The 533133-nt window shown below is 47.5% G+C and overlaps 22 protein-coding genes, 3 long non-coding RNA genes and 7 other non-coding genes across 85 annotated transcripts in view; 16 read left to right on the forward strand and 16 right to left on the reverse strand.

Moving 5' to 3' along the window:
- The window catches only part of SLC13A2 (solute carrier family 13 member 2), a 24099-nt gene extending 2797 nt beyond the window's left edge, over window positions 1-21302 (forward strand). The window contains exons 2-12 of the mRNA XM_036269039.1: window positions 13243-13371; window positions 14114-14250; window positions 14359-14564; window positions 15082-15262; window positions 15361-15483; window positions 17685-17903; window positions 18145-18233; window positions 18510-18631; window positions 19740-19901; window positions 20506-20643; window positions 21132-21302. Coding sequence (XP_036124932.1) covers window positions 13243-13371; window positions 14114-14250; window positions 14359-14564; window positions 15082-15262; window positions 15361-15483; window positions 17685-17903; window positions 18145-18233; window positions 18510-18631; window positions 19740-19901; window positions 20506-20643; window positions 21132-21302 — 1677 coding nt within the window. The remainder of the gene's footprint in view (window positions 1-13242; window positions 13372-14113; window positions 14251-14358; window positions 14565-15081; window positions 15263-15360; window positions 15484-17684; window positions 17904-18144; window positions 18234-18509; window positions 18632-19739; window positions 19902-20505; window positions 20644-21131) is intronic.
- Window positions 21303-32426: 11124 nt separating this feature from the next.
- FOXN1 (forkhead box N1) lies at window positions 32427-60395 on the forward strand. Its single transcript, XM_036268961.1, has 9 exons — window positions 32427-32611; window positions 46332-46468; window positions 46870-47328; window positions 49692-49802; window positions 51612-51742; window positions 53289-53385; window positions 56844-57051; window positions 57220-57711; window positions 59206-60395. Exons 2-9 carry the CDS (start codon window positions 46346-46348, stop codon window positions 59523-59525), a joined length of 1941 nt encoding a protein of 646 aa, XP_036124854.1. The 5' UTR covers window positions 32427-32611; window positions 46332-46345; the 3' UTR covers window positions 59526-60395.
- A 6563-nt stretch (window positions 60396-66958) lies between these two features.
- UNC119 (unc-119 lipid binding chaperone) lies at window positions 66959-72601 on the reverse strand. The gene is made up of 5 exons (XM_036269155.1): window positions 72311-72601; window positions 68797-68910; window positions 68242-68344; window positions 67910-68082; window positions 66959-67662 (listed from the first exon to the last, which is right to left on the reverse strand). The coding sequence occupies exons 1-5, from the start codon at window positions 72534-72536 to the stop codon at window positions 67550-67552; spliced, it is 729 nt and encodes a 242-aa protein (XP_036125048.1). The 5' UTR covers window positions 72537-72601; the 3' UTR covers window positions 66959-67549.
- Window positions 72602-73634: 1033 nt separating this feature from the next.
- Window positions 73635-88041, reverse strand: PIGS (phosphatidylinositol glycan anchor biosynthesis class S). Its single transcript, XM_036269644.1, has 12 exons — window positions 87994-88041; window positions 87577-87716; window positions 87380-87491; window positions 82711-82800; window positions 82339-82430; window positions 79685-79892; window positions 79266-79408; window positions 78157-78271; window positions 76870-77015; window positions 76211-76311; window positions 75020-75230; window positions 73635-74663 (listed from the first exon to the last, which is right to left on the reverse strand). Exons 1-12 carry the CDS (start codon window positions 88025-88027, stop codon window positions 74388-74390), a joined length of 1668 nt encoding a protein of 555 aa, XP_036125537.1. The 5' UTR covers window positions 88028-88041; the 3' UTR covers window positions 73635-74387.
- Window positions 88042-90450: 2409 nt separating this feature from the next.
- ALDOC (aldolase, fructose-bisphosphate C) lies at window positions 90451-94651 on the reverse strand. Its single transcript, XM_036269493.1, has 9 exons — window positions 94531-94651; window positions 93000-93123; window positions 92704-92915; window positions 92536-92590; window positions 92281-92441; window positions 92084-92167; window positions 91419-91593; window positions 91087-91286; window positions 90451-90954 (listed from the first exon to the last, which is right to left on the reverse strand). Exons 2-9 carry the CDS (start codon window positions 93109-93111, stop codon window positions 90859-90861), a joined length of 1095 nt encoding a protein of 364 aa, XP_036125386.1. The 5' UTR covers window positions 93112-93123; window positions 94531-94651; the 3' UTR covers window positions 90451-90858.
- A 635-nt stretch (window positions 94652-95286) lies between these two features.
- Window positions 95287-116128, reverse strand: SPAG5 (sperm associated antigen 5). 2 transcript variants are annotated; one of them, XM_036269521.1, is made up of 24 exons: window positions 116023-116128; window positions 115707-115829; window positions 112945-114014; window positions 112658-112838; window positions 106220-106294; window positions 105879-105971; window positions 105653-105787; window positions 105321-105440; window positions 105107-105199; window positions 104892-105005; window positions 104458-104551; window positions 104156-104303; window positions 103974-104076; window positions 103413-103546; window positions 103091-103229; window positions 97842-97953; window positions 97592-97678; window positions 97209-97329; window positions 96994-97105; window positions 96516-96596; window positions 96197-96352; window positions 96042-96116; window positions 95617-95697; window positions 95287-95485 (listed from the first exon to the last, which is right to left on the reverse strand). In XM_036269521.1, the coding sequence occupies exons 1-24, from the start codon at window positions 116065-116067 to the stop codon at window positions 95414-95416; spliced, it is 3564 nt and encodes a 1187-aa protein (XP_036125414.1). In that variant the 5' UTR covers window positions 116068-116128; the 3' UTR covers window positions 95287-95413. The 2 variants fall into 2 exon arrangements, with proteins under 2 accessions (XP_036125414.1, XP_036125413.1); XM_036269520.1 differs by having other exon boundaries at window positions 95354-95485; window positions 97209-97344.
- A 129-nt stretch (window positions 116129-116257) lies between these two features.
- LOC118634808 lies at window positions 116258-146895 on the forward strand. 10 transcript variants are annotated; one of them, XR_004960405.1, is made up of 7 exons: window positions 116258-116363; window positions 123242-123340; window positions 124293-124370; window positions 125361-125448; window positions 130816-131098; window positions 132242-132258; window positions 138543-138557. It is a non-coding gene; the product is annotated as an uncharacterized LOC118634808 (long non-coding RNA). The 10 variants fall into 10 exon arrangements; XR_004960399.1 differs by lacking the exons at window positions 130816-131098; window positions 132242-132258; window positions 138543-138557 and adding exons at window positions 144485-144577; window positions 146637-146895; XR_004960403.1 differs by lacking the exons at window positions 130816-131098; window positions 138543-138557 and adding an exon at window positions 144485-144601.
- RSKR (ribosomal protein S6 kinase related) lies at window positions 121325-128787 on the reverse strand. Its single transcript, XM_036269600.1, has 12 exons — window positions 128386-128787; window positions 127756-128004; window positions 127575-127658; window positions 127375-127443; window positions 124621-124690; window positions 124289-124393; window positions 124072-124112; window positions 123297-123324; window positions 122843-122932; window positions 122666-122754; window positions 122440-122550; window positions 121325-121989 (listed from the first exon to the last, which is right to left on the reverse strand). Exons 1-12 carry the CDS (start codon window positions 128440-128442, stop codon window positions 121768-121770), a joined length of 1215 nt encoding a protein of 404 aa, XP_036125493.1. The 5' UTR covers window positions 128443-128787; the 3' UTR covers window positions 121325-121767.
- KIAA0100 (KIAA0100 ortholog) lies at window positions 128841-159085 on the reverse strand. Of its 3 annotated transcripts, XM_036269597.1 has the most exons (39): window positions 158920-159085; window positions 157975-158098; window positions 157420-157469; window positions 156974-157121; window positions 156677-156795; window positions 156384-156444; window positions 156012-156201; window positions 154332-154455; window positions 154062-154186; window positions 153752-153819; window positions 153207-153352; window positions 152430-152548; window positions 152165-152328; window positions 151749-152007; window positions 149558-149763; window positions 147303-148398; window positions 146703-146894; window positions 146366-146568; window positions 146101-146219; window positions 145763-145983; window positions 145272-145462; window positions 145038-145137; window positions 144700-144902; window positions 143582-143876; window positions 141038-141195; window positions 140561-140767; window positions 135033-135132; window positions 134402-134584; window positions 133912-134033; window positions 133272-133427; window positions 133065-133186; window positions 132310-132490; window positions 131571-131657; window positions 131256-131366; window positions 130983-131118; window positions 130745-130875; window positions 130459-130560; window positions 130041-130175; window positions 128841-129626 (listed from the first exon to the last, which is right to left on the reverse strand). In XM_036269597.1, exons 1-39 carry the CDS (start codon window positions 158985-158987, stop codon window positions 129447-129449), a joined length of 6702 nt encoding a protein of 2233 aa, XP_036125490.1. In that variant the 5' UTR covers window positions 158988-159085; the 3' UTR covers window positions 128841-129446. The 3 variants fall into 3 exon arrangements, with proteins under 3 accessions (XP_036125490.1, XP_036125491.1, XP_036125492.1); XM_036269598.1 differs by lacking the exons at window positions 128841-129626; window positions 130041-130175; window positions 130459-130560 and having other exon boundaries at window positions 130751-130875; window positions 131023-131118; window positions 158920-159073; XM_036269599.1 differs by lacking the exons at window positions 128841-129626; window positions 130041-130175; window positions 130459-130560 and having other exon boundaries at window positions 130838-130875; window positions 131023-131134; window positions 158920-159073.
- A 5790-nt stretch (window positions 159086-164875) lies between these two features.
- Window positions 164876-174331, forward strand: LOC118634826. Of its 6 annotated transcripts, XR_004960410.1 has the most exons (5): window positions 164903-164918; window positions 166124-166189; window positions 167999-168092; window positions 173971-174124; window positions 174272-174331. It is a non-coding gene; the product is annotated as an uncharacterized LOC118634826 (long non-coding RNA). The 6 variants fall into 6 exon arrangements; XR_004960413.1 differs by lacking the exon at window positions 167999-168092 and having other exon boundaries at window positions 164884-164918; XR_004960409.1 differs by lacking the exon at window positions 164903-164918 and having other exon boundaries at window positions 166000-166189.
- Window positions 168933-181061, reverse strand: SDF2 (stromal cell derived factor 2). Its single transcript, XM_036269625.1, has 3 exons — window positions 180813-181061; window positions 174108-174304; window positions 168933-169602 (listed from the first exon to the last, which is right to left on the reverse strand). Exons 1-3 carry the CDS (start codon window positions 180961-180963, stop codon window positions 169315-169317), a joined length of 636 nt encoding a protein of 211 aa, XP_036125518.1. The 5' UTR covers window positions 180964-181061; the 3' UTR covers window positions 168933-169314.
- On the forward strand, window positions 180139-180245 carry LOC118635208. The gene has a single exon (XR_004960531.1). It is a non-coding gene; the product is annotated as a U6 spliceosomal RNA (small nuclear RNA).
- Window positions 181062-181265: 204 nt separating the features above from the next.
- SUPT6H (SPT6 homolog, histone chaperone and transcription elongation factor) lies at window positions 181266-216593 on the forward strand. Its single transcript, XM_036269618.1, has 37 exons — window positions 181266-181434; window positions 193124-193265; window positions 194016-194168; window positions 194269-194345; window positions 194697-194889; window positions 195128-195212; window positions 196036-196309; window positions 196691-196792; window positions 197044-197160; window positions 197494-197583; window positions 197779-197921; window positions 198773-198921; window positions 199053-199151; window positions 200048-200177; window positions 200262-200412; window positions 200573-200727; window positions 201715-201910; window positions 202298-202437; window positions 202559-202676; window positions 203409-203485; window positions 203693-203828; window positions 204087-204224; window positions 204303-204470; window positions 205366-205493; window positions 206609-206816; window positions 207338-207485; window positions 208269-208411; window positions 209276-209416; window positions 210447-210642; window positions 211056-211294; window positions 211858-211971; window positions 212144-212268; window positions 214175-214287; window positions 214546-214623; window positions 214716-214882; window positions 215322-215509; window positions 215806-216593. Exons 2-37 carry the CDS (start codon window positions 193157-193159, stop codon window positions 215993-215995), a joined length of 5178 nt encoding a protein of 1725 aa, XP_036125511.1. The 5' UTR covers window positions 181266-181434; window positions 193124-193156; the 3' UTR covers window positions 215996-216593.
- Window positions 216594-218271: 1678 nt separating this feature from the next.
- Window positions 218272-230046, reverse strand: PROCA1 (protein interacting with cyclin A1). Of its 2 annotated transcripts, XM_036269619.1 has the most exons (5): window positions 229875-230046; window positions 222391-222477; window positions 219814-219943; window positions 219408-219542; window positions 218272-219317 (listed from the first exon to the last, which is right to left on the reverse strand). In XM_036269619.1, the coding sequence occupies exons 1-5, from the start codon at window positions 229945-229947 to the stop codon at window positions 218654-218656; spliced, it is 1089 nt and encodes a 362-aa protein (XP_036125512.1). In that variant the 5' UTR covers window positions 229948-230046; the 3' UTR covers window positions 218272-218653. The 2 variants fall into 2 exon arrangements, with proteins under 2 accessions (XP_036125512.1, XP_036125513.1); XM_036269620.1 differs by lacking the exon at window positions 219408-219542.
- Window positions 230047-232897: 2851 nt separating this feature from the next.
- On the reverse strand, window positions 232898-236940 carry RAB34 (RAB34, member RAS oncogene family). 3 transcript variants are annotated; one of them, XM_036269623.1, is made up of 11 exons: window positions 236809-236940; window positions 235930-236142; window positions 235630-235721; window positions 234571-234636; window positions 234367-234468; window positions 234192-234256; window positions 234038-234089; window positions 233775-233856; window positions 233612-233702; window positions 233376-233483; window positions 232898-233293 (listed from the first exon to the last, which is right to left on the reverse strand). In XM_036269623.1, exons 2-11 carry the CDS (start codon window positions 235981-235983, stop codon window positions 233226-233228), a joined length of 780 nt encoding a protein of 259 aa, XP_036125516.1. In that variant the 5' UTR covers window positions 235984-236142; window positions 236809-236940; the 3' UTR covers window positions 232898-233225. The 3 variants fall into 3 exon arrangements, with proteins under 3 accessions (XP_036125516.1, XP_036125515.1, XP_036125517.1); XM_036269622.1 differs by lacking the exon at window positions 236809-236940 and having other exon boundaries at window positions 234571-234639; window positions 235930-236061; XM_036269624.1 differs by lacking the exons at window positions 233376-233483; window positions 236809-236940 and having other exon boundaries at window positions 232931-233293; window positions 234571-234639; window positions 235930-236061.
- Window positions 236941-238087: 1147 nt separating this feature from the next.
- RPL23A (ribosomal protein L23a) lies at window positions 238088-242239 on the forward strand. 2 transcript variants are annotated; one of them, XM_036269546.1, is made up of 5 exons: window positions 238088-238211; window positions 238804-238987; window positions 241222-241398; window positions 241883-241952; window positions 242179-242239. In XM_036269546.1, the coding sequence occupies exons 1-5, from the start codon at window positions 238187-238189 to the stop codon at window positions 242191-242193; spliced, it is 471 nt and encodes a 156-aa protein (XP_036125439.1). In that variant the 5' UTR covers window positions 238088-238186; the 3' UTR covers window positions 242194-242239. The 2 variants fall into 2 exon arrangements, with proteins under 2 accessions (XP_036125439.1, XP_036125438.1); XM_036269545.1 differs by lacking the exon at window positions 242179-242239 and having other exon boundaries at window positions 241883-241997.
- LOC118635129 lies at window positions 238653-238716 on the forward strand. The gene has a single exon (XR_004960467.1). It is a non-coding gene; the product is annotated as a small nucleolar RNA SNORD42 (small nucleolar RNA).
- LOC118635134 lies at window positions 241084-241154 on the forward strand. Its single transcript, XR_004960472.1, has one exon. It is a non-coding gene; the product is annotated as a small nucleolar RNA Z17 (small nucleolar RNA).
- Window positions 241746-241813, forward strand: LOC118635130. The gene has a single exon (XR_004960468.1). It is a non-coding gene; the product is annotated as a small nucleolar RNA SNORD42 (small nucleolar RNA).
- LOC118635135 lies at window positions 241996-242067 on the forward strand. Its single transcript, XR_004960473.1, has one exon. It is a non-coding gene; the product is annotated as a small nucleolar RNA Z17 (small nucleolar RNA).
- A 455-nt stretch (window positions 242240-242694) lies between the features above and the next one.
- On the reverse strand, window positions 242695-244348 carry TLCD1 (TLC domain containing 1). Its single transcript, XM_036269544.1, has 4 exons — window positions 244155-244348; window positions 243754-243836; window positions 243579-243661; window positions 242695-243220 (listed from the first exon to the last, which is right to left on the reverse strand). Exons 1-4 carry the CDS (start codon window positions 244346-244348, stop codon window positions 242837-242839), a joined length of 744 nt encoding a protein of 247 aa, XP_036125437.1. The 3' UTR covers window positions 242695-242836.
- Window positions 244349-246722: 2374 nt separating this feature from the next.
- On the forward strand, window positions 246723-256321 carry NEK8 (NIMA related kinase 8). Of its 7 annotated transcripts, none has more exons than XM_036269669.1 (15): window positions 246723-246805; window positions 249828-250033; window positions 250274-250506; window positions 250730-250861; window positions 251321-251529; window positions 251676-251755; window positions 251839-252020; window positions 252116-252266; window positions 253139-253215; window positions 253530-253647; window positions 254267-254417; window positions 254659-254822; window positions 254927-255085; window positions 255271-255429; window positions 255822-256321. In XM_036269669.1, the coding sequence occupies exons 1-15, from the start codon at window positions 246759-246761 to the stop codon at window positions 255848-255850; spliced, it is 2097 nt and encodes a 698-aa protein (XP_036125562.1). In that variant the 5' UTR covers window positions 246723-246758; the 3' UTR covers window positions 255851-256321. The 7 variants fall into 7 exon arrangements, with proteins under 7 accessions (XP_036125562.1, XP_036125560.1, XP_036125564.1 ...); XM_036269671.1 differs by lacking the exon at window positions 255822-256321 and adding an exon at window positions 247149-247422 and having other exon boundaries at window positions 246753-246805; window positions 255271-255602; XM_036269667.1 differs by lacking the exon at window positions 255822-256321 and having other exon boundaries at window positions 255271-255602.
- Window positions 256322-257610: 1289 nt separating this feature from the next.
- On the forward strand, window positions 257611-263601 carry TRAF4 (TNF receptor associated factor 4). The gene is made up of 7 exons (XM_036269848.1): window positions 257611-257831; window positions 260759-260810; window positions 261394-261498; window positions 261567-261728; window positions 261816-261977; window positions 262055-262210; window positions 262486-263601. Exons 1-7 carry the CDS (start codon window positions 257689-257691, stop codon window positions 263116-263118), a joined length of 1413 nt encoding a protein of 470 aa, XP_036125741.1. The 5' UTR covers window positions 257611-257688; the 3' UTR covers window positions 263119-263601.
- A 4508-nt stretch (window positions 263602-268109) lies between these two features.
- On the reverse strand, window positions 268110-347181 carry FAM222B (family with sequence similarity 222 member B). Of its 6 annotated transcripts, none has more exons than XM_036269844.1 (3): window positions 347049-347181; window positions 280965-281086; window positions 268110-270603 (listed from the first exon to the last, which is right to left on the reverse strand). In XM_036269844.1, the coding sequence occupies exons 2-3, from the start codon at window positions 281044-281046 to the stop codon at window positions 268997-268999; spliced, it is 1689 nt and encodes a 562-aa protein (XP_036125737.1). In that variant the 5' UTR covers window positions 281047-281086; window positions 347049-347181; the 3' UTR covers window positions 268110-268996. The 6 variants fall into 6 exon arrangements, 5 of the variants coding, with proteins under 5 accessions (XP_036125737.1, XP_036125740.1, XP_036125736.1 ...); XM_036269847.1 differs by having other exon boundaries at window positions 268110-270491; window positions 347049-347153; XM_036269843.1 differs by lacking the exon at window positions 347049-347181 and adding an exon at window positions 289571-289595.
- Window positions 291489-291595, forward strand: LOC118635088. The gene has a single exon (XR_004960435.1). It is a non-coding gene; the product is annotated as a U6 spliceosomal RNA (small nuclear RNA).
- On the forward strand, window positions 332116-332222 carry LOC118635094. The gene has a single exon (XR_004960441.1). It is a non-coding gene; the product is annotated as a U6 spliceosomal RNA (small nuclear RNA).
- An 8743-nt stretch (window positions 347182-355924) lies between the features above and the next one.
- ERAL1 (Era like 12S mitochondrial rRNA chaperone 1) lies at window positions 355925-359503 on the forward strand. 5 transcript variants are annotated; one of them, XM_036269860.1, is made up of 10 exons: window positions 355925-356226; window positions 357156-357283; window positions 357390-357467; window positions 357865-357911; window positions 358068-358129; window positions 358297-358409; window positions 358500-358748; window positions 358884-359033; window positions 359159-359239; window positions 359357-359503. In XM_036269860.1, exons 1-10 carry the CDS (start codon window positions 355944-355946, stop codon window positions 359477-359479), a joined length of 1314 nt encoding a protein of 437 aa, XP_036125753.1. In that variant the 5' UTR covers window positions 355925-355943; the 3' UTR covers window positions 359480-359503. The 5 variants fall into 5 exon arrangements, with proteins under 5 accessions (XP_036125753.1, XP_036125754.1, XP_036125756.1 ...); XM_036269861.1 differs by lacking the exon at window positions 359159-359239 and having other exon boundaries at window positions 355936-356226; XM_036269863.1 differs by lacking the exon at window positions 358884-359033 and having other exon boundaries at window positions 355936-356226; window positions 358500-358824; window positions 359357-359473.
- On the reverse strand, window positions 357279-360728 carry LOC118634975. Its single transcript, XR_004960421.1, has 4 exons — window positions 360686-360728; window positions 358283-358718; window positions 357552-357704; window positions 357279-357475 (listed from the first exon to the last, which is right to left on the reverse strand). It is a non-coding gene; the product is annotated as an uncharacterized LOC118634975 (long non-coding RNA).
- An 18496-nt stretch (window positions 360729-379224) lies between these two features.
- Window positions 379225-397087, reverse strand: FLOT2 (flotillin 2). Of its 10 annotated transcripts, XM_036269849.1 has the most exons (12): window positions 396966-397087; window positions 389603-389684; window positions 386475-386565; window positions 384309-384399; window positions 383187-383342; window positions 382622-382740; window positions 382189-382302; window positions 381969-382088; window positions 381666-381880; window positions 381054-381237; window positions 380641-380790; window positions 379225-380527 (listed from the first exon to the last, which is right to left on the reverse strand). In XM_036269849.1, exons 1-12 carry the CDS (start codon window positions 397012-397014, stop codon window positions 380489-380491), a joined length of 1410 nt encoding a protein of 469 aa, XP_036125742.1. In that variant the 5' UTR covers window positions 397015-397087; the 3' UTR covers window positions 379225-380488. The 10 variants fall into 10 exon arrangements, with proteins under 10 accessions (XP_036125742.1, XP_036125745.1, XP_036125746.1 ...); XM_036269852.1 differs by lacking the exon at window positions 384309-384399 and having other exon boundaries at window positions 383187-383310; XM_036269853.1 differs by lacking the exon at window positions 383187-383342.
- Window positions 397088-397246: 159 nt separating this feature from the next.
- On the reverse strand, window positions 397247-402450 carry DHRS13 (dehydrogenase/reductase 13). The gene is given in 6 exon segments (XM_036269865.1): window positions 397247-398071; window positions 398073-398377; window positions 400509-400820; window positions 401008-401131; window positions 402114-402232; window positions 402324-402450. Coding segments are annotated over 6 exon segments (1134 nt in total). The 3' UTR covers window positions 397247-397924.
- Window positions 402451-405867: 3417 nt separating this feature from the next.
- Window positions 405868-449392, reverse strand: PHF12 (PHD finger protein 12). 7 transcript variants are annotated; one of them, XM_036269840.1, is made up of 17 exons: window positions 442384-442650; window positions 439338-439559; window positions 436411-436549; window positions 429952-430044; window positions 425544-425616; window positions 422535-422928; window positions 421161-421281; window positions 418902-419034; window positions 416875-417039; window positions 413778-413936; window positions 412380-413178; window positions 411001-411126; window positions 410263-410406; window positions 409245-409343; window positions 408424-408506; window positions 407415-407553; window positions 405871-407125 (listed from the first exon to the last, which is right to left on the reverse strand). In XM_036269840.1, exons 4-17 carry the CDS (start codon window positions 429972-429974, stop codon window positions 406791-406793), a joined length of 2793 nt encoding a protein of 930 aa, XP_036125733.1. In that variant the 5' UTR covers window positions 429975-430044; window positions 436411-436549; window positions 439338-439559; window positions 442384-442650; the 3' UTR covers window positions 405871-406790. The 7 variants fall into 7 exon arrangements, with proteins under 7 accessions (XP_036125731.1, XP_036125733.1, XP_036125730.1 ...); XM_036269837.1 differs by lacking the exons at window positions 429952-430044; window positions 436411-436549; window positions 439338-439559; window positions 442384-442650 and adding exons at window positions 447937-448118; window positions 448510-448611; window positions 448765-448961; XM_036269838.1 differs by lacking the exons at window positions 429952-430044; window positions 436411-436549; window positions 439338-439559; window positions 442384-442650 and adding exons at window positions 447937-448118; window positions 448765-449392 and having other exon boundaries at window positions 405868-407125.
- A 2988-nt stretch (window positions 449393-452380) lies between these two features.
- Window positions 452381-496907, reverse strand: SEZ6 (seizure related 6 homolog). 3 transcript variants are annotated; one of them, XM_036269378.1, is made up of 17 exons: window positions 496706-496907; window positions 475191-475856; window positions 474370-474503; window positions 464784-464979; window positions 460362-460547; window positions 457839-458007; window positions 457540-457706; window positions 456836-457030; window positions 456456-456594; window positions 456149-456345; window positions 455352-455546; window positions 454749-454940; window positions 454448-454645; window positions 454139-454177; window positions 453771-453888; window positions 453584-453686; window positions 452381-453403 (listed from the first exon to the last, which is right to left on the reverse strand). In XM_036269378.1, the coding sequence occupies exons 1-17, from the start codon at window positions 496758-496760 to the stop codon at window positions 453374-453376; spliced, it is 2979 nt and encodes a 992-aa protein (XP_036125271.1). In that variant the 5' UTR covers window positions 496761-496907; the 3' UTR covers window positions 452381-453373. The 3 variants fall into 3 exon arrangements, with proteins under 3 accessions (XP_036125271.1, XP_036125270.1, XP_036125269.1); XM_036269377.1 differs by having other exon boundaries at window positions 452381-453419; XM_036269376.1 differs by lacking the exon at window positions 452381-453403 and having other exon boundaries at window positions 453512-453686; window positions 496706-496852.
- Window positions 496908-533133: the final 36226 nt, after the last annotated feature.

Raw genomic sequence — 533133 nt, forward strand, 5'->3', positions numbered from 1 at the left:
AACCTTTAAACGTGTATTATCCAACGAACACTAGACACTTCCACCTGATTATTCTCCTTTAAGCAGGATACACTCTTACTCGTCCAAAACAAAACCCTCATTGCCCATCTTTTCCAGTTGGCTCCTCCTGAAGGCTTACTCATCAGTATGTGGTTCAACCATCTACCTTTAAGTCATTCCTTTTTTTCTTTTTAATCCTCACTGGAGGATATTTTTTTATTTATCATCAGATAGAGTGGGAGGGAGGGAGAGAGAGGGAAAGACAGAGAAACATTGATGTGGGAGATGTGGGAGGGACTCATCAACTGGTTGCTTCCCGCACAACCCCGACCAGGGCCGGGGACTGAACCGAAACCCAGGTACACGCCCTTGACTGGAATCGAACCTGTGACTCATTGGTCCAAGGGCCGATGCTCTAACCATTGAGAAAACTGGCCAGGGCACAGTCATACTTGATTCCTCTCTTTCTATCATTTCCACATGCACCAGCAGGTCCTGTTGACTCCATACCCCCAAAATACTTTGAACGCTATCACTTTCCACTGCCTCCACTCTCGCTGGGGACACCATTGTTTCTTGCCTATCCCTGTCCCTCCCCAGACAATTCTTTACCCAGCCACCTGGTCTTTCCAAAACATAAGGTCATGTCACTACCCTGCTTAAAATCCCATACAGATTTTCCATCAAATTTAAAATAAAATCCAAACCGCTCAGCAGTTAGAGCATTAGCCCGCGGACCAGAGGATCCTGGGTTCGGTTCCCGCTAGGGGCATGTACCTCAGTTGCAGTTTGTCCCCGGCCCTGGTTGGGGTCATGTGGGTGGCAGCCAGTCAATGTGTCTCTCTCATGTCGATGTTTCTCTCTCTCTCTTCCTCCCTCTCTCTCTCCCGCTCTATCTGAAGATAAATGCAGAAAGTGTCCTAGGGTGAGGATAAAAAATAATAATGATGATCAAATAAAATCAAAACCTCTTAGGGCAGCTGGGAGTCCCTGAGGCTCCCCCTTGCAGATGCCTCGGTCCCCATGCCCAATGTCTTACCTCCTGTCCACTCTGCTCCCGTCCCACCAGCTTTCTCTCTGCTCCCCAAATTGCTCTGCTCCCTGCCTGGAATGTTCTTCTCCCAGATGCCTCCTTCTTATTCCTTAGGTTTCAGCTTAAATCCACCTCCTCAGAAATGCCTTCTCTGACCACCCCCCGTCACTCTTTATTATAAAACATTGTGATTTTATTTACAGGGATTTCACTGTGTGAAATGATATATTTGTTTATTTTTTATTTATTCTCCGACTTCCTATACTAGAATACAGGCTTCATGAAGACAAGGACCCTGTCATTTTCCATATACAATCTCCAGTGCCTGGCACATAGTGGGTACTCTACAAATACCTGTCGAATGAATGAATGGATGAATGAATGTGGACAAAGAGGGCCCTGTCCTGAATTCCTGCTCAGTCCCTGCTCTCTGATGAGTCCCCAAGCTTACCTCCATGCTCCTGGGCCCTGAAGTGGGAAGAAGGAGTTCCAGGCTAGGCTCAGACCTGTGTCCATATAATAACAGTTGACACTTATTGAGGTGTTTGGTTTTTTTATGTGTTAGTCGTTGTGCCAAGCACTTCAAAGTACTAATCCATTTATCTCTCCAAATAACCTCTGAGTTACTAAAAGGTTACTACTATTGGCTCCATTTTATAGACATGCAAATTTAGGCCCAGAGTAGTGAAGTAATTTGCCTAAAGTTCCAGCTAGAAAAGGGCAAAGTCTGGGCTGGAACCTGATCGTGGGGTCTCTGTCTGAGACTGTCCAGGGACGGAGGGTGGTGGCCCTGTTGTGAGTCAAGTCCTGAGCCACCGACACTCACGTCCATCCAGCGGGCAGTCAGCCCTTCCTCTGTCGATCATTCTGGGATGTCTGTTGAGCTCTTGCTCTGTGTGGCAGGTTAGCGAAAAGGAATACAGACATCTTGCTTCGAGTTGCTCTCAGTGTAGAGGAACATGTGTTTACACAGAGGTTTAGCCAGAAAGCTACAGGAGCTCAGAGGAGGGAGAAAATCCTTCCAACCGAGTCTAGTGAGAATCTGAGGCAGGTGGCATTTGAGTTGGGCCTTGAAAGCTGAATGAGATTCCAACAATCAGAGACATCCATAGAGGGAAGTCCAGGTGAAGGGACAGCAGGAGCAAAGGTGTAGGGGCTGGAACCAGTAGGTGTGTTCGAGGAATAGTTACAGAATCCTTGAAATGCTCATCATCTTCTGACGGTCCCAGCAGATGGAGGTCTTCTCCCCAACCCTACAAGCAGACAGTAAAGAAGCACCATCAGTCTACCAGAAACCTTACATCCATTCATTGACTTCTAAGGAGCACTTACTGTGTGACAGGCACTGTTTGGGTGTGGGAGGTGGAGAGACACACAAAAAGCATATAGTGTCCATGCTTTAAAAACAGCAGGTGGTGACTGTGGTTTAGGGAGGGGCTGCTCTTGATGGGGTGGTCCAGGAGGGCCTCTTGGATGGTAATATTTATCCTAGGACCAGAATGGCAAGTAAGAGCCAACCAAGCACAGCTCTGGGCAAAGAACTGTCCCGGCAGAACACATAGTGCAAAGGCCTGAGGCCAGGGCTGAGCTTGGAAGGTGGAGGGATGAGCACAGCCACTGTGGCATGAGGAAGGAATGTGGGTTTTATACTGAGGGCCATGAGGGGTAAATATTTGCTCAGGGATCAATCAGCTAGTAAATTAGAATAAAAGATACAAGGGACCTAAAAACAGTTTCTCAGTGATACAGTGTCTGTCAGGACAGAAGAGCTTAGCTGAAATCTATATTGTGTTTACAGTGAGAACAAAAAGTGGAATTCCTTAATCTGAATCACCTGTACTCCTAAAACCAGTACATGTGCACATGAATACACTTAGAAATCTGTGTAACTAAAATACCCTTACTGCAAGCGATTCCTGAACCCCAGAGATGGACTCAGGACTCAGATGATTCACTGTGTTGCATGAAGACTGGACAAGGAATTTGGACCTCACTTCTGGGACCCACCACTATCTTTAGAAGCTTCCTGGCTCTTGGTTGAGAAAGCAGAGTCCAGGGTACAAAACAGGGATCTGGGAGCCAGGCAGATGTGAGTCAAAATCTGCTCTGTAGCATGAACAGTTGTGTGACCTTATCCAAGCCTTTGACCTCTAAGGGGCTATTGTCACCATGAAATGAGATAGCCTTCATGCATAGAGTATCTGCCACTCAGGGCTCAATGAACAATGACTCCCTGTAACCCTTGGCCTTTTGTCTAAATTTCTAGCCCCTGGAAAATACAACTAGCCTCAGGCACTGTGTAGATGCCTGACTTCTTTCCTCTGGATGATGTATTTTGTTCAAACGAGCCATTGTGGGCCTCAGGGCCTCCACCTATGAGCAGGAAGGTGAGGTGTGTCTGGTCATTCCCACAGAAATGATGAGGTGTGGTCCCTAAGTGTAACCCCGAGCAGCACTGCGACTGTGGGAAGACACATCTCCTGGCCTCTGGGGTAGAATTAGAAGAAGGAACCAGCTTCCAGGACCGGGGGAATCCCTGGAGTAGAGAAGAAAGGTTTCCCAACTTGAACTTTGTCCCCGGATTACCAAATGGTGCCCATGCTTCCTAGCACCTGCTAAGTGAAGGTCGGGGAGGGAGAGCATGGCAGGCTCTTCAACAGTGCAGTTTCCTGGATGCAACCCTGCAGTGAGGCCCAGAGCCGTTGTGAGGCTCAAAGCACAGGGGAGTGTGGGACTGCTTCCCTCGTCATCATTTCTGCTGCTTTGCTCTTTAGTGGACACAGTCAGGCCTAGCTCCAGTTTCAACCATGAGGTCAGGACGCTCCCCGACTTTTGTTCTCTCTGACACTCAGAAACCCATTGTTTCCCCTCGGTCTCTTAGAGCAGAAGATGATGCAACAAATTCATAAACATTGAGGTGCAGAAATAAACAAGACACCCCAAATGAGATCAGGCAAAGAACAGGAATGAAGTCAGCCAACATCACCTGCTTTGGGCAGTCTCAAAGGCAGGTAGGGGCTGTGGACACTTTATTTTTTCATTTATTTATTTTATCCTCGCCCGAGGACATTTTTGCATTTATCTTCAGCCAGAGTGGGAGGGAGAAAGGAAGGAAGAGAGAGAGAGAGGAGCATCGATGTGAGAGAGACGCATCGACTGGTTGCCACCCCCACAACCCCAACCAGGGCTGGAGACAAACCACAACCAAGGTACGTGCACTTAGCGGAAACCGAACCCAGGACACTGGTGCACAGGCCGACGCTCTAACCACTGAGCCCAACCGGCCAAGGCTGTGGACATTTTAGAGTGGAAAAGGGGAAAGCTTCAGGGGTTCCCTGATTAGAGGTTGTTGGCAGGGGAAAGCTGGAGGGGGTGGGTGCTAACTAGAAGCGGGGTGTCCTATGTGGTTGGTTAGGGAAGTTTATTTGTCTTTCACTGGTTGGAAGTGGGGATAGAGAGTGGGGGGAAAAATGAAGGAAGCTACCCTGGCTGGTTTGGTTCAGCAGTTAGAGAGTCGGCCCAAGGACCAAAGAGTCACAGGTTCGATCCCTGGCCCTGGTTGGGGTAGTGCGGAGGCAACCAGTTGATGTCACTCTCTCCCTCCCTTCTATTCTGTCTAAAAAAATCAATAGAGCCCTGTCGGTGTGGCTCAGTGGCTGAGCACTGACCCATGTACCAAGAGGTCACCAGTTCGATTCCTGGTCAAGGCACACGCCCAGGTTATGGGCCAAATTCCCCAGCGGAGGGCATGCAGGAGGCAGCCAATCAATGTTCTCTCATCAATGTTTCTATCTCTCTCCCTCCCTCTCCTTTCCTCTGTCTCTCAAATCAATAAAGAAAAAAAATATTTAGAAAAATCAATGGAGCCCAGCCTGTGTGGCTCAGTGGGTTGAGCGTTGTCCCGTGCACTGAGACGCCCCGGTTCGATTCCCAGGCAGGGCACATGCCCTGGTTGCGGGCTTGATCCCTGGTAGGGGGCCTGCTGGAGGCAGCCGAATGATGTTTCTCTCTCACATTGATGTTTCTATCTCTCTCTCCATTCCTCTCTCTATAAAAAAAAAACAATAAAAACATGTTTTGAAAAGTAATAATAATAAAAATTAAAAAATAAACTAAAGAAACCCTCAGGCGAGGATTAACAAAAACAAACAAAACGAGGGAAGCTGGCGCTCATTGAGCCAGTCCTGACTGGGGCCAACTGCTACAGGGGCTGTGGTTTGACTGCCCAGGCTGGTTACTGCAGAGGTTGCACTTTTATATATGAACTGGCCATTGTTTCTTTTGTATATTCAGTTTCTCAAAGGTATTAGGCACTCAGCTGGGCCTATTATTCCCAGAAAGTATATCACACGCCCCAAGTCTCTTTAGCCTGCTTCTCTCCCTGTGGTCACTGCCATGCAGACACCCAGGACAGGCCCCTGGGAACTTTCCTCCTCCTATTCCTCCTACGCAACTCATCAGTCACCACCCAGGCCCTCTGTCTTCCAGCTCCTCCCATCTCCAGAGTCCGTCCTCTCTCCATCTCCACTGCCATGACCTGCTCCGAGGCCCTGTCCTCTCCCCCCGAACACCAGCACCACCTCCTGTGGCCTCCCGGCTTCCCGTCCTGTGTCTTCTGAGCCACCTGCCATGCTATAGCAGGTGTAAACTCCTTATTTTCATCTTTCTGTGGTTTATTTAGGTGACACATGTGGGTCGTACAAAAGGCAAAGCACAAAAAGGTGAAATGGGGAGGTCGCCCTCCCACCCTCTGCCCCCTGCCCTTCCCAAGGGCAGTCTCAGCGACCAGCATGGTGTGTGCCCTCCAGAGCAGGGATCTGTGGGGACAGTTCATAAGGTCTGTGGACTTGCATGGGAAAAAACAATTCCATTTTACTGTCAATAGCCTCTAAAGAAATTTGAGTATTTTCTTCTGTTATGAATGTAGACAACAAATCACAAAACTAGAACGGTAGCTTTGTCTTTGCCACCAGTAGAAATCACAAATATTTTTACATCACATTAGAGCTGTTGCTGGTACCTGAAATATTGTTTATGTTCATCATGACTTTGAAATTACAGTAGCTGTTAGCCAGTGAAGGCCTCATTCATTAAGAGTCACATATATCACTATCTTACCCATTTTTTCATATTTTGATTACTGTATTTTAATATAATTGATTTTCTTTATAATCTTATGTATTTTATATATTTATTTATTTACTTATTTATGTATGTGTGTATTTTTTTATTTGAGAGATGAAGGGAGAGAGAAAAACATCAACCAGTTGCCTCTCATATGTGCCCTGACCGGGGATTGAACCCACAGCCTGAGTATGTGCCCTGACCGGGAATCAAATGCGCCACCTTTTTGTATACTGGTTGATGCTCTAACCAACTGAGTCACTCCAGCCAGGGCAGTACGTATTTTTGTTGTTGTTGTCAATCCTCACTAGAGGATATTTTTCCCTATTGATTCTTAGAGAGAGTGGAAGGGAGGGAGGAAGGGGAGTGAGAGAGAAACACTGACGTGAGAGAGGCACATTGATTAGTTACCACCCAAATGTGCCCCAACCGGGACTGGGAATCCAACGTGAATCCAACCTGCAATCCAGGTACATGTCCTTGATCAAGAATCGAACCTGCAACCCTTCGGTCTACGGACCCACATTCTAACCACTGAGCCAAATCGGCCAAGGCATAGGAGAGTATGTATTTTATTTAATGCATTTAAGAACATTATTCTAAGGAGTTGGAAATCTTTGTCAGGCTGTCAAGGGGATCCTGGTATCAAAAAAAGAATATGAGTCCCTGAATCATACACACGTGTGTGTGTATGTGTGTGTGAAATGACATATGATAGCATCATTGTAATCTTTTAATAGAAATGCCAATGTAACCATGTCAGTCTCTCTGCTTAAAACTTTTCAAGGGCCCTCCCTTCCCAGCCCTGTTTTCTGGATAAAGTCTTGGCTCCCTCCCAGGGCAGACAAGGCTCTTTCCAAGCATTCCACCCTTCCAAGAATACATCTTGATCTTTCATGCCTCATTCTGTTCCCTCTGTGCTTACCCCCTCACCCCAACACCTTTTCCCCACCCAATGAACTCCTATTCATCCCTCAGTGCCCCTTAGTGTCTCCTCTCTAGAAGCCTTCCTCAGCCCAGAGGGAGGGGACTCAGGTAAGGGAACCCTTCTCCTCCAGGATCCCACTCTCTGGTCTCTCCTTTGCAACGGTGCTTGGCAGGCTGCCACCCAACGCCTCGCCTCACCCCCTAGCCTGGGGAGATTACTGCCAGCAGCATCCCTACTTGCCAGGGCAGACGGGCAGTGGGAGTGACACACTATGTGCCAGCCCATCCCCACTGCTGGGTTAACCTTCAATCACCAGGAGAAATAAGTTGTGACACTTCTGAGACTGTGGGCATATTTGCTGCTGCCCAACAGCCACAGGCTGCTCTGTACCCGTAACGGGTAAAGGCCGTAATGCCCGCAGATCCCACACCTTGCTCACATCCAGGGTCCAGAGTCTGCCCTGGATTCCTTGGCACCTTCATTTTCATTTGTCCCTCTTGCATTCACCCTGGTCCCCCGGCAGCCCAAGAGCACATTTCTGTCCCAGCGCCAATTCTGCCATCTGCTCACTGCCCTCTACAGTCTTTACAGCTTGTAGCTACACTCACATCCCTCATCCTTATACTAACCCAGCAAAGTGGGTGTTTCTCTTATTTGTTGATAAGGAAACCTCATAAAGGAGATAAATGTGTGTGCAGCTGGAAATGCTCATTGTTGCTTATCCAAAGGGGGAAAAAACGCTGAGAGAGGTTCAGTAATCTGCCCAAGGACACACAGCAATAAAGCTAGTCCTGGGCATGCAAGTTTTCTGAACTCTGACCTGTGTTTCCCTTTACAAAAGAAGCAAGTTGCCAGCCTTGAGGTTTGGAAATCCTCTGAGGGTTTATTTCTTCTGTCTACTGTTGGCTTTATAGGGCAGCCTGCCTACCCACGACCCTGAGGGCCAGCTCACACTCAGGCTGCCTGAGGCCCAGGGCTGGACCTGACTTGTGTCTGTATCTCTAGTGTCCAACATTCATTCACTCATTCATCCAGAGTGTCCATTCCATCTAGATGCCAGGCACCCTGCTGAGGTGAGCAGAAACAGACTTGGACCCTGCTCCCTGGAGAGTATGGTCTAAGGACAAAGATTGATAGCAATCAAGAAATTCATGAAAATAAATGTTCCATTACAGACTGTGATGATGCTATGCAGAAGAGATACAGGGGCTTAGAGTGTTAAAAACATAATAATGGTGACTAGACTCCAGCCTGGAAGCCAGGCTTTCCTAAAAAGAAATATTTGAGTTGAGATTTCAAGCATGAGTAGACACCAGCTGGGCAGAGTTGGGAGGGAAGAGGGGAAATTATGTGCAAAGGCCCTGTGGCTGGAGGGAGAATGAAGCGATGGAGAAAGTGGAAGAGGGGCAGTGTGGCTGCAGCAGAGAACATGGAGAGGCACAGACCAGCCCTAGGCTTTTCCTAAGAGCAGTGGAAAACCCTGAAGGGATATGAGTTGCTTTGAGGTGAGTGTGTGTATGTTGGGTGGAGAGTTGATGGTGGATTAAACAGATGTTGCCTCAAGATCACTCTGACTGCTGCAAGAAGAGATTTCACGGGCAAGAGAGGAAGCTAGAAGGTGAACAAGGAGGCTGTTGCAGGAATGTTGGTGACTGATGCTGAGGCTCGGACCAGGCTAGTGGCCAAGACAGAGCTGGAGAGAAGTAAATGGGAGCATCTGAGGCACGGAGCCAGCAGGACTGGAGACCTGGAGTGGGACGGTGTTTGTTGAATGAGTGACTGACGAACAGGTTTGATTCCCGAGTTCCCGGTTCTAAAAGTGAGGATATTGACCTTGGAATAAGACACACATGGGGCCCAGGGGAAAGGACCCCCGGGCTCTCTCCTCAATGGGTGTCCAAGGGGCTGGCTCCTGACTCAGAACACAGACAGGTCCTCAACCTCAAACCCAGACCCTCTAAGGTTCAGTCTCAAACCCAGACCCAACTAAATGTCAACAAAGCAATTCCAGATGCCCTGCGTCTGGGTTTCCTCATCTCTCAGTAAGAGTAATGAGAACCACTGTCTCATGGAGACGTTAGAATGAAATGAGAGGACGTGTGTAAAGCACCCACCGGGCTCTGCCTGACCTCTGCATTGCTGGGGCTTGTAGAGACCCCTGCCCCCTCCCACATAGGGGTGAGCCTGGACGTTTAGGAAGTTCCCAAGGTGATTCAGGGAGGCCACAGTAGTTGGTACCAGGTAATTATTTTCTTTCTCTCTTCTCAGAGGTTCTTACCCATTTCTGAGCCATGGCTGCCTTTGGCTGTCTGGTGAAGACTGTGGGCCCTTCTCAGAAGATTGCTTTGAATTGCACAGAACCAAATGCAAAGGGTTGTGGAGGAAAGCAATTATTTTTAAATCCAGTTATGAAAGTATGAAAAGATACAGTGCAATTCAGAAATATAGGTACTTCTTCATGAATGCATTGAATCAGATCTAGTGTTGGTGTAATTGCTACCATAATTTCCAAATAGTGATGGATGTAAACACTGTTTGGAGGTACAGTTTGCGGTAACTAGGACGACTGAGCTAATAGCCACAGTCAAAAACCTGTGACAAAATCACCAACAGTACCATGAACAGTTGTATGGTTTTGCTGCGTATGTTCATAACCTTAGTTAGATGTTAGCAGAAAAGTGAAATTATTTCCCCTCAGACTCCTCGGATTTTTGGAATTCCACACCCCAGTGAAGAGTCTCATGAACCAGGAAGGCAGGTCAACAAGTTATGCTACAGCTGGACAGACTCCCCAGGAAGGTGGGGACAGGACACAGGGCCAAGGAAGGCTCCTGATGGAATTGCGAAACCAGTTTTGTGTTTTGATCCAGACACAGATAGACAGACATGGAGAGGGACACAGAGAAGTCGTAATGGGGTAAGAAAGCCATAGATTGAACACACTGGAGCTCACAGGAGCAGGTTTGACTATTAGTAGTTCCCTTTGGAGTGTGGAAATGGGGTCTCAGAATTGAAGGAACTTGCCCTGGCTGGTTTGGCTCAGCAGTTAGAGCATCAGCCTGCAGACCAAAGAGTCTCGGGTTCGATTCCAGCCAAGGGCACGGTTGCAGTTCAGTCCCTGGCCCTGGTCAGGGTCGTGTGGGAGGCAACCAGTCAATGTGTCCCTCTCACATCGGATGTTTCTCTCTCTCTCTCCCTCCCACACTATCTGAAGATAAATGGAAAAAATATCCTCGGGTGAGGATTTAAAAAAATAAAAATAAAAGTGAAGTAACTTGCCCAGAGCGAGGCAACAGGAAGTGGCAGGCCCCACATAGATGGCTCTGTCTGGATTCAGAGCCCCGTAAACCCCAGTGGACATAGTGAGCCTGAAACTAAGGGACACCCCTCAAATGCAAGGGATTGAGCACAGGGTGGAAGGTAAAAGCTGAGGCTCAGCCCTGGCCGGTTTTGCTCAGTGGTTAGAGCGTCAGCCTGCGGTTCAGAGAGACCTGGGTTCGGTTCCCGCTAAGGGCGTGTACCTCGGTTGCAGTTTGTCCCCGGCCCTGGTTGGTCGTGCGGGTGGCAGCCACTCGATGTGTCCCTTTCACATCGATGTTTCTCTCTCTCTCTCTCTTTCTTTTCCTCTCTCTCCCTCCCACTCTAGCTGAACAAAAAATGGAAAAATGTCCTCAGGTGAGGATAAAAAAAAAAAAGCGGAGGCTCAAAAACCAGATGGCCTGGCTTCTCCACTTATTTGTGTAACTTCAAGACATTTACTTATGTATTTGCGCGTTTGTTTGTTGTCTGTGAAATGGGAACAATGGTCATGACCTCACAGAGCAACTATAAGTGATTAAAAAAACATCTGAAATCCTGGCTGGTGTAGCTCAGTGGTTGAGTGTTGACCCATGCACCAAGAAGTCACTGGTTCGATTCCTGGTCGGGGCACATGCCCAGGTTGTGGGCCCAATCCCCAGTGGGGGGCATGCAGGAGGCGGCCAATCAATGTTCTCTCTCATTGTTGTTTCTCTCTCTCTCTCCTTCTTCCTTCCTCTCTCTCTAAAATCAATAAAGAAAAAAATTAAATTAAAAAAAAACATCTGAAGTACGGCGCAGAGAGCACCATGCTTGGCACAAAGTAGTCCTCAGGGTCCTCTGCTGTCGTGATTAGCAGAGCTTTCTTCTAGGTTCAGCAGAGTGATGGTCCACCCAGCGCCCCTCCTGGAGGGTCACCAGGGTCCAGAGAGGCTGGCCTGCCCTTAGCCCCAGGGCAGGATGAGTAACTGGCCAGGGCGATCTTTGCAGGTGCAAAAGTGGTTGAGGAAACAGCAGCTTCAGCAGAATCAGCTCCTGCTGGGGGAGGAGGGGGGGTGGGTCTCTGGTCAAGGGTCAAGGTAGCCCCACCCCTGGAGCCCAGGAGTTCAGGTCTGGGGTGAGGAGAGGTGGTGGATGTTTACTAGAAAGAAAGTGAGCCTGGCATCAGACAGACTTGACTCTCCGGCAGTGCGGTGCGCGGTACCACTCCGGGAGCACCAGTTATGTGGACGATGGGGAGAACTCTCAGAGTTATGGGATCCGGACACCTTCCTGGGTCCCATGCTGCCGCTGCCACCCCCTGGTTCTGGAGCCTTGGGCAAGCCACTTACCCTCCCAAGCTCACCTCTAACGGGAGCACCACACCCACCTTAATGGCTGCTTGAGTTTATGTAACAACATAAAAACAACCAGGTCCTGTCCTGGCCCATGTTGCTCAGTGGTTAGAGTGTCGGCCCGCACAGTGAAGGGTTTCGGGTTTGATTCCTGGTCAAGGGCACATACCTGGGTTTCAGGCTCAATCCCTGCCCCAGTCAGGGTGTGTGTGGGAGGCAACCAATCGATGTGTCTCTCGCACATCAATGTTTCTTTCTTCCTTTCTTTCCCCCTCCCTCCCACTCTTCCACTCTCTAAAAATCAATGGAAAAAAAATATTCTTGGGTGAGGATTAGCAACAACAACAAAAAAACCAACAACCAGCTCCTAGAAATTGCTCCAAAACAGCAGCTTCTTCTTCCCCCAGGCCACCCCCAGGGACCCACCCCAAGCTTTGGGGTACTAAGGGCATGAGGTACTGCAGGGTGAGCCAGCCTGTAGCAGGCGGAGGAAACAAGAAGGGCAGGGCAATGGACACAGGAGGGAGAGGAAGGGCACTCTCGCCCCACTGTCCCAGCATGTAGCCCCTTCCTTTGGCAAACAGAGGATTGGCAGGTGCCCCTGAGGCTGGGATGTGGGCACTGTTCTCCACTCCCCACCCCCATCCCGGGCTTCTTTCTAGCTAAAGATTCCCCGCCTTCCCTGCCAGCCCTGCAGAGACTCTGTCAATGAGGATGGGCCTCTGACGTCAGGGGTTGACCGTCTGACTTCCATTTCTCTCCAGCCTGAGGTCCGGCCTCTCTAGATTCAGAGGCCTCGTCACAGAAGGGAGGGCCTCTGCTACCCAAAGACTCACAAGACTATAACTCAGGGTTTACCCCACAAGTCCCGGCACAAAGCAGGGATGCGGGAACCGTTCACATAGTCTATATATTATGAATAGCACCCCCTGGAGTTGTGCAATGCAGTGATCATGCCAGGATTGCTAGGAAGGAGACACTCCACCATTCCCCAAATGGGCAGGACCTAACTTTTCAATGATTAATTTATTCAGAAAAGATTTGCTCTGAGGCCTGCCGGGTCTTGAGCTCCAAATACCTAGATGCCACAGAACTGACTCCGTGCTCATGGAGCTGACCTAGCAGAGGGAACAAACACTAAGTCCTCATACAAATAATTACATTCTCACAGGCTCTGATAAAGCCAGGGGAAGCCAGGGCACCAGGCAGGGTCCACACTGACCAGGCCTCAGTCTGGCAGCCCCCATTTCATCCAGGGATCCTCACCTGGGCCCTCTGCAGTCCCCTTGGGCTGGGTGAGGCTTATTAGCCAACTCCAGACTCTCCAACCCTGTCCAAGGTCAAAGTGGTGAATGCCTTACTTTGTTTTTCGTTTCCATTTTGAAATGGGACCTTGGGTTCAAAAATCAGTGACTGTGGGTTTCATGGGTTACAAATGACCTGTGTTCTCCAGGGGCAGGAGGGTATGACTTTGGGATACAGGCCTGGCCCCTCCAAAAGCTCTGCTGCTCCCCGCCCCTCCACAGGAAGCCTACTGTGCCTACTCCATCATCGTCATGGCGCTCTTTTGGTGTTTCGAGGCTCTGCCCCTGGCTGTCACTGCCTTCCTGCCCCTCATCCTGTTCCCCATGATGGGCATAATGGATGCCTCTGAGGTAAGCCTCCCCTGCCACATGAGGAAGGCTCCCGAGGATGGGGGCGGTCTACTCTAGGGTGCTCATGAGCCAGGAAGCCTCATCATAGGCAGGGCACACAGAAGGGTCCCTGTCTCCGCTTGGCAGGTCAGAGAGCACCGAGGGAGGAGTCAGCCACAAGCAAAGGGGGAAGGACATTCTAAAAATGCCAAGTGCGTGGCTAGTGTCGAGAGTTCATTCAAAGTGGGAGTGATCAGGCTTAACCCAGGGAGGTGGAAAGGCCTGGAGACAGAGGAAAAGGGGCCTTAACGTCCAGCTAAAGACGTTCTTCTAGTTCGGTGGCTCTTAAACCTGACTGTCCTGAACTGAAGGGTTGGTTAGAACACAGAATGCTGGGCCCACTCCAGAGTCTCTGGTTCAGTAGATCTGGGGCAGGGCCTAAGCATTTCATTTCTAGCAAGTTCCAAGAACCACTGCTCTAGTTTCTAGAAACTAGAAATTAGCATCCCCCAGTCCACAGCTGTAACCACGAGTAGAATCAGGCTGGATTATGTCCCAGTCACTCCTGCGGGGGAGAACGAATGAGTTTGGCAGGAAGAGAGGAACCTGGTTAATATCAAATAATGCGTAATCCAAAGACCATTTCCATTTGGTTCCAAGAGCCCAGGGACCAACCTCTGCTTGTGGGAATATCAGTGCCTGTACCCCATAAACCCAAAGCACAATAGGAGACCCCTGCCTCTCGGCTGTCCCTGTCTACCAGGTCTGCATCGAGTACCTTAAGGACACCAATATCCTGTTCATCGGGGGGCTGCTGGTGGCCATCGCTGTTGAGCATTGGAATCTGCATAAACGCATAGCCCTCCGCGTGCTCCTCATCGTCGGGGTGCGGCCCGCGCTGTGAGTTCCCACAAACCAGGATGGGACAACCCAGTGTCGGTGGCATTCTGGGCATCCAATCCCTGAAGGGATGCTGGAACACCAGTATGTCTGTGTGTCCGTTCCTAGGCTAATGCTGGGCTTCATGGTGGTCACAGCCTTCCTGTCCATGTGGATCAGCAACACGGCCACCACGGCCATGATGGTGCCCATTGCACACGCCGTCCTGGAGCAGCTGCACAAGGCTCCCGCGGTCAAGGACATGGAGAACGGCAGTGACAACCCCACCTTCGAACTTCAGGAATCAAGTCCCCAGAAGGAAGCGGCCAAACTTGGTGAGAAAGAGGAGGCGGGACCCTGCTCCATTCCCAAGGGTGGTCATCTTGGATCCTTTACGGAAAGAGGGAGGCAAGAAGTGCTGTGGCCAACTTGTCCTGAGTTTCCTGGGATTTTCCTGGTTCTAAAACAGTTTCATGTGCTGGGAACCCCCTCAGTCCTGGGAAAACCAAGATGCTGGGTCACCCTGGCAAGCAGAGAGCTGGAGTCCAGGTGGGCCATCAGGGGTCCATGCTCCATTCTTCCTGTTTGGTTTGGATAATCCTGTGCCCTTTTCTATGCCTTGGTTTCCCTCTCTCAAGGGAGAGGTTGGGCCAGATGGTGTCTAAAGTCATCCTAACCTGAGACTCCAGGGAGTGCTGGGCCCTTGCAGGCCTGGAGGCAGCCTCTGCCCCCCCAAAGCCCAGATCAGGGCTGCTCGCTAGCAAGTATCCTGCCTACACTCCAGGGGCCATGGAGCTCCAACCTCCTTAGAACTGCACCCACTCCCCAACCTGAGCTCTCCCTTGTTCCCAGATAATGGGCAGGTCTACCCTGTCCCACCTGGCCCTTTGGAGTCAAGGGCACAGAGAAGTCAGGAACAGATCCGCTTTTCCCAGGGCATGAGCCTGTGCGTGTGCTACTCGGCCAGCATCGGGGGCATCGCCACACTGACTGGCACCACTCCCAACCTGGTGCTGCAAGGCCAGATCAACTCGTGAGTGACTGCGATGGGGTGTCTGCGCTCTCACTGCGGGGACGCGGGGCCTGGGGTTTACCAGGCAATGTCACACAGCAGCCTGCCTCCCTCTTCAGGCTCTTCCCTGAAAATGCCAACGTGGTGAATTTTGCCTCCTGGTTCAGTTTTGCCTTCCCCGCCATGATCATCTTGCTGTTGCTGGCCTGGCTGTGGCTACAGTTCCTTTTCCTGGGCTACAAGTAAGTGGTGGAGTGAGTGAGAGAGGCCCAGGTCCCTGGCCTTATCCCCTGGGAGCTTTCGGTTGGGTACCCAGATAGCCATTGTGAAAAATGATAAAATCACCATCCCAGTGAGCAGACCTCTCCCTCCCAAGGCCCCTCTGTGCACTTGGCCTTCCCCCCGCCCCCACCCCCATTTGAGGTCATTACTGGACCAAGAGTATTACTATCCCATTTAGCAGATAAGCAAACTGAGGCTTGAGAAATGGTACACAACTAGATTTGTCAGTGCTGGGACTGAAAACCAGGCCTGATGCCCAGGCCAAGTCCCATTCTGCAACACTCCACAGTCCTTTGGTAAGTGCTAAAGGAGAACACACTGAGCATGGTCATACAAAAGCCTGGCCCTGTGCTAGGCACTGAAAACACTAAAAGGCATTAGGCACAGTCCCTGTCCTTGGAGCTCACCATCTGATGGGTGATGGCATAGTGCGGCCATGACACAGGGAAGCGCAGGTGCTGTGGAGCACAGCCCAGGAGAATGGGAGTTCGAGAGACTCTTGGAGGAAATGATGCCAGAATTGAATCTTATAAAACTAGAAGTCAGCCCAGCTGGTGTGGCTCAGTGGTTGAGCATCGACCCAAGCACCAAGAGGTTGCCAGTTCGATTCCCGGTCAGGGCACATGCCCAGGTTGTGGGCCAAATCCTCAGTGGGGAGCATGCAGGAGGCAGCCAATCGATGTTCTCTCTCATCGATGTTTCTATCTCTCTCTCCTTCTCCCTTTCTCTCTCTGAAATCAATAAAGAAAAAAATTTTTTTGCCCTGGCCGGTTTGGCTCAGCGGTTGGAGCGTCGGCCTGCGGTACAGAGAGACCGGGGTTCGGTTCCCGCTAAGGGCACGTACCTCGGTTGCAGTTTGTCCCCGGCCCTGGTTGGTCGTGCGGGTGGCAGCCACTCAATGTGTCCCTTCATGTCGATGTTTCTCTCTCTCTCTCCCTCCCGCTCTATCTGAACAAAAAAATAAATAAAATAAAATAAAGAAAAAATTTTTTTAAAAACTAGAAGTCAGCGAGGTGGAGACTGGGGTAAAGCATTCCAGGCAGTGGGAACACCTTGTACCAGTGCACAGAGGCAAGAAAGAACACGGTGTGTTTGGGAGAACTCTAGTTCTGCGCGGTTGCAACATAAAGAAAAGGAGATTAGGAGATGAAGTTAGAGAATAGGCAGGAAAAGGATTTGGGACGATTTGGGGTGCCATATAAACAGTTAGGACCTTGTCTTTGAGACTGGGTAGTAAATAGTTTTTATTCTTACTAACAACCCTTGATTATCTGCAGTCACTAGAGTTTTGAGTTGAAAATCATGTGAGACCTTGCTAGGGCTCAGCAGGAATAGAGTCTGGGGTCGATCAGTCATGTCTGCTACAGGATAAGAGTGGTGATAGGAGTGGGATTATGGTACGAGTTATTTGCCCTTCCTGCCCAGGCAGCGGGGAGCCACTGGAATTTTTTAAGCATCATTGCTGTACTTTGGAAAAATCACGTGGGCAGGTGTGAGGAGAATGGATTGAGGTTGGGTACAAGCTGGTAGTCAAAGAGACCAGCACAGTGCCAGGCACCATGGGGGTTCAAAGATATGTGAAGCATGGTCTTTGCCCTTGAGGAACTTGCCATCCAACAGGGGAGTTGTGATTTGCCCAAGTGAAAAGTGAAAAGTCAACATGAGTTAAGTAAGCAGCATACAGAAATGGGTTAAAGCCTTTTGTGCCTCTGGGGACAATCAGGGTGGGGCTCAGGCTGGCAGAGGATGCCCAGAAACCGGTAGGAGAGGAAGGGGAGGATTTCCTAAAAAGCTGTTGGAGGGGAGCAGTGAGTCAGAGCCAGAAGGAGGCATGGGGTTCAGGCCTATGGGTCCTCCTCATTCTGGGCAACAGAGGGTTTGACTCAAGAGAACCGTTGGAGGGACAGGGGTCAGTGGGGCAGATGAAGCAGGGCCAGGATGGGGAGACTGGCCCCCAGCCCCAACCTTGTCTCTGCCTCGTGTGCCCCTTCCCAAGTCTTCTGCTCTTCTTCCAGAAACTTGGCTGGATCCAGGGCCTTAGTGTGACAGTTCTGAGATGGCCTCTGCAGGCCACAATCTTTACATCACAGGAACTCAGAGGCGCTTGTTCCCCTGCCTGGTGCGAGACCCTCACGAGCGGCCCCTGCCCCTCTACCTGCAGCCTCCGGAAGAACTTTGGCATCGGGGGACAGGCACGCGATCAAGAGCAGGCGGCCTTCCAAGTCATCCAAAAAGAGCACAAGCAGCTGGGCCCCATGACCTTTGCAGAAACGGCTGTCACCATCCTCTTTGTCCTCCTGGTGCTGCTCTGGTTCACCCGAGAGCCAGGCTTTTTCACCGGCTGGGGCAGCCTGGCTTTTCCCCAGCCCAATGGGGCAAGGTAAGCATCATGGGGAGAGGGAATACCTCAGGGGCTCACCTAGCTAAAGAAGAGGGAAGGGAGAGGGCTCCAAGAGCAGAACAGAAGGTAACACGAGGGCGAGGGCGGGGAGGGGACACTTGTCAGAAGGGGTTGGCCCATCCGTGGGAGGGCCTCCTCTCCACCGCCACCTCCTCCCGGCATCCCTGCATCCTTGAGCAGCCCTGAACCACTAAGCCTGCCCTCCCTGCCCCGCCCGTAGCTTGGTGTCCGACGGGACAGTGGCTATCTTCATCAGCATCATTATGTTCATGGTGCCCTCCAAGATCCCAGGGCTGACTCGAGATCCAGGTAAGCACCTGGACCGGGGCAGGAAAGGGCCTCTGGGCAGCCCCTGCCTTCTGGCATAAAATGTGCTTTAGTTCATATTTGGCAGAACGAGACAAAGCCCTGAGAGGTTAGTGTGACTTACTAAGGACACAGGGACAAAGTTGGCATGTTGCAGAACTGGGGTCCCCCTCCCGCAAACATTAAGCTCTGATAGGGACCCATACAGAAGCCCCCAAGTGGGAGGGAGGGAAGGCCTGTTGACTCTTGCTGACCCATCCTCTTCTGCCTGGGGAGCAGAAAACCCGGGGAAGCTGCAGGCCCCTCCTGCCCTCCTCAACTGGAAGACAGTGAATGAGAAAATGCCCTGGAATATCGTATTCCTGCTGGGTGGTGGCTTTGCCCTGGCCAAGGGCAGCGAGGTGAGCAACCCCTGCCCCCACCCCAGCCTGTCGGAGGAGACTCTGTGGCAGGGAAAGACTGGGCCTTGCTTCAGTGCCTCACAGGGGAGACTCCATCCCCACTTAGGAGCCCCCTGGTGGCAGAGCCTCTGCAGCTGCTGGAGCGAGGTTAGAGGGTCATCTGAGAGGGGGGGCAAGAAACACAGCCACAGGGATCTTTCCCCAGTTGGGTTCTCAAGTCAAAGGAGAGGCAGGTACCTCTGGTGGGCAGGGGCTGTTCGCTGGGATCCCCCTACCCCCTCCAGACAGAGAATGCAATGTCTTTAGGCCTGTGAGTAGCTGCCTTTGGGTTGACAGGGCTAGCCTGCTGCAGCCACCAGGGGGTGCTGTGATCACACCCAGCCAGGCTCTGGGGACAAGGGCATCATTCCCAGAGCCTCCATCCAAGAGGGAAATCCCTGAACCTGCAGCCCTGGACCTCAGTGTTCTCACTAAGCTCATTCACTGCACAGACAGAAGGCAGCTAGCTTCCCTGGGTCAGAAATTGGTGCTGGGGACTCCTAAATCCAAGGGTAGTTCACCCATCAAGCATTCACCAACTGTGCCAAGCTCTGCGCCGGGTGCTGGGTAGGCCGCATCGGGGCTCACAGTCTAGCATTACAGGCGTGGGCAGGACAAGACCTCGGAGCTCTTCTGACCTTGTGGGCTTTCCCTACCCTCCTGTCAGCCTCTTCCCGACCTCTGCCAGGACCAGTCCTGCTCTCCCCGCTCTGGGACTGCTGTGTGAGCCGCTGGGCTGGAGAGGGCAGAGCGAGGCCTAAGGTTGGCCAGAGACCTCCTAAGAGAGGTCGGGAGAAGTGTTTACTCCCACCAAGCCCCAGGTTTCCCAAGAAGGCCTGTTGACCCCCTTTCTTAGCTTCTCATTTGACCCTTCTCCCACACCCAACTGTTCCCCAAGAGCAGGAGAAGGAGCCCCTTGGTTGTAGCTGGGTCTTTCCTCCCAAGCAGCCCTTGATTTTGAAGAATCTGGAGAGGTGTGGACAGGAAGATGATGCTCCCGGAGCCTCAGCAGGGGGCTCTGGGCCCCAGGTAGCCCAGCCTCTCACACACCACCCTCTTCTGCCCACAGCAATCGGGCCTGTCTAAGTGGCTGGGGGAAAAGCTGACCCCACTGCAGTCTGTGTCAGCTCCTGCCATTGCCTTGATCCTCTGCCTCCTGGTCGCCACCTTCACTGAGTGCACCAGCAACGTGGCCACCACCACACTCTTCCTGCCTATCCTGGCCTCTATGGTGAGCTGGCCCTCAGACACACCTCCTCCAGGCAGCCCTCCTGCCCACCCCTTCTAGGCACCTCCTCTCATTTCTGGGAGAGAACATCTGAGCTTCCACCCTTTCAGGGCTCTCCAGCTACCTTGGGCCCCAGAGCCCTCTTGCCCCCTGACTCACCCCATCTCTAGTGACGTCACTCCTTGAGTATCTTGATGGAGCTCACTGGTGGCCTCATCCACACCCACCTCCCCAGCCCGGCCCCTGTCCTGGTCATTCCTGAGGTGATGGGGTAAAATTGCTGCCCGGAGCGTCCCCAGCCCCTTCCTCCCAGGCGCGTTCCTACGGCCTTTGATGATATCCCAATCCCCTTTGAGATCCGTTTTATGGGCCCCTCCTCTCACCACACCCCACAGGGCAGGGCCACACAGTCATTCCCTCCAGAGAGGTCAAGGGGCCCTTCCCAGGTCATCCAGTACCTCTGGCAAAAGTGGTGGGTTCATGCCCAGAGTATGTGCTGGGGGTGGGGAGTGGTCCCTGAAAGAGGGGCAGCAGGAGAAATGGAGGCCACACCTTTCTCCCTGGAATGGGACTGCCACCAACTCTGCCCCACTGTCTCCCCCTCCAGGCTCAGGCCATCTGCCTCCACCCTCTCTACATCATGCTCCCTTGCACCCTGGCCGCCTCCCTGGCCTTCATGCTGCCTGTGGCCACCCCGCCCAATGCCATCGTCTTCTCTTTCGGAGGTCTCAAAGTGTCTGATATGGTGAGTGGCAGGGGCCCTGAACACCTCAGCCCTCCTTCCTGCTCTGTCTTCCCATCCTGGTGGACTACAAAGTGGCATAAAGCCCCTGAGATTCTCAGACTTGAGCGGACACGGGGTGGGGAACGGCAGAGAGGTTGGGATACAACCCCCAGTTAGAGCATCATTAGGCCCTGCCAGGCCCAAGCCATGTGAGAGGAAGACAAAGGGGTGAGGAATTTAGGGAAGGTTCCAAGGTGCCGGGCAGCCACACCCAGGGAAATGGACTCGGAGAGAACAAGGCCCAGAGTCCTGGGAGCTCATGAGGAGCTTCCCTTTCCCCTGTCAACCCTGGGAGTAAAGCAAGAAGCGTGCTGTAGGTTCGATGCAAGGGAGGACTTCCCAAGGGAGAGTTTTGCTAGTGAGAGCTCCTGGGCACCTTTGGACACCAAAGGGATGGGTGCTGGCCCAGCTCAGCAGCTGCTCACTCACACGGACTGTCTGTACACCAGGCCCGGACGGGATTCCTGCTCAACATCCTGGGCGTGCTGGTCATCATGCTGGCCATCAACAGCTGGAGCTTCCCCATCTTCAAACTGCACACCTTCCCCTCCTGGGCCTACTCCAAAAACACAACCCACTGCATGGGCAGCCAGGCGAACGCCACCACGCCGAGCCCCTAGACCAGGGTATAATTGGCCAAGACCAGGAAGACCCAAGCCGTTCCTATTTCTCTGAGTCGGGAAGAGACACCCAGGCTCCAAGCCAAACAAGGAGAGAAAGGCACATGTGTACATAATCTCGAGTGTGTCTGTAAGTAAGGTGTGTGCGCTCTCAATCCTGTGTGTCTAAAGAAAATGTGTATATAGTATGTTCATGTCTGTGTGAGCATGGTATGTCGTGTGAGGATGTCTGGGGGGGGGAGGGGTTTGTGTCTGCACATGATCCTAGGTGTGTGTGCTTAACAGTGCATGTGTGTGAATTCACAGATAATATGACATGCCATCTCTGGCACTCCAGGTCTTGATCTCCACAGCTTGGTGGGTGACCAGACCCCTTTACATTGTATTTATTGAAACTTGAGGTTGGGATGGCCTGCCGAGCAGGACCTACCAGTGGTTGCCATGGCAACAGCCTCCGGGGACCAGCCCACATACTGAGCTTGCCCCAGCCTCTTTGTGGGGAAAGGGCTCGAATACTAGCCACATTAAAGTCTTTTTCAGTAGAGCCTGGGATGGTTTTTCATGGCGCTTTCCAAGGCTGGTCCCACACATGGTTTAGAGCCTAGGTTGGGGATTATGGTAGAAAGAGACCTGGCCTGTATCCTGTATGGCAGCCCCCTGGGCACCCCTCCCACTCAAGGGAGAAAGTAATGGCCAGGAACCCCTGCCAAGGCCAGTCGGAGTGGGCGCAGCCACCCAGGAAAGCGGCACTGACATCACCCGGCCTGGCTAATTGGGAGCTGCCAGTCTCTGCGTGTCTTTGGGAAAACCAGCCTCCCGGTTCCCAGAGCACTCCCTGGGTATTTACATAAAACCCTCTGCCCCTGCCAATTCCTCACCGACCCTTCCTCCAGCCAGAAAAACCAGTCCCACCAGACCAGGGCAGGCAGGCTGACCCATGCTGAGTGCCCTCTAAGATGGACCCTCACCCAGAATGGCAGCCGGCAGCAAGGGTGCAGGTGGACTCACAGGAACAGGTTTACAACCCGCAAGGCCTTCAGAGCTCCAGACCCGACAACACTCTGGGTCACTCTGCCTCCCCACCCAGCCTCCATCCCCCCTCTGCCTCCATCCCCCCTCTGCCTCCCTGCCTCCATCCCCCCTCTGCCTCCATCCCTCCTCTGCCTCCATCCCTCCTCTGCCTCCATCCCCCCTCTGCCTCCATCCCCCCTCTGCCTCCATCCCTCCTCTGCCTCCCACCTCGCCTCCATCCCCCCTCTGCCTCCATCCCTCCTCTGCCTCCATCCCCCCTCTGCGTCCATCCCCCCTCTGCCTCCATCCCTCCTCTGCCTCCCTGCCTCCATCCCCCCTGCCTCCCTGCTTTCATCCCCCCTCTGCCTCCCTGCCTCCATCCCCCCCTGCCTCCCTGCTTTCATACCCCCTCTGCCTCCCACCTCGCCTCCATCCCCCCTCTGCCTCCCTGCCTCCATCCCCCCTCTGCCTCCCCATCTCCAAGAATTCTGAGTTTTGTCTGTCTGGCGAGGAGAGATGGGGGTGGGGAGGGTGATACCACACCCATCATCCACTCTGGAGGTCAACCTCCCTGCCTGGCTGGAAGTTTATCTTTGTATCCATTCTAAGTCTCTCATGGTGGACAGTGGCATGTAAGCCTTGAGTTTATCTAAATGGACGTTTCCAAGAGTCTCATCCACGTCCTTCCTGTTGCAGTGGAGAAGAAAAGATATTTACTGTCACTCTCGTGCCCAGTGAAAAAGAGGCCTGCACTGTGGAGAGAGAAAACCAGGAAGGATTTCATTCTGGATTCCCCTGGTCTGGGCCTTCATTCAGTACTCCTAGAGCTGGGGGTTCGAGGGTGGCGGGCAGGTGCAGATGGGAGGGGGCTGCTGCGTGAGGGAGAACATGGCTGTCCCCAGGGGAAAGAGATCCTGACAGGACATGCCAGACATCCAGCACAGTGAGGAGTGTCAGGCGAGTGGCTCCACCCCCACCCCAGCCCCCCAGGCTGGCATTCCTCATTTATGAAGCTCATCATAAATCACGGCTCCCACCCAGCCCCACACTGAGACCCCCACAAGGCCCCAGGCAAAGCCCCTCCACCATTGGGAATGGGCCGGAGCCAGAACGGTGGGACTTTTCCAGTGGCTTACACACAACCCCATCCGCAAAAAGGACTCTTCCCTACCACTTCCTTCTAGTAGACCCTGGTTGGGTACTCTAGCCGAGCCCTGGCTGGGGAAGAGGTGGGTGTGCTTCTCAGGGACACATGTCTGTCCACTGCTATCAGCTTCCCTTCATACCGCCCCCCCCCCCCATTTCTCCCTCAGTCCTGCTCAGAGAGGGCCAGATGTGGACTAAGGTCACACAGCAGTCCCAGGAGATACAGACTGGGCTGGCCCTGCCTTTTCCGAAGAGGAAGTAGACAAAAGCTGGTCTGGGGGTTGAGGGGTCAGCCGTGGTGGGTGCCCTGGCAGAGCTTGGGGGCCAGGCCTCCCCGGGTGCTCAGAAACCATCCTCCTCAGCAGGCGGGAGGGCAGACAGGAGGCAGGCGGCACCTGTCAACCTAATCATCGTCATTAGCTGGGCAATAAAGCAGCACGGACCCGGCCAGCCTTTGAAGGAAGGGCCTGTCAGCCCAGGTCAGGTTTGTGCAAGCAGCCCAGCAGCTCGGCCTCCTGCACACAGTACTCTGGGCTCTGGCAGGTGGATGGGGCAGTGCTGGGACCGGGGTCTGCGTCCTCCCTGCCTGGGCACCCGCATCCCTTCACTCACGGCTTCCAGAAAAGCATCGAGGTGCTTTGGGTGTCTCCTACCAGCTGAATTTGTGCAGTGCTGGGACTCAAGAACTGCATGGTAGTGAGCTCCTCGTTACTGGGGGAGATCAATGAGGCCAGAAACAACCTGAGGACAGTCTGCCTGATGCAGCTGTGTCCTCGGTTCCTAGCATGGGGCCTGGCACAGTGGCTATTGTGTGAATGAATGAATGTATCAGAAGCATAGGGGGCTTCTTGCTCCTGGAGGAAAGTTGGACATGCTGCCCTCCGAGCCCTTTTCCAGACGGCAATGTGTGGAGCACCATGTGGCCTGGAGACAAGGTCTTGGCCTCTGTGGGCCGGTGTCATCTTAGGCTCAGCATAGGTCCAGATTTCTGAGCCAACTCCTACTGTTTTCCCCTGGCCCTGGCCCCTGGGGCCTTGGGAGTGGCCCTGCTTGCCTCACCCTTCTGCTGGCCAGCACCAGCCCCAGAGGCAACTGTGGCAGCCGGAGTGCCCAGGGAAAGGGTATCAAGCCGAGTTTTTCAAGGAGAAACCTGGCAGGTAGAAGGGGGCACGTGTTATGAGATGGAGAAGGTGGGAACAAAGCTACTGTTCCCATTCTCTGGGTTCACTTTGGGTTGGGCTTAGGTGAAGGGAAGCTCTAGGGGTTACGACCCCAGAGTAAGCCCCTTGGGGACTCCCTGTCTCCCCGAAGTCTCAGAGGGAAGCTGCTTCCTGAGGAGGGAGGGTGAGCTGTGCAGGCAGGAGGGTGGTGCAGCCAGGGGATTCAGGGTGTGGGGTGGGGTAGGAATGGGATGGGTGAGGTTCTGAGGGGGCCAGCCTGAGGAGGGTGACCCCCTACAGCCTCCATCCAGTCTGGGCCCCATTAGTCATGATCAGCAGAGCCATGAAATTTTACTGAGACAGGGAGTCTGAGGGTCTCCAAAAGGGTGATCCCTCAACCTCAGGGAGGGGAGCGGAGAGAGGGGGTGACATGGGGGTTGGGGGAAGGGAATAGAGCAGCCTGACTGGAAAGATTGTGACAGGGAAAAGTTGTTCTTAAGGGTGGGAGACCCACAGGCATGTATATACAGATCTATGGATTCTTGGGTACACACAGAACACCTCACAGACACAAGCACAGATGTGGATACCTGCATACACAGTTACACACACACACACACACATACACAGGAGACACATGTTCTGGCATGGACATGCTGAGCATCACATAATAGTTCCACAACTTAACTGCACACCCGTGGTGGCACGTGTAAGCATGAGCACAGACATGTAAATACACACACATTCACGCACAGTGAACATACATACACACACAGGGTTTGCTCCTCCCACCTCCACAACTGTGCCTCCTAGTAGCAGGAACGATTAAGACAAGACAGGAGAAGCCTGCCCTCCCCACCCAGCAGGACTCTAGCTGTGTCCCTCCCCACTGGACCCCCCCACCAAGCTCTGGGCTTGGAAACTCCCTGGATTTCCCAGACGGTCAGCCAACCAGAACAGGCTCAGACCTCCCAACCCAGCACCCCTGCCACACACCCTCCACAGCTCTGGCCAGCACGCCTCCATCATCCACGGCCAAGGAACTGCCTGGTCTTCCCCCAGAAGCCCATCCTGATTAATCCCAGACCTTTATGTGGGGTTCTCACACCTCAGGGCCTCCTGGCAGCTCTGCTTGGGCCCAGACGCCCCACAGATGCCCCTAAGTGTCCTCCATGCCAATGGAGTGAGATGGAAGGCCCGGGAAGTAGCAGGCCCAGTCTTGGAAACCCACTTAGGGAAGCCAAGGCCTGTTCATACTGAGCAGAAGTGGACAGAAGATGGCCAGCCCTAATGTGGGATACAGGGAGGGGGCCCTCCACCAGCCCAGTGGGGCTCTCAAGGGTGGGAACATGCTCTTCCTTCTCCCTGGAGTCACCAGAGTCTTGCCTCAGACTGGAGCATGGCAGGCATTGGCCCCATGGATTTCCATCCCTAGTCAAGGCTGCCCCGGCTCAAAGCAGCCCAGCCCTGGGCAGAGCTCAGCAGCAGACAGTGAACCAGTTCTGACTTTCAGGTTCCGAAAGACAGCACTTCCCTTGGCCCCAGTCTGTTTAACCCCAGAGACAGCCCATCCAGGCCAGAGCCCAGCTCAGCTACAGCTGCAGACCCTGAAATTCGGGTGCTGGAATACATGGGACCAAACCTGCAGATAGAAGCCCTTTCCCAGGAAAGCAGAGCCAATACTACAGCAGCTGCCACTGAAGCCAGACACCAGGACAGACTTCCTGGATCTAGGAGGAAATTCTAAGGGGCTGGAAGGAGAGGATGGTTCTGCCCAGGGGCAGAGAATGAGGAGAAAGACCTCACAAACCCCATTTCATTTCAAGGTTCTCTGGAATTCCTGAGGCTCTTGCTTCAACTCCTCGACTCCATGCAAGGAGGAAATAGTGCTTCCCAAAGGAAAGAGGGAGCCAGAGTCCGCACCCATTCCCCGGGCAGAGGTGGATCCTGTCTCAGAGAAGTTCATCTTACCCATCAGAAGCAGTCTCACTGTGGGAAGGTGAAACCGCACTCCTGCCTATCATTCCATCACGGACTTCCTGGGACCCTTAGCCTCGGAATTAATTTGCAATTCCTTGATTTTTAATTAAGTCGAAAGTCTTTTCATCTGTTTACTGCTCATTTGCATTCTATCTGTGAATTGCTTCTTCAGATCCTTTGCCCATTATTCAGTGAGATTGTCTTTCTTCTTACTTATTCAGAGGCGCTCTTTCTACATTATGGATATCAACCCTTTGTTAGATGTGTTGCAACACTTTCTTTTAGACTGGTTTTTGTCTTTTGACTTTTTATGGGTTATTTTGCTCTAATGAAATATTTAATTTTTATTTAGTCAAGTTACATATTCCTCTATGGCTTCTAGATTTGACATCATGCTTTAAAAATGCCTTTTCCACTCCATAATTGTGAAAATGTTTCCTGTATTTTTTCTATTTATTTGTATGGTTTTTATTTTATATTAGATCTTGAATTCATCTACATTTTTTTCCTTTTTTTTTTTTTTTTAGAGAGAGAGAAAGAGAGAGATAGAAACATCAGTGAGAGAGATTACTGATTGGCCTCCTCCTGTATGCCCCCCACTAAGGGGTTGGCCCACAACCTGGGCATTGCCTTGACCAGGAATCGAACCCGCAACCTTCTGGTGCGTGGGTCGATGCTCAACCACTGAGCCACACCAGCCGGGCCATCTAGGTTTTTTTAATGTACAGTGTGAAGTCAGACTTAACCTTATTTTTTTCCAATAGAAAGCCCATTATCCTAAGTCCATTTATTGAATTTTTATCTTCTTGCTGCTTTAAAACACCTTATTATCACATACCCAATTCTCACAGATACCCGTTTATTCTGAACTCTATTATCTCCCACTAATTTATTTGCTAATTTGCACCAAAATCACATTGTTTTAATTGCAGAAGGCTTATTGAACATCTTTAAATCTGTCAAGGCAAGTTCCCCCTAATAGTCTTCTTTTTCAAAAAGTTCTAAGCTATTCTCACGTATGTACTCTTCCCCAAACTATAGAATCAACTTGTAAAGTTGGCGGAGGGGGTTAGACCTTTTAAATCCTCACCTGAGGATATGTCCATTGATTTTAGAGAGAGAAGAAGAAAAGAGAGAGAAACACTGATTTGAGAGAGAAACATTGATTGGTTTGCTTCTTGTATGAGCCCTAACCAGGGATTGAATCCACAACCTGAATATGTGCCCTGACCAGCAACCAAACCTGCTACCTTTCGGTGTACGGGATGATGCTCTAACCAACTGAGCCACACCAGCCATGGCAGGATTAGAGTTTTGATTTGAATTACATTCAGTTTATAGATTGTTTATTTATTTTATTTTATTAATTTATTTATTTTTGTTACAGATGTTTTTCCCTTTTTCCCCCACTGATTCCCCCTCCCCCCTCCCTGCCCTGTCCCAAGCTTTGTTGTCCATGTCCATTGTTCATGCACACATGCATGTAAGTTCTGTGGTTTATCTCTCCCCCGCCACCCCCTCTTCTGAGGATTATCAGTCTGTACCCCACTTCCACGTCTCTGGGACTACCCCATTCCTCAGACTATTATGTTCATTATATTCCACAAATAAGTGAGATCATATGATACTTGTCTTTCTCTGTTTGGCTTGTTTCGCTTAGGATGATACTTTCCAGGTCCCTCCATGTCGTCTCAAAGGATAAGAGATCTTTCTTTCTTACAGCTGCGTAGTACTCCATTGTGTACATGTACCACAGTTTTGTTATCCATTCGTCTACTGATGGACATTTGGGCTGTTTCCAGATCTTAGCTATTGTAAATAGTGCTGCTATGAACATGGGGTTACATATATTCTTTCTGCTTGGTGTTTCAGGCTTCTTAGGGTATATTCCTAGAAGTGGGATCACTGGGTCAAATGGGAGTTCAATTTTGAATTTTTTGAGGTAACACCATGGTGTTTTCCATAGTGGCTGCACCAATCTGCATTCCCACCGGCAGTGTACTAGAGTTTATAGAATTGACATCTTTACAATATTATACTGAGCTTTTCAATTCAAGAATATTATGTACCTTTATATTTTTTCAGGTGTTATTTTATGTCTGTCAGTAAAGTTCTATTGTTTTCCTCATGTAGATTTTATGCATTTCTTATTAAGTTTACTACTGGGTATTTTGTAATGTTGGATCTTTTGTCTCCATATATTTTTCAATTGGTTGTTTTAGTTGAATAGAAATAGTTTTGATTTTCCTATACTTAACATATGTTCTGATTCTGCTAACTTACTAGTTTCTCTCATTAGTTCTAATAGTTTTTCAGTTGATTCTCTTAGATTTCCTAAGTCAACAGTGACATCACTGGTAATTCTTGAAGATTTTGCCTCTTTCTTTTTCATAGTGATGTCCCTTAGTCCTTTTCCTCATCTCATTGCACTGTCAGGGCCTTCAGAATAACACTGATGGATGACAATGAGAGCAGCCTCCAATTTACAACTTTCATGGTTCTCTGGGCCCAGGTCACCCATATGGAATTACCTGTGAGTCTTGAAGTAACAATTAGCCCTCTACATATCAGATAGGAGGTCTGACAGCTGCCCTTTCACTGTCAAACTTCATCAGTTATTAGGGCAAACCACCATATCCTATTGTCCCGCCCAGCACCACTGGGCTTGGTGAAGAGGAAGGGAACACACATTCATTTATTGAACATCTACTATCTACCAGGGATTGTGCTAGGAACTTTAAACATAACCTTATTTAATCACAACTCTATGGGAGAATAATAGTATTCCTCGTTAACAGACGAGGAAACAGAGGCTCGAAGTAGTGAGTATGGAAGATGATACAGCCAGCCACCACTCACAGATGGGTTCTTTGTTATGTGCCTCAGCACCCTCTTTTCTGAAATGGATAGTCCCTGCCTCGACAAAGAAGACTCCAGGATCCCAATATATGGAAGAGCATAATTGTCAGTGATGCATCAGATAAGGGGTTAATTTCCAAAATATATAGAGTACTCATACAACTCAACAAAAGGAAGACAAAGAATCCATTTTAAGAATGGGCAGAGGACCTAACTAGACACTTCTCCCAACAGGACATACAAATGGCCAAGAGACATATGAAAAACTGCTCAACATCACTAATCATCAGAGAAATGCAAATTAAAACAACAATGAGGTATCACCTCACACCTGTCAGAATGGCCACCATCAACAAATCATCAAACAACAAGTGTTGGCGAGGGTGTGGAGAAAAGGGGACCCTAGTACACTGCTGGGGGGAATGCAGACTGGTGCAGCCACTATAGAAAACACTATGGTGTTACCTCAAAAAGTTAAAAATTGAACTGCCATTTGACCCAGTGATCTCACTTCTAGGAATATATCCTAAAAAAACTGAAATACCAATCAGAAAGAATATATGTACCCCTATGTTCAAAGCAGTGCTATTTACAATAGTTAAGATCTGGAAACAACCCAAGTGTCCATCAGTAGATGAGTGCATAAAAAAGCTGTGGTGCCCTGGCCGGTTTGGCTCAGCGGTTGGAGTGCCGACCTGCGGTACAGAGAGACCCGGGTTCGGTTCCAGCTAAGGGCATGTACCTCGGTTGCAGTTTGTCCCCGGCCCTGGTTGGTCGTGCGGGTGGCAGCCACTCGGTGTGTCCCTTCACATCGATGTTTCTCTCTCTCTCTCTTCCTCTTTCTCCCTCCCGCTCTATCTGAACAAAAAATGGAAAAATGTCCTCGGGTGAGGGTAAAAAAAAAAAAAAGCTGTGGTACATATACACAGTGGAATACTATGCAGCTGTAAGAAAGAAAGATCTCTTATCCTTTGAGATGACATGGAAGGACCTGGAGAGTATTACGCTAAGCAAAACAAGCCAAACAGAGAAAGACAAATATCATATGATCTCACTTATTTGTGGAATATAATGAACTAAACAAACTGATGAACAAAATTGACCCAGAGACATAGAGGTGGGGTACAGACTGACAAGCCTCAGAGGAGGGAGGTTGGGGGAGGAAGATAAACGACAGAACTTATATGCATGTATGCATGACCAATGGACATAGACAAAAAGCTGGGGATGGGACTGGGGGGATGGGGAGGAGGGTGTCAATGGGAGGAAAAAGGAGAAACATCTGTAACAAAAACAAATTAGTAAAAAAATTAAAATTAAAATTAAAATTAAAAACAGAAAGAAAAAACAAAAAGAAGACTCCAGGTGTTTTAGTCTACTCCACACTGGTGCTAGAAAACCACCCCTTCCCCCTAGCCAAGGCTGACATTACCTCCCTCCTTGGAATGAAATAGAATAAGTGGGAAGAAGCTGACCTGTCCACACCCTCAGGCCAGAAGCCAAATCCCAGGTCTTGCTGGGCAACAGATCTACCACTAGGTCTCTGGAGCCTTTAGCTCCAGGAAGACATAAAAGTGGGCTTAGAGGACAAGAAGGGAAGAAGAGGAGGGAAAGAATGGCCAGTGAGCCCTGACCGATTTGGCTCAGCGGTTAGAGCGCTGGCCCATGAACCAATGAGTTGTGGGTTCGATTCCGGTCAAGGGCATGTACCTCAGTTGCGGTTCATCCCCAGCCCTGGTTGGGGTCGTGCTAGAGGCAACTAGTTGATGTGTCTCTCTCACATCAATGTTTCTCTCTCTTCTCTCTCTCTCTCTCTCTCTCTCTCTCTCTCTCTCTCTCTCTCCCTCCCTTCCACTTTGTCTGAAGATAAATGGAAAAATACCTAGGGTGAGGATAAAAATTTTTAAACGAGAATGGCCAGGGACAGGAGACAGGAGTGGGACAAAGATGATGAAAAGGAAGCAGTGAGAAAGTGGTGGGGACAGGGTGTGGGCAGAGGCCAGGAAGGCTGTCAGGGAGCCAGGGACAGGCCCAAGGCCTGAGTCCAGGTAGGAGAGGTGGGGCCAACTCCCAGGGGCCACCAGGCACTGTGCTCTCAGAGTGGACTCTGGGGGCCAGGACCAGGGCCACAACCACAAGGGTTTCTGGTTTTATTCTCTAGACCAGGAAGAGAGGCCGTGGGATCGTGCCACAGAAGCCGGGGGCCCCCATCTTCACCCACTCAGTGACACAGACACGCTCGGGAAGGACTGCTGACCCGAGCAGAGCTATGCACATAGACACAGAGGACACCCAGGAGGAAACGGACAAAGGGCTGGATACAGTGACACAGATCCACACACAGACATGAAGAAAGACCCAGATGCATACGCACACCAACCCCAATGAGCATACAGACACACGGAGAGACTCACGTGCCCACGGACACACGCAGGGAGTCACAGACACATGTGCACATGAGTGCGCACACACACACAAGGAGACACCCTGAAGGTGTCAGAGAGATCAGAGAGAGAAGACAGATGGCCAGACCCCATGGACAGACCATTCTCAGCAGATCTGTGCTTGTGCTTGGCCCTTAAGGGGTCACAACTACTGCCTGTCCACACCAGGCCTGAGACCCCTGGGCCACTGCCCAGAGCTGCTCCCCAGAACCTTCTCACTGGCTCCATGAACATACATGTGGTGGCCCGGCTCTCCTGGCACATGTGTGCATGTCCCAACAAGCCAGTGCCCCACCTACGGGGGCTGACATCCCTGTTCTTGAGTGCAGGTGGGAGCCACAGGACAACCCCCTTCTCCGCAGGTCACAGGCTGTGCCTGCTGGCAGACAGGGGGCCTGGGCTGGCTCAAGAGGAGGGAGGAGTTGGGGGGGCCAGGGTGCGGCTGGGGCGGGCACAAGAGCCCATACCTGTCAAACAAGAGCCAAGGAGCAAACTAGCTTCTTAGTCACCTTGCTTTTCTCCCCGTTTTGGCAGCAGCCCCTCAGGGCAAGGGGAAGCTGATATCATAATTATTGGCTCACCCAGCAGCTGCCTCCCCTCACCTGATGTCAGCACAGACCCGGGACGGCCGAGCTGACGGACTGACAGACGGACTGAGCTCTTGGCCCCCCAGCCTCGGGCCCCCACGCCGACCTGCTTCATTGAGCAGGTAAGAGGAGACCCGGCCTCAGTCAGCCGTGGAGGCCAGCAGGGCCGGGCCAGGGCATGGGGTGGGAGGGGTTGCTTTTTTAACGGGCCAGGGAAGTGACTGCGAGCACTGGGGTCCCCCCATCTTCTCACTGCAGCTCAAGGGAGACTCAGGAAGTGGGTGAGTGCCTGGAGGCCCCAGAGGACCCTCTCCTCCATGCTCCTCCCTCTTGTTCCTGTTTCAAGTTGTCTAACTTCAAGCCTTCTTGCTGTAGCAAAGCTTTTCATTCTGGTGTTTGTTGGATTTTGTGCGTGCCTCTGTGTGTTGAGAGGGTGTACTCAGCCAGTCGGTGCTGGGAGAAAAGGAGGACTCGGAAGCGCTAGAACTGGAAAACTTGAAAGACAGTGAGGCAGATTCCCAACTCAATGATTTCTCCAGGTAGAGGGGGCAGAGCTCAGCTCTGGGGGCAGGTGGTGCCAAGGATGTGTGTTGACCAGCGAATCACTCAGCATCTCAGGGCAGCCTGGGCTGGGGTCTAGAAGCCTGGGGTCTGGGGGAGGCCTGGGGTGCAGGGAGGAGGCGGTGCATCTGGCGGAGAAGCAGACAGGTGGCAAACAGGTGCTATGGACAGTACCTGATGCTGAGCTCAAGGCAGGATCCCCTGGAGGTCTAGGAACATCTCTCTCCCTCAAGAACCCTGAAGCCGACCTGGCCCAGTGAGCAGAGCTGGGACATGCAGAGAACTCTCGGACCCTTGAAGCCTAGAACTGGGGTCTGGAAAGTGAAAGCCTGTAGGGAATTGGATGGAGCCACAGAAAGCCCCCTCTGGCTCCCACGGTTCCTCCCCACCCCCTACCTGATCAGGTAAGGTTCTGGCATTCCCCCTGGAGTCCCCCAGGCCCTCCCTAAATGTCCAAAGAGCACGTTAGATTAAGAATCAACTCTAACAAGTGGGCGTGTTTTCTTCTCTCTGCATCTACGAGTGTGGGGGGATACGCTTGTGTGTGTGTTGTGGCCAGACACAGGTGATCAGAGGGAGAGGACCCAGGGAGAGGGCCCATTCTCTTGAGAAGTCATCTCATCCATCCCCCTGCCTCTAGGCTGGTCATTGTCCACACCAGACAGGACATCCCCCTCCGCGCTTTCCTAGTCCCGAAGGAGGAAACTCGATCAGTTTCCCCACAGCCATGGAGTCCTTCCCGGAGTCTGAAGCCTTTAGTGCTGCAGGGTCCAGCTGTGCCAGCCCTCATAGCCTCCTCAGTTCCCCACAGAAGAAAACCAGTTCCTCTGGGCTGATTGGGGAGGGTGGCCTTGCAGCCAGTCCAGTCCCCACCATGCCTGGCTCAGGGGGTTTCGACACCTTGGTTATTCCTTGACCCCCAGGATGTAGGCAGTCGAAGGGCATCCACAACTGATGGAGGGTAGCAGCTCCTGTCCTGGCTCCTCTCTGTGGTGGACCAGGCTGGGCTAGAGTTGGGCTCAGGCTCCTCAGAGGAGAAGGTGCCATGGGGAGAGGCACATGTCCTCCCAGCTCCCGCCCAGCCCCGCCCGTCCTGCCTTTGCCGAGCTCAGCTCCCGGCTCCAGGGCCTGCCGAGGCACGCTGCCCCCCCAGGCCCGGCGCCTCACTCACCTCCCAGGGCCAGGAACCTGTTCTCCCAGGAATGCTAGGGAGTTCTCAGAGGGCTTTATTTCCCAGGGGCTCAGGGAGCCCCAGAATCCTCTTGATTCTGCTCCTGGGAAAGCAAGAGAAAAACTAGGGGTTTGTGACCCCTCCCTGCTCCCCGTGTTTGTCACATCCACACACTGACCCCACCTGGCCCCCAACCAACAGCTTTCATCGTTCCTGTGAGAAGGGAGAAGGCTCAGTACAGTTCAAGACGAGGGGAAAGCCTGGTGACATTGTGCCTTCTGGGAAGCTGTCATGTGTCCCCTCCTTGGTCTCAGCGGAAGCCTTCCCTTAGCCTCCATGGAGACTCTCATCTGCTCTCTAAGGAAGCAACACAGCAGCACTTCCGGTGGGCTCTCAGTCCTTCCAAGCCAGGAAGTTCTTCCTGATGTCTAACCTCCCTCCTTCCAGCTTGAGTTTTTATGGACTAGATGAACCCCCCACTGCCTGCACAGGGCTCAAACACATAGCCAGAGACTGTTACCAAGTCACAGTGACATTTTCTGGGAGTTTGCCTACAAGAAGGTACAGAAAGAAGGCCCCAATGCCCACTGCCCCTCTATGGGTCTCTCCATCTCCATACTCTAATGAGGAGGGGCTGTTGGGAGCCACTTTTGCCTGCCTTCCCTTGTTCCCCCATAACGGAGGGATTCAGGGGACAGAGGTCCCGCAGGTGTGCCCTGCCCTCCTTCCTTCCCATCACAGTCCACCATCCCTGCTGAAGCCTACAGGAGTTCAACCAGCCGAGATTGGCTTCTGCAGCAGGAGAGACTGGCCTTCGTCTTCAGAGGGACGTTTCAGGATTTTACATTGAGTTTGGCTGGACTATGTGACCAAAGGAGGTGGTTTCCTGAGTGGAGAAGCAACCATTGATCTGGGGTGGGTGTGGTTGGGCTGGCAACATGCCCAAGAGCAGGGGAATGACAAGATGAGCTCCAGGAGAGTGCATCTCAGAAGCATCAATCAAAGGTCCCCGAATAATTCTGGCCTTTCCAATAGATCCATTCCCACCCTTTGTCTCTTCCTCCATCTCTCTGCCCATCCCCAACCTCAACCGCAACTCCGTCCTTAACCTTCATTCCACCCTATTTCCTTTCACCATCTAACCCTATCTCCATTCCTCTTCCTATCCAGCTCCCCATTCCCAATTTCACCTCCATTTTCACAACCCCATCCCTCTCTTCTCTTTCCCCCTCACCTCCTCAGCCCTACCTCCATCTTTATCCCTAACACCATAGACCCACCCCACGCCATGCCCACCTCCAACAGGATGGATCTTTTCATACATCAGAGATCCCCCTGGAGTCCAACACCCCTTATCAGCGACCCCCACCCCTGTCAGGTCCTGATCTGTCCTCCACATTCTCCCAGGGTTCAGGAAAAGCCCAGAGCCATGTCGCTAGGACAAAATGGATGAGATAGGATCATCCCTGGAGAAGCCCTCAGCTTCCAGATTCTATCTGGACCTTATACACTGGATGCTGGTCAAACAGTAAAAATGAATTTAGCCCTGGCCGGTTTGGTTCAGCAGTTGGAGCATCAGCCTGCAGACCAGAGAGTCCCGGGTTCAGTTCCCGCTAGGGGCATATACCAAAAAAAAATGAATTTAGGTACAAGAAGACAAGTTCAGGTCTGATGTCCAGATGGATCTCTCTGCACTGCAGGTGGTGGCAGGTACACGGGGGAAATGGAGAGATGAGTGCAGAGGACTTCCAAAGGAGGCAGTGGCAACCTTTCTTAGGAGCCTGGCAGTGTAACTGATCCAATTTGGCATGGCTAGTCCCAAGGCAGGGAGATGGACAGAAGCTGAAGCAAGGAGACCTGCCATCGTGAACATCCCGGGTCTCTACCCCACCTCTGGTTCTTGCTTAGTTAGCTCAGATTAATGGGGCCAGGGGAAGAATTAGCTGAATCGTGATCTTTCAAGGAACTTGAGTCAAAAACCAGCTGTGAGTCACAGAGAAAAGGAACCCATGCTCTCATGACTACTCTCAAGCTCCAGGGTATAGGCACCCCTCAAGATGCCCAAGGATGCAACCAAGAGCCCACTGGGAAGTCTGACCTAACCCCCCACCTTGTGCTCATAGGAAGATGCCTGGTCAGTCAGCCTCAAGCTCTGCTCCCCCACACTGAAACTACTACTTCTGACAAACAACAGCTGTCCCGGGCACCAACACACACACACACACACACACACACACACACACAGAATGGGGTGTGTCTCTGGAACCGGATTGCCGGGAGACAGTTGGAGATCCCACCTACACTTGTAAATTCCACAACCATGTCCCAGACTATACCAGCTCATCAGTCTTGGAAGGCATAGAATATGCACAAGGACGCACGCGCGCACGCGCACACACACACACATACACACCACTGGAATCAGAAAACCCAATTATCAGACTCTGTACTTAGCTGTCCCCCCACAACAGAGCCAGAGTGACCACAGACGTGTTCACTGTCAGGTGTGTCCCCAGCCCCTCTGGGAGGAGAGGGGAGCCCACACAGGGCCTTACAGAGCATGCCGCTTTGGAGAGGAAGGCTCTTCGGGCCTTCCCCTGAGCATGTCCAATCTGCTGGAGGTGGGAAGGGTCTGGGAGAACAAGTTCTTTGGGATGACAGTGCCAAGCCCAAGAGGATCTGGGGGTAGTGAAAAGAGAAAGGTGGGGTCTGGAGCCTAGGAGCTAGAGGGGCTCAGGAGAACCCCCAGAACCTGACACTTTACATCCTTCTCCTCGGATGGGCAAGAAAATGACTAGGTGCTCAGAGCTGACTTCACCCAGCCCAGGTGCCTGCAGGACTGGCCAGCGTATAGGCACCTGCATAGCCCAGAACAGTCCCTTCCCATGGTGGGCCTCCGTTTCCCCATCTGTAAAATAGAGAGGGACTTGGGTGGGAGGGACTCCCAGGACTCTTTTTACTCCAAAGTTTGGTAAATTCAGACAGTTAACTTACTGCGAACTCAAGCTCTGGATGGTGTGGGGTGCGGGGCTCCGCCGGTATGTGTTTGTCCTGAATTAGATCTGTCTTATTAGTAGTGGTGGCAGAATTAATATCACTAAAAACAGATGGGTAAGAATGAGCAGTCCTTCTGATAATGATATGTATAGAGTGTGAGAGGCCCAAGGAATAGTAGGATCTGGTGTCATCTTATGCCCCCACTAAGGTGGGCATGCAGAGAGGGGCCTAGCAGCTGGATGTAAGCATTCTTGACCACCCCCATGGGGAGCACCCTAGGAAAGGCAAATGTTTGAAGGGGAAGAGATCTCAGCCACCATTCTTCTCCTGAAATCTCTTGCCTGGGACCCCGGTGGAGGAGGCAGGAACACCAGACAAGATGGAGTGGGTTTATCTGGTTCTCAGTCAGTCCCCAGGACAGCCGGGTGAGGTATGTAGGGCAACATTTTATAAAGGAGGAAATGAGGTTCCTTCCTGTGACTAGTCCACAATGATGGCGGAGCTGGGAGAGGATGTTTCTGGGGTCCTTGGTCAGAAGGACTCCCTGTGAGGGCCACGGGGATAAAGGGAAGGAGTCTGGGATGATAAATACCAGGCTAGGGTATGAGGTGAAACAAGGTTCTGTCATCCTTACTGGTCTCACTGTTCAAATCTTCAGCTGCCAATCATTGCCATAGCCAATCAGCTCTGCAGCCAGTTGCCAATGCAGCCCACAGGAGGCTGGGGGTGGGAAGACTCAGTCCCCAGTGACTTCATATGGAGGAAGGACTTCTGGACCACAGGATGGCAGAGTTAATGGGTACTCGGAGTCGAGGAACTTCCTCCAGGTCTCTATCCCATTCTGTCACCTCTCTTCAGCCAATGTGGCTGAAGGAAGCTTGTTTTCAAGAAGGATGAAGGCCATATTTCATAATCTGTGAAAAATCCTCCTGTTCCTCCTCACATCATCATCCATTCTTTGGTCCTTCACAACTGGGCAGACTGAGGATTAGAAAGAACTTTCTTCTCTGGAAATCAGTGTCTAAGGTCTTAGGTCACTTCATTACACACACTGACCCCTGGGAGGCTTAAGCAGGCAAAAAGTCCCCACCCCGTAGGAGACCAGCAACCAAGTCAGGCCCTCAATGGTTCTAGGTCACCTTGGCTACTTGCAAGTTCCTTACCAGGCCTGCTCTCACCATCAGACTTAGTCATGCCTTTAAAAATCCCTGGGGGAGGTAGGAGGGTTAGAGGCATCTTTTCCCCAAGTTGCCCATCTAAGGGTTTCATGCTTTTTAAATTTTGCCTCCCCCTCCCCCTGCTAAGCGTGGAGGGCAAGCTGACCTTACTTCTGGGAGCAAGATCCGAAGGTAGCCTCACAGCTGCAGAGCCTGAGCTCTAGAGTAGGCAGGAGGGGGAAAGGCAGACCATGAATGATACCCAAGAGCAAAAGATCCTTTGAGGGCTGGGCATGTTTAGGTCTCTGGAAAGGGGCATCTGAGGAGTAAGGGGAACCCAGTAGAGCCAATCTCTCAGACTAGGTGGCCATAGTAGAGGAGAGAAGGGTCTTGGTAGGTGTGTCTCAAAAAAGGATAGATGGAAGCTTTGAAGAGTAGCATTTTTTTGTTTGTTATTTTTTGTTGAAACCAAGCATCCCTTCCTTCTTATCTATTAACTAAGCATCTACAGGCAGGTCAAAGACTTCCATCAGTCTGTATCTCTGTTCATTCACCCATCTATCTGTCCACCTTTCCATCCAGCCATTTGTCTGTCCATCTATCTGTCTATCCATTGATCTGTTGATTCCATTCCTCCATCCTTCCATTCACCCACCAATCCATCCATCCATCCATCCATCCATCCATCCATCCATCCCTCCATCCACCCATCCATCATCCATCCAATCCAGAGAGGTCAAGTCCCAGTTGGTCACCTTAGGGATGCTGGGAAGGGCCTGTGGTCCTATGGCATTTATGGGGCATGTGACCTGCCTGCCTGGCCTGGGGAAGCAGCCCCGCCCCAGCCCTCAGGCAAGGGGCTGGTCCAGGCATGTGGGAGTATTTATACCTCGATGGAGGCTCCTGGGGTGTTGCTGGCCTGATGACTCCCTGAAGCCGTGATGGTGGCCATGGCCCAGAGCCTACTGTGAGTGCTTGGATTCAGTTCCATTAGGATCAGGGCTGGGTGGCAGGGGCTGGGGACAGGCTAGAGAGATGGAAAGCTGCCCAGAGGTGCTCAGGGATGGTGGAAAGGAAGGGGTACTAGGCCAAGGAGAGTAGAACAGGAAGCTGTTGAAGTCAGGCATCCACAGCAAGACTGGGACCGACCCTGGAGGAGGGATGAGTCCGTTGCCATTTACTAGCCTCTGGAGGGTCCCTCGGTGAACGGCAGGAAGGATAAGGCAAGAGGACTGAGATGATGCAGGAGATTAAGTTTTGATATCTGGAAGAACTTCCAGTTCAGCCCGGGCACGGAAGGTGGCTCAAGTGTTATTCTGGATGGGCACATGGGGTGATGCTCTGGGACGAGCCCACTTGCGGAGGCAGGGTGGGGAATGACTGAAGCAGCTTTGGGAGAGCCCCGATTTGGGGGACGGGAACGACTCCGCTGCAGGTGCCAGTGGCTCGATTTGAGGAAAGCGTCATATGCAGGACAAAGTGGCTCTTCATCCTTTGCTCTTCTCCACCCCCGTCTGTCTGTCTGTAGCTGCTTCTCAAAGCACTTTCATCAGATCTCAAGGCAGGGTCAAGAGCCAGAGGGGTCAGAAATTTGGTCTCAGAAACATCAATCTTGATGAGAAGAGCTAGAAACCCTCTCCTTCTTGGCACCCTCAGACTCTGAGTATCCTGGGGTGCCCAAGCCTCAGGAGAAGGCCCCCAGGCCCTTCCCTGCCACCCCTAGTAGGTAATTATCGAGCTGCTCCAGGGAACCCCTCCCAGCCAGGCGGGCGGAGCCCCGGGTGGGGCCACAGGCAGCACTGGGCATGGGCCCCACCCCTCGTAAAACATGCTGCCGCAGCCAGCAACAGAAACCATTAAGGCGGAACTGCACGGGCTCCACCTCACTCATAAAGGGCGGGTAGGAGGCACCCCAGGTAGGATGCAGCCCAGGTGGGAGGGAGTGGGGAGAGCTCAGTGAGGACCCTTCGATGTCCCCTGTGACCAGCTACCCATCAAGGACACAAGGACAGACCCTCCCAAGGAAACCTCCAAACTTGCCCCCCACCTGCCACTCTGGCTTCCAGATGTGAGCAAGGAAGGTGAGGAGTCCTGAGATGGGGCCGTGTGGTGTAGTGGTTAAGCACAATGGCTTTGAAGCCTGTGTCTGAATCCTAGGGAGTGTAATTTACTAGCTGAGTGAACTTGGGCAAGTCTGGTTAACCTCTCTGAGCCTCAGTTTCCTCATCTATAAAATGAGGATGATAATACAGCACCTCCCTCCTGGTGTATAATAACTCGCCCAGCTGTTCCTGGTCCCCTTGAGGGTTTCCTCAGGGAGGTCCCTCCAGAAGGCAGAGGAGGGTAAGGGCCCAGCTCCCAGCTCTGTGGACCATGGACACATCCACCAGACCAGCTTCAGCATCTTTAGATGCAAATAATTCCAGTGCCTCGTTTTACTTATAAGGGAATTGAGTATAGAAAGAGGAAGTATTCTGTCCCAAGTCGCACAACCAGCAAACCGGATGTCCCCTGGCCCCACCCCCAAATGGTCCCTTTTGCCTGAGTCCTGACATGCTAGGGAAGCAGTCTGAGAAATGGGAAAGGGTGCCGGTGGAGGGGGCACAGGTCCGGCTGTTGGTGAGACAGGCACAGAGCAGGGATTCAAGAAGGATCTTTGTTGATCCTGATTTACGCTTTCTGGGGAGTTTCTTACTTGTCATGCTCCCTATTCAAGTTAGAGGACCATTTGTTTCTTCCTTCTGACTTTAGGGAAGATCAAACCTGCTTCTTCACTCCTACCCCTGCCCTCCCTCTCCCCAAGGATCATGGAAGGAAGTTCAGAGAGCAGCTGGTGGACAGAATGCCCAGATACCAAAATGGTATTCAGCTAATGTTTGCCAAGGTTGTACCCCTGGAGCGTGTATGTTTGGAGATGTGGTTGGGGCTCTTGAGGCCTGAGAGTAGACGTGGTTTTCAGTTTTAGCCACGTGGTCCTGGGCTTGTCACTTCCCTCTGGGCCTCAGTTTTCTTTCCTGAAAAATGGGGTTAATGACCTTGCTCCCCTGCCAGTTGTATGCTGATAAATGTTCGCCAACCTGCTTTCCAAAAAAAGGGGGGCTCTGATTTATAGTTTGCCGTATTTGCTCATTTCTGTGGGAAAATATTCCTGCCATGGCCATCTTGGGATGATTTCACTAAGTGTGGAGTTGGGAAGAGGTGATGCAACTGGCGCCCCCAAGCCCACGGCTGCTGGCTCCAGCACACCCCTGCCTGCTCCCCTCGGAGGCAAAGAGCAGATGAAATGAGATGATAGATACTCAAGTGCTTTGTAAACTGCGGAGTGCTTTATAGATGCAGAGTTGTGACGATGATCAACCTTATAGCCGAAGGGACCCCAGGGCACATTGAGAGCCCTGGCCTAGCTCCCGCCCAGGAAGGGGGAGGTTGTGGGTTTGGGTGCCCACACTAAATGGCAGGGCGAAGAGTGCCATCTGGGGTAGCTCCTGAGATCTGAGAAAGGCGGAAAGCTGACTGGGCCTCCTGCGCTGGTTTGCTGGTCTTGGCACGTGCACATCCCACCGTGCTTCCTGAAACTGGAGCAGGTAGGAGAAAGGTCAGCGATCAGTGAAGGATTCCCTCTGCGTGCAGATGCCGGCCGCCCGCGGACACTGGAGCCACCAGAGAGGCCTCCTGAGGGATCCAAAGCAACAGTCACTCCCTCCTCACTCTAATCCCTGGAGTTTCCTCGGCCATCCCACCATAGGGGGATGGCTAAAACCATCTCTGAGGCCAGTTGAGCAGCTGAGCCTCTGCAAATGGGGTAGGAGGATATCAGGGAGCTGGAAGTGGGAGGCAGGAAGAGGAATTTCCTCTGCTCTGCCTGCCCCCACACCTAGAGCTCATGCTTTAAATTAACTCTGTCCCACTGTTAATTATTAATAATAGCTATCATTTATTGAGCACATACTATGCATTAAGCTATTTACAAGCAATATTTCATCTAATCCTCCAGAGAGGTACGTATTATTAGCCCTATTTTACAAATGAGGAAACTGAGGCCCAGGGAAGGGAGTTAAGCAACTTGTCTACCCCAAGTCCCACAGTTACTGTGATTCAAATCCAATCCTGACTCTAGAGCTTCTGAACTAGATCATCCAACTTCCGGAACTCCACTGGCTACTCCAGGTTGGAATCAGGAGCCAAGGCGGTCTCATCCCTCTCCCCACAGTGAGCCCTTCCCTGTGCTGGACAGGAGCCCCCCTTATACACCCATCTGAGCCCCTCCGCCCACCCCTGAGGCAGCAGGGTCCTTTGGACTGCAGTTGATGAAGGACCCCCTATTTCCAAGGCGATGTGATCTTAGGCAAGTCCCTTAACCTCTTCTCTGGGCCTTCTTTCCTCATTTGTAAAATAGAGCTTTTGCTGAGGCAACCAAAGGGGTGCCATGGTCACCAGATCAGGAGTCATTAATTATAAAACCTTCCCAGAGGAAACCCTGCACTGAGGGCCATTCAGGGACTTCTGCATCCTCAGTGCAAATCAAGGGACAGGCCTCCAAACTCTCCATAGCTCCCCTGGCTCTAATCCTTCCCCTTGGGGCTTAGAGGAGGTGGGGTGGTGGTTTGGCCAAGCCAGGGTATGAAAGTTATGACTGTGAGCCTTCAGTTAAGGCCTCTGATGTGCAGGAACTCGGTCAGGGCTACAGTGGCCTGGGACATAGGGACTGCTGCAAGGATGGGGTGACAATGTCTTGGGACGTACGGACTGCAGCAAGGATGGGGTGACAATGTCCTGGGACGTAGGGACTGCAGCAAGGATGGGGTGACAATGTCCTGGGACATAGGGACTGCAGCAAGGATGGGGTGACAATGTCCTGGGACGTAGGAACGGCTGCAAGGATGGGGTGACAATGTCCTGGGACAGAGGGACTGCTGCAAGGATGGGGTGACAATGTCCTGGGACAGAGGGACTGCTGCAAGGATGGGGTGACAATGTCCTGGGACGTAGGGACTGCTGCAAGGATGGGGTGACAATGTCCTGGGACGTAGGGACTGCAGCAAGGATGGGGGTGAGGCAGATGCTGCAAGGGTCCTTGCAGGAAGGCCAAACCCTCGCAGGAGGTTCGACCCGACCTGGGGTTCAGAGAGGCCCTCTCAGGTTCACGTCTCAGAGGAGCAGGGAACAGAGCCCCCTGAGGCTGAGTGAAGGGAGGCCAGGCAGATAGGGCAGGACTGGCAAGGGCAGCCGCTACCGGGCCATGGGGCCATTAGCCAATCTTCCCAGGCCTGTCAGGCCTGAAGCAGTGAGACCACCAGGGAAAATAGAGTCTGGGGTCAGAGACCACAGCCCCATTTGGCCAATGAGGCCAGATGTATGATGCGCATCCTTAAGCATATTCTATGTGCTGGGCACCTTGTACACATCGTCTCACTTAATCTTCCTGCCGGCCCTTCCGGATGGGTTCGCAATTGCCATTTATCAGAGAAGCAAAGAAAGATGCAGAGAATTACACGGTTTGTTCAGTCACCCAGCCAGGAGGTGACACCGCTGGGATTCAAACTCGAGTCAGTTGAAATCTTAGCTAAACCCTGGCTCTTCACCACATTTTATTGTGGCCTCTGGAGAGGGGTCCAACCACCACCCACTGTGGGGGGAAGGGCACCCCCCCACGGCCTTGCCTCTGGAGGTGCTGGAGAACACCTCGGGAAAGCAATCTGGGCCAGGGCCAGGTGTGACAGGCAGGCCCCAGCTGTCCAGGAGCTGTCCAGGGAGCGGGGGCCAGACCAGGCGGTCATGCGGAGCCAGAGATGGGCTGCCCTGCACCTTGGGCCCCATGCCTGCTCCATTGTGGTGTCCAGTTACGGCCAGCTCGGCGCTTCCCCGGTCACGCCACATTTAGCATTGCCGAGTGAGCGGGCGCCTGGACACAGAGAAGGGGCGGTGGAGACTCTTGAAGGGGCGGGAGAGCCTCCCACCAGGCCCCCACCTGGACCCCAGCTACCAGCTCCCTCCACCACTGAGCCCAGAGGGACTTGGAACAAATGTCTTCCCTTCCTGGTCCCTGTTAACCCCTGTCAAACAAAGGAGATAGTTCATTTAGCAAAGATGTGCTAACCCCAGCCCGGGCACCATGGAATCTCCAAGGCCATTCCTCCACCCACAGCTCCTAAGAGAGCATAGCTTGGGATGCGCAGTCATCCTGCTCTGCTTGAGTGGGTCTTGGGGAGGAGGGATAAGTGTGAACCTCATGATTTTCTTATTGCCTGTCCCACCTCCAGCTTACCCCACCCCTACTCTGACCCCCTATGAAATGAAGAAACTGTAAGACAGACTCCAGAGTCAGACAGATCCGGGTTCAAATCCTGCTCTATCAAGGATTAGCTATGTGACTCAGGCAAGTCACATGACTCCTGCAGGCCTCAGTTTCCTCATCTGAAAAGTGTGCTTAATAATGTACTTACTTTCCTCACAGGTGTTCTAACAAACCAACAAAAACATTCTCCGTATCATTTATACAATGGCCAGCCCAGAGCAGGCATTTGGCAAATGGTAGCCTTTATCAGAGACCACATGGGTAAAGAGAAGTAAATTCAAGAGAAAATGCCCTTTGCAGGTGGCGGAGAAGGAAGGCAGAGAACTGAGTGATGATGATAGAGCCGTACTAATGAGAGCTGGCATTTATTGAGCACTTACTACATGCTAGACATTGTGCTCACTACTGCGTGTGCATGAGTTCATCGGACACAGCATGCCCCCGAGGGAGGCCCAGCTCGCTCCTAGGTCTGATGAGGATGACGCTGAGGCTCAGAGAGCTTCGCTGGCACAGCTAGCAGGAAAAGGCCAAGGTTGGCTTTGAGCGGAGTCCTCAACCATACAGCTGTGCTGGGGACAGAGGTCTCCTACAATTCTAGGTCTGAGCAACCAACCCCTCAGATATCATGCAGTCTAATCCCTTTGATTTTCAAATGGTGACACAGCTCAGAAAGGGCAGTGGCCTGCACAAAGATTGGAGGTCATAGGAGAAAACAGCACATGCCAGACATTCCACTGTGGGCCATGGCGGCATCCCCTGTGCCATGCCAGGCTTCCAGGGCCACCAGCAGTCAGGTCCTCTCAAGACCCCACCTGTACACTGGTCATGCCAGCCAGGCCAAGACGCCCGACGGTGGTACCACAGGCCTCTGCTGAGGGCTGCTCACTTGTAGTATGAGGGTCCCTCCCACCCCAGGCCTGGGCCTGGCCCACTTCCTTTCTTCTCCAGCTCCCCTTCCTCTCAGGACCACCCACTTGCTCAGCCACTGCAGACACTGCTTGCCACAGTCACCTAGCCAGGCCTTCACTGTGGAGACAGGAGACAACGTCCAAGGAGCAGAGGCAGGGTCTCACTGGGAACCTCTAGTTCACTACGCTGCAGCTGCAGAGCCTACAGCGGCCAAGCCTTCCCTCCCTCGGGGTGGGGGAGGCTCCTAACTGGTTCATTTTGCTCTTTCCACAGTGGTCTCTTCTCTGTCTTTTTTTTTTTTCCCATGTTTCTATTGGTTTTTTTTGAGAGAGAGAGAGAGAGAGAGAAACATCCATGAGAGAGAAATATCAATCAGCTGCCTCTTGCACACACGCCCCCACCCCCACCGCTGGGATCCAGCCAGCAATCCTGGCACGTGCTCTGACCGGGAATTGAACCGGTGATCTCGGTGCATGGAAGGACGCTCAGTCCACTGAGCCACACCGGCCGGGTTCCATGCGTCTTTCTTGCTCTATCCCTCACATTGTTTATCTGCTTTCTTCTGTTTCTGATGTTTCTCGCAGTTTCTGTTTGCCTGTCTGTCTGTCTGTCTCTCTCTCTCTTTCTCATCAAGATGTCTGGCTAGAGTCAGGGTCCCAGCCAGGGATGGGGTGGGAGTGGAGGTGGTGGACTTGGGATTGGTCACCCCTGGATGCTGGTCCTCATTCTCATCGCAGCCGGCTTTCTTCGAGGCCAGGACTGGGTGATGGTGTCACTACTCCCGCCACAGTCTGACGTCACGCTGCCAGGCTCCACCAGACTCGAGGGCGAGCCCCAAGGGGACCTCATGCAGGCACCGGGCCTCCCAGGCTCCCCTGCCCCACAGAACGTAAGTACCTGGCACCTAGGCCTGGGCGGAGGCAAAGTCCTGAGGGCTGCATGGGAAACAGACGAACGGTCACCTCCACCTTCCAGGGACCTCCCTGGGGTCTGACATGTCCCTTCCACCAGCAGACAAGTACCCAGTGACTCCAAGATCCAGAAATATTCAGATATGCTCATTCCTTCAGTCTGGGGATTTTCCAGGGCAGGAACATACATCCATCTACTGGTGGCACCCCAGGTTTAAGAGCAATGTACCTTCGTCACACTGGGGCTTCCAAGGACAGGCTAGGTCCCCTCCGTCATTTGGGGTCCCCCTGGAGCTCAGCCCCAGACCCCTTCACCCTAGCACAGAGTAGGATCCTGGGCCAGCCTCCGCTCACAGGTCTCTGTCCTCTGTCCGCCCAGAAGCATGCCGGCTTCAGCTGCTCGTCCTTTGTGCCCGATGGCCCTCCAGAGAGGGCACCCTCGCTGCCTCCACACAGCCCCAACATCGCATCCCCAGGCCCCGAGCAAGTCCACTGCGCAGCAGGCCCTGGCCCAGGCCCTTTCCGGCTCTCACCCTCAGACAAGTACCCCGGCTTCAGCTTTGAAGAGGGCCCAGCAAGCAGCCCCGGGCGCTTCCTCAAGGGCAGCCACGTGCCTTTCCACCCGTACAAGCGGCATTTCCAGGAGGACGTCTTCCCCGAGGCCCAGACTGCCCTGGCCCTCGATGGACACTCCTTTAAGACCCCAGGGGCGCTGGAGGCCTTTGAAGAGATCCCTGTGGATGTCGGGGAGGCTGAGGCCTTCCTGCCTGGCTTCTCTGCAGAGGCCTGGTGCAATGGGCTCCCCTACTCCGGCCAGGAGCACAGCCCCCAAGTCCTGGTAAGTGCCAGTGGTCAGTGGTCATCCCATCTACTCTCTGTGCCAACTCCCAGCAGCCCAGAGAAGTCTCCTGGGATCAAACTCCCCAGCTTCCCTTTCGAGACCTTTCCGCTCAGGTTCAGTGTGTAACAAGGAAGCAGAAGGCTCTGAGACTTGGGGTCTCTTGGCTTCATTCTGGGCCTTCGGGTCCGCTAGGGAGGGGATGCTGGCCTGGACAAGCATGGAAGGGACAAGGTGGGGTAGGCAGGCCAGGTGAAAGAAGTTAGCTGGCAGCTTCCCAGTGGCTCCTGAGTCAGGATGCCAGTGTGTGACTTCTCTCTGTTTGTTCAAAGTGTCAAGAATCCCCAGCCAGACCTCTACGCCCATATGCAAATGTGAGAGAAAAAAAGCACACATTCCAGAGGCCAAGAAAAGGGTTTAGGGAGGAGCCACAAAACACAATATTCCCCTCTCCAGCATCAGCACGCAGAGTTGAGAGAGGGCTTGTCCTCTCAAAGGACACTTCCTGACCCCATTCTTCGCAGAGTGGGACCTGGGCATATTCGTAGAAATATCTTGAAAGCATTTTGAAAGGTCCACATGTCCTTCCACAGCCATATCCACAAGCTTTGTGACCTTAGGCAAGTCACTTAAGCTCTCTGAGCCTCTTTCAAAAAGTAAGCTTAACAGTATCTGCTTCCTAGACCTGTTGCCTTGGGAAGAGGAAAGCTAAGAGGAGCTTTGCTGCCTGCCCCCCAGCTTTGGGGTGGGGAGCACTAAGTGGGCTCAGCCTGGGCTATGCCTACTCTGGATGCCCACCAACCCTCCTCAGCTCCCATTGCATCCCCCAGCCACCCCTAACAAAGGCCTGTTTCCCAGGCTTGGAAGATAGAGGAAGGGGTTGGGCACCTACCAAGTGTGGCCAAGACAGGACCCTTGTTCTGGTTCTGGGGCCCTTTGATGGCTTCTCCTCAGGCCTATTGAACATGACAGCAGGTCACAGTGAGGGCACCATCATATCAGATGCTGCCCCCACACAGTGTCTTCTCAATGCCAGCCCCTGGCCACTCTGCCAGGAGTAGGAGTAAATGCTCCCATTTAGTCCTCACAACAGCACTCTAAAGAGTTCCCTCTGGGTCCATTTTGCAGATGGGTAAACTGAGGCTCAGTAGAGGCCAAGTGACTTGTCCCTTAGCCTGTAAGAGGTGAGGCTGAGACTTGAGTGCACACCCTTAACCCCCTGCACAGTGGAGAAAAGCTCAGGCCCAGAGCCCCACAGCTAGCTGGTCAACTGTCTAGGTAACCTGGGCACATCACTTCCCCTTCATGGGCTTAGCCCCATCATCTGCCAAATGAGGGGGTTGGACACAGTGCTCTTGGCCCTTCCAGGCCTGAGATTCTATGATTATGGCTATCTATGCATCAGCAACCCCAGGGCACACCCAGAGAGCTCACAGCTGATTTGACCCTCTGGCCCAGATGCTGGTTCCCAAGTACCCTCATAATCCCAGGAACAGTGGTCCACCTCCTCCAAGCCTTATTCATCTTCCAGCCTAGCTGCGCCCGTCTTTCCTGGCCCTACTCAGGGTAAAGCTCTGTGCTAGGCCCTGAGGCCTCTGTGTGGGGCTCACAGTTCATGGAAATCCAGAGTCTGGCCACCACCACTGGCAGGAGCTACAGGCTCCCTGTGCCAGTTTGAGAGAGTGCCATAGGCTGGTGCAGACCAGCAATGAATGGGGCAGACTCCCTGAAGCAGGGAGCAATGGCTCTAGGGGAGGTGGGGGGTGGCAGATAGAGCAGAGAGAGGACTCACTAGCCCCCTCCAGGGAGCCTGCTGGAGCTTCCTCGGGCTTTGCAGAAGAGAAAGTGGCATGGCCTGGAGGCCCCAGCTGGACCAACCTGTCTGGCCACTTCCTGGGCTCATCATGGCTCTGCAGAGGGAATTCTGGAGCTGTGGCCTTTACCTGGTGTCCTTTGCAGACCTGTTCTAAAAGGCTGGGGCTCTGAACCCTCAGGCAGACCCTGGGCTCCACTTGGTGAGTGGGGTCAGACACTGCACCCCCCCTTGTGCCATTGCAGGGAGATTGCTGGCCCTACCCCAGCCTCAGTGAAACAAGTCTCCCCCACTTCCCTGGACGGCCCTGCCTCCTCCTTTCACCCGCAGCGAGGTGGGAGGTGGGGAGCACTGTCAGCTCCAGCCCCAGCTCCACCACTCATTGCTGAGTTCCCTTGGAAAACTCCCTGCCCTTCTGTGTTCTCTGTTCTCCAGGAATGAGCTTTGGGGAGGCAAAGTAGGAGTTGTTTTTGTGGAAGGTTTAAGACACAGAAGAGAGGAAGGAAGAAAGATAAGGCCTAGCCCAGTTATCTGCTTTTTCTTCCATCAGGGGTCAGAAGTCAAGGTCAAGCCCCCAGCTCTGGAGAGTGGTCCTGGCATGTACTGTTTCCAGCCCCCCTTGCAGCACATGTACTGCCCCTCCCAGCCTCCCTTCCACCAGGTGGGTTTGGGGCAAGTGGGCATGCTTCCCCAGAGTCTCAGGATGCTATGTGGGTGTGTGATGTGTGGGTGTGTATGCATCCAGGTGGGCAGCAGAGCCCTAACCCTCAGGCTAGGCCAACTGAGGTGAGGGGCAGGGTTCATGGGGAGGGAAGCAAGTGCCCTTCTCTAGGGTTGGGTGGGGTTTTTCTGAGACCCAGGCAGGGCCTGAGAGATCTCAGAAAAGAGAATGGGACTGAGATTGGGGCAGGGCCCAGATATGAACTAAAAAGGGAGGGAGGAAGAGAACCAGACAAAGACCAGGCAGAGAGAAAGGAATGTGTGGGGTGACACTCAAGGCAGGGAACAATAGCCACCATCTTTTTATGTGGCCTTGGCCTTGAATTCCTTTTAGCTCAGACAGGGTGGGACCAGGCATCGAGCTAGTGGAACTTCCCACCTGCAGGCTCCAAGTCCCCATCGTCTTCGGCCCTTTCCCCCTTCCCCACCTGACTGCCCAGCCTCAGCTCCTCCTAGTTGTGCAGGATGCCAAGCAATTGCCCCACACTGGCATAGGATGGAGGTATTTAAAAGAAGGAATAAAGGAAAGAACCCCAGAGCAGGTAGGCAGCTCCCAGGAGTCACCGGGCAAGACAGAGCAAGTGGCTGCCCAGCGCCCAGCTCCATCCACCTGCAGCCTGGCACTGAGACAGGCCCTGCCTGTGGAGCAGGTTCCACTCCCAGCCTTTGGCACTGGCCCTGATCTTGGCCCAGCCAGGGAGGCAGGCACGTGGCGGGGGGAAGTAGTCAGACTGTTTGCTTTGTGGGAAGGAAGAAAGCGATGGAAGGAAGCAGAAGGGACACATGAGGGGTCATCTCATGAGGGGCCCAGCTGAAATGGCCAAAGCCTCCCTGAGGCTCATGGTCTGACCCATGGTAGCGGGTGTCCCTGAGGCAGCCTGGCCCATCAGGGACTAAGCCACAGCAGGGCTAAGGGGCAACCAGACCTTAAATGGCCTCACCATGCCCAGCCCTGTTTTGATGCCCTCTGCATTCCGCACCCCATCCTCCAACAAGATGGCCGCACCCAGGCTTTATGGAGCCTGCAGAAAGGGTGACTCAGGTACTAAGTGCCGCTCGGGTGACCTGGAAAAAGCACATCAGCTTGGGGCAGATGGGGGAGTCAGAGTCCCCTCCCCCCTCCCCCCCATAAAACACCATCCCTGGCACCACAGCCACTCCCTTTGCTGTAAAACCACCTCCTACCCCCACCTGCCCACCACCATGACCAGCTCTTTCAAAGAGCCACTGAAACTCATAAAAGGTGGCAGTGCCCAGCAAACGCCCAGGCTGGACATCCCACTTCCGGCCTAGCTGCTCCAGGAGATGCAAGAGAGGCCTGGAGTGCCTGCCCAGTAGGGTGCAGAAGCCAGAACTACCCACTGCACGTCCAGCCCAGCCGGGCTGCTATCCCGTCACCATGGCAACCAGAGTACCTGGAGGGCCTGAGAGGAAAGGGCTGAAGGAAGGGAGCTTTGAGGCCTCTGAGATTCTGAATTCCACAATGTGGATCTCCTCACAGGCACTTGGATGTCCACACCCTGGGCCAACCCCCTCAGGTAGTTCTGCCACTGGAGCCCTTGACCATGAGTGGTGGAGCCTAGGACCAGGGAGAGAGGAATCTAGTCTCAGCTCCCTCTCTGGATGTACATGAATGGGGGAAGGGGACCCCCTCCTCCCTCTCTGGATGTACATGAATGGGGGAAGGGGACCCCCTCCTGGGGAAGACTGGTTACCATGGCAACCACTCTGCCCCTTTTGACCTCTACAGTACTCACCAGGTGGCGGCAGCTACCCTGTACCCTACCTGGGCTCCCCACACTATCCGTACCAGCGGATTGCACCCCAGGCCAGCACCGATGGGCACCAGCCTCTCTTCCCCAAACCCATCTACTCCTACAGGTATGTCTCCCAACACTCCTGGGTGGAATGAAGACCGGTGGGAGGACCCCTGGGGAAACTGAGGCATGGAATCCTCATGGTATAAGGATAATGGTGTGTGTTGGGGGGATTATAGCCAGAGCGTGTTGGAGAAGGGTTTTTTTTCTGTTTGTTTGTTTTCTTTGTTGATTTTAGAGAGAGAGGAAGGGAGAGAGATAGAAACATCAATGAGAGAGACCATAGACTGGCCACCTCCTGAATGTCCTCAACTGGGGATTTGGCCCACAGCCTGGGCATGTGCCCTGACCAGGAATTGAACCGGCGACCTCTTGGTGCGTGGGTCGACACTCAACCACTGAGCCACACCGGCCTGGCGGAGAAGGGGTTTTTTCATGGGGACAGGGAGATAGACTAGGTCACTTCTGACCTCTCATCTAATCCTGGGGAGCCATGTCTGTGGCTCAACTCAGCAGACCTGGTGCCCTGCAGGAAGCCTGCTAAGTTCTAGCCTCCTGGGGCCAGGGCCTGGGACTGAGAGTTTAGGAGGGATGCTTGTCCCCTTTCCCCACCCTCCCTCCCCACATACAGAGGGAAGTTCTTCTCCAAAGCTCTACTGGAAATAAGTGAGGAACGAGGGCGGCAGATGTGATACTTATTCAGCATCTGCCAGATGTGGTGCACCTGCTCTAGGGCCGGGATTGTAAGTGCCAGGCCAGCAGCACCAGCCTATCTGGGAGACCTTCTGTCTGAACTTTCCTTTTCCAACCAACAGTGAGACTTGACTTCCTGTGTACCAGGCCTCACATGGGGTCAGGTCATTAGCCAGTGTGAGCTCAGGGGAAGGAAAAGGAATTTAAACATCATCCAAGAACACAGAGAAGGGGTTTGTGGGAGGCAGGGTGATGCACAGAAAGGAGCACACCAGTCCTTGGAGTCCTGCAGAACTGGGTTCAAGTTCAGGCTCTGGAATTTACTAGCTGTGAAACCTCAGGCAAGTTATTTAATCTCTCTAAGTCTTTGTTTATTTGTTTGTTTTTTTTTTTAAAAAAAAAAAACAGCAATATTCAGGCCTTTAGAAGGATTAAGTGCGAGAATATGCCTGGCACATTGTAGAGGTTCAAGAAACCTTAATTCCCTCCCTTACTATCCAACATTTCTGCAGTTGACTGAGGGCTGACTGCTAATGACAGCTTCCATTTAATGAGTGCTTCTATGTGCTAGGCATCATCCTTAATCCTCACAACTTTGAGGTAGCTATTACATTCTTTACTTCAAAGCTGAGGAAAATGAGGCTCAGAGAGGTTAAGGCACTCACCAAAGGTCACACAGCTAGTGAGTGGCTAAGCCAAGATTGCAACCCAGGTCTCTCAGATTCCACAGGACCCTGGTATATCTATACTTCCTGACTTCAGTGGACACTTTTTCATCCCTTCTCCTTTTGGCCTCATAGAGCCTCTCGCCCATTAATTCTGCAGCAAGTTATTTCTCCTCAACCACTCCAGCTGGGACGGGGGGGTTGGGAGTTCTGGTCAGAGGTTAAAACTCTCAGCGTTTTCTCTGCCTTCAGCATCCTCATCTTCATGGCCCTTAAGAACAGTAAAACTGGGAGCCTTCCTGTCAGCGAGATCTACAATTTTATGACGGAGCACTTTCCTTACTTCAAGGTGAGCCCAAGACCCTCTCCCACTCCCCCAGGCCCAGGTGCTGGGCAAGACAAGCCTCTCTGGAACCAGGGGATTCAGCTGGGAGGTGTGAGAAGAGTTAGAGTGAAATCCAGGAGAGATTTCCCCCCACATGCTTCCCCTTATCTCCACTTCAGAAGGACGGGGTTCCATGTGGAGAACAGAGCTCAAACCATTCACTGAAGGTTACACAACAGGCTGGAGTCAGACCTTATTCTGCTGGAAGGTGGACATGTCAGTCCTGTTAGGCTTCAAGAAGCATCCACCTACCCCAAGTGAGGAGAGAGAACTAGGGAAGAAATGAGAGACGGTCCCCACCCCTGCCCCCAAGATGCCGTAGGTCTGGAGGAATTTGGGTAGGAGCTGGCCAGCCAAGGTGACATGGATGCTGGGACCGCAGAACCCAGTGCCTTCCAGGGAGAGATTAGGATCTGCCTCTGTGGGTGGCAGGCTCAGCTGCAGTTCTGCCAAAAAGCCGGGTGTGGGCTTCATGGTCTTTGAGTGTCCCAGGGAACTGGCTGGCTTGCCTAACCTTCCCATGTACGGGATCTAGTTCCCATCACCCACGGAAGGGGCTTCCTTCCCTAGGGGCAGGACAGATGCCCTTTTCTCCAGAAGGGCAAACACATCAGAGAAGGTGACTCATCTGCTCAAGGTCACTCAGCAGGTGAGGCAGTTGCTAGGTCCAGTTGTTTGGCTTCACACAGCACCCATTTCCTTTCTCTGCATGCCCCCCAGACCCTCCAGCACAGACTGCTTCTCCACTGGTGGGTGCAGGGGAGATCAGAACTTGGGTGGAGTGCCTTCTCCAAGGCCTGCACCCTGATGGATACAATCTCATCTGCTACCCAGGCAGAGGGCGGAAGCTGAGGCCCAGCTAATCCAGAGCTCAGCTCCACCTGCCAGTGGGTGATTCCCAGTCCCACATCTTCCCCATTGTCTTGCCTGGGGGATAATTTGAGGCTGATATTCAAACAAGTTTGCACTTGCTGAGCTGCCTTCAGATGAGGACTGGGGCAAGATGGCCAGAGCAGTCTGGTCAGGAATGGAAAAGCATGGTCACCTACCAGAGGTTCTGGAAGGAAGAGGAGGAAGGAGAGTTGTCTCTGGGATTCGAGAAGCAGAAAGCCAGTATCCAGGGCTGCCCCTGTACCCAAACAGGTCAGGGAACCAAATTCCCCTCCACCCCTAAAGCCTTTGGAGGGTCCTGCAAACCCTAAATCCTTTGGAGGGTCTTCTAGGACTTTAAGGGGCCAGGCCAGAGAGAGGGAAGTGAGGGCCCCGCCCAACCCCTCTCAGCCTTTCTTCCCTGCTCACTCCTGAGCTGGCCCCCAGCCTCTCCCTGCATCTCATCTTCCTGGCTTAATTATTTTTCCTGGGAGCCATGTAATCCCTGTTTTATAGAGCTGAAGAGTGAAGAGGTCTAACAGCTTTTTTTTTTTTGTTCTAGTTGTTGTTCTTAGCCGTTGCATCACTCCCTCACTCCCTCGTTTACATTTGACTTCAGAGAGAAAGCATCTTTGAGGATGGGACGGGCCCAGATGATGAAGCCAACCCCATGGGGTGACCTGGGCAGGGCCCTTAACTAGGGGACAGAGTTGGAGTCTGGGCTCTGTTACTGCATCCTTGTGTGATCTAGGGCTAGGCCCTTTCTTTTCTAAACCTCAGTTTCCCAATCTGTAAAATGGCCAGGTTGAACCAGTTGGTACATAGATTCTTTCTTTCCCACTCTGACACTTCCCCTCTGACCCACCTAAGGAATTAATTCAAAGATCCCCTGTTCCCTCTATCTCTCCCTCCCCATTTGAAGGTTCTTTTTCTGGGCAAGGACCCCGGGGTGGTCAGCGCTCATGTGCGAGGTAGCTGAGGTGGGCGTCCTGTAGCCCCATGAGTCAGGGCTGTGGGACTAGAGACGTGTCCATCCACTGGACATAATTGCTAGTGATGACCATCCTTCTCCCAAACAGGAAGTGGCTGGGGTGGGAGCTGCCCTGGCATCTGAATTCACAGATTTATAGAGCTATAAAAGTGCCCAATGCCCATCAACTCTGCCCATCAGGAACACAGCTTTGACTCTCCCAGTAGGGACTGTCGTAGGAGTTGGAGTTGAATCCCCAGCTGGCTGGTCTAGTGGCTCAAGACTTCTTCCTTGTGACCCTGGGAGCCTTAGAGGTCCTCTCAAGCAGCCCCCCCGCCGCAGGCCAGCTGCCCTGAAGAAAGACTCCCATAGCTCCTGCCAGCAACTTGCAGCGAGTTGGCAGCGGAGCCCAGTTCAGCCGGCATGATTCAGCCCGGCAGCTCCCTGGGGCAAGTGAGCTGGGGAGGAGGGAGTGGCTGCCCCTTATTAAGCAGAAACTTGGAGCTGAAAGGGAGAGGGGCCCCACGGGCCAGAGCAGGTACTCTACCCACAGTCACCCCTTCTGGGCCCAGGACTGTCATAGAGCCTGGCACAGAGCTGGAGGTGGGAGGACTGGGGGTGCCTACTGGCACCCCCGCCACCGCCTCTCACCCAACTGAGTCAGCCTAATGGTTTTTACAACACTCCCTGGGCACAATTACTGCACTGGTGACATGACCAGGCCTCCTAATGGGTGTTTATTCTGTTGGCACGAGTGCCCCCCCACCCCGCCGGAGGGCTGGCCTCCCCACCAGGGCACGCCCCTCGGCCACACTCATGTGAACACTCACACCCACATAGGCATACAATCATGGGTACCCACACACACCAGAGAGACTTTCTCACACACACTCATCCTCAGGGACATAGCCTCACACTCAGGAATTCACAGACTCATGCCCGGAGACCAGCTCACACCAGGGAGACACCCAGAGGGACCTGTGACGCCCATCCACACAGCCTCTCTCCCTCTCACACACACACCCAAACTCAGGCACACATGCAGACGTATGTACCACAGTGCACACACCCAAACTCTCATCACTTCACCCAACTTCATCTTTCTTTTCTCCCACATCTGCCCCAGAGGGATGAGGCTGACCCAGGACAACATTCCACAGCGTCCCCCTCATTCCTTCTCCAAAGTTGGCACCAGAGACCTCAGAGTAGCGAGTTCCCTTTCCACAAGGGCTCCGAGCACAGGCTCCCAGGCCCATAGGGAGTGGCCCGGTGCCAGGTGTGGGAGAAGCCTAGGCCTCTGTAGCACCAACCAGCTGTCCCTTCAGGAGACACCTTGACCATCCTCAAGGCCGGCCAGGAAAAAGGTAGGAAGAAGACAGATTTTAGGTGAAAACCACTTGTGGTCAACCCCTGCCAACCCCTCCCCCACCACTAAAGGGAACCGAGCCTGGGCTGGGTGCTGAGGAGGACGAGGCCCAGAGTGGGTGGCAGTTCTGTGCAGGGCAGAGGTTTTCTGGAGCCCAGACCCGGGACCAGCTCTGGCTGCCCGATCACGGCCTGACGTCTTGTTCTGCTCCGGCAGACGGCGCCCGATGGCTGGAAGAATTCCGTCCGCCATAACCTGTCTCTCAACAAGTGCTTCGAGAAGGTGGAGAACAAATCGGGGAGTTCTTCTCGCAAGGGCTGCCTGTGGGCCCTCAATCCGGCCAAGATCGACAAGATGCAGGAGGAGCTGCAGAAGTGGAAGAGGAAAGACCCCATCGCTGTGCGGAAGAGCATGGCCAAGCCAGGTGAGGCGCCGGGCTTCAGGGGAAGGCCCGGGCTTCCCACGAGCCAGAGAGACACTGAAAAAGGAGAACTGATGAGTAAGGAAAGGGCCCGAGTACAGTTCCAGGGCTCAGGAAGGTTTGGGGGGAGAGGAAGGTCTCATGGTATCCCTCTCTCTTGGGCTTTTTCAGAAGAGCTGGACAGCCTCATTGGAGACAAGAGGGAGAAGCTGGGCACCCCACTCCTGGGCTGTCCACCCCCTGGGCTGGCAGGCTCAGGCCCCATCCAGCCCCTGGCACCTCCAGTGGGGCTCCCCCAGCCGCTGCACTCAATCCACCCAGCTCCAGGCCCTATTCCTGGCAAGAACCCCCTGCAGGACCTACTTGGGGGGCATGCGCCCTCCTGCTATGGGCAGACATACTCACACCTTTCACCGAGCCTGGCCCCTCCTGGAACTCCACAGCCATTGTTCCCGCAGCCAGATGGGCACCTTGAGCTGCGGGCCCAGCCAGGCACCCCCCAGGACTCGCCTCTGCCTGCTCACACCCCACCCAGCCACAGCACCAAGCTGCTGGCTGAGCCTTCCCCAGCCAGGACCATGCATGACACCCTGCTGCCAGACGGAGACCTTGGCACTGACCTGGATGCCATCAATCCCTCTCTCACCGACTTCGACTTCCAGGGTGAGCTGGGGGTGGGAAGGGGAGGTGGGACAACACTGGAGTACACCTGGCACTGTGGCCCATCCCCACCAAGTCTCTAGGTTGCGGCTTGCTAGCTGCCAGATTTCTAGTCAACAGAAGCAGAGAAGGCCGGAGCAGAGCAGGCAGGCTGTCAAGGGGCAAAGAAGAATGTCCCTGCCTTCCTCCTTGTGCCCCTGAGCATGTTCCCACTGACCCCATCATCAAAGCACTGTCAGTCTGGGTAGGCTGGAGAGGGCCTGTTTTATTCCATATTTGGCTGCAGGCGACAGAGAGTCCTAACATTCCCAAAGCAGTTACATCTTCTGAGTTCATCTTTTAATACATAAAGAGGAAAGAGATCTGACCCCTAGAAGAATGGTAGGCCTCAGAACCAGGCAGGTCCTGGAGAGACTTAGGGGTAGAAGTCTGGGGAGAGGGTCTATCCATTCCACTCCATCTCTGCATGTGACTAGGCCCCCCTGTTTCTCTCCAGTGCACCCCAGGCCCTGGCACTGGCCACGGGAGGTTTTGAGGATTGTGCTGAACCAGACCACCGACCCCTGGCGTACACTGGGATGGGAGGCAGCCAACCACCCGAGAGCTCCCAGTCTGGTGGAAGCTAGTTCTCAGGAAGCTAGATCCTCACTCCCATCCAGAAGTGGGAAGCAGGGTTCGACAGCCTTGGAGGAGCTATAGACATAAACGTTTACTTGGCCCCGACAATCAGGCAGCATGCTAGGCGCTTTTCATGTGCTCCGTCTCAGGGGCCTGCAAGATAGGAGGGATTATTATACACATTTCACAGAAGCACAGAGGCTAAGTAACTTTCTCAAGGTCACTTAGCTAGAAAGAAGAAGAGTTAGGGTTGAAATCCAGACAGCCAAGTTCAGTATTTAGTCCAGCCTCCTTCCACTAGACCCTGCCACCCCAACACCCAGGGCAATTGCCAGGGCACAGACACAGAGGAGGATGAGGCGGCAGCACTATTTTCTCCTCGGAGTAAGGTGTGCTTCCGGCTCTGTCCCCGTCCCTTCGGCCCTGTAGTAGAGGTGGCCCAGGGAGCCAGGTCCAGCCATCTCATCAGGTCCAGCAGGGCACTGGAGGAAGATCTGTGGTCCGGGCTGCAGATCCACCTTCCTTGGAGCCTGAGCAGCAGCTAGAATGCAGAGTTCCTGGGGCTCCCTCCCCAGGCTACCTCTGGAGTGCACAGCAGCTGCATCAACCCTTCCAATGGGCAGTTTTCAAATCCTCAATCCTCCCCACCTCCCTAAAAAAAGCCACAGAGATCATCTGGGCTATGGCTTTTAGACCATACATGGGAGGAGGAATCAGAGAGATTCAGCAACTACTTGGGGTCACACAGCTCGTGCCAGGGTCTCTTCCCCAGCATATGTGACCCACTGTGCTCTCTTTAGCATGTGGTAGCCATGGGGTGGGGGGTAAACAGGGCCCCTTTGGTGCCTCTCAGTGACTCCTGTTCTCTCCCCCAACTAGGAAACCTGTGGGAACAGCTGAAGGATGACAGCTTGGCCCTTGACCCTCTGGTACTGGTGACTTCATCCCCGACATCGTCGGCAATGCTGCCACCTCCACCACCACCCCACTGCTTCCCCCCTGGGCCCTGTCTGGGAGAGACGGGCAGTGGGGCAGGTGACTTGGCATCACCAGGCAGTGGGGGCTCTGGAGCACTGGGTGACCTGCACCTCACCACCCTCTACTCAGCCTTCATGGAGCTGGAGCCCACGCCCCCCACGGCCCCCGCTGGCCCCTCTGTGTACCTCAGCCCCAGCTCCAAGCCCATGGCCCTAGCATGAGCCATGCCCAGCAGCAGCTCCAGCCTTTGCCTGGCCTGGAAGTCCCAGCTGGCCGCCCACATCGGGCTCACCTTAAAGGTCAAAGAAGGAAAACTCTCCCTGTCCCTATGACACTAAGCCAACTTGTTAGCTGGCAGCTGCAGGTGGAGACACCGCCTAGGATGCTGCCCCCTCACACATTTCTGCTGCCTGGTGGGCCGGCTCCTCACTCAGAGTCCCTGGAGAACAAGTGTCTGGCAAGAAGAAAACACACTCTCACTCTTCCACACTCAAGCCTTCACGCACGTGTGCACGTGCGCGCACACAGTTCTTCAGACATACACCCACCCTCATGCCTTGTATCCAGAGGAATCAGAACTACACCACAGAGCCTGACTTCATTTTGGGGGCAGCTGACGGCTGAGTGCTTTGGTTACCAAAAGCTCAGTGCCCCGTGCCAGGTCTAAGAACATCTTGAACACTATTTTGATGTCACATTCTCTTCAGGCCTGGCCCCCTCCAGGCATGATCTTTCCCCAAAGTCCCGGTATTTATTTTCCCATCTTTATCCCAGCAGCCCATAAGGGAGGAGGAGACTCGGAGCCTCTCCCCAAGTGGCCTGGGGACTCCCGGGGGGGCTGCTATTTAGCAGCACTGACTGCCAGGCTCTACCCATCCTCAGCATATGCTCTGTCTAGGGTGACACACAGGAGGGGCCACGTCTACCCCAGGACCAAACTGAGCCCAATCCTGACACAAAGTGTTTGGAAAAGCCCCTGCCCTTGGAAACTTGAAAGTGTCCTCTCCTTCCAGCCCTGGGTGTAGGAAGGGCCCCTCCAAGTCACTACAGTCTCACTCCTTCTCTATAAGAAGTTCATGTAGTTTAGGCCCCAGCTTACTAAGTACTTCCAACTGCCTGAGGCAGCCTGGGCAGTCAGGGAAGGGAAGCCTGGCACAGGCTGGCGGGGGAGCACCCATGCCCCTCTCTTTGACTGCTTGGCAGACCCGGGATGCCCTTGGAGCTAGGGGTTGTGGCCCAGTTGCCTGCCATGCCCTACTGGAAAGCCCAACCCCTACCAAGTGGGAACCTCAGCCTGGCCTGGGCCTGGGAATGACAAGAACCCCCCAAGTTTGGCCTCAGATGAGGCACAAGCAGATCCCTCCATGGCCTGCCATTGTCCCCTGTCCTGGAACAATAAAGCACGTGCCTGTGGTCTCTGCTACCTAGCCTTCCTTTCTGGATCTCTCCTCCCTAGGGAGAAAGGTCAGGCCACACTGACGGTAGATGTCCTGGGCCTGTGACTTCACCCCACTCTCACCCAGGACTGGGAGGCATCTGGGAGGACTTCCTGACCAGCCGGAGGATGAGGGCACAGGGGGGTGGAGTCTTTCTGGGAGAACTCCCCAAAGAATGCGAAGAAGCAGCTGCCCTGCCCAGAGGAAAGGAGAGGTTGCCCTCCCCTCACACCCCTTCCAACTGAGATCCACCTCCCCGCTCCTAGCTACCCTCATCTCCTCACGCGGGGAGAGGCCACTTCCCTGTCCAGGCTGTGCCTTCCTGCCCCCATCTTTCCCTGGCCGGGGCTCTGGTTCCACAGGTGACATGAATGGTACATGGCCTCTGCTGTGCGCCGCTGGCACTGCAAGACGGTCCCTGGAGGATCGGGGGCCCCTCAGTCCCGCTTCAGGCTCCCCTCCCAGGCGCCCCTCCGGGCAGGCGGCCCCACACTCTGCCTGAACAGGGACGGGAAAGATGTAGGAACCAAGAGCCTCAGTCTCACAGCAGCCACAGGCGGGGCTTCGGCTTAGAAACTCCTTTCAAGGCCTGGTGGGTGTGGCTCAGTGGTTGAGCATTGGCCCATGCACCAAAAGGTCACCAGTTCGATTCCCAATCAGGGCACATGCCCAGGTTACGGGCCGATCCCCAGTGGGGGCATGCAGGAGGAGGCCAATCGATGTTCCCTCTCATCGATGTTTCCATCCCTCTGTCTCCCTCTCCCTTCCTCTCTCTCTCTCTAATATCAACAAAGAAAAAACAAAAAAACAAAAAAAGGAAGAAGAAAGTCTATCCGGGGGTCAGCCAACATCACCTGGCTGCCCTATAGGACAGCTGTGCAGAAGATCTCATAATGGAACCCCACCCGACATCAGTACCTCCGTACCGGAGGCTCTCCGGCTGGTCCAGGCCTAGAGGGACAGGGTGAGGAGTGGGGGAAGGCATGGCCAGTGGTGCACCTAAAAGAAAGACCCACCCAGCCCGGCCCTGGCTGCATAGGAAGGGGGTGAAAGGTCAGTGTTGCAGCCCAGTTCTGACCAACCCTGGGCCTGGGTCTTTATGCCCAAGCCCCCAAGAACAACGCAAGTGTTTCATGAGAGAACTTTACTGGGACCCACTTCCTTGCCTCAGACTCTCAAACCACAGAGGCTCACACAAACCTACTCTACAACTCCAGCCTAGTCTGTAAGCAGAGGACATCTCCAGGACGCCTGGGCCCATCCATCATACCTATGAGTGAGTTGGCCCCCCTGAGGCTAAGATAGGCAGCAAGCAGATAGGACTTTGAGTCTCATTTTTGTTTGTTTGTAACCAGACTTGGTCCTTAGACTTTATTTTTTAATATGTTTTCGTTGATTTTTTTTTTGAGAGAGAGAGAGGAATGGAGAGAGAGGGCAACATCGATGTGAGAGAGAAGCATCAATCGGCTGCTTCCTGCACAACCCCCACCGGGGATCGAGCCAGCAACCTGGCATGTGCCCTGACCTGGATTCAAACCAGGACCTTTCAGTCCGTGAGAGGACGCTCAGTTCACTGAGCCACACCAGCTGGGTTACCCTTAGACTTTTAAAACTGGACAAGTGACTCTCTGAACTGAGCCCGCTCGTATGCTGCCCCCTGCTGGCCACTTTACAGCAAGTGTTCAATCACCATTTTAGGATGAGCAATTGTGAATGGATGCAGGGTCTGAAAGTCTCTTTGAGGGGAATTATCCATTTTGTTTAGGGACTCTAAACCTGCAGGTTTTGAAACTGGTTAGAATTTATGGGTTCAGTGAACTTGGATAAAGAAATTACACCTTCAGCCCAGCCAGTGTGGCTCAGTAGTCGAGCAATGACCCACTGACCAAGAGGTCTCTGGTTCATATCCCCATCGAGCCCAGGTTGTGGGCTTGATCCCCAGTCAGGGGTGTGCAGGAGACAGCCAATTGATGTGTCTCTCTCATTGATGTTTCTCTCTCTCTCTCTCTCTCTAAAAAAATCAATAAAAACATTTTTAAAAATTTTTTTAAAGAAATTACACCTTTATTTTTATTCATCTCTACCTCAAATTTACCATTTCTCTTGATTATGAATGGCAGCAACAAATCACGATAGCTTTAGCAGAACCTGTGACTTTGCCATTAGAAAGAGAAATTACAGCCCTGGCCGGTTTGGCTCAGCGGTTGGAGCGTCGGCCTGCGGTCCCGAGAGACCCGGGTTTGGTTCCCGCTAAGGGCATGTACCTCAGTTGCAGTTTGTCCCCGGCCCTGGTCGGTCGTGCGGGTGGCAGCCACTCGATGTGTCCCTTTCACATTGATGTTTCTCTCTCTCTCTCTCTTCCTCGCTCTCCCTCCCACTCTACCTGAACAAAAAGTGTCCTCGGGTGAGGATAAAAAAAAAAAGAAAGAGAAATTACAGATGTTTTCATATTACATTACAGATACTGCAGAATAGATATAGGCAGAGATGTCTAGATATAGTTTTTTTCCTTTATTGAATTGTTTTTTCTTTTTTTTGAGAGAGAGAGGAAGGGAGAGGGAGAGATAGAAACATCGATGGGAGAGAACATCAGTTGGCCGCCTCCTGCATGCCCCCCACTGAGGATTTGTCCCACAACCTGGGCGTGTGTCCTGACCAGGAATCAAACCAGCGACCTCTTGGTGCATGGGTCGACATTCAACCACTGACCCACACCAGCCAAGCATATATATAGTTTTTAATATTTAACAATATAAGATTAAAATATACTTTATGTACATAAAAACCTTATTATCCATACGCTTCAGTAGACAAAGACAAAGGGGTCCTCAAAACACAGGAATGTCAAGCACCCTTGCTTTAGTTGCTGGATGGTGGGGAAGTGGAGGCTGGCTCTTAGGGGATGGGCGGGGCTAGGGAGGAAGTCCCTAAGGGCTTGAGACGGCAGCTCTACATCAGCTGGAAGGGAAACATCTCAGTATTTTACAACAGGTTTGAGTCCCAAAGTGCACCCTGCAGGCTGGCCTGGGTGGGATGAGCAGGTTGTCTCCGGCTAGTATTTGGGCTTTCTTGTTCAACCCAGTGGTAAGGTCTTTGTGACACCTCTGAGGAATCAAAGCAAAAATATCTGGCTGACTTCAGAGAGATAGAATCTGAGGATGGCCAGGTCCAGCACAGTCCAGATCAACCTTACAAGTCAACAGCTCATCATAATCACAGCCAGACTAGTCCCACCCCACCCTGTCTTCTTCCTTCTACTGCCCAGGAATCCCTTAGGTTCCTAGGGAAAGTGCCAGAAACCAAATGCAGCAAGTTGCACTGTTAGCAGCCAGACCAATGCCAGACACATGAAGACTTAAAAGGAGGCAGGGGGCCAAGGGACACAGGCCTCTCTGGGTGAGTGTCAACCTGGCAGATCCAGGGATGCAGACCTCAGAACAGGGACTTCCTCCCTGTCTGAAGGTGGAAGTGCAGCAGACCCAGCCCAGAACCTCAACCCAATTTGACTTAGCAGGTGCAGTGATAACTGTTATCAGTTGGTAGGAGAGGGTCCTCTTCCTGACACCTGTGTAGGCCTAAAAGTCCCACTTGTTCACCATAACTTCTCTTGTAACCCCATAAACAATACCTCCAACTCCAAATACTTCTAGACTTACACAGCCTCATCTGCAAACCAACCCCCCATCCCCTGCCCCTTCTTCATCTTTGTGACAATTGCTGAACACCTGCTTCTTGGTGAAATTCTTTCTTCCTTCTCTTTAACATAACTTACTCTAAAATGGGCTCCTGTGCCTACTTCTCTGGCTGCTGCTCCTTCTGTCTCCATTACTAGTTCCCCTCCCTCTGGCCTGCAAAACTCCCTGGCTTTCCTGAGGGTTATACACTCTCATCCAGTGACCCTGAGTTGGAGGTGTGAGCTATTAGCATGAGTGCCCCATTAATTGGAAGACATTTGGCATTTCTGTCCCCTGCTCACTAAATACCAGTAGTGCCCATTGGGAACCCCATAATCTCAGCTACCATCATAGCTTCAGCAATCACCTTGTGACCAAAGACCCCCAGGCATCACTGTCTCCAGCCCTCATCCCCTTCCAGGTCTCAGTGCCCAAATTTCCTGTCTCCTCCTGATCACCTCCTACAGGACATCTGATCTGTACCACACTACAGCAGGTCCCAACTTAGACTCGTCACCTCCCACCAGCGCCCACCGTGATCCAACCTGCGTTCCCAAGCCCAGTAACAACACACCTATCCACCCTAACACTCAGGTCACAGACCAAGGATTCAGCCTCGACTCCTCCCTTTCTCCAAGTCCTTCATCCAATCAACCACCAGCCCTGGAGATTTCACCTCTTAAAAATCTCAACTTCAGCCTGGCCGGTGTAGCTCAGTGGATTGAGTGTCGTTCTATTGACTGAGAGGTCCCAGTTCAATTCCCGATCAGAGCACAAGCCTGGGTTGCAGGCTCGATCCCCAGTAGGGGGCGTTCAGGAGGCAGCTGATAGATGTTTCGATGTTTCTGTCTCTCTCTCCCTTCCTTCCTCTCTAAAAAAAAAATCAATAAAAATAAAAATCTCAACTTCATCTCTTTCTCCCCATTTCTATTGATATTGACATAATCCAGGTTGCCTTTATCTCTCATCCAAATTCCTGCAACACCCTCCTCAGCACATCTTCTGCCTCTAGTGTGGTACTGCTGCGTAACTGCGACCTTGGCAAGGCAAATCAACCTCTCTGTGCCTGCATTTTCTTCAGAATGAATGTAAAATAGTGCCTTCCTCAAAAATGATTGTGGGCATTCTGTTAACACATATAAAGCACCCAGCCGTGGGCTTGGTGCTCAATACGTATTAGTTATTACTATTAGTCTCGCTCTTTCTTTTCTTTTCTTTTTTTATTATTATTTTTTTTATCCTCACCCGAGGACATTTTTCCATTTTTTGTTCAGATAGAGTGGGAGGGAGAGAGAGAGAGAAACATCAACGTGAAAGGGACACATCGAGTGGCTGCCACCAACATGACCCAGCCGGGGCCGGGGACAAACTGCAACCTAGGTACATGCCCTTAGCAGGAATTGAACCCGGGCCTCTCTGGACCACAGGTCGACAATCTAACCACTGAACCAAATCGGCCAGGCTAGTCTTACTCTTTCCAATCTACCCTTCTCTCCGCAGCCAGAGATAATCTCACCAGGTCATCCTCCTCAGTGCCCCCCCTCCATCTTCCTCAGGAGAAGCCCCAATACCTAAACAAGGCTCCACAGATCTGTCTTCCTTTCATATCATGAACACATTCTCTTGAACACATCTAATCAATCTTGCCTCCAAACCCTTGCTTTATGCTCTTCCCTGTGCCTATATGCTCTCCCTCATCTCTCCCAGACAAAGGTGTTCTCAGTTCTCAGGCTGTTCCAACGCTGCCTCCTCCAAGATTCCTCCCCAGAACCCTCCAAGCTGGCGACTCTTGCTCCGCTATATGCCCAGCCCACCTTATTCTAGGGACAGGTATTTGTTCCCTGTATCTCACTCATTTTGGAATTCCCAGAGTCCAGCCCAGGTCCTGACCCCCAACAAGGGCTCCACAGAAACCTGCTAAATTCCAGTGCATCTAGGCCTCTTAGGGGTTAGGTTTAACTCCTCAGCACCAGTGATTAGTGCCTGGCACAGTAGGGTGTGAACCCTGAGATAAGTTCTCCACCTACCTCTCAGTTCTTCATTTTTCTCCATTAAGGAAATGAAGATCTTCCCTCTGGGCCTGGAGTAGGGCTAGGGACAGTGTTACACATAGGGCAGCCAGGCCAGGGAGCTCCTCAAGGCAGCTGCTGCAAGAGGGCTCCAGGCCTAAGCCGTAGCCCTGTCCACCCTCTCTCTGATGAGGGCTGAAAGTACAGCCTGGTGATCCTAGTGGCCTCAGGGGGTCAGAGCAGGTAGGGTAAAGCACAAGACCACCTCCCCATACCTTACCTCTCTCCCTAGAGTTGGGGGTCCTTGTCCCAGCCTCTGTTCTGTCAGGGTTGGCTATGACTTTGACCTAAAGCTTTCCCTCTCAGGGTCTGAATCTCCTTTATCAAAGGGAAAACCCTTTCCAGCTGCAACGTGTACTAAATGCTGACTCTGGGTACCAAGAGGATTAGGGCACAAGACTTGGGGACCACATCATTGTCTAATCCCCCCACCCCAGCAACTTCCCACCAATAGAAACACAACGCTGGACCACAATCAGAGAACAGAAAAGGAGAAAGAATTTATTGAAAACTATATACAGTTGGTCCAGCCCCTACCACAGGTGGCAGTCTGGGCCCATCCCTCCCATACCTCAGGCAGTATCTCAGGCCCTGATGGTGGAGGTTGGGCTAGGGCCAGGGCCTAGACTCCCTTGGGAGGCTTGGCAGCCAGACCCCGCCACAGCTCTTCATCTGTGAATTCACAAATCTAAATGGCCTGTCAGTGGTGGGCAGGAGACAAGGAATGGGTCCCTGTTCCACCTAGCCAAAGCCTGGATAGGGGAACACTATTCTGAAACTTGGGCCAAGAGGCCCAGTTGGGCTGTCCAGAAATCCTGGCTACTCCTCACAAGAGGCCTTCCTGGACATGGAGGCAAACAGCTCCCCTACCACCCTACCCTACCCCAGGTGCCACGCCCCATGAGCTTTATGGACTTGGACTGGGTACATCAGGCACCCTCCCTCCCAACATCGACTCAGGGTCCAGAGCTCCTGGGACACTTCCCAGCCAGGAGACCTGGGGTTGAGAAGTGAGTGCTGAGAAGTCACAGCCGAGGGACCGTCCTGGGGTGGGGGCAATTGGGGGTCAGGGCGTCCCACTGTAGGAATAGTCTGCTTTGTTGTGCATCACCAGCCGGTCATCCACGAAGTAGAAGCTGTCAGACTGTGTCTCATATGGGTGACGGATCATCTCATTGACTGCAAGAGAGGCCCAGTCAGGTGAGGCAAAGGTCAGGAGCTGGAGCCAGGCCACTGCAGGGCAGGGATCAGCCAAACAACCTCAAAGAATTCCCCTAGCCTCTTTGAGCCTGAGTTTCCCAATAGGTGACATGGGAATGGTGGCCAGACACAAGAGACCCAGGGTGAGAAGAAAGGGGGTCAGACCCACGCTCCCCCCAGCTTGGTCTCTCTGAGTCCCCTTGCCCACAGGACCCTGCCCACTCACTCAGCTCCTCAGAGAGAGGGGGGAAGTCATAGATGTGCTCGCAGGTGTTCTTGCTGCTGGGGATGCAGAAGCCAAAGTGGAAGTCAAAGCTTTTGAGCAACTGATTTCTGAAGTAGTGCCTCTCGATCATGCGGAAGTTATTGACAGGCTTGTCTCCCACCGTGAACTCCACCCTGGGAGAGAGAAGGGGGCAGGGCTGAGCTCGGCCTTGAAGTCAAGCAGCCAGGTTCAGGACAGACGGCCTCTAAGAGAGGCTCGGTAAGAACTGAGGAAGGGCTCACTCCCACCCGACCCTTACCCCCAGCCCTTATACCCCAAGCCCCGTGACTCACGTGGCTCCCACCTGCCTCAGGCGGAGGAAGGCAGGCGTGAACTGGTAGCGGACAAAGCGCCCAGCATTGGGGTCCAGGTCTCGCTGGTTGATGGGCAACCGCTCTGTAATGCACCCCAGCTGGGGCTCAGTGGGTGGCAGACTAGGGCCCACATCCACCCAGGGTTTCACCCCAGGGCTCTCATTTCTCAGAACTTTTTAAAACTCCCAGGAGATTCTGATACACATTGAGGTTCAGACCTTTGGCCCAAAGGGTTCTACGTCAGCAGGTTAGAATTTTTAGCTGAGGTTCCCAGTGCTACAGGGGACACAAAAGCCTGGGGCCTCCAGGACTGAAGTTCCCACGAAGGCCTGCAGAGGGCAGGCTGGCAGGGACCAAAGGGACAGAACTGTTCTAAAATGTCCAATCCAGAGCAGATGGGAAGGAAAAGAAGAGGCTCCCTGCCTGATGGCTCCTGGAATGATGGGTCCAAGTCCCAGCTCTGCTCTGACTCCTCTGCAGCCCACTTCACAGCTCTCGCCCACTTCTCTGTCCAGGGCCCACCCAGCCACTCACCTGAGGCTGGGGGCTTCTTGATTTCAAAGAGGACAGTGCCTGAATCCATGTCCCGAATCTTGAACCTGATGAAGTCGATCTTATATATATTCTCCTCCGGGGAGCACAGGTAGTCTAGGGGAGACAGGTGGCTGCTGCCAGCTCAGCTTTTGTGGGACCCTAGACTAGCTACTACTTTCTCTGATCCCTAAAGTCACTGCCTGTCAAGAAGAGAGAAGAGAACCCCTGCCCTTGAGGAACCCCGCAGTGTTGGGGAGACACAGCTCCATCACTGAGATCTCATGGGGAACAAACATTTCCACCTAGTGGCCTCTGGGGTCAGAGTGAAGAAGGGGGAGGACAAGACCAGCTCCCCCACATTTTCCCTCCTGCTCTGGAGTTGAGGGCCTTGATTCCAGCCTCTGCTCTGCCAGAGTCGGCTTGGTGACTGAGCCAAATGGGTCTCCAATCTCATAGGACGCCCCCAGCATGATCAGGAAGATACAGCCCTGCCTTTGGGAACCTCGCTCTAAGAGGAGTGGCACAGCTTGGCCTCAGGAGACACAATCCTCTGGAGGATAGCCCAGCCCCACCATACAGCTGCCCCTGGCGCCACATGAAGGTGCGCCAGGCAAGGACTTTCCCTGACCTGGGGCAGCTGAACAACCCCTTCCCTGTTCCTCCTCAACCCTTTCCCCCCACCCCCAGTCACCTCCTATCCCCATTAAGCAGCTTATACAAGCCCAGCTCCCTTAAGCAGCTTAGGCAAAGCTCTGCTGACTCAAATCCAGAGCCTGGAATTTGGGGAGAAGAAGGCCACCTTTGCTCCCATCCCTGTTGATCTCTAAATGGGAGGAAGTCTTAGCAAACAGAGGGAACCCCTTCAAAGGTCATTTACCCAGCCTTGGCTCTGAGCCACTCCCAGACAGAAGAGTATAGGGGAGGACGGAAGAGGGTGTGGTAGGTGCAGCAGAGGGTGTACATGGGGGATGGGGGGAATCCTCAGTACCCAAAAGAGGAACCAGGAACAGTGGTATGTCCCACCCGAGGAAGCTCAGGAATGCCAGGGCCTGATCCGACCCTGGCCCTCACTGCTTGCAGCAACTGCAAGAGCTCAGGGAGGCCCTGGTGACAAATATGAAGAGGCAGCGAGGTGCAGTGAGGGGCTGTCAGCCTGCACAGCATCACATCCTCCCCACAGAGGCCCGGAAATCACCCTCCAGCCCCTGGGCCACCTCCTATTCCTCTGGGGCAGGAAGAGGAAGTAAATGTAAAGTCATTCTCTCTTCCCCAAGCCTGGGACAGGCCCCTTCTCAAAGCCCTCCTGGTAGCCACCTGGCACCCTGGGGTCCAGCAGAAATTACATAGAGCTTGGGAAGGGGCCTGAGCCCTGGCCTGTCCACCACAACCGATGGTGGGGAGAAGGCGGAAAGAGGAAATGGAAATGGGCAGCCCTGCCTCACCCTGTACACACCTTATTTTCACAGAAAGTAAGCACTAGTCCAAAGATGGAGAAAGAAGGTGCAGGGTACAGGGAGAGGAGGTGGAGCTTCTCTTCTCATTTAGAAACAACGTTTTGCAGTCTGACCTCAGTCTGTCTCTTCTACTGCAAATTCAATCTATCAACTCCTCTATCCTTAGAGGAAGAGAGGAACAGGGGATGCCAGTGGCTCAGGACACCACAGCCACTCCCTCCCTTCTGCCAGGGAAGGACCAGGCCTTGGACCCAGGGTCAGGCCAGGGGGAAGAGTGGCCGAGGGCTCAGAACACAACTGCTTCCTTCCCCTCAGCCACAAATAGCTTCCTAAGCTGGATTCAGGGGACAGTAATCCAGGAGGAACAAACCTCAGACCTATGTGATTAGGGTCAGGAGAGACCAGGAGGTGCCAGGATGGAAAGCCCTGGCACCCTGTTCTCAACTTCTAGAGAGGAAAGAGCTCCCATGAAGCCCCTCCCCTCCCCCTCCCCCCAGATGCCCCATCTCTAAGGGTTATGAATTCCTTCAAATTAGGAGACAAATGGTAGTATATGGGCTGGATCCCCCTGCCCAATAAGTGCAAAATAACCTCTAAAGTTACCTAGGACCTGGACAGATCATCCTGACCTCCAGACATCCTATAAGGAAGTTCTGTCCCAGAGCTAACCTGAATCCTAAATGCTGCTGTTGCCAATTATAGCCCAATTGGCACCAACATCAGACTGGTCCAGACCCCCTCGCACTACAAGTACCTGTTTGGGCAAGGCAGCTCAGCACTCTGGGGGCCCTGCCAAGAATGGCTGCTGCCTGGCTCAGAGAGGAAAGAGAAGCTGGTCCCCTAGGGACCCAGATGTACAGGCCTAGACCTGCCATCATGGTCCCTTCCTCGGCTGTCTGGCAGCCATGGGCTCTGCTGCTTCTACAGCTCCAGAGTTCAGATCCACTAGTACCTGCAGCCCCCACCCTCACAGAGAGGCCTCAAGAGTTGCTCACAGAGGGAGCCAGGGCAGGGTTACTGATGAATGAGGCCAGAGGAGAAGGTCACTGCCTCTCCAAATGCCTTCTCTTCTTTGAGGCTCAGCCACCACTTCTGCCATGAGGCTTCCTAGTCCTTGTTCCCTGCCTATGGTGACCCCCTCTCCTGCTCTGAATGCCCAGTTGTCTGCTTCCAGGCAGCAGCCATCAGCAGTCCTGTGGGACCCTCATTCTACTCATAAAAGAGCCCTATTTACAGAGCATGCAAAGCATGCCAGGCACTGTGCAAAATCAGAGAATTTATTTTCACAATAGCCCTAAAAGATAGGTGTCATTATCCCCCTTGTACAGATGAACATGCTCAGAGAGGTGAAGCTACTTGCCGAAAGCCACACAGTCAATTACATGGCAAAGCTGGGACAACCCAGACAGTCCAGCTCAGAAACTCAACCACAGTGGAGATCTCTAGGCCCTTCAGGAAGGGGACTGGCCCTAGTTTAGGCTGGGGTGTGCATGGGGGGCATTAACCTAGTCCTTTAAGAGGGTCCAGACCCAACCCACTGAAGCTTCCTGCTCAGGTCCTTTCCTGGGGAGGGGGATGGCTCCAGACTTCCTGGGGGATCCAGGGTGAGGGCATTAATTGTCAGGGAAACCTGAGGGTCTTAATGCCACCTAAATAACTCAGCCTCTACCTAGCCTCCAGGCTGGGGACTGAGGACAGACTGCCCTCAGCCTTCCTCCCCATTATTGCAGAGAAAGGACTCAAAGGGCTCTAAAAACTACATGGGAAGGGGTCACAGTTGCAGCTGCTGCCTCACCTCCACCACAAAAAAGAGGAATGGACTCAAAAAGTAAGGAGTGGGGTAGAAAAAAATCTCCAAAGGGATAGGAGGGGGCACAGATCAGGGGAAGGGGGGACATGGAGATCTCAGGATTGGAGGCAGAAGACAGGGGACTCAAGCGAGGGGTACCCGGTGGGGGAGGAGAGGCAGGAGAGGGTGAGGAAGGGGGCGGGGGCCGCGGCTTCGCTCTTGGCAAGGCCCCCTGCCTCCCCGCGGGCGGCGCTCCCTCGCCGGTGCTCACCGCCAGTGATCCGCTGGAGCCTCAGCACGTCCTCCGGCCCGATCGGTTGCCTCCTCTGCAGCGGCCCCGGCCTGGGCCCTAGGCCTGCCTCCGGTTCCGACTCGGACCCGGATTCGGATTCTGCCTGCAGCTGCTGCTCCGGCTTTGGCTCCACGCTCAGGCCGGAGGCCCCAGGAGCGGGCTCCGCCCCCGTCCCGGCCCCGCCGCCGCCCTTCTTCACCTTCATGGCCTCGCAGGGCGGCGGATCGCCTGCTGCCGCTGCGGCTGCCAGAGCCGGCTGGAGCCGAGAAGGGGGAGCGTCCGCAGCCCCACCCCCAGCCAGGGAGCCAAGGACCCAGGTACCGCCCCGCCCCGCCCCTGAGGTGTGCCCGCCCCTGGACCCGCCCACCACCAGCCCACCCCAGCCGAATGGCTGTAGAGGCGCGGACCAGGGCTACTCACCCAGGGCAGGGTGGGAGCTCACCCTGGGTTTCACTCACTTTTTCCAAGGGTCCTGTCTACCTTTCCTGTGCTCCCGCCACTCTGCCCTTCCCTTTGCCCCTCAAGCGAGTTCCCATCTCAGAGTCTTTGCCTAGGAAACCGTTCCCCCAAGGGGCCTCTTCTTGTCCTTCTGGTCTCAGCTCAAATGTCGTCTGCCCAAAGACCTTACCTCACACCCAATCCAAAATACTAACCCCAGTCACTATCTGATCCGCCTGGCTTTTCTTTCTAATGCATTATCCGAAATTAGTTTGATTTGTTCACTGACTCCCCCTAAAAGAACAATTGTAGGAAAGCAGGGACCTTGTTTTTGTTCTCTGTAACACCCCACCACCTGGTACAGTACTCATGCTCAATATATTCTTTTTTACATTTTTTAAAAATGACTTTTAGAGAAAGGAAGGGAAAGAGAGAGCGCGCACGAGAGAAACACTGATTTGTTGTTCCACTTATTTATATATTCACTGGTTGATCCTTGTATGTGCCCTGACCCAGGATCGAACACTCAATTTTGGCACATTGAACACTCTAACTAACTGAGCTACCCGGCCAGGGCAATGTATTCTTTTTTATTATTATTTATTAATTAGTATCTAAGGTCTTACACTGGTATAAGCCATTCTCTCCCAGACCCCCTGCTAAAAAGCAGAAGGAGATGTCAGACTTGGGCAAACCAGGACATGCAGAGGGACAACTGCCTAGTTGTTTGTCTAAGCCACCACAGGACCCCCCCCAGGACAGGGAGGCAAGAAGGGCACACGACCAGGTGAAAGCAAAGTGGCCCTGTGAGGACAGACCCTAGGAAACCATTACTTACACATGAATGAAGAACAAAAGCTATGCTCATACTTCATATCATTCCAATTCACATTCAATGTTTATTGAGAGCCTAGAATATGCCAGACACTTTCTAATGCTTATCACATTTACTCTTCACCACCACCTTATAAGGGAGTTATCATTAGTGCTATTTTAACAAGTAAAAAACTGAGGCTCAGAGAGATTAAGTAGCTTATTCAGAGCTCCCCATATAAGTGCAGAAACCAGGGTTTGAATTCAAGCATGTCTGATCCCAAGTCTGGAACTTTCTCACTATACCATACTGCCTCTATGAAAGGGTGAAGGGAACCTCTGGCACACACACAGCATCAGGCTGTACTAACAGGCATAACTAGTCAGGAGGGAGGAGAGCAAGGCAGAAGGCCCCAAAGGTGACCTGTGCCTGGCCCCTTCCATGACAGCATTGCTGGGGCTCTTCCTGAGGGGTAGGGAAAAGTGTGGAAGGCAAGGGGCTAGAAAACAACCCAGGGCTTTCTCCTAATGCTCCCTCTCAGTGCAAGACTGTGAGAAACAGGGCAGAAGTATAAGCAGCCTTTGCCGCCGAAGGCAAAGGGACTTCAAGTTCAAGGAGACCTAGATGATGCATCTTGTAAGGATGGGGGTGGGACACCTCAGCCAGAGAAATGGGAAGAGAATGAAAGATGAACCCATCTTGGAGTATAACACTTTGGTTACTGGAGAGGCAGCAGAGGAGGCTGGAGACAGACACCTCCCACCCTGGCCAGAAAGGAAGGCTTCTACTGAGATGCTGCCCCGCTCAGTCTATCTTCTCAGGCTTTTTCCAGGACTTGCGAGTCTCCAGGAAGATCTTGACCAGAGACAGGAGGATGGGCACAGCCATAGGCAGGAAGAGGGGGATGTAGATGGCAAACTTCTGGTCATCAGGAAAATAGAGAAGGTGGAGGAGCGAGGGATCAAAAAAGGCACGCTCCGAAGATGTCACAGCTTCCTGGCTGGCAACAAAGGCAGAGGCCAGGTGTCCAGAAGCCAACTCCTCCGCTGCCTTCTGGACTGCAGCTACAGCCCTGTACACCTAGAAGGGGCAGGGGATTAGCAATTAGTCCTAGGCACTGATGAAGGCGGGTAGGGGGGTAACAAGCTTTACTGCGTCTTCCATCTACCAGATAGGTTGCCTGGAGTTCGCCCAGGATATACAGAGGCTAGTATTAAAGGGTTATGGTGTACTTTCTTAGTGCCTGCTCAAAACCTCACATTCCCCCCAATCTGGACTTCTGCTGGAGGCTGGCACTGCCTTCAAGAAGGCTGGGGCATTCAAGGCTGGCATGCCCACACATACCCTGGACTTCATCTGGCTCTAGTTTCACCACACCCTGGTCCTCAATGGCCATTCCAATCCTGGGCCATGGAACCCATCTCCTGCCCACTTACCTCAGATGCCACATCGTCCTTAATGACAATGTTGCCGATCTTGCCCAGAAGCTGGGCCAGGGAAGTGAGAGTGGTCGTGGCTGTGGCCAGGTTCTCCACCGACCGAGCCCAGAGCAGCCGGTCTAGCTCCCAAGTCATCAGCCCTTCACTCTTAGGCCTGGAAAACAGGCATTTTGGAGGCACCCGGGGCTGAGCAATCCCGAAGAGCAGCCTGTAGGAATAGCAAAGGTCAAAGGGGCTGAGACTAGAAAGTGGGAGAAGTTGGCTAAGATTCCTAGAATAACTAAGGTTTTCAATTTTACCCAGACCCACAGGGGTGGCAGGAAAGTGCCTCTGGGTCTTGGGTTTTGGCTTTCACCAGTGTTTTAGCTTTTTTTTTTTTTTTTAATTTATTTTTTATCCTCACCCGAGGACACTTTTTCATTCTTTGTTCAGATAGAGCAGGAGGGAGAGAGAGAGAGAGAAACATCGATGTGAAAGGGACACATCGAGTGGCTGCCACCCACACGACCAACCAGGGCCGGGGACAAACTGCAACTGAGGTACATGCCCTTAGCGGGAACTGAACCCGGGTCTCTCCAGACCGCAGGCAGACACTCTAACCGCTGAGCCAAACCGGCCAGGGCAGTGTTTTAGCTTTTAACTGCTTCTATATTGGACTTCTAAGATCTTGTTTGACAAAAGGTTCCATGATTAAAATATTTTCAATAACACCAACTTAGTTTAATCCTCTCACACTGTCTACTCGCTCTTTGGACAAATGGGGCCACTAAGCCTGAGTTAAGGGATGATCCAAGACCACCTCTGACAAGATGTGCCTTTCCAATCCTGCACCCATAGCAGACATTGCGAATCAATCAGAATCCTCTTTCCTGATGAGCCCAAAGAATCCTCAACGTAGGGCATCAGGCAGCCACTATCAATATATCCGTTAGCACATAAATTAACAGCTATTTTCTTAAGCACCCCTAATCACACCCCATTGACCTGACATTCATGAGTCTATTTTTCTTAAAAGTTTTTGTCAACAACTAGTTCTTCTTAGAAGGATGAAGTGATCCTTAGAAACCTTTCTTGGTTTCCTAGGGCTCAAAGCACAGCCAAATATCCCTGTCAGGTGAGATTTTATTCCAGTCAGCCCAGAGTCAGAGTCAGGGACCAGGTCCCCAGGTGGATCACGTAGGACCTCACCGCAACTGAGCCAGGAACACCTCCATCACTCGCACCATGTCCACCTCCACTCGCACTGGCAGCTCCGAGACATTGTAGGCTTTGGGGTCCACATTATACACCTGCAAGGGGAAATGAGGTGGCCTCAACATCATGCCAGAACCATACACAGCTGTGCCCTAGACACTTGGGAGGCCGTGAGAGAAAAGGAAGATATATTCCGTGCTCTTTAGAAATTACAAATCTGATGGTATAGCTGATATTTTTTTTGAATACCTATTAGGAGCTTTCCATAAATTATCCATTACCTCCTCAAAAATCCTGTAAAAGAAATATTTTTTATTCCAGCTTTCAGAAACTCCCAGTCTAATAGGGAAGACAAAGTTCCAACTTTGCAAGACTCTCACAGATAGGTCCAGGATCTAAGATGTACAAAGAAGAGTCCTCAGTAAGTGCAAAGTGCTACACGCAAAAGGGTCATATCATAGGAAATACTGACAAAGTAAAAAGCAGTGGGGCTGGCAGAGGAGAGGCATGAGCTCACAGCACCCTCCCGTCCTTGGTGCCTTCTCACAGACTGGGCCATGGAGGACACCAGAGAAACAACAGCAGAACAGTCTCAGGGAGTATCTGTCTGTCCTGAAGCCTGGGTTCTGGGGTCTGCATAATGTGACCATTACCATAATGCCACCCCAGCGGGGACTATGGAAGGCGTTGGTGGCCACCGGAGCCCCATCCTTGTCCTGAATGTACAGTGGGGAGTGGGCAAGCTCAGGTACATAGAGTAGAAAGTTGAGCACAGGGTAAAGGGAGGCAGCACTGGAACCTGTGGTATAAAGAGAAGAGGAGTCAGAATATCAAAACTCCCTAGATCTAGATCTTAGTTCCAGGTCAGCCTCTAACTTGCTGGTCACTCTGGGCCTCATTTTTCCCAATTGATAATCACAAGAATATCCTCCCGTCCTGGGTTTCTGTGGCAAAGAACCTCTGAACATTCTCCCAAGGTGTACCATGTACAAGTGCAGTCCTTGGTATCTCCCCTCCTCTAGAAGGCCTCCCTTAACTGTCTAAGTCAGCTCTCATGGCTACTGCCACATTGCACTCGTGTCACCAGAACTCGTTTTATGCACAAGTGTAAATGTGACCTCACGTCAGTTCCCTGCTTGGTATCTTTCAATGGCTAGTCATTCACACCAGGTTAAAGTTCAGACTCCTCAATGTGGTCCTTTATGATCTGATGCCTGCCGGCCTGCCCTGTCAACATCATTTTAGTCACCTTCTCAGAATTCGGCCACATTAAGCTTCTTTGAATTTCCTGAAGGTCTACGTGCTCTTACTCTTCTACATCTAAGCTCATTGTTCCCTTGCCTGAAATGCCATCTATCTGTACTCAGCACTGCCATAAAGCAGTCCCCCGGACTTCATCTGCTGAATGAAGACAGAGGAAGAATTTGCCACGGCCTTCCGTGCTGCCTCTCTCATGCCCCTTGGTCCACCCTGGCCTAGCCCTGAAGTCGCAAATTCCACAACTAACGATACATTCGTTTTGGTTTGCCTGTATTGCAGTTGTTGGTCACACCTACTTTTCCTAGGTACCACCCCAAAAATCAAAAACTGGATTCCTAGCTTCAAGGTTACTCATTCTGCCTTCATGTACTTTTGTTGTTATCTTTCCTTCATGTGTGACCTTATCTTTCCTGGATGGCTTGCAGGGAGAGAGACACATCCTACCCGTTCATTTATAAAAAGTGCTGGGAAATATGTTTAATAAATGCTTTTGGATATGATAGTGTGGTGATGGAGATGTCAACAGAGTATCATGACAAAGGAGCCTAAGTGCCCAACACTTCCTCAACATCCTCAGACCAACCCAACCTGAGAACCATCGCTATATACAACCTGCCTCCAACCCCAGGCGGAGCCTTCCGGGTCCCTCCCTGGACTGGCCCTGCACCTCAGGCGCTCACCTAGGCGGGACTCCACTGGATTGATGACATGGGGAAGGCTATGTGCGGCCAGGTAGTAGCTGGAGGAAGCTGGGTCAAAGCGGGGGTTTACCCCCAACACTGCATAGTAAAGGATCTAGAGAACAAAGAGGGAGGACATTATTTTGTTTATTGATTTATATTCCACTTTATCCCAAAAAAGATTTGAGGTATTGTATCCTTAAAAGAATTGTATCCTTAAAAGGATACAATTATGACAGGATGAAATATCAGAGACAAAATGAGGGCTGAGAGAAAATAGGTGTAGGAAAAAAATATCAAAGCCAAGGGTAAAGTTAAAATATCAAATATATTCTTTGAAAACCACGTATTTTCCCAGGCTTTCTCAGCCTAAACAAAGAAGGAAACAAAGAATAGCATAATTCAGTGTCCAGAAGGTCAAATCAAGTCAGTTATTCAGAAGTAATTACTCCCACTACCAAGACCTAATACAAATTTCTCTCACATTTACCCTCAAAGGACATTGTATGATACAGAAAGCTACATTCTTCACATCTCTATTGTTACTACATTAACATATTTTGGGAAGTGTTTTATTGTTGTTTAAATAAATTCTTTAAGGACAGTACAACTGGTGAATACAGTTCTGGAGACAGCCATAAGGAAGTTAGTTTTTTTTATCCTCACCCAAGGATATATATTTTTTTTCTATTTATCTTCAGATAGAGCAGGAGGGAGAGAGAGAGAGAAACATTGATGTGAGAGACACATCGACTGACTGCCTCCCGCATGACCCTGACCAGGGCCAGGAACGAACAGCAACCAAGGTACGTGCCCTTGATCGGAATCAAACCCACAACTCCTTGGTCCACGGGCCGATGCTCTAACTGCTGAGCCAAACTGGCCAGGGCAAAAGTTAGTTTTTTTAACAGGCACTGATGAAACCCCGGGCTGTACACAGGAGAGAAAGTCGATACCGGAACCTTATACATACAAAGGAAATTCCTAGCAAATCAGCAGGCCCAAAGAGCTAGAAGAACAGACTACACTTGTAAACACTAAACATAGATAAACTTTGAAAAGGATGATGCAGCCAGGGAAAGGACCCCTCAACTTGCTCGCAATCTCACCTGAGAGTCCACAGAGAAGTTGCCAGCAACACTGAGGGCGTTCAGGAAGGGCTGCACATAGTGTCGGACAGCTCCCTCGATGTCCCAGTGGACGTCGTGGGACTTGGGGTCTGGGTTGAGTAAACTGAAGGTGATCTCATAGCCTATGGAAACAGAAGTCAAGGAATCCAGAGGCTTCCGTGGATGAGGGGCAGCCTGTACCCCTGGCTGAGCTGAATTTGTTTCTCCTCTAGAATGGGGCTGACTGCCATCATGGAACCAGTTAGAGGACAACACTGGGGTGAGGAACACTGAGCACTTAAACAAAAAGTTGCAACCACAGAAGAAGGAAAGTTTGCATGCAGATTCTCCTCCTGCCCCAATGCCTCCACATAATTCATTTCCCTCTCCCTTCCCATAGCAAAGCCTGGTCACCCTACCCAAGCTGGACTTGAGAGGCCGCCTCTTATCAGAGCTCCACTTGTCCTCTGGAAGGTGGTCAGCCAGGGCGGCAGCAAGCACATCCTCAGTTAAAGACATGGCCTGGGCTACTTGGATTATGCGGCGGCCAATGATGTTAAAAGCTTCCCGGTGCAATATTCCCCTCACGACTGCTGTCCTCTTAGGCCCAATGTAGCTCATCATGTCCTATGAGGGGCAAGCAAGGAACAGAATGCCGGTGGCTCAGGGAAGAAAGCAGAAGAGCACTCTGTCTCCTGATTCTGAGAATCTGCCTTTTGCACTGACCAACAGGCACCTCTCTTTAGATTCATAGTGAACTGTTATCTCAGCATTTCTGAGCTATGGGTGTATGTCAGTGGCTTCATTCATTTCAGTTCCCTTCTCCTTCCCAGTAGACATAGTTCCAGGGAATACCTAAATCTTCACAGGCTGGAAACTAAGAGATGGTATGCTGAACAAGAAAAGCAAAATACTGTAAGCAAACAACTGCAGAGTTTGCTCTAAGTAAATGGCACATGGCAAAGAGGCAAATACAATAATTTTCACAGCAGCCTTACTTGTAATAAAAAACTGGAGATAGCCCTGGCCGGTTTGGCTCAGCGGTTAGAGCATCGGCCTGCGGTCCGGAGAGACCCGGGTTCGGTTCCCGCTAAGGGCATGTACCTCGGTTGCAGTTTGTCCCCAGCCCTGGTTGGTTGTGCGGGTGGCGACCACTCGATGTGTCCCTTTCACATCGATGTTTCTCTCTCTCTCTGTTCCTCTCTCTCCCTCCCACTCTATCTGTACAAAGAATGGAAAAATGTCCTCGGGTGAGGATGATAAAAAATAATAATAATAAAAAAATTAAAAAAAAAAAACTGGAGATAATCCATATGCCCATCAGCAGCAGAATGGATAAACTGATATTTTATACAATAAAACATTAGACAGAATTCAAAATGAATGCATTAGATTCAGCTACACATATTACCATGGATGATTCTCTCAAACATAAATGTTGAACAAAATGAAAGTATTATTTATTGTACTATACCATTTATATAAAGTTCAAAAATATGTAAAATTAAATATATTGCTTATAGAGATACAACATATGTGACAAAAGTTGAAAGAAAAGTAAGAAAATTATATTATAAAATATGATCACCTTGGGCTGAAAGGACCTTGGGATGTAACCACGGAGATACATGGGGCTGCAATTATATTGCTACATTATTATAAACTGAAGCTGGGTACATAGATGTTTGTTAAAATTTTCTTTCCTCTTTTTTTTTATTAATCCTCACCCAAGGATATTTTTCTATTTATCTTCAGATAGAGTGGGAGGGAGGGGGAGAGAGAGAGAGAGAAACATCAACGTGAAAGAGACACATTGAGTGGTTGCCTCTAGTATGACCCAACCGGGGCCCGGAACGAACCAAAATCAAGGTATGTGACCTTGACTGGAATCAAACCCATGACTCATTGGTCCATGGGCCAACACTCTAACCACTGAGCAAACCAGTCAGGGCTCCTTCCTCTTTTTATAAGAATTAAATATTTCATTATAGCCCTGGCCGAGGAGCTCAGTAGTTAGAGAATCATTCCATATGCCAAGGTTGCAGGTTTAATCCCGAGTCAGGGCACATGCCCAGGTTGTTGGCCAAATCCCCAGTGGGGTATGCAGGAGGCGGCCAATTGATGTTCTCTCTCATCGATGTTTCTCTCTTTCCCTCTCCTTTCCTCTTTCTCTAAAATCAATAAAGAAAAAAAAGAATCAACCAATGCATACACAAATAAGTGGAACAATAAGTCAATATCCGTCTCTCTCTCCCCCTTCCCCTCTATCTCTAAAATCAATCAATAAATAAAAATTTTAAATATCTCATCACACTTTGAACCAGCAATTCCACCTCTATGTATTATCCAACATGTTCTTGACATATGTGTTTGATGAAATGTATTATAGCATTAATTGTGAATACTGAGACAATGTAAGTGTTGTAAGAAGATGGGTTAAATAAATTTTGATACATCAAAAAAAAATCTCACTATAAATTCATAAAGAAAATGGCACATAGTATAACTTCCATTAAAGCCTTTTGTTCATGAAAAAGTCAACACATTGCCCATATTACCATCACAAACCAGCTTCTTTCTTTTTTTTTCCCTCACCGAGGACATTTTTTCAATATTTTGTTCAGATAGAGTGGAAGCGAAAGAGAGGAAGAGAGAGAGAAACATCGATGTGAAAGGGACACATCAAGTGGTTGCCACCCACACAACCCAACCAGGGCCAGGGACAAAATGCAACCGAGGTACGTGCCCTTAGTGGGAACCGAACCTGGGTCTCTCTGGACCACAGGCCGACGCTCTAACCGCTGAGCCAAACCGGCCAGGGCCCAGCTTCTTCCTTTTATTCCTGATTATTTTTCCACTTAAATGATCATTGAAATTTTACCATATACAAGTCTTTGATTTAGAAAACCAGAGTCAATGAAACAAATTCCTATTTGCATTCTTTAAAAAAATTATTTGGAGAGTTTTCCACAGCAAATGGAAGAAATGGGCAGTAATACTACAAGAAGGAGGCGACCAGGGAGAGGAAGAGCTGACAGAATTAGCAAGGCCACCGTCTCTCTGTTCATCCTACCTGGGGGAGAAGTGCGGAGTGTTCAGAGATCACGTACACAGTCAGGGAGCCCTCTGCTTGCTCCTGTGGCTCAGCTAACATTGTTTCTGCCTCTGGGGACAAGAGCAGGTGGTGCACCAGGAGCAAAAACATCATTCCCTCCCGCTCAGGCCCCCACAGAGTGCCTGCCTAAGCCACCCCTCCACCTCCCACTGACACCAAGCTGACACTGTGGGCAGGCTTGGCCCTCAGTGGCCCAAGCTGAAACACATCTCATTCACAGCTCCCCCAAAGAGATTTTGGATTTAAGACAAGGTATGAAAACTATACCTTTAGGGATCAGAAGGGAAAACAGGGCTTCAGGTTAAATGGTGTGATCTTCCCCTCCAGTACCTTGCATACTGCCCAATGACAAGGCCTCTTCCTCATGGTCCAAAGCCCTCCGATAGGCCTTCTGAAAGCGGCATTTGATTTTCATTTTGTCTGAAAAAAAAGAAGCAGCATGACAGGAAGGGCAAGTGTCAGACATCTGCCCCCGTCCTAACCCTAATACTTTCCATTGTCTGAGGACAGCAATATGATTGTTTGCAGAGAAAGACCAAGAAACTACAGCCAATTCTAATGATTTCTGCATGGATGATATCAAACACGTGATACTCCATCTCTTCCACCTGCCCAGCTCTTGCCTCTGCCCATGTACACACTGCCTTCAACTTGAAGTACTCTCCCACAGGGAAACCTATTACAATATTCATTACACAAATAAGTGAAAGGAGAAAAGTCATATGACCATTTTATTTATTTTTTATCTGTTTTTTATTTATTTATTTTTTCTTTTTTTCTTTTTGATTTTAGAGAGAGAGTAAGGGAGAGGGAGAGAGAGATAGAAATATCAATGAAAGAGAACATTAATTGGCTGCCCCCTGCATGCCCCCAACTGGGGATTTGGCCCACAACTTGGGCATGTGCCCTGACTGGGAATTGAACCGGTGACCTCTTGGTGCATGGGTCGATGCTCAACCAATGAGCCACACCAGCCGGGCTTATTTTTTATTTTTATCCTCACCCAAGGACATTTTTCCATTTTTGTTTTAGATAGAGTGGGAGGAGAGAGAGGAAGAGAGACAGAGGGAAACAATGACATGAAAGCGACACATCGAGTGGCCGCCTCCCGCACCCCAACTGGGACCGGGGACAAACTGCAACCGAGGTATGTGCCCTTAGCGGGAACTGAACCCGGGTCTCTCTGGACTGCGGGCCAAAGCTCTAACCGCTAAGCCAAACCAGCCAGGGCTGTGTTTTGTTTTTGTTTGTTTTTTTAAGGAAAGAGATAGAAACATTGATCAGCTGCCTCCTGCACGCCCCCAACTGGGTACTGAGCCTGCAACTGGGGCATGTGCCCTGACTGGGAATCGAACCTGGACCTCTAAGTCCATAGGCTGGCGCTCAATCCACTGAACCACACTAGTCGGGCCATATGACCATTTTAATAGGTACCTCAAAGTAATTAAATTCATGCACATTATTGATAAAAATAAATATATACTTAATAAAAAATACTAAATAAAGTTCCACTGAAATTAGTAATAAAATGAGGATGCCTGCTAGTTCCGCTATTATTCAGCACTGTTCTTTCTGAAGTTCCTGACCAATGGAATAAGAAAGAGAAATAAAACATGAATATTTGAAGAGACAAAATGGCCACTTTTTGAAGCAGTATAGTTATTTTCCAAGAAAATCAAAGAGCATCACTTGAAAAACTATTAGAACTAGGCCCTGGCCAGTTTGGCTCAGCGGTTAGAGCATTGGCCTGCGGTCCGGAGAGACCCGGGTTCGGTTCCCGCTAAGGGCACGTACTTCGGTTGCAGTTTGTCCCCGGCCCTGGTTGGTCGTGTGGGTGGCAGCCACTCGATGTGTCCCTTCACATCGATGTTTCTCTCTCTCTCTCCCTCCCACTCTATCTGTACAAAAAATGGAAAAATATCCTCGGGTGAGGATAAAAAAAAACAAAAAAAAAAAACAACAACAAAAAAAAAACTATTAGAACTAGTAACAGTTCAGTGAGATGACTAGATAAGAGAATACATAAGAATCAATAACTGATAAATACCAGCAACATCTAATTAGAAAAGCAAGTATTTTTAGAAATCCCAATCGCAATAACAATTAAATATATAAAGATACTCAGGAATGAATGTACAAAACTATAAGGAAAAAAACCCAGGACTTTACTGAAAGACATAAAAGATCTGATAAAAAGGAAAATGCATACAAGGCTCTTAAGATTAAAAATTCAAAGTATGTCAATTTTCCCCAAGTTAATCTATATATAAAAGGCAATCCCAAAGCGATTTTTTTTTCACCCCCTGGAACTTGAAAAATCGAAACTAAAATGTATTGGGAAAATTCTTTATAGAATTCCAGGTTATATATGTAGAAGACATGATAGGATTTAAAAAAAAAAAAAAGACATTTTGTAACTGATAATGAAATGGATTCCAGCATCAATGAAAGTTAAAACCATCAGGTGAAAGGTTGGCAGGACTAAAATACAGAAATCAAGCTGACAATACTTGAACTCACTAAATCATCTTTGTATCACCAAAAGTGAAACAACAAGCCATTACATGCTTTATGATCTAACATGATAGTAAGTAGACCATACTAATTATGAAGTACACTTGCCCAAAAAACTGAACCTGATTTTAATCAAATCTCTAGATCTAACTACCAGTTTATAAGGAATATGGATAATAGAGGAATAAGTTAAATGAAATTAGAAGAAAGCAGTCTGCCAAATCCCGAATGTGAGATGTTTTATAAAACAAATGATGTGGTTTCTCCAACAAATCAATGCAAAGAAGTGTATCAGGATAGGATAGGGGGAATTGATATATAATAAAAGAGACAAATGAAGTTTAACAAAATTTAATGTATGGATCCTGATTAGTCTAAACCAGCTATAAAGGACACCTTTGAGATAACTGGGGTAATCTTACTATACACTAGGAATCAGGTGATATTAAGGATTATTGCTAACTTGGTTAGGTATAATAACGTTTTAAAAAAAAAAGTCTTCAATCAATGGCTTCCCTTCTCATCCAGAATAAAAACTATATGTGAGTCTGGACCACTTTTGTCACTCTAGTTTTATTTCATTTCCTTACACTGTCCCTCATTCACCTCATTCTGGGCACCATGGGATTCTTACTGTTCTGCAAAGAGAGCACTGTCCCTGCTTCTACCTCAGAACCTTAAACTTGTTTTACTCTCTGCCAAAATACTCTTCTCCCAGATATCTACACAATTTACTCCTTCACCTCTTATATCTTTTAGGTCCTACTCAAACGTCCTGTTTTCAAATGATGCTTCCCCTGTCCACCCTACCTAAAATGGCAATGACCTCCCCATCCCCCCCATAAAACCTCCTATCTCATTGCTCTACTCTATTTTAGCCCTATCGCCATCTAACATATATTTCACGTTTATCTTTTTAATTGTCTGTTCTCCTCTTTTTTGTCTCCTTTGTTCACTGCTGTATCTCTAGCAACAGTAACTGACATGGGTACTCAATACATATTTATTGACTAAATGAACAACCCTATTACTATCCCTATTTAACGGATGAGAAAACCAAGGTTTACAGAGGTTAACAACCTCACCTAAATTCACACAAATAAGTGGCAGAACCAAGGCTTTCGTATAGCTCTCTTATACCAAAATTCCATACTCCTAGCCACTCCACTATTGAATACTGTGTCACTGTGAACAAGTCCATGAGAAATTGACAATAATCAAGGTACAAACTAACATGTGAGGTATAATCCAATTTTGTTTTGAGAAAGAAAAAGTATATGTGTGTACATCAGGTTGAACCATATGAAATAAATTTTTAAAATATGTGTGACCAAGGTTAAATAGCAAAAAAGTAAATGATACACAGGCACTTCGTGGTCTGGACTAAGCCTACATCTCCTGTCACTCTCAATCTCTCACTTCACAGTGCAGACAGATAAAACTGCTCATGGACTCTCCCCACCCCCAGTATGCTACTTTATCCCTCCATGCTTTTACACAGGAGGCAGCCAGCATAGCTTGTTGGTGAAAAGCTTGAACACTGGAATTAGGCCTGGATTTAAATCCCAGTCCTACCTCTTATTAGCTAGCTGTGTGATCTTAAACAAATTAAAATCTCTAAGTCTGTTGTTATTTGTTTTTGTCTTTTCTATTTATTTATAAAGTGGGGGTCATAATGTAAGAGAGAGTAAAACGAGGCAACACATGTAAAGTGCTTCACCTAGTTTTTGGCATATAGTGAAAAACAACTAACATTAGCAAGCATTATTACTGGCTCATGCTATTCCCCCGCCTCCCAATTTAACCTGAATTTCCACACATCCTGTAAAAACCCCACTTAAAAATTACATCCCTCGCGCTGGCCAGTTTGGCTCAGCGGTTGAGCGTCGGCCTGAGGACCAGAGTGCCGGTTTCCGTTCCTGCTAGGGGCACGTACCACCAAAAAAAAAATTACATCCCTCTAAACTTTCTCTGCCTTTTCTTTCCTCCCAGGCAATTAAAGGCTTTCTTAAGTCCAATCTCTGTTTCTTAATACATCTGTGATTTCTTTATTTAAATGTCTTTCTCCCCTACCTGACTATAAATTGTTTAAATCACTATCAATTTCTCAGTCAGCCCCAAATTCCTGGTACCTAAGAAAAGTGCTTAACACTCAGTGAAGTGTTTAATGTCAAACTGAATAAGGCCTGTATACAAGTCCAACTTGATTCCAAATCCTCTTTCCACTACACCCCACTTCCTCCCCTATCCTCTAATGAGCATCAACTAATTCTGATCAGGTACATAACTATTTTATAAATAAAACTGCCGCCTTAACGCTGAACACTGAATTTAATGTTGCTTTTCTTCTAACCAAACACACTGTTCGTTCACAGAAGCCTTTTCCTAAGTTTTTAACTACCTTTACGGGACACTCACATTCCTACCCAATGCATATCTGGACTATGCAGCCCAGAAAGGCAGCCCTGGCCCCCCAGGAGCTCACATTTCAGAGGGATCTCTCTCTCATGCACAACGGTGAAGGGAAGCTTCTCCTGATCGTCCAATGGCACTGAGTCTCGGGTAAACACGACAGTGACAGGAACCATGAGCCGGAGCTGCGGGAAGGCGCATCAGGGCCATCAGCTGAGTCTGTACCTTGCAGATGAGCTGTCCCCTAGCCCTCCCCCATCAAGGTCTCACCTGCAGGGCATTCAGCCCACTGATCTGGGAGTAAGGCAACGGGGCCCGGTAGGTTTCTGTGGTCTTCCACCAGAGGGGCAGCCCCAGCACTATGGCCACAGCAGCGAAGAAGAGGGCGGCACGCTTGCCTCGAACCACCTCTGGAGATACAGGGGTATCGCCTGAGGCGCCGGAAGTGGGCGTAGGCGCTGGCCCCACCCCGGGCGCGAAGAAGCCCCGCAACCCGTAGGCAGAGGCTCTGGACCCTCGTTCGTAGGGATCCCCGTGCGACCAGCCCAGGCCCAAGTCTGAAAGGATCCTGTCTGAATCGACCCCCGAACCCCAGTCCGCTGGACCTCTGACACACCACAATCCCCACCCCCTCATTCCTCCCGCACAATCCACGAATCGCATGCCCCAACCCGAATGCCACCGCACCTAGGTCTGTGGCTGCGGCCCCGGCGGCCGCCATGCTTGATTCCGACAACTCCGTGGGGCGGAGCAGCGCAAGCCTCCCCCAATTGGAAACCTGCGAGGAGGCGGGACCAGGCAGCAATCATGGCCAATCGCCAGCGACACTCCAGTCGCAAAGGCGGGAGAAGCCGGCAAAAGGTGGGCAGGGCCCACGAAGGGTTAAGAACTTGAATTTCTCCTGGCTGGTTCGGCTCAGTGGTTAGAACCTCGGCCCGCAGACCAGAGCCGCGGGTTCGATTTCGGTCAAGGGCATGAACCTCAGTTGCTTTTAGATCCCTGGTCCACCTGATGTTTCCCTTTCTTTTCCTCCTTCCCTCCCTTCTCACTCCATCTGAAAATCAATGGAAAAATATCCCCAGGTAAGGATTTAAAAAAAAATGTAAACTTCAATTGTTAAGTACTAATCTTGGGTGACCAGGGGCACCTCTAAGCCTCAGTTTTTCATTTGAGAAAATGAAATATTTACTAAAATGAGATTATTTATATAAAGAACCTGACACACAGAAAGCACACAAATGTCACCTATCATGATCATTATTGATCTTCTCTATCATATGGCTTCTCTTCCAGGAACCCTCTCCTCAACTCTCAAATATGGAGATGCAAGCTAGTAGTACCTTTTTAGCTATTTAACTCATTCGATGCTTTTTAAAATTTATTGATTGATGTTTAGAGAAAGAGAAAGGGAGGGGGCGAGGAAGAGAGAAACATCAATTTGTTGTTCTGTGTATCTATGCATTCATTGGTTAACTCTTTTTTTATTTTTGTTGTTAATCCTCACCTAAGGACATTTTTTTTTCCATTGGTTTTTAACAGCCAAACTCCATTTGTTTTTAGAGAGAGAGACAGAAACATCCATGTGTGAGAGAGAAACATCTATCAGCTGCCTCCTGCATGCCCCCTACTGGGGGATCCAGCTACAACCCAGGCACCTACTCTGACCAGAAATCCAACTGGCAACCTTTTGGTGTACAGGATGACACCCAACCAATTGAACCACACCGGCCAGGGCCATTGGTTGACTCTTGTATGTGCCCTGACTAGGAATGTAACTTGTAACCTTGGTATATTGGGATGATGCTCTGAGCTACACAGCCAGGGCACTCATTCAGTATTTTTAAATTCATTTAAATTCATTTCCAACTTGTAAAAGTCTGACTACTTCACTTAAAATTCATAAGCACAGCCCAGCTGGTGTGGTTAAGTGGTTGAGCATCAATCCATGCACCAAGAGGTTGCAGATTTGATTCCCAGTGAGGGCACATGCCCAGGTTGTGGGCCAAATCCCCAGTAGGGGGCATGCAGGAGGCAACCAATCAGTGTTCTCTCTCATCAATGTTTCTGTCTCTCTATCCCTCTCCCGTCCTCTCTTTCTAAACATCAATAAAGAAAAAAAAAAATTCACGAGCACAGAATCTGTATTCTAATCATTTGGGTTCAAATCCTGCCTTCATCACTTTACCTGAGTGATCTTGAGAAGTTAATTAAACACTGTGCCTTTTTTTCTCATATTAAAATAGGGAAAGTAATAGTATCTACTTTATATAGAGTTGTATGTTATAGTAAATGAGTTAATAAACATAAAATTCTTAGAATAGGGCCTGGCAGGGACACAGTAAGTACTATATAAATATTAGCTATTTTTGTTACTATAAGGGGTCAAGTCAAACTGGGCCTACATTCCCATATTACAATAATTAGCTGGGTGTAGCATTGGTTGTGCACTTTACACACAGCATGGCCTCCTCAGTTCACACAGAACATATCCAGTAGTTCTTTCATCTTTTTCATCTTCACAGATAGACCTAGGTGCTTGTCCTACCCCTACCCCAGCCAAGTGGTCAAAGTTCATCATGAGAACTCACCAGGTCTGCCCTTGTCCAGACCCTCAAATTGGCACCCTCCGTGCCGCCACCTACCCCAAATGGGAGTGAGCAATACCCTTGGGAATCTCCTAGATTCACTGCTCCATCTGGCATTTCCAAACCTTGGGGTTTCCCTTGTTGGGCTCCTCTTGCTGGGGCTCCCCTAGCAGAAAATGTCAAGCTCAACACAGCTGAGAAGTGAGAGACTCCCATTCCCTTTTATCACAGTTTGGGGCCTTGCACAAAAACTGCCTTCAGGAATTGCTCAGGTCTTGCACCACTCATCCTGCTATAGCTGCAGCATAGTGCCTCTGATATGGCGATTCCGGAAAGACTTGCAGCCCTCCATAAAGCCATGCTCCAGCTTTGGACAGCAACAGGCAAGTGCCTGAGAGAGGAATGGTGACTGGGAGTGCCTCTCCCCCATAAACATAAAACCCAGTGAAACTCAAAACCCATCCTCTCCACCTCCACAGTCAGAGGGCCCAGAAACAGTCAGCAGAGATCAGAAACTGGGAGGTGGGTATTTGATGGGTAAAACAGACAGACAAAGTAGCATGTTTTGCTATCATTTATTTGCTATGTGGTATGTACCCAAAGCATAAGTCAGGTCTGATGTACTACCCTCTGATCCCAGGAGAAAGGGCAGATAAGGAGAGCCCAAGGAGAAGCTACCCCATCATGGGTAAATTGTGGGGGTGGGCAAAGGCAGTGGGAGACCTGGGCATCCTGCTCTGACTTCTAGCAAGTTCTCCTGCCCTCAGCCTAAGGAGCTTCCCACCCTCCCATCAAATGGTCCCAGGTGCAGCAATGGGAGAGGGAAGTGGAGGAGAAAAAAAAGAAAGATGACTCAGTGCTGGATGGAGGCATCTTAGCTCTGTTAAAGCTATTTGGCCCTGGCTGTAACTACAGGCAAAACTGGGTACAGGTGGCTGGGCCAAGAACTGTGGAATGGAGTGAGTACTCAGTAGGCATGGTTGGCAACGTAGAGGGACTGTGCTGCTGTTCCTCCATCTTCTCCACTGCCTTCATACTTGCCCTGGGCTGCAAGCCCATTCACCTGCAAAAGTGAGAGGAGGGAAGGTATACGCAGGCTGAGCCAGCCCACAGGTGCCAAAGGCTGTAGTCTCTGGGTGCTACCTGCTGTCTAGCTACATATCACCACCCCCAACCACCACCCTTAGCTCCCAACCTCAGCCCGCTTGATGAACTCCTCAGTGGCAGCCCCAGCATTGTCCTGTTGCCCTCGCCAGGCATTGAGTGCAGAGGCCTGCAGGGCACGCCCATAGGAGAAGGTGAGGGCCCAGGGCCTCGGAAGGGGGCAGCGGTTGATAGCATTGAGGTTGAGTGATGCCTCTTCTTCACTCTGACCCCCAGACAGGAAGGTCACTCCTAGAGAGGAGAAGAGAAGAGAAGCTGATTAGTCATGCTCTGTTTTGCAGGGTAAGAGAGACCCCTGAAGGCCACCAGAAGAACCTGAGGATGGGTCAAAGGATAGGAGTAGGTTAGGAAGCAGGGTGGTACCTGGGACAGCTGGGGGCACAGTGCGACGCAGGGCAGTGACCGTTGCCATGGCAACCTCCTCTGGGCTATACTTGTTAGGACAGGCATGGCCAGGGGTCACCATGTTGGGCTTCAGCAGGGTCCCTTCCAGGTACACATGATGATCACTCAGAGCCTTATACACAGCAGCCAGGACCTGAGGATCAGAAGAGGTTTACTAAGGTTTGGGTCCCTGCCACTTACTGCTCTATGTTCCCTGTCTAGAGGCGGGTGGGCATGTGAGGGTCAGTACAGACTCAGACTCACAGGTCTGTTCCAAGATCAGGTAAAAAGTGCTTAAGGAGCCCTAGCCGGTTTGGCTCAGCGGTTGGAGCGTCGGCCTGCGGTACAGAGAGACCCGGGTTCGGTTCCCGCTAAGGGCAAGTACCTCGGTTGCAGTTTGTCCCCGGCCCTGGTTGGTCGTGCGGGTGGCAGCCACTCGATGTGTCCCTTCACATCGATGTTTCTCTCTCTCTCTCTCTCTCTTCCTCTCTCTCCCTCCCGCTCTATCTGAACAAAAAGTGAAAAAATGTCCTCGGGTGAGGATAAAAAAAAAAAAAAGTGCTTAAGGAAAGTGCCTGCATGGGAACCAGGGACTGTGGTGAACAAGCTCCCTATCAGAACAAGCTGCCCAGGTGTGGACTCACCTTCTCTGTGACATACTGACAACGTCTGAGGTCATGGTCTCCATCAGGCAGAATTTCCGGTTCCACAATAGGCACGATGCCATTCTGCAGGTAAGAGAAGAATAGCTTGGCAGGGGCGGTAGGTAGGATGGGAGAAAGTTCTCTCTCCACCCGGTTCAGGGCACCCATCTGAACCCCTCACGCATGTATACACACACCTGCTGGCAGATGCTGGCATAACGGGCCAGCACATTGGCATTTTCCAGAATAGCAAGTGCTGAGGGCGTGCGCTCACTGATTTTCAGCACACAGCGCCACTTGGCAAAGTCGGCACCATCCTTCTTGTACTGGGCACAGCGTTCTGAGAGCCCATCCAGCCCTGCAGACATAGTACCAGTCTTATCACTCTGCCCTTCTTTGCCAGCATCAACCACCCACCATCCCTGTGGTCCTGAAGCCCACCCATCCTGTACCTTGAGTGGTAGTTTCTCCATCAGTCCCGGCTAGAGGCACTACACCTTTGTCAACCTGAAGGGAAAACATAGGCAGAAGGCTGAACCCACACAGGGTTCCCCTTGCCACCCCTTATACACACACACCTATTTCCATGCTCAGTCCCCATCCAGGGCCAGTGGCTGCACCTTGATGCCAACGACAATGCCTTTATCCTGGATGGTACGAACGAAAGGGACACCATTATCATCTTTCTGGTAAAGTGTCTCATGAAAGAAGATGACACCTCCAATGCACTTCTTCACACGGTCATCGGCGCTGAACAGGACCTGGCGGTACAAACGGCGGTTCTCCTCTGTGTTCTCTACCCCGATTTGGCTCAGCCGCTTGGCCATGCTACCTGGGGGCAAACAAAGAGGAGTGACAAGGTCATCCAGGGCTTCCTGGCCACCTCTACCATACCCAATCACAGGCCCCCACCTACCTACAGACTCATCTGCGGCCAGGATGCCTTTGCCTGGAGCCACAATCCGGAGGGCAATGTCAGACAACTCCTTTTTCTGCTCAGCAGAAAGGGCTGGGTATGAATGGGGCATGGTGACAGCTCTCTGGAATGGAGACAAGATATAAAAGCTTGACCCCACCCACTACCTCCTCTGCTTCCTTTCCTGGCCATATGGGCCAAATGGCAGGCCCCCCACCCCCTTCAATAAGCATGGGGATAGGAACAGGGCAACAGTCCTTGGCATGGGTCCTGCGCACCAAAGTGACACCAATTTATCTGACAGCTAGCAGGCTTAGGGCCCGTTCCCACATCTCCTTTTGTCTCTGATGGGCTCCCTTCCCAGCCCTGGAGAAAGATGCAGGGTGGGGGTGGGAGTTAAGCAGCCCTGAAGCTACAAGTCTTATGAAACTACTGCCCAAATGAAGATGCCAATCCTTCTTTCATTGAATTTGGCCCCTTCTTCAGGTAGGCATAAGTCCTGACCTTTCCAACTTCCCTTTTCTCACCCTCAGCAGAATCCCTAGGGAAAGTGCACTTACTTCCAAGCCTTCAACCTTCTTCCCTTGGCTTGTGGAGGAAAAGGTTGAAAGGAGAGGGGCAGATAGGGAGTAGGAGGGGCAGGCTTCTAAAACTTGTTTTCCAGCCCTGGCTGGTTTGGCTTAGTGGTTAGAGTGTTGGCCTGCGGACCAAAGAGTCACGGGTTCGATTGTGGTCAAGGGTACCTCGGTTGCAATTCAGTCCCCAGCCCTGGTCAGGTTTGTGCAGGAGGCAACCAGTTGGTGTCTCTCTCTCACATCAATGTTTCTCTTTCTCTCTCCGGGTTCGATTGTGGTCAAAGGTACCTCGGTTGCAATTCAGTCTCCAGCCCTGGTTGGGGTTGTACAGGAGGCAACCAGTTGGTGTATCTCTCACATCAATGTTTCTCTTTCTCTCTCCCTCCCTCCCACTCTATCTGAAGATAGGTGGAAAAATATCCTTGGGTGAGGATTTAAAAAACAAAACAAAACAAAACTTGTTTTCCAGATGGGAGCAGAGGACGAAGATTGAAAGGAATGAGCGGAAAGGCTGAGAAAGGAAGGGAGAGATGGAGGAGATGGCAGGAGATTTGTTGGGTGGTGATAGTTACACAGGCTAACTAGTCAAGGAAAAGGACCTAGACCAGGGGGATAGAGAATGCAAAAAAAACTGTGGAGGGAACTCAGCCGAGGAGAGAGAGCAGATGAGATTTAAATGGTCTTGGTGTAAGAGGCTGACCCCAAGAATAAAAACAGTAGGCAGTGGAAGATCTGGGATTGGAAAAACTCAGGTCTCAGCGTAAGAGCTGAGCGGAAGGGGTGTTGCGAGAGGTCTGAACCATGGATTTTGAGTGGACAGAAAGGAGAGAGGATGTAAGGAGAGAACTGAGATGGCACATCCAAGGGCCCCAGGGAGCAGGGCAAGGATGGCAAGAAGAAGAGTCAGGAAGAGAAAGCAGAGATGCTGAGCAGCTCCCGCCTCGCCCCGGCCTCACCTGTGAACAGCGAGTTAGTGGCAGCAGCACAGGAACAGCTTGGGTTCAAGTCTGCAACAGCTGTGGCTTTAGCCCCGGCTCCAGTAAATGAGGCTGAAGATGCCGCAGAGCTACGTGACTCCCCGGGGGGCGGGGCCGTCACCTCCCGCCCAGGCCACTCCCCACCCTAGGACTGGTGTCCTAGCAAGGCCACGCCCACAGAGGCGGGGCAACGAAGTGGAGTGACTACGTTGCCAAGACCTCGGAGGCTGTTGTGGACCGTCCCCCTCCCACCTCGTGGAGCTTTGCCACCGGGGCCCCAGAGGCAGGAAATGGCCTTGCCCTCATTTCTGGTATAATTGCCTTTACCATGTGCTGGATGTTGGGGATTAAGCCTGGTGTGGTGAAGGAGAGTTACCTGAACAGTCACAACAGGTGGGATAGGCGGGACAGAGGCACCAACAAAGTGTGGGAGTCTAGTGCAGGGAGTAAGAAACTGAGTTTCTCTGTCCTTGCCCTCTTATTCACCAGGGCCTACTGGAGAATGAAGCCTTGTCTGTACCCCATCCCCACCCCCCAGGCCGTGAGCCAGGGAACAAGCAGTCCAGTGCCCAGTATATTTGGGGAAGCCAGAGAAGGGAGGAGGGGCAGCCGACTTTGGCCCTGGGTGCAGCTAGAGGGGTGAGTGGAGGGTGCCCAGGCAGGAGGGTCAAGCTGCTTCTCTCCTGACTTTATCCACCTGCTCTTACCCAAGAAACAAGATTCAGCGAGCCTGAAGAAATACACTAAATATACTTTATTTAAATAACATTAAATCTAGCTGGCTTTATGCCAATTGGTCCTGGTGTTGGGGTAATGGAGTATTGCAGGTAGAGGGTTAAAACAGACTCCAGCTTTTAGTTTCTTAGCTCAGAAATTCCAGCAATCCCTGTAGCTCCTTGCAATCCTTCACGACCTCTGGGATGGACAGCAGAGTCTGGGAAGAGAGACAGAAAAGGCAGCTCAGTCACAATCCCAGGAAGCACCCACCGAGTTGGGGGGGGCGGGGGGTGGAAGCCACAGCGAAGCCTGCAACATTGCCTTAGTTCAACTCCTGCCTTCCTTTACCTCATAAATATGCTGAACAATGTCGTCTAGTTTCTTTAACTCTCTGTCAGAGCGCCGAAGATTCTCCTCCAGAATGTTTCTCTAGAAAGCAAATAAGTTGCATAAGTTCTATGCTTAAAAGAACAACATAGCCCAGCCAGTGTGGCTCAGTGGTTGAGCGATGACCCATACACCAAGAGGTCACCGGTTCTATTCCTGGTCAGGGCATATGCCCAGGTTGTGGGCCCAATTCCCAGTGAAGAGCATGCAGGAGGCAGCCAATCAATGTTCTCTCTCATTCTCCCTTTCTCTCTCTCTAAAATCAATAAAGAGGAAAAAATTTTTTTAAAATTATAAACAGCATAGCTTGTGAGGCAAGGAAAATATGGCAGGGCAATTGCTAGTGGTGGTGAAAAATGGTCCCCCAACGGCATGGGAATTCTTACATGACTCTGGAACTTGATCATGAGTTTTTCCTTCTCATTTTTCATCTCCAGGAACATCATCCTCAGTTTGTCCACCTATAGATACGTCAAAATCAGTAGGGGCACAGCCTAGGGTTCCCACCAGCTGCCCAGCTCCTCTGTTAACTCTGAGTCACCTCCTGGGAGAGCCACACTTTTTCCTGGATCCAGTTAGTGGCCATGGGCTGACAGTTGGGGTCTAGCTGGCCTGCCAGGGTCTCTTGGAGCACCTTAGTCTCTGTTTCCGCACGCCGAAGTGAGCGGGTAAGCTGGGTCACCTCCTCTCTAAGGCTCTGGGGATGAGAACAGAGAGGTATCCAGTAGTCCTTAAAGCTCCTCTCCATCATTTTTATTACATGCTGTGAACAAGATAGACCAGGAATCCAATCCCCACATTTGGGATCCTGGCTACCAGTGACAAAGGAGGAAGAGGATTGGGCATCATGACAAACATACTATGAGCTCGCCACTCTTGTCTATCTGCTCTAAAATCTTCTCGTTCTGCTGCTGTATCACTTCCTGGAGCTCCTTTTCATTCTGTGAGAGAAAGGAAAGTAAGAAGGTAAGAAAGCACTGAGAGAGCTGGCTTCTTTGCAGCCCTTGCCAGGAAATAGGATTTAGTGCCTGACCCATGTTCAGCCCAGGTTGCTACCAATTGATACCACTCTTCTTCCCCTAGGGCTAAGTCAGGCAAGGCATGTCTCAGTGTTGAGAGAGAGCTCTGCTAGAGCTCCCGACTTCTAGGTTGGCGTGGGGATGGGTCAGCTCATAGCTGATTCCCAAACATGTAAAATGTCTGACCCCAGGAAGGGCAAAACTAGGGCAGTGGTTGGAAAATCCCCATCACCCAAATTCCCAGAGAGACAATGGTTCCCAGTGGGCCAGTACAGCTGCCCCAGTTCTTCATTGCCCCACTTCTAGGCCCCTCCTTCACCTTGTAGCGCAAGCACAAGGCCTGGTTCAGCTTCTCTATGTCCACTTCCTTTGCCTTCTGGGCTTCCTTATGCTGTTCTTCCTGGGCCTGCAGCCTAGCCTGCAGATCACAACTAGGGAAGAGAAGAGTTCTGCATTATTCCTGTCCTCCCGAGGGCTAGCTGGGCTCTTGATGTAAGGGGCTGACCTCTCTCACCAAGACTGTACTCCACTCACATCTTTCGCTGCAGAGATCTGACAGCTTCTTCTTTAGACTCTTGCAGCAAGGAACACAGGCTCTGAAGCTCCCGAGTCATAATACTCATTTCTTCCAGCCTCTTCTCCATTCCTGGGGTCGCTGAAAGAAAAAGTCCTAGATAGAGGTAGAGCCATTTAGCTCTGGAAGGAAGGAGTGTATAGGCATTATTTTCCATAACTCTTATCCATGTTCCCCACTCATAGGATTTGAGTGTCCAAAACATTACAGGTCCCAAAAGATAGAAATAAAATGAGCCCAAGTAGAATTGAGGTTTTTAGAGCAAAGCACTTTTCACTGTTTTAGTCTCTATCATCACTACTTGATCTAGATATTAGGCAGGATCCCTGGAGCCCATCCTAACCTGCAGGTTGAAGGCAAGCCACTGATGCAACTGGGGTGAAAGCACTCTTGTCACTTCCAAGCAAGGATACAGGAGCTGATTCTGGCTCTAAAATAAAAACCAACCATGGTAGAGGGCCCCTCTGGTAATCCAGTCAAGGATCTGCCATAATGGAAGCCAGGGAGAGATAGGTCTGTTGATGGGCATCTTTAATAGCTCAAGATATCAGCAGGGTCACAATTTTCCCACCCCTAATTCCAGGGCCTTTAACCTTTGTCTGCCATTGCTGTTAAGATGCTTCCCAAGAAGGTGCTGTCAGTGGGTGGAGGGTGTTGCTGGGCAGAAGCACAGGCTGTACTTTTCAGGAGGGTCTCTGGCTCAGCCTAAGGGATAATGACAACAAAACATCATCGCTTTTCAGTGTTAGTGATTTCCCTGAACTCCCAGGTACTCACCAGCTACCTCCTCTGGAATGCTGTTCTATTTTTATTTATTATTTATTTATTTATTATTATTATTTTTATCCTCACCCAAGGACATTTTTCCACTTTTTTGTTAAGATAGAGTGGGAGGAAGAAAGAGGAAGAGAGAGAGAGAGAGAGATACATCGATGCGAAAGGGACACATTGAGTGGCTGCCACCTGCACGGCATGACCAGCCAGGGCCGGAGACAAACTGCAACCGAGGCACGTGCCCCTAGTGAGAACCGAACCCGGGTCTCTCCGGACCGCAGGCCGACGCTCTAACCGCTGAGCCAAACCGGCCAGGGCTATTTTTATTTATTTACTTTTATTTTTTTAATCCTCACCAGAGGACATTCCTCCATTTTTTGTTCAAATAGAGAGGGAGGAAGAGAGAGAAACATCGACGTGAAAGGGACACATCAAGTGGTTGCCACCTGCACGACCCAACCTGGGCCAAGGACAAACTGCAACAGAAGCACGTGCCCTTAGCAGGAACCAAACCCGGGTCTCTCTGGACCGCAGGCCAACACTCTAACCGCTGAGCCAAATCGGCCAGGGCTAGTTACTATTTTTTTTTAATCCTCACCCGAGGATATTTTTCCATTTATCTTCAGATAGAGTGGGAGGAAAAGAGAGAGAGAGAGAAACATTTATGTGAGAGAAACACACCAACTGGTTGCCTCCCGCACAACCTAACCAGGGACGGGGACAAACCCCAACTGAGGTACATGTCCTTGGCCGGAATTGAACCTACGACTCTTTAGGTCCACAAGCCGATGACTCTAACCACTGAGCCAAACTGGCCAGGGCATGAAATGCTGTTCTCTCTATTACTTCTCTTCTCTACCTTCACCTTCTTCCTTATCTACTTTCCCTGAAAACAACTACAATAATTCATTTTTTTTTAAAGACTTGGTAAGGGTGGGCAAAGAAACACTCTGGGTGTCTAAAGAACACCAACACCAGGGCCCCTCAGGGGTGATCAGAGCCCAGTGCTGAACATCATGGAAGTACAATAATTCTTTTTAAAAAAAACACCTTGCGCCGTGGCCAGTTTGGCTCAGTGGTTAGAGCGTTGGCCTGCGGTCCGGAGAGACCCGGGTTCGGTTCCCGCTAAGGGCATGTACCTCGGTTGCAGTTTGTCCCCGGCCCTGGTTGGTCGTGCGGGTGGCAGCCACTCGATGTGTCCCTTTCACATCGATGTTTCTCTCTCTCTCTTGACCCCTCTCTCCCTCCAGCTCTATCTGAAGATAAATGCAAAAAATGTCCTTGGGTGAGGATTAAATAAATACATACATAAATAAATAAATAAATAAATAAATAAATAAATAAAACCTTGCCCTGGCTGATGTGGCCCAGTGGTTACAGTGTCGACACATGCACCAAAGGGTCACAGGTTTGATTTCGGTCAAGAGCACGTACCTGTGTTGCAAATTCAATCCCTGTACCCAGTCAAGGCACATGCAGGAGGCAACTGATACATGTGTCTCTCTCTCTCTTTTTCTCCCCCTCCCTCCGTCCCTTCCACTCTCTCTAAAAAAATATCAAGCCCAGCCGGTATGGCTCACTGGTTGAGTGTTAACCCCTGCATCAAGAGGTCACCAGTTTGATTCCCCATCAGGGCACATGCCCTGGTTGTGGGCCCAATCCCCAGTAGGGGACATGCAGGAAGCAGCCAATCGATGGTCTCTCTCATTGATGTTTCGATCTCACTCTCCCTTTCTCTCTGTCTAAAATCAATAAAGAAAAAAAATATTAAAAAAAAAAATTAAATAAAAAAATCAATGAAGCCCTGGCCGTTTTGCTCAGTGGTTAGAGTGTCAACCTGCGGACCAGAATCTCAGGCTCAATTCCAGTCAAGGGCACGTACCTTGGTTGGATTCGGTCCCCGGCCCTGGTCAGGGTTGTGCGGGAAGCAACCAACCCATGTGTCTCTCTCACAGTGATGTTTCTCTCTCTCCCACCCACTCTATCTGAAGATAAATGGAAAAATATCCTTGAGTAAGGATTATAAATAAATAAATAAATAAATAAATAATGGAGCCCTGGCCAGTTTGGCTCAGCGGTCGGACTGTGGTCCAGAGAGACCGGGTTTGGTTCCCGCTAAGGGCATGTACCTCGGTTGCAGTTTGTCTCTGGCCCTGATTGGGTCGTGCAGGTGGCAACCACTCGATGTGTCCCTTTCACATGTTTCTCTCTCTCTCTCCCCCTCCCACTCTATCTGAACAAAAAAATGGAAAAATGTCCTCAAGTGAGGATAAAAAAAAAAAATCAATGGAAAAAATATCCTCGGGTGAGAATTAACAACAACAACAAATAATAATAATAAAATATAAAAAAAACTTCTTCTTGCCTTAAATCCCCTACAGTTCTTGCCTAAAATTCTCACCATCTATTGACTCCCCAGCCCACTATACTCAGGCTTCTGCAACATGAACCCACCAAAATTCTCATTATTTCATTCAATGGCATCCTTATTTGCAAATACAGTGGACATTTTTCAGCTCTTATTTTACCTGACCTATTTGATAATCAATAGCCACATTCTTTAGAAACTTCCTTTTCTTATCTTCTGGGACATGACTCTCTCTCCTTTATAGGTAGGCCTCATACCTTTCTGGTTATTTCTTCTTTCTATCCATAAGTCCTTAATTGTTGGGATCCTTCTGGTTAAGCCTTGGCCCTCTTCACACTCTAATCTGTTCCCCGGGTGGCCTTACCTCAGGAGCTCCTCAAAAATATCCACTTCCTAATAGATGACTCTTCAGTCTCTATCAACTGGATTTTCCCCCAATCTCTAGATCTGGAGGCTCAACTGCCTGTGAAAAATCTACCAGGATATGCCATAGTTCACCTGAAATGTAGTATGTATAAAACTGAGCTCACCATTTTCCCTGACCCACCCCACCAAAAAATGTGTTCCTCCTGTATTCATGATCCTAGAGTAGGGGCAGCACTGTCTGCAGCTCAAATCTGGCCTGCCACCTGTTTTTGTAAATATCGACCACAGCCATACCCATCCATTTATATACTGTCTATGGTTGCTATTGAGATATAAAGGTAAAGATGAGTAGTTAAGACAGAGACTACATGGCTCTCAAAGCTGAAAATATTTATTACGTTTCACTTCACAGGAAGTTTGTCAACCCAGTTCTAGAGAGTGTCACCATCTTTCCAGCCATCTAGACATCACCATTCACTCTTCCTCCTTACTCCTATATCAAATTAGTCACAAAGTTCTATTACTTGTACTTCCCAAATATGTATTGGATTCATCCAAACCATCCCCTCCTCCCAACCCATCTATAATTGCCATTAGTTTAAGCTTTCAAAATCTAGCATCCTGCCTATTTCTCTAGCCTTGTCTCCTTGTCATCCTCACCCCAAAAACTCCTACAATCCAATTATAAAGAGCTACTTCCAAATCCCCAAACTTGCCATATTCCATGTGAGTAGGGCCTTGCCTTGTTCATCTACAGTCTCAGCACCTCACCTAGGCCTTGTTACAAGATAGACATTACAAAAATGTATGCATAGTGCCTTTATGACTTTCATATACTACTCCCTCTGCCTGGTGGACCTTCCTATATAATCACCCTTGCAAACTTCTAAGCCTTATGGCTGCCCAAGGGTCACCCGCTTTGAGAAGACATCCTAACTCTCAAAGTTAGAACAGATGCTCCTTTCTCTGTGCTCTCACAGTGATCATCCACACAGACTACTATCACGATCACAAGTCAAGATGACAAGTTTACATCTGGCTGTCTTCCCTGCAAGACTATGGATTCTTTTGCATTTCCTATGCTCAGTACAAACTAGGGAAGAGGGTCAGATCATAAGCACTTTCAGACTTCAGGATCCTGGCTGCACCTTTAACTGTTGAATAAGCTAATTAACTCTGTATTCTGAAAGATAAATGGCTGCATTTATTGTTTAGGGTGCACTGTGGGGAAGCCAAAGAAGCAAGACTAAATTTCTGTTTTCTTTAAACAAAGTCTAATTGAAGAGACCAGACAGCCAAGGAAAATTAATACAAGTGCAAGAGATCATTGAGTCGATGTGATTTTGAAACATTTAAAAGAAGGTGAACTAGAGAGTATTTTAATAGGAAAGGAAAAGGTATTTCCAGTTTGAAGACAGAGAAGATGGATATGGAGGTGGAGATGGACAGCCTGAGTCTAGGGGTAAATGGAGAGGGGATGTGTTTGTAGCGTATAGGCAGTCTAGTCTAGTTGGAATGAAGGATTCATAATATGGAGGTAGAAGACAAATAAAGAAAAGTTTGAGTGACAGGTCAAAGAGAGCCTGTAGGCAACTGAAAGTCACTAAGGCCACAGAGATGTTTGGAACAAAAATAGTGTTGTAGGAATTAAAGATATAATTGGAAAATCTCAGTAAACTAGGAATAGAGGGGAAATTCCTCAACTTGATAAAGAATATCTACAAAAACTTACAGCTATCATCATACTTAATGGTGAGAAACTTGAAGCTTTCCCTTTAAGATCAGGTATAGCCTGGCCGGTGTGGCTCAGTGGTTGAGCATCAACTCATGCACCAGGAGGTCACTGGTTCAATTCCCGGTCAGGGCACATGCCCAGGTTGTGGGCCAAATCCCCAGTGGGGGCCATGCGGGAGGCAGCCAATCGATGTTCTCTTTCATCAATGTTTCTATTTCTCTCTCCCTCTCCCTTCCTCTCTATCTAAAATCAATAAAGAAAAAAAATTAAAAAAAAAAAAAAAAGATCAGGTACAAAGCAAGCATGTCCCCTCTCACCACTCCTTTTCAACATTGTAGTGAAAGTTCTAACTAATATAGTAAGACAAGAAAAGGATATATGCATGTACGTGTAACCAATGGACACAGACAACAATGCTGGGGATGGGGTGGGGGTGGGGGATCGGGAGGAGGGTGTCAATGGGGAAAAGGGAAAAACAACTGTAACAAAAATAAATTTAAAAAAATTTTTAAAGAAAAGGATATAAGAGATATGCAGATTGGGAAGGAAGAAATGAAAGATACGATCGGAAGGGAAAAGGAGGAGCCCCCAGATCCTACCTTCTCCTTTAGTTTTGTGTGTAGGAAGAGGGTCAGGCTCTGTAGTTGCTCATTCAGCACCTCTAGCTCTTGGGAATACTGGCGTGTCTTCTCTAGGTCTTTCTCCTGGTTCTCTGCTATGGTGCTAGCCAGCTTAGACCTGAAATATAAGAAAGGAACTTCTCTGAATATCTCTCCCAAATCCCAAACAGAACTGCATTTAAAAGGAAAACAAAAGGCTCTGGACCTTGTCATAATTCCATCCTTGGAGACTTTAGCTTCTAAAAGGGTTTCTGGGAAAGATAAGCACTTAGAGGGAAAGCACAGAAGGTGGAGATCTTACTTCAGATTCTCTACAGTGTCCTTGAGGTCTTCACACTGCAAGCTGCGCTCCCGGAGCACTTCCAGTGTGGTTTTCAACTGACACTCAACCTGGCCCAGCTCCAAGTGAGCTACCTGATTCTCTTGATCTGCAAACTAGGGAAACAGGAGAAGGAAGAAAGAAAAGGAGCATGAGAAGGAGGGGGTAAAATGAATCTAAGTGGGAAATGTTGGAGCTCTGGAAACAGAGGCTTTTACTAGTCCTCTGTCTCAAACCTCATTTCAGTACCATCTGGTAAGAGTCACATGCCCTGGCCTGTTTGGCTCAGTGGTTAGAGCATCGGCCCATGGACTGAAGAGTTGCAGGTTCAATTCCAGTCAGGGGCATGTACCTTGGATGAGGTTTGGTCCCTGACCCTGGTTGGGGTCATGTGGGAGGCAACCAGTCAATGTGTCTCTCTCACATTGATGTTTCTCTCTCTTTCCCTCCCTCCCTCCCACTCAGAAAAGTATCCTGGGGTGAAGAGTAAAAAAAAAGAGTCACACTCTTGCCAGCTTCCCCGCCCCAAGCCATATTCCTTACCTCCAGAGTCTCCTTCAGGTCCTGCACCTCCTTGGCCAGGACAGCATGTTGCTGCTGCAGCTCTGCTAGCATATGTTTTAGTGCCATCTCTTCCTTTTGCCATCTGCCAGAAACCTTATATTAGATCCCATTGGTCCTATATCCTGGGCACCTACTGCCACAATAACCTGATAGGAACTCACTGAGTAGCATGCTTCTCATTGCTCTGGGTAAGCTGGCAGAGCAACTCATCCTTCATGGCCAGGTCTTGGGTACAATGGGCATGCTGACTCTGTAGCTCTTTTAGCTGACTCTGTGTGCTGGCCAGAATCTGCAGCTGAGCCTGGAGATCTAAACCAAAAGTATCCTAATGACACCATGTGGTCACCAGGTCAGAACCTCCCCACACTTCTGCTCCAAACAAGTGCTCTAGAGCACGTTCTTGTTCTACTGCCACACCCCAAGCCTTAGCAGGGCACAAATGCTAGCATGCATGCACACACACCTGTTGCTAGGCGACTATTTTCCAACTCCAGTTGTTCTATTTGGCCTTTGCAGTCCTCTAACTGGGAAGAGACTTGTTCCAGCTCCATGGAAACCTAGGAAGAAAAGAGTTTTTCTCCCACAGTTCCTCCTGAATCAAGAGTCCCAGGACTTGGTCCAGCTTCTCTTTCTGGACAGAACAGCAAACCACCTTGCTCCTGGGAAGCAACACTGCAGCAAATAAGGCTGATCATCAGGAAAAAGTAGTAACAGGAGAAAAGTTTCTGAAGAAGATGCTGAAGTGCAAAGGAAATGACTAGGCCAAAGGCCATCTTACAGGGGAGGGACCTGGATGGTTTCCAAACCCACAGGGTAGAAAAAAGACAGGTCCAGGGTAAGAGGCTACTCTGTAGAGAAGGAAGTCAGGCCTAAGCAGTCTCCATTCATGGTTTGTACCTGCTGCTTTTCCTCAATTGCAGCATCACGTTCCTGTAGGGTCTGCCGGCTCTTAGCTGTGAGTTTCTCTGTGAGTTGTCGAGACCGGCTCAGCAGAGTTGTCCATGTTATATACTACCAGGGGAAGAAAGCAGGTCAGTCAAGCACTCTTGAGGCAAGGTTCCTAACAGGTTGGCTGTGAGTAAAGGAGTGGTATGATGGCCCCAAATACTCACATCCAGTTGCATAGATATCCAATCCTGTTGCAAGATTGAAGTAAGACTTGTTGTCTGCCGAGCCAACTCTTCTTGCTCAGTATGAAGACCTACCTATACAAAAAGGAGTGCTATGGAGGGAGCCCCCTTCCCCTGGATACAACAAAGTGGGGGTATATGATCATGCTCCCATGTATCAGCATGGATCTCAATAAAGAAAATGCCCTCAAATTACCAGTTGGATCTGGGCCTCCTTCAAGAGTCCTCTGAATTTCCTCATGGATGCCTGGTCCTGTTGCAACTGGCTGATGCGCTGACTGGCATGTGCACAGAAAGCCTCTAGCACTGTCTCTGCCTGATTGGGGAAGAGGTTTCAAGGACATGGTAGGCAGAGGAGGGAAAGAGCACAAAAAGCCAAACTATCTGCCACATCAATAGTTTAATTCATTATTCTCTAGGGCAGACAATTCTTAGGCCACCCATCTCTGTCTCAAGTAAATTTGTGTTCCTGTAGGAACCCTGAGGAAGAGATCGCCCACATCCAGGAACACAAGCCTGACAACTTACCACATCCTTGCCTCTGAGGGCCATTTCCTCTTTGTGCTTTGACTCCTCCCTTTCTATTTTGAGGCTCTGGAGCCTTGTCCTCAATTTCTTCAACACATCAAAACAGCAGGAGACCAAGGTTTCTGTGCGCCGAGACTACAAGATAAGAATCAGATCCTGTGTCTGGTTCCCTCTTTTGGCTTTCAGTCCCACCAGAGGCCTCTGCCTTCATCTTCATGCTGCTTACCTCCTGACTCACAGTAGTTTTGTCTTCCTCTAAGTGCAACAGAGATAGGTAAAGCAAGGATATCAGCTCTTTAGAGATCAGCACCCATGATTGCTATAGAGGGAAAGATAGTTAGCTAGATTAAATAAAGTCACTCAGCAGGATATAAGCAGGGACACTGGTAAGGAAAGCCACTAACCCCAATTTCAAGCTCCAGTAAGGAGATGTTCTTAACAAAGGTTTGGAGACCTCCCTTCCTTCACTACCACAGTTGAGTACCACCATCAGCTAACCACCCAGGATTCTCCATTCTTGATTTTCACAGGAGACCCAGTCGTGATATAAGATCAGTCAACACTTACCATAACATTCCTGGTCTGCTGCAGAGTCTGTCCAATCTCTTGGTTCTCTGGAAGATGCTGCAGTTGCTTACTTATCTAGGCAGAGAAACAGAGCTGTTTCTTTTGCATAGGTAGCATGCACCACCAGTACCTCACTTCCCCTCCCACCCATCAAGACACAGGATCCTTTCCTGTGAGTCAGGAAGCAAGCCCTGGCTGGTTTGGCTCAGCGGCTGGAGCGTCAGCCTGTGGACCAGAGAGTCCCGGGTTTAGTTTCCGCTAGGGGCATGTACAAAAACAAAACAAAACAAAAAACCAGAAAGCAAAGCTCACAGCTTGATGAAGCCAAGTCAGAAAAAAATCCAGAAATAGGTAAAAATATCTTTTTTACAATAACGTTTTCTAATTATGAGGATAGTGTTTATTGTCAGATTTTGGAAAGACAGAAGTGAATAAAATGCAAAAAGAAATCACTGCTAATTTCACAACCTAGAGCAGTGATTTTTAACCAACAGTATACCACCTATTTCAAAAGATTTTGATATATGTCCACACCAGAGATGTTGCTATAGGGATTTGCTGTAACTGATAAGTATATTATTTCCCTAAGGTGCTGGGGCGGGGCGGGGGAGCAAATAGTTGTAGAGTACTGATTTAGAAAGGAATTACAATATTCAGTAAATTCTAAGATGATTACCTTTTTACATTTTAACACCTCTAAAATTGGGATGCATCTCGCCCTGGCCAGTTTGGCTCAGCGGTTAGAGCGTCAGCCTGCGGTCCAGAGAGACCCGGGTTCGGTTCCCGCTAAGGGTGCACACCTCGGTTGCAGTTTGTCCCAGACCATGGTTGGTCAGATGGGTGGCAGCCACTCGATGTGTCCCTTTCACGTCGATGTTTCTCTCTCTCTTTCTCTTCCTCTCTCTCCCTCCCACTCTATCTGAACAAAAAATAGAAAAATGTCCTCGGGTGAGGATTAAATAAATAAATAAATAAAATAAAATAAAATTGGGATGCATCTTAAAATCTGAAAGACAGTAATGCTTAAGAAAAACCAGTTGAGCCCTGGCCGGTTTGGCTCAGCGGTTAGAGCGTCCACCTGCGGTCTGGAGAGACCCGGGTTCAGTTCCTGCTAAGGGCGCGTACCTCGGTTGCGGTTTGTCCCCGGCCCTGGTTGGTCGTGCGGGTGGCAGCCACTCGATGTGTCCCTTTCACATCGATGTTTCCCTCTCTCTCTCTTCCTCTCTCTCTCTCCCTCTCTGTCTGTACAAAAAATGGAAAAATGTCCTCGGATGAGGATTAAAAAAAAAAAACAGTTGAGATTACTTTATATATATTTGGGGTCCTGCTTTAATTACTTGATTTTATTAAACTAAGGTTATTTAGCTCTGAATTTATATTCACTCTCCTCATTGGAATAGCCTGAAACTGGAATATCTACTTTAGGGGGACTTATCAAAGTAGAGTATCACCCATTTTTAACTTCTGCTGATATTTCAACTCAAAGCCTCTCAGAGGTTATCTGAACTCTGATTTCCTTTCTTTTTCTTTTTTAATTTTTTTTCCTTTATTTATTTTAGAGAGAGAAGAGGGAGACAGCGAAAGAAACATTAATGAGAGAGAACATCGATTGGCTGCCTCCTGCATGCCCCTCACTGGGGATCGGGCCCACAACCTGGGCATGTGTCCTGACTAGGAATTGAACTGGAGACCTCTTGCTGTATGGGTTGACACTCAACCGCTGAGCCACACTGGCTGGACTGATTTCCTTTCTTTAAAAACCTTGCAGTTATGTTAAACTTCTTTTCCCACGTTATTAAAAATTCTTCATAAACATACTTTTAAATGACTGCAGAATGTCCCATCTTATGGATATACCATTATTTTTATTATTATTATTTTTTTAATTACCATCTTTATGCAGAATTTTATTTTTCTTAGGCTATATCCATAGATGTGAAGTTACTGGATCAAAAAATTTGAACTGATTTAAGGGCCTTACTTAAATGTCCTCCAAAAAAAGTTGAACCAACTTATATCCTACTGACAGCAGGACAGTGTGTATCAGCATTATCTATTTTATTCTTTGCTATTTTGTCAAGAAAATAGCATAATTGGGGATGTAAAGTACAGCATAGACAATATAGCCAATAATACTGTAATAACTGTGGATGGGTACTGGCAATATTGGGGGACCACTTTGGTTTTTTTTGGTTTGTTTTTTTTATCCTCACCCGAGGATATTTTTCCATTTTTTGTACAGATAGAGTGGGAGGGAGAGAGAGGAAGGGAGAGAGAGTGAGAAACATCGACGTGAAGGGACACATCGAGTGGCTGCCACCCGCACGACCAACCAGGGCCGGGGACAAACTGCAACCGAAGTACGTGCCCTTAGCGGGAACTGAACCCGGGTCTCTCCAGACCGCAGGCCGACACTCTAACCGCTGAGCCAAACTGGCCAGGGCTGGGGGACCACTTTGTAAAATATGATTGTCTCACCACTATTCTGTTCACCTGAAACTAATACAAAATAATATTGAATGTAAACTGTAATTGAAAAATAAAATTAAGAAAAGAAAAATTAATAAAAAAGAGAAAGAAAATAGCATCATTGTTTCATTTCTCTGATCATCAGTAATGGTAAGCTTCTCAAATATTTATTAGTCATTTTTATTTCCTTATTCTCTAATTGTTCGTTATCTTGGGGCAGACCAAAATCTTAGTGTGCTATGTAGAGTAGACACATGATCTCAAAGGCTGCAAAGCTATGGGAAGACTTTAAAGTTCTGAGAGAAAAGTGAGGAGCCTTCATTACTGCTGAAAGGCAGCCATCATGTGGGAAAAAACTAACTGCTGGAGCAGCAGTGCTGAGTCATGATGTTACAGCAGTCTGGATTTAAGGGGGGCAGATCTCTTGGAGTTCATTGCTCCCTTCCCCAGCAAAATACTAATCATTCCCCCATGTCGTGCAGTAAGGCACAGAGTACCCCATGAGCGCTGGACAAGACGCACACACTGTTCAGAGCTGGGCAGTCAGGCAGGTGATGAGATTAGTGTGAAGGATGAAACCAAGCAGCAAGGACATAGCAATGTGATGGGGAATGGCTGAAGGTGTTGTCATTTCCCCTCTTTGGTTCTGCTTCAGTGGCCTCTAAAGGAATTTGGCAAGCTTCAGAGGAAGGGGTACAAGGCCAACTCTGGGGTAGGGAATGAGGTCAAAGACAAGAGAAAAGGATACAAAAATAAGAAAACAGGAGAGAAATTGAGCAGCTAAAGGAATGATGAGCCTATGGTTTCCAGGATTTTGAAAAAAGATAATGTCGTTATTTGAGGATATTTTAACCCAAAGGAGGTCTTTGGGCATTTGGAGAACATCTCTTCTTAGCAGTACCACCTATTAACCTCACCAGCTTCTCAATTTCTTCCCTTGACACCATTCCCTTTCTTTTTTATTTATTTATTTATTTTTTGGGTACATGCCCCTAGTGGGAACCGAACCCAGGACTTTCTGGTCCACAGGCTGATGCTTCAACCGCTGAGCCAAACCAGCCAGGGCAACACCATTCCCTTTATTCCTCAGTCTGTGTTGTCACAGATAGAGGCCTCTACAAAATTGTTCTTTAAACTGTTTTCCTCTCCTATCTGCTATAATAATTTTGAAAGACTGAGTGCCCTTAAATTTAAATTGTTATAAAGGCTGTAATTTTCACCATATTATAAATATTGACAATTTGAAATAAAAGTGTTAAATCACTCTTAATGCCCGGCCGGTGTGACTCAGTGCATTGAGTGTCACCCCTTGGACCGAGAGGTCCCGGTTCAATTCCTGATGAGGGCACATGCCTGGGTTTCAGGCTCGATCCCAGTAGGTGGTGTGCAGGAGGCAGCTGATTGACGTTTTTCTCTCACACTGATGTTTCTACTTTTCTCTCTCTCTCTAAAAAAAAAAAAAATCATTAAAAACATATTTCTTAAAAAATCACTCTTAATTATATCCAATGGTCTACATACACCATAATGATTTAATACCTATTTTATACATTTAAAAATACATGAACAAGCTCTTTTTTAACAGTCAGAAATTTTACACCATCTCTTTTTCTTCTTGAACCTGTATTTTCATTCCTTTCAGAATTTTATCCTAATGTATTTTTATTTTTTTCACTTGTGGAATCGATGTTTATTTCTCAATTATACAGGGAGGCTATATACACAGTGTTGCTACACATTTTTATATTATTAATCCACACTATTTAAAGAAATTTATTTATTTATTTACTCAGAGTCTAATAGATACTTTACTCTGAGCAATCCAGTACATGATAGAAAACCTTTTAAATATATAAAAGATTCATTTGTGCACACATAAATGTCTCAAAGGTAGCAAACTACTGAGGCATTGTGATTTAGATGAGCGTTGCAAACATAATACCATAAATGAATACTTAAAATGAATCTTAATAACACAAAAGCTTGGAGTAGTGACTTCCTCACACATCTTGGAGTATGTCTTAGACGATAATCCCATAAAATACTATATGGCTTCAACCGGAACTTCAGGGTTTTCCTTCCACACCCAGCTATTGCCCTCATTTCTTGACAGTATCTTATGGGCAGAAATTTTGTTCTTTCTCTTAATCAAGGAGCTACCTAATGTATTTTTATACTGTAGTCTTTTTTTTTATCTTTATTGTTATAGTCTGTTACTGATCAACATATTTGCAACAACAAAAGTTCATCTAAATTGAAATTAAAATTTCTTTTAAATTCCTGACCATAGCTTTTAAGTGAAAAATAGTTCTTTTAGATGGAGAAATATTTTCAACAGTTGTATACTAATCATTGTAATATAATAATTTTAATATAATCACAAATATATCTAGTAAAATTTTATTGATAATCATCTATTAATGAAATGGATAGAGCCTCCTTCCCCTTATTAATTCATGTGTCTGTGGATTACTATAATTCCTACAATAAGACATGATTCAGCAACAATTCTATGCCTATTTTCCATCTTCTAGATGTAAGCACTGAGAAGTACTCGCAAAAATAATAGGAATAAGTAGGAATGAAAAAAAGGCAAGAAGGGCAGGGGCATGTCACCCAATTCTAGGAGCTCCTTTGGAGATACATGCCAAAACTCTCATAGTAAACTTTCATCAAAAATATTTAATGATCCGCCCTGGCCGGTTTGGCTCAGCGGTTAGAACGTCAGCCTGCGGTCCGGAGAGACCCGGGTTCGGTTCCCGCTAAGGGCACGTACTTCGGTTGCAGTTTGTCCCCAGCCCTGGTTGGTCGTGCGGGTGGCAGCCACTCGATGTGTCCCTTCACGTCGATGTTTCTCTCTCTCTCTCCCTTCCTCTCTCTCCCTCCCACTCTATCTGTGCAAAAAATGGAAAAATATCCTCGGGTGAGGATAAAAAAAAAAAAAAAAAAAAAAAAAATATTTAATGATCCAATAACATAATTAAAGTTTTTCTTCAATTTTGTTGAAAACATGCAAAAAACATGTTATATGATCATTATAGTCATTCATTTTCTCAGCACATACACAAATATTTTCTATTATTCGATTGCTATCCCTTGACAATGTAAGACTCAGGATAGGTAGTAAATATGGTCTTCTTTTTTTATCCTCACTGGAGGACATTTTTTTTTTTTTTTTTTAATCCTCACCCGAGGATATTTTTCCATTTTTTGTACAGATAGAGTGGGAGGGAGAGAGAGGAAGGGAGAGAGAGAAACATCGACGTGAAGGGACACATCGAGTGGCTGCCACCCGCACGACCAACCAGGGCCGGGGACAAACTGCAACCGAAGTATGTGCCCTTAGCGGAAACCGAACCCGGGTCTCTCCGGACCGCAGGCCGACGCTCTAACCGCTGAGCCAAACTGGCCAGGGCTGGAGGACATTTTTGTATTTATCTTCAGATAGAGCAGGAGGGAGGGAGGGAGGGAGGAAGAGAGAGAGAGAAACATCGATGCAAGAGAGACACATCAACTGGTACCACTCACCCGACCCCAACTGGGGCCGGGGACAAACTGTAACCGAGGTCCATGCCCTTAGCGGGAACTGAACCTGGGACTCTCTGGTCCACAGGCCGACGCTCTAACCACTGAGCAAAACTGGCCAGGGCTATGGTCTTCTTTAGTAAAGTGGGCAAGGGAATTGAGAATGGGGAACCAGGAAAGCAAAAAAACCTAGCAGAGTATATTTGGAAGATGAAGATCTAGAGACCGATTCTCTTAAAACTTTCCTTGCTTGCCTTCCCATCAAAAGTCTTGAGGTACCCCAGGAGTATAGTGAGTACCCACAAGCTTTAAGGAATTTTCCAAATCCACAACTTTTACATATTCTAAGAATTAGTCTCCTTTGCTCTCTGGTAGTTTATCAGCTTAAATTCTGAGGAAGAGGGCCCACTGGGATCTTCCACGCTTTGGGAATAACCTTCTTACCCCATTGGGAGAGTTGTCAGTTGTGTCAGTCTGTGTGCTACTGTCCTGAACTTCTGGGTGAGGGTTCAGCTGGTTCTTCCAATTCCGCAGCTGGCGGGAGAGAACCTCCAGAATGACAAGAGAGTTCATCAGGTTATCTTCTAGGTCGTGTCGCGATAAGGCAGTCAGATCTGGAGGGTGGCTGCAGCAGAAAGAGAACATGAGGATAAGAAAGAGAGGGGAAGGGATGGAAGTGGCAGGTCCAGGTTAATGGAGCCCAGGAGGCACCAGGATATAGGGACACTTACTTCCCCCACAGGTGCTCCCTCTCAGAAGTACTGTCCTTGGTGCCCACCAGGCCTGTCTGGGATGTGTTTGTACTCTTTTCCTGTGGTGGTGCTGGGGGAGTAAACCAAGTCCCCACAGAGCAAGTAGAGAAAGGAGTAGTGCCAGTTGCAGCATCCTGAAGCACAGAGGGCAGGGATAAACTCTGGCGGAGGTTTTCCAGCATGACTGAGGTATTTACACCTTTTTCCAGCCAGGCCAGTGGGGACATCCAAGGCCCTGTATCAGAGATGAGAATCCTACCAGCATCTTCTACTGCTGGGCATGGAGCTGCCTGGGATTCCATTTCTCCTGGATTTGGGGTCAGGCATGTGGACGGAGTATCTTGCATCTTTGAGACCAGTGCTTGATCTCTCAATTCAAACTCCTCAAGGAGGGTTGGAAAGCTCATTTCTCTTTCCTCTATAGCTCTGTGCTCTACAGTTTCCTCCCCTGTGTTCACATGACTGACAGGGAAATCTGCTGCTAAGGCAGTTGAAGGGGGAAGACAGAGCATGGAGGAAGGCAAGAAGGTATCACTTTCAGAAGACACTAAGTCCTCAAGCACAGCCTCAGTTCTACTGTCCCCCAAGCTTTTCTTGAAACAGTGTAGCTGTTGCTCAGAACAGGGATTTGATGGATGCTCCAAGAGATGGAATGGAGGATCCTGAAATGTAAGTTTCTCAGGCACAGCAGGAACAACTGCTGAAAAGCTATCTTCCATGCAGGGTTCCACCCCCTTTCTCAGTAGAACTCCTGGCCTCAAAGGCTCATCTAGAGAAAAACTGTTTGTCTCTGCCATGGTATTTAAATGGGCCTCAAGTGTAATGTCTTCTGACTGCCCTCCTGCAGAGGGTACAAGGATCATGGTTTTAACCACATTGTTGTTCAGTGGGTCTACTGCTTCCTCAGGTGTTTTGGGAGTAGAGTTGTTTTGAGGAATCAGACTTAGAGGATGCTTATCTGATTCATGTTGGCAAGCTTCTAGCCACTTTGGGGAGTCTGTCATCTTAGCATTTTCAGAATCCAGTGGAGATAACTTGTTGCTGCCCTCCTGCCAAAGGAAACAAAAGCAGTTGACTAAGGCAATCAATTCTGGTTCCCAACATACAATGATGGGTGCAGGTTACTGTCCAAATTCGAAAAAGGAAAGAGTTCTCACTACCTCTGCTTAGGAAGGACCTTGGCTAAGCCTTGCTGCTCACTACAGAGACCCAATATCAGGGAAAGAAAAGCTGGGAAGCCATTTGGGGCCTTCCAAGTGAACCTGCCTACAGCATAAACAAATATCTACATCAAAGTGACGCCACTTCTCTTCGATTCTAACTCCAACTCACTTCTAAGGGAAATAGGTAGGAGGGGTCCTTAGCCTCAAGCTCTATTAGAATCTAGAGTTGGTACAAGATTTTCTTCCTTCTGGAACAGATGAGAAATTGGAGACCAGAGTTAGAGATCGCTTGGCCCACAGAGATCCATGGACCCTGAGGAAAAAGGGCAACATCCACCTGTACCAGTAACCTAGTCTCTGTCACCCCAAGAGCTGAGGGCATCCTGAATACATGGGTTGAATTCATTGAACCGTTGTGATTTGAAGGCTCCAGCTTTTGTAGCAGAGAAGAATGAAGAGCAGAGAGACTTCCTCCTGGTGCCCTAATAAGAAACTGACAACCTCTAACTGTTGGTTCACAGGGACAAGGACCACTTTACCTTCTACCACTTGCAGGGTTGCCTGTCCTGAGACTCAATGAACAAGGAAACAAAATATGCATGTACCTAAGTGGATCTAGTAGCCAGAGAAAGAACAAATCCTAAGATAGTGAGAAAAGGTAGGCTCCAACAAAACACAGCTGATGGAAGAAACATATGACAACTTGAACCCCCCAAAAATATGAGTATGTAAAAAGATTCACCTGACCAGTGTGGCTCAGTGGATTAGGCGTTGTCCCATGGACTGAGAGGTCCTGGTTGGTTCCCAGTCAGGGCACATGCCTGGGTTGCAGGTTCCATCCCCAGTGGGAGGGCATGTGGGAGGCAGCCAATTGATGTCTCTCTCTCCCTTCCTCTCTCTCTAAAAAAATCAATAAAAACATATTTTAAAAAAGAAATATTAAAAAAATAAATAGAAGAAAAAATAAGCAAATCTTCCCCTTTCAAGGAGTAATAGTAGCTATACCTAATGATCAGATTTGACTTTGAACTTTCTAGAAGCCAGAGCAAGAGGGAAAATATGGTAAACTATATAGTTCTCATTATCAGAAAGAGAAAAAAAATAGAATGGATGGATACACGGTGGGGCAAAAGTAGGTTTACAGTTGTGAGTGCACAAAACACAGAGTTTATTCTTGTACTATTAATTATTGTATTATTTTCCATAGAACAACTGTAAACCTACTTTGCCCCACCCTGTATTGCCTCACTCTGTCAGCTGTCTGACCTCTGCGTAAGTAAGCCGGTGTTAGAGAGAGACTATTAATCAAAATGGTAGTATTTTTCTCTAATTTCGTAAAGATTGAGCGGGGAGGAGGTGATAAAATCTAACAGCTAAATAGAGGTCCCGATTCTCAGTGGATTTCCTTTATTCACCCTAGAGCACCTCTCCGTTGGCCTGAATAGCTGTAAATGGATGTCACTAAAGTAGAAGGCTTCATTATCGTTATTAATTACGTTCCAGCTCTGGCCCTCAGTTCCTCTGAGCTCTCGGCCTCGGCAAAGAGCCCAGTAAAGAAGCTGGCCAGGCGAATCTCACCTGCAGCCCCAGTCTGCACAGTGATGGGGTCGAGTAGCTTTTCCGGGGCCCTTTTCCAGAGCTGGTGAGGGCACCGGGCTGCAGGTTAAGTTCTTGGAGAGGAGTTCTCATAGCTGATTTTCCCTGAGAAAGAAATAGACAGTGTAAGGAAGCCTGGGCTCTCCGCCCGTCCCCGGCTAAAAAGTTCAGGGGGCAATAAGAAGCTCCCACCCCAGACGCGCGGAAGCGCCAGGACCAACAAAACACTCCACACGCCCCCATCCCCGCCCCAGGCTCGACCCAGCTATGTCATTCTCCATGAGGCTGTCCCGCTCACCGGTTGGGGCGAAGGCGACAGGCTCAGTTTTTTCAACCGCCACATTTCAACACAAAGAACTGATCGACCACCTCGCAGACCCAAGAGGTGATAGCTACTTCACCCGTCGTCTTCATTTAAAACTGCTCCACGCTTCCGGATTGGCTGCGGAGCATCAGTGCGTCAGTCTGGCGCGTCCGCTCCGGGCTCGAGACAGACGGGCGGTGGGCGGGGCCAGCGGAGGCCCCGCCCCCACCCCACGGTCGCGCGCGTTCTCTTGGCGGACCCCTCAGCACAGGTGCGCCAGGCCTAAGGCCCGGTAGTAGCCTCACCCCGAGGAGGGTGCCTCGGTGGCTGGAAAGGTAAGGAGCCAGCCCATCCTTTCTGCTTCCAGTGGGCCACCCTCACACCCTGTCTGAAAGGTCTCCGTGGCCTGGCCTTAGGAAGTCTCCTCAGGTTTCCCCGCAGTTACCTCGCGGCTCAGCCTAGGCCAGAAAAGAGCCGGCCAGGGAGTCTGGAAGGGAAAGGTGAGCGGAGTGTTTTGTATTTGGGCTTGGTCTGTCGGCGCATAGGTCCTGCGTCCGAAATGGCCCGAGACAGTTCTCAACCGGCGCTGTGACTTAGCCGCTTCAGACTTTCTCGTGTTTTCGTGGGACTTACCTCTGGGCCTGCGGCGGGTTGACTGGAACACTAGCTAACGTGTGTTGAACATTTACTGTGTACTTGGCAGTGTTACAGATGCTTCACATGTATTAACTCCTTTAATCCTCATAAGAATCAGTGAAGTCGGTGCTGTAAATATCACCCCTTTACAGACGAAGGAACTGAGTCATGGACCATGAAGTTTGCCCCGTGTCCCGCGGATAGTAAGTGGAAGTCAAGCTTCCAGCCCACACTACCAACTACATTTTCCTGCCACTTAAATCCCCTCTGTACGGAAAACCTGGCCATTGAAGGTAGAATTGAGTTTTAGAAACAACTAAAAGTAAGTATTCAGAGATAATAGTTTGTGATAAAGTATGTTCCTTTGAACACTTACAGCACCTTATTTACACTTAAGTCTTAATGAATTTGGAAAAGGCAATAATCCAAAGAGGAGGAACTATAATGTTATGAACTGCAGGGCCCACAGGGGATGTGTTCCTTGAGAACCGTGTTGTCCAATACCATAGCCACTAGCCACATGTGGCTACTGAACACTTCAGATGCGGCTAGCCCAAATTAAGATGTGTTTTAGGTGTAAAATACAAACTGTATTTTGAAGACTCTGTATAAAAAATAATGTAAAATATCTTTGGGATACTGATTATATGCCTGGCCAGTGTGGCTAAGTGGTTGAGCATCGACCCATGCACCAAGAGGTTGCCGGTTCGATTCCTGGTCAGGGCACATGCCCAGGTTGTGGGTCCAATCCCCAGTGTAAGCATGCAGGAGGTGGCCAATCAATGTTCTCTCTCATCGATGTTTCTATCTCTCTCTCTCCCACTCCCCTCTTCTCTCTCTAAAAATCAATAAAGAAAAAAAATTTTTAAATAAATAAAATACTGATTATAAGTTGAAATATTTTAGCTATATTGGGTTAAATAAAATATATTAAAATTAATTTCAGTTCTGGCTGTTGGGCTCAGTGATTAGAGTGCTGGCCCAAGGACTGAAGTGTCTCGGGTTCAATTCCCAGTCAAGGGTATGTACCTGGGTTGCAGGTTCGATACCCAGCCCCGTGCGGGAGGCAGTCAATCAATGTTTCTTTCTCTCTCTCCCTCCCTCTCTCCCTTCCAATCTCTCTAAAATTCAATGGAGAAATATCCTTGGATGAGGATTAATAATAATAAAACTTTTTTAAAATTAATTTCACCTGTTTCTTTTTACATTTTTAGTGTAGCTGCTAGCAAATTTTTTTCTTTTGCTACTAACAAATTTAAAATTACTTATGAGGTTTACATTTCTGTTGGACAGCACTGTTGTAGAAACATAATGGTCCCAGACTGCAGGCACTAGAAATAACAGTTGCTTGAAAGGAAAACTGGGAGAAAGACAACATAAGAGCACAAACTTAAGCCTGGAATTGCCCAAGACTCAGTAGAAGGAATCCCAAGCTATATTTACTTTTGGTCAAAAAGATTCAACAAACCAAGGGTGGGAACTAACAGAAAAAACAAGATGGAAAGCTTTTAATTTTATTTATTTATTTTTATCCTTACCCAAGGACATTTTTTCCCCCATTTTTTGTTCAGGGCAGGAGGGAGAGAGAGAAAGAGAGAGAGAAATGTCGATGTGAAAGGGACACATCGAGTGGCCGCCACCCACACGACCCAACCAGGGCCGGGGACAAATTGCAACCAAGGTACGTGCCCTTAGCGGAAACTGAACCTGGGTCTCTCTGGACCGCAGGCCGACGCTCCAACCACTGAGCCAGACTGGCCAGAGCAAGATGGAAAGCTTTTAAATGCTGATAGTAAAAGTTCATATATTATAGAAATGTGTGAATTGGAATGCTTAGTCCTTGTTGCAGTTGGTATGTCAGATGCCAGGTGTATAGACAAAGGGATATGGTGCTTCCAGCAGCAAATTAGGGGGGATATGTAGGAGTAGATGTGAGGGGGAAAATATCACTGTAAATAGGTAAAATAAACACAATTAGTTTGTTGGTGGTGTGTAATAATTTTTTTAAATTCAGTGTTTTTTAAATTATAAAAATAATAGATGCTTGTCTGACCAGTGTGGCTCAGTGGTTGAGCACTGACCCATGCACAAAGAGGTCAATGGTTCAATTCCCGGTCAGGGCACATGCCTACGTTGTGTGTCAAGTCCCCAGTGGGGGGCAAGCAGCAGGCGGCCAGTCGATGTTCTCTCTCATCAATGTTTCTATCTCTCCCTCTCCTTTCCTCTCTTTAAAATCAACAAAGAAAAAAAAAATTTTTTTAATAATAGATGCTTATTACAGCAAGTGAAACAATACAGTGCAAGATGTTTCTATCTCTCCCTTCCTCCCTCTCTAAAAAATCAATAAAAATAGCCCTGGCCAGTTTGGTTCAGTGGTTAGAGCGTTGGCCTGCAGTCCAGAGAGACCCGGATTCGGTTCCCACTAAGGACACGTACCTTGGTTGCAGTTTGTCCCCGGTCCTGGTTGGGTCATGCAAGAGGCGGCAACTCAATGTGTCCCTTTCACATTTATGTTTCTCTTCCTCTCTCTCCCTCCCATTCTATCTGAACAAAAAATGGGAAAATGTCCTCAGGTGAGGATAAAAAAAAAAAAAAAAATCTTTAAAGAAAAACAACAAAAAAATCAATGAAAACATATTTAAAAAGAAAAGGCATCACAGAAATCTGAAACCCATCCCTCACAATTAAGAACCAATGGTTAGCCAAGTCTGAGTGGCTCAGTTGGTTGAGTGCCGTCCTATACACCGAAAGGTTTTCAGTTCAATTGACGTATCTCACATCGATGTTTCTCTCTCTCTATGCATGGCCTTGGGTGAGGATTTAAAAAATAAAAATAAATAAAAAACAGTAGCTATAACCCATTCATTTTATACATAGGAAACTAAAATCTGGAGAGGTTAAAATGATTTGTGTAAAGACACAGATGTTATTGGTGGATTCAGGCACCAGGTCTCCTAAATCCCAATATTCTTAACTACTATTTTAGAAATCATTAACTCCTATTTCTAGTATTCAGGGTTTTTATCCAAAGAGTAGTGCTGGTCACTATAACTTAAATGTAAAAAAGCTAAAAAAAAAAAAAAGTGTCTAAAGAGAAACAAATGAGATAATAAAAACAATTAAAGATACATTCTTTTATTTATTTATATCCCAACCTCATTCCCAAAAGGTTTACAAAGATGTAGATATACAGTAGAACAAAAAAATTTAAACATAGGAAAATAAAGGTAGAAAATAAAGGAAACCAAGAACATGGCTAGCATACAAAATACATATAATAAAGTCCTAAACCCTTGCTGGATAGAGGTGGGCCACAAATTGGCTCTAAGTAGTCTAGCATCAATATGAAGGAAAAAAATACAGTCAGTTAAATATTTAGTAAATATTAAGGTAAAACCAAACAGCAATTCAGGAAAAGCACAACTGGGTGCAGAGAAATTTCTCCTATGCATTTTTTAAAAGAACATTATGAATTGTAATCATAAATACTCTTTACAGTATCTACAGCAATTACGTTTTATAGGGATTTGATACGAATTGCCAAAGTGCAATCCAGAAAAAGCAATTCTAAAAAGGCCAATAAAATGCTAGCTACATACAGGGAAAATCTGCCTTAATCCAGGAACAGAATTAAAAAAAGTACACAGCCCTGGCTGGTTTGGCTCAGCGGTTAGAGCATCGACCTGCGGTCCAGAAGACCCGGGTTCGGTTCCCGCTAAGGGCAGGTACCGTGGTTGCAGTTTGTCCCCGGTCCTGGTTGGGTTGTGTGAGTGGCAGCCACTCGATGTGTCCCTTTCACATCGATGTTTCTCTCTTTCTCTCTCTTCCTCTCTCTCCCTCCTACTGTATCTGAACAAAAAATGGAAAGATGTCCTTGGGTGAGGATAAAAAAAAAAAAAAGAAGTACACAAAATACATTCCAGACTCTCTTTTGGAAAAAGAGATCAGATGTAACCAAAGAATAACAAAAATGAAGTTTTTGAGAAGTTAAAGAGAAAATGAAAAGAAGTCATAAAGGCCAGAAATGTAGATGAATTTAAGGTCCAGATGATTTTCCTTACTAAGGGAAAAGGTTCTTAAATTTTGAGGTTGATGTCATGCCTCTTATTTTTTTATTTTTTTTATTCTCACCCGAGGATATTTTTTGCATTTATCCTCAGATAGAGCAGAGGAAGAGAGGGAGGAAGAGAGAAAGAGAAACATCAATGTGAGAGAGACATCCACTGGTTGCCACCCACATGACCCCAACCGGGGCCAGAAACAAACTGCAACCGAGGTACATGCCCTTAGTGGGAACTGAACCCAGGACTCTCTGGTCCGTAAGCCGACAGTCTAACCTCTGAGCCAAACTGGCCAGGGCTGATGTCATGCCTCTTAATCCCTTGGTTTCCCCATTAGAAACTGAATCCTGAGATGTGTAGGGCAACGATCAGCTTAAGAATCCTTATATCTTTCAAAGGTTTTGTTTTGGAAAAAATTTGAATAACTATTTCAATTACCCCCTAAAGATATTTAATCCACCCATGTTTCAGTTCTGTTTATTCTCTTCCTCACATTAGGCTGTTGTGATTCATTAACTTTTTAAATTTTTTAAATTAAATTTATTACAGATGGCTTTCAGCCCCCAGAATCATATGCTTTAGGTGCATATCTAAGGGTTGAAATGCCATTTTCTGAGACCTGAAAAATATCATACTGCTTCTGACAAACCTGTTGAACACACAAATAGCACCTTGGGAACTCATGAAATGTTATTACTGCTCAAGAAAGGAAACATGATGCAGAAACAAGGAGTGGGGAGTGAAATAAGCCTCTGGTTAAAAGCTTCAGGGTATGAGCACTGGAGAAATGAAAGCAGAGAAAAAGTCAACACACTGATCCAGATGTTGAATTGAGAGGTGGGTTGTATAATAGGATGAGGGCTAGTTGTGGCTGTGAGTAGCAGAATGCCCAAGATTTAAACTCTGGTACAATGCCTAGAAGAACAGAATGATAAGAGGCTGCAAAGTGAAAACAAACTGGATCATCAAGGGGTCATACTGAGTTAGCAGTGGAGGAGATCTTCAGGCTCCAAGATGGGCCCCAATCTATAGCAAAGGGGGCTCAAGCAAGGCTGCGGTAGACCAGGTAGGACTCCAGGTTACAGTCAAAGTCACTGAACAGCATGGACTCTGATGGACTAGGCTGAGTAGCTTGTGTCTCCAAGACAAAGTTCACTGGTTGCTTCTGTAAGAGCTCTGGGTCAAAGGCCACACCCCGAAAGAAAGGGTGGACCTGGAAGTGATGCAAATGATGTAGACGCTGGAGGGGATTCTGGCATAAGAGCTGAAGGGAAACAAATCAACAAGAAATAAGGACAGGGTTAGGAAAGGGGCTGTTAACGGAAAAGGCGGAAAAGGAAAAAGAAGTTCATGGAGCTGTGGAGGGCAAAAAAAAGAACCCTAAAGAGGAAAGGATTTGTAAACGAGAGAGACAGGTTAATTTGTGGGCAAATGTAGGAATAAAGGAGTTGTATTGGTAAGAAAGCAGGCCCACTTTCTCAGAAGTAACCTGTCTGTTATGGATGGAGAGGATATTTGGAGGACCAGGAACTCAGGAATGAAATTTGAAATGCTGGTTAGAGGGCAAGTAGTGACATAATACTTGATCAAGTTGGAGTACCCCCCCCCCCAAAAATTAATCAGAGGAATGGGGAAATACTACTTCAATGACAGGGAAAGGAGAGAGTGAATGGTTTATTTGGTAGTCAGACAGGAAAGTAATGCGCACCCTTACCTCATGGAGCAGAAGTGAGAGCCCCTGGGTAAGAGAAGCTGGGATCTCAGAGTCATAGTGGGTCACACTTGCCAACGTGGCCACATGATCTCTCTCTGCAGCCATAGGAAACTGAGTTGAGGGATAGGGGGTGTCATTTCTTAGTAGGAAGAAGGCAAAGTTTCCTAAGGTCTTTCCATTAGTGCAAAACTCTCTTTTCTGTACAGCATCACTACCATTTTCTCACCTTTCCAGTTGCCAGAGAAAAAAGCAAGACACCCAGGGACCACCAATCAGCAGCATGGTTGTAAGGCCCTCCACTCAGAACCTCTGGGGCTACAGATTTGAAAAATACTTGTCATTGACATCTGTTGGCTATCTTACTGCCCAGTGCTTACCCACCAGCTTTAAGCCTTTTTCTTACCCATGTATTGAAGAGTTCCACAAATAGTATAGGCTCGAGCTCCCTGGGGCAGGTAACGGGACAGACCAAAGTCTGTCAGTTTCAGGTGACCTATAAAAGATAACACAGCCCTGTCCGGTGTGGCTCAGTGGTTAGAACATCGGCCCACACACCACAGGGTGATGGGTTTGATTCCCAGTCAAGGGCATATACCTCAGTTGCAGGCTTGACCCCTGGCCCCCACTGGGGTCATGCGGGAGGCAACCAATTGATGTGTCTCTTTCACATACATGTTTCTCTCCCCCCGCCCCCCACACTAGTCTCTCTAAAAATCAATGGAAAAAATATCCTCAGGTGAGGATTAACAACAACAACAAAAATGATCATGCAACAGTACTACTTTGTTCCATCTCTCATCAGCCATGGCTCATTCCCAAACCGAAGTACCTCTCATTCCGGGAAAAGAAGAATTTACCTCGTTTATCCAGAAGGATATTCTCCATCTGAAAAAAATCACAGGTGAGAAGTTATTATTCATCCTCTTCCTTTTTTTTTTATCTTCACCCGAGGACATTTTCCCATATTTTGTTCAGATAGAATGGGAGGGAGGGAGAGAGACAGAGAAACATCGATGTGAAAGGGACACATCGAGTGGTTGCCACCCACATGACCCAATCAGGGTTGGGGACAAACTACAACTGAGGTATGTGCCCTTAGCGGGAACCGAACCCAGGTCTCTCTGGACTGCAGGCCGATGCTCTAACCGCTGAGCCAAACCGGCCAGGGCCATCCTCTTCCTTTCAACACTCTTTCATCATGTATACACCCCTGCTGAAGAAGATGCCCAACTCAACGTTCAGGTCTATACTTGGAGGGTCCTTGCCCAAATTCTTAGCAGCCATGAGGGTCCCAAGGTCAGCTGTTCTTAGCTCCCCTATGCCTTTTTTTTTTTATCCTTACCCAAGGACATTTTTCTATTTTTTGTTCAGATAGAGTGGGAGGGAGGGAGAGGAAGAGAGAGAGAGAGAGAGAGAAACATCGACGTGAAAGGGACACATCGAGTGGCTGCCACCTGCACGACCAGCCAGGCATGCACCCTCAGGGGGAACCGAACCCGGGTCTCTCTGGACCGCAGGCCGACGCTCTAGCCGCTGAGCAAAACCAGCTAGGGCCCCCATGCCTTCTTGAACCTGTGTAACTTCTTACTAAGGCCTCTCCTCAAACAAAGAAAAAAAAGCACTTAGCTCTACCTTCACATCTCGATGGATGATGCCCAAGTCATGGAGATAGCCTGTGGATGACAGCAAGCATGGGGTGTGCTGAAGCTCTCCTGTCCTTTCCAATTTCCCTAGTAGCCCCACTCCATCCCTATCCCTGTTCTTTGACCTTCATAATTAATATCAATTTTTTGGCCCCTCCCCCCATTAATTCTGCCCTTATTTCCATTACCACTCTTGTTTCACTTACACAGCACCAGGACCAGCTCAGCAGCAAAGAGACGGATGGAAGCCTCAGCAAAGCAGCCAACAGTGGACCACAGGGAGTACAGGTCTGTGCTACAGTAGCTGCACACTGCAAAGCACCAGAAGTCTAGGCAATATTTGGGGGATACTGTGCCTGGGCTCAAGGCATTATAGGCCTCCTGCCCAAACTGATGCCACATGCCGTCTTTGGGAGAGAGAAGTGCTATGAAAAAGGGAACAGAGCAAAGGCAGAACAAGCCAAAGGAAGGAGTCCAATCTCAGATGGGGAGTATGGTAGAAGGACCTTGGGAATGAAGAGAGAGACCAGTCACTCACTAATGAAGAGGTGTCGTTTTCCCTGCCAGCTGTCTCCCAAACCATGTACAAAAGGATGGTCGATCTGTCTCTAAGGACAAAAGAAACAGGAAGTTAAGGAAGAACAGGATAACAGGATCAGGGCAGCCAAGAAGTCAGAATATACCTACTTGTGCAGAAAGGGATTTGCTGCCCCACCTCTGTTTAGGTTAACTAAACTGGGACTGTTTACCTGGTAATCTGGGGAACCAGCATAATACTAAAGAACACACTGGGACATGCTGGAGATTTCCTTGACGCCACAGGCTGGGATGGCGCCCAAGATGAGGCTGAGCTTGCCCAGGAGGGGCAGCAGTAGCTGGAAGAAACTGCTGTTGCTGTGCCCTCCCCCAGCACAAGGAGGAAGACGGGGAGGGAGGAGGAAAAAAGGAGGGTGGGAAGTAGAAAATTTTTACTGTACAGCCAACAAAAGTTGGGGATAAAGGTAACCGTCAGCAAATCTTGGCGACAACACAACAAATGCTTCAGAAGAGACTAGTCCCTCTAAAAGGAGGAGTCCTATGAGGTGTCTCTCAGAAACCCATGATAGCAGCAACATGGCAGAGAAGATGGCAGCTGAACTCCCCTAGGATATGCCAGGTACAGAGAGCAGTGTATCAATGCCTCTGTAATGGGGGGAATACTTCCCATTTGTAGTAAAAGCTGAATGTCACCTAAAACTTTTTGTTTGTTTGTTTGTTTGTTTTGGTACATGCCCCTAGCGGGGACCGAACCCAGAACTCTCTGGTCCACAGGCCGGCTCTCCAACTGCTGAGCCAAACCGGACAGGGCATCACCTAAAACTTAAAGGTAAAAGTTCAGTTAAGCTGTCTGCTTACATAAATGCAATCCCTGATTGCTAAATTGTCACCTAGCATTTGGAGTTTGACAAACGTTCTTATAGTTAATGCTTGAAACTCATCATAATCTTCATGCTTTTTAAAGTTCATTTAGCTGTTTTTGCCTAATAGACTTATTTATATGTTTTATCACCAGGCCATAGCGGCAGATGTTTTTAAGAACGTACATACTAATGACTCAGTGTTGAATGATTTGACATTCCAATTCTGTATGTGCTAACAGATCAATTTTATGTTTGCATGTAATCATGTAGGTTTTTTTTTAACATTTCAAATCATGGTATCATAATAGAAAACCATAAAATTTTTTGCAAGATATATTTGACTCAAAATTGTTAATTAATCAGTAATTCATATTTTAAGCTTAAAATTAAAATTATACTCAACATAGTTACATCACAAGAATGTCATGCTTTTCTGTTTGCTTTTTTTTTTTTTTAATCCTCATCCGAGGATACCTTTCCATTTTTTGTTCAGATAGAGTTGGGGGGGGGGGGGACATCGACGTGAAAGGGACACATCGAGTGGCTGCCACCCGCAAAACCCAACCAGGGCCAGGGACAAACTGCAACCAAGGTACATGCCCTTAGCGGGATCCAAACCCAGGTCTCTCTGGACCACAGGCCAACGCTCTAACCGCTAAGCCAAATCGGACAGGGCTCTGTTTGCATTTTTTAAAAATGAAAAAGAATTTTTATTATAGGAGCTATATGTGTTTTTTCAAAACAAATTAGAAAATTTAGATGAGCAAAACAAGAAAAAAAAACACTGATAATTCCACTAGAAGAATTATAGTTAACAACCTTGATGGAAATCCTGAAAGATATTTTCCTACATATTATAAAAATATCACATAATTCTTTTCCTTCTCTCCCCCTCCCTTTATTTTAGTCATTCTGGTAGGAATGTAGGGGTATCTTATTCTGGTTTGAACTTGCACTTCCCTTGGTGACTAAGGATGTTGAGCACCTTTTCGTGTGTGTGTATATGTATGTACATATGTATATGTTTATACAGGTCACTTGGATATCTTCTTTTGTGAAGAACCTGTGAGTTCCTTTGTTCATTTTCTATTAAATGGTCTTTTTTGTTGTTGTTTGTGGTTGTTTCATGGTTGAGAGTAAATTCAGTCCCTCTGCTCCATCTTGACTGGAAGCATTAGTTCCTGCATTGATTTTTCTAAAGTGTTAACCCAATCTCAAATTCCTAGAACAAATACAACTTGATTGTGATGTATTTTCATTCTATGTATTGTTGCATACAGTTCAGTATTTTATTTATGATTTTTGTACCTACGTTCATAAGTGAGATCAGCTTACAGTTTTCCTTCTCTGATCGTGTCCATACCAGGCTTTGGTGTCAAGATTATGCTGGCCTCACTCTGGCCAGTTTGGTTCAGTGGTTGGAGTGTCAGCCCACAGACCAAAGAGCTGAGGGTTCGATTCTAGTCAAGGGCATGTACCTGTGTTGCAATTCGATCCCCAGCCCTGGTCAGGGTCATGTGGGAGGCAATCAATTGATGTCTCTCTCACATTGATGTTTTGATGTTTCTCTCTCTCTCTCTCTCTCTCTCTCTTCCCCCCTCCCTCCCACACTCCCTCCCTCCCTCTTTATCTGAAAATCAATGGAAAAATATCCTCGGGTGAGGATTAAAAAAAAGGATTATGCAGGCTTCATAAAATGAGTTGGAACAAGTTCCCAACCACAAACAAAAAAAGGATGTAGACTAACTCTGCTGATAGCTACTTTCCCCAGGATCTACTTGGTTGAAGCAGATGGAGGGGCAGAACCAGGAAAAGCAGGATAGTGGAGAAAGGTGTTTCCTCCACCTGTAGTTTAGTTCTTCCTAGAATCCTTTCCAGGGCTCTGTGCGTACCTGGATGCTAACCTCCTCTTTGCACTGCCTCAGGATGTCCTTCTGGAGGACCTTGACCTTGGGCACCACCTATAAAAACAGGAATGATGACTCCTAGAGGGGAATAGTGCTATTGAATTGTTTATTCCTCTCAATCTTTCTGGAACCAAAATTGGAGGCAGGGGCTAGAGAATAATGTGGAAGAGTACCTAGGTCCCTACCTTCACTGCAAATACTGCTTTCCGGCCACAGTCTAGCACCTTGAAGACCGTTCCAAAGGAACCTTTAGCCACAAGGCCTAAAACCTGTTCAGAAAAATGGAGAACAGGGCAATTGAGATTCTGGTCATTTCTAGATTTCTCTCCAAGATTGAGACCCCTTCCAGTGATTCCATTGACCTACCTTCAGCTGTTGATGCCCCCTAAGGGGCCTAATGGGAAACTCCGGCAGAAAGAGGTTGATGAACTGAGGCACTGGCCACTCAGACAGAGGCTTCTCTACCAGCAGTGGAGCTGGCTCCAGGGGCTCCTGATGCTGGCACTGATGCCCCCGTAGTCCCCACAGTTCTTCCAGGCCTGACCTGGTGGTCCCCACACCTGACCAGAGGCTCTTCCAGCCTCGGACCCAGGGGCCCTGGATATTGCCACCCTGCTGAGAACCAAGGGGGCCACTCTAGACCTCCTGCCCCTGAGGCAGTACAGGTTTTGCCCATCTCAGCAGGCACTCCCTCTAATCCCAACCCTAGAGATATATTTTTGAGACCAGGCAAAATTGCCACCACTGCTCTTGCTCTGGGCCAAGGATGGGCTAGATTTCCTGAATATAATTCAAGTCCTCTAGGAAAGCAGTATTTAGACATTTCCCCTATGAGGCACCAAAGATTCATCCTGCACCTCCCAGTATGGAGCTGGGATACTTTCACAGTATAGCCTCCCCACCCCCAGTGGGCATTACTAACCAGTCACTTCCCAGGCCTCAAGCTCGGGTCTCCTTCATGTCCCCTAAACAGGCTGCCAGAGTCCCACAGCCTACCTTATGAGAAACAACCACCCGGGCATGTTGCCCCTGCCGACAGTTCACTGTTCCCATTCCCAGCCTCTGCCTCTTCTCTCCTTTCACTAAATCTGCTGTCCAGTTATATAAGCAACTCCTCCCCGTGATGCTGCATTACAAATGAGCCCCACCTTTTACTTGCTGTTCATGGCTAAAGATACAAGTGATGCAGCCAAATCTCACCCTTATCCCCCAGTCCTATCATCCTGGTTAAGAATACGTTTACAACCAGAACTAAAATGTGCAGAGACCTATCAGCATAGGGCCAGTGTCACAACAGAGCTGGGAAATATCTGTGATACACTTTTAAGCAGGAGGGAAGAGGCCACCCACATTAGAGTGGAAGCTAGAGGATGTGTCTTGGTTGATGAGGAGGGAAGGATACAGACAAGTTAAACCCATGCAATCAACACAATTAAAAAAAAAAAACAGCATCAAATTTAAAATATATTTTTTCTCTTTAAATCATTTTCTCACCATTTTCCAGGGCATACCCCATGGCCAGCCCTGGCTCCTACTGCCATCTCCCCAAGTGAGCTTGGCACAGATTGGGGGAGGGGCTGATTCTCCCAGAACACTAATACCTCTTTCATACAAGGCAGTGGAATGAGGGACAGATCAGTCCTGCCCCCCCCCCCCAACTTTCTGGTACAGGAGGAGTGCAGTTATACTTAGAGAAATATATATATTTATATATGTCTATTTATAAAAATTTATCACACTTGATCAGAACTGTCCTCCACCCTCTCAGCCGACCCCCAGGAAACCAGATCCTAGTCCTGGGACCATTCCCTGGATCTTGATGCCTCTCTGGCCCTGGGCCTGCTGATCAGTGTGAGGTAGAACTCAGCATCATTATCCACCATGCTCTACAGAGAACAGGCCAGCTGCTAAAGTGTAGTGCCTCTCTCTGCAATAACCTGTGGGCTCCTAACCCCAACAAATCCTGATGGATAAAGGGAAGTGCCTCCCTCCCCACAAGTCCCTGTGGCCTGAGCCGGAGTCAGATTCTGTACTGCAGCCACTCTTGGATTGCCAGATCACTTGCGCCTGCCAAAAATGGACTTCTTGCCAGGGTTCTTGTTGCCCACACTTAAACCGATGAGGAGCCGGGCTTTCTCCTCTTCTTGCTGTTGCATGTTGAGGTCTGATTTAGTTTCTAGCTTTCCCCGGACCTCTGACCCTGTTGCAGGCTTCAGCCTTAGCTTCTCTTTGATTACCTGATAGGTTAGAGAGGAGTAAAAGGAAAGGTAAATATTAGTGGGACAAGCAAAATAAATCACAGTGAATCAATAAAGATTTAAATGTACACAAAGGCACAATGGAGCCATTCAAATCCTAAAATGATCTCTGCTTTCAAGAAGCTTATAGTTTAATTAGAACCTATTCTTAGCCTAAGGTTGTGTCAGCCCTCAGTTTCCTAGAAATCAACAGTAGTTAACATATGAAACATAAATACTCAATATAATCATCTGAGCAAAGTCATGGAGAGAGCAGGAATAAAAGCTGCTCACTTATTCACCTGCCCCATCCCAAGACTGCTTGTTAATACATCCTACAATGAAATGCTCCTGAGCAGAGGATCTGCTTGCCAGACCCTGCTATCCAAACAGCCATGAACTCTGCCAGGATACCTGGGCAACCAGGGCTTTGCGGCTGTCCCTCTTGACAGCCATGGCAAAGTCTAGCCATGTCCATGTGTTGTTGTGGTACTCCAGACAGGGCAGCACCAGGTTAAGGTCACCCCAGTCCACACTGTTCTTCTCACCCTGCAAGAGAAGGATGGGGAGAGAAGAGAAAGAAGAAGGGAAAAAATATATCAGCTGCCACTTTTAGTCCAAGCCAGTACTTTAGTCCAAGTCTAGTACCTCCTATAGCGGCCAACTACAGATACTGATTTCCCCTTACTGCAGTCTGATAATGGGAGCAGAGGAAACAAATTTATCACCCATGGGCCAACTTCATAAACTGGCCTAACTCCCTATCTTTAATCTATGATGATCTTATTTGATTCCCTTCCCATCCTGTTCTAGAAAGTGCTGGAGAGCAGACCTTGTAGCTGACGCACAGTGGAACCTGTGGAATCTTTATGTAGATGAAGGAGTTGTTCATGGCAGCTCGCTCTTTCATCTTGTCAATATCATCTACAGGGTGCTAGGAAAGGCAGGAAAGGAATGTGAACGCCTGAAACCATTAGAAGAAACTTAGGACCCTAAACATCTCCATCTCCTTTCACCCCTGGAATAAACTCAAAGGTAACAGAAGAAATCCCTAGCCAGGCTTAACAGAGTATCGTGGGACTCTTCCATTTTTCTATCATCAGGGGCATGTCCAGTACCTCAGGGGCTTTGCGAAATGACCTTCTGACTCCAGAACTCCGATTCAAGCCCTGTGCCACTCCCTTCCCAGGGCCCAGTGCTGCTGCATCATCTGTTGCAATCAGCTGCCGAGGCTTCACCACCGGTATTCCTATGAAAAAGCAAGCACACCAGCTGTTGTCTTCTTTCTGAAGCTTCAGCTATCTGAGGCTGCTATGCTACCCCAGTCTTCTGGAGCTCCACCACAGAAGTTCTCACCAGTAGTCACCAGTTTGGACTTATCTTCCTCATCACCAACCTCATCATCTTCCACACTTCGACCAGGAAAGAAAAAGCCCATTATTCTATGGAAGAACTGGTGTGTCAGCTGGATGGTGAGAGGCACCACATTTACCTGAAGAGGAAAAAGGCTGAAGAAGCAATTAAGTTCAGACATCATCCCTCAGTTTACCTACCCCTAACAGCACAAAACAATGCAGATAGCTTTTGACTGCCCTTTGTTCGTGGATCTCCAAAGGATTGTTTACTAACCTCAAAGTGCTCCTTAACAGATATACCCCCAACGGGGGGCCGGACTTTGCTGAATAGGCGGAGGGCTAGCTGTCGCCCAGACTGGCAGGAACTCTGGGGCCTCAGGACTACCTGTAGGATAGAGTGATAAATCAACCCACAAATCCTCTGCAGAAGAAGAGTAGAAGTAATGGTCTTGCTGAGACATGCAAGCTTTCACCATCTCAGATCACCACATAGTGGGTTTCCCATAGTGGGTTTATGTGGAAGGGCCGTTACAAATGGCCTGTGCTAGAAAGTACGTGAATGGGCTAGGAATGGAGAACTAAGACTTGCCTTGTAGACAGCATTGGGGAGGAGGTTGTTCATAGTGAACCAGCCCAACTCCAGAAGATGTTCTGCTGTGTCATCAGACTTATTCACCTATAAAGATAGATCCCCCCCCCAACCCCCAATCCACTGTAATAAGCCTTTCTCAGGAGCTTGCTAGAGAATTGCTATACATCCTGTGTTTTCAGGTTTTCCATATGCCTAATCCTAACTTTTGATATCTCTTTCAACCTCATATAATCAATGTACCCTCTAATCCTATGTTTCTCATGGGGGCTACCGGCCAGGGCACTAAATGCCAGCAGTATTTCCCAGTCACTATGAAATTCAAAAATGGTCTCATTCATTCCCAAACATCCTGGAAAAGGGCAGGGCAGAGGAGGAATGAAGAATGTCCTCTTCTCCATGCTATGGGTAACTGCAGGAAAGCTGAAAGCCAGTATAGAATTACTGGTTCCATTTCAAGCAGGACTTAGAAGAATACTTCCCTCTGGGACACGTTTCTAGGGATAATCTTATTCACTGAAGGAAGCATTTGATCACCCTAATCTATATCTGCATTATTTAGTATTACAAACATGTACCTAAGGGGGACTCTGCTCATGTTTCATTAATAACCTTCAATACCATCATTAATAGATATATAATAACTAGCCCCTTTTTGTTTCTCTTTTTAGTTAAACTCCTGAGATAGGTAAGTGTCTTTCAATACAGCTGCCTTTGTGTGACTATATATACCCAATACCTTGCTATAGAGAAACCGTTGCAGCTCCAGTTCAGCAATTCCAAGCTGTCCATCTTCCTCTGTCAGGCGCCATCGTGCCTGAGCAAAGTAGAACTCAGTGCGACGGACCACACTCACATCTTCCTGCTGCTTTCGCAGCTCCATCTTGTTGGCCTGCTGCAACTGGAAATCCTTAAAACACCTATACATGGACAGGAGGGTCAAAGCCAACAAGGGCAACAGCATTTGGGTGGGGGGTGGGATGGAATTCTCTAGAACAATACATGAGGTAAACCCAGAGATGGACCTATTCTGGAATTCTCTACATTTTTTTCACTGGATTCATTGCTTCTCACACCCTGCCATAGGAATACAAATCCCTTTTTCAGTTCTACAGCTTCTTTAGATAAAGTAATCTCTTTGCACTAGTTACCTCTATGATTAGATCTATACTTGTGTTCCTTACTAATTAATTCAAGGTATTTTATTTTCAGTTCAGCTGCAGGGTACTAAGCCTACAAAAGTGATCTTTCCCAACTACCCATTTTCCTCCCTTCCCAGCAAGTACTCTACTGATGATTCTAAAGAAGGGCTCTGTTGTTCTCAACCTAACTTGGCAAAGTGCAGTAAGGTTCATTTAGGAAGAGGTACCTAAATCTACTACATCAGCCTTTGATAATATACACTAGACCTAAAGACTATCAGAACATGGGCAAAGAAGAGAAATTTACTCCAGATGGGGAACTGGAAAAGGGAAGAAAAGAACGCTGTTTCACCTGATGAGGATATTAAGCTCTTCACTTTCCAGCTGTAGATTAGCCTTCTCCTGGTTTAGCTGCAACTGAAGCTTTTGGTTCAGGTCAAGAAGGTTCTCATTCTTGCTGTCATCCTGCAAAGACTAGGGAGCCAGAACAGGAGAAACTGAGAGGAGATCTCCCTCATCCTAGGAGACCTCCCTGTCTTCAGACTGCCCAGTTGACTACCTTCATGATAGAATACATCTGCTTTTCCAGCTGCCGTATCTGGGCTACATGCTGCCGCACAGCCTCCTGCAAATGCAAAATGCTGCTGCGTTGCTCTTCAGGATTGCTAGAAATCTCAAGCTGGAACCTGACCCGCTGCTTCTTCTCACTATGCTCCTAAAGGAATAGAAAAGGACATGAACAAGATCTTCTAGTAAACAAGTCTTGTAGTAAACTGAAATAGAGAAAGGAAAATAAATGGGTATCTCTTCTGGAAAGCTCACATTAACCTGTCACCATTAGTAGCAAGAATAAGGGGTAGGCCAATACAGAAGATTTGATAATGTATATTTCACAATAAGCCAATCTCACAGGGTAGGGATGGTGGAAGTGGGAAGCAGCTACTATTCTTAGAGGTATTTAAGTGACTGAGTAGAGAGACCAAGATAAAACAAGTAAACAGGCTCTACAGTCTCAGGGACACTCAGACCTTTCCTAGTTAAGTGAAACCTCAACTGCTACTATTGACTAATAGATGATATACCAACCACAAGTCCCTTTTTCAGTCTGAAACATGGCTTTTCTTAATGGACCCCCCAAAAGCACAAGGTCTGAAGGTACCTGTGAAGATAACTGGCATTCTATAAGGGCCCATTCTCACCTTCCGCTTGGGTTCTACATGTAGCAGCAGGTTGTTGACAATGTCCAGGATCATGGCATACTGAGCTGGGTTGGTGGAGATTTCCAGCTCGTGATGGATGAGGGTGAAAGTATCCACAGCCCCTAGGTAATTGTTAGCAGCAAAAGAAGAGGCTCAAGTTTCTCCTTAAATATTTACCCCATCTCCTAACCCATATTTGGAACTACTCCTGTTAGTTAACCCCACAGAAAGGGCTTGGTGAGAAATGTTCACGGGTAGAAACATGTTTGCTTATTTCACAACTTAAAAAATACCCATTTTTCCCAGTTCCCTCTAAGAATACAGGTTATTCTCTCATAGAAGAACTTACAAAATGCAGAGCAAAGTGAAATGTTAACATCCAGTGCAGGGTAAGGCTTCTGGTAACAGCACTGCCTCAAAACCACTTAGGAAATAACTACTTTCATAAGTTCTTTAGTACCCTCCTAAATGCCTTTTAAGCCCTTGATACCTTCCTGCTTCTTTAGAAGATCTTCCTTTTCCTGTTTCTCATGAACCTCAGGTGGCTTAATCTGAGTTGCCAGCTCAGGATCAATGTCATGGCTGTAACTAATATAGTACATTCGACAGTTGCAGCGTGAAATGATCCGCTGGACTTGCTGAGCTTGTTGTGCCTCAGCTGGCTGGTTCCAATCTGGGAAGAGGTGGGAGAGATAAGAGAAAGACATTCTCAATAGGGGTATTATGAGAGCCTCTCAGCTAGCTATGTGTGATATCTAGGGAACTCCAGATACTTGCTTTCAACCTAGCCTAACACAAAATGGTCCTATTCCAGCATTAAGAATAGGTAAGGAGCCCGGCCAGTGTGACTCAGTGGATTGAGCATCGTCCCATGGACTGAGAGGTCCCAGTTTGATTCCTGGTCAGAGCACATGCCTGGGTTGTAGGATCAATCCCTAATGGGGGGGGGGGGGCATACAGGAGGCAGCCAATCGATGTTTCTCCCCCCCCCCCTTCCTCTCTCAAAAAATCAATAAAAACATATTTTTTAAAAAAAGAGTAGGTAAGGAAATCAGGATCCTTTGGGAAGCACATCTACTCCTAACCTATAATCATATAATGGGGAAGAGAAGAGAGCTCACCTGTGGTGGTGGTAACCATGCCTCCCACTGCCTGTCCGCTCTCCATCAGTTCTTGCACAGAGTCCAGACTACGCTGCCGGTGCTCCTCGATATTCTTCACCTAAAGACAGAGATACAGGTACCTTTTGACTCCTAGTGATCAGTAGCTTGTACTGGCCAATTGGGTCACAGATCTCCATGATACAAGTAGTTATACTATCTAGATTTCCAGTTCCTAGAATAGCTTGAAGATCTCCCAGGGTAGAAGACATATGTCTCTCTCATGGCCCAAACCTCCCAAATTCTGAGTTACGTGCACATTTTGCCAGGCACACAGGCTTCAGGCCAAAAAAACAAGCTAGGTTAAAATCAAATCATGTCCAGCCCGGCCCATGTAGCTCAGTGGTTGAGTGTCAATCCATCCACCAAGAGGCCGCTGGTTTGATTCCTGGTCAGGGCACATACTCAGGTTACGGGCCTGATCCCCAGTGTGGAGCATGCAGGAGGCAGCCAGTTGATATTCTCTCGCATTGATGTTTCTCTCTCTCTCTCGCCCTTCCTCTCTCTCTAAAAATCAATGAAGAAAAAAAAAATCAAATCATGTCCTATCTCACACCCATTAGGATGGCTAGTTATCAAAAAATGGAAAAAACAAGTGTTGGCAAGAATGTGCAGAAATTGTAACCCTTGTGCACCACTGGTGGGATTGTATTGGTACAACCACTGTAGAAAGTAATGTGGCAGTTCCTCAAAAAATTAAAAATAGCCCAGCCTATGTGGCTCAGTGGATTGAGCATCATCCCATGGACTGAAGAGTCCCAATTCAATTCCTGCTCAGGGCACATGTGGGGGTTGCCAGCTCAGTCCCCAGTGGGGGGCATGCAGGAGGCAGCCAGTTGATGTTTCTCTCTTACATTGATGTTTTTTTGTTTTTTTTTTTATCCTCACCCGAGGACATTTTTTCATTTTTTGTTCAGACAGAGCGGGAGGGAGAGAGAGACAGAGAGGGAGAGAGAGAAAAACATCGACGTGAAAGGGACACATCAAGTGGCTGCCACCCGCACGACCCAACCTGGGCTGGGGACAAACTGCAACCGAGGTACATGCCCTTAGCGGGAACCGAACCCGGATATCTCTAGACCGCAGGCCGACGCTCTAACCGCTGAGCCAAACCGGCCAGGGTTTACATTGATGTTTCTATCAATCTCTCCTTTCCTCTCTCTCTCAAAAAAATCAATAAAAACATATTTTTAAAAAATTAAAAATAGAATTACTATATAATCCAGTATTTCCACTTCTGGATATATACCCAAAAGAACTGAAAGCAGGGTCTTGAAGATATATTTGTACACTCATGTCCATAGCAGCATTATTCACAATAGCCAAAAGATAGAAGCAACCCAAGTGTCCATTAGTGGATGAATGAATAAGCAGTATGTGGTATTTACATACAATGGAATATTATACATCCTTAAAAAGGAAATTCTGACATATGCTACAATATGGTTGAAACTTGAGGACAATATACTAAGTGAAATAAGCCAGTCACATACAAAAAAATAGTGCATGATGCCACTTACACAAGGTATTTAAAAGTAGTTAAAATCATAGAATCAGAAAGTAGCATAGTGGTTCCCAAGGACTGGGGGAAAGGGAAGGTGGGGAATTATTGTTTAACAGGTATAGAGGTTTTGTTTTGTTTTTAATCTTCACCTGAGAACATGCTTAGAGAGAAAAAGGGGAGGTGAGAGAGAGAAACATTAATGTGAGAGTGAAACATCGATTATCTTTTTTTTTTTATCCTCACCCAAAGACATTTTTCCATTTTTTGTTCAGATAGAGTGGGAGGGGGAGAGAGAGAAACATCAACGTGAAAGGGACACATCGAGTGGCTGCCACCCACACGACCCAACCAGGGCTGGGGACAAACTGCAACCGAGGTACATGCCCTTAGCGGGAACCGAACCCGGGTCTCTCTGGACCGCAGGCCAATGCTCTAACCGCTGAGCCAAACCGGCTAGGGCAATTGATTGCCTTCTTTATGTGCCCTGACCAAGGATTGCACTGGCAACCCAGGTAGTATGTCCCCTGACCGGGAATCAAACCAGGCAACCTTTTAGTGCACAGGACAGCATTCAACCAACTGAGTCACTCCTGCCAGGCAACAGGCAGAGTTTCAGGTGTTTTTTTTTTTATCTTCACCTGAGGACATTTTTTTTGCATTTATCTTCAGATAGAGCGGGAGGGAGAGAAGGGGGAAGAGAGAGAAACAATGTGAGAGAGACACATCGACTGGTAGCCACCCACACAACCCCAACCAGGGCCAGGAATAAACTGTAACCAAGGTACATGCCCTTAGAGGGAACCGAACCCGGGACTCTCCAGTCCGCAGGCCAATGCTTTAACCACTGAGCCAAACCGGCCACGGTGAGTTTCAGTTTTATAAGATGAACAGGGTTATGAAGATGGATTGTGGTAATAGTTGCATAACATTATGAATGCGTTAACTGTACACTTAAAAATGGTCAAGAGGGTCCAGCTGGTGTGGCTCAATGGTTGAGCATGGACTCATGCACCAAGAGGTTGCCGGTTTGATTCCCGATCAGTACACACACCAAATCCCCAGTGGGGGCATGCAGGAGGTGGCCAATCGATGTTCTCTCTCATCAATGTTTCTCTCTCTCTTTCCCTCTCCCTTTGTCTCTCTCTAAAATCAATAAAGAAAAAGACATGTTTTTTAATGGTTAAGAGGGTAAACTTTATGTTCATGTGTATTTTACCACAATCTAAAAAGTTGGGGGGGGGGGAATCAAATCATAACATGAGCAAAATTTTCATCAAAACCTAAATTTCACACCCACTTTGGTAGTCATGTTTTTGTGTTCTTGCCGTTTCTTGTCTTCAAACCACTCTGACACTATTGCTATGGGAGAAAGAACTGAATTATTTTGACTCTCTGCCTAGCTGCAGTCAAACTGAATAATAGAATGAATGATACAGAAGACCATAAGCAGATCTGCCAAGTCACACAAAAATTTATATAGAAAAGGCAAGCTCAAAGGCCCTCCCACCTAAGTAAAGGACATTCCACTGTAATACTTTTTTTTTATTAAAATTATGTGAGGGTTTATTTTTTTTGGTGGTACGTGCCCCTAGCGGGAACCGAACCCCGGGCTCTGGTCTGCAGGCCTACGCTGAACCGCTGAGCCAAACTGGCCAGGGCTCCACTCTAATACTTATATAGCAGCCTGAGGGGGAAAAGAAGGATTCACTTGCAAAAGAAGACATGCCTAAAAGAAGCAGACACCCAGAAAATGCCAGATTGGTAGATATTGCATAGCTCATCTTACCCACCTCTATGAGTAGCTTACACCTTCTGTGCCTACCTCCCAAGACTCCTGGCAAAGGGCATTGCTTGCCTGAACCAGAGCTGTAATATATTGGCATGATCTCTCATATTATCAATAACCTGCCCCTCGCTTGGCTTGACATCTAATGAAATGCTTACTATTTCTTATATAATTACACTAGAGGTCGACTGGATTGAACCCTAAGGTCATTGGAGTAAGAAGCATCAGCCAAGGAGGAAGAATGGATTAGCTTTATCCCCATTGAACAGAATGGCAAATGATGTTTTCACATTGGCCCTTATCAGAGGTAGCTGGATCCAGTAACTTATTTGGTGTACCACGCCCAGCACAATGTGAACACTTAATACCTGTTAAGTAATGACAATGCAGAATATTGACTAGGTACATTTCATAATCGTTGGCTCTCCCAATAATATCATATCCCAGAAATTACAGTACAAATTCAGTTTTACCAAGAAGCAAAAAAGAAAATGTACAGATACTGCTCACAATCTCACCACCTAACAAAAACATCTTCCACACAGAGACCTACCCAGACATACTGATTTTATTTTTTCATTTATCTTCAGATAGAGCGGGAGGAAGAGAGAGAGAGAGAAAGAAAAACATCAATGTGAGAGAGACACATTGAGTGGCTGCCACCCACACGACCCCAACGGGGGCCAGGGACAAACTGCAACCGAGGTACATGCCCTTAGCAGAAACTGAACCTAGGACTCTCTGGTCCATCGCCGAGGCTTTAACCCCTGAGCCAAAACCGGCCAGGGCAAGATATACTGATTTTAAAAAAGACTACTTTCCATCTGAATGAAGCTTTTTTTTTTCAAAGTACTTTCTCATTTGATCTTTTCAACAATCTTGTCAAGGTGAAGTATTAGAACTCCATTTTACAAATATAGGTGACTTGCCCAAGAGCTCATAGCTGGCAAAGCTATAATGGAACTTTGCCACTATAATGGCAAAGCTGGCATTAGAACTTTCATAATCTAACTCCTAGATAAGCAGTCTTTCTACTCAGCCTTACCACCTTGCTGAAACACCACTCGATCATTTTCTTTCTTTCCTTTTTGAAATGTTTTTATTGATTTTCTAGAGAAAAACATCAATGTGATAAACATCAATTGGCTGCCTCCTGCATGACCCCTACTGGGGATCGAGCCTACAACCTGAGCATGTGCTGACCAGGAATCAAACCAGGGCCTCTCAATCCATGGAACAATGTTCAATCCACTAAGCCACACCAGCCAGGCTCAATCATTTTCATTAAAGAGTGCTCAGTAAGCCCTGGCCGGTGTGGCTCAGCAGCAGGAGCATCAGTCCACGGACCAAAGGGTTTTAGGTTGTTGGTCAAGGGTATGTACCTGGGTGGCAGGTTTGATCCCCAGCCCCAGTCGGGGTTGTGCAGGAGGCAACCAATTGATATGTCTCTCTCACATCAATGTTTTTCTCTCTCTCTCCCTCCCACTGTATCTAAAAATCAATGGAAAGCCCTGGCCGGTTTGGCTCAGCGGTTAGAGTGTCCGCTTGCGGTCCGGAGAGACCCAGGTTCGGTTCCCGCTAAGGGCATGTACCTCGGTTGCAGTTTGTCCCCGGCCCTGGTTGGTCGTGCGGGTGGCAGCCACTCGATGTGTCCCTTTCACATCAATGTTTCCCTCTCTCTCTGTCTCTCTCCCTCCCACTCTGTCTGTACAAAATAAAAAAATAAAAAAAAATAAAAAATAAAATAAATAAAAAAAATAAAAATAAAAATCAATGGAAAATAGCTTCAGGTGAGGATTAACAACAACAACAAAAAAGAGTAATCAAAGGCAGACAGAGAGCTTATCTAAAATTCTGACTTACTGCCTATTTTCAGGCTGCCTGCTGATTAGTGTGATATTACTAATAAAAGTCAGCAAACTTCAAACTTTTCAAAAGTAAAAAAAGTTCCAACCAATTTTATTCTAGTGCTGGGAAGTGAGAATTTCCCTTGCAATGAAATAGAACAGCATACGATTTTTAAAATGTATATATTCACACACAGACCAAAGCTACAGTTTCTATATTCAAGGTGTTATCAGTCTCATTCTGCTAAACTGACAGCAATGGGAACTGTCAAAAACCTTGCAATTATTCTGCTAGAAGGGACCAAATATGGAAAAAGGGATGTAATGGGCCTTCCCAGCCCTGCTAACTAACCTCTAACCAGAGCTGTCGTCCATCCTGCTCAGTGGGGCTGCTTTCAGTGGTGGCAAAGTACTGCATGCCATCCAGTAGGCAAGTCCAGGATGTCTTTTGCTTCAATGTGTCACCATACCAAGCTGGATGATGTTGACACTGCAGCAGCTGAGCTTTAGCAGCTGACACAATGACACAACCTTCTGTCTCTGCTCCACGAAGAACCATCTACGTCAGAGACAGAAGCAGAATCATAGCACCAGAGCCACCAAGAAAGATGAGAATAGTAAAGGATTGTACCAATAACTACAGCTGGTCTAATTCTGGCTTACTTGGGAACTTTACTGGCTTTTATATATGGTGAATATCCCTGATACCTGCTGGAAGGAATAATTTTTTGGAGCTCTATCCACCATTCATATTTAGAGATGGGGGAAGGTAAACAAACACGATTATGACCTAGCCCAATGTTGGAGTGCTCTGGTAAAATGATGATACCTGGCAGTTGACAAGCTCAATTAGGCAATTTCGGTTATATATATCATCTGTCTGGCAGGCAGCAATGCCACACAACTGGTCACTCACGCCTGACTCCTCTTCTGTGAACACTACAAACCTATCTGTCTCTTCAATCAGCTTCTGCAACATGTAGGCACCTGGGAGAGAAATAGGAAGTGGGAAAAGTCACAGTCTCAGATGGATAACATCCAAACTGATCTTCCTTCTATTTCTCTGGCTAGGTAAGGGCTAAAATGAATTCTCCCCAACCTGCAACTCCAGCCCATCCCACTCCACCCCTTGACCCTTGAGGGCAAAATAAGGGCTATCCTTTTACTTTCCCCTCAATTTTAATAAAAGTAACTGTTTCCCAAGAGAAACTATGTAATTGGTAGCATTTTTTTCTCTTAGCTATATCCACCTATGGATTACTATTGGATCTCCACCACCCACCCCACTCCCCGATTTGTTCTTTATGTTTTTCATTTAAAATTATTTGAAATGCTATTTGTTGACCACCACTTCCCACATGAAACCACTGCCTTGTCATTAGTGCTACTGAGTTCTAGCTCTACTGCTTCCTCTGATTATGCCTCTAGACCCTCTTCCTTCTCCCAGGTCTTAGAAATGAGTATCTCCTAAGGAATATCCTTGACATGTTCTCTTCTCTTTCTTACTCTTTCTTCTGATGAGTTTGTCTAACAGTGTTATGGTTAACAGCAAAATCTATAGAATTAGACTAGTCTGCCTCTCTTCAAGATCCTATCTCTGCCAGTTACTTGATTGTGACCCTTGGCAGCTTGCTTTAACCTCTCTGTGTTCTGTTTCTTTGTCCATAAAATAACAGGAACTATCTCATAAGATTGTTGAGAGAATTTAAAGGAATAATATGTAAAAGTATTTTGCAGAGTACCTGCCACACAGTCAAAACTATTATCTCCTTTGCATTAACTCTTAGCTCTATGCTAAAATTCCCAAGTCTCTATCTCTAACCCTAAACTTTTAGACCCTCATTTTCAACTGTTAAACATTACTTTGATGTACTATTTGCACCAAAAACTCAGTATGTCCAAATCAACAACTCTATACCTCCCAAACCTGTTTAGCCTCACTTTCACTTTCCCCCCATTTTAATGTCTTTTTCCAACCAGTTTCCAAGTCTCTTATATACACAGTAACATTTCTATCCATCCCCTCACCTTTATTCCCACTGCCTCTACCTAGTTCAGGCCCTTGTTGCCTCTTGTTGAAACACCACAATAGTTTCCTAATTTTTCTCCCCACCTCCAGTTCCTGCCTCTCCTGTCCTCCTCTGCACCACTGCTAGATTTATCTTCCTAAAAGTAAAACTCTAATGATGACACAACCCTATTCAAAAACCTTCAGTAGTTCACCTCTGTCTACTGAATAAGGACCAAAAACTCCTTAGCCTATACAAAAAGCCTTTGATGATCTACCTCCAGCTTTCCTTTCCAGCATCTTCTCTCACTCCTCTCTGTTAGCTACTCTTTAGGCCAATCAGACTATTCACTCTCCTTTGAACAAACTAAGCTTTACCATCTTCACTCCTATTCAGGATATTCCCTCTACCTTGAATGCCCTTCCTCCCCAGTTCCACATGTTTAAACCATACTAAGCCTTCACAGTCCAGCTCAAATGCTATTTCCTCAATAAAACCTTCCCTGAGTGCATTCCCTCCTTCACTCCAGTCAAGAACAACTTTCATATTCTTTAATTTCTTTCTTGTGGCATTTATCATTTTTCATCTTATACTTAAAACACACCATGAACTTGCACTCCTCTGCACTTGTTATTCCCTCTCCCTAAAATGCCTTCTCCTCTTTCCTCATCTGTCAAACTCTTACTCATCTTTTAAGATCCATTTCCATTATCATCTTCTTTGTGAAGGCTTCCTAGACTTCCCTGTGCTGATTTAAATACTTTCTTCTTGAACATACTTACAAAGCATTTTCATAACAAAATAATTATTTGCATATCTTTATATCTACTAGTTCCTAAGCTTCCTCCCATCTTTGTATCCCTAAAGTCTAGGGTCATGTCTGATACATTATAAACCCTCAATAAAGCTAAAATGAATCTATGAATAAATGAGTGACTGAGTGAGTGAATGAACTAATCTTAACTCATCCAGAGATGACAACTTGTTAAGGCAAGTTGAATGTCATGCATTCTATATCCATCACTGAACCCAGCACAGTGCTTTGTGCCTGTTAAGTACTCAACAAATATTTGTTGACTGAACAAAATAATTCATCAAAACACAAAACAATTCTCTAATCCTTTACTTCTTTCCTTTATTGGCCCTACCATTCCTTCCTGATCCTCCTCCTGGCCACAGGATCAGACCCTTTAATGCCCCATATCATTGCTATGTAAGACTTAGGTGGCCTGATATGGGAAAATAATGGTTTCATCTCTACACCTAGAGGAATCAGCCATGATTTAGTGCTTTTCAAACTCCTGTCCAAGATGATGTACATTTTCTAAACCTAACCCAACACAGTCTTATCTCCCCTGGCTTACCTCCTGATGACCCCTTATCAGGCTGTCCGCTAAAACTGGGAGTGTTAACAGGAGGTGGGGCTGGGGCACTGGTCGGAACACTCTGCTTTGGCTTTTTGGTTGGCATCTGGGGATCAATCTTTAACCCCTTCAGGGCCTCAGTAGAGAGATTACGTTTGAGTACAGCTGCCTTTTTGTAGCCATCATATAAACCAAAGGCAATGTCCCGATTGGTGGTTGTCCAGGAAGCCCGTAAATCTACCAGGTGCAACTGGTGTGTATGAAAGGCAGGATCCCCAACTCGAGTAGAGAGCTCCTAAGAAACAGGAAGAGAACCTCAGGGTAGCATGGACATTCTCACCATTTCTCCAGGACCACAAATGCAGAAATAAGAAAACAAGCTTGCTGAATAAAAAACCTGTTCTGGGGGAGACAAGAGGCCAAAGAAAAATTAAGTGGTCTTAGCATGTACATTAAGATATACCCACTGTATTTTAAATGACTCAGAGAATTTCAGCTTAAAATCCTTCCTTATTTGGGGGTAGGGGACAAATAAGGTGCGAGGGAAAAGGTTCTGCTCTATTTCTTGAAGGGACAAGACTATCCTTAGAAGGAGAGAAAGAAAAGGAATTTTCAAAAAGAACAAAGCTGATACAGCTGAGTACATCATAGAGTGATGACATACATGCTTGGGATATAGTTAGAAACACTACCAGGGACTTAGTCTGAAACCTATTGCAATACACTAAACTGTGTCTCCCACCCCACCCTCCCCTCCAATTCATATGTTGAGACCATAATCCTCAATGTGATGGTATTTGGAGATGGGGAGGTAATTAGGTTTAGATTAGGTCATGAGGGTGAGACCCTCATGATGGGATTTGTGCCCGGAAAGCTTATACTCTCTTTTTGTGCCATGTGAAGACACAGCAAGAAGGCAGCCAGGAAGAGACCTCACCAGAACCAGAACCTGACCATGCTGGCACCCTGATCTTGGACTTCTCAGCCCCCAGAATTGTGAGAAATAAATTACTACTCTTTAAGCCACCCACTGTATGGTATTTTGTTATGGTAGCCTGAGCAGACTAAGACACATACTGATACAAATAAGGTAGTAAAGAGACTGTTTCAGGCGGTACCTCCTCTGTCGTGCGATTGCTATGCCGTTGGTAGGTGAGAGAGGACAGACTCAGTAGGTGGGTCTTTGTTACCAAGGGATCAAGGCAGTGATCAGCACTCTCTTCAGTGGGCGAGGCCATCAAATGAACAGTCACTTGACTTAAGTCACTAACCATCTGGGTCACACTCCAGTCAGAGATGAGGCGCCGCATCACTGTGCCCGCTGAGAAAAGGAGGCATACAGAGCCCATGCAGACCAGCACCGAAGAATAGTGTGGGACAGACAGGGCAGGGAAATGTGAAAGGGAAAGAGGACAAGGAGTAGGCTAGGATAAATAAAGGGAGTTGTTTACTTTACCTTGAGGTATAAGCCGCTGAGTTCCCCGAGTAAAGACATGTCCCTGACTGCACTCAATCTGGATACCCCGCTGCTGGGCAAATGAGGCCCAATAATGCACCTGGTAACAAGAGAACTTCACACTGAATGAAGAATGGCATTGTAGAAATGAGTAAGAGACCAGATAAAAAAAGACAAGTGAATAAGGGAAGGGCAAAAGAACTGAAGATGTCAGCAGGGATGTCAGAGCCTGACCTGTAGCTGGGGAAAGAGTGCAGTAAATGAAAGCTGCTTATAGTGCTGGCCAAGTTTCTTCTTGCCGGGTTTCAGGTTATTGAAAAGCTTTCCCCTGCAGATAGGCCTTGTGACACTAGTCCAAGTTGCCCAGAAGTTTTGCATCCAGCGCAGGGTACTACTATATAGCAGAATTCGGGGCTGGGATATTGCTGCAAAGGATAGACATTCACAAGCTACAGTTAAAACACAGTGATGAAGCTAAATCCTTCCTTAGCTCAGATTAGGTTTAAAAACCCTAATAGCACTCAGCCTCACGTTCAATATCCCCAACAACCTCTCCTTTCAAAGATCCAACGTCTTTGTTTTCACCAACCTTTTCAAAAAGGTACTAACCCAAATCTTCCCTTGCCCTTTCCCTAGCCCCTCCCCAGAGGACTGAGCTAAAGTTCTCAGTGTCTAAGCCCAACCTCCCAGCCCTTTCACCCCACTGTCCCAGAACCAAGCCTCACTCCCGCTGTGCCGAGTCAGATCCATCTTGATGGAGAGATTGAGGTTCTCAGAGCGGAAGGCCCGGTAAGAGTCATGGAACTGGCCCAAAGGCACCTCAGGGAGGAACTCTGGGGCCCGAAGAGTGACACCATGGTGATCATGGGGGTTCCCATGGCATAGCCACTGCAGGTCCAGTGTCATGCAGAGGTCAGGCAGGTGAAGGAAGCAGCAGTCGTCATACCTGCCTTACAACAGAATCAAAGTCCTCAGTGCCCTGGTCACTTGCAGCCCCTTGGCTCATCCACTCTCCCTCCACACTGAGTCCTGTTAAAATCCCACCCATCATCACTCCACTCACTTAGAGGCTGTTCTCACGTTGACATCCAAGTCACCCTTGAACACAAACTGACCAGGTTTCCAGTGAAATGACAGGTGGTTCCACTCCCAGTGCATATTCTCAGTTGTGTTGTATGGATCCTATAACCACCCCCAAAAACTTGGTGAGATATGGATAAGAGTATCACCCTCATCTCCCAAATCAGTACCTTTCTCTCTTCCCCTAAGTGCTGTGCAAGCCCCAACGATACCACCCTAATAAGAAAACAATTCCTCTGGACCCTCACCTCAGTAGCCAGCTGGTGCAAGTTCGCCTGTTCAACATCCATGTGCCAGTCCCCATGGAACAAAAGACGGCTCTTGTCCCACCAGGGCAAGGGTGGGCTGGGGTCAGCTGAGGGCTTGGTCAAGAGGTCCACAGATTGGCCAATCAGTGTCCAGGCTGGATCCCAGCATGGGCCCCATACCACTGTGTACTGGAAGATTTCCGCTGGGATAGAGGGTTAAAGGGTACAGCTTGTTACACAACTTCATTCCTCTCCTCTTCCTTCACTACAGAAGGGAGTCAGTGCATCTTCCATCCCACCCATCCCCCAGCCAAACCAACGGCTTTCCTCAACTCACAGCGGAAGTCGTGGTAGAATTTGAGTGGGGGCATGTTCCTCTCTACTGCCACATTACCCCACGGTAGCCCCAAGTGCAGGATTTGACGCCGACGGGAGCAAGGCTGACCACTCTGTTCGGTGCCCACAAGTCGACCTATCAGCCGCCAGTCACGGATCTCAAACAGGTAACGGGGATAGTCTCTTATCCGAACTGTTATTATAGGGAAGATACACACTGGCTATTCAGAGGACGGTCTCAGCACTCTCAGGCATTTTTTTCCATCACTACTTTCACCCACCTATTTTACAAAGTCAACTGGGAGAACAAAAGCTAGTCATCGGTAGCAAAGCTGCAAAGGGGCACTGAGACCCTGAGCAGATGGTGAGAGGAATAACACTGAGATCTAAGAGCCATACTAACCCTAAAGATGACTGAGTTGGTTCTTCCTTTAAGTTATCCTAGCAGTTTCAGGGTGAAATCCAGGAACAAAGAAAGGGAAGAGGAGCCCACCCATCCAAAAACAGCCACAGTTCCCAATATAACCAAGCTCCTCTGTAATCACTCAGAGTTCCCTGGAGCTCCAAGGGCAAAGACCAGGCTCTGCAAATAAGAACTTACCAAGAAAAGTCTTCACACTGCACTTGAGCATACGACACCACTGAATAACAAGATCTACTCCCTCAGCAGGAAAAGGGCTGCCTGGATCAAGCTCTCGAACCTGCTCTATCACACGTTCAGGCCCGTGGAAGGAGGCATCTGCCAGAGCCACCAGCTCTAGCCCTGCCAGGCTCCAAGTGAGCAATGCCCGGCGCATGGGTGTGTTGCCATAGAGACGCCGCGAGCGCTGGATGTAGATTTCAATGTTTTTGTGTTCCAAAGAGGCATAGAGCTCCTCAATTTTGCGGGCTGGCAATAACTCCCCATGCTGCTTCCGAAGGGCAGCTACTTTGGCATCCAGCAACTGCAGCCTTTTGGCACTCTCCTTACTTTCATCCTTCATCAGTTCATAATTATCACGAAGTTTCACCTCAAAAATGTCATCTAGGAAAACCCATGAGAAGTGCTGAACCTTCAAGAGTAGATCAGGTGGGAGTGGGGCAGGGCTTGGAGAGGCCTGAGCATGAGTCCCTCCTCGATGCAGCCCCTTCAGCCATTTCTGAACTCCCACCGCCTCATCCAGAGTTTGAGAAAAGTCATACTGATAAGGAAACTCCACTGAAACTGAGCCAAGGGAGAGGAGCCAAACACGGTTCCGGAGGGTCTGCAGCACAGGCAAGGGATTCCGGTGGAGGATCATCTCCTCCAGCTCAGGTAGCAGCTGCACCTCCACCTCCTTGAAGTTGAAAATGCTATTGCCATCAAAGCCAGCAGCCAGCTCTGGGCAGTAAGCCTGAAGTGAACCCCCATGTCGGCTCAGTGACACACTCTCTGCAGCCAGGGTAATGAACTTGTCCTCAGCTACAAAAGCAGTCAGCTTGGCTGTGCTCACCTCTAGTGTCAGATTTAGAAGCCGCTTTGGGGGGAATGGCTCAGGGGGATGGCCTTCTAGCTCAGAAGTGGTCCCTGGAGTCTCTAGTGCACGGAGTGGAAGAGTCTTGGGAAAGAGAGTGGCTCTTAGTAAGTCGCGGGACTGCAGGGTGGCCAGGATATGCTGGTACAGGTACATGTGATCTGGGGGGCTCCAGAGTAAAGTCAGCCCTGCACCACACTGAACCTTTAAGGAGCAAGAGAAAAGGATCTGTCAATTACCATGTCCCTTGGTAATCTGTCAATTGCAGGGATTATTATACATGCATATATGATTCAAGAACCATCTCCACCTGAAAGTATTTCCTGAGTAACCACATTAAGTAGTCCCTTGCTGTTTTCTTAGCACCACAAGCACTTAAGAGCACTCACACTTAAGTTCTACATGGTCTGAGCATAGACGCCATGTGTTTTAAATTCTTTGGTATCTACCAAAGCACACCTAGTATATACAGCACATACTCAACAAATCATTTGGCTTTATGTTTCTGCTCATAAGTTATTTTCAATAACTTCCACATTCTGTATAATGACCACTGCAACAAGCTGAAAATGTTTCATGCATTGATTGCAGCTTGACTAAATTCTTAAAAAGTATAAAAAGTAATGACCACACAAATCAATACAGCAACTGACTAATGCGAAAGTATGCCTCAAAGAAGGGAGCAGAGTCTTTGTCAGCCTGAAAAGCAAATTGGTTCTGAATAGCTAAGTGGACAGAAAAATTTAAATTCCAGGACAGAAAAATTTCTTTGAGTTCCAGCCTCTGAAAGGAAACTCTTCAGTTTCCAAAGGAAGTTTAAATCTGACAAACAGGAAGCTATCCCACTCTCCTCCTAAGAGGGCCCCATATCCTTCTAATACCCTGAGAGAAAGGTATTGAAAAGCCTCTGAAAACTTGCCAGCACTTCCATCTTCCAGCCTTTTGATGAGATGAGAGCTTCAGCAACATTATACAAGATTATGATCTTTAAAAAAAAACCCTTACTTTTCAGACATATGCACTGAAATATTTACAGTTGATATTGTATCTAGCATCTGCTTCAAAATAATCCCAGAGCCAGAGGGTAAGAGCAATTAGTGGAAGTATAGATGAAACAAGTTGGCCATAAGTTGGTAATTATTGAGCCTGAGAATGAATACACAAAAGTTCACACAGTCTCTCCAGTTTTGTATATACTTTAAACTGCACAATAAAAGAGTTATAAATGTTCAGAACAAGCCAGGAAAAAAGAACACCAGTGTTGCATTTCTCACAGATGAGTTTTACCTGACTCAAAAGACTGGGAAATGCTCTAAATCTAGGGAAAACCCAATCCGACTCAACCTCCCCAGAAAAGCATTACCTCTAGAGAGCGGATGCTGTTGTGATATGTGATGGAGAGCATGGAGAGGCTGAGCACTGGAGCAGGGATGTCAGGAGCCTTACAACAGGGCTGCATCTTCTCTGTGACTGACTTCACCAGTGCAAGCACAAGTCCTTGAATACCCACAGTGGAGGTTTCAGCACTTCCCAGAATAGTCAGTGTGTCTAGTCGGACCTCTGAAGCACCTAACATCCAGAAACCATGTCAGCCTTGATTCTCAGCTCTCAAATGGCAACTTCAGTTCTCACTCTCCTTTGTTACTTCTCTTCACTATAGTTATCTTTATTCCCACACCTCCTTTAGTTCATTCCTCGTATTTAAGAAAAAATTATCCTTTCCCATTATTTTTTTCCAATTTAAAAAAAAGAATTTTAATCGATATTTAGAGAGAGAGAGAGAGGGAGAAAATCAATGCGAAAGAGAAACATCAATTGGCTGCTTCCTGCATGCTCCCTACCGGAAATCAAGCTACAGCCTGGGCATGTGCCCTGGCTGGGAACTGAACCAGCAGCCCTCTGGTACACTGGATGGTGTTCAACCAACTGAGCCACACCGTTCAGGGCTCCTTTCCCATCTTAACCTAAACTTCTGGCAGGGCCATAAGAAACTCCCTGACTCCTACAAATTGTCCAGAGATACATCAGTTACTAAACACACAAGAAATTAAAAAACTACATGCATCTCATTCTTTTTTTTTTTTTTTTTCAATCCTCACCCGAGGACATTTTTTTTTTGTTCAGGTAGAGTGGGAGGGAGAGAGAGGAAGAGAGAGAGAGAGAGAGAGAGAGAGAGAGAGAGAGAGACATCAATGTGAAAGGGACACATCGAGTGGCTGCCACCCACACGACCGACCAAGGCCAGGGACAAACTGCAACCAAGGTACATGCCCTTAGGGAGAACCGAACCCGGGTCTCTCGGGACCACAGGCTGATGCTCTAACCGCTGAGCCAAACCGGCCAGGGCTCATTCTCTTTTTTCTTTATTGATTCTAGAGAGAGAGGAAGGAAGAGGGAGAGAGATAGAAGCATCAGTGAGAGAGAACATCGACTGGCCACCTCCTGCATGCCCCGCACTGAGAATTTGGCCCTGGGCACTGCCCTGACTGAGAATCATCCAGTGACCTCTTGGTGCATGGGTCGACGCTCAACCACTGAGCCACATCAGCCAGGCACATCTCATTCTCTTGATCAGACATCAAGACTGTCTTTTTTTTACATATCTTGCTTAATAATTACCTTTTTTAAGCCCTTAAGAAATATCAAGCCCAACCAGTGTTTCTCAGTGGGTTGACCCATGCACCAAGAGGTCACCGGTTCAATTCCTGGTCAGGGCACATGCCCAGGTTGTGGGCCAAATCCCCAGTGGGAGGCATGCAGGAGGGAGCCAATTGATGTTCTCTCTCATCGAAGTTTCTCTCTCTTTCTCCCTCTCCCTTTCTCTCTAAAATCAATAAAAAAAAAAAAAATGTCCAAAAAAAAAAGGCCATGGCCGGTCTGGCTCAGCGGTTAGAGCATCAGCCTGCAAACCAATGAGTCTCAGGTTCAATTCTGGTCAAGGACACGTACCTCGGGTGCAGTTTGTCCCCGGCCCTGGTTGGGTCGTGTGGGACATCGATGTTTCTATCTCTCTCTCTATCTGATGATAAATAGAAAAGTATCCTCAGGAGAGGAAAGAAAGGAAAGAATGAACGAACGAATGAACAAACAAAAGAAAGAAAGAGAAAGAATGAAAGAAAGAAAGAAACAAAGAAAGAGATCAAAAAGCTTAATAGTTATGCAAGACATTCTAGCATCTCAGCCTCTAATTTTGAAAAATTCCAGATAAGCCCTGGCCGGTTTGGCTTAGCGGTTAGAGCATCGGCCTGCAGTCCAGAGAGACCCGGGTTCGGTTCCTGCTAAGGGTACATACCTCAGTTGCGGTTTGTCCCTGGTCCTAGGTGGTCGTGCGGGTGGCAGCCATTCCATGTGTTCATTTCATGTCAATGTTTCTCTCTCTCTCTCTCTCTCTCCCTCCCACTCTATCTGAACAAAATATGGAAAAATGTCCTTGGGTGAGGATTAAAAAAATCCAGATAATAAGCTCCATTAAATGAGAAGAAACAGACTGAATCAGCATAATGTGCTTGGGTTACAAACTACCCACTTCAGTATAGACTCCCTGTCCTACTTACCAATGAGGGCAGAAAGGGTGAACAAGTTCATGTCCTCCACCTTTAAGTCCACCTTCCACAGTAATGACACAGATTCCCCAAATGAAGATTCCCTAGAGATTGTTGACTTCCCAGATTGTGGGCCCATCAAGGATAAGATCCGAGAGAGACATTGGGCACAAGTGTCTGATGTTTCTACCTGCAGTCCTCGGATGGTACAGTCAAGAAAGAGGGTATCTGACTGGGTATTGGACAGGCCCAGAGGTTGATTATAGCTACCCTAGAAAAGAAGCAGAGGGACTCCATTAGGAGCATACAGACACACAGTTCTGTAATACCCTAATACATCAACTGCTGTCAGAAAGGTACTCCATGCTCTAAAGCAGGGCAGGATGAGGAAACTACATGAGCCCCTATTCACCAAAGCCTGCACCTACCTGTAGTGTAAAGGAGTCCAGGACAAGTGCTTCACCCCAAACATGCATATTGGGTGGGTGGGGTGCCCGCTGAATGTGGGAGTCACTGCCCACCCGCCAACAAAGGTGGTCCACAGTTAGGATACCCCGCTGATGGATACTTTGTGGCCTCAGATGCTGGTAATCTAAATTAAGAAGGTGGGAGAAATTCATTCTATGGGCCATCAACTGGGTCCAGCTCCACTAATGGACAGGTTCTTATTCCTTTTCCATCCCAGAGTCTTACCCAGAGAGATGGAATTGAATCCCAAGGCAAAGGGGGGTGTATCTCCAAGCTGAATGGAAATGTTGACATTGGAGATGGAGGTGCTGAAGATGATGGGAGCCAGGATTTGGGGGAAAGTTCTGCATGGGGACAAGACATCATTGTTTGATAAAGAAAGAACTGCAGATTCTTATCATGGAAGCTCTCAAAAATCAGGGTGAGATTCTTAGAAATGCATACAACTAGAAAATAAAAAACTGAACTCATCAGTTCACTGTTCTTACCAATAGTTAACCTGTAAGAACACCAGAAAGATATTAGGTTGAACCATATGAAATTGCCATTTCATAGGTCAAATATGGTGAATGTCAGTATATCATAGAATTTAACCTACTACAACCAAGGAGCATCACTTCCAAACCATTAACCTTAAATTTTCTATGCTACACAATGTAAGAACTACACAAAGAGAGATATGGCACTGCTAACATGACTTGTCACCTTATAATCTGAGGCAGGCGAGATACTGTTTACCATTTAGGTTCAGTTCAACAAACATTTATTTTGTATAATAAAGCACTGTGCTAGGTACTAAGGACATAAAAAAGAGGATATTATCCTACTATCAAAGAGTCTAATCTAATGATGATGATATATAAAATAGGATTGCTATTGACTAGGACGTTAAAACTGAAATTTAGAAAGATCAAATAGTCAGGTATATATTTCACCCAAGATACCAGTTTAGACCAAAAAAATCCATTTGATGAGATGGTGTTTGAAAAAGATTACACTGACCTTTTTTTCCTTTGCTGAAGAATAGATGAACTAGACCCTTGGGTCTCAAGTGCTAGCATGTGCATCCAGTGAGAGAATTCCTGATGCCGGTAATGAATAATACAAGTGTTCACAACCAGGGAGGCTGAGAGGTCAATGGTGGTCACCTAGAAATGAGAACACCAGAACTATGAGCTTGGGGTTTTTTTGTTGTTTTTTTTAAAGGTTCATTTTTTTACTTTATTTTAATCTTCACCCGAGGATATTTTTCCATTTTTTGTTCAGATAGAGTGGAAGGGAGAGGGAGGGAGAGAGAGAGAGAAACATCGACGTGAAAGGGACACATCAAGTGGCTGTCACCCGCACGACCCAACCAGGGCTGGGGACAAACTGCAACCAAGGTACATGCCCTTAGCAGGAACTGAACCCGAATCTCCCGGATCGCAGGCCAATGCTCTAACCACTGAGCCAAACCGGCCAGGGTGAGCTTGGGTTTTATTTCATAAGGCAATGATGCAGGAAGAGAACAGAGAAAGGAATGATTCTTGGTACCACAGTCATCACACCTGCACACTAGCCTTGAGGGAGTTGAGGCAGACAATACGCTGGCGGCTCTGGGACAGCAACAACCCATCTGTAAGAGGAGAGGGCAGATCAGAGAACACTGAGAGCAAAAGGTAAAACTAGGAGAGGGTCAGAGGCAGGCAAGGAGATGAACAGACTGCCACCAACACTCAAGAGCTGGGGCTATTTTTTCTTAGTATGGTTTCCTCTTCCCCCTCCTCACTGATATTAAATTAAGTAGACCATGTGGCACATGGGGGAAGAGAGTGTCTGGTCCTGCCATTCTCTGTACCAGCATCCCCACCCATAAACCTTTTAGTAGGAGTTCAGTGCTCATCTGTGCCATATCAGAGTTTGCTGTGAAGCTTCGAAGAGGCAGTTGATCTTCATCACGGTGGTACAGGAAATGCAGCAATTTCAGCGTCCAATTCAGATGCCTGAACCAGAAACACATTCTAGCTCAGAAATATGTGGAATGCCCTTTCTCCCCATACACAAGCTCAGTGCAACTACTAGCTGCATATACCTAGAATATCGCTCCAAATATCACTCTCCACACTTCTGTGCCAGGAGAGATCTTACCTCTTTTGACTATTCATGGACAGCACCACACTTATGATCTCCATTTTCACCTTCACCTGGTCTGGCAGCTGCTGAAGGAGATATAGGCCAGGCAGAGTTGGCTCAGCTACATTCTTTGTCACCTCTGAAAACATGAATGAATAATACAAGACGCATCAATCCTTAACACTCTTAAATCTCCAAAAATGCCCTGCCCTCTTTGGCCAAATCTCCCATATAAAATAGACTAAGTAAATGCTCAATCTTAGGCCACAAGGCAAAACATCCGAGAGATTCGGGCACCTGCTATACTTCCTTCTCCAGAGTCTAAAAAATAGTATGGGGAACAGATTAGTGTAATAGAAAGAATATGGATTTAGGATTAAATAATTTAAAACCTGTTTTTAATTACCATTTTTTAAAATACGTTTTTAAAAATACTTTTTAGAGAGAGAGGAAGGGAGAGAGAGATAGAAACATCAATGTGAGAGAAACACACTCATCAGCTGCCTCCTGCACACCCCTACTGGGGATCGAGCCCACAATGTGGGCATGTGCCCTGACCTGGGAATCAAATTGGAACCTCTCAGTCCATGGGACGTCGCTCAATCCACTAAGCCAAACTGGCCAGGCTAAACCTCAGTTTTTTTTTCATTTTGTTTTTTTATCCTCACCCAAGGACATTCTTCCATTTTTTGTTCAGAAAGAGTGGGGGGGGGGGACATTGACATGAAGGATACACATCAAGTGGCTGCCACCCGCACAACCCAACCAGGGCCGGGGACAAACTGCAACTGAGATATGTGCCCCTAGCAGGAACCGAATCCAGGTCTCTCTGGACTGCAGGCTGATGCTCTAACCGCTGAACCAAACCAGCCAGGGCTAAACCCCAGTTTATTTATTTATTTTTTATCCTCACCCAAGGACATTTTTCCACTTTTTGTTCAGATAGAGTGGGAGGGAGGGAAAGGAAGAGAGAGAGAGAGAGAAACATCGACGTGAAAGGGACACATGGAGTGGCCGCCACCCGCACGACCAACCAGGGCCGGGACAAACAGCAACCGAGGTACGTGCCCTTAGTGGGAACCGAATCCGGGTCTCTCTGGACCACAGGCCGACGCTCTAACCGCTGAGCCAAACCGGCCAGGGCTAAACCCCAGTTTTAATATCAACTAGCTGTGTGACCTCAGTCAAGATACCTATTTAGAAGCTCTCCCTCTCTGGAGCTCCCCCATGCTTTCCCCTCCCCGTCTTCTACCCCCCCCAAAGCATGTTACTTCTACCCTTCTCTCTCTTAAGCTCCAAGGGCCCCTTCTTTTGCCTCTGTAATGTTTCCTGAACCCTTTTCTTCTACTGCTCACTTCTATCTCTGTGACTTTCTGTTATAGTTAGAAAAAACCAAAACGATACCTATCTAATCTTCCTAGGCTTCAGTGTCCTCATTGGTGCAATGCTGAGGATTTAGCGAGAAAACATGTATAAAACACATAGTACAGATCTAGTTCATGATAATTTCCCACTAAATGTTGGTTCTTTCACCTACCACCAGCAGATGCCCTATTTCCTCTATTTATCCTCAGGGTCTAAGGCCATGGTGACTAACAAATCACACCTAAATGAGTAGTGAGATCACTATTTGTTTCTACTTCTAAAATAACCTGAGAACAGGGTAACCAAGAAGCTCATTGACTAGGGTTTTACCTGAACAGGGAATAGGCTTGGGTGCCAGGCTTGGGCCCTGGTGCAGCAGCTGACTATGGAAGAGGCCTTCATGCAGTTCAGCATGGAGTGTCCACACATCCACAGTGATTGCCTTCAGTTGCCGACTCCTGATGCCCACCTCTAAACACAGCTTTAGAGCCAGTGAGAGCTCTGCTAGGCAGGTGTCCTCCTACAAAAAGAACAAGCTTCTAAGGTGTGTATATATAGGGAGTTTAGGAGTTTTGGGTCAAAATTCAGTGGTCTGGAACACTGAGAGAACCCCATAAGGACACAGAATCTATGGGGTAAGCCCTAAGCTCCTTCATATGCGCAGAAGGAAATAAAGCATCTGAAGGACCATGGCATACTCACCAACTGGCCACTCTTTAGAACTTTGCTGTTGATCTGACTTAGGCTCACTTCACATTTTAGCCTGGAAAAGGAAAAAAATTAAAAGTACTTGACCCCTTTCCTTACTATTCACCTTCAATCAAGATTTGTTGGCTGAAAGGGCAAAGGCAAGCAGAAGTACCTAATCTGCCTCACCTCAAATTGCACAGAATGAAAACTTAACACCTTGATAAGAAGGCCCTGACATCCACCCATCCTGAAACAACTATAAGGCAAGAATGGGACTACTAGACCCTTTTCTAGCCAGAGTTTACCTTTTCCCATCACTATCCAAAAGAAAGCTGCTTTCTCTGATCTGAATATGCCACAAGGATTCTGAAGTAGCCACATTGAGAACCATGAAGTTTATAGAATCTACATGAATGGAAAATAGCTGCAAGGAAGAAACAAAGAACAAAAATTAATGTCAAAGCATTGCCTTTTCTTTCCAACAGAAAGAGTAAGAGGCAGCTCTTAGTATCATGTCCCCTAAACAGTAGAAAAATCCACTCATAACTCCAAAGCCAGTCAGTCATTCCTAGTACAGAAGAAAGTGGGAGAAGTAGTCTTACCTGACAGAAGATCTTCATTAACGCTGGGCTGAAGGATAGCTCCTTTTGATGCACTCCAGTGCTCTGGGAGAATGGAGCAAACAGGCCAGAAACCTTCTGTAGGTCGGTTCTGATACGCACCTCTCCAAAGCACAATGCCACATAGCGCCTGCCCAGAAGAGAAACCTCACTGCCATCAGGCTCATCCCTTTCAGAGCAGTCTCTTCTCCTCTCTCAGGTTCACTCTCCAATCCTCCCTAAAAACTTAGCTCAAACCATGGAGCATAGTCTCACAGTAGTTATTAATTTCTATGTCACAAGATGATAGCTTCCAGGCTAACCAGGAGACATCAAGCCAAGAACCCACTTCCCTTCTTGGATTTTGAGACCTGTGTAGAAGAATCTCATTCTGTTAACCCCAATCCCAAATATTCCCCAAAGGAAGAGGGAGGATATAGTGTACTCACGGCAGATCATGGCTAAGGAGTTTGCTGGAAATCCACAGGCTATCAATTTCCTAAAACATCATGGGAGAAAGCTTTGTACATTAGCTGCTAGGTAAGACATGAGCAGCTTGACAAGCCAGGAAAGGTTCTAAGAGGAAGAAGTGCTATAGCCCTTCCACTAATTATTCTCCATTCCATTTCTACCAGCTTCTCTCCTCCGCACTATATCCTGCTCCTCACAATGTTAGTATTTCTCTTTCATGGATAGGTTGCCTTGTTTACCCTCTTAAATTAGAACAGTAAGCTCTTCTATTCCCTATTATCTTTTTTTCTGTGCTTTACTTCTGTATCTTATGTACCCTGGACACTTTGCCCCTTATAAGCATTTTTAACCGAACAACTTACATCAATCCTAGCATTCCCAAATGAAATCTAAGCTCATTTTGGCAAAGAAGTGGCAAGACTGGGTTAACTAGGAAAGCCATCCAGAATTTTTTTTTTTTTAAAGAATGTTAAAAGTTGAAATTAAGCTGGATCAACCCCACACAAATACCCAGGGAGTACCCGAGGACTCACCACTATTTGCTGGTGCTGCTGAAACTTAAGACTGACATTCTGGATCCAAAAAAGAGAGCCAATCTTTAGCTCCGCCTGCAGCTTACTCTGACACCACTTGGTGACAAACCGGACTACAAGCCACCTGCAGAAAAATCCCTGTGAGTTCATAAGATCCTCTCCCAATTATGGCTTCCTTCACCCCTTGCTGGTCCTAGAAAACCTTACAAAGGGTCAAATCCTGAAGGTGGGTCTTCTGGGTAACTCTTCTGTCTCCCAAAACACTGCTCTGTCACATACATTCAGCCACAGTGACCAGAACCTTAGCCCCAGATTGGCCCCTCCACCCAGATGTAATCAGACAAGCTAAACTCCACCTTCTAAGTCGGAGACAAAGAAAGCAACCCCCCAAATCTTTAGGAACCCCAGAGGTAGAGAGAAGAGGCCCCAGCAGGAGTCGAAAAACAGGCAGCCGCGTCAGAAATGCCATCACACACTCTCCAAAGGCCCTCTGTCTTCGCCCTCCAGACAGATGTCCGCAAGAAGGCACTGTGGGGTCAAATGTCGCTCTTTCCTGGGCGGCCAGACCTGTTCTGGCTTCCCAGGGCGAGGCTGCAGGTGCCCTTCGCGTTCGGTGAAGGGGACACTCAGGGGCGAGTAGAGGGGTAAAGGGAGACCAGGAGCCGGGCCCCCTCCTCACACACACACCTATTCAGCTCCCAGCCTCAGCATCTCCTCAGGCCTCGCCCGCTCCCTCAGTCTCCCCGAATCCCAGAGACTCCGCGCCTGCTCTGGCCCTGCACCCGCGCTCGACCCCACCCGGTCGCCGCCCGCGCACTATCCCCGCCAGCCTTCTCCCGCCTCTACCTCCCCCTCCCGCGCGCCTGTGTCCAGCGCGCGCCCCCTCCTTGGTCTCTCTTTCTCCCGCTCCTACCCCCCACCCCGCCGTAGCCGGGATCCCCTCACCGGCCTAGAAAGAGGGCGAACAGCACAACCAACAGCAAGGCCAACAACGCGGCGAAGAACAGGGGCATTACGGCCCCGGCCCCAGCCTGGCCGGGCTCCGGCCCCCGCCCTGCCAGGCCCCCCCTCCGGGTCCCGGCTGCTCCAACCGTGGGCCGACCAGTCGTGCACACAGGCACAACACAGGACTAGGAGGCGTTGGCGCGCGTGCGCAACGCCCCTCGCAGCCAGCCAGCCAGCAGCCGTCTCGTTGCCCCGCCCCGCCCCGCCCCGCCCGGCGCGCGCTATCCGGCAGGGCCGACAGGCTACAGACCCGAAGTGAAGGCGGGACTCGGAAAGGAGAGTGTGGGGAGAGGACTTTGCGCGGACTGACACACACACCCCGCCTTCGGCGCACCCGTCTGTGCCCGGAAATGCTGAGCCGCTGAGTAGCCTGGGTTCGGAGCCCGAACGGCTCCTTGGTTTGTAGTGAATCTGGCCGGCCGCAGAGTTCCCTTTTTTTATTTTTTTGTTACAGATGTTTCTCCCTTTTTACCCCATTGACACCCTCCTCCCCATCGCCCCCTGCCCCGTCCCCGGCTTTGTTGTCCATGTCCATTGGTTATGCATACATGCATATAAGTTCTGTGGTTTAATCTTTCCACCCCCTACCATCCCCTCTTCTGAGGGTTGTCAGTCTGTACCCTACGTCCGTGTTTCTGGGTCTCCCCTATTCCTCAGACTGTTATATTCATTATATTCCATATATAAGTGAGATCATGTGGTATTTGTCTTTTTCTGCTTGGCTTGTTTCACTTAGGATAATATTTTCCAGGTCCCTCCATGTCGTCTCAAAGGATAAGAGATCTTTCTTACAGCTGCATAGTACTCCATTGTGTACATGTACCACAGCTTTTTTATCCATTCCTCTACTGCTGGACATTTGGGCTGTTTCCAGATCTTAGCTATTGTAAGTAGTGCTGCTATGAACATGGGGGTACATATATTCTTTCTGATTGGTGTTTCAGGCTTCTTAGGGTATATTCCTAGAAGCGGGATCACTGGATTAAATGAAAGTTCAACTTTTAATTTTTTGAGGTAGCACCATATTGTTTTCCATAGTGGCTGCACCAGTCTGCATTCCCACCAGCAGTGCACTAGAGTCCCCTTTTCTCCACACCCTCGCCAACACTTGTTTGATGATTTGTCGATGGCGGCCATTCTGACAAGTGTGCGGTAATACCTCATTGTTGTTTTAATTTGCATCTCTCTGATGATTAGTGATGTTGAGCATTTCTTCATATGTCTCTTGGCCATTTGTATGTCCTGTGTGGAGAGGTGTCTATTCACCTCCTCTGACCATTTTTTAATTGGGTTCTTTGTCTTCATTTTGTTGAGTTGTATGAGTACTCTATATATTTTGGAAATTAACCCCTTATCTGATGCATCATTGGCAATGATGTTCTCCCATACAGTGGGTTGCCTTTCCATTTTGATGGTTGTTTCTTTTGCTGTGCAGAAGCTTTTTAGTTTGATGTAGTCCCATGTGTTCACTTTTTCCTTTGTTTCTGTTGCCTTAGGTGATGTATCAGTGAAAATTCTGCTGCGTATGCTGTCCGAAATTTTGTTGCCTACTTTATCTTCTAGAATTTTTATGGATTCACAGGTCACATTTAAGTCTTTTATCCATTTTGAGTTTATTTTTGTGTATAGTGTAAGTTGATGGTCTAGTTTCAATTTTTTGCATGTAGCTGTCCAATTTTCCCAACACCATTTATTAAAGAGGGTGTCTTTACTCCACTGTATGCTCTTGCCACCTTTGTCAAATATTAATTTAGCATATTTCCTTGGGTCCATTTCTGGGTTCTCTATTCTGTTCCACTGGTCTATATGCCTGTTCTTGTGCCAGTACCAGGCTGTTTTGATGACAGTCACTTTGTAGTATAACCTGATATCTGGTATTGTGATCCCGCCTACTTTGTCCTTCTTTTTCAAAATTGCTGTGTCTATTCGGGGTCTTTTTTGGTTCCATATGAACTTTTGAAGTATTTGTTCTAGTTCTGTGAAATATGTCGTTGGTATTTTGATGGGGATTGCATTGAATCTATAGATTGCTTTGGGTAATATGGACATTTTAATGATGTTAATTCTTCCAATCCATGAACAAGGTATGTGCTTCCACTTTTTTACATCTTCCTCTATTTCTTTTTTCAATGTCCTGTAGTTTTCTGCAAATAGGTCCTTTACTTCTTTGGTTAAGTTTATTCCTAGGTATCTTAATTTTTTTGCCGCGATGGTAAATGGGATTGTTCTTTCAGTTTCTCTTTCTGTGAGTTCATCATTGGTGTATAAGAATGCCGTCGATTTCTTGACATTAATTTTGTATCCTGCTACTTTGCCAAATTCATTTATGAAGTCTAGTAGATTTTTGATGGAGTCTTTAGGGTTTTTTATGTATAATATCATGTCATCTGCAAATAATGACAGTTTCACTTCCTCCTGTCCAGTTTGGATCCCTTTTATTTTTTCTTCATGTCTGATTGCTGTGGCTAAGATTCCAATACAATGTTAATAAGAATGGTGAAAGTGGACATCCCTGTCTTGTTCCTGTTCTTAAGGGAAATGTTTTTAGTTTCTACCCATTGAGTATGATGTTGGCTGTAGGTCTTTCATATATGGCCTTTATTATGTCGAGATATGATCCCTCTATTCCCACATTGCTGAGTGTTTTTATCAGAAATGGATGCTGGATTTTGTCAAATGCTTTTTCAGCATCTATTGATATGATCATGTGGTTTCTATTCTTCATTTTGTTTATGTGGTGTATCACATTTATTGATTTGCGAATATTGTATTAGCCTTGCATCCCTGGGATGAATCCCACTTGGAATAATTTTTTGGATGTATTGCTGGATCCGATTTGCTAGTATTTTGTTCAGAATTTTGGCATCTATGTTCATCAGGGATATTGGCCTGTAGTTTTCTTTCTTTGTAGTGTCTTTTTCTGGTTTTGGAATTAGAATTATGCTGGCCTCATAAAATGAGTTTGGAAATCTTCCTTCTTCTTGAATTTTTTGAAATAGTTTGAGGAGAATGGGTGTTAGTTCTTTTTTGAATGTTCGGTAAAACTTCCCCGTGAAGCCATCTGGGCCTGGGCTTTTGTTTGCTGGGAGAGTCTTGATTACCTCTTCAATTTCCTTAGTTGTTATTGGTCTGTTCAAGTTTTCTATCTCTCCCGGTCCAGTTTTGGGAGACTGTGTGTTTCTAGAAATTTGTCCATTTTGCTTAGATTGTTGCCATATAATTGTTCATAGTAGCTGTTAACGATCTTTTGTATTTCTGTGGTGTCAGTGTTACTTCTCTTTCATTTCCGATTTTGTGCATTTGGGTTCTCTCTCTTTGTTTCTTGGTGAGTCTAGCTAAGGGTCCATCAATCTTTTTTATCTTTTCAAAAAACCAGCTCTTTGTTTCATTGATCCTTTGAATTTTATTTTATTTTTTTTGTTCTCTATGTCATTTATTTCTGCTTTGCTCTTTACTATTTCCTTCCTTCTACTTGCTCTGGGGTTTTCTTTTTGTTTGCTTTCTAATTCTTTAAGTTGTGAGGTTAGACAGTCAATTAGAACTTTTTCTTGTTTCTTGAGGTAGGCCTGTAGTGGTATGAACTTCCCACTCAGAACTGCTTTTGCTGCATCCCACAGATTTGTGTTGTTGTGTGTTCATTTGTATTGGTTTCCAGGAAGTTTTTAATTTTTTCCTTGATCTCCTTGGTAACCCATTCATTGTTTAATACCATGCTATTTAGCCTCCATGTGTTCAAATGTCTTTGCATGTTTTTGTTGCAATTGATTTCTAATTTCATGCCATTGTGATCTGAGAAGATGCTTGATATGATTTCAGTGTTCTTGAACTTGTAGAGATTTAGTTTCTGTCCTATCATGTGGTCTATCTTTGAGAATGTCCCATGTGCACTTGAGAAGAATGTGAATTCTGTAGTTTTGGGGTGTAATTCTCTGTAGATATCTATTAAATCCATTTGGTCTAGTGCTTCATTTAGAGTCTCTGTTTCCTTGCTAATTTTTTGTCTAGAGGATCTATCCAGTGGTGTCAACGGGGTGTTGAAGTCCCCTGCTATGATTGTATTGCTGTCAATTTCTCCTTTGAAGTCCTCCAAAAGATTTTTAATATATTTTGGTGCTCTTATATTGGATGCATATATGTTTATCAAGGTTATATCTTCCTGTTGGAAAGATCCTTTCAATATTATGTAGTGGCCTTCTTTGTCTCTAGTTATGGTCTTCATTTTGAAATCTATTTTATCAGATATGAGTATTGCTACCCCAGCTTTTTTTTGCTTTCCATTTGCTTGGAAAATTTTTTTCCATCCCTTCACTTTCAACCTATGTGAGTCTTTTGTTGTGAGGTGGGTCTCTTGAAGCAACATATAGATGAGTCATGCTTTCTTATCCAGTTAGCTACTCTGTGTCTTTTTATTGGAGGATTCAGTCCATTTACATTTAAAGTGATTATTGATATGTACTTATTTATTGCCATTTTTGTTTAGTTTGGTTATATTTTTCTTCCTATTTCTTCTACTAATTACAGCAGTCCTTTTAACATTTCTTGTGCTGGTTTGGTGCTAATGTATTCCCTTAGCCTTTTTTTTTTTGTCTGGGAAGCTCTTTATTTGACCTTCTATTTTGAATGACAGCCTTGCTGGGTAGAGTAGTCTTGGATTCAGATCCTTGTTTTTCATGACCTTGATTACTTCATGCCATTCCCTTCTGGCCTATAGTGTTTCTTGTGAGAAGTCAGCTGAGAGCCCTTTGGGGTTTCCTTTGTAGGTATCCTGTTGCTTATCTCTTGCTGCTTTTAGGATTCTTTGTCTTGCTGCTTTTAGGATTCTCTCTTTGTCTTTAATTTTTGGCATTTCAATTACTATGTGTCTTGGTGTGGGCCTGTTTGGGTTCTTCTTACTTGGGGCTCTCTGTGCTTCTTGAACTTGAATGCCTTCTTCCTTCACCAAATTAGGGAAGTTTTCTGTCACTATTTTTTTGAATATATTCTCTAACCCTTGCTCATTTTCTTCTTCTTCGGGGACTCCTATGATGCAAATATTATTATGTTTCCAGTTGTCCCACAGTTCTCTTAAGCTGTCTTCCTGTTTTTTAATTGTTTTTTCCTTTTTGTTTTCTGATTGGTTGATTTTTCCTACCCTGTCTTCTACTTCGCTGATCTGATCCTCAGCTTCCTGTACTCTGTTCTTTAGACCTTTCAATGTGTTCTTTATTTGTGATATATCACTCTTGATCTCTTCCTGGTGGTTTTTAATTTCTAATTGGTTTATTTTCAGCATCTCTATGTCCTTACTCATGCTGTTGAACTTCCTCAAGATCATGGCTCTGAATTCTAGCTGTTAACATGCCTAACTGCTCCACATTGATATCATCTTCAGTGGAGGTCTCTTGTTCTTTCATTTGGCTTTTGTTTCTGTGTTTCACCATTTTGGCTCTCACAGTGGGCTTTGGAGCCTGCCAAGTTTTCCCTGTGGGTATTGGTGTTCTGCTGTTTGTGGCTCTCTCTCCTGGGTTTAGATGAACGAGGGAGGACCCACATTAAACACCACTGTCAAGTCTTACTTTCCTGGTTAAAGTTGCTCACTCAGGAATGGTACTGTTATCCTCTAGCTTTTTGCCTGGAGGCTAGCAGTCCAGGTTACTTGAAGAGTTTTAGGTTGTCAGTTGATTGAAAAACTCCCTCAGATGCTCAGCATAAGGGGATTTCCCGAGGGTGGGGCAGATGCTGGTTGTTAATGAGCCTCAATTTTCATTTCAGTGGCCCACAGGGTGGGGTTGAATCTCCGAGGGAGGGGCTGCTGCCTCTCCCCAGAGTCCTGGGAAGGAGCAATATGGCGCCGCCGTCCTGCATGGCTGCAACTCAGCAAAAGCTCTGAGTGCCCTGTAAATCCCGAATGTCCTCACACAGTTCCAGTCCAGTCTGCCCTCCCTCTGCCCGAGCCCAAGGTGAGTGGCTGTGGCTATTTTAGCCTCTGTTCCGGTTCTGCGCTGTGGAGCTGCTTGGGAGTGTAACCCGAGGGCGCTGTTCACAGCTAAGGCCGCTGCCAACCAGTGGGCTTCCAGCCCCCGTCTCGCGCCTTCGCAATCCTACCAGGATCTAGTCAGTGTCCCTGGTTATATGGTCCTCACAAGCTGCTTTTCTGTTGCTTTTTCCTATTGATTTGTCTGTTTTAGTTGTAATTCCAGTTTGGTCCTAGGAGACGGTCTGTGTAGCTTCCATTCACTCCACCGCCTTTTTTTCCCGAGAGTTCACTTTTAAAGCACTTTCCTGGGGTAGTTATAGAGTCGCCTTACCCACTTAGGGTCTGGACCAAGAATACTGCAGCAGTTACACCTCTGAGTCATACGAAGTAGCTCTTCTATTTTACTTAAGGGCCTTGTCTGCATATCTTTGAGAAAACCAAGAGGTAATTAATTATAAGGCCTCAAAGGAATTGGTTTTTAATTCACTCACTGTTTGAATACTGTTCTAGTCAGTTAATATGTATTGACCTACTGTGTGAGCAGCACCATTCTGAACCCTTCATTGGAGTTTTCTTTTTTAAGGATTTTTAAATTGATTTTTAGAGAGATGAAAGGAAAGCCCTGGCCGGTTTGGCTCAGCAGTTGGAGTGTTGGCCCAGAACCAAAGAGTCACGGGTTCAATTTCAGTCAAAGGCATGTACCTCGGTTGTGGTTCTGTCCGGGCCCGGTCGGGGTTGTGCGGGAGGCAGCCAATCTATGTGTGTGTGTGTGTGTGTGTGTGTGTGTGTGTGTGTGTCCCCAGCACTCTGAAGATAAATGGAAAAATATCCTCGGGTGAGGATATTTTCTAAAAAAAGAGAGATGAAGGGAGAGAAACATAACTTCAACTGCCTCTTGCATGCCCCCTACCTGGGATCCAGCCGGCCTGGAATCCAACCAGCAACATTTTGGTTCCAGGGAGGACGCCCAACCAACTGAGGCACACCAGCCAGGGCTTAAGTTTTCAATGTCTATTGTACATAGTGCAACTTGGGCGTGTGTGTGTTGGGGGGGCGGGGGTGTTGGACACCACAGACATAGAGGATAGTGTTCTTGCCCTTTAACAACAGTTTACTTGGGAAGCAATTACATAACATGGAGGATTCTGATCAACTTTATTTTGCCTGTTTTCTTCTCTGTGAAATGAGGGAATTGGAAAAAGTTCCCTTCCAACTCCATTACGATGATGCAGTACAAATTCTGAGGATTTCAAGGTAAGTACTTCATATACTACCTTTGCTCTCACATCCTCATCTCCTAAACATCCTAAAATATTTTACACAGAGACTCTCTTCCATTCCTTCAGATAAAGCACCATTTCAACTTTCACCTGGGTTACCCAAAGTTGCTTTTACCCCTCCAACTGGTTTCCTTCATAATCTAGTCTTCTCATCACTAATTTCACATATTCCCCAGGGCTCCACCACTCACACACACACACCCCCCCCACCCCCCACCACCCCCCCGCCAACTACTGTTTCTTTATAGTTCCTACTCATCTCTAGTTCTGCCATCCTCCTTGTAATCTGCAACCTCCCATCAGGATTATGTTGTCTGTGAACCTTCAGGGAAGGCCTAACAACTCACTGTAACTTTGTCCAAGCCAAGGAGAGAAACTTGGCAACACAGCTCCCTACTCATTCATCTTGTCCAATCTGTTTCCTTTTTTTTTCTTAATTGTTGAAAGTATTACAGATGTCCTCCTTTTTTCCCCCATTGACCCCCTCCTTCCTGCTTTCCCCAACCTAATGTCTGTGTCCTTTGGTTGTGCACATATGCGTGTAAGTTCTTTGGTTTATCTCTTCCCACCTTTCCTACTCCCCATCCCTTTGAGGTTTGTTAGTCTGTTCCCTACTTCTGTGACTCTGGATCTCTTTTGGTCGACAGCTTATTTTGTTCATTATGTTCCATAAATGAGATCTTGCAGTACTTGTCTTTCTCTGACTGGCCTATTTCATTTAGCATAATACTCTCCAGGTCCCTCCATGTCATCTCGAAGGGTAAGAGATCTTTCCTTCTTCAGCTGCATAGTATTCCATTGTGTATAGGTACTACAGCTTTTACTCATCTACTGATGGGCCCTTGGGGCTGTTTCCAGATCTTAGCTATTTAAATAGCACTGCTATGAACATAGGGGTACATATATTCTTCCTGATTGGTGTTTCAGGCTTCTTAGGATATATTCCAAGAAGTGGGACCACTGGGTCAAATGGCAGTTCCATTTTTAATGTTTGGAGGAAATACCGTATTGTTGTCTATAGTAGCAGTACCAGTCTGCATTCCCACCAGCAGTGTGCTAGAGTACCCTTTTCTCCACATCCTCACCAGTACTTGTTTGAGGATTTGTTGATGGCTGCCATTCTGGCAGGTGTGAGGTGATACCTTATAGTTGTTCTAATTTGCATCTCTCTGATTAGAGATGTTGAGCATTTTTTCATCTGTTTCCTGGATACTCAGCTGATTTTTAATATTTCATTTCTTCTTTCTTCCCAAACTGTTACCATCCTACTCCCCACTATCTCGATAGCCTGAAATGTTGATTTTATCATTTATCTACTTCCTAGAAAGCTCCCAAGGGATCAATGCAACTGAATTGGAACAGAGGGGAGAGGGCATAGATGAAACTCAACTAGCTTATGGTCTCAGCTTACTAAGTCTTTGTTTTATAAGGCTGTTTAGCACAGACCTGATACGTTTCCCCAGCTATCTGAAAGTAGAATGTACCTACGAATCCTTTCATAAGCTGAAATGGTGTAAAATATCCCCAGCTTTCCCAAAGTTCTCATTAGTACCTATTTTCACTAACCTAAAGAAATTGAAGAGGATATTTGCTTTGATGAGAGTCATCACATAATAACATAGGTCTTTTGTAAAAGGGAACTAGTGTATAACAGTAACTTTTGGAAAGCAGGGGATACCTGTACCTCCAAATGTTTTCTACCTTAACTCCCTAAAGCAAACAGGAAAAAAAAAATCTGTAAGTTTCTAAAAATAAAAAGGCCTGCTATTCGCCGAAATTCCAGCAGATGGCAGAAACCCCTGTTCACCACTGGACACTTGAAGGACATAGGAGCATACTTTCTGGAATTGACGAGCAGAGGAATAGAAAAAAATGAGGTAAGCAGAGGACAAAAGTTTTCTACCCACCTTTTCAGAGAAAGACATTTTTGTTTTAATTTTTTTTTCTTTATTGATTTTAGAGAGAAAGGAAAGGAGAGAGAGAGAGAAACATCGATGAGCGAGAACACTGATTGGGCACCTCCTGCATGCCCCCCACTGGGGATTGGGCCCACAACCTGGGCATGTGCCCAGACCAGGAATCAAACCAGCGACCTCTTGGTGCATGGGTCAGTGCTCAACCACTGAGCCACACCGGCCAGGCAGATATCCCTACATTTGTCCCCAAAAGAGTAGTTATCTACCAAGAGCTAAACATAATTATAGTGTAATAAAAAGAGCATGTGCCAGATATTGCTGGATTCCCATCCTCAAATTATTTACTAGCTTTAAAAATTTGGGAGTTACTCCTCTTTTCTGGTCTGCATTGGTAAAACTAACATCTACCCTCTATCTGTAAAGATTAAATGAGTTAAGATCTGCAACATGGTGCTAAGTATTTAGCAGACAGTGAATAAATGTAGGTCCCTCTTTTTACTACTACATCTATTTCACAACTGCAGTAACAGAGCCAGAGTAAAACATTGCATTGGCTACTTATTAAGCTGTATTTTTGAGAGTCTTTAGCCATAATTAGTGAAAAATCTAATAAAGATGAAATGCTAAAGGAGAAGTCAAAGTAGAAAGAGAAAAAATTTGGATGCAAGTAAGGCTCTTAAAAGGGCCCACACCAAAGGTTCCTAGCATTTCAAAAGAGTGATAACAATGACTCTCAGGACTCAAGGATTAATCAGATCATGAAATTGCACACCTAATAAATGACAATAGTGACTAATAATGAAATTCTTTTTTATTATTTTGGAGAAAGAAAGCAGGGAAAAAAACACACATTAACAACTATGATGCCAAGCTTTTGAAGAATAAAAATGTCCCAGCTAGGAGGGATGTCTCCCTCAGTTTCTGTTTTATCAGTATGAATAAAAAGCTCTTGCTCCTTCACCAAGTCCTGTACTCAGAAAGAACGGACTCAAGTCTGGAAGAACAACCATCTCAACTGTGAAGGGCTGAAACCTCCAAAAACAGTCATTGTTTTCTCTTGTCCATCTTCATCTCAGTGGTGATATGGCCAATGCCCAAGGAACCTGTGACAGGGATCCCAGGGTGAAGCAGCAGCAGATGTCTATGAACCCTGTGTGGTGACAGTGGCTCACAGCCTCCAGACTCAGAGCTCTGCATGGTGGGCTTCTGCCTTCAACAACTCACTGGGTTTCATGAAGATGCCTTCCATTGCTTTCCAGTAGTTGTTCTGGCTTGGCTGAGCCATGCCATGCACCTCTTTTTGCCCACTGATGGGTCGACCATATTGTTCTCCTGTGACAGAGAGCAGAACGTCGGTAGAAGAATGCTTGAACCGCACCTCACCATCCCTCACCCAGTAGGGCCCATTACAGAGCACTGTCCAGTCATCCAGATAATCGCCTTCACCTTCCTCACCAAATGCACTCACTTCCTGGAAGACACAAATGGTAGCAACATTAGCATGGCTGGCACATAGTCTTGGAAAAGGGAGGTAAGGTAATGGGAAAAAAAATAAGGCTACCCAAAGTGAAACATGGGAGGCTTTCCAGGGTTGTTTAAAATTAAGTAAATAATTTAACCTGAAAAAATGATCAGAGGTCACAAAGGACACAAAATTGGTTGCCATAAGATTATGGCCCAAACACTAATTTTGCAAGTAATCCTTTATTTGCCTTATATTTTCTATTATAGTCTTAAAATACTTGATAACTCTTTTTTTTTCCTTTATTAATTTTTAGAGAGGGAGAGAGAGACAGAAGCATCGATGAGAGAGAACATTGACTGGCTGCCTCCTGCATGCTCCCCACTGGTGATCGGGCCCACAACCTGGGCATGTGCCCTGACCGGGAATCAAACCGGCAACCTCGTGGTGAATGGGTCGATGCACAACCAGTGAGCCACACGGGCCAGGCCTTAATAACTCTTATTATTTGACTTTAAATATTCCTGCCTTATTCCCTTAACTAGATTTTAAGTGATTTGGTAAGAAACAAGCTGGAGCCCAGCCAGTGTGACTCAGTGGTTGGGTGTCGACCCACGCACCAAGAGAGCGCTGGTTCAATTCCTGGTCATGGCACATGCCCAGGTTGTGGGCCAAATCCCCATTGGGGGGCATGCAGGAGGTGGCCAGTCGATGTTCTCTCATTGATGTTTCTATCTCTTTCTCCCTCTCCCTCTCTCTCTAAAATCAATATAGGGAAAAAAAATTAAAAAAAGAAACAAGCTGGAGACAAGCAGACACTGAATCTCAGCTCTATTTATTCCTATGTAACTCCTTCAAGCCTTCATTTTCTCTTTTATAAAATAACAATATGACCTTACAGAATAATTATGAGAAATAAGAAATCTTTTTTTCTTTATTGATTTTAGAGAGAGGAAGAGAGAGAGAGAGAGAAACATTGATGAGAGAGAATATAAATTGGCCGCCTCCTGCACGCTCCCCACTGGGGATTTGGCCCACAACCTGGGCAAGTGCTCTGACCAGGATCGAACTGGTGACCTCCTGATGCATGGGTCAATGCTCAACCACTGAGCAACACTGGCTGGGCTAAATAAGAAATATTAATTGAGCAAATTATAGCAGATTCTGTCTTCTACTCCTAATCCCATTACCCTTGGGGCCAAATATTCAATTACTATTACAATAAAAGTTACTGACTAATTCAGAAACATATCAATTAAATACACACTAATAGCTATATAATTTAAAATGATAAAAAGCACTCATTTTGAAACAGTCTAAGACTAAAGGCAAAAGGAACTGCACCTAATTAACAATTCTGCTACTATACGTGTATACTAGAATTGAACAAGTAAGTGAACAGAGATAGTGGAGCCAGGTATTGCCCCGTGGAAATTTACAAATATGCAAAAGGAGAAGGCTAGAATGATCTATGTGGTAATGGATTAGAGTTGGAGACATCACTAAAAACTCATGTTTAACTTAACATACATGTAGATGGTTACAATATAAACATTTATAGGTATGTGTATATATGTTTACACATATATATTTCTTTGCTCTGTTAGGTGAGATGGCCTAAAAGAAACACTCCAGCCCGGCCAGTGTGGCTCAGTGGTTGAGCATCGACCCATGGACTAAGAGGTCACTGGTTCGATTCTTGGTCAGAGCACATGCCCAGGTTGTGGGCCCAGTCCCCAGTGGGGGTCATGCAGGAGGCGGCCAATTGATGTTCTCTTTGTTTGATGTTTCTATCTCTCCCTCTCCCTTCCTCTCTCTCTCAAATCAATAAAGGAAAAGAAAAAAAAAAGAAACACCCCAGTAGCCACAAGCTCATGTCGGGCCCAGATCTCAGTTTCTAATACCATTCTCCAATAACAGGAAGCAGGGGTCCTAAGAGAATTGGTTGATTCTAGGACTGGGGCAAGAAATACACAAGATGAGCCTGGAATACCTTTTAGTGCCAGAAAGTAAGAAAGTATAAAAACAGCCCTGGCAGGTTTGGCTCAGCAGTAGAGTGTTGGCCCACAGACCAGTGAGTCATGGGTTGGATTCTAGCCAAGGGCACATACTTTGGTTGCAGTTCGTCCCCGGCCTTGGTCAGAGTTGTGTGGGTGGCAACCAGTTGATGTGTCCCTCCCTCTCTCTCCTTATCTCTCTCCCTCCCACTCTATACGAAGATAAATAGAAAAATAACCTCCAGTGAGGATTAAAAAAAGAAAGTGTAAAAACACACCCACACACATGCACACTGATAGGAGTAGGTCAAATGGACAAGGGATACAACTGAAAGCTCCAAACAGCCACAGCTGGGACAACTTGGAACAACAAAACAATTTGAGCAACAAAAGAAAGACAGTGATACTGGAGCCCGGCTGGTGTGGCTCAGTGGTTGAGCATCGACCCATGCACCAAGAGGTTGCCACTTCAATTCCCAGTCAGGGTATCTGCCCAAGTTGTGGGCCAAATCCCCAGTGTGGGGCATGCAGGAAGGGGGGCCAATTGATGTTCTCTCTCTCCCTCTCCCTTCTCTCTCTCTCTAAAATCAATAAAGAAAAAAAAATTTTAAAAAGAAGTGGTACTGGATTATAACTCAAAGTATAAAATAAATACCAATGAGTCCATACTGATAGAAATAAAGGATTAAATAAATAAAAAGGGACAAGTCTTCCATACAGAAGAATTCCAAATAAATCATATAGCTACTCCACCCTAAAGGAGGAGAAGTATAGGCACTCTCCTTCCAGGGAGCATGCCTGTGCCTTTCCCCTCCCCTCTCTTCTTCCCCACCCCAGACACCTTACCTTTCTTTCTCCTAAGCTCCAAGGGCCCTTCTTTGGCCTCTGTAATTTGTTTCCTGAACCCATTTCTTCTACAGCTCACTTCTTCTGCCTCTATGACTTTCTAAATAAACTTTCTGTAGTTAAAAAAAAGTTTTTTAATATATGCTTTTATTGATTTCTTTGGAGAGGAGATAGAAACATCCATGTGAGAGGAACATCACTCGGCTGCCACCTGCACGCCCCCTACTGGTCATAGAGCCCACAACCCTGACATGTGCCCTGACCAGAAATTGAATAGGACCTCTCAGTCCATGGGATGACACTCAATCCACACCAGCTGGCAAACTTAACAGTTTAAAAAAAAGAGAGAGAGAAGCTTAACTTCCTATTCTTAAGTATAGGCTGTCCAAAGTGACTTCTTTCTAGAGTATACCATGGAAAGGAGGAAAATGAGGAGTAATTTTACAGGAGAATCCTCACAAACACTAATTCAACCTGGTGATCAGTATCAACAGTTATAAATCATATCAAGAGTATCTATTCTTGTTATGATATGATGAAAATGGCACTTTTACCTGTGAGCTTTCTCCCAAAAACCTTTATAAATTCGGTCTAATTATAAGAAAAACATCAAGCAAATTCCAATAGAGGAGCACCCTATAATATACCTATCCAGCACTCCTCAAAACTGTCAAGGTCATCAAAAACAAGAAGAATCCAAGAACTATCACAGCCAAGAGGAGCTTAAGGAAACATGGCAACTAAATGTAATGTGGTATCCTGGATGGGATCCTAGAACAGAAAAAGGTTAGTGGAATAACCTATGGACTTTTGTTGATAGCAGTGTATCAATATTACCAATTAACTGTAGCAAATCTATACCAATGTTAAGATGTTAATAGAGAAAATTATGTACAGAGTGGGGGTAGGAAGGAAGCAGTTATTAAGGGGTCCCACATCCCCCAAAAGCACAAGGCTTAAAAAAAGGCACAATACTGAAGGGTCTTGGATTCAATTCCCAGTCAAAGGCACATACCTGGGTTGCAGATTCGATACCTAGCCCCGGCTGGGGTCGTGTGAGAGGCAACCAATCGATGTCTCTTTCACATCAATGTCTGTCTGTCTGTCTGTCTCTCCCCTTTCCTCCCTCTCTTCTACTCTATCTAAAAATCAATAGAAAAATATCCCCAGCTGAGGATTAAAAATAAAAATGGCACAATACCTAATTCATTTTCCTAATGTGATCAGTTGGCATCATTACAATAACAATAATTTTTATTGCAAGTTTGGGAAACCTTAGATTTTTTTAAGACTTATCAAGATAATTTGTAATATGCTAACATATACCTATTCTGTCTTTCCTCCTCATTTCTTTTTTTTCTTTCTTTCTTTTTTTTTTTTGGTGGTACGTGCCCCTAGCGGGAACTGAACCCGGGACTCTCTGGTCTGTAGGCTGATGTTCAACCACTGAGCCAAACTGGCCAGGGCTCCTCCTCATTTCTTGATTTGATCTAGAAGTAAAGTCTCCATTTTGATCAGAAACAATTTCTTTCAGACAAAGCCAATTCTCTAGGTCTGCACACAAGAGAACATCTACACCTGGAAAAGAAAGAACTAAGAACCAAGATATCAACCAAACAACTCAACTGAGTAAAGCACAAAGCAGTGACAACCCACAGGATGCCACCTCACCTGGTTTCCAGAGAGAGGTGAAGTAAAGTGGTGACTATGGAGGTTTCGGCCAGTGTTGACATGTGTAAGCCGAATGGGCTGGCCACATCTGATGGGTGTTCCCCTCTCACACACTGTGGAGGTCTTCCCCCGTATCCTCCAGTAACTATTGCTGTCATCCACAGACGTTACACCTGTCACTGACTGCTGCCCGCTACCTGCAGTCCAAAGAAAGAAAAGGTGAGTTCAACTGTACCCTTCTCTTTCCTATGGCCAATAATATGGCCCATGTCATAAAACAGGCGTGGAGGGATGGGGAGGAAACCCTATGCTTGGAAATATTTTTTTCTTCTACAACACCAATATATATGAAAATTACCAAATGTATTTATATAGTATTAGTTATGTGTGGTAAACTATATTTAAGAGTGTACCATATCAGAAAATTCCAATAATTTGCATTAAAGGGCACTAAATAAATGAACTTATGTGGTTTTTTTGAAGCACAGCAGCATTTACCTATATATACCAGCCTGGATAGCCCCTAGTATATACCAAGTGTCTAATAGAATTTTAACATGTTTGTAATATTATTTAATGTTAACTATCTAGTACAAACAAACAAAAATTTTATCATATTTCACAATTAAAATGAGACCAGTTTTGCCCTGGCCAGTTTGGTTCAGTGGTTAGAGTGTCAGCCCGTGGACCAATGAGTCGCATGTTGGATTCTGGTCAAGGGCACGTACCTCAGTTGCTGTGCGTCCCTGGCCCTGGTGGGGGTCATGCAGGAGGCAACCAGTTGATGTGTCTCTCTTCCATCAATGTTTCTCTCTCTCCTTCCCTCCCACTCTATCTGAAAATAAATAGAAAAAAAAAAAAAGTCCTCAGGTGAAGATGGAAAAAAAAAAAATTAATGAAATCCGTTTTGCCCTGTCTGGTGGCTCAGTTGGTTGGAACATCACCCTGCACACCAAAATGTTGTGGGTTCAATTCCCGGTCAGGGCACATACCTAGGTTGCAGGTTCAATCCCTGGACAGAGTGAGTATGGGAATCAACCGATCAATGTTTCTTTCTCATATCGATGTTTCTCCCCCTCTCTCTCTCTAAAATCAATAAAAACATATCCTTGTGTGAGGATTAAAAAAAAAAGAGCCCTGGCCAGTTTGGCTCAGCAGTTAGAGCATTGGCTTAGGGAGAAGAGTGACAAGTTCAATTCTGGTCAAGGCCTGTACTTCAAGTTGCAGTTCGATCCCCGGCCCTGGTCAGGTCGTGCAGGAGGCAACCAATCAGATGTGACTCTCACATCAATGTCCCTCTGTCTCTGTCTCTCTCTCCCTCCCTCCCCTCTTCTCCTCTATTTGACAATGAATGGAAAAATATCCTGGAGTGAGGATTAAAAAAAAAAGAGAGAGACAAGTTTTGTTTTTTATTGATTTTTTTTAGGGAGATAAAAACATTGATTGGCTGCCTCCTGCATGCCCCCTACTGGGGATCAAGCCTGTAACTTGGGCATGTGCCCTGACTGGGAATTGAACCAGGACCTCTTAGTCCATGGGATGACGCTCAACCACTGAGCCACACAGGCTGGGAAGAGACCAGTTTTTTATGTCAACTTTAATCCAAACACAGCTCCTGAGTTTTTGTAAGTGATCTCAAGTTGGTTAATACAGCCCAAAGTGGTATAATTCTAAAGGTTAAAAGGTACTGGGTTGCCCTGGCCGGTTTGGCTCAGTGGTTGGAACTTATGCCTGCAGTCCAGAGAGACCCGGGTTCGGTTCCCGCTAAGGGCACATACCTCGGTTGCAGTTTGTCCCCGGCCCTGGTTGGGTCGTGTGGGTGGCAACCACTCGATGTGTCCCTTTCATGTCGATGTTTCTCTCTCTCTCTCCCTCCCACTCTATCTGAACAAAAAATGTCCTCGGGTGAGGATAAGAAAAAAGAAAAAAAAAAGGTACTAGGTTAAATATATAGCTACATGCTTAAAAAAGAAAACACACCTAGTATTTGCCAGCTAGCTAATGTGTACTGAGCACTTAGTAGATGTCAGATACTAACCCAAGACTTTTGATTGAATATTCTTTTATTTTTTATCCTCACCCGAGGACATTTTTTCATTTTTTGTTCTGATAGAGCGGGAGGGAGAGAGAGGGAGAGAGAGAGAGAGAAACATCGATGTGAAAGGTACACATTGAGTGGCTGCCACCTGCACAACCCAACCAGGGCCAGGGACAAACTGCAACCAAGGTACATGCCCTTAGTGGGAACCGAACCCGGGTCTCTCTGGACCACAGGCCAACACTCTAACCGTTGAGCCAAATCGGCCAGGGCATGATAGAATATTCTTATTTGATGCATGCATCTACTCTGAGGTTAAGTTTTCTCATTATCGTTATCCCTATTTTACACTGGAATGTTAGAAAGACTGAATAATATGCCCAGTCACACAACTCCAAGAGACAGTGCTGGGGTTCGAATATAGAAGCTGTAATTCTAGAACTCACATTCTTTTCTTTCTTTCTTTCTTTCTTTCTTTCTTTCTTTCTTTCTTTCTTTCTTTCTTTCTTTCTTTCTTTCTTGTACCTATTCTATGATTCCATTTAATAATTTTTCTTTATTGATTTTAGAGAGAGAGGAAGGGAGAGGGAGAGATAGAAACATCGATGAGAGAGAACATCAATTGGCCACCTCCTGGATGCCCCCCCCCAATGGGGATTGGGCCCATAATCTGGGCATGTGCCTTGACCAGGAATCAAACCGGTGACCTCTTGGTGCATGGGGCAACATTCAACTATTTAGCCACTCCAGCCAGGCTAGAACTCACATTCTTAAACATTCTACCACATGGCCTCGCACAAAACTTTATTGTCTGTCAAATCTCCCCCAAATAGGCTACTCTAGCATATCAAGGCCAGGGATATTCTCTTCCCTAGGCCTCAATCACACACAATTCTTTAAAGGCACTTCATATTTCCCAGAACTTTCTTCAGGTACTCTTGCCTATTCCTCCTACTTTTGCCTTCAGTCCCTTGGAACTGCCTGACCACAGCCTTTTAATGACACTTCCCTTTTACCACTTAACACATTATATCTTGTTCCACAGTTATGTGGGGAATGTCTGTAGCTAAACTAACAGCTTCTCTCTATTGCTTCTTCCACTCAGCTCATGGTTTTTTACATCTTTACACACACACATACACACACATTCCTCCTTACTTCTGGTTATTGCTGTACAGTTTTCTTGGTCCTTACTGCCATGTTTCACTAAATCGTGATCTACACTTTCTGTCTCCTACTTCTTCACTTTCTATTAAACCCTCCACTTCCTCTCCCATCCTTAAACCTTGGGATTACCCAGAGTTCTATCCCTGGTCCTTATCCATTTCTTACATACTTGTTGGGGGTCAGGACAAAAGCATTTATAAGTCCTTCAACAACTTTTTCAGGTGATTCAAATTGATACCACATTGAGAACCACAGTTCATCCTGGGCAATCTCATTTACTCTACCCACATCTTTAACTACCACCTCTACAATGATGTTGAATAGATGCTTCTCAACTTATGACAGGGTTATGTCCTAATAAACCCATCCTAAGTTCAAAATATCATAAATCAGCCCTGGCCGGTCTGGCTCAGCAGTTGGAGCGTCAGCCTGTGGTCCAGAGAGACCCGGGTTCGGTTCCTACTAAGGGCATGTACCTTGGTTGCGGTTTGTCCCCGGCCCTGGTTGGTCGTGTGGGTGGCAGCCACTCAATGTGTCCCTTTCACGTCGATGTTTCTTTCTTTCTTTCTTTCTCTCTCTCTCTCTCTCTCTCTCTCTCTCATTCATTCCTACTCTATCTGAACAAAAAGTGGAAAAAGATGTCCTCGGGTAAGGATAAAAAAAAACAACACAAAAATTCAAGAAAGAAAAAATCATAAGTCAAAATGCATTTAATACCTAACCTACCAGATATCAGAGTTTAGCCTAGCTGGTTTCTACTGAATGCCTACTGCTTTCACACCATAGTTAAGTCGAAAAATTTTAACTTGAAGACCGTCTATACTTAACTCTGTATCTCAGGCTTAGCACAGATCTCTCTTCTGAGCTCTAGATGGAACCTGGTTCTCAAATCTGGCCAACCATCAGGAGCACCTGAAGAGTTTTTTAAACGTTTAGATTCCTGCTGACAGGACTCTGATTTAGTTGACCCAAAGTAGGAAACTAGATCATATTTAAAAGTAATAAACTGGACACATAGCAGGTGTTCACTGAATGGTTGCTAGAATTATTAAGACATCCCAACAATGACAGTTCAGTTCCTTTCCAAGTGTAACTGGTCAAACAGGTTTTGAGAATCATAAACCACATACTAGCCTGCATCTGAGAAGACTTTTTCCTCGCTTAGCTATTAGCAGCATCAGTCATCCAAGATAGAAATCTAGCAGTCGTCTTAAATGGCTCTCTTCTCACTAGTTCACTAACTTTTTTCTCTTTTAGTCTGTTTTTGTTTTCTTGTAACTTGCTGACTGACCACCATATCTCCTGTATCAAGAACAATAATAGGCACACAGTAGGAGCTCATTAATCTATACTGAACAAGCCCATAAATAATTACTGAATTGAAAATAAACACACAAACTACACATTTTAATTTCATGCAATAGAAAACTCTCAAAAGTGTCCTCTCCAATTCCAGAACAAGTGTTACTATGAGTAAAAGCTAGAACACAGGGTCACAAAGAGTGAGCTTCTGGAGTTCAAAACCTCAGCGATACAGCACTTACTATAATTTTTCTACATGTATCTCTCTCCCACACTTGAGTAGGGCCAGCCCGGAGTAGGTGAAAGCAGGCTTTGAACCTGAACAGATTTGGATCGAACTCTGTCTCTGTCATTCACTAGCTGCAAAGCTTTGAGCACGATTTATTTCTGAGCCTGTTTCCTCATCTGTAAAATGAGGAATGATAATAATCTCTACCTCATAGGGATATTATAAGTCTAAAAGAGCATATAGGTAATGTATATACCTGGAATGTAGCTCATTAGAATGAAGCCGATATTACAATTGAGATGCATTACAACAATGAGGTATCACCTCACACCTGTCAGAATGGCTACTATCAATAAATCAACAAACAACAAGTGCTGCCGAGGATGTGTACAAAAGGGAACCCCGGTACACTGCTGGTGGGAATGCAGATTGGTGCAGCCACTGTGAGTATGGAGTTTTCTCAAAAAGTTAAAAATGGAACTACCACCTGGTGGTATTGGCTCAGTGGCTTAAGGGTCATCCCATGGACTGAAAGGTCCTGGTTCCATTCTTGGTCAGGGCACATACCCAGGTTGTGGGCTCCATCCCCAGTAGGGGCATGCAGGAGGCAGCCGATGGGTGTCTCTCACATCAGTATTTCCCTCTCTCCCCCCCTTCCTTTCTCTCTAAAAAATCAATAAAAACATATTTAAAAAAAAAATAGAACTACCACCCTGGCCGGTTTGGCTCAGCAGTTAGAGCGTCGGCCCGCGGTCCGGAGAGACCCAAGTTCGGTTCCCGCTAAGGGCACGTGCCTCTGTTGCAGTTTGTCCCCAGCGCTGGTTGGGTTGTGTGGGTGGCAGCCACTCGATGTGTCCCTTTTATGTTCCTGTTTCTCTCTCTCTTCCTCTCTCTCCCTCCCACTCTATCTGAACAAAAAAATAAATAAATGCTCTCGGGTGAGGATTAAAAAAAAAACAAAAAACCTTTTTTTTTTTTTATCCTCACCCGAGGACATTTTTCCATTTTTTTGTTCAGATAGAGTGGGAGGGAGAGAGAGGAAGACAGAGAGAAACATCAATGTGAAAGGGACACATCGAGTGGCTGCCACCCTCACAACCAACCAGGGCCGGGGACAAACTGCAACCGAAGTACGTGCCCTTAGTGGGAACCGAACCTGGGACTCTCCGGACCGCGGGCCGACGCTCTAACTGCTGAGCCAAACTGGCCAGGGCATACCTTTTGACACAGAGACCCCAGTTCTGGGCATATATCCTAAGAATCCCAACAAAACACCAATCAGAAAGAATACATGCATGCTCACTTTAGCAGCACATATACTAAAATTGGAACTACACAGAGAAGATTAGCATGGCCCCTGCACAAGGATAACATACACGTTTGTGAAGCGTTCCATTTTTTTGAGGAAAAGAAAAAAAATAAAGAATACATGCAACCCTATGTTCATTGCAGTGTTATTTACAATAGCCAAGTGCCCATCACTTGATTCACATGAGTGGATAAAAAAACTGTGGTACTTGTACACAATGGACTACTACACGGCTGTTAAAAAAAAAAAAAAAAAAAAGAAGGCTCTCTTACCCTTTGCAACAGCAAAGGACCTGGAGATAGCTATGTTAAGTGAAATAAACCAGTCAGAAAAACAAGTACCAGTTGTTCTCACTAATATGTGGAATCTAACAAACCAAATAAACTGACCGACAAAACAGAACCAGAGGCATGGATACATGGAACAGACTGACAAATGTCAGAGGGAAGGCGGGTGGGGGGTACTGCGTAAAGGAAGGTGAAGGGATTAGCTAAAGAATATATATACATAGCCCATGGACACAGACAATGGTGTGGGGAGGGCTAAGAGAGGGGAGCGGGGGCTAACCTTCCCACACCATACCCCTCAGACTTGCTCCAGGCCCCGCCCCCTCGGAGCCTACCGGGCCTTCTTAGCTCACCCGAACCGGGATAGCAGTACCTGACCCATAGCGCACGTCGTGTGAGTGCAGTCGCACGTTGTGGCGCGTATTGAGTAGCTTTACCACTGAACCGCATGTCACGACAGCCAGATTGGACGTCCCCACAGCACTCCACAAACCCCCGAAAAACAGTAACGATAGCACAGCCATCCCGGCTGTGCCGCGGTGCCCCTAATCTGCGAAGGAAACTCGGCCCCTCCCCGGAAACGGAAGCTACAAGAGGAACCAGAGAGAGGAGGAAATGAAGAAGCCCTAGTTTGATCTTTATAGTTCCTTTGGCTAGAGCGGCCTGGGGGAACCAGCTAGGCCTGATTGCTTCCCATCCGCTCGCTCTGTTCCGGGGGATCTGTTCTGAAAGCTGCCTTCTTGAACCGCTTCTGCCAGTTTTCGCTCCTTCCCGGAGGAAGCCCCAGGAGCCGGGTGGGAGCAGAGAGCAAGAAATGGCCCACCCACTCCCAGTGACAGGGGGCCGGAAGTGACGTAGCACGTTGACGCAGCAGCGGCGGCGGTGGCGGCCGAGGGTCCGTGCGGTGGGTCCTTACCATCTTTTCCCAGGCTCGATTTGACGACTCCATTTTCGTCGGTGGGGGCTTAGCGTACCGGAGAAGAGGTGGGCTTCAGGTAGGTAGAGTGCGGACTGGAAAGCGTGCTCCTCGAATGGGTCAGGTGGGGACCCAGGCTCCTGGGGCCTGGTCCCGTAAGTAAAGGGGTATCGAGGAGTCGTATGCGGGAAGAACGGGGGGGCCCCGGCTTTCCCAGCTCTCTGAGGGAGGAGGAGGAGGAAAGCGGGGTAGTTGCTTAGAGTCTCAAGGCTTTTCCGAACCCTGTGCCACCCGAACCCGTGAATAGGTCTGCCTGTTATAACAACAGGCGTCCTCGGTCCTGTCCTTCTGTCGTAGCTTCTGAAAACTGGGCCACGCGAGAGGATTGGAAATGAAATGGATCTGGGGCTTCTGAGTCAGGATCAGGTGATCGAATTGTTTGTTCAAAGGATGTGATACCTATGGAGCTTTCAGGAGCTCGACCAGTAAGCCAAGAGAGTTATGCCAAATTCCATCTCTTTCCATATTGTTGAATAGTAAAGTTAGAACTTTTTGTAGATCGCTAGTTACATCCACAAACGCCTACCACAAAGGTCAGAATGGGCTATTAAGTTAAAACTTTATTTTCTTGCGTTGTCTGCCTCTCTCTAGGCACTTCCTTGAACTAGCTGGAGTAGTTCATTTCCCTTGATTGTTGCAAAAACTGATACTTATTTTTCTTTAGGAGGAGGCCTAAGCTCTCCAAAAACATGCCCGTGGAAATTCACTGTAATATCAGAAATAATAAGAGAGTATTGAGTTACACTACTGCTATTAATAAACATGGAGAGTATAAACAATTTTGGATTCGATTAATTTCTTGGGGGGAGTTGGCTTAGTTCCACTGTTGATTGGTTTTTAAGTCTTCATTGTGTTGATTACAAAGGTAGTATTGCTTACTCATCATCTCTGAATTTAGAGCCCTTTTGCATAACTTGTGTCTCTTCAGCTGGTACAAGCCCATTCTTACTCAGTTGGTTTGCCTGGCTGCTAGATTAGATTAACATAATATTGTTGCTCCCCAAGAAGTTTAAACCTCATCCAAAGATTAATCACGTCAGGAACTAGTGCAGTCTGGAGAGGCCCAGTCATATTTTATAGATCTTTCTCAATAGACCTTGACAAGTAAGGAAACCTACCCAGTGTGGAGGAAACATATGGGTCTTTGGAGGCAAATAAACTTTACTCTTGCTCCCATGTTCTTGGTCTCAATAATGCCACCACAATCAGAATTCTGTGTGTATAATCCTGAGATATTTTCCTCTTTGTTATTCCCAATAAAGTCAATCACCAAATTCTACCTTTCTATAAAAATCTATTCATATCAACATACAGCTTATGTTCTTTCTGATATTCTTCTTACCCGCCTCCAACTACTATCCTACTTTCTTAATTTCCCTTCATAGCTAGATATCTACCTGTGTCAACTTTCTCAGCTTTTATTCAGTTTTCACCCAGTACCAATCAGGTGTCTTTTCTGACTACTCCGTTGAAATTGCTCTTAATCAAGCTCATTAGTAAATATCCAAAACCTAACATGACAAAAAGAACATTTTGGGTTTCTCATCTTCCAAACCTGGTCTTCTCTATATCAGTAAGTAGTCATCCACATGGTTACCAAAGCCAAACCTCTGTGAATCATCTTGGATCCTTCTCCCTTACTATCCCCACCCCCAAGTCTTTTAGTAAGTCCTGTCACTTCTATTTCCAAAGTATGTTTTATTTATTTATTTATTTTTATCCTCACCCGAGGACATTTTTCCATTTTTTGCTCAGATAGAGTGGGAGGGAGAGAGAGGAAGAGAGAGAGAGAAACATCGACGTGAAAGGGACACATCGAGTGGCTGCCACCCGCACGACCCAACCAGGGCCGGGGACAAACTGCAACCGAGGTACGTGCCCTTAGCGGGAACCGAACCTGGGTCTCTCTGGACCGCAGGCCGACACTCCAACCGCTGAGCCAAACCAGCTAGGGCTCCAAAGTATGTTTTATATCTGTCTTCTATTCTTCATCTTCACTGCTACCACCCTGTTCCAAGCCACCATCATCTTTTGCCTGGACTACCACAAGAGAATCCTCAATTTTCCTTCCTTCCACCCAGATTCCCCTTCCAGTCTGTTTTCCATATTACAGGATCAGGTCAGGTCAGACCATGTCATTTCCCTATTTAAAATGCTCTAGTGCTTTTCCATGGCCTTCATAGCCCTACTTGAGGAGGCCCCTCCCCCTCACATTCTGCTGCCTTCACCCTTCTCTGGTCACTCTGGCCTTAGGACATTGCCTACCATATGCCAAATTCTTCTGTCTTTTTTACCAGGAACCTCTTCCTCTGGTTTTGCATACATCCTACCCATTTTTGTTATCTCAACCTAAATTTACCCTTTCAGAGGTGAGGGTGTTTATTTCCTTCCTAGCACTTATAACAGGGCCTGTATAATTTGTCTTTGGTTTTTCTTCTGCATCAGAATACAGGTATCCAGGGGGTTTAAAACCCCACAGGGGCATCGCAGCACCTTTCAGATAGAGTCTACAATCTTAACTTATCCTACTGAGATCTTCCAACTCACCAATCTTTCTTTCTCTTCCCAAAGTAGCCATTACTGTTCCTGCCACAGGGCGTCCTGGGCCTCGTGCTGGGAGTGCTCTTCAATATCACCACTCCTCAAACCACCTCCAGTGGGGCCAGCTCCTCCGCTCAATTGATTCCACCTCACTCTTTTTTTTTCCCCCCATCTTCACACGAGGACATTTTTCCATTTTTTTGTAGGGATAGAGAGAGAGAGAAACATCGACTTGAAAGGGACACATCGAGTGGCTGCCACCCGCACGGCCCAACCAGGGCCAGGGACAAACCGCAACCAAGGTACATGCCCTTAGCGGGAACCAAACCCGGGTCTCTTGGGACCGCAGGCCGATGCTCTAACTGCTGAGCCAAACCGGCCAGGGCTCCACCTTACTCTTAAAGTCTTTATTTAAAGTCACTTCCTCAAAACCAGGTTATAGTCCTCTATTACAGGATCCCATGAAACCTTTGTCATCAATTCTTTAAAAACCTCTACTACTAAACATTTTTTTAATTTACTGATTTTAGAGAGAAACGTTGATTTGTTCTACTCATCTGTGCACTCATTAATTGACTCTTTCTTATATGTGCCCTGACCAGCGATTGAACCAGCAACCTTGGCATTCCAGGACAACACACTAACCAACTGAGCTAATGGCCAGGGTGAAAGACCTCTCTACTTCTAGATTGGGTGTTACCAAACTAAGTCTCCTGGGGCAACTTAGATCACTTCCTATTCATTACAGGTTGTCTATGTCTGCTTTTGTGCTACATTGGTAGGTTTGGCCTTCTCTAATTTGCCAACCCTTGTGCTTGAGCAGGAACTACAGTACTGTATATGTTTCCCAGCTGTGATACAGGCTCAGTAGCTGTTATTATCTTCTTGTGTTGCAGGGATTCTGAATCTGGTTATATACTTCAGTTGTTTCTGCTCTTCTTTTGCCCTTTTCTTGTTCCCCAAGGAAACTTGGAAAGAAAGGGGATAACTAATATTTTTAAATTGTTTATTATGTTAATCATTAACAGTGGTGCTTTTTGTACTCTGGTAATGAAAAGATTCTAAAAGTAATGCTTATAAATATGGTGTGTGTGCATGTTAAAATGATTGTAGGTAGAATTAACCTTTTCTGTATATTAACATCTTGACTTGGTGGAATTAGGATTTTTCATAATAGGGTTCTGAATCCAAAACTTGAAAGAACTTAGTCTTACATGGACTTGGAATACTTTTACTTATTAAACTCTTACGTTTTTAGATTCCAAATTGTGTAGTTATTCATGACTGCCTTTGGAATAGTCCTAGGCTCTCACTCATAAAATACAGAATGTCTTGCCCTGGCTGGTGTGGCTCAGTGGGTTGGAACTTTGTACACCAAAAGGTTGTGGGTTTGATTCCTGATCACAGCACATACCTAGGTTTCAGGTTTGATCCCCATTCAGGGCGCTTACAGGAGGCAACCCATCGAAACCCATTGATGTTTCTCTCACACATCTCTCTCTCTTGCTCTCTCGCTCTCTTTTGCTCTTCCTCCCCCCCCCTTTCCCTTTCTAAAAAAAATAAACATATCCTCGGATGAGGATTTTTTTCCCTCACCCGAGGACTTTTTTTTTTTTTTTTTTTGCGTTTATCTTCAGATAGAGCGGGAGGGAGAGAGGGGGGAAGCGAGAGAGAGAAACATTGATGTGAGAGAGGCACATCAAGTGGTCGCTATCCACACAACCCCAGCCAGGGCCAGGGACAAACTGCAACCAAGGTACATGCCCTTAGCAGGAACCAAACCCAGGACTCTCCAGTCCGCGGGCTGGCACTCTAACCACTGAGCAAAACTGGCCAGGGCTCAAATGAAGATTTTTTAAAAGTACAGAATATCTTGTAGTTTAGACTCCACACCAAACTTCTGGGGCTATTCCTCAGACCACTAGGCCCTTTTAAACTTAAGTCTTTGCTCATGTTTCCTTTTTCCAGACTATCTTCTTAACTGCTCTCAACTTAGGCATCAGGCATTTCCTGACCTCCCTCTTCATGTTACTCTCATGATCGTTGTATATAATTATCATATAACATTTTTTGTTTTGTCACAACTTTATTTACAAGTGTTTTAAGGTAGGTTGTGAACTCCAGGGTAAAAAGCATGTTTTACTCATTTTTATGTACCCAAATCCCAGCACAGAGCTCGACCCTTAAAAAAAAAAAGGTAAATGTTAATTGAAGCTGCTAGTGGAGGGAATCAACAGACATCTCTTTTTGCTCTGTTCTCCTTTTAATTGCATCCTACATCATCTTGTTCAAAGGGAGGGACTGCTGAGGGGCCTCCCCTGTGGGAATCTGATCCCAGCTCCATTCCTCTTCCAGAGAATGTCATGGTAACCGCCAGCCTCTCCCTTTGAGCCCCATCTTATACTGCAGCTGTGCTTCTGCCTGAGGAAGCCTCCCTTCACCACCACACTCCCCTTGTAAACCTGTTTCAGTAGCAACTTTAACTAACAGTCTGAATATGGGGAAAAATTCAAGAGCATAAGTACTAAGTACAAAATGCAAACTATATCAGGCTCATCTCAGGTATCATATAGTAATAATAATATATGAATAATTAGTGTTTTTGTTCTGGAATAGTTGCCAGCCTCAGCCTGCAGTGCTACTGCAGCACCCTCTGCACATCTAGCTCCCACAAGTTGCAGCAAGTCAAGGTTGTGTCTGGCACACCTCTTTTAACTGCAAGTCCTGGCAGTGAGCTAGATTAAAAGCATTCCCCAGCTATAGCACAGCATGTACTTTATTGCTAACATAAGGAATGAGAGTAAAGCTGCATGCAGCACAGAGTACCAGTTACTCCCGGGACAGAGGAAATCTGTTGTTTTCCTCAGGTAGGCTTTCTGTTTCTCTCTATTGAGTAGGCTGTAGGGCATCTGATCTGCAGGAACTAGCATTTAATGTAAGGATGTTAAGACCTTACAAGATTGGCCCTGGCCAGTTTGGCTCAGAGGTCAAAGCATTGGCCCGCAGACCAAAGAGTTCCGGGTTCAATTCCTGCTAGGGGCACATACCTTGGTTGCAGTTTGTCCCCGGCCCTGGTTGGGGTCGTGTGGGTGGAAACCACTCAATGTCTCTCTCAAATCGATGTTTCTCTCTCTTTCTCTTTCTCTTTCTCCCTCTCTCCCTCCTGCTCTGTCTGAAGATAAATGCAAAAAAAAATCCGGGCCCTGGCCGGTTTGGCTCAGCGGTTAGAGCGTCGGTCTGCAGTCCAGAGAGACCCGGGTCCGGTTCCCACTAAGGGCACGTACCTCGGTTGCAGTTTGTCCCCAGCCCTGGTCGGTCGTGCGGGTGGCAGCCACTCGATGTGTCCCTTTCACATTGATGTCTCTCTCTCTCTCTGTTCCTCTCTCTCCCTCCCACTCTACCTAAACAAAAAATAGAAAAATGTCCTCGGGTGAGGATAAAAAAAAAAAAAAAAAATCCGGGTGAGGATTAAAGAAAAAGACCTCACAAGATTGAATTCATGGGTCTGATAGCCTAATTAAAGCAAACTATTTGTGGGGGCAAATCTATTTTTTTAATGCTTTTTGTTTTTAGAGAGAATGGAAGGGAGAGCGAGGTAGAGACATTGATGAGAGAGAACATTGATTGACAGCCCCCTGCATGCCCCCCACTGGGGATCGAGCCCACAACCTGGGTATATGCCCTGGCCAGAAATCAAACTGGTGACCTCTTGACGCATGGGTTGATGCTCAACCGCTAAGGCACACCAGCTGGGCCTCACATCTGTTTTTAATGGCTCGGTTCAGGGCTGGGGGAAGCAGTGTCAAAATTAAAATCAGAACACCAGATTTAATTGACAGAAGTTTTAGAAACTGACTTTTGGCAGTAGTTAAGCTATATGACCTTAAGGATACAGATTTTTGGGGCATCGATCTAACCCCAAGGCTTCCTGTACCTTGCAGGGTCTATACAATGGTCTAATACAGTGGCTCTCAAACTTTTTGAGCTCATGACCTGTTTATTTTTTATTTTTTAATTTACTGATTTTTATTTATTTTATATATATATATATTTTTTTCTATTTTATTTTTGTTATAGATGTTTCTCCTTTTTTACCCCATTGACACCCTCCTCCCCATGCCCCCGCCCCTTCCCCGGCTCTGTTGTCCAGGTCCATGCACACATGCATATAAGTTCTGTGGTTTATCTCTTCCCTCCCCCCACCACCCCCTCTTCTGAGGGTTGTCAGTCTGTACCCTACTTCCATGTCTCTGGGTCTACCCTATTCCTCAGACTGTTATGTTCATTATAACATAATGAACATAAGTGAGATCATGTGGTATTTGTCTTTTTTCTGCTTGGTTTGTTTCACTTAGGATAATACTTTCCAGGTCCCTCCGTGTCGTCTCAAAGGATAAGAGATCTTTCTTACAGCTGCATAGTACTCCATTGTGTATATGTACCACTGCTTTTTTATCCATTCGTCTACTGCTGGACTTTTGGGCTGTTTCCAGATCTTATCTATTGTAAATAGTGCTGCTATGAACATGGGGATACATTTATTCTTTCTGATTGGTGTTTCAGGCTTCTTAGGGTATATTCCTAGAAGTGGGATCACTGGGTCAAATGGAAGTTCAATTTTTAATTTTTTGAGGTAACACATATATTCTTTCTGATTGGTGTTTCAGGCTTCTTAGGGTATATTCCTAGAAGTGGGATCACTGGGTCAAATGGAAGTTCAATTTTTAATTTTTTGAGGTAACACCATATTGTTTTCCATAGTGGCTGTACCAGTCTGCATTCCCACCAGAAGTGTACTAGAGTCCCCTTTTCTCCACACCCGCGCCAACACTTGCTGTTTGATGATTTGTTGATGGCAGCCATTCTGACATGTGTGAGGTGATACCTCGTTGTTGTTTTAATTTGCATCTCTGATTAGTGATGTTGAGCATTTCTTCATATGTCTCTTGGCCATTGTATGTCCTGTTTGGAGAGGTGTCTATTCAGCTTCTCTGCCCATTTATTACCTCTTTATACACTTCAAAATAATTTAAGACGCCAAAAGCATTTTGTTTATGTGAGTTATATCTATTGATGTTTGTGAGATTTATATATGTTTACTGGATTAGAAATGAAAATGAGAAATACTCATTTTAAATAATAAAGCCACTACAAAAAAAATAATCATTTTGCTATATACAAGTATGTCAAATCAACACTTATATGCCTTAAACTTATGCAGTGTTAAATGTCCATTATGTCCTCTTAAAGAAAATAATAAGTCATCTATGTTTTTTTTGCCATGTACATTTAAACATAAATAATAACTTAAATGAAAACTATAATCTTCAAAACAAAACATGTAGTAAGAAAAGTGGCATTGTTTTGCTTTCTGTTTGGTTGTTTTCAATCTTTTTACTGTCTGCTTTAATAGAATACAGCTGAATTTCTCATACCTGCTTCTGCATTCAGTCTGTTGTGTTATGACATGTCATTTAACTCCTGGAAAACACCACTGTACACGCATGAGGAGGGTCGGGGGGGTGGTCCCTGGACTACACTGAGAACTACTGGTACAGTAGAAACAACTGTGACTTTGGAGTCAGGTCTTTTTTTTTTTTAAGGAAAGTTTCCTATTTTATTTTTTAGTATTATTATTTTTTAATCCTCACCCAAGGATATTTTTACATTTATTTTCAGACAGAGTGGAGGGGAGAGAGAGAGAAACATTGATGTGAGAGAGACACATTGGCTGGTTGCCACCTGCACAACCCAACCCCAACCGGGGCCGGGGATGAACTGCTACCAAGGTACATGCCCTTGGCTAGACTCAGACCTGGGACTTTGGTCCACAGGCCGACACTCTTACCACTGAGCAAAACTGGCCAGGGCTTTAGTCAGATCTTAACTCATTTCTCAGCCCTTGCAGTTATTAGTTGTGTCACCTTGAACAAGTGACTTTATCTCTCTGAGTCTTTCCTCTGCTGAATGGAGAGAGAGGGGCGCTGTACCTCATAGGACAGTGTAGGGGTTAGTAGGTATTAAGTGTCTGGAACAACTTCTCAGGCCAGAAGGGAGTGGCAAAAAATATTCAGAGTGATGAAAAGCAAGAACCTACAACTAAGATTACTCTATCCTGCAAAGCTGTCATTTAGAATCAATGGCCATATGAAGAGTTTCCCAGACAAAAAAAGCTAAAGGAGTTCATCACCACCATACCATTATTATATGAAATGTTGAAGGGTTTTCTTGAAGAAAAAGCTAAATAATATAAACAAACAAAATGGTAATGAATACATATCTATTAATAATTGAATCTACAAACAAAATGAACAAGCAGAACAGAAACATTCTCATAGATGCAGAGAAATTTTGTTGGTTGCCAGATGGGAGGGGGGTTGGGAGAATGGGTGAAAAAGGTGAAGGGCTTAAGAAGTACAAATTGGTTGTTAGACTGACAAACCTCAAAGGGAAGGGGGGTGGGGGTGGGAAGAAATAAACCAAAGTACTTATATGTATATATGCATAACCAATGGACACAGACAACAGTGTGGGAAAAGGCAGGAGGGGGGCGGGGATGGGGAGGAGGGGGTCAATGAGGGAAAAATAAGGAACATCTGTAATACATTCAACAATAAAGATAAGTTTAAAAAAAGAAAGAAAAAAAGTGTCTGGAACATGGTAGGTGTGTGGTAAACATTATTCCTTGGGGCACTTTTTTTTAAATTAAAGTACCCCGGGAAGGTCTATATTAGTTTTGGTTGGATTTTTTGTGTGAGTGTTAGGGTTTGTTTATTTTCCGATTCTCTTCCCGTGCCTGCTGTATACAGATGTCATAATACTTAAAATTATTGTGTGGTCCTTACTTGTTTTCATATCTCTCTCCTACTAGAAGTCAACTTTTTTTTCTTTTTTAATCCTTACCCGAGGACATTTTTTTCTTTTTTTGTTCAGATAGAGTGGGAGGAAGAGAGAGAGAAAGAGAGACATCGACGTGAAAGGGGCACATCGAGTGGCTGCCATCCACACGACCCAACCAGTGCTGGGGACAAACTGCAACCAAGGTATATGCCCTTAGCGAGAACCGAACCTGGGTCTCTAGGGACCATAGGCCGACACTCTAACTGCAGGGCCAAACTGGCCAGGGCAGAAGTCAACTTCTTGAAAACACACAGTTCAGTGTCTCTTCAAATCCCCAGCTCATAGCAGACTGTATGTACATGCTAGGCACTCAGTGAAGTTTGAAAAGAATGGCATCTGAAACCTCAGCCTAAAATTGAACATAAGACCATATCACTGCCCCTCCCTTTCCACCTGAACTCAGTACCTTTAGTTTTTGTTACCTTGACATTAGTTAATCTTAAATTAATTGGTTATGGTATCAGTTGATATCAGTAAGGGTAACTTTCTAGGGAATTAGAGCCACTGGAACTTAAAGCTTTAGCTAGAGCTTAGATCACTTCAGGTAGCCCTTAGCCACCCTTCTGTTCTCTCCCTTTCCACTGCCAACTTGCACTGTGAAGATGGCAACAATATGAAAAAGGAAGTAATATTTAACAGATATTTTGTCGTTGGTGTTTTGTGTAGAGCACAAAGAAGGTTACAGCTTATCTGGTACAGAATCACAAAGTATCTTGTAACGCCTCCCATATTGCCATTTGTTTTCAATAGCCCTTCAATTGGAGAAGGTCTCTAACTTCCATAAGCTAATATTGTAAGTGGGGAAAATAGACATTTACAGAGTGGACCATAATTCCATAATTCGGAACACGGTGAGGAGTGATGCTGAGTTTATCAACGGCCAGCTTCAGGGTTCCAGAACGGAATCTTGATGTAATGATTTGTGTGATACGTGCTGTTTTTTGTTTGTTTGTTTGTTTGTTAATACTCACCTGAGGCTTTTTTTTTTTTTTCATTGATTTTTAGATGGAGTGGAAGGGAGGGAGGGAGAGAGACACACACACACACACATATCGATTGGCTGCCTTAGCACAACCCCAACCAGGGCCAGGGATTGAACCTGCAACCCTACGGTCTGCGCGCTGATGCTCTAACAGCTGAGTCCAACAGGCCAGGGCACATGTGCTGTTTTTTAAAGTCCTGTTCAAGGCCTAGGAAGCTCCATGTTCTGGTTCTGGCATTTACTGCCCTTCCAGGCTTTGGATGAGTCTGAAATCAGGGAAGTAGAAGACAAAGTTAGGGTTGCTTGATACAAAATTACAGAATGCTAAGGAAAATAAGTCCCAGGGTTCAAATTCAAACTTAGTTAACATTTATTGAAACAGTAAACTAGGTTCTTTCCCCTATTTCATGCAGTATCCTCAACTACCCTGTGAGATAGGTGGTGCTGTTGCCATTTTCCAGATGGAGAAATTGATATTCACCAACATTCAGTCATTTGCTTAGGTTTATATTCTTGGTACATGATGGGACCAGGTTTTGACCTCTACCGTTAAACTTAGCAATCTTTACATTTAACTATGTTGCATTTAACTGTTGCCTACCAAATTTAACTTATTTGGTAAGTGCTGTAAATCTCTTTCAAAGTGTAGTGGTTCTGGTTGTTTTGCAGGGCGGGGTGGGGGGCGGGTATCGTAAAAATAGAGTTATGATTCTAATGTTTCTGAAGAGGTCCTCTCTCCACCCAAATGCTCCCAACCAGTACTCAACAAGTAGATTCAAGTTCATGAAATATTTAATTTGTTGAAAAGCATTTTTCTTTTTTGTCTCTGCCAATAGCCAGATATAGTGTATATGAAAGTGCTTGTCATTAAGTTGGCACTTTTTCAAACTTCTTTATGAGCAAGTCATATAATCTCAATATTACCACATCCCTACCTATATAATTATTTCTACACTATTTTATTTCCTCTTCTGCCATTTCTGCCCCCAAATGGTAAGTGAGATAAAACTCTTTGGGGAAGCAAGGTGGTATGGATAGAGAGAAGTCCAGTACAATCACCTTTTTAAAGGTACACATGAGAGGAGCAACCATGGGAGGACAGAAAATAGAAGAGATGGAGCCATCTGATTCGTACTCTTTCCTCCCCAGGTGGAAATGATTGAGTGGGCAAAACAGTGGCATGTGGCTAAAAGCCTGTTGGTGAGAAGGTTTAAGGGCCCTCTGTAAAGTCACATGTCTCTCTCTCTCTCTCTTTTTTTAATCACCATCTCCCTTCCTTCTTTAGTCTTCTTTAGGCAAGCTGTGAGAAGCTGCAGCAATGTCTGATTTTGTAGAAAGTGAGGCGGAGGAGTCAGAGGAAGAGTACAACGATGAAGGCGAGGTGGTGCCCCGAGTCACCAAGAAATTTGTGGAAGAGGAGGATGACGGTGAGGAGTCCCCAACTTCAAGCTTCTTCCTACTATTGCTAAGCTTTGGATAGTTGGATTCTTGCTGATGAGAGGCTCAGGCTAAGCACAGAAGTTATCACACATGAGGTACCAGCTTGAGAATTTTCAGTCAGTCATAGAAAATATTTACTGAGTATCTGTCTGCTATATTCCAGGCACTGTTCCTAGAACTAAGAATACAAAATAAAGACTCAGCTATCATGGAGTTTATATTAAGGGGAGAGGACAGACAGTAAATAAATACATATGTAGTATTTCCCTCATTTAGACACCTAGTAGTGTTGGTATTTATGCACCCAGTTTCCTACTTCTCTGGCCAAACCCAGTCATTAGGGTCATCAGCAATAGAACCATGAGATGGCTTTAAAAGCAGAAAGGGAAATAAATGTAAATTTCATCAAAAGAATTATGGATGAAAGAAAGACTACAGCTGCTGAGTTTGGAAACTGAGAGGAAAGCAAAGGTTACATCGGTGGCTGTAAAGCCTCTAGTAAAGAGCCAAAGTAGTCAGGAAGAACATCTTACCTAAAGACAGAAGGTAAATAGAAAAGAGAAAGTCCTTTCCAGGTGCTTCTAAGTGAGTAGTCATGTGTTTGCATTTTTAGATGAGGCAGAAGAGTTAGTATGGCACCCAGGTTCAGAGCAGATGGAGAATCAGTTAAGCAGGTGGCGCTGCCCCACCCCCAGCATGTTTCCCAAACTCCGTGCCTCAACATGCATGTTTTCCAGATGAGGAGGAGGAGGAGGAGAACCCAGATGATCAGGATGAGCGAGGCAACCTGAAAGGCTTTATCAATGATGATGAAGATGAAGGGGAAGAGGATGAGGGTAGCGACTCTGGTGATTCAGAAGATGATGTTGGTCACAAGAAGAGAAAACGCAGTGAGTAGTAGTCTCTCTTCAAGTGAAGTGAGACGGGGGTGGAAGTTACAGTGGAGGAGGGGCCTTCCTGTCATCATGGCTAACACTTTGTTTTCTCCAGCATCTTTTGATGACCGCCTGGAGGATGATGATTTTGACCTCATTGAGGAGAATTTGGGTGTCAAAGTAAAAAGAGGAGTAAGTGTATTCTTTGTCTCTGTCCCTGGGGTAAAGGAAAAATTCGTTGAAATCCAGTGACTCCTGGGGAAGGAGGCACATCCAGAACAGTTTGGGGAACATCAGAGAAGAGAAAGTTGCTTGCTGTTGTGCTCTGGAGCCTAGATTTATATCTGAGATTTGGATGCCTGTTAGAGAAAGGCTTGTCAGCACTTCAAGGATAGGTTTGGGGCTGAAAAGTACCACTTAACGTGTTCTATCCCACCTCCTTTGGTCAGCATAACTGGTAGGAAAGTGTGAGTGAGACCGGAGAGGAGGCATCCTTGTGCCAGTCCTCTCAGATCCTGATGAAGCAGGTTTTCCCACTCCTAGCAAAAATACCGACGTGTCAAAAAAATGTCAGATGATGAGGATGACGACGAGGAAGAATATGGCAAGGAGGAACATGAAAAAGAGGCCATTGCAGAGGAAATCTTCCAGGATGGAGAAGGGGAAGAAGGGCAGGAAGCCTTGGAGGCCCCCATGGCTCCAGCAGAGGAGGAGGAGGAAGATGATGAAGAGTCAGGTATGTGGCATCAGGCAAGAAAGCCAGTGTTTGGGTGAGTGTTGGAATTTCCTAGCCCTTAGGAATGGGGTTGGAAACCATTCATTAGCTAGAGGCCCTGAGCCTCTGACACAAAAACATTCCTTTTTAGGAACCTTTCTACTCTTCTCCTTACTGGCCACTCACATAGTAGGAACTAAAGCCACCTAGTCCTGGCTTATCTGCCTCTGAGCACTAACCCCCTTCCTTCCTTACCTAGACATTGATGACTTCATTGTGGATGATGATGGACAGCCTCTGAAGAAACCTAAGTGGCGGAAAAAGCTTCCTGGATACACAGATGCGTGAGTGGGGTCTGGTATGAGGTGGTGGTAGTGGCATCTGAGTGAACCCAGTCAGGAAGGAGGTCAGAGGTCTCTGCCAAAAATGGAACATTCCCAATTCCAAGCCATTTTTCTTTCCTGCCTCAAACATCCTTTGCTAGGTAGTGATTTCAGTCTGCTCCTTGAAGCCCCAAGAGCTCTCTTTGCATTCTAGAACCACTGTGGGATCAAGGTGGGCAGGCTCCAGTTTCCCTTTTCAACCTATGGCTCCATGTTTATGCATTTGTATGTTGGCCTTCTAAATAATTTTGTTAGAAGAACGATTTTGCTCAAAGGGAATATGCTAATGCCTTAGCAGAAAACAGGTCCACTGGGCTAGATGTGAACCCATTTGCCCTGTTGCTATTTGATCCCTGCCACTAGCATGTGTCCAAGATGGGCTTTTCATCCTTTATAAATAACATCCTTGAGCTAAGCCTTTATTCCACAGTGAATATACTTTATCAAAAATGTGTTTTAATTGATTTTTTAGAGAGAGAGGAAGGGAGAGATAGAAACATTAATGTGAGAGAGAAATATCGATCGGCTGCCCCTGCACGCCCCCTATTGGGGATCGAGCCTGCAACCCGGGCACGCACCCTGAACAGGAATCAAACCAGGACCTCTCAGTCCATGGGATGACACCCAATCCACTGAGTCACAGTGGCCAGGCTGAATATGCTTTTTTGTTTGCATTTTATTTAACCTTCTTGGTTCCTTTGAGGCAAGTGAAGGATCTGTGCAGGGCTGCATTTTTCTTCTCTCACCAGATTCTGGGCCAACGGCCTCTTACTCTCACCCACAGGGCCCTGCAGGAAGCCCAGGAGATTTTTGGTGTGGACTTTGACTATGATGAATTTGAGAAATACAATGAGTATGATGAAGAATTGGAGGAAGAGTATGAGTATGAGGACGATGAGGCCGAGGGTGAGATCCGTGTGCGCCCCAAGAAAACCACCAAGAAACGTGTGAGCCGCAGGAGCATCTTTGAGATGTATGAACCCAGCGAGCTGGAAAGCAGTCACCTCACAGATCAGGACAATGAAATCCGAGCCACTGATCTGCCTGAGAGGTTCCAGGTAAGAAACCATCAGCCTCTGTCCTGCTGATCTGTCGTCGCCTTCCCTGAGCCTCCCTGCTGAAGGGTTGTAGCAGAGAGAAACCATCTAACAGTCTGATAGTGAGTAGTGTCTAAGAAGTTGACTTTGAACCTTATCTGACTAAGAGGTAAAGGGAATTCAGCTCTTAGAGAAGGGAAGATAGACTCTTGTCCTGCTTACAGCTCCTGAAATGGCACTCTTTCTTTAGCAAAATATGAAGTGCCTATTTTTCTTCAGGATGACACTCTGCCAGGTACTGGAAATGTGTGCCTGCAGAGCACACCTGTTTGTCCAGGTGTGTTTTTGCTACGAGGGTTACAAGATAAAGTCTGTGTCACTCTGTTATCTTATCCCTTGCAGCTCCGCTCTATCCCAGTCAAAGGGGCTGAAGATGATGAACTAGAAGAAGAAGCTGACTGGATCTACAGGAATGCTTTTGCTACACCAACTATTTCTCTGCAGGTACACCCAAAAAAGATCTGTGTTTGACATGAACCAGAAGTTGAGGAGCTGCTTCTCCTCTGCCCCAAACATCTGTGCACCGAGTGCAGAACTCTCTGTGTGTGTGTATGTGTGTGTGTGACAGAGAGAGAGAGAGAGAGATTTTTGTAGATTTCATCGACAGGGTCACTCTGTGACATGAAACAGTTTCGTGAGTGGTGAGACAAAGCAACTTAACAGTTATTGCTGTTTCTTTTTTCTTCTGACTGTAGGAAAGCTGTGATTACCTGGACAGAGGGCAGCCAGCCAGCAGCTTTAGTCGAAAAGGGCCCAGCACAATTCAGAAGATTAAAGAGGCTCTGGGCTTCATGCGAAATCAGCATTTTGAGGTAGCACCTCAAGCTCTTGTGGCCCATTTCCAGTGGTTAAAAATTCAGCTAGGGGGTGAGGGAAAAGATAACTCCCTTTTTCTGTCCTCAGCAGTGGTCCCTAGACTCAATAAGTGTGAGGCCTAAAGGAGACCCTAGTGATCAAGAGAACAATGCTATCCTCTCTGCGGCATTTTCTTCCCCTACGGCGGGAGAGCATGCACCCTGGATGGGCCCATGAGGGAGGCCAAGCTCCCAAACTGATTAATTTCCCGGAGCTATTTATCCCTTTGGCAGAGGGAATCCATACAGATCTTTCTCCTCTGATTGACTACAGTCGCCTTGCCACCCTAGGTGCCTTTTATTGCCTTCTACCGGAAGGAGTATGTGGAGCCTGAGTTGCACATCAATGACCTGTGGAGGGTGTGGCAGTGGGATGAAAAGGTAATATGGATCCATGTCCCCCAAGCGGTTGAGGGATGGATTGGGCACCACTTCTACCAGGGCCTAACCTCTCTCAGCAGTCCAAACCCCTACCAAGCCTGTCAGGTTTCCCCAGGGTCTGCTGGTGAGGAACAGAACAGCCTTGGGACTCCAAGGCTGAACACCAGCCCTTACTGCGGCCTTATCCTGTCCTAGTGGACCCAGCTGAGGATCCGCAAAGAGAACCTTACACGGCTGTTTGAGAAGATGCAGGCTTATCAGTATGAACAAATCTCTGCTGATCCTGACAAACCTCTAGCTGATGGCATCCGGGCTCTGGACACCACTGACATGGAGAGGTAGCATATGCAGGGTTTATTGCATGACAGGAAGCCCTCAGATCAAAGACAGGCCCCCCCCAAGGAGAGTGTAACCTTGCAAAATTATCAGCGCATGTATATAAAGTTACATGGGAATCCAAATAATAACCAGAAAGTAGCTTGGTGAGCCTGGACTCAAAGGGGGTGTGAGAGGGAAGCAGGTGATTTTAGTGGCCAGCATCTTGAAAATAGGAGGAGGGACTAGAATTGTTTCAAGGTCCCTGAACTGTGCTAGAGATGAGCTGCCTTATCTTCATCTCCCTCTTTGTTTTCACTTCTAACAGCCACCAACCACCATTTGTTTGATATATTCATCCTTTAAGATACATTGGTTGTGCCCTGGCCGGGTGGCTCAGTTGATTCGAAAGTTGTCCTGTGCACCAAAAGGTTGCGGGTTTGATTCCTGGTCAGGGCACATACCTGGGTTGTGGGTTTGCTCTCCAGTCGGGATGCATATGGGAGACAGCCAGTCATCATTGTTTCTCTCACATTGATGTTTCTCTCTCTCTCACCCTCCCTCCCTCCCTCCCTCCCTCCCCTCCCTCCTTCCCTCTCTCTCTCTCTCTCCCTCTCCTCCCTCTCCTTCTCCTCTTCCCCCTCTCTTTCTTAAATCAATTTAAAAAACCTATCCTTGGGTGAGGATTTTTAAAAAAACATACATTGGTTGCAGTTAAGTTATGGTCTGGGGCCATTGTGCGGGTATAATAATTGGAGAATACAGGCACCCATCCTAGTTGGGATCTTACCTCATCAGAATTGGACCTCCTGTAACAGACCTGGGGTATACTCTTCCTCGGTGACAATCGAGGTTTTATGTCCCTTTCCTCCAGGCTCAAGGATGTACAGTCAATGGATGAGCTGAAAGATGTCTATAGCCATTTCCTGCTTTATTATGGTCGTGACATCCCCAAGATGCAAAATGCTGCCAAGGCCAACCGAAAGAAGCTAAAGCGTGTAAGGGAAGAGGGAGACGAGGAAGGTGAGTGCTGGGAAAGAAAACTCAGGAAGCTTGCCCGCTGAGATGCCCTTGGCTGAGTGCACTTTGAGGCTTCTCTATATGTGTCAGATCGTTGAGAGTGATTGGGGCATTAACTCCTTTTCCCCTCCCAGGTGAAGGTGAAGAGGTAGAAGATGAGGAGCAGAGAGGGCCAGAACTCAAGCAGGCTTCCCGTCGAGACATGTATACCATCTGCCAGAGCGCTGGCCTAGGTAAAAGCTAGCTAGTTGTTATGATCTAGGCATTCCAGCCTTGAGCAAGGGGAGTTCCCTGATAGTCACTGGTGGGTAGGAAGAGGACTTAAGAAACATCTGAGCGAATCACCAATCCAGTTCTGAACACTTGCTCCCATGTGCCACACTCACCCCACAGTAATGGTCCAGCCTCTCCCTAAATTCCTGAAGGAATGGGAAATTCACATGGTTAAAGGGAGACAGTCCATCCTATCTTTGAGAAGTTTTTTTATTAAACTGTAGCTTCCATTTTAGTTCTGAGCTCAGGAGTTACATAGAAAATTTCTGTTTCTGCCCTGGCCGGTTTGGCTTAGCGGTTAGAGCGTCCGCCTGCGGTCTGGAGAGACCTGGGTTTGGTTCCCGCTAAGGGCATGTACCTCGGTTGCAGTTTGTCCCCAGCCCTGGTTGGTCCTGCGGGTGGCAGCCACTCGATGTGTCCCTTTCACGTCGATGTTTCCCTCTCTCTCTCTCTCTCTTCCTCTCTCTCCCTCCCACTCTATCTGTACAAAAAATGGAAAAATGTCCTCGGGTGAGGATAAAAAAAAAAAAAGAAAATTTCTGTTTCTTCTGCTTCATAACAAGCCATTAGATGTTTAAAGTCAGTTTTTTCATTGCTCTTTGTAAGACACCTTGTTCTGCTCATTCATGACCCATTTGTTTGTTTGTTTGTTTGTTTGTTTGTTTATTTATTTGGTACGTGCCCCTAGCGGGAACCAAACCCAGGACTCTCTGGTCCTCACTCAGGCCGATGCTCCAGCCGCTGAGCCAAACCAGCCAGGGCCCATCCATGACCCTTTTAAAGTCTTGCTGCTCTAGACTCTCAAGAGTCGAGAGCCCAGCTGTTGTCTTACCTTTCACTCTCCTGTTTACTTTAGATGGCCTGGCCAAAAAGTTTGGGCTTACTCCTGAGCAGTTTGGGGAAAATCTTCGGGACAGCTACCAGCGGCATGAGACAGAGCAGTTTCCTGCAGAGCCCTTGGAGCTGGCCAAGGATTATGTTTGCAGGTAGGCTTGCAACACGTGGCTGGCAGGAGGAGGTTCCTGAGGCCAAAGACACCTGTATCCTAAGCTTCTTCATTTTATCCACAGCCAGTTTCCTACACCAGAAGCTGTGCTGGAAGGTGCCCGCTACATGGTAGCTCTGCAGATTGCCCGAGAACCCCTTGTCCGGCAGGTGCTGAGGCAAACTTTCCAGGAGAGAGCCAAGCTAAATATAACCCCCACCAAGAAAGGTAGAAAGGTGAGCTCTGGATAAAGGGCTTTAATCCAACATGTGGCCTAGTCCTCTGAACTGAATTACTTGTAGCTCAGCTGTCTACCTGAGAGCAGAAAGGCAGTCTTTTCTCCCAGGATCAAGCCAACCTATCTGTAGGCTAATGATTCTCTCTTGATATGTACAGGATGTGGATGAGGCCCACTACGCTTACTCGTTTAAGTACCTAAAGAACAAGCCTGTTAAGGAACTGAGAGATGACCAGTTTCTCAAGATGTGCCTGGCTGAAGATGAAGGGCTGCTCACCATTGACATCAGCATAGATATGAAGGGGGTGGAAGGGTAAGCATAGTTCTGGGGTGGGACTCTTGGGGAGGGCTTGGTGATGAGTCTGTTGGAGGAAGGGGGACCCTCAGAAATGTGAATCGCAGCCCTGACCAGATAGCTTCGTTGTTTGGAGAGTCATCTCGATAGGCCAGGGTTGTGGGTTTGATCCCTGGTTAGAACACATACAGGAGTCAGCTGGTGGGCCCTGGCCAGTTTGGCTCAGCGGTTGAGCGTCAGCCTGCGGACCAGAGAGTCCCAGGTTTGGTTCCGACTAGGGGCACGTACCACCAAAAAAAAAAGAATCAACTGATGGCCCAGCTGGTGTGGCTCAGTGGTTGAGCATCGACCCCATGCACCAAGAGGTCACCGGTTCAATTCCTGGTCAGGGCACATACCCAGGTTATGGGCCTGATCTCCAGTGAGGGGCATGTAGGAGACGGCTAATCGATGTTCTCGCTTGTTAATGTTTCTATCTCTTCCTCTCCCTTCCTTTCTCTAAAATCAATAAAGAAAAAAAATTAGGAAAAAAAAAAAGAGAGCCAACTGATGAATGCAGAAATAAGTAGAACAATAAATCAATGTTTCTCTCTCTCTTAATAAATAAATGTTTTTGCCCTGGCTGGTATTGCTCAGTGGTTAGAGCTTTGGCCCACACATCAAGGGTCATGGGTTTGATTCTCAGACAACCTATAACCAGGTACCTGTAACCTGTACCTGGGTTATGGGTTCAATCCCTGGCCCTGGTCCGGGAACATACAAGAGGCAACCAGTTGATGTGTCTCTCTGTCCCTCCTTCCCTTCCATTTGCTCTAAACATCAATGGAAAAAATATCCTTGGATGAGGATTAACAACAACAACAAAAAAACAATTTTGTTAAAATAAAAGAAATGTGAACCATAGTTTCAGAATTAAGCCATTGTCCCTGGCCCTGTCACAGTGTTTGTGAACATTGAACATCACCTTTTCTTCATCCCTAACACCACAGTGTTGTTTCTTCTTAGCTATGGCAATGACCAGACATATTTTGAGGAGATCAAACAGTTCTACTACCGTGATGAGTTCAGCCACCAAGTACAGGAATGGAACAGGCAGCGCACCATGGCCATCGAGCGAGCTTTGCAGCAGTTCCTCTATGTGCAAATGGCCAAAGAACTCAAGAACAAGCTGCTGGTCGAAGCCAAAGAATATGTCATAAAGGTCAGAACGGAAACTCATGATCTTTAGTCCTGTGACTTACCCAAACTAGAGCTGAGAGGTAGCTCTAGTAGTAGCTAATGGAGAAACAGTGAGGGCAGGCAGAGCAATCTGAGAGGTCTCTGGTATCTGCAAGACCTCCCTGCTGGAGGAGCCTCTTTTCTCCCACACCACCCCCACTCCCTAGTCCAAACATTCTTTGTTTATATTGCTGTCCTCTCTGTACTCTGCAGTTTCCAAAATCAAGGTATGTCTTCCAGTTGTAAGCCTGCCAAGGGCTAGGAACGTGCACATACGAATAAAACCTTTGCACATCTGTGCCGCATCTGTTTCCTTAGCACACTTGATGTGTTCCTGATGGCTATAGTGTCTGGTATGTCTCCTCCCCAGGCTTGTAGTCGAAAGCTCTACAACTGGTTGAGGGTGGCACCCTACCGGCCAGATCAACAGGTAGAGGAAGACGATGACTTTATGGATGAGAACCAAGGAAAGGGCATCCGAGTCCTAGGCATTGCTTTCTCCTCTGCCAGGTAACTGCCTTTTTCTGCCCATCTGCCATCACTCTTACCTGTGTTTCTAATCTTGTCTGTCTCTTATTCATATCCTCATATTGCTGATTATCACACTCTTCTTTTTCTGTCCGGCTGGCAGAGATCACCCTGTGTTCTGTGCCATGGTCAATGGTGAAGGAGAAGTGACAGACTTTCTTCGGCTACCCCATTTTACCAAACGGCGAACTGCATGGAGAGAGGAAGAACGGGAAAGAAAGGCAAGTGACGGGTAGTTACCAAGTTTACATCTTGAGTACAAATTATAATTCAGTGAGGATAAGTGTTTATGGTCTAAGCAACATCCCTGATTATCTCTGACCTGCTTGCTTACCCCTCAAGTTCTGGGACAAGTCACACTTTCTTGGCAGTAGATGGCACTCAAGTTCTGGTGCAGAATTTACTTCTGGCTTAAGGCCAGTTCCTAAGCCTTGTGTGCTTGGGAGCTGCCCTTACTTCCTCTGTTCCTACAGCATCTGGGTCAGCCTGTTCCAGGAGCTGAAAGCCACTGAGGCATTAGGCCAACCTTTCCCTTGCTTTAGTCTTTCAGTGCCTGTTTTTCTAAGGAAAAAAAATTTGAATTCGTCTCATGTGTGTGCTGCTGATTTTTTTTTAACCTAATGGTATCTTTCAATTTTATTGACAGTGCCTATTTTTAAAAAACAATTTTTAAAAAGAAAGAAAAATCTTGAAGTGGAGGTCAGAATAGTCCTGACTGCCAAGCGTGGTTTATGTTAAGACAGAGCCAAGTATTTTTAGTAAACCAGAACCCAAGTGTAAGCCAGAGTGTAATAACTTCAGGAAATATTAATAGATGTATAATATTCCAACCAGAGATCCTATAGTCCTCTTGTTTTGTATTCCAATTAGTGTGCGATATATCATTATTCTGTGGTCTTATAAGGTCTTGAGCTTCTTCAGAGCCATTCAACTCCAATTTTCTTTGAATTCAGGCTCAAGACATTGAAACCCTGAAGAAATTTCTTCTGAATAAAAAGCCTCATGTGGTGACAGTTGCAGGAGAGAACAGGTAGGAGGGCACCAGAGGATTGGGCCAGGCCTGGTTTAAAGTCACTCATCTTTTATTGTTGAACCTGGCATGTGTCTATCCCAAGGGGGTGTCCTTTCAAAGCTCTCTTCTCCCCCACACCACCTACCCTTTATCCCAGCCATAAGACTGTACATTCATGAGAAATTGTGCAGCATTCGCCCTGATCAATACCCCTCATCTCTCCAGGGATGCCCAGATGTTGATTGAAGATGTGAAGCGCATTGTGCATGAGCTGGACCAGGGCCAGCAACTTTCCTCTATTGGAGTGGAGCTGGTTGACAACGAGCTGGCCATTCTCTATATGAACAGCAAGAAATCTGAGGTAATGCTGGAGCCCTGCTCTTGGGACTTCACAGACAAGAGCTATCAATCTCAGGGAAATTTAATGGGAAAACAAAGGTTACCCATGGAAAGGCTTTCCATTTTGTCAGTCCTCGTTCAGACTAGGAACCCCAGAGATTAAATCGGGAAAACTGGGAAAAACAGTTCTAGAGGAGAGGAGAACATAAAGCCAGAATGGTTTGGATTTTCTGGAGCTGTGGGGACTTTGTGGCCCTGCTGACCTGTATTTTGACTCTAGGCAGAGTTCCGGGATTACCCTCCAGTGCTGAGACAAGCTGTCTCCCTGGCCCGGCGCATCCAGGACCCTCTGATTGAATTTGCCCAGGTTTGCAGCTCTGATGAAGACATCCTGTGTCTCAAGTTTCACCCTTTGCAGGTGAGTAGGATTTGACAGGCAGGCCTAGGTGGACAGAATTGCACAATAACCTTACCCCTGCCTGCTGTATGTCGACAGGAGCATGTGGTGAAAGAGGAGCTGCTCAACGCCTTGTACTGTGAATTTATCAACCGAGTCAATGAGGTTGGGGTCGATGTCAACCGTGCCATTGCCCACCCTTACAGCCAGGCCTTAATCCAGTATGTGTGTGGCCTGGGACCTCGAAAAGGGACCCATCTTCTGAAGGTAGGAGTGGGTTGAATCAGAAGATACCCTTGAGCCTTTATACTACGCCAGTATAATTTGACAGGAAGATCAAGTTCAGAGGGATAAAGGGACTTGTCCAGAGTCATCCAGCTAGTGAGAGTGAGAGATTTCAGTCCAGGTGGCCACAGCTGTGCTCTTCGCTACTTTATTATAGTGGCTCATAGAAAAGACAGCCATAAGCCGTGGTTGAAAACAGATGGAAGAAGGTGAGAGAGTACTAGACACAAGCCTCAGGATACTGAGGGTTTTCCCAATGGGAAGAAAAAGGATTTCAATCAGAAAGGGGGACATTCAGGGAGATTCACAAGTATTGGTAATATACTTTTTTTAAGGTGAGTGATGGGTACTTGAGTATATGTTTTACCATTAACTTTTAAGCCATATGTTACTTATATATATGTATTGCTTTTGGTAGGTATAACATAATTTATTAAAATAATATTTTAGCGCACTCTCCCAGGAACATGCCCACACCTTTCTTCTCTCTCAGGCATGCATCTCCCAAACTCTAAGGGTCTCCACGTGACTTACAACCAGGGGAACAGTGGGCATCTTGTCTCAGGATAACCCCTGAATCGGTTCCCTTTTCTCTGACATTCCAGTGAACCAAAGCAGCCCTGCCTGGGCTGTCTCCTGTTGTTTTTTTCTATCCTAAGCCTGTTCTTGGTTTACTGTCTCCAGCTTTAATAAACGTTCTTTCAAAATAAAAGAAAATAAATATTTTTTTAGTAGCAGACAGCATGGTAGAGTTCTCATTTAGATAGTGGGGTGTAGGGATAGAGTTCCCATCATGGAGGGTTTCCCAGAAACCTGACAGCAGGCTGGGAGGTGGGGCCTGCCCACTGCTCTGGCTCACTCCAGGCCTCTCCCCTAGATCCTGAAGCAGAACAACACCAGGCTCGAGAGCCGGACCCAGCTGGTTACCATGTGCCACATGGGTCCCAAAGTCTTCATGAATTGTGCTGGCTTCCTCAAGATCGACACAGCCTCGCTGGGGGACAGGTGATGCCCTCTGCCTGGATAAACCAGGAAGAATTCCCTTGGGCTTTGTTTTGGGGCTTCAGGGGATTAGGGCTGCCACAGGGCCACCAAGCTATTTAAATTAGGAAATGTTTTAAAATTAAGGTGAGGAATCTTTATTCAATCAAGAGCCTCTGACCTATGGAAAAGATCGGTTCAATTATGTGAAGCTTTTTTGTGAGAGAAACATAAGAACCAATTTAGTTTATAAATTAAGGATGGAAAATGATTTCATTCCTTAAACACAAATTTGTTGTTACTATGGTGTGTCGTGGCTTATAAGGGTGGGAATAGGAGGGGCAGTGGAAAAGGAGTGTGGGGGTACGAGGAAGTAAGGACGGGGGAAAGAGATTCAGTATGTTTTGAGATGATGTTATTGAGAGAAAGTTCTATTCACTTGGACTTTGGACTTCACTATTGACCTCTTCCTCTCCAGAAGTTATCAACTCAGTCTTTGGAGGATCTTTTCCACGGGCACATAGCTCCTCATTCAGTAATGGAAATCAGTGGGGAAATAGGCTCAAGTTCTAAAACTTCATTTTCCACCCAGCTTTGCTGTAACACTCCACGAATAACATAGGTCCATGTGAGTGCACGGGCAAGACCAGCCTGGGAAGGCTTTATGGGGGAAAATAGCTGTCAGCAAATTCTCAAAGGTCTTTTCCCCCTTGCTTTATCTCATTAAAAGATTTATATATAAGTTCATTATATAAAATTCAACATATAGAAATGTTATGCAGAAAGTGGAAGTCCCCCATAATCCCACCCCCCAGAGATAACTACTATAACAATTTGATGTATACTGCAACTTTTCTAAATTTTATTTTTGCTATGCATTTACTAACTACCCATTTACTATAAAGATGGTATCATATGGTTCATAGTGTTTTGCAGTGCATTTTTCACGTATTGATATATCATGGCCATTTTTCCATGTCAGCACACATAGATCTACCTCATTCTTTTTGATGGCTGTGTGGTATTCCATTGTATGGAGGTACCCTAATTTATTTAACCAGTTCCCCATTGGTGGACATTTGGACTGTTATTAGAAGCTTCCCGTTATATATCCTTCCCCTTTTTTGCCTTTCCTTCAGCACTGACTCATATATTGAAGTCCTTGATGGTTCTCGAGTCCATCCTGAGACCTATGAGTGGGCCAGGAAGATGGCAGTGGATGCTCTGGAATATGATGAATCAGCTGAAGATGCCAATCCTGCAGGAGCCCTTGAAGAGATCTTGGAAAACCCAGAGCGTCTCAAGGATCTGGACCTGGATGCCTTTGCAGAAGAACTGGAGAGGCAGGTGGGTGGCAGTGTAGAAAGCCTGGCATAATAACCATCCCAACTGGCTTAATAGGGAGGGGACTTAGGTAGCAAGTCTCCAGAAAAACCCCCAATTCTATTAGTGTGAGAGACTTGATTTTCTCTTCTCCCTCCCTGTGCTGTACTGGGTTTCTCAAAGAAGTTTTCAGTCTGCTTGTTAAGGAGCCAAGCATTACACTCACTGTTGGGAGTGGGAGGGAGCTTTGCTGAGGCTCAGTAGTAGAATTTCCTCCTAGGTTCTCCTCCTCTTTTCCAACAGTGCAGCTTCACATTTTTCTGTTTTACACATTGGGGTTCTGTGAAATCCTTTTATTATAGACCAGTGTTCCATGGGTAAGAAAATGTTTGAAAACCTTCTTTAGTTAATCTCAGGGTGGGGGGGGGGGGAGAAAAGGGAAGCCCTGACAGGAATACCTGGCCTACTCCTTTTATTGAAAGAAGGGCTCAGGCCTCAGGTTGGGGAGCAGTTGCGAGGCTCTTCTTGATGGGCTTCTTCCCCAGGGATATGGTGATAAACACATCACCCTGTACGACATCCGGGCAGAGCTGAGCTGTCGGTATAAGGACCTCCGGACAGCCTACCGCTCTCCCAACACAGAGGAAATCTTCAATATGTTAACCAAAGAAACACCAGAGACCTTCTACATTGGTAAATTCTGGACCTGTTTTTAGGTGGAGAAGCTATGTAGGGGTGGGGAGGATGTGCTTACTGTATACCTTTAAACCAAGCAATGATTACAACAGAGTAAGGCAGGTTTTTACAGTACCAGGGGAGCTTTTAAAAAGATTATAGAGGCCCTGGCCGGTTTGGCTCAGCAATTGGAGCATTGGCCTGCAGACCAGAGAGTCCCTGGTTCGATTCCCGCTAGGGGCATGTACCAAAAATAAATAAATAAATAAATAAATAAATAGATAGATTAGCCCTGGACTGGAAGGCAAAGCTGAATTCAAGGTCAAATTATGTGTTTTTTTTTGTTGTGGTGGCGATTTTAAATAATTTTTCTTTATTGATTTTAGAGAGAATGGAAGGGAGAGAGAGAGAGAGACATCAATGAGAGAGAACATTGACTGGCTTCCTCCTGCGTGCCCCCCACTGGGGATTGGGCCCACAACCTGGGCATGTGCCCTGACCAGGAATTGAACCGGTGACCTCTTGGTGCATGGGCCAACCCTCAACCACTGAGCCATACCAGCCGGGCTCAAATTATGTTTTTAACCTGCTGTGGAATCTTCATTATTTTGCTTTTATAAGCTTCATTTTCCTGTATCATCAAGGGAAGATCTCCCTTCTTAAAGATGCAAGGGAAATCAGTGCAGATACTATAAGACAGATGTTCTGTCCCTAAGAGGTTAGTGGGAAGTTGCCTCTCCAGTTCTCTCAACCTGTGCTCCCTGTTCTCCTTCTCTTCCATGTTCTTGCCCCTTCCTCCAGGAAAGCTCATCATCTGCAATGTCACTGGCATTGCCCACAGGCGTCCACAGGGTGAGAGCTATGACCAGGCAATCCGAAACGATGAGACAGGGCTATGGCAGTGCCCCTTCTGTCAGCAGGACAATTTCCCTGAACTAAGCGAGGTATGTGCTGCACTATTACCATAGTCACTGAATTTCTTTGAGTGAATAGTCTCAGTGCCCTTGAAAGGAGTAGGAAAGGGGTATTTAGATAATACTTTACCAGATGAATACACAAAGAAGGAAGAGGACTACACATACAGGTCTAACGTGAAGTCCCTCCATATGCTAGTCAGAAAAGATCTGTGTGCTCTGGCTCAGCCCTTAATCCTTGTTTCCCATTCTCTGGGCATCTAGCTCAACCAGATTAGAGATATGGGGATGTGCATTTCTTACCTGCAGGCTAGGCACAGTGTCCCTATGTTTGTTAGAAGGTATCTGTAGGCTCCCTTCAGTTTTTCTCTAAGCATTTTAATTATTTCCACATTCTTCTAGACATTATCTGCCTCATAAAAGCCACCCTGAAAGCTTTTTCTGGGTCTTTCAAATATTAGGCAGATTGTAAAAGACAATTTCCCACTTTCCCCAATAAAAGAAGCTGGTGTGATTTGTCCAGAGTATATAGAAAGCCAAGGGGCAACTGGTTCACTGAAATGAGTTCTGTGGAGTCTGACATTGATGTTTCTTATGCCCACTGGGTCAGAACAAAATGGGAGGGAGGGGCCTTCATTTCAGTTGGAAGAACGTATAGGTTAGATTAACATAAAAGATTGATTTGATAGTCAGTGGTTTCAAACATGAGTTATGAGTTCAAGAGCATTGGGAATGTTCACATTTTATGTTGGTAGGTGGCTAAGTCATTGTTGTCAAACCACAATATCAGGTGTCAGTGGTAAAATAAATTATGACACCCATGGCAACTCTTTTCTCAGTGTGTCATCTCCAGAATCTTAAATGATCAAGCTTCTTTCCTAATGCCCTCTTTAGGTCTGGAACCACTTTGACAGCGGTTCATGTCCAGGCCAGGCCATCGGTGTCAAAACACGGCTAGACAATGGAGTAACCGGTTTCATCCCCACCAAATTCCTCAGTGACAAAGTGGTAAAGCGGCCAGAGGAGCGAGTGAAGGTAGATGAATGACTAGGCTAAGGCATCAGTTTTCAGCTGCCTAAATTGGACTCTCATGAACATTGGGCTGTCCCCACCAGAAGTTAGGCTCTGTTCCCAGTGGCTGCTGGTGGGGAGGGAGGTTCAGGGGGATTTATAACTAGTTGAAAGAAGCCAGGGCAAGAAGCATCTGAATGCTTTTGTTCACTGTACTGTGAAATTTCATCAAATTGGGAGAGGGCTCTCTCTTCTTGTGTGGGAAGCTGTGGTTTAGTCCAGGGGGGCAGGAAGCAGGGCCCTGCAGTAAATGGTGGGAAACACAAAGGCCAAGTTTCTTTTTGTTCTAGTATTTTCCTGCCATTAATTATGTATATACTCACTAGGTACCAGCACTTGACATTTACATATTTTGTCTCTAATCTCACCACCTGATGGGGAAGGAAATAGTACCTTCTCTTCTCAGAGAAATTCAAGTGCCTTTTCCAGGATTTCTCAGTTTATAACATGACTGGCCCCAGCTGTGCCAAATCCTCTGATTCTAAGTGTTGTGAGGCTGAAAACTGTAGACTTAGAAAGGCTGGGCAAAGACTCTTTGTTCCTAATAAATGAACCTAGGGGGATTTTCAAAAGGGAGCTGTGCAAAGTGACCAGCTTTAACCACTGTTTAGACAGATGGGCTCACTCAGGTCAAGGGTAAAGTACAAAAAACAGGTATTATTTTCATTCTCCTTGAAAAAGGGCAGTGAGGCTTTAATTACCTCCTAGGAGCAGTAACTAGGCAACTTTATGGGAGAAGGGAATAGTGCCAGTGACAGGATAAGTCCCAGTAGACTGCAGGTGGTTTTCCTGCCTGGAGTAGGAGGCATCTACAAGGCACAGTCTGTAGTCCGCAGACCAGACTCAACCCTGATCTCATCTGCCATTCATAGGTGGCTGGCTTTGGGCAAGTCCGTTCATCTTTCTGCCTAGACTTTGGTTTACTCAGATATAAAATAGGGCATTGGGCTAGATCATCTTTGTCCCTTCCAGCTCAAATGTTCTGTGGATCTAGGTGGGAATGACTGTTCACTGCCGCATTATGAAGATTGACATTGAGAAGTTTAGCGCTGACCTGACCTGCCGAACCTCAGACCTCATGGACAGGAACAACGAGTGGAAACTGCCCAAAGACACCTACTATGACTTCGATGCTGAAGCAGCAGACCACAAGCAGGAGGAGGACATGAAGCGGAAACAGCAGAGGACCAGTGAGTGTGCCTTACCACACCATGCCTTTGCACCCACGTCTTGGCAGCTCTCCTTGTGCAGGATGCACGTGCTAATGGTGGTTTCCCTTGCTCAGCCTCCCAGGGGGTGTGAGTGCTCAGCTTTAAGGTGCTGAGGTCCAGAGGCATCAAAAGGAAGTCATTGGCAGGGCCAGAAACCAGGGTCTTCTTGGGTCACATTTTCTTTGCTAATGCATTGTGATTCTTAAAGCTTTATTCTGTCAGCACCCTAGGAACCAGTGAACACATCTTTCACATCAGAGAATCCAGGCCTAGAGAAAGTGAAAGAGTCTCAGAATTCAGTAGTGGGTCAGAAATTAAGCCATTGTTTTGTCACACTGCTGTTGGTCCCCAGTTCTGTCACCTGATCTGTACTTCTTTCCTGCTCTCTTCAGCATACATCAAGCGAGTGATTGCACACCCATCCTTCCATAATATAAATTTCAAGCAAGCAGAAAAGATGATGGAGACCATGGACCAGGGTGATGTGATCATCCGACCAAGCAGCAAGGGTGAAAATCACCTGACGGTGACCTGGAAGGTCAGTGATGGCATCTACCAGCATGTGGACGTGCGGGAAGAGGGCAAGGAAAATGCCTTCAGCCTGGGAGCCACCCTGTGGATCAACAGTGAGGTAAGAGCTAGCCCCTGCTCACTTTCTATCCCCACGTTTGTTTCAGAAACAAGCCATTTCTGGCCACTTCACCTGACATTGGTAACTTGTATACATTACATGTATTTTAGCTATTCAGAACACCAAATAGGAGGTTGGTTGTGAAATGAGTCATTTGATGGCAATTTTGTATATTTGCCTCTCCTTCCCTGTTCTCCGTATTTTAAAATAAACTACCTAAAGAGAGCCAGTGGAAGAAGAGGAGGAAATACACATGTAGGTGCACACGCACATGTCAAGTTTCTCTGTCCTGTTTTCAGTGGAGTGAAATGTTATGTTCCCTATTGTTCCCAAGCACCAGGGGAGGATCAAAGTTATGATTTAAGTGATTTTATGCTTTGTAAGCTTTAAGTTTAGGCACAACTCAAACAGATGGATAAATTAAAGGGGCTTTGCAATGGAGCGAGGCTACAGCAGGGCTGGGGAGTCCAGCCCCTCTCATGAGTTTTATTCTGAGTAGATTTGATGAAAGCCCAGGAGTCTCAGCTCTGGGTATGCTAAATGGGGCCTTTATTTTCCTTCAGGAATTTGAAGACTTGGATGAGATTGTTGCCCGCTATGTTCAGCCCATGGCATCCTTTGCCCGGGACCTTCTGAACCACAAGTATTATCAGGACTGCAGCGGTGGGGACCGTAAGGTGAGCCCAGGGCCCCTTGAGGGATGATACCGCGTAGTCACTTAAGGATGTATGATTCCCCTTCAGTGTAGGGGCCCCTCAGCTGGTGAAGGAGGTGTACATCATGTATGTGCCGGACACTGTCTACCAAGCATGCTGCTATCCCAACCTCTCCCCCTCATTCTACCCCCAGAAATTAGAGGAGCTGCTCATCAAAACTAAGAAGGAGAAGCCCACCTTCATTCCTTATTTCATCTGTGCCTGCAAGGAACTGCCCGGCAAGTTCCTCCTGGGATACCAGCCCCGGGGTAAACCCAGGTGAGCACTGGTGCTGAGAAGGTGCTGCCACTGGGGTCCACAGACAGGCTAGCAGGGGAGTTAGAGGCCCGGGAGCAGTCCTCTCTCTGGTTCTGCCTAACTGCCTTTCTCCTTTTATCTGTTTAGAATAGAGGTGGAGGTTGGAGGTGGGGTAAGAGGATGATTTAGAGGCAAAAGGCAAAGATCCAAAAAAGAAAGATGCTTTTCTCAACCCTGTGAAAAGGAGTTCCCTTCGCCTCTTCTCCCCTTCCCAAGGAGTGATGAAAACCATCAGATACTCTATCCACCTGACTGGCAAAGATGGGGGCCAGCACACTGGTCTCTCCTTTTCACTGTCTGCTTCACTCAGGAGAGCATCTCTTCTTCCTACCATTGACCCACTCAGCTTCCTTTCTGTGTGACTAACAGGCTGGCCTTCCTAGGTATTTTTTTATCTGGGGCCCTCCAGTGCTTACGCTGAATCGGACAAAGTCCATTTTACTTAGACCTCCTTTATTTGTGTTTGTTACCTAGACCGATAACCATACAAGCCTTCTCTACAGCCCCATCCTCCCTTTGGCCCTTAGCTAAGGCCTGTGCATTTCTGCTCAGATCCCTATTCCTACACGGGATGTACAGCATAGGTAGGCAGTGTTGGGAAGGGACTCGGTGGCCAGATAACAAGAAGCTCTAGACCCTGGACCCTGCATTGTCTTGGGCACATCTGGAATATTGTGTTCATTTCTGAGAAGCTTTTTCTGACTCACCATCTTGCTTCCAAAGTTTCATAGCCAGGGCTTGGAAACTGTCCCGTGAGGAACAGTTGAGCAAACAGGACTTTCAACCAGGAGCAGAGGCGACGTGATAGCTTCTTGTGGAAAGGGGCACAGAATCCTTCTGTTGCCGAAGGAACTCTTGAATAAAAGATTTAGGAAGCAGGTTTCAGCTTAATATAAATGAGAACTTTGTCATACTTGGCATTGTCTGTTGATAGCTTTCTTTCTTTCTTTTTTTTTTTTATCCTCACCTGAGGACATTTTTTCCATTTTTTGTTCAGGTAGAGTGGGAGGGAGAGAGGAACAGAGAGAGAGAGAGAGAGAGAAACATCGATGTGAAAGGAACACATCGAGTGGCTGCCACCCACACAACCGACCAGGGCCGGGGACAAACTGCAACCAAGGTACGCGCCCTTAGCGGGAACCGAACCCGGGTCTCTCAGGACTGTAGGCCGACGCTCTAACCGCTGAGCCAAACTGGCCAGGGCGATAGCTTTCTTTATTAAACACAACTTGATTTTAGGTGTGGTGAGTGCTTTACATTCACTGTCTCATTTATTCTTCACTCCCACCCTACAGGTTTAAGTGCTCTTATCCTCCTTTTATAGATGAGCTGAGATCTGTGTTTAGTCACTGCAGATAGTCATATAAGTGATGAGGTACAGAGCCAAAACTGGAACTAGAACTGGGTATGAACCCAGAGCCCACACTCTGATGTGCAGAGTGTTAAATAAAGGCAGACTAACCACCTTGCAGAAGCGCTTCCAGATTCCGGTTCATGGGGAGTTGTGTTTTGCTGCCCTGGGAGACCCCTTTCAACCCTGACACTCTGTGGCCTAGGTTTCACCCTTACCTGCAGGGTGCTGCCATCATACTGCAGCCCAGGATGGTGGCCCAACCCCCAGTGAGTCTTCCTCTGGCAACTTGTACATAGCACACCAGGGGCTGCCGACTCCTGACTCCAGGGGCCTTGACTGTACTCTGCTGGGCACACCTCCCCTCCCCAGGGTCGGGTCAGGGACTGGCTCTTTCATCTCTTCTTTCCCCTAGCACCCAGTGTGGCTACTTCCCACAGTGGAGATCTGTTCTGGCCGCTTTCTCATGGCTGGCCCCAAGTGGTATCTGATGCGTGTTTCCTTCCAAAATCCCAGGATAGAGTATGTAACGGTGACTCCAGAAGGATTCCGGTACCGGGGCCAGATCTTCCCAACTGTGAATGGACTGTTCAGATGGTTTAAGGATCATTACCAGGATCCTGTACCAGGTGAGTTGCACTCTCTGACTTCTGGGCTGTGGCTGGAGGGACACCAAGGCTCTGCATCAAGGTAATCACTAACTAGCCATCCATGGGAGGGGGTGAGGTACAGTCTGTCATTGCAGCTCTTACTCCTACTCCAGTCTCCCAGCGTCAGGAAGTTCCTCCATCCATTTTGCCTATGTGGCATCATTTTTTCTCAGTACCTTCTTCAGTTCCCTAAATTATGAAACGAGAAACATAACTGATTCTGGCTCTTTCCTGTAGGAATCACCCCCAGTAGCAGCAGCAGGACTCGAACACCTGCTTCTATCAATGCTACCCCAGCTAACATCAACCTTGCAGGTAAGGAGCTCACACCTAGGACTGTGGCCCAGAGGGATAAAGCTAGGATTTTCATCTCTAATGTGCCACCTTCCACCTTTTTGTGCTTACAGATCTGACACGGGCCGTGAATGCCCTGCCCCAGAACATGACCTCACAGATGTTCAGTGCCATTGCTGCCGTGACTGGCCAAGGACAGAACCCTAATGCAACCCCAGCCCAGTGGGCCTCCAGCCAGTATGGCTATGGCGGCAGTGGAGGGGGCAGCAGCGCTTACCACGTACGTGGCTTGGAGAGAAAACTCTGTGGAGGGAGGGGAGAGTGAAAGGGAATAGTCATCCTTTTCCAACCCGTGTCCATAGACTGGCCACTGGCAATGCCCACCTGTACATGCACAGGTGAGCCTTAGGAACTGTCTCCAACAGATATTCTTTTTCCTCGGGCCCATTTGAGGGGAAAGGGAATAAAAGAAGGTCTGACCTTTCTACAGAGTTCTTTGGGATCTTTGGAACCCTCAAGCCACTAGAAACTTCAAGTGGTCAGGACCCAGAGGCCCTATTGTTGTGCCTGGTCCCATCCCATTGGCCTACCTCTGCTGCTCAGGAAAGGATCAGCTGGGAAGGCCTGTGCTGAACCCAAATTTCCAGCTTTCTAGAAATTCATAGGAAGGCTAAATATGCTCCAAATCCTTCCCCATTTAACTGTTCATCCTTCTCCAGGTATTCCCAACTCCAGCCCAGCAGCCAGTGGCCACACCACTAATGACTCCCAGCTACTCCTACACGACCCCAAGCCAGCCCATCACCACCCCACAGTACCACCAACTACAGGCCAGCACCACCCCACAGTCTGCCCAGCCCCAGCCCCAGCCCTCCTCCAGCTCTCGGCAACGGCAGCAGCAGCCAAAGTAAGTATATGGATGGTGGCATGGAGTAGGGGCAGGTGCTGTCAAGAGGGCAAGGGGCTTAGCATAGGCAGATGCTCTGGGTCTTCTGTGAGCCATGACCCAGGTGATGTTCCCATCAGGACTGTTTTCTGGGAGATGACAGAAGAGGAGGCAGTGTGGCAGTTGGCCACAGCTACTGCCCATAGGTATGGGGTCCATTTCTGCAAGGGTGGATGTTCACCAGTGACAGATACGAAGGCTTCCTTCTAGTGAACCTCTGGAGAGTTCCAATCTGAAAGGCCCCTTCTCTCACCCAGGTCCAACAGCCATGCAGCCATCGACTGGGGGAAGATGGCAGAGCAGTGGCTTCAGGAGAAGGAGGCGGAGCGGCGGAAACAGAAGCAGCAGCGGCTGACACCTCGGCCGTCCCCCAGCCCTATGATCGAAAGCACCCCCATGTCTATTGCTGGCGATGCCACCCCGCTCTTGGACGAGATGGATCGGTAGGGGGCCTGCTCCTGGGACTCTGGTTACCTCTGAGGCTGGGAGAGGCCTGCCTCATTCCCTGCCCCTCCTTTTCTGTCCATAAAGTGGCGTGATTTGACGTTCTCTTTGGTGGTCAGCCTGGATGGGTGACAGGTCCGATGGCCTTGCGAACTTGAGCTCAGTGTACGCTAGGCGACAATTCTCCCATTCCAGGCCCTCACCTACCACCTCTCCTGGGACCAGGCTGGGAAGGGAGTGTGGCAGGGAGGAAGAAGAGGAAGATGAAAATGAGTGGAACAGTTTTGTATTCTACTCCCCTACAAGCCATTTTGAGCTTCTGCCCTTATCTGACTCTGGGCTGTGACCGGGCAGCAAGCTCAGCACATGAGTCTCCCACAGCTCTTGTGGGGAGACAGATGCTATTTATTCAGTTTGGGGCAGGAGGGAGAAGAGGGGAAGTATTTCTGACCTGGATGCCAACAACTTGGGTGGCTATCAAAGCAGGATTGCAGGGGACATAGGGTTGCAGTGCTAATCTGCCCAGCCCCCTCCTGGCTACCCTCACCCACCTGCTGCCATTGCTGCTTCCTGCCTGTCATTTGAATAAACAGTGTTTCTACAGAGCACTTGGCAAAGCCTCTCTCTCCCTCTCTGGCTCTTGAGGGATGGCTTTCAGTGTTTGGAGCTCCGAGGACTCCCTGACTCCCTCTTCCAGGCCATTAGAGGGGCAGTGACTCAGAAAAGCAGGCCGTTAATATACCAGATTGCCTGGTGTGGCATTCCTGTTCCACTTCCCAGCCCTGTGACCTTGAGCGCACTCCTATTATCTCAGCCAGCTTCTCTGTAAATGGGATAGTGATATCTACCTCATCAGGGCATCTGGGGGGACAGATAGTGTGAAGGGCTTGGCCCAATGCCTGGGACCTCATAAGGCGTCAGTAAATGTTAGCTGCTATTATTTCCACTCACACAGAGCCATTCACTGTACCTACTACAGATGGACCCCAATTTAATGATGGTTCAACTTAAGATTTTTTTGACTTTACAGTAACGCGAAAAAACTATACACATTCAGTGGAAACTGTACTTCAAATTTTGAATTTTGAATTTTGCTCTTTTCCTGGGCCAGTGATACGCAGTAGGGTACTCATGAGGCTGGGCAGCAGCAGCGAGCCGCAATTCCCAGGCAGGCAGCCACCAGGGTAAACAATAGACAACAGTGTGTTCATCGTGTTAGATGCTTTTGCCCAACAGTAGGTTAATGTAAGTGTTTTGAACACATTTAAAGTAGATTGGGCTAAGTTGTGGTGTTCAGGTGTGTTAAATGCATTTTCGACCTAACGCTATTTCCAACTTACAGTGGGTTTATCAGAATGTAAACCCATTGTAAGTCAAGGAGCATCTATGGACTTCTTTGGCACATTTGAGAAAGGCCACAAGTAAATCTGGGTTTCTCAACTTGAGCCCCTGCCCCTCTCTCTCTTACTTTTTTGCCAGCTGGGCCTTAGTCTCTGACAGTACTTCTACACCAGTCAAGTATGTGACCCAGGGTGGGCCCCACACTCACCTGCTGCACACATATACTGGCCCTGGGAAAGGGAACTGGGCTACTGCAGGACAGGCCAGTCCCCAGGCCCTGGTCCTTTCCCCCAGCCCCACTGCCACTTTTATTCTGTTTCTTTGCAAGGGTTTTGTCTCATAGCTCTGTGAGTTGGGGCTGGGAATGTGAGGCTTTTCTACTCTCTTCTCTCTGCTTAAGGCTCAGCAAAGAAGTAAAAAAAGGCCACTACTTCCCAAACTTGGTGAGCTCTTTTCCTTGCTTTTCTGCATTCAAAATCTCTGGCTGTTTATTGTCAAGAGTTGGAGGAAGAGGGGGAGGGGCTGGCCTTCTGTGGGGAACTCAGTTCAGTTCCCTTTAGCACAAAAGGTCTATGCCCTGGCCAGATGGTTAGTGGTTGGAGCGTTGGCCCAAGCACTGAAGGGTCACAGGTTCAATTCCTGGTCAAGGGCATATACTTGGGTTGCAGGTTGGATCCCCGGCCCTCATCAGGGCATGTGTGACTTTCACATTGTGTCTCTCTCACATTGATGTTTCTCCTGCCCCCCCTTCCACTCTCTCTAAAATCAGTGGAACAGATATCCTTGGGTAAGGATTAACAACAACAAAATAAAAGGTCTAAAAGGGCCTAGTAGGAGCAGGACCACATAGCTGGTAAGATTATGTTCCCATTGGTGCTACCAGCCCCTCCAGGGACACTTTAAGGAGGGAAAGGCCAGGCACAGTGGCAGAGGTTAAAGGTTCAGTTTATTAGGAATATCACCACAGACAGTCCCGCCTGTCCCGGAATGGGTTTAACACAAACCAGTCTCCCAGTAGATGGGATGCCTCCTTCCCACCCCACCCAGATGTGTGCTTCTGCCCTGGGCCTAGGATGTCATAGAGAAACAGGCTGTTACAGTGCCCCTACCCTGCTTTCCTACCTACCTTCCTACGCACTTCCTCCTGAAAGGTGGACTGCCCTTTAGAAACCCCTGCAGCCCCCTAGACCCTCTGCTCCAGCTATGCCCAGAACCCACCCCCTCCCCCCAGAAGTAGCCAAGTTGGAGGGAGAGAGAACAGCAGCAGGGGATGAGCAACAGGCTTGATGGCATTTATTCTTCACCCTGGTTGCCCTGGCCTCAACTGAGATTGGGGTTTGATACTGGGGGAGATTTTCTCTTGTTGATCTTCTTGATTGGAGAGGGCTTTGCTCCAGGTTTCTTGGTCTGGACCATGTTCTTCTCTTTCTTTCTGGGCGATGAAGTCTCCACAATATCCTCGCTGGAGGGCTCCTCTTGCCTGGGGTCACTGTAGCTGTCCTCACTCTCTAGCTCTTCCCGGCTGTCTGGGCTGGACTCTGACATCCTGGCCAAGTCCCTTGGGCTTATTGATCTGATCAAGTCTGGAGGTGAAGATTCTGATTTAACTGGGCTTTTCTTTTTAGTCAACTTGCCCTTCTTGATTTTTTTCTTCAACTTTGCCTTCTCATCTATCTCCTCCTCTTTCTCTTTCTCTTTTTCCTTTTTCTTCTTGACCTTTTTGATAACTTTGGTGCCCTGGGACTTCCCTGTGGGACTCTCAGAGCGCCAGATGGTAATGGGAGCTGCCGAGTCTGGGGTACCTGTGATCGTGCCCACTCCTATGCCTTTGTCGGGTGTGGTGGTGGTAGGCCCCACCTGGGTCGGGATAGGAGGCTTGCTTTCTTCCTCCTCTTCCTCTTCTTCATTTAGGTCATCTGCTCCACATTCGTGGTGGATGGGATGGTGGATCACTGCCACAGAGACAGGCCTGTAGCTTTTGCACCTGGGAGGGAGAAGGACAGGGAAAGAGAAGGTTGACAGAGAGTGAAGGCCAATATCCCAATAGTACCCCCATCAGCCTGCCAGCACTCACCAGCCATACCAGAACCGCTCCACACATTCCTCCTCTGGGATGAGCGCAAAGCAAGGCGTCTGGATGATGTTGAAACAGGTTGAGCCCATATCTTGGGAGCTGCTGCTATTTGTGTTCTCTGAGAAGTCCTTCACCCTGCCACATGGAACTCAGCCTGGCTCCCACACCTCCAGGACTCCCCAGGGGCCCAGAGCCAGAAGCCTGAAGGACAATGGGCTTTCCCAGTAGTAACTCCAGGCTCAGCCCAGGCCAGCAAAAGACCTCCTCCCCATTGCTCTTGGAGCAGAGCCAGGTTTGCAGCACCTGGTCAGGGCTAAAGGAGGGAACCTCACGCAGTGAAAGTTTGGACCTGGCTCTGCCAAGGAGTCTCCTGAGCTGTGGCTCTCCCAAGGAGGAGGGTCCTTACCTGGAATCACAGTCACAGTGGCTGAGAGAGTGCAGGTGCAGGTTGTGGTGAGCGCAGTCAGATGTGAAAGGGTGGATGATATGCCCAGTGCACTGCTTATGTTTCCAGCAGCACCTGTCCTTGAATTCACCTAAGGGGTAGGAGTCTGGGTCATACAGGGGTGGCAGCAGCAACACATCTGTAGGTCTCCCCTCCCACAGCTCGGTCAATAGGCATCCCCAAATTCACCTGCCACCACAGCCCCCAAGCTGTTTCTACTTCATAGTAGTAATTCATCCCAGTAGTAACCTAAGGACTCAGCACTCTGCTTTCCCCAATTCACTGCATGAATCTTCCTGCCCCCTATAGACTCCCAGGAAAATCTCACTAAGGTCCTCACCAAATCCCCCTTGCTGTCCTGTGACATCTGCCTCTTCCCCTCCCCTGCCTTCTGTGGGGGGCTATCCTCCTGGGGCTCTCCACTGACTCCTACTGGTCTCTCACCCAGCTGCTGGGAGTTGTCAGCTACCTCACTCCACAGGGTGCCTAGTAGGGACCGGCCTTCTTGCCATCGCAGACTATGGAGTGTCACTTCCGCGTCCCCAGCAATTACATCCAGCAACAACAGCATCCTCAGTTCCTGTGCCTGCCCTGCTCAGGCCCAGGAGGACTTCATCCGACCCCTCACATCCTCTGAAGCCATTCCAACCCCAAGCCTGGAGGGGAGCTACAGTCTACCCTGCCACACATGCTCCTTGGCTTCTGGTTCTGGTTCTTCCCTTTTCCCTCTCTTCTCCAAGCCCCTTCTCTCTTCAGACACTTCTCCTCTCTCTCTCCCCTTTCCCAGGCTCACTCTTGATTTTTTTCCCAGCTCTTTAATCCCCCCTCTCAAATCTCCACTCCCCCCTCCATCCTGTCCCCAGGTCTTGGAACCACTTGCACAACCCACTCCAGCCTGAACCCTTCCCCTTGTAGGCAGCACAAATGCCATGCCCCTTTTCCCAGGGCATGGGGGAGAAGCTGCTGGGGTGAGAATCTGGGATTGGAAAGCCCTGGAGAAAGGTTCCCCCCTCTTTTATTCAACTGAATGCAAGTCCTGGACACACACTGGAGTCTCCCAGCCTCTACCTGCACTGTCTCATCTCTGATCCTGCCTAAGGCTCCAGTCTACCAATGGGTCTCCCCTCCAGCCACCCTCTAAAAGGTAAGCACACAAAGTAACTCCATGTGCCCAGAATCTCATACATATCAGGGCAGAGAGGACGAGGTACCTTCCTGCAGGTGTCCCCTGGACTCTGGCTCCACCCACCTTGGGAGAAAGAAGTGGGTGAGCACCAGTGACTTCCATGACAGTCTGGCATGGGGTGCCATGGCTGGCTAGCCCTCCAACCAGGCCCTTTATCCTGTCCCTATAAGATGTGGAACTGGGAAGACCTCATATAACCCAGGCAGGGGGTGTGTGAGTCCAATTGGCCTTAAAGTTCTTGAGAGATGAGTAGACAGTAGCTTGGTTTGAGCCTTACTCCACATTCCTCCTCCCTTCCCTTCCCCTGACCAGGCTGTGAGGGCCCCAGGTCCCCCATCTACCCTTGACCCATTTGGTGGCCTCCCGTTCTCCTTCCTCTCCTCTCATGCTCTTTCTTCATAAGAATGTGAGGCAGGACTGGCCTGTGTGGCTCAGTGATTGAGCATTGACCCATGCCCCAAGAGGTCGCCAGTTCAATTCCTGGTCAGGGCAAATGCCCAGGTTGTGGGCCAAATCCCCAGTGAGGGGCATGCAGGAGGCAGCCAATCGATGTTCTCTCTCATCGATGTTTCTATTTCTCTCTCCCTCTCCCTTCCTTTCTCTAAAAATCAATAAAGAAAAAAAAAAGTCAGTCTTAAAAAAAAAAAAATGTTGCCTTGGCCAGTTTGGCTCAGCAGTTAGAGCGTCGGCCTGCGGTCCAGAGAGACCTGGGTTTGGTTCCCGCTAAGGGTGTGTATCTCGGTTGCAGTTTGTCCCCGGCCCTGGTTGGTTGTGCGGGTGTCCTTTTCACGTTAATGTTTCTCTCTCTCTCTCTTCCTCTCTCTCCCTCCCACTCTATCTGAACAAAAAATGGGAAAATGTCCTCGGGTGAGGATTTAAAAAAAAAGAATGTGAGGCAGGACTTTGGAACACCACCACTTCCTCAGCTTTCTTCAGCACTGCTGAATTGGGGCAGAGGGCAGCATAGTAACATGTCCCAAATTTGAAGTCAGATAGGCCTGAGTCCAAGTGTTGGCTCTGTCACTAGCCGGGTGACTAAAGGCCAGTTACTTTACTTCTCTGAGCCTTCATTTTCTTGTCCACAAAATGGGGATGGTGGTAATACCTATTTTGCAGGGTTGTTGGGAGGACTCAGTTCATATGTCAAAGATATTTGTGCACCATAAAAGGGGTGATTGTGGTCTCCAGAAAGGGACCTTCTCTGGCATGATTAGGGATTGGGATGGAGGTGGGGTGGCAGGGTAACCCCTTCAGGACCAAACATTTCCCTCCATCCTGCCTACCACCAGGGGTCAGCTATCCCAAGTTAGGGGTGGTGGGGACCCCTGGGCCAGAGATTCCCCTGGACGCACCTTCAGAGGAGAAGGTAGATGCATCAGTGCTAGACGCCACACCAGTCAGCAGATGTCCTCTTTCCCAGCCGGGTAACCTGTTTATGTCTGAGAGAATACAGAGTGGTGGCAGCCAAACCCCCTCCCATGCCATTCATTCATCAAACCTTTTCTGAGACACCCTAGGTGTCAGGCCCCATCTGCATCCAAGATGCAGAGATTTAAAAGAAGTGCCCTGGCCGGTTTGGCTCACAGTCTGCCATGGAAAGAAGGCCAGTCCCTACTAGGCACCCTGTGGATTGAGGTAGCTGCCAAGGGCATGTACCTTAGTTGTGGTTTGTCCAGGCCCTGGTTGGGTCATGCAGGAGGCAACCAGTGGAAGTGTCTCTACCATTGATGTTTCTCTCTCTCCCTCTCTCTTTCCCTCCTTCTCTCCCTCTCTCCCTCCCTCCCTCCTTCCCACTCTATCTGAAGATTAATGGGAAAAAGATATCCTCAGGTGAGGATTAAAAAAAAAAGTGCCCTGACCGGTTTGGCTCTGAGGTTAGAGTGTTGGTCTTCGGACCAAAGAGTCCTGCATTAGATTCTGGTCAAGGGCACCTACCTGGGTTGTGGTTCAGTTCCCGGCCCTGGTCGGGTAACACAGGAGGCAACCAGTTGATGTGTCTCTCTCACATTGATGTTTCTGTCTCTCCCTCCCGTTCTGTCAGAAAACAAATGGAAGAATATCCTTGGGTGAGGACTTAAAAATAAAATATAGCCCTGGCCGGTTTGGCTCAGCGGTTAAGTGTGTTGGCCTGCGGTCCAGAGAGACCTGGGTTCAGTTCCCGGTAAGGGCACATACCTCGGTTGCAGTTTGTCCCCGGCCCTGGATGGGTCGTGTGGGTGGCAACCACTCAATGTGTCCCTTTCAAGTTGATGTTTCTCTCTCTCTTCTCTCTGTCCCTCCCACTCCATCTGAACAAAAAATGGAAAAATGTCCTCAAGTGAGGATAAAAAAATAAAATAAAATACAAACTTAATACTATAAAAAATAATAAAAGCAACCAGTCCCTGCTTTCAAGGGGGTGGGAAAGGGTTTGAGGAGAGAAGCGGGAGGTATGTGGAAAGGTTCATGACAGTGCAGTGGTGTGATGCAGACACTGATAGGGAGGGAAATGGTGGAAACAGAGAACAAGGACACCTACTGAGATGGTGGGGGTGTAGGGTGAGATTAGGAAAGTCTTGGAAGTGCATAAGAGGAGCTGAATCTGGAGAAATAATAGGAGTGATCAGTCTAGGCAAGGAGGGGATAGTTCCAGGAATTGTCACAGGGTGTGTGGAGCTGGGTCAGAAGTTGTCCCCCAGGAGAACTCTAACTGGTACAGTGGCTACATCAACAACCACAGGGAAGAGTCTGCACTTTCCTTTTCTTCCCACAATTAGCTTTGTCCTTTGGGGCATTGGTCTGCTTAAGGAAGGGAAGCTGATTGCTTGGGGACTTCAGCTGGGCCTTCAGTGGCACTTGGTCATCTTTCTACAGTTCCTTGGTCAGCTCCTTCTGTTTTCCGCCACACAGTAAGTACTCAGAATTGATTGATTGTTTGAATGAAACTTCAAGCACTTCCCTGGAAACTCCTACCCTGCTACTGTTCCTCACAGCAGATCATTTTACCAGCCTTATCTGTGACTGCTCCCAAGCTCATCAACTCTCCTCCAACCTAGGAAGTGTCCCTCTTTCCTTCTGCCCAAAACACCTGAACTCTAGGTCCCCACCAGAATTTTCACCTTCTCCTTTAATGGTTTGTTTTTTCCCTACGGGCTATGAACACCTTTATTTATTTATTTTTTTAATCCTCACCCAAGGACTTTTTTTTTTTTTTTTCATTTATCTTCAGACAGAGTGGGAGGGAGAGAGAGAAACATCAACGTGAGAGAGACACATCGAGTAGTTGCCACCCACATGACCCCAACCGGGGCCGGGGACAAACTGCAACTGAGGTAAGTGCCCTTAGCGGGAACCGAACCCGGGACTCTCCGGTCCGCGGGCCGATGCTCTAACCGCTGAGCCAAACTGGCCATGAACACCTTTATTTATTTATTTATTTTTTATCCTCACCTGGGGACATTTTTCTATTTTTTGTTCAGGTAGAGTGGGAGGGGGAGAGAGGAAGAGAGAGAAACATCGATGTGAAAGGGACACATCGAGTGGCTGCCACCCGCACGACCAGCCAGGGCCGGGGACGAACTGCAACCGAGGTACATGCCCTTAGCGGGAACCGAACCCGGGTCTCTCGGGACCGCAGGCCGACGCTCTAACCGCTGAGCCAAACCGGCCAGGGCTGAACACCTTTAAACAAAGCACTCTGTGAAGGCTGTTTCTCCCTCTACCACTGCATATCCCACCCCTCTTCCTTTTCAATCCAAGTTTATTCACTCATCTAACAGACATATTGGATAGCTTCACTAGACACTAGTGAAGGAGGCATAGTCCCTGCCTCAGTGAGCTCAGAATCTTCACCTCTGTCTCTATTTCAGCCACTTACACATGGCAGCCATCCTGCCCCTCTGTCAGATTAGCCCAGGCAGAGGCTATCAACAAGTTCCCAAAAGCCAAACCCAGTGGACTTCTTTTCATTTTATCTCACTTGACTGTGTTAACCAATCAATCTTTTTCTTCTGTATGCTCTGTTCCTTTGGCTTCCATGAAGATCTCTCTCATCCCTCTCTTCCTTCTCTGACTAGCTCTTCATTTCTTTCCTAACTCCTGCTGTACACCTTAAGTTGATGATAACCAGGGTTCTGTTTTTGGTCTCCTCAGAATACTTTGTAAGCTTGTCTTGGACAATGTCATCCACCTCCATGGTTTCAGGATCCATCAATAAAATGACATAATTCTGGGTGGGTCTCCAATCCAGACTGCTTTCCTGAGCACATAGCCAATATGCTATGGATGTTCCCAAATGTCTTAGACCAACATGTCCCACATGAACCTACAATCTTCTCCCTACCCTCCATGAATTACCCCCTCTTGTATCTTCCAGGTCAGAGAATAACAGACAGCAGAGCTAGAAACGTAGGGGTCATCCTTTCCCTCACTTCTACACCAACTTTATGATCAGGTCTGTGCCTATCTGCGCCCACATTTGCCTCTGCCTTGGTTCACACCCTCATTATCTCAGACCAAGACAACTGCAGTAACCTCCTGGCTGACCTCCTGCCTCCTGTCTCATTACCCTCATCCAGTCCTCACAATACAGCCAAACTGAGTTTTCTTTCTTTTTTTTTTTTTCTTTTTTTTTTGTACGTGCCCCTAGCGGGAACCAAACCCGAGACTCTCTGGTCCACAGGCCGACGCTCCAACCACTGAGCCAAACTGGCCAGGGCCAAACTGAGATTTCTAGAATGCCAACTGGTCTACCACATTCCTCTTAAATATCATTTTACTGCCTTCAAGGTGATGTCCTTATCATGACGTAACTCCAGGACCAGGGCCCTGGTTCTTTTCTCAGTTGTCAGTTCCTCCCACTCATCCATTCTCCTTCTCCATTTCTTACCCCCTGCTTCCCACTACCCAGAAATACCTGCTCATCTTGGAAAGAACAATGCTATCCAAGTAGAATTGGTCACAGATGTCTTATGCCCCTTTACCCTGCCAGGGTACCTCATATATTTATAGTAACTCGAGAATAAGACCCCTATTTCATCTATTTCTGTTTCTGCAGATCCTTGGTCATGGAAAGTACTCTGTAAGCCATGGCCAGGTAGCTCAGTTAGAGCATCATCCTGATATGCCAAGGTTCTGGGTTCCATCCCCAGTCAGGGCACATACAATGATGGCCAGCCAGTATGGCTCAGTGGTTGAGCATCGACCCATGGACCAAGAGGTCACTGGTTCGATTCATGGTCAGGGCACATACCCAGGTTGCAGGCTTGATCGGCAGGAGGCAGTCGATCGATGTTTCTCTCGATGTTTCTATCTTTCTCTCCCTCTTTCTCTAAAAATCAATAAAAATATTTTTTTAAATATTTTCTTTGATTTTAGAGAGAGGGGAACAGTGAGAGAGAGAGAGAGAAACATTGATGAGAGAGAACATCAATTGGCCGCGTCCTGCAGGCCCACAACTTGGGCATGTGCCCTGACCAGGAATTGAACTGGCGACCTCTTGGTGCATGGGTCGATGCTCAACCACTGAGCCAGACCAACCGGGCAAAAAAAATATTTTTTTTAAAAAGAGTCAACTGCCGTGGCCGGTTTGGCTCAGCAGTTAGAGCCTGCAGTCCAGAGAGACCGAGGTTCGGTTCCCACTAAGGGCGCGTACCTCGGTTGCAGTTTGTTCCCGGCACTGGTTGGTCATGCGGGTGGCAACCACTCCATGTGTCCCTTTCATGTCGATGTTTCTCTCACTCTCTCTCCCTCCCACTCTATCTGAATAAAAAATAGAAAAATGTCCTCAGGTGAGGATTAAAAAAATAAGTCAACCACCCTGGCCGGTTATGCTCAGCGGTTAGAGCGTCGGCCTGCAGTCCAGAGAGGCCCGGGTTTGGTTCCCACTAAGGGCACGTACCTCGGTTGCAGTTTGTCCCAGGCCCTGGTTGGGGTCGTGTGGGTGGCAACCACTCGATGTATCTCTCTCACATCGATGTTTCTCGCTCTCTCTTCCACCCTCTCTCTCTCCAGCTCTATCTAAAGATAAATGCAAAAATGTCCTTGAGTGAGAATGAAAAAAAAGAGTCAACCAATGAATGCATATATAAGTGGAACAACAAATCGATATTCTCTCTTTCTCCCTTCCTCTCTCAATAAATAAAAAATATTATTTTTTAAATCCTCACCCTAGGAGAGAGAGAAACATCAATGTGAGAGAAACACATTGATTGGTTGCCTCCCACATGACTCCGACCAGGGCCAGGGACCAAACTGCAACCAATGTATGTGCTCTTGACAGGAATCGAACCTGTGACTCTTTGGTCCATGTATTGATACTCTAACTGCTGAGCCAAACCAGCCAGGGCAAAAGTATTTTTTTTTAAAGAGCCCCAGCTGCCCTCATTTTGCTCAGCGGTTAGAGCGTCGGCCTGCGGTCCAGAGAGACCCGGATTCAGTTCCTGCTAGGGGCATATACCTCGGTTGCAGTTTGTCCCCGGCCCTGGTTGGTCCTGTGGGTGGCAGCCACTCGATGTGTCCCTTTCACGTTGATGTTTCTCTCTCTCTCTGTCTCTGCCTCTCTCTCCCTCCCACTCTACCTGAACAAAAAATGGAAAATGTCCTCGGTTGAGAATAATAATAATAATAATAAAATAAAAGAGGCCCAGCTGGGTGGCTCATTTGGTTGGAGTATCATCCCATACACCAAAAAGGGTCAGGTTGGATCCCGGGTCGGAACATGTATGGGAGGCAACCGATTAATGTTTCTCTCTCACATTGATATTTCTCTCTCTCTTCCTTCCTCTCTCTCTAAAAAAATATCAATAAACATATCCTCGGGTGAGGGTTAAAAGAAAAAAGTACTCAATAAATGTTGGTTGATTGAATAAATACATGACTAGAGTAGAAAAGAGCCACAAAGAAGCCCTGGCCAGTTTGGCTCAGCGGTTAGAGCGTTGGCCTGCGGTCCGGAGAGACCCGGGTTCGGTTCCCGCTAAGGGCATGTACTCCGGTTGCAGTTTGTCCCCGGCCCTGGTTGGTCGTGCGGGTGGCAGCCACTCGATGTGTCCCTTCACATCGATGTTTCTCTCTCTCTCTCCCTTCCTCTCTCTCCCTCCCACTCTATCTGTACAAAAAATGGAAAAATATCCTCGGGTGAGGATAAAAAAAAAAAAAAAAAAGAGCCACAAAGAAGCTATGGCAGTGGAGATTCTGCTCAGGGTTCAAACTTGGAAACTTTTCTGAGGAAAGAGAATTGACCCAGAATGAGCATCTTCACAGTGTTAAGCACTGTGCTGAGCTTTTAAAATATGCCTTTGGGCCCTGGCCAGTTTGGCTCAGCGGTTGGAGCATTGGCCTGGGGACCAGAGAGTCCAGGGTTTGGTTCCTGCTGGGGCACGTACCAAAAGAAAAAAAAAAAAATGCCTTTGAGACCCAGTACCCCATGGCTCAGTGATGTGTAGCCCTTCCCTTCGGAGATCTCCACCACACACCCCCTTTTCTGTAAATAAACCCAATTTTTCTTTAAAAAAAAATAAAATATGCCTTTGAGTGTAGATGCTCACCACAGCCCATTCTATGGATGGGGACACAAAGACTCAGAATAAGTAAGTTGTCCAAAGACACAAATTAATAGATGGTAGAGTAGGATTCAAATCCAGTCTTCCTGGCTTCATATTCTGTGGTCTTTCAGCCATTTATTTGGGATTCTTATCCAAAACCTGTCCTACACCTGCTTAACTCTAACACAGCCAATTCCCCATCCTCTGGTTTTACCCAATCCTGACTTCCACAGCCTCTTTTATTCAGCCTGGACCTAAGGTTAAGCCAGAGGGCCCTGAGCCAGGGTCAGGATTCAAACTCTGCTTTGGCTGAATCCACTTTCCTTGATCTCTCCAGAGTCACCATGAAAAAGGTCTGTATGCGGGGTCCACTAACTTCCTCCAAGTCCCTAAAAGCCTTGACAATCATAAGTGTTTGCCAAGGTGTGGGATTTAGTAACTCTCCTCAAATCTGAGGAAAGCAGTCTACTTTCCAGTTTCGCAGACAGAACGAGAGAGCTCCGACGAGGGCGGGGCGGGGGCGGGGAGACTTCGTAATGAATGAGGAGGGCTGTAGCTGGAAAGGAAGATGTTTGTGGTCTCTCTCGGTAGGACATTAATTAAGGCGCAGGGACCTACTCAGAACTCACAGGTAATGCTCATTTGTACAGAATCCTCCCAGTCCTGCGGGCCGAGGAGTTACCCCGGCCTTGCAGCACAGGCGGTAGGGTTCCAGGTTGGACACCAGGACAAATGAATGAGGGAGGGAGGGAAGGAAAGTGAGAGGGAGAAAGGAAGGGAGGGACAACCCAAAGAAGGGAAGGAGGGAAGAGGAGGGAGCAAGGCAGGCGCAGTGTGCACGGGTTCCCTTGGAAATGCCGCCCTGGCCCCACCCACATCTGTAGGCGATTGTGATGTCACTCGAGGAACCTCCAGACTCCTTCCCCTCAGAGTCAATAGAACCGCCCGCCCAAGCCCCGGCGACAGGGTGGACGCTGGATCATGGGTTCCAGCCAGGCCCCGCACTAATTGGGCGACTGCCTGGGCCCCAAGCTGCTGCAATGTGATGCCTGCCAGCAGTACAAACAGGAGTTACAGCCCTACTCCAACCAAACCCGGAGGTTCTTCAGGGCCTCAGGACCCCAGTCCTCAATCATTGGTCCGCGGCTCGACGTGAGCCCGCCCCAGGCTCTAACTCCGCCCCAGCCCAGCCTTTGGCCCCGCCTCCCTTGTCAGGTTCACCGGTTCTACAGCCTCCTCGGGTCTTCAGGCCAGCCCTCGTGCGGCGACCGCAGCTCGAAGCCCTCCCCTAATCTTCGGCCCCGCCCCCTCCTTACCACTGCTGCTCTCATCTTCCTCAGTCTTTTTCTTGATCCACCTTTCAATCGTCATTGTCGTCCTGACCCACATCGCTCTCAGCCCAGTTCTTCCTCTCTACACGACTCTTCCTCACAGAAGTCCAATCCTGAACCTCAGTTTGGCCGAGCCCACTGTAAACCCCAATCTCAGCTTCTCCCCTGCCCAGCCCTCAACTCCGCCTCATGCTTGACCAACCCCTCCACCCACCTCCTCCCGCCCCCGTTCTGAGCTGCGCTGTCTTCTCAGCCCAAGTCTAAGCTTTAGCCGCGCTCTTCATCCGGGGCACCCAGCGCCTTCAAGGCTCTTCCCTCTTTGTTCTACTTTAACCTTAGTACCTCACCTTTATCTCGGGCTTAAACCTTAGCTCGGCCGCTCAGGCCCATCCCTAGTTCCTCTCCAGATCTACCCCCAGCTCTTAACTCTATCCCCCCCACCCCCAGACTTTAGCCCCGCCCCTAGCCCCGTTCTTAGCCCCGCCCCATCCATTCTCTCAACCTCACACTTCGGCCTGCTCCTGGCCCCTCCCAATCCCTTCCGAACCTTGCGGCGGCCCTTAGCCCCGCCCCCAATCTACGCGTGAACCTCTCCCGCCGGTTTAGGGAGGGACAGCGTTCAACCTCCAGCCCACCATCCCGGCTCTTCTGAGGATCTTTCTGCCCCGGCGAAGGGCCAGGTACACTAGCTCCCTCTCTGCCCGCGGGCTCCTCAGATGAGAACTTGCGGTCCTTTTCCAGCCGCCCTGTGGCGCTCACCCTCAGAACCCCTTACCAGTATTCCCTTCTAGCCCCCATGGCATACCTTGACCCAGAGAAATACTGTCCAATAAAGATGTTAACATATAGCTAGGGTCTTGGTGTTTCCCAGAAGTCATACTAGTTAAGGTTTTTAAACTCTTCCTAAGTGTTAGTGTTTTATCTTCTTTCAGTCATTCAATCTTATGTATCTCCACAGGCTTGCCCAGTGCTGGGAGCAGGATCCACTCCATTCATAGTAACCTACTACACACATCCCTTCTCACCGTGCACTCCTCACACCCTTAAGTATAGTATGCACATTTACATGCTTGCATCACACACGTAGAATGCATTTAAAAATCTGCTCACCACACAAGACTAATACAGCATGGCACACACTCCTCACAGAAGCTCCCCAGAACACAGAACCATACACCTGCTTCCCAAATTTTACTCAGCACAAACACTCCACTACAGTGTTGTGGTGCAGACTTCACACACACACTGAATTAGTGACGCTGTGCAAGGCAAAGATTGATAAGCACAGTCCTATGAGGGCACAAGGATAAAAACAATTCCACAAGAGAGTGAAAAAATGTTACAGCCCTTGAGCCAACATTCCACATATCACACCCCTCAATTTCTCTTGGCATCAGGCTGCAAAAGCCAGGATATGCCTCAAAGGATGGAAAGGAAAGGATGGTATTTAAACTTTGTTTTCTCCAAAGAAACCAAGGGCCTCTCCTGCTGCTGCTCTCTGTGTGATGCCAACCTTTACTTTCCTCTAGATCCAGCCACCTGACTGGGTAGGGCCGCTGCCCAGAACCTTCAGCACTAGGAACAGCAGGGGAGGGGAAACCAGGAGAAAGGGGAATGTGTAGAAAAGCTAGCCCTCCCAGCACAGAGTGGCTGGGTGAGAATGAAACCAGCCATAGAATGGACAGAGCACTTGTTGACTGGGAGCCAGGATCTGTGTTCTAATCCTGCCCCCCGGTGACCTCCCAGGGTGGCACCAGGCCACAGGTCCCTCCACTATCAGTCCAGATGTCTGAGATACTTCCATCAGATCTATAGCTCTGGGTCAGATGTCAACAATGAGTTGGGTTCTTGGTCACTCTTCCTGTAAATAGTTATAATAGTTAAGGTTTTTCTCAGCTCTTCCTATGTATATGTTAGTGCTTTATCTTATTTCATCCATGAAAACTCATTATTATTAGCCTCATTTTACAAATGAGGAAATTGAGGTACAGAGGATAAGTGATCTGCCTGAGTATCCTAGGAGGGACAATGAGGATTCAAGTGCAAGTCCTCCTTAGAGTATGTTGGCTTTTGTTTTTTTTAATTTTTTTTTTCTTTATTGATGTTAGAGACAGAGAGGAAGGGAGAGGGAGAGACAGATAGAAACATCAATGAGAGAGAACATCAACTGGCCGCCTCCTGCATGCCCCCCACGGGGAATTTGGCCCACAACCTGGGCATGTACCCTGATCGGGAATTGAACCGGCGACCTCTTGGTGCATGGGTTAACACTCAACCACTGAGCCACACCGGCTGGGCTGTTTTTTTTGTTTTTTTTTTTAAGAGGAAAAAATATACATCTTATTTTTTTTAATTCAACTTAGTTCTTTAGTCATGTTTTAAAATGCAAAAAGAGCCCTGGCCAGTTTGGCTCAGCGGTTGGAGCCTTGGCCTGTGGACCAGAGAGTCCTGGGTTTGGTTCCCGCTAGGGGCACGTACCAAAAAATAAATTGTAATAGAATCCATGTGACATCAAGTTTAAAAAAAAAAAAAAGTAAAAAGATACCCTCATCATTTTATGTTTATAGCCCTAATATAGTTATATGTTACATAACATATCTTCTAAATAAGAGCCCAGCCCCTGCCTTCCCTGGGCCTTCTGGTCAACCCAAAAAATATCCAAAACTCAGTCATTTCTCACTGTGTTCCTCTCAGAGAAGTATTTTTAAAAGGGAAGGCAGGATGAGGATATGCAAAAGAAGAATATTATCCAATCGTGGAAATTTGAGTATAAGCATCAAGTAGGAGTACACATTTTAGGGGAAGGGACCAAAGAAAAGGATTCTCAAAGCCAGTATTTCAGATCTCACACAGTGAGAGTGCAGCAACCCCTCGCAAACCTGGTTCCTGAGCTCCCAGGCTGCCTGAGGCCTGCGCAGGGGCCAGGGCTGGCCAGCATCCCAGCAGGATCACCGTACAGCCCTGCCCAGTCCCTATCCCTCATCTCCAACAAAGGACTCCAACCCCTAAACTGCTAATAACAGAGATTTTAATGCATAAGGCACAGTGTGAAGCTGGATCACTAAGCATCCTCATACCCAAAGGGCCCAGCAGGCTGAGCAATAGCAGCAGAGACCACCTCCCCACCACTGGGCAACCTGGAAAGCCCCTGGAGGAAGGGGGCATGCAGTCTTTGGTATGGTGCCTAGGGAGAGGAAGTGACAAGCATGGTCCCAACTACCCCTCTGGGGGTACAGCTCTTTGGTCTGAAATAACAGTCAGTGCAGACATCCAGGGGTAGAGTTCTGGGGGAGTCAAGGTAGCACTGTGCCCCAGGGCTGGGCAATCCCTCATCCCTCATAAGCAACATGTGGGCTTCTTCTTGCTGGCAGTTAGGTAGAGGTTGTTGTCATCGCTGTTGATGCCTGAAGAAAAGAGGGAAATATGTGAAGCAGAGATTGGAGGTTGCCCATGCTCTTTGCCACCCTCATCCAGGTGGGCACTCACGAACAACATCCCCAATGCGCCGGGCCCCCGATTTCTCCAGCTCAGCTAGCACATTGGCCTCAAAGGTCAGTGCTGCCACACGGAAAAAGAATTCTCGGACATTTTCACCTGACAAAGGGAACAGATGGGTGCTTAGGGGCAGTTCCAGGCCTGGGGTCACTGGGCACAGCTGGAGTTATAGGAGTGAGAGGCAAGGTAGGCAGGAATGTCACAGCAAAAGGAAGAAAGCCTCTTACCAGTGAGAGATGACACTGCCCAGTACTCAGCCTTCATCTCTTGGGCCACCTTGATTGCATCTCTCTCCATTAGCACATACTGAGCAGGAGTCTGAAGGAAAGTCAGAGTCAGATGGGAGGGTTCCTTCACCAAGTTGGGAAGTACCCCCACTGGCACACTCACACTCAGGTCTTTCTTGGAACCCACAAGGAAGAGAAGCACACTGGAAGGGTCGTTCTCCTTGAGCGCATCAGCTAGCCACTGCCTGCCACAGATGGTGGACAGCAAGAGATGAGTTGGGCAGGCTCTGTTCTCTGACACTCATATGCCCAATTATCCCCTCTGCTTCTAGATGCACTCTTCCCTTCTCTACCATGCCCCTGACCACCCCTCTTTTCTGAACCCTCTCTTCCCAGAGCCCCCATATATTTCAGTACCCCACATACTTGGTATGTTCCAGAGAGGCGACATCATTCAGGTTGAAGACAATGATGATGGCTGAAATAGCGACAGAAACAGTCTCAGGTTGATGGAGAGACATTACTGGCTCACTGCCACAGCCCTAGATTAGAAGCACCCACGAACCCCACTTCACCTTACCTTGAGCTCCTCGGTAGTAGGTTGATGCAATGCATTTGAATCTTTCCTGTCCAGCGGTATCCCAGCTGGGAGGAACGAGGGGTGAAACAGAGGTATGGGGATGGGGGAATGGGTAGGTGGAATGCAGGTGTTAGAGAAAGAAATTGCTGGAAGAGGTAGAGAAAGAAACACTTACAGTTGTAGACTGAAGGGGATGCCCAACACTTCAAATCGTTCCATCTCAAAGTCCACACCAATTGTGGCCTTGTAATTCTTATCAAAGGTGTCTTTGCAGAACCTGAAGTGGAACCAGATGCACGGGCCCTGAGCCCAGCCCATCTGGCTAGGCCTGGCCCTATCCTGCCCAGCCCAACCCAGCTCAGTACCAGCACCCTCTTACCTATTAATGAGACAAGTCTTCCCCACTGACAGGTCTCCCACCACAATGACCTTAGAGATCTTAAATCTGCTGGACACAAGAGGAAGCAAGAGTGGGCACTAGTTCTTTCACTCTAGGGAGTCCCAATGTTCCCTAATAAGTCTACAAAGGTAGCCGTACCCAGGCTGTGGTTGCCATAGATACCAGGCATCTGCTGGCCAAGAGTGTTTTGTGTTTCAGTATCAAAAAGACATGAATTTGAATCCCAGCTCTCACATTTACTCACTGTGTGACTTAGGATGAGTTCCTTAGCCTCTCTCTCTCTCAGTTTCAACATTTAAGTAGCGATTTAGAATATATTTTATTGGGTTGTTGTGAAGGTTAAAATGAGATAAATGTTCTATATTCTGAACCGAACCCGGGCCTCTCTGGACCGCAGGCTGACGCTCTAACCGGTGAGCCAAACCGGCCGGGGCAAGGCAAAAAAATTTTTTTTAAAAAGTGGCAACTGTTATTAGTATCCCCCCCCTTTTTTTTAATAAGGCTCCTTTTTAATTTTTTAATTAATTTATTATTTTCTAGAAAGAAAGAGAAAGGGAAAGGGATAGAGAGAAACATCGACTGACTGCCTGGCCCCTACTGGAGATCAAGCCGGCAACCGGGGCATATGCCCTGACCAGGAATCGAACCCGTGACTTCTTGGTCCATGGGTCGATGTTCAACCACTGAGCCATACTGGCTGAGCACTGGTATTCCCTTTTTACCCACAACTGGACTCACAGATGTAGGTACAGACCCCCCCAACCCCGCCCTGGGGCTCAAAAGGATTGTATTTGGGAAGCTGAGCTGAGGACAACCCCCTTCTCTGTGTCAGAAACTGAACTGTCATTTTTCTAGCCAATCCCGTCTCATTAGATTCACCTGCTGGAAATAAAGGGGTCAACACAGGGACATAAAAAGGTGGAATAACCATATAACTGGCAGAGGGTGCAATGTAGACCCAAGCGGGTGGACATTACCATTGCTTTGACTAGAGTTTCCTGGGGCTTGCTTTCTTTGTTTTGGGCGTCTCCAACTCACCCCACGGTGCCTGTCCGGTGCTCCTGGCAGGCGCAGGTGACCCGGGGGTGGAAGTCTTTGTGCACGTGCAAAGCGGCCTCCTTCCTCAGGTACTGACAGGGAAGGAGGAGAATGAGACTCACCCACTCCTAGCCCTTGTCCTGCAGCCAAATAGCTAGGGGCTAGGGTGGGGAGGGGACCACCCAGAAGCAGCAGGCCTAGCTGGGCGGCAAGGCTGGGCCCAAGCCTCTGGTCTGGTGCCGCCTCCTCCCCGCCCATACACCACCGCAGCCAGAAGCCCGACGTGGCCCTAACGCCTACCTGGGGCAGCTCCGCTAGGACGCGGTCCCTCCGCACCGGCGCCAGAATGTTCATCTTGCCTGCAGCCTTGTCGAGCGCCCTGAGAAGGCGCCGAGGCCTGATCCGCCCCAGCGACCCGGGCCCGTGGAGACCCGACAATCACCCGCGACCGAGGAGTCCCGACTATAACTCGGGGCCACTGGGAACCTACGGGAGCCCGCGGCCTCGGGGACGCTACGACCACCGCGGGCCACGGGGATGAGACAATCACCCGGGGCTGGGGTGAGCCCACAATCACCCGGGCCCGGGGCGTCCCGAAGACGACTCGGGGTCGAGGAGACCCCTCGACCGCCAAATGGGGGCGGGGAGTCCCGTCCCGGGGATCCCGGGCCCGCGCAGACCCTACAATAACTCGGGGCCGAATAGTTCCTACAATAACTCGAGGCCGCGGAGACCCGACGTCAACTCGGGGTTGAGGCGGCCCCACCATAACACAGTGGTCCGGGGGCTTGAAGCGGCCCCACCACACCGGGTCAGTGTGGGTAGGGGCAGCGCTGCGAGGCCCGCAAACTGCTGGAGGAGGGGGCCAGGGGCCCAGTCCGCTGCAGAGCCCCGCGTCCCACTCGACTCTCCCTCCTCGAGCGCTGTAACTTGATCCCCGGAAATTCCTGGAGAAGGGCCGCCCCCTGCCCCTCTCCCGGCAGCTCCCGGTCTCTCAGTCAGCCCGGGACTCCCCATCCTCTCCTCCACCGCTCTGTCCTAGCTTAGACTCCCCCGCCAGACGCCTCTTCGGGGACCAAGACCGCCCCCACCCAGGCTGGAACCTGCCCAGATAGGGATTCCCCAGGTTGCTCTGCCCTGCACCTCTGTGCCAGGCTGCGCCTCCACAGGGACCCTTACCCAGCCGAATTGGTGATGGGGAATCGGTGATTGCGCAGCATGTGGCTGCGCCAGGACCGGCGGGGAGGGGTAAGGGGGAGAGAAGGGGCCCAAGGAGAGGCGGTGCTTCCCTCCTCAACTCCAGGCCCAGGACGTGACTCATAGAGTCTGCCCCCGCTCGCCTTTCAGCCCTGGGAGGTGAGGGGGGGAGCGTAGAGGGGATGCCAGAGGCGGAGCTGGATGCCCACCTTGGAGATAGCCGACCGAGGTCTAGGGTCTTCTCCTCGAAGGTTACCGTGTAGGTTGAGGGGTGAGGTGGCTGAAGACCAAGCCGCCTCCTCGAGGGAAGATAAAGGAGGGCTAGATGGACCGGGAATTCCGCCCTTTGAGGAAGTCACTGCTTTGGAACATGGGGACTCACCTCGGGTATGGGCGTTCTTCGAATCGATCCCTTTGCAATCTTCCCAAGGACAACTTTTCCATTTTGCAGTTCTGCAAGATAGAATCAGTAGCACACAACAAATCTCACCGTCAAAGGGGAAATCAGGTTCCAAGAGGCGAGAGAGAAAATAGAAAGGGAGGGGGTGAAGGCAGGGTAGACACCGATCCTCAGAGAAGCAAACTAGAGTTTACCAAACTTTTCTGTGTCCGGAACGGAATTTGAGGATGCAAAGATGACTGGGACAGGGACGGGATTGTGAATGGAATTATTCACAAGAAGAACTAGCGAATGCTGGAGAAATCTATGCGCTGGGTTTGGAATATTGCTAGAGTTTCTTCAAGGATCTTGTCGGGAAAACACAAGAAATCTGTCATAGGTCAACAGGGGAGGTTTGGCCACCTTCTGCCTCCTCTGGTACTTTCCTCCTCCACTCCGCTTGACTCGATTTTATTTATTTTTTGCCTCCAAATCACCGTTATTGATAAGCCACGTATCCTTTTGGGACCTCAATTTCCACAAATGTTGTTTGAGGGAGTTGGGCCTGACAAATTCTGCTCTAGCTTTCTAAAACTTTGCCTCACTCTCCCAGAGTTAACCTAATTATTCCCATTACAGTTTGCAATGTTACTGTCTCCTGGAATTGCAATCCTTTTCCCTGAAGTTGCTCAAGATGACACGCCCTCTGGGCCAGACGCGAGTGGCACACCATCCACACGCCGCAGCAGATAAACACGTCTCAAAAAAACTACAACCCCCAAGAAGCTTTAGGCTCTTGCGAGGGGAGGGTTGGCGCATGCTTAATCCCTCTCTCGAGGAAGTTAAACCTAACTACTATTCCCGGTGGGCGCCGCGCTGCAGGTCATCCAATCAGCTTTAAGTATAAAACATCGCGAGTCTTCGGTGCTACTTGGCTCTATAAGCCCGTGTGAACAGGTCTCGGAAACCCTTTTTAAGAAGATGGCGCCGAAGGCGAAGAAGGAAGGTGTGTACTGGGACTTGGGGGGAACACAGCTGGCTGGCCTGGGATCCCCGCAGAGTGAACGAACTGAAAGGACAGTGGCTGAGTTAAGACTTGGGGTGTCAGCTCCCGAGCTGCTCCTCCCGTTTCGGTTACGAGGGGGTGCGCGTGTGCTCAGCCGCATGGACTGGGCTCCAGTTGAAGGGGGTTGGGGAAGGAGCCGACAGCCAGATAGTCGACTGTGGGGAGCTACAGACCTGCAAGGAATCAGTACCCTCAACTTTACTTCCTTTACTTTTTTTATTTAACTCCTTATAGGCGGCTATATACCCTCTCGGGTGGCTGTGTGATGTTATATATAAAACTACTAGCACGCATCCTGGCAAATGTCAATCGTTCGGTCTTTGCTAGTTACTTTTATTCCATGTCGTATCCCTGGAGTTACTCCAAGTTTGCCCCAGTATCGTGCATATGATGGAAAAACTTTAACCTGAGACTTGTGATGTCTTCAAAGGAACCACTGATGCACATGTGGCTTGAGGCGCTCACTACCCTTCTTGAGGCCGGAAGTGATCATTTCTTAATCCCGCACGCTCATTGTCTTTCCTTCTCTCAGCCCCTGCCCCTCCTAAAGCCGAAGCCAAAGCAAAGGCTTTGAAGGCAAAGAAAGCAGTGCTGAAAGGCGTCCACAGCCACAAAAAAAAGAAGATCCGCACGTCACCCACCTTTCGTCGGCCTAAGACACTGAGGCTCCGAAGGCAGCCTAAATATCCTCGGAAGAGCGCACCCAGGAGAAACAAGTCAGTACTGCCCCATCACCCCCTCCACACACACCTCCTCTTCCAGATTATAAGAGAAGGTTTATTTAGAAAGTTACAGAGGTAGTAGAAGTGAGTCAGCCGGGCTGTGTACGCCCAGGAAACAAGTTGTAGAGGCAGGATAAGGGCCCTTGGAGTTCAGGAGAGAGAAGGGCAAAGGTTACCCCTTGAGGGGAGCAGGAAGGGGAAAGGAATGATGAGGGCCATACTCTTGAAAAGATATTGGAGCCCAGTGGGTGTGGCTATTAACTTGAGCATCCTCCCAGGCACCAGGTCACTGGTTTGATTGTGGTCAGAGCACATGCCCAGGTTTCAGGCTCCATCCCCAGTAGTGGGCGGGTGGGAAGCAACCCATGGATGTTTCTCCCTTCCTCATTCTGAACCCAATAAAAACATTATTTATTATTATTTCTTAAATCCTCACCGAGGATATTTTTCCATTTATTTTCAGATAGAGTGGGAGGGAGGGGTGAAGAGAGAGAGGCAACCAAGGTATAAGGTACATATCCTTGACCAGAATCGAACCTGAGACTTTTTTGTTTTGTGGACCCATGCTCTAACCATTAAGCCAAACTGGCCAGGGCCCAAATAAAAACATATTTAAAGAAAGAAGGGAAAAAAAAGATGTTTAGGTATCCTTCATTGGTAATTATCAAATTTGCCAAACATAGAGCATGGCTTCTCAAAGTCTACTTTTTTGGAATTATGAAGTAGGACTTAGATGTTCTTTGTTTTGGTGCTCCAGGTTAGTTCGTTTCTCATAGCACCTATTGCTGTAGTGTAGGGTGTAATCCTGGAGAGTGAGGATGTGGGATGATTCTAGGTTGATAAGGGAGATGCATTCCTCTGTATTGGAGGATGAAGGCCTGCAACAGTGTATGGAAACTGCTGTTCATTCACTCCTAAATTTTTACATTCAGGTAATGGTTAGGGAGAAATGGGCAAAATGTTAGGGTACTTGAGTATTTTGGTGTCATGCTGATGTTAATAACTGACCTCTTAGGAACCACAGATTAGAGTAGAGCCATGGTGGTGGAAATGAATGGGTTTCTACGCCACCCACTGCTTCCTAAGAAAAAGGCAGGCAAGTGGGTTTTGTCTGGCTGTGAAGGAAAGAACTTGACAGGCTTTTACCCCCCATTAGGACCTGGTATTTAGTGTAATGAGAGGTTGAGACCTGACCTATAGCTTCAAAATGGGATGATAGTGTCCATGTGAATAGAGTCTTGCTTCTTTTAATTTCAGGGGGGATACTGTGTTGCAGGTGTGTTGAAGCCACTGGAGGTTTAACCTGAGCTGTAAATAAAAAATTGATTTTAAGAATTGATGGCCCACCCCCAGCCAGTGTGGCTCAGTGGTTGAGCGTCAGCCCAAGCACCAACGGGTCATTGGTTCGGTTCCTGGTCAGGGCACATGCCCAGGTTGTGGGCCAAATCCTCAGTTGGGGGGATGCAGGAGGTATCCAATTGATGTTACTGCTCGTTGATGTTTCTCTCTTCTCCCTTCCTCTCTCTCTAAAGTCAATAACGAAAAAAATAAACTCTTACAAGTTTTTATTTTAAAAAGCCCTGCCAGTGTGGCTCAGGGGTTGAGCATTGACTCATGCACTAAGAAGTCGCCAGATCGATTCCCAGTCAGGGCACATGCCCAGGCTGTGGGCCCAATCTCCCAGTGAGGCATGCAGGAGGTGGCCAATCGATGTTTCTCCCTTCTCCCTCCCTCTCTAAAATCAATCAAGGAAAAAAAGAAAAGAATTGATGGCCCACAAGCCAGTTTTCAGCGACCAAAGAGGGTAGAAATAGCCCGCCCAGCCTCCTAGTGAAGTGCCATCATTCTTTGGAACTATATAACCTGAGTTTCAAGATGTTGTATTCTAGTTTTGTGCTCTTCGGTTTTAATTTCTCAAGTCTTCAATTTTATCCAGAAACATGCCCTTCAGAAATGTTGAGGATAAATAAAGAATGAAAGGGTTTGGGACTAAAAGATGATTCTTTAATTACTTAAAGGGTAAAAGCCCTTCAAGTGAAAGAGCACATGGTTTTGCTCCCAGGCTGAGGCTCTGGGTTCTTAGGTTTCAGGGTGCAAGTGATGACACTGTTCAGCGACCAAAGTCTGACAAAAGTGATTGCTATTCATCGTCTGATGCACCTGGGCTCCAAAAGAAGGCTCATCATTTCTTCTACTGGGCTCAGGTGACCCCATTTTACCTCCCCCAGGCTTGACCACTATGCCATCATCAAATTCCCCCTGACTACTGAGTCAGCTATGAAGAAGATAGAAGACAACAATACACTTGTGTTCATTGTGGATGTCAAAGCCAACAAACACCAGATCAAACAGGCTGTGAAGAAGCTCTATGACATTGATGTGGCCAAGGTCAACACCCTGATCAGGTGAGGGGGGGACCCGTGGGCTGGGGCCTCAGTCAGAAGCCAGGAAATCTGAACGGCATAGGATTCCTTGATGCTGGGGTCAGAAGTAGGTTTCAGAGTTCAAACCTTGAGAAATGAGCAGCCCCTGCTGTCCTTTGTATGGTGTGGGGACTTTTGAGGAATCAACAGCTGTCCTGCCTCTAGGACTTGATTTATGGGGTTGATGCTCATTTTCTCGATCCCTATCTTTAGACAGAGGCTGGCCCTAGAGTAAGAGAAAGTTTATGTCAGATTACCTGGACTTAAATGTCCTGTGGTGTTTCCCATAAAAGGGATTTGGCTTTGTAGCCTAGTAGCTTCCCTAGCTTCTGCAGATGTCAGGGAAAAAAGCACTATTTGGAAAAGAATGACATGAACAAAGGAACCCCTGGTGCATTAGAAGACTGGGAGGAGGGTATGGGGGCAGTGAAGGCAGCAGGGACTAAGGCTGCCTTTTCTACCCTAGGCCTGATGGCGAGAAGAAAGCATATGTTCGACTGGCTCCTGACTATGATGCTTTGGATGTTGCCAACAAAGTAAGCTTCCTTTGGTACAGAATTCCTTAACACCCACCCCCTGGATGCAAATGATGTGTCTGTTAGTGACCAAAGCCTGACTTTTGCTGATTAGTCTTAACTGACTGACTGCACCCCTCTCCTTGTAGGCCCAACCCTGTGCCCACATTTTGCTTTTTAACCATGACATTCCAGCTTAATCTTCACATTTCAACTTCCAGTAACAAAGCTCCCTTTTGTTTTTCAGATTGGGATCATCTAAACTGAGTCCAGCTGGCTAATTCTAAATATAAAAATTTTACACTGCATTGTTTCTTTATGTTCATTTCTGGTTGGGCTACGGGAGGCCATACTGTGGCATATACACACTGAATAATAATAGTTTGGGCAAGACTCTTGGTCTACTTACCCTTTTGGAACACTCAGCACTATTTCACCACACTTGTTAAAATCCTGGAGATGGGAGCTCAGCAGATATTTGTGGCCCAGACTAGGGTTAGTCTTGACTAGAACAACTAGAATTTGCCTCTCTCATAGGAGTAAGTGAATAAGCAAGAAGTTTTTTAAGAACTCCTTCCTTTATCCCAGGAAGAGGCTTTGCATGAAACCAATACCCAGTTTTCATTAGCATCCATTTCAGGGCAGTGTGGGTTGGATATCTTTCAGGTAGCACCTTGTCCCCACACCTATCACGTCCAACCGGTCTGTCGGCTTCCCTCATCCCTTGCCCAAGAAAGGACAAGGACTTCAGAGGAGTGTTTTCATTAGTGTTTTCAATAGTGGGTGCAGGCTTGAAAAGTGGAGAGGCTGGATGCCCCAGGTCTGGGGCTCTCATCTCAGCTTATGCATGAGGCTGTTAATTGGCTATTTGCTGTCCTTGCCTCAAGTACCAGGCTCTGTGCCTCTCACTCTGTTAAGAACTTGTCTTTCTGTCGTGGGCTGGGTTCACGTTCAGGGCAGAAGTCCGAGCGGAGGAGGCGGGAAAAGTAGATGAGTATCATGATGTCCAGCATGAGCAGGATACCCAGCAGAAAGGTGCCTAGTGTCCTCTGATACGCATATTGCATGAAGAAATGGGTGAGGTAGGCCTGAGGGGCCAGTCGGAAGAGAAAATACATGACCAAGTTGACATACTTATTGATCCTGTAGAGGAGTAGATCCTGGGCATTGTTGATCTTCATCATCATGCGAATGGTGAGGAAGATGTTGCTGACCTCTACCAGCAGTGTTAGGACACCCCCACCTACAAAACTGCTCCAAAAGATGCCTGAAAAGAAGGCACCCATGGCCTAGAGGGCAAAGGTGAAAACAGGTTAGAAAATAGATGCTAAGGCGTTTCTGGAAGTTGGTGTGGGAATATCAAGGCTGTCAGATTATGGGCTGGATCTATTTGCTTTCTTCTGGCAAATGGTTTACAGTGAGTTCACAATTAAATTTTGATCCCTGTGTAGGTTACAGTGTGAGGTACTAAGTGAAGTTATGGATTGCTGGCCTCAAATACTGAACCAAGAGCACACACACATCAGCATCCTAGAATGGGAAGATGTAGGGCACGGTGGGAATTGAGTTAGGAAAAAAACAGGTTCAGAAAGGGCTTGAGACTACGCTTACTAGCAACAAGCCTATACCACACCCCCTGTTTCTCACCATGACATGATGGACCAGGTATTCCCAAGAAGCTCGAGCCTGACGACTAACCACGATGTCCACCGTGTCGTGGATGAAATAACCTAGCAGAGGGATGGGGGAAGAGGTCATGAAGGGGATAAGAGTCTTCTCCCTGTTCCCCCACCTACTTAAATGCTTACTGGGCAAGACTTACCTGCGGAGAAGCAAACGAGGAGATACCCAGAAAGCGACCATGCTGTCTCAATCTCTACCAGCATTTCGGGGGTCTGCCATACACTGAAAAGGAGGGAAGAAGGAAGGCTCTCACCAACCCATTCCCAAGGACCTTTCAACTCCCCTATTACCTTTGCCAGTCCCGGGGGAGTCTGGGCTCGCTCTATTAACTGGGGAGCATGGACGGGCTTGGCTGAAACACAGGTGTCTCCCCTTTCCCAGGTGAGATCCCCCTCCCCTGGGGACGCTGCTGCTCCGGATTGGATAGCCTTCCAGACTGGGAATCATGTGAGACTGCATGGTCTCAGCCTGCCCACGAGTGATGGGGAGAGTAAGGCGGGATCCCCTAGCTACTTTCACTCCCCCCGGTCCTTCACTCACCACAGCAGAGCCCAGATCCCTGACACAATGGAATGGGCGAAGGAGACGAGCAGGTTGTGCCAGCGCCAGGTGCGCAGAGGGTCGGCGCGCACGTGCGCCGGCAGAGGCAGACGACAGAGCGCGCGCCGCAGCGCCCGGAAGGTCAGCGTGGCGCCCAGGAGCAGCAGCAGGGCGGGGTGCAGCAGTGGGGGCATGCTGGCCCTCCCTGCCGTCGGTCTGTCCGCCCTCTAGGCGGCCTCCTCGTGCTGATCGGGGAACGGGGTTCCCTCTCGGGCCAGTCCACCCTGGACGCCTGTCCTGCCAGCCAGCAGCCTCACACAGTTTTTCGCGGAGCCCTTTAGGCCCTTTCGCTCCTCCCGTCCCCTCCCAGCGGGCCTCTGCCCCCGCCCCTAGCCGCCTGCGCCCCCGCCCCGCCCCGTCCGCCTGCCCCGCCCCTCCGGCGCCTCTGCTAAGCGGAGGGCACGAGCTTCATTTCCCTGGGGGCCTCCCGCGCTTCGCCTTTCCCGCAGGACTTCGGGGGCTGTCCTGGAGCGCCGCCGCCGAGGCACCCCTCGTTGGCGCCTCTCAACTGCCGACTCGTTCGCTTGGCCTCATTAACTCGCGTCCCCTCTTTCCCCGGGGCCACCGGCTCCCCGGCTTGGGCGGGTTTTGCGAGAACTCTCTCCACCCTCAACTCCTTTCTTGGCAGAGCTGATAGGATCCATCACACACCCACGACTTTTAAACCCGGGCTCTGGATACGGGTTGGAGCTCCGCCTTAGACAACGATCTCTGCCCTCTCCCTGTTCTTTCACTCGATCACTAGATTCTTCAGGCTAGAGATCGACCTGTTTACCTGCCTCTACAGCGCCCCGCACGGAGTCGGTGCCTAGAAACTACTGACTAATCCATCACCACTCCTCCTCCTAGCCTCCTTTTGGACTTCTGGGGCCAAGCGGCTGTAACAATCTTCCTTCAGACAGTCCCAGCTCTCTTCTCCCGGCACCCTGAAGGCTGGAGCGGGAAAGACCGCCGATTTGTCTAGGCTACTAGGGTGACCCTCTCTCTTCAGGCCAGTGGCCTGGAGCAGTTGCAGCTTGTGGCCACTAGGTGTCAGCCTGTACTCACCGTGGCGTGGGATCTATCCTCCTCCCCCTTCTAAAGAAACAAGGTGGTTGTTTTTGGGGGAGAGTTAGCCAGCTAAACTCTGGCGAACTGAGAAGCGGCTAAGAGCCGTGTGGGGAGTAGGAAGTAGGGGTGGTAAAAGTGAGAGGGGGGGTGGAGGAAAAGAAAGTTGTAGTTAGGGGCGAGGGAAAGGGTGCTGCGAGGAGGAAAAGCCAGAAACCTGAGGCGCCAGAGACAAAGGGGCCGAGAGGTTTGGGTGTTTGTTTTGCCTTCCCTGATGGCGCCAAGGTTACACATTAAACCCTGTGGGGCTCTTGGGTCAACCAAGGCCCCATGGGTTTCTAGGTGAGAGCACGAGTGTCTCAGGTGAGCGGTTTTCCCCCTTTGCGCTTGCACTCTCCCCTTTGCTCACCCAGTAGTTTTGTTTGCCAGCCAACATAGGCCAGAGTCCGAGAGGGGCCCGCCTGAGGCCTTTCTAGTGGTCATTAACACGTGGGCAGGTTTGGGCACCCTTTGGAGTGATGGGATGGGAGCAGAAGATAAACACACATTCTTCACATTCCTCACCCACTCGGAAATAAGGACGCAATCCCTTAGCTAAGCACTATCCTCTTGCTCCTAAACTGAGCTTGTATTGACTCGTGCAGTGCAGGAGGTGCCAGGGAGACATCTGGAATTAAACTGACTTCTGGTCAAAACCCTAAACAACCGTACTAACCTCTGGGCAGAAGCCTAGAACCCATATCGGCCAAACGGCTGTCTTTCCTCATCTCCCTGACGCTTTCAAGATTGTGATCCACTTCCCTCCCATCTTCCCTTAAGGAGGTTCTCCCTAGCTGAGCATTGAAGGCAGATTACCCTGTGGCAGCATTGTGTGTGTGTCGCTGAGGGTTGAGCTCAGCGCTCAATAGTCGGAACAGCCCGGAAACCGTGTCACATCCTCCGCAGGTGAATCAACTTGCACAGGTCGGGGTTTCCCTGGTCCCTCCCCAGGCAAACACGAAACTAACCGGGCTCCCTGCCCTATAAACCGAGAGGAATGCTCTCGGTTCAGTTTTGGTAGTGTGTATCGTTTGCGTGCCAGTGAGAATCTGCTTTCTTTCCGAAATAGAGTCATTAGTGGGCAAATAGGGGGACAGAGAGAGGTCGGTCCTCGCTTCTCACCCTCACTCGGCAGGGCACTTCTACGGTCCTAGGAAGCTTTGTGAAGGCCGGATGCAGTCACGAGTGTGGGAAGGTACCGTGCAGGCCATTGCAAAATGCGCCAAGAAATGGCATATCGCCCCTTGCTTCCTTGGACCCTGGAAAAGCGACCCTGCGAATCCATGTTGCAGGAACGGAGCAAACCCGCAGAGAGGTGCGGGGATGAACCTGCCGGTAACCCCACTTGTTGCTGGGGTTAGTTATTTTGCAGCATAGGGGGCGTGGCTCTAGAGTGGGCCGGTCCGCGCAAGCGCAGCGTCTGGGTGTAGGGGGTTCCGGAAATTTGACTGAGACGAGATGGAGAAGTACGAGCGGATCCGAGTGGTGGGAAGAGGTGCTTTTGGGTGAGCCAGGGCTCTGGGGGAGGAAATTACTCAGGGAGAGGGAACATAAACCCCAACTCTGTCCTCGAAAGCGCTATCCGGTTAGCCCTGCTCCGAGGCGTGAGCATCCACTCTGGGAAGCCCCGCCCTAGCTTCCGGTCGCCCGCCTGGCTGGGCGCCTCGGCTTCGGAAGAGGTCACGCCCCCGGCAAGCCTAGGCGGCCCCGCGGGGTTCCTTCTGGTCTTTGCTTCCGGACTCGTTTCATTCAACAAATATTGATCGCCGGCTGTACATCAGGCTCTCAGCGCTGGGTATACAGTTAAGATAAAAACAGGCGTGATCTTTTCTCTCTCGGAGCTTACAGACTATAGGAAAAATGTACAAGAAAGAAGACATTGTTAAAGCAGCTATTAACAAGCTGCGAGAACAGTACAACGCCAGGGAAGTACTTATTTGGGGAAATTTCTCCGAGAGGTGAAGTTTAAAGCCAAGACTGGAGGAATGAGGACCAGTCAGAAGGTGAAAGCAGAGCTTTTCAGGTGGAGGAAACAGCATATGTGAAGGTCCTCATGGGGAAAAATTCAGAGTATTCAAGGAACTGAGAAAAAGACTGGTACAGTTGGGATGTAATGGGCAAGGTAAAGAATGCTTCCTCTGTTTTTTTGTTTTTGTTTTTTTTTAATGCTCACCTCTCGCTCATCTTCAGATAGAGCGAGAGGGAGACGGAGAGAGGGAAACATCAACTGGCTGCCACCCCCATGACCCCAACCGAGACGGGGACAAATCGCAACTGAGGTACGTGCCCTTAGCCCCTTAGCGGAACCGATCCGGGTCTCTCTGGACTGCGGGTCGATGCTCTAGCCGCTGAGCCAAACCGGCCAGGGCAAGAATGCTTCCCTTTTTTATTTTATTTTTTTAAACTTCTAATTGAGCCCAGCCAGTGTGGCTCAGTAGTTGAACGTGGACCTTATTATGCACCAAGAGATCGCCTGTTCAATTCCCTGATTCCCGGTCGGGGCACATGCCCAGGTTGTGGGCCCGATCCCCAGTGGGGGGCGTGCAGGAGGGAGCCAATGGAAGTTCTCTCTCATTGATTTTTCTCTCTCTCTCTCCCTCTCTTTCCAAAAAATCAATAAAAGAAAAAAAATAAAATAAAATTGATTTTTTTATTACTATTTTTTATAATCCTCACCCAAGGATATTTTTCCATTGATTTTTAGATAGAGTGGGAGGGAGGAAGAGAAAGAGAAGCATCGATGTGAGAGAGACACATCAATTGGTTGCCTCCCAAAAGACCCCCAACCTGGGCCAGGACTGAATGCACAATCAAGGTACATGCCCTTGACCGGGAATCGAATCCACAACTCTTCCATCTGCAGGCCAATGCTCTAACTGCTGAGCCAAATTGGCCAGGGCTTTAATTGATTTTTAGAGAGAGAAGAGGGAAGGGGGAGGGAGAGAGAGAGAGAGAAACATCAATGTGAGAGGGAAACATCCATCGGCTGCCTCCTGGCTGCTTCCTGCTCACCCCCTACCAGGGATCAACCACAACCCAGGCATGTGCCCTGACCCCAGTCAAACCCACAACCTTTCAGTTCACAGGACTAAGCCCAACCAACTGAGCCACACCAACTGAGCCACACCATCCAGAGTCTAGCCTTATAAGCTCAAGTAAGCATGTTGAATTTATTTGCAGTGTAAAAGAAAGAGGTTTAACCAAAGGATTTGGCTTGATATGATTTGTATTTTTTATCACTCTGGCCCTGGCCGGTGTGGCTCAGTTGGTTGGAGTGTTGTCCTGCACCCTGAAAGGTTTGAGAATGTGATTCCCAGTCAGGTCACATATTTATGTTTCGGGTTCCATCCGGTGGGGGTCATACAGGAGGTAACCTATCAATGTTTCTCTCTCACATTGATGTTTCTCTCTGTCTCTCTGTTTCTCCCCCCCCCCCCGCCTCTCTAAAATAATAATAAACAACTTAAAAAATATTACTCTGGCTGCTGTGTGGTTGTGGTTTTAGATTTGAGGGTAGCAGGAGTGAAAGGGACCATTTTGAAGGCTAGTGCAGTGTTTTAGGCAAGAAATGAGGATTTAACCCTTGGGAAAATGAATAGATTCACGATATTTTGGAGGTAGAAACAGGATTTACTTATGTGTTAGTGTGAAACTGAGGAAGGATTCTGGCATGATTTTCAGGTGTCTGACTTTAAAAACTGGGGATGGTGGTGTTATTTGCTGAGATGGAAGAGACTGAAGAAGGAAAGGTTTGGGAGCAGGAATCAAGAGTTTTATTTTTAATTTGTTAAAATTTAGGATGCTTGTGAGACATTCAGGTAGAGATGCAAAGCAAGTAGTTGGCTATGTGAGTTGGGTTCAGAGGTCTGAGCTGGAGATGATAAAATTAGATGATCATCTTCTAGCCCATTCATTCAGCAGATACTGCTTGAGCTCTTGCCATGTGCTGGCTGGCGTACGTACAAGGTTATGCACTAGGAATGTAGTGGTAAACAAGAAAGAACAAGAACCCTGCTTTTATGGACACTGACCACAAATTTGAAAGAAAATACTAATAATATGAATGGCTTCCATTCACTGAGCATTTTCGATGTGCCAGGCACTGTGCTAAATACCTCATATGCATGTTTTTCATTTGATCCCCTCAACAACCATGTCAGGTCATTTCTGTTTTCCAGATGATAATGTCACATAATCCAAGACCAAATAATTAGTAAGAGGAGGAGCCAGGATTTGAACCCAGGCAGTTAACTTCAGAGTTTGAGGAAATGTAAAAAGATCAAGACTAACTTTACCTCATTAGGCCTGTGGTGAAAATGAGTCTCAAATAAGTTAAATAACTTGCCCAAGGTCTCATGGAGTTTGTGGTTAGTCCTCCCCATTCCTAAACTCAGTGTTCTGTGCATTTAGATGACCTCTTAGTCTAGGTGCCATTCCCCTCTCTTAAGTCTGGTCACCAGTCAGTCACCAGGTTGATATGTGGCTGGAGGCTAAGCTGGTACCCATTACTGTATTCTGTGTCCTTAGGATTGTACACCTGTGCCTGCGCAAGGCAGACCAGAAGCTGGTGATCATCAAGCAAATCCCGGTGGAGCAGATGACCAAGGAAGAGCGGCAGGCAGCCCAAAATGAGTGTCAGGTCCTTAAGCTACTCAACCACCCCAATGTCATTGAGTACTATGAGAACTTCCTGGAGGACAAAGCCCTCATGATTGCCATGGAATATGCACCAGGTGGGCCGTTCTCCTTGCACTGGCCTGGCTCCAACTGCCTTTCACCTCTAGGACAGACAGACACAGATTAGCCATCTTCCTTCCTTGGAATGGGCTTGGCTGAGGGTCAGAGGTAATAGAATTCTGACCCCAGTAGTATGACGGGGGGAGGCCCTTGCCCTGTCTGGGTGTTTAGTTTCATAAAAGGAAAATCTCAGGCCTAGAAAAGACTGGATCTTGACTAGTCCCTTGCTGCTGCAGGCGGCACCCTGGCTGAGTTCATCCAAAAGCGCTGTAATTCCCTGCTGGAGGAGGAGACCATCCTGCACTTCTTTGTGCAGATCCTGCTCGCACTGCATCACGTGCACACCCACCTCATCTTGCACCGGGACCTCAAAACCCAAAATATCCTTCTTGACAAACATCGCATGGTTGTCAAGATCGGAGACTTTGGCATCTCCAAGATCCTTAGCAGCAAGAGCAAGGCCTACACGGTGCCTGGGCATGGAGGGGATCGCAAGGGTGCTGGAGGCTTTGAGAGCCAAGGCCCACTCTGCAACCTTATCTCCCCCGCCCCACCCCCCAAGGCCTTGGCCCCTTAGTCCCTGGCTGGGTTGTCCTGCAGGAGGAAGCACTTTGGCCTGCTTGGGGGAGGAGCTGTCTCCAAGTAGCCCTTGGTCTTCCCTCCCTGGACTGTAATTAGCTTCCCTTCTGCAGGTGGTGGGCACTCCATGCTACATCTCCCCTGAACTGTGTGAGGGCAAGCCCTATAACCAGAAGAGCGACATCTGGGCCCTGGGCTGTGTCCTCTATGAGCTGGCCAGCCTCAAGAGGGCCTTCGAAGCTGCGGTGAGTAAGCACCCCCAAGGGGACAACCAGGAAATCTCCCTCTAAAGTCCCTGCTTCAACTGCTTCTGTGATTCTTCTCTTGTGGCTGAGTCATGTCTCCCTCATCAGACTGGTGGATTACCCCAAGGCAGGGCTGTGGCTTCCCTCAGACTGTGAGTTCCTCAGGGTAGGGCTTGAGTCCCCCCTTTAAACTGAGGGCTCCTGAGGGCAGAGTTCCCCCATCAGATTAGGGACTCTCCTAAAGGCCAGCTTTAAGTTTTCCCAATAACCTGGGAGTTCTGAGGACTTAGCTGCTGCTTCCCTATCAGAGGTTCTTGATCATTTTGTAAGTCCCCTCACCAGACTGAGGTCTCCTGGGCACAGGGCTGTGACCACCCATCAGATGAGGGGCTGAGGCTAAAGCCACCTAAGAGCCTGGCCTGAGGCTCTGGCCAACCCCACAACTTGGTGCCTTCGCAGAACCTACCAGCACTGGTGCTGAAGATCATGAGTGGCACATTTGCACCCATCTCTGACCGGTACAGCCCTGAGCTGCGCCAGCTGGTCCTGAGTCTGCTCAGCCTGGAGCCAGCACAGCGGCCACCGCTCAGCCACATCATGGCGCAGCCCCTCTGCATCCGGGCCCTCCTCAACCTCCACACGGACTTGGGCAGCGTCTGCATGCGGAGGCCTGTGCAGGGAGTGGGGGAGGGGGCCCTGGGTTGCAGGGGCACCCAGTGGGGCATAAGGGCTCTCAGGGAAAGTCCCCCTTTCCTACATGTGTGAATACCAAGAAGGGTCGGTCCGTGTCCTGAGGCCCCCGTCTGTCCCACAGGGCAGAGAAGTTCCTGGCCACCGGCCCGCCCATAGCCCCTGGCAGCACAGGGAGCAGGACCACAAGTGCCCGCTGTAGGGGTAAGTCCAGCTGACCTTCCAGCTCCCCTCGGACACCATGCCGTTCCCACCAGTTTCAAAGGCCTGATGAGCCGTTCCCACAGGCGTCCCCCGGGGACCTGCACAGCCAGCCATTCCGCCGCCGCTGTCATCCGTGTACGCGTGGGGCGGGGGGCTCAGTGCTCCTCTGCGGCTGCCAATGCTCAACACAGAGGTGGTCCAGGTGGCCACCGGGCGCACACAGAAGGCCGGTGTCACTCGCTCCGGGCGTCTCATCCTGTGGGAGGTGAGCATGTTGGGGTGAGCCCAGTGAGGGGAGGGCATGCCTTAAGGAAGGGGGTGCTCAGGTTCTGTCCGGGCTCTCCCCTGTCTGCTCTGCAGGCTCCGCCCCTAGGCGCTGGAGGTGGAGCCCTGCTCCCTGGGGCTGTGGAGCAGCAGCAGCCCCAGTTCATCTCACGTTTCCTGGAAGGCCAGTCAGGTGTGACCATCAAGCACGTGGCCTGCGGGGACCTCTTCACAGCCTGCTTGACTGGTTAGCATGTCTGGAGACTACTCTGTGCAGGGAGTGGGGGAGGGGTCTATGAGAAGCCCCCCACCCCCTCCCAGCAACTTCCCTCTTAGTATCATTTACAAACTGGTCCCTTAATAATACTTCTATCCAGCCCTGGCCAGTTTGGCTCAGCGGTTAGAGCATTGGCCTGAGTCCAGAGAGACTTGGGTTCGGTTCCCGCTAAGGGCATGTACCTCGGTTGCAGTTTGTCCCTGGCCCTGGTGGGTAGTGCGGGTATCAGCCACTCGATGTGCCCCTTTCTCGTTGATGTTTCTCTCTCTCCCTCCCACTCTATCTGAACAAAAAATGGAAAAATGTCCTTGGGTGAGGATAAAAAAAATAAAAATAAAAAATAATACTTCTGTCTAGCCTGGCCATTTGGCTCAGTGGATTGATTGTCGTCCCATGGACTAAGAGGTCCCAGTTCGATTCCCTGTCAGGGCACTTGGTGGGGTTACAGGCTTGATCCCCAGTGGGGGGCGTGCAGGAGGCACATCCATGTTTCTATCTCTTCCTTCCTCCCTCTCTCAAAAAATCAATAAACACATATTTTACAAAATAATAATAATACTTCTACTAGTTGCTGAGCACCAGGGGTTTACTTACACAGTCTCTCTTAGTCTTCACAGTAGACCTGGCAAGGTAGTTATAGTATCCCATTTGACAGATCTGGGAACTAAGGTTCAGAGGCTAAGTCACTTGTCCAAAGTCACACACTTGGGAAAAGAGACCCTTGTCCTTATTTCTCCCCCATTTTATTCTTCCAGCCTTGGCCTCCAACTAGTTTTTTCTGGTCTATCTGGAAAAACAGCCTAATCTCTCTCCCTCTCCTTTCCTCACTTCCCCCTCCCAAGACCGAGGTATCATCATGACCTTTGGCAGTGGCAGCAATGGGTGCCTAGGCCATGGCAGCCTCAATGACATCAGCCAGGTGGGTGTTGCATGTACCTTGGGGAGGAGGAAGTAGGGAACATGGCAAAGTGCCTGTATGAGAGTTGACACCCAGGTTGGGGGCAGGGGAATCTTCAGCAACCACAGGTCCCTCTAGCTCCCAAGCTGCACCTGTTCTGGGCAGTATCAGGGGAAGTACAGAAAGACCAGGCTTCCCCAATGGTTGTGGTGGTGGTGGTGGGGAGGGGGAAAGTTAAAGAAATAGCCATCTCACGAGAATTTGCAGCCTCCAACTTTGTCCCTACAGGGGATGTTGAGTCCAGGCCCCTTGCCCACAGTTTTTTCTCTCTCTAGCCCACCATTGTGGAGGCCCTGCTGGGCTATGAGATGGTGCAGGTGGCCTGCGGGGCCTCTCACGTGCTGGCTCTGTCCACTGAGCGAGAACTATTTGCCTGGGGCCGTGGAGACGGTGGTAAGCTCTCCACCCTGTTCCAGCCTATAGCTCCACCTCACAGCAACCCCCAGCCATGATTTGTTCCCCTTCGTACCCACCTTTCACCCCATGGCCCATTTTCTCCTCCCTCTTTTCTCTCCAATTCCATTCATTTTTTTCAATCAGCAAATCTTTATTGTACAACCACTATGTGCCCACCCTGTGCTGGGTGCTGAGACAAGATGAACAAGATATCACTTCCTTCAGGTACTTCTGAGGAGATTTTATTCAGCCAACATTTTTCATTGTGGCCCTCTCTGGGTCAGGCATCAGGCTGGGCATTGAAAATAGAGATGACTTAGATGGGTTTCCTGTCCTCTTGGAGGACTCTGGTGGGGGGAAGGACAAAGGACAGACAGCATCAGGGCTCCACCCAAGGTCCAGAGGTGTGGGAACTCAAGGAATGGCAAAGGACACCACCTGGAGGAGCAGTGATGGCATCTGAACAGGGCCTTAAAGGAAGAGTAGGATTTTGACCCAAGGAGGGGCCAAGGAAGGGCAGCCTTCACTCATACTGTTACTCCCTCTCCTGGCGGTCTCATCCTGGCATCGCCAACTCTAAAGCTCAAACTAGCCCCATCCTGGCTTCATCTTACAGGCCGGCTGGGACTAGGCACCAGGGAGTCCTACAGCTGCCCCCAGCAGGTGCCCATGCCCCCAGGACAGGAAGCCCAGCGGGTTGTATGTGGCATCGACTCCTCCATGATCCTCACTGTGCCTGGCCGAGTTCTGGCCTGTGGGAGCAATAGGTAAATAGGTGCCCCAGGATGTCTAGACTACCCCCTTGCCATCTAATGTTGCCTGCTAATGTTCCATCTGTCATTGCCTACCCCCCAACAGGGATTAGAACTGAGGAGGACTAAGGGTGCTGTGGGTTCAACTCAGGATGTGATCTGTCCTCTGGTACATCAGCTTCTGCCCTGATAGGTGGAGGCAGGACAGTCTATACAAACTGTGTCAGTTGGCCTTGGCTTCTGGTTCTGCCCTTAGGTTCAACAAGCTGGGCCTGGACCACCTCTCCCTGGGGGAGGAGCCTGCCCCCCACCAGCAAGTAGAAGAGGCTCTGAGCTTCACACCACTAGGTTCTGCGCCCCTGGACCAGGAGACACTGCTGAGTGTGGATCTAGGCACTGCTCATTCGGCTGCTGTGACTGGTGAGTAGGACCTGGACAAGAAGGCAGGAGGAGGACACTCCTGACTTCTTTGGGACCTCAGTTGAGGCACCCCTTTTCATCCTTTCTTCTCTCCTCCCTTATAGCCTCTGGTGACTGCTATACTTTCGGCAGCAATCAGCACGGGCAGCTGGGTACCAATGCTCGCCGGGTCAGCCGGGCACCTTGTCAAGTGCAAGGTCTCCAGGGCATCAAGATAGCGATGGTGGCCTGTGGGGATGCCTTCACTGTAGCCATTGGGGCAGGTGATTAGTGGGTCCTATGGGGGCAGACAGGGGCATGGACAGACCCATGGGCAATGGGGGTTACCAAGCTCAGGTCTGCTGAACTCAGCAACCTCATATTGGGGCTAGTACCGCAGTCTGGGAGGACAGCTGCTCGCTAAGCTGTATCCTCTTCCCTTTTCCCTCTTTGGGATTCTCTTTGGCAGAAAGTGAAGTATACTCTTGGGGCAAAGGGGCCCGAGGTCGACTGGGAAGGAGGGACGAGGATGCTGGACTCCCTCGTCCAGTGCAGCTAGATGAGACACACCCCTACACAGTGACTTCTGTGTCCTGCTGCCATGGAAACACTCTCCTGGCTGTACGCCGTGAGTTACAACATTTTCCTTCTCAGCTACATAGGGTTAATCCAGCTGGTTCCTGCCCATACCCCCATCTCCAGTGGTCACAGCCCAAATCACTAAAAGCATCTTTAGGCCCCAAATAAATGAAAGCAGAAGCTGTGGGATAAAACTGAGTTTCCTGCCTGGGGTGAGCAAGGGTGGATACTTTGGGGCCTCATTGAAAAGTTGCCTTCACTGCTCCCCAGGGCCCAAACACATTCTTTCTCCTCTGCTCCCTAGTCCAGTTTAGTTTGAACCTCATTTTCTGGTCTGGCAGAGTCCAGGGCCCAGTGTGGAAGTGGGAGCAGATGTGGGTGATGCTTATTGGAGGCTCTGCCTTCTGGGAGGCTCAGAGGTTTCTCTTTTGTACTCTCTAGCCATTACAGAAGAGCCAGTCCCTCCATGAGGCACCTGGATACACCTCTGGACCACCCTGATATCGCTTCTCCTCTGAAAGTTCTTGAAAAGTACAGGTGCCTGAAGCATGACTGTCCCTATTTGCACCCCCTGGATTATGTCCAATGGGGAATTAGTGAAGCCCCTACACTGCTTTTGGCCCTGAATATGTAAAACTCAACCCACCCTATTCCCCTAACACCTCTCTCTTTCTTCCCTACCACTTCTCTTAAGTCAATGCCCCCAGGGTCTAGCTTGGCTAGAGTTGGAAGCCAGACCTAACCCTTGGAAGCAGAGTGGTCTTCAGAGCCTTGGCAGAAAAAGGCTGGAGGTGGATGTGGCTCCACCCATACCCTTGCCCCTTCCAGTCGATTAGAAAATGAATTCTTGGCCCAGCTGGTGTGGCTCAGTGGTTGAGCGTCAACCCATGTACCAAGAGGTCACCTGTTCGATTCCCGGTCAGGACAAATGCCCAGGTTGTGGGCCAAATCCCCAGTTGGGGGCATACAGAAGACGGCCAGTTGATGTTCTCTCTCATCGATGTTTCTATCTCTCTCTCTCCCTCTCCTTCCTCTCTCTCTAAAATCAATGAAGAAAAAAAATATATATATATATATTAAAAAAAGAAAAAGAAAATGCATCCATGGCCCTGGCCAGTTTGGCTCAGTGGTTAGAGTGTTGGCCTGTGGACTGAAGGGTCTCAGGTTCGATTCCTGGTCAAGGGCATGTACCTGGGTTGCAGGTTGGATCCCAGGCCCTGGTCAGGGTCACGTGGGAGGCAACTAATCAATGTGTCTCTCTCACATCAGTGTTTCTCTCTCTCCCCCTCCCTCCCTTCCATTCTATCTAAAAATGAATGGAAAACATCCTGGGTGAGGATTAAAACAGAAAGAAAGAAAATGCATCCCAGGTGCCCACTGGGACAGGGGCTCAGTGCTTTGGAGCAGGTCAAGCTGGGGCCTGCCTGGATGGCCATCCCAGAGGCCATTCCAGCATCCTAGCCTGTATATTGCCTGGGGCAGGGAGTGTGAGGGAACTGCTGTCACCTGCCTCTCACCCTTTGCCATTCCTCCAAAACAGGTTGGGGGAAAGGGTAACTGGCTAGACCAGACCAGTTTCCAGATGACTGGGAAGTAGTGCCAATAAAAACATCAGCTGCCTGCCTAAAGTGTGGTCTCTTCAGGAGGGGGGAGTGGCTGCCCAACACCCCAGGGTTGGGCTGTCGTCCCCCGCCCCCCCATCTCTGCTGCTGAGCCTTGGTCAAGGAAGGAATGTGGGCGCAGCCTAAGGCTGGGGCCGAGTTTCCTTTGGCCCAGTGCCCAGCCTGCCTCCCCTCCCCAGGCAGTCTCCCAAGATCTGGTTGCCCGGCTTCGGCTGCCTAGCACCTGGAAGCCGGCGTCCCGGGCTCCTGGGCGACACGTGGCCCCCGAGACTAGACGGAGCTGTACACTCGGGAGAAGCAAACCATTGTGGCGTGGCGCGTCCAGTCTCCGGGGCCCTCTGCCCATCCTGCGTCAGGGCGCAGCCCCCGTCTCCCCTGCTCCGGGGAGAAGCGGAGCCACAATCTCTTCCCCAGCGGAAACAGGAGCCCGGCTTCGGGGAGGGCGTAAGCCTGGCCAAGTGCCTACCTCGAAGCCTCGAGCTCGAGGGGTGAGAGGGGAGCACTCCTGGGACGGGCACTAGGACCGAGCGGGCACGGCTCCGCCCCCTCTTCCGGCGGCGGGCGGGCGGGCTGAGCCCAGGCCGCGGCCAACAGTCGGCGCCGCCCGGAGCCGGGAGCGCGGCGGAGCGAGGCGCGGGCTGTGGGGCCGCCGCGTGCCCGGCCCCGCTCGCCCGTGCCCGCCCGCCATGCCCGGTTTCGACTACAAGTTCCTGGAGAAGCCCAAGCGGCGGCTGCTGTGCCCCCTGTGCGGGAAGCCCATGCGCGAGCCTGTGCAGGTTTCTACCTGCGGCCACCGCTTCTGCGACACCTGCCTGCAGGAGTTCCTCAGGTGCGGGCCGGGGTAGCGGGGATGGCCAGTGCGGGGGGCACACCGCATGGGGAGGGGCCCGGGCCGGAGGCACGCCGGGCCTTTGTCTGAGCCTTGGCCCGGTGACCTCAGGGGCGCCCACCGTGACATCACGGGGCGGCGATGACGTCAGGCCCGGAGGGAGAACCCCACGTACTAATCCGTAGGGTTCCGGGTGCGAGTGGCTCGCGTGCCCGGTCGGAAGAATTCAGTACCTTCCTTAGGAGTGGAGGTGGGAAAAGACGCCCTTCCTGACCCGTGGCTGGCCCTTCCCCCTCACCTGGGAGCCACAGCAACCTACCTCATCCTTGAACTTTGAATCCTTCTGGGAGGAGGATGACAAAACTCTTCCTCCTGCGCTGCACCTTAAACTTCCGGAGTTTTCACTCATCTAACTAACCTCTTGATTCTTCGAACATTACAAGAACGGGGCAGCTATTGTTCTCCCATTTCACAGATGATGAAAGGAGAGATTCAAAGAAAGGCTGAGATTTGCCCATGGTCACAGTTTCTTCAAGGCTTATCTGGGATTTAAGTCTGGGCTGCATGTGGTCGCACAATAGTGGGAGGACTGTAACGCTCAGCTCTCCCCTGAAGCAGGAACGTTTTGGTGTCCCTCCTGCCCCAGGGGGTATTGAGTACCACTGATGGTCTATAGATCTTAGGAGGGGTCGCACCCTGGCTGTTACTGATCATCCCCTGTTCTCTGAGGACCCAGGGCACCCCTTAGCTCTTGGCATCCGTTGAGTTCTGGGCGCCCGGTGGTCTTGAATTTCCTGCCCACGCTGGGAACTGCTCAGGCCGGGTGTGGGGGGTTGTGTGCCAAGATCACAGGGGAAGGCTGGGTCAGCCGCTGCCATGTGTCAGGAGGCTGTTTGCTGAGGGGTGCAGGCAAGGAGAGCATCTCTGAGGCTTCTCCCTTTAGTGCACTCTCTCTCCTTCCCTCCCTCCCTCTGGCTGTCTCTGCAGTCCCTTGCCTGGCGGAAATCTCAGCAGGCTCTTTGTTTTTTGTTCCCCACAGCCTGGGCCCGCTCCTGCCCTCACATATGCTCCTGCACAAGCTGCTGTTGCCCCCTCCTCCTTTTCCCTCACCCTCCTCCCTCCTCCTCCCTCCTCCTTTCAGTGTACACACATTCTCCCCTACAGACACACAATCCCATTGTCTTCTCCAGTGCCCTTCCCCAGCCCTCTGGTTTCCAGATGAGGCCAGCTGAGCACCCCCCACCCAACTCAGCTGACCCACCCCCACTGCCTCAGGGAAAGATCTAGGAGGGGGCTGCCAGGCCCCTTTTCCTCCACCTCCCCTGCCCCTCTCTGCTACTTCTGCCCCTCCTCCTCCCGGAAATCCCCTCTTCCTCTCCTACAGCCCCCTCCCCCCATCCTGTCTTCTCCCCTGGGCCTGGGCCTCCACTGCAAGGCCTAGAGCAGTCTCTGCCCCTGCCTCCCCCTTTCCCCTAGAGCCTGAATTTTGCTACTGAGGCCCCTGGAAGGAGGTGGGAAGAGGTGGTTGGACAGGCTCTGCCCCTCACCACCACATGATACGGTACAACAAGGGTGTCTGTCCTTAGCACTGATGAAACCTTTGTCCTGACTGAGCCCAAGCTGTTCAGGCTAATCTGCTTGAAGCCTGGGGACTTGCCTCAGTCCCCTCCCTGTCTCAAAAACCATGAAGTCAGCACATTCCTGAAGCAGCCAAGCAGACCCCACCCCCCATGGCCCACCCCTCTTTCCCCACTCCTGGCAGGTTGGTCCAGGAAGGCTGCTTGCCCTATGGGCATGGGCATACTTCATCAGTGCCTGGGCATGTATTCTTTGCATTGATGGCATGGCCAGTGGTAGTAGTGGGATCAGAGAGAGGAGGCGGGTGCTAGAAATCCACTGGGCATTTGGGGCAGGAACTGCCCAGGTCCTGCAAAGTACCATATGGACAGGGCTGCCATGTGGCCTCTGCTTCCACCTGATTCCTGCCTGCCTCCCACATAACTGACACACCTGCCAGAAATGCCATGCCTGAGGGCCTTCCGTCCTGCTGGGTGAGCCCTTGCTCTGGCTAGGGTCAGCAAGGTCATGTGGCATACCAACAGGTTCCTTGAGTGCTACACAGCCTAGTGGGAATGGGTGGAGGAGGAGGGCGGCAGGCTTCAGATGCATGCCACTCTGAGCAGAGTCTTGGCGGTGTTTGCCTGGACTGTTTTTGCCTCTCTCCTGTGCTGTAAAGTATGACAGAACCTATCTGAGCTGTGGAATCAGACAGACATCCAGGTGCTGCTTCAGCTGTAGCCTCAGTTCTTTCATCTGCAAAATTGGGGATGTTCAGCTCCTCAGAGACAGGTGGTGCGGTCTTGTTGGTAGTGTAAACAGTGCCTTCAGCTAGCCTTTCCTCCTCTTTGCTTTAGGAGACACACCCTCATAAGAAGGAGGGAAGGGATGGGATAAGGTGGCCCTAAGCTGACCTTTGCCCCTGGTTCTTGGCTGGGCACCCTTATAGGAATTGGGAAGCCCTGGCACTTAATCTCAGCCCATCCCTGTTCACCCTGCCCCCCATCAACTTTCAGCCCAGCCAGTGAAAATTAACCTGGTTAGAGGGGATGGCTGGGCAGCCTGTTCTTTCCCAGTCCAGCTGCCATCCTGGGGGGAGGGGTGCCAGCTGCCACCTGTTGGCCAAATGCTGTCTGAAGCAGCTGTCTCTGCCTCCACTGGGCCTAGAACTCCCCTCCTCAGGACAAGAGCTGGGACCTTCCGGGGCCTTGGGGAAGCCAATACCCTCAGGACTCTGTTAGCCCTCTCAGGTGGGGCTGGCTAGGAACCGGTCTGGTGAGGGAAGGAGTCAGCCCTGGTTGAGTGGGTGGGGCCCAGGGTTCTCCCTCCCATAATGTGGAGCTTTGACCCTGTCTCCTCTCCTTTCACAGTGAAGGAGTTTTCAAATGCCCTGAGGACCAGCTTCCTTTGGACTATGCCAAGGTGAGTCCACAGAGCCAGGCAGAGGCCCAGGTATAGGCTGTTACCCTTGGTGGAGGCTGGAGTTGCTGGCCGCCAGTAGGCTCCAGGCCAATGTCAACCTAGTGCTTCCGAATCATGTGCCCCCACAAAAGTGGCCTGTTCCCTCCTTTGCAAATGAGGCCCATATTTGCCCTGGAGGGTGGGCACAATGCCCAGCTTGTGGGGGTGCACAGAGCTGCTCTGTGCCCACAAGAAGTGTTCCCCTCTCCTCTGGGTGGCAGGCCAGACCTGTGGCAGAAGGCCAGGACCCCTCTATCAGAAGGAAGGAGGCAGAGGGTTTGGGGGCTGCCTGTGATTAAGCAGGTTGATTGGCTGCTACTCCAAAGGGAATGTCATGTGCAGGCATGTTGGGGACCCCAGGATCTGGCAATGGAGCAGATATTGCCTGCTGTACCCTTTAACACTGGGCACAGAGGGGAATATAGCCCAGGAGAGGCTGTTACTGGCTCTGAGGTAGAGCTAGCCTATCTGGGGGTGGAGGAGGCAGGAAGTGGGGACTGTAGCAGGCTCTGACCCTGACCAGTTTCCCACATTACTGTCCCAGATCTACCCAGACCCAGAGCTGGAGGTACAGGTGTTGGGCCTGCCTATCCGCTGCATCCACAGTGAGGAGGGCTGCCGCTGGAGTGGGCCACTTCGTCACCTACAGGTGAGGCTCTGATGGGGTCGGAGACTGCCCCTCCCTTGGCAGGCACTAACTGCAGCCCTTTCTACCAGGGTCACCTGAATACCTGCAGCTTCAATGTAGTCCCTTGCCCCAATCGTTGCCCCACCAAACTGAGCCGCAGAGATCTGCCTGCACATTTGCAGCACGACTGCCCCAAGCGGCACCTCAAGTGCGAGTTTTGTGGCTGTGATTTCAGTGGGGAGGCCTTTGAGGTGAGTGGGGCCTGGCTGAGGGTAGAGGGAGAGTGGGGCACCTGGTGGCCCAGGTGGCCCTTAACTCAGCCCCTTTGACATTTTCAGAGCCACGAGGGCATGTGTCCCCAAGAGAGTGTGTACTGTGAGAACAAGTGTGGTGCCCGCATGATGCGGCGGCTGCTGGCCCAGCATGCCACCTCTGAGTGCCCCAAGCGCACCCAGCCTTGTACCTACTGCACCAAGGAGTTTGTCTTTGACACCATCCAGGTGAGGCCCTTCCTGAACTGGGCTGTGGGGCAGGTAGCAGTGGGTCAGGCTACTGACCACTGTCTCTACGGCCCTAGAGCCACCAGTACCAGTGCCCAAGGTTGCCTGTGCCCTGCCCCAACCAATGTGGCGTGGGCACCGTGGCTCGGGAGGACCTGCCAGGCCATCTGAAGGACAGCTGTAGCACTGCCCTGGTGCTATGTCCATTCAAAGACTCCGGCTGCAAGCACAGGGTGAGATGCCCCTCCTTCCTGTCAACCCCCTTCTTGTCCTTGAAGCCTCAGACATAGACTTAGGGGCCCCAGCCCTTGGTGGTCCCTGCTCTGCTGCTCTGAAGCTTTCAGTCCTTTCCCCTGCTGGCCAGCTTCATTCTCTTCCTAGTGCCCTCAACCGTCCTCATTCAGAGCTGGGTGCCTGCCACACTGTACCCACTCCTCCCCTCTACCCTGGGCTTACCTGTACTGATAACTCTCCTCCCTTCCCCCACGGCCTGGGGCTTTGCCAACAGTGCCCTAAGCTGGCAATGGCACGACATGTGGAGGAGAGCGTCAAGCCCCATCTGGCCATGATGTGTGCCCTCGTGAGCCGGCAGCGTCAGGAGCTGCAGGAGCTAAGGCGAGAGCTGGAGGAGCTGTCGGTGGGCAGTGATGGTGTGCTCATCTGGAAGATTGGCAGCTATGGGCGACGGCTACAGGAGGCCAAAGCCAAGCCCAACCTTGAGTGCTTCAGCCCGGCCTTCTACACACATAAGTATGGCTACAAGCTGCAGGTGTCTGCATTCCTCAATGGCAATGGCAGTGGTGAAGGCACACATCTCTCGCTGTATATTCGTGTGCTGCCAGGTGCCTTTGACAATCTTCTTGAGTGGCCCTTTGCCCGCCGCGTCACTTTCTCCCTGCTGGATCAGAGCGACCCTGGGCTGGCTAAGCCACAGCATGTCACTGAGACCTTTCACCCTGACCCAAACTGGAAGAATTTCCAAAAACCAGGCACTTGGCGGGGCTCCCTGGATGAGAGTTCTTTGGGCTTTGGTTACCCCAAGTTCATCTCCCACCAGGATATCCGCAAGCGAAACTATGTGCGGGATGATGCAGTCTTTATTCGTGCCTCAGTTGAATTGCCCCGAAAGATCCTCAGCTGAGCACAGACAGGGCTCCAGGAGAAAGGGGGGTTGAATATGACCTCTGTCAGGCACTGGCTGAACCTGGAGAGGGGGCAGGACCCCCTTTCAGCTGTTTCTGCAGCCTAGGGTCTGTTACCCTATTCCTCTTCCCCTCTTCCTTACCACCCTCAGGTGCCTCCTATTGGTGCTTCAGCCCTGGTGAGCAGGTCTTGGGTCATCAAGGGCTTGGAAACAAGTGATCCTAGAGGGCTTGTCTCCTCTCCTGGGCAGGGCAGACATGCCTTGGTGCCGGCCACACTCTACCTGGACTGAGGTGCCTGTTGGTGCTATGTCCCAAGAGCCATAGTGGGGAGGGGGAGTTGGGTAAAGAACCTGTCTTGAGATCTTATTTCTCTTCCCTTTTCCCCAGTTTTGCCCTCTCTGGTTATTTATTTACGTAGTTCCAGGAGGGCGCAGCAGGAGAGCCCTGATTTTTAATAAATCCTGAATTGTATTTATTAATTTGATTCCAATCTGACTCATCTGGGTTGGTTAGGGTCTTGGAAGGCTGGGCCCAACTGTGAAGGCAAGGGACCAGTCAGAGACAGGCTGGCTCCAGGATCCAGCTGCCCTGGTGGGTCGCCCTCTGGTGGACGGCCGGGAAAGTGCACCAGACTTTGGAAGATGCCTGCCGCTGCCCTCTGGTGGTTAGATGGGAGAAGTTCAAGCTCCGAACATTTTAGAAAGCTGGAGTCCCAGATAACATAGCCTACCAAAGACTAGTAATGTCTCTGCCCTAGGCAAGTCTAATGATAATGATTACCATTTATTTAGTACTTATATGTGGCAGACACTGCTAAGCACTTTATATGCATTATTTCATTTAATACATCAGTCAAGCGAAATAGCTTTTATCACCATAACAGAACCTGTCTTAGTAGGCTGCACTGAAGATTTAATGAGACAAAGCATGTTCCCAGCACAAAATAAGTGCTTGATGAATGTTAACCTAACTCCAAAGCCCAGCCCACATACAGAGACTTAAGCTGAGCAAAAGGGCCCTCAAGGTATACAAAGCGTTTGGATTTTCTCATCCATACTTACTTGCTTTTTTTTTTTAATGAAGAATTTAAAAAAAAAAAAAAGGAAGGGAGAGAGAGAAACATCAATGTGAAAGAGAAGCATCAATCAGCTGCTTCCTGCACACTCCCTACTGGGGATTGAGCCAGCAACCTGGGCATGTGCCCTGACTAGGAATCAAACCAGGACTTCTCAGTCCATGGGATGATGCTCAATCCACTGAGCCACACTGGCCAGGCTTATTTGCTTTTCATATAAGCCTCAATGGGGTGCCTGTGATTATCCACATTTGACTGGTGAAATAGCAACAGAAAAGTGAATAGACTTCAGTGATCTTTCAGCTGGTTTGGAGCAGGGCCTGGATTCTGTTTCAGGCTCCAGCAAGTCCTAGAAGTATAGCTTCCGTTTTCCCAATAGTGAGATTTGAGTTTGGATCCCTACTTTGCTTCCTTTTAAGCAGGTTACTTAGCTATGTTGGGGGGGGGGGTGAGGTAAAATGAGAGTGATCCTGCTCACCTTCTAGATTTGTTGTAAAATCAACCAATCAACATAAAGTGCCTTACTCTTGGCTGGCCTTGAAAAGGCCCAATGATGGAAACTGTAATCTAGTAAAGGGAAGGTTCAAGGGCTGTAGTTCTTGCCTTCACCACTACACAGAGCTCAGGTGAAAAGAGCCCTTCTCAGAAAATGACAGAAAAGGATAGCCTGAGACAGCCAGCCTGAGAAACTAACCACCAGCCAGGACTTCAAAAGTTCAAATTAACTGACTAGGGAGACAGGTCCCCTTCACCAGATAAACCATCTTGGTACAGTGACATCTGGAAGTTAGTAAGGATAACCATGAGCTCTAGCAGAAGAAATGCCTTCACTTAAGTGCTTACTTCAGACAACAAGTGGAACCATCTTTCCAAGAGAAGTTGGACATCCTGGATCAAACTTGGGCTCTTTGCTGGCAAGACTGCCAATGCACCATTCCAGGGGAACGTGCCTCCTAGAGTTGTGTGCAGCAATGGGGAATTGCAGTCAACAACATACCCTGGCCTAGCCCTCACCTCATTCCAGTGCTGTTGCAGGCAGTCATGGTTGCTTTGTGGAATTCAGGCCAGGTTTTTTTGTTTTTGTTTTTTTAAATCCTCACCCAAGGACATGCTTAGAGAGGAAGGGAGAAACATCAATTGGTTGCCTTCTGTACTTGCTCCAACCAAGGACTGAGCCCGCAACCCAGGTGTGTGCCCTGACTGGGAATTGAACAGGCAACCTTTCAGTGCACAGGATGAGCACTGAGCCACTCTGGCTGGGGCAGGCCAGGTCGTGCATCAAAGTATGAGCTGGACTCTCTAAGCACCTACCCCAGGAATTGTTCACTGTGGAGGCAAAGTTGGGCTTACTTCACCACCTACTTTACCTTGGGCAGACTGCAGGTCTCATTTGACACAGGCATAAGAAGGCTTTCTTTCACAGGGATAGCACGAGGAGTCAAGTTGGGAAAGCTGCTTCACAAAAGGGCAACCCACAGATACGGGTATGCTCGGGAGGGGAGGGTGCTTTCAATTCCAACAGTATTCTGACAGGGACCTGCTGATTCTCTTGCTACTAAGGATCTGATTCCACCCTCATTGAATCCCTCATCTATTGGAATCATTCCTTCCCTCCATCACATCTTAGCCCAAACCCACACTTAGAAGAAAGGGGAATGGAGAATCTAGCTGACCCTTGAACAACATGGGGTTGAACTGCGCAGGTGAACTTATATGTGGATTTTTTTCAATAAATACTGTATATTGTCTTGTTTTAAAACATTTTCCCTCTTGCTTATGTTATTATAATAGAACATATACTACATATAAAATATGTATTAATTGGCAATTGTTGGCACGGCTTCCAGTCAATAGGCTATTAGTAAATTTTCTGGAATCAAGTTATTTTAGACTGCAGGAGGGTGGGGGAGTTAAAGGTACCTCTAACCACCCCCTCTCTTGTTCAAGGGTCAACTGTAAATAGCTCTTAGTTTTTTCCCAGCAAACAAAAATATAAAAAGTGAAAGTTCTCCAATACTCAACCCTTAAGATTCATCAAGAGGGCTACTATTCATGTTACCGATTATAACACTTATTACCTCCACCTCTGTCAGAGTCCCTCAGAAGTTCCAGTGTTGGAGGTGGGAGAAGGGGAGGGATGCTTAGTCTTTAATGGCTTATTAGCAAGCCACCCATTTTTCAATGACTTATTGTCCCTGGAGTGGAAGTGGCAGTACACTTCCGATCTCCCTGAAGGGCAGCAAACCACATGAACCCTTCAAATCTCACCAAGGCCCCAGCTGTCTGTCCTGCCTAGGGAGAGGTCTAGTGAGCTGGATATCCTCCTGGGGGCTGAATGAAGAGTCTACCTCATGCCTTACAATCCCCACACTTGGTCTGCAATAACAGTTTGGGAGGGCTTGAGTGGAATGAACAGGGGTCCCCTTTTAAAAATGAGGAATTACTTCCCTTCTAGTAAATGAGACATTAGAAACCACTATAAACGAGTAGGACAAGATCAAATGGTGAGTTTTTTCTTTTTACTGGTTTATAATAATCTTAAAAACCCCATCACACCCATAAACCACCACAGGCGAGATGAGGGAGATGGAGAATGAATGCTACAGTATGTGGACAGCTCAAGGAATCCCAGTATTCCCTAGGGGCAGTGTGAGATGGAGGCAGGGATCATGGATAGGAGGCCCTGGTTTGGCCTCTTATTGCTGGTTGGGGGTTGGCTGGCAGAGGGGTGAGGGATTCAGGGTGAACTAGGAAACATCTCACACCAAAGGTGAGGGCAGGTGGGGGGGTCACAGTACATTTTCCATGCAGATTAGGGGTGGGAGTGAGAGCTTCAGAGACTTGCACCCCCACACAGGAAGAGATGGGTTTGAGGTTTGATATAAAGTCCCCAAGTTGGTATCTGGTCCAATTTCCCAAAATGGCAGCTCACCTTTCGGGGAGAGGCATTAGAAAAAAAAACACAGCAAAAATATCTGGTTTGGAAGTCAAGCAAGGGATAAGGGGAGACAGTAGTGCTTTCTTAATTTAACTCGAAGAAGGAAGAATTGGAAGGGGGCCCTGGGTGAGATGGTGGTCAATACCTTGGGAGAAGGCATTGCACCAGAAGAACCAGGTGCTCCTGGGGGCTCAGGGACAGGGAGGTACCAGTGTTTACAGACGTCAGGAAAACAATCAGGAACAATAAATTAGGACTTCATGTTGCTATCATTTGGCATAACACAATCAGGCTTTTTTTTCTTCTCTTTTTAAATATAAGGCAACTTGCCAACACATAATTTAAAAACTGGTCTTCAGTCACATTGCTTCAGATCACTAGAGAACTTCTGGCTAAAGAACAGTGGAGAGTATAGTAAACAAAACCCAAAATTTTAAATAAGAACATCAACTCACATTCCCCAGAGACAAGAGGAAAGGTAAGGGCTTATTTGGTTTAAAAAAAGAAAAAGAAAAAAAAAAAGCAGAACCCAACTATGTATCTTTAACAGAAGGGTGCAAAAAAATTAAAACATAATCTAAGTTTAAAATTACAGAAAAGTTTAAGCTTCTATCCAACTAATTGTCACATGGGAATGAGATGCGTTGAGCATGGAGTGGGTATGAGTGAAGAATGGGCAAGGGGCAATGGGCTGTTTCCAATGTACACCCATCTTCAGCTGTTATAACCATGCTCATTTGGTAAAGGGAGAATCAAAGAGCTTAAGGCTTTGTGTTTTTCTTTCTTTCTTTATCAAACTGAGGGGCTGCGAAAGGAGGTGTCTAGAAGGTGAATGTACCTGTGGGGCCACTCACACACAATGCTATTCAAATCCACACTACATTCATACAGAAACATGACATTTAAAACTTACAGTGTAGAGCAATATTCTTAGCCAGTGTAGAGAGAACCAAAATGGTGTGTGTGTGTTGTTGTTTTGGTGTTTTTTAATTCCAAACTCCAATGTGATCATCCTTTACCTGCCTAATTCCTCAAGTAAGATCAGTTTTTTTGATGGGGTGGGGGATGAGGGCAGAAGGTGAGTTTGGAGAAGCAACAGCGAAAAAGGGATCTTGGGTATGCTGGATGGTCACTGCATTTCTCTAGGGCGGAAGGGAGAATCAGGAACCAAGTTAACCAACACAAAGACACATTTTCCCCCATGTCTCAAGGCTATGGCCAAGTGCCTGCAGGATGCCCTTGAGAAGTGTGGCAAGGATAAGTTTAGTGGCTCTGGGATCAATATAGATATAAAACAAAGCCTTGAAGAATGGAGAGAGGCTAAGAAGAAATGAAAACTGGTCAGTTTTGATTTGAGGTCTTTGGGATGAATAAGGAATTAGCTTCCAGAGCACTTGGTAAATCTGGCTTCTTAGTCCCAGAGAAAGAGACAAACAGGGAGAGGCCTAGTTTAGGGGGCTGGGGACGTACAGCTACCTCACCTAGGGCCCCTTCCTTAGCTCTCCTCAGTCCTAAGGGAAATCGGCAGAGCAGGAAAAGACAGGAAATGGTGGGAAATGCAAGGGGGCTGAGGGGAATGGACACGGCATAGGACTGATAGGCAGGCAGTGAAGAAAGAAGCCTGGGATTGGGATTAGATACTAACATAAACTCAGAAACTGCTGGGGCTGATGGAGGGGAGAGGATGAGCGCAGAGAATCCCCCTCTGTCCTCAATTAGATCCCACTGAATTCCCTTTCTTAGACATCTAAGAATGATCACACTGGAGCAGTAAAACTTTGAAACTATCCAATTACTCAAAAGTAAGACTAAACCTAGGATTGGGTGTATGATGTGTAGCTTGTGGAGGGCACCGGGCTACCTATCTATATCCAGGGTGCTGAATATGAAGACTTCGACTATCTGTGGGATCAGGGGCTCGGTTGCCAGGGGCTCGGTGAGCCTTGCTCAGCATGGCCAGGCTCTGTTCTCGGAAGCAGGCCTGCTGGAAATCCCCACTTAAGTAATCCACTGTTTGCATCAAGCTGTTCTGGCTTGCCACTGGACCGCCCCCGGTCCCTGCTCGGTAGTGGGCCCCAGCAGCTGCTGCACAGTCGAGGGGTGCACCTGTGGGCTGCCCACCATGGAACGGCATGGTGAGGTCCTGAGACCCCGAGCTGTCGCTATTGGGAGTGGGCAGAATGTTGTTCCACAGGGGTTGGAAGTAGTGACCATTGGGATAGGCCAGTGGGGCTGCCAGGCCGTTGACTGGTGGGGATGGGGTTGGTTTCTCCATGGGTGGCTTCAAATGGAAGGACTGTGCCAGACAGAGTTCCTGCGGGTAGGCAGGGGCCTTGCCCACAAAGCCAGGCCCTGCCAACTCGCGTCCTGTTGCATGCTTGCCTGTCAGGCCAGGGGCCGGCGTCCCACCAGCCTCACTGCACATCTGTTGTAGGTGGGCCAGCTGATGCTGGTTCCAGGCAACTGGCTTGAGGTCGCTAGGGTAGCCAGTGGGGGCTCGAGAGATGCCCGTGGGCAGGTTGACAGGGCCTGCAGCAGGCAATGCGGCTGTGGCCGCATGGGTGTGCTCCATGGGATTGACCACACATGAAGGCATTGGTGTGGGGACGCTGTGGGTCGACACCCGGGTGCTTGCATTGATGAGCAGACTGCGACTAATGGGGCTGGGGTTGGCGATCTGGCCCTCACACACTGAGGTAGTGCTGATGCCTGCCCTCGTCTGGCAAAACTGGTTGATCTGGTGCACAATGCTGCTCAGGTCCGGGGGCTGGCTGTGCTGCAGGGTGGCCGCCATTGAAAGGGGGATAGTTGAGGTAGACACGGTCACATTCGGGGGGGCATCTGAGTCTGGCATCTTCCGGCCTCCATGCAACAAGGGATTGGGGGGATGCTGGAGACCTTGGTGAGACAGACCCTGAGGGTGGACCAAGCCCTGGGTTTGGGCCATGGGCTGAGGGTGGCCCAGGCCCTGAGGCTGCTGGAGGCTCTGAGGGTGGGACAGCGCCTGGGGTGGCGGGATACCCTGAGGGTGCTGCAGCGTCTGGGGAGGGGCGTGGGCCAGGGTCTGTGCATGCTGCAGTGCCTGCTGGCGGGCCAGAGCCTGGGCCTGTGGGTGGGCTAAAGTGCTGGGTGCCACAGTAGCATAGGGCGCCACTGGGGGGTTCATGATGGCCTCAGGGAGCAACCGGGCTCGGGTGCCGTCAAAGTCCTTGAGTATGCTTTTGGCTGGCACTTTGACAATGGCAAGCAGGCCTGCCTTGGTGGCAGCCTGAGTCGGGTAGGGGCTGTAGCGCTGGGCTGATGTGTCGAGGCCGTTCACAGTACGACGAACGTGTTTCCGCTGGGGAACCTTCACACTGTTAGGGAAGATTTTTATAGTCAGTGGGTTGTTTGCGACCTTCTTAGCATACGCGTCCAATTCGGCTGGGGTAGGATAGTGAGCAGTTCTCATTTTCTGTGTAGTGTCCCCTAGAGAAAGAGAAGGGGAAGGAGAGCAAAGAAGTAGAGGGAGCTTATCAGTGCCAAGCCAACCAGCCCTTCTAGATCCCCCTTTTGAGTGCATGGGGGGAGGGACAGGGGGCTAGGTTGTCATCTCTAGTCTTCTTGTCAGACCCAGCCTCAGGCCACATGATAACAGCAGTTTTAACATTTAGTCACTACTTATAATGGGCCAGGCCTTGTGCTAAGTGACAGGCTATCTCAACGAATACTTGCTACTGCTTTAGGAAACAGGTACTATCATCATTCTTATTTTACAAATGACATCACTAAAGATAGAAATCGCAGAGCAACTTTCAAAAGTCCAGTATCTGGCAGAGCCAGAACTTGGCCAATTCTCACAGAGGCAACCAAGAGTTATTCTTTTCCGACATGGAACTCTCTTCAAGTTGTTACCAGCCCATGCTGGCCTAGGGGTTGATGATTCTAAGCAGAGCTGCTTGTCAGAGCCCTCAGTCTCTTTCCCCAAGACTTCCTGGTAAAGAGGGCACCCACAGTGACTACTCTTTAACGAGACATCAGCTTTCTCCTTAGCCTTGGCAGCTGCGGCGTCATGCCCATTGGGCGGGTATCCTGACACAGAAGACAGAATGCTTCTTTTTCAGGAGCAGAGGAATAAGCTGCCAACATCTCTCCCCCACCTCATGTCACAAGTTCACTTTTGTTTACAGCTTACTCTCAGCCTGAAGATCAAAAGGCTTTATTTATTTCTCTGTGTGTGTGTGTGTGTGTAGGGGATGGGGGGCAGTAATGACAGGGCAGCAAGGAGGGAATTTGAGAAGGAAGGATTCAGAGAATCTTTAAGTCCTAAGAGCCAAAAATAGTCTGTATTGGCCCTTGTCAGCTGTCACTTTCCAAAATGAAAGAGGAAAAACCTGCCTTCTTTTGGAGACTGCGGAAATACCCACTCAATGGGCCTCATTAATGTTAACAGTCTCTTTGTTCCCATCTTCAGTTGCCTCCCAGGGAAAGGGGGGGGGTGGGGCAGACTCCAGCGGATGTTGTGCTTCTAGTCAAAAAAGGAAAGGTTCTGAGAACAAGAGCTCTTTCAGGATGCCAGGCTCCTGCAAGGGGTCTCTGCTCTGTTATCCCTCTCTCTGAGGGAGGGTCTCCCCTGAGTATACACAGAAGGTGTTTAATAAAGGCTTCCTGAGTGAGTAAGTACACAAACTGCCCAAAGCCGAAAGAAAGAGGCTTGGCTGGGAGCCTAGGCTCAGCTAGCTGACTCCCTCCCTACTTCCTCCCCTTGCAGAAGGCAGCCATACAGAGAAGGGACTAAATTGACTGAATGCTCAGCTTGTGGCTTCAGCTGGCTTCGCTCAAGGAGATCTCATTTCAGAATCACGTCACCGGGCATCAACTGGAATAGAAGTAGGCTAGTGAGTGTGCTAGAAGGAAGAGAGCACAGCTGCCGTCCTTTGGTGACATTGCTGGTTAGCTGGCAGGAATTGCTTAGAAACTGCGCTCTTGGAAGCAGGAAAAGAAAACTCAAGTCTAGGACGGGCAGAGAATTCCGGACCACATTCAAAAAGGTAGAACTTAGCAAAAAGGGTACACAAAGAAAAAGGTTTAATGCTTTCAAATACTGGAGCAATGCCTTGTACTTAGTAGACAGGCAAACATATTTAAGGGTCTGCTTTATTTACTGAGTACAGAATAAAAGCTCTACCCATAAACGAAATGACTGTAAGATGATATATTTAAAGAACATCTTAAAATGATGAATGTGATGGTAACAACTGAGGGCAGGAATGAGAGGGAGGCAGAGAGACCTAGAAATCTTTTCCATCCACAAGGTAGCACTAGCTGGTAAGGTGAGTCAAAGCTCTGAGAGCAGAGTCTGAGTTCTGCTTTTTATTTATTTATTTATTTATTTTTTGTTGATCCTCACCCGCAGATATTTTTCCATTGATTTTTAGATAGAGTGGAAGGGAGAAAGAGAGACATCGACTGGTTGCCTCCTGCACGACCCCAACCAGGGCTGGGGATTGAACCTGCAATCAAGGTACATGCCCTTGACTAGGAATCGAATCTATAACCCTCTGGTTCATAGGCCGATGCTCTAACTGCTAAGCCAAACTGGCCAGGGCTGAGCTCTGTTTTATAAAAAATATGTTTTTATTTGTTTTTAGATAGAGAGGAAAGGAGGGGGGGAGAGAGAGAGAAAGAAACATCAATTGGCTGCCTGCTGCATATCCTCCTCTGGGGATCGAGCCCACAACCCAGGCATGCGTCCCAACCAGGAACTGAACCTGGACCTCTCAGTCCGTGGGACAACGCTCAATCCACTAAGCCACACCATCCTGGTGAGTTCTGCTTTTTACAGGCCACTGTCCCTTAATGGGCTTCAGTCTCCATAAAATGGAGCCATTTTCTAACCCTTCTTACATTTTACTGGAAAAGAAGACACCAAAAAAGTCTAGAATCACTGATAGTTCCTAAACTCAAGGTACCAGAATCCCATCAGAAACTGCCCCGGTCAGCTGCTGTACTTAGGTGTCTGTTTGACTGCTTAAAATTATGTGACACTCCTAGCGTAGTGTCTTACCCAGAGCAGATATGTAGTAAATACTTGTTAAGTGCCATCAGTATAGGTACCGCCTGACAGAACAACTGGGGCTAAGGGATGAGAATTAGAAGCTACTGGGTTTCAGTTCAGACAGGAAGTAAAGGTCGGCCCCTAAGCTTTCCTCCATGTTAGTGGTCTTTTCCTCCTTGAAGGCCAAGTTAGGAAGGTTTACAGTGGCTTGTTGAATACTGAAGTTCCTTTTGAAAGGTTTTTTTATTGATTTTCACTTTTATTTATATTTTAAAAAATGTATTTTTATTGATTTTTTTTTAGAGAAAGAGGGGAAGGGAGAAAGATAGAAACATCAATGTGAAAAAGAAACATCTTTCTCTTGGCTGTCTTCTGCATGCCCTTTACTGGTGATCGAGCCTGAAACCCAGGCATGTGCCCTGACCAGGAACTGAACCTGGACCTCTCAGTCCATTGGAGGACACTCAATCCACTGAGCCACACCAGCTAGGGCCATTGGTTGATTCTTTTTTTTTTTTTTTTTTAACTTATCTTTATTGTTTAATGTATTACAGATGTTCCCTACACCCTTGATTCCCTCCTTCCCAATCACTGGTTGATTCTTGTTATGTGCCCTGACTGACCAGAGCTCAACAGAATTCCACTGTTTCAAGTCAGTGCCAATTCTCAGGTTAGTTTTTTTCTAGCAGAGGCAGAAGGGAGTTTGGCCTCATTCAGGAGTATAAAATGGGACAATGACACTTCTTACTTTTTTTTTTTTTGGTTAATCCTCACCTGAGGATGTTTTTCCATTGAATTTTAAATAGAGTGGAAGTGAGGGAATGAGAGAGGAGGGAGAGAAAAAGAGAGAGACACATAGATTGGTTGTCTCCTACACAACTCAACAAAGGCCTGGGATCAAACCTGCAACCTAGGCACGTGCCCTTGATGGAATCGAACTGGAGACCTCAGGCTGAAGCTCTAACAGCTGAGCCAAACTGGCCAGGGCTCTTCTTTTTTAAAAAATCCTCACTCAAGGACATGTTTTATTGATTTTAGAGAGAAAGGAAGGGTGAGGGAGAGAGAGAGGGAAAACATTAACATGAAACAGAAACACTGATCTACTGCCTCCCATATGCACCGTGACTGGGGATCACACACCTATAACATGGCTATGTGCCCTGACCGGGAATCAAACCTATGACCCTTCAGTGCACAGGATGACACTCTAACCAACTGAGCCACATCAGCAGGGCTGTTAGTTCTTGTCCTGCCTCCACTGATGTTGACAGCAGTGATGAGGGCAGTCAAATAAAGGGATCAGAATCAAAGGGAAGTTATGGTGCGGAGGGGAGGGTAGACATGGGATACAAACAGTATTTTTGTTAAGGAAAAATCTCAATGATGAGATGAGTATATTGGACAACAAGCCACATTCTGGGAATTTGGCCCCACCCACCTAACTTACCAACCTAACCCTTTAAAAAAGTCAAGATCTTCTTAATACTTTATCTCAGTCCTCACACACAGGCACCCTGGAGCCTTACTTGCTTTGGTAACATCTCAAGTGCACAGCTAACACAGATACCACAGCTTTGTAAGCAACTTATTTAAATATCAAATACCAATGGAGTCATTAATCAAGACATAAGGCAGTATAAAGAATAGGGAAGTCTGGCCAGTGTGGCTCAGTGGTTGAGCACTGACCCATGCACCAAGAAGTCGCCGGTTCGATTGCTGGTCAGACACATGCCCAGGTTGTGGGCCAGATCCCCAGTGGGGAACATGCAGGAGGCGGCCAATCAATGTTCTTTCTCATTGATGTTTCTATCTCTCTCTCCCTCCCTCTCACTTTCTCTCTCTCTAAAAAAATCAATAAAGGAAAAAAAATTAAAAAAAAAAAAAAGATGCCCTGGCCGGTTTGGCTCAGCAGTTAGAGCGTTGGCCTGTGGTCCCAAGAGACCTGGGTTTGGTTCCTGCTAAGGGCATGTACCTCGATTGCAGTTTGTCCCCGGCCCTGGTGGGGTCGTGCGGGTGGCAGCCACTCGATGTGTCCTTTTCACGTCGATGTTTCTCTCTCTCTCTTCCACTCTATCTGAACAAAAAAATGGAAAAATTCCTCTGGTGAGGATTAAAAAAAAAAAAAGAATAGGGAAGCCTGACCAGTGTGGCTCAATGGATTGAGCACTATCCCATGGACTGAGAGGTTCTGGTTCGATTCCTGGTCAGGGCACATGCCCATGTTGTGGGCTCAATCCCCAATAGGGGGCATGCAGGAGGCAACTGATCCATGTTTCTCTCTCATATCAATGTTTCTATCTCTCTCCCCCTTCCTCTCTCTCTAAAAAAAATCAATTAAAAACATTAAAAAAAATAATAGGGAATATGTGATTAGGAAAAAAGAGAAATGCAGATTCAAGTACTGGCTTTATTATCTAACTACCCAGGTCTCAGTCATTCTTCCTTTATAAACAGGCATGATATCTGCTGTCCTACTTCATAGAATTACTAAGATCAAGAGATCCAATGAATGGGAAAATACTCTGTGGACAGGAACAATGATTGTCAACATTTATTGACAATATTTATTCAAGGATAGCATTTTTGGCTGAGTCTGCCCAAAGACAGGACAAAGTAACGTGACAAAGGAAGCCCCAACTGCAGGATGCCCTGGACTTGAGTGAGAGTTAAATGTAGCAGGAAGTACTTTTATCTACTCCAGGGACTGAGGTGAAAATCTGCCTGAATACCAGGCTTCCCCAAAGGGACCTCCTCTGTGTATCCTATTTTGAAGGTCAGACGACATGGGTGGCATGTGCAGCAGGAACCTCTATCTATAGGTGGAGAGGCTCATGCAGTGTTTCTAACGCAAGTTTTGGAATCTGACCCAAGTGTGAGTTCTAGCCCAGTCACTGAACAGTGATGCGATGTTGGCAAGTGGCAAACACTCTGTGCCTCATCCTTAAAAGAAAGATAAGAAAGTCCTTCATATGGAATTATTGAGGAATTAATAAGAACATACATGAAAATACTCAACAGGGTGGTGATTGTGGGGCTGAGGACGGAGGTGGGAAAAGGCATAGAGGAGATAAATGGTGATGGAAAAAGTATAATAAAATAAAATTAAATTAAAATGAAAATACTCAAGATAGTGCCTGGCATATGGTTAGCACCCAACAGATGTTAGCTAGTATTTCTGATACTCCTATAATTTACTCAATTATTGGGCCAATTAACCATTTCCAGGCACTTCCACTAGGGGGCACATAGGCATACTAAGAAGCAGTAAAAGAATTTTGACATTTGCCCCAGGCCCCAAAGAGGTCAAAGTTTTTATCTAAAAGATGATTTGAAAACCAAAGTCTTTTGGTCATTTCAGCCATTCACCGAGAAGTATTTATTGGGCCACTACTATATTCCTGACTGTGAACTGAGGAAACAGGAGCATAGGCTTGGAGTTAATAAAGAAAAAATGTGCCCTGGCTGGGTTGGCCCAGTAGTTAGAGCGGCCCTCGGACCAGGGAGTCCCAGGTTCGAATCTGAACAAGGGCACATGCCTTGGTTGAGGTTTGTCCCTGGCCCCAGCTGGGGTTGTGCAGGTGGCAACCAATCAATGTGTCTCTCTCACATCAATGTGTATTTCTCCCCCCCCCGTCTGAAGATAAATGTAAAAATATCCTCAAGTGAGGATTAAAAATAAATAAATAAAAATGTTCGGCCGGTTTTTCTCAGTGGTTAGCGCATCGGCCCGCAGACTAAGGAGTCCTGGGTTTGATTCCAGTCAAGGGCATGTGTCTTGGTTGTGGTTCGTGGCTGGTCCTGGTTGGGGTTGTGTGGGTGGCAGCCAGTCAATGTGTCTCTCTCATGTCAATGTTTCTCTTTCTCTTTCTCTCTCTCTTCCCTAGCCCCCGGCTCCCACTATATCTAGAAATAAATGTAAAAATATCCTCAGGTGAGGATAAAAATGTTCGAAAACACATTTTCTAGGGGAATAGGAGAAGATGGGTCAGAGGAAAACAAATTTTCAAGTGCAGAGTTTTAAAATGGCTGACTCTCAAAGCAAGTGACATCATGGAATATATAATCTAGAAAAGCTCTAGGAAGGTATCCACCTAACCCTGACTGTAGTCCTCTACCAAGTACAGTACCCACCCCAAGCCAAGATTTCTTTCTTTTTTTTAATCCTCACCCAAAAATATTTTTCCATTTTTTGTTCAGATAGCGTGGGAGGGAGAGAGAGGAAGAGAAAGAGAAAGAGAAAGAGAGAGAGAGAAAGAAACATCAATATGAAAGGGACACATCGAGTGGCTGCCACCCGCACGACCAACCAGAGCCAGGGACAAACCGCAACCGAGGTATGCGCCCTTAGCGGGAACCGAACCTGGGTCTCTCTGGACCGCAGGCCGACGCTCTAACCACTGAGCCAAACCGGCCAGGGCCCAAGCCAAGATTTCTTTAATCCAGCCTGCCCTATGGAAAATCACACATCTAGGATGGGAAACACATTACATCCTCCTACGCACACAGAAAAGGAAGTGGAGAAGAGAAAATGTACAGTTAGAAGAAATCAATCCTGTGAATCTGTACATATAGTAACTCAAGTCTAGGGAAAAGTGATTAGCCAGGTGACTTACAGTGCTGAGCTAGGAACCACATATCCCATCTCTCGACCCCTGATCCATTTCTCCTGCCTTGAGCTAACTCTTACTATAAAGCACAGTAAGCTATAAACATCTGTATTTCATCCCTACCCCACCAGATAACAAACTCTGTTTCTAGGGACTTAAAAATAAGAATGGGTACGAGGGGTAGCTGAATTACAAGCCATAAAATTGGTTTTAAGATCTTTGTAACTGACGATATTGGATTCTAAGCAGCTTTATTTATTTATTTATTTATTTATTTAGTATATGCCCCCTAGCGGGAACTGAACCCAGGACTCTGGTCCGCAGTCCGACGCTCCAACCGCCAAGCCAAACTGGCCAGGGCAAGGATTCTAAGCAGTTTTTAGGTGCTGGTTCCCAAAGGAGACATCTTATGTTCCATCTCACCTTAATTGTAAATGTTTATTTAACACTAACAACAATTTTTCCCTTTTTTAATACATTTTGGGAGGGGAGAAAAGAAAGCAAGAAGGCTTAAAAATACCAATAGGATTTCTCCTCTGTAAAGGTGTGAATTTAGTTAAGGACAGAAACAAGAGAGTCAAAGGAATTCAAATACACTGTTCCTCAAATGGACAAAGTGAGTTTGAAACCAGGAAAGAAGGATATCTCAATTCTCAAATATAGATTGGGGACAGTGATTGGCAGAGGCTACTTAGGAGCTGCTTTGAGGAAAAATAAGTGGAGGTGCGAAGTCAGCACCCAAGATAAAGCTGCCAATTTGCTTTCTTCCCAGATGGCTCATCCCTTGACATCACATCTCTAGATAAAGCTGTCAGAGTGAGTTAAGGAATCTAGAAGACAGTGAGCTGCTCTTTGTTATCTTACTGTATACTTTCAAGTACACTCCCTTTCCAGTTGTGTCCCCTGGAAGCCCAGAACCAGTCATTATGCAGCTGGCAGAGATTTTGGTGGCCAGGGAGCAAATACAACTTCATCACCCAGTCATCACGTATTAAGAGAGGCTGGGTGAAAGCTAGTACAGCAGAGCTTGCCTATTGTGTCCAGGAATCTGTAGAAGAAAGACTATCACATTCAGCTTTGTCATTACACAAGCTGGATTCATTGGTCAAATCCTAGAACTACCCAGGCTCTGAGTGTTACTCTTTTTCAAAGAAAGAAAGTCAGAGGCTAGATAATTTTTAACTTCTGAAAATGATCTCATAGAGCAGGGGTTGGTAAACTACAGCCTGTGGGCCAAAACCCAGCTGCTGTTATTTTTAAAATAACTTTTCTTTTTATTGATTTTAGAGAGGGAGGGAGAGAAAGGGAGAAACATCGAGGAGAGAGAACATCGATTAGCTACCTCTTGCATGCCCCCAACTGGGGATCAGACCCACAGCCTGGGTGTGTGCCCTAACTGGGAATCAAACGAGCAACCTCTTGGTGCATGGGTTGATGCTCAACCACTGAGCCACACCAACCGGGTCCAACTGTTGTTTTTTTAAAATTCTCACCTGAGCATATTTTTCCATTTATCTTCAAATAGAGTGGAAGAGAGGGAGAGAGAGAGAAACATCTATGTGAGAGAGACACATCGACTGGTTTTCTCTCATATGACCCCAACCAGGGCCGGGGATCGAACTGAGGTACGTGCCCTTGACTGGAATCAAACCCGTCACTCTTTGGTCTGTGGGCTGATGCTCTAATTGCTAAAACAAACTGGCCAGGGCCCAATAAAACTTTTTTTTTATACTCACCCGAGGCTATTTTTCCATTTTTTGTTCAGATAGAGTGGGAGGAAGAGAGAGAAACATCGACATGAAAGGAACACATCGAGTGGCTGCCACCAGCACGACCCAACCAGGGCCGGGGACAAACTGCAACTGAGGTACGTGCCCTTACCAGGAACCGAACCCCAGTCTCTCTGGACCGCAGGCCAACGCTCTAACTTCTGAGCCAAACTGGCCAGGGCACCAATAAAACTTTTAATAAAAACAGCAGCTGGGCCCTGGCTGGTTGTTCAGCTGTTAGAGCATTGGCCCATGGACCAGAGAGTCACAAGTTCATGTGGGAGGCAATCAGTCGATGTGTCTCTCACATCAATGTTTCTCTCTCTCTTCTCCCTTCCTCCTCCTCTACCTGAAAAATCAATGGAAAAATATCTTCAGGTGAGGATTAAAAAAAAAACTTTTATTGAAACACAGTCACATGCATTTTTTACATACTGTCTATGGCTGCCTTTGCCCTACAATAGGAGATCTGAGTAGATGCAACAGAGACCTTGGTCCACAAAGCCTAACATATTTGCTTTCTTGCCCTTTACAGAAATAGTTTGCCAAATCCTGTCATAAAGGATTCAGGTAAGATGCTGAAGCACCTTCAAAAGGTAAGCCTAGATGCTTCAAAGCCTAGATTTCCTCTTTTTGCTCTGAAAGGAAAGTCTATTTCAAATTTAGGGCCATTTTGACACTTGAAGATACTATAGATGGTAATGAGCCAGGGACAGAATCTTTTCCTTGCACATTCATGCAGTGCAAGGATAGAAGGTAGAAATCTGGAAAAGTATGAAGTATAAAGCCCCAATTCCAGGCAGTTTACAATAAGGTTCTAACAGCCAATTCTCAAAAGCTCAATCTTGTGGGAAGTATACACTCAGAAATACACTCAGAAAGACAGAAAGTTAGCTCTTTATCTCTCTGGAAGCAAAAGCTTCCTTATTAGCTGTGAACTGAAGCCACTGGCTCAGAAGGCAGACAGCAAAGCCAAAGGGAATTGTCTGTTTCCATGGTAGAGAATGCTCAGAGTTCAAAACAACAGCACAGTGTAAATAGTTTTTTTCAGAGATATAGTAAGTAATCTGAACTGTGTGTTTTCATTTAGTTCCTCATGGGGTTCAAATTAAGAAACTTTATATATATATATATATCCTGTAAAACTCTGTATAGCTTTGTTGCTCAACAGAGAGCTATCAGCAACTATTAAAATTAAGATGCCATACACTAGGAAATTCTAGTACCTTAGAGGAGCTCTCTGATCAGAAGTGTCTCACATTGCTGACAAGTTTTTGCAACCATTTTCTTCTGTTTGTACTGAAGAATATCTTAAAAGATATCAAAGTCCACGGTCAATGTACACCCCTCTGAAACAGCCCAAATGTAAGAACAAAATAAAGGATCACATCGTTCCCTGGGATCCAGATTACTTACATTTCTGAAGTCCAGTGTTCATCTGCGTGTGAGAAAGAAGCTGAAAGGACAGGTCACCTGGCCCTGGTAGACAGGCTAGCATGGCAGACCGGCATCAACACAACATGGGGCAGTCACTCACACTGTAATGAACAAAAAAACAAGGTCAAGGAACACAAGGCAACTTACTCAAGGAAGATACCAGGGACATCTGATATGAGCAGCACAGGCCCAAGTTTAGATAGATAAGCAATTTAATTAGCAGCATGTTGGTTGAAAATACATCTATGTTTTTATCTGTAGCAACAATTTGCTCTGAACTTTTACTAAGGGTAAAATGATATTTCAGTCAGCACAGATGAGTGGGTGGGAAAAATAAAAACTAGAAAATACCTATCTGCACAATTAAATGAAAAATACAGGTACAGCCCAGCTGATGTAGCTCCGTGGACTGAGCATCATCCCATGGACTGGGAAGTCCAGGTTCGATTCCAGCTCAGGGCACATGCCCAGGTTTCAGAATTGATCCCCAGTATGGGGCATGCAGGAGGCAGCCATCAATGTTTCTCTCGCTCCCTTCCTCTCTAAAAAATTCAATAAAAACGTATTAAAAAAAAAAAGTACAGGTGCATTTTTAAGGTCTTTTATGCTCACAAGCTCTAGATGCAGGCACTCATTTAGCATTTCCATTTCCTGTAGGTTGCCTCTCCCTATCATGGGCTTTTTTGGAAAGGCCCACAGGGCTGCCAGATGAATGGCACACTGGCTCTCATCTCTGCCCCAGCTAAGAAAGGAGCAGAAAGACGAGGGCACATTCTAACTGAGGTGAAGGGAAAATATTTTCTCCCTGAAAATAGAAGTGTTCCTGAAGAGAGCTGGCTTTCATAGGGCTTGGCTTAGTCTATTTACAGGGCTGGTTGGGGGCTGGGGCAGTCAAGCATTTCCAGAAGCAGTACAGTATGAGTTGCAAAGGCACCCCAAGTTTCACTTGTGACAGCCCAGTAACCTGAATTCACTTTTAAAGGAAGAACAAGCAAAACATCCTAGGAGACACAATTAACTACTGTTACAGCAAATTGTTTTAAGTTTCTGGGGAATTCACATTTCCTATTTCCTGTCACACAATCAGACCTTCTAGATCCCACCCCCACCCAGAAATTGAGTTGCACCCAGACGAAATCAAGGAACTAGTAGGCTGCCAGAAGCCCTCTTTGGGCAGGCAATCCTGAGATGGCATGGTTTCATCAGTACTGTTTACCTACCTACCTTTTGTAGGGAAGGAAACCTTGTCAACAATGCCAAACAAATTCCCTGTATACCAAGGACCTAGCTTTTCCCAAAGTATAATATACTAAATCACACAAAATTCCTTTCTCATACTGCAAAACCCAGAAATCAAGGTAGCATATTAAGGCTTTACATTACAACAAAAGAGTGGGGGGAAAGATGAAATGTTAAAGATCACAAAACCTCTTTCTTTCTCTTAGAGGGCCCTCTCAGGTATGTGAAACTACCTTGTCATGATGAGTATCAGAGAGCTCCAGCTTGCAAGTCCAGGTAGCTGAAAAGATACTTTGTAAAAGTATCAAACTGTCCCTGAGATAGCAACAGCAGAAAGAACTGAAGATTGAATGCCTCAATGAGAATAGAGCCGCCCAAGAGTTCTGGCACAGATTCAGTCTTTTTAGGTCTCTGGGTGGGTAGGATAACAGAATGAACACAGTGTGCCAACTGTAGTACCTCAAGAATAAAAAGTCTTCTGTTGGGGTCAAATGACTGAGGTATTGCTCAGAATCCCATCCCTTATGAATGCTGATCTCTACTTAATAATCTGTCCCCTATGGTCCAAATATAGCTGAGGGCAAACTCCAAGGAAAGGAAAGGAATTAACTGGAGCCCAATATTGGGAAATGGGCTGTATAAAGGGCTCTAGTGATGTTTTATTTATTTTTCCTTTATTGATTTTAGAGAGAGAGGACGTGAGAGAGACAGAAACATCAATGAGAGAGAACATCGACTGGCAGCTTCCTGCATGCCCTCTACTGGAGATTCAGCCCATAACCTGAACATGTGTCCCGATCAGCAATCGAACTGGCGACCTCTTGGTGCATGGGCAGATGCTCAACCACTGAGCCACACTGGCTGGACAAGTGATGTTTTCTTAATTAGATCTCCCAACCTTTCTTGCAGATAGGTAATAATTTCATTTGTCACATCATCTCTAGCCTGGACTACTACAATAGCCTTCTAAATGATCTCTCTGTCCCCCTTCCCCTTGCCCCTATAACCTTATCTATTCTCCATACAGCAGCCAGAGAAATTAATTTTTTAAACTGGAAATCTTATCAGCTCAAAAATCTCCAATGACTTCCCATTTCACTTAGAACAAAATATAAAATCCTAACATGGCCCACAAAGCCTTCCATACTGTTACTACTACCTCTCTGGCCTCATCTTATAACCCCCTGGCCTCTCTTGCTGACTACTTCTAGCCCTTCAAGGAGCTGAGCATACTCCCACCTCCAGGCCTTGTACTTCGTCTGGATAACTAAGATGCTGTGATGATGAAAGTACAAAGAAGATATGCACTCAGTCTTTGATCACCATAATCTCATATATCTTTTTTTTTTAAAGAAAAGCAAACGAGAATTTATTGACCATAGCAAAAACCCACACAAGGCAGTAAAACAAGGACGGGCAAAGAAAAAGCCGTGGCTCACTGGGAAGTCTGAGAAAAGGGGGCCTTGGAGGCAGGTTCAGGGCTTAGCCTAGGATGAGCTGCTGCTACCCATTGCTCCCTTGGTTGCAAGTCTCATGAGGTCCCTTTGAGTTTAGGAGATATGTGCCTGTAGGGGAAGGAAAGTGGGAAGGGAATGGCATGATCCCTGGAGGGAGAGTACCTATACCTATTAAATTTTGATGTCTGCCCTGGCCGGTTTGGCTCAGCGGTTAGAGCGTCGGCCTGCGGTCTGGAGAGACCCAGGTTCGGTTCCTGCTAAGGGCACATACTTCGGTTGCAGTTTGTCCCCGGCCCTGGTTGGTCGTGTGGGTGGCAGCCACTCGATGTGTCCCTCCACGTCGATGTTTCTCTCTCTCTCTCCCTTCTTCTCTCTCCCTCCCACTCTATCTGTACAAAAAATGGAAAAATATCCTCGGGTGAGGATTAAAAAAAAAAAAAATTTTGATGTCTGCAACCACGAAGAGATGAATGGGGGGTATGGATCCTAAGAACTGACCATAACATATTGCCCCTCAAGCCACAACTCTGGACTTCAATAGAACAGAAAAGAATTAAACCAGCTAAATAGTAGCAAAGAAACATTAAAAGATTTACCGAGTCCAGCCGGTGTGGCTCAGTAGTTGAGCACTGGCCCATGCAGCAAGAGGTTGCTGGTTCAATTTCCGGTCAGGACACATGCCCAGGTTGTGGGCCTGATCTCCAGTGGGGGGCATGCAGGAGGCAGCCAACTGATGTTCTCTCTCATCGGTGTTTCTATCTCTCTCTCCCTCTAACTTCCTTTCTCTCTAAAATCAATAAAGAAAAATTAAAAAAAAAAAAAAAAAAAAGATTTACCGAAAGTGAACAAAGAAACAAAAATAAGAGATGAATACTGTAAAGATTTCAGAAAGTCAATTTTTAGTTTGGGCAGGAGGGAGTGAAGGAGTAAGACAGATACCAGAACGTGGAGCCCCCCATGATTATGTCCCCAACAAGAACCACCAAGCAAGTCTAGAATACCCCTGAGCTTTCACTGGCATCACCTAGCCTGCTATAGTACAACTCCTAATCTGTGACCCTTTGAGAGTTCAGGGACCTACCTATATACCAGAAAGGAAGCAATTTCCTTCCACAACCCATTCCAGAAAGCAGGGATATACAGTATAAAGCATTCCTCCAGAGGCCTAGCGGCTGAGCACAGGCCTTTTATTTAAAAACTTCAAACCACCCACATATTTTGATAGCTACCTGGCTTTTCTTTTTTTTTTATCCTCACCCGAGGACATTTTTCCAATTTTTGTTCAGATAGAGTAGGAGGGAGAGAGAGAAACATTGACGTGAAAGGGATACATCGAGTGGCTGCCACCTGCACGACCCAACCAGGGCTGGGGACAAACTGCAACCGAAGTACACGCCCTTAGCGGGAATCGAACCTGGGTCTCGCTGGACCGCAGGCTGACACTCTAACCGCTGAGCCAAACCGGCCAGGGCTTACTTTTTTTTCTTCATTAATTTTTAGAGAGGAAGGGACAGGGAAAGAGAGAGATAGAAACATCAATTAGAGAGAACATCAATTGGACACCTCCTGCATGCCCCCCACACTTGGGATTAGGCCCACAACCTGGGCACGTGCCCTGACCAGGGCCGAACCAGTGATCTTTTGGTTCATGGGTCGACTCTCAACCAGCGAGGCACACTGACCGGGCCATCTGGTTTTTCTTTTTTAAAAATCCTCACCGGAGGACATTTTTTATTTTTCATTTATCTTCAGACAGAGTAGGAGAGAGAGGGGAAAAGAGAGAAAAACATCGATGTGAGAGAGACACATTGACTGGCTGCCACCCACACGACCCCAACCAGGGCCGGGGACAAACTGTAACCGAGGTATATGCCCTTAGCGGGAACCGAAACCAGAACTCTCTGGTCCGCGAGCTCTAACCGCTGAACCAAACCGGCCAGGGCCATCTGGCTTTTCTTAAACATCAATTCCAGTAATTTTATAGCTGATATTTCCAGAAGCACAATTAGACCCAGAAATCAACACTAGCACTAACTTCTGAAAGGTCCTCAAAATTCAAGTCCTGGCTTCTGAACAGAATCAAGTAATAACCTGGAGATCAAGCCTTGAACTGCAAACATCACAGAAAAAGAAAAATGATCTCCTTGGCAGAGTCTTTCTGTGATCTCTCAACCAATATTCCTAACACTAGCTGCTCCCTAAGCAGGGGACTACCATTATCACAGTGAGCTCAGAACTAAGGTCTTCAAACTCTTCTGGGACATTCACTCAAGTGTTAGCATTTCCCAGACTACCTCTAATTAACGGACAAAACCCTTCTCCTTACTGTGAAAACTCAAAAGTACTTTCATCTGTGCCTCTCCCCGTTTGAGAAGATTGACGGAGATTTTAGTCGAGTTGTGATGTAACACTCCCTTTTCCTGGGTGGCATCTGATAATACCATCTCTACCTTGTGGTAAGTCTGTGCAGTTAAGAACACCGCAGTTGTATTTGTGCTGCTTGTCCCTTCTCAAGACCACTTAAGGGGAGGGAAAGGAGGAAGAGGAAGACTCCTCTTCATGTTTCTATGTTGCAAAAAGTGGGTGAAAAAAAATAAAGTGCTGGCAAAGGAATTTTTACTTGGGGGAGCCATCACTTTCCAGCACAGTCTCACCATCCACAATCTAGTGCCGTTAGTACATTTTTATTTTTGGCCAATTCTCTCTCCTGCTTTCCAACCCCCACCTTCAAAAAGAAAAAACACCCCCTCCCAAAAGGCTTGACTAGCCCAATTTCTGATTCGTGCTGTGGTTTAAAATTTTATTTTATTTTTTATTTTTTATTTTTTTTTATCCTCACCCGAGGATATTTTTTCCATTTTTTGTACAGATAGAGTGGGAGGGAGAGAGAGGAAGGGAGAGAGAGAGAGAAACATCGATGTGAAGGGACACATCGAGTGGCTGCCACCCGCACGACCAACCAGGGCCGGGGACAAACTGCAACCGAAGCACGTGCCCTTAGCGGGAACCGAACCCGGGTCTCTCTGGACCACAGGCCCACGCTCTAACCGCTGAGCCAAACCGGTCAGGGCTGTGGTTTAAAATTTTAAATCTGCTGCCCTGGATGGGTAGATCAGTTGGTTGGGCATTATTATCCTGTACACCGAAAGGTTCCAAGTTCAATTCCTGGTCAGGGCACATGCATGGGTTGCGGGTTCCATCCCCAGCCAGGGAGCAAATGTGAAAGCAAATGATCAAGGTTTCTTTCTACATCGATGTTTTCTCTCTCTCTCCTTCTCCCTTCCTCTCTCTCTAAAAGTATCAATAAAAAAATCTTGAGGAAAGAAAGAACTAACCAATGAATGCATAAATAAGTTGAACAACAAATCGATGTTTCTCTCTCTCAAATTAATTAATTTAAAAAAATTAAAACCTGCCATTTATGAACTTTAATTAAAACTGAAACTGGCCCTGGCCGGTCTGGTTCAGCGGTTAGAGCGACCAGGGTTTGGTTCCCGCTAAGGGCGCGTGCCTTTGTTGCAGTTTGTCCCCAGCCCTGGTTAGTTGTGCGGGTGGCGGCCACTCGATGTGTCCCTTTCATGTCGATGTTTCTCTTTCCCTCCCACTCTATCTGGACAAAAAATGGAAAAGTGTCCTCGAGTGAGGATAAAAAAAAAAAAATGAAACTGAACCCAGCCAGTGTGGCTCAGTGGATTAAGTGTTGTCCCATGGACTCAGAGGTCCTGGTTCAATTCCCATTCAAGGCACATGACCAGATTGTGGGCTGGGTCCCGAGTAGGGGTTGTGCAGGAGGCAGCCGATTGGTGTTTCTCTCTCATATAGATGTGTCTATCTCTCCCTCTCTCTAATAAAATCAACAAAAACATTAAAATGTAAAACTGAGGCCCTGGACAGTTTTGCTCAGCAGTTAGAACATCAGCCCATGGATCCACAGACTGAGGGATCTTGGGTTCGATTCCCAGTAAGGACAAGTACCTGGATTGTAAGTTCGATAACCAGCCCTGGTTGGGTCATGCATAAGACAGCCAACTGATGTGTCTCTCTCACATCAATGTTTCTGTCTCTCTCTCTCTCCCCCACTCTATCTAAAAATGAATGGAAAAATATCCTCAGGTAAGGATTAACAAACAAAAAAAGTAAAACTGAGAATAGTGCCATCTCTCAGATCCCAGGTAAAGAAAAGAAAATGTTATGCCCCTTGTTATTTGACTCCACTTAATAAAATATATCCACCATGAGTACATGCCTCTTGAGAGAATCTAATTAACAATGAGAAATTGTATTAAGAGTCATCACCATGCCTGATTAAGTCTTCTTACTAAAAAGACTACTTTTTTATAATGGGAGGAAAAGTTATATTCCACCCCTCCCCCCCTTAACTTCTGGGGTGCCAGAAATTAGGTTAAACCTAAGAGAAACACCAAAATACTGCTCTGGGGAAAATAAACAGGACCAAAGATGGCAAAAATTACGTTTATCAAATCAGACTCTGAAAAATCAGTCATCTTTATGTTCTGTTATGATGAAGTAATCTATTCAACGAGTAATTTTGTCAGTCCACGTAACTGAATTTCCAACTAAAGTGTTCTTTTCACTATTCACCCAACCTGAATAAAGTTCAGACACTGCTCAAAGGCATCTTTCTTCTCTGTCTTTAACCCAATAGTGGACCTAAAAGTCACTTGCAATTGTGTCCTCACAACTTTAGGCTGGGGGAGAGAGAGATAGAGAGAGAGAGAGGGAGAGAGACAGACAGACAGACAGACAGACAGACAGAAAGGTTCATTCTGGGGTTACTTTGTTGAAAGCCCTAGCCCAAACTAACTACCCTTTAGAGCCCATCACAACAGGTCCTCTTCCTATCTTGTTTCCCACCCCTACCACGTCCTTCAAGGCATTTTCTCTGCCAGTGCTTTAACAAGGATGCTCTTTCCTGGATCCCCTTATTAATTAACTCATCTAGGACTTAGTGCTTTCTCTTGAATTTATTATCCAGGTACAGGAAAATATTCTCCCTGAACATTCTAACTTTTCAATTCAAGTGTGTCTAGTCCTAAGACTAGAGCCTGTCTTTTATTTATTTATCCATCCAAGTTACTGGGTCAGGAACAAGATTATTCACATAATAGATGGTTTTACCTTTTAAAAAAAATTGATTTGAAAGAGAGAGAGAGAGAGAGAGACAATGATTTATTGTTTCATTTATCTATGCATTCATTAGTTGATTCTTATATGTGTCCTGACCAGGGGATCAAACCCACAACCTTGGCATATCAGAATGATGCTCTAATCAACTGAACTATCCAGCCAGGGCCCATAATAGACGTTCAATAAATATTACTGGATCACATTTCTGAAGCACAGTATATACTTTAATCCCATACTTTGGAACTTATGTTCTTGAAACACATGAATAATACAAGTGCCAAGAAGTGTCTCTGTATGTGCATGCACAGGTACCTTCACTCTGGGAGTGAGAGGATTAAAAAAAAAAAAAAAGCCCAGGTACTACTTTTGCACTGTATTGAAAAGTATCATTTGGCTTCTGTAATTTAATCCCCTTGAAGTAGAAATCAATGTTTCTAAAAATTTGAAAATGTAGGCTGTGTTAGTTGCAGGCAACTAAATCAAAACTTGCAGTTTTTCATTATGGTATGTAATAGGCTTGAGTTTCCAAAGCCCTATCAAGGCTGGATCACTTTAACTTAGGCTGAATCAACGTACACTGACCTCTGTGTTTGACCACATTCATAATTGCAAGCAGAGTTGTCAGACTGGGTAGAATTTTACTCACAAGTACCTGGGACTGTGCCCTGCAAGACAATGAGGACAACAAAAAACCGGAAGAAACCGCTTCCTTGAGATAAGACACAAACATTGGATTTTTACCTTTTATAATTTCCTGTAGAACCTTCTATTAAAACAGAAAGTTTCAAATTATTATTATTCAGATTAAATATAATTTTAAAATATGCTACAATTATGTGGCTATTTTTAACCTTCAAAATCCTGAGTCCCAGTCCATGAAAAGCTGCCAGGTGATAGAGAAGTACTGATCTCACACTCAGGTCGGGAAACTGAGACGACAGTGCCAAACTATTCTTACAAAAGAAAATCTGTAATAATTATATCAACATTGGTCCTTTAACAAGTCAGACCACAGACAGGTATTCTTTCCGATAAAAATGGAAAAGGCAGCCCTGGCCAGTTTGGCTCAGCGGTAAGAGCGACTGCCTGCGGTCCGGAGAGACCCGGGTTCGGTTCCCGCTAAGGGCACGTACTTCGGTTGCAGTTTGTCCCCGGCCCTGGTTGGTCGTGCGGGTGGCAGCCACTCGATGTGTCCCTTCACGTCGATGTTTCTCTCTCTCTCTCCCTTCCTCTCCCTTCCTCCCACTCTATCTGTACAAAAAATGGAAAAATATCCTCGGGTGAGGATAAAAAAAAAAATTAAAAAAAAATGGAAAAGGCAGTTCCCCAGTATAGCTTCTATAATCTTACAGGTCATAGTCACAACATGGAAAATTAATTTTAAGAATTTAGAATGCTGTAAAAAAAATTGGTATAATTTTAAACCCAAATCATCAAGAAAAAAAAAAAAAAAAGGCAAGCATGTGTTTAGGAAACAGCTAAACAAGTTGTTTATTCATACCCTTTCTCCTCCCCTCAACTACATGAGGTACAACAGAGTCAGATCTCTCTAGTGACTCCCTTGCCTCAGAATCATCTCACCAGAGAGTAGGTCCTCTATCCCAGTCTAGATCTGACTTTCAACTTTGAAGGGTGAAAAAGGTTTAAGCGAGTTAAGGCCACTTAGAAAGTTTGCACCATTCTGAATATACAACAACAAAGTGTTATTCTGAAACAACTCTAGATGAAAGCATTTGGGTCTGTGTGTGCTTGCATTTCCTCACACTGGTGCAGAGGTGTTTTCCTTTTGTGGGTCTTAAAGTGCCTCGTGAAAGTTGACCGCTGAGTTTAGAAATTTCAAGAGACATTTTTTTCTATGTAATGAGTAACACTGATTTAAACTGTGTAAGAGGGTAGTTTATCAAAATTGCAGAGAACGGCTTAAATGAAATTTTGAACAGGTGTTGAAGTTATAAATGGAAGTAGTGAAAGAGATAACATCCACAGCAACATTTGCATACATTTGAGAAAAGTGAAGGCACTCCTCCCATATCAAAAATATAAGCAAACACTAAATATATAAAGAAATGCTGCAACTATCTAATAATTTTAAGAATGTAAGTTAAGTGTAATGATATTTTATATTTTGCTTAAAAACTGTCAAACATATTTTGGGGGAGAAATCTAATACACTGAGTTAAGGATACAGTGATGAGTCACTAAAGTGAAATGTTAAATTGACACATTCTTTCTAGAAATAAGTATGACAGTTTTAAAAATATTCATACTCTGCCCTGGCTGGTCTGGCTCAGCGGTTGGAGCATCAGCCTGAGGATTGGAGAGTCTTGGGTTCGGTTCCTGCTAGGAACACGTACCTTGGTTATAGTTAGTCCCCGGCCCAATTGGGGTCATGTGGGTGGCAGCCAGTCAATGTGTCTCTCTCACATGGATGTTTCTTTTTCTTCCTCCCTCTCTTCCACCCGCTCTATCTGAAGATAAATGCAAAAATGTCCTCGGATGAGGATTAAAAAAAAACTAAAAATATTCATACTCTGATATAGTAATTACTATTCTAAAATCAAATTTAAGGAAATAATTAGAGACATAAACAGATTTATATATAACTCCCTTCACTACAATGTTGTTCATAATTGTGTAAAAACTAAAAGCAATCTAAATGGTGCTCCCTTTGGCAGCACATATACAAAAATTAAAATGATACAGATAAGATTAGCATGGCTCCTGCACAAGGATGACAGTCAAATTTGTGAAGCGTTCCATATTTAAAAGACAAAACAAGCTTGGCCAGTGTGGCTCAGTGGTTGAGCTTTGACCCATGCACCAAGAGGTCACCAGTTTGATTCACTGTCAGGGCGCATGTTCAGGTTGTGGGCCCAATCCCCAGTGGGGGTCATGTAGGAGGCAGCCAATTGATGACCTCTCTCATCGATGTTTCTATCTCTCTCTCCTTTCCTCTCTCTGTAAAATCAATATAGAAAAAAGCAAAACAACAAAAATAAAAAAATCTATAAAAAAATAAAAAATCTACGCCCTGACCGGTTTGGCTCAGCAGTTAGAGTGTCGGCCTGCGGTCCAGAGAGACCCGGGTTCAGTTCCCGCTAAGGGCACGTACCTCGGTTGCAGTTTGTCCCTGGCCCTGGTTGGGTCGTGGGGAGGCAGCCACTTGATGTGTCCCTTTCATGTCGCTATTTCTCTCTCTCTCTCTTCCTCTCTCTCCCTCCCGCTCTGTCTGAACAAAATATGGAAAAATGTCCTCGGGTGAGGATAAAAATAAATAAATAAATAAAATAAAAAATCTAAATGTCCAAAAAGCAAGGATACAAGTATATAAATAAGATATCCATCTAATAAAATTAGCATTAGATTCCTAATTTAGAAATATTGTTAAAGAATATCTAAAGACAAAAAATGCTTATAACAAATTCTGAGTACATACCATATGTAAATATGGTATAATAATTTTGTAAAATGTATTATATATATACATAAAAACTATTATATCATTTGTATTTTATCATCAAATACACTGCAGCATTATGTGGGGATAAATTATCATTCCTGGATTACAGCTGTCTCCCCACTATTCTGTGGGGGGGATATATTCCAAGACCCCCATTTGGATACTTAAAACTGTAGATAGTACAAAACTTTATGTATGCTATGTTTCTTCCTACAGGTGCATATTTATGATAAAGTTTAATTTGTAAATTAAACAAGTAAGACATTAACAACAATAACTACTAATAAAATAGAGCAACTGTAACAGTACATTGTTATAAAGTTGCCCTGGCCGGTTTGGCTCAGCGGTTAGAGCGTTGGACTGCGGTCCAGAGAGGCCCGGGTTCGGTTCCCGCTAAGGACATGTACCTCGGTTGCAGTTTGTCCCCGGCCCTGATTGGTCGTGCGGGTGGCAGCCACTCGATGTGTCCCTTTCACGTCGATGTTTCTCTCTCTCTCTCTCTCTCTCTCGCTCTGTCTGAACAAAAAATGGAAGAATGTCCTCGGGTATGGATAAAAATAAATAAATAAAGTTATGTGAATGTGGTCTCTCTCAAAATATCTGATAACTGATGCCTTGGCCGGTTTGGCTCAACGGTTAGAGCATTGGACTGCAGTCCAGAGAGAGACCCAGGTTCGGTTCCCGTTAAGGGCACATGCCTCGGTTGCAGTTTGTCCCTGGCCCTGGTTGGGCCCTGTGGGAGGCAGCCACTCCATGTCTCCCTTTCACATCGATGTGTGTGTGTCTGTCTGTCTGTCTGTCTCTCTCTCTCCCCCACCTCCCTCCCACTCTATCATATTACATATGAACAAAAATGAAAAAATGTCCCCGGGTAAGCATAAAAAAAAAATCTGATAATTGAGACAACTACTACTAAGTAACTAATGGGCCGGTAGTGAATGACAATGATTCACATCCTGGGTGGCACAAAGGGGATGGCGTGAGATCTATCCAGAACGATGTGAAATTTAAAAGGTGAATTGTTTATTTCTAAAATTTCCCATGTAATATTTCAGACCTCTGTTGACCATGGGTAAGTGAAACAGTGAGAAGTGAAACCTTGGATAAGGGAGGGGAGGCTGACTACTCTATCTAGTCTAGAATGATATTTTAATTAGCTTTCATTTCTTGTACATAAAACCAACAGAGCCAAAGAAGTAACCTAGGAAAAAATGGGGTGGCAAGGGCAAATCATAAGGAGTTTTCAAAAAGGGAAAATTCACATACAAGCACACCTCATACTATTGCATTTTGCTTTACTATGGCTCATAGATATTGCTCCCGCCCCGCCCCCCCTTTTAAAAAATTGAAGGTTTGGCCCTGGCCTGTGTGGCTCAGTTGTTCATTATCCTGTGCACCCATAGGTTGAGGTTAGATTCTGGTCAGGGCACATGCCTGGGTTGCAGGCTCGATCCCCCAGGAGGGGGTGTGCAGGAGGCAGTCTATCAATGCTTCTCTCATACATGTTTCTCTTCCTCACCATTCTTTTCTCTAAAATCAATAAAAACACATTATTATTCTTTTGTAAATGAGGGTTTGTGGCAATCCTGCACTGACCAAGTCTATTGGTGCCATTGTTCCAACCAGCTTAGATAATGGCTGGCAGTTTTTAGCAATAAAGTATTTTTATTAATTTTTTATTGTTGTTAATCCTCATCCAAGGATATTTTTTCCATTGGTTTTTAGAGAGAGTGAGTAGGAGGGAGAGGGAGAGAAAGAGAGAGAGAGAGAGAAAAAAACACTGATGTGAGAGACTCACTGACTGGTTGCCTCTCGCATGACCACGACCAGGCCAGGATTGAACTTGCAACCCAGGTGTGTGCCCTTGACCAGGAATCAAACCCATGACAGGCTGATGCTCTAACCACCAAGCCAAACCAGCCAGGGCTAAAGTATTTTTCTTTCTTTCTTCCTTCCTTTCCTTCCTTCCTTCCTTTCTCCATCCTCACCCGAGGACATGAGGACATTTTTCCATTTTTGCTCAGAAAGAGTGGGAGGGAGAGAGAGGAAGAGAGAGACAGAGAGAGAAACATTGACGTGAAAGGAACACATCGAGTGGCTGCCTCCCGCACAACCCCAACCGGGGCTGGGGACAAACTGCAACCGAGGTACGTGCCCTTAGCAGGAACCGAACCTGGGTCTCTCTGGACGGCAGGTCGATGCTCTAACTGCTGAGCCAAACCGGCCAGGGCTAAAGTATTTTTAAATTAAGGTATGTACATTGTTTTTTCAGACATACTGCTACTGCACACTTAACAGTCTACACTGTAATGTAAACATAACTTTTATATGCATTGGGGAACAAAAAATATTCATGCAGTGCACGTTTTTGTGATACTTGCTTTATTGCTGTGGTCTGGAACTGAATCCAAGGTATGCCTGTAAAGACAAATGTCAACTGCATCTCATATCACCTTAAGAAACCTGGATTAACTAGAGGCACTAAATCAAAGTGGTCAAGACAAGACTTTGGCTTTGAATCCCAGCTCTGCTGCTTAGCTAGCTGTGACCTTGGGAAAGACACTTAACTTCATCTTTAAAATGTACCTACTTCCTGGAATTGTGGGTTTAATATTAATATATTCAAGTGCTTAGGATACTGACACTAGACATGTAGCAAACATTATTAGCTATCACTTTCCTAATCTATCAAAATCTAAGTCTTTTTTTTTTTGCCAACAGAACCAAACCACTACCTTATATTTTATAGTTCTTTATACTCTGAAACATGTTTACTTATATTGTTTCATTTGAAATTTAAGACACTCTTTTAATCTAGATAAAACAAGTATCATTCCCTTTCTATAGACTAGGAAATAAATCTAGGCTTAAAAAGATTAAGTAACTTGCCCAGCCGGTGTGGCTCAGTGCTTGAGCATCGACCCATGCACCAAGAGGTCGCCAGTTCAATTCCTGGTCAGGGTACATGCCGAGGTTGTAGGCCTGAATCCCAATAGGAGGCATGCAGAAAGAGGCCAATTGATGTTCTCTCTCACTGATATTTCTGTCTCTCTCTCCCTCTCCCTTCCTCTTTCACATTAATAAAGAAAAAAAAAAAAAAAAAAATAGCTAGCCCTGGCCGGTTTGGGAGCACTGACCTGCAGACCAATGAGTCGCGGGTTCGATTCCAGTCAAGGACATGTACCTCAGTTACAGTTCATCCTGGCCCTGGTTGGGTTGTGTGGGAGGAAACCAGCTGATGTGTCTCTCTCACATTGCTGTTTCTCTCTCTCTCCCTCCCACTGTATCTGATGATAAATGGAAAAATATCCTAGGGTGAGGATTAAAAAAAATTTTTTTTAACTGCCTGATGGGTGTGGCTCAGTGGTTGAACACTGACCCATGCATCAAGAGGTTGTCAATTTGATTCCTGGTCAGGGCAAATGCCCAGGTTGTGGGCCCATTCCCCAGTGAGGGGCATGCAGGAGGTGGCCAATCGATGTTCTCTCTCATCAATGTTTCTATCTCTCCTTCTCCCTTCCTCTCTCTCTAAAATCAATAAAGAAAGAATTTTTTAATATGTGTGTGTGTGTGTGTGTGTATATATATAGAGGATGGATTTGTATCTTAGACTCTTTTCAGGCATTTCTTTAAAAAAAAAAAAAGGAAAAAAATATTTTGACTCAGTGATCCCAGTTCTAGGAATATATCCTAAGAAGCCTGAAACACCAATCAGAAAGAATATATGTACTCCTGTGTTCATAGCAGCACTATTTACAATCGCTAAGATCTGGAAACAGCCCAAGTGTCCATCAATAGATGAGTAGATAAAAAAGTTGTGGTACATATATACACAATGGAACACTATGCAGCTGTAAGAAAGAAAGATCTCTTATCCTTTGAGATGACACGGAGGGACCTGGAGAGTATTATGCTAACAAAATAAGCCAATAAGAGAAAGACAAATACCACATGATCTCACTAATTTGTGGAATATAATGAACAAAAAAAACAGATGAACAAAACAGACCCAGAGACATAGAAAGGAGTACGGTCCAGACGGACAAACTTCAGAGGAGGGGGGTGGAGGGGAACAGAGAGAGAATGATGAGATATACCAAAGAACGTATATGCATGTATACGTAACCAATGGACATAGACAACAATGCTTGTGGGATAGGGAAGAGGGTGTTTGGGGGCGGGGGAGAAGAAACATCTGTAGCAAAAATTAATTAATAAGTAAAAAATTTAAAATACCACAAAAAAAAAATTAAGTAACTTGTTCAACAACCTACAGCTGGAATAATGGACCTCATATTAGATTTTCTGTCTTAACTCCTAGACTTGTGGCTTGTTCAATTAGATAAGTATTTTGTAATCTTCAGGGTGTGACAAGCCTTTTTAAAAAAAGGAATTTAAAAAAATCATGAAGTGGCCCTGGCAGGGTAGCTCAGTTGGTTAGAGTGTCATCCTGATATGCCAAGGTTGCAGGCTCATTCCTGGTCAGGGCACATATAAGAAACAACCAATGAATGCATAAATAAGTAAAATAACAAATCTCTCTCTCTCAAATCAATAAATACAAATTTAAAATATATATATTTTCTTCTTTATTGATTTGAGAGAGAGAGGAAGGGAGAGAGAAACATAGATGAGAAAGAACATTGACTGGCCACCTCCTGCATGCCCCCCACTGGGGATTTGGCCCACAACTTGGGCATGTGCCCTGACCCTCTTGGTGCATGGGTCTATGCTCAACCAATGAGTCACACTGGCCGGGCTAAATATAAAATTTTAAAAAATATCACAAGGTAACAGTAAGAATGCTTATTATTTCATGACCCTCTGTTTCAATTACCTAAATTATATGTGTGTATTTATTGGGATGTAATCCTTATTGTGGGCACAGAAAAAATGTTTATAAAACACTGCATTATACTGTAGCTGCTTCTCAAGTCAATATTTACTGAGCACCCATCGTACTCCTCTTCTTACACTATTATAATACAATAAAAACATACAATTCTAAACCATGGTTTTATTTTGTAAGTGTGAATATAATTAGTGACTTTCCTATGAATTTGGGGAATTAACTGTTCCAGAGCAGCAATCGCACTGTAATTCTATCATACTTTGCTAGCCTGACACTTTGGGATCAGCTCTTAGTGAAAATCCTTTTTTTCTTTATCCTCGCCCAAGGACATTTTTGCATCTATCTTCAGATAGAGCAGGAGGTAGAAAGGGAGGAAGAGAGAGAGAAACATTAATGTCAAAGAGACACATTGACCCCAACCCACACGACCTCAACCAGTGCCGGGGACAAACTGCAACCGAGGTACGTGCTCTTAGCGTGCCCTTAGAGGGAACCAAACCCGGGACTCTCTGGTCCGCCAATCAACACTCTAACCACTAAGCTAAACCGGCCAGCATGTGAAAATCCTTTTAAGGTGAACTACAAGCTTGCAACTATAACCAAGGTAAGAATGTATTGGGAAAATAACTACATAAAGGCAAAGAACAAAAAAAGCTTTAAGTTTTATGTGGTCAGACGAGAGAACAATACAAGTAAAGATAGATCATGCACAGTTATCTCTCATCCTCAAACAAATCCTGGCACAAAAAACTCTTTGCTTTCCTATCCTCATCCTCTTCCCTGAATGTGAGAAGTAAACCCTGACTATCTCTGAACTTATTCTCAATTCATACCTTTTCTAAGTCAGTTTACATCTGTACACATGTTCTATGAGGGATTTTAGAAGCTGGGCATCATAAAGCCCACCAAGGTCTCTGACAGAAAGCATCCCTCTGATCTCTACGGTGTTTAAATTGGGGACCGGGGACACTCACACTTTTCCTTAGTTGTGCATCAACTATATCCACTATATATTCATTTGGTCTGATACCTTCTTAGAACTAGTTCTCTGTACACAATGCCTTGAACTTATATACCTTAAGCTTATACACCTTACATTTCTAGTGAAGAGTTTCAAAAAGGCTAGAAAATTCAGTACAGGTAGGCAATGAAGTTTTACTTATAGTTAACAAATTGCCTTTCACTGTATCTTCTAGTCTGCTGCTGACCAGAATTAGTTTGGCAAAAGGTACTAGGACAAGGCATGACTGATATATTAATACATTGTGTTCATATAGGCCTTTACTTCTCTCCCAGCCTGAGTAGAGGACTGTGAGGAATTCTGCTATATAACAGTGTTCGGTGAGGGCTTCTACAGCCTTAGTAAAAGTCAAAAGATTTTACTTTGCTTTGTCACTGACACTCACTGTCACTTGAAGTTTTATAACTCACACTCCACAGTCCAAAGAATTACCAAGTGTCTGAAGCTAAAGAGTCTTTGAAAGCAGGAAAGGCTGCTAAGCCTCAAAAGGAGCCAGGAACTGCCCTGGCTAGGGTGGCTCAGTGGTTAGAGTGTTGGCTCTTGAACCAAAGGGTCAGGGTCTCAAATTCTATTCTGGGCCTGGTCAGGGCGTGAAACAACCAATCGATGTGGGAGACACATTGACCTTTCTCTCTCTCTAAAAAAATTAATAGAATGGAAAAAGTATCCTTGAGTGAGGATTAACAGAAACAACAACAACAGGACCCAGGAACTGAAAGACTACTGAGTAAGAAGAGTACCTCCTTCTCCCACACCCTTCAAACCACAACTGGCATATAAAATTTGGAATACTGGCTCAATCCACAGGAAGAAGAGAGAACAGAGAGGCAGTCCCTGCTGGAAGAATACTTTAAAAAAAAAAAAAATCCTGCCCTGGCCGGTTTGGCTCAGTGGTTAGAGCGTCGGCCTGCGGTCCTGAGAGACCCGGGTTCGGTTCCCGCTAAGGGCGCGTACCTCAGTTGCAGTTTGTCCCCGGCCCTGGTCGGTCGTGCGGGTGGCAGCCACTCGATGTGTCCCTTTCACGTCGATGTTTCTCTCTCTCTCTCTCTCCCTCCCACTCTACCTGAACAAAAAATGGAAAAATGTCCTCGAGTGAGGATAAAAAAAAAAAAAATCCTTACCCAAGGACATGCCTTCACTGGTTCTAGGGACAGAAGAAGGGGGAAGAAAGATAGAGAAACATGGATCAGTCGCCTCCTACACACACCTGGATCAGGGGACGGAACCCGAAACCTGGGCATGTGCCCTGACTGGGAATCAAACCCGCGACCTTTGGGTGCACAGGACGACGCTACAATCAATCAAGAAACACCAGCCAAGGCGGAAGAATACTTTCATAGCTAGAGCAAACACCTACTGAAATAAGATTCTGAACTCGACTTTAGGAAGCTTCCTCATTTCAGGAACTGCTTATAAAACAAAACAAAAACTGCCCAGCCAGTGTGGCTCAGTGGTTGAGTGTCAACCCATGCACCAAAAAGTCGCTGGTTCAATTCCAGGTCAGGGCACATGCCCAGGTTGTAGGCCCAATCCCTAGTTGGGGGCATGCAGAGGCGGCCAATCAATGTTTCTATCTCTCTTTCTTCCCCTCTCTAAAAATCAATTTTTAAAAAATAACAAAGTAGTCCTTTAAACCTCTCAAGGAGTCAAAGTACCACAACTCACTCACAGATCCGCAGAATTGTTTTTTTTTTGCTCCCTTCTGTGTCCTTCAGATTTCATAATCATTCCTTGTTATTTATCAGTGTCATTGGTTCTAACTGGTCAAATATGTGCCTCATACCACATTTTATTTTATTTTATTATTTTTTTTTTATCCTCACCCGAGGACACTTTTCCATTTTTAGTTCAGATAGAGTGGGGGGGGGGGGGAGAGAGAGAGAGAGAGAGAGAGAAACATCGACATAAAAGGGACACATCGAGTAGTTGCCACCCGCACGACCCAACCAGGGCTAGGGACAAACTGCAACCAAGGTATGTGCCCTTAGAGGGAACTGAACCCAGGTCTCTCTGGACCACAGGCCAACACTCTAACCGGCCAGCTAAACTGGCCAGGGCCATACCACATTTTAAATCCCACCCAAACAAAGCAATTTAATTCTACATTACTCTAGCATTGAGAAAAATCAGAGAAAAAGTTATATGAATATGCATGTTTAACCTTACAAATGTCCAAATTATTGCCTTCCTTTTACCTCAAAGAAATGGCTACCAGCTCTGGCCGGTTTGGTTCAGTGGTTAGAGCGTCGGCCTGCGGTCCTGAGAGACCCGGGTTCGGTTCCCGCTAAGGGCGCGTACCTCGGTTGCAGTTTGTCCCTGGCCCTGGTCGGTTGTGCAGGTGGCAGCCACTCAATGTGTTCCTTTCACATCGATATTTCTCTCTCTCTCTCTGTTCCTCTCTCTCCCTCCCACTCTACCTGAACAAAAAATAGAAAAATGTCCTCGGGTGAGGATAAAAAAAAAAAAAAGAAATGGCTACCAAACAGTACCCTAATTAACATCTCATGGACAGTGGCAGGAAACAAAAATTCACAAATGGTCTGTTCCTGGTACATGCCTCCTTGGTTCAGTGCACCCATTCACTGTCCTAATTTCTACTCTGTAAACTTCTCTCTCTGAGGCCTCCCTTACCAACCCAGTGTCCTTATCAACTTTCACCCAGTTACATCTGTTAAGTCATTTCAATTGGATTAGAAATAAAAAGCACCAAACACAGTGAGGAAGGTATCCACAAAGGAACAAAGAGTGGGGGCTAGTGTAGGGAGTCAAAACCAAAGTGCTGTGAAGAGAGAGCATCACCAGAGAGAATGCAATGATTAGTCCCTGTGTAATAATATGAACTCCAGTAAGGTCTACTCAAATCTTGGCTTCTAAATACTAAATTCTCCACTAACAGGAACAAAGGATTGTTGAAGAAATGGCTGAGACAGAGAAAGTACTAGATGAGTCTGGTATATCTTAATTGTACAAGAAAGGACAGAAGTACTAAATAATGGTGACATATCAAAGGACAGAGGAACCACAGCATGCTCAATTGGTAGGAGAAACCTCAGAAAGAGAAGTTTACACACTAAAAATTAAGGAGAACAGAGAAACGGTACACTGAGTGAAGGAACAGTAGAATTGTAAACTTCTGTTTTTGACCACTGTTCATAACATGTTGGTTTGGGGAGTATCAGCCAATTTTTTTAAATAAAAGGATAGAACATAATTTTAGTATCTTTGGTATTAAACATATATAATCCCCCTCCCCCCCGATTTAATGGCAAAATATGGATGTGAACATCAAAACAAATAATGATAACATATTATATCCTATTTAATAAAACAGAAAATCATGCCCTGGCCAGTTTGACTCAGTGGTGGAGTGTCAGCCCGTGGACCAATGAGTCACAGGTTCAATTCCAGCCAACGGCACAAACCTCGGCTGCTGTTGGTCCCTGGCCCTGATCATGGTCGTGTGGGAGGCAACCAGTTGATGTGTCCCTCTCACATAAATGTTTCTCTCTCTCTCTCCCTCCCACTCTATCTGAAGATAAATAGAAAAATATCCTCAGGTAAGGATTAAAAAAACAAACAAACAAACAAACAAACAAACAGAAAATCATGAATCCATACTAATAAAAATAAATTGAAAGGCTGAAGAGGAACAGGATATTTACATAAGTTCAAAGTATCTCCTCCCAAAACACTTACTAACTACAAAAAGAAAAAGAGTAAACTTTACATGGAAATGACTAGCAGGTACCACTTTACTCAAGTGATCATACATTACCAGTAATGGGACAAATAAAAGTCAGCACCTCTTGAAATTATGCAATGAAGAACACAGCATCAGCCCAGCCAGTGTAGTTCAGTTGGTTGAGCATCACCCCATGCACCAAGAGGTCACTGCCCAGGTTGCTGGTTCCACCCCTAGTGGGGGGAGTGCAGGAGGCAGCTGATGGATGTTTTCTACATTCCCTCTCCCTTCCTCTCTCTCTAAAAAGTACAATAAAAACATATTTTTAAAAATTAAAAAAACAATACCACACACACAGCACGCTCCTGTGATATTCTTGCTGCAGATGCATAACCTACATTAAACATGAGGAACTTTCTACAAAATAACTTAATATTACAGACTGAAAGAGACCAAGAAGACATAACGTATAAACACATGTGTGATTTTGAACTGGATCTTTTTTGCAATAAAGGAGTATTACTGGGAGAACTAAAAACCTCCGAGGGGGGTGTCTGTGAATCATATGATGGTAATGTATCAATGGTAACTTCCTGATTTTGATGGTTGTATTGTGGTAATGTTGGACAATGTCCTTGTCTGTAGGAGATAAACACTAGGTATTCAGAGATGATGAAGCAATTCCCTTTCAAGTGATTCAAAAAAATAATAATTCTTTGTAATGTACTTGCACTTTTCTATGAACCTGAGATTGTTTCAGTAAATTTTATTAAGAAAACAAATAAGGTAGCACTTTTTAAGTCTGGAAAGCGGGGGTGGGGTGGGGAGATTGCATATATATATATATTTTTTAATCCTCACCCAAGGACATTTTTTCATTTTTTGTTCAGATAGAGTGGGAGGGAGGGAGGGGGAGGGGAGAGAGGGGGGGGGGAGAGAGAGAGAGAGAGAGAGAGAGAGAGAGAGAAACATCGACGTGAAAGGGACACATCGAGTGGCTGCCACCCGCACGACCCAACCAGGGCAGGGGACAAACTGCAACTGAGATATATGCCCTTAGCGGGAACTGAACCCGGGTCTCTCTGGACTGCAGGCTGATGCTCTAACCGCTGAGCCAAACCAGCCAGGGCGAGATTGCAGATTATTAAAGAAGAGTTGGGCCCTGGCCAGTCTGACTCAGCGGTTAGAGCATCGGTCCAAAGATCAAAGAGTCCTGGGTTTGGTTCCCACTAAGGACACGTACCTTGGTTGGAGTTTGTCCACGGCCGTGGTTGGGGTCGTGTGGGTGGCAACCACTCGATGTGTCTCTCTCGCATAGATGTTTCTCTCTCTCTCTTCCTCGCTTTCTCCCACTATATCTCAAGATAAATGCAAAACTGTCCTCAGGTGAGAATAAAAAAAAAAAAAGAAGAGATGGAGAGAGTGGTCTGTTGTTAACCATTCTCACTTTATCTTTTTATTTTTTTAATATATTTTTAATTGATTTTTAGAGAGAGGGGAAGGGAGAGGGGGAGAGAGAGAGAGAGAAACATTAATGTGAGAATGAAACATCAACTGGCTGCCTCTGATCAAGCCCCAAAACTGGGCATGCGCCCTGACCATGAATCAAACCAGCAACTCTTTGTTGCATAGGACGACACCTAACCAACTGAGCCACACCAGCCAGGGCCTCACTTTATCTTAACGCAGGTGACTTATCTCTGAACTGTTGAGTGACAACACTAGAGTTCTTGCCACCAAAAAAAGGCTTCCTGTATCTTTCTTCCTCATCAATTTCCAATTTCTTTTCAACACTTATCTGAATAACATTTTCTCCAGTGCCTATTATGTATTTGAAATTCTCTCCCAACCTCCACTCTGTTCTGGCAATGCTGCTGTGTGGCATTCATTGCAACCCTCTTATCTTAAAGATGGCGAATTTCACCTTTAGAAAGTTTCCAAAAGAAATGTCTGTTCTGAAGAAGGCACTATTAATGACCCTTCTTTCTTCAGGTCTAACATTCACTAATATCTTCATTAAGTTCATGTTTTAAGTCTTTAAAGTCCCTTCTAAACACACATCCTGAACCTCACCAAGTGCTATGCAAATTCCCCTATGCTATAATAAAAGAAAGCCTAGTTATATCTTCTGGAGTGTAATGGAGTTTTGACACTCTTTTCCTCCCACTATACAAAAGTTTCAAATAACATCATAAGCTTTATCTCCAGACTTCCTGAAAATTACCAACTATAACTAGCTTCTCCACTTTCACACCAACAGCAGCTGGCAGACAGGGTCTTGGTTACTCAACAGGAGAAAGGTTTTCAGTAACAATCAATGGAGATCTTTGAAGAAGTAGAAGGATGATGTTTATCACTTACCCTTTCTTCTTCTTTCCTATTTAGTGTGATCATGGAAGTTTTGGAGGAGGACCAAGTATATAAATGGCCCTTCTCCAAGGAGCCATGAATTTTCTTCCCTTACTTTAAACAATGCCAAAAACAGGCTTTGCACTGCCATACAAGAAGCTATCTCAGGAGATTGATCAGTTCTTGGGAAGAGAGCCTAGCAACAAAGGACACTAAGGTGAACAACAGCATCTGAAATGAAAGCAGCAGCAAGTCACCTGGAGAACAAGCCCCAGCTGAAAACCACTTCAATCTTTTGCAAGTGAAGGAGATAAGATGTTGCTTACAAGTTCATTTACGTTTCAGGGTGACCATCAAACAACATTGAAGGAAATGTTTAAAGGGTAAGGGCAGCCCTGACTGGTTTGGCTCAGCGGTTAGAGCATGGGCCCGCGGACCAATGAGTTGCGGGTTCGATTCCACTCAAGGGCATGTACCTCAGTTGCGATTTGTCCCCAGCCCTGGTTGGGGTTGTGCGGGGGGCGGCCACTCGATGTGTCCCTTTCACGTCGATGTTTATCTCTCTCTCTGTTCCTCTCTCTCCCTTCCACTCTATCTGAACAAAAATGGAAAAATGTCCTCAGGTAAGGATAAACAAAATAAAAATAAATGAAAAGGGCAAAGGGTCTTAGTCATCTTCAGAGGAAGACAAACTATTTTCCTTATTCTTTTCCCTCTTTCTCCATCTAGCACAGACTGTGTCCAAAGATATTATGTGTCTATTAAAATAGCATACTGAAATAATTTTTTTAATGTTTAAATATTTTTTAATATGATTTGATTTATTGCTTAGAGAGAGAAGGGGGAGAGAGAAACATTGATGTGAGAGAGAGACATCAATTGGCTGCCTCCTGCACATGCCCCACTGGGGATGGAGCCGGAAACCCAGGCAAGTGCGCTGACTGGGAATCGAACCGGGACCGCTCAGTCATGTGATGATGCTCAATCCACTGAGCCACACCAGCTAGGTTAATGTTTTTATTGGCTTTTTTTAATGCTCACCTGAGGACATTTTTTGCATTTATCTTCAGATAGAGCAGGAGGGAGAGAGGGGTGGAGAGAGAGAGAAACATCGACGAGAGAGAGAGAGAAACATCGACGTGAGAAAGAAACATCGACTGGCTGCCACTCACATGACCCCAACCAGGCCGGGGACAAACTGCAACTGAGGTACGTGCCCTTAGTGGGAACCGAACCCAGGGCTCTCTGGTCCACGGGCCGACGCTCTAACCGATGAGCCAAATTGGCCAGGGCTTTATTGACTTTTTTAGAAAGAGATGAAAGGAGATAGAAACATCAGAGAGAAATATTGATTGGCTGCCTCCTGCACGCCCTCTACTGGGGATTGAGACCGCAACCCTGGCATGTACCCTAACTGGGAATAGAATCAGGACCTCTCATCTCAGTCCATGGGATGACACTCAATCCACTGAGCCTCACCAGCTAAGAAACACGTTTTTAGTGACCTATTGATTTTATTTTATTTTTTTAATTTTAATTTTATTTTTCCATCACTTTATCCCCTCTATCTCTATTCCTCCTTTCCACCTCTACCACCCCTCAACAATCAGCACACTGTTGTCCATGTGCGTGAGTTTCCCCTCTCTATTAGTGTCCTACTGATTTTAAAAGTACACCAAAACAGAAGTTTTCTTTTGTACTTTGAAGAGATTTTCAAATGCAAGTATAAGACAAAATGGCACCTTGTCAATTACCATAATCTAACAATAAGCACATGTTGCTGTGAATGACATTTCATTCCATCTCAGTCTATTCTCCTACAATACACAGCAATGAACTCAAGGGTATGATCTCAGAATATAAAAAGCCATTAAGGCTGTTCCTAATAGATTCTTTAAAAATATTATTCTGCACAGCTCTTCAAAGGAACAATATGTTTTAATTGTAAGATGAATTTTTATAATTCTTTGACCTTCCATCTAAAAGAGGTATGGAAAAAGAAATTAACTGCAGTGTAGGGAGGGCATGAAATGTGTCATTTTGGTTATTAAAATCCATCAAGTTCATACTTCAGCATTGGTATAACTGCGGCCAAAAACTGACTTGCAAGTAATTATCACCACTAGCTACAATAAAAGTTAATTGGACATAATTGAACTAATGCCCTAATCGGAGGGAAGCTGCAACTGGCAAAGAGCCCACTTTTCTTGCTCCTTCAATCTGCAAATGAAACAGCTAATGATAATTTGTGGACAAACAACAAACTGCTCTCAAGGTTTCCCCACTGCAAATCACTCAGCAATTCCAGCTAATGCCCAGAATGTTGGGCCAGGAGGAAAAACATTAAGCAGTGCCTCCTTTGATAAAGATGAATTTTAACAATAACCAAGCCCATTAAGGCTGTGGGTTGCTAGAAAACTGTTATATTTCCCCTGGACATCCTAAGTAAAGCAATGTGGCCTGATCTACATACCCTAGTAATATGTACTAGATGTGACCTGTGTCGCCAGCATGTGCTAGCTAGTAAGAAGACATTATGCAAGGCCAGGAGCTACGAGTACACTAGTAATTTATCTTCTTCTAACAGAATCCTGGGTATCTCGTTTTAGACAGTCAAATGGCATTGTTGATCTACATCAATAGCAAAGATTAAATCACTTCTGAATCGACTTTGGAGTTAACAGATTCCTGCTGCCTAACTCATATGCCTTCAATTCTGAACAAGAACTGTGCCCTTTGCCCTGGAAATTAGTATCAGACTCTGCTTTTCAACTGTGTCTACAGCCCAAAGGACTAAGACTCCTAAGACTATTGGGAAGTCTCAGGAAACCATTCATTTTGTGGTCTTTTTATTTTTAAATGTTTTTATTGATTTTTAGAAACAGAGGAAGGGAGAGAGAGAGACAGAAACATCAATGAGAGAAACATCAATCGGCTGCCTCCTGCATGCCCTCTACTGGGGATTGAGCCTACAACCCAAGCACGTGCCCTGACCGGGTTGAACCAGGACCTCTCAATCCATGGGACAACGCTCAACCACTGAGCCACACCAGCTGGGCCACCTTGTGGTCTTTATATCAATAATAACATGTAAAATGGGCAGGAGGCAGGTACACCACTGAGGTGACAGAAGATAAAAGGGGAAAACACAGGTACAAAGTACTATCTCTGTTTATTTTCTCTCAAGTGATTTGGGCTCTTATCCGGCAAGGAGATGGCTAGAAATTAATACAATCAGAACCTTTTCCACAGAAGCAAATGTACTACCTGCTCATTTGGTACACTTTTCAGTAAATGTTATTTTGGAAGGCTGCAGTTTACTTTTTCTAGTCATTAAAACACAACACTTTCTGATATGAAACATGGAAAAGCCTAGGAATAGCTCAGTCAGGATGTAAAAAATAAACAGGGATTTAGAAACTGTAATATGGATATTAAAAGAAAACAAGAGTTTAACCTGAAAAAGAGAACACTTAGTAGACACATCATGAATTCATTCACTCATTCACTGAGTACCTATGATGCACCAGGCACTGAGGTAGTACTATGTGAGAAATGTGATAAAGAAGAGAAAGAAAGAAAAGAGCCCTGTCCAGTTTTCTCAGTGGTTAGAGCACTGGCCCGTGGACTGAGGGTCCTGGATTCAATTTCCGGTCAAGGTCACGTACCTGGGTTGCAGGTTCAATCCCCAGTCCCGGTCAGGGTCATGCGGGAGGCAAACCAATAGATGTTTCTCTCTCTCACATTGACGTTTCTTTCTCTCCACCCCCCCATTCCTCCCTCCCTTCCATTTTAAAAGTCAATGGAAAATTATCGTCGGGTGAAGATTAACAAAAAAAAAAAAGAAGAAGAAGAAAAGAAAGTGAATAAAATTATTTTAAAACCCAAATAATGAAACAAATACTTCCAGGATACTGTGAGTAAGAAGAGAGAACAGTATGGGTCACTGAAAGCCAAGAATTTAACACACTGCGAGGAATAGGCTACTCTAGGTAGAGAAAACTAGAACAATGGAAGAGAAGCAGTTGTGAAATTAATGGCATGTTTGGGAAACCACAAGTGGTCTGTTATGGAGAGCAGGGCGTTGGTGCTAAACCTGGAGGTGAGCTTGATGTGACAAATTATAAAGAACCTTTTATTTCATATTAGATGGACAGAATTGCAGATTAATAATAAAGCTGGGTTGGAATCACAGCTCAATGTTCTTACTATTAAATCAGCAAAAAAGCAGCCCCACCATATTATAAAATAACTGTGATGATTAAATGAGATTATATTTATAAATTATAAACTATAAATATACTACAGTGCCTATGCTTAATAATGCATAGTTATAACTATTATTAGTTAATTTCAGACTTTATCCTGAAACCACAGGGAGACAGGGATAGGTTTTAAGGAGAGTAACAAGATCAGATGTCTATTTTAATTTTGGAAGAGTTTGGAAGGGAGGGAGAGGAAACACTGATGTGAGAGAGACATATCATTTGATTGCCTCCCACATGACCCCTTTCAGGGCCAGGGATCTAACCTGTGCCCTTGACTGAGAATTGAACCTGAGACCCTTTGGCCCACAGGCCAACACTAACTGCTCAGCCAAACCGACCAGGACTCAGATATCTATTTTAAATAAATCTGCTGTAAGTGTCAAAAACAAATGAGAAATGGCAGAGATCAGTTAAGTGGCTATAGTAATTTCAAGGTGAGAGATGAAGATCTCTTTTTTTTTTTTTTTTTTGGTTCGGGTAGAGTGGGAGGAGAGAGAGGAACAGAGAGAGAGAGAGAAACATCGATGTGAAAGGAACACATTGAGTGGTTGCCACCCGCACAACCGACCAGGGCCGGGGACAAACTGCAACCGAGGTACGCGCCCTTAGCGGGAACCGAACCCGGGTCTCTCAGGACCCCAGGCCGACGCTCTAACCGCTGAGCCAAACCGGCCAGGGCGAGATGAAGATCTTAAATGAGACTGTCATAAGAGGACTGTTATACAAAGGAGGGAGTAGCTTTATCTTTGAACTACAGAGATCAGAATAGGTTAATAAAGTCTGAAGAAAGGCAATTTTAGGTGAACAAAAACAACAATTTGTTCAACAGTGGCATAGCATTAGAAATGCTGAAGCAAAACAATGACCATTCATTAAGAATGATGAAAAAGCCCGGCCGGTGTGGCTCAGTGGATTGAGCGTCGTCCCATGGACTGAGAGGTCCTGGTTCGAGTCCTGGTCAGGGCACATGCTCAGGTTGTGGGCTTGATCCCCAGCTGGGGACTTGCAGCAGGCAGTTGATTGATGTATCTCTCTCACACTGATGTTTCTATTTTTCTTTCTCTCTCTCTCTGAAAAATCAATAAAAACATATTTTTAAAAAAATGAAAAAAGTTTATTTTCAGTAGCTAAGAAGTTGGATTAGATGACTTCTAAATCCGACTTCCAGATTCCATAATTCTAAATCACTTACAAAGGTGGTTTTGCAAAGTCATTAATAATTGCTTACAGTTGTAGAGACATTTAAAATATATACACATGCAAACACATATATATATACACACACACACATTTTTTTTTTTTGAGAGAAATAGAAACATTGGTAAGAGAGAAACATGTATCAGCTGCCTCCTGCATGCCCCTATAGAGCCCACAACTCAGGCATGTGCCCTGACTGAAAATTGAACCAGCGACTTCTGAGTGCATGGGACAACACTCAACCAATATTGATTTGAGAGAGAAAGAGAGGAAGGAGGGAGGAGAAGAGAAAGATGATTTGTTGTTCCACTTATTTATGCATTCATTGGTTGATTCTTGTATGTGCCCTGACTAGGGAATGAACCCACAACCTTGGTATATTGGGATGACACTCTAACCAACAGAGCTACCCAGCCAGGGCCTCTTCTGCATGTCTAATGTCTATTGTTCAGGAACTTCAAACCTATTCCCTTGTCCCCTACAAGGTGAATAAAAACCAATAATCTACCTTTATATAATGTTCCTTCATATTTGCATACTATAAAATGCCTGTTATTTCTTTAACATAAACTAATTAATCCCAATTCCTTGAGAGTTTTTTCACATAAATATTCTTTCACTTAAACTAGTAAAGTAATCTGATCCCTAATTGAGTACTACTAGCTCTAGGAAGACAATAATCTCTTCCTATCCACTCCAAATCTGATCCCCAGATACCTATTAAAGAAAACCTCTCCAATCAATTCATACCAACATTTATTGAGAGCCTTCTGTGTAGCAAGGCATTGCTCCAGGAGCTAGGGACTCAGCAATGATCAAAACAGAAAAATTCTGTTTTCATAGTGTTTCCATTTTTACATGGGGTAGAGTGGGCAAGTCATATAAACATAATGAACAGGTAAGTTACACAGACTCTTAGACCATGATAAATGCTATGAAAAAATAAAGCACCACAAGAAGATGAGGAGTACTCAGCATGATAGTACTATTTTTGTTGTTGTTAATCCTTATACAAGGATTTTTTTTTCCCACCGATTTTTACAGAGTGAGGGGGGGGGACACACCGATATGAGAGAAACATTGATTGATTGCCTCCTGCATACGCCCCAACTGGGCCAGGGATCAAACCTGCAACCCAAGTACATGCCCTTGACTAGGAATTGAACCTGAGACCCTTAGGTACCTGGGCCAATGCTCTAACCACTGAACCACACTGGCCAGGGCTGGGATAGCAATTTTATTTTTTTATCCTCACCCGAGGACATTTTTGCATTTATCTTCAGATAGAGCGGGAGATAGACAGGAATGATGAGAGAGAAACATCGATGTGAGAAAGACACATCAACTGGACGCCACCCACATGACCCCAAATGGAGCTGGGGCCAAACTGCAACCAAGGTACATGCCCTTAGCGGGAACCGAACCCGGGTCTCTCTGGAACCGTGGGCCGGCGCTCCAACCATTGAGCCAAACTGGCCAGGGCTGGGATAGTAATTTAAAATAGCATAGTCAGGTCTGGCTGGTGTGGCTTAGTGGTTGAGCGTCGACCCATGCACCAAGAGGTTGCCAGTTCGATTCCTGGTCAGGGCACATGCCCAGGTTGTGGGCCAAATCCCCAGTGGGAAGCATGGAGGAGGTAGGCAGTCAATGTTCTGTCTCATCGATGTTTCTCTCTCTCTCTCCCTCACTGTTCACCTCTCTCTCTAAAACAATCAATAAAGAAAAAAAAAAGTTTGTTTAAAATAAAATAGCATAGTCACAGTGGTCCTCGCAAAGCAACTGTAATTTCTCCATGGTTTATCTGTTAGTTTCTGTGCAAAACAGTAGTACATCTTTTAATTACATAACAGATCTTTAAAAAGCAAACAATGTTTTTTCCCCTCTCATTTCAACTTTTTTTTTAATCCTCACCCGGGGATATTTTTCCATTACTATTTTTTAGACAGAGTGGAAAGGAGGGAGGAGGAAGGGAGAGAAAAACATTTATGTGAGAGAAACACTGATTGGTTGTCTCCACCATGACCCCAACCGGGGCCGGGCATCAAACCTGAAATCCATGCCCTCAACCAGGTATCGAACCCAAGACCCAAATGCTGGGCCAAACCGGCCAGGGCTCAAGTTTAACTCTTAAGCACTCATACAATTAATAAAAAGTTTATCAACTTGTTTTGAAGACTGGAATCTTCTTTCTGTAATGTAAGAAATAATGCAAAACAAAGTTGCCTGTACACAACCGAAGACTGCTGTTAGATGCAACTCTGAAAAAGACTAGTATTTCCCTGGTTGAACAATGGAACTTTCATAACAAATTGTGGAGAGCCATGAGATGAGATGTGGACAGATGGAGGGTGGATAGAGGGAGATGGTAGAGTATTTTAGAGCTACAAAGTTGATGTGCAGGCTGAAGTGGCACTAGCCTCTCACTTCTAGGTGCACTAAGGAACAATCTCCCCAAAACAAACTATATGAATGAGAAGAACAACACATTTCAGTTGGGATGTTTGTTCAGCTTGGAGAAGAGGCAAAAATTAAAATATAGCTTGCTGAAAAGCAATTTGTTTCAACTTACTTATTTTGGTAACAAGGAAATATTGATTAGTTCTTCATTACTCTTATTCATCAAGAGTATCATGTTCACAATAACAAGAGTATTAGTGTAAAGGTAATATGTGTAACATGGACCAAACATCTACCATAAATGTACATTAAACAGAAAACACTTGTTGCTGGGAACCACAGACGGTGCACGCCACTGTTTCTATAGGTACACGCTTCCAAGTTTATTTGGGCACTACCTGTGAGATTTGATTTTGTTATTACTTGTATTCTGACTGTGTCCCTAGAAAAGGCAACCACTCAAATGTTGAATTTTTAGTCTGTTTTTTCATTGTTACAATTTAATTTCCCCTCTGACTATGAAAATAGGCAAAGGACATTTCTTAAGAGGAAAGGTTCCTTTTGTCTCTCTGGGGAAATGTTCTAACACGGTATCATAATCTAATTGCACCATACCTCACAGGGATTAAATAAAGCCTAAGTACTAAAATCCTTTGTAAAGCACTTTAATGAATGCACAGTAACACCTGGCAGAACAAGTTAAAACCAAGACATGGATTCTTCATTAATCCACTGGTCCCACTTTCTTTCTTTCTTTTTTTCAGAGAGAGAGGAAGAGAGAGAGAGGAGGAGAGAGAGAGAAACACTGATGAGAGAACATCAATGGGCCACCTCCTGCACGGCCCCCAATGGGGATGGGGCCCACAACCTGGGCATGTGCCCTGACTGGGAATTGAACCAGCAACCTCTTGGTGCATGGGTCAACGCTCAACTACTGAGCCACACCAGACAGGCCACTGGTCCCCCTTTCTGTTGAAGGAAAAGAGGTTCTGGGAGGGTAAGATAAGCAAAAGCCAAATGAGTACCTTCACAGTTAAAAAGTTAATAATGTCCCTCTGGCCAATTTGGCTCAGCAGTTAAAGCGTCAGCCTGTGGACCAGAGAGTCACAGGTTCACTTCCGGTAAAGGGCACGTTTGTCCTTGGTTGTGGTTCATCCCCCCAGTGGGGTCGTGCGGGAGGCAACCAGTCGATGTGTCCCTCCAAGTCAATGTTTCTCTCTCATTCTCTCCCTCCCTCCCACTCTATCTGAAAATAGAAAAATATCCTCCGGTGAAGATTTAAAAAAAAAGTTAATGTCTTCCCAACAGTAAAGCCACTACCACCTGAATAGCTGGGTAATACAGTCTTTTCCACTGAAATACCATTACCTGGGATAAACTGCCTTTTAACTTCTGTAGTCTTGATATCCCTTTCATTTCAAAATAGATTAAGTCCTATTCTTTACATAACAAATGATAAATGAAATGCCAATGATAGAAGTACTTCAGCTTTTGGAAGGAAAAAAGAAATTTAAGTTATGATTAATAATGTCTATGCTCTTTCTTCCTCTGAATGAACAGGGATGTTGCCTAATCATTTTGATTCTGCAAGTGGCATAAAGTCTGATTTTCACTTAGATCAGCAACTCATCCTCAAAAGCATTTTGGTGAGTGCAAAGAATTAGTAACTGGTCATGGAAACCTTGCCTTTTAAAACTGCTGTAATACTCCCTGGCCAGTGTGGTTCAGTGGCTGAGCATCAACCCATGCAACCAAAAGGTCACCAGTTTGATTCCCAGTCAGGGCACATACCCAGGTTGTGGGCCAAATCTGCAGCAGGGAATGCAGAAGGTGGCCAATCAATGTTCTCTCTCATCGATGTTTCTCTCTCTCTCCCTCTCCTTAATCAATAAAGGAAAACAAAATTTTTTAATAAATGAAACTGCTGTGATATTCAGTTGTTCTGCCACTAAAAAAAAAAAAAGAGAGAGAGGAACAGGTAACATTTTCCTACCTAAGAGTACTTAAAAGAAATCCTCTTGTCCAGCCAGTATGGCTCAGTGGTTGAGCATTGGCCCATGCACCAAGAGGTCGCCAGTTCGATTTCTGGTCAGGACACCTACCCAGGTTGTTGGCCCGATCCCCACTGGGGGGCATGCAGGAGGCAGCCAATTGATGTTCTCTCTCATAGATGTTTCTATCTCTTTCTCCCTCTCTCTCTAATATCAATAAAGAAAAAAATTTTTTAATCTATTAAAAAAACAAAAAACAAAAACAAATCCGCCCTGACGGTTTGGCTCAGTGGTTGGAGCGTCGGCCTGAAGACTAGAGAGTCTTGGGTTCGTTTTCCACTATGGGCACGTACAAAAAAAAAAGAAATCCTCAGCTTTGAATTTACAACTTACAGTACTCCTTTAATCACAATTTAAGTTCTAAATATATTTCATTTTGGCCAACATCCCTCATCAGTAAAGTACATACAACACAGTGTAAGAAAAGGGTATGTAACCCTTGCCAAGTACCTCAGTTAGAGCATCATCCCAATATGCCAAGGCTTGATCCCCAGTGAGGGCAAATACAAGAATCAACCAATGAATGCAAAAATAGGTGGAACAAAAATCAATATCTGTGTCTCTTTCTCTCTGAAATCAATTTTTTTTTAAAAAAAAGAGGAGTTTGTGCCATGAATTGGTAAGCTAAATTGGTTAGAGTGTTGTCTCCATATGTTAAGGTTTCAGGTTTGATTCTGGTCAGGGCACAAATAAGAAGCAACCAATGACAGCATAAATAAGTGGAACAATAGCCCTGGCTGGTTTGGCTCAGCGGCTAGAGCATCGGCCTGCAGTCCAGGGAGACCTGGGTTCGGTTTCCGCTACGGGCACATACCTCTGTTGCAGTTTGTCCCCGGCCCTGGTTGGGTCGTGCGAATGGCAACCACTTGATGTGTCCCTTTCACATCGATGTTTCTCTCCCTCTCTCCCTCTATCTGAACAAAAATGGAAAAATGTCCTCAGGTGAGGATAGATAAATAAATAAATAAGTGGAACAACAAACTGATGTTTCTCTTTTTCACTCTCCCTCTGAAACCAAAAAACTGGAAAAAAAAAATTTTTAAGAGGGGTTTGCTTTGGTGACAGTTCTTCTTTAGTTTAGCCATCTACAACTAACCCACATGAATGATTTGCATATACCGTGGGGCCAGAAGCCAACAGAGAAGACATACCAGTGTCAACAAGAACTAGTTTATTGCCCTGGCCGGTTTGGCTCAGCAGTTGGAGCATCCGCCTGAGGACCAGAGAGTCCCGGGTTCCGCTCCCACTAGGGGCACGTACCAAATACATACATACATACATACATACATAACAAATGCAATTAAAAAAAAAAAGAACTAGTTTATTTATGATTTACTTGGCAGATCTAAATTCTCCACAGGAACCTAGCATAATTAGGTAACAAGGGTCAAATAATAAAATATTAAATAAAACAAACTGTCTCAAAGTTACTAACCTGAGCTGAACTTTTCTAGGCCTAATACTGAGTTATATACTACCTTTGATGATTAAGAAACCAAGTGTAATCCAAGCTCATGGCTATCTTTGCTTACTGGTCTCCTGAATGACCAAAGAAAACATCTCTAATCAGTTTGCTCAACTAGAAAATTCCATTTAAAAAACACAGGAAAGCCCTGGCCAGTTTGGCTCAGCGGTTGAGCATCGGCCTGCAGGCCAGAGAGTCCCGGGTTCGGTTCCTGCTAGGGGCATATACCACACACACAAAAAAAAAATACAGAAAGTTGCCCTGGCCAATTTGGCTCAACGGTTAGAGCGTCAGCCTACCAGCCTACGGAATGAAGGGTCTCAGGTTTGATTCCCAGTCAAGAGCATGTACCTGGGTTGCATGCAGGTTCGATCCCTGGCCCCCTCCCGAGGCACCCAATAGATGTGTCTCTCACATCGATGTTTCTCCTCTCCCTCCCTCCCTTCCACTCCATCTAAAAATCAATGGAAAAATATCCTCGAGTGAGGATTAAAAACAAAAGTAGAGGAAGTTAAAGCTATTGCTTAAAAATGTGGACTAGGGCCCTGGTCGGTTTGGCTCAGCGGTTAGAGCACTGACCTGCGGTCCTGAGAGACCCGGGTTCAGTTCCCGCTAAGGGCATGTACCTCGGTTGCGGTTTGTCTCTGGCTCTGGTCAGTCGTGCGGGTGGCAGCCACTCGATGTGTTCCTTTCGCATCGATGTTTCTCTCTCTCTCTCTGTTCCTCTCTCTCCCTCCCACTCTACCTGAAGAAAAAATGGAAAAATGTCCTCGGGTGAGGATTAAAAAAAAAAAAAAAAATGTGGACTAGGGCCCCAGCAGGTTTGGCTCAGCGATTGGAGCGTTGGCCCGCTATCCAGAGGGGCCCAGGTTCAGTTCCCACTAAGGGCACGTACATCAGTTGCAGTTTCTTCCCGGGCCCCGGTTGGTGTCGTGTGGGCGGCAACCACTCGATGTGTCTCTCTCATGTTGATGTTTCTCTCTCTCTCTTCCTCCCTCTCTCCCTCTCGCTCTATCTGAAGATAAATGAAAAAAAAGAAAAAGAAAAGGTCCTCGGGTGAGGATAAAAAAAATGTGGACTAGAAATACCTTTAACTTTTACCTGTCTGTACTTTGCCTGTTTGACCTTCTGCACAAATAATCAAGAACTGACTATACTCTCTAATCAGGAATGAACCCTTAAGGAGAGTTCTGCATATATGTTGGCAAAGAGGCCCTCTGCCCTTTTCAGCTAGACTGAAATTTAACAAGCTCAGTCCCTGATTAAACAGCCCAATGCTCCCTCACTGGGATCCATCAGCACCAAATATAATAGCATTTCAATTCGGCCTTTCCTTTACGTTTCTATCTCTTATTTCTCCAACACCTCATACTGAACCTTCCTCTATTGATTGATAATGGCATTTTGGTCTTTGGATTCTCTTCACCACTAGAAAAATAAAAACAGCTTCTCAGGGTAGAGAGAAGAAAATTTCAGCTCATTTTAAATAGGGATACTGAAAGAAGTTCTTGGAGAAAAAAAATTAAATATATTAGATATTCAGAGAAGGGAAGAATTTAGAGATGTTGGCTCTGGGAGTGGCTTCACTACTAAATCATTCTCTAAATTGTTTAGACATTCTCAGGACATTAGTTTTCCCTACGTCAGAAAAAGCTGAGACCACTAAGAAACTGCTTATTTAATTCATTGGATGAAAACTAATCCAAAAGTAAAAATATTTATGTTAACATTGAAAATGATTCTTGGGCTGAAGAAACTCTTAACTTATTGTGAGTTGTTACATAACTATACTCTATAACCCCACATTTAATTTCAAAATATACTAGGTACTCAAGGTACCAAAGAATTCCTTTAAACCAGGCTCAGGCTGCCCAGCCAGTGTGGCTCAGTGGATGAGCGTCGACCCATGCACCAAGAAGTCGCTGGTTCGATTCCCGGTCAGGGCACATGCCCAGGTTCTGGGCCAAATCCCCAGTGGGGAGCATGCAGGAGGCAGCCAACTTATGTTCTCTCTCATTGATGTTTCTGTCTCTCTCTGTCCCTCTCCCTTCCTCTCTCTCTAAAATCAATAAAGAAAAAAAAACAGGCTCAGACTGTCACTCTTTTTCTTCTATTACCATACAGATTTACAGATAATAAAATCTCTAATCAAAATTCTAAGATCTGGACAAATGTAAGGACCGACCAGTATTTTTTTTTCCCATGTCCTGACTGGGAATTGAACCGAGACCTCTCAGTCCATGGGATGATGCTCAATCCACTGAGCCCACCGGCTAGGCAAGGGCTAACCAGTATTCATAGAATGCCAACATATAAAACAAAGTTGGGGGACAGAGCAAAAGCCTGGATTCTAAAACTAAATGAGCAATTTAAGTGTTTGGTTTATAAAACCAAAATGGCCCTGGCTGGTTTGGCTCAGCGGTTAGAGCGTCGGCCTGCGGTCCCGAGAGACCCGGGTTCGGTTCCCGCTAGGGGCATGTACCTCGGTTGCAGTTTGTCCCCGGCCCTGGTTGGTCGTGCGGGTGGCAGCCACTCGATGTGTCCCTTTCACATCGATGTTTCTCTCTCTCTTCCTCTCTCCCCCTCCCAGTCTACCTGAACAAAAAATAGAAAAATGTACTCAGGTGAGGATTAAAAAAAAAACAAAAAAAAAACAAAATGAACAAAAAGATGGGTTAAAAGTTCATATCTAAAAAGCAACTGTTTTTTGTTTTTTAATCCTCACCTGAGGATATTTTTCTATTTATCTTCAGATAGAGTGGGAAGGAGACAGAGAGAGAAACATCAGCATTAGAGGGACACTTTGACTGGTTGCCTCCTGCATGACCCTGACCAGGGCCAGAGACGAACCGAAACTGAGGTGTGCCCTTGACCGGACTAGAACCCACGACTCATTGGTCTGTGGGCCGAGGCTCTACCGCTGAGCCAAACTAGCCAGGGCAAAAAGGCAACTGTTTTGAATGGCTCTAACTATCCCATAATAAGTGCAGTATCAAACACAGTCTGAGTAATTAATTCAATGGACTCTTTCCCTTTCACTGCCAGATTGAACAGCTCTAAGGATAATTTCCTTCACTCTCCCAGGGCTCAGTTGGAAGATTCATTATTTATGCCCTCAGTTGTTTACTCTGTCCTAATTTTCCATCCATCCAGGCCCAAGGGCAGTGTTAGCTGGCCTGTTTCCAACTAACAATGACTGTATTAGTTCACTGCCTTACTAGTTACAAAACCAAAGATAATCAAACACAGAAGTATCTTAATATTGGCGAGCAACCCCCATCCACCACCACTTGATCCAGGAGAGATGTTTAAGACAATGCTGATCCAGGTTACCAAAAGGTAAGTAGATGAATGAAATGATCTCCCTAAGTTGTTCTAGCCCCTTTTTTTTGTTAAAGGCACTGAGCAACATATATGCACACCTATATTCTTGTGGGACTTTTATAATTTCACTTTTACTTTTTTTTTTTTTTTTTGGTACGTGCCCCTAGCGGAACCGAACCTAGGACTCTCTGGTCCGCAGGCCTTTGATCCAACCGCTGAGCCAAACAGGCCAGGGCCACACCTACAGTCTTAAAGGGCAGTATCATTAGAAAGGCAGCTTCGGCCCTAAACAAGGGCAGACCTGTTAACTATTGAGGATTAAACTGATTGGGAAGCACTTTGACTAGCAACCATTCACTAGGAAGAGTTCAGTTATTCACCAGCAACCAATTCCACACCCTCATCTGGGTCATAAACAGGTAACAGACTCCACCAAGTCCTCTACCTCTAAATTCAGACTCATAGAAAACAACTTCCTCAAAAGATTCAGCTGCCAAGAGTCAACCCCTGGGAGAGTGGGATGTGCTTAAACACATAAAATACTGTCTCAGACACCTAACTGACAAAGCTGAACTGCTAAAACCCACCACACCAAGCGCACTCCATATGAATGCATTCATTATCTCTAAATAAGACTCATATATAGCATCATTCCCAGGACTTTTTGCCTCTAATATTTTCTCACCTTGAGCAAGCTTTACCTAATTCCAAACCTTACAACATTCAAACTAATTATTATAAGAATTAAACACCACCAAGGGCCCACTTTTCCTTGGCCTTTTCAAGGGGATCATTTTATACTTCTGATGTGAATAGGGGATTCAGCTTGAGTCTCCACAGGGGTGGGAAACGTCTGACCTCTGGTCCACCGGCCTAAATCAGTACTAGCTAACATCACACATCTCATCAAAGAGAAGCAGTTCCAGCCATCACATTAGGAGTGAGTTAATTACATGTCTGACCAACTACAGCAGGCTAACTTTTAAGTTGATAATTCTGTATGACCCCAGACTGATGTTATAGATATCCAAATGGCCCTGGCCAGTTTGGCTCAGCAGTTGGAGCGTCGCCAGCGGACCAGAGAGTCCCGGGTTCGGTTCCCACTAGGGGCGCATACAAAAAAAAATCCAAATGGCCCTTGGCAGAAAAAAGGTTCCCCACCCTTGCTTTAGAGAAAACATAGGGTCCTTTTTCTTAATACATTCTAATACATGTGACTCATACAAATAAACAGACTGCTAAAGAAAATTAAATCAGCTACTTTACCCTCAGCAACACCATATCCCCTCAACCTAACAGATATAAGAAGTCATAGCTTCTTATGTTTTCTTGCAGAGAACCAACTCTGAGGATAGCCGTCTCCCTTAAATGATTTGGAGATCAGTATAGATATACCTATGATTAGTTCTATACATAGCCTTTTGTCTCCTGGGGAAAATTCTTTGGGCAAATCACTTCACCATGCAAAATATTGATTTAAAAAACAGTCAAGAGCCCTGGCTGGTGTGGCTCAGTAGATAAGAGTCTTGGCCCACCAATGAAGGGACACAGGTTTCCATTCCTGGTTGAGGGCAAGTTCCTGGGTTGCAGGTTCGAACCCTAACAGCCATCAATGTGTCTCTCTTACACTGATGTTTCTTTCTTTCTCTCTCTCCATACCCTCACTCCCTTCCACTCTCTCTAAAAATCAATGAAAAAATATCCTCAGGTGAGGATTAACAACAAAAAAATCAGTCAAGAAAACAGAAATATTAAAAAATTAAGTGAGAGGCCCTGGCCAGATAGTTCAGTTGTTAGAGCATCATCCTGATACACCAAGGTTGCGAGTTTGATATCCAGTCAGGACACATACAAGAAGCAACCAACGAATGCATAAATAAGGAACAAACAGATGTTTCTCTCCCCCACTCCTCTCTCTCTAAAATCAATCAATAATTTTTTTTTATCCTCACCCGAGGATATTTTTTCCACTGATTTTTGGATAAAGTGAAAGAGAGGGAAAGAGAGAAACACATCAATAGGCTGCCAACCCACAACACTGACCGGGGCCAGGGATGGAATCTGCAACCCAGGTACATGCCCTTGACTAGAATCAAACCCACAACCCTCTGGTCCGAGGGCTGACCCTCTAACCTCTGAGTCACACCGGCCAGGGCAATAAATACAATTTTTAAAAATTAAGTGAGCAGCCAGGCCAGTGTGGCTCCGTGGTTGAGTGTTGACTCATGCAGCAAAGAGGTTGCTGGTTCAATTCCCGGTCAGGGCACATGCTCAGGTTGTCACCTGATCCCCAGTGGGGGGCATGTAAGATACGGCCAATTGATGTTCTCTTTCATTGATGTTTCTCTCTCTCTCTCCCTCTCCCTTCCTTTTTCTCTAAAAGCAACAACAAAAATAAAGAAAAAAAATTAAGTGAGCTAAGTACAATGTAACTTTACAAAGCTAATATTAACTGCTCACCCATGGGTGGACAAAGAAAAACACAGCTAGGATATCAAATAGGATGGCAACCTGTTTTCGGGTAGAAGCAAGGTGAACTGGTGGTACATGCTTCAATATGGTCACCAAGTGGTTTTGTCACTTCCTCAGCTTAGCCAAGCTGCATTTCATTTTGTACTAGGCTAGCTGTCAAAGTTTCAGTGATAGTTAAATAATTAAATTGTTACAGGTGTTTCTCCTTTTCCTCCTATTGACAGCCCCACCACCCCCTCCTCACAGTATTGTTGTCTATGTCTATTAGTTATGCATATATGTCATGTAAGTTATTTGGTTTATCTCTTCCCATCCTCCTGTCCTCTGAGGTTTGTCAGTCTGATCCCTACTTCTATGTCTCTGGGTCTATTTTGTTCATCAGCTTATTTTGTTCATTATATTCCACAAATAAATGAGATCGTGTCATATCAATCAGTGATTTTTAAAGGTTCACTCTCAGTAACATTAGATAAGGGTTCCTCTTTGCCTTTCAATTTAAACATTCATAGAGTTTGAAGGGATAAATGGGTAATGAACTAAAAACTCCAAATCCAACAAAAGTTTACTCTGAATCTACTTTTTTGCACAATTCTATACTAAGTCTACTTGACAATTTTTAAAAAGTATAGTAAGTTTTCTGCCCTGGCTGGTTTGGCTCAGAGGTTAGAGCATCGGCCTGCGGTCCAGAGAGACCCAAGGGCACGTACCTTGGTTGCAGTTTGTCCCCGGCCCTGGTTGGGTGGTGTGGGTGGCAACCACTCGATGTGTCCCTTTCACGTAGATGTTTCTCTCTCTCTCTCTCCCTCCCTCCCACTCTATCTGAACAAAATATTGAAAAAATGTCCTTGGGTGAGGATTAAAAAAAAAAAGTATAGTAAGTTTTCTGACCCCTAATAAGTTTCCACAAGTGATTTGGTCTCCCAGTTCATCATCCCTATTCTTTTTTTTCTTAAATATGTTATTGATTTTTTTTTTAGAGAAAGAGAAACATCAACGGGTTGCCTCCTGCACTCCCTTTACTGGGGATCAAACCCACAACCTGGGAATGTGCCCTGACTGGGATCAAACCCAGACCTCTCAGTCCATGGGATGATGCTCACACCAGCTGGGCGATCATCTCTATTCTTTATAATACTTGCTTCCATCCCAAACTGTTCCTTATTGAGATCCAATAAATCAATGCCAAAAACAAATAAAACACAATCCAGTTTAAACTATAAAACAGCTTCAGCATATCAATTCTGTCAACACTGAACTCCAGTTAGAACAATTTCTGAAAACTGAACCTAGATTTTAATGAACTCTCAATCACTTCAGTTACTATTTACCCAGGAACGACCTGACCTTTTTTTTTCTTGGTACATGCCCCTAGCGGGAACCGAACCCAGGACTCTCTGCTCCACAGGCCGATGCTCCAACTGCTGAGCCAAACTGGCCAGGGCCGACCTGACTTTCTAGTTGCTAGATGGGATGCTGCTGGATTCAGAAATTGCTTAATAAAGCCAGTCAGATCTTTAAAAAAAATTTTTTTTGCCAAAGAGTTGATATTTATCCCTTTAGGCATTCTAGATAATTAACATTAACATAAATCTGGTTCAAACACGTTTGGTGAAAATGCCTGGTGAAAACAAGTTTACCATGAAATTGCCACTCAACACAGACATGCAGGTGATACACTAACGAACATACCCTTTGTTTCTATCATACATTTGGGGGTTTCTATCATCAATTGATAACTTAAAAACCTACAAAGAGCCCTGGCCGGTTTGGCTCAGCGGTTAGAGCGTCGGCCTGCGGTCTGGAGAGACCCGGGTTCGGTTCCCGCTAAGGGCATGTACCTCGGTTGCAGTTTGTCCCCGGCCCTGATTGGGTCGTGTGGGTGGCGACCACTCGATGTGTCCCTTTCACGTCGATGTCTCTCTCTCTCTCTCCCCCCCCCCCACTCTATCTGAACAAAAAAAAAAAAAAAAAAAAACCTACAAAGAGGTTCCTGATTTTGGCTGAAGATGAGCTCTTCCTCCTGGGACCCATTAAGTTGTAGGTATAAAGTAACTCAAAAGATAAAAATGTAATTTAAATTGTAATGTTACAGTCACCCAGGATATTTTTCAAAAGTTTGGTTTTGGTTTTTGATGGCCAAAACTAATTCCTCTGAGAACCTATGGATATAAGAAATAGACCAGTGGAGAAAAAGATTAAGACTTTTAAGTTTCAGTAACGATAAGGTAAGTTTGCTCGTTCTAGCTAGGATTCCCCAACAGCAAAGCCGGTGAACATGTATGTACCGGGAAGAGACTTTAGTAGAATTAATCACTAACAACTATCAGGATTTCCTTTAACCACCATTTGACGGAGGCTCTTCCACTAGTATCTTCTTTTTCGGATAGTTTTTGCTGAATAAGGCAGTCCCAAGCAGAAAAATGTTGAAGACAGCTTTAATGGTCAAGGATGCAGTTCAGTTCCCAAAACCTACTCCTAGCCTTTAAAAAAATATATATTTTGCTGTTTACTGCATCAGATGCCACATAAAAAAGGGTTCCTCTTTTCTTCTGTTATTTTACTACACTACGGACATCAACACATCAGTAAAAAGAGATGAGTCCTTGAATCTCCTTACCCTGCTGCAGGGGTGGGATGGAGGGAGGGAAAGAATGAAGGGCTTAATTAGAAAATCAAAATAAACTGATGGGATGTGGAGCTCTTATTTCCCATTCCATTTCCCTTCAAGGTTAAGTCGACAGAAGTCGCGGTTGCGTTAGAAAAAAACACACACACACCTTGAGCCCTGGAAGGGAGGTGAGGTTCGCTCTGCATCGCTCGGTGGGGCTCCCGGCTCCGCCCCACCCGCCTGGGGCAGCTCAACTCTCCTGCGCCCTACCGCGAGAGGATGAAAGAGAAGGGGCTTCTAGTGGTCTTGGCAGGGGGAGGGGGGACGGCTGCTCCGGGTGCCAGGCTCTCCGAGCGCAGCACTCCTCGGTGCGCCGACACCCCCTCCCCCAGCCTGCTGCCACTAGCTCCCCTTCTCCGCCGGAAGCCAGCCCCGCCCCCTCAACTCCATCCCGGCCCTCCACGAGCCCCCTCCTGTCCTCATAACCAATGGTGAGCCAGGGAGCCAGCAGAGCGACTCGCCAAGCAGCCAACTGGGGAGGCCCACTGGGAGGTCAGCTGCTGGGGATAGGCCAACTACCCGCGGCCGCGGCCCCGGCCCCGGCGCTTCTCCTCTTTGTTAGAGCTGCCCCCAACCCTCTAGGCCCCCGCCCCAAACCCGGGAGCCTAGTATCCCACAGCTGGGCCAATTGGTGCCGCGCCCCTTCCCGCCTACCCTCTTGTCTGGGTACTAGGACAGATCCCCATCCAGCCGGCACCTCCCAGAGTGCCTCAGACCTCCATAGCAATAGCCACCAGGAGACACCCGACAGTAAAAATATGCTCCCCAGGTCTCTATGCCTCGCCCTTCTTTTCTCCGAGTAATCAACTGCACTCCCTCATAACCATGCATAAATTTAGGTTCGCATATTAGATCAGCTGCACACATCAATCTATCCTGTCTGCAACTCTAGCTTTGCTTCCCGTGCCACAGAAATTAAGGGACTGGGGGGTGGGGGTGGGGGTGGGAAGGTAGGTTATCTGGAAGTTTGGTGTTTCATCTGCAAAAAAAGAAACACCAAAAAAACACGGCACACAGTGGCTCCAACCCAGCTAAGACATAAGACATCTACAACCAAACCAGGAAGCAAACATCTTAAGTACTGTTCAAGCCACACACCTAATATTGGGGTGTGGGGGTGGGGGGAGGGTCCTCTCAGCAACTGCCAGGCTGCATAAACTGGCAGGTTACATCAACATTTCAATCATTAATGCCAACGTTAGGGTCATAACATTGTTGGGATGGAATATGCTAAGGACTGCAGGACATTTTCTTAGGCATAGTGGGGCTCACTTAAGACACACAAGAAAAATGGGGATCAGGGAAAGCAAGCTATTACTTATATGATCGTTTTTGTCCAGAGTTCTGGCAACTAATACACATATCTAAATCATTCTACAATCCCTTTCGGTTCCCCAGTACTACTATTAAAAAAAAAAAAACAAAAAAAAAAAAAAAAAAACCTACAATAAAATACTTTAAATTTAAGTAGCCCTTCCTTATATGGAACTCAAAGCACATCATACACATAACCTCTGTGTTCTTGGAAGATGGAAAAGGAGATGAAAACATACCCATTTTTAAACCAGCTCTTTTTTTCTAACCAAATTAAAAGATTCTGGTTTAAGATTTATGGAGGAGCCCCGCTGGTATGGCTCACTGGTTGAGCATCGACCCATGCACCAAGAGGTCACTTGTTCGATTCCTGGTCAGGGCACATGCCCAGTTGTGGGCCCAATCCCCAGTGGGGGGGATACAGGAGGCGGCCAATCGATGTTCTCTCTCATCAATGTTTCTCTCTCTCCCTCTCCCTCTCTCTAAAAATCAAAAAAAAAGAAAACAAATTTTTTTAATGTTTTAAAAAAAAAGGTTTATGGAAGAACTTCATTGGTGTCTCATAAGCTAGCTTTTATTAAGATCCATATGTAAAGAACCAAATGTGAAGTTTATAAAATTTTAAATTCTGCCCACAGAAGTCTGCCAGATCAGCTAGCTGGTGAGTCCGTCCCTTTCCATCTACTGAACTAAAACAAAAATTCTCAAGAGCACAAAGCAGTTACAACTCTCCTCCACATCATTTAGCAATCCCCTGGCATCTTCCATATTAAAATAACTAAACAATACTGCAAGAAGCTACTGTTTAAAATAGTGTGTTCTAGCCCTGGCCAGTTTGGCTCAGCAGTTAGAGCGACAGCCTGCGGTCCAGAGAGACCGGGGTTCGGTTCCCACTAAGGGCACGTACCTCTGTTGCAGTTTGTCCCCGGCCTGGTCGGTCGTGCGGGTGGCAGCCACTCGATGTGTCCCTTTCACGTCGATGTTTCTCTCTCTGTCTCTCTCTCCCTCTCACTCTAACTGAACAAAAACAAAAAACAAAAAACATGTCCTCAGGTGAGGATTAAAAAAAAATAAAATAGTGTGTTCTAGCCCTGGCTGGTGTGGCTCAGTGGTCGAGCATCAACCCATGCACCAAGAGGTCACCAGTTGATTCCTGCTCAGGGCACATGCCCAAGTTGTGGGCCAAATCCCCAGTGGGGGGCATGCAGAAGGTGGCCAATCGCTGTTCTCTCTCATCAATGTTTCTATCTCTCTGTCCCTCTCCCTTCCTCTCTCTCTAAAATCAATAACGGAAAAAAATTAAAAAAAAAAAAAAAACAACTTGAGATTTTTGGCTCCCAAATCTAATATTCCTATCCACTAAGCTATATAATGGATCAGGGCTCACTGGTGCTGATGTTATCCAGCTAAGTTTCTATTCTGTGGCTGTTATATATCTTATAACCTGGCACTAGCCTATGTTATCAAACTTAACTCCCTACCGTGCCTCAGCATGTTTTCCTCACACTAAACAGACTGTTCTGCATGCTCACTGTCTCTGTATCATGTTCATCCATTTCTACTTTCTTGCCAGAACTTGTAATGTTATAACTATTTCATTTAAATCCCACCCATTCTCCAAGGCCCAGCTCAAATTCCACCTCCATTGTAGAGCCTTCTTTGATGCCGTCAGCAATGATTTCTTTTTTGAATCACTACTACAAAATTTAGTGCTTAATTGTGCTGCTGTCTAATGTAATTTGTCTTCCTAAGTTAGATTGCAACTCAGAGCTAGTATTATATTTGCCTTTATATCTTCTCCTTCCCCAGTTTTGCACAGTAAAGCATACATAGTACAGTCCTCAATAAATACTTGCACCAGTAAACTTCATAGCAAAAGAATGGTCAAAATCACTTAAATGATCCAAGTTCTCATAACAGCCACCAAAGCGGAAATCATTAGTAACTTTCTTAATTCATTTTCATGATAAAACAAGTACCTGTAACCAAGTTCTCACTCAGCCACTACTAAGTACTTACTGTGCTTCAACAGTATCATGAACAAATTGATAGGAAAGGCTTCAAGAGGGCTGGTAATGTTTCTTGATCTGGGAACTAGATGCATCCGTATATTCAATTTGTGAAAATTCACTGAGCTATCCATTTATGTACACTTTCCTTTTCTTTTTTTTTTTAATCCTCACCTGAGGACATTTTTTGTTCAGATAGAGTGGGAGGAAGACAGAGAAAGAGAAAAACATCGACGTGAAAGAGACACATCGAGTGGCTACCACCCGCACAACCAACCAGAGCCGGGGACAAACTGCAACAGAGGTACGTGCCCTTAGTGGGAACCGAACCCGGTCTCTCTGGACCACAGGCCGACGCTCTGACCGCTGAGCCAAACCGGCCAGGGCCATGTACACTTTTCTATATGTATATTTTATCTCAATAAAAAGTTTTCTTTTTTAAAATATGTTTTTATTTTTATTTTTTTAGAAAGAGAGGAAGGGAGAGAGAGATAAAAATATCTATGTGAGAAAGATACATCAATCAGCTGCCACCTGCCCACCCCCTACTGGGGATCAACCCCAAAACCCAGGCATGTGCCCTGATGGGGAATCAAACCAGGACCACTCAGTCCATGAAACGATGCTCAATTCACTGAACCACACCAGACAGGTTCAATAAAAAGTTTTAAACTATCATCCCTGGCTGGTATGGCCAAGTTGGTTGGAACATCATCCTGTGCACCAAAGAGTCAAGGGTTCCATTCCCAGTCAAGGCACATAGGGTTTGGGTTTAATCCCTGATTAGGGCACATATAATAGATAACTGATTGTCCAGCCAGTGTGGTTCAATGGCTGAACGTCAACCCATGCACCAAGAGGTCGCTGGTTCAATTCCCAGTCAGGGCACATGCCTGGGTTGTGGGCCAGATCCCCAGTGGGGGGCATGCAGGAGGCAGTCAATCTATGTTCTCGCTTGTCGATGTTTCTCTCTCTCTCCCTCTCCCTTCCTCTCTCTCTAAAATCAATAAAGAAAATAATTTAAAAAAAGAAACCACATTACTCACTAGACTTACAGATAATAGCAGCTCTGAAAAAACAAATGTTAAAGTTTTTTTTTTTAAATGCAATGCTTTGAACTATTATTTATTTCAATGTAGTAAGTATCCTTTAAGTTTTTTTAACTGACTGCACTTTCTATTTCAGACACTAGAAGTATAAAATCCACACAGTATCTTTGAGAGTTCAATTTACTTATTCATTCACTCACGTCACCATGTATTTATTGCATTCCTACACATCAGAAACTCTACTAGATCCCAGAGACAAAAAAAGAAAAAAGGCCCTGGCCGGTTTGGCTCAGCGGTTAGAGCGTCGGCCTGCGGTCTAGAGAGACCCGGGTTCGGTTCCCGCTAAGGGCGCGTACTTCGGTTGCAGTTTGTCCCCGGCCCTGGTCAGTCGTGCGGGTGGCAGCCACTCGATGTGTTCCTTTCGCATCGATGTTTCTCTCTCTCTCTCTCTGTTCCTCTCTCTCCCTCCTACTCTACCTGAACAAAAAATGGAAAAATGTCCTCGGGTGAGGATAAAAAAAAAGAAAAAAGAATACACTACAGTCCCTGTCTTTAAGGCACTTAGTCTAGTGAGAGGAGACACATCAGTTAAAAAAAAAAGCAGCGCTGGCAAGTTTGGCTCAGCGGTTAGAGCATCGGCCCAGGGACCAAAGAATCATGGGTTCGATTCCAGTGCAGGGCACGTACCTCGGTTGCGCTTTGGTCCCCCAACCCTGATCAGGGTCCAGCGGGAGGCAACCAATTGATGTGTCTCTCTCACATCAATGTTTCTCTCTGTCTCTCTCTCCCTCCCTCCCACTCTGTCTGAAAATAAATGGAAAAATATCAAGTGAGAATTTAAAATTTTTTAAATTTTGTTTTATTTTTTTGACTTTTTTTCCTTTGATTTTTTTAAATTAATTTTTGTTACAGATGTTTCTCCTTTTTCTCCCACAGATTCCCACTCCCCCTCCCTCCTTGCCCTGTCCCCAGTTTGTTGTCCATGTCCAATGTTCATGGATACATGCATATAAATTCTGTGGTTTATCTCTCCCCAACCACCCCCTCTTCTGGGGATTGTCAGTCTGTACCCCACTTCCACGTCTCTGGGACTACCCCATTCCTCAGACTGTTATGTTCATTATATTCCACAAATAAGTGAGATCATATGATACTTGTCTTTCTCTGTTTGGCTTGTTTCACTTAGGATATTTTCCAGGTCCCTCCATGTAGTCTCAAAGGATAAGAGATCTTTCTTTCTTTCTTTTTTTTTAATCCTCACCCGAGGACATTTTTCCATTTTTTGTACAGATAGAGTGGGAGGGAGAGAGAGGAAGAGAGAGAAAGAGAGAGAAACATCGATGTGAAAGGGACACATCGAGTGGCTGCCACCCGCACAACCGACCAGGGCCGGGGACAAACTGCAACCGAGGTACGCGCCCTTAGTGGGAACCGAACCCGGGTCTCTCTAGACCGCAGGCCGACGCTCTAACCGCTGAGCCAAACCGGCCAGGGCGATCTTTCTTTCTTACAGCTGCGTAGTACTCCATTGTGTATATGTACCACAGCTTTTTTATCCATTCGTCTATTGATGGACAGTGGGCTGTTTCCAGATCTCAGCTATTGTAAATAGTGCTGCTACAAACATGGGGGTACATATATTCTTTCTGATTGGTGTTTCAGGCTTCCTTGGGTATATTCCTAGAAGTGGGATCACTGGGTCAAATGGAAGTTCAATTTTTAATTTTTTGAGGTAACATCATAGTGTTTTCCATAGTGGCTGCACCAGTCTGCATTCCCACCAGCAGTGTACTAGAGTCCCCTTTTCTCCACAACCGCACCAACACTTGTTGTTTGATGCTTTGTTGATGGCGGCCATTCTGACAGGTGTGAGGTGATATCTCATTGTTGTTTAAATTTTTTTTAAAAAAAAAAAATACAACAAAGAATACACGAGAACCAAATCCTAACTTTTGCAAGATTGTGGGGCAGGACAGAAGAAGAAGCATTTCTGGCAGAGGGAGAAAAAAAATGTGTCCATATAATAATTCACCTTAGACAAACCAGCTTATCCAAACTGGCTTATTCTATTAACAATCTTTCCTGACTTAATTTAAATGAAAATAACCTATACTTAGAAGGTACCTTTAAACTATTACCTATAGAAAATAAAAGCATAAGGACTTAATGGGTATGGAAGATTTGCTAAAATATGTAGTTGGCTAGGTTTCAAAATCGACTGTGCACAGTATAAAACCCATGAAGGTAACAGATACAATTGGAGTTAAAACTGCTTATATGATAATAAAAATTCTCACTTGAAATTGGAATTAATTATGCTACACCCACTTGAAAAGTATGTCAAGGGTAAATGAATAAACAGAACTTTCCTAAATATGCTCTGCCTTATACAAATTAAATTCCCAAGTTGGGAAAGAGACTACTCTGACAATTAGCTTCCATTCTTGCCTTTGAAAAGCCTCTGTACAGAGACATGCTGGTTGGCAAATCATTTCCACATCTAAATAATTTAAGTCTACATAGGAAAGACTAAGACTTTAACTGATAAACCAGAATTAAAGCTCAAAGTCACCACAAGGGCAATGGAAACATTTATGTGGTGTATTTTTCCCTAATCCTCAAATGACTTGAGTCATTTGCTATGGTTTGGGATGTTTGGATTGTGGGTGTTAGGGGTGGGGAGATGGCGAGAAGGGACAAGTTGTTAATTTCTCATACTGATGGGGTACACATGGTAGAAAAACTAAAAGCCAACATCCTAAAAAAAGTTTCACACACATACAAAATGAGACAGCAAACTTGTGAATCAAGGATGATTTGGCATCTTTAAATGCAGAGCCAATTCTCTTCTAGTGCCAAAGCCAATGGCTTCTCCTGTAGATAAAATGGCATGGATCCTGAAAAAGCCCTGGACGCTGTTTCCCCACAATCCTATAATCTGTCAGAAGACAGAAAACAAAAAGAAGGCTTTGCCAGCCAGAAAAAGCAAATTATAACTAATACAGAGCCAACACTTTACTTCAGACAGAAGGAGCTTTTCTATGCATCTTTGGAAGAAGAGACACAAAAGAAGTTTACCATTGCTCAAATAACTAAGGCAAACATTTTAAACAAATACCATCTTGGATAAACATTTGATGTAATTACCTGCTTTCTCACTTCTTATTCATAGCCTTAAAGAATATTTGCAACATTTACAAAAAAGAATTGATGGTCACAAAATACAAATAACTTTTATAAGTCAATAAAAAAAAGGGACATATAACCAAAGAGGTAAATTTTCAAAGACCATTAACTAGTACTCACAGAAGAAATACATAAGGTCAAATATTACATAAATTCCATGTTGTTAGGAAGTGGTGGAAAGTGCTTTCTTCATACAGCCCTAGAAGTATTTTTGACTTGATAGTACTGCTAACAGCAAGCTTCCAGAGAAATCCTGGCTACTAATTAATGAACAAAACAAAAATAGATAAGGGTGACTAAAAGCATCATGTTGTATACTTTATATATCTTATCATTTTGTCAATTACACTCAATAAAGTTGAGGGGGAAAGATGAGGGTGCCCAGCATAAGAAATATATTCCCAAAAATATTTAGGATATAAATTCTGTAAGACATCTATTCTGGGAAGAAAATTATTAAGTAGGATGGATACAAGAAAACTACAAATCAAATACAAAGTAACTAAAATTAAAATAAGATGAGTGCTTGGTTCCACAGCACATATACTAAAATTGGAATGATATAGACAAGATTAGCATGGCCCCTGCACAAGGATGAAAAAAATTATATATATACATATGATGTACCTTCACCTATGAATATAAAAGAGCTGAAGCTGATCCCTGGGTCTACAATGAACATGGCAAATGATAGAAGCAAATAACATAAAGTGTAAATATACAACCACAGAAATAAAGCACCTCCAAGAAAATAATCTTACTCTTTACTGTGGAAGCAGGCCATTCAGGGATCCCTTTATCATACATCAAATGCAAAAGAAAAGCAAATAATGCCTGGGTGCTGCAAAAGCAAGTACAGTCTTCCCCATCAAAGAGGAAAAGAAACCTAAGTCTTTTACTTGTCCTTGATACAAAGAGATAATGGACTGTGAAAGAACTTAAATTCTAGAATAAAGATTCAGTTCCAACCTATGTAAAGCTAAGGACTTCAAGTCACTGTTTGTTCTAAAATTAGCAATACACAAGTCCCTATTGAAAAAACAATACCCAAGATCCTAACTGAGCTGTCAGCAGAGTTCAAGTTCTGAGCATGTCAGCAGACTATTGCTTAACCATTTCAGTTTTTCCTTATCGGTTTTAGACATCAAAAGAACCACATCCCAATTTTCCTCTATTGTTAATGCTACTTTAGAAGCTGAGAAAATTTTAGTTCATCAGATTCAAATTTCAAGCATTTTCTAAGTACACGATATCACCCATTCTATATTTAGACTCAGGTATGGAACAAGAAGTGCTAGCTTTGTCTGAAATGGCACCATATCCATCGTCAAAGCTTAACAGCAACCATCACCTAGGTGTCTACATGGTGTCACATAAAATAAGTCTTTTTCAATGCTTGCTTGTAAGTGGTTCTATTGATTGACTGGAATGCTTTAAATATAGACAATAAATCACCACCACCAGTCCTTTCAACATTCAAGCATTATAACTGGCATAATGAATCAAAAGGCCAAGATGATAAAAACTCTAGTGATTCTAATCCTCCAAAGTGATATTATTAAAAAAATCTTCTGGAAGTATTCTCTTTATTGTTTTTTAAAAATAATTTTTGTTGTTAATCCTCACCTGAGGACATTTTTTCCTTTGAATTTTAGAGAGAGTGGAAGGGAGTGGAGCGGGGGAGAGAGAGAGAGAAACAGAGAAAAACATCAATGTGAGAGATACATTATTTGGTTGCCTCCCACATGTGCCCCAACCAGGACAGGGGATTGAACCTGCAACCCAGGTACCTGCCCTTGACCAGGAATCGAAAACTGCAACCCTCTGGTGCTCCAGCAGACGCTCTATCCACCGAGCAACACCAGCCAGGGATGGAAGTAGTCTCTTTAATAAAAAAAATTGTTTCAGCCCTAGCCAGTTTGGCTCAGTGGTTAAGGCGCTGACCTGCGGTTCAGAGAGACCCAGGTTCAGTTCCCGCTAAGGGCATGTACCACGATTGCAGTTTGTCCTGGGCTCTGGTTGGGTTGTCCTGAGCTCTGGTTGGGTCGTGTGGGTGGCAGCCACTTGATGTGTCCCTTTCACGTTGATGTTTCTCTCTCTCTCTCCCTTCCTCCCACTCTATCTGAACCAAAAATGGAAAAATGTCCTCTGGTGCAGATAAAAAAAAATTTGTTTCATCAAGCTGGTGTGGCTTAGTGGTTGGGCACTGACCCATGGACCAAGATGTCACCAGTTCAATTCCCGATCAGGGCACATGCCTGCGTTTCGGGCTCGATCCCCAGTTAGGGGGCAAGCAGGAGGTAGTTGATCGATGTTTCTATCTCTTTCTCCCTCTTCTTTCCTCTCTCTCTAAAAATCAATAAAAGTCCGGCCAATGTGGCTCAGTGGTTGAGCATCGACCAATGCAAAGAGGTCACGGGTTCAATTCCCAGTCAGGACATATGCCCGGGGTTGTAGGCCAGATCCCCAGTAGGGAGCATGCAGAAGGCAGCCAACTGATGTTTCTATCTCTCTCTCTCACTTCCTCTCTCTAAAATCAATAAAGAAAAAAACATTTTTTTTAAATAAAAAATAAAAATCAATAAAAAATACATTTTTTAAAAGCTGTTTTATTATGGTTCCATAATTGTTACATTCTAGAAATTAGGGTAGCAATATCTCTTCCCAACTCCTGAACTATACTTATAAAAATATATCACCTTTCTCAAAAGGAACTTAAGACCTCTAACAGACAGTCTGTTGCTAATTTTCACAACATCCCAATAAAGAACTATTACTTAGCATTTATATCACACTTGCTAAAGTGTTTTACAATTATTTTCATTAGTAGTCATGCCTCACAACCACTCACTGAGCTAAACTGGTCCTGTTATCCTCATTTGACAGCTGAGAAAACTGATGTATCTATTCTATCGGTAAGGTCAATGTCAAGCCAGTCTGCTTTTCCAAGACCAGGAACCTAACTCTTAAATTAAAACAGTCTCATTCACTCAGCATTGTATGTATATTGCTCACAACCCTACCTAAAGTAGGTTTTGTTCCCAGTCAGTGTGGCTCAGTGGCTGAGCATCGACCCATGCACCAAGAGGTTACCAGTTCAATGCCTGGTCAGGGCACATGCCCTAGTTGTGGGCCCGATCTCCTGTGGGGAATGCAGCAGGTGGCCAATCGATGTTCTCTCTCATTGATGTTTCTATCTCTCTCCCTCTTCCTTCCTCTCTCTCTAAAATCAATCAAGAAAAAAAATTGTTTTTTAAAATAGAGAGTGGGTGGGAGGGAGAGAGACAGAGACAGAAACAGAGAGAAACATCGATGTGAGAGATACATTGATTGGTTGCCTTTCACATGACCCTGACCAGGCCAGGGATCGAACCTGTAACCCAGATATGTGCACTTGACCGGAATCAAACCCAAGGACCAACACTCTAACCAGTGAGCCAAACCAGCCATGCCTAAAGTAGGTATTTAGAGAACAAGAACCCACCTAAAATGATGATGTGATACAAGAACATTAAATATTTTAACACTTCGACAAAAGTATGTAACCAAAACTGGCTGGTGTGGCTCAGTTGGTTGAAACATTGCCCAACTGAAAGGATGCTGCTTAGATTACTGGTCAAGGCACATACCCAGGTTTCAGGTTTGATCCCTGGTCTGGGAGAGTGTGCGGGAGGGAACTGATCGGTGTTTCTCACATCCATGTTTCTCTTTCTCTCTTTCTCTCTCTTCTCTCTCTGTCTTTCCTTCCCTCTCTCTTCCTTTCCTTCCCTCTCTCTCCCTTACTCTCTTTAAAATCAATTAAAAATTTATTTATTGTTAAATCCTCACCCGAGGATATTTTTCCATTTATCTTCAGATAGAGTGGGAGGGAGGAAGAAAGAGAGGGAGAGAGAAAAATCGATATGAGAGAGACACATCGATTGGCTGCTTCCTGCATGGCCCCGAACAGAGCCGGGGACCAAATTGCATCCAAGGTACATGCCCTTGACCAGAATCGAACCCGCGCCTCTTTGGTCCACTAGTCAACACTCCAACCACCGAGCCAAACTGGCCAGAGCAATTTTTTTTATTTTAAAAATGTAACTACATTTATGACTGGATGGAAGGAGACTGGTGAGACTATAGAGAAGACCAAGAAGAAGTAAGAGGTAAGAAAAAGCCCTGGCCGGTTTGGCTCAGCGGTTAGAGCGTCGGCCTGCGGTCCGGAGAGACCCGGGTTCGGTTCCCGCTAAGGGCATGTACCTCGGTTGCAGTTTGTCCCCGGCCCTGGTCGGTCGGGTGGGTGGCAGCCACTCGATGTGTTCCTTTCATATCGATGTTTCTCTCTCTCTCTCTGTTCCTCTCTCTCCCTCCCACTCTACCTGAACAAAAAATAGAAAAATGTCCTCAGGTGAGGATAAAAAAAAAAAGAAAGAAAAAGAAAAAAACCAAGATTGGACAATATAACACTTCAAAGAGGCAGAGAAACAAAATAAACTAAGAACTGAAAAGTGTCATCTGGCTTTGACAATTAGGTCATTGAGCACATTAATTTCAGTGGAGTGGTGGGAACAAAATCAAATTACATGCTTGAGGAATAAATAGGCTGTGAGAGAATAGAGAGAGCAGGGCAAGAGTACTTCTTATGAACACGAGAAACTGAGCAGTAACTGGGGGTTGGGTGGGGACAGAGAATTGGGAAAAATAAATAAAGACAAAGACTGATGATACAGATAAAAGAGAAATAGTGATGCAACAAGGTCACAGAGAGATTAACAGTATAGCAAGAAAGAAAAGGCCAATATGAATAAATTCTGTAGGTGTAGAAGAAAAGAAGTAAAGACAATTTCCACTTTATGGCCTTTGGGAGAAAGGTGAGGGAGAATAAATTAAAGGACTAGAGCCCGCCTGGTGTGGCTCACTAGTTCAGCATCAACCCATGCACCAAGAGGTCACTGGTTCAATTCCCAATCAGGGCACATGCCCAGGTAGTGGGCCCAGTCGCTGGTGGGGGGCATGCAGAGGTGGCCAATCGATGTTCTCTCTCATCAGTGTTTCTAACTTTCTCTCCTTCTCTCTTAAAAAAATCAATAAAGAAAAAAAATACAGACAGATATTTATTCATTTACTTATTTATCCTCACCCAAGGACATTTTTCCATTTTTTGTTCAGACAGAGTGGGAGGGAGAGAGAGAAACATCGACATGAAAGGGACACATCAAGTGGCTGCCTCCTGCATGACCCAACCGGGGCCAGGGGCAAACTGCAACCGAGGTATGTGCCCTTAGTGGGAACCGAACCCGGGCCTCTCTGGCCTGCAGGCCAACACTCTAACCGCTGTGCCAAACCGGCCAGGGCCAGACAGATATTTTGTTGAGACATAAGAGTCTAACCTGAAATTCATCAATTCTCTACCGAAGAGAAATGATCTTACTTTACTAAATAAAAGTCCTTACTTAGAAATTTGAGATCTGGTAGAAAATCAGAGTACTGTGGAAAAAAAGAGAAGGGTAGAGACACGATCCAGAAACACTAGCAAATAGTTTAAATTGCCTCTGATGAGAAAGCAGTAGCAGAGGGAAGCAAATGGATGCCAAGCAGAGGGGGGAAAAGCTGTTAATCAATAATGGTCCTCGTCCAGCTGCCTAAAAGTCACAGCCAATTTTCTCAAAGTCTTTTCAAATCTGAAAATCCACACTCACCTAAAAGCTATAATATACAACCTCCAAGAATATTAAGGATGTTTCCTGCCATAATATTCTGAATGTCCAAGCTTCAGTCCATCTGAGAAAACAGATAGCTTGGCTAGACTTCGGATGAGACCCACATATTACCCAATAAACTTGATAAATCTCATTAGTGAATACTTTTTCATAAACTAAAGTTTGAAGAACATATCTTTAGGTGACACGGTAGTGTCCTAGGATAGTAAACAGAGAGTAGGGACAAAAAGCTAAGTAGCACAATACTTGGTAATAAGCAAGTTTAACAACTCAAGTAGAAAATAACTGGCAAGGTATCCCTGAAGTCTTACAAATCAGAGCACACAACTGCATTTCAAAGTAAAATAAAGAAATTCTAGCCCTGGCCGGTTTGGCTCAGCGGTTAGAGCGTTGGCCTGCGGTCCTAAGAGACCCGGGTTCGGTTCCCGCTAAGGGCGCGTACCTCGGTTGCAGTTTGTCCCCGGCCCTGGTCAGTTGTGCGGGTGGCAGCCACTCGATGTGTTCCTTTCGCATCGATGTTTCTCTCTCTGTCTCTGTTCCTCTTTCTCCCTCCCACTCTACCTGAACAAAAAATGGAAAAATGTCCTCGGGTGAGGGAAAAAAAAAAAAAAGAAATTCTAAAGGATCTAAAATTTATATTCAGAAAACGTTTCACTGTGCTTTTAAATTCTTTAAAGTATATCCAAAAATAAAAAACCAAGTTAAAAATTCAAATATTGCAGGAAATTGCATTTCTGGAATTCTTCTTTAAAGTGTCCCTCTACCACCCTTTTTTTTTTTGTTTTAATTTTACACAGTATAATTCATTTTTCAGTGTTTGGTTCTAAGAGTTCCCACAAATGCATAAAGTTGTATAACCACATCAAGATACAGAGGGGCCTGCCTGGTGTTGCTCAGTGGTTAGAGCATCCACCCTTGAACTAAAGGGTCATGGGTTTGATTCCCAGTCAAGGGCACATACGTAAGTTATAAGTGCCATTCCTGCCCCAGTTGGGGCATTTGCGGGAGGCAACCAATCAATGTGTCTCACGTTGATGTTTCTCTCTTTCCCACTCTCTCTAAACACCAATGAAAAAATATCCTTGGGTAAGGATTAACATAATAACAAAAAAGATACAGAAGAGTTCTGTCCTCACCCCAAATTTCCTCATGCTACCCCTTTGTAGTCAAACACTCCCCCTACACTTAACCAGAGGTAATCATTGAGCTGTTCATCACTGTCCCTATAGTTTTGAGATTTCCAGAATGCCATATCAATTCAATCATATAGTAAGTAGCCTTTTGAGTTTGGCTTTTCACTTACCATAATGCATTTGAGATTCATTTATATCATTGCATATATGAGTAGTTCCTTTCTATGGTTGACTGTATGACTATATCACAGTTGGCTTATCCATTCTGAGTTGAGAGAGATTCAGGTTGTTTCCAGCTTTTCGGTGAGTACAAGTATAGCTGCTATGAATATTCACATACGGGTTTTTGTGCCTGAGGCTGTCCTTTTACTTGGGTAAATACTTGGGTCATATGCTAAGTGTATGTTTTACTTTATAAGAAACTACCACAGCCCTGGCCAATTTTGCTCAGTAGTTAGAGCCTTTGCCCATGGACCAAAAGATCTCAGGTTCGATTCCAGGTCAAGGGCCCATCATACCTGAGTTGCAGTTTCAATCCCTGGTCCCATTCAGAGTCATGTGGGAGGCAATCAATCAATGTGCTTCTCTCTCACATCAATGTTTCTCTCTCTCCCTCCCTCCCTTCCACTCTATATAAAAATCAATGAAAAAATATCCTCCTTGAGTGAGGATTAACAACAAAAAAGAAAAATGAAACTAAACCATCAACTTACACCATACACAAGAATAATCTCAAAATGGATAAAAGACTTAAATGTGATTCATGAATCCATAAAAATTCTAGAAGAAAATGTAGGCAACAAAATTTCAGACATCATACGCAGCAGAATTTTCACTGATACATCACCTAAGGCAACAGAAACAAAGGAGAAAATGAACACATGGGACTACAGCAAACTAAAAAGCTTCTGCACAGCAAAAGAAACCACCACCAAAATGGAAAGGCAACCCACTCTATGGGAGAACATAATTGCCAACGATACATCAGATAAGGGGTTAATTTCCAAAATATATAGAGTGCTCATACAACTCAACAAAAGGAAGAAAAAGAACCCAAATAAAAAATGGGCAGAGGAACTAGACACCTCTCCAAACAGGACATACAAATGGCTAAGAGACATATGAAGAAATGCTCAACATCACTAATCATCAGAAAGATGCAAATTAAAACAATGAGGTATCACCTCACACCTGTCAGAATGGCCGCCATCAACAAAGCATCAAACAAGTGTTGGTGAGGGTGTGGAGAAAAGGGGACTCTAGTACACTGCTGGTGGGAATGCAGACTGGTGCAGCCACTATGGAAAACACTATGGTGTTACCTCAAAAAATTAAAAATTGAACTTCCATTTAACCCAGTGATCCCACTTCTAGGAATATACCCTAAGAAGCGTGAAACACCAATCAGAAAGAATATATGTACTCCCATGTTTGTAGCAGCACTATTTACACTAGCTAAGATCTGGGAACAGCCCAGTGTCCATCAATAGACAAATGGATAAAAAAGCTGTGGTACATATACACAATGGAGTACTACACAGCTCTAAGAAAGAAAGATCTCTTATCCTTTGAGATGACATGGAGGGGCCTGGAAAGTATCATCCTAAGTGAAACAAGTCAAACAGAGAAAGACAAGTATCATATGATCTCATCTATTTGTGGAATATAATGAACATAACAGTCTGAAAAATGGGGTAGTAGTCCCAGAGACGTGGGAGTGTGGTACAGACTCACAATACCCAGAGGAGGGGGTGGGGGGGAGAGATAAACCACAGAACTTTTATGCATGTGTGCATGAACACTGGACATGGACAACAAAGCTGGGGACAGGGCGGGGAGAGGGGGGGTAATCAGTGGGGGGAAAAGGAGAAACATCTGTAACAAAAATAAATTAATTAAAAAAAAAAGAAACTTATTGATCACTGGTTTACCTGTATTTGTCATTATCTTGCTTTCAATATAGACGTCTAGTTTGTAGGTTAAAAAAAAAAAAAAGAAAGGAAGAAACTACCATAGTGTTTTCCAAAGTTCCAGTTGTTACACACCCTCACTAGTCCATAATCTAATCAGTTTTCTTCTTTTGTTGTTTTTTAGCCATTCTAATGGCATATCTAATTATTATTTTAATTTATATTTCTCTAATTACTAAGATGTTGAGCATATTTCCTGTTCATATGCTTATTTGACATTCATACATCTTCTCTGGTGAAGTCATTCAAATATTTCACCACCACCCTTTTTTTTTGTTAATCCTCACCTGAGAATATTTTTCCACTGATTTTTAGATAGAGTGCGAGGGAGGGAGAAACATCGATGTGAGAAAGACATATCAATTGGTTGCCTCCCACATGACCACAACAGGGGACAGGGATCAAACCCAAGGGCCGATGCTCTAACCGCTAAGTCAGTTGCAGTTTGTCCCCCACTCTGGTTGGGTCATGTGGGTAGCAACCATTCGATGAGTCCCTTTCATGTCGATATTTCTCTCTCTCTCTCCCACCCATTCTATCTGAACAAAATATCGAAAAATGTCCTCAGGTGAGGGTTAAATAAATAAATAAATAGTTTCTAATGATTTTTTTTTTTTAAAGAAAAACTATCTTTCCTAACATCAGTTATAAATGTGGAGTGTTGGGAGAAGTCTAGAGGGGATCTGTTCCACTGAATCCGTCAGATTAGAAACTAGGTGATTTTTATGAACCAGAACCTGAGAAAACTTGAAGACCACAGGACAGTTTTGAACCAGTGATGCCAAATTAATTCAGAGTTTGGATTGAGAACTCAAGCTAACTAACTCTGTCTAGTCTTCTGGTATTTCATTGCTTTGTCACCAGTTATATAAGAGCTGAAAACACTGAAATAAATGTACCTAATAGTAAGTGAAAAATATACATGCTGTTGTTGCTTTTTGGAAGGACAATTTTGTATAATTTAGGTGCCTTTTTTATGTTCATGATTTTGAAATATAAGCAGAGACATGATTTATGAAAGGAAGAAGTATACAGATTATCTAAAGTTGATGGTAAATTTTAGCTAAGCATTTTATGTTTCTTTTTGTTTTTTTTTTTATTTTTATTTTTTTTATTTTTTTTTATTTTTTATCCTCACCCGAGGACATTTTTCCATTTTTTGTACAGATAGAGTGGGAGGGAGAGAAAGGAAGAGATAGAGAGAGAGAAACATCGACGTGAAAGGGACACATCGAGTGGCTGCCACCGCACGACCAACCAGGGCCGGGGACAAACTGCAACCGAAGTACGTGCCCTTAGCGGGAGCCGAACCCGGGTCTCTCTGGACCGCAGGCCAACGCTCTAACCGCTGAGCCAAACCGGCCAGGGCTGTTTTTTTTTTTTTAATTCAAATAGAGTGGTGGGGGAGGAAGTGAGAGAGGGAGAAACATCGATGTGAAAGGGACACATCGAGTGGCTGCCACCAGCACGGCCCAATCAGGGCCGGGGACAAACTGCAACCAAAGTACATGCCCTTAGTGGGAACCGAACCCAGGTCTCTCTGGACCACAGGCCCACGCTCTAACCACTGAGCAAAACTGGCCAGGGCTTGTTTTTTAAATTGATTTTTAGAGAGGAAGGGAGAGGAAGAGAGAAACTGAAACATTAATGAGAGAGAAACACTGACTGGCTGTCTCCTGCACACCCCCTACCAGGGATGAAGTCTGCAACCCGGACATGGGCCCTGACTAGGAATTGAACCGGCAACCTCTTTTTTTTTTTTAAATCCTCACCTGAGGACATTTCTGCATAAAGCGAGAGGGAGACAGAGAATGGAAGAGAGAGAGAGAGAGAAACATTGATGTGAGAGAGAGGCATAGACTGGCTCACACCCACATGACCCCAACCGGGGCCGGGGACAAACTGCAACCGGGGTATGTGCCCTTAGCGGGAACCAAATCCGGGGCTCTCTGGTTTAACCTCTGAGCCAAACCGGCCAGGGTGAACCAGCAACCTCTTGATGCATGGGTAGACAATCAACCACTGAGCCTCACTAGTTAAGAAATTTTTGTAAATGTTTGTTTATTGATTTTTTGAGAGAGAGAAAGAAAAATATGGATTTGTTTCACTTATTTATGCATTCATTGGTTGCTTCTTGTATATGCACTGACTGGAGATCAAACCCACAATCTTGGCATATCGGGACAATGTTCTAACAAACTGAGCTACCTGGACAGGGTCTATGCATTTTTTTTTATTCCTCACCCGAGGATACTTTTCTATTTATCATCGGATAGAGTGGGAGGGAGGGAGGGAGGGAGAGACAGAGAGACAGAGAGAAACATCAATGTGATAGAGCCACATGGACTGGTTGCCTCCCACAGGACCTGACCAGGGCAGGGGACAAACTGCAACCGAGGCACATGTTTTTGGGTGGAATCAAACCCGCGACTCAGTGCTAACACTCTAACCGCTGAGCCCAACTGGCCAGGGCTATGCATTTTTAATATTGACATTAAACAGGATGGCTGGAGAATCAAATGCTGGGAATCACAAACATTACTAGGGTCTCAATTAGTTCAAGGCTTAAAACCCCGTACTGCCCCTTTTCTCCCTTTCTTAAAGATTTAATGTTAAGCCCAGCCGGTATGGCTCAGTGGTTCAGCATCAACCCATGAACCAAGAGGTCACTGGTTCAATTCTTGGACAAGGCACATGCCCATGTTGTGGGCCAGATCCCCAGTGGGGGTCATGCAGGAGGTAGCCAATCGATGCTCTTGCTCATTGATGTTTCTATCTCTCTCTCCTTCTCCCTTCCTCTTTCTCTAAAATCAACAAAGGAAAATAAAATTAAAAATAAAATTTAATGTTAAAAGAAAAGAATTCTCTAGATATACTATTTTTTTTACTTTTTTTTCTTTTCTTTTTTTCTTTATTGATTCTAGAGAGAGGTAGAGAGGCTGCCTCCCACATGCGCCCCACTGGAGACTGGGCCCACAACCTGGATATGTGTCCTTATGGGGAATTGAACCGGCGACCTCTTGGTCTACGCTCAACCACTGAGCCACACCAGCCGGGCAGGATCTCTGTTTTTTAATAGCTGCTATTCTGCCCTGGCAGATTTGACTCAGTGGTTAGAGCATCGGCCTAAGGACCAGAGAGTCCCAGGTTCAGTTTCCACTAAGGGCATGTACCTTGGTTGCAGTTTCTCCCCGGCCCCGATTGGGGTCGTGTGGGTGGCAACCACTCAATGTGTCTCTCTCACATCAATGTTTCTCTCTCTTTCTTCCTTCCTCTCTCCCTCCCGCTCTGTCTGAAGATAAATGCAAAAATGTCCTCAGATGAGGGTAAAAAAAAAAATAATAATAATAATAGCTGCTGTTTCTTTCTGCTCTTTTGGAGGATTCTTTTTTTTTTTTTCTAATCAGACATTTTTTACACTTATTTTCAGACAGAGCAGGAAGGAGAGATGGAGGAAGAGAGAGAGAGAAACATCGGCGTGAGAGACACATCGAATGGTTGCCACCCACACGACCCCAACCAGGGCTGGGGACAAACTGTAACTGAGGTACGTGCCCTTAGCGGACACCGAACCTGGGACTCTCTGGTCCATGGGCCGACACTCTAGCCGCTGAACCAAACTGGCCAGGGCTGGTGGATTCCTTTTACAGCATGCCTGTTACAGAATGTCTACAAAGTAGGCCATCTTGCTGTCATTCAAAGCAATTGCTCATTCAAAACAAAGATTTATGTATTGCCCACTCTATGCTAGGAGTTAAGAAGAAAGTATCTACTGTAGCTAATTGGTGACCATTTAGAGTTTTATGTCTTGAAGGGTTATAAATAAGCTAACTCAGTCACAGAATATAATTTGTTAAGAGTGATGCTAGAGGACCTCAGGGTGCAATGGAAACATTTTAACCCTAAACCCATTTTTAGGGTTAAAGAAAGGCTTGTGCCTGGCTGGATACCTCAGCTGGTTAGAGCTTCATCACATATACACCAAGGTTGTGGGTTCGATTCCCAGTCATGGCACATACAAAAATCAACCAATGCAACCAATGAATGCATTAATAAGTGGAACAACAAATCCATGTTTCTTCCTCTACCTCTGGCTCTCCCTCTCCCTAAAAAAATCAATAAATAAAAATTTAAGCCCAGATTCAGCCAGTGTGTCTCAGTGGTTCAGCATCTCTCTTTCTCAAATCAATTAAAAAAAAGTTTTACCTGAAGCATGAGATACTTTTTTAAGAAAAATAATTTATTTTACCAGAATAAAAATGAACTAGTAAACCTTATTCCTTTTATTTTAGACCTTGCTATGTCAGAGGTGCATGTAAAGCCCTTACATCACCACTTTATTTATTTTTTTGTTATGTGCCTCTAGCGGGAACCGAACCCAGGACTCTCTGGTCCTCAGGCTGATGCTCCAACCGCTGAGTCAAACCGGCCAGGGCTACATCACCACTTTAGACAGGTTGCTCACACAACAGGCAATCAGGGCACTGACCATCCCCTTTCTCTCCCCCAAGGGAAGACTCCTCATTTAGTAAGTCATCTACTACATAAAAGTAACCACAAATAGGAAAGAGAATAGTAGGAGGAAGAAAGGACAGGAAATTCTCATCACAGCTGAACAAACCTAATTCATTTTAATGTAACACAAATGGCATTTAAGACTTATCTGAACTAATGGAAATTTCCAATAGAGGGAAAAATGCATTACCAAAATTAAAAATAGACATCCAATTATTAAAAATAAGATGGCTAGGCCAGCTCTAACATTTTATACTTCTACTTCATCTTCCATGAGGTAGTCAAAGGACAGAATAAATTTGTGTTCCGTAAATGATCTATGACAATGGAAACAAAATGCTTCCTTTTTTAACCTATCCTCAAGAAAGAATAATCAGTGTTATGGACAGAGAATTTATCGAAGAGCAAAAAGTTAAAAATTATGTATCAGTGTGCATTTCCAGTAAAGAGAAGTAAAACACATTTTACCAGACAGAGAAGTTACAGACAACTAGGGTTCATTTCCCTCATTCCTATAAAATAACTTATTTTTCTTGTCTGTGAATCTTCAAGGATCTAGTACAGCCACTCCCTACCTTGGCTCAGATGACAGACAATTCACTCACTAATTTCCAAAAGGCCTCACCATTTCAAGCTCTCAATCTTCAGAGCCAGCAAAGCTGAAGCATTTGTCTCCTTCTGTTCTTTTGAAAGGAATTTCACCTCTTTCAAAAGCTGTGGCTAGAAAGCCACCTTCTTCTTCTGGAAGCACACAGTTTAATTCTGTCCTCTGTTTTGTCTACCCTAAACAAAAAAACAACAAATCCTCAGAAGTGTTCCTTCAGCCCATCTGAAAGAACCAGCCACCTCTTGGGCTCTTGTACAGCTGCTTCTATCTTTCTCTGAGAGACACTCCACCCTGCAGGTTCCATGGGCACAGGAACAAAAAGTGGAGTTGAAACGCTGTTATATGCTTATCTAGCCTCCAAAAGAGAGACAGGGGCAAGCAGACTCCCTTGCAAATAAAACATTTTTTTGTATAATTTAAAAGTAACAAATTATATTTGCATATCCCTCACTGTGCGGCCCTTCCAGCTTGTCTCAAACTAGTTTTCTCATAATAAAGCACATTAGTACCAACTGTGTTACAAGAGAACAAATCTGAATGAGCTGTGTTCAGAAAGCATTTAACATATTTGCCCTCCGTTCTCTATTTCCTTCCTCTTGGGTAAGGAGCTACACACCATTTGTAAAAGTGCCCAAAAGTACTGTATTTTTCCTACACAAGTCTGATGACTAACTTGTCACATCATAAAACAAAGTGGTATTTCTGCACATAATCTGCTGTGCCTAGGTAGAAAGCACATATGGGCCTATTGGGGTTTTACAAACAATATACTTCACCTTGACGAAGAAATTAGTCATTCCATTATTAACGGTAAGATCTAAAGTCCAATAATATTGTTAGTGATATGTAAGATCAGCTTAGTACTTACAATTTACAATTTTCATAAACAATCTCATTCACATACACGATGCTTGTAATAGCCCACTGTATCAATACATCTTCCAGAGGTTCGGAAAGGTTAAGTGGGACCTGACCAAGATTATCTATATACTTTAATCAGTGGTGGACGTGGGCTGGAACCTGTCGAACTCTAAGTCCCTAGCTCTTTTCTCTAGACCCCTACCAGCTTTAAACAGAGGGCTCCCGGCTTCCATCCCCTAGGAGAGCAGCCTATTGCTCGGGACGACCGGCCCTTCCCCGCCGGGATCAGAGTTGGCGTCTTCAGCTCCAGCAGGGCTTTCATCCTCCACCACCCTCCCCCCGCCACCATTCTCTGAAAGAAGCGGAAAGGGAGAGGCGACAGAGAAAGCTCCTGGGGGAAGGGTCGATGACAAACGGGGGAGGGCGGGACACTGGTGCCCTGCCGTGGGCTCTGTAACGCGCACCTCCTTTCCTCCACCAAGCTGTCCAGCCCTGGGGACAACGACCTGCTGACTCGTGCCCCAAATTCTCCCGTCATTACCTCAAATTGTCCCTGCCCCATACCCCTTCCCTTCCGACAGGCAGAGACCCCCCCCCCCCCCCGCGCCACCCAAGTCAGATATCTTTCCACCAAGCCACCCCCTTCCCTCTTTCCACCACCACTCACTGTCGGTGACTGGGACCGGCCCTCATGGCTGCTCTGTTACCGCCCGCCGCCGCCACTGCTGCTCCACACCCCGGCCCCTCAGTCGCCACCGCCGCCGTCGGGACTCGCCGGCAGCTGCTCCTGCGCCTGCGCACCCCAGAGTGCCGGGGCCTTCTCCGGCCGCCCGCGCCTGCGCAGCCCACTCCGAGAGCGTCTTACTCAGTGCCTGATACTCTGGACCCCTGCGTCTCAGGTAGACATGGCCGCTGGCCTCCAGGATTTGTTAAGCTTAGAGGCTTTGGCGGCCGCCCCAGGATCCAGGCCTCTGAAATACCTTGCCTAGGTTACTAAACGTATGGACTCATAAGGGGCCATAGACTTAACGGCACTTCCAGGATTCTGGGGATCCCACCTGCACCTAAAGGCCTGAATTCAGGCGCTCTGAGGTGAGCACTGATAATAAGTTTGTTTCTTTCAAGATCATCACATCTAGAGTGCATCAGGGGTAATTGTACAAGAGGCAATTTTGACATCCCAGAATACACTAGAAGGTGCTCAGAAGCCCTGGGGACCTTGTCTAGGAGGTGACTGCACCTAGAATATCCTGGGACACTGCCAAGTTCAGTCGGTTTATCAAGCTCGTACTGTTTATTGGACGAAAATGTTCTAGGCATCTCATATGTGCCATTGAGGGATTTGTAGTGTAATTGTCCCCTGCTTTCCACTTCTCACCGTACAGCCTGAACCTTTTGCAAACTGGTAAAGGAAAACCAGACCTTTAGCCTACAGCGGCCCAACTATCAGCCCCTAGACCACTATGTTGCCTTGGCATAGCCCAACAAGAGACTAGGCTCAATTGAGTCGTAGGAATTCAACAACACAAATTTGAAAGCTGCAGGCAGTGCACTTTCAAAGGGAAGAGGAGGTACAGGACTAAGCTCTGCTTATCACGGTGACTCTTCCAGCCCAGTCTACCTTTATAATTCAGAGTTTGGAGAGATAGGGTCCAAGATATAATGTGTGTGGGGGGCAGGGCAGGGGGTTAGGGGAGCGGTGAATGAAGAAAAAGAAGAAGAAAAAAAAGTTCCACTTTTTTCTGTGAATGGTGTTAAAGTCTCTCTACTTCTAGGACTGATCCCAGGATGAATGTTTGAACTCCTAATCTAAGATTAAGGAAAAGTTTTCCTCATTTTGGAAAGAAGCAAGAATAGGCTCTAAAGCAGTGATTTTCAACCCTTTTAATCTCATGGCATACACAAACTACTAAAATTCTGCAGCCCCACCAGTGTGGTTCAGTGGTTTAGCATCAACCCATACACCCAGAGGCCTAATAATATCAATAAAGAAAAAAATAAAATAAAATTCTGCAGCACACCAAAATATTTCTTTCTTGCCAATCTGACAAGAAAAAAATAATAGGTATAATTTTGATTCGTTCACACCAGACAGCTGTTAGCTGTTGTCATTTTTTTATTATTTTTAATCCTCACCTGAGGATATTTTTCTGTTTATCTTCAGATAGAGTGGGAGGGAGAGAGAGAAAGAGAAAAGGAGAGACACATCGACTGGTCACCTCCTACACAACCCTGACCAGGGCCAGGGACAAACCGCAACCAAGGTACATGCCCTTGACCAGAATCAAACCCTCAACTCATTGGTCCACAGGCTGACACTAACCACTGAGCCAAACCAGCCAAGGTGGCTGTTGTCATTTTTTAATTTGACAATCTAAGAGAAAAGAGGTCAGTGCCTCTGACTAAATAGTCAGGTATTGCATGTTTTAAAATTCTTACAGCCCGGCAGTGTAGCTCAGTGGTTGAACGAACGTCAACCCATGCACCAGGAGGTCACCAGTTAGATTCCTAATCAGGGCACATGCCCAGGTTGTGGACCCAATCCCCAGTGGGAGGCATATAGGAGGTGGCCAATCAATGTTCTCCCTCATCGATGTTTCCATATCTCTCTACCTCTCCCTTCCTCTCTCTCTAAAATCAACAAAAAGGAAAAAAAAAGTTTTAAGTAATTCTTATAAAAAAACTAAAAATTTCTGCAGCCTTGGCCAAGTAGCTCAGTTGGTTAAAGCGTTGTCCCCATATGCCAAGGTTGCAGGTTTGATCTCTGGTCAGGGCACATACAGGAAGCAACCAGTGAATGCATAAATAAGTGGAACAACAAATCTCTCTCTCGCTCATCAAATACATTTTTAAAATTCTTGCAGCACATCTATTGAAAATTGCTACCCTAGAGTATAGGTTGAGAATGTTGAAAATAAAGTATCACAATGATGCTGGAGACAATACAACCTGTTTGTCATTAATATTACTAATTCTTCTGTAAAAGGAGAAAGGAAAATATAAGCAAATGCACATAATGGAATTCTCAGGTCACTAAGATACTAAGGTTATTCCCTGAAGCACCTGAAGGAACATGAGGATTTTGTTGTTGTTGTTGTTGTTGTTGTTAATCCTCACCTGAGGATATTTTTCCATGGAGTTTTAGATAGAGTGGAAGGGAGGAAGGGATAGAGAGAGAGAAAAACATTAATGTGAGAGAGACACATTGGTTAGTTGCCTCCCACAGGACCCCAGGCAGGGCCAGGAATCAAACCTGCAACCCAGGTACGTACCCTTGACTGGGAAACAAACCCAAGACCCTTGAGTCCGAGGGCCAATGTCCTAACCACTGAGCAAAACTGGCCAGGGCTGAGAATTTTTTTTCCTCATCAGATGCTTGCAACTTTTATATACAGAGCTATATGTTGCTGTGGAGAAACAGTGAATAAATCAGCATAATCCCATCTCTAGAAAAGCAAATCTACACAAAGGTACAGACCTCATGTATGAACTGCCTCCCACCTAGGCAATTGTATCTTGACATATGTAAAGTAAAATACAACAGCTAACAGAAAAGGGTGGTTGACAATAGACTGGACATCCTATGGGTAGGGCCCTGGATCAATCCCAGAGGCTAGCTCTTGGCCTAGAAGAGTTGTTATTACTAAAAAAAAGTATTACTCTTTGGAATGAGAACACATTTGGCACTTTAGGGAAATTGCAAAGCCAAAAAGGAGGAAGAATTAATATAGACACTATGTTCTGATTAATGGATGACTGAAAATAAGACCATAGCTCACCCTGAAGCTTCTGGGAACTGTACTTTTCTACATGCAGCCCCTAGGAAGGCCTGCTGAAATCTATATGATGACAGTATATCTTTTTTTTTTTCCTTTATTGATTTTTTTAGAGGGAGAGAGAGATAGAAACATCAATGAGAGAGCCCTGCCTGGTTTGGCTCAGCGGTTAGAGCGTCAGCCTGCGGTTCAGAGAGACCTGGGTTTGGTTCCCGCTAAGGGCGCATACCTTGGTTGTGGTTTGTCCCCGGCCCTGGTTGGGTCGTGTGGGTGGCAACCACTCGATGTGTCCATTTCACGTCAATGTTTCTCTCTCTCTCTCTCTCTATCTCCCTCCCTCCCTCCCTCCCTCCCATTCTATCTGAACAAAATATAGAAAAATGTCCTCGGGTGAGGATAAAAAAAAAAAAAAGAAACATGGATGACAGAGAACATCAGTTGGCCACCTCTTGCATGCCCCCCACTGGGATTTGGCCCACAACTTGGGCATGTGCCCTGGCCAGGAATCAAACCGGTGACCTCTTGGTGCATGGGTTGATGCTCAACCACTGAGCCACATCAGCTGGGCATATCTTTTTATATTTGAACCATTAGGGTCTCCTAAGCCATTTCCATACTTAAATTTCTTATCAAGGGCAGAATAGTAGAATTTTTTTCCTACCAAGCATTCATTCACTATATCCAATGAAAATCATTCAGAGAAACCACCCTTACTCCATTTTCAGACTATGTGGATAAGCATATAACCCAGACCCAAGTCAGTCAGCACATAACATTTCCTAAGTTACAATGAGTGTTTCAGGGATGGGCACATAGCGAAACAAAAAATGCACAAGGATAACTTTCTTTTTGAGGAAGTCTGTTGTTCTCTCCCACTTAAACTGGTTATGAGAAAATGTAATATCCAGAACTGTTGCAAACGTGTTGATGCCACAAAGGGAGAGCTAATCCAGAGAAAGATGTAATTTATTCACTCACTAAACTAAAATCTATTGAGTACCTACTATGTACAAGACACTGTTCTAAGTGTAGGAGATACAGTAGTGAACAATATATACATATATTCCTTGTCTTCATAGAACTTACAGTTTAGTAGAGGATATACAATAACAAAAAACACTTACATAGCATTTACTATGTGCCAAGCACTGTTCTAAGCACTGTACACATCAGTTCTTTTATTTATTTATTTATTTATTTATTTATTTATTATTTTTATTCTTTAATCCTCACCCAAGGATATTTTTCTATTTATCTTCAGATAGAGTGGGAGGGAGAGAGAGAGAAGGAGAAAGATATATTTTTTTTGGTACGTGCCCCTAGTGGGAACTGAACCCAGGACTCTCTGGTCTGCAGGCCGACACTCCAGACACTCCAACCGCTGAGCCAAACCGGCCAGGGCGAGAGAGAGAAATATTGATGTGAGAGGGACACATCGACTGGTTGCCTCCCGCACAACCCCAACCAGGACCGGGGACGAACTGCAACTGAGTTACGTGCCCTTGACCAGAACTGAACCTGAGACTCATTGGTCCTCCGGCGACACTCTAACCACTGTGTCAAACCGGTCAGGGCCACATATCAGTTCTTTTAATAACAACCCTTTCAGCATACTATCATTATCCCTATTTTAATATATGAAGAAACTGAAGTAGAGTTACTTGCCCCAGGTCACACACTAAATAATGGAGGTGAGAATCAAACCCAGGATGTCTGGCTCAATAATCCATCCTCATTTACTGTATTATAAACTGCCTATTCATAGGAGGGAAAAAAATGTCCTAAGGGAGAATTTTTTTTTTTTTTCTGTGGTACATGCCCCTAGTGGGAACCGAACCCAAGACTCTGGTCCTCAGGCCAGTGCTCAACCACTGAGCCAAACTGGCCAGGGCGAGAGAATTTAAAAAAAAAAAAAACTTTCTTTACTGATTTTAGAGAGAGAGGAAGGGAGAGGGAGAAAGAGATGGAAACATCACTGAGAGAGAACATAGACTGGCTGCCTCCTGCATGCCCCCCACTGGGGATCTCTCCTATGGCCTAACCAGGAATCCAACCAGTGACCTCTTAGTACATGGGTCTACGCTCAACCACTGAGCCACACTGGCCAGGCCCTAAGAGAGAATTTAGTCTTGCGAGAACAGTCAATGGAAAAGCCTGCAAGTAAAAGAATACCAGGCAGCCCTGGTCGGTTTGGCTCAACAGTTAGAGCATCGGCCTGCGGTCCAGAGAGACCCGGGTTCAGTTTCCACTAAGGGCACGTGCCTCGGTTGCAGTTTGTCCGCGGCCCTGGTTGGGTCGTGCGGGAGGTAGCCACTTGATGTGTCCCTTTCATGTCGAGGTTTTTCTCTCTCTCTCTTCCTTCCACTCTATCTGAACAAAACATGGAAAAATGTCCTCCGGTGAGGATAAAAAAAAAAAAAGAAGAATACCAGGCAATTTGAGGACTGAAAAAACTCAATTGAGCTGAAGAAAAATTCACTTGAATGGGGTGACAAAAGATGGGACTGGCAAATTAACCTGCAGACACATTAATTAGTTTATTATACATTATTCTGAGGGCAGTGAAGCAAGCGAGTGACTTGGTCAGATTGGGGTCATGAGAGCTTGGTAAGATCAAAGATCCTGAAGATGCCCTGGCCAGTTTGGCCTAGCGGCTGGAGTGTTGGCCTGCAGACCAGAGAGTCCTGGGTTCAGTTTCTGCTAGGGGCACGTACCTAAAAAACAAAAGACCCTGGCCCTGGCCAGTTTGGCTCAGCGGTTAGAGCGTCGGCCTGCGGTCTGGAGAGACCTGGGTTTGGTTCCCGCTAAGGGCACATACCTCAGTTGCAGTTTGTCCCCGGCCCTCTTTGGGTTGTATGGGTGGCAACCACTTGATGTGTCCCTTTCACGTCGATGTTTCTCTCTCTCTCCCCCTCCCACTCTATCTGAACAAAATATCGAAAAATGTCCTCGGGTGAGGATAAAAAAAACAAAAAAACAAAACCAATTTTTTCTCCTTAAATCTTTGGAATCCATCTGCTTCTCTCCTCCATCTTCACTGAACTATTTTAGTAAGATAAAAATGACACCAATGTCCCTGGCCGGTTTGGCTCAGCGGTTAGAGCGTCGGCCTGTGGTCCGGAGAGGCCCAGGTTTGGTTCCCGATAAGGGCACGTAACTCGGTTGCAGTTCGTCCCCGGCCCTGGTTGGTCGTGGGGGTGGCAGCCACTCAATGTGTCCCTTTCACATCTATGTTTCTCTCTCTCTCCCTCCTACTCTGTCTGGATAAAAAATGGAAAAATGTCCTCGGCTGAGGAAAAAAAAAAATGACACCCAGTTGGAACAGGTTTGGAATCAGGAAGGTTTTTTGCTTTTCAGATAAAAGCAATTAAGCATTTTTTAAAACAAATGCTGACACGAATACAGTACAGGGAGAAATTGTCTATATAGAAAAGAAATTTATGGAACAATGTTCCTGAAGGTACAAAACAATTAGCCTTAAGATAGGAACATTTAGCCCTGGCCGGTTTGGCTCAGCGGTTAGAGCGTCGGCCTGCGGTCCTGAGAGACCCGGGTTCGGTTCCCGCTAAGGGCATGTACCTCGGTTGTAGTTTGTCCCCGGCCCTGGTTGGTTGTGCAGGTGGCAGCCACTCGATGTGTTCCTTTCACATCGATGTTTCTCTCTCTCTCTCTGTTCCTCTCTCTCCCTCCCACTCTACCTGAACCAAAAATGGAAAAATGTCCTCGGGTGAGGATAAAAAAAAAAAAAAAAAAGATAGGAACATTTATTGAGAACCTGTATTGTGTTTAGTCCTAGATTCAAATGAACCTATATATTTTTTTATGATCTTCATTTTAAAGATGAGGCTACTGACACTTGAATAATTTAAATAACCTGTCCAAACTCACACAGCTAATAAGTGGCAAACTGAAACATGAACCCAGGCAGTCTTTCATTTGATTAGCCTCTCCTAACCTCATAAAATACAAAATTCCCACACAATATAATCTGAAGGAAAATTACTGGGAAAGGAGAATTAATAAGGCACTTTGATTCATTTCCCCTAATTTTTGTGTCATCCATGGGATTCTTCCACAGTACTATCTGTTGCCAGAACTATAGTATTTAGTATGTGTTCCTTGGGTAATTTTGCATTTATGTAATTAAACTTTTCATTCACTGCTTAATCTTTAATTTCCCTTTATGTTAATTGCAGTTGAAATGCATTTCACCTTACTGCCCATGAAAGATTTCATATTTTCCTGATTGCTGGGTGTCCTGTATTTAGTGGCATCTTGTTTTTTGGGCATATGGGTGCCCAAAGAACATCCAGAATATCATGTTCTAAAAAAGCTGTTCCTTCCACTAATGGAGCAGGCAGCCTGAAAGCTGGAGCCTGGTGCCATTTGCAAACCATCCGTGTATTTGGCTGCCCTGGCTCTGTCAATCCTGTGTCACTAGTTTCTCTGGACACTCAGCCTCCATTCCTACAACAGCAGCCTGGCCAGGTGTTTTTCACCATCTTCCAATAATTCTCCCCTCTCTGTCCTGTATCATAAAATTTTCCCTCTACTGGATCATTGCCATTTACAAACAAAATTTCTCATTTTAAAAAAGAAAAGTCTCTCTTAATCCCACTCCTTTCTCCCCTTTTTCTGTTACCACTCCCTTCTCCTCTGCCCCTCTGGGAAGAGTTGTACATATATTCAGGCTATCCTTAATTCTTTCTCTCTCTCTCTCTCTCTCTCTCTCTCTCTCTTTTTGGTACGTGCCCCTAGCGGGAACGAACCTGGGACTCTGCAGGCCGACACTCCAACCGTGAGCCAAACCGGCCAGGGCTCTCATTCTCTTTTAAACCTACTCCATTTAGGCTTTTACCCAGACCACTCTTAATATCACACCCACCCACCCACAGTCCCAGGATGCAAGTTAATAGAATAATTTTGTCCGTTTTGTTTATTGGTGTATCCCTGGCCCGTACATAGTATGTGCCTAATGAATTTCCGTCCCCTACAATTCCCGCAACAGTTCTCTCTCAAATTCAAGAGTCTGACTGAGAGACTTCAAAGGATGAAGTGGGATTTAGGCCACAAATCGGCCAAGGTAAATCAAGTTCCTCAGACCGCTAAGGCAGTCTGGACGATCCCAGGCGACTAAACAGCTTCTCCTTTTGCAGACCCTAGGCTTTTTCTCCAGAATGGAATGACCCCGGGGAGAAGATACTAGCGGAGGTTTACAGGAGGGAAATAGGGCTGGGCAGCTCTTAGGGAACACCGACCCAGGATCGCTCCTTACAGGAGGCTCCCATGCAGTAAAAGTGCAGACTGCCGGAGGCCGCTGCCGACCGCTAGGCCAATTCAACGTGGGACTGGGAGAGGATCCTACAAGCCTGAGACTGGAGAGGACTAAAACGATCCTTACGGAGACTGCTGTAACAGTGCCCGCCCGCTTCCATGGCCACGACCACTACTGCTTCGATTTGCGGGTTCCTCCCGCTGGGTGCAGGCGCTGAGACTGATTTCTGCTGCTTGGCCTCGTGGGAGATGTAGTCTTTCCCGAGGTTGGATTAGAAGAGCCTTTTACAAAACTGGCAGAAAAGAAAACACGATGTGTATAGGACTCGTATCTCTTCCCATTTATTGACCTCGGCCAGTCTCCAAACCATTTCCTCCCGAACCCCCTCTAACGCCAAGTGCGTCACCCCTCTCCGGGTCAATCTAGCTCTCTCCGGCTCGCTCGCCGTTCTGCTGCTCGGTCCAATCGTAGGTGAGTTCCCAGTCAGTTCCCGGAGTGCTTTGCGGCTGTAATGGCTGCCCCCGGCCAGCGTGGGGCTGCGCTCCTTCGTGCAGTGTTAGGGTTTTGGCAGCTGGGCCCCGTCGCCGCGAGGGAGTGGGCGACCCGGTTCCCGTCCCTCTTGGGCTGTCAGCGGAGGTGTGTGTCCTGTGTCGCGGGTGCCGCTTTCTTTGGTCCCCTCCTGGCCTCGGCTTCTAGGCGTTATGGCCAGAACTCAGCCCTGGATCGCTTCCTCGGACTCTCTCAGCCCGACAGTTTGTTGACTCCTCGCGTCCCCGCCGTGTCTATGCGCAGAGGTAAAGGGCCCAGACAGATTTGCCCGAGACTGTCACGATTTTTATCAGTGAAAGTACCGTGTTAGGGGAAACCCTCAGTCTGGGGATATTATTTTTGGCCCTGTGTTATAGAAAACAATCTAAAGGCCTCGAAAGAGGTGAGCAGTGAAGGATCTCACAGGAGAGAGATACCAGGTTCTAAGAGTTTCGAGCCAGAGGGAACCCATCCGGCCACAACCAGAGACGCCCGCAAAGCACGAGATTGAAGGACCACAGGCTAGCCAGTCAGAGTTGTGGCTCTCTGACCCCATATGGGAAGCTGACTGGATCCAATAAGTGCCCCCTGTACTTGGCAAGACACTGAGTTACATCTGGGAAATAGAACCCTCTATTCTAGTAGGGAGTAGTATAGACTCAAGTCTGGACACATAAACTAGTAACTGCAATGCAATATCATAAGAAGCTAATAAAAACAAAAACAAAAATGACAGAAAGCTTTCAGAGTTTTCGTAACACCCATAATAGGGTGAGACTAGCAGGGCTGGAGAGATTTCTAGATTTATCTGGTCTCTCTGTATTCGCATGTACATATATTTACTAGGCACGACTATACAGCGTAGTTCCACACAGTAATTGAGTATTATTAAGTGCCAGGGATTGTACTGAGTGGTTTTATACAATTACCAATTGTTGAAAGAAGGTTATAAGTAGGTGCCATTAATACCATCTTCCTTTTACATATGAGAAAACTAAGGGATTTAGAGAGGTTAGAGGACTTAATAAAGTTATATGAACTAATTAATGGGCAAACTCAGTCTCAAAGCCAGGTCTCAGCTTCAACCTGGTACACTGATCTTGTATCCCTAATCCCTTTGTGTGTGGGTAGGACTGTGGTCCTGACAGGATCCAGATTGTACTCTCTCTCATTGTCCTCCTGACCCCAACCACAGATGAGCAGGAGCTCCTCTTGGTCCATCCCCCCGACATGCCTGAGAACCCCCGCGTCCTACGAGTGGTCCTCCTTGGTGCTCCGAATGCAGGGAAATCAACACTCTCCAACCAACTGCTGGGCCGAAAAGTATGCTGCATCCTTGCTCTCTGCCACACACATACCCTTTTCATCTCTCCATGTATTATTTTAAAGGGAGCTGGGACCTCACTTGGAACTTCTTTGTTCCTGGCAGGTGTTTCCTGTCTCCCAGAAGGTGCACACCACTCGCTGCCAAGCTCTGGGGGTCATCACAGAGGAAGAAGCCCAAGTGGTGCGTACCTGCAACAGGACAGAGGATGAAGCTAAGAGGGCCTCCCTTAGTGTTAGACCTGAAAAAAATGATGTTTAGAATCACCTCTCTGAGGAAAAAGGGTCTACTTTTCCGTTAGGCCTGGAGCAGTTCTCTCTGTGCCTTTCCCCTCTGGCATCTAGTCAGAAAGGTTTCATATTCTCTTTACTGCCTCCTAATCTTCTGTATATTCACAGTCATCATCCTCCTGGATCTCATCTAGAATTTAAGCAAATTAGATGAGCCTGGCCAAGAAGTAAGAGGGGCAGGGGTGGGGGAAGCAGGCTCCTGACATCAAGAGTGGCCTTTCTCTCACCCCCAGTCATAATCTTCCCTCCTGGGGCCTGGATGTCTAGGCATCTCTCTTTCCTGATTTTAGATTCTACTTGACACACCTGGCCTGATCAGCCCTGTTAAACAGAAAAGGTAATAGATATGGAAACAAGTGTTGTAGGGGGAAAGGTATTGAAGAGTGGGTGGGGAGATTTCATCATAGGGGCTGGAAAACCCTCCTTATACCTCATCCCTTCTTAGCACATCAGTCATAAGGCCCTTACTGAACTATGTATGTCTGTCCCTCAGGCACCATCTGGAGCTCTCTTTGTTGGAAGATCCATGGAAGAGCATGGAATCTGCTGATCTGGGTTAGGCTCAAGATGGGAATCTGAAACCCAATTTGCACTGTTGTGGCCTCTTATTCCTGATAGTTTGGGACTTGGGGGTTGTCCAGAGCCCACCCATTGGAAGTTCTTGGTGGGTGAGGAAGAGAGTGGTCATATTTTTGTCCTTCTCCTCACCTGCTAACTTCTAGTTGTGGTTCTTGTGGATGTCTCTGACAAGTGGACTCGGAACCAGCTCAGCCCCCAAGTGCTTCAGTGCTTGACCCAGTTCTCCCAAGTCCCCAGCATCCTTGTCATGAACAAGGTGAGCACCACATATCTTAGGAAGGGGTTTATTTTCCTTCAAGACCTCCATCTCACTGACCACATACCTCTGCTCATCCCCTGTGTCCAGGTAGATTGCCTAAAGCAGAAATCAGTTCTCCTGGAGCTCACGGCAGCTCTCACTGAAGGTGTAGTCAATGGCAAGAAGCTCAAGATAAGACAGGCCTTCCGCTCACAGGCAGGCATACATTGCCCCAGCCCAGCAGCTAAGGGCCCAAACACACAGTCTGTTGGAGGCCCTCAGAGGATTGGCTGGCCCCACTTCCAGGAAGTCTTCATGTTGTCAGCCCTAAACCAGGAGGATGTGAAAACACTTAAGGTCAGTCTTGGCCATAGCCTGGCCTTTGACTTCCTCCATGTGAAGACAAGCTTCAGAGTTCCTCCTGGAAGTGAGAGTAAGTAAGAAAGTCCTGGTTGGGACTGAGATGCTCATCTACTCCCTCTCTATGCACAGCAATACCTCCTGGCACAGGCCCGGCCAGGACCCTGGGAGTTCCATAGTGAAGTCCTCACTAGCCAGACACCTGAGGAGATCTGCGCCAACATCATCCGAGAGAAACTCCTAGAGCACCTGCCCCAGGAGGTGCCCTACAACGTGCAGCAGGTGCAGGCCCAGGAAAAGGATCTGAGGGCTCTCCACCAGGCACACACCTGTAGGACAGAGTAGGACAGCTGGGTCCGAGAGGTAGGGGTATGGACCTGCCTAGCTAATCATGTTTTCTTGTGCAGAAAACAATTGTGTGGGAGGAAGGGCCAAATGGGCAGCTGGTGATTGTCCAGAAGCTTCTGGTGCCCAAAGAATCTCATGTGGTAAGCAGGGCTAGGCTTGGGGGAGGGAGTAAGGATCTACTAGGCAAGGGTTCTTCTCCCACTGCTTGGGAGCCCTGAGAGCAGGCTCACAGTCTCTCTCTTTTATCCCACCCTCAGAGGATCCTGATTGGTCCGAAGGGGCACCTGATCTCCCAGATTGCAGATGAGGTGGGTCGCGACCTGATGAACATCTTTCTCTGTGAGGTGCAGCTACGCCTCTCTGTGAAGCTCCTCAGTTGACCACCTTCTGCAATGCCTTCAAAGATATTCCAACCCAAGCTTCTGGCAGGAACTACTGAGCAGAATTGTCCCTGCCTGGGACCTGCAGGGACTGGTGAGGGGAATGGATACTAACTGACAGACTAACTCTGGTTGTCTGGTTTGCCTAGTCTGTACAGCCCCTGCCCAGCCATGTCTTGTGTTAGAGGAAGGGACCTACCTTAGCTCAGTCCCCAGGTAATTCCTCTCAGTGGGGCCACAGCTACTTAGGTCTAGAAGTTGGCCCCTTGGTGGAAACAGTGCCACCCTGCTTCCTCCTGTCATTAGGCCCAGAATTTCTCCCTGAGTTGCCAGTTGATAGCTGAGAGGAGATCTTTTTCCTGCCCCCTCAGATCCTCCACCTTGAAGCCATGTAAGGACCCACGTGTCCTGTGTGAGATAGTGCCTCCCTCCCACCTGCTCCCCAAGTCCTTGATCCCTCCCACTCCATCATTAAGTTAATAAAGTTAAAAGACAAGTATTCTGGTTCTCACCTTTATTTTTTTAGAACAAGAAAGAGAAAACCTAACCATTTCTTCACCCCCACCCTGTGTCTGAGCTGGAGTCTTCCCTCCCTTCCAGTAGTCTGCTCCATGGTCCTGAGGTCTCTTCTTGGCACGTTTTCTGGGTGCAGCAATAGAACCGTTACCATTACTAAATTCAGTAATGGTAACGGTTTCCTCGCCATTCCCAAGTGCCCTGTCCGTGGGCAGGCTGTGATAGGCTGATAGGTGAGCATGATGGGTTTGTGGCATCCTCTGCCCTCTTCATCAGGCTCCAGAGCTGGGGGTACCCGGACTAGTACATCATCTATACTGTAGTGTCTCATTGCAAACTTACAGTATATGATGATATCCCAGCCAGGGCCCTGCAGAGGGCACAGGGAGCATGGCTTGGAGAGCACTGTGGTAGGGAAAGCCAGGGTCTGGAGGCAAAGCAGGACAGGTCAGGGCTAGACACACAGAGCTCCCCCATCCTTGTTCCACAGTTCCCAGGCTAGCATCTTGATTTTGTAGTCAAGGCTTCCCAAGTGGGTTAGGGGGAGGGCACTGACCCAAAGAACTCTGCAGAGCAAGGATCTGTTGAGATTGCCTTAGGGACCCAGCACCAGAGTTAAGGCAGAGATCATACAATGAGGCAGAAGGTGGCCTCTGATCAGACAGACAGACTCAAAGGAGGGCTACTTACCTGGAGCCAGATCTGCAGACTGGAGAGGTAGAGAGGCCCTGTTCCTGCCTCTCCACTCCAAGTGCTCCTTTTATCTGTTGGCCCCTCCCCTGGGTGGGGCACTTTTTTTGGGGGGTGGAGGTCCTGCCTCTTAACCCTTTCCCTGCTGGATACCTTGGAAGGAGGGTCACTAGCCCCTTTCCCTATTAGGCCCTTTCTCACATACTCTTATGGACCTTGCTAAGCCTAGGATCCACTCTTCACTTTTCATCCCCATAAAGCTGGTCATCTATGTGCTGGGCCAGCCAGGAAAAAGAACAGCCTCACCCTATCCTTTAGCGTTTAATTGCTTGTCATCCCTGGTGGAGGTTGGGTTTTTTGTTTGTGGGACTGTTAGTTAAATCTCTATAAGGCACGGAGGGTCCTTACAGCTGGATCTCTGGATTCCTGGGGGAAGCTCTAGCCTAAATTTTAGTCCCTAGGCCCTTGTCTACATTTATGCTGAGCCCAAGGAGCACAAACCTAGGCAGGCAGACCCCTTGCCCACTTCTGCCATGGCAAGGTCCTCTGGATGGGTGGGTTGGGGGTCCTCTGCTGGGAAATTTGAAGGCAGCTGAATCCCAGATTCTTGTGACAACCTGTGTAAGAATGGGTGGGGTCTGTTCTTCCAAGATCAAAGCACTTAGAGTGAGAGCCTGGCAGTATTTGGTTCTCTGCCTCCAAGGAAGATGAGACTTCTGGGGTAGAGACTCCTCAAAGCAGGGCTTCTATTACTTAGACCCCCATTTTGGAGGAGGGCACATCTCTGCTCCTTCTCCTTGCCCTGTCCTAGACAGTGGTCTGTGTTCTAGGAGGCAGTTACACTCCTCCTCTGCAGGGGCAGATGAAGCCAGGATGAGGAGTGGGAGGAGAGATCCACCTTCTTTTTTTTTGGTATGTGCCCCTAGTGGGAACTGAACCCTGAACCCAGGACTCTCTAGTCCACAGGCCAATGCTCCAACTGCTGAGCCAAACCGACCAGGGCAAGATCCACCTTCTTTTGGTTCCTTAAAGGTGTTCTATTTCTTGGTGCCACCTTGGTACATGTTTTTCCCTGTTTGGCATGATCCTCCCTCCTTTCCTGTCTAGTTAGCTCCTATTCTCACTTCAGATGTCTAAGTGTCACCTCTTCAGAGAAGTCTTCCCTGGTTAGTTAAATCCCCATTATGGCCTCCTTTATTTGTATGATTATTTGCATTAAGTGAATAATGATGAGGGTCTGGTTTATTCACTGGTGTATCTCTACCACAGAGTAGTGACAAAACATTCACGTCGAATGACTGACATGGATCTGAACCCAATGTAATGGGGGAAAGGAGAGACTTTGACCTGAGAAGGCAAATGGTCTAAGGTGTAGCTTTCTCAGGCAAGTCATTTTCTCTCTTGGACTGTCCCTCTTCTCTTTTGTAAATAGCAACAATAGCCCAGCCAGTGTGGCTCAGTGGTTGAGCATCAGCCTATGCACCAAGAGGTCGCCAGTTCCATCCCCAGTCTGGGCACATGCCCAGGTTGTGGGCCCCATCCCCAGTGGGGGGCATACAGGAGGCAGCCAATCAATGTTCTCTTTCATCGATGCTTCTATCTCTCTCCCTCTCCCTTCCTCTAACTCTCTAAAATCAATAAAGAAAAAATAATTTTTTTTAAATAGCAACAATAATAGTCCCCAGTTCACAAAGTTGTGAGAGCAGGCGATTAGCTGCTAGTAAAGCACTTAGCACGGTGCTAGTGCCAGCCCACTAACTGAAAGGGTTCACACAAGTTAATTCCTATCTCACCCCCTTCCCATAGGCTCGCTGAAGGCCACAGGCAAGGCCTATTATTGAACATCTGAAACCTTCTAGAGTATTCTTATTTGTTTGTTTATTTTTTATAATCCTCACCCAAGAACATGTTTGCCTAGATTTTTAGAGAGAAAGAGAGTAAAAAGCATCTATGTGAAAGAGAAACATCAATTGGTTGCCTCCCATACACGCGTCGACCAGGGATTGAACCTGCAGACTAGGTATGTGCCCTGACTAGGAAGCAAACTTGCAACTTTTTGGTGTATGTGATGGCACTCCAACCAACTGAGCTACCCAGCCAGGGCTCATGGAGTATCTTTTTTTTTTAAATACTGTGTGCTTCAAGAACACTTTCTTTTTCCTTTATTGATTTTAGAGAGAGAGGAAGGGAGAGAGAGAGAGAGAAACATCGACGTGAAAGGGACACACAGAGTGGGACACAGTGACATGAAAGAGAAACATTGATGAGAGAGAACATCCATTGGCTGCCTCCTGCATGCCCCCCACTGGGGATCGGGCCCACAACTTAGGCATGGAAATCGAACCAGGTCGACGCTTAACTGCTGAGCCACACTGGCTGGACTCATATAATATTCTTTTTTTTTTATCCTCACCTGAGGACATTTTTCCATTTTTTGTTCAGATAGAGGAAGAGAGAGAGAGAGAAACATCAACATGAAAGGGACACATCGAGTGGCTGCCACCCGCACAACCAACCAGGGCCGGGGACAAACTGCAACTGTGGTACGTTCCCTTAGCGGGAACTGAACCCAGGTCTCTCTGGACCGCAGGCCGATGCTCTAACTGCTGAGCCAAACCGGCCAGGGCTCATATAATATTCTTGAAAGCAGCTCAAGGTCATTGACAGAGCCCAGGTTTAGAGATAACAGCCCTTGAGTGACAGTCCCAAGTCTACCACATTCATCTCTGTGACTTTGGACCAAGTGCCCTCAGCTTTAGTATCTTCGAATATATAAAATGGGAGCTATTCATACCCACCTCATGCTTACATAGGTGATATGATGGGGCAGCGGTGGGGGGGTGGGGAGAGATTGCTTTGTTATTCCACTTATTTCTGTATTCATTGGTTGGTTCTTATATATGCCCTGACCAGAAATCAAACCCACAACCTTCTATATAAGGAAGACGCTCTAACCAACTGAGCTACCCAGCTAGGGCCATGAAGCTCCTGCTCTTTTTACTATTTCCTTCAGGAAAGGGAGACCTGGGTGACTTTCTGGGGCCCAACTAGGGATAATGGCTAACCAGAGAAGATGATCAGAGGTGCCTGGGAAAGACAGCAAGAAAACAGGCAGGGGCCTTGCTGAAAGAGACTCGGAGGATGCTGGAGAAGAGAAAGGGGCAATAACTTGGGGATGGAGAGAGGGTATGATACACTTGAACTAAAGTCAGTGGACCCTGAGAGTGAAGCGAACCAAGCCTCCATCCCCAAAATGATGTCACTTGTGCTAAAAGCCCATGATTCCAAACCTAGATTTATTACCTGATCTAATTAAAGTTTCAACCTTTCCCAGAAATGTAATAATCAACCAGTCTGGAATTTTCTGATCAAGCACAGTAAGGTCATCTGTCATGTGGGCCCTCTATATCCTTCAGAAAGAAGAGGCAATCTGCATAGTAAAAACCCTTCCCAGCCCAGCTGGTGTGGCTGGGTAGTATGCACCAGGAAGTCCCCAGTTCAGTTCCTGTGGTCCGCAGGTACCCAGGTTCTAGTTCCGATCCCCAGTGTGGGAGGGGAGTACCGAGAGATGTTCTCTCTCATAGATGTTTCTATCTCTCCCTCTCTCTAAAATCAACAAAGGAAAACAAACAGAAAAAAACTACTCATTCTTCCCTACCACCACCAAAAAAGAGTCAAGGCCCCCAAATAATCCTTTCTTTTGTTAACAGCTCCCTTGCTCCACCCTTCTATCAAAACAAAAAAAAAACGCATTCATTTTGTATAACCCCTCTGAGAGCCTTTGTAGTTGCTAGATGGGATTCATGAATCCTTTAAAGCCAATTAGGCCTTAAAATTTACTCCGTTGAATTTTGTTTTTTAACAGCATTCATCTCAAACGCAGATCAGAGCCTACCATGTGTAGAACCAATGTCAGTTTTCCTCCCTCCTTTTCTCTGTCTCATGAGTTGTGTGAATGGGGGCAAAGTGCCATTTCTCTGAGCTTTGGTGGTAATACATACCTCACCAATTGTAAGAATTCAGTGAGAAATAAGTGAGAGGAACATTTATAAACCCAGGTGCTTCTAACAAAAGTGAGGAATAATCATTATGTCTATTCTTGCCTCTCTGTGACCCCCTTTCCTGTCCTGTGACCCCTCCTGCCAGGCCACCTCTACTCAGAGACCCCACATATAGTTCATGCTCCTTTACCAGAGTAAGGGCTTCATGCGTCAGGGCTAAACTTGATGCCATTCACTGTCTAAGCTTCTACTTAATCCCTGGGGGTGAAGTCCAAAGGTGAGCATGGACAGAACTCAGGGGTCCTAGAGGTAGAGAAGAACACTATCTCAGCCAGCCAGAGATCTGTAGCTGTGGTCCCTGGCTGGGGTGGAGGGGTCTGTGATCAGGGTGTGGGCTGGGGGAGAGAGTGAGCTTGGGTGGAGTGGTCTGGGGGCCCTGATAAGCAGACTTGTGGCTATCAGGGTGGGGGCCCTTCTGCTTATCAAGAGCCAGCAGGGGCCACTGTAGAATCTGAGGACACTTCCCGCCATCTCCTGGATGGCTGCTTTTTATCCCAGTGCCTCCTTAAAGTCCTAAGGGGAGTTAGGATGTGAGTCCTTCTCCCTTTCTCCAAGTGACATGGAGGCTCTACCCCTTGCGTGGCTAGCATGGGGATGGGGGCCTTGGGTTCAGCCTTTCATTCTAACAGCTTTTAGTTCAGACTAGGAGCTTCATGACTCTCCTGAGGCCAGGGTGGACTGGTCAGGGACCTTATCCTTCTAAAGTCTAATTCTGGTCCCTTCCACTGCAACTTTCAGCCCTTGACACTTAGATTTTTGGATGAAGTTCCTAAACCATATGGCAAGTGATGAAGTTAAAGAGTCCTTCAAAATCATGGAGTTCAAGTTCTTCATTTATATAGGAGAGGAAATTGAAGCCCAGAGAAGGGGAAAGAATCATTCAATACTTCAGGGTTCCCTCCACCTCTCAGCATCAGGGAACCCAGGACCCTAAGAGGAACAGAAAGGCAGCAGTATATACCCACAGATACACACATACACAACATGCAGAACACACAGCATACATGCATAATGCCTACGTAGATGTATAACATGGGGATACACAAAAGAATAGGTTCATCTAGTAAAATTACTCTTACTTTCCAATTGGTTGAGTAAATTTACTTTTTTTTTTCAAATTGTAACAAAAATTTATTTAGAAAGTTACAGAAGCAGTAAAAGTGAGCCACAGAAGAAATGGGCTCAGGAAACAAGTTACAGAGGCAAAAGAAGGGCCCTTGGAGCTTAGGAGAGAGAAAGGCAAAGGTAATGCACCTGGGGGGAAGAAAAGGGGGACAGGAAAGGTGCAGGCCTGCTCCAGAGAGAGTGCATGCTCCCCAGAGGAGAGCACTGCCTTTTTTTTTTTTTTTTTTAATAAATGTACTCCTAATTTCCTCTTGGTTACTTTTCTAAGTTGTGTGAAGTTAGCAAAAAAAAAAAAACACAAGAGACTAAATAATGCTCAGTGTCTCCCTTATAGCTCAGTCAGCAGCAAAACTCATCCTGGAACTGAGGACTTTGAGAAGTTCTGGGAGGTACTTGCTCTCCTGTTTTGCCTGCTTGCTTGCTTGCTTGCTTGCTTGCTTTATTCATTCATTCAGTCATTCAGTCATTCAGTCATTCAGTCATTCAGTCATTCATTCATTCGGTACGTGCCCCTAGCGGGAACTGAACCCAGGACTCTCTGGTCCGCAGGCTGACGCTCCAACCACTGAGCCAAACCGGCCTGGGCTCCTGTTTTGCTTTAGATATAGGGGTCCCAAAGCAAGAGCCTGGTGTGGTTCTAGGAGCTTAAGAGGTGTGGAAAAAGAAAAACTGGAAAATTGTTCTGATCCTTACATTGGAGCATGAGATGTAGGGGGTTTGTCAGAGATGACTACTGGTTGCCTTTTATCCCAGCTTGGTTTCATCATGACCAGCCTATGAAGCTTGTCCTAACTCTCCCTGATACTTGATCCCCTATATCCAGACTTTGGACCTACTTTGTTTTCCTCATTACAGCATGATAATTCATCTGTCTCTTATTTGTCTCTACTCCATGAGCAGCACCTTGTTTGATTATTTTCTGTGGCCCCAGCACCCTTCATGGGCTTTATTCTGGGGGCGTGGTCAGAGGATGCCTTATACTGAACAGATGCTGACTCTGCAGACAGTGCCCAACCTGTATGTGCTCAAGTCCTCTTATACTCTCTAGCCTTTTAGCCCAAGAGCAAGCGCACATGTTGAGCATTGAACCCAGGTGCAGCAAGGCCCTTGGGGGTTTTGCCAATGTCTGTCAGTCTCCAAAAGATGGCTGCAAGCCAGGTTTTTTTGTTTTTGTTTTTTTATCCTCACCCTAAGACATTTTTCTATTTTTTATTCAGATAGAGTGGGAGGGAGAGAGAGGAAGAGAGAGAGAGAGAAACATCGATGTGAAAGGGACACGAGTGGCTGCTTCCTGCACTACCCAACCAGGGTCAGGGACAAACTGCAACTGAGGTACGTGCCCTTACTGGGAACTGAACCCGGGTCTCTCTGGACCACAGGCTGATGCTCTAACTGCTGAGCCAACCCTGCCAGGGTTGCATGCCAATTTTATAATAGACATATTGAGGTTCCTGGGGGAAATGTGTGGCCCTGAATCACACAGTGAATCAGAAAAAGAGGCAGGACCACAGCTCTGCTCTCCAGACTCTCGACTGTAGGCTCTGTGTACAGACCTGCTCTGAATGAGGTTCATTTTGTGTGTGTGTCTCTGGGGCCTTTTTGAGTTTCAGAGGCAATGGAATCAGACCTGAGTTTTGCCACTTACCAGTAATGTGATTCTAAGCATATTGTTTACTTCATCTCTCTGAGTTTCAGTCTCCCCATCTCTCAAATGGGGATGACAATACCACCTCACAAGATTCTTGGGAAGAGTCAGTGAAAGTGTGAGAAGCTACTACAGGATGCAAGGATTCCATCCTTGCTTCCACGGCCTTAGGTCCTCCTACCTATCTGACTCCTTTTAAAACTCTTCCACACACTGCTCTTGGCCAACTCCAACCAGGCAACAAGGCTCTCTCTTTTTTTCTAATCTCCTACAATTTGTGAGCCAGGCCCTCACATGGAACCCACATGCCCTGGAATCACAGTTCATTTTCGGCTTAAATCAGCAGGGCTTTGGTCTGCGTGGTTCAGATCTTAGAGTTCTTGCTTTTCTTCTAGACCACCTACCCAAAGCAGACTCAGAGCCAGAAGGGACCACAGCTTTGGATTTGTCAGAGCTGCATGGGTTAAAATGCCTTATTTTCCATGATTGTTGTGTAGATGAAATAAGAAAGTAGAGGTGAAAAATTCCAACCTAGAGCCTGACTCATATATTATAGGAACTCAGCAAATGCCAGGCTCTTTCCCTTCTGGCTTTGCAGTGAACTTTTCCTGCTTGTCCTCCCCAGCAGAGCACGTACCCATGGGCATGTGTGCTCACTCACATACTTGTGCAGGTTCACATGATAGTGCACATCTGTCTGGGCACATATTGAGTCAGAAATAGAGACTTTCTGTCCTGACCGGTTTGGCTCAGCGGTTGGAGCATCAGCCTGTGGACCAGAGAGTCCAGGGTTTAGTTCCCGCAAGGGGCACATACCAATAAATAAATAAATAGGCTATTAATCCTCAAAAAAAAAAAAAAAAGAAAGAAAGAAAGAACTAGAGACTTTCAATCAACATCTCCCTAAGTATGTTCATTAGCTCCCAATTCCTATTCTCTGGGTCAGTGGGAATCCCCATGTCCAGACTCAGGCCATGAGCTGCAGGCACTGTCCTAAAGGTAGCTGTTGGATGGGAAAGGATCCCCAGGGAGTCTGGGTGTCCCTCCCTCCTGAAATCCTTCCCGCCATCAGCCAGGCCCTTACCTCCCTCCTTCCCTACCAGGACAATCTGTCTGCTTCACAGCTGCTCTGGAAGAGATAGGCCGCCTGGATTATCAGGCCAGACAAGGCTCCCTGTGACAGTTCCCTGCCCCCACCCCCTTTCAGACAAAGGTTCCAGGGCCTTTAACCCACTCTGTGCTGGGCCTTGAGGCCCAGAGACTGGAAATAGCAAAGAAGGGAGGTAGGCCCTGTGTCCCCCATACCCAGATCCCCAAGTTGGAGCCATGAGCACAAGGAAGTGGGGGAAGAGCATTACCTGTGCCCTCCAGGAGCCCAGTCTGCATACTGGGCCCTCTTGTGCTCTATGACAGCCCAGGGTGAGCAGGGACAGCCTGAGCAGGCCTTTAAGGGCTTAGACAAAAGGCTCTATACTGCCCAGTCCCACTTCCTGAGCCTGGTTCCAGACTGGAGGCCTGGTTCACTCCACTCTCAGGGTCCACCGACTTTAGTTCAGGTGTATCATACCCTCTCTCCACCCCCAAGTTATTGCCCCTTTCTCTTCTTCTCCAGCATCCTTCAAGCCTCTTTCAGCAAGGTCCCTGCCTGTTTTCTTGCTGACTGTCTTTCCCAGGCGCCTCTGATCATCTCCTCTGGTTAGCCATTGTCCCTAACATTAAGGCTAACCAGGACCATCTCCTAGTTGGGCCCCATGCAGCCACCCAGGTCTCCCTTTCCTGAAGGTCAGCAGGAAGTAGTAAAAAGAGCAGTAGCTTCAGCCCTGGCTGGTTTGGCTCAGCAATAGAGCATTGACCACGGACCAATGAGTCCCGGGTTTGATTCCAGCCAAGGGCACGTACCTCGGTTGCGGTTCGTCCCCAGCCCTGGTCGGGATGGTGCAGGAGGCAACCAGTTGATGTGCCTCTTTCATGTAGATGTTTCTCTCTCTGTCTCTCCCTCTCTACCTGAAGATAAATAGAAAAATATCCTCGGTGAGGATTTAAAAAAAAAAGCAGGAACTTCAGGGCCCTGGCTGGGTAGCTCAGTTAGTTAGAGTGTCTTCCTGATTTGCAAGGTTGCGGGTTTGATCTCTGGTTGGGGCACATACAAGAAGCAACCAACGAATGCAGAAGTAAGTGGAATAACAAAGCAATCTCTCCCTCTCTCTCTCTCTCTCTCTCTCTCTCTCCCCCTCTCTCTCTATCTCAAGTCAATACATTTTTAAAAATGAATAAATGAGCAGAATCCTCAGAGTCTGGGAGTCTGGCTTCCAGTCCTGGGTCTGGCCCAGACAGTGTATGACCTTCGTAAGTTCCTTCACTTCCGTGCTTCTCAGTTTCCTCATTTTATAAAATAGAGGGAAGTAGCTCTTTTCACAGGGTTGACTCGGGGATTAAATGAGTACAACATATACATCATTTTAGTCATCAGTTGGAAAGTAGAATTAAAATTAAAAAAAAGAAAAATGCCTGCGAGAGGGCTTTATAAGCTAGTTACCAAGCAAATAATATCAGCTAATACATGCTAAGTGCTCATGAAGTGCCATGCTTGAAGCTAACATGGACTCTGTAATTTATTCATTATAATATCCCCAACTATACACAGCCCCAGGCTCAATCCTTGAAACTCTTCTCTTTATTACCTGCATTCATTCCTTTGTTGATCTCATCTTGTCCCATGGCTTAAAATATTATCTACACACTGGTGACACCCTAATCCATGTGTCCAGACCAAGCCTCTCCCTCTCTCCCAAACTAATTTGTAGAGTGAATCTCCAACTTGCCAGTTTCTCTAATAGGCACCTTAGATTTAACATGTTCAAAATTGTGGTCCTGATTCCATCTCAAATCTGCTTCTTCAGCTGTTTTTTCCCATGTGTGTATAAATAGCAACTCCATTCTTCCAGACAGGCCCCCAAACCTTGGAGGCTATTTATTTATTTTAATTTTATTTTTTCAATTACAGTTTACAGTCAATATTATTTTGTGTTTGTTTCAGGTGTACAGCATAGTGGTGAGGTAATCATATACTTTACACTGGTGCTCTGAAATTTCCAGTCCAGGCACCCATACACAGTTATTACAATATTACTAACTATAGTCCCTATGCTGTACTTTACATCCCCGTGACTATTTTATAAATACCAATTTGTACATCTTAATCTGTTCACCTATTTCACCCATTCCGCTTAACCCCTCCATTCTGGCAACCATCAGTCTGTTTTCTGTATCTGTGAATCTGTTTCAATTTTGTTTGTTCATTTATTTTGTTCTTTAGATTCCATGTGTAAGTGAAATCATACAGTATTTGTCTTTCTCTGACTGACTTATTTCACTTAGCATAATACCCTCTAGGTCCATCCATGCTACCACAAATAGTAAGATTTCATTCTTTTTGCTATGGCCAAGTAGTTAGTATTCCATGTGGCAATTTATTTTTTAATTAAATTTTTATTGAAGTACAATATACATTCAAAAAGTACATGACTCATAAGTGAATTATCACAAAGTGAACACACCCATGTAACAACCACCCAGATCAAGAAAGAAAACGTTGCCCTGGCTGGTTTGGCTCAGCAGTTGGAGCATTGGCCTGTGGACCAGAGAGTCCCGGGTTCAGTTCCCGTTAGGGGCATGTACCAAAAAAAAAAAAAAAAGAAGAAGAAGAAGAAAACGTTCCCAGACATTCCCAGGAGCCCCCTGTGTCCTCTCTCCTATGTTCTCTCTCAGTCATGACCCTCTTCCTCTCCAAAGGTGATCTTCTATCCTGACTGCTAATGCCATATATTAGCTTTGCTTGCATTTTTGGACTTTATGTAATAGACTGATACACAATGTATTATTATTATTATTTTATTTATTTATTTTTTTTATCCTCACCTGAGGACATTTTCAATATTTTGTTCAGATAGAGTGGGAGGGAGGGAGAGAGGGAGAAACATCGATGTGAAAGGGACACATCAAGTGGTTGCCACCCACACAACCCAACCAGGGCCGGGGACAAACTGCAACCGAGGTACATGCCCTTAGCGGGAACCGAACACAGGTCTCTCTGGACCACAGGCCGACGCTCTAACCACTGAGCCAAACTGGCCAGGGCACATGTATGTATTTTTGCTGGAAGTGGAATGGTTGGGACAAAGCCTATGCTTATGTTCAGCTGTACTACATTCTATCAAACAGATTTCCATAGTAGTTGTACTGATAAACATTTCGACCAGCAGTATATGAAAGTTCCAATTGCTCCACATCCTCATCTACGCTTGGTATTGTTACTCTTTTCCATTTTAGTCGTTCTGGTGGGTATGTAATGATATCCCGGTTTTAATTTGCACTTCCCTGATGACTAATGAAGTTATGCATATTATTCCCATTATCCATTGCTGTGTGATAAATCATCCCCAAACATGGAAGTTTGAACAATAGACAGTCCTTTTACTATCTCTCAGTTTCAGCGGTCAGGATTTCAGGAAGTAGGCTGGACAGAACTGGCTTGGGGGTCTGTCATGCCCATGCAGTCAGATGGGGGCTGGAGGAGCTGGGGGCTGGCCAGGCATCTCTCTCTCTTTGTATAGTTCAGGACCTACCCATGTGTCTATCTGCTGGGGCTTCCTCATAGCACAGTGACCTCAGAACAGTCAGACTGCTTACATAGTAGTTAAAAACTAAAGACAGTATTCCAACTAATAAAGTACAAACTACATTGTCATGATCTAGCCTCGGAAGTCACATAGCATCAAATCTACCATATTTTACTGATTTAAATAGTCACAAAGTCCACTCAGTTTCAAGGGAACGGAGCATAGGCTCTACCTCTAATTGGAAGGACAGCCAAAGTCTCATTGTAAGAGGAACAAGTGGAACAGAAGATATTATTGCCATTATCTTTGCAAAATACAATCTTCCAAACATGTCTTCATACATTCCTTGGCCATTCTGTGTAGGGCTTTAGCCTATCATTTGTCTATTATTCTGTACATTTCACTGCAATTAAAAATAAAAAAGTTGCCTGGCCAATGTGGTTCAGTGGATTGAGTGTCGGCCCATGGACAGCAGTCCTGGTTCAATTCCCAATTAAGGCACATACCCGGGTTGCAGGCTCAATTCCCTGTAGGGGGCATGCAGGAGGCAGCCAATCAATGTATCTCTCTCACGTCTATATTTTTATCTCTCTCCCTTCTTCTCTCTCTAAAAACATCAATAAAAACATTAAAATTATAATAATAAAAAAGTTGCACTGGCCAGTATTGCACAGCGGTTCGAATGTTGGCTCGAGGACTGAAGGGTCTCGGGTTCAATTCTGGTCTAGGGCATACACCTGGGTTGCAGGTTCGATCCCCGGCCCCAGTCAGGGTCTGCAGGAGGCAACGAATCGATGTGTCTTTCTCACGTCGATGTTTCTCTCTCCCTCCCTTCCACTACTCTTAAAAAAATAAATGGAAAAATATCCTCGAGTGAGGATTAACAAAAAATAAAATAATAAAATGTTATGTAAATAGAATTGTATAGTATGTCACATTTTGGGATTGGATTTTTTTCTTTTTGCTCAGCATGAGTCCCTGGAGATTAATGTGTCTTTCAATAAACAGATAGTCTTTGTTGTTGATGTTGTTCATCCTCACCCAAGGATGTTTTCCATTGATTTTTAGATAGAGTGGAAGGGAGTGAGGGAGGAGAGAGAGAGAGAAAGAGAGAGAGAGAGATGACCAGGCCCAGGGATTGAACCTACAACCTAAGTACCTGCCCTTGACTGGGAATCAAACCCTCGGACCGGAGGATGCTCTAACCACTGAGCAAAGGCTGCCAGGGCAAACAGTCTTTTTTTTTAAATCCTCACCTGAGGACATTTTTGCATTTATCTTCAGATAGAGTAGAAGGGAGAGAGGGAGGAAGAGAGAGAGAAACATCGATGTGAGAGAGACACATTTGAGTGGTTGCCACCCACATGACCCCCACTGGGCCGAGGACAAACTGCATCTGAGGTATGTGTCCCTAGCAGGAACCGAACCCGGGACTCTCTGGTTCACGAGCTGATGCTCTAACCGCTGAGCCAAACTGGCCAGGGTTAAACAGATAGTCTTAATGTTCTGATTTATCAATCTTTTCTTTTATAGTTATTGATTTTCGTATTGTTTTAAAAAAATTTTTGCTTACCCTAAGGTCATGAAGATATTCCGTTATTTTCTACATGTTTTGTTATTTTACTTTTCACATTTAGATCTACAATCCATCTGGAATTGATTTTGTGTACTATGTGAGGCTGGGATCCAAAACCATGGTCAAGAATCATTTCCACCCCCCACCCCCTCCCGTACACAGATATCCAATATCTTTTTTTTTCTTTCAATTAAAAGAAAAATATTTTTTCTTTATTGATTTGAGAAAGAGAGGAAGGGAGAGGGAGAGATAGAAACATCCATGAGAGAGAACATTGATTAGCTGCTTCCTGCACACCCCGCACTGGGGATTTGGCCCACAACCTGGGCATGTGCCCTGACCAGGAATTGAACTGGAAACCTCTCAGTGCGTGGGTCAAGGTTCAACCACTAAGCCACACCGGCCGTATCTTTGTTTTTAATCATCACCTGAGGATATTTTTCCATCTATTTTCAGAGTGTAGGAGGGAAAGATATATAGAGGGAAACATTGATGTGAGAGAGACACATAGATTGGTTGCCTCCTGCATGACCCCGACAAGGGCCATGGACCAAACTGCAACCGAGGTATATGCCCTTGACTGGAATTGAACCAGTGACTCTTTGGTCCATGGGCCGATGCTCTAACCGCTAAGCCAAACTGGCCAGGGCAATATCCAGTATCTTATATTGAGAAGACTGTTCTTTCCATATAGCTCTGTATTGCCACTTTTGTCATAAAAAAGTGTGGGTTGCCCTGGCCAGTTTGGCTCAGCAGTTAGAGCATCCGCCTGCGGTCCAGACGGTTCCTGCTAAGGGCATGTACCTCGGTTGCAGTTTGTCCCCGGCCCTGGTTGGGTTGTGCGGGTGGCAGCCACTCAATGTGTCCCTTTCACGTCGATATTTCTCTCTCTTCCTCTCTCTCCCTCCCACTCTGAACAAAAAATGGAAAAATGTCCTCAGGTGAGGATAAAAAATTTTTTAAAAAAAAGAAAAAACCTCAGTAAATTAGAATACTCCCTGAACCAAGAAATTGTTGGGAACCAGCTACGTGTCAGAGTTCACAGAGCCTGGAGGTCTTTAGTCAGAAACTCGACCTCCCCCAGGATCTCAAGGAATTAGGCTTGCATTGTGTCTGTGCAGCTCGGGGCTATGTGTGACCCGATGTACCTTGAAATACCTGAAATGCCTGGGTGTGCCTGTTATCTGCAAAGCAAACTAATTCTATATAGCATTGTTGTAGCCCTGGGCATTATATCAAGAAGATCCTATTTTCTTATATCATTAAACTTTTGCTGTAAGGTATAAAAGGCATGTAATAAAGCATATAGAGGCTGATCTCCAAGACTCTGTCACAGGGGTGTTTGGAATCAGATGCTAGCTGGCTAATAAATGGCTCTTATTTGGAATTCAATTCTCTAGTGGTCTTTCTTTGACTCTGTTGTGCCACAACATTAATGACTAAAACTTTAAATCTTGACAGAGTTAAATCCTCCAACTTGACTCTTTTTCAAATTTATCTTACTTATTGTTGGGAGTCCTTTGGCATTTCCCTATAACTTTCATAATTGTTCTTTTTTTTTATCCGCACCCGAGGACATTTTTGCATTTATCTTCAGATAGAGCAGGAGGGAGAGAGAGGGAGAGAAACATCGATGTGAGAGAGACACATTGAGTGGTTGCCACCCATAGGACCCCAACCAGGGCTGGGGACAAACTGCAACTGAGATACATGCCCTTAGCAGGAACCGAACCTGTGACTCTCTGGTCCGCGGGCCAACGCTCTAACTGCTGAGCCAAACCGGCCAGGGCTGTTCTCTCTCTTTTTTTTAGGAGGTCAACTGCAGTGGCAAGATTTATTTTTTATTTTATTTTATTTTTTTAATCTTCACCTGAGGATATTTTTTCCACTGATTTTTTTTTTTAAGGGAGTGGAAGGGAGGGAGGTAGGAAGGGGAGACAGAGTGGGAGGGAGGGAGGCGGGGGAAACATTGATGCAAGAGAGACACATGGATTGGTTGCCTCCTGCAGGCACCTCAGCCAGGGCTGGGGATGAAACCTGTAACCAAGGTACATGCTCTTAACCAGGAATGAAACCCAAGACCACTTGGTCCATGGGCTGATGCTCTCACCTCTCAGCCCACTGGCCAGAACAAATTTCTTAAAGCAAAAGTACATTCTCAGAGGGAGAGAGCTGGCAGCAACTGCACTTTAAAGCGAAAGTACACTGTCAGAGAGGGAGAGAGCAGGCAGGCTTGCCCATAGTTTGTCAATTAAAAATCTCTTGGTATTTGATTGGGATTGTATTGAACCTATAGACCAATTTGGGAGAATTGATATCTTTGCAATATTGAGTCTTCAAATTCATGGACAATGGCATATTGGAGGCCTTTTTTGTTTCATTTTTTGTTCTCTCTCATAGCAATTCTACTTAGTTCAAAATATATACAGAATCTGAGTGCTTCTCAATACCCCCATTGGTCCAAGTGGCTATCATATTTCACCTGTATTACTGCAATACTGCTGAGAAGCAGCTGATCTCCCTGCTGCCTCCCTTACCCCTCTTCATTCTATTTTCAGCAGGGTGTTTACAGCAATGTTCTTATTGAGTTGTCTCGCTATTACTGATTTGTAAGAGTTCTTCTTATATAAGGGCTGCAAGTCCTTTGTCAGATATATGTATAGGCAAGATTTCTTAAGACCAAAAATAAATAAATAAAAAAGACCATTAAAGATAAAATTGAGCCCTGGCCGGTTTGACTCAGCGGTTAGATATATTTTTTCTGACTGTGCTTTGCCTTTCCTTTTTCTTTTTTATTGATCAATTTTTTTTAGAGAGAGAGGAGAAACATGGATTGTTGTTCCTCTTATTTATGTATTCATTGGTTGATTCTTGTATGTGCCCTGATCGGGGATCAAACCTTTAACCTTGGTGTATTGGGACAACACTAACCAACTGAGCTACTTGGCTAGGGCCAAGTTTCTTTTCTTTTCTTTTTTTTTAAGTTTCTTTTGATGAATAGATTTAATTTGGTAGTCCGATTTATCAATTTTATCTTTTTTTTTTTAATCCTCACCTAAGGACATCTTTTTGCATTTATCTTCAGATAGAGAGGGAGGGAGAGAGGGGGGAAGAGAGAGAGAAACATCAATATGAGAAAGACACATTGAGTGGTTGCCACCCACACGACAACTGAACTGAACTGAACCTGGCTGACGCTCTAACTGCTGAGTCAAACTGGCCAGGGCTCAATTTTACCTTTTTTTTTTATCCTCACTTGAGGACATTTTTCCATTTTTTGTTCAGATAGAGTGAGTGGGAGGGAAAGAGAAGAGAGAGAGAGAAACATTGACGTGAAAGGGACACATCAAGTGGCTGCCTCCCGCACGACCCACCCCCGGCTGGGGACAAACTGCAACCTAGGTATGTGCCCTTATCGGGAACCGAACCCGGGTCTCTCTGGACCGCAGGCCGACGCTCTAACCGCTGAGCCAAACCGGCCAGGGCTCAATTTTATCTTTAATGGTATTTTTTATTTATTTATTTTTGGTCTTAAGAAATCTTACCTATGCCAAGGTCATAAAAACATTCCCATTATTCTATAAGCTTTATGGCTTGAGTTTTGACTTTAGGTCTATGATTGATCTCAAACTAGTTTTTGTATATGGAGTGAGGTAGGGGATGTGATTAATTTTTTCCCCCATACAGACTCAGTTGTTCCAGCACCATTTTTGGAAAAGATTTTTCTTTCTCCCTTGAATTGTCCCAGTGCTTAGAATGATCTTTTAAAAATACATCACATTGCTCTGGCCGGTTTGGCTCAGCATTTGGAGCGTTGGCCTGTGGACCAGAGAGTCCTAGGTTGGGTTCCCGCTAGGGGCACGTACTAAAAAATGAATAAATAATAAATAAAATCAATAAAGAAACAAAAAAGTTTCAAAAAAAATAAGGGAACTATGTTAAAAAAAAAAGAAAGAAAGAAAGCAGCCCTGGCCGGTTTGGCTCAGCGGTAGAGCATCAGCCTGCGGTCCAGGGAGGCCCAGGTTTGGTTCCCGCTAAGGGCATGTACCTCGGTTGCAGTTTGTCCCTGGTCCTGGCTGGGTCATGCGGGTGGCAACCACTTGATGTGTCCCTTTCACATCGATGTTTCTCTCTCTCTCTCTCCCTCCCCACTCTATCTGAACAAAAAATGGAAAAGTGTCCTCGGGTGAGGATTAAATAAATAAATAAATAAATAAATAAATAAATAAATAAAAATACGTCAGATCACATCACTCCTCTTTCAAAACCCTTCAGTGATTTCCCATCTGAGAATAACGGCCAAATTATCCCCCATTAAGGTTCCACATTTCCATTCTGACCTCATCTACTGCCATGCTCCCCACTGCTCATTCACTCATCACTTCCAAACACGCTGACCTCCTTGCTGTTCTCTGATTATGTCAGACATACTTCTACCTTGGGGGTCTTTGGTTGGAAAGCTCTTCCCCTCACATATCTGCATTGCTCATTCCTTTATTTTTTTTGTAGTTCAATATGTTTGTATTGATTTTTTTAGAGAAAGGAAGGGAGAGGAGATAGAAACATCGATATGAGAGAGAAACATGAGTGGGCTGCCTCCTTCATACCCCCCACTGGGGATCGAGCCCACAACTCAGGTCGGTGTCCTGACTGCAACCTGGACCTCTCGGTCCATGGGACAACACTCAACACACTGAGCCACACCGGCCGGACCTTTTTTCTTTTTGTAGTTTAAAAATGTTTTATTTTTAGAGATGTCACCTTTGGAATTTAAAATAAGCAGTATATTCATTAGAGAAATTGTTTCACAAGACAGGTAGTTTTAACCTTTATTTTCTCAGTTAGGTCTTCCTTCAACACCCTAAAATTTCAGCACCCTCTTGAACTTCCTAGTTCTTTCAGTTTTATTTGCCTTCTTAGTATACACCATTATCTAATATATTATGTATATATTTAATTTTTCTTATTTTGTTTGCCCCACGTGAGTATAAGTTCTAAAAGCTATGGATTTGTTCTGTTCCTTGCAGTCTCCCCAGGATGTAGGACAATGCCTGGAACATAGCATGCATTAGATAAATTTGTAAAATGAATTAAAATATTGAAGCTCAGAAAGATGGACGTTACTGGTCTAAGATATCATAGGTAATAGAGCTAAAATTTAAACCCAAGCAGTCTGACTCCAAAGTTCATGCTCTTAGCCTGAGAAGTGAACTCCGTTACTGCGTGGGGCTCGGGATGGGCAGAGAGATACAGTGAACCTGAACGCCCCCACCATCCTCTGCCTGCAATGGAGCCAGGTCTCCCCGGGTTCAGGCCTAGCCTCAGCAGCTGCGACAATGGCTGCCCGGCCCCAGGATACAATCGGGGGGCCAGGCAAGTGTGTTGATGCCCCCCAGTGGCTAGAGTGGGGAAAGACATGCAAAGTATAGCCTTGGGCTGAAGGTGTGTATGGGAGGGGATCTGGTTAGTTCTTGATTCCTTCTCTCCCCTCACAGAAGACACAATATAGGGTGTGGGCTTAACAGATCTTTATTTTACCAGAAGGGACAGGCAGTGGGGCAGTGCAGCATCCAAGCCCCAGACCAAACATGCAGCATGTACATGCAGGAACAGCTACACAGGCTGGAGCAGGGCCCGTGCCAGGGGTAGGGGACTGGGACCATAGGATACCCATAACACCTTGGGTGCTTGGCCACTAGGTTTTTCTGCCTCCACTAGAGCCAGGAGACAGAGGACTGGGCTGCTTCCCCAGGGCTGGAGTCTTATCACTGGCCAGGAAGAAAGATGGCACAAGAAGTATGGAGTCTGGCCAGTCTACAGCACTCGATTCTGTACAGGGTTGGCACAGCCTTGCCCACTGGAAGGGCCTGACCCGATACCCGGGACAGTGCAGCCCTAGCAGAAAGTGGGTCTACAGACTTTCTAGTCCCCAGCAGGGCTAGACCCTTATCCCAGAAAGGCTAAGCAGAGTTGGGAACAGGCCTCACTCCACCTAGCAGGGACATGTCCATAAAGGGGACTTCCCTGAGCACAAGCAGGGGCCTCCTAAGGCAGTAGTCAACTGGGGGAGCTGTTATAGACAGGAGGCCTTGATTCTGTGCCCCTGGGGTGGGGAAGAGAGGTAAGGTATGAGAGCAGGCCTAGGGCTGGGAGGGGTGAAGTGAAGGGCAATGGCCTGGGTCTGTAGGCCACTGCTACCTAGGCCTAGAAGGGCTAGAGTGGGTGAGGCTGGAGCCTTCCCAGGGTAGGGTTTAGGGCTCAAAAGACCAGGCCAGGAGAGGGGCAGGTGACCATTTTACCCAGACCCCCTGCACCCATGCTGAGGTCCGGCCAGGGCCACAGGGAGGACAGACAGATGCAGAGAACTTCAAGGCACCAGGATTCTGAAGAGCAGCAGGGCCACCCCCCACAGACAGACAGTGATTATAATAAACATCTTCAGCTTAAATTACATGATGTGTATAAAGGGTGGGTGGGAGGAGAGAGGGAGAGAAAAAGACAAACAGAGGAAGAGACATGTACAGGGAGATGAGGGTGGAGGAGACACACCAGATGAATATGGCAGTGACAGTGAGGGTGTCGGGGAGAGGTGGAGAGGAAGGAGACAGAGACAGGAGAGAAGGGAAGACAGACAGAGAAGGCCTGAACACACAGCACTCCTGGTCCCTACAAAATAAGGCACCAGAGTCAGTAACATTCCCGTTGTTCCTGTGGTATTAAAACAGGTGCTGAAGGGAGGAGCGGGCAGCTGCTGAAGGGTGTGGGCCTTTGGGAGCCTCACACCTGTGCACCGGTGGCCTTCTTGATCAGGGGTATCTGCAAGGATGGGAGATGCCATGAAGCCACGGCTCGGGGGCCCACAACTGCTCCACCTGAGTCAGTCCAGTGGGCTACCCAGGCAACCCCACCACAGTGAGCAAAGTACACACCTTAGATAGGTCCACGCCTGTAAGGGCATGTACAGAGGCAGGCAGCTCAGCCAGCAGTCGGTTCACTTCTGATGTCACCTTATTGTTGTCCCCGCTGAGGACCACAATCTCATCAACTTTAGTCAATGGGGCAGCAACTTTGGCAGCAATCTAGGAGTTTGGGTGGGAGGAGAGCTTGGTTGGTTCTGACACTGTCCACTTGCCCTGTTCAGCATCTCGCCCTCCCTTCTCCATCTCATCTAAATCCCAAAGCGGCCTGGATGGCCCTTAGTTGAAAGCCATAGTCTGGGTGCCTGTTGTAGGGTTCCTCCCCCTTTTAATTCTTCTAGCCAACCTGTCGCTGTGCTCCTGACAAAGCCCAGAGAAGTGCCTGCAGTTGTCAAGCTAGTCCCAGCCTGGGGTGGGAGCCTCACCTGGGGCAGAGCCTCCAGCACCAAAGCCATCTTGGCGGAGTCCCCATATTTCTGGTAGGCCTCAGCCTTGAGTTTCATCCTCTCAGCCTCTGCCTTGCCCATTGCCTCGATGACTGCTGCCTCTGCCTCACCGATTTTTCGGATCTTCTCAGCCTCTGCTTGAGCCAAGAGTACTTGCTTCACCCTGAGGGAGTAGGTAGGGCAGGATCAGTGCAAAGTGCCAAGGGTCCCGTCCCTCAAGCCTTGCCTGGGAGCCAGCAAACCCTCAAGCCCTCTGCTCTGACAGGTGCTGTCAGGGGTGGGGGACCCATGAAGGGGGGTGCCCTGTCATTCTGGCTTTGGCCAGGGAGAGGCTATAGGCTCCCAGATGCAAATGAAAAAGGGGATTAACCTGGACAGGACACCCTCTGTGCGAAGCACCGTACCAGGCACTTCAAACTCCTTTATTTAATTCAGTTCTCCTAACAAGACTTCCATGTTCTTCACAGTAAGCAAGCAGGGATGGAGGAGAATTGGCTTCTAAGTTGTGGTCAGGAGAGTGGAGGGAGTGCATGCGTGGCAGAGGAGCCTGCCTCACTCATGACCAAGCCCCTGGCACCCAGCAGCACTCACTTTTCACCCTCGGCTATCTGCTGTATGCGGTGCGCCTCAGCCTCGGCGGGGCGGCGCACCGTGGCAATGAGCTCCTTGTCTGTGCGCAGGATCTCTTGTGTCTCCACTGCAATCTGCTTCTTACGTTGCACAACCTCAATCTCAATCTCTTCTTGTCGGATCTTCTGTTGCTCGCGGGCCCCTTGTAGCTCATAGGCCAGCTGGGCCTCAGCTGTCTGTGGCAGAAGTGTGGTCAGCATGTCAGAAGCTAGTCGCCAAGTCTTGAGCCCTGAGCCCCAACGCAGGTGCCTTACGGCTTCTCACCTTGACATTGACTTCCTCACTGAAGGCTGACTTTTGCAGCTCAAAGGCTCGCTTAGAGTCAGCAATTTTAGTGTCTGCCATGAACTTCACATCCAGCATCTCCTTCTTGCACTCGGCTTCCTGGGAGCAGGAGGGGCAGGTGTGAGGGTCCTCTGAGAAACTATGGTCCCACCACCCCTGAGTTTCCTGTCTCTGGGGGCGGGAAGGAAAGTTCACATACCCGGATGCCCGCGTCCCGCTCGGCCTCAGCCACCCCAATGTCAGCATCTCTCTGTACTACAGCAGTCTGCGTCTTGCCCAGGGAGCTCAGATAGTCCACTTTGTCATACACATCCTAGGGAGGGAAGGAAGGGGGAGTCATCACTAGGAACAGTTTAAAAAAATTTTTTTTTATTGATTTGAGAGGGAGAGAGAAAGAGAGAGGGGGGGAGAGAGAGAGAGAGAGAGAGAGAGAAACATCAATTGGTTGTTTCACTTATTTATGCATTCATTGGTTATTCTTGTATGTGCCCTGACTGGAGATTGAACCCACAACCTTGACGTATCAGGGCAATCCTCTAACCAAATGAGCTACCTGGCCCAGGGCTCCCTAGGAACAGTTATAAGCACAAAGGTCCCCCTCCTGTCAAGCTCCCCTCTCCCATCAACCGCACCTTGATAGTGAAGCTGAGGATCTCAATGCCCATGCGGCCGACATCAGGGGCCGCTACTTCCCGCACCAGCTTGGCAAACTGGTCCCGGTCCTGATAAATCTGCTCCACGGTCAGGGTCCCTGGGGGCAAAAGGATCATGGGCTGGCTCCCCAGACACCTAGCCAGCTAGAAAAGGGAGGAAGAAGGCATGCAAGTAGAGGTCTGAGTGTATGCAGGGGTTGTGCAGTCTGAGCTGGGTCTTCCTGGTTTCTTAACAGTGTTTAGTGCCAAGCCTCCTTCTGCAGATTCCAGGCTGGATGAAGAAAAGTGTTCCACTAGGTACCTGATCAGACTTGCAGCCCCTCACCACCCACCCCAATACCCTCTCCTTCACTCAAGTCACATGAAGTTCTGAAAGGAAATACTTTAGGAAAAATATTTCAGCTTTTCATCCAGAAACCTTGGTGGACCTGACAGACCCTCCTGCCCCACCCTCTACCCTGTTCTGCATCCCACCCCTGGCCCTGGCTGGGGACCTTGTGATGCTCTTCCAAGGCAGCAGAAGAGTCTCTGGGCAGGGTCTCACCAAGGATGGAGCGCAGGTGCCCCTCCAGGGTCTGCAGGACGACATTCTTGATGTCCTGCACATTCTTGCCCAGGAACTGCTCACAGGCTACAGCCAGGAGCTCCTTCTCCGTCATGATCTTCACCTGCCAGTGGTCACAGAGGTGCCTGAGCCAGGCTGCAGGGAGGCAGATGGAGGCCCCAGACCCAAGTGTGGAGGATGGTGGCTATGTCCCTCCCCTCCTTTTTCAGACCTGGAAGCCTAGGGTCTGGGGGAGGGGGTGGAGTCTGTCTGAGGCCTCTAGTGGGTATAACACACAAGAATTCTCACACTGAGAAACTTCCTCACTGGCAGCCCCAGGCCCTGAAATGGCCTCTCTCCTGGGCATATGGGGCTTATCCTCCCACCCCTCCAGTCCACTTGATGCTCCCTCATTAGCCAATTCCTCCCTTGCAGGCTCCCCACAGATGGGAGACCTAAAGACTGAGGGGTAGAGAATGCAAAAAAAGGACAATGAGCAACAGGGACAGAGACAGACTAGGAAAGAGAGCCTAGACAGGGCAGGGGACCGGTCCAGGGAGTGCCACCCAGGGTGGGCATCCTCCTGCCTTTCTTTCCCGAGGTACTAAGCCAACAACCCCCTCACCAGAGGCCTACAACATTGTTGAATCTGTCTGCCCAGTGAAGTTGAGAGGTGGTCTAGGGCAGGAAGCCCCTCACCCAGGCACCACGTTGGGAATATAACAGTCTCTGACTCCACAGCTTGCCTTCCATGGCCTCACCCTCTGGTCCCTACACCTCCAAATGCCTACCCAGGGAACAGGGAAGGGCCTGGATTCTGGGGCTTAGCATTTCCGACACCTGCAAAGAACGAGGTGGGGTTAGTGAGACAGGAGCCCTCAGCACTGGTTCTGTCCCTCGCGGGCCCGCTGAGAAGAAAAGGGGTGTCTGTTAGTTCTGCCGGGTGGCCAAGGGGCCAAGAGAGCACGTCCAGTAGCGATGACCCTCTTTTGAAAGTGGGGGGTGGGGGCAGGGGTGCTGGAGAGAGACTGCCCCTGGCTGCTGTCTTCTCCTCCCCACCCAAATCCCAGCACGGGACGAGGCAGCTCAACGGTCATGCGCAGGGCTGCTGAGTTACTATACCTGGGCGACACCCGTCACAGTTAAAGCTACCCCCTCGGCCGTCTCTACGTCCTCGCAGCGGGGCTGCAACGTCATAATCTCTAGGGAAATCCTGCCAAGAAATGCAAAACAGGGGCATGGGTCTGGGGGCCCAGGGTCTGGGGTGTAGGGGAAGAGTCCAATACCTCACTGCTGCAGCTGGGATTGGCCAGGGGTCCTGTTGCAGAGAAGGGTGGGGAAGATTCCCCAAAGAGTCAAAGCTGGAAGTATGTGTAAATGGGATGGGTGGGAAGGCAGGGCAGGGTGGTGCAGGTGCCTCCAGGGGAAGGAGTTGAGTGTGCTGTCCATGTGTACACATGCCCTCTGCTGAAATCAACCTGGCTTAAAGAGTGGGAAAAGGAAGCACAGATGAAGTGGTTGTGGTGGTCTAGGCTGGTGGGAGGGTGGGGAGAGTCCAGGAGTAGCTGTGTGTGTACATCCCGGGACAGCAAGTAAGTGCTGGTACTCCAGGCTGTGCTGTGTAGGTTGTCCCTGGGAGCCATCTGAACCTCCCCCAGGGGCCCTCACTTGCTCCCTGGGTCTGCTCAGCACTCCAGGATATGCCCCATGAGGCTGCCTAGAAAACTCTGCTTGGTAACCTGGCCAGCTGGGAGTATGCCTACTGCTGGACCAAGAAGAGGGGATCCTGTATCTACCCCTTGCCAGGGAAGCCCTGTCTGGTCTCTCCACCTGCCAATAGGCTATGCTGTGCAGCCTACCCTCTGGGGCTGGACCCAGGTGGTCAAGTTGGGAATGAGGCCACACGAGAGCTTCCTGGGCAAGGAGTACTCGAAAGACTTGTTCTGCTCAGACAACCTGAGGCCTCCAGGGTCCACATCACCCAGCTTAAAAGGGACCTAGGCATTTGCAGTTATCTCAGGTAGAGTAGTGAATTTGGAGGTGGATGAGGAGGCTTTAGACTGGATGTCAGGGAGGCAAGGGGCCCTGCCCATTCCACATAAAGTGCTCGGAGCTTCTCAGGCCTCTGTGCTGAAGCCTGACCTCCCACGGCTACAAATGAGACGGGGCAGTCCCTTCCCAATTAGAGACAGCAGGACGGGTGAGGCAAGGAGTGTGTTACAGTTTTTGCCTGAAAAGGCTGAAGGGCAATGTCATGCAGAGGGAAGGGGATGGGTAAGATGACACTCGGGTCTCTTCTAGCCTGGGGACCCACCAGCACGGGGCTCTGAGGGCAGGGGCTTTCTGATATTCACTGCAGCATTCACAGGGCCTGGAACTGAGAAGGCACTCAACAGAGGGCGGTGCGTGAAGCAATGAAGATGGGAAGCCACATATTATGAAGAGAGCACTTGGAGTTGCTAAACTTCCTGGTCTAGGAATGAGTTTCATCAGCTCTGGCTGCATGGCAACAAAGAGTGAAATACCAGGTCACTTGCTTGTCAAAGTGAAATCGTATTCATCATAAAGCTTGGATTTCTCTAGCGTTTCTTCTCCAAAAAAATCCCAAAGTGCCCTCATATTGTTTTACTTGCCTTTCTAATATCCCTACAAGGCACAGAGAGGGCATGATTCCCCCCCATTTCACAGATGAGAAAACTGAAGCCGAGTGACAAGAAATCTGCTCAAAGGCCTCTCAACAAAGAATTAGGGACAGGGAACAGCTAAGGCTCTTTTTGCTTAGGCCTGTCAAGGAGATTGAAGGGGGCCAAAGGGCTGTATGAGTAGAACTCCCCATGGCACCCAATTCTAGCCTTGCAGGGAGAGGGGCTAGGGCTTGGCACTAGGGTGTCAGCCTGGAGAAGAGGCTAGCAAGGGGCTCTGTGGTACCTGAAGGACTACATCAGCTATAGATAGGACTGAACAGTTCAGCTCTGTCACATAAGGGCCTGTGTCTCCTGTCCCAACTTACTCCCAATTTAGGCCTGGCATCCAAGAACACCAACTGGCAGACTTTGACAGAGCTTCCAGAATCCCTTGTTCTTTTCCCACGAGCAGCCCCAGTGGGTGAAGGCAAGGGAGCTGGGGATCTATAGGGCTCTATCCTGGTACCCAGAGCAGAAGGGTTGGGAGCAAAGGGAAGAGAGGCACACTCTCAGGAGGGGAGTCCATCCGGCTCCTGCCTGCCAGGCCCCACAGGGCAGGAAGAGAGAAGGTTAGACACAGAGGAGGAAGCAGGTGGGTTATTACCTGTGCAACCCCTGTTACGAATAGCGGGACCCCCTCCGACGTCTCAATATTCTCACAGCGACACAGGATGGTCATAACCTCCAGAGACAGTCTGAGGAGCAGCCAGGGGGTAGGGAGAGGTAGGGGCAGGAAGGGGTAGGAGGGGACACAGCAAACACACACAGTGGTTATCAGATAAGCACCGATGCCTGATGCCTGGGGGCAGGGTTGCTCTCCATACTTCAGTCCCCCACTGCCAGCTCAGCCTAGGGCTGTAGGGGGACAGAGAAACCCCCTTGCTGGCCTGAGGCCTCTGGGTCCCTTCTCTAGTCCCCACACTCTACCAAGGAGTTGCTGCTGGGCTGGGAAAAAAGCCTGTTGATGCCCTAAACCTATGATCTGAGGTCAGGAGGCCTGTGCATAGGGCACCCGGGTTGCTTACCACCTGTTCTCCAGATTTCTGGCATGATCTGGGAGACTCAGCCTTAGCTCCACACCCCAAACACAGGCAAACCTGTGTTTCTAGAAACTGGGTGGGGGTGGGGGGGGTCATTCTGGGGATTAATGAGCCACAGCAAATACTGAATCTTGCTTGGGGCACACATCCTCAAATCTGTGCTACACATCACTAAGAAAGAAATTTAGGGCCAGAAGAGCCCAGAGAAAAATTTGGATTTTCTGATTTGGGAGTGGGGGCGGGGTTGTCAAGGAAGGCTGAGGGAGAACGCAAGCCTCTGGCAGAGTATTCACAGGGATGACTGGGAGATGACAGGACAATTCACTTTGGAATGTCCAATATTGGGCACAGGCAGAGAAGAGTCGTGGCAAAGAAAACAAGGCACCTTGAAGCTACTTGGCTCACCCTAGCTGGTCCCCCCCCAGGGCAGCGTGTGTGTGTGTGAATGTGTATAGGGTAATGGTCTAGGCAGAGGCCAGACTGTGGGCAGTGTGGAAGGTTTCACTGAACCAGAGAAAGGGAAGACAGAGACTGAGGCGGGAGGAGCAGAAGCAGGTGGGTTGGAGTGATGGGGAACCCTCACCTCAGCTTTCACATGCCAGTCCTGGGGGCTCCGCATGCAGATGTGCAAAGGCTGCCTTCTTTCAAGCTCCTACCATTAGCACCCTTGGGCCAGAGAGGACTCTAGACCTGGTACAGACAGGAACCCACCAAGCTCTCTTCTGGGGAAGGAGAGAGGGAGACAGGAGAGAGGGTGGGAAGGAAGAAGGGAGGGAAGGAAGGAGGGAAAATAGGAGGCTGCAGCTCAGATGCCAGAGGTGGAGGAATCACTCAGGTAAGGAGAGAGCTGTCCACATCATGCTAATACAAGACATGGCAGCGAAGTGCAGCAGAAGGGACTTCACTGAGCTTGGAGAAGAACAGGGGACAGTGAGAGTGGGTGACATGTAGGGCAGCTGTGGAGAGTACCTCCAAAAGGTGGCTGAGTTAGGCTGGGTTAGAAGCCTCTACTCTGACCTGAGAGGCTGCTGCTGGCCTAGGGAAATAAAGGCCTTGGTTTGTAGAGATGTCCCCCAAGAAGGCTAGGGGTTGGGGAAGGGGGTGCCCCCAGAACAGGCCCAAGAAGGAGAGGGGCTGCAGACTCAGACTGCCCAGCAAGTGTGACCAGAGGGAGGATGCTGAGCGTGGGTGTGGGGGATCAGTCTCCTAGGACAAGGTACAAGGTCTTCTACCCCTCACTTCCAAACCTGCTCTCAGAGAAGCTTGGGTCCATCTCGGGGCTCTGCTCCCTGGAGCAAGAAGTGGGAGTGGGGGGCCAAGAAGGTGGACAAAGAACTGCAGAGTTGTTGCCTTAGCAGTGGATGCCCATGCAGGACCAGTCTCTGGGCAAGTCCCAATATCTCTGGGCCTGGCTGTCCATTGAGGTGTTTGGATAAGATACTGTTGTCCCAGGACTGCATGGCATATAGAGTAAAGTGGCAGTGTCTATGGACACCCACGGTTTCTGACAGACCAACTGGCCCACTCAAAAGTGCCTAGGAGCCTCCTGAGAGAAAGCTGTGACCAGTATTGATTACTCTCTGACACGTTTGGCCTTGGGCCAGAAGACTCCCCCAGGATCCCACTCAGGCAGAGCAAAGTGAGGGGGAGGTGGGAGAGAGCAGGGGGTTACTGGGCAATCAGTGAAGTTAAAAAATTGTGACATGCTTCCCATGCCCCTGACCCTAGCTGACACTTTCAGGCTCCCTGGAACCCCTCGCACCGACAGCTCAGTGAGCCATACGACTTCTCTCTGCTGAATGTTGGGGCTGGGGTGAAGGGGGATTTCCACCGAAATCTCCATCATTTCCCCCTCAGGATGATGCCTCCTGTCCCCCATATGCCCACACCTTCACAGCTCTGCTGCCCTAGTTGCCTGGGTCCTGGCCTGGGTGGATGTGGGCCTCTCCCCGATATCTCATGGTCAGGAAGGGGGTGATGGTGGAAAGGTGGCTGACATGCCTCATCTCCTCCTGGGTGGGCAGTGAGGGTGGCGGGAAAGGTCCAGGTCACATCTGGCTCTGCCAGGTGTTCTGGGGGAGCCAGCAGGTAGAGCCTGATGGTGGCCCCTCTGGGGAACTGGAATATCCCTTCCTCTAGTCTTTCCACACTGATTTAGGAAGTCCAGACCTGTCCTGTCCACCCTGGCACTAGTTCTGTAGATTTCCACCCCTATGGAGATAATCCACTGCTATTAGAGAGCCACTTCAGACTGTACATCTATCCTGTTATTCAGCCCCTGCCCGCATTGTCCCAGGGCCTGCAACGGTGAGGGTGCATGTAAAGGCTCTCTAGCTTTCCTTCCTTCTTAGACCCACTGTGAACACGGTGTATACTTAAGGCTTAACGGATAACTTTGAGCTGGAATCAGGGCATTGGGATTCTGTCTGGGCAGGACCCTGAATTCTCTGGGACAGAGTGATGCTTCTAGTGGCAAAAAGCACACCCATGAAGGAGGAGGTGCCCACAGACAGATCTCCAGCATCCCTGTACAACCCATTTTGCCTGCTTCTCTGGAGCCCCCCACCCCCAGAATGAAATGTGGCAAGTGGTAGATGCTCTAACTGATCTGCGGGGTGAAGAGGGAAAGCTGGAAACCCTCTACTCCCTTGCCCACCAGGATGACAGTTTCCCTGAGCCCTCAGGCCCTTACCTCTGAGTGTCGGAGATACACCACCATGCCCAGGCCCAGCCACCAAACACGTACTGTTTATAATCGGAACCACAACAGCCCCCTGGAAAAAAAACACAAAGCAAAACACTGCTGGTCAATCAGCTGTTGGGTTTGTCTACCCTCCATCTCTCCAATAGCAACCCTGGGCCTTTACCTGCTTGGGCACTTAACAAATCCCACTGTTGGGTGCTAGGAGCCAAGGTTACACATAAAAGGGAGACATGCCCTTAAGGCTCTTAGAATCTAGTTTGGTAGACAGGCAACTTGCATAAAAAAGAGGATATCCAATGGGTAGGTCAGAATGTAAGTGCTTTCACAGAACAGAAGAGGTCGATGGGCTCGAGTGAGCAGCAAAAGCTTTTATCTTTCATTCAGCCATTCATTTAACAAAGTAGGGTATTTTCTGTGATAAGAATACAGAAATGAAGATAACAAGTCCTGTCTTGAAGGAGGTAAGATAGAGAAACATGGATGTGAGAGAGACACATCGAGTGGTTGCCACCTACACAACCCCAACCGGGGCCAGGGACGAACCGCAACCGAGGTATGTGCCCTTAGCAGGAACTGAACCCGGGCCTCTCTGGTCCCTGGGCCCATGCTCCAACCACTGAGCCAAACCGGCCAGGGCAGGATCTTTTCTTGAGATGACTGTAATACCACGCGATTCACCTACTATCAGGGCAGGTGCAGACAGAGGGAATGCAGCACCCACTCACACATGGGAGACTGCTGGCAGTGAAGAAGGGGATCTCTAGCCAAGGGGGGAGCCTTGCTCAAGCCTGGCAGACACATCTCAGTGAGGCTGGTCCTCTATTCCCAGGGTTCAAGAGTGACTTTGTCCCTCTCGTGGGAGCGGATAGGGCCGGCAAGACCTCAAAACAAAGGCCAATTCATGGTAGCAATGGGAAAAGTGAAGATAGAGGGAAAAGTTCTAAAAGAAAGTGGTCCTTGCCCTGGCCAGTTTGGCTCAGCGGTTAGAGCGTCGGCCTACGGTCCAGAGAGACCCGGGTTCGGTTCCCGCTAAGGGCACGTACTTCGGTTGCAGTTTGTCCCTGGCCCTGGTTGGTCGTGTGGGTGGCAGCCACTCGATGTGTCCCTTCACGTCGATGTTTCTCACTGTCTCTCCCTTCCTCTCTCTCCCTCCCATTTATCTGTACAAAAAATGGAAAAATATCCTCGGGTGAGGATAAAAAAAAAAAAAAGAAAGTGGTCCTGGAAACTATGTATCAACTAAACAGAATGTTGAATCTGGCCTGGATCCAGATTCATGCAGTGGACACGTTCAGCATGCTCGCTGTACAGAAAATGAGAAAAATCACTTCCTGAAATTCTTGTGAACTCTCCAGCCAATGCTGAAATTACTCAAGTTTAAAAAAACTTTGTAAAAGCTGCAGGGACAGTTCACTTGTAGTGCAACGAAATGTACAGGAAACATGATTCAAAAGAAATTTGATTTGTATATTAAACACAAAAGAAAACAATGGATGTATGACTTGAAAAAAAGTCAGTGGGTGCTGTCATTTCCGTGTTCACAAACTGGGGTTTTCGGGAAAGCCTTAGGGTGTTGCCTCCCAAGGTCAAGGGTGAGGGACAGGTTCCTGTAGCTGAGTTACAGTGTCTATGAGGACCCATAGCAAGGGAAAAGGTGGTGGTAGGGGAGGGGCAGATCACAGTGCATCTCAGGTATTAGGCTAAGGAGGTGTGTGTGTGTGTGTGTGTGTGTGTGTGTGTGTGATCAGGGGCCATTTAAACTGGGGAGTGACAAGCCCTAGCTGGGTAGCATTGTCCGTGTATGCCAAGGTTGTGGGTTCAATCTGGTCAGGGATATAAGAATCAACCAATGAATACATAAAACAGTTGAACAACAAATTGATGCTTCTCTCTCTCTCCCTCACTCAACCCCTCTAAAAAATCAATACATTAAAAAAACAACTGGGAAGTGACAAAATTACATTTGCATTTTAGAAACACTACTTTGCACAAGGAGGGAGATGCTGGGGTTAGGGAGATTGGGTGGAAGCCCTCTGCAGTGGCTGATGTTGGGGGATAACTTCTAGAGAACATTCTGTGTGAGTGTGTGAACAATGGCAACCCTTAGCCACAGGTGGCTATTCAACACTTGAAATGTGGCTGGTACAAGAAAATTAAGTTTTTTCTTTCTTTCTTTTTTTTTTTTTTTATCCTTACCCAAGGACATTTTTGCATTTATCTTCAGATGGAGCGGGAAGGAGAGAGGGAGTAAGGGAGAGAGAGAAACATCAATGTGAGACACACTGAGTGGCTGCCACCCACACGACCCCAACCGGAACCAGGGACAAACTGCAACCGAGGTATGTGCCCTTAGCGGGAACCAAACCTGGGACTCTGGTCTGTGGACCGACGCTCTAACCACTTAGCTAGCTAACCAGCCAGGGCTGAGGAAATGAATTTTAATATAATTATTTTAAATGGAAGTAGCCAGCCCAGCCAGTGTTGCCCAGTGGTTAGAGTGCTGGCCCATGAATGAAAAGATCATGGGTTAGGTTCCCAGTCAAGGGCATGTACCTGGGCTGCAGGTTCAATTTCTCGCCCCAGACAGGGCACATGCAGGAGGCAACCAATCGATGCATCTCTCACATTGATGTTCTCTCCCTCTCCCTCCCTCCCTCCCTCCTACTCTTTCTATAAATCAATGGGAAAACTACCCTTGGGTGAGGATTAAAAAATAATAATAATAAAAGGAATTGGCATATGAAACTGCTTACAAAACAGCCAAATCAGTTTCTTGGTGCTGCTACTGTGCATAGTGAGCAAGTAGCTGGGCCAGAGGTCCAAGAAGCAAAGATCAGTCCATATGTGGGTAGGGATGGGAAGAGGAAATCTTAGGTCTCTGTCTGTTTCTTTGTGGTGAAAATACCTGCTCACAGGGCCACTGTTCAGTAGAAACTATTGTGGGCTTCTCTGCCCTGGGGAGTGGAGTATGGGAGGCCTCTAAAGGACAAGCAGTAAATCTGAAACCTAAACCATCTCGGGATCCAGTGAAACTGGAAGAGGGTCAAAAATCACAGCTTGTTCCACTTCTTCTGACCTGGTGGGGGCTGGGGCATGGCTGCCTCCAGCCAGCTCTAGGGCACTTCTCAATGTGCAGGGAGAGGAGGTGGTAGTGGTGGTGTGGGTTAGGGGGAGGCCTGTGGTAGGGGTTGGGGGATATTCCTCTTTACCTTTAACTTAGTCTTTGACCTTGAGAGCAGGCTGTCACAGCTCAATCTAGGCCTTGGCCAAAGTGGCCAGGTTTTCTGGGATAGCAACAACAGGACGCTGGGATTGCCAGACTGCCCCTTCCCCAGCAGCCTCCTCTTTTGGAAGGCATCTTCCTCCCAGCTTCCTGATCACACTGAACCACTCCCAAAAGAGGACACTTAGGTGCCCCTTCCTTGTCTGCCTTAGCTCCCACTGTCTTGAGACCTGAAAGTCTTTCCTAATTTTATCTCACTTTTTCTAAGACAACTTACTTTTCTGTCCTCAACCAAGCTGAAGAATCACAAAACACCGTTAGATAAACTCCACCCCACTCTAATACCCCTAGATAAACTCTGCCCCACTCTTAGCCCCTCCCCAGACACATTCTGCCCCCTCAGGAAACTCCCTTCCCTTCCTGCTCTTCCCTTTTCCACCTCCTTCTTCCTATTAGTCCAGAAGACCAGGTATGTGCCCTTGACTGGGATTCGAACCAGTGACCCTTGGTCCATAGGCCGATGCACTAACCGCTGAGCAAAACTGACCAGGATGGATTTAGTCTTTTTTTTGAGCTACAAACACCCTTAGAAGTCTAACAATGCTGGAATGTTCCTAATGCATAAAATAAAAAACCTAAGAAATAAATTACAGCCCTGGCCGGTTTGGCTCAGCGGTTAGAGCATCGGCCTGCGGTCCGGAGAGACCCGGGTTCGGTTCCCGCTAAGGGCACGTACCTCGGTTGCAGTTTGTCCCCTGCCCTGGTTGGTTGTGCGGGTGGCGACCACTCGATGTGTCCCTTTCACATCGATGTTTCTCTCTCTCTCCCTCCCACTCTATCTGAACAAAGAATGGAAAAATGTCCTCGGGTGAGGATGATAAAAAAAAATAATAATAAAATAAAATAAAAAACATAAGAAATAAATTACAGCCCTGGCTGGTTTGGCTTGGGTTGGGGCATCGTCCTGCGGACCAGAGAGTCCTGGGTTCAGTTCCCGCTAGGAGGACGTACCAATAAATAAATAAATAAAATTAGAAATTATAAAAATATTAAAGCAACCAAATATGTGGCATAGTGTGTGATATGTAATACCCAATAATATGTGTGATAGTGTAATACTATAGATCTAACCATTGGCTTAAATTCAAAGTAGTGATGAACATAAATGATTTTTAAGGTATTAAAACAAATGCAGCCCTGGCCAGTTTGGCTCAGCGGTTAAAGCGTCGGCCTGTGGTCCAGAGAGACCTGGGTTCGGTTCCCGCTAAGGGCACGTACTTCGGTTGCGGTTTGTCCCCGGCCCTGGTTGGTCGTGTGGGTGGCAGCCACTCGATGTGTCCTTTCACGTCGATGTTTCTCTCTCTCTCTCCCTTCCTCTCTCTCCCTCCCACTCTATCTGTACAAAAAATGGAAAAATATCCTCGGGTGAGGATAAAAAACAAAACAAAACAAAACAAAACAAAAACAAATGCAGTATGGTAGGAAAATATCTGCTAATACCATCGTGGACTGTCACTGACACTCATAATCATAGGAGATGCTAAATATAAATGCACTTTTCTCCACATCCAAATGTACAGACCTCTAAATTCTATTCACAATCCCCAGTTTAAGAACCTCTGACCTATTATGGAGATGAGAGGGAAAAAACCCAAAATAGAGAAAAGGTGTTATATTATAGACTGGAAGAGGAAGGTCAGACAACCAGAAGAACCTCCAGACTTCTCAGGTGAAAAAGATGACCATAAGATATATCAGCATCCTTCTTCTAAAATTGGTTAGTGAGATGCCCCTGGACTTAGACACAGGCCCAAGTAACCAGGTAGGGCAGGGCTGGGAGTAGTTGCTCTGTTCTCCTGGGAGTCCATGTGCAAAAGGGAGCTGCATCACAGTTGGGTCATCTCAAATCTCAAAGTGCCATTATGCTAGGCATCATCCTTCCCTCTTCTCTCGCACGCTTCCTTGACTCCAGCACCCTCAATTCTCAACACAGCCTCCTCTCCCCACCCCTAAAACAGTTTCCAAATTAGCACTGCATCAGCCTCTGGCAAGAGGACCTGGTTTCTGATAACTGGAAGATACACAGCAGCCCATCTCAGGCATTCCTTTCACTCATTCTTTTCCAAAGAAGATTGGAGCTTTTGTCTCCTTAGCTCAGAGTCCAGGCATCCAGAAAGAAACTCTACAACAAAAATAAAGCATGCCCTGGACAAGTAGCTCAGTTGGTTAGAGCATCATCCAGATAAGCCAAGGTTGCAGGTTCAATTCCTGGTCAGGGTACATAAAAGAATCAACCAATGAATGGGTGGAACAACAAATCAATGTTTCTTTCTTTCTCTAAAAAGAAAAAGAAAAACAGCCCTGGCTGGTTTGGCGATTTGGCTCAGCGGTTAGAGCATCGGCCTCGGACCAGAGAGACCTGGGTTCAGTTCCCGCTAAGGGCACTTACGTTGGTTTCAGTTTGTCCCCACCTAGATTGGTGTTGTGTGGGTGGCAACCAGTCCATGTGTCTCTCTCACATCGATGTTTCTCTCCCCGCCCCCCCCACCACTCTATCTGAAGATAAATGCAAAAATGTCCTCGGTGAGGATTATAAAAAAAGAAAAACAAAGTAAAGATTCGGGTTCTAGCCCTGGCCAGTTTGGCTCAGCGGTAGAGCGTCAGCCTGCGGTCCACAGAGACCCGGGTTCGGTTTCTGCTAAGGGCATGTACCTTGGCTGCCGTTTGTCCCTGGCCCTGGTTGGGTTGTGTGGGTGGCGGCCACTTGCTGTGTCCCTTTCACATCGATGTTTCTCTCTCTTCCTCTCTCTCCTTCCTGCTCTATCTGAATAAAAAATGGAAAAATGTCCTCGGGTAAGGATAAAAAAACAAAAAAGATTTGGGTTCTAAAAGCCTTCTTTAGGAGTGGGGGCTGGGAGACTGGTACAGGCCTTACAGTGATAGGTGCAAGTTTGGCCTCAGAGTCCTATGGGATCTCCCTCCTGATCCCAAAGCTATCTCAGGTCTTCAAGAAAGTGAAGTATAGGAGTAAGATCCTGATCAGGGAGAGTGGAGATTTCCTATCTCCGTGGAGAGACTGATTTTGAGATCGACTGCGCCATGTTCTGGAGTAAAAGTTTTCAATGGATTTAGCAATCTTCCCCAAGAGTGGGCAGCTACAATACCTGGTTTAGCCTACCTGCTTCTACCTACTTCTGCAGATAGCTCTAAAACTCTGTACACTGGCTTAAAATAGGCACTGAGAGTGGGAAGTAAGACATGAGGCTTCCAGGCTGTCAGGAACCACGAACCATCCCTAGCACCTGCTAACCAGGGCTGCTGCAAACTGGCGCCTTGAAAGGCTTCAGCCACCTTCCAAGAAACCCAAATATACAATTTAAAAGGCAGCCTTAAGACAAGATACCTCTTCCCTCCCCAGTACTGCAGTCCCAAGCCCCACAAAGGCTAACAGAAATTCTGGAGCCTGCAGCCTTGTGCAATGAGAACAGCGCAACCCAGATCCAGGTTTCTCAACCTGTAGAGGCCACACCCGCACCTCCCCAGAGAGCAATGCCAGTAAACCCCAGCAAGCCCCAACGTGCTGGGGATTAACGGGTCTAATAGTGTCCAGAGAAATTATCTGTAACGCAGGGCCCCTCCTCATCTAGGCACTAGCTCTCCAGAGCTGCGCGACCCACTCCCAGCCCCGGGTGCTGGAATTCAGCCAAACAGTTGATCCTCTCCCTCCCGGAACCCCACGGCTTCAATTCGGGACCCCCAAGGCCACGGAAGGGGAACCCTGCCTAGAGGGGAGGCGGAGGAAGGAGGGGGATAAACAAGGGGAAAACACGCAGTGGGGAGGAGCCCCTGGAGGGTGTCGGAGGGTGCAGAGCACCGAAAGTGTGAGTATGGGGGGCTCTCCTGGAAGGGTCTCAGATGCGGCCTGGGGCGCGGCAGACTCGGGCTCGTTGTCCACCCCCAGTCCCCCGCAGCAGTGCCCTCCACCCTCGGGGCCCTTGCCTGGCCTGCCCTTCCCGGTCGCTCCCCAGCCGGAGACCCCCCCATCCACCTTCCCAGGCACCCTCTACCCTGCCCCCAACACCCTCGGGACTGGGCGCCCCAGACCCACCTCCCTCGCTGCCCCCTCACCTGAAACCACCAGCGCCTCGTTGGGCCCCACCGTGTGGCAATTGCCCATGGCGCCGGCGGGACGGAGGGCCCCCAGAGACCGGGACAGCAGCAGGCAGCCCGCACTCCGCACCCCGCACCCGCCCGCACCGCGGGCCGCGCCCAGGCAGTCCCGCCACCCCCAGCGGCCGCCCGTCGGCTTGCCAGCGCCCCTCCGCGGTCACAGCCCCGCCGGAAGTGTGGCGGCGGAGGGCGGGGCCGGCACATTGAGAGAGGCAGCAACGCGCTGGAGCCTCGGGAGTCAACGCGCTTTATTGCACGCGGGTCGGGATCGCGGGGCCTAGCCCTAAAGCTCCGGAAAGGCGTTCTTCTACTCCCACGGGGCGCCTCGATAACAATCGCCCCGCCCTGCCTCGCCTCACCCCCTGCTCCCCAACAGCCACCTTGCAGCAGCGGGCCCTGGAGCCAGAATACCTGGCTTCGAATGTTAGTCCCTAGTATTACTGTGAGACGTTGGGCGAATCCCTTACCTCTGCTGCCTAACCCTGTTTCTGTAAAACGGAAATAATTTACTATCTAGCTACATGGTCGCAAAAGGCCCAGTTCAGTAATTCTCAATATTGGCAGTACATCAAGTTACAAATTCCCAGGCCCTCATCTAGAACTGATCAACATCACTGAGGGTGGTGCCTGAAAATACGAAATCCAAATTCCTGAGAAGTGGTGTCTGGCACACACACACACACACACACACACAGCCTCTCAAACTTGGGTTACTGTCATTCTCAGGAAGAAATAATCACCCATTATTTCCCTCCACTAGGAAAAGAGCTGTTGTCCAGGTCATAACTTGAAGCCCCAGAAAGTAATAACCACGGAGGTAAAAACTGCAAACTCCTCAGTGGCCAGGCCAAGGACAGGCACACAGCTAAGGTTTTCAAGGGTCACTAAGTGCCATAACAAGAATCCTAGACTGGGGGTTAGGATGCTTGGGGCTCAGGTTCAGCTTTAACCCAAATTCGGTGTATGACCTTAGACAAGTCTGGTGAGCTCTGAGGGCTGGGGTAGGATTCAGAAACCGTGGGCTCCTCAGGGTGGGGACTGTTCAGAGAAGATGGGCGTCCCTGGGTCCTCAGGCTTGGGGTCTTCATTGGATTCAGCATTCTCCCCCAGTCCAAGCCCTGCCAGCCTTTTGCTGGCCTCCCACAGCCGGTGAGCTGCCCGGTCATCTCTGGCAGCTGGAGGCACCTCCTCCACATGGCAGTTGGCAAAGTATCTTCCACTGAGGGGCTCAATGCCTTCCTGTAGAGCGCAGTACAGGGGCGTCTGGGCACCCCCTCCTGGTGCCCGGAGCACCAGCCAAGCCAGTGGGCGCAAAAGTGGGCGCAACCATCCAGGAACATGGCGCAGGAACAGCTCTGAGTTCACAGGCCCTGTGAACAGGAGAAAGGGAGGGGGAGGACAGTGGGTGAGGGTCCAGGGTAAGAGCCTTAAAAAAAGAGCTAGAAGGGAGTGGGGAACAGAGTCCAGTTCCAGGGAATCCAGGGTAGTAGTTACTGGGCATTCAGGGCCCCTACAAGGTGACTTCACTCATTTTCAACAGCAAGCCTATTCTCCATCCAAACTCCTTGTACATCCCCATCTCCCAGATTTTGCTCATGCTGTGTCCCCTGTGTGGTCTAGTACTGTCTTTTCTTCTTTTCTTCTAGCTAAAGTCCTGTTCCTTTGTTTAACCAGTGAACATTTATTAACACCTATGATAGACCAGCTACTCTTTTGGACATTAGAGATATGAAGTGCAATCAAGGATTGATAAATATTAGTTGTAATGCCCTGGCCAGTTTGGCTCAGTGCTCAGAGCGTTGACCTGCTAAGGGCACGTACCTCGGTTGCAGTTTGTCCCCGCCCCAGTTGGGGTCATGTGGGTGGCAACCACTTGATGTGTCTCTCATATTGTTGTTTCTCTCTCTCTCTCTCTTCCTCCCTCTCTCCCTCCTGCTCTATAAGAAAATAAATGCAAAAATGTCCTCAGGTGAGGATAAAAAAAAAAGATTATTTGTGATTATTATTGTCACTATTATAATTACTAATGAGCCATAGGCAATGGCTATCTAAAATGCAGTATGGTAATACGGATAGGGCAGACCTTGTTATACAGTAACCTGTTCCCAAAAGGCAGGGATGGGTCTTATTCATCAATTAACTAATTTAGATTAAAAGCCAAAATGCTGCTAGGCCGGTGAATTCAGTGGGTTAAGTGTCATCCTATGAACTGAGAGGTCCTGGATTGATTCTCAGTCCCGGCACATGCCCAGGTTTCAGGCTCAATCCCAGTAGGGGGCACGCTGGAGGCAATTGACTGATGTTTCTCTTTCACATGGATGTTTCTATCTTTCTCTTCCTTCCTCTCTCTCTAAAAAAAACCAAAAAACATGTATTTTTTAAAAAACCCAAAATGGCCCTGGCTGGTTTGGCTCAGTGGTTAGAGTGTTGGCCTGCAGTCCAGAGAGACCCGGGTTCGGTTCCTGCTAAGGGCATGTACCTTGGTTGCAGTTTGTCCTCGGCCCTTGGGCTGTGTGGATGGCAGCCACTTGATGAGTCCTTTTCACGTCGATGTTTCTCTGTTTCTCTCTCTCTCTCTCTCTCTCCCTCCCTCCTTCCCTCCCACTCTATCTGAACAAAAAATGGAAAAATGTCCTTGGGTGAGGATAAAAATAATAATAATAATAATAAACCCAAAATGCTTACAGTGGACCTCTAGACCCTATGTGACCTAGCCTATTTCTATACCACATCTCTTGCCACTTTCCCCTTCTCACTCTGTTCTAGCCACACCAGGCTTCCTGGTCTTTCTCAAGCACACCAGGCACTTTTGCCTCAGGGTCTTTGTACTTGCTATCTGCTCTGTTCTTTACATTCTTCTCCCCAGAAAGCCACATAGCTCATTCTCTCATCTCCTTTAGGCCTCTATTTAACTGTCACCTTTTCAGATATGTCTTCCTTGACTGCCATAGATAAAATAGCACCTCATCATTTTATATTCCCCTCAACATGTTTTATCTTTCTCCACAGCACTTTATCACCACCTGTCGTTGTATATATTTATTAGCGGTCTCCCCCTCTCCTATACTAGAATGTAAACTCTACAAGGATAGGGTCTTTGTTTGGTTCACTGCTATATTCCCAGCACTAAGATTAATGCCTCGTACATAGTGGGTACTCAGTAAAATCTTCTTGAACAAATAATCATTAGCTATCATCATCATCCTCATATTATAGTCAATTCAGTCATATCATATAGATGGCTCCTTGGGGTGAGAACCTGGACCTTATTCATGGCCATATACCCTACCCAGTTGTCAGCATCCATGCTTGTGGAGAGCAAGAACCCAGACAAAGAGAGCCTGGTTCTAAGATCAGCAAGGAACAAGTATCTCCTTGGACCATACTTCCTTCCTGCTCTGAGATTCTGTAGCTCAGTGAGAGGCTGGGAGAGCATAGGACGGGGCGAGGATAGGAGACGGAATCAAAGCAAAGCAGAGCAGCCAAAGAACTAGGCCTCACCTGGGTGGGCTGCATAGCAGGTGATGCCAGTGCCCTCGAGCTGGGTGGCGAGCTCCCTGGCAAACAATACATTGGCCAGCTTACTGTCAGCATATGCCCGCAGCTCCTGCCGCCAGCCCACCACCGGGCGGTCCAGGCACGTGAAGTCCAGGCGCCCTCGCCGGTGGGCAGCTGAGGATACCACCACCACGCGGCTAGGGGCGCAAGTCTTCAGCCGGGGCAGCAGCAGATGTGTCAGCAGGAAGGGGCCGATGTGGTTCACTCGAAGCAGCAGGTTAAAAGGCTCGCGGGTCCGGCCACAGGAACTGATCCCTGGGGCAGGGACTAGGTGTGAGCAATTGCTCTACAGCAATCCCTATAGGTCTTGGTGGCACCATCTGTGAGATGGTGGTAGAGGGCATCCTTCCCACATGTCCACTGGCCCCCAGCAATGCCTGGCAGGAAGGGACAGCTGCCTCCAGCAACCCACCAACCCCCTGAATGGCCTGCTGCCCCTCACCGGCATTGTGGATGAGGATGTCCAGCCGTGGCTCAGAGCTCAGGAAGGCAGTAGCAAAGGCCCGCACGGAGGCCAGACTGGCCAAGTCCAAGGCCATGAAGAGGACTTCATTGTTCCCACTCTCCTGTGGAGCAGCAAGGGCTGAACTTGTTACTAGACACCTCTCTCCTTCTCCTCTCCCCATACACCAAATTCTGAGTCTACCTCCTACTATTACTAAGATCTGCCCCTATGCATTAGAATGATTTGGATAAGAGTGTAAACTCTGGATGTAAATCTTGACTATATCCCTTACTAGGGTATGGCTTTGAGCAAGATACTTAATCTCTCTGGGCCTCAATTCTCTCACTGTGAAATGGAAAGCATAATAATAGTGCCTATCTCAGAGAGTTGTTGTGAAGATAAAATGAGTTAATATATGTAAAATACTTAAAACAATCCCTGGCACCCAGCACTATGTAGGCAATTGCTATTATTTTTATTGTCTCCTCTGCATTACCCTAAAATCTACAACAGACTTCTCATTGGTCTTTCACCCCTCTTGCCCCCTCCAGTTTAGGCACCACACAGCCCCAAAGGTTGGTTCCAAAAGACTATTCTAACAGTCCGGAACCTGCTGAGGACCCTTCGCTGGCTCTTCACTGCTTATCCTATAAAATCTGAGCTCCTCAATACGGTCCATAAGGGCCTCCTGAACCTCACCCTGGCCCTTTCATCTTGCTTCTTACTCCCATTCTCCCTCATGCTCCAGCCTCATTAAACCTTTTTGGGGGGGGTTGTTTCTTAAATCAGACCAGCTTTCTTGCTTCAGGGCCTTTGTATATGGTGTTCCTCCTGCTGTTCCCTCCCCTACAGTCTTTCATTGTGTGACTTCCACGGATCCTTAAACGCCTTAGAACCTCAGTTACTCATTTCAGGAAGTCCATTCCCCAGCTTGGGTCTGGTGCCTCTTCCCTGTGTGACTAGAGCACCTGCTCACCCCCTCTTCCGCACTTAACACCCGACTTGCACTCTCCTCTCCGGGACTGGATTCCCCGGAGCCACTCTGCTCATCCCGGTGTCTCTGTCCTCTGTTCACTGTGCCGCCCGCCCCTGACCTCCCTCACCTGGCGGAGGTCGAAGGCGGCGGCCTCACCGCGCTCCTGGCTCCGGCAGGCCAGCACCACACGCGCTCCTCGGCGCGCCAGCTCCAGCGCCGTCATCTTCCCGATGCCACTGTTGGCGCCTGCGGAGGGCGGGCGGCAGCCTAGCTGAGCCAGGAGGGCCACCGCCCCCTGCCGCCCGGGCCTCCCCACCACGAGCCCGTCCTCACTCACCCGTAACCACCGCGGTACGGCCCCGCAGGCTCACGATGCCGCCGCAAGGCGGGGCCTTCACCAGGTTGTAGTAGACCAGCACGTAGAAGCCCAGCAGCAACCCCGCGCCCAGCAGCAGCGCCTCCATGCCCGCGGCGCCCCGGGCTGCCGCCCAGGCCCCGTGCCGCCCTGGATCGCCGCCCGGCAGTTGCCGATCCACCCCGCACTGGTTTGGAAGAGCGCCCGGCGCGCGAGGACCTCCCGAAGGCGGAGGTGGATTCGGAGGCTGGCAGGAGGCAGGTCAGGGGTGTGTGCGCGTGAATGTGCGTGTGGGCCCTGCGAGCGCCCTCTAGGCGTGCGTTCGTGTCTTCTGGATGTGTGCTTGTGTGAGCACCTTCTACGTGCGTGTGTACATTTGAGCCCTGGGAGCGCCCTCTAGGTGTGTGCCTGAGTGAACTCGTTCTAGATGCGTGTTTGTGTGCACCGGCACCCTGAGAGTGCCCTCTAGGTCTGTACATGCATCCACATACCGTGTGTGCGAATGATTTTTTTGGTATATAATGTGCCCCTGGGCCCTGAGATCATCCTTCAGGTTGTGTTCGTGCCTCCGGATTCTCTGTGATCCCACCCCCCCTACCCCCGCCTTTAGAAGGAAAGGAAGGGAGGGAGAGAAACATCCATTTGTTATTCCACCCATTCATACTCATTGGTTGACTGCGGTCTGAACCAGGGATGGAACTCACATCCTTGGCATATTGGGGATGACGCTCTAACCAACAGAACTACCGGCCAGGGCTGGATCCTCTGTGTGTGCATCTTTTCTGTTTTTGTCCTTGTGATGAGAGCCCCTCCAGGAGTGTGCATGCATCTGTAGTCTGCGTTTGTGTGCTTGAATGAACATCGAACGTACCTGTCCTTTTCGTGGTACCCTATAGCTGAAGGCTTGGCAGGAGGGGCTAACAGCATACGTGTGAGCCCTCTTGGTGGCGGTATGTAGCAGAGTCCTTACCTCTGGGAGGCGTGTGTACATGAATGCTCTTGTGTCTGAGAGTGAGTACTGTCCTGGATACCTTGCCCTCCCTCCACAAACAAGTCCTTCCATCCCTATCCTCATAACCCTCTCTCAGCTTCTAGGATTCTTTCCTGTTCTTTCCATAGAAGCCAAGGAGGTGATACAGTGTGTTCAGCATTTTCCTTTTAAAATAATTTTTCTTTAGAGAGAGAGGAAGGGAGAGGGAGAGAGACAGAGACATTGATGAGAGAGAACGTTGATTGCCCGCCTCCTGCATGCCCCTGACCAGGAATCAAACCAGTGACCTCTTGGTGCATGGGTCAACACTCAACCACTGAGCCACACCAGCTGGGCAAGGATTCACTTTTTTTTCTTTTTTCTTTTGGGCGGGAGGTGGCGGGGAGAGGCAGAGACTGAGACTGGCTCTGCCCCTGCCCGGGGGAAGCGCCTCCAAGGGGAAATGGTGAAAGGGAGGAAGGGGGAAAAAGGAAAGAAAAAAAAAAGTAAGGAAAAGGGGAAAATAAGAAAAAGCGAGGCAGAGGCACTGCCGCGTCCGATCGCGGGAAAGCGAAGATTCACTTTTCTTAGCTGTCTATATCTTCCTGCCTCTGCCTCCCACCCCCTCCATTTCTGAAGGGAAGCAGGAAGATAAAGTGTAATATTTATCTGACTTCCAAGAGAAAATTCTCCATAGGATGATTCTCACAGGTGGTAGAAATGGGTGAAGAAGCTCCATCACTCAATAAAAGTGACTATGATGGCAAGGTGGGTGGGGACAGCTAGGGAGTCAAGGGTAAGGGTATTCATGGCCAGGTGACTTGCAGGAAGAAAGGACTTTGCCTAAGAAATCCAGTTCATGCCCTGGCCGGTTTGGCTCAGCGGTTGGAGCGTCATCCTGCGGTACAGAGAGACCCGGGTTCGGTTCCCGCTAAGGGCACGTACCTCAGTTGCAGTTTGTCCCCGGCCCTGGTTGGTCGTGCAGGTGGCAGCCACTCGATGTGTCCCTTCACATCGATGTTTCTCTCTCTCCCTCCCGCTCTATCTGAACAAAAAATGGAAAAATGTCCTCGGGTAAGGATAAAAAAAAAAGAAAAGAAATCCAGTTCATGCCCTGGCCGGTTGCTCAGTGGGGTAGCGTGTCGGCCCTTGGACTAGAGTCTCGGGCTCAGTTCCGATCAAGGGCTCGTCCCTCAGTTGTGATTCTCCTCAGCACTGATTGTGGTACTGATTGTGGTGGTGCGGGAGGCAACCACTTGATGTGCCCCTCTCACATTTATGTTTCTCTTTCCCTCTCACTCTATCTGAACAAAAATGGAAAAATATCCTTGGGTGAGGATTAAAAAAAAAAAGAAATCCAGTACAATTCAGTATACACTGATACTTATGGTGTCCCCAGCAGTATGGTTGGCCTGGGAAATATGGAGTTGAACGTGTTTCTGCCCCGAGGGAGTTCAGGAGGCCCATTAGGGCAAGGGCAAAGCTAGAAGGTAGGTGGAAGCCTGGGACAGACTTCAGATTCCTGGGGCTTTCTTACTTAGCTGCACTGTGCACTAAAAGTTCAATTGTATATGCTGTGGGATGAGGCTGGGGATGGAATATTAAAGAAACGTATGCATTCTCCTCCCCAGGGCAAAATCCTGACAGGCCAACAGGTATCACCTACTTGAACACTGTTGGGATAGACAAACAAGTAGGTACTCTCCTGATGAGGAGTCAGATACTCTTCAGGAAAAACTTCCCAGATAAAGTTCTTAGAGATGGAAAGGATGGAATTTAATGACCCAGGGCCTTATAATTAAGGTAATGCATCTAGACTTGTCTTCTTGAGGAATTGCTACTGTAGAGAATTAGTGACTGGTATTATATAACCTGTAGCACAGCTGGGTTTAGAGACTGAATTTCTCCTTTTTCTTCATGATGTCCCCCAGAGATGTTTGAATCAACAAATTGCTCGACATTAGATTCTAAGTTCCAAGAGGCAGGGACGATATCTGCCTTGTTGACTGCTCATGGCAAGTGAGCTAGACCAAGATCCAGGCACAAAGGAGGGTCAAGTGGACTTGAACAAATGAATTGCTCCACATCTAGCTAAGGTGACAGGGAAAGGACAAAACCAGGTGTTATGACTTCCCAGAATAGATTAATAAAATGTATCAAATAATTAGAACCAAAGGCAGCCCCAACTCCTTAGGTTAAAGCTTCTAGACCAGAATTCAGAGATCTCATGCCAGCTCATTTTAATGTCTTTGTTTTGGAGCCAATAGGAGCAGGGGCCTACACTCTTGGAATCTTACAGAATCTGATCATGTCAAATGACCAAGCCCTCTAAACTCCGAGTCACCTACAAAATCATACAGCAGCTCCCCTTAGCAGATGCACCTCTACCCTCTCATTTCTGCCCCCCCACGTACCTTATGCTCAATTTCCTTCACCTCCTCTCTCCTGATTTCCCTTGGGGAATGTGACTTGTTCAATGAGACTGTGGAACCAAGATCTCAGGGAGGGTCCCTTCCAAGGGTGATGACAGGTAGGACAGACAGGCAGAAAACATAATTTGAAGTATTTTTGTTTTTTTATATACAGAATACAGGAAAGTTTCTGTAAAGTCTAAAACATTACAATTACTATGTACATTGGTACTGGTTGTGGGTGGGAAAAGAGGGAGCCAGGGATGGGAGGAAGAGAAGTGGCAAGAGAACAAAAAAAGGAGACAAAACAGGTTTACGACAAAAACATTTTTGCTACAATAGACAATTTGAAGAAAACGTTCTACCACATGTAGTACTGTACACAGTTTTTAAAAACATTGAAAAAATGTCATCACTAGATGTATTTACACAAAATCCAAATACACTTTTCCTTATTTGAAATAAAATAGATGGACAGTCAGAAAAAGGATTCATTTCTCAATTGTCCATAATACACAGTAGCTACCTGTAGTGCAACCGCTGCAGAAAGGGAAAATAACTTGGAGGGTGGGAACCATGGAAGGAGGGTGGGTAGCGATCTTTATATTAAATAAAACAATGATATTGTATAGATTTTGCTGTATGAAAACTGTATTTTTTTCTTTTAATATAAAACTATTGTCACTGCCACAAAATAGAACAAGTTTCTGATTATTTTACAACGGCGGGCGAGGGGGAGGGAGCAGGTGGGTGGGGAACGATTTTGTGTTGGAGGAAGTGTCCAGACCATTGGCCTTCCCCTCCCTGCCCACGCTGTTCCTCAGCTCGGGTCTGCCGCTTTCCCATGAAATGTTGAGTACAAATATATGTGCAAATGCCCCCTAGAACTTGAGAAAAGAAAAAGAATTTTTAAAAAAGTCAAAAGTTTTCTTCATGTCATGCAAAGATTGTAGTTGAAGGGTTTCTGGTGGAGTATAGAAAAAAACCCCGGGCTTGGTTTGTGTACATTTTTGCATTGCAGGAATCTTGGGTCGGGTGGACAGGCGGGTGATAGGGTGGCCGCCAGTCCTAGGGAACCGAGTTGGAGCGCAGCACAGGGCCCTGGTGGGGCTTGAGAGAGAGCTTCTCGGCCAAGACCCCATCTTGTAGCAGGCTGGCATCGCCTTTGGGCTGTTTGGTCGCAAACTCAGTGATGCTGAAGACAAACTGCAGACACCCCAGCTTGATGTAGCTGCCATGGTGCAGTAAGGCCGTGCCTTCCCAGCCGGCCCCACTGCCCCCAATCAAGCTCGAGCTGCTGGCTTTGCAGTTGCAGGGTCTCCGCTGCGGCCCCTGGGCCTGGGAACTCATCATGGCTGCCTCCTCACTTGGCTCTTCATCCTGTTTCTGGTGCCTGCGGCGCCCTGGGAAAAAAAGGGATGGTCACTGGAGAGCAGTGAGCAGTCCAACCCTCTGGGCTGTTTGTCAGATAGGACCCCGCACCTCCCCATTTTAAATGCTGCATGACTGGAGTGGTGAAAGGACGGTGAAGTCTGAAGTTCCCAAATAGGTATGCACACATAAGTGGGTGCCCAGCACTTGGTTCTCCGTGGCCCTCCCTGGGCCCAGGAGTAATGGCCAATGGGATCAGGAAGGCACAAGACAGCACATCAATGGCAGGCTTTGTGGCCACAGGCTTCCCCTCCAACTTACTGATGACACTCTGCACTTTGGCAACAATACTGCTTGGGGGGGTTGGCGGGGTCTTCTCAGAGAAGTCACATGAATACAGCACATTGTCCACCGTTGTCCCGTGCTCACTGTAGTTTAACAGCTCATAATGTTTGGTATTCTGAGGAGGAGGAGGGAAGATAAGATGTGTGGTCTGCTGCGTGGGGCCTGGGGCTAAGGGGAGAGAGGACATATGGAAAAGGCTGTGCTGCTCTACTTGGGAGCTCTCTTTCTTCCCCAATCATGCCCCCTCCTTCCCTGTACCTTTAGACTGGGGCTCAAGACTCACCTCGTGTGTGCTTTCCCTCCCAGGAGCATGCTCACACCTTTCCCTTCCCCTTCTTTCCCCACAGGTGCACATCTCCTAAACTCTAAGGGACTTGCAACCAGGGAGCAGTGGGCAGTGGCAGCTCATCCTGGGCTAACCCCCTGAACCTGTCTCCAAGGTCCCCTTTCCCCCGACTTTCCAGAGAGCTAAAGCAACTCTCTCTTGTTGCTTCTTCTACCCTAAGCCCTTCTTGTCTCCAGCTTTAATAAATGTACTCTCAAAATCAAAAACAAAAACTAACAAAAAAGATTCACCCCCTCCCTCAGGGAAGCCTTCCTTCTTAGACCCCATCCTTCCCACACTCCTTTACTTTGCCTCTGTTGAAATCACTGACACATAAGGTGATAAAACTCACAGGGTTGCACTAAGAGGGCTTGGCTTCCTTCTATGCTGTTCCCTTCCCCTGCCCCTTCCAACCCCTGCCCCAGCTGAGCCTGTGATCAACCTCAGGAGATATGGTAGCCCTGCACCTGGGGGGCAGGTGGCCATGGCAGAATGCTCTTTTCACAGCAAGACTCTTCTCTTCCCCAAATGACAGGGAGGGAAGAAAAGGAGAGGTCCCCCAACCCCCTTCCTCTCACCCAGGGCACTGAACAAAAACCCAGTGCCTGGGAGAGGCCTCAGGTTGGGAGAACTCCCTCCCACCCCATCAACACCCCTCACCTCATCGTAGAATATGCAGGCGTGTTTCCCGGACACATAGTTACAGTGACCATAGTTTGTAAGGCACACGTCCATGTCAGCTCCTGCGAGGTGGCAGGAATAGAGGAAAAGTGGGCAGAGAACAAACTGTAAGATACATGTGTAGGGGAGGCGAGGGAGGAGGGAGTTAACTTCTGGGCAGGCACTAGGAGACCCTGAGGGACAGGTAGTTCAGGGTCCCCTCCTCCTTGTATTTTCAAACTAAAGCTGATGTCTTTTCCAACCTCCTGCTAAAGAACAGTTGTCTCTGCCAGCTGACCTGCTTTAGAATATGTGGCTGCTGCCCAGATGGGAACAATGAGCTACTGAAGAGGATGAGATATTTCCATGAGAGCACAACTTGGGGTGCAGGGCCTATAAATCCTATCACCTGAAAGAAAGGGAAATGTCTAGGTTTAGGGCTAATCTGTCTGTCCCTCTGTACAAGATACAGGGCTAACTAAAGCTCAAGTCTATGTGAGCCCTGTAACTTTTTCAAAGCCCTCCAGGGACAAAGCATTTGCTCTCTCCTTGGGTATTTCCTTGCAGTATTTTAAACGCCTCACTGAGAAGCAATCAAAACTTTCACCTCTCCTGATGCTACACTGGGCACAAAGCAAAAGGGCCTGAGACAGGGAAGACAAGCAGCTGATAGTCTCCTTTCTTAGTCCCTCTGGTCAGGACAGACACTCAGTGAAACCGGCCAGCCCTGGTGAGGGCTTTCCTTGCCCCTTTCTAGCCTCTGAGGGTAACAGTGTTGGTCTTTAGGGCTGAACAGACTCAGCACCTCCCAGCTGGCTCACCTGTCCCGATGTAGAGGGTTCGATAGCACATGTTCACAGCTCCTCCCAACCCTAAGAGAGGGTAGAACACAGCTCGGGCCTGTACCTCCTTTCTTTGCACTACAAGAAAAACACAGGGATAGGGTCATTTAGATACTCAGAACCTGGCATTCCAACACAAACCAACAGAACCTATGGCTCAAACATTAACAGAACATGGACCTTTGGCTCGTGGCTTGAAGAATATAATCCCACTGGATGAGTAATCTTTCCAAACTCACATCTGACACTGGGCTGCTTCAGGGTGAGGCTCTCTCCTCCCACCCACAGCATTTCCCACACAGGGTAAGAAGGACCAGAGCTTTGACAACGGTTACAGAATTTAAGGATGATACCTACTTTAAGCTCTTGGTTGCTGGTTGGTTTGTCAAGGATATACTAGCTGGTACTATAGGGAGGCTGTACAAAAAAGGGCATAGACCAGTGTTTCTCAAACTTTAATGTGCATATGAATTGTCTAGAGATCTTGTTAAAATGCAGACTATGATTTTGTAGGTCTAAGGTGGGACCCAAGCCCTGCATTTCTAATAAGTTCTCATTGATACTGATGCGGCGGGTCTGGGCACCACATTTAACAGCTAATGCTCAAAGGGGTATCCTAAGCAGCGTTAACCTCTTCGGAAGAATTGCCAGGAGGCTAGCCCAACTGTTACTCTGTTTCTCATCTTTTGGGAAACACTTCTAATTTGAATATTTGAAAGCAATCGAGTAGAAAACACTACATATACCCAAAGGCACTTGTAGCTGCTTCTGTGTCTCAAAGTAGATATGTATGAAAGAAAGTTACAGCTGACTTCCTAGAATCTGAGCTGAAAGTTATGGGTGCCATTTTGTTTCTGTTTTCTGAGAAAAGAAACCATGGTGCTTTATTAAGTCCATTAAAGGCACACATTGAGAGCTGAGATCTCCGTGGAGGGGAGATGACCATTCACACAGAGAGATCTGATGGCGTGGTGTGGTAGCAGGTGGGCATGCGCACCTTCTGTGTGGTGCCCTCCAGAAGCCAGTGGATGTGCCCCGACACTGCCCGGTGAAGTTTGGACCCGGGAGGGGAAAAGCTGATGTATTCTCTGCAAGGCCAGAAACTTGATCAGCTTCTCGTCCAGCATATTTATCTCGATTTCTATTAACCAAAGAGAAAGATTAAAAAAGCAGCTGAGGAGGAAATGGAATGAGAAGTAGGCTAGCGTCACAGAGCAAATAGTTCAGCATTTCTAAAATCCAAACAGCACAAAGTGGTACAAGGATCTGGGGCTGGACATCTCACTGGCCAGTGCAGCGTCTGCAGATGCCTCCTGTACTTTTAGGTAAAGTGGTCCTCGAAAGGTAGAGCAAGACAAACCACTTGCCTGTGTGTGAGGAAGGGCCTGATGTCTGATAGCAGGGCTGGATTTCTACCCACCCTGTTTACAGAGATCTAGATCTGCTCTGGTTCTCCTTGATTTTGGGAGCGAGATTCCACCTGGTTTTATTCTGAAAGTCCAGGTGATCTGCCTATGGTCATTTTCTTCTCACTGGTCAGCTTGGCTCTTTGACTATGTGTACACACACAAGGCAGAGATAGGAGAAGGGGCTTTCTTTCCTACACCACTCCCCTCCCCAGCCCTCTGAGATCAGGCATCCCTTCTGTCCCTTTTTGAAATGAGCTAAATGCTGCGCATAGGGACTACGTCTTCACCACAGCAGCTGGTAGTAGAACAGCAGCTCACTTACTCACCTCCATTGACGTCCATAAATGCTCGGAGTGAGTTGGTGAGGTCCACCATGGCAGTAGAGTTGGCTGGGAAAGAGGGTACGGTTAAAGCGCTTCCTATGGATAACGTGCCGGGGCTGACCTTGCCATCTGGGGACGGAGCAGGAAGACTGTTACTTACGTCGCCTGAGGGAAACCCACCGGTCCAATCCCCCACTGCCGAGACAGGTCTGGATTTCGGACCCAAGGTGATGTTCCCTTCTTGATTCTCACCCAATAGGCTCTGGAACTCCTAGAGCTAAAAACGTGTGGTGAGGAAGGGCAGATGGAGCAACAATGCACCCAGGCATGCAGAAGTCTCCAGAGAACCCGTGAAATCCACTGCTCTGGGGAATGTGGTGGGGTAGCTTTATTCTTTGGGCTATGAACACCTCCTTGTTGCCTCTACTCATTCAAATAAATGGTGTCTGCCCCTAAAACTCTTGCCTACTGAAGCTCGACCCACAGGGTACAAAATCTATCCAGGCTGGTATTGAGATAAACAGATACAGGACAAAAGCCAGACAAGAGGGGCCATCCTGGGATCAGGAGCACCCATGCAGAGAAGTCACAGTCACCTTATTACCAAGACTCCCAGATGACCAGGGAGGCCAGCTTCAGTTCAGACAGGAGAGACCACAGCAGGTATCAGTAACATCTGAAACCTGGTTCAGATGCTGGGGTCAGCAACCTTAAAGTCCTGAGTACTGGCTGGAAAGAACTGAGAGAGCAGGTCCACACAAGGCCAAGTATGGACGTAAGGGACTGCCTTTTGGCATGTGGCCTAAGGGCAAGCTTTTGGATCAGAACTACCTCTGTGGGCATCCCACTCTGCAGCTTTCCTGAAGGCAATGTTGCTTTCTAGCCCTGCTTTCCCTGACATGGAAGTTCCTTCTAATAAACTGGCTCTGAGAATCTGGATCAGGTGTGGATATCTAATCTCTGGTGTGGATCATGAACACTGAGGCTATCACCCAGAGCCTCAGGGTGACCATAGTGGTTCCGGAGTACATGCTGCCTTCCTCTAGGGTGATGGAACAAAACCTGCAGAAGATGAGGCCTGGAAGGTGTGGGAAGGTGGAATCAGGAGATCCAGGCTGTAATTCCAATTCTGCCACTGACTTGTTAGATCGCCTTAAAAAAATCACTTAAGTTTTCAGAGCTTAAGCAGTCCCACTAATAAGATGAAGACAAGTTAATATGTACCTTATCTTCTATCACAGAAATGGAGGGAGGACAAATAATACAGAGATCAAAGCCCTCTGAAATATTCACAAAGACGTGTTTCTTTTTGAAGCTTAAGTCTTATTTGCCGGGAAGAGCATAAAATTACTCCAATCACCCTAAGGCTGAGCAGCACTCACCTGAAGATGGCGCTGGTGAGCAGAATAGTTGGTTGGCTCCTGTGGCCAAGATACCGTCTCCTGCTGCTTGGGGGGGAGTGAGCACCCGGGTGGCATTTGGGGGTGAGCCCAGTGGCCTTGAATCTGTCGACGGAGGTCCTATCTGTGATTGGACAGTCTTTCTTTGCAAAGTGCTGGTGTTCTCGATGCTGGCACAAGAGCTGGGAATGGAAGGGGGCAGGCTTGGGACAGGAACCAAACTCCTCTGGGGGCAAGAGCTGGGGCCAATGGCATTCTCTGTCTTCACAATGATGCCGACGGTGTGGTTCTGGAGCCCCCCAGCCGCTGGTGGCGTGAGGGGCCGGGGCCAGCCTTGCCGATGGGAGAGGCCTGGTAGGGGGGTGTTAGCGCCTGGAAGTCGCCGGGGGTCCGTGGAATCAGTGGGGCTGCTGTAGAGGTGTGGGCCATTAGCTTTCACCTCTGTGTTCACTGGCCCGTTGGCAGTCCCACAGGGGGCTTTCTTGGATTTTTCCGCACAAGAACTGCAGCTGATGTCCTCTAGGGCTGGGGGTTGGTGGGGTGGAGAGCAGCTCAGGGAATTCTGGGTGCTAATCCCTGAGGGGCAGGACAAGGGGTAGTGGGAAGGTGTAGTAGGTGTCTTGTCAGCTGTTTGCAGGGAGGTGGTGATTGAGCTGTCAGTCACAATAACAGGCTTAATATCAGCCTTCTCTGTCTGTTCAGAGTCCCAATGCGAAGGCATCTGCTTAGCAGATAAATGTTTCAATATGCTGCACTGGAGCGCAACAACACTACAGAGCCACTGTAATGGAAGGAGAGGAGAGGAGAGGAGGGTAAGAGGCCTGGGAGGCGCTGGTCCTTCCTGCCACAGCGGCCAGGGCTACAGCAGAGCTGATAAACACTGTTTCCGAGGTCCCATCGCGAATGCCCAGAAAGGGTGTGCTTGACTCCTGATAGGATTCCATTTCCATTCCCAAGCAAGACTTGTTGGTATACTCAGCAGACAACACCCTGGTCAGCAGAGCTTGGGATTCCCGTTCTGGCTCTGCCCCTAAGGCTCACCTTGTGACCAATATTCAGCAAGTACCCTAAGCATCGGCTGTGTGTCCAGCACTATCACCTAGTCTCTCTATGGGTCTACTGAGCTCTTTCTACAAGACAGTTTTGCCCATCTCACAGCGCATTGGGAGACCGATGGAGAGAAGTAGACCGGTTGACTCTGTAGTTCTTACTTGCCTCAAGATCTGAGCCACATGTTTTCCCTGAAGTATTCAACTCTTGGGGGGTGGGGTGGGTGGGGTTGAAGACGATGGGGATGGGAGTGACACTGAGGCTACTTGCAATAACAGCTGCAGTGAGATGGAAGATTAGATTTGGAATCCCAGCCCTGCCTTCACTCACCTCTTGCTGCTCTGCCTGGGTGGCTAAGTGCTCAGAGTTCAAAAGGTGCATCTGTGATTCCTCAGGGATCCCATTGCAGATCAGCTCCCCATCCCGAATGGCCGCGGGTGCAATGAGTGGGGGTGGAAACTGGTACTGAGATTTTATAGCATCAGGAACCTGTTTAGGATAGATAGAAGGAGGAAGGAGAGGGAGATAGTGCCAATATGGCCAGTTGATTCTGCTCTGACCATGCTCTTCTGTCCTTGGTGCTGATGCCCAAAGGATCACCATCCACTCTGGGTTTCACTGAAGACAAGGTGGCTTGGTTGGCTGCTCTATGCCATCACCTCTTTGCCTGTCATAGATGCACACTAGCCTGAGAAGGCACAAAACTGGGAACAGTAGGCATGCCCCCCACTTTTCTTCATTAAGGTCTAAGGCCTGAAGAAGCCAGAAATCATTGCATGCTGCCTTCTGCTTTGGTCTAAAAAGTGCAAGACTGACACCAAACAGGGCTACAGAGTGGTAACCTAGGCTCTTATTGCGTAGGACCAAGTTTGGGAGGTAAGTAAACAATATCTGAGAGATAACAAGTTAAATGAGGTCACAATCACAGTAGAAACACTCAGCATAAGGCCTGGCTCCAGATAAGCGCTCAATCAATGTCAGTTCTCTTCAATCATTCACTCATGATTCATGAAACAACTGAAGACCTCTTTGTTGCACAGACAGAAGAGGCACTCTGAATCACACCATGTAAGAACGAAAGAGTCACACAAGCAAGGAATCATTCATACATTCAACAAACATTCATTGAGCAACTCCTGAGTCTGGGCACTATGACAAGTCCTAGAGATCAAGAGGTAAACAAAACTTAAGCCTTGCCCTCAAGGAGCTCACAGTTTAGTAAGAAAGATAAACATAGAAACATCGTAATACAATGTAATGAATCCTAGAATAAAGGCATGTCTAAGTAGCTATAAAAAACATGGAGGAGTGCTTATTTCTATCTGAGGGACAGAGTTTGGGATTAGAGATTTCATAGGAAGGCAGTACTTGAGTTGAGACTTGGAAGTTAAGAAGGAACTTCCAGGCAGACCAAGGTGAAAAGAAAAAGAAAGAAGCAAGGGAGCAGCACATAAGGCAGAAATATAAAAACATCTGGTAGATTTGGAAAACATTTGGAGAATCAAGGTATTTGGTCACCAGGACACCTTAGGAAAGATAAGGGAGGAACTGCAAATAGTTTCCTCTCCTTATTATTTTAAAATCCTCATCTGAGGATATGATTTTATTGATTTGAGAGAGAGAGGGAGAGGGAGAGGGAGGAGAGAAAGAGGGAGGGAGGGACAGAAAGGGAGAGGGAGAGAGGGGGGAGAGGGGGGAGAGAGAGAGAGACAGACAGACAGACAGACAGACACAGACAGACATTAACTGCCTCCCATATATGCCCCAACTGGGGACTGAACCCACAACATAGGTATGTGCCCTAACTGGAATCAAACCTGCAACCTTTTGGTGTATGGCATGATACTCCAACCATCTGAGCCACCCAGCCAGGGCTCCCTGTCCTTATTTCACTCTCAAACTGTCCAAGTGAAAAATACTTTTCAGGCAATTTGTGCCCTTGGATTTTCTTCAATAGGGAAACATTTTAAAAGGCAGCATTTTAGAATGACAGGGTATTATCAAGGCTTCTCGGCCTGTTCATTTCAGTAGTCAGGCCCCCTTCCATACCTACATGGTGAATTATAGTCTAGATTTCTTTTGATCTGTTTAACTAAGGTATGAGGTATGCCACCTCTAATATACCCTACCCTCAACTGAAAACACCTTAATTTAATTTAGGAAAACTGGTGTTTCCACTGAGGTATAAATATTCACACAGTTAAGTGTTTGTTATATAGCCCAATTGGTGTGGCTCAGTGGTTTGAGCGTTGACCCATGCACCAAGAGGTCGCCAGTTCGATTCCTGGTCAGGGTACCTGCCCAGGTTGTGGGCCCAATCCCTAGTGGGGGGTGTGTAGGAGGCAGCCAACCGATATGCTCGCTCATCAATGTTTCTATCTCTCTCCTCCCTTCCACTCTCTCTAAAATCAATAAAGAAAAAATATTTATAAAAAAAAATTTGTTATATAATTTTCAACACTTAACATCTTGCTGGCTCTAACACCCACTGAGAATGATGAGAGCACTGTGATTTAAAAAAAAAACCCTCCCAGAGAGTATGTTTTTTACTGATTTTAAAGAGAAGGGAGAAAGAGAAACATCCTGTATGAGAGAAACATCAATCGGCTGCCTCTAGTATGTGCCCCCACCAGAGACTGAACACGAAACCTAGGTATGTGCCCTGACCAGGAATCGAACCAGCAACCTTTCAGTGCACGGGAGGATGCTCAAAAGGAGCCACACCAGTTAAGGTAGAAGTGGTGTGATTTTAAAGTATGGCTGCCACCAAGTGGCCATTTTTGAAAATTGCTGGTTTCTCCGGGCACATAGGACAGTCCATGTGATTATTTCAAAAGAGAAAAATCAGTTTACATATAGGTATATAGTGCTGGGCTCTCTAGGTTAAATGAATGAGAGGATTTAATGGTTTATGAGAAACAGCTTCAACACCACCAAATGCTCTTCAACAAAAGAAAATTTCTCCGTTAATCTCTGTGGACACATTTTAGCAATTATTAAGTATATAAAATATGTTGGTACTATATTAACAGCAGACTGGAAAAATAGATTTAACTTTTTTTTACACCTCTACCTTCATCTCAAGGCAGCTCTAGGAAAGGGGCCATCTAACAGGAACAGATGGTACAAATGCCAGGCAGTAACAGCAGAGCACATCTAAATTTGGTGGGAGGGGCTAAAGAATGGTTATCCTCAGGAGAACTAGAGATTTGCAGTTTGAAGGCCTACTATGGGGTTTGGCCTCCATTATCCTGTCATCCCTCCTTAAGTATTAAAATGTACAACCACATTCACTACTTGCTAAGACACCACAGACAAGTCTTAGGGGCTTTAGTGTCCCTATCTGTAAAAGTGGGACCATGACCCTCTGTTATCCCATGAAGGCAATCAGAAACCACCATCATGCCTGAATCAGGTTGTGACTCACCTTCAAGCTTCTTCTTTTGACCGACTGGAGCACGCGGCGGTTAGGAGGGTGCTTCTTGTGAATTCGGTTCAGGAAGTCCACTTTGATGACGTGCTGTGAAATGGTGTCCTGGAAACGGTCAAACACCTGGCACCGATTACTCAGTGTCATATTCTTTTGGTTCAGCTAGAATCAAAGCAGAAACACTCCTGCAGTAAACCTCAAAAGACATCCCTCTCCCAACTAACTACTGTCTAGGTTCAATGGGCCAAATGGGGTTGTCTGTCAGGGGCTGGTATGTCGATACTACTGTCAGATGGCTGGGAACATGCATGAGACTTTCAGCCCTACCCAGTCCAACAAGGGAAAACTGGTACGTTCCTATTCCCTAAAGAGGATTGATGAGGGCAGGAAACAGGGAATTAGCTAATTTTGGAAGTGACCTTCCAAATTCAGCCTCTGAGTCTTCTGTCCAGTGTTCAGACCACCCTTTGTCAGTATACCCTAAGAGAATACAAGTTTCCAAGGAGATGTAGGCCTTGGCCCTCAAGAGATCCAGACTCCATTCCTGGCAAGAGACTCTCTCCCACAGGAAGAAGGACTGTTTCTTATACTGGAGTTTGGCTGACAGCTGGGATCAGCACCAAAATCCTGTGTACCCTGCCCTATTCCTTCTCCATAGTACCAGGGAGCACTAGTGAATTCATCTAGATATCATAGTCTTATTCTATCAGAGGCAGAAAACCTGGGACTGCTCTAAGAGGCCAAAGGGAGGAAAGAAAGAAGGCTGTGCAGCAGTATTTAGAAACTATGCCACATTTACTCTCTACAACTGGCCCCTATATTTGAATTCAAAAGAAAAAAATGTATGGCAGTTTCCTAATTAGTAAATGAGAAAAAACCCATAAGTGGCTAATAAAAAATTACCCAATTAATAATTTCTCATCTCCTGGAAAGGTGCCCTTTAAGATTCATATTTGGGTAAACTGTTCATGGTTGCTTTTTTTTCCTGGTTCAGTAGGAGGCAAAAAATACTCTGAGCCTCAGAGAGAAGTTTCCTCCGAGATAAAACTTCTAAACAGCATTAGTCAAATGAAGATAACAAAGCAACTATTTTCTTCCATGTGTGCAAGTCTATAACTGAGGTTCCTCTCCGTATCAAGTGGGGAGCATTGTCATGCTGAGGGCCAACAGTGGTTATCAGCATTTGATAGGCGATGTCTTATACAATAACATTTTTAATCTGTTCTTATGAGGGAGCTGTTCCTTCTGAAGCCCTCTTCTATTCAATCTTGTGAATGACTATTCTAAGTGCCTACAAGGACATGTCTTAAACCTCCTTTGGAGATAGCAAACGATGGTTCTGCTCTAGCCCCAGGAAGCGGACTGGAAAATGTACCCAAGACTCCTGGGAAATAATACCCTCACAACATTCATTAACAAATTATTTACTCAATACCTATCAGTGTTATAATAACATGATTATAAAAAATTGAAATAAGAGAATGGAAAGAGCCTCATTTGGTGTCTAGGACAGATCAGGTGTTCAATAAATGGTTGACTGTCTGGAATACCATTATACCCATGTCAATTCTCCAAAGTTACTGGGCAGTTAGCTAATTCCTGAGATATGAGAATAACTATTTTAGAATTTTCTTAGTTTGTTCCCTCTAAAAACAAGAGGTAGGAAAATATGGAAGCAACTACTGTGAGAGTATTTATTTCTATGAGGTTTGATCTATGATAACCCATTTTAGAGTTGTAATATCAATTGCTTGATTCACTCTAGAAGAAATTATTCATGAACAACCAAGTGCTAGTGGATTAAGTCTGCCGGTGCAGCTAAAACAAGGCATTATGAGAAGAGGCAAAATGCACAGCTGAGGCATGTCAAAATAATCAGAGTTGAGTAGGATGGTCTGCAGAAACCAGCATTTGAGAGATTATAGTGAATTTTGATACAAAGCTGACCTTACTATGCTTTCTACCCAATCAGTCCACACTCCAGCTGTGTCTGCCGAGGACTGAAGGGACACTGCTGTGCTTACCACCACATGTTCGATGTGATTTGGACACATCCATCTGCCCAGGGGCATGGCAGTGAGTGGTGGCTCGAGGCAGTCCATGTGGAACAGAAGGGGACAATAGTCACACTGGATGAGAGGGGCCACACGACAACTCCTGCAAAAAAGAAATATGGGCCATTTCTGTGGCAAGATGGGAGAATTCATACCAACCCTGCACTGTGGAACAACTCCCCTCCTTAATCCTACCAACATTTTCCTACATCATCCTCTCCCAATGATTCAGTTACATTCCTGACTAGAAAGATGAATGAAGTTACAGGCTACCACCAGGCTCTCCATTATTCTCTCTTCTAAGAGGATTGTGTCTTGTCAGGAAGTGAATGTTTACTTGGAGTACAGCTAAAGTGGCTATCAGAGCATGAATGGTCAATGCTCAGTACCCACTAGGGGAAGACAGCCAACTCCACTCTGATCTTTCTAACTCCTTAAAAAAAAAAAAAAGGCAACCACTTTACTAAAAAAAAATTACTAGCAACCTTTCTAAAATCTGTTATAGCAAGAAATGTTTAGCCCTGGCAGGTTGGTTCAGTGGTTAGATCGTTGGCCTGTGGTCCAGAGAGACCCGGGTTTGGTTCTCACTAAGGGCACGTACCTTGGTTGCAGTTTGTCACTGACCCTGGTTGGTTGTGCAGGTGGCAGCCACTTGATGTGTCCCTTTCACATCGATGTTTCTCTCTCTCTCTCTTCCTTTCTCTCCCTCCCACTCTATCTGAATAAAAAAAATGAAAAAATGGCTTCCAGTGAGGATTAAAAAAAAAAGAGAAATGTTTCTTCTGCATGAAGCACTCAGAAAAACTGATAACCAGAGAGAGTTGTGCTGGGAAAATGATTCTGTAATGTATTCATGTAAGCATAATGAAAGAGAGAGTGCTTAAACAAATGCCAATTATTATTTGTAACTATGACGCTCCTTGGGTCCTCAAGATGCACTGGAGCCATTTTGGGCCTGGCTCAGAGTTCTGCTGCTCTACTATCTTGTACCATAGCTTTTGCTGTGGAACATTTCTTTTTCATATTTTTTTCTCCTATTATCCTGTCATCCTAACACATCCAAACAAGTCCATTTTCAGTGATTGAAGCAGCCGGTTCCTGTCGCTGAGGAGATCCTATCTGAAGAAAACCAGTGTCCCAGGGAAGCTACCACTGCAGCAACCTAGAGGCTTTTGGAAATCATCCAGTCTGATCAATACTAGCTACCACTACTTTTTTTTTTTTAAATCCTCACCCGAGGATATTTTTTCCCATTTCTCTTCAGATAGAGTGGGAAGGAAGGAGAGAGAAATATTGATGTGAGAGAGACACATCGACTGGTTTCCTCCTGCATGAACCCGACCAGGGCCAGGGACTGAAGTACAACCGAGGTATGTGCCCTTGGCCAGAATCTAACCCATGACCCCTTGGTCCATGGGCTGATGCTCAAACTGCTGAGCCAAACTGGCCAGGTACCTGTACTACTTTTAAACTAATCTTTAGTGATTTAAAAACTATCTGTTGTTTCCAAGGACTTGGGTCTCTGCTGGCCAGAATTCTTCCTGATAGCTAGCGTAATTATTTCGTATTTCAGTTTAAGTCCAACTTCTGTTCTAGCCTCTATAAACACAATTTACAGTACTGTAATATTTTGATTTTTAAAAAAATTTTAATTATCAATTTTGAGAGAGAAAAAGGGAGACAGAGAAGACATCGCTTTGTTATTTCATTTATTTATGAATTCATTGGTTGTACCTTGTATGTGCCCTGACTGAGGATCAAACCTGCAACTTTGGCATATTGGGATGATGAGCTACTAGGCCAGGGCACCAAGTACTGTGATTCTTCTAGAAATTTATTGTTAAGATAGTCAAGGCTCTGCCTGGTGGGTGTTGCTCAGTGGTTGAGAGTCGACCCATTCGTAAGCAGGTCACTGGTTTGATTCCGGGTCAGGGCACATGCCCAGGTTGTGGGCCAAGTCCCCAGTGGGGAGCATGCAGGAGGCGGCCAGTCAATGCTCTCTCTCTCTCCCTCAGCTTTCCTCTCTAAAATCAACAAGAAAAAAAAAATTAATAATAAAAAAAAGATATTCAAGGCTCTGATCAATTAGTCACACTCAGTTGCTCTGCTCTCATATCATCAAAATATGGATTATCTACATTTAACATACATGGTTTGAAAGAAGTGATGAAACAAAAAACATCATTTGCTGAATATAAGGAAGAGTCCCTTAGTATGAAAGAAAAATACCTGTTACATGTGAAGCAGACTTTGACGGGTAAGGGAACAAGACCATTATGATCTAACTCATGCTGGGTCTTCTTAACATTTTTCCCTGTGGTTTCCTCTTTTCTTCTTCTTTTGCTAGAACCTAGAAGAGAAATTGGTGGTGCTGAACTTTCTCTAGGTGCAGAGTTCCTGGCCTGAGATATGGAAACAATAGTAAGTGAAAGGAAGAGTTCTCAGTAAAAGCATGTGCTATGGGCCTAGACATGGATCTCTTTCTGAGGCCCCCTGGTCTGGTTTCAAGTGAGAAAAAGAATTAGATGGGAGACTGAGACATGAACCTTAATCAGAAGTCACTTGTTGTATGGCAGAAACACATCTAAATGTTTTGGAAACATAAAGCGGCCAAAAGCCTAGGTTAGACACTGGCTTTATAAGAAATATAAATAGGTCAAAAAGCCTATTCTATGGAGGTGGCTGAGGAAAAAAAGTACAATTTCACTGCATTTTAACAGAAAATAGAAAATCTTTGATCCTGTAGGCATCCTACTGACCAGTAGGTTTCTTAAGCCTGCCAATTTCACTTTATCTGGAAGAAGAAAATAAGATCTAGAAGCTTCATTGTATCAAGTAGAAGCTATGACTTAATTAAACAAACAAAAAAACCAAGGAGGGTAATTTGGTAATATCTATCAAAACTAGAAATACATAGTTTTGACCCAGGAATTCTAATATTAAGAATTTATCCTACAGACACATACTCACAAGTATATTATGATGTATTTACAGAATTATTTGTTGAAGCACTATCTATAGAAACAAAAGATCAGGAAAAATCTGAATGTCCATTAACAGGAAATTAAATAAATACACGGATCATTATGTAACTATTAAGCAAAACTGAGTGATGTCTATATTAATATGGAAAAATCTCTATCCAGAGCACATTGTAAAGTAAAAAATAACAAGGTGTAGAACAGTATATCAAGTATGCTATTTAAGGGGGAAATAATGAGCATATTATATTTGCTTACACATGCACAAAGAAATTCTAGAAGGAGATATACAAGAACCAAAGAGTTGTTATCTATGAGGGGTAGGAAGGTGGAGATTAGGCAAATGGCAGACAGAAGTGGGAGGAAAATTTTTCATTGTAAGACTTTTTATATTTTTTTTACTTTTGAATCATGTGAATGCATTACCCCCCCCCCCCTTTTAAGTGATACTGGGAAGGGTGGAAATAGAAAATTAAACAAGCACTGTAAAAGCTAAAACTTTCAAAGATCTCTACAAGAAGAACCAAGAGCAGCATGAGACAGTGGCTACACTGACAGTGACCCCTTAGGCAGCACTGCCCTTTGGAAGCTGGGGTGGGGGAGGGGATATGGTTTGGCTAACCTGGTAGTGCAGTGGTACAAGTCAGTTCATTGGGCAACTGGAATTGGGTGGGGTTCCGCTCCATGGCGGCAGCAATCAGCAGCTCAAAGGGCCGCCTTAGCTGGGGTTGCACATAGTCTGGCTCTGCTGCCACTGGCTCCTCATCCACATCAATGATGTCCTCGTCAACGTCGTTCTGCTCAGAGGTGGGGGTCTCTGTGCTGGCATTGGATGTGGGTGTGCCAGGCCGGCTGACTCTCCTCTCCAGGATCCGGGCATGGGCAATAGCCTTGAGTTCAGTTTTGCTAGCTGATCTGTCCAACAAGTCAGTGTCACTGCTGGGGGATGTAGTCCGTTTGCCGGATTTGTCCACCAGTCCATTAACATGGCCCAGCTCCTTTTTCTGCTCTCGCTTCTGTGCAAATGAACAGGAGGGCCCATCACATAAAGTACCACAAAATAGAAAGAGATGGATGCTGCAAAGTCCCAGTAGGCTACTAACCAAAATTATGAAAAGTCACAGACTCATCCACCTGGGGACTTGGAACATAGTTCTGTTAAAGTTGACAAAATTATAGGTGAACTAAAGCTGGCAAAACTATCGTAGCAGGGAATCACCAAAAGGCACGGAAAATTGGAAACAATTATACAAATCACACATCAAGTCATGATATGATACACAATATCTCTATATACAAAGTAGAGGGATAAAGGAATAAACAATTAACACAGCGAGAACAAGCTCAGTGAGAGTGAGAACAGTGAGAATAACACAGTGAGAACCAATGAGATCACCGTAGTTTGCCTTGGAGCAGCATCCTGACCTCCTAAATGGTTTTAAGAACTTTGCTCAAACTAAAGTCTGCAAAAGCAAAGGTAAAATAGGCAAGCAGAGCTCCCTGTCTGGGGAGACTGGGTGCTGGCCTGGAAGGTAACTATACTAGAAGATGGAAGGGTGGTGTGTGGAGGGTAGGGATTCAGCAATCATCATGGTGGCTTTCAATGTTTCAAGTTTACTAGGACTGTGAAAGCAATACTTCTTTGATAGGAAGGTGGAGAAATGGAAAAAGACTAAGTGTACTCAGTAGGACTAGATGACTGACAATACATTTTCCTCCAGGATTCCAAATAGAGTGGTCAAATGAAACTTTCACACTGGTCTCCAGTCAAGAGACCTGGAATCTTGTCCTAGTTTTGCCACTGATTTCCTACGACCTTGGGTACCTCAGGCTGGTGGGCAGGAATTTCTCTATCTGTAAAGTGAGTCTAGTAAAACCCCTCTCTTCCTCTCAGGGACATCGTGACAATAGAGGGTCATATATTTGAAAGGGATGACTCTGAGTTGGGAAAATCTAACCTCTACTAGGAATAGGGCCTGAACATCAGAGGTTGATGAGGCCCAGAGGATGTATCATTTCAATCCACTTCAGTGTAACTACAAGAGGCCAAAGTGGGAAAGAGGTAGTGGTATTGGAAAAGACAGATTTGGCTCTGGTAGGCAAAGAGGGCCATCTGAGAGCAGGTCAGAGTGGAATTTCAGAAAAAGCATACTATGTTAGAAAAAGAGCATACTATAATCCCTAGCAAGTAGTTCTGCTTCTAGAAAATTGAAGAAGAGGTAATAGAGCTTTGGAGTGAGACAGAATTTGGTCCATATCTTGCTGTCAATTCCTTTGAGTCCTTTGAAAAGTTATTCTGCATTTGTGAGCCTCAGTTTCTCCCTTTCTAAAATGGAGATACAACCACCAGCACCCAAAAATGGCTATATAGATTAAATAAGGTAAGATACATAAAATATCCAGCAGATGATGGGCACTAAAATAACATTAGTTCCTCTTCTCCACCCTCTTTTTCTGGCCTCACCTTTTCTCCCTCAGCAGTTCCCAACCCTTTAATGTCCAGCTTCTTTGAGTGGCAAGTTTCTGAAAGGCTTCCTGGCTGGCAGGTGTCTCTAACTGGCCCTGCTCTAATCTAACCGAGGATGCACAAGAGGCGATCTTGGGTGGTGAACAGGCTGAAGGATAGCCTGTTTTGTGGATTCTAGGAGAAATCAAACTACAGCTGTGGTTAGGTGCTGAGCTGGCCTTGGCCTGCTTTTTAATAGGAACCCTTGTGAACACAATGAAAAACAATGTCTACCTAACTGTTTACCTTCTTCTTAAAGGCTGAAAACTGTTACACACATAAACCACAATCTCTGAATCATCTCATCCTGTTTCGGCAACCAAGGAAGTCATCATTCATTGTGACATCATGTTCAGGGGCAGGAGAAAACAGAAGTGATGTCACAACAAAGGAAAGTTACTTGGTGTATAATCAGTGTGGGGGCAGGGCAGGGCAGGGGGCAGTTACAATTCCCAGACAAACTGTAATCCACAGCCTATAATTTGAGGATTGGTTCTCTCATAATCTGAATGGAAACACACCTACTTCCTTTTTTGATAAGGGAAAATTTAGCTTTTACATTCCACAGAAGCTCTCTCAAAGTAGAAAATAACATTCTCAAAGCCAGTACTGAATTACCAAAGCTAAAGGAAGGGGAGCTACAGAGAGATTAGGCAACCTGGGGTACAAGTAGGTTCAAAGTCTCCCCCCTCCCCCCACCTACACCTGACTAGGCCTTTGGATACCACTGACTTATTTGTCTTGGGATGAGGGAAATCCTTTTTCCATCAAGCTGGAGAAGCAGCCTGCTTTTTCTTCAGCCACTTTCAGCCATGGACATAATTGCCACATTCAGGCCACTTACAGGAGGTCTACAAGGAGATTAGACTACTCCTGTCACTAGTGAATGAACATGGCTTAGTAAATTAACACACCTCTTCTGCCCATTTCAGGAGCCCATGTTTGGATTTTAGGCCCTATTGGATTCCAAACAGTCACCATGAAGAGAATGTGGGTGATTCCAGGGCTGGAAGAGACAAGAAGAAGGGACAAAAATACCTTCAGGGACAGGCCATCTTAGCTCTAGAATATCAGTACTCTAGATCCGGCATTCTGAGCAAAGCCTTCAGAAAGCAGCATTATTACCTTTCGACGAACAGTGCACCGGTGACACATCCACTCCCCAGGAGGCAACATCTCTTCACTCAGTGGAGGGTTACTGCAGGGAAAAGACAAGGGCAAGACTAAGTAACTAACTGATCCTTTGAAGTAACGGAAAAAGCCTAGCTAGATCTGACACAAAGCCACAGGTACCTCAACTCCTATTTTGGCCAGTCCTACAGCACTGCTAGGGCTCTCACATTTTTCAGAATGCTTACTTGGCATCATTTACAATAATCTAAAGAGGGAGCATCCCTTCCCATATCTTAGAAAGAGAAGCCAAATCCAGAGTTATTAACATTAGGCTTACAGGGAAGATAATAAAGAACTAGTTTGGGACCTTGAGTCATTTCCAATAAACTCACTGATAGGCCCTTCACACTCTTTTCAGTCTGTAGTATAAGTCCAAGCTCTTCCATCTGCTATTCAAAGCCTTCTAAACATGGTCCCATTTCATTTTCCAGGCCCCCGTCAGGTGCCCTTCTGCCTAGTCAGACCGAAGGCTTGCTATTTCTTCCTCTAGAACACTCTTCCCTTGGAAAGCCATGCCTGTGAAAACCCTATTTATCCTGTAAGGCCTGCCTCAATTAGTCTATAGTAAATTGAAGATGGTTGCAAATTCTTCGATACTCTTTCTATCCAGAGGTAGTCCATTTCCTTCTCCTTGAATTGGGTTTGTCTTGTGTCTTGTTTTGACCAACAGAATGCAGCAGAGGGGACAATGTAACTTCTAAGGCTGGGTTCTTAAGAGATCTGCAGATTCCATTTTTACATGCTTGGAATGTTCCATTTCAGAGCCCTGCTGTTGTGCTGTGGGAGGCTACACAGAGGAGACTTAAGGTACTCCAATTAACAGCTTCTGCTGAAATCCAAGCCAAAAGCCAGCACCACTACTGCTTATGTGATTGAGTCATCTTGGACCATGCTAGCTCAGTTGAGCTTCCAAATGACTGCAGTACCAGACAATATCACATAAAACAGAAAAACCACCCAGCTGAGCCCAATCAACCCACAGACTTGTGAGAGATAATAACTAGTGTCTACTTTGAAGCCACAGAGTTTTGGGGTAGTCTGTCATGAAACAATAGAATACTGAGGACAGCTCCTCCATGTGTTCTTCCGGGATTACTCAGACATCCTAGATGCCTGGCTGCATGGTTCTGGTTCATTTCTGGTACTTCTCATGCTTTCCTTTTTGTGATAAGTCTCTTATTTCTTTCATTAGAGGGACCAAGACAAGCATCGAATCTACTCCCTCTTTGTATTTCTATAAGAGGTTTTGTACATAGTAGTCACTCAGTAAGTCAATACTGAATCAAAATTATAATTGTGTAGGGCTAGCCTTACTGATTCTCCAGGTCATTGATTTCCATTAAGGTTACACCAAGAGCCATATGAGACTTTATTAAATGCTTGGAAGGGTACTACAAAAACACTAGAGTGTTGAATATATAAGAGCTCTCCTTTAAGTCCCAGGGCTTAATGCTATCCTGTTTGATCATACCTAAAATAGTACTGGGTTGGCAAGTTTTCCTAGCTCCATGCTCCCCTGGAGCCCTCAGCATGCATGTCAGGATGTCCAGCCTCACTGTGCTCCCTTTCTTTCCTGTTACCTTGGTGTAATCACAGGAGGATCTGTATCAAGGAAGCAGAAAACTGGAGGCACACTGGCCTATGGGGATAGGTCTTTAAGCCCGGGGGGACCACAGGTGAATACCACCTGTTAAAATCTACCTTTGTTCTCTCCAATGTATTTCTGCATAGGCCACACCCAAACTAATGAAATGCCTGAATGTAATTTGCAAAGGCCTACAGACTCTGCTATGCTTCAGCAGCTGTTATATTAAAATTAACTCTGAAAAGGCTGTCACTTTTGATTCTGTTTTTCATCATTTCTTTTCATCATGGCTTTGTACCAAGATACCCTACACCACATGTAAAGCTGAGAAGGGCAAGGCAAGGTGGTACAGGCTTAGATCTTTTACCAAAATGTAAATGGCTTCCTGGCCACCCTTCATGCTTCCCCCAATTTATTTCCAACCCTGCTGGCAGAATGATTTATTTAAAATACAATTCTGATCAGATCACTTTCCAAATTAAAATGCCCTTCAATATCACCACATACATTACAGAATAAAGCTCGAGCTCCTCAGTACTCTATGTAAGACCCCTGTAGCCAGAACTCGGCCTCCTTCTCCAGCTCCATTAAATCTGGTGGCTCCCTACATAGCCCATATTGTTTCTCAACCCCGTCTCTGCTTATTCCAGAGCCACTGCCCACAACTACCAAAGCTAAGTCTTTCCCCACTCCTTCACCAGGTGGACTCATCTTTTAGGGGCTCAAGTCAGGATTTACCTCCACGAAGCTTTCTCTGACAGCCCGAATCCCTATAGCACTTTTGTGCCACACTATACTGAAACTATTATGTACCCAAATCCCTTCTCTATGCCTCATTTACCTTTGTACTTCCACACTATACATAATGCCTGGAACACAGTAGGTACTCAATAAAGCCTTATAGAAATTGGGAACACTAAAAGAATGAGCTTATAGCAAGTGAAGGTAACCCCTCCAAAGTCATGAAGAAAGGCAATGCAATTGGGCAGATACTTGTTTTGGTGGTTAAATCACACATAAAATTACTTATGTCTTCTAAGTCATAAAACAATAAGAAAACATCACTTGCAAATCTGAACATCCTGAATCACCCTACTCTACTTATTTTATTCTCCTTTAAACAATTTGATTTCTTGTTTCTATTTTTACATCCTCAACTGAAGAGATTAAAAAATATATATGTATTTTAATTAATTTTTAGAGACAGTGAGAAAGAGAAACATTGATCAGTTGCCTGCAACCTAGGTATGTGCCCTGACCAAGAATCAGCCTGCAACCTTTTGGTATATGGGACAACACTCCAAACAACTGAGCCACTCAGCCGGGGTGATTTCTTGTTTCTCACTTTCTCTTTTTTTTTGTTAATCTTCACCCAAGGACATTTTCCCACTGATTCTTTTAGATAGAGTGGAAGAGAGGGAGGGATTAAGGGAGGGGTGGGGGGGAGAGGGAGAGAAAGAAACATGTGAGAAAGACACATTGACTGGTTGCCTCCCATGCAGCCCCAGGTCAGGGATCAAACCCACAACCCCTCAGGCCGAGGGTAGATGCTCTACCCACTGAGCCAAACCTGTCAGGGCTCTCTTTCTTTTTTAAATTGATTTTGAGAGAGAGAGAGGAAGGGAGAGGGAAGAGAGAGAGAGAGAGACAGACAGACAGACAGAGAAACACTATTTATGAATTCATTGGTTGATTCGTATGTGTTCTGACCAGAGATGGAACCCAAAATCTTCCTGTATCGGGACGATGCTCTATCAACTAAGCTACCCGGCCAGGGCCTTGTTTCTCTCTCTTAATACAGGGGTAAAATACTTAATTTTTTTTTTTAATCCTCACCCAAGGACATTTTTTCATTTTTTGTTCAGACAGAGCGGGAGAGAAAGGAAGAGAGAGAGAGAGAGAGAGAGAGAGAAACATCAATGTGAAAGGTACACATCGAGTGGCTGCTACCCACACAACCCAACCAGGGCCGGGGACAAACTGCAACAGACACATGCCCTTAGCGGTAACCGAACCCGGGTCTCCCTGGACCGCAGGCCGACGCTCTAATCGCTGAGCCAAACTGGCCAGGGCCTTAAAAATTTTTATTAAGAGGCTTTCTAAAGCAGCGCCTGGTTGGTTTATAAGGATCACTTTTAGAGATGCGAAGTTTAAGAACACACATTTTTCAGAATTCTAGATTATGGCCATAGGCTCCTCTTGTCTGCCCTAAAGTGTGGGATGATGACTATGAGTTTAGGGATTATGCAGGGATGTCACAGCATTATCTCCAGGATGAATACAGAACACTTAAAACAGTAAAGCCTTGCTGGGATTTTGCTGCTTTCTTAGAGACAGAACATACATCTTGAAATAAATTTTAAAATGTGGTTACCTTGAGAGAAGGTAGTAAAGTAATATTTAAGATGAGATTGAAAGGGAAGGAAGGTCTGTTTCTAGAAAACGATCATCATAGGTATAGCAGGAACACAACTTTCTCATAACGATGTTTCCTCTTTGCTACTAGCCTTCTTTTTAAGCAATTTAGAAGGCAGTTTCTCAACTCAAAAGAAAAAGGATTCATGAAATGCCTCCAGGAAAGACAGACCGTTATTGGGGTAAGAAGCTCAGGAACTAGTTCTGGAAAAAGGCTGTTTTACAAATAGACTAGTTTCATTCCATATCAAATATTGTCAGCAGGGAAAGGATTCCAGGGAGAAAGGAGATTCTACAGTCTCAGGGGACTCAGGTCCATATCTACTTCCCCACCTAAGCTGCCCACCATAAAGCTCCTACCTCCATAAGAATGATGTATCCATAAGTTTAGTGTGCAACTTTGAAATAATTACAGGTATACCTCAGAGATATTGCAGGTTCAATTCCAGACTACTGCAATAAAATGAATATCATGATAAAAAGTCATGCAAATTTTTTGGTTTCCCAGTGCACATAAAAGTTATGTTTATACTATACTGCAGTCTTTTTTAAAAACACTTTTTAGCCCTGGCCGTTTTGGCTCAGCAGTTAGAGCGTCAGCCTGCGGTCCAGAGAGACCCAGGTTCGGTTCCCACTAAGGGCACTTACCTTGGTTGCAGTTTGTCCCCGGCCCTGGTTGGGTCGTGCGGGATGTGTCCCTTTCACATCGATGTTTCTCTTTCCCCTCCACCCTCCCACTCTATCTGAACAAAAAATGGAAAAATGTCCTAGGGCGAGGATTAAAAAACACACACAAAACTTTTCATTTATTGATTTTAGAGAGAGGAAGAAAGGGAGGAGGGAGAGGGGGAGAGAGAGAGAGAGAGAGAGAAACATTGATTTTGTTATTCCACTTATCTATGCATTCATTGGTTGATTCTTGTATGTGCCCTGACCAGGGATCCAACCCACAACCTTAGCGTATTGGCATGATGCTCTAACCAACTGAGCTACCTGGCCAGGGCTATACTGTAATCTATTAAGTATGCAATAGCATTGTCTAGGGAAAAAAACTATACACACACACACACACACACACACACACATAAATGAATCATTTAAAAAAATGCTAATCATTATTTAAGGCCTTTAGCGAATTGTAATGTTTTTGCTGCTGGAGGGTCTTACCTTCAATTTGTTAAAAAACAAACAAACAAAAAACCCCCACATTATTGCCCTGGCCAGTTTGGTACAGTGGTCAGAGCTTCGGCCAGTGGACCAAACAGCTGCCAGTTTGATTGTGGTCAAGGGCACATCCTGGCCCTGGTCGGGGTTGTGTGAGAGGCAATCAATCGATATGCGCCTCACGTCAATGTTTCTCTCTCTCTCTCTCCACCACTTTATCTGAAGATAAATGGAAAAGTATCCTTGTGTGAGGATTAAAAACAAACTAACAAACAAACAACAAACATGGTATCTGTGAAGTGCAATAAAGTGGAATGTAATAAAACAAAGTATGCCTGTACATGTATGCCAGTCTTTGAAATCATGATATGCCTGTCAAGAAAAACAAGGTTCTGTCCCAGCTCCCTCTCTTCCTCATATATCAGTGAAGATAGGGTCCTGAGGGCCATTCTCTACTAAAGGAAATCATTAAAAGCTAAAAGTCAGGTAATGCTGAAATTATTCTATCAGAGCTTCCGCTGCTCAGCAGTGAAAACCATAAAAATACTATAATGAGCTTGTGCTGCTTGTAAGGACACTTCCTAATCACTAGAGCTTAGAAATAGCACAGTGATAATCTCATCTTACATATAGACAATGTATTACAGTTCACAAAGTGTTTTCTCAGCTGCTCTTATTTGATTTTCACCACCATACTGTGAGAATTAATTGTGATTCCCATTGCACAGATGATGAAACTGACTTATCTAAAGCCATGAAGCCAATAAGCAGCAGAATTAGAACCCAGTTTCCTGGCTCTTTCAAATCTTGAGTCCAAGCTGTTTTGAAAGAACTTTCTGTAGTCCTCTTATCTCTGGGGAACACAGTGGAATATCCATCAGGGTATCTTCCTCAACCTCAAGGTCAAGCATTTCCTTCTTCATCAGTCAGTATTTACTGAGTTCCCACTGCTTACTAACCAATGCCACACCGGAGGTGCCACATTGAAGGAAGAACATAAAGCAAACAAAGTTATGATCTATCCCATCAAGAAACACAGCCCTAGCCGGGCCAGCGTAGCTCAGTGGATTGAGCATAAGCCCATGGACTGAGGGGTCCCAGTCGATTTCCAGTCAGAGCAAATGCTCAGGTTGTGGGCTCAATCCCCTATGAGGGGAGTGCAGGAGGCAGCCAATTGATATCTCTCTCTCACATCGATACATCTCTCTCGCTCTCTAAAAAAAAAAGCATTTAAAAGAAAAAAGAAACACAGCCCTTTTTAAAAAATTAATTTAGCCCTAGCCAGTTTGCTCAGTGGTTAGAGCGTCGGCCTGTGGTCCTGAGAAACCTGGGTTCGGTTCCCACTAAGTTGCAGTTTGTCCCCAGCCCTGGTTGGGTCATGCAGATGGCAGCCACTTGATGTGTCCCTTTCACATCTCTCTCACCCTCCCTCCCTCCCTCCCTCGCTCCCACTCTATCTGAACAAAAAAATGGGAAAATGTCCTCGGGTAAGGATTAAAAAAAAATTTAATTTTTTTGTAATCCGCACCCAAGAATAATTTTCTATTTATCTTCAGATAGAGTGGGAGAGAGGGAGACAGAGAGAGAAAGACATGGATGTGAGAGAGACACATCGACTGGTCCGGGGAAAAGTCGCAACCGCCGGTACGTGCCACTGGCCGGAATCAAATTCATGATTCCGAGTTGGTCCGCGGGCCAACGCTCCAATTGCTGAGCCAAACTAACCATGACTAGCCCTTTAAAAAAAAAATCCTCACCTGAGCATATTTTTACATTTTTTTTTTTTTTTTTTAGATAAGAGTGGAAAGGAGGAAAGGGAGGAAGAGATAGAGAGAGAGAGAAATCGATATGAAAGAGATACATGGAATTGGTTGTCTCTTGCATGACCCCAACTGGGGCTGGGGATCAAACCTGCAACCCAGGAATGTGCCCTTGACCGGCAATTGAACCCTGAACACTTTGGTCTGTGGGACAACACTCTAACCACTGAGCCAAACCGGCCAGGGAATGAAACATAGCCTCTGGGGAGAGAGGATCAAAGTCATTTGTCCACTCAAGCATTTATTGGTCATTTATTTTATGCTAGGCAATATGCTAAGTGGCGAGATTTCACATGTGGTCCTTGCTCTCAAGGATCACAGGCTAGAGACAACGTGAAAAGGACAGCTGGCAATGAGACCATATGCAATCAATTACAAACTGATTCTTGTCACACAGACCTATATAAGACTCACTTGCACTCTGGCCAGTTTTGCTCAGCGGTTAGAGCGTTGGCCTGCGGTCCAGAGAAACCCGGGTTCGGTTCCCGCTAAGGGCACGTACCTCGGTTGCAGTTTGTCCCTGGGCCTGGTTGGGTCATGCGGGCAGCAACCACTCGATGTGTCCCTTTCACATCAATGTGTGTGTGTGTGTGTGTCTCTCTCTCTCTCTATCTCCCTCCCTCCCTCCCTCCCACTCTATCTGAACAAAAAATGGAAAAAAAGTCCTCCGGTGAGGATAAAAAAAAAAAAAAATTAAAAAGACTCAATTGCTCATGGATGCCAAGCTCAGCAAACAACCCCAGAAGTTTGGTCATTAGGTACCTGAAGGTGACAGTGGCCTTTTCCCTACTCTCTTTCCACACTCCAGAGCTATTCAGCAAATAATTCAGCCAGTGATTCAGTAAAGATGGTGAAGTTAAGGTTCTCAAGGTGTTCAGAAAGAAACTATAGTTTTAGAAGCAGGTATATTTCTGCAATTTAAAAAACTACTTGATAAAAGGTTGGTTCTGGGAGTGGAAGCATTTTCCTGAGAATAGATGCTGAAGTCCCTCTAGTACACAACAGTATTTGAACCTTTAGATTCCTTCTAAGAACTGTTCAAGTCTTAGGTGGTGAGTCCTGGAATAGCTGTCTTTGATATGTGAGCAGGCCTGTCTTGGGAAACTGGTAGCTCTTTATCCAATAGGCCAAGGACCTCTATTTTCTGGCTTCAAAAGAATATGGCTAGTAGTACTTTGAGACAGGCACTCTTTCTTTTTAGAGAGAGAGTGGAATGGAGGGGAGAAGGGGGAAAGAGAGAGAAACATTTATATGAGAGAGACACATTGAATGGTTGTCTACTGTATGTGTCTCTACCTGGGCTGGGGATCGAACCTCCAACCCAAGTACATGCCCTTGACCAGGAATAGAACCTGAGACCCTTTGGCACGAGGGCCGATGTTTTAACCACTGAGCAATGCTGGCCAGGGCCAGACAGGCACTCTTCCTCTATGGTAAAGAGAGTAGTACCTCATGAGAATAGAGCTACTGCAGAGTATCTTCCCATCTTCAGGGCTTGCGGATGTTTTCTTCCAGATCACTTTTTTTTTTTTATCCTCACCCGAGGACATTTTTCCATTTTTTGTTCAGATAGAGTGGGGGGTGGGGAGGAGAGGGAGAGAGAGAGAGAAACATCGACGTGAAAGGGACACATCGAGTGGCTGCCACCCGCACGACCAACCAGGGCCGGGGACAAACTGCAACCGAGGTACATGCCCTTAGCAGGAACTGAACCTGGGTCTCTCTGGACCACAGGCCTACGCTCTAACCGCTGAGCCAAACCGGCCAGGGCCAGATCACTTGTTAAAAAGTGCTGGACTGCAATTTCTGGCTAGCAAGTGCCTGCCTGTTCACTGCTTTCCAATTTGCTATTGATTTTAACCACTACCTGATCTTAAAGACATCCTGCTAGCTATAAAATAGTCCATAACAATAGAGATCTAAATCTTAGAGATTATACAATTAAAAGATATGTGTCTCTGAATCTGGTGTGGCTCTCTGTCAGGCCTAAGAGGGCCTATAAACTGTTAACAGTAATATCTGTATACAAACCAATTAGAAAGTTGGTCAAGGACATTAATTTTTCAAAACTAAAACTCCTACAGCCAACCTCTGCAGTAGGACTCTAGCATTTAAACTCCCATAAGCAAATTCAAATGACCTGTCTCCATCACTGATGAGGGTCATAGGTCTCTTTTGGGAGTTACTGAAGGGAAACCCACAAATACACACCTCTCAGTTAACTGTAAAGCCTGCAATGACAGACCTCTCCATGTCAAATATTCAAAGCCTGGAGCCAGATGACCCCAACTACAGCTAAAGGACAGATCCAGTTTTAATTGAGAATGCCTCTTTCATTCACTAATGAGGCTGCAGCTCACCACTGCAGGTGGAAGACATTGGTAGTTGTCATGGTTCTTGGCTCTCTAATTAAGAGGATCTATTTCAAGTCATACACTAGTATGGCTGATCTGAGTCTAACCTCACTCATCTCCCTCACTTATTAATGCATGTGAACCTGCACGACATTAACATTTACTTCAGATTTAGTCCCCACCAGTGGGACCTGTTGCTCTGCATTAATTATCCATCCGGTACAAGCAGTTTTTCAATATGGAACTGGAAGGGATATAGGGAAGGGGAACAAAAGAACAAAGGGATGAGGGGACAGGTGGAGGAAGATAGAAAATCAGAATGACTGCCTTTGATTTCAAGAACCTAGTTTTCACATTACAACACGCAGTTGCATTCTGGACTTGTTTTTAAAAATACGTTAGGGCCCAGCCAGTGTGGCTCAGTGGTTGAACGTTAACCCATGCACCAAGAGGTTGCTGGTTTGATTCCCGGTCAAGGCACAGGCCCTGGTTGTGGGCCAAATCCCCAGTGGGGGTCATGTAGGAGGCGGCCGATCAATGTTCTCTCTCATTGATGTTTCTATCTCTCTGTCCCTCTCTCTCTAAAATAAATAAAGAAAAAATATATTAAAAATAAATAAAAATAAATTAGGTTCCTGATGTATAGCTTGCAACTGTCCTTCCAGCTGAGTGACACTGACATTAAAAATTGTTTTTTTAAAATTGCTTTTTAGAGAGGGAGAGAGATAGAAACATTGATGAGAGAGAACATCGACTGGCTGCCTCCTACATGCCCCCCACTGGGGACTGGGCCCACAACCTGGGCATGTGCCCTGACTGGGAATCAAACTGGTGACCTCTTAGTCCATGGGTTGACGCTCAACCAGTGAGCCACACAGGCAGGGTGACACTGACATTTTAAAACTTAAGCCAAAGGCAGCCAGAGAGGTATGAAAATATCACTTAACTAAACCAAAAGCTTTGGTGTATGTCTTAGGATAAAAGGAAGCAAGTGACAGAAAATATTTAAGAAAGAACACACTCCATTTTCTCTTCCTGAACTGACAAAATATTCTATTTAACACAAATATTTAATAGGAACACTATGCAGACAGCATATCTGTACACAATATGCCAACAGCTCTCCATTTGGGTTCTCTCCTAAAAGAGGTTAGTTGCATGAACTGCTAGAGTTCCTCCTGTCAGAACCTATCATTTGCCAAGCATCAGATGTTCTCTAGCCATATATGGCAGTTTTAGATGAAATAAAATATCAGTTAGACTAAGAAAGACCTCACTGGCCTCCTACCATCATCTGTATATCACCTCCCTTTTTTGGTGGTGGTGGGGTGTTCAGCAAGCAAACAATATCACTGAACAGTTTCAGTTTTTAATTTCACAGTTCATGGGTCCCATTCATCCGAGGTCCACTACCAGATAAAAATCACACAATTTTATTTAAGGGCATTGTGTAATACCAACTGCAAAAGACAATACCGTACATGTTCAGAACAGGACTACTCCTGCAGACTGGCCCTGCTGCCCTTGGTCAGCTCAGGAAATATGTAGATACTAGCCAAAACAGGAGTAAAGATGACTGCTAGCAGGACTACAATCAGGTCTCAGCCTCCATAAAGGGACCTATGATCACAGAAAAGAAGCCTTTTATAAATTGAAACTAGCTACTGTCCTGGAAAACCTAAGAGATCCTGGGTAAAATTTAACTTGAAAATATCTTTTAAAATGTAAATTAAAAGCTGTACTAATACACCCAAATTTAAAGGTCTATGTTTCAAGGGAACAAAATTCAATGAAATTTAAATGCCAGCAGAAATAGTAAGCTTCCTCTGGATACTTGTGTGGTCATCAGCTTTTATCTTCAAGTATGGTCTACCATTCAAAGGCAGGAAAGATGATCATATTGAAGGATATTAGAGAGAGAAAAGGTGGGAGTGTGTGTGTGTCCCTGAACCCTAATACCTTACCCTCCCTTTCATCCCAGTTACTGACTCAAATACGGCTAATGCCACAAAATAAAAAGTACAAGGACTGCTGGTTTTTCATACAAAGGCTTAGTAGCAATGTTAACAAAAAGACCAATGAAGTGCCAGGCCATTACAAATACCCCATTGAGAAACTTAGCTAGTGGCGTCATTTCCACAGGCATATAATCCTTTCAAACTAGCTGACTGTGCTCCCAAATTTTATTGTCTTCTAAGTAAAGCTGGCCTGTAACATCCTCCCAGTGAAGGACACCTGGAGAAGAGGGTTACAAGTTTGTGCAAAGAAAGGAGGGAGAGGAAGGGTAGAATACTAACAGTTATACCAGGTGTTTGCTTCTGCTAACTTCTCTATAAGCTGAGCCTGGGTGCTACACGGCCTGATCTATTACTGGTTTGGCTAATCTTGCAATCCTGGCTTCTCTAGAATGGAAAATGGGCTGGCTATAAACATTTAAAAATGGGCTCCATTCATTCACCTCATGACAGATTTAGCTCACCTGTTCTGGAAGAGTCAACATTCTGGCCTCAACAGTCACTTTGTAAGACTCCTAGGGAACATTCCATTGGAAATAGAACGACAAAACTAAATATTATTCTGTGCCTAAATTTTAGTGGACTATCATGAGCAAGGTAACAGCCAGGCCACACGATTCTTGCAGACACAGCTCAGGGAATCTGGAACAATTTACATCTTATAGATATTGAATTTAAAATCCTACAAAGGCTGGGAAAACTAAAAAAAAAAAACACCAACAATGTCTTTATTTGAAATCCAACTAAATAGTAGGGCAAAAGTAGGTTAACAGTTGTGAGTATGTGAAACAGAGTTCACTCTTGTATTATTATTTATTAATTAATATTTTCTGAACAAACAACTCTAAACCTACTTTTGCTCCACCCTGTATATAGAGAGCAGGTTTCTACTTAAGACCCAGCTACTTTTCCCTAAGGAGGATTTCTGCTTCATTTACTGACAAGGTCTTCTAAAAAAAAATTAAAATAAAAATAAAAAAGGAAAGAGGCAAAATAATGTTATTATTGGATCAAAATAGCACAGGGTTACGTATTCCCTTCCTCTTTTACCCTTACCTTCTCCCCTCCAATTTTACCCATAAACCTCAAAGCTCCCCCTGCCCTACATGACTGAAGTAATCTCCTGGGCACGCTGTCAAACTGTGCCGTCGTGGTTTGATGCCACAGCTAAGTGCTGACTTGGGCTGCTGAAGCCTTTCAGTTATACCCCCAGTGACCTATTTAGAAGTTGAACATACTTCTCAGAGACAGAGCATGATGATTTTTCCCTTTGGCCCAGTTTTTTCACAGATGGTCCTTAATCAAAGAACGATCACCCTAAAGACCTGAATGTGTGCACAAAAATGGTAAGATTTGAGGAAAGCTTGTGTGTAGTAAGCACACAAGCCTTTGACATGAGCTCTTTCCTATAACTTAAATTACAGACACTTTTCTTACTCTTCAGCTTACATCAACACCTACAAACTACAGCCTGCAGTCAAAAGATGTCTGATATTATAAAATTAGGCGTTAGAATGGCTGTCATCTGTGACAGGCAAAACTAAGAGGACTGCAGAGGGGTAAAGCAAAATAAAACAAAACAAAACAAAATGTTTATCAATTAGTGACAGAATTCTTCCTAATTTAAGATTCTCTTTCAAAAATGTCAAGATCAAAGAAAGTTGAATGTAGTAAATCTATGCATGGAACTATGAAAAGCTATAGGCTTATACACATTTAATGAGATTAATGGTATATAATCTTCATAATGTATTTTAACCAATAACTGATGACTGTCAATGGAAAAAGTTCACTGTAGAGTTTCCTTCTAATATTTCCAGAGTTTTATTAAAACCAAGAATCAGTAGAACTCTACTGATTTAATTCTCACATTCGAATGTGGGAATTAAAAAGCTACAGGCTCACCCTGGCTGGTCTGGCTCAGCAGTTAGAACGTCAGCCCCCAGACCAAAGGGCTGCAGGTTTGATACCCAGCCCCGGCCAGGGCGTATGGGAGGCAACCAGTCCATGTGTCTTTTTCCCATCAATGTTTCTCTCTCCCCCACTCCCACTCTATCTAAAACTCAATGGAAAAATATCCTTCTTGGGTAAAAATTAACAACAACAAAAAGCTACCAGCTCATAACAGGAGCCCATGACTGGTGGAAAGCAGAACAAGAGTAGCTCCACAGTGCCCAGTTTGTAATGCAGAAACTTATCTAAACTCATTTGAAGTTCTGTACATTTCACTAGCTTCTCTGTACAAAGGCAGACAAGAGAAAAATAATACTCAACATATCTCTGAATATCACAGTTGGATAGAAGCCTGTAAATGTGTTTGTATTGCCACAAACAGGATTTCACCTTGGAACTCAAGCTTGCTAGTTAATTCTGAGAGGTTCCTCCATCCCTACCTGGTCAAGAGGTGAAGTGGTATCTTTGGGTTATATAGTTAAATTCAAACCCTGCAGAAAAGTCCTCTTTTGCTCATTCAGGCTATTTCAAAAAGTGCCTCATGCAAAGCCCAAATCAGTGGGAAAGTTTGATGCTTGGTTTAGGCATAGAGTTTTCCCCTGCCCTGCAGTCACTCTGTCTTTTGTCCTTTCAAGACTGGGAAACATCTTCTGAGAGATAAGCTGTATAATTTGTGAGAAAATAAGGGAAGGGCAAAGATTAAACACCAAAGTTATTAACATACAGGAAAGCAAATGTAATTAAGGAGGAAAGGAATGGTCACTGTGTTTGCGTTAACAGAGGTATCATCCATTTGGAAGAATCCAGACAATTTCTGTTCCCCAAACAGTGTTTATCTTTGCACATTCTCATTTGTAATACCACTAGGTATTATGCAGTCGTGAACAGAGGAAATGGGTCAGCCTCTGGCTTTCAAGTACAGATGCTCCTTGACCTAATGATAGGGTTAAATCCAGATAAATCCACTGTAAATTGAAGATACAGTAAGTAGAAAATGCATTTAATACACTTAACCTACTGAACATCATAGCTTAGCCTAGTTGGTTTCTACAGAATGTGTACTGCTTTTGTACTATCATGAAGTCAAAAAATCCTAAGTTGAGCCCTGGCCGGTTTGGCTCAGCGGTTATAGTGTCGGCTTGCGGTCCAGAGAGACCCGGGTTCGGTTCCCGCTAAGGGCACGTACCTCGGATGCAGTTTGTCCCCGGCCTTGGTCGGTCGTGCAGGTGGCAGCCACTCGATGTGTTCCTTTCATGTCGATGTTTCTCTCTCTCTCTCTGTTCCTCTCTCTCCCACTCTACCTGAACAAAAAATGGAAAAATGTCCTCGGGTGAGGATTAAAAAAAAAAAAAAAAAATCCCATGTTGACTACTGCAAGTCAGAAACTATAGTTTAATGAGCATTTAGTACATAACTGCAAAAGGGAAAGGAACTCTTTGAAGAAGTGGAGTTTTTCATTACTTGGAAAATTTTTACTAATTGGCAGGGTATACTTGGAATTTGCTTACTGTGAATTCACCAACAGCTCTATGTAGTAACCAAGTTCCTTTTTGCTGATGGGTAAAATCAATGATTTCTTTTTATCAGTGTCTATTGTACCTCTTAGTGTCTTTTGTCTCCTACACAAATGTGCTAGAACTTCATTTTTATTCTTATTTGCTGAGACCTAGATTTAGAAATAACCTTAGGCTTAAAGGATAAGGATTTTGTTATCCATAAATGGCAGGCAGAAAAAGAAGTCACCTTATTCTTCTTAACTGTTCTCAAGTCATGGGAAAAGCAGTCAGCTAGTGACCTGTGCATGCGTCCTGGGCATGGTGACAAATCCGCAGTACCAAAGTGCCTTTCTGAAATTTGGTCTAGGACTTGCACTGAATACAATGTCCTCCTCTTTCAGGAAACTGGCAGGGGGACAGCTGTACTCTTGTCCTGTCTCTTGGGAGGATAGCATTATGCAGAGGTGCTCTTATAATTGTCACTCACTGAACGGCAATGCAGCTGGCCATGTTGTACTCCCCGGGGACTCTAAGTCAAAGGAAAAGCACCATGGAGGTGGGAAAACAAACTTTATTTTTCCCTTGCTCTGGTGACTTAATACTCTGGCACTTTAAAATATGAATGCATTTCCAGGAGCTTGTGCTGCGTTATAATAAGTGCTATAATAACACCAACCAGAATCTTCCACTAGGGTGGTCTGCTTAACTATACACCCAAGAAATTGTTGTGTATGTACTAGTTCAGATATGGGTTTCAACATTCTTACCAATAACCAAAAGCAAACAACATTCAGCTTCATTTATACTCTATTGCCCTGTCACTTGTGGAAGAAAAGATGTACCCATTTCTGTTAAGAAGCAGGGCATCTGCATTTCTAGGCAGCAAAAATTCTCTTGGGAGCATCACAGCAGACTGTTTCTTTTTATTTTTAAATATGTTTTTACTGATTTTTCAGAGAGAAGAAAGGATAGGGAGAGAGAAACATTGATGAGAGAGAAACATCAATTGGCTGCCTCCTACACGCCCCCTACCAGGGATCAAGCCTAAAACCTGGGAACATGCCCTGACCAGGAATCGAACCGGTGACCTCTTGGGTCCATGGGTCGACGCTCAAACTACCAAGCCACACTGGCTGGGCCAGACTGTTTCTTTTTACAAGTTATATAAAACCTGCAGGCAAATATTCTCTGCACTTTCTCCCTATTTTACTTTACCTGGGCTTACACAAAGACAGATATAAACAAGTAAGTTCACTGCAGTGTACAAAAAAACTTTTTGACCTTGTTGACTGGTTCATTAACTGATCTGGAGTTTTTTCCACCCCAAGCAGTTACCAGTCAAACTGAGGCAATTAAAATATTTCTCCTTAAACTACGAGCCCCCATGTATAAGAAGTGCCTACAGAGAAATTTTCTGTTGTGGCTCGTGGGTGCTGGGTGGGCATCCTGCCTTAAGGCAGATGGTGGATTTTTTTTATACTTCCTCTAGGGTAACTTCCAGCCTTAGACTTCTTTGTTGAGACAGGTCACTCTGAAAAGTTGAAATAACACCAAAGCCCATTGTAAGGTTCTCTCTACTGAGATGCACCATCCTGACTGGATTTCACAGAAGAAACCCTTTACTCACGGTCATTGCACAGATCATACAGGCATAGACATTAACATGTGATTAAATCTATCACCTTTTCCTAGGTAAGATTCAAAAATTGAAAAATAAAGAGAGGGGAAGTGAAAAGACAACCCACAGAACGGGAGAGAATACTTGCAAATCATGTATCTGACAAGGGACTTGTATCTAGAGTATTTAAAAAAACTCTTACAACCCAACAAGAAAATAAATAATCCAATTAAAGTTGGGCAAAGAATATGAATAGACATTTTTCCAAGAAACTATGCAAATGGCCAATAAGCACATGAAAAGATGTTCAACATCATTAGATAGCAGGAAAACAGAAATCTAAATCTCAGTGAGAGAGCACTTTGTACCCACTGGATGACTTTAATCAAGAAGACAGATGATAACGAGGGTTGGAAAAGATGTGAAGAAACTGGAATTCTCATACACTGCTGGTAGGAATGTAAAATGGTGCAACCACTTTGGAGAATAATCTGGCAGTTCTTCAAATGTTAAATGAAAGAGTTACTTAGCAATTCCACTCCTGAATATATACCTAAGAGAAATGAAAGCAGTGTTCACACAAAAGTTTATAGCATTATTATTCACAATAGCAAAAAGCAGAAACAACCCAAATGTCCACCAACTAATGAATGAATAAATAAATGTATTCTATCCATATGTGGAACAGTACTGATAAATCTTTCAAGGATGAACCTTGAAAACCCACTGAGACCTTTTGAAAATCACTTGCACTTTCACTCAGAGCTTAATAAAAACCAGTGTTTCTTTCTTTGTGTGTGTGAATCCTCACCTGAGGATATTTTCCCAATGATTTTCAAAAATGGAGTGGAAAAAAGAAAAGGATAGGGAGAGAAACATCGATGTGAGAGAGACACACGGGTTGGTTGTCTCCCACAAGACCCTGATGGAGCAAGGATAAACCTGCAACCCAGGTAAATGCCCTTGCCCAGTAATCGAACCCATGACCCTTTGGTCCAAGTGGTTCTAACCACTGAGAAAACTGGCCAGGGTTATTTTTTTATTTATTGATTTGAGAGAGAGATATTTATTGTTCTACTTATTTACACATTCTTTGTTTGCTTCTGGTATGTGCCCTGACCAGAGATCGAACCTGCAATCTTGGCACATCAGGAGGATGCTCTAACCAACTGAGCTACCAGGCCAGGGCCCAATTTATCTTTATTTTATGGTTTGGTTTTCAAAAAATTCTCCTGGAGACATAGTTAAGAACTTAAAAAAATAAACACAAATCCATCTCCATATTAAAAGTAAAGGTCGTACCTAAACATATCTTTACACATTTACATATGAAGAAATACAAAAATAATTTACAAAGGCCAAAAATGGTCCTAATATATCAGAGGAGCATATCTGTAAAGTGCTTTGAGAGGCTTAAGCAACAGCAGAAGATCAATGAGATTACAACTACATCCTACCTTTCACTGGAGTATGGCTAATTAATTAATTAGATTAATTACAGAACAGTAACACTATGTACTTGCCTTAACAAAAACTATTAGTTTTGAGGAGTATTACCTCCTTTCCCACTTTTACTACTTCTCATGCTTCCTTTCTCAACTGAAGCCATCTGGGTCACAAACATTTTGTGAGCAAACACCTCATACCAAATATCATTCTTATCTTTTTAAACAGTGATTATCCTTTATCTTTGTATTAAAGCACCCATGTCACAAGAATTAGCCCCTGAGCCCCATATGATATTGAGTTGAAGTTGATTGGCAATGGACCCTCCCTGTTTGCGTGGGCCATTTAGCAATACTACAAACCCAGCTTCTAATGCAACATAGCAAATGCACAAGTAAATATATAAAATACACACAAAACCAAATTAGGCTTATTGTTCAATCATTTTACTACTGTGGGGGCAGGGTGAAGGGAGGGAGTCCTGATGCTGTCACCTCCAGTTCCTCAGTGCCAGGCTTCCAAGCACTTATGATGTCAGAAACATCAGATTCATGTCACTGTTAACACAAATGTATTTTAATTCATCACCTGCCTGACACTATTTTAATGAGAAGCAAAACACAACAAAATCAGAAAAACCACCTCTTTAAAATTCACACAGTGAAGATTTTCTGCAAGGCAGTTTTCTACTCTATGTGTGAAACCTTTCTTGTTATGACTCACTGAAAATTAAATATGCAAAACTCCAAGCTGAGCTTAGTTTTGCCTGTGCACAGAGACCTTTTTACTCTCATTCTTCGAAAACCTCATTTTGGATCTTGCTGCCAACACCAGAGAGAGGAAAGCCGGCCAACAATTCCAAATATAACATGCGGAGGCAAATGCTACAGAAATCTGTCTGACGGGAAGCAACCATGCTGAGGTCTGCTGAGGTAGATGCACTTCTCAATCAGACCGTTTTGGTCTCAGTCTGGAACAAAATGCCATGAGAAAGCAATCAGAGGAAACCATCCAATTTCCAGTCAGCCTCATTATCAATGCCCTATGGTACTCACTTTATCAGTGAGAACAATTCTATCCACATCAAACAGAAAGATGGGTCACCAGCAACTACAACTCCACCAGCTATTCTCTCTCTCTTTTTTTAACTGATGTTTTCGGAACCAGTCCATGGAGACCAGTATTTTCAGAAGACACAACTTATAACATGACAATTATAATAAAAGTCAGGTTCACCAGAGAACACTTAAAAGATCTCTCTTTCCAATTCTCCAGGGGCAGGTTTAGTAACCCCTGCTACCACTTTGAATAATTGATAACCAGTTAAACTTTGGTAAAATGATTACACTATCACTTAGACAAATATGAAAACATCATTAGCTTCTCAAGCTTAATTCTTTAGTGAAGTTACGGTACTGAGCACAGGAAAATTCATTTCCTCACCCAGATTATTACAGAAAGCCCAGAAATAGGACTCCCAGTCTAATTGGGAGAGGACTGTTCTTCATATAAAGTACTGGCCCCCGAGGAAAGACAAGACAATTAAAACAGCTTATTTGACCAGTCATTTCCTTCAGCAGTTTATCTTAGAAAAATCTCCTGTGGTTGTGGCTGTCACTAAGCCCAGGAGGTAAAGTTTGCCTAGAATCACTTCTGGAACTTTTTACTAGATCCGGTTCACTGTGAGGCAAGCTGGCAAGGCACACTGGAGACTGAAAAAGGACTTGTCTCAGAGCTTTGAATGGAGACCCACAGCAGCACTGCAGTTATGACCTACGGGGTTTGCAAAATTCCATCTTCACTCTTGTACATTTTGTACATGAGGAAAGTTATCACACTATGCTTATCTAAATAATCCAGTCTTAGCTAGTTAAAAAGGGAAGCAAGATAAAACATAGCCATACCTTCTAACCTCACCCCCACGTGGTACAAGAAAGCAATAATGGGACAAGTTAAGGAGAGCACACTCAGGAATCAAAATTTTCTGAGACCATTAACTGCTAGACCTAGACACTCTGGTTGAGATGGTTAATGAAGTACTTCACTTGTGCTGGAAAGAACATAGGGTGGGAGGCAGGAAAGTGGGATAAGCCACACTCGAAAGAATGCTTCCTGCCTTTGTACCAACATCTCACATGTTTTGTGATTTACATAATAACTCAGATAAGTTAATGGTACATTCAATACCGGCATCTTCAAAGGGAAAACTGGAGATGTGAAACAAGCCGTGCCTCATTTACTAGGATTCTCAAATCTCTGATTACCAGTTCCCATTCATGGTCTTATAAAAAATATTAAATGAAATGCACAGTCTGGGCAAGTCTGAATCTCACCAACAGCTTAAAAAAAAAAAGAAAGAAAAAGAAAAAAAGCCCCCCTGCCCCCAGCTACAGGAAACTGTTAATTGTACAACTTGACAAGACTTAGACTCATCTAATGAAAAGATTCAGAGATTAGATTTCAGAGTTTAAAAGCCCAATGTCAGGCAAAACACTACACCTTTCCCATGCCTGATAAACAAATGCTTTATTAAACAAATGAAACTAAAAACAATAAAGAGCTTATTAAATTCTAACTCAATATGGGATCACTATTCTTGGTTAACACTAACTTTATCTTAGAGGTAAACATTAACCCAAATTTAAAATCAAACAATCTACAATTCAGTCCTGGTATATATATCAAGTAAGCACAATAAAAAAATGTAAGCAACTGGGAAAAACTGGTGAGAAACTCAACTTATTCAGGTACAAATTGCTTCCATTCTCAAGAATAGCGCAGGAAACTTTGCAGAGATGTTTTTTTCTCCAGGTGAATTAATTACAAGTTATAGGAAGCACAGAATAAAACCCAGACCCTTCTTGCTGGTATTAGTCACTTCATAATAAAAAGTTTAAAGCTAGCAGCAAAGCTTCCTCCAGGATAATCATTTTCGTCCCTGTATTACAAGCCAAGATGGAGCACCCTCCTGGACAAAAGTATCTTGGGATTGGTAAGGGGAGCTGCCTACATAACTTCTGACCACAGACTTAATTTGCCCAGTATCAATCACCTGTTTAAATGCTCCAAAACCTGCAATTAGTACAAATATATAGTAGGCACTATTCCACAAACTGAGAAACTGAATTTGAATGGCACTGTGTATTTAAGGAAAACCTCACTTTTTATTTTTTAAACAGAGGGCTAAAAATGACATGAAAAAACGGGTGGGAACACACCAAACAGCCCCTCTCCTACCCCTCTCTTTGCAGCCTGTCTTCTTTCACAAATGCCAGCCTCAGTCAACTGTTGCTGAAAAATAGAACGAGACCTAATCTGGGTTTCCTGCACAGACATGGGATTTTTGTGGAGGGCAGAGGTAATTTCTCCAAGCAGAAACTGGAATACAAACTCTTCTTGGCTGGATTGTTCAGGGCTGAGCTGCTGAGGAGGATAGGATCAAGCAAGGGGCCTTCAACCCAGGTCCCTCCCTCTCTCTTCGGTATCTCCCCTCCCTCCCCTCGAGTTCAGTAAGGAGCGGGGGTGTAAAAAGAAATCCACAGCTTTCCATCTCTCTGCTCCTAAAAATGTCCTCACGGAGCCACCGCATACAATCCAGCCCCAGCAACAATGAAGTTTGCAGTGAAGGGCTCGCCAATCCAGAGCGGATAAGTGAAATCGGCGCCCAAGGGCAATTTTAATTGTCTAACCCGGCCCGATTTCCTAGGAGGCGGCCGCGCAGGGCGGGGGAAGAGAGAGAGGCAGCTCCGAAAGGCAACAGGGGGCAAGCGACGGCAGAGAATGGGGACCAAAGCGGCGAGATCCCAGTCCCGGCCTCCGAGGAGCTTCTGCAGAAAGGACTCAGGGGCTAACCTCACCGTTCCCCAGGAGACGTTTGCAAATCATATATGCAGCCAAAATGGCGCTGAGAATAAAAATATAATTTAAAGGCAGGTCGCCATATTGTAAACAGAGAGACGAGAAGAGGCGGACTCGAGAGACACCCTCCATGATTCCTTCTACAGCTGCAAGCGCCCTGGTGCAGGGTCCCCGTGGTCTAGACCAGGGCAGCTCGGGCGACAGGGTTCCGCGCACCCACTCGGAGCAGAGCCCAGCCCGGCCGGAGCCCGAGGGCGGCGGGCGCGCGGGGCAGGCGAGCGGCACAGGGCCCAGAGCTCCTCCCCTTCCTCCCCCGCCACCGCCGGCCGGCCGTGCCCTGCCGGCTCAGTCCCCGCTCCCTAGTGACTTCCAGCCCCAGATGGGGCTCTCCTCACTCCTCCCAATCCCCACCTCGGGGCCCGGACCCATCTCTGCTCCTCCCCCCCAAACGGCCAGATCCCGGCAGACACCTGGGGGCGGGGAGGCGCTCGCCCCAGCGGCTACAGAAAGTCATCTAGCGGCTGCAAGCGCCCGTTATTTTGGCAGGCAGGGGTAGGCCGGGTGAAGGAATGTGCCGACAAGGGTCCGCCATGGGGCTCCAAAGGGGTCCGCAGACCTTACCAGCACTGGAGGTGGAAGGCGGCAGGGCAATGGTCACAGCACAGGAGATCACCACCTTCTTTGCAGCTATCGCAGCTGTCGTGGTTGGTGGCCCTGCCGCTTCTCCGGGGTTCCTTCTCAGGCTTCCGACTTCGCTTTTCTGCCTCGTCCGTCTTGGGGGGAGCCAGCAGAGCTTGGATTTGCTGCACACACATACAAACGGCGTGTGTGCACACTCGGAGATCCCGGGCTGTCCGTCGCCCCCCCGGCGCGGCTTCTCCGTCACCCACTCCTCTCCCCCCTTTTGTCCTTCTTCCTCCCATCCAGGCAGCTCCCAGAACCTTTCAGCCCCCGGAACCAGGAGGAGCCCACCCTAACCGTGTTCCTCCAGCACAACAACGAGAACAGCTTCTTCCAAATGGGGAGAATCGGGGTAGGGGGATGGGAAAAGGGTGCGCGGTTCTCTGCTCGCCACTTCCTTGTATGGACAGTGGGGGACTCCAAAGCCAGGCTCGGGAGAGGCCTGAAGCCCGGTACCCGGACGTGCTGGGGGAAGCACAAAGGGGCAGACAAGAAGGGGGTGGGGAGGCCCACCGGTGCAACGAGATGGAGTGGGTTGGTGCCTTGGGTGAGCAAATCGAGGACGGCGGGTGGGTGAAACTGCTGCAAACGTCCTCGGAGGCTGAGCTCGGCCCCCTCAAATTGCAAAGATGGGAGAGTCTGGGTGAAAAAGAACCCCCCTCCTCCCCTGGCCCTCTTGCGCTGCGAGCTCAGGACTGGCTTTGTGGGGCGGAGGGCGGAGGTTCCCTCCCGGCGCTGGGGGAAGGGGATGAGGAGGGCAACTCTTACCTCCATCAGCCCCCCTGACGTGTCCAAGTCGTACACGATCGTCTTGGTCTCCATTTTCTCCCACATTCATCCACCTCCCGAGCTGGGCGCTTTCTGCTCGGGCCCCCCCAACCCCGGGGGGAGGGGGGAAGCGGGAGGAGGGGGCGCTCCTGACCCCGGCCCCCCTTCTTTTTTCTCAATACAGGTCCCGACTTCCTCGCCCTGGCTCCCCCCCACCCCCCGACCCCCAGTCCCCGGGACGGCAGCGTCCTCCCTATGGGCCGTGAGGGGGGAGCGGCCCCTCAGCCCCGGCCCGGCGGCTGACTGCACGGTGGGTCCCGGCTCCGGGGGGTCAGGCCTCGGCGGGGCCTAGTCCCACAAGCTAGAGCCGGCGCTGGCGACCGCTGGTCCGGCAGGGAAGGCTGGCGGGCGCTGCCATCCCGGAGTTGGGGGGATCGGAGGGGGGGTGAGAGGTTAGGTGAGGTTGTGGTACGTGAGGTGACTGCGGGGAGGGTGATGGGGGGTGGTCCCCGGGCTCCGCCTCTCGCCGCCGCCGCCGTCTGCGTCCCGGCTGCCGCGCACTTGGCGCAAACTTACCGCGAGCGCCCGCAAAGCCACCCGCGCAGGCGCCCGGGGATCGCCGCTCGCCGCGCGCAACCGCAGTGACAGCCGGCGGCCGGGCTCCCGCGCAGCCGCAGTGAGGGGGTACCCCCCAGCGCGCAGCCGCGCTGGCATTCTTCTGAAGCGCCGAAGCCCTGGCCTTTCTGCCCTGCGCCAGCGCACTGAGATAAAAGGGCGGGACCTGAGGTCTCGCGCAGGCGCCTGGGAGAGCTCGTAAGGGTCACAGCGCAGCCGCAGAAACATGGGGCCTCTCCGTCCATTGGCGTTTATGTATGGACCAAGAATACGCAGGCGCGTTGAGAATGGGTCTCTCCCGCCCTCCAACAACAGTGCCGCCTCTCGCGCAGGCGTATTGTCACCTGCAGGCCCTAACAAGAATGGTTCTCCTTTCGCCATTTTGGTAATGGGATATAGACTAACATGTCCTTGGAAACCACAGGCATGAACAGGAAGGATTAAGGTGTTGTGTTGACTAGAGCTGGTAGGCTGTCGGTGACAGCAGTACTCCTAGAGATGTTGTACTGGACTGTTTGGTTCCGGCGTCAGGTGTGGCTGGACCAGGCGCCATATTCTTAAAAAAAGAAAAGAAAAGCCATCGCGACGTGAAACGATGCTTTTGGTGTCGGGTTGGATGGCTGCTGTTCCCACTTCCCTCCCACTACCAGCAGTTAATTTTAGCCTCAGCATCTCTGCCTTGCGTAGTGATGACACCATGGAGAGTTTTGCATGCCTGTTAGTGCCATCTTTTGATTACTGTCCCTGAGAACTGCTCTTCAAGAGGAAGCCCAAAGCGAAGAGTTTATGATGTTGACAACGCCCAGCTACCTGCCTACAGTGGACTTCAACTCCCAGTTTGCAATGCACAAAGGATCCAAAGGGCTAACGGGAGCGTATTGCACCCTGGGAGGAAGAATCGCGATGGGTCTGGTGGATTGTGGGAGTCGTAGTTCTATGTGCGTGCGATGCACTGTACTGTAGGATGGACTCCGAGAAAGTGATTGCCTGCTAGGAAGGGATACTTTGGAGAGCAGAAGTGCTGTATGCTGGGGGATTTGTAGTGTGAAGGCCTCATCTCGAGTTCTGGGAGTGGCTTCATGTTACCTCCGTGGCGCCCACCCTTCCCCCTGTGTATCGCCTTCAGAGATGGCCAATTATCTGCCGACTGTAGATGAAACAATGAAGAAGGGAGTCGCATCATTGTGCTCGACCCTAGGCATTTAGATGGTATTGTTACCCGGTAGCTGGGTGCTGATCACTTTTGAGGTATACTTAGCATTCTCAGAAGCATAAAACTGGAAAGGGCTTAAAGACCATCTGTATTGATCCCCTCATTTCCAAATGCACAGAGGGGAGTGGTGATTTGTTAGTTCAATTTATGGCAGACCGAGGAATGAAACAAATTTCTTGATTCCCAGGCCAGGACACTGTCCAAACTGCCTGTGAGGAGTTGTTGCTGCTCCTTCTTTTGGGATAGTGAGGAAGATGAGTTAGATAGGTTGGTATGACAGTGTGTGGTCTTAGGTTTCTGATGATCCTCTTGGTGCCTGGTAAGAATGATAAGGTCATGGGCCTTACCATTGCCCTCTACCAAGCTCAGCAAACAAGAAATCATAGTAGGTATGGGCCAGAGATGTGGCCCTCAGAAAGAGGAGGGCTGAGCTAGGTGTATGGAAGGGGCCAGACTTCATCTTATCTGGGGCTATATTTCATGCCCTCAGAAGGTGGAGCCTCATGTGCTCTTTCTTACTGGCTTCCTTCCTACTGTTCACGACCCAGCTGTGTTGCTGTTAGCCTGAAGGCATTATAGGGCAGATAAGCCATTTGCACAAGCCCAGTGAGCAAAGATTTACTTTGATCAACACCATCATTTGCAATTGAGAATTGGAGCAGGCTGTGGACAAATGATGGAAATAATACTTGGCTCTGTTGACAAGTGCCAGGAGAACTAATCACTTCACACACCTTTTTTGAACTTGGAGGGTGAGGTCAGTCCAGTGGAGCCAGGAGTTGGTGCCACCTTGGAGAGCTCCAGCCCTGGCTATTCAAGGCGTATTGAGAGAGGGTAGGTGGGATATATATACCTTCAGAAGTGACCTCTTGTGGCTAATCTAGGCACTGCACTTTGCCAGGACTGGAGCCTCTCTATTCTTCAAGGTGGCCTCTGCTAGAGCCAGGAGGTGGACAGCCATGAGTGGTTAATACCTCCTTGTTGGAAGATTGTAGAAACAGAAGGTGCTGGCTGCTGTTGTTATTTCCTTCAAGGATTTTGTCTTTTGGCTTCTGAGTTCCCCTAATTCCTTGTTGCTTGTTTTTTGCTCTTATTCTGGAGGGCAGCCATGCAGAGCACACTCCATGCTGTGGATCAAGGGTGGGCAAACACTTTCATTTCAGGAGGTGCTTGGGGCCATAGGGAATGGGCACAGGGACTGGGAGGGACCAAACTTCGAAAACTTAAGCTGATTTTATCCAGCCACCTCTTTCCATAGTCCACGAATAAGGATTTTGCTAGCATAGGAGCCAAACCTCAAGCTTTATTGTCCTTGCTCCTGACCGTATGGATATTCTCTGAGGCCAAGAAGACTAGAGCCTCATGTTTAGAGGTTATCTCTGATTCCTATTCCAATTTCCTGAGTCTTGCTAGCTAAGAAAGAAGAGGTGTGTCAGACTTTCTGGGCCTTGTCAGCAATACAGTGACATTGAGAAGGGGCTTGGGAGTTTGCCTCCCTATAGTTCTGGATCTGGCAAAGAGGGAGAAATGAGACAGTTGACTTTGTGGGCTCTCACACTCCTGTGACACCATCCACTTGGACCTCACATTTCATTGCCATCTGTTGCACCGACCTTGTTGGGACAGTGATCTTTGTAGCACCTGTAACTGGTTTTTGCTAAAATCTTGGGATAATTAGTTGATGTGTCCAGCATGCCTTAGGGTCCTGAAGTCTATATCCCAGTTATCTCCCACTTCCCTTCCCTCCAAGAAAGCACCAGCCACCTGGCCATTGATTATTTGTTGTTGTTTTTTTCCAAAAACACCATTTTATTAAGGAAACAACAGAAATAGAAGATTGTTCTCTGGCTGGAGGCCAGACCCCATATAATACATTACATGTACAAAATGGCCTATTGCCAGCTCCTGGACCTCTCCCTGGGCTCCCTGTCCCCTTGTTTCATGCCATCTTCCTCTACCCTGAAACCTCTGCTCCTCTCCAGAATATGCCTGCCCACTTCCCTTACCCCAAGACGGTGGTCTGGAGGGGAGTCTGGCAATTGGTTGGGGTTAGAGGAGGGTCTAGTGGGAAAGAGGCTGCCAATCAGGAGGCAGTCTTTCTCAAGATGTAGGGGAGCAGTGGGGTTTCCTGCTTTGGTGTGGAGCATGAGTGCCTGGGGAAGCCCAACCTGAGCTTGGGTAGGATTCCTAACCCCCTTAAGATTCCTTAGAAATTGCCTCCACTGGGAAGGGACACGAGTAGAACTGTCCATTCCCAGGGCCATAGAGAAGGACTAGAGACTTCCTTGAGGGGCTAATGTTGGCATGCCAGGACTACCCAGAGGTCACTATTGAGAGCAGTTTTGGCCAATGGTGATGGCCTTGTGAGGAGAACCCCGGTGCAGTTTCTGCCGTCATAAAGTTAATCCAGTTGCATGGTGCTATATGCCAGGGCTGGTGGTAGTCACATGGAGAACAGTGCTCCCACTCTGCCTGTGAATTCCAGGCTGGAGGTGCAGGGCATGAAGGAGGGTCAGGAGAAAACTGGTTCTTGATGTATATGCTCCAGCTGTGTTCTGCCCAGAGGCAGATGCCCCCTGACTTGGACCCAGGGAAGGGCCCTAAGTAGGCAGTGGTACCAAGAAAATAGGCCTTGGTGGGCATTGCAGGCAGAGAAGGGCACAACTTGAGGGAATTAGTGGCATCTCTTCCCAGGTGGTATATACAGGAGGTGGAGGGATAGCAGGAAGCTGGGAGCTTTGCTGCTGGGCTGTGATGCAGGGCTGAGTTGGCTTCCCCCTCCTAGATGGATACTTCATATTCTCTCATCTCCTGCAAAGGAAAGAGACTGCTGGGAGTTGGAAACTTGTATAAAGTTTGCCAGCCCATAATCCACCTTCCCAAGGGAAAGGGAAAGTGCAAGAGGACTTAATAGGCCCCTCAGGGGTACCTGCCCAAGGGAGCATAGAATTGGGTCTTGGATAGGTTGTTAAGGTTGGCATGAGTACTTACTCCAGTCTCATAGGTTGGATTGTCAAATGCTGACTCCACGGTGATTCGGTCGTAGGGGCGGGGTCGTGTTCCAGGCAGCTGCAGGGGGCTTTTGCCCTGGAGTCTATGGGACAGAGAAGCCTGTAAGGCCAGAGTGCTGGCCAGAAGTGAGTTAGGTATGCAGGGTAGGAAGGGAAGCCAGACTCACCTGGAGAAATAGAGGTACACACCTCCTACCAAGAGTGCCATCACTACCAGTGGCAGGAAGATGGCAGCTGCAATGTGGGCAGCATCCAGGGTGCTGGAGGCAGCAGGCGCCTTGGCAACTGAAAACACAGAGGGTGGGATTGGGGCAAAGGTCTGTCACTTAAAGCCTACAGCCCCTCACTTCTGCCCAGGGGCATCCAGCCATCAGCTACTTCCAGGTGGCTGGGGGCAGGAAAGGAGCTTTTTTCCCCAGCTAGTCCCAGACTTTTCTCTTCTTCTACCCTCCCTCCTTGGGGAACCCAATGGCCTGGGATCTGGGAGAACCAGCGGAAGAGACTACTTCCCTGGCCCTCAAATGTGGGGGCTCACCATCCAGGCTGCGGCCGTTGTAGAACCCTTCCAGAGAGGCTGGAACAAGAGGGGAGGGCCAAGGGCAGTGGTTGAGCCCAACAGGCCAAACCACTAAGGCAGGGAGTGGGCTGATCGTGAGAAGGATTTGCCCAAAGATAGCCCACCCCAGAATTTGTCTTGATGTCACCAAGTCAGGAAAATCTGGCAGAGACTGGGGAGACCAAGGGTGACATTAAGGGGCATGGGCAGGGTGTTCTGGTTCTCAATGTCTGACATCTTTGCCAGAGCAGCCCTATGGGCCAGGCAGAGATCTGGGGTGGCACTCACCAGCCCTACAGATGGGTGGGGGGTCACTCCAATGTGAGGGGTGCCCAGGTACACACTTGATGCTGGCTTGGCCCTTCAGCACATAGCCAGGAGCACATGAGAAGTGGACAGTAGCCCCCGCTGGGTGAAGCCGCTTTTCAGGACTGCAGGCACCATTCTCTGGAGCACTGAGGCCATGGCATGGCTTGAGCTGTTCCACTGCGAAGCAGGCAGAGCCCAGTGAGGGCGCCAGGCCCCTAGCTTCCAGAGGCAGCTTTTATCAGCTACCAGAGGCTTCCCCTCCTTCCCATTTGACACTTACAAAGACATTTGGGGGCCCGGTCACTCCACTTAGGACTGCTAGCTTGGCGGTCATGGCAGGTGAGGATGGCACTACCCGTCAGCACAAAACCTTGGTCACAGATATACTGCACGGTGGCCCCCACAGGAAACTTCGGGCTAGATATAAGGCGTCGGCTGTGCTCCACGTCCCCAGGGTCATGGCAGGAAGTCACTGATGGTAGGGGGTCATGGGAAGGAAGTAGCTCAAGTAGAATCAACAAAAGCCAGTCCACCCTGACTTTGTTCCAGGCAGCCAACATCTTCATGCCAGGTAGCTCTACCCTCTAGTTCTCTATCACTACCATTTTGTTGGTGTATCCCCTCATCTGTCCCCTTCCAATCCAATCCATGCTAGTCAACAAACATTGATTGGCCATCTACCAGGAATGAAATACTTGGAGTACTTAGTAGATAACCCTATGGAAAGGTATTGTCTCATTTCACAGATGAGGAAACTGAGGCAATGGGAGGTGAAGGAACTTCAAGAATACTAGCTAATAACAGCTGGAATCTGGTTCATAGTCCAAGAGAGAGGCTTGTAGTTTCCATTGGGGAGGGGCATATAGGAAACAGGTTCACTCACCCCTCTGGCAGGAGGGCAGGTCCTCACTCCAGGTTAGGTCCCACTGGCACATAAGGACACTGGATCCCACCACCTGGTAGCCAGGGTAGCACTGGTAAGTGACGACAGTGCCATGCACCAGCTCAGGCTGTGATGGACTCTTCCAGCCATTGGGGATCTCAGGCAGCTCTGGACATGTGTCATTGCGGGGCACCTCTAGGGACACAGGGGCAGAAAGAGGCAGACCCTCAACCAGCACTGAAGCAACTGTGCTAGCCTCCTTCCCCCTGAGGATACTCGGCTCCTGCCAGTTTGTCCTGGGCCTGGCCTGGACAAGATCAGCAATTCATTCTCCTCGCTCAAGGGCCCTCCTTATTTGTCGCTGATGTGACTCTGTCTCCTAGATTCATGGTTTATTATCTAGACTTTGACCTTACTTCCAAATACATGTTGGCCAGTTTCTCAGTGCTGAAAGGGGCCAGGTAAAGTAGGGGAAATTTTCACTCCTATTAAAGATTATCAGAAAGGTAGCATTGAATACCTTTCTTTAGTTCACTATTTTTGTTATGAAATTTTTCCTGCTGCCTATAAATCCCTCTTGCTCCAACAGAAGGCTGCCTTTCTCCTACTGGGCCCTGGGGGAAGATGGAGAACAAGACTAGCTTCAGGTGATACCTGGAATGTTTTCAGCTTTCCCTTGTCAGATAAGAGCACTCAGTCTCCTCATCACCCTGGCCTCTCTGACTTGCTATGTTTTGGGGTCTGCATTCTGGCATCCTTTCTCCCTCAGCCACGGGGTAAGGTAGAGGCAAACTCACCAAAGAAGTGAATGACAAAACCCTGCTGGTAGCCCAGCACTGAAGTCCCAGGGTCTGACTGGAACTGGATGGTGACATCAGCCATGGAGGTAAAGAGCTTGAAGTGGCCTCGGGGCCCGGAGTACTGGCCCAGGACCCGGGCTGTCAGGTCATCCCCATCATAGAAGGTAAGTACATCACCAGGGCCTATGCGCAGCCTGTGGAGGAGGACTATCAGGGAGGGCAGGCCTGGGGGCCCCAGGATGGGCTAGGCAAGAGATCTTTTCTTTGCTTAGGAGCTGGCTTGCTGAGCCCAGTGGGCACTTACACTCGGACATCCAGCATGATGCGCTTGTCCTCCTCCACATGCACGCCCCAGATGCAGTCTTGCCCACGGCTGTAGGGCTCCGGCCAGTTGGGGGAGAGCACCACGCCGGCTGAGTCTGTGATCTCCCCACTGCACACAGCTGGAAGACAGGGGAGGCCCGGGAGGCATGTCCCCTCCGCGTTCCCCCCAGTGCCATGTCCTGGAGCTGCCATCTGCCCACAGGAGTGCCTACCCATTGCTGGGAGTCCCCACCTCTCCCTTGGGGAAAACTTGAATGACACATGTCACTGGGCCCCTGTGGCCCCAGGCTCTGAGGCTGGTTCCCTGGTGCCCACCCTGTTCCCTGCCCTTGGCAGGCCCATCTGCTGGTGTCTACTGACCTCGGCAGGCTGGTTCTGTCTCATTCCACTGAGGGTCATGGGGATCAACACACTCAATGATGATGGAGCCTTGCTCTAGGGTATAGCCAGGGTCGCAGCTGAACTCCACGGTGGTACCCACAGGGTAGGAGGGTGCACTGCTGCTGAAGTTGCCGTATTTGACAAAGGGCTCATAGCAATGGCCCTGCTGGAAGGCTGTAAACCACAGGGCCCAGCCCAGCTCAGCCTTGACTGGGGCAAGCATAGGGGGCAAATGTCCTACTTCCCTCCCCAGGGCTTTTCTCATCCTGACTACAAATGTATGTCCTGGAGCAGGGAGCAGGAACAGTCCAGAGCACCCATCCCTATTATGCTCAGGAAGCTGTCTTGATCACCATTGTATTTACAGCACCTAGTTTTGTGCTTAGTACATAGAAGGCACTCAATAAATGTTTTGAATGAATTAATGAATGCATGCATGCATGAGTGGTTCTAGAAGGTCTCTTGCAGCATTCTCCTTCCCTAAGAATTGGGGCCTTTTTTGCTCTTCAGAAAAGGAATCCTGGACTTGGGTTGGGGTGGGAAGAGAGGGCTTTAGTGCAGGTGATCAAGGGTTGAGTTGGAAGGAGTGATGATGGAATGGAGGGGGAGGGTGTGAGAGAAGAGACCTTAGGCCCAAGTCCCCCATTAGCCCCTCCCCCCAGGTTTGGCCCCGCCAGGCTCACCCTCATAGCGCAGGGCCATGCCTGCAGCTGCCCCGCTGCTGTCAGTGCTGAGCTCCACAAAGAAGTGTCGGCCAGAGCTGAGCAGGCCCTCAATGGGCAGGTACTCCACCTCATAGGAATCATACACAGGCGGGGCCTCCACGTTGTCCCCATTTCTGATGATGAGCCTGGGTCAGTAGAGTGGCAGTTGCATGGCTGGTTACTGACCCAGGTGAGGTGTGGCCCCATGCTTGTATACTGTCCCTCCAGCAGGGTCTTACCAAGCCAGGCACTCCCATCCCACCAGGGCATCCTCTCACCTGTCGTCATCCTCTGCCAGGGAAACCTTCTCAAAGTGCAAGTGCAGTCGCTGGCTCTCCGGAGCCTCAAGCAGCCAGTGGCAGGTGAGGTTGTTGCTGTAGTTCCCCGGGAAGCCAGGAGAGACAATGCGGCCAGTGGTGACATTGCGGATCACCCCACCGCAGGCAGCTGGGAGAAAGGGGCAGAGCTGTGGGCTAGGAGCCTAACAAGCCTTCCTTACTTTCCTAGCTTTGTCCTATGCGTGGGGCATCAGGGATCTTTGCCTTCATGGTGCTGAAGGTCAATCCTTTGCCCCTGTGACCTTGCAGCTCCAGGCAACCTGGGCTCCAGAATCTGCCTCCTAACCTTTCACAACTCTGGGAAAACTCCCTTGACAGTAGTAGAGCTGCCATGGCCTACCTTTGTGGCCCTGGATGAGTCTCTTTCCCTCTCTGTTCACTCCTCTGAGAGGCCTTCCCTAACTGCTCCCAGGTGGACTTTATTAAAGCCTTCTATTCAGGACTCCAACCTTCTTGGGTGTATCTGCTACTTCTACCTCCTGCCACTTCCTAAAATCGGTTATTGTTTGGATATGTCCCTTAACTAGGATCCCCTGGGGCAGGGGCCAGTCTTTTCAGGCCAGGCACAGAATTGGTATTCAGTATTTGTTGAATACAAAGAGCGTAGGACTAGATCAGGGATGTGCATGTCATTCACCTTCAAATCTTTTGCCCGGAGCAGACATTGACTAGTCAGGTAATGGCCTTGAACACTTTCTGAAATAGCATTACTACCACTGCCATTTCTGGGCTGACTCATTAGGGCCTTTCCAGCACTGACTCCTCTGGCCTGGGATTGTCCTCTTTTGCAAGGAGAGGCTGAGCAGCTCACTTGTCCCCATCACTGAGAACTGCTGAGTTGGCCACAGACTCCCAGCAGTCAAGTGGGACCAGTGAAGTGATCTCAAGCAAGAGGAGTATGGCTGGTTCCAGGCAGCACTTTCCTCTCCCGGACATACAGCCTCGGATCCTGCTAGCTCTCAGGGACCCACCCAGCTGCCAAGACACAGTGCCTTTGTCTCCAAATATTCAAGATAGCAGAATATTCTAACCTAATAAACCTGCAGAGAGCGCGGGCCTACCTTTTTGCTTGGTCTCAGAATGGAATGCCCTTCAAATCTGATCATGCCCTGTCCTACACTTAAATTCCTCATGGTTCCCTGGGACCCTCCAGGTACAGTCTAAGCTAAAAGGGCATTCCAGCCCTTTATGAACCTGACTCTCAACTTGGCCTAACCTCTCCCCATAACCCGTCTTATTTAGGCACACCTCACTGTGTGCTCACTGTAGCATGCTGCTTCAGGCCTCCACACCTGCATATGCTGTTCCAGGAATCCACTCCACTTTCCTGGGCCAGCATTCTTGTAATCCTTCATGTCACCTCCTTGACTTCTTCCTCATTTTGGAGCAGCTCTCCCTCTTGTGGATCCCCACTGCACCCTGATTTTGTCCCATCACAGCACTGTCCGCCTGAACGTGCTGAGCTGCTTGCTGGTCTTCTCACTAGATAGAGAGCTCCCTGAGGGCGCAGGCCTTGCCTGGCTCATTCACCTCTGCTTGTGCCTGGCACTCAGGAAGAGTGTATAGAATGAAATAAGTTTCAAAAGCCCAAGCTAAAAAAAAAGAAGAAGAAAGAAAAGAAGCCCAAGCTGCCTTTCCTACTGCAAACTAAACATTCCATTCTTTTTTCTGCCAGCAAGCCACTGGCAACAATCCAGACTCCCCATCACCCATGACCAGAACTTGGGAGTCTCCTTCCACTTTCCCCCTTTCTCTCATCAGTGTCTCTGGAACCTCTTCCCTCCTCTTTATTCCCAAAGTCACTAAGTTCAAACGCTCTTTCCTGGCTGGCCTCCCAGTTTTCAGACACCACCTGACTGGCTTTCCTGAGGAATAAGTTCTGAGCTTCTCCTCCTCTCCAAAACTTCAGCAGCTCCCCATCCCAGTATTTTGGCTGATATTCAAGGCCCTCCCACTGTCCCCTTCTCAAGTCTCAGGCCTCAGGCAAACCTGGCTGTCTTCTGCCCCTACATACTCCCTTACCTCCCCTCTGTGTCACTGCCCATGGTGTTCCTTCCACTGAAATGTCAAACCTTCAGTGCCACCTCCTCCAGGAAGCCTTGTAAATGCCCAACTAAGAATGATTGCTTTCTCTCCTCCCAGGTCACTTTATGTCCCTTCATTGGTACTTTTTACTTCCTTCTGTGAAAGTTGGTGACTCAAGTGCTTTCTTCTTCCTCCATTTCCTGGAAGGGTGGGCTGTTTGAGGGCACACTCCCTGTTTAATTCAGCTCTGTACACCTGTAGTGCCTCCATATAGTAGGTGCTCACTAAGTGTGAGTTGAATGAATGCTACTGAGGTGTGTAGCCATTTTCTGGCTTTCTTAAGGAGAGCCTATGAAGGTACTGTATAGCAACAGAGAGCAGAGATTCGCCCCCCACCTTACTCCCTTCTCCAGCACTGAGTCTCTTGGGGCCACTCACCAATGCAGGTAGGCTCCTGGGAATCCCAAAAGGGCTGGGTGGCATTGAGACAGGTAAGGAGCCTGGCGCCTTTCAGCTGGTAGCCAGTGGCACAGTGGAAGCGGGCGCTGCCTCCTGGGTGGAGGCTAGTGACAGTCACAGCTCCATAAACTGGACGTCGGGGGAAGTGGCAGCTCAGGAGATAGGCTGCAGAGACAGAATGGGTGACATTGTATGTGTGTGTTTGTGTTGAAGAGGTTGTTGAGTCATAGCCAGAGCAAAAGGGATCTAGTGTCACTTGGTGCCAGGGGAGGCATCAAGAGTTCCAGAAAAGAGACTGATCCCTTCCCCCAAAGGTACCTGTGATATTTCCGGCAGCCTGGGCTCCATAGCCTGGGTTGTGGCCCAAGGTTTCTAACACTTTAGGCAGGTTACTTACCTTTCTGTGTCCCAGTTTCCCCATTTGTTAAATGAGGTTTAAAATGCCAGCCCACCTACAGGGTTATTGTGAGAATAAATGGGATAGTGTTTTATTCAGCTTGGTATCCCTGAAATCCAGCTGATAGCACCTCTTCAAAAAATGTTATTGAAAGACTTGTAGGTGTGAAAGCACTTGAAATAGTGAAAAGCCTATACTGATGTAAAGTATGTTATTTTTCCCATGAGGGACAAATACGAAGTGCAGCAGGAAAGATTGAAGCCAGACAGTAAAAGCTTTCCCAGTGTTCATTGAGAAATGTTAAAAGCTTGATGGCAAGGGCAGTGGACTTTTTAAAAAACAGGATAGGCAAGGGTGGGGAGGCAAGGCGTGCCCTCAAGGAAGTTGGGGGAGGGACAAGTTGCACTGGGAAATTTGGTAGCTTTTGGAGTTGTCGTACCAAATACAACCCAATGGTGGCAGCAAATCCTACAAAACACTCTAGCCAAACCCAACTTGGGGCCTAGATGGGGTGGTTGCTGAAAAGGGGGGTCAGGGCTTGGGTCTGAGAGGTGGGGAAGAAGACCTGGAGGGGTCATGGAGAGAGGCTGAGAGAAGGCTTAGGCTGCAGAGTCTGAAGACCCTTAGGGGTGGTGGGAGGGATGGGGACTGTCTAGATCAGTCCTGCGTCTTGCGGGAGGGGGGTGACCCTTACTGTTGGCACCAGGTGGATGGAAAGAGAGGTTCAGGCAGGGACTCTGCTAGCCTCTGTGGGCCTTTGTGTGAATAGAAAAAGGAGCTGCCTCTGGGCAGACCAGGGTCCAGAATCAAGTTTTGTGATTTTTTTTTCCCACCTGTTCTGATCTTAATCATTAGGTCTGTGAAAGGGGGAGGATGATACCTACTCTTCCCTCTCTCACAGGCTTCTTAAGAGAATGGCCAGTGACCAGTGACTGGTTACTTGTAATTGGCAGGCAGTACAGGGCAGGGTGTAGGGTGTGGACTCTGGGGTCAGATGGCCTGGGTTCAGACACAGGCTCCCCACTGCTGTGCCCCCATGGGCAAGTTACCTAATTTGTGCCTGTTTCCTTGTTTACCCGTCTATTTAGAGTACTGCATACAATGTTGTTAAGTGAGAGGTTAAGTGAGAGGACAGATGTGCAGTGCCTGGCACAGAACAAATACTGAACACACCAGCCTGCTGTTGTGTGTAATCTTGATTCATAAAAACACCTCACATTGGAATGCACCTTCCAGCTTCTAAAATGCCTTCATACTCTCCTTACTTGATGTCTACAATATGCTTTGGAGGAAGGCAGGCATGGTCGGAGTTATTAATTCATTTTCAGATGAGGAAAACGAAGGTTTAGAGAGACTGAGGGACTTGTCCTGATCATATGGCACTGGAAGCTCCTGGCTCTAGCTCCCACTTGCTTTGCATCTCCCCTGTCCCGCCCGCTTCTTCAGGTAAAGTAGGGACCTGGACTGAGGAGACGGAGAAAACCTGAAAGCAGTAGACAAGACGGACCAAGGTGGTTGTTCAGGGCGGCCACGCACGGTGATCTGGGAAGAAACCCTAGGCCAGGATGGAATGGGGAAAGGGGAAAGGGTAAAAGGGTAAAAGGGTAAAGGGTGTGGGGCACTTTACCCAGAGTGGAGAGTGTGATACCCAGGGAGTTCTAGGCCAGGAGCCAGATGTCATGCTCATCACTTGTACTTACATCTTCTCTGTGAGTTCTCATAACTCTGGGAAGGGAGGTTCTCCCGTTTCACAGATTAGGAAACTGGGCTGGGGTGAGGTGCAGATGACAAAGCCCCCAGATTCCATAGTGGGTAAAGTGCCACTTAGCAGGACAAGCTTCCTCCTGTTGCCATGACAACCATTCCCGGAGTGCCTGCACCACGGCAATCTGTTGAGCTATTTTCTCCCTGGTGTCTGTTTCTGGAGCCAAGTCTGGTGCCAGGAATGCTCAGGAGGGAGGAGGGGGTTGCCTGGCAGGGCCCTCTACCTCTTCACCCTGCCTGAGGCTGTGGGAGGGGAGTTGGAACTCATTCTGCAGATGAGGCCCTTGTGGGGCCCCATCCTTGTGATCTCCAACATTATGTTGGACAAGTCTGGCAGGGATGTTGGTACTGGGTCCCTTACCTCCTCTTCTGGCACCCTCTTTCTCCAGCCCAGGGAGACACGCTTGTGAGCACATGGTCTTCCTGTTCCCATCTCTGGGATCAGGGCTAATTACAGCCTATAATTAGGGGAATTACACTCATTAGGGAAAGAGCTGATCATTGACAAAAACTGGGCTGAGGAGGGAGGGCTTCTGGGAGCTGAGAAGGAGGCAGAACTGGGCTAGGCCTCCTAACCCCTCCTTGGGGTCTGCTCCATGTGTCAGAGCCTCCAACTTGCTGCCTTTCAGCCACCTTTGTCTGGCCAACAGAGAGGAAGTCTGGGGTTTTGTGCAAAGGAATTTGCAGCAAGAGAGAAGGTTACCATAGCGTGAAATTATGCCTGCTGCTTAGGAGGATTGATGAGCCATTAGGGAGGCTGACTGGGCGTCTTAGATGCTCACCCTTTCCTCAGCTGGCCTCTTGCCTCTGCCAAGCCCCTGGCCAGCCCCACCACCAGACTCCCTGCTACCACATCAGACTATCCCCTCCAGTTTGGGTGATTAGGTCAGGAAAGGGTGAATGCTCCTCAGGTGTGTTCCAAGCATCTGCATCTTTGGAGGAGTGCCTGCCCTCCTCCCTAGGCTGTGGCCCCCCACAGGGCTGCGGAAGTGGTCCATGACTATTCAAGGCAATCCTGTAACTGTTCACACCAATTATTTCCGCATTAGCTCTCCCCAATCTGAACCGGTTACCCTGTTGCAGCAGTGCAAGGAATCAAGAAGACTGTCCTGGGAAGGGGGAACCAGGAAGGATGCTGATGGGAAAGGGACACAGTCCCAAACCCCTCCTCCCTTCCCCATCAGGCCAGTTATTTAATACTATTTTCTGGTTCCTTCACGGAGCATGTGCATGTGCTAAGTGCTGGACATGCACCATTTTGTTTAATCCTTATCATGATTTTGTGGAGTAAGTGTTTTGGCCTCATCTTACAGCAGAGGAAAAGGAGGGTCAGAGAGGTCAAATGGCCCAGCCAGTGTGGTTCAGTGAATTGAGCATTAGTCCCATGGAACAGAGGTCCCTGTTCGATTCCTGGTCAGGGCACATGCCCAGGCTGTGGGCTTGATCTCCGGTAGGGGGTGTGCAGGAGGCAGCCGATCAATGTATCTCTCTCACATCGATGTTTCTATCTCTCTCTCTCTAAAAAATCAATAAAAACAAAGTAAAAATAAAAAGAGGTCAAATGACCTGTCCAGGGTCAACAGCCAGTGGGGAGGAGATTCAAACACAGATCTGCCCATCTTCTGAGTCTATTGTTTTACCTTTACATAATGTCACTTCCCTATTTCCAGAGGTGCTCTGAGTTGACTGGGGCACGGGCCAGGTCTAGGGTGGGTATGCAATTTAGGAAGGCTAGGCTGGTAACTAGCCACCTCCATGTGGTCATTGTCAAGACCCTTGACAATTTGGGAAGAGGGCTTATAACATTATTGCCTGTTTAAGTATCTGCTTCCCCCGAGATTTTAAACTCCTTGAGGGCAAGGACTTGGCTGGTTCATCTTGATATAGCCAGTGTCCAGCACAGGCATGGCAAAGAGCATATGCCTAGGAAAATTATACTGAATGGATGAATGAATGAACGAATGAATGAATGAGTGGCAATAAGGCACACTGGGGGTTACCCGATCCTGTGTCAGTTTCCCTTCAAGACCAGTTCTCTGCAGGGTGGTAGGTGGAGGAGGGAAGGTTCTGGAGGTGTCAGTTGTGCAATACTCACCTCCAGTTGTATACAGATTCACCAGGCACCTGTGCTGTACGTTACTAGCCTCTCCCTGTCACCTTCCCTCCATGCTGTAATAACACCAGAGACCCCAGGAAGGCAGCCAGTCTGGGCTGGTTCTTCCTTGGCTGCCCGGGCCTACCTTGGTAGTGAAAATGGAAAGTGCCAGGCCCTGCAGGTGGTGGGAGGCTCTGGAACCTCAAGGCTGCTTGGTGGGTGGGGCTTCGGATCACTTGGCCCCTCAGCAGGAAAGACTGGTTGGCTAGGGGCAGTGGGTCAGGTCCCCCCAAGCCCTCCACAGTCACCATCTCCCCTTCCCGAAGGCTGATGTTCTGGACCTGCCGGTGGAATAGACAGAACAAAGAAGAGCAGTCAGGCTTTTTCCTGCTGACTGAAACCTGCTGTCCTTAGGTTCATGCAGGCCCTGGACCTGGCCAGTTCTCAGTGTCCCTTGGGCCCTGAGCTAGGCACTTCACTGTAGGAGGAACTCATTTTACCTTCCCAGTAACCCTGTGAGATGGGACCTGTTTTCAGAGATAGTAAGTAAATTATCCAGGGTCACGCAAAGATTATTAGCAGATTTAAGATTTGTAAGCACGTTTGTCTCAAAGCTTTTCCACTATACCAGCTGCTTCCTGTCCCTCACTTCTCTGAGCTCAGTTTTCTCATCTATAAAGTAGGGATGGAGTAGATGTATTGAACTAGATGGTGTCTGGAGGCCCGGACAGCATTGTGAGGTCTTTTTACAATTTTTAAAAAATTGATTTGAGAGAGAATCACTGACTTGTTGTTTCACTCATTTATGCATTCATTGGTTGATTCTTGTATGTGTCGAGACTGGGATTGGAACCTGCAATTTTGGCATATTGGTATGATGTTCTAACCAATTGAATTGCCTGGCTAGGGCAGCACTGTAAGGTCTTAAGCATCAGATCCATGTGCTCAGCTTCCCCTAGACATCCCATGTTAGATGCCTCATGGGCACCCCACACCCAGTCTACCTTAGACTGAGCCACCCTCTTCTTCCAACCAGTAGCTCTCTTGGCTCTCCATGTCAGGGGATGACTTTACCATCCGCCTGCATGCTCAAGTCAGAAAGTGGCATCTTTCCTTCTCCCTCATACTCCACATCCAGTCAGTCATTCAGTCCTGTCAATTGGACCCCAAATCTATTCACTGCTCTTCATCCCCACGCCACTTCCCTAGCACCTCGCTATTGTTGCTCACCTAGATCACTGTAGCAGCCTCCTGGCTGGACTCCCTGTCTTCAGGGCTTCACCCATTCCTCCCTCCACATCAGTGTTCTCTGAACTATACCCAGTTCATAGCCCCATCCTGTTGTTGACCATTGTGCATCTTTGTTTAAATCATCCTGTGGCTCTCCATTGAGCCCACAAAGCCCATAGTATCTGGTTCAAACTTCTTGCTGTTGCCCTCAAGGCCCTGCTCAACTTGGCCCCTGCTGACTGCTCAGCCTGCCTTTATACCATGAGCCTCCTCATGCTGCCACCATTCTGTTCTCTCTTCTATTCTCAGCAAACTCTTTTTCCAGTCCTTCCCTCATGCTATCACAGGTCCCTCTGCCACCACCCCAATCCTCAGGTCCTTAATCCCTAGAGCATCCTTCTAGGCTCCATGCCTCCATTTAGTAAAAAAGCATCGAATAGTAACAGACTCTACCCAGAGGGAAAGTAGCAGTGTGGCCTGGTACAAGGAGCACTGGATTGGGAGCCTAAAAATCTGGGACCTCATCCTGACCAGATAGTCTTGGGCAAGTATGCTGACTATATGAGCTTCAGTTTCCTCGTCTTATTAAATGGCCTTTGCTACTCAAGATATGGTCCAGCAGCATCAGCATTACCTGGGAGCATGTAAGAAATGCAGAATCTCGCTTCAGATCTACTAAACCATATTCTGCACTTTAACAAGATCCCCCAGTGATTGAGAAGCACGGATCTCTAGGCTCCCTACCATGTTGCTCTGAGGCAGGGCCTTCAAGGGTTAACTGCCTGGGCTACTTAAGTGGCATCCAGTGAGTCATCAAATCCCTCCCAATTGTGCCTTCCAAATATTCCATTTGGTTCCTCTTCTCTATCCCTTTGTAGCTGTCTTGGCTCAGATCTCCCCTGCCTATTGTTTCTCACCTGGAGAAAGGCCTTCATGCCTCCCATTCCCAACTCACCTCCCAGGTCCCGGCTGTCTCAGATCAGATCACGTCTCTCTCCCACCCAAACCCCGTTGGTGACTTCAGATTGCCCAGAGGACAAGGGCCAAACTTCCCACCTTGCAGTTGGCCCCAGTGGCTTTGCCAGCCTTATGTACCTGCACTGCAGCCACAAGCTTTGCCTCACTTCCACCCTCTGAGCATTTGCTTATTTAGGACCATGCACAGGGAATGCCTTCCCTTGTTCCTCTGCTGGTGAAGCTGGTCATTCTTTCAGATCTCAGGGCCATCATCCTCTGCCTGCCAAGACAGGCCAGTCAGTTCCGTTGCTTCGGGCTCTCCCCACCTGTCCTCGACCCATCTCTATTAAAGCCCAGGATGGCAGTCTCAATAAAAATGCGTGGAGAGAGGGAATGTGTGGGCTGCTGGAGATGCAGTCCTCACCAGATTCCTGTGAGCTGAGAAACCAGAGAAGGCTGAACAAACCATGTCCAAGGAGCCCTTACTAGGCTCTGGGCCCCTCAGACTGTGGGTGCTGAGAACAGATGGGCCCTGAGGACTCCCCTGAGAAAAGACCTGGTGGGTATTTGGGGCTGAAGAGAAAACTCAAGGGAGGGTGCTGGGGCAGATGTGCCTCCTCCATGGCACATTTGGATGGAGGCGGCCTGACCATCTGCTGGCGCACGACATTCCTCAGGGAATTCCTGTGGCAGGCGGAGGCTGGATGAGGCCCCTTCAAACTTAGAGATTTTGTGATTCTAGAGTTGGGCAAACAAGACTCATACACGTGGAATCTGTAATTATCAAGAGATGCCAGGCAGCATATAATTCTGCCTTAAGTGGCACTGAATGCGTGCAGCAGGAATCCTCTAGGGGGAAGTGGAGGGGTTGCAAGGCAGAGGGAAAGCGCACAGAGCAGGTGGATCTGAGAGCGCCTTAAGGGGGCCCGACGGGAAGGGGGAGGAGGAAGGGAGGACATCTCTACTGGGAAATTACTAAGGAAGGAAAGGCAGAGAAGTAGAAATGAATTAGCATTTTCCCTAGTTCCCACATACACCCTGTTGACCTCTAGCTTTACGCTCCTGACCCTGCTGCTTTGCTAACAGCAGCAGCATTGCAACAACAGTTACCATTTACATAGCACCCATAACATGTTAAGCCTTGTACTATTTAAGGATATTATTTCATCCTCACCACAACTGTATAAGGTAGGTGGTAAAATCTCGTAAGTAAACAGAGAGGCTAAAGAGCTTGTAAAAGTTCACACACAGGTGTTAAGTACCGGAGTCTTGCTTTGCTGGAGGCAGAGGCAGCTCTTTTCCTCCCAACCTCGTGGGGCTGTCACCTGCAGATAGACTTCCAGACATCTTTATTCCCAGGCCCCAGGCCTGCAAGGTGTAGCAGGGAGCTGGATCTTGGCCTGACTTGGTTTTTTTCCAAGATGTTGAGATTTATGTTCCTACCAGCCATCCTTTCTTTCAGAAGCCTGTCAAGCTGGGAAAACTGGGAGCTGAGGCTTCTGGCTCCCTCTGATCTGGGGAAGGCAATACCCACTTAAGCTAGCCTGGCTCCTAGCTCAGCCTGGTGGTAAGGGTTGTGATGAGTACATGGAATTGAGTGGGCCCAGGTTGCCTGGGGATCACATCCAGAAGGTGCCCTCTTCTTGGCCAGAGACTGTCGGGTCCCTTAGGTTTCAGACACCCACTTGCAGGCCTGCTGCGGTAGCTGGAATGTAATTTGTTGCTTGTTTGAGGGCCAGGCCTGATGGGCCAGACAGAGCTGGGTGCTAGACAAGGCTGGTGATGAAGTCTTGATGTAATTTGCAGGCAACTGAAGAACTTGGGAGACAGATTGAAATGTCAGTTCTGCTCATGAGGGCTGTCTTCCCACACTCCTAGCCAGTGACAAGAGGGGAACTGGGGGCCAGGCAAGGGAAGACAGATGCAGAGGGAGATGAGGAAAATTCCCATAGGACTTGGGACTGTCTAACACTGACCATAGGGTCAATTCAAGGAAGGAAATATAGCCACTTTGAGGGAACTGACTCTTTTCCGAGTGGGATATAGGAAAGATTTAGGTTGCCCTCTGCCATCCTCCAGACCATCAGCCTGACTGCCCTGTCTGTCCCCATGGAAACTGCCACTCGGGTCTCTGGAACATGCCCTAGTGGTGTGACTCATAGGCGGGATGGTGCCACAGCCTTTGCACACAATTGCCTAGTATAACCCCATGTAGGCGGATGAGCTCAAGGATGACTTGTGTGTGAGTCTCACTCCTAGCACCTAAGCTGACCACAATCCCTGCTCCATTACACTCCTGGTCACCAACACACACACATGTGTCACAGGACCACTTGCATGCACACAGCTTCCTCAAACACATGTCCTGGCATGAGTGTGTCCTCACACATGTGGGCTCCCTCATATTCACATGCTCTTTCATGCCAATAGTGGTATAATCACTATTTTTCCCATGAAACCCTTTATAGTGTTCAAAGCTCTTTCACACACATTATCCTTTCAGATTTCACAAAATCTCAGTAAGGGAAGCAGGACAGGCTGTGTTTACTTCACCTCTATAGAAAAGGGAAATTTATAATCAGGGAAGTTGAGAGCTCGTCTTTGGGTCATACAGTAATTCCAAGACAAAGCCAGGACTCCAGGCCAGTACTCCTGGTCCCTGGTCCAGGGCTTTGTCTTCAAGCACAGCATCCCAGGGCCCTCCCCCAAACTGGGAGGATTCCAGCTGGATGTCCTACAGGAGCAGGCAAGGCAAGGCTGAGAAAAGGGGTTGGAGATGAAGCCCCCCAACTGTCCCCACCTGATTTCCCTCTTTGGATTTGCCACACCCAGGCCTATCTCCTGGGCCAGGGGAAGGACAGAGGCTCTTGAGTCCCGGGATCAAATCCATCACTGACAAGTTGAAAGGTCCTTGGGCAAGTCACATGACTTCTCTGAACCCGTTTCATCTGTGAAATAACATAATCCTACCCACTTTGTGGGGCTGTGAGGATGAAGTTAGATCCTGCCTGCAAGGGGCTCGGCACAGAGTGGCTACAGCATTAATAGTCCTCTTTCCCTTTCTTGAGGCGACCTGGGTCCTACTCTGGTAAAAATGTGGCATTTGCCATGATGATAGCTGGCTGTGGACCCACCCCACCCTCAGATGTGCCAGGGCTCTGCCTGGGAAGTACTGTGCCTGGGAGCCACCCTTTCGCTGGCCCAGGTTCTGAAGGAACCAGGAAACAGGGTCAAGGGCCTGAGGTGCCACCACCCAGTTTGGCCCATGAGGGGGCTTTCTGAATCAAGAAAAGTTGACTGGCTGGGAGGGGCCTTCTACATCATCTGTTTCAATCTCCTTTTACAGAGAGGGAAACTGAGGCCCAATGAAGGCCAGGGACTACGCCCAGTCACCAAGAGATGGGTTGCAGAGCCAGGATTGGAACTTCAGTCTCATGTGACAGCCTCTGGGCTTCTGTCTGAACTGATGCTCTCTCACAAACCTTATGGGGTAAGGAGAGGGGCCTAAATTCAATGAGCGAGAGCTGCCTGTACCCCTGTGAGCCCCCTCAGATGGACCCGCCAGGGGCCAGAAAGGAGGTTGCCAGAAATCTCATCTCACTGACCTACCACCATACTCCTGGTCCACATTGGGACTGGTCTTGTTCTGGCCTAGAAGGGCAGGGTGCTTTGGCTATTAAACTGGCAGCTGGCCTGGCATGGGAGAAGTGTGTTCCAATGGGGCCACCTGGGATACTAGAGCAGGGACGGTGGGCAGCTGTGCCCAGGCTCCAGATGGTATAGGGAGCAGCCAAGCCAAGATGGAGGCTGGCAGTGGGAAGGCTCTTAGAATGCCAAGCAGTCAGAGGCATGTGCCAGGCCCAGAATGGCGTGTAGCCCTCAGGGGAGACTGGCTGCTTGGAGAGGGGATGGGATCTATATGGTCTTGTGCCCACCCACAATAAAAGGGCTTCTCCGGATCTCTCAAGAAAGAGCCTAGCCCAGTGCCTGAACCCCGACTGAAGCTGGCAAGACTTCTCTGGCCTGGCCTCCTGGCTGTAGGTGGCTCAGACCCTTGGCCTCAGCAAGCACAAATGGCTGCATTAAGCTGAAGGGAGGTGGGAGGGCAGGGGCTAAAGCAGGCTATGAGGAGCTGCAGTCCAGGTCCAAAGCTGGACCGTTAAGGATTCTGGAGCCCCTGAAGCTGTTCCTCATGAAAAGGAAATTGAAAGGGTCCCAGGGTCCCAGATTTTAACTAAGGCTGCAGTGACACGGCAGGGGCTCAGCATGGTGTCAGGATGACTTACAGGGGTGTGATTTGTGGGTCCTTAGGATGCTCCTCTTCTCCCATGGTTCCTCACATCCCTCTTGCCTAGATCACATCCCTTCTGCTTAACCTAAGCCATCCATATGAGTTCTTGGAGGGCCAGGCAGGGGCTTACCCACAGTGGGCAGAAGCCAAGCCTGAAGGAGCAATAGGCTGCCTTCTAGGCCTTCCAGCTGACTCCAGTGCCCAGCATGGCCTGGCCCAACTGCCAGCCCTGGCTGGGCAGGATGGCACTGGGCCTAGCCTCCGGCAGGAGTGTAACCCAGAAGCCCTTAAGCCTACTTCCTGCTCCTATGCAATAAAGTCACCTGTGCAAAGCTGCTCAGCAGCCTTCAAGGGCCAGTCTACCATACCTGCTGCCTTCCAACCCAGGCTTGGCTGCTGGCCTCTCTCCTTCAGTTCTCAGACCAGGTATTATCACCTCCAGAAAGCCTTCTCTGACCCCCAGGACTGGCAAAGTATGTCCCATCCTGGAATTCCCATGATCCCCAGTGCTGCCCACACCCATCCTCAACAGCACTGAGCATTCTGTGGTCATTGTTTATGACTTCTGTCTCTTCCACTGTGAAAAGCTGTGTTCCCAGCACCTAGCACAGAGCCTGGCACATAGTAATCGCTCAAGTTATATTTGCAGAACAAATTCATTCATAAAAAAACATTAGTTAATGATCAACTGGATGACCTTAGGCAATTCCATTTTTTTGCTGGTCTCGGTTTTTCCAACTAGCTATCTGGTACTGGTCTGCAGTGTCAGGAATTCTTCACGTCCCTAAGTGGCCTGTGCAGCCAAGAGGCCTAGTTAGAAGTAGAGGTTGCCCGAACTGGCCCTGAAAGAACCTTAAATCCTGCTTCAGCCTGGCTGATTCTGTCCCTTCCCTTCCCGACCCTCCCTGCTTTGGCCTCAGACTCTGTCTCTGGCCATCAAGGCCCACAAAGTCTCCAAAGACTCTGCCCCATGGTGGCAAGGCAGAGGGTGGGGCCAGCATTTGCCTGCCACATTTCTTCACACCATCCAGGGCTGTGGAAGGTCTTCCTCTCAAGGTTGCCTGGTAACGGCTTTTGCATTCTGATGAAAAAAATGTGGCGGCAGCGCACAACAGACACAGGGCTTACATGAGGGGGTGGGCATCTAGAGGGTTGCTTGTGCCTGGGCCAGGGCTGAGGCAGGCAGAGCCAACATCTTGCCCATTGGAGGAGAGCATCAGGACTGAGCTCAGCCTGGCCCAGTGGGCCTCAGTGAGGATGGTAGGCTTGGGGGGCAGGTGGAGCCAGCCTAGGCCTGCAGGGGGGCACCCAGCCTGGCATTTGCCCCCTCCTACCCCCTTCCCCACACCTGCAGCTGGTGCCTTCCACCTGGTGAGCCACAGCCGGTGCCACCTCTCATTAGGTGATGATTTTACATTAATTACCTTAATTAAGCGGCACTGAGTGCTAATGGCTTGGGGGGTGATGGCTGTTCCTAATTACCCTCCCAGTCAGCCCAGAGTGAGGGGCACAGGGCTTGGCAGAGCAGGAGCAAACAGTTATAGAAAGAAGAGAAGGGGCCCACCAGTGGTGGGAGGGGGTCCCTTCTCCACAGGGCCTGGCTCAGAGACCTAGACCCAACATCCCCAGGGGGAGGGCTGAGGTGCTACCCCAGGACAGGTGTAGCTGGCTCTAGGCCCAGGTCCAGGGGACTTAGGATGGGTGGGAAGCTGGCTGGGAGTGGGGAGCAGGTAGCACTGTCTCATTCCCTGGACCCCTTCTCGGCCCCCTTGTTCCTCAGTTGCCTTCCTGATTTATCAACTGTGACCTCATTCTTTCCTCCTGCATTCAACCGTCCATTCATTCAGGTAGACCGCGGAGAACCCATTCTGGGCCCCTTACTCCAAGGCACCACTCAAAGCATTCACAGCCTAGCTGGGGAGCTGGACAGCAATTAACAGATTGACAGAAGGCAGAGTAATAAGACCTAGGATGAGGGATGCCCAGGCTTTGGGGGTCAAGAGAGAATTCCCAGAGAAAGTGATGCCAGGGTTGAGTCCTAAGGGTGGGGATAGGAGGATGGCTCTCCCAGGCAGAGGGACCAGCATGTACAATTGGGGCTTGAGGGGACAGTGGGCTCGGCCCATTCAGTTAGCCGCAAGCTGTTTAGTGCAAAGGGGGAGCAGAGAACAAGGGAGGGAGTGGTTCAGGATGGGCCCAGAGAGACTGGCCTTGATTCAGAGGCCCCTGGAGAGGTGTGGAGGTAGGATCGATTTCATCTGAGAAAAATGCCTGCGGTGTAGGTGAAGGAGGGACAGTAAGGACAAGCGTGGGTGGGGTGTCGAGTGAGGCGGTCACTACATCATCCTGGGAGGGGTGGTGGAGGCTGGAGCATGTCGTTGTGGGAATGGAGGGGCCTGGAGGTTGTGGGGAGTGTCTGGTGACAGAACTTAGGTGTGAGTTGATGGGACCAGGGGAAGAGGGAGAGGGAAAGGCCAAGTGGACCTCATGTTGCTCCAGGGACACCATCCACATGGCACTGTGGTGGCTCTACTCCAGGTTTCTGACCAGTTGGGGTCAGTCTCTGAGGACAGGAGTGGGGTGACAAGCAGGTTGAAGGAACAAAAACGAAGAGCTGGGTTCGGTGCAGGTGAAGGATGAGGAGCTTGTGGCACAGCCATGAGGACCTACAGGCTCAAGTTTTGGAATGAAGAGAGAATTTGGGGGTTAAAAGGGATGAGATGGCCCAGAGAGGTGGGGGCAGGAGGTGTAGGTCTGACTCCCTCACCAGCTGGTCACCTCTCTGATGGTGTGGCCATGTCTGTGTCTCCCACTTCTGCATCCCAGGAGCCAGCACAGGGCATGACCCAGAGGAGCTGCGAGGAGTATTTGCTGAAGGAATGAGTGAGTGAATAAATGAGTGAATGACCAAGCAGCCCTGTGTTCTCTCTACTCAGTTACGTAGATTCAGACACTTACCCAGCCCCCTGTCCACTAAGGCAAGACCCCTTCCTCAGGTTCTTCTGAGCCCCTGATCAAACCCCAAGGTGGCACGCTGCCACCCCTCTCAGCCTAGGACATTGCTGAGGGGGAGCAGTAGCCTCTTTGCTCACCAATCCAGAATCCAGCATGTTTAGGGCAATTGCATAGTCTTGGCCTGAGGCCCCCTCCAACTGATACCCCTGAACTACCCCCCCCCCCCCATAGCATGTACCTTTCTGGAAAGATAACACACTAGCCCCAGCTTTGCCCCTGCTGGATCCAGGTCACTCACCTTAATTTCCACACCGTAGCCAGGGTAGACAGAGATGTAGTAGAAACAGTCCAGGCCGACATCGTAGGGTGAACTGAGGGCTGTGGGGGAGTCCAGAGAGCCCTCTGGGCCTGAGAAATTCCAGCTACAAGGGCCTGAGAGGCAGGAGGAGACACAAGACTAAGCCCAGCCCTGGAGAAGTAAGTCCACCTTAGGCTGACCTGTGTGTGTGTGTGCGCGTGCATGCGTGAGTGTGTGCATGTGTGCATGCGTGTGTGGGGGGGTGAAATTCACCTCTTGGAATGTCTATTCCCCTGTTGAAAGAAGGGAGCCACCTTCTCTTGAGCACCTATTGTGCACAATCTTATCTCAGTTCTCACAATGGCTCAATGAGGTAGGTGTTCTTATTGCCATTTTACAAATGAGGCTCAGAGAGATTAAATCAAGTTCCAAGGGTCACCCGGCCAGTGTGGCTCAGCGGTCTGAGTGTCGTCCCATGAACTGAGAGGTCCTGGTTCAATTTCCAGTCAGGGCTCAATCCCCAGTGAGGGTCATGCAGGAGGCAGTAGATTCAATGTCTCTCTCTCTCACATCGATATTTCTATCTCTCTCTCCCTTCCTCTCTCTCAATAAAAATATATTTTTTGAAAAGTTCCAAGGGTCTGGTGTAGTTCCTTCCAATCAGGATTTGAACCCAGGTCTATCTGGTTCCAATCCGCATGCCTCTTGCATTCTGGCTCTTGGTACCAAAGGGCAAGGCAAACTGGCACAGTGGTGGAGAGAGGAATTTAGGGTCCTACAGCTCCCCCATATTCAGATCTGCAAGCCAACAAGTAGCTGACCTGGTGGCTGGACTGTGGTGATAGTTGTGGTAATGATGGTGGTGGTGGTGGTCGTCTCCTCATCATCCCCTGAAGCCGTGGAGGTGGCAACGGTCCCCTCGATCCCAAGCCCTGTGGTCCGGGACATGACCTCTGGAGCCCATGGCCTACCCATGTCTCCAGGACCCTCTTGGGTTGGAGTCCATACTCTGCTAGGGGGTGTAGTACCAGGCCTCTCCCCTGGGCCTATGGTCGGCACTGCCATGCTGGGCCCTGCAGGTAGGGGAGCTGTGATATGAAGCACAGGGGGCTCTGACTCCAGGCTCCAGGGGCCTTCCCTGGACTGGGGCTGAGTGGGCGCTGCAGCTAGAGCTGGAGTAGGGCTGGTGAAGACTGGGCGGCTGTCCTGGTTGGCCAGGCGGGGAAGGGGACTTGGGGTGTATGGCGTAGGTGGATCAGGCTGAAAAGGCAGTGCCGGCCTCAGCTCCTCGCCCGTCTCCAGCCCCTCTTGTAGGAAGTCCTCGAGCAGTGGGTGGTGGTTGAGCAGCTTCAGGGTGGGAGCAGTTGTGACGAAGTGGATGCCTCGTTCTGGCTGCTCAGGTGTGGGGGCCACTGTCAACTCCCCATCCATCTCCTGGATGCCTGGGGCCTGACCTTCCCCCATGGTTGGGGCCTCTGAGGAGAGTCCTGAAATAAGAGTGGATGATCAGAAGTTCTCCCCTTGCCCCATAGAGAACAGCATTATACCCAGCCCAGGCAACAGGAGATTTCTCTTTCTTTTGACAGAGAACCTTGGGGAGCATGCTCACCATTGAAAACCATGGAACTACAGAATTTTAGAGCTGGAAATGAGATGGTATCACATACTTCAGGAATGGCACATGAGATATCCTTTCCCCTCCAGCACCAGAAGTAGACACTTCTATTTGTTACTGTACTATTTTCTGTTCTCAGAAATGGCCTCAGAATCCTTCTCAACACAGCACTCCAGGCAGCCATGCTTAATTTCTCAGACCAATGACAAATATTTGCCATGCCTAATGTAGCTCAAAGGCATTATCTGACTGACGAGGAAACAGGCCAAAGAAAGGAAGTGACTTGCTCAAAGTCACATGACCAATCAGTTGACCTGAGATGATACCCTTCACAAGAGCGCCATCCCCCACCACAGTGACTGTTCTGCCTGAGATAATAGTTCATTTTTGTTCTCAGTGAAAACTGCTGGTCACTAGTCTCAGGAAATGCTTCATATATTTGGGATTTCATTTTAAATTCCCTCATGTGTACATGACATCTTTGTTAGGGTTCCATATGTCTCATTATCCAGTTTTTCTTACTTCTCAGTCATTTCTTTTGTCTGTCACTCTTCCCCCACCACTGCCCCCCTGGTCCTAGGACAGTAATGTGAACAGAGTGGGAAGAACCAAACTCTGGAGTACGGCCGATGTGGCTTCAAACCTCAAATCCATCAGTATGGGGCTGCGTGACCTTGGGCAAATAACCTAAACTCTCTGAACCTTAGTTTTCTCGTCTGTAAAATGGGGTTTCTTGGTAGGATTAATTGAGATAATATTACTTCCCTTCACCATTTGATATGTCTCTGAATTCCCTTGATCTTTCTTATGACACTAGCCAGGGTCCATCTAGGGCAGGGTCTATCTAGGGCAGGGTCTAAAGCAGCGATAGAATGGTCATTTAGCATGCTACCCACCCCCCAATCCACAGCAGACATTGTTAATCGATTCTGTTTTTTCTTGCTGAGGTCACATGGGACTTCAGAATCCTTCTCAGAACAGATATCCAGGCAGCCACTACCAGTGGATTAGGCAGGCTATGGAAGATGAAATTTATTTGCTGTTGCTGGTCTGAGGTTGCTCTGCTATTGATTCTACTTATTTATTCAACCACATAGCTGGAGAGATAATACCTATTCTGCTTGTGGCCCACTAGGTCTCCCAGATCCTTAACTACTAGGAAAAGGGCAATGGATACTGCCTCCAGATTCAGCTCTTATGGAATTTTGCCAGCTCTGAGAAGACCAGGAAGAATTTTGATTCTAACATCTCTCAGAATGGCTACACAAAGACTTGAAGGGAAACAGCCAGGGTGAGAGAGTCTGCAAGAAGGTCGGTTCCTCGGCATGTGGTTCCACAGGCTCACACCCACCCCATGGATTGGCAGGCATGAGGAAGCAGCAGATGGCCTGCCTACATTCTGTTCAGGAGACTGTGGCAGCTCTGATGTGTTAGACAAATAGGAGGAGGGACAAAATTGGGTGAGGAAGGTGGGCACAGGTCAGAGGGCTCTCCATTCCTCTAGGTTAGAAGGGATTTGGTGCCTTAAAGCCTTGAGAAACCAGGACCAACCTCTATCTCCTGAGATGCCCACTAAACCAGCCCATGTGTGCCTTGGCATTCTGTGCCAGACACTGACAACACAGTGCCCAAACCAGATGTCCAGCCAGGCCCAGACCCTCTGGAGCAGATGGTCACCAGTACCCTGTGTCTTTCACCTGAGTTAAAGATAGAAGGTCTAGGTAGTGTCATGCCAGGATAGGCTACTGTTTTTACCCACCACCCAGATGTCACATGGTCTTTGCCAGGTGAGCTGACAGTGATCTACCATGGCACAAGGAAGAGCAGTCTTTCTCATCAGCCTCTGAGGCTCCAGTGTCTCCTTCTTGGATTGCCTGATAAAACACATGGCCTTTGCCCAGCCAGTGTGGCTCAATGGATTGAGTGTAGTCCCATGGACTGAGAGGTCCCAGTTGATTCCTGGTCAGGGCACATGCCGGGGTTGTGGGCTCGATCCCCAATGGGACGCGTGCAGGAAGCAGCCAATTGATGTTTCTCTCTCACGTCGATGTTTCTATCTCTGTCTCCTTTCCCCTCTCTCTAAAAAATCAATAAAAACATATTTAAAAAGTAATAATAAAGTCTAAAAAAAACAACACATGGCCTTTGGCTCCTGGGGTAGGTACCTGTGGGACTCTTCATTGGGAGAGCAAGTGCAAAGAGATCTTTCTCAGGAAGGGACCATAGTGGGCACAGCTCCTCCCAGCTGCCAGGTGGGTGCTGGGCAATGGAGCAGAGCTAATGGGCACCTCCTGTCACTGTCGATTGCACTGATTGCGTTATCTGGGGGTACTGAGCACTTGGTTAAATGGGATCGAGATAGCATATCAAACGAGCAAATTGATTCTGCAATCAGCTGCCACTTGGTCCCAGAGGGTGCCACCCACTGTCAGAGACAGTAAGATAATCTTGTGGAGACAAGCCATTTCTGGGGAGAGGGCATCTTCAGACACCCTGGTTAACTCTGATGGAAGCCTGAGGCCCTGTGACACTTCCTCTCCCAACCCCCATTCTCTCTGCCTGGGCTAGACTGAGTTCAGAGGTGCAGACATTGACAAAGGGGGAGAGTGTGTGATGCAGGGGACAGCAGAAGGAGATGTCAGGGACCCAGATACCCGGTCTCATTAGGCACCTATTGTGTGCTAGACACCGAGTCAGGCTGTTCCCAGCTCTTGTATTATCTAATCGACACTACAACTCTATGAAATGAGAATCTTATTTCTGCATTTCAAAGAACCTGAAGCCTAGAGAGGTGAGGTGAGGACTTGCCCAGTAGCACAGTGGTGGACCTGGGATTTGCACTTGCACTGTTCTAGCTTCAAAACTTCAGTCTTTCTGCCCTGGCCAGTTTGGCTCAGTGGTTGGAGTGTCGGCTTGTGGACCAGAAAGTCCCGGGTTTGGTTCCCGCGAAGGGCACGTACCTTTGTTGCGGTTTGTCCCCCCTGCACTGGTTGAGGTCGGATGGGTGGCAACCACTCGATGTGTCTCTCTCACATCGATATTTCTTTCTCTCTCTTCCCCCCTCTCTCCCTCCTGCTCTATCTAAAGATAAATGCAAAAATGTCCTCGGGTGAGGATTAAAAGGAAAAAAAACCCTTCAGCCTTTCCACACCAGCCTGCCTCACAAGAGAAGAGACTGGAGCTACCCAGCATAGCCAGGGGAGGAAACCAAGGCCTAGAGAGAAGATGGACTTGTCCTAGGTCTCATGCAGGTTCGAAATGGAGCTGACATCTGGGACCAGAATTGAGCCTGAGCCAAGCTGGGCTGGGACCCAGGGACCCCCTACCTCATGCCCAAAGTACATCTGAGTCTGGGACCCAAACCAGGGACCCAGCAACACTGCCCCACAGGGCCAGGGCAGAGTCAAACACCCTGGGTTTGTGCGAATGTCAGCTCTGCCACTTAAATTCGTGAGCCTGGGCAGGTTTCATGTCACTGCTGTAAAACAGGCAGTTTGGAGGGGTTTCGTGAGAATCTGAATGCTCTAAAGAGCAGTTTCCCCAAGGCACCGAGGGAGAGGCCATACTGCAAGGCTGGGCAGCTCCGGGCCAGGGTAACACTGAGAGGCAGGCCTCTGGTGGGGAGGTTGCTGGCTCAGGGTGAGACCTCTCCATTCTGGGGGACCATGTTCCTTGTTGTGTGGCTGAGATGTGGAGGACAATACTGTACCACCTCTGCAAAATGCAGCCACCACATTCAAGGCCTGTGGGTGACAAGGCCTTGGCCCACAGCAAGACAGTCCCCATGATGATCTCCAACTGCCCAATCCACCTAGTGCCTGAAAACAGGAATGTACTCCCCTCTCCCTAAACCCCCACCCCACTCCAGCCCAGAGCTCAAGATCTAAGAGGGCTAGGTCCTGGAATCCCCACTCCTCCCCCCAGTCACTACCACTGTCGCTGCCTCCTGGAACTTCCTCTCAGCCCCCAGCTCTGGAGTGGCCCCACAGCCGCCTGGGCCCTCCCCCCGAATTAGCTCTTAAGTTATGCAAATAGACATCGGAGGGAGCCCTGTTTAAAGTATTTAGACGAAATGAAAAAAGGCTTTCATCGGCACTAATGAGCCATTCAGGATGCCTCCCCGGTGGATTCTCTCTTTCTCCTGCCTTCTGGCCCGTGCCACCCCCTTGTTGCCCCTCTTGGGATTGGAGGCCCCCTCTCCCCCAGCCCTAGCCTGAGTCTCCCAGGGACGGTCCCCTGTTCTGCCCCCTCCTCCGAGGGCCCAGCTGGGTAAATGTGGAGATGAGGGCCCATGACAGACTCAGACTGAAATGTAGGGAGGGGTGTCAATGTTTAGGGTAAACCAAAATGACTGAGGGAGGGGCAACTCTTCTTCAAAGCATCGGCTGGGTAGGTGTTATGTCATTGTCTTACAGATGGGGAAACTGGTGCTCAGTGAGGCCCAGGAGGTTGCCAAGGGTTCCAGCACTGTGAAGCTGGGGTTGGTCTGTGCGGAGGCAGTGATGGAGGGTCAGAGTCCCTGCCAGGGGACTGCTGCACCAGGCAACAGTTTACAACTCCACACCATCTGAGGGCCAACTGAGCTGTCCCCATACTGCTATTTTTCTGTAGATCTTTCTGCACCCTACAACCAGAAAATCTCAGGTTCCAATCCTGAATCTATGCCTCACTAGCTGTCTGACCTGGGTAGGAGGCTGTGCCCACTCAAACCTCTGTTTCTTCACCTGTGGAGTGGGGACATCTTGGATTTGGTGAGGACATCTAGACAGCTGTATGCCTCATCTGCCAGGCTCACCCCCTCGTCTGCAAGGGCAGCCCCTGCAGAGGTGCCAGGCATTCCCCTTCCAGGGCCTTAGCTGCTGGCCCCTTGGAGGTAGACACAGGAGGAGGACCCAGAGTTCTGAGACGTCAGACTTGATTCCCTCCTTGTGGCAGCACCAGCTCTGGGGTGGCAGTGGGGCAGCATGACAGCAGGTGGGTACAGGGGGAGGCTGGGGGATACAGTGGGCAAGGAGCCCACCCCTCTGGGGTCTGGAGGTTAAGCTGGCCCAGCCTAGGGAGAATGAGAATTTAATGGGATCCATTTATTAGCCCATAAAAGTTAATGAGTTTATTCTGGAGGTTCCGTGGCCCCTTTGAAGTTTTAATAGGGGATTAGTGAGGGCCTGGCCCCTGCAGACTTTCATTATCCCCAGAGCCCAGAGGAGGAAAGAGGGGCCCTCGGAGTGAGAGCGCCTACGTTCCTCAGAGCCAGAGACTGGTCTCCACCGTTTCACTGGGCTAGCCCTGCTTGCTGAGCTGAGGGGCACCGGCTGGAGGCTGGCAGGGCCAAATAGGATCCCTGAAGCCCTAGGCAAGGCCCAGTTCTAGAGGCTTATAATTCCATGTGCATAATTAACCCTACAGTGTCCCTGCATCTGAGGTAGGTTTGCTGCTAACTGACTACTTGTAATAACGTTGAAGGCAATAATATAAGGCCCATATGACAAATGGGGAAATTGAGACCCAGAGCTGGAATGTGGCTTCTCCAAAGTTACCTAGAAGATACAGCAGAGCCAGAATGGACACATTCCTATGGTCTGGAGCCAGGCAGCTGGGGCGGTAATGTTGCTATTACTCAGTGCTAACTGTGTGCTGACCATGCACTTAGCACCTTCACAGGTCATCTCTTATCCTCCCCTTACTCCAGGGAGGTTTGGGTCATTATCCCTAGAGATAAAGACACTGAGGCCCAGAATGGTTAATTAATTTGTCCAAGGTTGCACAGCTAATGAGAGCAAGCCTGGGTGCAGAACCCAGAGCTGGGCAGCTCCACAGCACAGCTCTGTCCACTGCTCCCGCTGGCCCTCATCTGTAGCTCCTGGGGGCTTCTGACTATCTCCCCACCAGCCTGGCCACCACTATCTGAGGGCACTTGTGCTGGGAGCCCCGTATCTTGGGGTATTGGGGAAGGAAGTCCTGATTGTGTCCTGAAGGAGCAGTTGTTGGGGTGGGCACAGAGATATACTCCAAAGGATCTTCTCTTCCCCTTTCTGGCCCATTTGCTCACTACTTTTTCTCTTCAAACCCTCCCTATCCTACCAGGCTCAGCTCCTATCCCCTCTCTGGGGAGCCATCCCTGCCTGGCCCAGTGAGTGACAATAGCTCTTACTTCTGACCTCCTGATGGGATCTCAGCACGTGTACAGCTCGTGTCTATGGGCAAGGATCCAGCCTGAGGCATCTCTCTCTTCCTCCACCCTTGTCCACAAATGCTGACCCTGGGTACTAGCACAGTGAAAGGCAGACCTGGGGCACACATTTTCCAAGCTGGGATTTTGCCCGTCTGCACACTAGGAAGGCTCTCTGCTCCCCAAAGCACCTGGCCCTTGGCCAGCAGGGGTGGGTAGGGTTGGGCAGGGGTGGGTCCTGCAGGGAGAAGATAGGCAGCCAGCCCTTGGCAGTGTCCCAGTACAGCCCCAAATGGCCATTGATGAAGAGTGTCTGCTGGCATAGCTGGTGGGTCCCCTGGTCTCCCTTCCACTGCCACTGACCACCTCCCACCACACCCTCTGACTACCCTCTCTTGGGCAGTCCAGTCAGACATGCAGTGCAGATACGAATCAGGACATCTCCTCTTGGCCAGGCTCCCAGCAGGGAAGTGGTTGATCCTAGAATCTAAATCCTTGGAGCCTTCGTGGGTATCTCATCCCTCCCTCATGTATACAGGCAGAAACGGTCTCAGGTCACACAGCAAACATGGGGCAGGGCTGGGACTCAGGATGCTGGGGCTCAGAGAGCATCTGGCCCAACTGCTCTGAAGCATGAACCCTCCAATGTTGTCGACCATCCATGGGTGTACCTCAAGGGATAGAGAGCTGCCAGAGCAGCTGCCTCCCTCACCATGCCGGGTTGAGGTGGTGGTAACCCTGGGCTGTAGCATCTCCAGGGTTGGGGGTCTTCCTGCCAGGTGGAGAAAGCATGGGTGGGGGTAGTGAGCAAAAGCCAGGAAGCGGCCCACAGATCCTGGTCCTGCCCCTAAAAGGCAAGGTCCCTCTGTGCAAACCACTTCCCAAACCCGAGCCTCCATTTCCCCAACAGTAAAATGGAATAAGTATCTAAGGGCCCTGCCAGCTCTCATAGTATAGGATCCTGTGAGCCACAAAGGGCTCCGTGAATGAAAATACTGAATGCTGCAATTTACCAAGAATTTACCATATGCCTAGCACCATTTTAAGTACTTTACCAGAATTAATTCATTTAATCCCACAATAACTCTATGAGATATGAACTTTTTTTTTTTTTATCCTCACCCGAGGACATTTTTCCTTTTTTGTTCAGGTAGAGTGGGAGGAAGAGACAGGAACAGAGAGAGAGAGAGAGAGAGAGAAACATCGATGTGAAAGGGACACATCGAGTGGCTGCCACCCGCACGACCAACCAGGGCCGGGGACAAACTGCAACCGAGGTACGCGCCCTTAGCGGGAACCGAACCCGGGACTCTCGGGACCGCAGGTCGACGCTCTAACCGCTGAGCCAAACTGGCCAGGGCGAGATATGAACTTTTATGATCCCATTGTATAGATGAAGAAACGGGGACCCAGGGAGTGCAGTTTCGCTATATGAGGTTCAAACCCAGAGGTCGGTCGGCCCTAGAGTGGTGCTGTGTAATAGAACTTTCTGCAGTGATGAAAATGTTTTATAGCTCTGTGTCCAATAGGAGAACCAGTAGCCACACATGACTTCTGAGCACTTGAAATGTGGCTAGTGAGACTAAGAAACAAATTTTGAATTTTATTTCATGTTAATGACTTAAATAGCCACATGTGGTTAGTGGCTACCACAATAGAAAACTCAGCTCCATAATAAGACCTCTCGATCCTTGCAGTGTTCACCTCCTGGGCGAAGTGTGGGGCTGTCCCAGAGAACAGTTAAGGTGGGGTGGCAGTGTCTGCTCCCCTCCTTTGGGCCTGGGAAAACTGGGACTTGGGTTGATGAGGGAAAGATGACAAGGAGCCCTGGGACTTCAAGTTTTTCATAAAGGCCCCCCGGGAGCTGGGCTATCAGCAGCTCACTCTTTAGGGAGGACTAGTGGTACCCACCAAGGAATGATGTTTGCTTCCCAGCCTTGGCCGAGCACTGGTGTTCTGAGGGATGGGGTATTTGACGGACAATTTTGGGAGCTCAGGCAGAGCCAGTTTAGGAGGACTTTATGGGTGAAGGAGAGCTGGGAACGCTTGGCCTTGTGTGATTTGGCCCAGGACTGGGCCAGGGTGTGTGAGTGTCCCGTGATGATTCCTGCTCTGTTGACTTGCTCCTGCCTCACTGCCTGGTCAGGAGCACAAGGGCCTGGTCTGGACACTACCCCAGGGCTCTGGGGGCAGCTGTCTGGCCTTGGGGTCGGGGGGGGGGGGCACTCACATTTACTGAGTACCTTCTATGGTTCAGGCATGGACCTCCTAGAGAGCTGTCTTCCACCCAGAGTGGCAACCTTTTGTGCTTGGAATCTATATTTACACTTTACATGTGAAGGAACTGGGGCTGAGAGGCAAAGTTGATCATCCCAGTTCAAGTTGATCATCCTCTTTCATAAAGGAGAAAAGTGGTAAACGAGAGGTTTGAACTGGGTCTGCCTGTTTCACAGCCTGGGTTCAAAATTTCTACTGCACTGAGTTGATGCTTCATATGAGCATGTGTGTGTGCATGTGTGAGCGTGTGGGCCTGTGTGTGCACATGAGCACGTGCGTGTATGTGTGTGTGCTTAGGTCCAAACACATACATGGTCACAAGTCATTACTATTTGCCCTTGCCCATGTTCACCACCCCCTGGAACCTGGCTTCACATAGTCCTCAAGCCCAGAAAGGCCCTAGTGCCCAGAAGCGACACACTTCTTCCCAAGGCAACGGCTCAGCTCCCTCCTTTTCACTCTGCTGCCTTCTTGGACCCTAACCAGACCCTTCCTGGGGCCATGTGGTCTGGACAACCCCTCAGCCTCTGGGTGCATGGTGGGGGGCACAGCTCTGGGCTATGGCTGGGCCTGCCTTCTTCTCCCCACTGCCCCTCCCTCCCATGAGGCTGTGACCAGGGACCCAGGGTAGAGGGAACTCCCAGCTAACTGCCACGTTCTCTGCTTTCCAATTTAAAATCTAAAATGGTCTTGCCACTGCAGAGCTGGGGTCTGGAGAGGTGATTAATGAGGCCTCTGCTGCACAGTCACCTGCTGCGCTCCACACCTTCCCCTGCAGCCCTGCATTTGTTCCCCTCCTGCCTGCAGGCCTGCCCTGGGGACCTGGGGGGCCCTGCCTGCCCACAGTCCTGGGGCTGGGTAGGTGGCACAGGAGCAGGAGGCCTGGAATGGGCGTTGGGAAGAGAAAGGGGCTAGCCTTGGAGGTGGGGACAGTAGAATGGACCCCCACCCCTGGGCAGGCTGAAAGGAGTGTAACAGCTGGGGCCTCCTTTGGCACCACCTCCCTCACCAGCCAGGTAACTAATCAATCTGCAGCCCTCCACCAGTTATGCCGACTCTCAACGGTATGGCCAGGGTAGGGGACAGACAAGGTCCCTGAGCTGGTGGTCAGGTCAGCCCTCCCCTAGCACCAACAGCTCCTACCACCACCTTGTCAGCAGCAGGGACCATATTTCTCTGAATGAAAAACCTTGGAAATGTCAGCTGGGATGAGGAAGGCTGTGAAAGCAGGAACCGCATTTTCCCTGGAGCTAGTACCAGGACCAGCTCAGCCCAGCCCAGTGGCGAAGTTGGGGACAGGGGGTGATCTAAGGAGGAGCAACCACCCCTCCATCCTCTGTCCCTGCCCAGCTCCAGGCATCTGCCAAGGGAAGTTCTTCCCAGCCACCGAGCCCAGTGAGACAGTGCCATAAGGTGCCAGGGTTTTGAGAGCAGGTAGCACCCTGGGCCCCTGACCAGCATCTCTGAGCTGCTGCCTCCTCCCAGCCCACCCTGAAGTTCAAAGGCCAACACCATTGAGCTTGTTCCCAGCACCTGTGTTCACCTCTGAGATGAATGACCAACCTAGTAGCCCCAAGATTTTGTGATCTTTATTTAGGTCAGATGAAGAGGCTTGTTCTGTGCACCAGGGCCAAAGTCACCTCCCTGACCTTATGATCATTGGCATGTGGCTGCTTTAATCAGTGGCATCTGAGAAGAGATGGATTGGGGGAGTCCTGAGCCCAGACCCCCAGGCTGCCCTGGTCCTTAATGCTGAGGTGGGCTCTCTCTTCCCTGGAGGTCACTAGTGTCTGCTCTTAGCTGTGAAATCTGAGGAGCCTGGCAAAGCCTTGTCAGAGCCCTGACTCCACTGACAAGCTATGTGACCTTGGGCTTCTCTTGCTTCCTCTGGGCTTGTTTGGCTTTTAAGAAAGTCTTTGGGTGGGTGGGACAGAGTCACAGCCCCTCTATTATCAGTGCCCAACCCCAGGGTCTGAAGGAACCTCATGGTGGGTAGTGTTCAAGGTGGAGGGGGCCTAGCAAGGGGCCTCTGTTGACTTGCTGCTTTCCTTCTGCGTGACACTAGACCCCAGTCTCATCTTCATCTGCTGGTCAGTATTTGCTGAGCATCTGGCGGGCTCAGCTGTGTGTGCATACATGTGAGAATGCAAGTGTACATGTATGTGCATGTGCTTGGGGGTGACACGAGGTGGGAGGTGGGGAATGGAGGTGTGAGAAAAGGACCTAGGGAGAGATTTAACATGTTCCAGCACTGACAGTGTGCCAAGCTTTGCTGGCCCACTCACCTATGCTATCTGATTACCCCCCCCCCACCACCCATCCTACAGATAAAGAAATAGGATTAGATCGTTGAGAGAGGTGGTCTGGCTGGGCCACCATCATCCCTAACCTGCTGAGTTTAAGAGACAGATAGAAGGACAGATGCAGGAACAAAAGACCTCTGAAAACAAGGGCAGCCTGAGCCCAGAGGACAGACACCAACTCTGAGGGGGCCGGGCTGCCTTCCTTCTTGGTCCCTAGGTGCAGGTTCCTTGAGCTGCTGTACCCTACCCCTCCTAGCTGGTGTCAGTTTTCAGATCAACTGGGATAGTGATGGGGTAGAATCCAGAAGCCCCAAGGGTCTGGGTGGCAAAGGGCTCTAAGGGTGACCTTTTGGCAAAGTTGAGCTGGAAACCCTTTAGCAAGGACCTGAAACCCCTCTGGAAAGTACCAGGGCAGTACCAGAGGTCCCTGGGTCGAAGAGCCTCATCCAGGTCTACCTTCCCCTGACTTCCTGACACTTTGAGCCTCTTCCTGCCTCTCCAGCTTCTATGGGGGAGACCCAGGAGGTTTGGCCTTACTTTCAACTGGCATAGGGAAGAGTCACTGGAGGCTTGAGTTCTGCCCTTAGGGACTTGGAGGATGCAGAGGGAGGACAGCCTGGGACCTTCTCCCAGCCTCAGGCAGGTGGAATGAAGCCTGGCCTGCCCCAGGGTGTAGACCCTGCACCTTAGACATCCCAGGCTCCCCTTGACACAATGGCCCTGTTGGACTGAGGGGACAGGGCCTTACCTGCCCAGCACCCTAGCCTGTGAGGCTCCCCAGGCTTGACCTGTCCCATCCCCTACACTTCCCCAGCAAGCCTGAGTGGGGGATGGGAGGGGTGCAGAGTGATAAAAATAGCAGCAGCAGCAGCTCCAGCTTTGAGTCTCCTTGAGGTGTCAGTAGAGCCCAAGAGTGGGGAGGAAGAGAGTGGAAGGGGCTCTGGGGAGAGGAGAGACAGGCCTGAGCTGGGGCCTGCTGTGCCTGCACCAAGGGCCACGTTCCCAAGGTGCAGAGACAGAAGGGCACAGATGTGTGCAGACATATGAACATAGACACCCAGGAATAGATGGACAAGCCAGGCAGAGATGTGCCCTATGTGGCTACCTGCACATCTGGGACTTTTCCCCGAGACCCCTACGAGCCCAGATGGGCCCAGCTGTGCATCGCAACCCTTCAGTCTTCTCCCTTACCCTAACCTTGCTTTAACCTCTAAGGACCCTGTCAGTCTGGGTGTGTGGGCACCTTGAGTTGAGAGTGCTAGGTCCTCTTACCCTGTCCCCTTTAGGCTCCTCTGCTTGAGGCCCAGGGCAGGGAAGGATGAGGGGCACCAGATGCAGCATCAGGGATGCACCACCCTAACTTGATCAGTAGGCTTCTTCCTAGCCTGGGCTGGCAGGCAGAGGGGGGACATGGGAAGGAGGTGGCCAGATCCAGTAGGGCAGGGGTGGGCTCTCCCAGGAAATAGGCAAGAATTGAGTGGGCAGTGAGGGAAGGAGGACAAGGGAGGCTGAATAAGCAAATAGGCAAAGGATCTCTCGTGCATGCCTTGTTTGGTCTCACCTTCACACTTTTGCCTGGAGATGCCAGGGGCTCTTCTATTCTCAAAAGAAGGTGACTCCTTCATCTCCATTTCCTCTGACCAGCCAGAAAATAGGGCAGGAGGGGTCCTGCCAACTGCCAGACCAGATGTTTCAAATCACCAGCACATACTCTTGCTGGATGTAAATAATGTTTAAGACAATGTCCATCAGAGCAGTGAGCCAGGGTGGAAGCCCTTAGAAGCACCCTAAACCCAACCTTTACCCCTCTGCACTGCTAGTCTCACCTTCCTGGCTGGACCTGGACCAGCTGTCTCAACAGTCCAGCCCTGGGCTCCTCCAGCTTCTGATCCAGCTCCTCCAGTGACTACCTGAAAAGCAGCCCCTACTGCTGCTGGACAGTTCTGGCTATTAGAGGACCCCCTCCTCAAGCAGGGATTCTGGTTTCTTTCCTGTTACTAACCCCTCTGATTTCCTTTGATCTTGATGCTATTCTATGAAATAGGTGAGACAGGCACCATGAATCCCAAGGAAACTGAGGCACAGAAAGGTGACACAACTAGCCCAAGGTTACCTAGCCAGCAAGAGCCAATATTGGGTTTAAACCCTGGGGTCCTGGCTCCCTGACCACTACTCTTTTAATTATGTTCTTCCTATGGAGCTGCACCCTCCTCCTTGAGCCACAGCTTGGCTCTCCGCACTGCCCCCTCCCAGGCAGGCTCTGGGACTCCCTAGGCACCTGCTGGCTGGTGGGACCCAGGCCAGACACTCAGCAGGTGGCTGCTTGGGAGACAAAGGAGCTGGTGCTCAGCTGCTGGGCTGGGAGGGAAAAAGAAGCTATGGAGGGAGGAGGGCTCTGGACTGGAAGCACAGAGGGGCAGGGTCTGCTTCTGTGCCTTTAATAAGGAGCCAGCATGCAAAGGGGGTAAAATAGCATGCAAATGAGCATCTGTGGGAGGGGGTCTATGGTTCAGGCACTTTTCACAGTTCTGCCCTCCCAGCCTATGACCAGCTGGAAGGAGGATCCTGAGGGTAAAGAGAGGGACTCATGGGGAATGGAGGAGTTGAGGACTGGGGGGAGATGCTGAGGTTGATGCCATGGTACAGGCTGGGCCCCTGGGTACTGCACTGGGGGAGGGGAGAGACCCACTGCTTGGATTCTGCAATGCACTGGTTTTTGTGGCAGTAGGGGCCCTGAATCTCCTCTGCTTTGTTGGGGGCTAGGGGAACACCCAGATCCTACAGAGATGGAAAGAGCTATGATGGAGGGACCCTAGGATATCCAGGCCCAGGGATCCCAGAGGCTTTCTGGGCCCTAAAAAACCCAAAAGGTGAGCTCTCTTGCTATAGATGAAAAACAGGCCCAGAGCAGTCCTTGGCCAGAGATCTCTTGTTCTTATGAAGGTGAGTGGTTGGACCATATGGGTGCTGTTGGCTTCTCATTTGAATCTCATTTAAGTAAAATCAGAGGGTGTCTGGTCTAGCTGGGTAGTCAGTTATACCTGAGCTTATTCAGAAAGCAGCTCCTCCTCTAAACCGAATTCCTAAACGTCAGGGATTATGTTGTATTCCTGCCTATCAAAGCACCTGTTAGGTGCTGAATAGAATGGAGAATGGATGGGTGGATGAAGGATGGACAGGTTAAGTTTCTGATGGGAGGTATTTAGTGTTCAGAGGACAGAGAAAGCTCTCTGGGCTGAATGATCAGGAGAAGAGGGCGTGGCAGAACTGAAATAAGCCGAAGGATCCAGGATGGTATTCTCGGTACGGAAAAATGCCTGAGCAAAAATGATAGACATAAAAGGCATACAGAGGGTCTAGGGTTAACACTAGCATCCTCACCCAGGCTTTCTGTTGCCCCCCTTCCCACACCCACTCAGTTCTTTTCTGTTTCTTGGCAGAGTCCCTTGTCCCTGCTGGGTCCAGCCAGGACCTCCCCCCACACTCCCCGCCTCTTCCCACCAGCAAGGCTGCAGACTCTGCTGCCGGAGACCTGGATTGTTGTTGGAGAAGCGGCAGGTTTATTTGCTCCAGAGCCCACAGAGAAATCTCAACAATCAATGGCCAACAACACTGCCGGAGGCTTCAGCATCGATCGGCCCTCCCATCCCAGGGTTGGCAGTTGGATGCAGGTAGGCAAGTAAAGGAAAGCTGGGGCAGGCTTGGTGTCCAGCCCCACCTAGGAGCTGAGCTTCAGGCAAGTTTGGGTCTCCTCACGGGGGTGGGGGGGGTGGGGGGGGGTGGGGGGGTGGGGGTGGGGGTGTCAGGGGGGATGAAGGAATGGGGTGGGGCAGCACAGGATGCCAAGACTGGAATGACTGGTTCTCTCATTCACCAAGACCCCCCAAAGGGTGAGAGAATGAGTCACCCAAGGTCACTGACCTCTGGGTCAAGATTCAGGGTTCACCTGACTCTCAGCCCTGTGCTCTACCCTGGTCTCCAAGAGTCAGAAAGGAAGTTTTATTTCTTTGCTACTAAGGATTGCACAAGATAAAATTTCTGTAATCTATAGCAGTAAGGACTGAAGGTAGACATCAAGAAGATAAGACACTGTCATCACCAAAAATGTGCTGGGAGAAAGTTAGGGGCCATTTATGTCTTTGGTCTATCTGACAACATGGGCTTGAACTAGCCTATAAAATGCAGATAATAGCTTTTATCTCATAGAGATGATATGAGGACTAAATGAGCTAATGTACATAAAGCACTTAGTACAGTGCCAGGCACATAGTGCCTAATAAATGTTTGCTATTATTGTTGCTGCTATTTTATTGTTGTTGTTATTAGGATAGTGATACTCTCCTGGGTTTCCATCTGCCTCTACTGAGGCTCTGCCTCAGGCTACTCTCAGGGAGAGTGGACATAGTGCTGGCTACTGCCAGGTTTTGCAAAATGGACAGGCAATTTGGAGTCATCTTATAGCATATTGACCTAATCTCCCTTACACTCAGTATTCCCATCTGTAAAGTGGGAATAATTAGTCTCTTGTATTAAGTAGAAAAAGGATGTGAAAGGCTTGGCCCCTGAGGGTTCTGGGCCATACCTCACACCTAATACAAGTTTGTGAAATGAATGAATGAACTGTAGATGAGTGTACCACAGGGACCGCTCTTTTAGGAAATGTGAAAGATTTGTTGACATGAATTATGGTCCTGAATGACACCTTGACCCTGCCCTCCCTTTCCCTTCTTAAGAATGACTGGCTCAGAGCAGTCCCCAAAGTTTTCCCCCCCTCACCAGAGGACATTTTTGCATTTATCTTCAGATAGAGCAGGAGGGAGAGAAGGAGGAAGAGAGAAAGAGAAACATGGATGTGAGAGAAACACATTGAGTGGTTGCCACCCACACGACCCCAACCAGGGCCCGGGACAAATTGCAACCAAGGTACATGCCCTTAGAGGGAACCAAACCTGGGACTCTCTGGACCATGGGCCAGGGCCTCAAGGTTTCATGTGGGTCCTTCCAAGCTCTGTGAGGGTGTCTGAAGCTGAGATAGATAAGGGGAATATGAAGCCAGATGGCATGGGGCTGACTTTCTCTTACCTCAGTCCTTAAGTTCATTCAGGACACCCCTCTTAGCCAGCAGAGGGGTGGGTATGTATTGGGGGAGGGAGTCAAGAAACCTGGGTTCCAGGCTTAACTTTGCCACCATCTACCTGTGCAACTCTCGTGAGCTTATTTCACATGTATTTAATGTCCGCCATGTACGAGGCTCTGCGACTGGGGATACAAGCCATGGTAGCAATAAGAAGCAGCTGGAGAGAGGTTTTAGCCCTCTCAGAATGGCCATCAGCACCCCACCTCTAAGCCACTTCAGGCTGACGGCGTGACAGCTTAATTTGTGGAAGGAAAAAACTAAGTAAAGGCTGCAATTTACAGTTGGGATAATTGGCCAACCGTTAGGAAATCTATGTAAAAATAGTGTGCTTGTTATGCAAACTCAGCTTCAAGATGCAGTCTCAGCTGTCATGCACCCACCTCTCCTTTCTAAACAGGCAGCTGACCCTAAACTTCTTCCCAGTAGGAATTGTGGAACTGCCCCAGGAAAAAGGGGGTGAGCAAAATGGACTTGGTGGCCTCCTTTCTGAGTCCAGTCTTGCTCCTGGAGAGGTGCGTCAAGCAATAAGGCACTCAGGGATCCTTCATGGGGGAAGCCAGGGGATGGTGGGAGCACAGGAGTCCCCTGACCCACACTGGGGGTCAGGTGAGGCTTCCCTTGAGAAATCATATAGTAGATATCTCATAAATATGTGCTACAGAATTACATAAAGTGTCAACTAAGCCAAGACCTGAGGTATGAGGTGGAGGGAAGCAGGGCCCAGGAGAAGAAAAGAATTTCAGGCAGAAGGAACGGCAACAACCCAGAGCTGTTGAGAACATGGCTAGTTTGGAAAACTGCTTGGCCTGGCTGGGTGAGTCAGCTTCCCGCTCGAATTAGTTTGTAAGAGGCCTTGAAGACCTCCTAGTGCCTGCTGTCCACCTCCCAGCTGATGACCAGAGCTGGCAGCATTTCTTTCTGCCCCCCTTTCCCCAACTTCTTACATACAGATCCTGGCTCTTCTTCCCTGAGAAGAAGCTGGGGGCCCAGAAATCTGCGTGACTTGACAGCCTTTGGAGACCCTGATGTGGTCTGTCTTGGCAACCACCAACTTGGTGCAATCTTACGTAGGATGTTACATAAAGTAGAGACCCAGAGAGGAAAGAGGCTGCCTGAGGCCACAAGAGAACCTGGGCTCTCTAACTATCTGGGTTGAGAGTTTCCTTCATCAAAGTAACCCTTACCTATCATCCCTTTTCCACACCCTCTTTCTTGTTTGGTGGGCGGGGTGCCTTGCTCTGATAGCTCTGCCCAGGTGGGGGCGCAGTAGCCCTGAGCTGAGCTCAGCCTGGCAAACGGGGCCAGAAAGGGCTTAGAGAGTTGGGGACAAGAAGAGTGGGAGGAGACTGGAGGGATTGGGCACCTAGGCTGGGTGCAGGGAGGGGCTAAGGAAACAGGCTTTCTGATATGCCCTCCACCATTCAGGCAGCCATGGTGGGAGGGGTAGGGAAGCTCTAATTAAGCCCAGTTTCTAATTAAGCCCAGCCTCTGTGTCTCCTCGATCCCTATTAGCTCCCCATGGTGTCCCCAAGGCATTTTAAGCTGCCACCCTGCTGAGGATGCTGGGACCGCCGCCAGGGCCTGCCAAGCCTGATGAGTTTAGGCCCGTGAGGGGCAAAAAACCAACCCATAATTCCTCTCCAGTTCGTGGCAGTTTCTAGGTCCTCCAGTCTCCTTAGAAGCACAGATGAGCCTCCTGCCCACCATGTCAACCTGGGGGGCTCTCAGTGGATACTAGACTGGCTCCCCTGGAGTCTTGTCCCCAGAACTCCCTGCCTCTAAAACGCCAGGCTCGGGGACAGGGACCAGGGCTTGGTATTGGCTTTGGCTGCAGCCCCCAGACTCAGGAATGTACTTTCAGAACCCTGCACCTAGCACAGTCTGCAGGGAGCAGCAATTAGCATTTTAGGTTAAGGCAGACCAGGTTTGTTAACCCTTGTGGTGCTGGGGCTTCTGGAGGCCAAGCCCACCTTCTCTATTTCCCCTTCCAGGCCTTGCCTCCCAGACACCATCCCCCAGTTCTTGGTAGAGTGAGCAACCCTTACTTGTCATCCTCTTCCTCCCTCTTTCCACCAGACACTCAATCAGAGTTCAGAGACGTGGAGCATCTCCTTTAAGGTCACACAGCACTCAACTTCACCCCAGTCTCTACCACTTCTACCTTTGTAATCTCTCCGGGCCACATTCACACATGCAGAGTTTAATTAACTTTATTGATATTAAAAAATAAGGAGAATGACTAAAGGTAATTGCTCATTAAAAAGCATTAAACTAACACAGCAGGCCCCCACGAGTGCAGCCCCTCCTACACCACTTTCCTCTCCACTTGTGGCAGGATCTTCTGGGCATTGCCCTCAGGTTGGAATTAAGACCCATGGCCCCAGGCACCCCTCATGCCTGGAAACAATCAGCCAGGCAGGTTCAGAGCAGCGGGAGGGGGGGGGCAGGGGTGGAATAGGGGACTGAGTCTACAGGGTTGAGCCAGGCCCAGCGAAATCTCTCCCTGCTCCCTCGGCCTCCACCTGCTAATTTTGGGCTGTTTCCGGACACATTTCATGGCCTGCACCCCATGCCTCTGTGTGAGCAAAGCTCTGAGGGCCCTTCTTGAAGCCACAAGGCTGCAGAATGCAGCACCTGGGTTGCAAAGGCTCACAGCCCCTTGGTCTTTATTGCTCAAGGCTTCCTTTCTCTTGGCTGAAGCCCCCAGGAGCCCAGAGATGGTTGAATGCACTACCTCCCAATGAGACAACTCAGAAGCCCACCAACTGGGACTTCACAACCCTGCTGGGAGGGAAGAGGGTACCAGGGTAAATCCTGGTGCAAGCCCTCTCTCCTCAGGCCTGGCACTGCAGGGCTGCTTCCTCTTCTCCCTTAAGGAGGGAAAATAAAGATCTTCCTCAGTAGACATTCCCCTATCTCAACATGTCCCTTGGGTGAGTGGCCCCACGGATGTTAGGGAGGTCAAGGTGGATCAGGGAGGGACACTGGCCAGTGATACACAGACTTTCAGCCACATAGTGGACACTCAACCCCTCATTCCTAAGAGGGCACCCTGGAATCCTGACCACACCAGCCACACCACCCAACCTCCTGGAGACCCACACACAATCTCACCTCAGCCCTGCAGAGAGCTCTGTGGCAGAGCTGCACTGCACACTAGCAGTCTGACACACTCCTCACACCCGCTCACTGCTGAGCTCCCACCTAACATCCAGACCTCCTGAAGCACAGACACACTTGGACCCTCTACTCCAGACACACTGGGCCCTAATTACATTCACACTCAGACTTACACACCCACACACAAGGCTCCAGGGGAGCTGTCCAGTGAAGGATCCTGGCTGGAACCCAAGACAAGTCCTGAATTCCCAAGGGTGTCCTGGGACAACTGGGCCAGGATGCTGGCTTCCCCTCCCTCCTGCCCCAGGCAGGGTGGGGTTTAAGGGACTACAACCTTCTAAACATGAACACACGGTTCTGAATTCTGGGCACCAAGTGAGGTCAGCTAGAGGGTAGGGTGAGGACATAGGCGGAATACAATTGGAACCAGAGACTCAGAGAGGAACTTCTGTGCCTCTGGGGATGCAGGGTGAAGAAAATTCCCGTCTAGGGGCCCACTCTGGCCCCCGGTCCACCTGCTCTGATCTCCAATGAGGCTTGGAAAGATTGAGCAAGGAGGTTTAGAAGCTTCTACATCCTCTCCCCTTCATATCAGATGCTACAAAACGTACTGCGAAAGGCAGCAGGTCCCAACTTCAAGCAAGGTCCCAGCCACCCGAACAGCCCACCCCAATGCAGCAGAAGAAGGACCTGGGAGTTGGTAGCTTTGATGAGTGCTTGTTTGAGCCGGGCCAGCAGATCCAGTGGACAACCGGAAAGCTTTCTTCCCAAAGGCACAGAACCCTAAACCTCTCCCCAACATTCCCTTACTGCCCACTCCACGGCCAAGCCTCCAACCGATGAAGTTGGAGATCCGACTGCCAGCGGGGGCCTGAGGAGGTAGGGTGGATTGCAGGTCTTCCCGCGACGAGTCTTCCCATGTAGGGTGGGAGGGAGCCGAGCAGGAGGGCTGGCCGGGAAGGAGGAAGAGCTCTGGACGTGTGCGGTGTGTGTGTGTGTGTGTGTGTGTGTGTGCGCGCGCGCGCGCGCGCGCGCGCACGCGAGAAGGACCTCGGGGAGGACAAAGTATCTATCCCGGGACCCCAGCTGCTGCAGCCTAGGGCAGAGCGAGGAGCGGGATACGGGGCCCCAGAACCCCCGACTTTCCCCTGGAATTGTACTCAAGGTTCTGACTTCGGTGTGGCAGCGCCAAGACGGAGGGAGGTGAACGACGTCCCAACTCCGGGTCCAACCGTCATCTCGCCCCATCCTTCCGAAATGAGGACGCGAGGGGCCCCAGAACCGACGGCAAAGTCGAGCGAAGTTTGGAGGGCGGCAGGAAAGGCGGGACCGCCGGCTGCGAGCAGGACCGTCCAGCCTCACCGCCTGTGGCCTCCCTCCCTGGAGTGTGGCGAGGTAGCGCGCGGGTGAGCGCGAGAGTGTGTGTGGGGAGGGGGTGGCGTGATGAATTGCAGCAGAGAAATCCCATTAGATCCGGGGAGATGATTAAAGGCGAGGTCTCGGTCGGGCGCGAATGGCGGGAGCCGCGGCAGCTTCCCGCTCACGGAGCCCGCGCCCCGCCCGGCTCGGCCGGTGCGGGGGCAGCGCAGCCGGAGGAGCACGGTGCCTGGGCTGGACAGCCAGATGCACGGAGAAGGGCGCCGGGACAGTCCTCCCTTCCCATCGCAGGACCCACCCTCGCCCCCGTCCTGCCGCCGGACACCGGCGTTCCTTACCGTGAGCCAGAAGCGCCAGCAGCGAGGGCAGGAGCAGCAGGGCTGCCGGGAGCATGGTGTTGGTTGTAGCCGCGCCCCGGGTCGGGGCCGCGGCGGGAGGGCGGGGGGCTCGGTGGGGCGTGGGCTTAGGGGACAGAATAGGGTCCTGCCGGGGAGAGAGAGCGGGGCCGCCGCCGCCGCCGCTAGCTCCTGACAGAATCAGCACCACGGCCAGCGCCTGGCGTCGGCGCCGGGGATCGCCGCGCGGGCCTGGGGGCGGGGGCGCAGGAGGAGCGGCTTACCGTAAAGTCTCAAGCAAAGGCGCAGAAGACCCAGCGGCGTGAGCACAGGCTCCCGCGCTGCCGTCAGCTCAGGGGAAGCACTACCCTGCTACTTTGGGAGCACGGACCCCGCCCTTCCGTACTGCCCACGCCCAGCCAAGCCCAGTCACCCTTTTCCTCATTAGCAGCCTGTCAAAGAGATGGGGTTCTAACCTGATTCTCTATGAGACATCAACCTCTTCCCCACCTTCCCACCCCATCCTGGTACCTGAGGGCACTAAGGGTGACCTGAGAAGACGTCCGCGAGAGAGGCAGCTGGCGAAGCCCACATGCCCTCGTGACAGCTTAGTCTTGGGCTGATAATAAAGATGGCTTTTGAGCGTACAAAGGACAATAAATTATTACTTTGCGCTCAATAAATGCCAGGGCTCCAGGCAGCTGCATCAGCAGCAAACTGTGCTCACAGAAAAGCTTAATTATCCTGATATTATAGTTAAAAGCCAGTGGTACTTGTGTCCTAGGAAGACATTCTTCATTTGGCAGGAGGCAACCTGGGCCAAGCTTGGGGAGCTGACGGTAGTGAAGAGGGAGATGGGTCTCTGGATCTCCAGGACCCTGCCTTGACAACTCCCCCACACACAGGATCAGAGAAACTACAATGAGAGCAGAACCTTCATGCCTATCCCTGCCCAGGTTCCTAGGGTGGTTTTACAGAGAGACTTGAAGGAGACTCAGGAGAGTAGCCAGGGAGATTGTACCATTCAAGGGCATGGAAAAATAAACTTCTGGGGCTCTGGTTGGGCTGAGAAGCCCTAGTGAGTCACAGGACAGGAAAGAGGACAGTCACAGCTGTGCCATACAAGAGGCTGTTTAGACTCAGGGGTTTTTCGAGCCATGGATGGACTCACTTGAAGAGCCTCAATGGATACAATGCGGCATGATCCTGTGACTGATGTTATTATTCCCTGCAGAGGAAGAAGAGGACTGAACAGCCCTGTGGTCCTTAGGGAGGATAGCTTTCCATTTAGTTCTTTTCACATGCACTTGGCTCCTCCCCACAGTTTCCAGATCCCAGTCATTGTCCAGTGCACTTCCTGACCTCATCCTGGAAGCAGGTGGCAAGACTTCTGCTCTCTCTTTTTTTTTTTTTTTTTTTTATCCTCACCCGAGGACATTTTCCCATTTTTTTGTTCAGGTAGAGTGGGAGGGAGAGAGGGAACAGAGAGAGAGAGGGAAACATCGATGTGAAAGGAACACATCGAGTGGCTGCCACCCGCACGACCGACCAGTGCCGAGGACAAACTGCAACCCAGGTACGCGCCCTTAGCGGGAACCGAACCCGGGTCTCTCAGGACCGCAGGTCGACGCTCTAACCGCTGAGCCAAACCGGCCAGGGCAAGACTTCTGCTCTTAAGTCTCATTCCTCAGAGAGTCTTCTGGTCCTGAGCACCTCCACAGTCTTCCAGTTCTGCTCATCAGATCCTCCCTAGATCCTCTTTCTGTGCCTCAACTGCTGTAAAGAATCCCAGGCAGCAGGCAGGCGGTGTGGAATTATCTGAGGGAGCCACTGGAAGAGGATTTCTGCACAGTTGTTTCAAGAAGCTGTGAAAAAAGGGCAGTAGCAGAAGGATGGTAGAAGAGGGGAGGGAGCTGACAAAAGGATCGGTGGTGAGGAGAGGAAGCCAAGAAAGAATGTGCAGAGAAGGAGGAAGCATTACCAACAGAAGAGGGAGGTGGAAGCTTCTATGGCTGAGGGGAGTTTGGGAAATACTGGCAAGTGGCATGAGATTCCTCTTTTCTTCCTTAAAGGGATTCCCGAGCTCCTCTTTGATTCCTGGGCCCCTCTGGACTAAGCAGCTTGGGCAGAGAAGGGTGAGTCATGACCCAGGATGAACCTTATGTGCCAGGATGATTCATATAGATATGGAGGCAGGTGGCAGACTTGTCTCCTGGCAGTTGGGTTCCTTGATGATGGGCTGAGCACTCACTAGGAGGGTGTGAGGAGCCACCCAGGAACTTGCCACATCACCCTCCTTATTGCCCCAACAAAAGTAGGCTTTTAGAAGGGGGTTCAATGGAGACTACAAGTCTCAGAATGCAGCACTCTGCCTTGAGCTCAGAGGATGGGTTTGTACTGCATAATGGGAAGAATAATACACCTGTGCTGTCCCTTCCTCCTAAAGATGGTCAATGTGGTTTCCATTGGAATGGATTCCCAGTTAGGGCCAAACTGGGGGGTGGTAGAGTTTCTGTCAAGCACCCTGTCTCATGACTTCCAAAAGGTTCATTGTGTCCAGACCTCAGCATCACCCACAAGTTGGGGACAGATGCCCTAGGGGACATTCAACTGTATGCTGCAGTTACTGTGTACTCAAGTCACATACATATTTGGAAGCAGCAGCCTGGGGAAACTTGCAAGTCTCCTTTTGCTGGTCTCATTTCTCCCATTCTCTCTGTGTCTTACGCCTGTCTCTTTGCCCCCAGAGGACCCTGGATTTCCCTTGTCTATGTAATTGCTTGCTTAATTTTCTGTCTTCTCTACTAGTTGTCCAGTCTGTGAAGGCACAGAGCATGTCTGTTTCCTCCACTCCCGACCAAGCCCACCTCCCAGCACATAGTAGATACTTAATAAATATTTGTGAATAAATGATGGCATGGGGGGAAGAGGAAGACATCCAAAGTTGAGGGAGTGGCTTATGCATAACAAAGCAGTGTAAAGTGCAAGACAGTTTGGAGTCAGTGAGAAGACTAGTTTTAGTGGAGCAGGGAGTCCCTTGCAGGGATGAAGGAGGAAGGGTTGGAGTGCGCTTGGGTCATTGCTGACTTAGAAGATGGGGTGGGTCTGAGTTACAATGGCTGTGTTAGGAGTGAGAACCAGAGAGAGGAAAGAAGGGATCCCCCCACTCCAGGGACCCTCGCAGCCTCTGCTCAGAAAGTTGCAGACATCCAGCCCACAACGCTGGAGAAACCAGCCTCATTTTCCCTGTTTGGGATCACAGGCACATTGGTAACTTATTTATTTTTAACCTTCACCTGAGGATATTTTGTCCATTTATCATCAGATAGAGTGGGAAGGAGGGGGAGAGAGAGAAACACCGACGAGAGAGACACATCAACTGGTTGCCTCTCGCACTACCCGACCAGGGCCATGAATGAACCACAATTGAAGTATGTGCCCTTGACTGAAATCAGACCTGAGACTCATTGGTCCATGGGCTGATGCTCTAACCACTAAGCCAAATTGGCCAGGGCTTGGTAACTTATTTTAAAGTCTCTGCCTGAATGACACTTGATTTCTGAATAAGAGGAGAAGAAAATCAGTCTTTTCCAAAATTTCAAATCAGAGCTACATCTTCTGTGGAGCCAAGGGGTGTGGGGTTTTTGGGGAAGTAGAGGCAAGGGCTGCTTCACTCTAGAGACCCTCAGGGCACAGAGCTGCTTGTTCACCTCAATCCACTCCTCAGAGGGGACACCCAGACCCTGAAGCATCTGGAATATTCTGGGGTGTCATGGCTCCAGCCAGGTTCCTGGAGTACCCAAAGTCAAGCCTTTAAATTTAGGGGCAAGAGGAGAGCCCTACCCAGATAAATGGGGAGTCCTGGCTCCTGAGCATTTGCTCCAGCTCCAGGAGCAGGACCAGATTAGTGGTAGCAGAGCCCAGGGTGGATGGAGAGACTGCAGTAGAAAGTGGTTTGATGTGAGCTGCTTTCCATCTCCAAACTGACGCTTCCAGCCTGCCCACCACCCCCAACCAAGGCCTTTGATCCTCCACAGCTCCATAAATGTTTAATGCCACCCACCGGCTGGGCAGAAATAAGGCACTGGTAGTGGAACAGAGAGACTGGGGATAGGACTAAAGATCCATGACGTGGGCTAGATTATTTTCATGTAGGAGCCCTGGGACAATGGGAGAAAGCCTTCCCCCTCCATGTGACAGGAGACGTCCCAGGGTTCAAGTTTGTGGCACTAATAGGGGAAACTCTGAAAAGCCCCCAAGGGGCTGAAAATAAAACAAATAATTAATTGTGAAAGCCCAGTCCCTGGGGTTGACTGAAGGAGAAAGGTGAAAGTTAAATGACAATCAAATGCAAATATAGCTCAACAAACACTACAGCAATTATCAGGCACAAGAACCACATGGTGTTTGAGGCAGCAGGGGTTGGCAGTTTGGAAGCCTGGGCCTGTGCAGAGGTGATGAAAGTGGGGCCATTTTAATGGAGGACAGTTAAATAGATGCAAAACAAAAAACCAAAACCCACCTGCATCTACTTTGCATACACTGCTAATGAGTGGGGAGTTGGAATACTGGCATCCAGTGAGAGGTCATGCCACCTTCTGTGGCTGTCTCTGCGTCATTTCAGAATGAAAGAGGACCTGAGTGCTTGGGAGAGTGGGCTCTTGGATCAGAGGACCTTGAGAGGTTCATGTAAGTCTCATTGCATTCTTCATAGCAGCTGGTACTTGAAGGGATGCTGAAGTTGAAGGGAGCCTATGAGGTCCTCTAGGAAAGGGCTCAAGGTGCTGGCCTTCCAACAGCCCAAAGGCATGGGTGAGAGCAGACTTCTCCTCTAGATTTGCATAATGATTTGCATCTCATTTGAATGCTATTAATTTGGTGTCAGGCTAGGTTGGCACGGATGTAGAAAAGAGAACAGCTGGCCTTCTCCCTTCCCTCTATACCCCAAGGATCACCCTGAGCATAGCCCTCCCTAACTTGGGGGGCATGAGGCCTCCACTTCCACCATCCACTCAGTGTTCCCTGGCACTTGGAGAGTCTCTTGGTGAAGCCAGCTCCTAAAAGCCAAGGCTGCCTGGGAAGTGGGGCCCCTGTAGAATTATACAGAAGGAAGAAGACAGGGTCCCCCACAGTTGGTTGCTTTCACCAGACCCAGAGAAGCCACGGGAGGATGCTGGCAGCCTTCTCCCCAAGCAATCAGGCGGCTTGGCTTGGAAAGGGTCCAAAGATAATAACCCAGAGAGGGAGGGAACAAAGACAGGTGATAATCCCAGAGAAATATAGAGGGCTCTCGAAATAAAATTCCCTGAACTCAATATTTCCAGTGCTTGAACTTACATAAAATACATTTGTCCAGAGGCATTGGGTTTATGGTGATGCAGCTGTGGGGATGGGGACCTGGTAGCAGGATGATGGCCATGTGGTGGGGTAAGCTCCTGAGAAAGGGGGAGGAAGCCCCAGGTGCACCCTGTGGGTTGCCCCTCTCAGGTGGGACTCAGGGGGCTACAGTGAGCTGGGAGGTGGGGGGAGGGGGGAACAAAGTTTGCTAGGCTGGCTTAAAGTCATCATAGTTCCTTCCTATGTGGATCCAGTTAGGATGCCCCACTGGCTTCTTGCCTAAGGTGTCCTGACCTGGAATCTTGGCCAGTATGTCTGAGAATATTTATGCATAAGACAAGCCAGGAGGAGGTGCCAATGACCAAGAGCCCTTCCACCCTACAGAATTCCAGGGCCAGCTTCACCCAGTTCTGGGGACTAGGGCAGGATGGGAGACATGAATACATATTCCAGCCAGATTGACCTCATTCCCTTGTCCCTGACAGTACTCATCCTAAGACAAGCTGTGGTTGGGGCAAAAGAAGCCCCCCCCTTTTATGCCTGAGACAAGAGTAGGGGGTTGCTTTGAATAATGTGAGAGGATAATTGAGTTTTCCCTTTGTGCAAACCCAGGCATGAAGCTTTGGAATTGCATAAAGGATGGACTCATAGCTGGTTCATATTTTACAGAAGGGCTTTAAGTATTTCTTTTTAAAAAGATTGCCATGTACATTTAAAGCAGATTTATAAAAATTTAGTATGTGCGCCATTTTTAAAAAAATAGAACTTAGGCCCTGGCCGGTTTGGCTCAGTGGTTGGAGCGTCAACCTTCGGACCAGAGAGTCCTGGGTTCAGTTCCTGCTAGGGGCATGTACCAAAAAAAAAAAAAGAACTTAGCCCCTAAATCCAGTGGGCTGTTCCTGGCTTTTAAAAATAAGAACAATAGCACCATTTATTATTTACTGTTAGTGGGCATTGAACTGGGGGATTTAACTACATCCTCACAACAATCCTATGAGGTAGGTACTGTTATTGTCCCCATTGTACAGACGAGGAAACTGAGACCCTGGGAGGCTAAGTAATTTGTAGCTAGTTAGTGGTAAAACCAAGATAAAAAACCAAGGCAGAGCAGAGAGGCACAAATGCCAGCAGCTCGTTGTAGGAGCAGATGTGGGAAGGATCTCAGGTTCTTTGGACCTCTGGTCTCTGCTCTGGTTCACCTCCAGGAGGCCTGGGCCAAGATGCTGTCCTCTGATGCAGTTCATGGAGGGTGGGCGGCTTGGAAAAAGCACGGTTGGTTATTTATTAAAGTATGTATTAGAAAAATATTTATTAAGTATTCACTGTGCTAAGTGCTGTGGATACAAAGCGAGTGAAAGCAGACACTGCCCCTCTCTGTTCATAGCTCATGGTCTAGAATGGGAGACCTTATACAGAACCACATGGGTAAATGCAAAACTGTAATAGAACCGGTGCTAAGGAGAGGTTCACGGGGCTGTGGAGTTCTACCCTGGGGATTTGACCTAGTCAGGGAAGGCTTCCTGGAGGAGGCAGTGGTTGAGTAGAAAGTCATATTATGTGATTGAAGAGGGAAGGGAAGCACATTCCATGCAGAGGAAACAGTACGTACAAAGTCCTGTGGTAGGCAGGACTAAGAGGTAATTAGTGTGGTCAGATCACAGAGAATGAGGAGTGGGATGCATCTCTAGGATGCAGCTAGAGAGGTAGGCAGATGTATAGCTTTAAAACCTAGGCTCCCCACCTGCCCATCTATCCATCCGTTCATCTGTCTATACATTCACTCATCCTTCACCTGACCACCTACCCAGTTCATTCATCACCCTCTCATTTGTTTACTGAATGAGGGAACATTTATTGAGTACTTGGTGCACGCCAGGACTAGAGTGGGGCTCTGGAGAAGCAGAGCCCTCAAGAAGCTCCCAGACCAGGGAGGGGAGGAGATAGAGTAGTACAAGGTGCTTAAACAGGGTGATGAAAGCCCTAGAGGCTAAGTCTTCCATAGTCCAAACTTCCTAAGGCAAGGCAACAGCATCTCTTCTGGGGCATCTTCCAGCCACGCAGGTCCTGCTGGCATCCAATCTCATTCCTTTCTGCGACAAAAGTAGCCCACTTCTTATAGCTCCACAGTGGGGAGTATTTCTGATAGTCCTTTTCATTTACCTTTCTCTGAGGTCTCAGAGGCATCTCAGTACCAGGAGAACACAGAGCAACTTGGTCAGGTCTCCTTTAGATATCAGAATCCAGCTCCAGACATTTTCTTTTCTGGGCATGAAAGTAGGACAGAAATTCCAAATGTCCCTCAGCTCCCTAGTCATGCATTCCCACTCTCCACTCCTCCTTGAACTACTTGTCCTCTGCTTGTGACATCACAGTGGCCTCTATGGCAACCAAATGTGAGGTCACCAATCCTTAAAGCAACAGAATCTGTGGGGCCAGACAAAGGCCTAGAGGAAAGAGGGAGAACGTAAAATGGGGGCCTGAGAAGGAAACCATATCTTACTGGGTATGGGGATGGCTACCCAAGACCTATGGGACTGAGGAGGACTCCAGTTTTCGCCCATCTTCAGAGAGGGGTGAAAACAGCTTCTTGGTCTTGTCTTTCACTGAAAAGCTTCTATGTTGACGCTGAACATCTTCAAGACTGCCCATGAAGGGAGAACTTCATATAATCTAACTCAGATGGGCTGTGAGATTGATGGGACCTGCTGAACAGCTTCCTGGGATCACTGACTTGGCCCCATGTAGCACTGGGAAGGGGAGATAGAAGTGTATTCTGGTCTCAGCCCCACTGAGGGACTGGCCAAGATCTGGTCCATGTTTGAGCCTTGATTTCCCCATCAGGGAAGAAGTGAGGGTGCGAAGGTGCTAAGGAGTCCTGTTTCCTGACTCCTTAGTTGATAAGCAGCATATTTGCTTAATGCTGTTGGGCCTGCCCTACATCTTCTGTGAATCAGTAAGGGAATTACTGCGAGTGGAGAAGGGCGGAACCGAGCATGTGCTGGGTGTTCTTGGATAGGGCTGGCTCCTCTGAGGCCATGCTAGTGGTTTGTAAGAGCAAGGCCTATTGGAAAGGGGGACTGCTCATGAAGAGGCTGAGGGGTATCCTTGAACAATGCCCAGGCTTCAAATTCAGGTCCGGGTTCAAATCATCTCAGCCTGAAGTTTGCCTTGGGCAAGTTTCTAAGCCTCTCTGGGCTTCCTCTTTACCCGTGAAAGGAAAATGGAGCAACTTGCCTTTCAGAGAAGTATTCAGTGAAATAACCTGTAGGAGGGCTTACCATATAGTAGGTGCTCAATAAACGCTTGTTATATTCATTTTTCTATCCTCTCAGTCCTTATCCTCAGGCTTTATATATTATGCTTGTGACTGTAATTGCTGTGAGAGAAATAGGGGACAAATCCTGGTCCTCACCAGCTGTATCTCTTTGTGCCTTAGTTTCCATAATAGTAAAATGAGAGGTCACGATAGTATTGTCCTTATAGGGTTGCTGAGGACTAAATGAGGCAAGTAGAGAGCACAGCCCAGAACATGTTAAGTGCACAGAGGATGGTGGCAAATGTGCTCCTGAGTAGGGCTGTTTGTACAGAGTTTCTGTCCACTATCAACTTTAAGGAAATATAAGTTAATATATATGATGTCCAGAACTGGAGAGTGGGTGAAGCTGCCCCCCACCCCGACCAGGAAGGGGTCACTACTCCCTCTCTGGGTTCCCTCAGTGTAGATACCAGTAGTGCTGCCCAGCTCACGCCAGTCACGGGCTGGGTTCCCAGCGGGGCTGGTGTGCCTTGAAGTTAGGGCCCGACAGGATCTAATTCATCTGTGGAACCCCTGCTAATGCCTGACACATGGCAGAGGCACAGCAGCAGTTAAGGGAAACAAATTAGATGCTGTCTTAATCATATATTGGCTGGCATATATTGTGCATATACCATGTGCCAGGCTATGTTCTAAGTACTTTGCATGTTATTGATCTTCACAACAACCTATGAGGTAGATATCATTATCTATTTTTATTTATTTTATTTTATTATTATAATCTTTTTTCAATTCTCACCTGAGGATATGTTTTCATTGCTTTTTGTTTGTTTGTTTGTTTTTTCAGATAGAGTGGGAGGGAAGGAGGGAGAGAGAGAGAAACATCAATATGAGAGAGACACATCGATTGGTTGCCTCCCACACGACCCCAACCAGGGCCAGGGATCAAATTGCAACTGAGGTACATGCCCTTGACTAGAATTGAACCTGCAATTCTTTGGTCCATGGGCTAACACTCTAACCACTAAGCCAAACCAGCCAGGGCTATTTTATTGTTGTTGTTGTTGTTGTTGTTGTTGTTGTTGTTATTATTATTAATCTTCACCTAAGGACACTTTTGCATTTATCTTCAGATGGAGCAGGAAGAAAGGGAGATGAGAGAGAAACATTGATGAGAGAGAGAAACATTAATGCGAGAGAGACACATCGAATGGTTGCCACCCGCATAACCCAAACCAGGGTGGAGACGAACTGCAACCGAGGAACATGGCCTTTGCAGGAACTGAACCTGGGACTCTATGGTCTGTGGGCCGACGCTCTAACTGCTGAGCCAAACTGGGCAGGGCTGTTTATTATTATTATTATTATTATTATTATTTTTAATCCTCACCCAAGGACATTGTTCTTATTGTTGTTTTTCGCATGTATCTTCAGATAGAGTGGGAGGGAGAGATGGAGGAAGAGAGAGAGAGAAACATCTATGTGAGAGAGACACATCAAGTGGTTGCCACGCCACCCACACGACCACATCCGGGTCCGGGACAAACTGCAACTGAGGTACGTGCCCTTAGCGGGAACCGAACCTGGGACTCTGGTTTGTGGGCCGACACTCTAAACACTGAGCCAAACCGGCCAGGGCTTATTATCATTTTTTAATCTTCACCCGGGGGTGTGCTTAGAGAGAGGAAGGGAGAGAGAGTGAGAGAGAAACATCAATTGGTTGCCCTTCATACGTGCCCCAACCAGGTATTGAACCTGCAACCCAGGTATGTGCCCGGACCGAAAATTGAATCGGCAACCTTTCCGTGCACAGGATGACGCTTAACCAAGTGAGCCACTCCGGTGAGCCGCTCATTATCCAATTTTAAAAGGAGGAAACAGAGAGGCTAAGTAACTTGCCCAAGGTCACACAGCTAGTAAGCAATAATGGGGCTGAGATTTAAACCTAGGCTACTTGGCTCTAGAACCTGTACTTTTAACTCTCACGTAACCCCCAGATTCATGCTCTGTCCATCCATTTTGCCACATCTGCCACCACGAATTTCCTCTGCCAGCTCTCTCTCCTGCCCTTCTCTTCTTCCAGCTGAGCCTGGACTCAGTGCGGCCCAAAGAATGGAAATTCTTCCCTGACCCGCCTCAGCCATCTGCCTCCCTCTTTGCTGAAATAAAGCTGCAGCTGCCACTGCCGCCACCGCAGCTGAAGCCACCACTGGATCCCTTGCTTATTTCAAGTCCTCCTAAAAGCTTGTTGAGTTCTTAACTTATTAAAGTTAAGCACATGGAAATAGGGAGCAAATCTCTTTATTTATGACATAATCTCCAGCCCAGAAAAGCGGCAGGAACAGTGTTGCCTATATTAAGGAACCAATAGGAAAAAAATCAATTAGATCCGCCAGAGCGTTTCCCTATTAGCTTTCTTCTGATGTTTCTCTTAAGGCTGGCTGTGGGGTCCCCGCCAGCCACAGAGCTGGAGGAGAGAGGAGAGCTCTGTAGGAACAGAGGAAGGAATGTCACAAGGAAGGCAGCAGACCAGGGTCCGAGACAGACGAAAGTCTCTTCATCCATGGTCTCCTTCACCTCTTTCCAAACCTCAGCCAGGAAGTCCTTATGTTGGTTTAACTTCCATGTTTCTGCACAATTTCAGCTGGTGTTTTTAGGGGCAGTGGGGATCAGCTGGTTATTTTTTGCTTCTTGCAGACCTGAACCCCAAATCTGATCATGTTTCTGCTAGATCCTTTGAGGGCAGGATCCTCTTCCTCCTGGAAGAATGCTATTCTGGAGGATCTCTTGTTGGCTGATTTTCAGTACAGTTGTCTTCTGCTGGGTAACACTGTCTGTGACCTGCAGCCATCCGTTAAAGTCTTCACGTCAGTCTGCCTCCTGGAGCAACTTTCAAGCTGTCTCCCAGAGATAGGACTCTCCCTTATTCCTGAGAGCTTCCAGCAAGGGGATGTCCTGGCCCCCAGAGAAACCCAGCTTTCATCTCAAAAGCACGGGATCATGGCTTGTTCACTAGTTTTTCCTCGGGGCTAGGCACATAGAAGGCGCTCAATAAATATTCATTGAATCAATAATTGTGATAATAATAAAACTCCACTGATTGAATGCTCACTCAGTGCCAGGGCTGAGAAAGGAAGGTGCTTTGTTACCCAAAGTAGGATCCCTCTGCTTTTCCCTGAACCAGAAGACAGCCCAAGAGAAGCCTCCAGTTTTGTTTTGTCTTATTTTTGGCCAGGAGCACAGTAGCAACAGCTCTGAGAAGTATTATAATCGTCACTTTACAAAGGAGAAATAACTTGTCCAGTTTAATAAGTGAATAAGATGCTCTATCCATCTACTTTCAGTCATTAGGAAGTCCATCTTGAGATCTAACCTAAACCTTTCATGTTTCAGCAGCACCAGTTTTTTTTCCAGCAGCACTGTTTTCCCGTGAAAACAGAAAACAGTATCACCACTCATGTAAACTTCCCTCAGTTTAGGAGTGTCCACCAGCTCTGTGTATGGATTGACCTACAATGAATATTAAACACCAAACCTCACAGAGGCCAGCCCTGCAGGGCAGGCAATGAACCAATCCTCTTCATGCCTGTTCATTATTATAATTAATATTGAGCCAGGGTTGGTGGTGACCTCGCCCTCACCAGGTATTTGGGCTATTTTAGAAGCTTATTCAGATCAATGACAGACAGTTCCAAATAGATAAACTCCCTGCCATCCAGACGAATCAATTGCAACACTGCCGTCACAACAAGCCCAAGAAATCAATCTAATTTCAGGCGACATGGTAACTCAGCACTGGGCAAGTTGGTTTTAATTTCCTCGTGGCTGAGACCCAGCTTCCTCTGCTCAATGGAGCACCCCTCTTTCCCAGCTGGTGTTCCATGCACACAGGTGCCCGGGACCCTCAGAGGGCTCAGGCCAAGGGGCAGTCATATGGACGATAAGGTGATTGGGAGGCTGTGTAACCTTGAGGAAGGCTCTTGAACCCCCAGACCCAAGAGAAGCTGACTCAGACCTGCTGCTGGAATCCTTGTTTTGCTGGCTTCAGCTCCCATTTTTCCGCTGCACTCTGCAAAAAAACAAGCCTGGAGGCCTTTCTGGGCTGCCTCCCAAATCAGGGAGCTACAGAGGTAGTCTGCCTACCTCAGGCACCAGAACACCTGCCCTTCTTGGTCTTGGAGATGGATTTTGTCTTGCAGGGCAGCAAAAAGCTCACCAAAACGAATATAGCCACTTACTGGGTGCTTACTTTATGCTCAGGTACTATGTTAAATACTTTGCACACCTCATCTTCTTCGCACTCACAACAACCCAAAGAGATAGGAAACAATTATCTACATTTTGCAGAAGATGAAACCAAAGCTCAGAATCGTTAAGTAACTTGTCCTGAGTCACACAGCTTGCAAGTGGTGAAGCCTGGATTTGAACCCAGGCTCCTAGGCCTTTGCCACCACTCTGACCTAAAGATGACATTGGAGATGTCCTCAGTCTCTCCCTGCCTGGATCCTGTCTGGTTAAATGAAGCCATTGCTTTTCCTCCAGTCTGCCAGGGAAGGAAGCTTCTTAGGAATTCTCACAATCAGCAATTATTCCCTGAATGCTCATTTTGATGCTTTAGGTACTGAATTGAGGGTATTCAGGAGGTTGAGCTGGCTATCTTCCCTGCCCCCCAGCATTGACTCCCCACCCCTGCCCTGTTAGTATATCTAGGTAGTTCCTGGGACAGGCAGCAGGGTATTGGAAGATGTTGCTTTGGAATCAGCTGATCTGGGTCCAAATTCTAGCCCAGTCACTTATTAGTCGAATACCTGAGGCAAATCTCTTAACTCCCTGGAAAGTCCCTTATTCAGTCTACATAGTAGGGATATTTTTCCCCCCTTTATTGATTTTAGAGAGAAAGGAAGGGAGAGCGAGAGAGAGAGAGAAACATCGATGAGAAGATCGATTGGCCGCTTCCTGCACGCCCTCCACTGGGAATCGGGCCCACAACCTGGGCATGTGCCCTGACGGGATCAAACCGGTGACCTCTTGGTGCATGGGTCGATGCTCAACCACTGAGCCACACCGGCCGGGCAGTAGGAATATTATTGTTCAAACCACAGGTCGTGAGGATTAAAATGAATCTGTATAGGTGAAGTGCTTAGCACAGTGCCCAGCATAGAGCGGGTGCTCCACGTGTTGCGTCCCTTCCCCTCATCTTGCCCCTTCTCTTTCTGGAACCTCATGCCTTGGGTGCCCAGTTCCAAATGGCCAAGATCAGGGCTTTTCAGCATTTTTAGCTAAGAAATTCCTTAATCAGGAGACACCTTATAAGGAAAGCAAGGATACAAATAAAAAGGCAGTTGGAAAAAAAGGGGTGTTGGTCAGATGGTGACAGGTGGCTGGGAACCCTCCAGCTCCATCTCTTCTCTCACCCCCAGGCCCATAGCTGCCCCCAGGTGCTTTGACCCAGCCCTGGGCCTGGCTGCTTTTCTGGTTCCGACTCTTTCTCAGTCGTCAGCTACTTTGAGTCTGTTCAATGTGTGACAATTTAGGTGCTAAGTGGGCAAACCTGCCCCTGGCCAGAGGGAGGCCACATATCCATTTCTTCTGGGGAGTGGGGATTGTGGCCAGGGAGGCATAGATCTGGGGGCCAGATGGCCCTGGATTGGGAAGAGGGTCTTCTGCCTGTCCTGGGGAGCAATGAGCCTGGGCTGGCTCCTGTGGGAGGTGGACACCTGTTCATCAGGCTCAGAAACGTATGTCCTCCCTGAGGGAGGCAGGGACATCTGGACTCTGAAGCCTGACAATGGAGAATAACATACGAAATCACACAGCTAGCAAGTGACAGAAACAGATACAAACCCAGGCCTTGTATGGCTCCGGAGGGCTGGATTGCTTCCTTTCTCTCTTCTAGGGATAGTGGCTGCCCACCCCCACACCCTTTCACCCACCAAATCACATGAAGAGAGAAACTAAAACTATAGCAGGAAGGAATGGGATTAGATCCTGGGAAGGACTTCCTGACTCATCAGCTGGTCTTGAGGATAGCTTATTAAGGAGGCAGTATGCCCATTCTGGAGGGACCTCAGTTCAGCTGTCCCCTGTGGCTCCCACTTCCTGAAAGCTACTGAGAGACAAGATGACCTCTGCTGTGTGTGGCTTTGTCTTTTTTTTTTTTTTCTTGAATGGGTAATACCTACTCATGGTTAAAAAAAAATAAGGGTGTAAGTGAAGCCTGTTCAGTGAAAATTCTCCGTTATCCTCCCCAGAGGCAAGCAATGCTATGTGTTTCCTGTCTAGACCTACACAAGCAAATGGGGACACAGTCTCTTTCTTTAGTCCTATTTTTAATACACAAGATGTAGCATACCCTGCACAGTTCTGTGCCTTGCTTTTGTCATCTGACAATATATCTTGGAGATTACTCTGAATCAGTACATAAAGAGCTGCCTTACTCTTAGGTGTCTTTTTATGGTCACAGGCTTCTGGGAGCTCAGAAGTAATCACATCTGGTTTGATTAGCTTCACATTTCCATTTACGACATTCCCGCCCAGAGAGGGCAGGAAAGCTCTCCAAGGTCACGCAGCAAGGACTAGGGACTAGCCGGCTTCTCTCCCTCCTCTGTCCCCAGCCACCTCCAGGATGAGCGCTCCCCCGAGAGGGAGGGTCAGGGAGGGGGGCACCTCTGATTGAAATGCTCTCTGCTGCTTGCAATGGGCACCAGGTGGTGGGGCCGGGGCGCTGGTGAGGAGGGCGGGGAGGGGGTGTCGAGCACCCACGTGGGAGCAGGGGAGGCTGCCGAGTCCCCGGGAAACCTGGCGCCACGTGCTTCCCGGTAATGAGCTCCCGGCCCGGGTGGAGGTGAGCGTCCCTGGCTGCTCACGCGGCAGCCGTGTGCCACCAGGAAAACGAGTCCTTTTTTTCTTCGGTGCCTGACAGCTCATTAGAAGAATTAATTTACTCCTGCGTTTGCAGTTTAAAGGACATTATTTACTGGTTAATTGTTGTTATTACAAAATGTTAAATATCATTATTTATTTCCCAGACCCTGACAGCTTCTCTGACAGGAATTTATTAGGTGAGACAGTAGCACCAGTGGGTGTCCCTACGCCCGGCAGTGTGAAGGTGGTGGGTTGGCCCTGGGCCTGGGTCTGGGTGTCTGGGCAGGGCAGACCCTGTCAGGGGCAGAAGTGAGGGGCTGCACTCCTGCTCACCCTAGGAAAAATGACCATTGGCTTCTCCTCATCCCCCATTTCTGCCCCCTGTGTGTGTTGCTGTCAGGGGTGGGGGAGCCGATGGCAGATAGGGGACAGCACTTGCATAGAACTGCAGTTTGGGGGTCAGGGTGGCTGTTGCCAGAGGCTCTGGGACAGAATGAGGTCTGAATTTTGGGTCTTGCCCTTAAAAGTTTGCCCCAAGAACATCAGTCTCATGCTATTTTCTTGCACTCACAGAATTTAAGAGTTGGAAGGGAGGTGAATGGTCAGCTGGTCTGCAGATCACAAACTCGAGGCCTCCAGGCTGTAAGTGGCCTATGGATTTGAGTTTGACCTGTTCAGAAGACTTCTCATAAAATCTAGATTTCTAGGTTCTCTTGAAAAACCAGAAAACCTTGTCATACTTGGCAGTGACCAGATGGCACTGAGGGGCAGAGCCGTTCAAGGACATGCCCGATCCCTACCATGCTCCCCACCGTTTGCTTCCTTCTCTGCATTATCTTCCTTTGTAGGCATTGGTTTTCAACTCCTGATCTGGTCTGATGATTATTGAGATGAAGAAATTGAGCCCAGAGCAATGAAGTCTCCGATGGAAAGGACCACAGCTCAGCCTACTTTTCACCATACCATGCTGCCCACCCTCCTTGGTCTCTCTGCTTCCTCTGGGTCTGATTTGGAGTGAGTTTGGGCAGGGAGCTCAAGTTCTAAGGGCAGCCTCTGGGCCAGGAAGGAGGGGCTACCAAGAGAGAATTTACAAGGATCATGGCTCCATAAGTAGCATTTCTTTCTTTCTTTGGCAGATAGTTCCTGAGGACCTACTATGTGGCATATAAAAATGATTTGGATACAAATTCTGCTCTCAAGGAACTTGGTCTGCTGAGACTGTGTGTGTCAAACAAGCACACAATTACAATACAGGGAGATGTATGAGTGGTAGATGACTGGGGCAGCCCAGAAGAAGAAGGGGTGACTGACAAGGCTGGAGGGGGTCTGGAGAGGAGGCTTTCCAGGGAGAGAATTAATAGTTGATGGGCCACGTTCTAGGCTGGGCAGGCTGCCTGTGTCCTCAAACACAGACACACATCATCTCATTGATATTGAAAACACATATCATCATCTGATAAATAGCAGCTACTTCCAGGCCTCATAGAGACCACACCTTGTCTAGATCCTCTCCCCAGGGTGGATGCCTGAAAGCTGCTCCAGCTTAGGGGATGCTCTGTTCTGACTGGGCAGCACCCTTGCCATACTGTTCGTTAACCATCACCCACATCTCACAGCCAGTCTATTGAGCAAGGTAGATTACCCTCATTTTACAAGTTAGGAACCTGAGGCTCAGAGACAGGAGACAGGAGCTGGGTGCTGGCAGATAAGATGAACCCTGGAAAGGAGGGAGAGAGGACTGTTGTCTGAGACCCAACACCCAGCCCTGGGAAATGTGGATCTATTGGGCAGACTTCAAACAATGGCCATTCAGGCAAGGCCCCCTCTTTTCCTGCCCAGGAACCTGACAGCAGCAGATAGTCTCAAGGAAATTTTGGAGAACCAAAGGGAGATGAAAAGTACTTTGAAAAAGTATGAAAACCAGCTCATCTGAGCTGTTACTGTTGCTATGCTGTAAATTATTACAAAGTTATTTCTGGCTAGCAGCCTGGTTTATTTTAGACCCTACCTCATTTCTTCCAGGTTATAGACCCTAATTCCTTGCCTGTTGAGACTGAAAGGGACTAGTGCTTTGGAGTGAATCCTGAGCAGATTCAGAGACTGTAACAACAGTTTGAAGGATTTGACAGATTCCCAGAATATCAGGGCTTGCCATCCTTCAGAGATCCACTAGTCTCCTTATTTTATCTTATTGCCATATTAAATTTAAAAAAAATTATGCATCTTTTTGAATAGGTAATCATGCCCACGATACAAAATCAAAAGGCATAAAGGGTACATGGTGAACAGTCTCTCACTCCTCAGAGGCAGCCAATGTTATCAATTCCCTGTTTTACTATATTGAAAAATGGTATTGTTTGTCTTTCTTGTTTATGTAGAAAACACAAAAATTCCTGCAGAAGGAAATAAAAACCATACACAATTCCACTATTTAGAGCCGAATACTGTTAACATTTTGGTGTATAATCAGTAAATCTTTTCTCTCTACATAGACACATGCATTTATAGTTACAAACTTGAATAACCTCATTTTATTATTTGTTCCTATTAAATATGATTCTTCAAAAATAAAGGTCTGAGACTACACATGCTAAACTGCTAATAATGGGTACCTAGAGAGGAACAGGATTGGGTTACGATTAAGAGAGAACTTTGCTTATTTAAATTTTTTTTTTATCCTCACTCGAGGACATTTTTCCATTTTTTGTTCAGATAGAGTGGGAGGGAGAGAGAAGAAGAGAGAGAGATAGAAATATTGACGTGAAAGGGATACATCGAGTGGTTGCCACCTGCACGATCCAACCAGGGCCGGGGACAAACCGCAACCGAGGCACGTGCCCTTAGTGGGAACCAAAACCAGGTGTCTCTGGACCACAGGTCGATGCTCCAACTGCTGAGCCAAACCAGCCAGGGCCTTATTTGAAATTTTTTAGAATAAAAATATAATTGTATATTACTCCCCCCAGCATTTCAGAATCTGATTTTATTATTTATTTATTTATTTATTATCCTCACCTGCAGACATTTTTGCATTCATCTTTAGATAGAGTGAGAGAGAGAGAGGGATGAAGAGAGGAACATCAACCTGTCTCTCTCACATCAACTGGTTGCCACCCACACGACCCCAATCAGGGCTGGGGACAAACTGCAACTGGGGTACGTGCCCTTAGCAGGATCCGAACCCGGATCTCTCTGGAATGCAGGCCAATGCTCTAACCACTGAGCAAACCCAGCCAGGGCCAGAATCTGGTTATAAATGACTGCATTAGAAGGCTACAATTTAACCCGTCCTTGAGCATTGTGGTTTTAAGATATTTGCAAGTTTTGCTATTAACAACAAAGCTAGGCTGGACATCTTGTTTATCTTTGCACACTTGTCTAATGTTTCCTTGGGGCAGTTAATAAGAAACGGTATTGCTAGGTCAAAGGGTATGTTCACTTTAAGGCTTTTTGATACATCATGTCAAATTTCCTTCTTTCTGGGCTGTTTCAGTCTCTTATTCCACCAACAGTGCCGTTCCCCACCCCAACTTTCAATTTGTTCAGCACAGCACAAGTGTAAGGTTTATGAGATACTGGGGCAACACCATGGGAGGGTGGGACAGTTTCTGCTCTGGGTGAGGTTTAAGAAGGGGACAGTGTCCAGATTGGGAATCTTTCGTTGGTGTCTTAGAACCCTGGAATGTTAGCAGGAGCCCAGAGGGGACCTTAGTGGCCAAAGGGAAGAAGAGGAGGAGCAAGAAATGACTGCAGAACCTTCAGACTGATGGGGCAGGGGCCTCCACCAATCCAAATCACAAGGCTTGACAGTTGTGCAGCAAGCATCTAAGTCTGGATCCAGATCCTTCCACCAGGCATCCAAGTATAGGGTGGGTGCTGCTCCATGGTCCGCAGTGGGTCTGCAGAGCTAAAGGCATGGCTCCTCTTAGAGCTCTTTCAGCTCATAGAGTTACATCCCTCAAGTTCATGTGGCACACAACCTTCCAGGGTCAATGTCTCCAGCTCCTGCTTCCTCTAAGTATCTTCTCTTGGATTTCAAGTGCTTGTTGCTGTCCAATTCTTGTGGGTCTCACCTGCAACCTCTACACCCTTAGATTCTCTAGCAAGGTGACCCAACTCATTTGGAAAGCTCCAGGAGGAATAAGAGGGACTTGAGACAGATTTGTTGATTTAATATTGAAAAGATGGTGTTGTGAAAACTCCCCTTCCTCCTGGAGCCCAGCATCCCACAGCAGCTGAGGTTTCCTCTTGATGGGGTGAAAAGAGAAAGCCCAAGATTGCATCTCATTGGCGAGATGAATAATACATTTGAAGCGTCTCACAAACTGTGTTTGATCCGCCTAAAGCTTCAACCGTTAACTTACTTCTCTTTATCCCCAGCCAGGGAGGGCTGGGAACTGTCAACATTTTCCTTTCTGCCTAATTTGTGCCTTCTCCATCAAGAGAAAAGCAAGGGCTGGGGGAGGGAAGGAGGCAGGAAAGGAGGGTGGCGATACACACTCCCTGGAACAATGCAATGAGCCAGGGGACCAGGGTGCTCCCTTGGCCTGGGAACCCCTGGGCTCACCAGGTCAGAGCAGGGAAGGGAGGCTCTGGGGAAAGGGGCTGTGTGGTGGGGCGCTGGAGCTCTTCAGGGCCTGTCTGCTGGACTGTGTGCCCCTAAGAAGTTGATCTCTGGGAGGACCCATCTCCAGTGTTTCTGGTGGGAAACCAGAGGTGGGGAGTTGAGGCTTGCCAGCTGCCAAGCACGGAAGATGCTTCCCTCCTCTCACAAGAAGCAGAGAATAACAACATTAAAAACTGCCACTGACTGAGCTGAGGGGCCGGGCACTGTGCCAGTATTTTAACCTACATGCATTCAGTCACTCTGAACATCTCTCTGAGGGGTGACCTTAAGTTCTAAGGATCTTATCCAAGGTCACACTGCTAGTCAGTGTCTGGCTGTCTAGCCCACAAGTTCATGTTCTTAACCACAATACTGTTCTCCCTGTCGACTAGTCCCCGCCACATTGCCAAACCTGTATCCTGTTTTGGAGGGGAGTAGAGAGAAGTGGTTAAGAGCACAGACTCTGGAGTTTGCAATCCTGGCTCCTCCCTCTTACGGTGTCTCAGTTTTCTCCTTTCAAAATGGAGATGTTAAGAATAGCACCAACCTCAGAGGACTGTGGTGAGGATTAAATGAGTAAATATCCTCAGGTTCTCAGAGCTAGGGGGCATAGGAAACACTTTCTCAGCTTATTTTACTCCACGGTCAAGTTGCAGCCACCCACTCCCAGCTAACCTTGAACCTAGTCTACCTTCCCTCTTGGGACTGACCATCTCTGGGACTGACCATCTCTGTCCCAATCCACTTTAGTTCCCAAACCCCGCCCCCTTCTGTTCAGCCTGGGTTGGGCTCCACTATCAGACTCCCCCATCCTAGTGGCTACTCAGTGACTTCTCAGAGTTCGGTTGACACGTGTCGGATATCACGTGGTCTTTGCCTAATTCAAAGGTGCTCTCGTTCCCAGGGACCTTGCCGATGTTCGTGGTTTTTTTGTCTTCTGCGGTAGCCGCAGAGGAGACGCATATTCCCTAGGTAGACAGCAGCACACTTTTGCAGGAGGCAGAGCACAGAGAGACGTGACTTTCCGGGGAGGGAGACGGAGCAGACAGTTCCCACCGGGGAAGAAACAAGGGATGGAGGATTGAGAGTGATTTTCCTAATAACTAACAATGTGTTTCCATCCTGAACCATTCATTCCTGTACTTTCACAGGCTTCATCCCTCCCTAAGGGGGAAGCTAGTAGTTGTGTCCAATTTCAGCCCCTCCAACTATAGCGAGGATCTGGGTCTTAGGCAGAGGAGCAAACACCTAAGAATTTTCAAGTGTGGGACAGGAGGCAGGAGTCTGCCAAAGCAAGGACGGAAACTAGATTTTAAGCCTGGGGGGTGGAAGAGTGGGCTGGGGGAAACAGGACCTCTCCCTGCAGGGCAAGGCAGGCCCAGTGGTCCCGGCAGCCTGGCTGTGTGCCTGCCCAGTGCCCCAGAGCCCTTCTGTTTAGGTCTGGCATCTCACGGAGGTGGCATTCTGCTCAGCAGCTCAGAGCACAGATGGGAGGGCGGGCGTTTCGGAGAATCGATTTGCAGGAGCAGCGGGGGCTTTCTCTTCCTCGTTACTTTCCTGGTCTTTGATCTCCTGTCCTTCCTCCACAGTCCTATCCCACCCCCCACCCCCCTTCCCTTGATCTCTCCCTCTTTCTCTCCCTTCAGCCAAATCACAGCAGCTCTCTAGAAGGCGACAGGGTGTGTGTGGAGGTGAGGGGGTGGGGAGGCAGTCCTTTGTCCTCTTGCTACCTTTGACCAGTGGGGCCTCACTGCCCAAGGTGCCAGCCTCCTACCCAAGTCCCGAGAGGCAGGGTTTCGCTACAGTGAAAGGACACACACACTAACAAAGCAAGAGCTGAAACAGAGAAACCAAGGAAGAGAGGGAGAGGCAGAGAGAGAAAGACCGAGACAAGATTCAGAGCATCAGAGAGTGAAAAACAGAGATGCAGAGAGTCAGGGACAACGAAAAAAGGGAATTCAGCAAATTAAAAATTTTACAACCATCCAGCAAGTCTGCAAAAATGATCTTCCCTGCGGTCTTTCATTTATCTCATTATCTGACTCCTAATGTGCTTCCCCCCACCCCCTTTCTTTTCTCGCCACACTTGGCGCAAAATCTTATTAGCTTTTTTTTTTTTTTATCTGGCAGGGGCTTCATATAGTCTTTTTCATTACATTTCCTAATAAAAGCAATCACCAGGATGGCACGGCTGGAGGATTAAAAAGCCACCTCAGCAGCCTCCTGGCCAGCAGAACCACGACTTGCTGTAGCCTCATTCAGGCTGCCAGGGGAGCCAGCCAGCCCCAGCGGGCCAGGTCAGGGAGACCCAGGCTGTGCTGTGGAATGTTCCAGGGCTTCGAGAGGCCTTACAGCAGCAATGAAGGTGCATGGCATTATGGTAGATATGAGAAGATAAGACCTGGAGGAGGTGACCCCTTCCCAGATCTTTTCTCAGCAGGTATGATGGCCAAATGCCTGCCCTCAGCACTTGGGTTTTACTCCGGAGAAAGTATTTTGGGACTTTCTCTTTGGACCTTGACCCACCTGGTAGCACCTTCTTTTGAATAATATCAGTGATATCAAGTCTTCATAGTTTGAGAATAGATTTGATTTTGTTATCTACACTTTTATTTTATTGTGGTAAAATTCACATAACATAAAATTTACAATTTTAACCATTTGAAGTGGAAGTTCAGTGGCATTAAGTACATCACATTGTTGTGCAACCACAACCACCATCTCCAGGACTTTTTCATCACCCCAAACTAAACTCTGTACCCATTGAACAGTAAACAGTAACTCCTCTTCCCTCCCAGCCCTCCCCCCAGCCCCTGGCCACCACCATTCTACTTCCTGTCTCTATAAATGAGACTACTCTAGGGCCCTCATCTAAGGGAAACATACAGTATTTGTCCTCTTGTGCTGGCTTATTTCTTTTTTTTTTTTTTTTTACAGAGTAGAAGCTTTATTTTTTATTTATTTATTTTTAATCCTCACCCGAGAACATTTTTCTATTTTTTGTTCAGATAGAGTGGGAGGGAGAGAGAGAGAGAGAGAGAAATATCGATGTGAAAGGGACACATTGAGTGGCTGCCACCCACACAACCAACAGGGCCGGGGACAAACTGCAATCGAAATACATACCCTTAGCGGGAACCGCACCCTGGTCTCTCTGGACCAAGGGCTGACGCTCTAACTGCTGAGCCAAACCGGCCAGGGCATGTCTGGCTTATTTCACTTAGCACAGTGTCTTTAAGTTTCATTCATGTTGCATCACATGCTGAAATGTCATTATTTTTACATAATGAAATAATTTAATTATTTAAAAATAATGAGATAATTAAAATTATATATATACATATATTTTTGGGGGGTATGTGTCCCTATAATTTTTAATAATGGAAGAGTAGCCCTGGCCAGTTTGGCTCAGCGGTTGGAGCCTCAGCCTGTGGACCAGAGAGTCCCAGGTTCGGTTCCTGCTAGGGGAACGTACTAAAAAAAAAGAAATAATATTCCAGTGTATGAACACACTATATTTTCTTTATTCTACACTTTTTAAAACAGAAACATTTCTATTCACATAAAGAAAGTGAAGAGAAAACTCACCCAGATTCGTATCGCATTAATATAACGATCCTTCTCCCTTTTGTGTGTTTCTCTTTTGTTAATAATTATACCTTCACCCGACATTGAACAATTCTGTCCTCCAAAGGCTGTTCCAAACTGCTCTAAAAAAGCAGCTTGGCAGAGGATTTGGTGTTTGGAAAGGGCCACAGGTTACCAGGAAACAGGTCTGATAAATCAAGTTAAGGAAGGGAAGGAACCCCCTATAAAGTAACATGACACTTTACTGCCTGGGTTATAAACTTGTCCCCAGGTATTTCACATAAGCACCTTCCAAGATGATCTGGGCCACACATTGAGCATCACTGGATTAACTCCACACTCACTCAAGGGGGTCACTTCGAAGAGAACAAGGCTCATTTGGAGCTATTTGGTTTAGTACATTTTGAAATAAAGGTACAAAAAATCACATTAAAAGTGACTTTTAAATGTCTTGTTGCTTTGGGGACCATTGAGGCCAGGCCCGGTTAATTGCTGCATCCTTCAGGTGCTCAGCCAGGGCTGTTTGAGTTGGTCCCAACCAGCATTTCTCGAAGGCCACGAGATGTGAAAGGGAAGGCATTATTGCAGAAGTGTCTACGTCAGTACCTGTGGTACCACGGGCTGCTCCCAGCGTGGGGGTGGGGTACGTATATGTGTACATGTGCTACGATCTCAGCCACTGGTGTAGTTAATGACAGTCCTTGTATCTGTGTGGGCCTTTGGGAACCTTTTACCTTTCCTTTCTTTTCACCCTCCTCCAGGACCCCTTTGCTCTAAGTCTTTGTTAGCCTCTATCCCTGGCCCAGACCCCCGAAGACAGCAGGTTCTGCACAGGGAGAGTAGAACTCTGGGAGTTACAAAGACAAACCTCACCGACCCCCTTTCCTTCCCTCATCTTGTGTCAGAGCCCCTGAAAGGAACCACAGATTTTACCACTTTCCCTCTCTGTACATAAGCAGAAATTACATATTTATTTTCCACATGGCCTTAAAAACTGGATCTTTTTCTTACACACACACACACACACACACACACACACACTCGGTTCCATCAATATCAGCCTTTTCTAGATCATTCCCTTTCTCTTCTTGAGTAGCTACCCCCTCCCTTCCATCAATGCTCCAGGGGGCTTTTATTTTTCTTTTATTTTCAGCTCTCCATCAATCAAGGGGAGGGGAAAACACTTTCTCTGAACCCTTGGTGAGCAGTAGCAGCAACCAGCAGCTGCCAGGGCAGGGGGAACTTCATTTCCGGCTCTGACGTTTATGGATGTGGCGCAGAATACCAGTAGGGGTTGGAATAAATCACACAGCTTCTCCTAAGGTTCCCAGGGGCTGCTTTAGAATTTCTTCCCATTGAGGGTAATGTTCCTTTCCTTTCTTTGCAGGGGGTGGGGGTGGGGAATGCTGTTATTTGCAACCACATTCTTGCCCATGCTTCATAAAAGCACTGAGTTGGGACCCTGATGCCTTGGAGTGAGAGCACTGGGCCTGTCTCTGGATGTGGAGAAAGGCCAGGGTGTGAAATCCTGGGTGGGGGTTGGACCGTTGGCTCTGTCACTCATTAGCTAGAAAGCTCACTCAGTTATCTCATCTGTAAAATGGGGATGAAAATGCCGGCACTGTCTTCCTCCCAGGGCTGTTGTGAAGATGGAATGAGCTGTCTATAAAGTGAGTGCCCTGAAGCCTTTGATAAGCTTATGCCATATGGTGAGGTGTCATTCAGGAGCAATGATAAAGACCAAGGTTGTCCAGACCCCCAGGATGAAAAGCTTTTTGTATAGACTCCAGGCAGACCTGCCCCACCCCATTCAACGAACCTCAGCTTCTTCCTTTCCTTCAAGAATTCTGGGCAAGGAGCACTGATCATCTGTTCCCAAAATAGCTGGACTCTTCCCAATGTCTTTTCTAAGTCTTCCCTTCTACTGCCCCTCTAAATATCAAGAAAATAAAGGTGGGCAAGAATAATAGGTGGAAAGAGAGAGAGAGGAGAGAGAGAGGCTGCCAAGGATGATGCAGAAAGCGGGAGCCATTGGGTACACTCACCATGCAACTGCATGGATACTTTTAAAAAAAAAATTTTTTTTAATCCTCACCCGAGGACATTTTTCCATTTTTTGCTCAGATATAGTAGAAGAGAGAGAGAGAGAGAGAGAGAGAGAGAGAGAGAGAGAGAGAGAGAGAGAGAGAAACATCTACGTGAAAGGGACACATCGAGTGGTTGCCACTTGCACCACCCAACCAGGGTCGGGGACAAACTGCAACTGAGGTATGTGCCCTTAGCGGGAACCAAACCCGGGTTTCTGGACCACAGGCTGATGCTCTAACCGCTGAGCCAAACCGGCCAGGGCTGCATGGATACTTTCAAGGTTCTGTGCAAGAACCCTGCTCAGCCTGGTCAGTGTGGCTCCGTGGTTGAGCGTCAACCCATGCACTAAGAGGTCACCAATTCGATTCCTGGTCAGGGCACATGCCCAGGTTGTAGACCAAATCCCTAATGGGGGCATGCAGGAGGCGGCCAATCGATATTCTCTCTCATCGATGTTTCTATCTCCCTTTCCCTTCCTCTCTCTAAAAAATCAATATAGAAAAAATATTAGGGAAAAAAAAAGAACCCTGCTCAGTGAGATGAGACCCAGCGTGGGCCCCGCAATCCCACTCCCATCATATTCCCTAAATTTCCAGATGCAGCACACCACAATTCACTTGCTTTCTGGCCTTTCTGTGGATTTCAATCCAACCCAGGCCAAAACGTTGACTGTGGTTGGGAGCTGAGGTGTAGGCAGGATGCCAACAATTCCCAGAGTCTATCCCTGAGCCCCCACAGGATAGCAATTATCTGTCCGGTGTTTTCTTCTAAGCATTTTTCTATATGTAACAAGATTCCACGCAGCTACACTCCCCAGAGGTAACTTGTGTTGCCAGTTTCTTGCTATCCTTATAGAGAGAAAATGGATTTTATTTAAATATTTGTTCAACATTTTATTTAAAGAAATTAGATGCTACAAAGAGGAAGGATGAACAGGAGACCACATTTCTCTCTTGTTCTGAGCAATTCAGCCTTGGTGGGCAATTGCATGCTCCACCCTTTATTTATTTAATTTTTTCTTTCTTTATTGATTTTTAGAGAAAGAGGAAGGGAAAGGGAGAGAGAGATAGAAACATCTATAAGAGAGAACATCGATTGGCCGCCTCCTGCATGCCCCCATTGGGGATCAAGCCCACAACCTGGGCATGTGTCCTGACTAGGAATCAAACCAGCGACCTCTTGATGCATGGGTCGACGCTCAGTCACTGAGCCACACCAGCCAGGCAACATGCTCCACCCTTTAAACAAAAGCTGTGCAGTGGCAGGACCCACTAACTGCTGAAGGCAGTTAGTTATCCTTGGTGGTGGTGGAGGGGGGCAGGTGTCAGAGCCCACACCTGCATCTTATCAAAATACTCATACTTCCTTTTAAACAAGTACAGCAATTCCCTAGAAAGCATCTCATTAGGAAAATTTTCTTCTATCTTATTTCAATTCATGATGTTGCTTTAGGGTCCTGTGTGTACTGGCCCTTCAACTAAAGCCTCGTTGGTCCACCCCTAAATCTGGCTCCCAAGGTGGTTTTATGAGATTTCCATTCTTGCTGCCCTCTAAGGGAAGTGGTCATTCTTGTTCACGGTCGCACTCCCCCACTTTGTATCTTACGAGGAAGAGACGGGAGTGTAAATGGAGGACATACCGGAGAGCTGATGTGTTTTGGGTACGAGTAATCTCATTGCAATCGAGCTTGGAAGCCTGGTAATGGCAGGCTGAGTTATTTGGACCAACTATCCCAGTAAAAACAACTGAAAGTGCTAGATAATATATCAAAAACATCTTAAAAGCCCCGACGAGTTAATAAATAGCAAGGAATCAACAAGCCAACATGGAAGAGAAAACCGGAGCATAGAAACCACCTAACAAATTGGAACTTTCATTTTGATCACCTAGAACGGGGAGGGGATTAGAAATCCAAGCGCAGTCCCTGCACATGGTGGAGAGCTGAATAGAAGTTCCTCCCCTCGATACAGTGAGATCCCAAAGGCTACACCATCAGGGTAAGGGTGGACTGAAGTACACGAGTGTAGGGGAACTCACTTAGAGATGCAATATGGCTCCAGCAGCAAAGGCGTCTGGGAAACACTGGACTGTTTAACCTTCTGTGACTATTTAACTCTCTGTAGCCTCAGGCTTGGCTGACTACCTAGAAAACCAGGAATGCGGCCCAAAGATAAATGTCATGCCCCCAGGAAGGAGGGTAATGATGTATAGAGTGTGATAACTGCCTGGATCTGTTAACTTAGGAATGCATCATTCTTTCTGGTAGTCTACGGGACTACCCACCATATAGTTTTACTATTAACCCCCTATAAAAAAAGAAGACTCTGTCTTGGGAGGAGTGTGGATAGTTCCCTGTATGTAAGTTTCTCCTATTAAAGCTCTTACGAATTTGAATAAGGCTACATATCAGTTCTTCCGAATCAATCCTGAATTTAGACTTTGGGGGCTTTCCCCCAACAACCAGCCCAGGTTCACATTGCCTGGGTGATCCATGGAACCTCAGACTGGGAACTCAATTTAGAAAGCTCTGGACTGGTGGCACACAGTGATCTCTAGAGGGAGGTCTCTTCATACTCAAATTATTCCTATAGCTCTGGCAGGTTTGCTCAGTGGTTAGAGTGTCGGCCCACGGACCAGAGAGTCTCTGGTTCGATTCCAGCTGAGGGCATGTGCCTCAGTTGCGGTTGGGCCCCTGGCCCTAGTCGGGGTCATGCGGGAGGCAATCAGTCAATGTGTCTCTCTCGCATTGATGTTTCTCTCTCTTTCTCCCCTTTCCATTCTGTCTGGAGATAGATGGAAAAATGTTCTCCGGTGAGGATTGAAAAAAAAAAAATTATTTCTATATATTTGTCCCAGGCAGTTACCAGAACATGCTTAGAGGTAGCCATGCCTACAAGAAAATAAGTCTCCATGAAAGAATGATAGAAACAAGGGACAAATGAAAAACAGCTGAGAAGATTTCACTCCTCAGAATGATCAGAACAGACTATAAAACAACCATGCTTACTGTGGTCAAAGCAATAAAAGATAAGCTTGAAAATATTTGCAGGGAATAAGAAATTATGTAAAGTGACAAAATGGACTGAAAAAACAAGGGACAATTCTAAAAATGAAAGAACCCCATTGTGACTGCAATTAAAACTCAACTCAGCCCTGGCCAGTTTGGCTCAGCGGTTGGAGCATTGGCCTGCGGACCAGAGAGTCCCAGGTTCAGTTCCTGCTAAGGGCACATACCAAAAAAAAAACAAACCCAACTCAACTCATTCATTTAAAAGCAGTGGAGCCCGGCCCTGGCCAGTGTTGCTCAGCGGTTAGAGCATCGGCCTGCGGTCTGGAGAGACTCGGGTTCGGTTCCCGCTAAGGGCACGTACCTCGGTTGCAGTTTGTCCCCGGCCCTGGTTGGTCGTGCGGGTGGCAGCCACTTGATGTGTCTCTTTCACGTCGATGTTTCTTTCTCTCTCTCTCTTCCTCTCTCTCCCTCCCACTCTATCTGTGCAAAAAATGGAAAAATGTCCTCGGGTGAGGATAAAAAAAAAAGCAGTGGAGCCCGACTGGTGTGGTTCAGTGGTTGAGCATCGACCCATGCTCCAAGAGGTTTGATTCCCAGTCAGGGCACATGCCCAGGTTTGGGCCAAATCCCCAGTGGGGGGCATGCAGGAGGCAGCCAATCAATGTTCTCTCTCATCAATGTTTCTATCTCTCTCCCTCTCCCTTTCTCTCTCTCTAAAAATCAATAAAGAACAAAAAATGAAAAAAAAAAAAGGCAGTGGAGATGCAGTGGAATAGACAATTAGCAAAATAAAAGATAATAGTGAGAAATTACCCAGAATGCAGCACGGAGAGACCAAAAGGGGAGGACAATGGAGAAGATAAGAGATACAGTGGACAGAGACCTAGTGGATGTTTAATTAATGTCCCAGAAAGAGAGGAAAGAACAAATAGAACAGAGGCAAATATTTGAGAAGAGATAATGGCTGAAAAAATTTCCAGAACTCATGAAAGACACTGGTCCAGAGATTCATTCAAGAGGCTGGTAAATCCCAAACATGAAAGTCCTGTCAAAACTGGCAGCCAGATGAGAGAGGAGAGAGGGTGCAACTGAGAGTTGCCTTCCCAGGCGCAGCAGGCTAAAAACTTCCAATAAAACCCTGATTAGGAGGAAGAGCACCAGCTTCTCACTGAGAAGTAGAGCCAGTGGTTTTGGTGCCTGAGACTCCCGCTCCCTTCCATCCTCCCTTCCATCCTCCCTCTTCCACAGCCTCGAGGCCTCTCCATTTTCTCCCATTGGTCTGCAAAGGCCTTCCCTCAATTCTCTCTTTCTTGACTTTAAGGGAAGGAGGAGGGCCCAAGGCAAAAACAGAAAAAACATTAAGAACTAGGAAGAAAGCAGAGGAGCAGATGAATCTTGCAGGCTTGTGTTGTGGCCCAGGAGGTGGGCCAGACTGGCTTTGGAGGCCAGCCTGGAGGCAACAAGCAGAACCTGGAATAGAAGATGACATGGAGGTTGATATCCAGAATTCTGCTTCCCTTTCCTCCCTCCTTCCCCTCAGGCTTTCCTCTGATTCTCTGCCGCCATAACCCTGTGCCTGGCAGTATGGTGCAGAGAGAACCGCGCTGTCTACATTTCCTAACAAACAGCAACGTCAGTAGTCAGGCTGCGGATGTGACAGGGAGAACACCATATGTACTTGAAAACTGAAGAGCACCCGAGAGCCGAATCCCTGGAGTTAATCTTCCTGCATGCTACTGAATTTTGGTTGTCATTTGTCACCTGTCAAGCCAATCCAATCCACGAAAAAGGAACTTTACTTTTCCTGCCCCCAAGTCTCACTCCTCCCTGCATTTCCCCACCTCAGAGCGTCCTGCTATCCAGGCTATGAAGCATTGGAAAGACATGGAAGACAGTCTCTCCAGGAGCATATGTCACCTCCATCCCGGTCCCACCCTCACCTGAGAATTGGGACACTTATTCTCAGCACCCTGTGACTTGTCATCTCCCCCAATGTCTGCTGAGCTTTAATGGGACCTTCTCAAAAGCCTAGTGGTGGAAATATACCCACTAGGATATACATACGTATAAAGACATCTACTTAATGAACACCTGGGTATACCTTAGGGCACTGAAATCAGATGAGTGTACAAATATGCACACATATTTGAAAAGAGCTAAAATAGAAAGACTTTGAGATAAGATTAAGAAGATTCCAGAGTTCATCTGAAGACAATGAACATGCCTCCTCCCTTATTTTACTGCCTTTCCTCTTGTCCCAGTGAGATCTGAGGACAGGGAAGGTGCATCTGCTTCCCAGGCTAAATGATGATTTAATATTTTCCCACAGGTTTCAGTCCCAATTTATAGAACTTTCTTTATTTTTCTCCCTCCTCTGGAGACTTCATAGCAATTGAATTCTTGAATCTTGAGGGAGCAACGTTGACCTTAATATCTACCATTTAACAAATGCAAAAACAAAGGCAGGGCAGGAAGCAGAAGCTAGAGTCTCTGGGGTTTCCACCCCTCCTCTAGCCCCTCCTGGCCTCAGTAGCTCACACAAGGCACCGTCAGCCTTTGATGTAACTTGCTGGGCCATCCCAGATGGACCCCTCACCTCCTTGAGCACCTGATACCAGATAGCTAGAGAGCCACAGGATTATAGGATGCCTATGATAGCCAGAGTAACTCCCATCTATCCAGCAAACACATATGGGTGTCTTCTCTGTCCCAAATGCCTCCCCTGTACCATGGAATACTCTGCAGCCACCAGTAGAATGTGCCAGCTCCATGTGACTCATGTAGAAGCGAAGATATAGGAAACAGGAACAGCAAGGTGCTGCACAGTATACTCCTTCTGAGATTAAAGAAAAAAATACACCATCTAAGTATGTTTGAACACACGTATAACAGCTTAGATGGACACAAAAGAAAATAGGAACATAATTGCATGTGATAAGGTGAATGAAGTGGCTGAGGACAGGGTGGGAAGGAGACTTCCTTTCACACTGTTCTCTTCTGCACCTTTTTTTTTTTTTAAACCAAAATATTTGTATTGATTTTTAGAGAGAGAGGAAGGGAGAGAGAGAATCATCGATGTGAGAGAGAAACACTGATCGGCTGACTCCCACATGCCCCCTACTGGGGATCGAGCCCTGCACAGGGCACGCGCCCTGACTGGGAATCAAACCAGGACCTCTCAGTCCATGGGACCACACTCAGTCTGCTGAGCCACACTGGCGGGGCTCTTCTGTACCTTTTAATTGTTGTTCCACGTGTCTGTATTTATTTATTTATTTAATCCTCACCCGAGGACATTCCTGCATTTATCTTTGGATAGAGCGAGAGGGAGAGAGGGAGAAAAAGAGATGTGAGAGAGACACATCGAGTGGCTGCCACCCGCACAAACCCAACTCGGGGCCGGGGACAAACTGCAACCGAGGTACGTACCCTTAGCGGAAACCGAACCCGGGCCTCTCTGGTCTGCGGGCCGATGCTCTAACCACTGAGCAACCGGCCAGGGCCACATGTCTGTATTATCTATGAAAAAAGACAATCAAAAGAAGACCCATTCCCCTTACAGAGCTTAAGGGAAGGCAGACATGCAAACAGTTAGAGTACATGCTCATTGCTATCACTGACACTAGAGAGTGGGAAGGGACTACAGGAGAGAGTCCATGTGGGTTTAGGGGTGTTAGGGAATTTGGTATCATTGTAGCAAATGCTGGAACCTCTCTTAGCTCAGGGTAGCCAGGGCCTAATGAGCACAGGACGAAGGGGTTCGTGGTAGACTGCAGGAGCAGGCAGAGGCCAGAATGCAAACTGCCTTGTGTGCCAAATTAAGAAGCTGCAATTTTATCCTCAGAGGAAATGGGCATCTGTTAAAGAATTTTCAGCAGGGGAGTGACCTGTTCAGATTTATCGTTTAGAGAGGATTCTGGCAGGAATGTGCAAGGATAGATTAAGAGGGACAAGGATAGGGCAGGGAGACTGGTTATGAGGTTAATGTAAAAATCTAGGTGAGGGAAGGCAGATGGATTACCTGGGGCAAAGGGAGCAGGGATGGAGGAGAGGGGATGCAACCTGAGACATTCAATGGGTCCTCCATGTAAATGGAGACCACATATGGATTCCGCTTTGCCCCTCTTCATTTTCTCATGATGGAGTCCCCTGCACATTCAGGGCCCCAAACACCCCTGACGGCTGGCAGGATGGGACTGGAGGGGCCACCTCCTCCTCCAGCCTGTCTGCCTTCTTGCCCTAGGCTCCTGCTTCTTGGCAAAGAGGGACAGAGGAAAGACAACAGAAGCCCATCTCCTTCACCATTCATCTCCTAGGTCTCTCTTATCTCTCCCTCCTCCAGGCCCCTCATTATTTCGGAGCTGTACAGATTGCTGCTTCCCTGGCTTGGCTCTCCCACCCCCATCTGCGAAGTGTCAATCAAGCCATCAGATGAGCCTCAGATCCTCGGAGGCTCTGCCCCAGGACACAAGCCACAATCGCTGACACAGAGCAGCACGGTTAGGGCTGCCGGCTCTCCCTTTCATGGTCTTCCAATCTAGAATGGGGGTTAAAATGAAATTTGAGGGGATCGCTTCTCTCTCCCTCCCCTGTCAGGACAGCCACAAGGATGGGCAACCCTGAGATAGAGGGGAAACCTTCAGAAGTCAATTTGCTTTTCATTTCAAGGTTGGGCCATGGCCAGTATATGCTTTCGGAGGAGCCGTTTGAAATTCTTAACAAGCAGCATAATGCTTGAGTCCAGGAATCCAGGGCAGGCTTGTGAAGTAGGGATGGGGAAATGGAATTGTCATTTTATCTCTAAAGGGATACTATACTAAACAAAGCAGAGGGGGGATACCGGCAGCTTTGTAGCTTTCCTGGAGGACGAACAATAAGAAATGTTATGGGCAGCAGGAAGAACTGAGATTAGAACAAAGGAAGAACTTGCCCGGGCCCTGGAAACAGCAACCAGGGAGATCTAAAGCATCTGCGTCCCCAGGAGATTTCTCCTTTTACAGATTGTCAATGGAAGCGCAATTTTTGTAGAATACAGAAACTAATGAGTATTAAGCTCAATTACCTCACCAAATTCTTTTTATTTATTTTTTATTTTATTTTATTTATTTATTTATTTTTTATCCTCACCCGAGGACATTTTTCCATTTTTTGTTCAGATAGAGTGGGAGGGAGGGGGGGGCGGAGAAACATCTACCTGAAAGGGACACATCGAATGGCTGCCACCCGCGTGACCCAACCAGGGCCGGGGACAGACTGCAACCGAGGTACATGCCCTTAGCAGGAACCGAACCCGGGTCTCTCTGGACCGTAGGCCAACGCTCTAACTGCTGAGCCAAACTGACCAGGGCTATTTTTTATTTTTTTAAAAATGTTTTATTGATTTTTTTTTTTAGAGAGAGAGAGAGGGAGAGGGAGAGGGAGAGTGGAGAGAGATAGAAACATCGATGAGAGAGAACATTGACTGGCCACCTCCTGCATGCTCCACACTGGGGATTGGGCCCACAACCTGGGCATGTGCCCTGACCAGGAATTGAACCGGCGACCTCTTGGTGCATGGGTCGACACTCAACCACTGAGCCACACCAGCCGGGCCAAATTCTTTTTAGATATGTGATAACATACACACATAACTCATGGCTGTGATCCGTGTGTCTCTTTGTATTCTGCTTCTCTTCCTCAGTGTGATTTTGTATACAGATTTCTGCGGAGCCCACAGTCCTCATGCCTGTCATTTTGAATCGCTACATAGTATTCCATTGTAGGCCAGAGTTTGTTCAGCTATTCTCTGTGGCCTGGCTGTTTCCAGTTTTTTATACTATAAGAGCAAAGCTATAAATGTCTTCATAGAAATGTCTTTTTCTCCCCGTGGATATTTCCTTGGGGTATAGTTCCCCAAGTCAAATTTCTAGGTCAGAGGGTTTAAATGGCCACTCTTCTTGTACACTGCCCAGTGCTCTTCCAGAAGGCCAGGCAATCTGAGTTGCCACCCTGCTCTCTCTCCATCCCCTCAGCACTGACAACATCAGATTTTATCATTTTTATTTATTTTTACTCATTTAATAGGCACATAATCGTGCCTTGAAGTTATTTAATTCCCATTTCTTTCATTGCTAGTGAGACTGGGCACATTTCCCATGTGAGGATTTACTATCTGCTTTTCCTTGTGTGTAAACTGTTTATATCCTCTGACATCTTATCAAGAGAAATCTGGGGGCTGACCTTATATATTTATATCAAGCCTTTATATACTTAAATAGTACATTTTTCTCGTTTTTATTTGCCATTTTTCCCCTTACGGGAGCTGTCCAATTGTGAGGTTGATGGTATCTTGTGCCACGTGGGTTGGGGTGAGGTGGGGCTGGGATGACTTATGGATTCTAGAGTAATTTTTTTTTCAGAAGGAAAAAGAAAGCCAGTCTCATGGCATCTCCTTTCTGGGCTCCTATATTCCCAGGAAAGTAAGGACTGGGCTGAGAAGACAGCTCGTTGCTAAGGGGGATTCTTTGCTGAGGGTGGGCCACTAAACTGAGGCTGGGCAGCTTTCTGTGGTCACATGGATTTCCCGGTCCATTATTTTCTCCCGCTCACAGTATGGCCATGAGAAAAACAGCAAAATATTCAAATTAGAATCATCATAACAAGTTCTGACTGTTCTCCCGTAGAGCACAGTGGTTAAGGGGACAGACAGGTTCTGGAGTAGACAAACCTGGGTTCACATCTCAGTGCCTGTGTTTAGCAGGTGTGTGGCATCGGGTGAGTTATAACCTCTGCAAGCCTTGATGTCTTTGGCTGTAAAGTGGCCTTTGGGCATGGCTGCATAAACAGCTACCTCGAAACTGAGTGGCTAGAAACAATAATCGTATTTATTTGATCTTACGATTTTGTAGGTCAGGAATTTGAATGGGGCTTGGCTGGGTGATTCTTTTGATCCATGTGGCATGAATCGGGTCACTCGGTGGTATTTAGGTGGTGTCGGGGCTGGGCTGGTGTCCAAGATGACTTCACTCTCTTGTGTGGCTCTCCGTGTAGTCTCAGGGCCTCCCCACAGGTGTCTCCCACAGGGTGGCTGAACTTCTAACGCGGAAGCTCAGGGTTCCAGCAGTGAGTGCTCCAAGACAAGAAGAAGCTCTTAGTCTCTTAAGACCTGGGCCAGGAAGGGCTAGTGCCACTTCTGCCATATACTATTGATCAAGCAGCCACAGAGCCTGTGATAGCAGGTGTGACAAAGAATCCGGGGTCATCTTTAACCTGCTAAAAGTGGGGATAAAAATACTTACGCCTAGGGCTGCAAGGATTAAATGAGACAATGCATGCAGAGGCAGTTTTACCGTGAAGCTAATGAAACTTCAACCACAGGGCTCCTTAATTGCACATCTCTTCCAAGTCCTAGCACCTAATTTTGTATTCATATATATATATTTCCTTTTCTTAAAGAGGACCGCCAAATCATATAAGAATCAGGCCCTACCAATCCTGGCTCTGTCCCGAATGCATGTGGAAGTACTTATTTAGCACACTGCCTGGCCCACAGGGAATGCTACATGGGCCCCTCCATGCCCTAGGTTGGTGCCTAGTCCCCTGTCTGTGCCTCAGGAGAAGGTTCCTCCTCTCACTCTGTCCTTTCCATTTGTTCAGGATCATTTCTTCTTCTCCTTTAAAAAAAAATGAAAGTAAAACATGCT

The sequence above is a fragment of the Molossus molossus genome, unplaced genomic scaffold (genome assembly GCF_014108415.1).
Source record: "Molossus molossus isolate mMolMol1 unplaced genomic scaffold, mMolMol1.p scaffold_m16_p_19, whole genome shotgun sequence".
NCBI lineage: Eukaryota > Metazoa > Chordata > Mammalia > Chiroptera > Molossidae > Molossus > Molossus molossus.

Excerpts from the sequence above, each read along its gene's own strand:
- PROCA1 (XM_036269619.1), bottom strand. The coding sequence starts at position 229,947 with ATGTGGGTCAGGACGACAATGACGATTGAAAGGTGGATCAAGAAAAAG. Across the intron at positions 219,543-219,813 it reads CACTGTGACTGTGATTCCAG|GGTGAAGGACTTCTCAGAGA; the intron begins GTAAGGACCCTC and ends TCCATGTGGCAG. Across the intron at positions 219,318-219,407 it reads GAGCGGTTCTGGTATGGCTG|GTGCAAAAGCTACAGGCCTG; the intron begins GTGAGTGCTGGC and ends TCTCCCTCCCAG.
- TLCD1 (XM_036269544.1), bottom strand. The coding sequence starts at position 244,348 with ATGCCCCCACTGCTGCACCCCGCCCTGCTGCTGCTCCTGGGCGCCACG. Across the intron at positions 243,662-243,753 it reads CCTCGTTTGCTTCTCCGCAG|GTTATTTCATCCACGACACG; the intron begins GTAAGTCTTGCC and ends TCCCTCTGCTAG. Across the intron at positions 243,221-243,578 it reads ACCTGGTCCATCATGTCATG|GCCATGGGTGCCTTCTTTTC; the intron begins GTGAGAAACAGG and ends TTTGCCCTCTAG.
- ERAL1 (XM_036269860.1), top strand. The coding sequence starts at position 355,944 with ATGGCTGCCCCCGGCCAGCGTGGGGCTGCGCTCCTTCGTGCAGTGTTA. Across the intron at positions 357,284-357,389 it reads ACCAACTGCTGGGCCGAAAA|GTGTTTCCTGTCTCCCAGAA; the intron begins GTATGCTGCATC and ends TGTTCCTGGCAG. Across the intron at positions 358,410-358,499 it reads GCATCCTTGTCATGAACAAG|GTAGATTGCCTAAAGCAGAA; the intron begins GTGAGCACCACA and ends CCCTGTGTCCAG.
- UNC119 (XM_036269155.1), bottom strand. The coding sequence starts at position 72,536 with ATGAAGGTGAAGAAGGGCGGCGGCGGGGCCGGGACGGGGGCGGAGCCC. Across the intron at positions 68,911-72,310 it reads GCTCCAGCGGATCACTGGCG|ACTACCTGTGCTCCCCGGAG; the intron begins GTGAGCACCGGC and ends TGTCTCCCCTAG. Across the intron at positions 68,083-68,241 it reads CTGAGGCAGGTGGGAGCCAC|GGTGGAGTTCACGGTGGGAG; the intron begins GTGAGTCACGGG and ends TCTCTCTCCCAG.
- RAB34 (XM_036269622.1), bottom strand. The coding sequence starts at position 235,983 with ATGAACATTCTGGCGCCGGTGCGGAGGGACCGCGTCCTAGCGGAGCTG. Across the intron at positions 234,257-234,366 it reads ATCCCCTTCAGTCTACAACT|CTGGGATACCGCTGGACAGG; the intron begins GTAAGTGTTTCT and ends CGTTCCTCCCAG. Across the intron at positions 233,294-233,375 it reads GCGCATTGGGGATGTTGTTC|GCATCAACAGCGATGACAAC; the intron begins GTGAGTGCCCAC and ends TCTTTTCTTCAG.
- SPAG5 (XM_036269520.1), bottom strand. The coding sequence starts at position 116,067 with ATGTGGCGGTTGAAAAAACTGAGCCTGTCGCCTTCGCCCCAACCG. Across the intron at positions 97,954-103,090 it reads ACACAAAACTAAAGGAGAAG|GCTGAGCCAGAGACCCTCCT; the intron begins GTAGGATCTGGG and ends ATTATCCCTTAG. Across the intron at positions 97,679-97,841 it reads AACAGCAATGGCAGACAAAG|AGCCAGAATCAGCTCCTGTA; the intron begins GTTAAAGGCCCT and ends TTTTTATTTTAG.
- TRAF4 (XM_036269848.1), top strand. The coding sequence starts at position 257,689 with ATGCCCGGTTTCGACTACAAGTTCCTGGAGAAGCCCAAGCGGCGGCTG. Across the intron at positions 257,832-260,758 it reads TGCCTGCAGGAGTTCCTCAG|TGAAGGAGTTTTCAAATGCC; the intron begins GTGCGGGCCGGG and ends CTCCTTTCACAG. Across the intron at positions 262,211-262,485 it reads ACTCCGGCTGCAAGCACAGG|TGCCCTAAGCTGGCAATGGC; the intron begins GTGAGATGCCCC and ends CTTTGCCAACAG.
- NEK8 (XM_036269666.1), top strand. The coding sequence starts at position 249,778 with ATGTGGCTGGAGGCTAAGCTGGTACCCATTACTGTATTCTGTGTCCTT. Across the intron at positions 251,530-251,675 it reads GGCAGCGTCTGCATGCGGAG|GGCAGAGAAGTTCCTGGCCA; the intron begins GCCTGTGCAGGG and ends TCTGTCCCACAG. Across the intron at positions 254,418-254,658 it reads CTGGCCTGTGGGAGCAATAG|GTTCAACAAGCTGGGCCTGG; the intron begins GTAAATAGGTGC and ends TTCTGCCCTTAG.
- SEZ6 (XM_036269376.1), bottom strand. The coding sequence starts at position 496,760 with ATGCTCCCGGCAGCCCTGCTGCTCCTGCCCTCGCTGCTGGCGCTTCTG. Across the intron at positions 454,941-455,351 it reads CCTGCCCTCCTGCCAGAGGG|TGACTTCCTGCCATGACCCT; the intron begins GTGAGTGAACCT and ends CCCTACCATCAG. Across the intron at positions 454,646-454,748 it reads CCGGGCCCCCAAATGTCTTT|TGGAACAGCTCAAGCCATGC; the intron begins GTAAGTGTCAAA and ends CCTGCTTCGCAG.
- FLOT2 (XM_036269849.1), bottom strand. The coding sequence starts at position 397,014 with ATGGGCAATTGCCACACGGTGGGGCCCAACGAGGCGCTGGTGGTTTCA. Across the intron at positions 383,343-384,308 it reads CTGTGACGGGTGTCGCCCAG|CCTGGCTCAGGCACCTCTGT; the intron begins GTATAGTAACTC and ends GCCTCCCTGCAG. Across the intron at positions 382,089-382,188 it reads AGCGGGACGCGGGCATCCGG|GAAGCCGAGTGCAAGAAGGA; the intron begins GTATGTGAACTT and ends TCCTGCTCCCAG.
- RSKR (XM_036269600.1), bottom strand. The coding sequence starts at position 128,442 with ATGGGAACAGTGAACTGTCGGCAGGGGCAACATGCCCGGGTGGTTGTT. Across the intron at positions 124,691-127,374 it reads AAGAGGAGGTTAGCATCCAG|AGACAGATCGACCATCCTTT; the intron begins GTACGCACAGAG and ends TTTTGTCCTTAG. Across the intron at positions 123,325-124,071 it reads TCATCCATCGAGATGTGAAG|ATGGAGAATATCCTTCTGGA; the intron begins GTAGAGCTAAGT and ends GATTTTTTTCAG.
- PHF12 (XM_036269835.1), bottom strand. The coding sequence starts at position 448,830 with ATGTGGGAGAAAATGGAGACCAAGACGATCGTGTACGACTTGGACACG. Across the intron at positions 422,929-425,543 it reads GGTGCACTGTTCGTCGAAAG|AAGCGAGAGCAGAAAAAGGA; the intron begins GTAATAATGCTG and ends TCATTTGCACAG. Across the intron at positions 417,040-418,901 it reads ATCACATCGAACATGTGGTG|CTGAACCAAAAGAATATGAC; the intron begins GTAAGCACAGCA and ends CTTTGATTCTAG.
- FAM222B (XM_036269844.1), bottom strand. The coding sequence starts at position 281,046 with ATGCTAGCCTGTCTACCAGGGCCAGGTGACCTGTCCTTTCAGCTTCTT. Across the intron at positions 270,604-280,964 it reads GAACACTGGACTTCAGAAAT|GGGACACTACACAGAAAATG; the intron begins GTAAGTAATCTG and ends CTCTTTCTCTAG.
- ALDOC (XM_036269493.1), bottom strand. The coding sequence starts at position 93,111 with ATGCCCCATTCATACCCAGCCCTTTCTGCTGAGCAGAAAAAGGAGTTG. Across the intron at positions 92,442-92,535 it reads TGGAGAAACTACCACTCAAG|GGCTGGATGGGCTCTCAGAA; the intron begins GTACAGGATGGG and ends CTATGTCTGCAG. Across the intron at positions 90,955-91,086 it reads AGTTCATCAAGCGGGCTGAG|GTGAATGGGCTTGCAGCCCA; the intron begins GTTGGGAGCTAA and ends TCACTTTTGCAG.
- FOXN1 (XM_036268961.1), top strand. The coding sequence starts at position 46,346 with ATGGTGTCACTACTCCCGCCACAGTCTGACGTCACGCTGCCAGGCTCC. Across the intron at positions 49,803-51,611 it reads CCCAGCCTCCCTTCCACCAG|TACTCACCAGGTGGCGGCAG; the intron begins GTGGGTTTGGGG and ends TGACCTCTACAG. Across the intron at positions 51,743-53,288 it reads AAACCCATCTACTCCTACAG|CATCCTCATCTTCATGGCCC; the intron begins GTATGTCTCCCA and ends CTCTGCCTTCAG.
- SDF2 (XM_036269625.1), bottom strand. The coding sequence starts at position 180,963 with ATGGCTGTGCTATCGTTACTGTTTTTCGGGGGTTTGTGGAGTGCTGTG. Across the intron at positions 174,305-180,812 it reads CGACGTGCGCTATGGGTCAG|GTAGCGGGCAGCAGTCAGTG; the intron begins GTACTGCTATCC and ends TTTGGACTGCAG. Across the intron at positions 169,603-174,107 it reads CACCTCTCTCTGGAAACCAG|GAAGTGAGTGCATTTGGTGA; the intron begins GTGAGGTGGCAT and ends TGTGTCTTCCAG.
- KIAA0100 (XM_036269597.1), bottom strand. The coding sequence starts at position 158,987 with ATGCCCCTGTTCTTCGCCGCGTTGTTGGCCTTGCTGTTGGTTGTGCTG. Across the intron at positions 153,820-154,061 it reads CACTGAACTCCTACTAAAAG|ATGGGTTGTTGCTGTCCCAG; the intron begins GTTTATGGGTGG and ends CTCCTCTTACAG. Across the intron at positions 133,428-133,911 it reads ATGTAGAACCCAAGCGGAAG|GAGCATAGTGAGAAGAAGCA; the intron begins GTGAGAATGGGC and ends CTATTCCTTTAG.
- RPL23A (XM_036269545.1), top strand. The coding sequence starts at position 238,187 with ATGGCGCCGAAGGCGAAGAAGGAAG. Across the intron at positions 238,212-238,803 it reads GCCGAAGGCGAAGAAGGAAG|CCCCTGCCCCTCCTAAAGCC; the intron begins GTGTGTACTGGG and ends TCCTTCTCTCAG. Across the intron at positions 241,399-241,882 it reads AAGGTCAACACCCTGATCAG|GCCTGATGGCGAGAAGAAAG; the intron begins GTGAGGGGGGGA and ends TTTCTACCCTAG.
- PIGS (XM_036269644.1), bottom strand. The coding sequence starts at position 88,027 with ATGGCGGCCGCCGGGGCCGCAGCCACAGACCTAG. Across the intron at positions 87,717-87,993 it reads GGCCGCAGCCACAGACCTAG|AGGTGGTTCGAGGCAAGCGT; the intron begins GTGCGGTGGCAT and ends CTGTATCTCCAG. Across the intron at positions 75,231-76,210 it reads GTGTTCCTGGCTCAGTTGCG|GCTGCTCTTCGGGATTGCTC; the intron begins GTGAGGTCCTAC and ends CTATTCCTACAG.
- SUPT6H (XM_036269618.1), top strand. The coding sequence starts at position 193,157 with ATGTCTGATTTTGTAGAAAGTGAGGCGGAGGAGTCAGAGGAAGAGTAC. Across the intron at positions 202,438-202,558 it reads ATTGCTTTCTCCTCTGCCAG|AGATCACCCTGTGTTCTGTG; the intron begins GTAACTGCCTTT and ends TCCGGCTGGCAG. Across the intron at positions 204,471-205,365 it reads AAGGGACCCATCTTCTGAAG|ATCCTGAAGCAGAACAACAC; the intron begins GTAGGAGTGGGT and ends CCTCTCCCCTAG.